Raw genomic sequence first — 576,716 nt, 5'->3', positions numbered from 1 at the left:
TCGTTTTTAATTTATAATTCTGATAACTGATATTATAAATGTTATAAGTGGTCATAATAATTGTTGAAATAACAAGAAGAATAATAGACATTATGGATATTTTTCAAAATTATAAAATATGACTGATAATTTTTTTAATATTGCAGTCTTCTCTCTGAAACAGCTTTTCACTATACATTTTAATGTGTGAGTATAAACAAATCATACTTCACCATCTGTCTGAACATTGATAAAAATAAAAAATCAATGTTGTGTAAAAAAATTTCATTGGATTGAGTGGTGGCTTTTTGCACATACCATGCTGTATACTATGAAATGAAAGTGTACTACTGACCAGTTCCATTATACCGTCCAGAAATAGTTTATTGTTGGTCCCTGAAGAAATGAAGGGCACAAAGCGGTTGGGAAAAGCCTCACGTTGTTCCCATTTTCAAAAAGGGTTGTAGGATAGATGCACATAATTGTATGCCTATATTGTGGTTGTCAGTCTGTTGCAGAATTGTTAAACATTTTTTATGGTCACACAGTACTATGGTTTTGAGAACAGAAATCTCCTCTATCAAAATCAATGTGGATTCCATTAATAAACCAAAATATAGCTGGAACTGTTCATCCATGATATCCAGAGAACCATAGACATATTGATGCAGTGTTCCTTGAATGCATAAGACATTGATAAAGTTCCACATTGTTGTTTACTGAAAAAAGACGAGATTATTGAGTATTGTGCCAGATTTCTGACTAGGTTTAGGACTTCCCAGCAGACGGAATGCGCCATATTCTTGTTAACAGATGAAATCAACAGATGTAAAGGTACTTTCAGGAGTACCCGAAGGAACGGTTATAGGGCTGTTCCCATTTGCTATATACATTGATGTTCCAGTAGATAACATTGGAAGCTCCATGACACTGTTTGCAGATACCTATAGCAAGGCTGCAACTTAAGAAGACTACACTGAAAGTCGAGAAGACCTGTGGGGGATCGATGTTCGATGCAGGGAGCTGCAGTAAACAGATTTAACGTATTGTACATAAATAGGTGAAGAGATCCATTAACAGACGATTACAGTATTTGTGATACATCAGTGGAAACAGGAACAACCGGAAAATACTGGGATGTAACTCTCTGGAGCTATCTAAAGTGAAACGACAACATAAAAATAACTGAAGGAAAAGCCGGTGTCAGACTGAGATTTATATGAAAGAAGTTAAGGAAATGTAATTTACACTCGTTAGAACGATTCTTGAGTACTCCTCATGAGTCTGGGACTCTTACCAGGTTAACAGAAGAGAGAAAAAAGATGGTGCAAAGGATGGCATGTTTTGTCACAGGATCGTTTTGTAAGTGTGAGAGAATTGTGGAGATGTTAAAAATGCCAGTCACAAGACACTTCAAATGAGGTGTTGTTCAGCCAGTATATTACTTCCTCCCACATAAGTCTCAGGAATGGCTAACACAATAAGTAAAAGGCTCATACAGTGGTTTATTGAGAGTAGCTCTTCCCATGCACCGATGATGCTGGTAACATAAATACTCTCTGACACAGTTTGTAAGGCAGTTTGCGGTGTGTAGTTTTATATGTAGATGTTTTTGATGTTCTTAGTATTCCATTAATTTTCGAAGCCATATTCAATCTGATATGGTACACCAGTGTGTGCCGTGGCACACTGATGTGCTGTCAGAAAGCAAACGGTGTGAGACAAACATATAAATAGTATTCTGTGAAATTAAGGGATTTCGATTTTAGGCATACTGCGAATTTTTGTTTTTAAAGAAATTAAATGTAATTTATTTCCTTCAAATTTAAGTAAGAATGTCCTTGTTTATTCTTTAATTATGTAATACATTCTGGTAACTTTTATATTTCATAGAAATTATGAGTAATTTATTTAGTTACACTTTACTTACCTTAAGTTAATTGTATTCTCGCCTGCACTACTGCACTGGCATGGCCCCAGAGGTGAAAGTATTTTGTAACACCACATACTTTGTTTACGGCTGGCTGTACATGTTTTCCCCTAACATTCTGGGAATTATCAAAACTGTCCCTCCATTATTATTATTTCTTTACTTTCTCAGACGTTAAGTCTGGTTAAAAATGGAAAGTGACGCGGACCTTGATCAAGCGTCACTTCCTTTTAACTGTATGGTATATGTTATATTGCATTTAGGAACTTTCGGGTAATTGAACATGTATCAATAATTACAGATTTCTGTAGTTGTATATATAAGTTTGGATGTAGCTGTATTGCATTGATGTACTAGTGGATATTGTGTGGTATGACTCCTGTAGTTGATAGTATCATTGGTATAATGTCAACTTTATCCTGATGCCACATGTCCTCGACTTCCTCAGCCAGTTGGATGTATTTTTCAATTTTTTCTCCTGTTTTCGTTTGTATATTTGTTGTATTGGGTATGGATATTTCGATTAGTTGTGTTAATTTCTTCTTTTTATTGGTGAGTATGATGTCAGGTTTGTAATGTGGTGTTGTTTTATCTGTTATAATGGTTCTGTTCCAGTATAATTTGTATTAATCATTCTCCAGTACATTTTGTGGTGCATACTTGTATGTGGGAACGTGTTGTTTTATAAGTTTATGTTGTAAGGCAAGCTGTTGATGTATTATTTTTGCTACATTGTCATGTCTTCTGGGGTATTCGGTATTTGCTAGTATTGTACATCCACTTGTGATGTGATCTACTGTTTCTATTTGTTGTTCACAAAGTCTGCATTTATCTGTTGTGGTATTGGGATCTTTAATAATATGCTTGCTGTAATATCTGGTGTTTATTGTTTGATCCTGTATTGCAATCATGAATCCTTCCGTCTCACTGTATATATTGCCTTTTCTTAGCCATGTGTTGAATGCGTCTTGATCGATGTGTGGCTGTGTAAGATGATACTGCTGCTTGCCATGTAGTGTCTTCCCCTTCCAATTTACTTTCTTCGTATCTGTTGATGTTATGTGATCTAAAGGGTTGTAGAAGTGGTTATGAAATTGCAGTGGTGTAGCCAATGTATTTATATGAGTGATTGCTTTGTGCATTTTGCTAGTTTCTGCTCGTTCCTGAAAGAATTTTCTTAAATTGTCTACCTGTCCATAATGTAGGTTTTTTATGTCGATGAATCCCCTTCCTCCTTCCTTTCTGCTTAATGTGAATCTTGCTGTTGCTGAATGTATGTGATGTATTCTATATTTGTGGCATTGTGAACGTGTAAGTGTATTTAGTGCTTCTAGGTCTGTGTTACTCCATTTCACTACTCCAAATGAGTAGGTCAATATTGGTATAGCATAAGTATTTATAGCTTTTGTCTTGTTTCTTGGTGTCAATTCTGTTTTCAGTATTTTTGTTAGTCTTTGTCTATATTTTTCTTTTAGTTCTTCTTTAATATTTGTATTATCTATTCCTATTTTTTGTCTGTATCCTAGGTATTTATAGGCATCTGTTTTTTCCATCGCTTCTATGGAGTCACTGTGGTTATTCAATATGTAATCTTCTTGTTTAGTGTGTTTTCCCTTGACTATGATATTTTTCTTACATTTGTCTGTTCCAAAAGCCATATTTATATCATTGCTGAATACTTCTGTTATCTTTAGTAATTGGTTGAGTTGTTGATTGGTTGCTGCCAGTAGTTTTAGATCATCCATGTATAGCAAATGTGTGATTTTGTGTGGGTATGTTCCAGTAATATTATATCCATAATTTGTATTATTTAGCATGTTGGATAGTGGGTTCAGAGCAAGACAGAACCAGAAAGGACTTAATGAGTCTCCTTGGTATATTCCACGCTTAATCTGTATTGGCTGTGATGTGATATTATCTGAATTTGTTTGGATATTAAGTGTGGTTTTCCAGTTTTTCATTACTATGTTTAGAAACTGTATCAATTTAGGATCTACTTTGTATATTTCCAATATCTGTAGTAACCATGAGTGGGGTACACTATCAAAAGCTTTTTGGTAATCAATGTATGCGTAGTGTAGCGACCTTTGTTTAGTTTTATCTTGATATGTCACCTCTGTATCTATTATCAGTTGCTCTTTACATCCTTGTGGTCCTTTGCAGCAGCCTTTTTGTTTTTCATTTATAATTTTGTTCTGTGTTGTATGTGTCATTAATTTCTGTGTAATGACTGAAGTTAATATTTTGTAGATTGTTGGTAGGCATGTTATGGGGCGATATTTAGCTGGATTTGCTGTGTCTGCTTGATCTTTAGGTTTCAGATAAGTTATTCCATGTGTAAGTGTATCAGGGAATGTGAATGGGTCTGCGATGTAACTGTTAAATAATTTAGTTAGATGTGAATGTGTTGAGGTGAACTTCTTTAGCCAGAAATTTGCTATTTTATCTCTTCCAGGGGCTTTCCAATGGTGAGTAGAATTAATTGCTTGGGTGACTTCATGTTGCAAAATTATCACTTCAGGCATTTGTGGTATCATCTTGTATGTGTCTGTTTCTGCTTGTATCCACCGTGCATGCCTGTTATGTTGTACCGGGTTTGACCATATGTTGCTCCAGAAGTGTTCCATGTCTGTTATGTTTGGTGGATTGTCTATTTTAATGTGTGTGTTATCTATTGTCTGGTAAAATTTCTTTTGGTTTGTGTTGAATGTTTGGTTTTGTTTCCTTCTATTTTCACTTTCGTTCGGCCAATGCTTGTAATTTCTGCTTCTTTTCATCTAATTGCTCTATCGCTTCTTGTTGTGAGATTTTACCTAACCTTTTTCGTTTTTTTTCTGACATTTCATTTCTTATAAATTGTGTTAGCTGTCCGATGTCTTTTCTCAGTTTTTCTATTTTGATCTGTAGCCTGTGTTGCCATGCTGGTTTTGTGGGTTTCTTCTGTGTGTTGGTTGGTTCTGATCTCTGCCTAGTGTGTAAATTTAGTGTAGTGAGTGCTCCTATATAAACCAGTAGTTGTAACTCTTCCATAGTTGTATTTTCATTTATTTTGTTGTGTATGATTGTGTTGATAGTTTTTATAGTTGTTTCGACTTGTGGGTTATTTGGTGGTCTATGCAAGAATGGTCTAATGTCTGTATTTGTGTCTTTGTATTCTATATATGTTAGCTGAAATTTTTCTTCTATATCTAACATCTGTGTCACTTCGTGTTCTATTTGTGCTTGTTCTGGTGGCTGTCTTAAGATTTCGTTTTCGTCTGATTGTTTAATTGGTGCGTGTTGTTCTTTGTTTGTTTGCTCTGGGATGTTTGAGTCCATTACTGTATTTTCTTCTTCTTCTGATTGCACATTATTTTGTTCCAGTATTTGTTGTACTTGTTGTTTGATGTTTTCTAATTCTGACTGTGGTATCCTGTTATTTTTTATTATTACATGGATCTGATAAGCTAGTCGTTGTTCTGTTAAAAATTTTAATTCTGGGTATCTGGTAATAAATGTTGTGTATACTTGTGATCTGTATCCAGTTGTGTTGGTTCCTAGGTTTGTTGCTTGGTAATAACAGAACATGAGGTGTCGATTAACTTCATCTGACCATCTCATCCTCTGTCTTTGTTTTCCTTCTAGGGTGGTTGCAGGAAGCATATCCTGCAAAACACCTCTATTTGGATTTAAATCATTTTCCAGTTGGCTAGCAGTGTCGTTACCATTGTGGGCGGGCATAGGATTCAAGCGTCGTCCCCGACCATGACGGCGCTTGTCCGAGGCTTCTTTAGTTCTGTCCTGAACCAACTAATCACACTAAAAGGGGGGTTAGCCCTATTAGTGGTTTGTTCTTTTCGTCGCCTTTTACGACTGGCAGAACATACCGGAGGCCTATTCTTTTCCCGGGCCTCCACGGGATTTATTATTATTATTATTATTATTATTGCCTTGCTTTGATATTTGTTCGAGTTTGTGGCTGCTTCTTAAACCTTACTGCTCTTTTCATTAACCACCGAAGGACCCACACATTGTCAGTGAACAATAGAGTATCTCAGTTCTCCAATGTTGTTGTTATTCAATCTAGGAGTTTTCATTGTTTGAGTTTTTCAGTTTACAACCTTAAACCTGGGTCCAAAAATGGATTAATCAAATACTACTGGAGCAGCGTTATTTTTCATGAAAAATTTTAGAGACAGTTGTGGATGTCCCACAAAAAGCACATTATTCCAGTTTAGTTTTATCCCAGCTGTGTTCTGGAATTGTATGAATGTTATGATTGTACATCGGTATTTTTTATTATGGTATTATTAAACTATTTTTTCGATATGGATAATTTCATTGTATGGTGTGGCCCATTCCAGAAGGCAAGTAGTGAAACCATCGAGCCTGAAGAAAAGAAGCAGAAAGTAGTTTGAAGGCAATATAGTGATAATTAATTATATAACAGGTTTTTTAATGTGGTGACATAACATGCCGAATCTCTTAGTAAAATGTGTGTGGTGAAACACTCAGTAATGGTGCTATGGCTCCTAAAGTACGCGTCATTTATGACGGCGGCCGAGTTTAGGTTCTTTCTGCGCATCTGACGTCACAAAACACAGTCGGCCAATGAACAGAGAACGACGTTGCCAGAGCTCGACTGCAGTACAGAGCACAGATGAGTGTCTTCAGTTTTAGAAACGTTCAGTCATAACAGTCGTAACTGTACGAAAGCAATGTCTTGATAGCAGAATTTCTTTTATAGAAGGTTTGAAAAAAGCATTCTTTATACCAATTGCTTCATATTCTATTAATTAATTAAGCCAAACAAGCAATAAGCCTCCTAATTGAGGTGTTTGTATCATTCTCACTAACCGCTTTTTTGCAATAAAGAACAGCGGTAATTGTTTATTTCCTATTGTACTTCGACGAAACGTGAGTAATTCATAGTCATACCAACAGTGTTTGTCGGTATTTTGCGCCCTAGCTTAAAGGCCTCCAGAAAGTCTATTGATTGACGAGCTGCGTTAGCATAATAGATAAAGTGTTTTGCTGCTAAGTGAAAAGTTCTGAGTTCAAATCTTGTTCGATGCTTAATATTTTCTTTATTTAAAAACAATATCGAAGTGTCTTACTTCATGAATTTTATTCGTTTGAATGTAATTTTTTGAATTTTCTAGTGGCAACTGAAATCAACCATACGGAAAGTATACGCTATGGACTTTTACCTCTGCAAACGCTTCAAAATTTCGTGTAGTGGTTTACTACATTTAATGCTGCACAATAACTGCTTTGAACATCAGAACAAAATTAAGTCATTTATTGGGGGAAGGTATCAGTCAAGAAGATGTGTGAAAATCAAATTTTTGGGCCAAATGGTTTTTGTGAAATCGAATGATAAAAGTGTCAAAGCAGTCAGAACACCATGTGTCTGCACAGACGAGCAGTGCAGTGATGACAAAATCGCGCACAACGCGGAATGCGGGGAGCACATCTCTGTAGCAGCGAAAGCGTTAATGTGGCCATGGTGGCTTTACTTCATAAACTGCGCGCTCCCCCTAAACGTAAGTTTGCTTGACGCATGCAACGGGCAACGCAGCAATCTCCCGCATTTGGGCGGGGATGCGCCAACCGCCATTGAACTACAGTAAACTGAAACATTCGTCGTTGTTAAGTAAAGATGTGAGTTATTTTCATCAGTTTTTTGGACCAAATAAAAAAAAAAAGTGAAGCTATAGACTATGATACGTGTTTCGCAGAGAGTGCAGAAAGCTAGCTATAAGTTGAAGAAACTTATATTGTAAAGGTCAAAGTATCCACACATAATAGCAGAAATGTTGTTAATTCCTAATTCAGAATCTGCTATTGAAATTTAAAAAATTCCTCTTTCTGGTCACACAATCAGCTGTCAACTTAGTGACACGTGCAATGACACTGAAGACATTTTGAAGGAGAAAATAAAGATCAGTCGTAAATTCTCACTCCAAATTGACGAGTCCATTGATACTGACAGTCATGCAAAACTTCTTTCCTACTGAAGGTACATGTGTTGAAGGGAAGGTAATTGCAAGTAACTTCTCTTTTAGCAAAGGACTATCCAAATGACCAAGCATGAAGAAATATTTCATGTGACTAATTTATTTTATTCACACATCAAGTTCATTAGGACCAAATTGAGGAGCAAATCTCCAAGGCCATAGAACATGTCAGTACATGAAATTACAACATAAATGTAATGACAGATAAAAGTAAATGTTTATGAAAATGAAAAAAGTCACTCCGTAAGTTAAAGTAAATGCAATCATAATACAATAAGAATCAGCTTAATTTTTCAAGGAACTCCTCGACAGAATAGGAGGAGTGATCCATGAGGAAACGCTTCAGTTTCGATTCGAAAGCGTGTGGATTACTGCTAAGAGTTTTGAATTCGAGTGGTAGCTTACTGAAAATGGATGTAGCAGTATACTGCACACCTTTTTGCACAATAGTTACAGAAGTCCGATCCAAATGCAGGTTTGATTTCTGCCGAGTATTAACTGACAGAAAGCTGCTTACTCTTGAGAATAAGCTAATATTGTTAACAAAAAATAACAGTAATGAATATATATATTGAGAGGCCAATGGCAAAATACCCACACTCATGAACAGGGGTCGACAAGAGGTTCATGAACTTACAGCACTTATTGCCCGAACCACCCGTTTCTGAGCCAAAAATATACTTTTAGACTGGGAAGAGTTACCCCAAAATGTAATACCATACGAAATAAGCGAATGAAAATAAGCAAAGTGCACTAATTTTCGTGTCGAACGATCACTCACTTCTGATACCATTCGAATTGTAAAAATGGCAGTATTAAGTCTTTGAACAAGATCCTGGGTGTGGACTTATCACGATAGCTTACTATCTACCTGATCACCCAGAAATTTGAAATGTTCAGTTTCACTAATCATATGCGCATTCTGTGAAATTGAAACGTCAGGTTTTGTCGAATTGTGTGTTAGAAACTGTAAAAACTGAGTCTTATTGTGATTTAACATTAGTTTATTTTCTACAAGCCATGAAATGAGGTCATGTACTGCACTATTTGAAACCGAGCCAATGTTGCACACAACATCCTTTACTACCAAGCTAGTGTCATCAGCAAACAGAAATATTTTACAGTTTCCCGTAATACTAGAGGGCATACCATTTATATAAATAAGGAACAGTAGCGGCCTCAACACGTATCCCTGGGGCACCCCCCCCCCCACTTGACTTCACCCCACTCAGATCCCACATCACAGCCGTTATCAACATTGCGAATAATGATCTTTTGCTGCCTGTTGCTAAAGTAAGAGGTGAACCAATTGTGAGCTACTCCCTGTATTCTGTAATGGTCCAACTTCTGGAGTAGTATTTTGTGATCAACACAATCAAATGCCTTAGTTAAATCAAAATATACGCCAAGCGTTGAAAACCTTTTGTTTAGCCTATCCAGTACCTCACAGAGAAAAGAGAATATAGCATTTTCAGTTGTTAAATGACTTCTAAAGCTGAACTGTACAATTGATAGCAAATTGTGTGATATAAAATGATCAATTATCCTTACATACACAGCCTTTTCAATAACTTTAGCAAACACTGATGGGATAGAAATAGGTCTAAAATTATTTATATATTTTATATGTTTTCCTGTAGAATCAAAATTTTTATTTAATTCACCAGCATTGCTCAGAAAATGATTGTTAACTACTGTACATATATCTGATTTATCAGTAACTGAAATATTTTTACTGCAAACTGACTTCATCATCAGTCTTGTGCTGCTGATGAGACACTTTCTTCGCAACAGACCATATGGTTTTAATTTCATCCTGTGAATTAGCTATTCTATTTCCATACCACATACTGTTTGTCTTCCTAATAAGATGTTTAACCACCTTACAATACTGTTTGTAATGGGCTGCTGTAGCTTCTTCTGACATTTTGATATAATTCTCACTTTGTTCTACAAGATATCCTTATCCCACTAGTCAGCCACCCGGGCTGCCTATTACTGCTAATACCCCGTTTAGAATGTTCTGATGGAAAGCAACTCTCAAAGATAATGAGAAATATGTTAAGGAAAGCATTGTATTTATCATCTATGTTATCGACACTATAAATGTCCTGCCACTCTTGTTCCTTGACAAGGTTTAAAAAACTCTATTGCTGTTGGATTAACTTTCATACATAGTTTGTAATTAAGTATGACATTGGTTTGAGTACAAAAGCCTTTTAGTGTTAAATTTGTGCATCATGTCCTGAATGGCCATTCACGCTTTTAGTAACAGAATGCTCATCTAGTAATGAAGAATGAATAAAAATATTGTCTATGGCTGTGCTAGTGTTACCCTGCACCCTAGTTGGAAAAAACATAGCCTGCATCAGATCACATGAATTTAGGAGATCTACCAACATCCTTTTTCTTGCACCATCATATACAAAATTTATATTGAAGCCACCACATATAACTAACTTCAGGTACATCCTACAAACTGAATCAAGAACCCTCTCTAGCTTGAACAGAAATTCTCTGAAGTCAGAGTTAGGGGACCTATAAACAACAACAATTAGAAGTTTAGTTTCAGTAAATTCAACTGCCCCTGCACAATATTCAAATATTTGTTCAGTGCAGTGCCATGACATGTCTATGGACTCAAATGGAATACTGTTTTTTACGTAAATAGCCATCCCCCCCCCCACCCCACAAGGAACTCCTTGAGAAACGGCCCGCTAAACTGTATCCTGGTAAAGGAAGCCTCCGAATTGTCAAATTATTTAAGTGTTGCTCTGATATACCAATTATTGCAGAGCCAACATCTATAAGCAGTTCACTAACTTTATCTCTAATACCTCTTATATTTTGATGAAATATGCTAATTCCTTCTCTACTTGGAAACCTTACATCCTCAGAAGGCGAGCTCTTAGTTAGAGGGACTTCCTTTAAGCAGGTATACCTATCAACTGACTTCAATCTAAAAAAGGTGGAGCTCTAACACCAACTACTACAGTAATTTTTCCACGAGTGACACCACCACCACCACCACCACCACCACCACCACCACCACCACCACCACCCCCTACTACACTGTGACCTGTAAGTTTAGCCAGCCTCCCCTCATCATACCTATTGAGGTGCAGGCCGTGCCTACTGAAACCCGATGTACTGATAGACCCAACTGGGAGTAGCTATCCTTACCAGGTCACCACCTACATCATATTCCTCATCTTTACCAAGACTGTTCCCTGCTCCACCCACTATCAGTACCTGATCCTCCTTCGTAAAATTCCTACATAACTCCCCTTTGCTGTCAGTCACTTGAGTTAACCCTGTACTAGGCTGAACAATGTTAGTGGCCTGGTACTCACTCCCCAACACTTCCTGCAACTGCTCGCCCATATCTGTACCGTGAGAACTACCTACCAGCAGAACTTTCTTCTTTCTTTTAGACTTTGCAACTAACCTAGGCATCGTAATTGCCGATGACTGCTGCATGTTCCGTGCATCTTCAGCTACACAAGGCTCCTCTCCACCAAACTCTGACAGTTGGTCAAATCTATTGCAAATACGCGAAGTGAAACTGTCTGAATACCTCCTCTTCCTAGCTGCCTTCTTGCCCATTGCCAGTTCCCACACCCCACCACCCTTCACCCTCCTCAACCTATCTAGTTCCTCCTTTCCGCGTTGTAACTGCACCTGAAGGGTGCAGATCTTACGCTCCTGCTCCTCTATCAACTTATTTCTACTGCAGATTCTGCATTCCCACGAGAGGGTCTCACTAAAATGACCACTGGCTTCCCCACTGCATTCCCCCCAATAAAATACTTCAAACAAATCCCACACCATAACCCACTACTCACAAACCTACAACAGAGCCCACACTTCCCACTCATGGTAAAATATTACAGTTACTGAAAAAAAACTATACGTCTACGTTACCAACGTTCAGTTACACCAGTAGAACTATTTATAGAACTAACAATAATGGTCTCGAAATTCTCTGCCTACTAAGAAAGCAACTACTTTTATTAATACAACTACACCACAGCTAATACCAATACCAAAAAAACTTCACAGAATTATTAGCTAAAACCAAACAATTCAAATGGCCACTGGAACACTAAACGTAGTTAAAACACTGAATGAAAATTTTACAGAAATATTTTACTAGAAGGAATGAGAAACGAAATTTACTGAACGCACAGGAAACACTAAAAAACACAGCGAGCGAACGTTTCCAAAAATTTATTAAATCGTCATTTCGGCACGAAACACCGCTGAAAACTATTAAATTTAATAACTGTATAACAGTGCACAAATAAGTTTGTCAGTACTTAGCTTTATAACCGTTACAGATGCAGTGCACGCCGCAAAATGTAAACACACTACTGAGGCGTGATGCTTAGACGAACGACGTTAACACACTCACGAATAATAGATCACTTGAGTCAATAACACAGGAAGAAAGACTGACATTAATGAAAATACACTAATAAATTACTTTTACTGCAAATATTAACACAAATAAACTTTAAAATAAGTAACTGGACACTAAAATTTTATAAAATATTAACGAGCAATTTCAACAGCCGTGCAGCACATGTGACATCACACCAAATTGGTCTGTAGTGAATTAACGTGGGAGGATTGCGTTAGTGTTTGTACAGATGGAGATGGTTGCATGGCAGGCCAACCAAAAGGATTCATGAGTAAAATCAGAAAAGTAAATCCTAACTTATGAACTGACCATTGTCTCATTCAGAGCGAAGCCATTCTTACTAAGCCGTCAACATCAAATCGCAATCCCTAAATATGCGAATATTTCACTTTTTGTATCAAGAAATGGGGTCACTGCATACTACACTTCTGCTATATACACATGTACAGAGATTACTTTGAGATCAAGTGGTAAGAGGAATGTTTGAACTTAAAGATGCGGTAATTGAAGTTTTGGAACAGTCGAAGCTTCTGATTCCACCCGTCGGCTTTGACCTGTGACGTAAGGTTGTTGTAATGTATGACGTCAGGACGGCGCGGAGTTTAGTTTGTGAGAGTGGCCTGTTTGTAGGTGTCTTTTTGATGTGATCGGTGATGTTCTCTGGTGGTGTGTTTATGTGTTGTGTGTTAGGTGATGTTTTTGGTTTAGTATGTGTGTGTGGCGTGTTTATAGGTGGCGTATTGTTGTGGTCGGTAGTTTTCTATGGTGGTGTGTTTATGGTGAGCGTGTTATATGGCGTATGGGGTTCATTTGCGTGGAAGCATTGCACTTGTGTGGTAACGGTGGTGACTGTGCTTTCAGCGGAATATTTTTCAGTGAGTTAACGATTTTGGGTTTGTTATGTCGACGTTATTGTAGCTTTTTCTGTTCATCGTGTGTGAATTTTGGTAAATCGCTTTGTTTATTTCTTTAGTAGGTGTGGATATGACTGACAAAGTCAACAGTTTTTGGTTGTTGGCGATTATGGGGGACAGTGCGTTGGTCTCTAATAAAACTTCAGCTATTCGATCTGTTGGCTGAAGTTGTGAAGCGTTCATTGTGATGTGAAGAAATGAGGCTTACTAAAATTGCAGCATCTCGGATCAGGGACGACTATATGTGGAGATGTTGTAAGTATAACAGGTCAAGAGAAGTGTTCGATACTAATTTTGATTTTCTAGTTGCTTTTCTGTGGTAGGATTAAGTGTGGTGGTGATGAAAGTTTTGAGACTTATATTGTGGTATCGGTAGTTGCTGTTGACTTATATAGATCAAGGGAAGTGCTCGATTCCAATTTTGTTGGTTCGTTGTGCTTTTTGAGGTAGTGATGATTGTGGATGTAGTTGTAGGTTTGGGTTTCATGATTTGCTATCGGTATTTTCTGTTGACCTATATAGGTCAAGGGGAATGTTCGGTTCAAATTTTTTTGTTTTGTTGTGTTTTTTTTAGGTAGTGATGTTTGTGGATGTGGTTGTAGTTTTGGGTTTCATGATTTACTATCGGTAGTTTCTGTTGACCTATATAGGTCAAGGGAGGTGTTCGACTCCAGTGGATATTGTTTGTAGTTGATTTTTATTTTATCGTTTTTGTCGTTTGCTTTAGTACTGTGTGTTTATTTTTAGTCTTTCCCCCACCCAAAAACCCCAAGTTTCCCCCACTTGTCCCTTTACTTTCATTATATTTTTGGGGGAATATGTATTTGATTATTTTTCGATCTGTTTTTGTGTTTGTTGTCATGTATACGCAATGGCGTCATAGTCCCGTTATGGAAGTTGTTGTGAATGGTCGTTTCCACTATACTGGTCATGTCATTGGTCAAAACAGAAGTGTGGAATCAGATTTACATGGAGATGATGAATGGATATCTAAGTTGGCATCTTTCTGATATTTTCATACACTTCAATAAACCAAACAAAAAATGCAAGCTATAAATGAAAATATCTTGATTAGTATAGATGATCTTGAAGGATTTATTAATGAACTAAATTTGTGCATACAGATAATTGAAGATGTGTTGTGTTAAATGATCCCAACTGGATGATCCTTCTCTGATGATGAAGTGTTGATGGAATTAATTAATGAACATTTAGTACTCTTACAGCAGAATTTCAATGAATATTTTGGAGAGTATGTTGAAGATTTTTGCTATGTTGGTGAGCTATTTGTGGATTTGAAACGTCTTCAAAAATGGCTCTGAGCACTATGGGACTTAACATCTGTGGTCATCAGTCCACTAGAACTTAGAACTACTTAAACCTAACTAACCTAAGGACATCACACACATCCATGCCCGAGGCAGAATTCGAACCTGCGACCGTAGTGGTCATGCGGTTCGAGACTGAAGCGCCTAGACCGCACGGCCACACCGGCCGGCCATCTTCCAAATAATGTAGTTTTAGGTTTATAAGAGGGACTTGGAAATCTGAAAGCAGACAAAACACAGAAATCTAAATTTTTCAAAGTGCCTTTGGATTCATTTTGTTGTCAATAAGCTGTGAATACCCAGCAGTCTCTGAGATAGCAGTTGATTTATTATTACTATTTTTAACTACATATTTGTTTGAACTGATCTTCTCACTGTTGCCTGAAATTAAAACATCGACGAGAGAGAGAGAGACTATAAAATATAATGATGAAGGAATGAGGTTTCCTTTGTCAGTGATTACGCCACAAATCAGCTGTCTCTGTGGAAACAAGCAATCTCAAGTATCTTATTGTAGGTATGAGTAGAGTTATTTATTTCAAAATTTGTATTAGAAAAATCTATTTTCTACAGTGAATTCAAGTTAACAAGTTGTTAATAAATGCATGAGTCGATTCATGTTTTGTAATAGTAATGATAACAATAATAACTGAGACATAATTATGTAATAGTTCATAATTATATTAAGATTCACACGATTCTGAGGACACTGACATTTTGGGACTAGTGTAGCAGGGGATACAACCTGTCGGCTTTGGACAATGACATCACAAGTGGCCAATCGAGAAGCGATTCTTCTTAGTGTTGTAGCTCCCTTCAGTGGCTGATAAGTGTTTTTTGGCTTTTTTAAAAAAAATCTCACGAGATAGAATAAACAGATCCACTTTATTAAGCAATCAGTAAAAAAACGAAACTGAAACATTACAGCAAAAGCGAAAATGGTAAACTGCTCTCTGGCGACTTGTGACGTCATTGTCCAAAGCCGACGGGTTGTATCCCCTGCTGCACTAGACCTGACATTTTGATGTACTTTATTGAGTCTAGGCCCATCTAGATATTCCATGAGTAATGTGTCTGTAGACCATTGTGATGCAGTAAAGAAAATTTACACTGAATTATAAAAAACAACAGTTTGCCATACTTTTATCTAAACTTCATAAACAGGTGATATGTTAGTATATACCTTAAATTTTAAGGCTCAAAATCTACATTTCGCGTAGCATCATTGACTGGGGTATTTTACATATGCGGAGCCTAGCTGTTTTGTGCATGTGACTATTGTGAGTGCATGTAGGTTGATGTATTATGTTATTAACGGCAAAGATATGGAGAAGAGGGAGTAAGTTACTCCCCACTTTAACACATAGTCTTCTTATTTTGTATAGCAGCCAGGATACCATCAATCTTAACATCCCCATTTGACAGATGCAAGAAATCAACAATAACACATGCTCAGATATTAGGAGTAGTTTGAGAGTTGATGTTTCACTGCCAGGTAACATAGCTTGATGAAATTTGGACCGTTCATAGAAAGAACTACTTCATTGTAAAATACGAGGTAACTGAAAGAAATATGCAAGGAGACGAGCAGAAATGACACATTTTTTTCAGACAGTAAGTACACTGAAGTCACCAAGATTTGTGTTGATCCCCTGGACATTACAAAAGATCGGTTATTAATAGGATATGTGATCGCCAACGATAGCAATGTATGCTCTGCAAAGTGCTCTCATACTGGTCAGTGCAGTTGACAACTTCTGGATGGTCGTTGGTGCTTGTGGACATGTTGCAGTACATCTCCTTAACACGTCCCACAACTGCTCGATGGGATTTAGGTCAAGGTATTGAGCACACCAGTTCATTCGCCAAATATCTTCTCATTCCAAGAGCTCCTCCACAAGTGCTGTTTGGTGCAGTCGCACATTGTCATCCATTAAAATGATGTCAAGGCCGAATAAACTCCAGAAAAGACACACATGGGAAGAGTACAGCACCACAATAATCTTGACTGGTGAATGTACTGTGTTCAAAGATATGAAGGTCAGTATGCCCATACAACATTATGCCTGCTCACATCGTAACACCTTCCAGTTTCCCAATGATACATCCTCATGTGAAGTAATCCAAACGTTGTCACTGAGCCATATTGTAATGAAGAACACCACTACAGGGCACTGTAACTGCTCGCTGAGTGACACACACTTTCTTTCCCTGTTACTTCAGCTGCCTCGTTTCAGGGTAAAAACAATTTGGCCCTATAGCCATGCTGACATCACATCAAGTTACGTCCAGCTTTCTGTTCACGACTAAGGAGACCTCTGGAAACAAGCTGCTGAACCTTAACTCATTCCCACCATGCAGTTAATGTGTTAATCGTACTTTATCTACACAGCATAGATAAAAATATCGAAACGCCACAAACACAACAAATTACCATGCCTATTACAGTGTATGAAAAGAGTTGGCATTCAAAACGGCAAATGGATAGATATAGCTCCTTAAGCTGTTTCAATGGAATCTTATACCATTCTACATGCAAAATAGTGGCAAGTTCTGGTAACGATGATGGGGATGGATTGCGATCACACTTTTCTTTCCAAAGTAGACCACAAAGTCTCAATAATATTGCGATCTGGTGACTGTGATGGCCAAGGAGATGTGACAAAACATCCTTATGCTCACAAAACCAGTCCGGGACGATGAGAGCCGTGTTTACAGGAGCCATGTTGTCTTGGAATGCAGCATCACAATAGGGTAACAGACATTGTACCATGGGATAGACCTCAAAATGGTCACATAATCTTCGGCAGTAATTCGACTTTGCACATCAGGCCTAACCGTGGGGCTCATGGAATACCACGATATGGTTGCCCTTCCCAAATCATCATCGAACTACCGTCATGTTTCACTCTTGGGACGTAAACTCAGCCAGAAGTTGGAAACAGTGTGAAAGAACACTCATCTGACGAAATGACTGTCTTCCATTGCTCGATAGCCCAGATTTTATAGCTTAGGCATCAATGTTTACCTGTTGCGGGATTTGCGTCACTGTTAAGTAGTTTTGGAGTTCCATATCAGACCGTGTTGCATTCTTTCTTATGTGCTGATAAAAATATTGTTAGACAATAATTTATGTTTGATTAGGAATGTTAGAGTTTGACGCCCTGTCGAGGTAATAGGAGAGGAAGCATTAGCTCAGTTCGAGAATGATGTCAGAGAAATCAGTCAGATCTTTTTAAAAGACAATCTTCTGATTACGTTTTGGGAAGTAACGAAGTAAGTAAAAATGCATCTACAGGTATTAGATATAGACCACGTTTCTCGTTAGCGCTGCAATTCGTAGTTCTATAGTCATCAAAAGGAAATATAACTGTAACATGAAAGACACAGCACATTAATATGCAGTCGGTCGCGACTTGCATTTGCTTGTGCATAACATCTTTGTGTCGCACTTTTGACAATAGTCTGATGTTGGTATCAGAAGTTGTTTAAGGAATGGTGGGGTGTGTGGTACGTTGGGAAAGATATTAAATATATGTAGCTGCAGTTTGTTTGTAGCATATTTACAATAATAATTAAAAACAGTGGACGACAGTCATCGGCAGATGCTGCGATTGACGCGGTCGATATTAACACAAATGAACTACCTGAATTGTTGCAACTTCATGCATTCTGTGTTTCAGATGCAGTATGTGTTTTGGGGCCATACATAGCCATCACCGACAATTTGACATCTGACAGAGTGATTGTGATATTATTTACATATCTAATGGCAGGGAATACATTCCAAGGACGACACACTCGCCAGCCAAGCAAAAACACGCTTCTGAAAGTAGTTATACTTGGTGATGGAGGAGTTGGAAAGTCGTGTCTTATGAATAGATTTGTTAGCAATCATTTTGATGAACATTCTTTCCATACAATTGGAGTAGAATTTCTTAATAAGGATATAGAAATAAATGGAGAAATGTACACATTACAGGTGAGCGCAGTGATCATAATTGTTGTTATTAAGTGAAAATGTGTGTGTTTGCGCGCTCTATTCCCATGTAAGATCTAATATTGCAGTGATGTCAGAAGTAAACGCTAAAATGGTGAGAACTGAGACATATTACAATTCAGTGAAAGTTACGGGTGTTACATTTTCAGCCTTATTACTGAAACATTGTGAGTTTAATTAAATGTTCTGACGGTGCTACCCCGTTATTGTAATATGCTCAAATTCTCATACGCATATGAACAAATATTTTATTCAATATAATACAAATATGGTGTTCATTTATTTGTATTTCTCTGTTGCTACCGTAAATAGTAATTTGGTACATAGTCTGCACATACTCTATAGGACAAGTATTGCTTGATTGCGTATTGATAACATAATAATGTAAACAAATAACGGGATAGAAAGCAATAAGTGTGGTTTAGAATGTCATATCATTTGCAATAGGTGTGTTTCGGAATGTCAGATCATTTGCACCAGTTATCACTTCCTCCATTTGAGGCTCAAAAAACTTAAAACAGGGTAAAAGCTGTGATCAACCAGGTGCTGTTTCAGTTTTGCTTTAATCATAGGTAAATTTGGTATCTGCTTCAAACAGGGTGATGTTGGTTATACATCAGAATATGGTATACTCTTCCTTTACAAATATTTGTAATTGTCCTATTATCAATTTATTGTAATTTTTTTTGGCTACCAATTCTGTGTGTTCACCAGCTATGGCTGGAGATCAATATTACAGTAATATTACCACAGTAAAATGAATGCAATGTTGCTCTGTAAACTGTGATACTAAAATTGATGGTCTTTACGTTTTAAAGTGAAGAACTAGATTACACTGCCCTTACAATAAAAACACAATCATAAACTAAACTCTAGAACATATTGTAATTAAATGGCAGAGTTGTCATTACCCTTGGTTGCAGTTGAGGTAGACACTTCTATCACCAGCGAAGAATTTTTCAATACTGTACAAAGGTTCGTTAATTAACACAGAATTATAGTTCTAAATTACTGTATTGTTCATTGAATATCCTTAGGTAGTGCAGTAAATAATTTTAGGGCACTGTTGGAAAACTGTCTTGTGTCGTTCTTAATGAGCATCTTGGCCTACCTATAGTGTCATTATTGAGTTTGTTGTGTTGATGAATCTCATTTCTGTTCCTGTATATCTAATGAATTATTTATCTTAGTGTGGATCAGGTAGTTGATGAACATATTTTGGCTGAAATCACTCAGAACTAATCTGAAAAAAATAGTGTACAGTGGTGAGTTTTGTTGCTTGTGGTACAGTGATCCTCATTGCTTCCTTTTGCAACAAAAATACGTTCTTGCAGTCTACAAAGTAGCCTCACAGCAGCAGTCCATAGCTGATATGGCTGTGGAATATTATAGTACACTGTTAGTAGATACTGTTTGATCTTGTACTTTTTAGTTTCCTCAAGAGATACATGACCTGTGAAAGTTTGGACCATACTTGTTTAGTGTGCTGTTGCCAGTTTAACTTTGTATAAATGGAAAATTCCGTATCTTTAACAGCTGCTTTATCACCGAGTGCTCCATTATCACTGAGGCTGCATGCTGTCCTCTGTATTTTGTCTTCATTAGTTTTCATCTGTTTGGAATAAACCAGGGCTTCTGCTTGTTGAACAGCCTGAACAACACACTCCCCTTTTGAGAACACTGTTGTGTCATCTGCAAATTGCAAAGTGTGCCCATTACAGCTTATGTTGTTAATGAAAACCAAGATCAACAGAGGTCTTATTACGTACCTGTATGGCACGTATGTTGTGTTAGTTTTTTCCACTTCAGGATGGTTTGTGCATTGATACAATCTATTATTCAGGTAGGATTGAAGAGTTTGCAAAACAGTGCCCCCAGTACCGTATGATTTTGACTTGCTGAGCATGGCCTTACATCGAACTGTTTAGTAAGAGAACAAAGCACCAGTACTGTATACTTATCATCTTCAAAACCCTGATTTATATTTGTTAATTAAGTCAAGTGCTCTTGTTGTCATTCACTTGCCCTTTCGAAGGTTGTGCTCTACATCATAAAAAAAGGTGACATGTAGTGTATGCTTCTGCTTAGTATCATATGAGTGAAAATCACAGTTATGCTTGAAGATTTTTTTTTTAAGGATCTTCCTTTCTTGAAGATCAGTTCTTCATGAGAGTATAAATAATGCAGGGACAGTGTATTAATCCTTTTAAATATTGGTCTACAGGAGTCTCTCTGTTTTGCTTTTTTTTTTTATAATTCTGACAATGTTTTTATGTAGTCTAAATCTTTTTGCTGCTAACTATGGAGTTCTCTCAAAAGATATTTCCGTACATCAATAGTGATTGGATAATGTGATGGTACAGTGTTGCCTCTGTTGCACGGCTTTATTTTGCTTGAGACCTCTTACAGCATTTGTGTGGGTGTTTATTAAATAACATCTTCTATACACTGCTGAAACTGTTTTTCCATCAATGCCAAAAAGTGGTTTTGCAGGGTGTAGTTTCTGCGGAATGTGAAAATTTACTGTCACTGTTTTTCAGACTCTATTACAATTCCATTTGTTTCCGGTGGGCTGTCATCACATATACCGTAAAGTATGAAATCTAAACTAGAGTGTAGTATTTGACCTCACCCCAAAATCTTAGTTGTGGTGACCTGCAGTGTGAAACCTTTACATACTGCTTTGCACTTCTTTTCATTATTTTCAAGATATCAGTTTACTATGATTGTAGCATATGTGCACTACAAGTTGTAGCAATTATGTTGGAATTGATTGTGTTAATGGCATTTTGGGTAAGTCAGTCAATAATAATGTACAAAGATTGCACAGTAGGAAGCATGTGTGCTCGTCTTAGTTAGATTTTCAGTCATGCTCCAAACTACTCCCACCATATATTAATTCACAGGGCAAGTTTATAGTTTGTTTTCTTCCTCCTCTTTTATTGAGCCTAGTGCATGTTGCCTAATTTTGTCAGTGAGACCCGCACTATTAGCAAAAAGCAGCCTATCTCTCTATTACTTTGCACTAGCTGTTTCCTGAGAGTTTTTTAGGCAATGTTTTAAATCTGATAACCTGGTGGGTTTGTGCTTTTCTAGATTATTGTAACCCAGTTTTCTATGAATGGCTAGTTGGTTTAGTTGCATGAAGGTAGAGCTGCGATATTGGATATGCTAATGTTGTTACCACCAGTGTGTTTGTTTTTTCTAGTATACATGACAAATACAAGTAATGAGGAATTTTTGTGGCTACAGAATGATGAAATAAAGGGTGACTGTGTTACTCATGTAGTGATTTTATGAAGGTCTAGATTGTTTTTAAAGTAGTCAGTTCCATGTCATACAAATTTCATCCTATATGTCTACCAGTCCTCAAATGTAATGGAACTGATTGTGTTCAGAAGTCATAAAAGTGCAGATTATCATGTGAAATATGTCTTGGTGGATCTAGAGCTATTCAGTTATCTCCTCTTGCAATTGTGGCAGATGAGTTAGTAATTCTCATTCACTGTAACAGCCAGAACTTATTGATCTCTCGTAGATTCCAAGCATTGTCTTTTTGAACCCTCTAAACCACTATGTTATTGTCAAGGTCGGGAGTACATCCTGAATATGTTGGAGAGTGGCTATGACTGAGGCATCTTCCACTAAACATTTCGTTACCTTATTGTCCAAGGTATACATATGAGCTTCTATGGAACTTTGGACAGTAGGAGAAAGGTGGTTGCAGATTGTTGGGCTGTAGGGTTTCTCCAATGACTGAATTAGTATGAGCATTGTCCATAAAGGATAAAATTGTGAACTGAAAACCAATCTGGAATGACCTTTGAATCTGCCAGGAAGTTTTACGGGTTGATCCTATGAAGGTACTAGTCCTTCTTTCATAATGAGGTTGATATTTGTAGACTGTTACAGGATTTCCACTGTCCTCTGAAACATTGTCTCTTTCTGCAGAAAGTTGTTGGCTGTGGGATTAGATAATCTAACCAAGATGTAAAAATTTCTGTTGCCTCCTGCTCCAACCTGAACTAATGCTTGGTGTCTGTTGACCCCTGTGTCAATGAGATATTGATTTACTACCGATGTTCCTCCCCTTTTCCAAATAACTGACATGACTAATTACTTTGTTGAAATATGAAAACAAATTTTTACTTTGATTTAAGAATACATATATGGGAACACACAAGCAAGGAAGCCAGTTTTTGAGAAGATACAGTAATATTTACTGATTTCTGTATGCTTTTTTTAATATGGGAGTAGAGAGGCTTGTTAGTCTGGTGAGTCACTGTGAAGCTGTAGACTGGAAGTTTCAAGGTTGCCTGCCTCTCTCTCTCTCTCTCTCTCTCTCTCTCTCTCTCTCTCTCTCTCTCTCTCTCTCTCTGTGTGTGTGTGTGTGTGTGTGTGTGTGTGTGTGTGTGTGCGTGTGTGTGTGTGTGCGTGTGCGTGTGTTTTTTTTTATGCATGGCATTTCTCTGGCCATTTGAAAAATATATCATGATATAGCTTCCATGATGAACTGTGTGGACCAAGGAATAACTGGTTGCATGAGCTGGTTCACAAGTTTGAGAAATCAAGGCTATGTTGTTGTTGTTGTGGTCTTCAGTCCTGAGACTGGTTTGATGCAGCTCTCCATGCTACTCTATCCTGTGCAAGCTTTTTCATCTCCCAGTACCTACTGCAACCTACATCCTTCTGAATCTGCTTAGTGTATTCATCTCTTGGTCTCCCTCTACGATTTTTACCCTCCACGCTGCCCTCCAATACTAAATTGGTGATCCCTTGATGCCTCAGAACATGTCCTACCAACCGATCCCTTCTTCTGGTCAAGTTGTGCCACAAACTTCTCTTCTCCCCAATCCTATTCAATACTTCCTCATTAGTTATGTGATCTACCCATCTAATCTTCAGCATTCTTCTGTAGCACCACATTTCGAAAGCTTCTATTCTCTTCTTGTCCAAACTATTTATCGTCCATGTTTCACTTCCATACATGGCTACACTCCATACGAATACTTTCAGAAATGACTTCCTGACACTTAAATCAATACTGGATGTTAACAAATTTCTCTTCTTCAGAAACGCTTTCCTTGCCATTGCCAGCCTACATTTTATATCCTCTCTACTTCGACCATCATCAGTTATTTTGCTCCCCAAATAGCAAAACTCCTTTACTACTTTAAGTGCCTCATTTCCTAATCTAATTCCCTCAGCATCACCCGACTTAATTAGACTACATTCCATTATCCTTGTTTTGCTTTTGTTGATGTTCATCTTATATCCTCCTTTCAAGACACTGTCCATTCCATTCAACTGCTCTTCCAAGTCCTTTGCTGTCTCTGACAGAATTACAATGTCATCGGCGAACCTCAAAGTTTTTATTTCTTCTCCATGAATTTTAATACCTACTCCGAATTTTTCTTTTGTTTCCTTTACTGCTTCCTCAATATACAGATTGAACAACATCGGGGAGAGGCTACAACCCTGTCTTACTCCCTTCCCAACCACTGCTTCCCTTTCATGTCCCTCGACTCTTATAACTGCCATCTGGTTTCTGTACAAATTGTAAATAGCCTTTCGCTCCCTGTAATTTACCCCTGCCACCTTTAGAATTTGAAAGAGAGTATTCCAGTCAACATTGTCAAAAGCTTTCTCTAAGTCTACAAATGCTAGAAACGTAGGTTTGCCTTTCCTTAATCTTTCTTCTAAGATAAGTCGTAAGGTCAGTATTGCCTCACGTGTTCCAGTGTTTCTACGGAATCCAAACTGATCTTCCCCGAGGTTGGCTTCTACTAGTTTTTCCATTCGTCTGTAAAGAATTCGTGTTAGTATTTTGCAGCTGTGACTTATTAAGCTGATAGTTCGGTAATTCTCACATCTGTCAACACCTGCTTTCTTTGGGATTGGAATTATTATATTCTTCTTGAAGTCTGAGGGTATTTCGCCTGTTTCATACATCTTGCTCACCAGATGGTACAGTTTTGTCAGGACTGGCTCTCCCACGGCCGTCAGTAGTTCCAATGGAATATTGTCTACTCCGGGGGCCTTCTTTCGACTCAGGTCTTTCAGTGCTCTGTCAAACTCTTCGCGCAGTATCGTATCTCCCATTTCATCTTCATCTACATCCTCTTCCATTTCCATAATATTGTCCTCAAGTACATCGCCCTTGTATAGACCCTCTATATACTCCTTCCACCTTTCTGCTTTCCCTTCTTTGCTTAGAACTGGGTTTCCATCTGAGCTCTTGATATTCATACAAGTCATTCTCTTATCTCCAAAGGTCTCTTTAATTTTCCTGTAGGCGGTATCTATCTTACCCCTAGTGAGATAGGCCTCTACATCCTTACACATGTCCTCTAGCCATCCCTGCTTAGCCATTTTGCACTTCCTGTCGATCTCATTTTTGAGACGTTTGTATTCCTTTTTGCCTGTTTCACTTACTGCATTTTTATATTTTCTCCTTTCATCAATTAAATTCAATATTTCTTCTGTTACCCAAGGATTTCTACTAGCCCTCGTCTTTTTACCTACTTGATCCTCTGCTGCCTTCACTTCTTCATCCCTCAAAGCTACCCATTCTTCTTCTACTGTATTTATTTCCCCCATTCCTGTCAATTGCTCCCTTATGCTCTCCCTGAATCTCTGTACAACCTCTGGTTCTTTTAATTTATCCAGGTCCCATCTCCTTAAATTCCCACCTTTTTGCAGTTTCTTCAGTTTTAATCTACAGATCATAACCAATAGATTGTGGTCAGAGTCCACATCTGCCCCTGGAAATGTCTTACAATTTAAAACCTGATTCCTAAATCTCTGTCTTACCATTATATAATCTATCTGATACCTTTTAGTATCTCCAGGGTTCTTCCATGTATACAACCTTCTTTCATGATTCTTAAACCAAGTGTTAGTTATGATTATGTTGTGCTCTGTGCAAAATTCGACCAGGCGGCTTCCTCTTTCATTTCTGTCCCCCAATCCATATTCACCTACTATGTTTCCTTCTCTCCCTTTTCCTACACTCGAATTCCAGTCACCCATGACTATTAAATTTTCGTCTCCCTTCACAATCTGAATAATTTCTTTTATTTCATCATACATTTCTTCAATTTCTTCGTCATCTGCAGAGCTAGTTGGCATATAAACTTGTACTACTGTAGTAGGCGTGGGCTTCGTATCTATCTTGGCCACAATAATGCGTTCACTATGCTGTTTGTAGTAGCTTACCCGCATTCCTATTTTCCTATTCATTATTAAACCTACTCCTGCATTACCCCTATTTGATTTTGTGTTTATAACCCTGTAGTCACCTGACCAGAAGTCTTGTTCCTCCTGCCACCGAACTTCACTAATTCCCACTATATCTAACTTTAACCTATCCATTTCCCTTTTTAAATTTTCTAACCTACCTGCCCGATTAAGGGATCTGACATTCCACGCTCCGATCCGTAGAACGCCAGTTTTCTTTCTCCTGATAACGACATCCTCTTGAGTAGTCCCCGCCCGGAGATCCGAATGGGGGACTATTTTACCTCCGGAATATTTTACCCAAGAGGACGCCATCATCATGTAATCATACAGTAAAGCTGCATGCCCTCGGGAAAAATTACGGCTGTAGTTTCCCCTTGCTTTCAGCCGCTCGCAGTACCAGCACAGCAAGGCCGTTTTGGTTATTGTTACAAGGCCAGATCACTCAATCATCCAGACTGTTGCCCTTGCAACTACTGAAAAGGCTGCTGCCCCTCTTCAGGAACCACACGTTTGTCTGGCCTCTCAACAGATACCCCTCCGTTGTGGTTGCACCTACGGTACGGCTATCTGTATCGCTGAGGCACGCAAGCCTCCCCACCAACGGCAAGGTCCATGGTTCATGGGGGGGGATCAAGGCTATACATGACCCAAAAACAGCCATGCCTAGTAAAGCAGGATGCTATTGAAACAATCGTGTAATGAGTGACAACTTCATTATTTACACAGTAGAACATGAACTATTTGAAAAGATTATATCAGAATTATTTAAATAAACTTTCTAATGACACTGCTACCAGTACATTTACTACTTAAAATTGTTGGATTGAGATATGTGGGAATTAGTTAATTTTGGGGCTCATGAAAATAATCTTTGGTCATGAGTTCATATTTCTAAAAGCAATAATCTGACAATTGATTTCAGTGTAACAAATTGTAACAATGTGTGAAGTAAGTCTTGGAGCTAATTTTTGCATTTCAGTGCTTGCTTCAGTGAGGCACATGGACTGGTGAGCAGACTTTTTAGTTCACTGGAGACTCATTACATTGCAATTGCTTCATACAATATCAATCTTGCATTAGCAGGAGTTTGAGGAATAAAGTGCTCCTGTGGAGTACATCGTTGTATGTTGTCAGTGGTAATTTGCTGCAACTATAATACTGATCTGCTGGGAAGAATGTTAGCAGTTACCACTGAAAAGTGTATGCCTTGGTTTTGGAGTCTTTAGAGTGGAAAATATATATATATATATATATATATATATATATATATATATATATATATATATATATATATATAAACTTAGTTCATACTTATTCAGATATTTGTTAAATCATAATAAAAAAAATTAGTTACCCGGCATCGGATGAACTGACAAGATTAATTTTGTGGGTATCATGTCACTTATATTTTTAACTGAAGTAACTTCATATTTGTAGAGCACATTTCTTGTAGTTAAGATTTAATAAAGTTTACAAACCAGCCCTGTATAATGAGCAGACCTCAGTTTATTGATAGAATACTAGGGAAATGCAATCAGTCTACAAAGGAGATAGCTTGGAAATCACTTGTGCAACCCATCCTAGAATATTGTTCAAACATTAGGAACTCGTACCAGATAGGACTAGCACAAGATACTGACCATATACAAAGAAGTGCAGCATGAGTGGTCACAGGTTCATTTCACCTGCAGGAGAGTGTCACTGAGATTTTGAAAGAATTGAAATGGCAGATTCATGAAGGTAGACAAAAACTGTCTCAAGAAAATCTGCTAATAAATTAAGATATGATGAGTTTAGTAATATACTGCAACCCATTTTGTATTGCTGCCGTAGGTATCTTAAGGACAAGATTAAACTGATTACAGCATTCACAGAGGCATTTAAGCAGTCATTTTTTCCCCTGTTCCGTATGTTGATGGAATGGCAAAAGCCCTAATAAATAGTACAGTGGCACATACCCTCTGCCATGTACTTCACAGCGGTTCGTAGAGTATAGATGTAGATGTAGAATGAGCAAAATGGCGGTGTGTAACGTGTAGAGAGTGGTGGGGCCAAGTTAGATGTATAGATTTTATTGCCTTTTTTTCCCCCTAACAGGTAACACTATTCCAAAGGAAACTACACTCACACAATAGGTAGTGAGAGATAATTGATATAAATATAAGTGGTGAATCACCAGACATTGAACAAAGTTTTCTCAGATTTGAGCAGTGTTTCACAGTTCATGGATGTATTTCAGTCTCATTTCATAAAACAAATGTCTTTCATTTGCATACTTCTATGTAACTGATTACTCCAAAGAATTCTGTTCAGTTGTCTAATGGTAGAGTGATATTTTACTCCTTAAACTGAAGCCACACTGCAGCTTGGACTACAATGTTACAAGAACCTAATTATTCAGTACATAGCAGACAATCTGATGGTACAGTTGTATTTGAATTTGACATTGACATAGTGTGTTGGAGACATGCACTTACCTCCAGTGTAATTTACAGCTGGCTGCACTATGCCAGGAATGCAATCGTGGCAATGTGTATTCAGCCGGCACAATGTAAAATTGTTTATGTCCTACAAGAACAATCCTTACCACATCTGTATTAATTTCTGGTAACTGATAAAAGCAAGTGCTTCATCAATCGACTTTGTATGGGCCTAAAAACAGTGTCGCATAAGCAAAAACTTTCCACTATGTTTAAAATATAAAATATTTGTTCAAATTACTGCGCATTTTAATCAATTGCTGTCATGCCTGACTCTGACATTACTAATGAATACACATTCTCTCTCTCTCTCTCTCTCTCTCTGTCTGTCTGTCTGTCTGTCTGTGTGTGTGTGTGTGTGTGTGTGTGTGTATTTATTTACTGATTTATTAGTACTAGATTTCAATTTACTGATCTTCTATATTATTATCCATCGCTGTCTGTCCCCCCCTACCTCCCAGTGGTGGATTTGGTCTTGGACTATAATTTATTGATTATAAATTGCAGGTTAAAACTGAAGAAATTGCTGAAAAGTAGTTGTTTAAGGAGATGGGGAAAGGAACACAGTAGGAGACGAATGGGTAACTTTGAGAGATAAAATGCCAAAGGCGGCAGAAGGTAAAAAAGATAGTCATAGTAGAAATCTTCTATAACAAGGGAGATATCGAATTTAATTGATGGAAGGAGAAAATGTAACAATGTGCAGCACATAAAGAATAAGAGAATACGTATCTAGAAAAAACAGGTTGACTGGCAGTGGAAAATGGCAAAGCATGGATGGCTAGACAAGAAATACCGGGCTGTAGAAGTGCACATAAATAGGGGAAGATAGATGCTGCCTATAGGAAAATTAAAGAATCCTTTGAAGACAAGAGTAGTATCTATATGAATATTAATACCTCGGATGACAAGCCCTTACTATGAAAAGAGTCAAAAGCTGAAAGGTGGGAGGAGTATGTGGGTGGTATATATATAAGGAATACAAATTTGAGGACAGTACTATAGAATGGGAGGATTAAGTAGAGGAAGATGGGCCATATGATACTGCAAGAAGAATTTGACAGAGCACTTAAATCCCAAGTTGAAATATGGCTTGTTCAGTAGATGACATTGTTTCACAATTAGTGACGTTGTTGGGAAGCCAATGGTGACAAAAATATTTCACCTGGTACGTAAAATATGAGACAGGTGAAATACTGGATCTGAAGAAGAATGTAATAATTATTTACATAAGAATCGGGGGGGGGGGGGGGGGGGGGGGAGGAGACTGGTAGAACTATCTCGAGTAACATCAGTTTTTCTTCCAGTGAAATGTAGGAACATGTGAAGCAATATTCAGCCTATTATTCATCTTAGAATATAGGTTGAGGAAAGTTCGCCACTTTACCTCAGAGAATGTGTCCCGCAGTCAGAGACAAAACATCATGGAAGAGTTTTATACATTGGTCGTGGCCTATCAGACCTGAAGTTTGAAGTGAAGACAATATTGGCTGTGAAAGCCTACCTTATATGATCTACATTCATGATATTTGAAGATTTAAAGAGCTTTCGACAGTTCTCACTGCAATACATCCTGTGAAATTTTGAAAGGACCAGGGATGAAATAGAGATAGCTAAAAGTTATATACTACTTGTGAACAAAACAGACTGATGTTACTAAAAGCGAAGGACATGGAAGGGTAGTAGTAGTTGGGAAGGGAGGGAGACAGGATTATAGCCTGTCCCCGATGTTATTCAGTCTATACATTGAGCAAGCAGTAAAGGTAATGAAGAAGAAATTTGGAATGGAAACCAAAGTTCAGGGAGAAGAAATAAAACTTTGAGATTTGCTGATGACATTATAATTCTGTTAGAGACTGCAGAGGATTTGGAAGAGCAGTTGAACAGAATGGATAGTATTTTGAAAAGATATGACGATATGAAAATCAGCACAAGCGAAATAAGGGCAGTCAAATTAAATGATGCCATGGACATTAGATTAGCAAATGAGAGGGTAAAGTAGTTAGATGAGTTTTGCTGTTTGAGCAGCAAAATAACATGATGTTTGAAATAGGGAGGATGTAAAATGCAAGAAAGACAACCATAAATCAGACCTATACTCCAAGGGAAATTTGAGAGAATAAGATTGAATTTGGGATTGGCACACGTCACTTCTTTAGACTTATAGCAACATAAGATAGTGTAGATACAGATCAATTATATAATGCCCTGGCTGAATTTGGAGTCCCTAGAAAATTAGTAGGGGTTGTGGGAATGACAATGTGAGAGACAGGAACTAGCGTAAGAACAGGAAGAATGCTTTCCGATACAGTACATATTGAAAGTGGAACAAGAGAGGGAGATGCACTCCTGCTTCTTTTCCGTGCTTCCCCGGAGAAATTAGAGTGAGGTTTTTTGAACAGGGGGATGATCTTCCATGAATCATTGCAGATATTCACTCGTGCAGATGACATAAATATAGTGGAGAGAACCCAAAAGGCAGTGGATGAGACATTTAGTGCCCTTGAACAGGTTAGCGGGAATATGGGCTTAAACATCAGCCAGCAGGAAACAGAATACATAATTGCCAAAAAGACATGCAAGGAGAACATGCTGGCTCAATAATGGTGGGAAACTATACCTCTGAGAGAGATGAGCAGTTCAAGTATCTGGGTTCAACAATTATATATTCTAATGACATTTCCTATGAGATCAGAGATTACTAGTGGCCAGTAGAGCCTCAGTTGCTCTAAAGAGACTTATCAAGGCTTCTGACCTGTACCAAGTTACTCATCTACAAAACACTTTTAAGATCAATCTTTACACTTGTCTCCCAAACTTGGCCTTGACAGCAAAAGACATTGAAATGCAGAACACGTTCGATGAATAATTGACCCAGTTTGTGAAAGAGGAATTTGGAGGAAAAGGTACAATCATGAGTTGTACATCATTTATAGAGAGTCACCTATCAGAAGAATATTGAAATCTTACAGGTTGAGGTGGGTTGGGCATGTAACACTTATCAGTGATGCAAAGGTACCCAAAAAAGGTATTACAAAGAAATCCAGTAGGACAGAGAGGGCCTGGTCAGCTGAGAATTAGACATTGAAGTGGAGTCATTGAGGATTTCCAGAAAATTAATTATAGAAATTGGAGAGCTGTAGCAATGGATTGAGATAAATGGTGGAAAATTGTTGAAGAGGGCAAGGCTCACAATGAGCTGTAGAGCCACAAGAGAGGTAGTAGTGCTGATGACATTGTAATTCTGTTAGAAATGGCAAGAGACTTAGAAGAGCAGCTGAATGAAATGAATAGTGCCTCGAAAGGAGGATGAAAGATGAACAATAGCAAAAGCAGACAAAGGTAATTGAATGTAGACAAATTCAAATCAGGCAATGCTGAGGACATGAGATTAGGATATGCAGACAGCGAAAGCAGTAGATGAGTTTTGCTATATGGCCAGCAAAATAACTGACAATATTTGAAGTAGTGATGACGTAAAATGCAGGCTGGCAATAGCGTTTCTAAAAAAGATAAATTTTGTTGATTTGGAATTTGAACCTTAATGATAGGAAGTCTTTCTTGAAAGTACTTGCCAGGGGTGTAGTCTTCTGCAGAAGGTAATTTGGATGACAAACAGTTCAGATGAGAAGCAAATAGAAGCTTTTGACATCTGGTGCCACAGAAAACTGCTGAATATTATGTGGGTACATTGAATAACTAATGAAAATGTACTGAATTGAAGTGGAAGGAAAAAAATTATGGCACAACTCGACTAGAAAAACGGATTGGTTGGTACGACACATGCTAGGGCATGAAAGAAGTGTCAGTTTGGTGATGGACGGAAGTGTGGGGCTAAAAAAAAGTAGAAGAGAGAGAGAGACAAGGCTTTAGTAAAATTAGGAAATGCAAAGAGGTGTTGGTTGCAGTAGTTATGCAGGAACGGGACTTTCACGGAATGTACTAGTGGTTATGCAGGAATAGGGTGTGCACAGAACATATAAATGTGGAGAGTATCAGACCAGTTTCTCACTGAAGATTATAATCACCCTGTAATACGCATCCTCTCATGAACCATGGACCTTGCCGTTGGTGGGGAGGCTTGTGTGCCTCAGCGATACAGATAGCCGTACCTTAGATGCCACCACAACGGAGCGGTATCTGTTGAGAGGCCAGACAAACGTGTGGTTCCTGAAGAGGGGCAGCAGCTTTTTCGTACTTTACAGGGGCAACAGTCTGCATGATTGGCTGATCTGACCTTGTAACGTCAACCAAAACAGCCTTGCTGTGCTGGTACAGTAAATGGCTGAAAGCAAGGGAAATTACAGCCGTAATTTTTCTTGAGGACGTGCAACTCTACTGTATGGTTAAATTATGATGGTGTCCTCTTGGGTAAAATATTCTGGAGGTAAAATAGTCTCCCATTCGGATCTCTGGCCGGGGACTGCTCAGGAGGTTGGCGTAATCAGGATAAACAAAATTGCATTCTATGGATTAGAGTGTGCAATGTGTTAGATCCCTTAATCAGGTAGGTAGGTTAGGAAATTTAAAAAGGGAAATGGATAGGTTGAAGTTAGATATAGTGGGCATTAGTGAAGTTCGGTGGCAGAAGGGACAGGAAACGTGGTGACGTGAATACAGGGTTATAAATACAGTCAAATCGGAGTAATGCAGGAGAGGATTTACTAATAAATAAGTAAATAGGAATGCGAGTAGGTCACTACAAACAGCATAGTGAACGCATTATCATAGCAGAGATAGACACGAAGCCCACTGGTACCACAATAGCACAAGTTTACATGCTAACTAGCTTCACAGATGATGAAGAGATTGAAGTAATGTCAGATGGAATAAAAGAAATTAGTCAAATAGTTAAAGGAGATCAAACTTTAATTGTGATGGGGCATTGGAAGTCAATTGTTAGAAAATGAAGACAACAAAAAATAGTAGGCGGATATGGACTGGGGGAAAGGAATGACAGAGGAAGCTGTGTGGTAGAATTTTGCACAGAGCAAATTTAATCGTCACTAACACCTGGTTTAAGAATCACAAAAGAAGGCTTGTATATGTGGAAGAGACATGGAGACACTGGAAGGTTTCAGATTGATTATATAATGGTTAGACAGAGATTTAGGAACCAAATTCTAAATTGTAAGACATTTCCGGGGGCAAGTGTGGACTCTGACCACTATTTATTGATAATGAACTGTAGATTAAAACTGAAGAAATTGGGGAAAAAATGTAGGAAATTAAGGATATGGGACCTGGATAAGTTGAAAGAAGCAGAGGTTGATGAGACTTTCAGGGGGAGTGTCATGCAACAGTTGACTAGAGTAGGGGAAAGAAATACAGTAGAATATGAATGGGTAGCTTTAAGAGATGAAATAGTGAAGGCAGCAGAGGATCAAATAGGAAAAAAGACAAGGCCTAGTAGAAATCCTTGGATAACACAAGAGATATTGAATTTAATTTACAAAAGGAGAAAATTTAAAAATGAAGCAGGTGAAAGGGAATACAAACGTTTAAGATCGATAGGAAGTGCAAAGTTGCTAAGCAGGAATAGATAGAGAACAAATGTATGTAGGTGAAGATGAAATGGGAGATACAATACTGCAAGAATAATTTCACAGAGTGCTGAAATACCTAAGTTGAAACTATGCTCCAGGGGTAGACGACATTCTGCCAGAACTACTGATAGCCTTAGGAGAGCTAGTCACGACAACACTATTCCATCTGGTGTGCAAGATGTGTGAGACAGATGAATACCCTCGGACTTCAAGAAGAATGTAATAATGTCAATTCCAAAGAAAGGACTTTGCTGGTGGGTGCGAAAATTACCTAACTATCAGTTAAGTTCTAGTACCTTCCACCGCGCAAGTTGAACACGTGCCAGAACAAATGGACGTGGTCAGCCCATAGAGGGCTCTGCCTCCGCGGCGGCTATTCTGCGCAGCGGCTCTTGCACAGCGAGGGCGCCACCGCTACACCACGTGCAGACAGCGGCCAATAGCCGCTCCCTCCGGTTTCGTATATAGGGACCCGCTCTGCCCTAGTCCAGTCAGTCCGGTACTGGCCCTGGATTTCGTTTCTATCTCGGCGGTACTGCATTCTGGTCGTTGCGTGTTGTTGACATTTGCCTGGCTCTGGTTCCGAGTGGATTTACTGTTGGTGTTTGGTGTTGTGGTTTCCACAAGTCTCCGTTGTTTATCTCTTCCTTGTTGTGTCAGTCATAGTCGGTTGTTGTCAGTTGTCATTCCTCTGTTGTCCGACTCATCCATGTGTTTACCCGGTGGTGCGTGCTCCACCGCCGGCGGCTTCCCCGCCTGGCAGCTCCGATCCACAGCCCAAGGTGTTTCCGCAGTTGGTTTTGGTTACTACATAAGTTGTGGCTGCAAAATACTTGCACACACTCTTTAAAGAAGACTGAAAAAACTATTAAAGCCAACCTCTGGTCATATCAATTTGGATTCCGGAGAAACGTTAGAACATGCGAGACAATACTCACTTTACAACTTATCTTAGAAGATACGATAACTATAGGCAAACCTACATTTATAACGTTTGTAGACTTAGAGAGAGCTTTTAACAGTGTTGACTGGACTACTGTCTCTGAAACTGTGAAGGTAGCTTGTGTAAAATACTTCAACTTGTACAGAAACCAGATGGCAGTTACAAGAGTTAAGGGGCAGGAAAGGGAGGCAGTGATTGGAAATGGAGTGGGATGGGATTGTAACCTGCCCTCAATGTTTTTCTATCTGTTCATTGAGCAAGCAGTAGAGGAAAAAAAGAAAAAATATGGAGTAGGAATTAAAGTCAAGAGAGAAGAAATAGAAACATTGAGGTTTGCCAATGACAGTGTAAGTCTGTCAGACAGCAGAGGACTTGGAAGAGCAGCCGAACAGAATGGACTGTCTCTTGAAAGGAGGGTATAAGATGAATGTAAACAAAAGCAAAACACTTTTAATGGAATATAGTCAAATTAAATCAGGTGATGCTAAGGGAAACAGATTAGGAAATGAGAAACTGAAAGTAGTAGATGAGTTTCGCTATTTGGGCGGCAAACTGACTGATGGTGGCTGAAGTAGAGAGGATATAAAATGTAGGCTGGCAATGGTAAGAAAAGCATTTCTGAAGAAGAGAAATTTGTTTACATTGAATGTAAATTTAAGTCGTAGGAAGCCTTTTCTGAAGGTATTTGTCTGGAGAGTAACCATGTATGGAAGTGAAACATTGACGATAAATGGGTTGGATAAAAAGAGAATAGAAGCTTTCGAAATGTGGTGCTACAGAAGAATGCTGAAGATTAGATGGCTCAATCATGTAGCTAATGAGGAAGTAATGAACAGAATTTGGGAGACAAGAAATTTGTGGCAAATGTGGCTAGAAGAAGGGATTGGTTGATAGGACACATTCTGAGACATCAGTGGATTACCAATATAGTATTGGAGGGAAGTGTGTGTGTGTGTGTGTGTGTGTGTGTGTGTGTGTGTGTGTGAGAGAGTGAGAGTGAGAGTGAGAGTGAGAGAGTGTGAGAGAGTGTGAGAGAGAGGGGGGGAGTAAAAGTCATAGAGGGAGACCAAGAGATGAATACATGAAGCAGATTCAGAAAGAAGTAGGTTGCAGTAGTCATTCGGAGATGTAGAGGCTTGCGCAGATAGAGTGGCATGGAGAGCTGCATCAAACCAGTCTTCGGTCTGAAGACAACAACAACATAACAACAGTAAGCAACAATAATAACAAATGTTTGAAGATGCGAATCTCAGTAATCATTTCTCACAGAATGGAACAGAATTTGCTGTGCAAGTTTGTTTATAATGGGTGGTTAGTGGATACTTTCCTTTTATAGGAAAATTTTGTGTGGTGAAGGCTCACGGCATTATTGTATGTTGTGCTTGTTTACAACACCATTTCACTGGTGAGAATATAGGTGTAGAAATAAGTAATGTACTTTTTTGGCAGTTTTCAACCATGTTTTTGTTTACTGGTGTGACCACTGGAGATTTGCAATTTACTTGCAGTGGAGAAGAATAAACTTTGAGAACAGTATGAACCTGTGCTGAAAGCATATCTGATACGATCATTTTTCTTAACAGTCTGTGCACTAGAAAAAACATTTACTTTTGGCTTTAGTGCTAACTATAATGACTAAACTAATGGGAACCTTGTTCAGTGAAACAATAACATTTCAAAATGTGCTTGATATCACAGATTTTTAAATTATTTTACAGATATATTGCTACAATTAAGTGCTTATATATCTTGGAGTATACATATGGAACAATTTGAAGTGGAACTACCATATAAAATTAATCATAGGAAAGGCAGGTGCCAAATTGGGAATGAAGGAATCCTCAAGAAATGTATGCCACTCATAAAGGATGTAATTTACAAAATCCTCATTTGGCCAGTTTTTATAGTATTTCTGCTCATCCTGTGGCCCTCAACACACAGAATTAGTGGAGGAAATAGGGAAGGTTCAAAGAAGAGTAGCATGTCTCATCACTGCTCTAGTTAGCAAGATACAGCGATGCTGATCCAAGTCCAGTTATAGCTGCTAAGAGAGGCATTGTGCATTACATTGTGGTTTACTGTCACACTCCTAAGCGTGTCTCTCAACATGACAATCAGAGTAAAATTGGCTCAGAAAGTAGCATATATTTACATCTAATACATCCTCTGCAAATTACAGTAAACTGCACTGCAGAGGGTTCCTTTCCATTCCAATCATGTATGAAGATATGAGAGAGTGCATCTGTGCATGCTGTAATTAGTCTATCTCATCTCCACGATGCGGCCCCCAGGGGCTCACAACTTTTTGTGAGTGTGTGTGATGAGCATTGACGTACTACTTCATTTCCTGTGGAGCTATCATGCGCTCTGATTATATCTTTTCTCAGACTTATTCTCTAGGAAAGTTTCCCTGCTGATAAGCTAGCTTTCTTGTAGGATGTTGTTTACGGCTTTTCTCACTTTGTTCCCTTTATTTTGCACCACACTTTTCAGTTAACTTATGTTAGGTCCCCTTATTTGGGTTTTTCCCACCTTTTCAAATTTTTTTACAGCATGTGCAGGCAATGCAGGAAAGGTTGTCCAGTACCCAGCATGGTTGGCAGTTCATGCCGAGGTGTCACCTCCCTGTATGTGCTGAGTAGTGGTTGCACGTCTGTTTGGGAACACTGTGACTGCAAGCACTGGCCATCACATTTGGTGGTGTTTGCTGTCTCTGGATGGCACCTGTGAAGAGAACCTTCCTTTAGGGTAGATGGCGTCATGGTGGATATTTGATGTTATGAGACAACTAGTGTTATCAGCTGGTGGCAATGGTGCTCAGGCAGTCTCTTCAGATAGACTGCAATTCAGTGCTGATCATTATGATCCTAGGAACTTTGCGTTCTTAGCCACACCATGGAAGAAAAACAAAACCAAGTGACTTGCAGACGATTATTCCCCCTCATTTCCTGGTTTGCACGTGGACAGATGGAGTGTCCTTTCTCTCTGCTAAGCCGCTGTTATTTGCGGAGAATAGGAAGTATGTATTTAGCAATCTGCCTTCCCTTTGTCAAGTATGAAGTAATTCCATCGTAATTAACATGGAAGATCCCATACAGTCTTGGGCATTACTCTTTTGTAGACATTCTTGTGATGTATCTGTTACCATGACCTCTATAAGAACATAAACATGGTGCATAATGTTGCAGACTGATGGAGCCCCATGCAAACACATGAAGTGTGCGGATCCACTTTGCACGGCATGTGCACCAATGCCTGACTGCCAGACAATAAAGTTGACCCCTTGCTTTTGAGGGGGATTCACTTTTAGATGAGGTCAAAGTAGTGGTTTACTGCTGCAGTGCAAAGCCATATATCCTAACGTCGATGGTGTGTTTTTAATGACAGTGCTTTGGGCATATGCCTCTCCAGTGTACATATGATCCTATTTTGCGAAAATCCACTGTGTATGCTACCACCTGTCTATGCCAAATGTGGGAATGACCACCCTCTCCAGTCACGTGATGTGCTGTCCTACCCAAGAAATGCAAAGTTCAGGACCTGATAGTCACCACTTGCCTTTCATATTTTGAAACTTGGTAAAAATATGATAATTTCTGTCCTGTCTCAATAATATCAACTTCCACCACTACTGTAGTCAGGTTGTCAGCAGTGCCAGGTGTATTTATTCCCTCTACATTGGCCTTCAGTAATCGTGCAAACAAACTTGAACTTGGAGCCAATAGGACCACCTGCTTCATGGTTCCTGTAGTGCCGTATCTGGGAACCATTTCCTGTAGCTGATTGGGGAAACAGCAGTCTCTTCTGGTTTCTCCTAGTGACAGGGCTCCCTTTCAGGAACCCTCTCCTCCAAAACCTACAGACCAGCAACCTCACACCAGCCAGTTGCTGAAGGAAGCACAGATTGTTCGTCTCGAGGCTGCCTGCTCTTCTTTCTTTCCTACACTCACTGTGGATAAGTCTTCACAAGATTCTAGACTGCCAAAAGTTGTGAAAGAGAAAAAGCAGAAATCTTGAGAGACTGCAACTCCGATGAGATACAACTTCGAACCAATGTTCATTGATGTTGTTCCACCCCACTGGTGACACAGTGATCCTGGGGAGTAACCTGCCCTTCTGACCCCTTCAGACATAACCAGGACACCCTCCACATGGTAATTCAGTGGAAGTGCAACAGATATTACTGTCACCTGCCAGAACTACAACTGCTGCTTTCCTCCTGTTCTGTGATCTGCATTGCTCTTCAAGAAACACACTGCACTGATGACCATTATCCAGATCTTAGAGGTTACTATGCATTGTGTTGGAACTATTCTGGCCCCAAGAGAGCATCTGGAGGGATCTGTACAATGAGTAGAGCTCCCTCTGTACCACGTTGGAAGCAATAACAGTTGGACTGCAAACCACCCCAGCAATCACCATCTGTAATTTTTATTTACCTCCAGGCAGGTCACTTTCTTACCTTGAGATTAATCCAACAACTCTTCCACCATTTTCTCCTCCTTTGGGATTTCAGTGCACACCACCCCTCAGAGTTGCCTTCTGATTGACAAGCTTCTTTCCAATCCTGATCTCCCTCTCCTCAATCACTATACTCGTACCCACTTCAGTGTCGCCCATGGCACCTATTTGGCTAATGACCTTATGAACTCTTCCCTCAATGTCAGGGCTTTGCTACAATGGATGTTGCACGACAATCTTCGTGACAGTGATCATTTGTTGGTGATGCTGTCACTTCCTTGTCACTGCCTGACAGACCATTTACTCTGTCGGGCTTGTCAAAGAGCCAACTGGCACTTGGATATCTCTGCCATCACTTGTGTCCCCTCTGTCACACTGCATCGATGAGGTTGTGAGGTACATCTTTGATGAGATCACCTGTGTTGCTGGAACTAGTTTCCTTATTCTATGGGCCCACTCCAGTGTTAGCCAGTGCTGTGCTGGACAACAGACATTGGAACACCTATTCAGGTCCGTAAAAGGCTCCTGCAATGCCTCAAGTGACTTCCTTCACAGACCACATTCTTCACTTTCTAAGTAGCTGCATGCTAAGGCTCTCTATGTAATTAAACACAGTAAGAAGAAATGCTCCTCCTTGGGAATGAATGCCTTTTCATCCCAGGTGTGTGCTAAGCTCTGTAGTCTAGTGGGCCGCCAAAGATGTCCTGATATCCCGCTTCGTGGTGGTATACTTACTGACACTTTTACTTCTTGCTGAACACCTCGTGACCTGTTTTGTGACTGCATTGGTGTCCTCTTCTTACCTGGCTATCTTTCAAATTAAAAAAAGACAAGTTGAGGACATCCCCTTATCTTTGACCCCATCACATCAAATTATATAATGAACCTTTCACTGACTGGCAACTGCTTTAGGCTCTTGGCTTGTCACACAATATTTCCTTAGCCCCTAACGTGATTCATCATCACATGATCCCAAAATCTGAATGTTACTCATACTTCATCTGTTGATTATCTTAACCATATTTGGCTAGAATGTGTTTTCCCTTTGTTGTGGCTAAATAGTACTCTCGACCTAATCCATAAACCAGGCTAAAACCCAATGTCCATCAACAGTTACTGACCAGTTAGCCTCATCAGTGTGTTCGCAAACTGTCTGAAAGATTGGTAGCCTGACTACTGTGCTCGGTTCTCGAATCACGGGGCCTTTTGCTCCCTATCTGTGCGGTTTAAAGCTCAATCCAATATTGACCATCTGCTCAGGTGGGAAACAGCAATCCAACGTGCTTTTTCTAAACACCAACACCTCATTACAATCTTTTTTAATGTGCATAAGGCATACAACACAACTTGGCTGGGACTATCATGTACTTAACCTGCATGATGGGGGCTTTTGAGACTCCCTACCAAACTGTATTCAGTAATTCACTCAGCTCTCCACGGGTCCTAGGGAGCAGCATCCCACAGGGATCCATGCTGTTTTTTACACTCTCCTTATAGCCATTAATGACTAGTGGCCTTAGTCCAAACACGTCAGCAACATTTGCATTTGATGTAGCTCCCAATCTGTAGCCTTGGCCAAATGTCAACTCCAAGGCACCAATCAGACAGCTGCCAATTGTACCCATTCCCATTATTGCAGTTCTATATCATGAAAATGTGTCATGAGTTTCTGTCATCTCAGTGTGGTCTGTCCTGGCCAAGAACTGTACTTGGGTACTCAGCACTGGAACGTTGATGCGAAGTCCTGATTTTTGGACTCCTTGTTGATAAAAAGCTGACGTGGCTGCCCCATATTGAACTAAAGACTAGCTGCATGAATTGTTTAACCCACTCCGTTTTGTTGCTCACACCACTTGGTTTGCCGATCACACTACTTTTCCCTATTTTAATCTTCAATGGATGTGCAAGTTTTCATAACATGAGTGGGCAGGCGACATACTTTCTGCCCATGCGAAGAATAGCTGTCTTAATGTTACCAAGGTAAACATGTAAGAGTGAAACATAGTTTGATTAAACAATAATAAAATAAATGTGCATAATATGAATTAAAGCACTGTTTAAGTAAACAATAATGAACTAAGCTTCCTTTGTATCATTTGTTGCCACTGACTGGTGTTATCCACAGTAATGACCCACTCGAAGCTGCATCAGATCCTAGTCAGATGCTTATTCGATTACCCATGATCTTGTAGACATCTGCCTCATTGTGGTGTTGTGCTGTTAGCTCATATTGTTGATCATTTTCTTGCATGGATTATAAATTTTTTTCTGACCTAGCTTGCTGTGTATTTTATATTACTGCATGCTGACTTGGACATATAACAACACAATTTATCACTGAGTTAGCTGAATCAGTAATGAAGGGCTGAGTATCGGTTCGCAATTGTGAAACAATGCTGGAACAGTGAAAAACAATTATTCGTGTTTAGCGTACTTCTTACATGGCCGCACCCGCTCAAGGTTTAATGGGTCTAGCTTTTGTTCTGATTGGACTATGGTTGCCAGCTTTATGGCTCAGCAGCACCTTCAGCTATGAAATTGTTGGATGGAGTCCTTCATCGTGGAGTAAGACTGACCAATGGTGCCTTCCAGACTAGTCCTGTACATAGTCTTCTCATTTATGCAGTCACCATGTGGTTCCGGCCCAATAATCCAAATATCAAATTCCTTTTGCATACAAGGGACAGTGACCTCATGACCCCACCCTTGGGGTGGGTCTACTCATTGCCGGGACTACTCTGCTGGGACTACTCTGCCGGGACTTCTGCCTAACATCCTTAGAATGTGCTCCTTGTGTTCCCCCTCCCCTCCCATTGGTTAGTATCCAGACTATGATTTAGGTTCAACTTTCCAGTGTGTGTTCCTCTTTGTTCTTCAGAAGTATAGGGGTATTACCATCATTTACACTGGTGGCTGTAAAGCCGTGGGTAGGACAGTCAAGAACAAAGTTTGTTTCTGGGGACGTAGTGTTTTTACTAGAGCTGATAGCCGTTAAAAGAACACTGCTTTATTAGACAGACATCCCTCAACAACATTTTAATTTGTAGTGACTCACTGAGCAGTCTGCAGGCTATTTATTGATGTTACTCTTGTCACCCTGTGATACCTGCTATTCCTGCCCTTCTGACTGACTTTAGTCGTAGTGCCTGCTCTGTTCTCTTTCTCTGGGTCATGAGTCATGTGGGTATCTCAGGGAATGAACTGGCTAGCTGTTCGGCTAGAGAAAAGATTACTTGCCCAACATTTGTTTCAACAATAGGGTATTTGACTGTTCCCTGGAAATCGTATTAAATGATTAACTATGTCATTTTATGCTCCTCATATGTTATTTTTCCTCTTGAATTTCCATATGATTTTATAAAAACAGGAATGAAATTCAAATAATTTAAATACTCGCTAAAATGCTCCATTAGTCACGATGTCACTGGCTAGCTCGCTACTTGTAGTTCATGATGCTAATTCACAGTGAAGTCTTGTTTTGGAATTTATGTTTAGGAAAATGAGTTAAAAATGGTGTGTAGTAGAATACTGTACAAATACATCTACAAAAACTCCTGAAAAGTTGGTTTTGAGTGTTCCAGAGAATGAGATGATTCATAAAATGCGGTTGGACTTACTGGCAAATTGCCACTATGTCGACACACAAGTTCACTGACTTAATTAAAAAATGTCTTGCACTATGAAATTAACATTAACTTATCTCCAAGATATGTTCTTCCACTGTTGCGACGAAGGGTAATGTCATTCAACGAAATTAAGGTCTAAGTTGAAATTGTTGTTTTACCTAACTACATCACAATTATGTGACAGCTCACTTTTTAAAGGGGATACTGTCGAATTTTATTAGATGATGCCCATAGAGTGCTGGTTCAAATCCAACCCGAAAAAACATTTTAACTTATTTGTGAAATAACGTGACTGTCCTCCCATATAAAAACCAAATTACAATTATAAAATTTCACCACACCAATCAGAAACATATTATTATTGTGTTTTCCATGCCGTTTATGTGTGCTTACATTAGCAATCACTGTTCTCACATCACGTTCAGAAAGATATTTTCTAGTTAATGTGGCCACACACTTTTTACTTTATTAGAAACCATGTTTTTATCTTCATACTGTCTAGCTATGTCTTTATTGTTTAAACTTCTGCAGTTTCATCGTCCTACATAAAGATGAAGTATGTCTGCTTCAAATGCTAATGTTAGTCTCCACAAACAAACATCACAGCCCTTACATTTGTGTCGCCTCATGTTGTACGCACTTTATATCTCTCCGTATAACCTCATTGTCCTACACCTCGTTGTACTGTGAACATATGTTTATATCTTCACTATTAGCAATGCTTTCCAAAAGAATGAATTGTTTGTTTGTAAAGTAAATGCATTGATCCTCTATTGTCCATTTCTCAAAATAAGACTAAATTGAAGCTACATATAATACACCTCACAATTGAAACAACTCCTACAATCAGTTCTTGCTAACACTATTTTTGTATTTCATGTAAAACTTTTAAAAATTTGTGACCCTACCAGGACGTTATTCTTTGTTCGTTTTGTTTGGTATTGTTCATTGCATTTGGTCTGGGTTGATGTCAGATGACATCCTCTCAAATTGATTGTTGAGTCCTTTACTCAGTTTTTTTTTTATTACAGAAGGCAAGCAGCCCTCTAACCAAACATGCTGAGCTACCATGATGGTCCTTCGAACATGTGACCCATTTCACTGCAGTCAAAAATGCTATCCGTTCCTCCACGGAATGCCTGACGGATGCAATAACTCTCCTTCTACAGAGGAAATCGGCACCAAGTTTTAACAAGAATAATTTTATTGTGCTTTGTGTCGTAGTTCATGACTGATAGCTGACAATACAGTTATAATATATGGACCCATTTGCAAAAGTTCCACAATTCCTTAGTTTCGAGCGAATTTAAAGATGTTGCAGGGAGCAGGGAAAAGAATGTCCATTGTTGCATACATTGCCACTCTAAATGGGTGAAGCATAAACGCATCAACTTTGGCAAGGCTTCCACCATCAGCATTCACAAAATTCCTTTCTATTGTTACTTAAAACTTGTAATTGCGTCTTCCATCACTAAATAGCTAAACTGTTTGCAGTGAAAGTATGTAAAAACATCGTAACTTTGGCTAATACTCCTATAATACAAGTATAACCTCGTCTTACTCCTAGCCTGTAATGTCACCAGAGGATCAGCCAATAATGGAGTGTTTTCGATAACATCTACATCTACATTTATACTCCACAAGCCACCCAGTGGTGTGTGGCGGAGAGCACTTTACGTGCCACTGTCATTACCTCCCTTTCCTGTTCCAGTCGCGTATGGTTTGCGGGAAGAATGACTGCCGGAAAGCCTCCGTGCGCACTCGAATCTCTCTAATTTTACATTTGTGATCTCCTTGGGAGGGAAGCAGACTATGTATCTGGGGAAGCAATATATTCAATACCTCATCCAGAAACGCACCCTCTCGAAACCTGGACAGCAAGCTACACTGTGTTGCAGAGCGCCTCTCTTGCAGAGTCTGCCACTTGAGTTTGCTTAACATTTCCGTAATGCTATCACGCTTACCAAACAACCCCGTGACGAAACGTGCCGCTCTTCTTTGGATCTTCTCTATATCCCCTGTCAACCCGACCTGGTACGGATCCCACACTGATGAGCAATACTCAAGTATAGGTTGAAAGAGTGTTTTGTAAGCCACCTCCTTTGTTGATAGACTACATTTTCTAAGGACTCGCCGAATGAATTTCAACCTGGCACCCACCCTACCAACAATTAATTTTATATGATCATTCCACTTCAAATCGTTCCGTACGCATACTCCCAGATATTTTACAGAAGTAACTGCTACCAGTGTTTGTTCCGTTATCATATAATCATACAAAATAGGATCCTTCTTTCTATGTATTGGCAATACATTACATTTGTGTATGTTAAGGGTCAGTTGCCACTCCGTGCACCAAGTGCCATTCCGCTTCAGATCTTCCTGCATTTCACTGCAATTTTCTAGTGCTGCAACGTCTCTGTATACTACAACATCATCCGCGAAAAGCCGTATGGAACTTCCGACACTATCTACTAGGTCATTTATATATATATTGCAAAAAGCAATGGCCCCACAACACTCCCCTGTGGCATGCCAGAGGTTACTTTAACGTCTGTACATGTCTCTCCATTGAGAAAAACATGCTGTGTTCTGTTTGCTAAAACCTCTTCAATCCAGCCACACAGCTGGTCTGATATTACGTAGGCTCTTACTTTGTTTATCAGGCGACAGTACGAAACTGTATCGAGCGCCTTCCGGAAGTCAAGGTAAATGGCATCTACCTGGGAGCCTTTAACTAATATTTTCTGGGTGTCATGAACAAATAAAGCGAGTTCAGTCTCACACGATCGCTGTTTCTGGAATCCATGATGATTCCTACAGAATAGATTCTGGGTTTCCAGAAATGACATGATATGCGAGCAAAGGACATGTTCTAAAATTCTACAACAGATTGATGTCAAAGATATAGGCTTATAGTTTTGCGCATCTGCTCGACGATCCTTCTTGAAAACTGGAACTACCTGTGCTCTTTTCCAATCATTTGGAACCTTCCGTTCCTCTAGAGACTTGCGGTGCACAGCTGTTAGAAGGTGGGAAAGTTCTTTTGCCTACTCTGTGTAGAATCAAATTGGTATTCTGTCAGGTCCAGTGATTTCAGTTGCTTTTCTATTCCTTGGACACTTATTTTGATGTCAGCCATTTTTTCGTTCGTGCGAGGATTTAGAGAAGGAACCGCAGCACGGTCGTCCTCTGTGAAACAGCTTTGGAAAAAGTTGTTGAGTATTTCAGCTTTACGCGTGTCATCCTCTGTTTCAATGCCATTATCATCCCAGAGTGTCTGGATATGCTGTTTCGATCCACTTACTGATTTAACGTAAGACCAGAACTTCCTAGGATTTTCTGTCAAGTCGGTACATAGAATTTTACTTTCGAATTCACTGAACGCTTCACACATAGCCCTCCTTACGCTAACTTTGACATCGTTTAGCTTCTGTTTGTCTGAGAGGTTTTGGCTGTGTTTAAATTTGCAGTGAAGCTCTCTTTGCTTCCGCAGTAGTTTCCTAACTTTGTTGTTGAACCACGGTGGGTGTTTCCCATCCCTCACAGTTTTACTTGGCACGTACCTGTCTAAAACGCATTTTACGATTGCCTTGAACTTTTTCCATAAACACTCAACACTGTCAGTGTCGGAACAGAAATTTTCATTTTCATCTGTTAGGTGGTCTGAAATCTGCATCCTATTACTCTTGCTAAACAGATAAACCGTCCTCCCTTTTCTTATATTCCTATTTACTTCCATATTCAGGGATGCTGCAACGGCCTTATGATCACTGATTCCCTGTTCTGCGCTTAGAGAATTGAAAAGTTCAGGTCTGTATGTTATCATTAGGTCCAAGATGTTACCTCCATGAGTTGGTGCTCTGTTTAATTGCTTGAGGTAATTTTCGGGTTCTGCACTCAGTATAATGTCACTCGATGCTCTGTCCCTACCACCCATCCTAAACATCTGAGTGTCCCAGTCTATATCTGGTAAATTGACTATAACATGCTGAGGAAATTTATGTGAAATGTATTCCAGATTTTCTCTCAGTTGTTCTGCCACTAATGCTGCTGAGTCGGGAGGTCGGTAAAAGGAGCCAATTATTAACCTAGCTAGGTTGTTGAGTATAACCTCCACCCATAATAATTCACAGGAACTGTCCACTTCTATTTCACTATAGGATAAACTACTACTAACAGCGACAAACACGCCACCACTGGTTGCATGCAATCTATCCTTTCTAAACACCATCTGTGCCTTTGTAAAAATTTCAGCAGAATTTATCTCTGGCTTCAGCCAGCTTTCCGTACCTATAACGATTTCAGCTTCAGTGCTTTCTATCAGCGCTTGAAGTTCCGGTACTTCACCAACGCAGCTTTGACTGTTTACAGTTACAGTACCGATTGCTGCTTGGTCCCCGCATGTCCTGACTTTGCCCCGCACCCTTTGAGGCTGTTGCCCTCAAAAAAAAAACAAACACCCAGTCCATGCCACACAACCCCTGCTACCCATGTAGCCGCTTGCTGTGTGTAGTGGACTCCTGACCTATCCAGCGGAACCTGAAACCCCACCACCCTATGGCGCAAGTTGAGGAATCTGCAGCCCACACGGTCGCAGAATCGTCTCAACCTCTGATTCAGACCCTCCACTTTGGCTCTGTACCAAAGGTCCGCAGTCAGTCCTGTCGACGATGCTGCAGATGGTGAGCTCTACTTTCATCCTGCTAGCGAGACTGGCACTCTTCACCAAATCAGATAGCCGCCAGAAGGCAGAGAGGATTTCCTCCGATCCATAGCGACACACATCATTGGGCCGACATGAGCGACCACCTGCAGATGGGTGCACCCTGTACCCTTCATGGCATCCAGAAGGACCCTTTCCACATCTGGAATGACTCCCCACGGTATTTACGTGGAGTACACATTGGTTTTCTTCCCTTCCCTTCCCTTGCAGCCATATCCCTAAGGGGCCCTTCACGCACCTGACGTTGGAGCTCCCAACTACCAGTAAGCTCACCCCCTGCGACTGCCCGGATCTTGCAGACTGAGGGGCAACCTCTGGAACAGGACAAGCAGACATGTCCAGCCAAAGATCAGTATCAGCTGGAGACAGAGCCTGAAACCGGTTCATCAGACAAACTGGAGAGGCCTTCCATTCAGCCCTCCGGAATGTCTTTCACCCCCTGCCAGTCCGGGGGTTAGAATAGGCCCGAGGTCTTCCTGCCTGTCGTAAGAGGTGACTGAAAGGATTCCATCCCCCTCAAGGGGGTAGTTAGCGCCTGCGTCCGGAGACAGACGGTCCCACGACCTATATTTGTGGTCTTTTTAGTTTTTCACTTCTCGTTTCTTCCTTCTTTGGTTGGTTCCTTTCTTTGTTCTTCTCCATCTCACTGTCTTCCTTACTCTTTCCCTTGCCTTCTTCTCCTTGCCTTCTCTGGTCTCCGCCTCGGCGTTTGAGACAGTCTGTCCTCTCTCTCCCTCTCTCTCTTCTTTTTCTTCTTCTTCCTTCCTCCCTGTGCGTGCCTGAAGGCCGACCCACGCGTTCGCACGCGTAGCTGGTGACGGGGTAACACGTAATTCCCCGCCCTGGGTAGACAAGTAAGGCACGCACGTTCCCCCTGGTAAAGGCCAGGCCCAGGGAGGGGTGATTGCCTGAGCTGATACCTTCTGACCGTGCCGATTGGTCCCTCCGTCTGTTTCTCGGGAGGTGTGACCTGAGGTGTAAACATTCACCTAAGGCAGGAGTGCCCCCTGAGAGGGTCCCCATAAGGAAGGAGCGCGCCATCGGAGACGCTGGCAATCATGGGGGATTCCTCCGCAATGGATTTCTCTTCTTCTCTCTCGACTTTTGCCCACAAACGGAAACATGGCCAGCCCCCCAGTGACAAAAGTTCTACCGCCTACCCCACGGTTCCTCGTCATTTCTCAATCTGAGGACGGAAAGGATTTTTCCTCTGTCAACCCTTTCGTTATCCAGAAGGGCGTAGATGCCATAGCCGGTACTGTTAAGTCTTGTACGAGGTTGCGTAATGGTACCTTGTTACGAGAAACTGAGAGCGCCTTTCGGGCACAGAAACTGCTTCGAGCCACACTCCTGAACACGTTCCCTGTCCGGGTGGAGGCTCACCGAACTTTGAATTCGTCTCGTGGTGTGGTCTATACTAGATCCCTCGACGGACTGACTGACGAGGAGATTCAATCTTTCCTCGCTGAGCAGGGCGTGACGGCTGTCCGTAGGGTCATGAAAAAGGTCAACAATGACCTTGTACCGACCCGGACACTTTTCTTGACCTTTGATAGTGTTAAGCTGCCATCGCGCATCAAGGCGGGCTACGAGGTTATTTCTGTTCGCCCCTATGTCCCGACACCTACGCGCTGCTACCAGTGTCAGCGTTTCAATCACACTCAACAGTCTTGTTCCAATGCGGCTAAATGTGTCACTTGTGGCAGGGATGCCCATGAGGGTGACTGTCCACCTCCGTCTCCTCGTTTTGTGAACTGTCACGGTGACCATGCAGCATCCTCCCGCGACTGTCCCGTCTATAAGGAAGAACGCTGTATCCAAGAAATTCGGGTCAAAGAGAAAGTGTCCACCTCAGCTGCTCGCAAGCTATTGGCTAGTAGGAAGCCCACGCTACTCCCAGCGGGGCAATACAGTACTGTCCTCGCCTCTCCTCGGTCTACCAGGGAGGTGGCAACCCAGACATGCGATCTGACCTTCAGCACCACGGTCGTCCGTTCGGCCAGTGCTAAGATCGCGTGGTCGACGTCTCCTCTTCCTCCCATCACCCCACAGACACCAGCCCCTTCATCAGCTTCTGCTAAGACGAAGACCCAGAAGTCAGATGCACAGGCCTTCAAGAAGGAACCGTCCCGTGCAGACTTCCTACGTACCTCGACCTCCCAGCCATCGACCGGTACTTCCACCAAACGACCTTCCAAGAAGGCCCATAGGAAGCACAGTTCTCCTTCTCCGCCACGGCGCATTTCTTCTCCTGCGCCACCCAGCGGTTGCCGCCCCAGGCCGTCATCCGTTTCGCCTGGCCGCACCGCTTGTAGCTGAACATCTGGCCGTTCACCGGCGGAGGAAGCTCCCCCTCCCGGCCATCTTACCAAGATGGCCGATGAACCTATAGAACCAATGGACGATGACTGTCCGCCTACTGATAGCGGCGGCAGTGCTCGCTCGAAGCCAGGCCCTCAGCGGCCTTCGAGGTGACCCCTTCTTTCATCTTCCTTTTCTTCTTACGATGGCACTTATTCACTGGAATATTCGCAGCATTCGCTCCAACCGTGAGGACTTACAGTTGCTGCTCCGCTTGCACCGTTTGCTCGTCGTAGCCCTCCAGGAAACGAAGCTACGCCCATGCGATCAAATTGCCTTGGCACACTACACCTCTGTGCGTTTTGACCTACCCCCTGTGGTAGGTATCCCGGCTCATGAAGGGGTTATGTTGCTGGTCCGGGATGATATTTACTACAATCCCATCACGTTGCACACCGGCCTGCAGGCAGTTGCCATCCGAATTACACTCCCCACTTTTACATTTTCCATTTGTACCGTTTACACTCCATCGTCGTCTGCCGTTACCAGGGCAGACATGATGCAACTTATTGCTCAGCTACCTGCACCATTTTTGTTAACTGGAGACTTCAATGCCCACCATCTCCCCCTGCGGGTTTGGGGGTTTGAATAGGCCCGCGGTATTCCTGCCTGTCGTAAGAGGCGACTAAAAGGAGTCTCACATGTTTCGGCCTTATGTGATGGTCCCCTCTCGGGTTTGACCTCCATCTTCCTAAATTTATCCGAAGAGCGAGCCAATTGGGGAAGGGTGCCTTACATGGTGCACTGTATCCGTCGTGCAATTAGACCTTTAGCCGGATTTCTCGTCGCTGCAATGGTGTTCCGCTCGTTTTCGATCTCTTGGGCGAGGATACGTCCCCGGGTGCGATTACCACGCTGCCCTCTGCAGTATTTCTTTTCACTGCGACGACGACCTTGGACATTTTTGCACCTAAGATCCAGCACGGTAGCCAGCCCGTTGTGGTGGGGCCGCCATGTACCCTCTTGGTTGTAGCCCCCTGACAACACAGGGATTGCTCTACTGATGCCTGCGCCGTTAACTCCCCACGTCTGCCAAGGAGTAGATGCCTATCCTCCTGGGGTATCGGGACTCCCGGCAACGGCCATCCTGCCAGGTGGCCTTTGCTGTGGCTGGGTGGCGCCCGTGGGGAGGGCCCTTGGTCGGAGTAGGTGGCATCAGGGCGGATGACCCGCAGTGAAGCGTGGTACATCATCTCTCGCTGGCGGCCAGCCGCCAGCAGTCTCTAAGCGTTCTCGGGCTCAATTTAATGCTCAGAAGTACAATCCGAAAACGTTCCCCTCCCTGGCCACGCCGTGGGAAGAGCGTAAGTCTCAGGATGGAGGTAACAGTTATTCGCCCCGATTCTTAGTTTGTACGAGAGCTGATGGGGAGTCTTTTCTCTCCACAAAGCCTCAGTTCTTTGTCGAGCATTTAGAGGACGAGTTTGGGGAGGTGGAGGGCTTGTCTAAAATGCGCTCTGGGTCAGTACTGATACAAACGGCATCCTCCGCCCAGTCACGCAGGTTACTTGCTTGTGACAAGTTGGGGGATGTTAACGTTACTATTACACCACATAAGAGTTTAAATATGGTCCAGGGTGTTATTTTCCATAGGGACCTCCTTTTGCAGTCTGATGACGAGCTGCGCGCCAACTTAGAACGTAGAGGTGTTCATTTCGTCCGGCACGTTCATCGGGGTCCGAGGGACAATCAGGTTGCTACCGGTGCCTTCATCTTCGCCTTCGAGGGTGATACGTTACCGGAAAAGGTCAAGGTGATGGTCTACCGATGTGACGTCAAACCCTATATCCCTCCCCCGATGCAGTGCTTCAAGTGGTGGAAGTTCGGCCATATGTCTTCCCGCTGCACTTCCAGCCTCATATGTCGAGATTGCGGACGCCCATCTCATCCCGATACTCCATGTGCCCCGCCTCCCATCTGCGTCAACTGCGGGGAGCACCATTCACCTTGCTCGCCAGACTGCAAAGTCTTTCAGAAAGAGCGCAAAATCATGGAATATAAGACCCTGGACCGGCTGACCTATACTGAGGCCAAGAGGAAATATGACAGACTCCATCCTGTGAGAATGACATCTTCTTATGCAGCTGCTACAACACCTGTGCTAGCCCCATCAGTTTCGAGACTTCCAGCCAGCTCGATAAGCAGTAAGACTCCTCCTGCCCCCTTGCCAGTGGGGGGCTCTACCCACCGGGTTGCTCCTGCGCCACCTACCTCAGGGGCAACACCATCCCCCCCATCAGGGACGTCCGTCCCTGCTTCTAAGCCGGAGAAGCGTCCAACTTCTTCGGCTTCTCACGCTCGCAAGGGGTCCCTCGGGTCCCTCCCTTCCCAGGTTTCCACCAGTGGGAAGGCTGACGACCGACAGTGGCGTAAGTGCCCGCAATCAGCTGGTCGACGGGCTTCACGATCCTCCTCAGTCCCGGAGACTGAATCGGTGAAGCCCTCCCAGCCAGTTAAACCCAAGGAGCAGCGTGAGAAATCAAAGAAGAAGAGCTCTAAGCCCAAGGAACTCGCGGTGGCAGCCACCCCACCGCCACCTTCCAGATCTGTGTCTGAGGACGAGGTGGAGATCCTGGCGTCCGCTGAGGACCTCGATCTCGCCGGTCCCTCAGACGCCATGGATAGCGCTAGCACGGGTGCTCAATCGGAGGCAGCAGGTGACCCAGCGGCGTAATCTGCCTTCCCAGTCCCGTCATGCCTTTGTCCGCCATGGACACTACCATCCTCCAGTGGAACTGCAGCAGTTTCTTCCACCATTTAGCTGAGCTCCGCCAACTTCTCAGCCTTCGCCCTTTCTTCTGCATTGCTCTCCAGGAAACTTGGTTTCCAGCGATGCGAACCCCCGCCCTCCGTGGCTATCGGGGTTATTATAAGAACCGAGCAGCTTATGAAAGGGTGTCTGGTGGCGTCTGCATATATGTCCTTCACACTCTGCACAGCGAGTCTGTCCCTCTCCAGACGCCTTTAGAGGCTGTCGCTGTACGCGTGTGGACGCCACAGGCTGTTACCGTCTGCAGTCTTTACATTCCACCGGATGGTGATGTCTCGCAGCATGTCCTGGCTGCACTGGTCGCCCAATTGCCGCCACCTTTCTCGCTATTGGGCGACTTCAACGCCCATAACCCTCTGTGGGGTGGGTCAGTGGCCACAGGTCGAGGCGCCATCGTTGAGCATTTATTGTCGCAGCTCGATCTCTCGCTGTTAAATGATGGTGCTTCACACACTTCAGTGTGGCGCATGGCACCTACTCTGCCATTGACCTTTCCATCTGTAGCCATAGCCTCTTACCGTCTGTCCAATGGAGTGTGCATGACGGCCTGTGTGGTAGTGACCACTTTCCACTCTTTTTGTCACTACCACAGCGTCACTCTTCTGGGCGCCCTAGCAGATGGGCTGTGAATAAGGCTGACTGGGATTTGTTCTCCTCCACTGCCTCTTTTGAGCCTCTCTCTACTGATGACATTGATGCGGTGGTTCAATCGGTCACCACCGGAATCGTTACTGCCGCCGAATCTGCCATTCCCCGTTCTTCTGGGTCCCCTAGGCGGAAGGCTGTGCCTTGGTGGTCGCCTGAGATCGCTGAAGCGATTAAAGATCGCCAGCGGGCGCTCCAGCGTCACAAGCGACATCCCTCCTTAGCCCACCTTATCGCCTTCAACGGCTGCGTGCGCGGGCCCGCCTCCTTATCCGCCAAGGCAAGAAGGAGTGCTGGGAGCGGTATGTGTCCACCATTGGCCTCCATGTCACTCCCTCGCAGGTCTGGGCCAAGATTCGACGCGTCTATGGCTATCGGACCCCGGCCAGCGTCCCTGCGCTCTCACTGAATGGAGCCGTTTGTACTGACTCCGACGTCATTGCAAATCGCTTAGCAGAGCATTTTGCTATGAGTTCCGCTTTTGCGAATTACCCACAGGCCTTCCGCTCCATTAAAGAGCGGCTGGAACGTCGGAGCCTTTTGTTTCGCACCAACCACCCGGAAACTTACAATGCTCCATTCAGTGAGTGGGAATTTCGCAGTGCCCTAGCTGCTTGCCCTGATACCGCTCCTGGGCCAGATGGCATCCACTGTCAGATGCTGAAACACCTTTCAGTGGACTGCCAGCGGCGCCTTCTCGATCTTTACAACCGTCTTTGGGTCGAGGGGGAGTTTCCGTCGCAATGGCGGGAAGGCATTGTCATCCCCGTTTTGAAACCTGGACAGACCCCTCTGGAGGTGGACAGCTACCGTCCCATTAGCCTCACCAACGTTCTTTGTAAGTTGCTTGAACGGATGGTGAGCCGGCGCTTGCATTGGGTACTGGAGTCTCGGGGCCTTCTGGCTCCGTCTCAGGGTGGGTTCCGTAAAGGCCGCTCCGCCACCGACAATCTGGTGAGCCTGGAGTCGGCCATCCGTACTGCTTTTGCCCGCCGTCAGCACGTGGTCGCTGTCTTTTTCGACATGTGGAAGGCGTACAATACGACATGGCGTCATCACATTCTTTCTACGATTCATGGATGGGGTCTTCGGGGTCCTCTGCCGATTTTTATCCGCAATTTTCTGTCGTGTCGTACCTTCCGCGGCCTCGTATAGTTCCTCCCACGTCCAGGAGAATGGTGTGCCACAGGGCTCTGTTTCAAGTGTCTGTCTGTTTTTAATAGCCATTAACGGGCTTGCTGCGGCCGTGGGAAATTCTGTCTCCGCTTCCCTGTATGCTGACGACTTCTGCCTTTACTACAGCTCTACTGGCATTGCAGCTGTTGAACGTCAGTTACAGGGCGCTATCCGTAAGGCGCAGTCTTGGGCTGTAGCGCATGGGTTTCAGTTTTCGGCAGCCAAGACCCGCGTTATGCATTTCTGCCGGCGCCGAACAGTCCATCCTGAGCCGCGGCTTTATCTTGCCGACGAACTCCTTGCTGTGGTGGAGACCCACAGGTTTTTGGGGGTGGTTTTCGATGCCCGGTTGACTTGGCTGCCTCATATCCGGCAGCTGAAACAGACGTGTTGGCGGCATCTAAACGCTCTGAGATGCTTGAGCCACACCCGCTGGGGCGCCGACCGCTCTACCCTGTTGCGGCTCTACCAGGCGTTAATCCAGTCCCGTCTGGATTATGGGAGCCTGGCTTATGGCTCAGCATCCCCATCTGCGTTACGGGTGCTGGACCCAATTCTCCACAGCGGCATACGCCTTGCCACTGGTGCTTTCCGCACCAGCCCTGTGGACAGCGTACTAGTGGAGGCAGGTGTACCTCCACTGCGGGTACGACGCCAACAATTACTGGCTGCTTATGCTGCCCATGTTTTTAGTTTGCCCGGGCATCCAACTTACCGTGTCCTGTTCCCGCAGTCGGTCGTCCATCTGCCGGACCGTCGGCCTCGGTCGGGTTGTCCGATCGCCGTACGCGTCAAGGAGCTTCTCTGCGGGCTTGGGTTTTTCCCTGTTCCGCCTCCTTTCCAGGCGCCTCTGCGTACACCCCCGTGGTGTGTTCCTCGCCCTTGCCTTCGGCTCGTCTTGGCACAGGGCTTGAAGGACTCGGTCCCTCCAGAGGCCTTCCGCCGCCGCTTTTATTCCCTCCTTGCCACGTATCAGGGCTCTGGAATTGTTTACACCGACGGTTCGATGGTTGCTGGTCGTGTCGGGTATGCGCTAACTCTCGAGGACCATTCCGAACAACGGTCCTTGGCGGCTGGCTGCAGCGTTTACACTGCTGAGCTAGTTGCCATCTTTCGAGCCCTCGAGTATATCCGCTCCTGCTCAGGTGAGTCCTTCGTGATCTGTAGCAATTCCCTGAGCGGTTTACGAGCTCTCGACCAGTGTTTTCCTCGTTCTCGTCTGGTGATGGCTATCCATGAGTCCCTGCATACTTTTGCGCGTTGCGGCCACTCTGTGGTCTTTGTGTGGACCCCTGGTCATGTCGGTATCCCGGGCAATGAACATGTTGACCGCCTGGCGAAAGAGGCCACGTGTAAACCATCTCTGGATGTTGGCCTCCCAGAGACTGATTTGCGGGCAGTCCTCCGCCGAAAAGTTTTTGCACTTTGGGACGCTGAATGGCGCGATCGGATTACACCCAATAAACTCCGTGCCATTAAGGAGACGACGACTGTGTGGCGGTGATCCCTGCGAGCCAACCGCAGGGACTCTGTCGTCCTTTGTCGGCTCCGCATTGGCCACTCCAGGCTAACATACAGTTATTTACTGCGCCGGGAGGACCCTCCTCTGTGTCACTGTGGGACAGCTTTGACAGTGGCCCACATTCTGTTGGCCTGCCCCCTTTTAGCTGTGGTCAGGCAGACATTTGCGCTGCCTGATACGCTCCCTGGCCTTTTAACAGACGACTCCACTATGGCTGACTTAGTTTCACGTTTTATTCGGGCAGGGGGATTTTATCCTTTAATCTGAGTGTTTCTCTTTTCTCTTATTGTTTTGTGTTGATTCTGGCCTTTGGCCTATGATTTTAAACTGCTTTTTTAATGTGTTTCTAAGTGGTTGGCTTTTCCTTTTTTATTTCTATGGTCGGCCAACCACCGTCACACTCTGTGTGGTTTTAGTTCGTTTTGTCTTTTCTTTGTCTCAGTTTCTCTTGTTCTCTATCGTCTGTGATCTATTCTGTTCCTCGTTTTTATTCTCTGTGGGTGTTCTTTGTCTTTGGAAAAAGGGACCGATGACCGTAGCAGTCTGGTCCCTTTAATCCCCAAAACCAACCAACCAATGCCCACCATCCCCTTTGGGGCTCTCCAGCATCCTGCCCGAATGGCTCCCTGCTAGCAGACCTTTTCAACCAGCTCAATCTTGTCTGCCTCAATACTGGCGACCCTACTTTTCTTTCGGACACATCTCACACCTATTCCCATTTAGACCTCTCTATATGTACTCCCCAACTTGCATGCCGGTTTGAGTGGTATGCACTTTCTGATACATATTCGAGCGACCACTTCCCGTGTGTTATCCATCTCCTGCAGCATACCCCCTCTCCGTGCTCATCTAGTTGGACCATCTCCAAAGCAGACTGGGGGCTCTTCTCTTCTAGGGCGACCTTTCAGGATCAAACCTTCACAAGCTGCGATCGTCAGGTCGCACACCTCATGGAAGTCATTCTCACTGCTGCTGAATATTCCATCCCTCACCCTACTTCTTCTCCACGTCGCGTACCGGTCCCCTGGTGGACCGCAGCATGTAGAGACGCTTTATGTGCTCGTCGACGTGCTTTACGCACCTTTAAACGCCACCCTACAGTGGCGAATTGTATCAATTATAAACGATTACGTGCACAGTGTCGTCGTATTATTAAAGAAAGCAAGAAAGCCAGCTGGGCTGCTTTCACAAGCACCTTAAACAGTTTTACTCCTTCTTCTGTTGTCTGGGGTAGCCTGCGCCGGCTATCTGGCACTAAGGTCCACTCACCAGTTTCTGGCTTGACGGTCGCAAATGACGTCCTTGTGGACCCTGAGGCTGTCTCCAATGCCTTCGGCCGCTTTTTCGCAGAGGTTTCGAGCTCCGCTCATTACCACCCTGCCTTCCTCCCCCGCAAACAGGCAGAGGAGGCTAGGCCACCTAACTTCCGCTCCTCGAATTGTGAAAGTTATAATGCCCCATTCACCATGAGGGAACTCGAAAACGCACTTGGCCGATCACGGTCCTCCGCTCCAGGGCCTGATTCTATTCATATTCAGATGCTGAAGAACCTTTCTCCTGCGGGTAAAGGTTTTCTTCTTCGTACTTACAATCGCATCTGGATTGAGGGACATGTTCCCGCATGCTGGTGCGAGTCTATTGTTGTCCCGATCCCTAAGCCGGGGAAGGACAAGCACTTGCCTTCCAGTTATCGACCCATCTCGCTTACCAGCTGTGTCTGTAAAGTGATGGAGCGAATGGTTAACTCCCGTTTGGTTTGGCTGCTCGAGTCTCGACGCCTACTTACCAATGTACAATGTGGATTTCGTAGGCGCCGCTCTGCTGTTGACCATCTGCTTACTTTGTCGACCTTCATTATGAATAACTTCTTGCGGAAGCGCCCGACTGCGGCTGTGTTCTTTGATTTGGAGAAGGCTTACGGCACCTGTTGGAGGGCGGGCATTCTCCGCACCATGCATACATGGGGCCTTCGCGGTCGCCTCCCTCTTTTTATTCGTTCCTTTTTAATGGATCGACAGTTCAGGGTACGTGTGGGTTCTGTCCTGTCAGACACCTTTCGCCAGGAGAATGGGGTGCCACAGGGCTCAGTTTTGAGCGTTGCTCTCTTCGCCATAGCGATCAATCCAATAATGGATTGCCTCCCGGCTGATGTATCAGGCTCCCTTTTCGTGGACGATTTTACCATCTATTGCAGCGCGCAGCGTACGTGTTTTCTGGAGCGCTGTCTTCAGCGTTCTCTTGACCGTCTTTACTCCTGGAGTGTCGCCAATGGCTTCCGTTTTTCTGCCGAGAAGACGGTCTGTATTAACTTCTGGCACTACAAAGAGTTTCTCCCACCGTCCTTACGACTCGGTCCCGTTGCTCTCCCATTCGTGGAGACAACAAAATTTTTAGGTCTTACATTTGACAGGAAACTTAGCTGGTCTCCACATGTGTCTTATTTGGCTGCCCGTTGTACCCGTTCTCTAAATGTCCTCCGTGTTCTCAGTGGTGTGTCGTGGGGAGCGGATCGAACCGTCCTACTTCGCCTATATCGGTCGATCGTCCGCTCCAAGCTGGATTATGGGAGCTTCGTATACTCCTCTGCACGGCCATCCATTTTATGCCGCCTCAACTCCATACAACATCGTGGTTTACGATTTACGATCGGAGCGTTTTATACTAGTCCCGTCGAGAGTCTTTATGCTGACGCTGGTGAATTGCCACTCACCTACCGGCGCGATATACTGCTTTGTCGGTACGCCTGTCGGCTACTGGCAATGCCCGACCACCCGTCTTATCGTTCCTTTTTTGACGACTCTCTCGACCGTCAATACGGGTTGTATGTCTCTGCCTTGCTACCCCCTGGAGTTCGCTTTTGTCGCCTCCTTCAACACCTTAATTTTTCACTCCCTGCAACCTTTCGAGTGGGCGAGAGCCACACGCCACCATGGCTCCAGGCTCAGGTTCGCGTTCACCTTGACCTCAGCTCGCTCCCAAAGGAGGTTACCCCCGGTTCAGTCTACCACTCCCGTTTTGTCGAACTTCGTTCGAAGTTCATTAATATGACCTTCATTTATACAGATGGCTCTAAGACCAGTGACGGGGTCGGGTGTTCTTTTATTGTCGGGGCACAAAGTTTCAAATACCGGCTCCATGGCCATTGTTCGGTCTTCACAGCTGAGCTCTTTGCCCTCTACCAGGCTGTTCTTTACATCTGCCGCCACCGACATTCTGCATATGTCATCTGCTCCGATTCCCTGAGCGCCATCCAGAGCCTCAGTGATCCGTACCCGGTTCACCCTTTCGTGCACCGGATCCAACGCTCTCTTCAGCAGCTGGTGGACGTCGGTTCTCCGGTTAGCTTTATGTGGGTTCCTGGCCATGTCGGTATCCCTGGGAACGAAGCTGCAGATGCCGCGGCCAAGTCTGCGGTCCTCCAGCCTCGGACAGCTTGTTGTTGTGTCCCTTCGTCAGATTGTAGCAGGGTCATTTGTCGGCGCATTTTATCGCTGTGGCATGCCGATTGGGCTGCACTTGCAGACAACAAGCTTCGGGTCTTGAAACCTCTTCCCGTGGCTTGGACGTCCTCCTCATGCCCTTCTCGGCGGGAGGAGGTAGTTTTGGCCCGGTTACGAATTGGACACTGCCGGTTTAGCCATCGCCATCTGCTGACAGCTGTGCCGGCGCCGTTCTGCCCATATGGGCAATTGCTGACGGTCCGCCACATTTTAACGTCCTGTCCGGATTTTAACACACTGCGTCTTGATCTTGGCCTGCCATGTACTCTAGATGCCATTTTAGCGGATGACCCACGAGCAGCTGCTCGCGTTCTTCATTTTATCAACTTGACAACCCTCTCTAAGGACATTTGATTATGCTGTTTTTTTTTTAATCCTATGCCTGTCAGTCTGTCTTTTATCGTGTTTTCCGTTTCGTTGCTGTTTTAAACTTGTGACTCGCGGCGCATTCCTAATGTAGTCTGGGCGCTAATGACCGTTGAAGTTGTGCACCCTAAAACCACAAAAAAAACCCTGCCACACCACGAGACAACCTCCCACTCTACCATGGGTGAGGGGTCAACCTCAATGTGGGCAGTATCCCGGGCAGCCACAGCTGTAGTCCGATCGGGGGATGCGTGGGATGAGCTGGCCATCCCCGACAAGCCCCGGTGTGGACCCCCACAGTGATGCCCATTGGCAACAGCCTCAAGCTGTGTGACTGAAGCCAACATTGCCTGAAGCTGGGAGCGAAGGGATGCCAACTCAGCCCGCATCCGAACACAGCAGTCACAGTCCCTATCCATGCTAAATACTGTTGTGCGAAGAACGTCTGAACTAATCTACAGAAAGCACAAACAATTCGACACAAAATTTAAACGGTTATTAAAATACAAGACCGCCTAGTAAATGCATTAATGCTGCTACTTGTGCACTGCTGACACACTGCTCTTCAGCAGAAGGATAACTGTACTGTCAGTAACGTACAAAGACTATTTGAAAGAAATAAGCAAATGACAGACGACTACGCGACTTTACATGTCACAGATATTAAAATGCAAATCTGCCTCTACTAATTACAAAACTACACAATGATTTGGCAGATTTAATTAAATAAGTGTGCTAAGAACACTCGAACAAATTTTCAACTTGACTACAACACTTATATGAACGCTAAATGAGCCACTTGCTGCTACTTGCCCACTGCTGACACACTGCTCGGTGGCAGAACGTCTTTATATTTAATGATTTTTTAAGCTTTAATTACATAAAAATAACAAATATTTCATGAGAATATTGACTGTAAGTGCTATTTAAATGTTATAATCATTCAGAATAAAAACAGTCCAAACCACATTTTTAACATAGGAAAGTCGCCTATCCCAGTTGCGGATTTGTGGGTGTGGATAAGACATCTCCTCAGTTGGAGAAGAACTAATAAACTTTGCAATATCAAGGAGTCTACTCTCGCTACTCAGACCACCTGCTATTATTCCCGGAAGGAATCCACCATTATATGTTGCTTCCTCATAGTCATACCAGATTAACCTGTAGTTTTATTTTCTGTAACTAAGCGTCCCCACATTGGAGTTACGGAGAGAGTAGCTCATGACCTGATGGAATGCACTTCCTTCTGGCTCTCCATGCTAAACATGATCTTCTGGATTCTTTGTCTCCTTTATTGGCAGATGATGCACATTGGTTCTTCGTATTTTCCATGAAAGTAATTTTTATTCTCTGATATATTGTTTTAAAGTGCTTTTGGGGAAAGGGCAGGATGATTGGGGATGGGGTGTCTGGCTCCACATGCCGAGTCTGGAGGACCCTCGAGCCTTCCTCCACTATCAACTGCCTTGGTCACCCTTCTTTTACTCTTTTAGTTGCTGTTTGATGTGATTACCTCTTTTTTTCTGCCACACCGTATGTTCTGTTGTAGGAGTAGCTCTCTAAGGTGGTACCTTATGGATTCTCATCCTTGATATTAACTGATGATGAAAAAGCAGTTGGCTAAGTTTAATACTTTCGTGAAGATGTGGTGCTGTTCACATCTTTAACATTGTATCTGTAACTGATGTAGAGTGGGAGGGCTGTGCGAGGGACGAACACATACTCACCTTGCCACACCTTCTGACCTGAGAGTTTCTTTCACCTTATTTTATAGTCTCTGTTGATCCACTGTGGATACGGGACAGCAGGCAGTCATATATTTACGAAAGAAAAATTGCCAAACAGCCGTCTGTTTTCAGAAGTTATTTTAATTAGACGACCACTCTTGGCATCTCATTAATGTCATTTTCAGGCCCCTATGTACTCCATGTATAGACAAATCAGGTACATCGATGAATGCATAACTGGAGCTATCAGTATCTGAATTCCATGGTTTTTTGTGGTGTTTGTACTTCGAAGATTTGACAGCAACAGTTGTTGTCAAGTGTGAAGTACACACACCACAAAAAATTCATGGTATCCAAATATTGATGGCTGCAGTTATGCATTCATCCATGTACCTGATTGTCTATACATGGAGTGCATATGGGCCTGAACATGGCATTAATGAGATGCCAGCTGTGGTAGTCTAATTAAAATAACTTCTGGAAACAGGCAGCTATTTGGCAATTTTTCTTTGGTAATTATTTTATAGTTCTCAGTGCAACAGACATTTGTTATGTTTTTAGCATTCTTCCTTTTACTATTACAACCTCTGTAACTGTATTAGCGTTTAATTGGCTTCATGGGGGTCAGATGTGAGTCACATTTCTCAAGCCACAGGTGAGCCTTGGGGGAGCCCTCGTCGGCTCTCTGACCTGCATGCTGGACCAGCTCATATACTTTTAGCTCCCTTGATTAGGTCTCAGTTCTGGCATCAGTCTTGCTTACTTTGCATCACTTTCCCAACTCCTACATACTTTAATAATTTAACAGACTTTCTGGCAGACAAAACTATCTCCAGGCGATCTTTCTGTTGACTGAGGGACAGACGACCTTGCTGTTTACTCCCCTAACTCTCCCCCCTCTCCCACCCCTAAAATGCTTTGAATGTTGGGCTGCAAATATTCTTCTTGACATTGATAATTTCTTGTGTTCCTCAGCTGGATGTATTTGTAAATCACCAAAAGATCTTTGGATCTCTTCCTGAACTTCTTCCCTATAACTCAAAATGCTTCTGTCATAGGTTTATGATAAGTGTGCTGAACTTCTTCCCTATAACTCAAAATGCTTCTGTCATAGGTTTATGATAAGTGTGCTGGACCATGTACGTAAAGTTGATTGATAATAGATGTGTGTCATGTCGTTGGTTGAATTTTGCAGCTTGAGCATATTATATTTGGTATGCAGAGTGTTTAACAGTTCCTCTTACAGGCTTCTAGGGGTTGTAGGGAGGGCTTAGGAGATAAGTTTTGATAATGAACCCATGTCTAGAAATTTACTGTTTGAAGATGGAATAACTGTCAAATCTACTCCAATATGCACACAGTGAAGACTATTGCATTCTGATCTGTGTGCTTTACAGGAGCCCATGGCATGAATAATGTTTTGAGAAGATCTAGTCATAAGATTCTCTTCTACGTGATGAAGGATCTCCTCTTCCAAGTTGAGATTGTGTTGTGTCTGTTGTGGAGTGCCACAACTATCTAGTTGCAAATGTATCAGTTTCTTGCAGCCATTATTGCTTTCAGATAAAAATGGTATGTGATGTCATAATTGCAACAGACAACGTTGCCACCTTCATAGTTTGTGTGTGTACTGTGAAGAGGGAGATCTACATCTACATCTGCATCTATACTCCGCAAGCCACCTGACGGTGTGTGGCGGAGGGTACCTTGAGTACCTCTATCGGTTCTCCCTTCTATTCCAGTCTTGTATTGTTCGTGGAAAGAAGGATTGTCGGTATGCTTCTGTGCGGGCTCTAATCTCTCTGATTTTATCCTCATGGTCTCTTCGCGAGATATATGTAGGAGGGAGGAATATATTGCTTGACTCTTCGGTGAAGGTATGTTCTCGAAACTTTAACAAAAGCCCGTACCGAGCTACTGAGCGTCTCTCCTGCAGAGTCCTCCACTGGAGTTTATCTATCATCTCCATAACGCTCTCACGATTACTAAATGATCCTATAACGAAGCGCGCTGCTCTCCGTTGGATCTTCTCTATCTCTTCTATCAACCCTATCTGGTACGGATCCCACACTGCTGAGCAGTATTCAAGCAGTGGGCGAACAAGCATACTGTAACCTGCTTCCTTTGTTTTCGGATTGCATTTCCTTAGGATTCTTCCAATGAATCTCAGTCTGGCATCTGCTTTACCGACGATCAACTTTATATGATCATTCCATTTTAAATCACTCCTAATGTGTACTCCCAGATAATTTATGGAATTAACTGCTTCCAGTTGCTGACCTGCTATTTTGTAGCTAAATGATAAGGGTTCTATCTTTCTATGTATTCGCAGCACATTACACTTGTCTACACTGAGATTCAAATGCCATTCCCTGCACCATGCGTCAATTCACTGCAGATCCTCCTGCATTTCAGTACAATTTTCCATTGTTACAACCTCTCGATACATCACAGCATCATCTGCAAAAAGCCTCTGTGAACTTCTGATGTCATCCACAAGGTCATTTATGTATATTGTGAATAGCAATGGTCCTTTGACACTCCCCTGCGGCACACCTGAAATCACTCTTACTTCGGAAGACTTCTCTCCATTGAGAATGACATGCTGCGTTCTGTTATCTAGGAACTTTTCAATCCAATCACACAATTGGTCTGATAGTCCATATGCTCTTACTTTGTTCATTAAACGACTGTGGGGAACTGTATCGAACGCCTTGCGGAAGTCGAGAAACACGGCATCTACCTGGGAACCCGTGTCTACGGGCCTCTGAGTCTTGTGGACGAATAGCGCGAGCTGGGTTTCACACGACCGTCTTTTTCGAAAACCATGCTGATTCCTACAGAGTAGATTTCTGGTCTCCAGAAAAGTCATTATACTCGAACATAATACGTGTTCCAAAATTCTACAACTGATCGACGTTAGAGATATAGGTCTATAGTTCTGCACATCTGTTCGACGTCCCTTCTTGAAAATGGGGATGACCTGTGCCCTTTTCCAATCCTTTGGAACGCTACGCTCTTCTAGAGACCTACGGTACACCGCTGCAAGAAGGGGGGCAAGTTCCTTCGCGTACTCTGTGTAAAATCGAACTGGTATCCCATCAGGTCCAGCGGCCTTTCCTCTTTCGAGCGATTTTAATTGTTTCTCTATCCCTCTGATCTGATATTCAAACTTAATTTGTATCCAAATTGTTCATTTTTGGACACAAGTGCCATATCAAAACTTTATATATTCAGTCCCTTCTATGAACCCTAGAATCCTGTAGTAGGAATTATGAACTACCATCTATACTTGGGACATAAGTTGTACTAGAGTTGAAGGGTGTTTGATATGTTGCAGTGCAAAGTAATTACAGGTACTGTATCTCAGTTTGTTAGCAACAATTAGTTTATGATAGATGTGAGCTGTTGTGACTTAAATGTTCATGTTATCCAGTGCATTTATTAATAATCGTATAACAACCCAGTTGATAAGAATTGCTAATGTTGACAACGAAACAAAAGTTGTAGTGTTGGTCAGTAGTTAATACTTCTACGGAGACTTTTCATAAGGATCTGAATCTGGAAGTGCTATATTTTACACAAACATTTACTTCTTTTGTTACATTTATTCAGATTATTTCTAGAGCATTGCACAAAATTATGAAACCCAAAAGAATGTTTAAGTAATGTGATGTTAATGTACCTTGAATGGAAGACCTTTGATGTCAAAGGCCCAGGGGCCAGATTCCAAATTTTGACAACATGTTTTCTGCTGCTTCTATGACTGCTAGTATGACTGTTATTATGACTGTTATTATGCTGTATGAACTGTCAGGTATTAAGTGTAGTGTCCTTTCATATTTGTGTTAATATTCTCTTGTTGCTTTGAGAAATAGTCATTACAATGCTGAGAATTGTGGCAAATATGTGGCTGGGATTTTTGAAGAATGATGTGCAGAAATAAATTTACTAAATTAAGCTCAATTGAAAGAGAATTAAGGGGAGACAGAAGGCAATTTTTTCTGAAAACACAGGGAACCAAAGAAAATGCAAATCAACAGGTACTTCACTCACAACAAACTTCACTAAGCACAACCATTAACACTCGAAAACAATAACAAACATGATCGGAAAAACGAATATCGATAGTAGATCCAGGGTAGGAAACGTTGAAGCAATAAAACAGAAGTATGAAATAATATACAATGAGTGAAAGAATGTTGTGCATTATCTCTGCATTGCGCAAAAGGGAAGATGTGGCATTTAATTGCCAGATTGCACAGGGTGTCAGGAATCATATGGCACGAAAAAATTGTCATATTTATACGAAACAAAAACTGTTTTACATGGGAAAGACCAGGCATTTCAAATATGCCAAAATCTAAAAATCGAATTTTTGAAGCCCACTTGCCTTCCGTCTCCCGGTAATCATTGAGCGATATTTTGGAACTGTTGTAAGTAAATGTAATAAAAATAATTTATTGTAGTTACTTGGAGTGCAGGTATGCTCTCTTCAGTCAAAATGTTTTAGAGCAGTTACTGCTTTCCTCGTCTGTAGCTTTCAGTGAGCAACATGTGCCACCAGGGCCATACAATATTAATTTATCATTGAGTTCCATCAACAGTGATGAGGTTCAGCTTTTTCGAGCTCAGGATTCGAGGTTCAGCTTTTTTGAGCTCGGGATTCTTCAGCTGTGATTGGCCAGTGCGTCATTGTTCCATTATTGTAAACTGAGGACCCACATTCGGGAGGACAATGGTCCAAATCTGTCTTTGGCCGTCTTCACATGAGCTCGAACAGTTTGCTCTAGGTACTCTATATGCTAAAGTGATAGGTGGCTGTTGAGCTGAAACCATAATTTGCAGTCAATCTCTGGGCGCCTGCTATGTGCCAGATGTTTGAGATTTCCTTGGATACATGCAGGCTCTTTCTGAGTCATATTCATGTTGTGAAATTCTTTATCAGCTCAGAATCCATGACTACCCAGAAAGATAAAAGTCCAGAACATTCCGGACATCCTTAGCCCTGTACAAGGGCCGGTTAGGGGGTGTCATTCTGATGGATGTCAGAGCACAAGGAAATTTTGGAAAAAGGAATTAGTGAATATAGCAATTGAGGTAATGTACGTGGCAAATCCCATGGCTGAGCACATTATCCCCTACATGCCATTTCCTTGATTTTAAGGTACAGAGTCATGTTTTAGTGGACAGAAGAGTATCTGATAGTGTAAGGACAAAAGGTACAGCTTGTGAAACCAATTACTTGGCTGAAGGATCCTCCTTTTTGCCAAAGGTTTCTATAAACTGCTTAAAAAAAATGTTGGTATGATGCCTTTTGAAAGGCTTTTCACCATCCTTCCCCAGTATGAGATTGTGCTTTCTTTCTAATGACCTCATAATTGCTGGGATGCTAAACGCTAAACTTCCTTCTTCCTTTAGTCTATGCAGATCAGGTGAACCTGACACATGTACATATAAGTAGTAGTCAGATGACAAGTCTTCCTGATCTGATGGAAGATCCACAAAAATACAGTACTTGTGACATAGATTTGGATGTCTCATGTTTTAATGGTTTGTATGTTATATTCAGATAAGAGAACAGAGATTTGTGTACTAGCTGACGTGCACTCTGTTTTAGTAGACATAAATATATACAGGCTGCTACAAAAAGGTATGGCCAAACTTTCAAGAAACATTCCTCACACACAAATAAAGAAAAGATGTTATGTGGACATGTGTCCAGAAACGCTTAATTTCCATGTTAGAGCTCATTCTAGTTTCGTCAGTATGTACTGTACTTCCTCGATTCACCGCCAGTTGGCCCAGTTGAAGGAAGGTAATGTTGACTTCGGTGCTTGTGTTGACATGCGACTCATTGCTCTCCAGTACTAGCATCAAGCACATCAGTACGTAGCATCAACAGGTTAGTGTTAATCACAAACGTGGTTTTGCAGTCAGCGCAATGTTTATAAATGCGGAGTTGGCAGATGCCCATTTGATGTATGGATTAGCACGGGGCAATAGCCGTGGCGCAGTACGTTTGTATGGAGACAGATTTCCAGAACGAAGGTGTTCCGACAGGAAGACGTTCAAAGCAATTGATTGGCGTCTTAGGGAGCACGGAACATTCCAGCCTATGACTCAAGACTGGGGAAGACCTGGAACGACGAGGACACCTGCAATGGACGAGGCAATTCTTCATGCAGTTGACGATAAACCTAATGTCAGCGTCAGAGAAGTTGCTGCTGTACAAGGTAACGTTGACCACGTCACTGTATGGAAAGTGCTACGGGAGAACCAGTTGTTTCCGTACCATGTACAGCATGTGCAGGCACTATCAGCAGCTGATTGGCCTCCACGGGTACACTTCTGCGAATGGTTCATCCAACAATGTGTCAATCCGCATTTCAGTGCAAATGTTCTCTTTACGGATCAAGTTGTAAATTTTCACAATCAACATGTGTGGGCTGACGAGAATCCGCACGCAATTGTGCAATCACGTCATCAACACAGATTTTGTGAACGTTTGGGCAGGCATTGTTGGTGATGTCTTGATTGGGCCCCATGTTCTTCCATCTACGCTAAATGGAGCACGTTATCATGATTTCATACGGGATACTCTACCTGTGCTGCTAGAACATGTGCCTTTACAAGTACGACACAGCATGTGGTTCATGCACGATGGAGCTCCTGCACATTTCAGTCGAAGTGTTTGTACGCTTCTCAACAACAAATTCGGTGACCGATGGATTGGTAGAGGCGGACCAGTTCCATGGCCTCCACGCTCTCCTGACCTCAACCCTCTTGACTTTCATTTATGGGGGCATTTGGAAGCTCTTGTCTACACAACCCCGGTACCAAATGTAGAGACTCTTCGTGCTTGTATTGTGAACGGCTGTGATACAATACGCCATTTTCCAGGGCTGCATCAGCGCATCAGGGATTTCATGCGACGGAGGGTGGATGCATGTATCCCCGCTAACGGAGGACATTTTGAACATTTCCTGTAACAAAGTGTTTGAAGTCATGCTGGTACGTTCTGCTGCTGTGTGTTTCCATTCCATGATTAATGTGATTTGAAGAGAAGTAATAAAATGAGCTCTAACATGGAAAGTAAGCGTTTCCAGACTCATGTCCACATAACATATTTTCTTTCTTTGTGTGTGAGGAATGTTTCTTGAAAGTTTGGCTGTACCTTTTTGTAAGACCCTGTATACGTTAAATAATTTGCATAATATTGTGTAGTATCCTATCAGGAGATGAGGTACTGGCGGAATTAAAGCTGTGAGGACGGGGCATGATTCGTGCTTGGGTAGCTCAGTTGATAGAGCATTTGCCCGCAAAAGGCAAAGGTCCCGAGTTCTAGTCTTGGTCTGGCACACAGTTTTAATCTGCCAGGAAGTTTCATGTTCCTAAATTATTGGGAAGGAGACTTTAATGTATTTTCAACACAGTTTACTCGTTCAATCCCCCCCCCCCCCCCCCCCCACCCCCCCTCCCTCTCTTTTATCCAGATCCTCCGCTCTCTTTCTCCTGTAAGTGATGGCCAGCTGTACTTTCCTGAGTTCTTTATTTTGTCTTTACAATGTTGTTTTGTACAAGTTTTTAGCTGGCTTTAGAAAAATGTGGTTGAAAATAATTGTGTAAGTGAATGAGAGAGTGCAGTTTTAACTGAGTCAGTATCTTATTCACTTTCAGCCATATATTTTTTTGATCCTCATTAGTCTCAGATTATTTCAGTACTTTACTTTAGATCATTCTAAAGCAACCCAGATTTACATTTCAACAGAGCCATCTATTAAGTTTGTTTGCTTTGCACTAGTCATTCAAGATAATTACCAGTGCAAGGATTTCATGAAGGACATGGCTGATACTTTCGACAAACAACACCAATACTAATGATGATCTTTAATGATTGCATTGCCATCTGTTGAGAGAGAGAGAGAGAGAGAGAGAGAGAGAGAGAACATATTTGCATTGTATGAGACACATGAAAAGTAAGAGCTGTTAGGTCATTAAAAAGAAGTTGGATAAAGCTTTCATTGGCAGTCATAGTTTTCTACAAACTTACTTAACTTTTCCATGAAGTTGCCTTTCACTTCAAATCATTTTTCATAATTTTACCCTAGCTTATTAAATCCTTCTGTGTAGATGTTCTTTGTGTGGGAATTAAGTCGACTGACAGTGGCAAGCTTGGTTTCTTTGTCATTTTTTAACCATTGCTTGAGTTAGGAGATTGCTTGAAGTTTTAAGTTTTGGCTAAGTTGGTCTCGTGCTATGATGGTTCTTCTGATTCTGGGTATCCCATAACAACAAGAATAAACAAATAATCCCCACCTTGTAGATAGTGGTCGATAAGCTTTTGTCTGCATTTATATACTTTGCTCTGTGTCGGTCAGTAGGGTCTGCAGTACTGACTTTGAACAAACACAATTTGCAATATCCGAATTTTTCCATGACACTCGTGTAAATAATATTGGTGTGTCCAATGTAGGGAAATTCATCAGCGAGAGCACCCATCATCACTTCTTGCATTATTTCGTAGATCTGGATACTGGACCTGGCACTCCATTCTTAATAATGTGTGTGTGTACTGCCATTTTTAAAGTCTCAACACCATTAATTACTGTGTTCTGATTAATTTGAGCAGCTGCAGGCCCTTTTGCACACAAAAATGGTATGCAGGATGCTCTTTGTAACTGATGAGAGCAATGATTTTTTTGAAGCCATTGCTTGCTTTCACTCACAATTATAAAAGGACAACTGACTCAAAACAGTAACTTGTGGCTTCATGAGCAATTAATAGATGGTGTTGCATTTGTGCAACTTCAGTCTGAACTGACAAAATTTAAATACAGATAATCGGCATTTACTTGTCATATACACACATTATATTATATGTTATTAAATGTGTTAAATAATTGTTCAGATCTCTGTGGGGAAGGATGAGAAGGATTTACCCATATAAGAGAATAATTCCTTTAGAATCATGCATGTAGCTTTGGATGGTCACTGTTCTGTGTTGTACTTACAGCAAAAATTTATTGCTGTACGTTTTGAAATTTTGTATTGGAGCATCCTAATGTTTAATCTTACCGCTACAAACATTGCTGGCACATTTGTAATGTGTTATGAAAGCAGAATAACTTTTTACAGTTTATTTCTGTCCTTGTAACAGCAGTTTATCACATAGTCAAGATAAAAGATGGTGAGATCGTCATGTACACAAGAACTTCATTTATCTGGACTAGGCAGGACCAGATGTAATCTGGATGACCCCGAAATATTCTGCTGTATACAAACTTTTTATTTTGATACTGACATGAAACACTTTTTTGGCACTTATACTACATAGTTCCTGTGATCTACTCGTGTTAATTTATCGAAATAGTGTGAAGGGTCTTTTGTGGCAAACTTGATTGGTGTAGGAGAGCAGCACAATTGCACAGATGTTTCGCTGGAATCAGTTCAGCTGGAGTGTTTTCCATGTGACATTCTGGATATACTGTCAGTTTTTCTAGCTACGCAATTGCCTCCGCGTGAAATGTTTATTTCTTCCCTTGTAACACCACATCATTGTCTACTTCGCAGTCACTGTTGTTCTCTGCAGTACAGCAGGCAGCAGTACAAATTTCTTCATCAGTTATCATCCTGTAACCAGCTTCACCGTCATTCTGTGACAAGACATCTGTGTCACTGTTGTCTACATCTGAACAACCAGGAATGTTTGCTAACATTTCAAAGAATTCTGCAAACTTTCTGTAGTCATATTTTTGAAGCAGAAGTCTTGCATTTCTTTTCAGTTCTCCTTCCAGTCTAAGACAGTTGATGTCCCTATTCTATATTCTGCAGTTATTCGTTTTCAGTTCTCTTTTGTCTATTCTGTCTAATGCTGTCAATTTTTTGACCACTGAAATGACCACTTTCATTCACTTTGAAGCCATTTCACTTGTGCACACTCAAAAAGGAACAAAAGAACATACTGGTACAGTTCTGTAACAAACAGATCCATACAGACCATAGAATAAAATATTTTGCTGCTTTTCTATCAGTTTCTCAGAATAGAATATCTCCATACAATTAAACATATATATAATAAATTTATACAAACAATAACTTGGATGATATTACCATATTTAATCATTAAAATGTCTGAAATTTTCATTCATTCCAGGGCAGTACAATGTACATTTTTGTTTTAGGTAAAAGATTCACTTTACACCTTTACACTTGGTGCAGGGTATCAGCCTTGCCCACACAGCACTGTCGTAATACACAAGAACTTCACTGATGTGGCCCTCATTAAGTTAGATTTATTCATTTTTGTTTCCTTTTCTTTAAGATGAAAATGTGTGGTACACAGTTGGTACAGTTTGTTTTATGTACAGATGTTATGTTTCCACCACAGGTAGAATAGAGCATGCCAGTCCCAAGCTTCCAGCTGCCATTCTCTGCTCTTTGTACTACCTGTGGTGCAAATATAACAGCTGTATGTACAACACACTGTACCAACTGTGTACCACACATTTTCATCTTAAAGAAAAAGAAAAGGAAACAAAAATGAATCTGGGTAAACCAGAAATTGGACTTAATGAGGGCCAGATAAGTGAAGTTCTTGTGTACTAAGATAGTGCTGTGTGATCAAGGCTGATACCCTGCACAAAGTGTAAAGGTGTAAAGTGAATCTTTTATCTGGAATAAAGATGTAGATTATACTGCCATGGAATGAAAGAAAATTTTAGGCTTTTTAATAATTAAATGTGGTAATTTCATCCAAGTTATTGTTTGCACAAATTTATTATACATATGTTTAATTATATGGAGATATTATATTCTGAGAAACTGCTAGAAAAGCAGCAAAATTATTTGTGTTGTGTGTTGTTGTACTTACATGGCATCAGTGTGTATCGTCTAATTGTCTTTGGCATATTTCTTACCTGTAACATACAAATGAATATATTATTTATAACACAAAAGATGTCACTCAAATAATTCTTTGTGTCTTTTGTTTCAGATATGGGATACTGCTGGTCAGGAGAGATTTAAAAGCCTCCGTACCCCATTTTATCGTGGCTCTGACATTTGTCTTCTGACCTATGCAGTCGATGATCGAGCCAGCTTCCAAAACTTGGCAATGTGGCGTAATGAGTTTTTATATTATGCTGACGTGAAAGAAGGTACAGCATTTCCATTTTTGGTCGTTGGGAACAAAGTGGATATGGGTAATGAGCAACGTGAAGTTACTACAGAAGAAGCACGTGCTTGGTGTTTGGAAAACGGTAATCTACCACATGTAGAAACTAGTGCTAAAGATGCAACAAATGTACAAGAAGCATTTTCATTAGCTGTTGAGAGTTGGGCACAGCTAGAAGCCAAACTGGATCGTCCGTATATTGGGGAAACAGTGGATCTTAGAAGGCAACAACCAGAACAGAGGTCATCTTGCTGTTTGTACGTTGCAGGAAACAATGAGTAGCTGTAAATGGCCTGCAGCTACAACAGTTCCCTACCTAGTCAGTACATTGCACTTAGCATTTATTTAAATGGTTATAGCTTTGTTTTTCTGTTGTTCACCAAAGTGTTTATTTGCATCAGTATTAAGCATTGTTGACAGTGTTCATTGAAGAACAGTCCATGTATCATGATTATATTATTTATATTGTATCTGTTCCGAAGTTTTGTTTGAAGGCAATGATAAGTTTGCTTGGTGATTGAAAATGACAAATATCAAATGAAAATATTGTTTTATAGTGTAAATGTAATTTGAAAACTATTTTAGAAAAAATATATAATATGATGCTATCCTGGGCAATTGAAAGGAACTGGTAAGGTGTGATTTGTGAACATATATTTGGAAATGTAAAATTTCTAAATGTAGGGTCATGCCCATTTTACATGTGGTAATGGTAACATGAAAAAACAAAAATCCAATGGCAGCTTGTCTCCTGTAGTGACTCATTTAAGTATGAAAGGAAATAGGAATGAGAGAGATACTTAAGCAATTAATGTTAAATATTATACCAATGAAATTCACCAAACTCATATCTACAGTAAATGCTTGAAGCGAAATTTTAAAATTAGAGTAATTTAAAATAATGTTTTTGTGCATATTTAAATGGATGTTGGACCAAGAACTGGTTGGCTTTATTTTTTACTACATGATAATGCTGTTGCATTTTTTTCAAATGCTGCTTATTTTGAAATGTGAGACTTAACTGATGTGAAAGTGCATGCAACAGTACTGTAAAATAATGTTGATGTTTAAAAAGGCTGAAATGTTCCAATATCTAACTAATTTTTTAAGGCAAAGACATATTTTATCACTGCAGTGTATCATTTAAATGGCTTTTGATAAAGTATTGTAGATGTAAGTGTTTACTGAACTTGCATATTTCTCTTATATATGTACATTAATCTTTGTAAAATGGTAGTTACTTATCGAATACAATATTACGCTTTATAGACATTTATTGAACTGCCACAGTACAATATTCATTTCTCACTATTAGCAAGTAAAAAATAACTCCTTAAAATTACCATTAAATATATGAGAATTTGCAGTTGTAGTTTTTGTGAGTAAGAACATCATATTCATGCTGCAAAGATAAGTCGTACAGTATTAGTTCCTTATAATGGCAGTGATGTTATTAAGTTGCATATATAGGAGTACAAGTGATTTACTTTCTACTCTTAATTGTGGTTTGACAATTTCATCAGTCCAGTTATTTTAGTTTTGTGTCATGTACTATACAAACTTCCACTATTTTCTGAAATGTGCATTTGAATTCTACTACTATCACATTACACAAATATTGAAAATAACAAGCCATTTACTGTGTCAGCGTACTGATATTAGATTTTTTAAAGCAATAAACTACTTCTCTATTTTATTCAAGCTCTTATCTAATTCAGGTTATTAACTAATCCTTCTTTCTCATGCTATTAGGATTTCTGTTAATGATGCAGAGACTTTACAATGGAGACTTAAAATTTTGACATTCATTGTTATACAAAATGTGATTTTGTTTTTTGTTGTTTGTCTATTCCAAGAGATATGTTGGGAGGATTAAGAAAAATTGGTGACCATAGCATTATAATTTTGTCATTATTGCCTTCTATTGAAACTTTACATCAGCGAAGAATCCACTCCAGTGCTTTGTAACTTTTGTTTACACACACTTATTATTACTTAATTTTAAGAGTTTCTTTGCTGATGGCCACTTTGTGATCTAGTGTCATGCTGTTGAAATAGATTTCTTCAATTCAGTAAGTTTGTCATCTTGTGTAAATACTGTCGCCATGTATTGTCCTATTTACTGTATTGTACTGTGTGGAAGGAATACTGTATTTACCTGGCTATAAGAAGAAATTTTTCAAATTCACCCTTCAAAAACCTGCAATCTTTCATTTGCAGGTGAAACTTTAGTACTTGACCTCAGCGGTTTTACAATGTGTACTTATTGCTGCTGAACACCAAAAATTAATACTTGTTTTGATATCAGATATCAAATTTACAAGTATTTTATGTAATTGGTAAACCAACATTTGGAGATCATGATGATGATCTTTTTCAGAGTGACAACAGCATTTAGTTTGCTTTCATTATCAAATCTGTAAGGATTGTAATTTATACAGAATGATTATGGATCCTAGTCATAGCAGTGACTTCATTGAGAAAGGTAGATCTAACAGTTGGCAGTTTACAAGTGTAATGCTAACTCAGTGTGATGCTAACTTTAATGTTCATACCTGAAGCAGAGGCCACAAAAAAACTGTGTGGCAGTAAGGTGGGGTATAACATTAGAATATCTTCTTCTTTTTTGTGGCTTTTATTCTGTATTTTCACAGGATCAGCACATTATTTTATGAATTTGGCAATATTATTGATAAAAGGTGGCTGGATGTCCTTCCTGTTGGCGACCCCCCCCCCCTCCCCCCGCCTTCAATCTACCCACGGGATGGAATTTGTGTATCCCCATACATCTATGTGTAGTGTTATCCGAGTGATAACTGAGGCTGGATATGGATTCTAACCTGGTATTCACCTAGTTGAATGTGATGAACTGCTTAAAACCACATCCAGGTGGGCTGGCACACTGGTCCTCGTTAATCTGCTTGACGGATTCAATCATGGGATGGGGCACCTCCGTAAATCCCAGAAGCTGCATACTAATGTACTTGACTATTTGGGCAGATGCATAAGATTGGGAATATATCATTATAATTTAGGCAACCAATAATTTTGAAGTGTTTAAAATAACATAAATCTTTTTGGTTGATCTTAAGGTACTTTACATTAGTGAGACAATTTGTAATTTTGATTAACGAGTATTTCTTTAAAATAAAAAATAACTCCCAAGAAGCATATTAAAATAATGAGTCATCTCATATTCATGGTCTTCTAATAGTTAGGTAAATACATTATTTTTTTCTTGATACTGCACATTTTCTCTGTCTTGTTATGAGTGGTTGTCTTAGTTGACGTTTTACTCTGGAGTAGTTGAGTTAATGTACTGAAAATGCAAAGTGTATATGTATCTGTGATGTTGGCATTGTTAATGCATTTTTTGGCCTTGCACATTTTTGTCACTGGCCTCAGTCTCAAATCGTTCAAGTTTATTGCTTGGACAGTAATTTTGGAGTGACAGAAACACTCTTGAATTTAATCATTGACACAGCAGACCTCATAAAACTTGAAAATTTGCATAATAGGTGCTTCCTCATTTTTTTACTCTACCGTCTTTTGCATCCTTACGCAGAAATAAGACTACATTGGGTTGAAGTGGCATTTAAATTTTTTCTGTATTGGTCTGGCTTTATGAAATTTTCTTTCAAGTTTGTTATTGTAGAGACAAAAACAAACTATTTTCTTTTGTGCCAGCAGTTGAGAGGTACAGTGTTTGACCTCAGAATTTTTGTTTTTGTAAGCAGATGATTACAAATTGGTCAAAGCAATTATATTATCTGATGCTGGTGCATAATGTTAGAACTTCAAGTTTAACACATATATTTCGGAACGACACAACAACACATATAGGTCAAAGAGTAAATTGACAAGTAAGACATGTGTACACGTTAGCATTCGAATGAGCACCGAGTCCCAGTCTAGCGGGCGCTGCTCGGCTGGCCACTTACGTGGCGCAGCTGCTGCATGGCTGGCAGACAGCGCCGCACATAGAGGATGCGCGTAATTGCGCGGCGGCACTTTGAATGATCGGCGAGTCACAACACACAACTTCTGTAGTCAAGTGAGCTATTGCTGTTAATTGTCAAGTGCATCCAAAAACAAACTTATCCTAAATGTTCTGTAAATTGTGGACATGTTTACAAAGTTAAACATTTGGCTTGGTAAATTTTTATGCCTTAAACTTTTATGTAATGTTTTTATTTAGACTATTGTGGATGGAGGTAGCTCTACTCTTGTATATTTCTTGAAAGAATTCTGTTACACCAAAACTATCATGGTGTAATATCGCATACACCTACTTATGGGAAGTGAGAGAGATCTCTGTTTCATTGTTTCATAAATAGGTCTTGTGTAAGTGTATTCTGCGAATGTGTTGTTGAGGTTTTATAGAAGGTTAATTCAAAAGTGTTTTTTTTTTTTTTAATAGTCTCTCTTTTCTTGGGGGGGGATCTTTGAGTTGGCTAGTGTGGTAGTGGGGATGGAGTGAGAATGGTTGGAGATTTGCTGAATTATAATATTTTATTGTAAGAGATTGATTTAAAGATTTAGATCTGATGGATAATGTGACTTTGATGTGTTATTTTCTGTCATATCAGTTTGTTTTTGAAGTGTAGTAGTGTTAACTTGAGTAGTTCCCAAAACTGCAAATTAGGAATCTGGTGGGTTATTTGCTTTCATCCTGAATGTTTCCTGCATGATGGAACACTCATGTTAACAGTTGGCAGCAGCTGAGAAAAGACTTGGATGGAGTTGCATTTATTTGATATTTATGGAATAGGTTATATGTCTGAACTTGTTTGTAGTGTTTTTGTTAATGATATACTTTAAAGAATTAGGTGTCCTGGAATAAACTTGATTTTTATTTTTCTTATACCGAGTTCTTATAGGAAGGATTGCTGACAGTTATTATTCTTATTCACTAATCATGAATGGACCACAAAAAGGTAGGGGGAGGGGGAGTAATGATAATGATACTGGAAGTATCTGCTACCATACTCTCTAAGCTGTCTTCAGAGCGTAGTAGTAGATGTACAAAATTTCAGTTGAAACTGTGTTTATACTGTGAATAAACTTGTCATTAGTTTACATTAATTTCCGTGGTCATTGCCAAAGTCATGTTGAATGGTGTTGGTCACAAGAAGGAATATCTAAATATAAAAACACCACAGCTTTGTAATAGTTAAAGTAGTTCTGTCTTGCATTCCAGGCTGTGTAATGCATGTTTTGATATCCTAATACAGTAAAAAAAAAAAAAAAAAAAAAAAAAAAATTGATAACAAGTGTTATTTTAAATTCAGTTTGCTACTTCATTTTTAATTGTATTGGTAATGACGTGAAAAATTTTATTGGCTTCAAACAGTGTGAAGAGTATGTTACAATATTTAACTCTGTTTTGTTTATTGATGTGTTGTTTGGTTTATTGATGTGTTGGTTGGTTTAATTGTCCCTCAGCAGACATAAACTGTTTCTTTTCAGGTATTTAACCTGACTTACACTGTCAAGTGCTTGAATTTCTTGTAAGAATTTATACCAAATAAATTGCCCTGAAAACCAGCAAAATGTACATGTCTTAACAGAATGAGAGAAAAGTGATTCCTTTAATAATTGAATGGTATGTTTTTCACTTTTTTAAAATCTGTATTGCATGTTAACTTTCTTTTTATTGTCAGGCCATCTCAACTTATGGGGTTTTGCAAAGCGTCTTTAGAAGTGTACATTTACAGCTTAGCACCTTTTGATAGCGTTGACATTATTAGGAATTTGATTGTTGTATGTGAGAAGTGAAAATTATTTGGCCTTATATTAAACAGGGAAAATATGATTTTAATAAAAAAACTCAGTCCTGATGTTCAGTGATTGCAGCAGTCATTAATGAGATATGGTGTAATATAAGGTGAAATGTCAGAAATTGGACATTTTCATACCATTATTGTTCCATGGTGGTTGACTATTGACCTCTTTGGAATCCTCTGTGTTCATGCATTAAGCAAATTTCATCACCTAGAGTAAAGTCTGCAGAAATTCTGAATTATGTTGGCATTAATAAAGATAGAAGCGTCCCACATCCAGCTGTTTTGCTGAACTGGACAAAATGAACTTAGGGTTCCCCTCTCAGTGTGAGATCTGCTATAGGTCGACATTTTGGCGATGTTTCCATGCATTATTTACTGAAAGATGCAAGGAGACTTTCACTTAAAACACATTTCTTGAATTGCTGAGAACTGTTTTTGCAGGACAGGTGAGTAGGCGCAGTCCTATAAGAAATGCAGTCATGTCATACAGGGATGCTATTGATTGTGTGGAACTTTATGATCTAGGCAGATAGGAACAAGTGTATTACAAAGTTAGTTTGATGACTAAACACACAGTTTGAATCGTGATACTTTAAGGTATCACATGGGGGATGGAGCAAGCGAATTTCTGCAGTTTCACGTGATTAACTTGAAAGAATAAAGTTAACTATGAAATGAATCTGTAGAAAATGTTTAAATGTTTACTTTTCTTTGGTGCAAAAATATTTTCTTGTTTTTCTTCTATGTATAAATACTGCAAGGATTGCATCTATGGAAACATAACTGCAGGACTGCGTAGACACGTTCAGAGTACCTGGTAGAAGGACTGGTGGCACGCATAAACACATTCAGAGCACACAGGGACAGGTACAAAGGCGCGCATGTTAATACATCCAGAGCAGTTAAAGGGTTAATGTTCATAAAGTTCCATAATATTAAACATATTTGCTCATCACAAAACTTTTACATACCAAACAGTTTGACTGCTTTCATAATTAACACAAGTAAACAAAAGTACCGTTTAGCTGTAATTCTTTAATTTCAAATTTACATTTTATTTATGCAATTTTTAGAAAATGAAAATGACTGACCATTTCTGCTTACCTTAATTCAGTATTTCAGTGTGAGGGTGTGCTAAGATAAATTACCTTAATTCAGTATTTCAGTGTGAGGACTTGCAAAGATATAATTTCAAGGACTAAATTTTTGTTGTCATGAGACAATATGAATATTTCCCAGAAAACATTTTTATACTACTGTAAGTAAGAGAACATAGTGAAGCCTTGCCAATCAGTTAATTTCATTAGTCCAAAAACTGCAAAATTATGAGTGAGATTCTGTCAAGCCAGAGAGCCCTATTGTAAGACTCATGCTGTATGCATATTTTAAAAACCTGTCTCAAGAAATATTCAAACCTGTGTTTGGCCATCCTGATTTAGGTTTTCCATGATTTTCCTAAATCGCTTCAGGCAAATTCTGGAATGGTTCCTTTGATAGAGCATGCCCAAACTTCTTCCCCATCCTTCCCTACTCCAACGGGACTGATGACCTAGTTGTTTGGTTCCCTGCCCCAAATCAACCAACCAGCCAACCATGAGACTGTGGTAATCGTTGCTGACTCCTAGAGAATGTTGAAAAAGACGTGATACCTAATTTCATGTATAATGGCATCAACTGAACGAAGAAATACAAATTGATGCACAGCAATGCAAAAAATAGAGCTGTGAGAAGCCACAACTGCTACCAAGGCTAAACTGATAACATTTTGCCAACTAATCATCACATTTACAGGCCACATTCAACTAAAGTATGTGTTTCATCAGCAAACTACACGTTCTGTTTTACATACATTCCATCCAAAGATACACTGTGCTAAACAGAGGTGGAGCTTGAGGCCACCAGTGGGCAAACAGTGCCAGGCATGAGGTTCCGCTGTGCCCACCAAGAAACATACCTAACGTCACATACAATAATGCACATACTATAAATTTATTTGCTACACTTGGTTTACCTAATGATCAATATTGGCATATGTTGTGGAAGTGTACTGAAATTGAGCAGTTGAATACTGTAATCCAATGTGTTCCAGTGTCTTGTGCATCTCGTTTTTTAACATGTTAGCTGCCATTGATATCTGTGAGTGTCAACATGAGATTAGTGCACTTGACACTTCAGTTTCTATGAGTGAGCCAGTGTGACTGACAAGTGTGCCATCCACATATGTGTTATTCAGGCTAGTTTTGAAGCTGTTCCCACATGTTTGCACAAAGTTTCAAGGAACATTTTCGTGCCTATGGTTTAATTTTCTTGTGCATTGTTTGAAATGGTGGGTAAACAACTGACAACTGATAATCTGACGCAATAAAGTGTAGGAGGATTGAACAATTTACCAATTATTTGAAGACAGCGGTTACAAGTTCAGAAATAACAAATCAAAGGACAATGGTTGCAACCCCAGGAATGCAGAAACTTCACATAGTGGTGACAGTGTGGAAGCAGACCTTTTTAATGTGTTTTGTGACAATGGAAACCATGCGGATATTGGTAACTGTGGTGACCAAATCAGCAATGATGAAGAACCCACATTTGAATTGGGGGAGAAATTGGGTGAAACTATGGATGAGGAGAATCCTACGTGGCATGCAGAATCATCCAGTGTCAAAACAAGATTGATTGCAAATTCATTCCCCTAGTAAAATATCAATGAATTTCTTTAGTCTACTACTTTCAACAGAGAGACTTCTGTTTGTGATAACTGAAACAAACAACAATGGTGCAGTTATATTCCTGAGCAAAAATATGGATGGTTTTAAGATTTGTGACTGGAAGTGGCTTAAGTACAGAGGAAATATTTATCTTCTTGGTAATTTAATTACTTATGGGTAACATAAAATCAGATATTATAGACTGCTGGAGAAAAGAACTACTGTTTGAAAGTGGAGGAATAGGGATGGTTACAAGTATATATAATCATCTTATGTTCCTTACATTTTGCTAAAACCTACAACCGGAATACTTGAAACAAGATGATGAGACCTATCTTTAGATCAATCAATGATCCTTTGAATGAAGAGGTTACCATTTAGACAATATATGCAACATAAAGGGAATAAATATTAATCAGGATGGTTCTTGAATTCACAACATTGGAAACTATAATTACTCTGTATTCATAAGGTGTTAGGGTGGGAAAATGGAATAGTAGGTGAGAGGTTTGTCAAATTGCCATGGAATTTTTGAAACCTGCTGGAAGTGCTGAATGGACATCAACAAAGAATCTTTATGCTGTTGCTGATTATCAAATATAGTATGTATGTGTCTCACACTTAAAAAAGAAACTGTTGTTATAGGTAATTGAAATGATAATTTTCAGTTTGTGTCACCTGTATATCAGATACTTAGGATAATTGATTTAGAGAGATCCGCTTCAGTTGTACTGATATTTATTCAAACTGCAACCAGTGTCAAGATTTTAAAATCCCATCTTCAGGTGTGTAGAACAAATAATTGAGGAATTTGGGAGTAACTTAACTGATATTCTGAGATGAAGGATGGTGTGACAGTGGTTGGCATTCCTACCATGTGGGTGCCCGGCAGCAAACAGTTTCCACCAATATGCAATGACTGGAACTCTTGCACTGACTGGCCTGACCTCATGTTGTATATTACCAAATACAGTAATTTCAAACACTTTAAGAAGGGATTTTAAGATCTCAAAACTGGTCATGGTTTGAATAAATAGTAGTACAGCTGAAGTGGACCTCTCTAAATTTATTATCATGCCTCTCAGTCGCGGATGTCCTACATATTAAAGCTTGTGCAGGTACTCAGGAGTAAAATTGTGGTGTATGAATAAAGATTAAAAAGAAGTGGCTATTTCTGCTATTCCCAAGATGTTTGAGGAAGAGAGCATTTCAGACACACAAGTAGTGCAAAAGTAAGCAGCAACTGAGAGGAGAAAGTAAATCATGAGTGAAAAATGGAAAAAAAATGGACTGACACAACACTGGAGTGCAGGAATTATCCAAACAATACCAGATGATCTGTTCTGTCATATGTATAATTTTAGAATTTTTTCTGTAAATACTTGATTCTTTTCTTGATGTTTTCAATGTCTAATCTTTATTCTTCACCAGAGGCGTGTATTTGCTTCTTGTTCGAACTGCATCTTGTTTGTGTTGGTTATAATGGCAGAGATTATGTGGAAAATGTTGGAAACAATATCTGTTTTTTCTTGAGGGAGGAGGAGAATCTCATCAGTCTTCTGATCACTTTGATGCAGCTGGCTACAGTTTCCCATCCTTCATCTGAGAATATCAGTTACTCCCAAATTCCTCAATTATTTGTTTTATATGTCCGAATTTCTGTCTCCCCATGCATTTTTTACCCTCTGCATCTCTCTCAAGTACCATGGAAGTTATTATTGTCTTAACAAATTCTATCATACTCGCCCATCTTGTAGTTAGTGTTTACCACGCATTCCTCTCCTCAGTGTTTTTGCATAGAATCTTCACATTTCTTAACATGTCAGTCCACTTAATTTGCAGCACTCCCTGTAACATTACACGTCAGAGGTATCAATTGTCTTCTGTTTTGGCTTTTCCTCAATCTATGATTCACTTTTGCACATTTCTGTGCTCCAGATGAGAAATTTCTTTCTCATATTTTAGACCTACATTTAAACTAACAGACTTTTGAGTGCTTTCCATGCCTGGTCTAGCCTTTGTTTTACATGTGTTTCCCATACTTTATCTGTAATACACTGAGGTGACAATACCTAGTCATGAGGTAGTGATACGCACATTTACAGATGGTGATAGTATTGCATAGACAAAGTATAAAAGGGCAGTGCATTGGCAGAGCTGTTATATATACTCACGTGATTTATGTGAAAAGGTGCCCAGCATGATTATGCCCACACGACGGGAATTAACAGACTTTGAACACACAATGTTAGTTGGAGCTAGACACATGGGACATTCCATTTTGGAAATTGTTAGGGAATTCAATATTTCAAGATCCACAGTGTCAACGGTATGCTGAGAATACCAAATATCAGGTATTACCTCTAACCATGGGCGAAACAGTTGCTGATGGCCTTTACTTAATGATGGAGAGCAGCAACATTTGCGTAGAGTTGTCAGCACTAATGGACTAGCAACACTGCATGAAATAATCACAGAAATCAATATGGGATGTAAAATGAATATATCTGTCATGACAGTGCGGTGAAATCTGGCATTAATGGGCTATAGGAACAGAAGACCGATGCAAGTGCCTTTGCTAAAAGCACGACATTGGCTGCAGCACCTCTCCTATGCTCAGGACAATATTGGTTGGATCCCAGATGACTGGAAAACTGTGGCTTGGTCAGGTGAGTCCCGACTGCAGTTGGTAAGAGCTGATGGTAGGGTTCAAGTGTGGTAGACCCCATGAAGCCATGGACCCAAGTTGTCAACAAGGCTTTGTTCAAGCTGGTGGTGTTGTCTGTGTTTATATGGAATGGACTGAATTGTCTAGTCCAACTAAGCTGATCATTGACTGGAAATGCTTATGTTCGGCTACCTGTAGACGAATTGCAGCCATTCATGGACTTTGTTCCCAAACGGTGGAATTTTTGTGGACGACAATGTACCATATCACCGGGCCACAATTGTTTGTGATTGATTTGAAGAACATTCTGGACAATTCGAGCAAATGATTTGGCCACCCAGATTGCCCAACATGAATCGCATCGAACATTTGGTGCACAATTGAGAGGTCAGTTTGTGCACAAAATACTGCACTGCCAACACTTTTGCAACTGTGGATGGTTATAGAGGTAGCATGGCTCAATATTTTTGCAGGGGTCTTCCAACAACTTGTTGAGTCCGTGCAATGTTGAGTTATGCACTATCACACAATGTCTCGCAGCTTTCAAATAGACAGCTGGCTTTCTAGAACAAATGTCTTGTTGCATGATAAAAACAAAACTGTTTCATTCTGTAATGAATGCAGGTATATGATTATAGCATGCACACCAGACTGAATCACTTGTGTTCTTCATATTTAAATAGCCACATCACTTGTTAAAGTGTCGTAAAATGTAATACATGGAAACATAAAGTGGTACAGAAATCAGTTATATGGTAGGACGTTAGCTCAGTTCCATCACTAACAGAAGTGTGCACGAACAAATCACTATTACACTTCCCATTTAAATGTTCAAGAGTGGAATTTTAATGTACATAAAACTTATTATATGCATGAAATCAAAATATTGTATAGCTTGATAGGGCAGCATGATCAGTATATACTTACACATTAAAAAACAAGTTTTCTATGCCAATAATTGTAAAAGATGACAGCAACTTGCTATTACATATTAAATTAAATATGCATCAAGTGGGTTTTAGCTTTTTTACACAGTTGCTTAATGCATTAGAATTTCAATACAAGCAGCATACATTTGATGAGCTATTTTGACTGATTTCCTGGTGCCAGTAAATCCATTTGCAATTAATCAAAACAAAGGCTCACACATTAGGGAATGCAAGGGAAAGATGCCATGTGAATCCAACGTCCCGATGAGCTATTTTGACTGATTTCCTGGTGCCAGTAAATCCATTTGCAATTAATCAAAACAAAGGCTCACACATTAGGGAATGCAAGGGAAAGATGCCATGTGAATCCAACGTCCCTTGAAGTAACTTTCCTGAAAACTTTGGGGCAGGAAAAATTTCACATACCATTGTTTGAAATTGGTGTAATCTTTATGCTTTTCTTATACCACACTTTCTAAATCAGTAGACTCAACCAGCAAAAACCAGAATCAGACACGTAAGAGCAAAAGATGAAATTACTTGAATACAGGATTGCAGCACAAAAAAAAAAAAAAAAAAAAAGGTCATCACCCTGTCAATAAATTTTTATTTTCCTTGAAAGACATTAAGCTTCCTTTTATTTATATTTGCTACTTTTTTGACTGTATGCCATCATTTTTTGTTTAGTATAATTATTCAGCAGAATATTGGAAACTACTGGCTGTATCCTCAGACATGTCACTTAGAGCATCATCCACACAAACATGTATCATGAAGAAAGAAGTTTAAACTGCTGTCTGAAAAAGCCATTCTTTTCAGAATTAACCTTAGAACCTGATTTTGGTTAAACATTTTTAAAAAGTACGATCCGTAGGATCATGATATCATCGCACGTCAAACTCTAAGCCACATGGCATAATTTTATAACTGCTGAGGATGGTAGTGTTAAGCCACCCTTACTGAGCTTGTCGAAATAAAGGCTACAACATTCATTTGACTTTACAACTGCAACACACTTTTAGTTAAGCCTTCTGTGCTACATAACCACAGATGTAAACAAAAATAGGATTAGTATTAGTTATATCATTTTCGTTCATTACTTTGATACATGGATCTTCAAAATCTGGGTTTGCTAGAAAAATGTAGTCATCCACATCACTACAAACACACTGGACCATTCCCACTGAAGACCATAAATCAAGTAAACTCTTTTTTTTTCAGATTCTAAAATCTGAGTGTATGAGATGTGATAATTTGCTCCAGTTGTCTGCATTATCCAAATCTTGCTTCTAAATCATGAATCTGAAACTTTCCAGTAAGAAAATATTGCATTTTGAAATTATTAAAACATAACTGAATAATGCAAAGAATTCCATTAGTTTGGTAAAAAGCTATGTGTTTCTGTTGAAAGTGATGAACCCTTTACATTTAATGACTGCCCCTGCTTAACCAACATTTAAAATTTTCCTTAAGCTGTAGCGGAGAATCATTACAAACAAAGCCATGAACTGGATTTCTCACGCTGACTGCCTTCCACCAATCTGTAATCATTATCTGTAATAATGCATAAAAACTGGGCTGTACTTTCACTCTACACTTCAAAACTCATCAAAGCAGCAACAGTTGTGTTGTGAAAAATGTTATTTGCTAAGTTTACATTTTGATGTTCAATCTCATTGGGATGCACATTTTTGTAATTGAACTTTGGAGCTGCTTTTATTATGGATGTCTTTACATTCTGCTATGTAGAAGTTCACGACATCAGAAAACTTAGCTTCTAAAACTTGCTCACAAGTCTGATCAAATTATGGGAATATAAATGCCTTGTCTGCATCTGCTAAGTTTATCCAATTGTTTATTGTGTTCTTAAGCAGATGCACAGTGTCATACATGACATAATGTGTACTGCCAAAAGAAAAATGGAAGTAATAATTGCTTTCAGAGTTTTCTGCAGTTTCATGAGCAAGTTTCCATTCACAGCATTGTTATCACAGATTATAGTTATGACTTTAAGCTCACAAGACTTAACAAGTTGTAAAACTGCAAGTGTTTTTTCATATACCTATTGTACAGACACATTTTTCACTGGATGCAATGAAACAATTTCTTTCATGTCCCCAATGCAGATGATAGTAGAAAAGTTAGAACTGTTTTAGCTTCAGTTCTTAATGAATTCTCAGCAACACCAGCTATAACACCTCCCTTGAACTGAAATTTTGGATTAATATAAATCTCATCCAACTTTAAAATACGTATTTTTTTCCTATTCAGGCAGTTTGGTTGCTACAGTCGTAAGAAAATGATAATTACTTACTTTCTGCTGAAACATTTAAGGAAGCAATAACTTTCTGTATTTCGTTTGGATGTGTTAGATATAGAAGACAGCTTGAATGAAGAGCATTGTATGCTGCACTGGAGTGTTCAAATATTAAGAGAGAACATACTGACCGAGTACTTTTGCTTTTTCATACCACATAACATAATTTGTTCTCAGAAGATATTGACACAAGTGCTGTTTTAATTGCCATTAGTAAAATTTTGCTCCAAATATGCAACATAGTCTTTTAGTCTCTTAGCTCACAACCTCCATTGGATGTTTCAATGGTTACATAACACTATAGAATGCGTTCTAGCTGTGTTATTTTCAAGTTTAGAGGCACTATCCATTTCAGATCGAGGACATTTACGGTATTGCTAGAACACACTTGAACACGCATACAACTGTGAGCCTTTACACTAACTTGAATTTTTGGCATGCCTTCCACTGATATCAATTAAGAACATATATAATCATTAATTTCAGCGTGACACTACATGTCACTTTGCAAAATTATACCTATGATTAGATTAGATTAATACTTGTTCCATAGATCATGAATACGACACTTCGTAATGATGTGGAACGTGTCAGGTTAATAAAAGATGTCTGTACAAGATATTACATTACACAAAATATTGCATGACACTAATGTTTAAGTTTTTTTCCCTTAATTTATATCTAAAAATTCAGCCAATTAGTAGAAGGAGTTGTCATCTAGAAATTCTTTTAATTTATTTTTAAATGCTAGTTGGCTATCTGTCAGGCTTTTGATGCTGTTTGGTATGTGACCAAAGACTTTTGTGGCAGCATAATTTACCCCTTTCTGTGCCAAAGTCAGATTTAACCCTGCATAGTGAAGATCATCCTTTTTCCTGGTGTTATAGCTATGCACACTGCTATTACTTTTGAACTGGGTTGGATTATTAACAACAAATTTCATGAGTGAATATATATACTGTGAGGATCCCTAGATCCTTAAATTGATGTCTGCAGGATGACCGTGGGTGAGCTCCAGCAATTGTTCTGATTACACGTTTTTGAGCAATGAATACTTTTCTACTCAATGATGAATTACCCCAGAAAATGATGCCATACGAAAGCAGTGAATGAAAGTAGGCATAGTAAGCTAATTTACTGAGATTCTTATCACCAAAATTTGCAATAACCCTAATAGCATACATAGCTGAACTCAGACGTTTCAGCAGACCATCAATGTGTTGCTTCCAGTTTAACCTCTCATCAATGGACACACCTAAAAATTTTGAAAATTCTACCTTAGCTACAGACTTCTGTTCAAAGTCTATATTTATTACTGGAGTTGTGCCATTTACTGTACAGAACTGTATATACTGTGTTTTATCAAAATTTAAATAGAGTCCGTTTGCTGAGAACCACTTAATAATTTTGTGAAAAACATCATTTACAATTACATCACTTAGTTCTTGGTTTTTGGATTTATTACTATACTTGTATCATCAGCAAAAAGAACAGTAAAGGACCTAAGACCAAACCCTGTGGGACCCCGTTCTTGATTAGCCCCCCCCAGTTTGAGGAATCAGCTGTTGTTTTAACATTACATGAACCACTTATTTCAACTTTCTGCATTCTTCCAGTTAAGTATGAATTAAACCATTTGTGCACTGCCCCACTCAAACCATAATGATTTAGCTTATCTAAAAGAATTCCATGATTTACACAATCAAAGACCTTTGAGAGATCACAAAAAATACCAATGGGTGATGTCCGGTTATTCAGAGCATTTAATATTTGATCAGTGAAAGTGTATATAGCATTTTCTGTTGAAAAGCCTTTCTGAAAACCAAACTGACATTTTGTTAGTACTTTATTTTTACAAATATGGGAGGCTACTCTCGAATACATTACTTTCTCAAAATTTTTTGATAGAGCTGTCAGAAGAGAGACTGGGCAGTAGTTGTTGACATCCGACATATCCCCCTTTTTATGCAATGGTTTTACAATGGCATATTTCAGTCTATCGGGGAAAACACCCTGCTCCAAAGAGCTATTACATACGTGGCTGAGAATCCTACTTATCTGTGGGGAACAAGCTTTAAGTACCTTGCTGGAAATACCATCAATTCCGTAAGAGCTTTTACTTTTCAGTGAGTTTATTATTTTACTGATTTCAGAGGGAGAGGTTGGTGGAATTACAGTTGTTTCAAACTGCACAGGTATGGCCTCTTCTATTAGTAGCCTTGCCTCTTCTAGTGAAGATCTAGATCCTGTTTTCTCCACAACATTTAAAAAATGATTATTGAAAATATTTTCAATTTCTGATTGTTTGTTAGTACACTTGTCATTCAGTTTTATGGCACTAAAGTCTTCCTGTGCTCTTGGTTGCCCTGTTTCCCTTTCAATAATATTCCAAATTGCTTTAATTTTATTATCAGATGTTTTCACACAACTCTGTAAAACTTTTAATAACATCTTCTGCAAGCCACTATTCATTTCTCCTATGAAAATCTTCCTCTTGCTTTCATTTTATTTCACCTGGATCTTGTATAGAGTCAGATTTAGACAGTTCACGTAAATAATGTGTTAGATTGGCAAAAATTCTTGGCATTGCACCATCTCTTAATTTTAGTCAAGCTTTTGGGTATTTCTTCTCATTTCCTAGCACATGTTTAAACATGTCAAAGTTTATTACACCCTTTACTTTGAAATGCTTGGCACAGACCCCAGATCTCTTGTAAGGTAACTAGTCTTTCCCTGGAATAGCTTTTAACCATTCACATTGCATATCCATATCTGTTTGGAACCAGAACACCGTGATGTAGCTTTTATTGCCACTGGATCAGTAATTGCTTGAGCACCGTGGGACACAACACTTGTCTATCATCTGAAAAAAATCGTTGAGTTAATGGTAATACAAATTTCCTATTGATAACAAACTACTCTTCACTAGCATGTTTACTATGTGGCTTCAGTCTCTACATTATACACTCCTGGAAATTGAAATAAGAACACCGTGAATTCATTGTCCCAGGAAGGGGAAACTTTATTGACACATTCCTGGGGTCAGATACATCACATGATCACACTGACAGAACCACAGGCACATAGACACAGGCAACAGAGCATGCACAATGTCGGCACTAGTACAGTGTATATCCACCTTTCGCAGCAATGCAGGCTGCTATTCTCCCATGGAGACGATCGTAGAGATGCTGGATGTAGTCCTGTGGAACGGCTTGCCATGCCATTTCCACCTGGCGCCTCAGTTGGACCAGCGTTCGTGCTGGACGTGCAGACCGCATGAGACGACGCTTCATCCAGTCCCAAACATGCTCAATGGGGGACAGATCCGGAGATCTTGCTGGCCAGGGTAGTTGACTTACACCTTCTAGAGCATGTTGGGTGGCACGGGATACATGCGGACGTGCATTGTCCTGTTGGAACAGCAAGTTCCCTTGCCGGTCTAGGAATGGTAGAACGATGGGTTCGATGACGGTTTGGATGTACCGTGCACTATTCAGTGTCCCCTCGACGATCACCAGTGGTGTACGGCCAGTGTAGGAGATCGCTCCCCACACCATGATGCCGGGTGTTGGCCGTGTGTGCCTCGGTCGTATGCAGTCCTGATTGTGGCGCTCACCTGCACGTCGCCAAACACGCATACGACCATCATTGGCACCAAGGCAGAAGCGACTCTCATCGCTGAAGATGACACGTCTCCTTTCGTCCCTCCATTCACGCCTGTCGCAACACCACTGGAGGTGGGCTGCACGATGTTGGGGCGTGAGCGGAAGACGGCCTAACGGTGTGCGGGACCGTAGCCCAGCTTCATGGAGACAGTTGCGAATGGTCCTCGCCGATACCCCAGGAGCAACAGTGTCCCTAATTTGCTGGGAAGTGGCGGTGCGGTCCCCTACGGCACTGCGTAGGATCCTACGGTCTTGGCGTGCATCCGTGCGTCGCTGCGGTCCGGTCCCAGGTCGACGGGCACGTGCACCTTCCGCCGACCACTGGCGACAACATCGATGTACTGTGGAGACCTCACGCCCCACGTGTTGAGCAATTCGGCGGTACGTCCGCCCGGCCTCCCGCATGCCCACTATACGCCCTCGCTCAAAGTCCGTCAACTGCACATACGGTTCACGTCCACGCTGTCGCGGCATGCTACCAGTGTTAAAGACTGCGATGGAGTTCCGTATGCCATGGCAAACTGGCTGACACTGACGGCGGCGGTGCACAAATGCTGCGCCGCTAGCGCCATTCGACGGCCAACACCACGGTTCCTGGTGTGTCCGCTGTGCCGTGCGTGTGATCATTGCTTGTACAGCCCTCTCGCAGTGTACGGAGCAAGTATGGTGGGTCTGACACACCAGTGTCAATGTGTTCTTTTTTCCATTTCCAGGAGTGTATTTACATTTCTATAACAATATATCAGTCAGAAAACGCCTTTTTGAACAGACTAGCAGTCTTTCTATGTCTGAAGTAAAAGTATACACTAACAAAAGTAGCAAATCTCACAGAAAACGAAACCAAACATTCATGATGTACACAGAACTGTGTCAGTTCAGTATGCTGTTTTCACAGCATTGCCACTTCTTGCGACTCTGGCTTATGTAGAGTGCTGCCAACATTTTTTCCTTGTATTTCCTTGTAAATGAATCCAGAAATAAATTTAATAAATATGTCTATTGTGAAATTAATAATATGAATTTTAAGTGAGCCAAATGTTTCGTTATTTCAAATATTTCTAAAAGAAGAGTAATTTTAGCTGCACATATGGAGCTAGTACATATCGGTTGAGACAAAGCCTGAAATATAATACATCATGTACAAAATCATATGAAATTCCTTTAGCAAAACAGCTGTCATATAATTAAACTATATAAGATTGTAAAATATTTTTGGTATTGATTACTTCTGTTGAAGAAAGGTAATGTTAGAGGAGGGTGTCCCTTTACAAGGTTCTGGCCACTCAGGTGGGAGTGCCAGGGATGCTGGTGGTGAAAAATCAGTTATATGTGGTGACTTCAATATAAATTTTGTATATGATGGTGCAAGAAAAAGGATGTTGGTAGATCTCCTAAATTCATCTGATCCAATGCAGACTGCATTTTTTCCAACTAGGGTGCAGGGGAACAGTAGCACAGCCATAGACAATATTTTTATTCATTCTTCATCACTAGGTGGGCATTCTGTTAGTAAAAGAGTGCATGGCCTTTCAGACAATGATGCACAAAATTTGACACTAAAAGGCTTTTGTATTCAAACAAATTTCAAATATAATTACAAACTGTGTAGGAAAGTTAATCCAACCACAACAGAGAGTTTTTTAAACCTCGTCGAGGAACAAGAGTGGCAGGATGTTTATAGTGCCAATAACATAGATGATAAATATAATGCTTTCCTTAACACATTTCTCATGCTCTTTGAGAGTTGCTTTCCATGAGAACATTCTAAATGGGCTACTAGCAGTAAAAGGCAGCCCAGGTGGCTGACTAGTGTGATAAGGATATCTTGTACAACAAAGTGGGAATTATATCAAAATGTTAGAAGAAGTCACAATCAAGCTATAGTAGCCCATTACAAACAGTACTGTAAGGTGCTTAAAATGTTATTAGGAAGACATAGAGTATGCGGTAAGAAAATAGAATAGCTAATTCACTGGAAAAAATGACAACTGTATGATCGGTTGTGAAGGAAGTGTCTGGTCAGCAGCACAAGGTCAACGATATAAAGTCAGTTCATAGTAAAAATACATATGTTTAAGTCAGATATATGTACAGTATTTAACAATCATTTTCTGAGCATTGTTGGTGCATTAAATAAAAATTTAGTTTCTACAGGGAATCATATAACTCTCTTGGTAAATGTCTTTTCAAGATCGATGCCTGAAATACGCCTCTGTGATACAGACAAGGGAGAGATTGAGTCAATAATGAAATCGCTGAAGACTAAGGACTCTCATGGATGTGCTGGAGTGCCTAGCAGAATATTAAAGTACTGTGCTGCACATGTTAGACCTGTATTTAGCCATATTTGTAATTTTTCTACAAGAATGGTCAGTTTCCTGAATGATTAAAGTACTCAGTAGTAAAGCTACTTTATGAAAAGAGAGAAAGGGGTAATGTAGACAGTTTTAGACCTATTTCTATGCCATCAGTGTTTGCTGAAGTTATTGAAAAGGCTGTGTATGTAAGGATAATGGATCATTTTATATCACACTATTTGCTGCCATATGCACAGTTCGGCTTTAGAAGTCATTTAACAACTGAAAATGCTATATTCTCTTTTCTCTGTGAGGTACTGGATGGGCTAAACAAAAGGTTTCAAATGCTAGGCATATTTTTTGATTTAACTAAGGTGTTTGTGTTAATCACAAAATATTGTTCCAGAAGTTGGACCATTTTGGAATACGGGGAGTAGCTCACAATTGGTCCATCTCTTACTTTAGCAACAGACAGCAAAAGGTCATTATTTACAGTGTTGAGAACGGCTGTGATGTGAGGTCTGAGTGGGGTACAGTCAAGTGGCAGGTGCCCAAGGAATCAGCGTTGGGGCCACTCCTGTTCCTTATTTATACAAATGATATGCCCTCTAGTATTATGGGTAACTCTAAAATATTTCTGTTTGCTGATGACACTAGCTTGGTAATAAAGGATGTTGTGTGCAACATTAGATCAGTTTCAAATAGTGCTGTTCATGACATAAGTTCATGGCTTGTAGAAAATAAACTAATGTTAAATCACGATAAGACCCAGTTTTTACAGTTTCTAACATACAATTTATCAAAACCTGACGTTTTAATTTCACAGAATTGGCATATGTTTAGTGAAACTGAACAGTTTAGATTTCTAGGCGTTCAGATAGATAGTAAACTGTCATAGAAAGCCCACATTCAGGATCTTGTTCAAAGGCTTATTGCTGCCATTTTTACTGTTCAAACAGCATCTGAAGTGAGTGATCATTTAACATGGAAACTTAGTCTATTTTGCTTGTTTTCATTTGCTTATGTCATATGATATTATATTTTTGGGGTAATTCTTCCCATTCTAAAAGGATATTTTTGGCTCAGAAATGGGCATTTGGGGCAATAAGTGGTGTAAGTTCACGAACCTCTTGTTGACCCCTGTTCATGAGTCTGGGTATTTTGACATTGACCTCTCAATACATATATTCCTTACTGTCATTTCTTGTTAATAATATTAACTTATTCCTAAGAATAAGCAGCTTTCACTCAGTCAATACTCGGCAGAAATCATACCTGCATTTGGATTGGAGTTCCTTAACTCTTGTGCAGAAAGGTGTGCCGTATACTGCTGTATCCATTTTCAATAAGCTACCACTAGAATTCAAAACTCTTAGCAGTAATCCAGATGCTTTCGAATTGAAACTGAAGAGTTTCCTCATGGGTCACTCCTTCTATTCTGTCAAGGAGTTCCTTGTAAAATTAAGCTGATTCTTGTTGTATTGTTGGCTGCGTTTACTTAAACTTATCGCTTGATTTTTTTGGGTTCATAAACATTTTATTTTTATCTGTTACTACTTTTAAGTTGTTATTTCATGTACGGACATGTTCCGTGACCTTGGAGCTCCTCAATTTGGTCCTACGGAACTTGAAGTGTAAATAAAAATAGATAAAAAAATAATAAATAAATAATTGATCTGATGACACCAAGGGCCAGCAGCATCCATCAAGGCATCAGACCCTGGAGGAGAGACAGGAGATAGCAACATACATGAGGGTGTGTCCACTCCCACAGCAGGGGTGCCCCCCGTGGCCAGGAAAGATGCTGAGGGAGGAGTTGAAGGCCGCAGTGGCAGCTGACTCCCAGCACTCAATGTGGCACAGGGACACAGATCATCATGATGGTGTGTCACCAGCCCCTCACTGCTGCATGTCAGCTGTGGGCTGTGGCCAGAATCCACAGAACACCTGTATGTAGACCTTGGAGTTAGGAGTGAAATTCAATGGGGGTTGTGCCAATGGATGTTGGCGGGCAGTATGAGGAGGTGCAGTAGGGTATGTTGCTGGCAACCTTGGAGGATCTTGGCTAGACTCCAATATCAAACCAATGTAAACCTGTAGGAACTTAAGAAGCACATCAATATATTGTCTGTGGAAGAGTCCACAACATACTTCTTCATTTGAACCTAGAACATGCAGATGAGCCATTCCACCTCATCGTTAGATTAGGAATGGAAAGGAGGAGCTATCATGTGGTGAATGCCTTGACAGGCACAGAAATTGTCGAAGATCTGAGACAAACTGTGGACCGTTATCTGTCACAAGTATATTAGACAACCCTTCAATAGAAAAAAATGTTTGAGAGGGCTTGAATCATAGCTGCAGCTGATGTGGAAGGTCAGTGGATAACATATTGAAATTTAGGGAAAGCATAGACAACCAACAACTAGTAAGAATTGAGGGCTGGTCCAGCAAAATCAACATCAATGTGTTCCCATGGACGTAGCAGTGCAGGCCACGGAGAATACATCACCTGCAGTTCCGCATGCTGTGCGGCACACTGAGAGCAGGCCACAACAAGACACACAATGTTGCCATTGCTGATAGGCGAATGAGTTGGTTCGGGGGACCTTCAAATGTCCATGACGTAGGAGTTGAAGCGCAGCCTACCATAGGGCAGCTGGGGTCACAATCCTGGGTGAATATACTCTTCGTTTGGGTACATATTCCTTACCAGATATCTTAATGCTATGTAAGCAGCATCAACTCTTCCAGCCAAATTAACTGCATCACATTCTCTATGCTTTCACAAATCTGTTGTGGATCTGTTCTGATCTGTGGTCTCTTTCCTACTTCTCTGTAGTAGGTGTTTGTTTCCTGTATGAACAGGCTCTTGAGTCTTATACTGGTTTTGTTGCACAGTCATATTCTACATTGGCAAATCTTTTACATCTATAGGCTGTGCAGTATTTTCATCAGGTTGTGTGCTGTCACATTCTAAATACAGCTGTGCGGTTTCTGTCAACAAATCCTTCTCACGTATGTCATATATCACTCCAGTATCTGCCTATGATTGTGCTTCACTCTTGCACCACATAGTTCTGAATTTTCACCATAAGTTTCTCTCCTGCTTTTCCATAGGCACATGTAGTTCTGCTTTGGTCTGTGTCACATGCTCTTTTCTATGATACTTACTACTCACATTTTGCAAGAAATTCCTCACTCCTTCCAAGTCCCTCCTCCTCCTTGCCACTTGTTTGATTTTACTGCTGTCTTTTTTGTTAAGGCCTTCTTTCTCACAGTGTCCACAAATTGGTACTTGTTTTCCACAATGTTTTGCCAGATGACCAAGGCCTTGACACAAAGTACATTGCCTCACTACTAGATGGTAGTCTTTTACTGAAAATAAATTAAATCCAAGATATACTTTTTGTTGCTTCATGAAAATAGTTCTAACCTCAGAGCTCACTTCAGGAACTTGATGGACCAGTTTTTAAAGCTGCTGCTACAATACTACCCTCCCTAAAACTTGTTATTGTATCATTGTATTTTACCCCAGATAGTAGCACTGAATTGCTCATTGAGGCAATAAAACTGATCATAGTGTTAGAAATATACACTAAATGTATTTTTTTTATTTTGAAGGATATCAACATTGATACCAGAACCAGGGCTTCAAAACATCTCAATTTTCTTAATATGTTAAGGTCACATGACATGTTCTGTGCTAATAATAACCCAGTGAGACAGTATTCCTGTTTCAATAATGTCATAACAAATAATGATAAATGCAGCTTTGAGGTAAAGTTGTTTGATACCCACTTCTTATGTGACCACAAAGGTATCTTATTAAAACTTAGGGTTAATAATACTAAAACTGTTTTTAGGCAGACTGAACAAATGAGGATAATTAATGACACAGATATTGGTGATTACAGGACCAAGCTACAAATGATAAAATGGCAAGCAATAATCTCTGACTACGTTAATATTAATTTTGCCTTTAGCAAATTTATTACTGCACTTTCCAATACACTTAAACAATGTCCTCCCGGTGTAGCTAGAAGATGCAGATCTTCAGCAATAAAGCCTTTACAGACATGTGTATGTAAATGGCTCACACCTGAATTACAAAAACTTAGATCTTCATTCATATTTTACTATGATAAATCACAGAACTGTCATAAAGCGAAGAACTTAAAAGTAAAAAGTAAATACAGGACAGGGATTAAACATGCCAAACGACAGTCAAATGATGAATATATTAGTAATGCCCACAATAAGAGCAAAACTGCCTGGAAGGTTGTGAAGGCTGGAATAGGTGAAAGTATGAACCATAGAAATCTTTAAAGTGATGTCAGTATTATGCCTGATGAATTAATAACGTTTGTCAATGCCTCAAATGTAGCTAGCTCAAGCTTACTGTGGGGTAACTAACCAGGAGCAAAGAAAATCTTTTATTTGCCAAAAAAAGGCCATCATGGGCATCTTAGGAATTTATGATAGTAGGGCTTCATGCAGAGTGTATTTTAAAAAGCTGAAAACACTGACCATCCCATCATTATTTATACTCAGTTGTTTAATAAATACAAAAGGAAATCAACACAAATGTACACTAAGAAAGTCAATTCACCTACATGACACATGACATAAAGAAAACATAGACACACCAGCAACTAGGCTTAAGAAGAGAATTGACAGCTACCAGTATGTAGGAGTTCAGTTTTTTAACTTGTTGCCTTCAGAGGCATAGCATGTTCCATTATATTATATTTACTTTTAAAAATGTTATGAAGAAGAGGCTAAAATATAAAGATTTTTATACACTATAAGAGTTTTATACATGACCTCATTTATAAAGTCCTGTAGTTTTGATTTGCAAATATTTGGACCAAATACTGCAGTCGATATTCTTCATATACACCGAGGCACCAAAGAAACAGGTATAGGCATGCATATTCAAATACCGAGATATTTAAACAGGTAGAATATGGCACTGCAGTTGGCAGTGCCTATATAAGACAACACGAGTCTGGCACATTTGTTAGATTGGTTACTGCTCCGACAATGGCAGGCTATCAAGATTTAAGTGAGATTGAACTGACTCAACTAATGTCTGGAGTAGTGCTGCGGGGAACTGACACCGTGAATCCTGTAGGACTGTCCATAAATCTGTAAGAGTACAATGGGATGGAGATCTCTTCTGAACAGCACATTGCAAGGCATCCCAGATATGCTCAATAATGTTCATGTCTGGCGTGTCTGGTGGCCAGCAGAAGTGTTTAAACTCAGAAGAGTGTTCCTGGAGCCACTCTGCTGTAGCAATTATGGATGTGTGGGGTGTCGCATTATCCTGCTGGAATTGCCCAAGTCCGTCAGAATGCACAATGGACATGAATGGGTGCAGGTGATCAGACAAGATGCTTATGTATGTGTCATCTGTCAGAGTCATATCTAGATGTATCAGAGGTGCCATATCACTCCAACCGCACACACCCCACACCATTACAGAGCCTCCACAAGCTTGAACAGTGGGACATGCAGGGTGGAAGGCAGGGCCGGCACAAGGCACGTGTGAAATGTGCGGCCACACATGGCGGCACTTTCCGAGGGGTGGCTAATCTGATGCCACCCCCCCTTTTTTTTTGTTTTTTGCCCCCCCCCCCGAACATTCATGCCCAACAGGGGATTCAAAACCAAACCGTGGAGGGAGCAGCTTCGGGAACTGTGGCATGGTGCCTTGACTACCTGCTGGCCGACCCTGTGGAACAAGGGCAGCACCGCCGTGTTTACGCCGGAGGAACAGAGAGGGGGGAGCAGTCTGATGTACATGCCAGTAGTATTCTTATGAGTGGAGCGCTGCCAGCCTGTTACGTGCCATGCGTTTACTCACAACTAATTTTGCAGAAGACGAAATCTAATTTGGAAATTCGAATGCAATGTTTGATACTGCAGTTACATGTTAAGCCTAAAGCAATTTTGCTAAGCCCTTCAATGGCAGTTTCCAAGTGTTCTATTCTTCCCACATTATGGAAAAAAATGGTTGAACATTACTACAGTCAAACATGTCCAACACCTACAATGGCTAGAAGTACTCCAAAAGGGTAAATATGCTGCGAGTAATTACAAGGGATAAAGACATTGCTAATAAGCCTGGCATAAGTTGGGTTTCAATGTATTTTTGAAATTTTTTGCTATCCGTTTCTGAGTGATAGTCGGACGTTTTGGTTTTTGAGCCAAGAAACACCTGTCTCCGTCTGCACGAAAAACAAACTCTGACCGGCACTTTTGTTTGACAATACTACTCGCACACTATCACTTTGCCAACATTTATTTACTGTATGATGCATGTGAATCCATCTTTCATCTCAGTAAACTACTGATCACTTTGATTCTGATGAAAACCTGAGAAAGTATGGTCCTTTAGCAACAATGCCCTCTCATATGTGCAAAACAAAATGTTAATTTCGACACCTTCTAAAACGAAAATCCATAGATGGAACATTGCTTCTAAGGGTTTCCTTGCTAGCTTTGAAGCTCATTTCCAGTTGACAAAAGTTGTGCAGTTTTCGCAAAGTTCGTATTTCTTTCTATTGTTTGTAATGCCATAGAAACTGCTGCCTGATAATACATTTATCCATATCATCAGTCACATACTTATTGTGAGCTTCTTGCTTCTTCTTCTTGGGCGCTAGTTTAACCGTCGCCTCGCTTTACCTCGTCACGTGACCTAGTTCTTGGCACTGCCGCATCACCACTTTGCCTTTCCAGGCAATATATATTGTTGCATTCTCTACAACGAAAACTACAGAATTCGTTTTGATGGTCGGCTGAGGGAGTCAAGATTGGTCAGAAACACTTTCATTGCATTTCGTAAGAACAGAAGAATTGGTGCGTCCGAATTTCTTGCAACTTGGGACGTAATAGGTAAGTGCTTTTCATATAATGTACAATTAGTATTGCGCATGCACATTACTCATAAATTAGAATTTTTCTCCTTCAAGATTGCAGAATAGCAAAATTTAGTTTTCTTGTGATCTGTTACTTCAAAAATTGGCAAGTCAGCAAATAAGCACGCGTCGTCCCAATAGCTAGAATGAAAATAAAGCGAAGAAAAGTGAAGTGATATGGTGATGACTAATTTGTTACCCCTTATTCCATAATCAGACACAAAAGAAGTGACACATGGAAATTACAACAGATGTTGAGTGTCAGTTCTTTGAAATGAACAACCGCAGTGCAGTGAGTTAATATATTTCAACTAGCATTAGTACACATCGATGCCCGGGTGTGTATTTATTGCATTATTATGTTACTCCATCTCCGTATTCTTCCTCTCTCCATTGTCTTCGGCCCCACTCTTGGACCGTTTCACCTGCGTCTGTAGTGAAATCTGGCCTGAAATTCAATTTCATGTGGCTCAATTCTTACGACTTCATCTCCTGAACAGTGTATCCTACAGTAATATAATTTTCTGTTTACGTGCAGTGGAATATCAGGAAATTGTCTGCAAAGTGTGCTGCAAATAAAGTTAGTGCACTGACATCAACAGTTAGTTTCACATAATCGTTCTTTACAGGCTGGATCGAAACATGTCTGACGGTAGAAAAAGACTGCCTGGCAGTGAATATAGGAAAAGATGGGTGCTGAAGGAAGATGACGATAAGAAGCAAAAGGATGCACTACAATGATATTTCAAGCCAAAGAGACAACGACCTAGCAGTGGTGAGATGGAAAAATAGACCCCGAAAGTACAGAAACAAGTGGAGCTACTGCAGCTACATCTTTATCTTCAGGACATGACCAGAAAGTTGATGAACACAGTACTGTGACCACTGCATACAGTAGCAATGCTGACAGTGGGCCATCCACTACATGTTCAACAGACCTCGTCTGGACTCAAGACCTGCTTTGTGATGAAAGCTCCGAGATTGAAACATCAGGCAGAACTGAAATTAGGCGACCCAATTCGGAAAATACCGGAGGAACATCAGCCAAGGTACTCACAACTGGAGAAGGGGTTGAAGGCGAGCCTAAACTGGAAGACTCAATTGACCCAGATCCCGGAAGATGACCGGAAATTATTACCGACTGCATTTGAACGACTTTGGTCATGCGAGGTCCTCCTGAGCGCATTAAAGAAGCTGAAGAATGTCCTAAAAATGTGGCCAAGCTGCGTTTCAGCCCTGTGCACTATAGCTATTGTTTGAAGAATTTAGAAGAAGCAGATAGACATTGGATGATGTACTCAAAGAGCAAGGATGCTGTGTTCTGCTCTTGTTGCAAACGTTTTTTATCATCTACAGTAATAAATTGCAAAGAACGGTATAAGCGACTGGTGGCACCTTGCTTTGTATCTTGAAAGTCTACTGAGTATTTGAATTCATATAAAAAGTGGATCGTGTATTCCGAGATACTGAAAAAGTCATGAACTGTCGACGCCCAGCATCAAAGGCTTCTGAATACTGAAAACGAACATTGGAAAAATGTTCTTGAGCACTTAATAGCAATAATTCATTTCTTGGTTCGGCAATGTTTGCCTTTGAGAGGAAGTACAGATACACTCTTTCAGCCTGACAATGGAAACTTCTTGAAACTTGTTGTATTATTCGGAAAGTTCAACACTGTGATGTTGGAGCACCTGCACAGAACAAAGCAAGGTGAGAACAAGGGTCATCATTATCTTGGAAAAGAAACACAGAATGAAATAATTAATCTTAAAGGATCATCTATAACCACCAATATTCTATTAATGATGAAATCTGCAATGTATTACAGTATAATTCTGGACTGCACACCAGATATTTCAAAAGTTGAGCAGATGACCGTTGTGGTATGTTTCGTCCAGGAGACAAGACTCGATGGGGTATATGATGTCTGAATTCAGGAGCATTTCCTTGGATTTCTTCCAGTGCCCAATTCTTCAAGCTCCACTTTGACGCAGGTTGTACTCAAGTTCTTGTAAGATAAAAAAATCATATTGTGTAATAAGAGAGGGCAAGGATACGACAATGGAGCAAACGTGAAAGGAAAGAAGTCTGGTCTCCAGAAAAGAATTTCAGATATGAACAAAAGAGCATTTTATGTACCATGTAGCAGTCACTCATTGAATCTTGTTGTAAACGATGCCACTATATCTTCTAAATATGCTGTTTCCATGTTTTCGACAGTGAAAAGCTTGTATGCCTTCTTCTCATCCTCCATTTGATGTTGGGGTGTCTTGAAGAAGTATCTGCCTAACCTGTTGCTGAAGCCACTGAATGATATTAGGTGGGAAAGTTGCATTGATGCACTTAATCCCCTGAGGTTTCAAATTGGAGGCGTTTATGATGCACTGGTTCAGATATCAGAAGAATTCGATGGCATGACTGCTGATGAAGCAACGTCACTTGGAATCAAATAAAAAATTACATCTTTCTCACTTCTCTGGTAATCTGGTATGACGTTCTGCTTCACATCAGTGTAGTCAGTAAGACCCTCCAGACCATTGACATAAATGTTTCTGAGGCCGTGGAAATGCTTGAAAAAACGAAATCATATTTTGAGACCTGCAGAACAGAAGAAAAGTTTATGTCTTTCTTGATGGATTCCAAAGAATTGGCTACAGAATTAGAGCTAGAAGATCTAACCTTACCATGGATAAGTGTTTCCTGGTGACGAAGTAAGAAGCCAATACACTTTACCTATGATGGAAGGGATGAAACAATAGATGACCCAACAAAACGTTAGAAGATTGTATTCTACTATTATTTTTTAGTTATAGTAACCACATCTTTGGATGAGAGATTCAGTCAACTGAAATCTCAGTGTGATTATTTTGATTTTCTCTACAACATTGGTGAGCTGAAAAATGCACCTCCTGACAGCCTGGATACAATGTGTAGAAACCTCACAGTGATTTTGCAAGATCATGAGTCAAGCGACATTGATGCACTGGAGTTGAGGGAAGAACTAAAAGTTCCCTTCAACATTGTTGAAACCTGGAATAGGTCCAAAAGAGACTCTAAAGTTTATAGGAAGACATAATTTTTGCCCTAATGTTAACATTGCTCTGAGAGTTCTCCTAACACTCCCAGTGACAGTTGTGCGTGGAGAGAGGAGTTACTCAAAACTGAAGTTGATAAACACATACCTCCGATCAACGATGAGCCAAACTTGTTTGAATGATCTTGCAACAGTATCGATTAAGCATGAGCTTGCAGAGAGGACTTAAATTACACAGATAATGTGAAAGAGTTTGCACAAGGAAAAGCCAGGAAGGTTCGATTTGTCTAGTATTTTTTTAAATTTTAATATTATGATGAGTTTCTTGGTTATTTACTGCATTGTTTCTTATTTTGTTCAACATTAAATAGTTATTGTAAATATTATTGTTCAAACCAAATTGTTGTTAAATTGTAAATATATTTTGTTTTCCATTGAATACATTATCTGTTCACAACCATTGAAAAATGTTTATTTACGTTAACTGTAAGTTCATGCCACACCGGATTAGCCAAGTGGTCTAAGGCGCTGCAGTCATGGACTCTGCGGCTGGACCCCGCCGACTTTCGAGTCCTCTCTCGGGCATGGGTGTGTGTGCTGAATGTAACTGTCAACATGACGGTTTAGATGTAAGCACATATTAAAAGCTTTGAGACTGGCCACTCAGTGGCCAAAACCTAGGTAGATCTGAAAAGTAAAAAATTTGTTTAGGTAAAATTCCACAAATGTTTTGGAAAAAAAGTGTGTGTGTTGTGTGTGTGTGTGTGTGTGTGTGTGTGTGTGTGCGGGGAGAGGGGGGGGGGGGGCAGCGGCAACTTAGCAGCTTGCACAGTGCGGCACTTGGGCTTGCACCGGCCCTGGTGCAGGGATTCATGAAGTTATCTCCATACCCATACACATCCATCCTCTTGATACAATTTGAAATGAGACTCATCTGACCAGGCAACATGTTTCCAGTCCTCAACAGTCCAACGCCAGTGTTGACAGGCCCAGGCAAGTTGTAAAGCTTTGTATCACGCAGTCATCAAGAGTAAATGAGTGGGCCTTCAGCTCTGAAAGCCCATATTGATGATGTTTCACTGAATGGTTTGCTCTTTTGATGGCCCAGAATTGAAATCTGCAGCACTTTGCAGAAGGGTTGCACTTCTGTCATGCTGAACGATTCTCTACAGTCATTGTTGGTCCTGTTGTAGCAGGATCCTTCTCTGGCCACAGTGATGTCAGAGATTTGATGTTTTACTGGATTCCTGATATTCATGGTGCACTTTTGAAATGAACGTATGGGAAAATCCCCATTTCATCACTTCCTCAGAGATGCTGTCTTCCTTTGCTTGTGCGTTGACAGTAACACCACGTTCAAACTCACTTAAGTTCCAATAACCTGTCATTGTAGCAGCAGTAACTAATCTAACAACTGTGCCAGACACTTGTTGTCTTATATAGGCATTGCTGACCATATCGCCATATTCTGACTGTTTACATATCTCTGTATTTGAATACACAAGCCTATACCAGTTTCTTTGGCACTTCAGTGTATCAGGAATTGGATAAAACATCAAATATCTGTCATTGTTGTGGCTGTAAAAAGATCCTGCAAGAATGGGACCACTGACAACTGAAGAGAATCATTCAGCATGACAGAAGTGCAACCCTTCCATAATTTGCTGCAGATTTCAGTACTGGGCCATCAACAAGTGTCAGCATGTGAACCATTCAACGAAACATCATCAATATGGGCTTTTTGAGCTGAAGGCCCACTTGTGTACCTTTGATGACTGCACAACTGGAAACTTTACGCCTCACCTGGGCCTGTCAACACTGTCATTGGATTGTTGATGACTGGAAACATGTGGCCTGGTCAGTTAAGTGTCATTTCTAACTGTATCGAGCAGACAGACTTGTATGCATGTCAGCAGGGGACTGTTCAAGGTTTGGAGGCTCTGTGATGGTGTGGGGCATGTGCAGTTGGAGTGATATGGGACCCCTGATACATCTAGATATGAATCTCACAGGTGACATGTATATATGCATTCTGTCTGATCACCTTCACCCATTCATGTCCATAGTGCATTCTGAAGGACTTGGGCAATTCCAGAAGGATAATGTGACAGCCCACACGCCCAGAATTGCTACAGAATGGCTTCAGGAACACTCTTTTGAGTTTCAACACTTCCACTGGCCACCAAATTCCCCAAACACGAGCATTATTGAGCATATCTGGGGTGCCTTGCAATGTGCTGTTTGTGAGAGATCTCCACCCCCTCGTACTCTTACAGATCTATATACAGCTCTGCAAAATTCATGGTGTCAGTTCCCTACAGCACTACTTCACACATTAGTCAAGTCCATGGCATATTGTGTTATGGCACTTCTGTGCTAAAACACTAAGAAGAATCGCTTCTCGGCTTTTGGCAAGATCAATGTGTAGAAGTATATATGAAATACCAAAATAATAAAACAAATAACCCACCCTGTGTGCTCAGTGCGGCTGCCTCGAGTCGAATGAGCGTGCAGCTGCCTGTACTGCGGCTGTGTGCGCCGTCATATTGGCGGGTGACCTTGAACAAGTTTCGCTCGGCCGCCGCTAGAGCTCAGAGGATCGCGCTAGAGTTTTAACTAAGTGCGATCCACTACTAAAAGTCCCGGAAGCGGCTGCCATTGCGGTTTATCGTGGCGCTACTTCCTGCCGCGCCCAGTCTGCGTGTGATTATCAGCAGGAAGTGTGACATATGGTGCTGCTCTTATCAGTACTTGCAGGCTACGGAGCCATGTTTTGACGACTTGTTGCGTCTTTATATAACGAGGCAGCAGCATTTAATTTAACTCGAGGCATGTTTTACATGTTTTACACAGCCATGCAGCTTTCTTATTGATTATTAATGATTATATTGATATGTTTCTCTATTTCTGCACAAGTTGTGACTCCTCAAAACTCCTCTAGCGCGATGTTAGACAGGTGTACCAGTTTCTTTGGCTCTTCAGTGTAAAATGTCCAATTATTTCTTGTGTATTTGTTTTTTATACACTGTGTTTAATGTATTTCTGTACGATGACATAAGTTGCATCATAAAATGTTTAAACATGGAATAAAATGATTACATTTTATTTCTTAAGGTTGGTCCTGTCCTGAATCGTACTGTGAAGCCAGTTTTGAAGCTTTCCTTGATCAGCTTATCCTCAAGGTTCTGCATGTAAATTGTGTCTTAGTGGCTTTGCATTTTTGTCCTCTGCAATGTCATACAGTATCATTAAGGTCTCTTTTTCTTAGGCTGTTCACATTTAAGTGTTTCTTACACCTTTCTGTCATTTATTATCTTTCCCGTGGCACTTTGTGTAGCAGTTCCAAGATAACTACATTACTGGTTTGCTTGGTTTTCTTTATACAAATTTTTACTTTGGTTGGGTTTATTAAGGTCACTAGTTTTTGTTGTACTCTGTTTGCCTCTTAATTTGTTCTTGTCTTTATGAACAATTTGTTTTGCTGCATTGTCTGTGATGCTGTGATTTTAGCAGCAGAGGCTGTTTTGGCTGCACCTCTACTAGGTGACACCATTATCAATTCACTTGCTTATGTTTTCTTTGGTTTTTGTAAATTTTCTCTGTAACTGTCATTTTATTTTTGTGGTTGTTCCAACCTGACAATTAGTAATGCCTTCTCTAATGCCTATTGTGATATTTGCTCATTTATTTCCACTTTTAATTTGCTGTCATTTAGCTGTATCTTGTTTTGCCCAGAAAATTCATTTTCTGTAAATACCATTATATCTTCATACTGCTATTGTATATCCACCTCTTCTCTAATTGTTTCAGTTTTCCCTTCAGCATAGTCATTTGAATAAGTCTTCACAGTTCCCACCATTCCTTTCCATGTAACCATCTTGACTACATATGTTTGCTCATTTGATGTCGAAGACATTGCAGTGAGTGACTTCTCCATGTTAAGTTGTGCTGCTTACTCACTTACATCACTTTCTGCTGAGTCACCAGAATCAGCACTGTATGTGTCAGTTGTGGCGTGCCTCACACCAGCTGCAGCTGGTTGGGAAGGCAAAGCAGCTGTCAGTGGGTGCCAGGTGCAACACTGTGATCTGTATGCCTCTCCTCAGCTGATATAGAACTGTACCATCAGATGGTTGAAGCAGACTTTGGGTACAACAAGCACAGAATGACAGTTTGGACAATTTATTATTTAAAAACATTTATCAGATTAAATTTCACAAATGCTATTTAATTTATCATTCCTGGAGAAAAAGCCATAAATTTTAAAAACACAATTATTCATCTGAACGCATTAAAGACAGGTTGGTCAAACAAACTGTTTTGTATTCTATCCAGCAAACAGCAGCTGACTCATTGACATTACAGCAGCTGACTCGTTTACAGTATACAATATGCTTCAGGCCCCGGTGCTGCTGCTACAAGATAGCACACAAGTTAATTACAATTTAGATGCCCACAACATGCTCATCTGCAAAGAAAATTTTATTAATGTATTGTCATACAATCAGTGACCATCCACACCCATTGACTATAGTGCTGGAACTCACCTAACATACAGTTATAGCAAAATGGCCACAATTTCAAAGCAATTTAAATAATCTCCCAAAATCTTAATAACTACTGTCATCATGACCATGAGTACCAACCCTAGCCATGATGCCATGTAAGCAAGCTGATAACATACAACCTTGATCTTACTCTATTCTAAAAGACTAAATAATATTTATAATTAAAGTAGTACACCCTCTTAGATACAGCAGTGCTTGTAACATTCTCCTGCAATGCATCCACTATGTTAGGTTTACACTAGGCTAACACACATATATCATACAGTGACAGGCAGTTTCACTCACAACACAAACTGAAAAGTCAAGTGAGCTCAGTGTAACTTGGTACAACTGCAAGAGCCATTCAAGGCACAGTGATGGTTCACAAACAGTGTTCCTGCATGTGCAGAGAACAGCAGTTGTGTGACCCTACTCATCATGCTGATAATACCCTCTTATCACAGCAACATAGCACAGTGCACATTAATCCAAGCTGCAGTAGTCAAGCACCCCTGCATATGCCATACATAAACACCAGGTGGATTCTACTCTGTGTAAAACAGGAAACTACTGGAAGGTAAGCTCTCCTGCAGTCAAGTCTATCTATAGAGTTCATGCACGATTTCCATTCAATTGAGCAGACTCAGTCCTCCATGCAGTCCCACACATATATCATCAGTAATGTTGCCACTGAGCACAAGATGAGCAGCTTTCCCTTCTAAATCACATGAAACAGTATCATCTAGCAGAACTCACACCAATTCCACTTGGCTGGTGTGCTCAGGTCTGTCAGACAACATGCTGACAACCCTTGCATGAAGTCTCTTCATTCTGTCTCACACTGCTCAATGATGCCTACCATCACAGCTGTTGCCAAGCACATTTCTAGCCACCACCTCAGGGTGGTACTAGTGTCTGGCACAGGTTACTTCATGTCAGAGATGTGCTGACTCACAGCACAGCACAAATACTGACATGCACTCTGCACAAATGCGATTATCTCTCCATGCGACTGATTGCACACAAAGCTTTAAAACACTCACCCTGCTTTATTTACACTTAATGTCCCTTCCAGAAACAATGTGCTTGGATAAGTGACACTTTCACTACACGCAGATGCAGGAAATACTTGCCAATTACGTCACTTGCTGTATGAAAATACCATTTGAACACAGAGCTGAAATCGAGGTACAACCAATCTGGTGGTCATCTTGCGCTATTGGCTGTGTAACAAACTAAACAATGTATTGCCATTGTCCATGTAATGAAATGTGGGTGGTAAACCAGAAAATACCATAATTTGAAAAGGCTATTATAGCGAACCTTGCCACTGGTGGGGAGGTTTGCGTGCCTCAGCGATACAGGTTGCCGTACCGTAGGTGCAACCACAATGGAGGGGTATCTGTTGAGAGGCCAGACAAACGTGTGGTTCCTGAAGAGGGGCAGCAGCCTTTTCAGTAGTAACAGGGGCAACAGTCTGGACGATTGACTGATCTGGCCTTGTAACACTAACCAAAACAGTCTTGCTGTGCTGGTACTGTGAAAGGCTGAAAGCAACGGGAAACTACTGCCATAATTTTTCCCGAGGGCATGCAGCTTTACTGTATGGTTAAATTATGGTATCCTCTTGGGTAAAATATTCCGGAGGTAAAATAGTCCCCCATTCGGATTTCTGGGTGGGGACTACTCAAGAGGATGTGGTTATCAGGAGAAAGACAACTGGCGTTCTATGGATCGGAGTGTGGAATGTCAGATCCCTTAATCGGGCAGGTAGGTTAGAAAATTTAAAAAGGAAAATGGATAGGTTAAAGTTAGATGTAGTGGGAATTAGTGAAGTTTGGTGGCAGGAGGAACAAGACTTTCGGTCAGGTGAATACAGGGTTATAAAAACAAAATCAAATAGGGGCAATGCAGCAGTAGGTTTAATAATGAATAAAAAAAATAGGAGTGTGGGTAAGCTACTACAAGCAGCATAGTGAATGCCTTATTGTGGCCAAAATAGACATGAAGCCCATGCCTACTACAGTAGTACAAGTTTATATGCCAACTAGCTCTGCAGATGACGAAGAAATTGAAGAAATGTATGATGAGATAAAAGAAATTATTCAGATGGTGAAGGGAGATGAAAATTTAATAGTCATGGGTGACTGGAATTCAATAGTAGGAAAAGGAAGAGAAGGAAACATAGTATGTGAATATGGATTGGGGGGAAGAAATGAAAGAGAAGCCGCCTGGTAGAATTTTGCACAGAGGATAACTGAATCATAGCTAACACTTGGTTCAAGAATCATAAAAGAAGGTTGTATACATGGAAGAAGCCTAGAGATACTGACAGGTTTCAGACAGATTATATAATGGTAAGACAGAGATTTAGGAACCAGGTTTTAAATGGTAAGACATTTTCAGGGGCGGATGTGGACTCTGACCACAATCTGTTGGTTATGAACTGTAGATTAAAACTGAAGAAACTGCAAAAAGGTGGGAATTTAAGACATGGGACCTGGATAATCTGACTAAACCAGAGGTTGTACAGAGTTTCAGGGAGAGCATAAGGGAACAATTGACAAGAATGGGGGAAAGAAATACAGTAGAAGAAGAATAGGTAGCTTTGAGGGATGAAGTAATGAAGGCAGCAGAGGATGAAGAAGGTAAAACGATGAGGGATAGTAGAAATCCTTGGGTAACAGAAGAAATATTGAATTTAATTGATGAAAGGAGAAAATATAAAAATGCAGTAAATGAAGCAGGCAAAAAGGAATACAAACGTCTCAAAAATGAGATCGACAGGAAGTGCAAAATGGCTAAGCAGGGATGGCTAGACGACAAATGTAAGGATGTAGAGGCTTAATTCACTAGGGGTAAGATAGATACTGCCTACAGGAAAATTAAAGAGACTTTTGGAGAAAAGAGAACCATTTGTATGAATATCAAGAGCTCAGATGGAAATCCAGTTCTAAGGAAAGAAGGGAAAGCAGAAAGGTGGAAGCAGTATATAAAGGGTCTATACAAGGGCCATGTACTTAAGGGCAATATTATGGAAATGGAAGAGGTTGTAGATGAAGATGAAATGGGAGATATGATACTGCATGAAGAGTTTGACAGAGCACTGAAAGACCTAAGCCGAAACAAGGCCCCGAGAGTAGAAAACATTCCATTAGAACTACTGACAGCCTTGGGAGAGCCAGTCCTGACAAAACTCTACGATCTGGTGAGCAAAATGTATGAGACTGGTGAAATACCCTCAGACTTCAAGAAGAATATAATAATTCCAATCCCAAAGAAAGCAGGTGTTGACAGATGTGAAAATTACCGAACTATCAGTTTAATAAGTCACGGCTGCAAAATACTAACGCGAATTCCTTACAGACGAATGGAAAAACTGGTAGAAGTCAACCTCAGGGAAGATCAGTTTGGATTCCGTAGAAATGTTGGAACATGTGAGGCAATAGTGACCCTACGGCTTATCTTAGAAGCTATATTAAGAAAAGGCAAACCTATGTTTCTAGCATTTGTAGACTTAGAGAAAGTTTTTGACATTGTTGATTGGAATACTCTCTTTCAAATTCTGAAGGTGGCAGGGGTAAAATACAGGGACTGAAAGGCTGTTTACAATTTGTACGGAAACCAGATGGCAGTTATAAGAGTCAAGGGGCATGAAAGGGAAGCAGTGGTTGGGAAGGGAATGAGACAGGGTTGTAGCCTCTCCCCAATGTTATTCAATCTGTATATTGAGCAAGCAGTAAAGTAAACAAAAGAAAAATTTGGAGTAGGTATTAAAATCCATGGAGAAGAAATAAAAAGTTTCAGGTTCGCTGATGATATTGTAATTCTATCAGAGACAGCAAGGGACTTGGAAGAGCAGTTGAACAGAATGGACAGTGTCTTGAAAGGAGGATATAAGATGAACATCAACATAAGCAAAACGAGGATAGTGGAATGTAGTCGAGTTAACTCAGGTCATGCTGAGGGAATTAGATTGGGAAATGAGACACTTGAAGTAGTAAAGGAGTTTTGCTATTTGGGGAGCAAAATAACTGATGATGGTCGAAGTAGAGAGGATATAAAATGTAGACTGGCAATGGCAAGGAAAGCGTTTCTGAAGAAGAGAAATTTGTTAACATTGAGTATAGATTTAAAAGGCAGGAAGTCATTTCTGAAAGTATTTGTATGGAGTGTGACCATGTATGGAAGTGAAACATGGATGATAAATAGTCTGGACAAGAAGAGAATAGAAGCTTTTGAAATGTGGTGCTACAGAAGAATACTGAAGATTAGATGGGTAGATCACATAACTAATGAGGAGGTATTGAATAGAATTGGGGAGAGGAGGAGTTTGTGGCACAACTTGACTAGAAGAAGGGATCGGTTGGTAGGACATGTTCTGAGGCATCAAGGGATCACTAATTTAGTATTGGAGGGCAGTGTGGAGGGTAAAAATTGTAGAGGGAGACCAAGAGATGAATACACTAAGCAGATTCAGAAGGATGTAGGCTGCAGTACGTACCGTGAGGTGAAGCAGCTTGCACAGGATAGAGTAGCATAGGGAGCTGCATCAAACCAGTCTCAGGACTGAAGACCACAACAACAACAACATTATAGTGAAGTGCCATATAAAGAGGGGCTCTATAGTGAAATGTAGGTTATTTTAATATCAGTAAATATGCTGAAAGCTGTATTCAATTCAATAGCTTGAAATTGCTTTATTCTGATGATTATTTCATAAAATTGACTGCGTAAATGTGTATTATCCAGCAATTGCAAAAATAGTTGAGAAGAAATGAATCCTAAACGCTAGAGACATCAATTCACTCATACATACACTATCTAGTTATAATTGTGGTAGTATCTATCTAGAAAGGTTGAATAAATCAAATGAATTATATTAAATTTTGTTGAAGCATTACAAATAACAACATTATTAACTCCAAATAAATGGGAAAAAGTGTCAAATTACAATAATCCATCAGCTTGGTCAATCTCTGACAGAATTTGAAAGACCTCTATGTGTTGTACAAATCATCTGGCTGCATCTTTTCAAAGAAAAATACTTACAAACATAGTTTCAAATCAGAAATTCTGTGCTTAGAGAACAAGTTCCACAGTGGTGCAATAGAACAATCAGCAAATGTAAGCCATGACACATGGAAATTTATTAACAAATACTGTCAAACAAACACAAAAGGGGAAATAATAAATATCAGAGCTGAAAGTCAACTGATACAAGATCTAACAGTTTGCAAATTAGTCTCAACAAGAATTTTATCTCCCTAACTGGCACCACAATTCCAGACTTAGGTTCACATAGCTAGACAATACCCTGTTACATAACAGATGAGGCTTTGAATTTGAAGCAGTAAAATGGCCAGATGTTTGTTGAATAATTCACCAACTAAAAAGCAAACAATCAACTGTTTGGGGTCATCTTCCCAGTACAATAATTAAAAATTGTGCAAACACTATGGTTAAACAAATTACATATATAACTAATTGTAGGACCCAAGCAGGCATATTTCCCAGTGCACTGAAAAGAAGTGTAGACATACCATCACATGAAAAAGGATCAAAAGAGTAAATGTCAAACTATAGACCACTATCACCTATTCCTTCATTTAGTAAGATACTTGGATTCACTATTTTTGCTCAGCTTAGTGATTTCTTCACAAGTGAAGATGTCCTAAACTCACCCCGTCAGGGTTTTTAAAAAAAAGCACAACTTCATGACAGTCAGTACAGAATTCCTGCACAAAGTGTATGGCTGTCTACACAAAGGGAAGAATACTGCAGGAATTCATTAAGAGATATTTCACAAGAGCCTCTGATCTTGTCAACTGTGCACTGCTCTTACAGAAACTGAGTGTGTGTGAGGGATAATGTTCACTGTGTCTGTGGGATTCAATAAGTCACAGTGTCCTCCCAGGTCATGCTAAATGGTGAGCACTCAGGGAGGACAGTATTCATTTGCTGGGTACAGGTTTAGTGAACCCAGTTTCCTGAGCTGTGGACTGGTGGATGCTGCCAGTCCTCTGTCACCATTACCTTTGGGCGTCTTTCTGTGACCACCATCTAGCGCATTCGTGGAACATTGTGTGCCATAAGGACCAGGGATCTTGGCTTAACCACCTAGATCATGAAGACAGCACAAACCTCCCTAAAAAAAAAAAAAAACCTCAATATTAAGGTGTGCTCCACGTCTATGAGATGAATGGCTGTTGAAATGGAACAGTCGGTAGCAGATGACCTCTGGGGAACCCAATGCAACTCATTTGTATAAAGGCTTACTCAGGCAATTGGGGCCCTGTCAGGACAGTCAGTTTATTTCCCTGGCTGCTAGTGGGATCCCTATGGCATCCACAATTTCTCAACCTTCATTCCTGACAGTTCAGGTGGTCTATTGGGCAATAAACAAACCCATCTTACAAAGAAAGTATGGAAGGACAGGCCTCCTGAGCAATCTTCATCTATAGTTTAGACCCTGTATTGTAATGGGGCATACCCAGCATGTCAAATGTCTGTCTTGTGACACAAAGAGAAGATCATAAGTTTGAGAAGGTCTCACCCTTCTATATACAAAAAAGGACTTTATGGTTTGGCTGTAACTCTCAACTCTGTTCAGCAGATGCATAATTTCACATTACTCACCAAAGCAGGGACATCATAGAAAGTTACCAACATCCCAAAGTCAAAACATTTCAGTGAGTTACTATTGTAGTTGAACTGCACTGTACTCTGTGCTACAGTCAATGAGTATTCATATGCAGTGACATCTTGCATATGAACACTACAGCGTTTAAGCAGGAGTGGGCTGACCAAGGAGTTATTGAAGTTAGAATTCGAATTGTAATGCATCATATGACTGGAACACTGGAATAATCAGAATCATTTACACTGACATTTGATTCTTACGATTAAAAGTCACACCATACTTCCTTAACCTCATGGGGTGCTTTGTGTGCCAGAAGTTTGGGTATGGCCACCCAAGCTGCAGAAAATACATGTCCTTCCCCTGTCAATTTTCAGACCCCCATCCCACTTTGATCAGTGTGTGTATGATGTTCAAGAAAGAAAAGAAAATCCAAGCACTGTAGGTAACTAAGTGCATATCCTATGATGAACGGAAGATGGTGTTCAGATTTCTTCAACCCCCAACCATTTCAGCTTCATTTGCTCCAATACACATTAAGAAACTTGCATCAGTACGTGTTTCCAACCAGGCATTTGTTTGCCACTGGCATCAGTGGTACTACATCCATAGGTAAGTCTCCTGTTTGATGTTCATTGTTTGAGGATCACTTTGCTCAATTTTGCCCCTGCTCCAACCATGCAATAACAACTTGTCAGTTGTAGCTAATGATATGATGGTTGGAGGAGTTGGCTGATGACACAGGTTTGAAATTTTCCTCATTGAAATGTGTTTAAGTTAATTTTAATTGTTCTTGTCGCCCATTTAACCTGCCTATTCTTAAAATGAGGGACACTGGTCTCTATTTTAGAAGTTCCGTGCAGTTTCTGGGCCTGACATTTGATGAGCAGCTCACATGGTTACCACATCTTAAGAATATTAAAGCCAAGGGTCTATGGCTTCAGTAGGCTGTCTTATCTTAAGAGTACTGATGCTGTTGACCATGAAGGTTTCAGTTGGTGACAAGAGCATACAGCACAAACCTGATCCCCAGCCTCTGCGTTGAGACTTGCAAACCACTGCTCACCATTTGGTCGTGGATACTCACGATTTGTCATGTTTGCAGTTACTCTCCACCCCATGAATCCATCATTCTACACAATGCTTACCCTCCAATGGAGCAAATGTTCAGAAATAGGCCATGAGCAACAAAGAAATTCAGAATTTGTGTGTGGCAGGACTTAATAGCTCTTAATGTGAATCGTATTTCTGTGCTTCATTGAGGTTGGAGTCAGTTGCCGCCCTAGTTAATAAGGATATCCAGAATTATTTTAGATTTATTGGTCTATTAAAAGAATTTTACTCCAGGCTATGTTTCTAAGTTGTTGTTTTGCAGAATTTTATCTAAGCACAGTGACTGTATGGTCATTTACACTGGTGAATCTAAACAGGATCATTCCACTGGATGTGCTGTGTTGTTTCCAGAATGTGTTCTCAAGATTCACTTACCTGGTACATTCAAAGTGTGCAATGCTGAATTATTGGGTTGGTGCATAAGTTTGTAGCGTTTTTTCATAAGTTTTGTAAACACAACAGATACACCCAACAGAGACTTCAGTCATCAATAATATATTCTATTTCAATATGTATAACAATCTGCCAATGCTGGGGTGATGGTTGGTTGGTTGTTTCGGGGAAGGAGACCAGACAGCGAGGTCATCGGTCTCATCGGATTAGGGAAGGATGGGGAAGGAAGTTGGCCGTGCCCTTTGAAAGGAACCATCCCGGCATTTGCCTGGAGCAATTTAGGGAAATCACGAAAAACCTAAATCAGGATGGCTGGACGAGGGATTGAACCGTTGTCCTCCCGAATGCGATGCTGGGGTGACTTTTCAATTCTGTGACGGTAGAAATCATGTGGTTTTGAGGCAAAGAATTTGTCAAGCAATGTTTAGAGTGCACTTCATCTGCAAAGGAAGTTCTCTGAAGGTTGTTCAATAGAGAGCAGAAAAGGTAAAAATCTGAGGACACAAGATCAGGTGAGTAAGATGGGTATGGAATGACTTCCCAACCCAACTACTGTATAGTGATTTTTGTCAGTCTGGCAGAATGCAGGCTGGCTTTATCATGGAGTAGCATCACTTCACACAGTCTTGCAGGTCATTGTACTTGGATTTCATGTACAAGACCTCTTAGTTATTGACAATAAATATCAACTGTCATGGTTACATATCATGGAAGCAATTCTTAGTACACCACACCACCACTGTTCTACCAGATGCATAACATTATCTTTTATGGGTGCATGCAGGTCTTTGTATGGGGAGTTGCTATTTTGCTTTGGTTCAACCAGTCCCTTCTTTTCCTTATGTTAGCAAAAAGGCACCATTTCTTGTCACCAGTAATGATAGAGGACAGGAATGGATGGTGTTGTTGACGAGCCAATTGATGATGAGCAAGCACAGATGCACACATGGCCACACACTGGTTTTTGTGATTTTGGGCCAGAGCATGTGGTACCAATACACCCAGTTTTTGAACCTTCCTCATTGAATTCAAACATGACACGGTGCTGGAATGATCATAGTTCATCACATTTGTCAGTTCTCAAGTACACTGATGTAGGTCATTGTGGCTTACTGCTTTTAAAAGATCTTCATCAAACACTGAAGGTCTTCCTTGATGTGGAGAATTAATAATATCAAAATGATCCTCCTCAAAATGAGGAAACCATTTTTTTGCCATACACTGTCCAATTGCATTATCCTCATACATAGTGAAAATGTTTCTGGCTTCCTCTACTGCTGTCACCCCTCAATTGAACTCCAGCAGAAGAATATGTCAGAACTGTTCAGATTTCTTCACTTGGCACTCCATTTTCTAGCATCCACAGCTCCACTCACTATGTCCAAATGACAATATGTAAACTCAAAGAGCAACAGTGAATTACAAATAAAAATGACAATTGACAAATAAACCCATAGCAACTGGAATACCAACAAGGAAAACAAAAACACTTCGAACTTATATGAATCAACCTAATATGTGTGATCTTGAGTGCAATGGAGCAGATGCAGTGTCTCTAGCTCAGAATGTCTGCTTGGAAAATACAATTTCTGAATGTGATGCCCCTGTACATGCAATTATCTCACTGTTGACATGGAGGATCATGCATCTGTGGGAGGTGGAGCAGTTAGGTTTGAAGGACAACAAGCTATGGCTAGTGAAGGTAACAACATGGCCATGGCATCCCTCCTGCCAGCCAGTGAGGTGAAGGGAAGTACTCTTAATGTGCCGTTGTCCTCCGATGGTTAGATTCCTTCTCCAGCAGGAGTAACCACCAATATGCCGATTTTGTCATATACAGATATCTGTGCCCCAAATTTTAACAGAATGTGTTTCATACCAAGCCATGAGGGCTGCAACCCACTTACCAGCAGATCTGCCATCTATTTTAGGTGATGATAATCAAATGTAGTTCATGTTGTAGGATTCAGTATGATGTCTGGTCTTCTCAGTGGTATCTCAGGTAAAACATTTTAACATGTTTCCAGGGGGTTGCTTCATCTTTTATTTTCCAATGGTCAACCAGGCACAATTCCCTTTTAGACTATTTTAGATGTTCTGTATTTATAGGTTGTGTATTTTAATAACAGACTGCACATATCTTTTCATGCTCTGCATGGGAGTGAGGGAGAGTGCCCCAGGGTGGCTCAGGATTGCATTTTATATTTTATCATATATTGTATACTTTTCACAAAACGAAACCACATTCATCTCCTATCAGTTGAGTACAGGTGCTGATTACCTCACTGTTGAGTGCCCTATATGTATCACCATCCATTATCTGAGAGCATGCAATAACAGACATCACCACTTGAATGCCTGTTTATTTGCACTGCTGAGCAATAAAACTGCAACACTGGAAACAATAGTAAATAACTAAATATTTCTTATTGTGTGCATACTTTATGACAGGAAAAATACATGACTAAGTTTAAAGGTGCTTGGGAGTATACAGGGTGCAAAATTTAGTACACAGATCTGCCACCTCTGACAGTGTAGTTACATTAATCCAAGAGTCAAAACAAGCTAAGTAAAAATAAGTGTACATCATTTCATGCTGCTTCAACTCATTGCAAGAATTAATCAATTATATTAGCTGGTAAGTGATGGCATGCCAGTTTCTCGGCAACATACAACTGGATGTATTTGACAGGTGAGGGATCTGGTGAGCTTCCTGACCAGGGCAGCTGTCACACAGCATCTGTGTCAAGATAGGTCACACAAAACAAGCAACATGCAGTCTAATATAATTGTGTCAAAAGTGATTAATATGGTGACCTTGAAGATAGAAAACAGCCACTAACATCAACACTTCAAAACTGTAATAGCTGCTGTCCAAATTACTGACTATGAGAACCAGAGGTGATCATGATGTGTACTAAATACTTCCCCTGTTATAACTTCAAGTTGAACAGATATATTTCAAGGACGACACAATATGTGAAAGTCACAGATCAAGTAAACAGAGTAAGATGTGTGTCACTTAACAGTCAAATCATAACTGAGTCCGAGTCCAGCGGCTGCTGGTTGGCTGGCCGCTTAGGTGGCGCTGCTGCTGCATGGCTGGCAGACAGCGCCACATGTAGAGGACGTGCGTAACTGCGTGGCGGCACTTTGAAAGATCGGCAAGTCACAACACTTTTCCTCTCTTTGAAGTTTTTGCACAGGTCTTGATGGAGGTGGCCTGTAGATTGCTTAAGTCCATAGGTGTTGTTTGACTGGCCTTAAAGTCTTGAGGAGGAGGCTTCCCATACAGACGGAAGTGTCCCCGATGATAATGGGTCGAGATGACAGGAGATGTGTGGGTCGAATGTGCTGGGGCCCTGTGCACCAATCTGCCCAATGCAGCAAGTCCGGTTCTTATAACAGGAGACATGGGCGATGTGTCCGTGTCTGTAGGAAAAGGAGGCGAGTAGAGTTGCTCCGACAGATGGTGGTCATCTGGTTCCTGCATGGGCACATCTCCTGTTGGTGTCAGTTCTTGTAGTGGCACCGATATGATGGTGAGAGGACTGCATTGTGAGTAATGAGAGATTCCAGGATCCCTAGCATCAGGTAGAGCCGAAGGTGATGTAGCGGCATCCGGAACAGGCGTTGCCGGCACACAAGGCCAAAGCTGGTCTGAATTATGCACTGCAACACCCGTGTCCATCTGGATTTAAATACAGGCATCAGCCACGGTGTCATAAGATGTGGCCAGGACTCCATTTTGCCTGCCTGCCATATCCCCGTACCCATACAAGATCGCCGGCGGTGAACCGGCCAAGCGAAGGCACCCGCAGCCGTGAGGTGGAAGGCCGCAGAAGATGAAGCAGCGTGTGGGGCTGTCGGCCATGTAAGAGCTCAGCCGGGCTGTGGTCGCCCATGGGGGTGAAACGGTAAGAAGCCAGAAATTGGAGAAGTGCATCATCAGCAGCAGAAGAAGTCAGGAGTTTCCTCATCTGAGCCTTAAATATGCGGACCAGGTGTTCAGCCTCACCGTTTGACTGTGGATGGATTCTGATTTCTTCCAATATTTTTTCCTCTTCAACTATTCCATTTTCCCGTCTTCATCAATACTTCCTTAATTTTGGTTTTAACATTTTAAACTCCATAATTGATTTCAGGTTTAGAAATTCCCCAATTAGAATCAATTATTTCTGTAGGGTCATTATTAATTATGGATACTAATCCATCTAATTGAGTATTTAATTCAGTTTTTCTATGACCAATCTTGAATTTTAATCCAGACTTCATTTTCTCCATGTTAGACTGTAGATCCTTAGTTGCTTTTGACACCATGTGGTTTAACTTCACTGTTAAATCTTCCATGTCCATTCTTCCACATTCTGATCTTGGACTATTTGGCCCACTAATATTATGTGACTCACATAAACTTGGTAATTGTTTAATCATGCCAAACTTCTTTCCTGACAGCAAATCTGTGAATTCATTTATACTAACATTTTAAATGTCAGTAGTTACCTTGTCGGTCATGTTGGCTGCTTCTGCTCTACTGCTGTTGCCAGAGATAAAATTACTACTGATGCCAAAACTGAAGACCCTCAGTGCTGCAGCCAATTCCTGTGCCACCACCAAAGTCTCTATTGCTGCTCCTACTTTTACATCCTCGATAAAATTCCACCCATCATCTACCACTGTCTTCTTCTTCTTAACTTTCCCACACCTAATTTCTGTTACCTCACTTATATGCAGACAACTGCTGCAAAATCTGTAGTATGGTGCCTACACACAAAACTACCCTTTATGCCTTAGATTTGTGACTTTATTGTGGAGTATGCTGATTGTGAGTTTCTGGAGGAAAAATCACTTGAATTCATTTCTGTACTAAAACTCCAATAACAATTGTACCAAGCATAAATTAATGTCCTGGGCTAAAAAAAAAAACCCACTGTGTGCTACATCACCAAATGATTACTCAGATAAGAAAACCTTATTGCAACTTTCAAATGTAAATGATATACTTTACAAACACTCAGTTGGGCAAATTCATGACTCTATTTGAAGTATTAGCTCAATTTTGTCTTATGGTCAGGCAATGCACAGTCTGCTTTCATGCCCAACAGTTAAACTTGCTGCAAGATTGTTTTAACTTGTGATCCGCAGCTTAAATTAATCTACGTTTTGGCAAATTATGCAAAATTAAGTACAGACAAGCACAACAAAAAGACTGTTAGACACTGAGCTTTCGGGCAAAGTATTCTTTAGAAAAGAAAGGAAAACACACATTTGTGAGAGGTGTGCTTGCATGTATGAATGTGTGTGTCTTCCTTTCTTTCCTGAAGAATGTTTTGGCCAAAAACTCATGTACCTGACTGCAACTCCATGTGTCATCTGTGCATGATTGTTGATATTCCAATCTGGACTTTCCTTCGTCTGACTTATTCAAATATGTGTATAAGCAGGAAATAAAATAACAACAAGAATCAACTGCAGTCAAGATTGTGTTCAAAAATGGCTCAGAGCACTATGGAACTTAACTTCTGAGGTCATCAGTCCCCTAGAACTTAGAACTACTTAAACCTAACTAACCTAAGGACATCACACACATCCATGCCTGAGGCAGGCTTCGAACCTGCGACCGTAGTGGTCGCGCGCTTCCAGACTGTAGCACCCAGAACCGCTCGGCCATTCCGGCCGGCCAAGATTGTGTATCTGCATATTTAAGCACTAGCAGATTCCCCAAATACTAACTAAATGTCTGTGGTTTGCAAAATATCAAGTCCCATTCTGCTAAACTGTATGCAAAATAATCACCAGCTCATAAATAAATAAAATTCAGTATATTCATTAACATACCTAAATTTGTGTAATCATGAGTAATTGCAACTGCCTACCAGAAATAATTCCAAAATTGCTGCTGAAATAATTCATAATTCAGTGCTGCTCATTGACTAACACTCGCAAAATGTCCAAGTCCCAAATGGGTCACATACTGTTAAGTCCCATTCAGCTCAGAATTCTTCTAAGTATGAATGTAAGTTAAAGTGTTTGCAGAGCCACATTCTCCTTGAAACCTATAGCTTTAAGAGCTCTAAACCATGCTAACAGCTCTGCAACATGCGCCTGATGTCAATGGCCAGTCAATGCAGAATCATTAGGAGCAGCCATACGTGCCCACTTATAAGCTCTCAGTACACCCATCAAATTTTGTAATGATCACAAAAATACATAAAATAGACCTTAATTTAAAATATCCAAAATTCATAAATACAACAAATATGTTAAAAGAAGTCTTTCTCCACCAATTCCCCTCAGACCATAGACAATTTACCCAGAATTAATTAAAACATAAAATTGCTCAATATTAATGACATTGAAATTGTTGTAAAAATGGTCTGCTCAATAGAAGCATTGTTTTGCACTGTATTTGATGGTGTTTCTAAACTTTATGTACATATTACCACTCTCAGATGACATGATTTTTTATTCTAGTCTGAATAAACATTTTATTATTTAAATAAGAAATAACTGTATTGACTACAAATATGATATATTATGGTTTCATAGGGGAAGGTGCAAGGGATGTCGTGCTGCATTTGTTTTCTGTGTATGTGTGGGGAATACGGTGTTCTGACACATTTTCATGATTAAAAAGACATCAAACATTTTTTGATTTCAACTAAGATCTATTTTATATTATTTATTTAAGCAATAACTTACAACAAAAACTGGATGATAAAGTGTTTATATTATATGATGCTAAACATACATAATGAAGCCTATATCAAATTACCTTTATTCTGTACAAACAGAGAGACTGATCTAGTGGTTAATGTGGATTGGTGATCAATATTCTTTGTAGTTGTCCTTTAAATTTGCAGTGGGGAGTGATGTGACTAAACTCTGAAATGAACTGACAAGTCTCAATCCTGCATATAGTAGGTTTCTCTGATAAAGTGCAGTTTGGTGGCTTATGAGATGAAACTGATCTATGTTTCTGGTATTGTGTTTGTTCAGGTCAGAGTTTACATTTAGATTAAGTGCAATGGGCAACATAATCGGTTTAAAAATATACACTGATCAGCAAGAAAATTATCACCAATCTACTATTTATATAAGCCCATCCAGACAATAGCAGCATCACCTGTTGAGGAATAACTACTAGTCAAACACACACACAGTGCATTGTAGTATCAGTGAGTTTGCTGTGCATATGTAGAATGAGGAAGGCACATGATCTGTCTGAGTTTGACCAAGGGCAGATTGTGGTGGCCTGGAGGCTCAACATGGGCATTTCGAGAACTGCACGACTAGTTGGGTGTTCAAGGAGTGATGGTGTGAGTATCTTTAACATGTGGTGAAACTAAGTCCAGACATCATTGTGTTGGGTGGCCACCCCTCAGTACAGATGTCAGTCATCATAGACTGGGCAGAGTGGTAATACAGGACAGGTGGCAAACTATGCTGGAACAAACATCGGACTTTAATGCTGGGCAGAATGCAAGTGTGTCTGAACACACAATGGACCAAACACTCCTAAAGATGGGCCTCCGCAGCCGATAACTCATGCATATGCCAATGTTGACACCATGACATTGGCAATTGCAACTAAAATGGGCACATGACCATCGGCACCAGACACTGGTGCAGTGGCATAGTGTTGCATGCTGTGGTGAATTGCAACACCTTCTTCATCATGCCAACGGAAGGGTGTGAATCCTCCAGGTGAACAGCTTCTTGATACCTGTACTGTGGGATGCAGACAAGCTGGCGGCAGCTCCGTTATGCTCAGGGGAACATTTGCTTGGGCATCCATGGGTCCAGTGGAGCTTGTGCAAGGCACCATGATAGCCAAGGAGTTCAAATGGCTCAAATGCCTCTGAGCACTATGGGACTTAACATCTATGGTCATCAGTCCCCTAGAACTTAGAACTACTTAAACCTAATTAACCTAAGGACAGCACACAACACCCAGTCATCACGAGGCAGAGAAAATCCCTGACCCCGCTGGGAATCGAACCCGGGAACCCGGGCGTGGGAAGCGAGAACGCCACCGCACGACCACGAGCTGCGGACAATAGCCAAGGAGTATCATACACTGGTTGCACATATACACCCTTTCATGACAGTCATGTTTCCCAGTGGCAGAGGCATTTCTCAACAAGATAATGTGCCACGTCACAACACCAGGAATGTGATGGAGTGGTTTGAGGAATACAGTGACGAGTTCCAATTGATGTGCTGGCTCCCTAACCAGCCAAATATGAACTTGATCAAACACTTCTGGGATGTGATTGGGCATGGCATCAGAGTTCATCGCCCTTCTCCCCGGAATTTATGGGAATTACGTGACTTGTGTGTGCATATGTGGTGCCAATGCCCTTCAGTGACCTACCATTGCCTCTCTGCGTCTGTACGATGATGCATCACTACTGTTATTCATGCCAAAGGTGAACATAGTGGTTATTACGTAAGTAGTCAAAATGATCTGGCTGATTGGTGTAGATATTTATAACAGTTAATATCCTAACTTTAGGGAATAGAACACAGCACGAGCCTCTTGGTTTAGCTCCACAAATTACTCTTGCAGTCTTCTGCTGTAACTTTAATAGCTTATGAAGATTTGCTTGTGTTGCAGCATCCCATACATCTATTCCATACTTTTTACTAGAATACATTGACATATGATAAGCAGACTGCAGTACATGGGCATTGTTTCAGTATTTTGCAGTGACAGACGAACAGCAGGTGGCAATGGATGAACAGCAGGTGGTGATGGACGAACAGCAGGTGGCAACGGACAAACAGTAGGCAGTGATGGATGAACAGCAAGTGATGACAGATGAAACAGCAGGCAGCAGCCGGTGAAGGGGGGATCTTCCAAATCGGCAAATCTGGTCCACGGGGGTAGCCCTGGAAACTGTATTCTTCCACTTGGAAGGTGAGGGGTTTCAACCCTCGAGATGGCCGCATCAGTCATATTGGAGTGTATTTGCAATCTTTTTCTAATAAATGTGTGTCGAGATAAAATGAGGAAACAGGTACACTGCACATGTCGAGCAAGTTTTCAACTCTTATTTCCATATTTCACAGACCAGTGAGCAAGGTTTTCATATTTTTTGGCTGGACCATGTCATTTCAGAATCAAATTAAATAAATTCCCATATGTTAGTTCTCATAAACATTTTCTGGAGGGTTCCATTGGTTGCAAGGAAAGTAATGGGAATGGATATCTCCCAAAAAATTCCAACTGGGACTCCCTCTAAGGTGATAATAAAGTAATTATGTGCATATCAGTTGATATGAAAATTTGTGCAAATGAATGGGAGTGCTTAAGGATTATTACAGAGGTTTGTACACCAGTGTGTGCCAGTATACTATGTTAAGTACCAGTATCTGAACGCATACTGTATATTCCTTAGAGTGCAGAATGTTGTTATAAGTTAATTTATTGTCTGTGAGTAATGGACCAGAGGTGTTTCCTTAAAAGTTATTTGCCTGAATTATTATTTCTATGTAAATAATGTCTGGAGCATGAAACAAACATTGTGAAGGGGAGTGAGAGCCACATGGTCTTTACTGGCCCTACGTAATAGCACTTGAGTTTTAACTGCATCCCTTTTATAAGATGAGACAAAGAAATTACATTTACTTTGATTATGGCTTTTCAAGTGACTTTCAGTGCCTAATTAAAGGTTGTATTTTTGTGTCACCAGGTACTGTTATACTGATACAGCCTACATGCTATATTCTTTAATGAGCAGCTGTTATTGGGAAGGGTATTCATGTATGAAGCATTATCACAACTAATGTTTGTTCTAAGAAACTGAGATATTGATATTACTGGTACTACATCTCTGATTCTTGGCACATCAAAAATAAATTGACATAGAACAACAGTGATTAATAATTTAGTTCATTTGCAATGTCAATGACATCTTTGACATACAGCCATGTGAAAAAGACAGGCTGAATGATTTTCTCATAGTACATCTCAATTCTATATATGAACATCAGTTTTACATGGAAGTATGGATTAATTCCTGAATGATATTTTTACTCTGCAGTGGAGTGTGCGCTGATATGAAAATACCTGGCAGATTGAAACAGTGTGCTGGAGTAAGATTTGAACTTGGGACTTGCACCTTTTATGGGCAAGTTTTCTACTGACTGAGCTATCCAAGCACAACTTACAGCCTATCCTCACAACTTTATTTCTGCCTTCGAAACTTCACAGAAACTATCCTGCATAACTCGCAGGACTATCGTCCTGGAAAAGCCTCTTTGAAATTCCCACCCTACAGCAGAGTGTTGGTATGAACATGCCTGGTAGGTTTGTTCCAAACTGGGACTCCAACCTGGGAACCTTCAACAAGTGCTCTACCAACTGACCTCTGCAAGCATGATGCTAAGTATACTAATACTTATTCATTCCCATTTTAGTTTGGATCCTTCATGGGCACCATGTGTAAAGTATTTGAGTTTGGGACCATAGGTATACAGGCTATCTTTAGGCAAATAACACATCTTTTGTTTTGTTGAGACTGCTGCTGCCTGGTGGTCGTCTGTAGTATTATATAGTTTTCCTGACAATTTTTTGGTAGAACTGAGCTCATTATCAACATACACACATCTGACAGCAGAGTATGTGCTCTATTTGATGCATTTGACACATCATTGCCTTGATGATACAGTTATGGCTTTCATTTTAGTGTATCTAGTGCTGCACAGGAGCTTCTTTTCTGTGAGGTAAACATTATTTGTCTATGGTGTTGGAGTCACCATGTATTCATAATAGCACTGTCTTTTAATGTAATATTTTTTAATTTCACAGTTTACCTCAATTTTTTTTTTTCAGTGGATGGATGACAATGTACCACATATAGTGGCTTTATAATTTATGTATTTGATGGTGTGCAAAACTGAATTAACACTTTGTTCAAAATTATGTATGATAGTTACAAACATCATAACATGTTTGTAACACTTACAGATTCAAAGATGGCAATATAACTTTGCCAAAATTAGTAATCTGAATATGTATCAACTACAATCTAGGCAATAAAACTTCATTTTGGAAACTTTTCACATAAGTAAATAAATGAATTAAATTCTTATGAACATTATACCAAAATAGAATCATTTTGTGTTCACAACTTTTACAGAATTTAATTAATAAACAAGAGCAATTAATAAACATGGAAAATTTTCACTGCCAGAAAAATATGAAATTTTATGTCAAAAATTTGGAAATGGTTACAGAATTCAGTAATGTCTTTCACAATGAAAACAATAGATTTTGTGGATACCCGCATTCTTATTCTTGCCTGTTGCTAAAATTAACTTTTTCTGTTAAATGGTTCTACTCACTAGTCATGTTTTAAATTCTGTGATAACTATTTTATGTACTGTACTATCAAAACATTTTTGACTTCATTGTCTTGCAGTGATATGTACTGATAAAATCCTCTTAAGCTTCCATCCGTGTCAAGTGGTTTACAATTCATGAGCTTTTGGCTGAGTATGACTTGGCTGTTGTGATGTTGTGACTGTCTTTTGGTTGCTGCTATTGTCCTTATATGGCCACTCTGCATTCTGCGACATCACTGGTGCTTGCTCCAATGCCACATATGACAATGTTTTCATTGTGTGCCTACTGCACCTGCCTCAACCCTCCAGTCTCCAGGTACCAAGGTCTGCTTAGTTGCAGGTTGATTTACCTCAATCGCATCTTTCGTTACTCTATCCCACAAACTATTAGTCCATGTAATAACAGATGACTCATTGAATGCAATACAATATCCATTTTCCAGAGCATGATCTGCTACTACTTGTTCCTTTGGGTACCGAAGGTGAAAGCATCTCTGCTCTGCACAGCGCTGTTCAATAGTTTGCACAGTCTGTCTAACATAAAACTGTCCACACCTACATGGTATTTTATATATTCCTAGCATTCTGAGGCCTACATCATCTTTCAAAGGCCTCATGTGTTGTCAAATTTTTGCTGGAGCCCTGAAGACCAAACTGATTTTATGCTTCTTTAGGAGCAGGCTAATCTTTCCTGTTACTGAGCCACAGAACAGCAAAAACACAATATCAGACAGAGTGTGTGTACTACTGAACAGTGCTATGTAGAACAGAAGAGATTCTTTCATATTTGGTATGCTGAGAAATCAGTGATAGCAGACCATCCTCTAGAAAACCGACATCATATTGCATTTGGCAAGACGTGAACCAATAGTTCCTGGGATGATGTAATAAAAGAAACAGTTGAGATTAAAAAAACTGTGACAGCACCCTCAAGAAAGACAGCAGCCAGCTATGCACAACTTGGGACCCGGGCATCAGAAGGCAGAAGTGGACATGGTGGGTACACAATGAAAACGTTACCTAATATGGCACTGCAGCAAGCACCAGTGATATTACAGAAGGCAATGCTACTATATAAGGACAGTAGCAGCAACCAAAAGACTGTCACCACCTGACAATCAACAGGAGTGCTTGGCCAAAAGCTCATGTACTTCAAACCATTGGATGCGGTTGGAAGCTCAACAGAATTTTACCAGAAAAGATTTGGTCGTGTTTCACCAAAAGCTTCAGTTACACATTTTAATGTGGATGTAAATGCATAATCTTGATTTTTTTATATCATTGCAACCATGTTTGGTAATTTTATCCTGTATCATTTTTTCAATGCTTAGTAAGTACATCTGATACTGACTTATGACAGTGATTCAATATGTAAAAGTTTAGTGTGGAAAAACTTTAAATTTTTAAATTTATGCACTATTTGCCTTGATTGTATTTTAAATGTCAGACTGGAAATTTAGGAAATTTCATTTTTGTACCTAGCTGATGTAATATGATAGATTATCTTTCCATATCTTTCACAAAGTGCTGCACTAAGGAGATGTATCGACCTCGGTTGGTGAAGCCTGGCACAAAGTCGGCTTTCCAAAACATCCCAAAGGTGTTCTATGGAATGTGGGTCAGGACTCTGTGCAGGCCAGTCCATTACAAGAACGTGCTTAAAACATCACTGTAGGCCTGTGCTGTGATAGTGCCATGCAAAACAACAATGTGTGGAAGCCCTCTTCATGAAAAACATGACCACACCAATACACCACAGCCTCCAAATTTTACTGTTGGCACTACACACTCTTGCAGATGATGTTCACCAGGCATTCACCATACCCACAACCTGCCATTGGGTTGCCACATTGTGTACCATGATTTGTCACTCCACACAACATTTTTCCACTGTTCAGCTGTCCAATGTTTACACCCCTGTTGCGGCCACATATAGTAAGCAATGCTTCATGCAGTGGAGAATGGCAAAACAAAGGCACGCCAGTGATCGAGGCATTGCGAAGTAAGCATGCAAACATAGCCTTGCTGAAAGCAGCAATCTACCAACAGACTGACGCAAGGACGCACACAGACCAAGCGCCGAGTGAAGCCTGGAGAGTGCTGAGTAAGGGGAAGTGAGGCCAGCACGCTAAGTTATGCTGCAATATACTGCGGGAGTAATAACAGAAAGCTACCACCGAGCGTAAGAAACATCCTCCTGCCGGATATAAATAGTGGAGTGCAGGCAGCAACAGAGAGAAGTCATTAGGAAGCAGTTCGGATCTGAGGACGGACATGGTCTGTGTCAGAATGTCCAGTCTTCATAGGTGACGATTCTAGAAGTCTGTTCCAGCTCACAGGAGCCATCCGTTTGCCGCCAGATGCCAACTTCAGCTCTGGAGGTCATCCCGAGTTTGGTCGGCACCATGGCTGACTAACTACAGCGAGAACTTCCAGCAGGACTGGTCGTAGCACGGTCTTGGTCACAGGCACCGCCGGGGACTGATGCCCTCACTTCACGGCAACCCGGCCACAAGGTGCATGCTCTGTCCATGACGGGACCTCGCAGACATTGTGACTGATGGTTTCACAGCCGGCGGTGCAGCAGGCGTCGATAGCTGACCTCACGGCGACGCGGCTCTGATGCAGCTCTGTGGGCGTGCCCATACTGGGGCACGGGGCGCCAAGCGGGGACGAGTTCATCTCAACCACAGGGCATCCTGGCTTCAGCGGAGCACTGGTGGCCTGAGGCTCCCGAGTGTGATCAGCGGCATGCGTTGCGTGCATTGTCAGAGAATCTACACAGCAGCAGCCAGGCAGAGGTGTCCGCAGGGCTGGGCAGCAACGATGAGGGAGAAGTTGTTAAGGAAGTTCAATAAATAATTATAAAAGTCCACACCATCTCAGTCTTTGGTGCAGCCACTGTATCTGCTGCTTACAAGTGGTGCAGATGCTGTAACAAGTGGTGTCAGGTGCACCTACGCCACGACTTTGACTAGCACCGTGTGGAGCAACCGAGAAACACCGAATAGGGTGAGTCCAGCAACTGCCTTCTCTCTATGTTTTCTGTGTGGCTAGACATGTCAAAGGTAATGTTAAGGGATTGGATAGTGTCATTTGGAAGGCCTAGCAGCCCTGCAGACTTATTGCAGTTTTGTGGGAATGATAGTCACGTTAACTTAGTATCATCTAAATGTGTAGTGTGTGGATTAACAGGTCACGTTTATCCTTGCAATAAATTTGTACCAAGCACTTGTGATGTGTGTAGCTTCTATGGTCATGTAACGGGGCAATGTGGTAAGTCTAGATGGCTTGCCATTAGACGTGCTAGGAATTAACTTGCTTCTGTGTAATACAATTTTATTTTTGTGGGGTGAGGTATACCACATGGAAAATGCCAGACACACATGCAATTGGGACAAGCACACTGTAGTCATATTGACAGAGCAAGTTAAGAAACTGATTGAAGAAAGTAAGTTGCAAAAGCAGCACATGCAGAGGATGGAGCAACAATTGTTGCAAATTATTCAATCAGGCTGGGGAAGCGATAGTGTAGAATGCAAGGGTACTGTCTTTCCTTATGTGGCAGATTGTTCAGCAGCTAATTTGATACCTTCCTTCTCAGGTAAAACATCATAGGGTGTGAATGTTTTTATTGGTGATGTACGTAGTACAGCTAGACCGTATGGCTGGTTGGATGAAATGTGTTTGCAAATGGCAAGTTTACGGTTAGTAGGTGACGCAAAGACTTATGTGGCATACCACGAAGGGTTAAAGGATGCTGCTACGTTCACAGAGTTGGCTGAGGGATTATTGCAAAGGTTTAGGAAACAAAACAGTGCCAGATTTTTTAGGGAAAAATTGGGGAGGATGATGCAAAAAATGGGTGAAATGGTAGAAGAATTTTCAGACAGAATTAGGAGAACGAAGGTACACACTTACGTGTTAACGCAAGATGTGAGTGCAAATGAAGTTCTATTGAAAGAAGCAGAGAATAGAGCTTTAGATGCATTTTTGCGAGGGGTCTCACTGGATTTTTGACGCCAGATACGGATGCAAAATCCAAGTGACTTAGCAGCAGCATTGCGCGCAGCTACACATTTGCAGGAAGTGGAAAGCGCCACTAGAAGTCGCAATGACAAGAAAATTTTTTCGTCTTCCTAAGATAGTTACCGTTGTGGGAAGCAAGATCATTTTAAGGGACAATGTCAGGAACCGCAGTGTTTCAATTGTCAGAATATAGGGCATAAGGCATGGCAGTGTAAAGCCAAAAAACGGGTTAATGATACAGCAGGTAAAAAACTGTTAAACGAAAAAGGGAGTGTTCCTGCCGTCGGGAGGCATTCCCAGTAAAAAGGGTACTCAGAGAGTGCATGAAGAGGCAGATTGTAGTTTGATGGTTTGGATAAAAGATAAGTGGTGAAGAGTTTTAGTGGATACTGGAGCGCATGTATCAGTTGTCAGTGTGGACCTCGTGGGCAAGAAGGGATTGGAAGCTCCGAGATACAGATTGCGCGCAGTAGGTGATAAAAAATTTGATGCACTAGGGACAGCACAGCTCAAGTTTAAGATAGGGAACTTGTGGTTCCGGGAGCAAATGGAGGTGTTGTCAACTGTGGGACGAGATTTTCAGCGATACTTGGGTTGGACTTTCTGATTAAACATCACGCCAAAATTGACCTTTCGCAAAATTCACTGGAACTTGATGGGAAGTTGTTCTTAATGGGTACAGCCGTTACAAATGTGTCAGAGTCACAAGGTGCACTGATAGCTAAGGTGATACCAACTAAACTGCATACTAGTGCATTAAAGGTGATGTCGTGTGACAAAGTACGAACAGGTACAGGGAAGTTGATCTGGGTACCGGTGGATGTCGATGTGCCACAGCAGGGGTTATTCTTGGTAGAGCCACTACCGAGTAATGAGGTTTTAGATGGAAAGCATTGCTTTATTCATAGGAGTGTACCATGGGTAACAGACATAAACGAGCAGTTTATGGTTCCGGTGAGTTTAGATAACTTCGGGCAGGATGATGTCGATCTGCCGAAGGGATTAGTAATAGCCACAGTGGACTTAATGGATGAAGAGGACCTTGATAGTTCAAGGCTAGACTATGATGTAAAGCAAACCATCAGCATGTCTGCACTTCGTGACAAGGTAAATCATTTGAGAGGAAATGATCATTTGGGTATGGAAGCATTATTACTAAAGTATAAAGCATTGTTTGAAGCACAAGGTATGTTACCTGCTACACCAATAACAGAGCCTCGTATTCCGACAGGGAATCACGCTCCAGTGTATCGTAAGCCATACAGAATACCAAAACAATTACAACCAGTAGTAGAGCAATTAATAGAGCAACAACTGGAAAATGGGATAATCCAGCACAGTAATAGTCCTTGGTCTAGTAGCGTGGTCCTAGTTCCGAAGAAGATACCGGACGCGTTGAAAAAATTTTGCTTTTGTTGCGATTACAGACATTTGAATGAACGGACAGTGGTGGATGTATATCTGATTCTGAATATTACAGAAATGTTAGACAACCTAGGGCAGTGTAAATTTTTCTGCTCTATGGATTTGCGAAGCGGTTATCACCAGATTGAAGTATGTCCAGAGGACAGGCCAAAAACAGCATTTACGATGCATTGTGGTCACTTCGAGTATAAAAGAATGCCGTTTGTACTAAAAAATGCTCCAGCAACATTTCAGAGGTTGTAGGATGGAGTCCTTCATGGGTTGAAACTGAAAAAATGCATGGTGTATCTGGATGACATTATAGTTTTTTCAAGAGATATAGAGCAGCATGTGGAACGATTAGAGGAGATGTTTAAAAGATTAGAGGCAGAACGGCTAACATTAAGTTAGACAAATGCCATTTGTGCAAGCACAAGTAAATTATCTTGGGCATGTTATGAGTCAGGACGGGGTATGGACAGATCCTCGTTTCACTTCTGCAGTATGAGATTTCCCGGTTCCGCAAACGGTTAAACAAGTGCAATGGTATATTGGTCTTGTGAGCTATTATCAAAAATTCATACAAGGGTTCACAGAAATAGCGTGGCCACTTACTAAGTTGCTAAGAAAAGGTGTTACCTTCCAGTGGACATCAGAGTGCGAGAAAGCATTTCAAGAGTTGAAATGGATACTGACATCAGATCCATTTTTGAAGTTTCCAGACTTTTCAAAGGAGTTTATACTACAATGTGATGCATTTAATCATGCTCTTGGGGTTGTACTTGGGCAAGAAATTGATGGCAAAGAACATCAAATTGTGTTCGTGTCTCGTCAACTTAACAAGGCGGAACGAAATTACTCCACGACGGAGAAGGAATTGTTAGCGGTAATATACGGGATTTTGTACTTTCGATGTTATCTGTATGGTAGAAGGTTTAAGGTTGAGAGAGATCATTCAGCTCTGAAGTGGTTATTAGGTCTGAAAGACCCAGTGAGTAGGCTAATGAGATCGGCGCTGAAACTCAGTGAGATTGATTATGAGGTAAGACACAAGCCAGGTGTGAAACATGCCAATGCTGACGCATTGAGCAGGAACGTGGCAGTATTACAAGTAACAGGGGTGACTGAAGATGAGTGGAAAAGGGCGCAAGCCATGGATAGTGACTGCCAATTGTTCAGAAAGCAACCGCAGTTCCTAGTACAGGACAGGTTACTTTGCAGGTCGACAAAATGCAGCCCGCGCGTCATCGTACCAGCAGCATTAAGATCTGAAGTTTTGCAACAGGCGCATGACCATTTTCTTTCAGGACATAGTGAGAGAAGAGCTATAGATAGGCAGATGGCGGAAAAGTTTTGGTGGAGGACACGACGTCAAGACGTGGAGGAGTACATCAGGAATTGTGTGCCATGCGCACATCGTGCAGACTCGAACCATCAAAAGATTCAGCTTCAAAGATTACCAGAGGCAGACAGACCTTTCCAACAAATCGGAATTGATCTATTAGGCTCATTTAATAGGAGTGCAGCAGGGAATAAGTATGTGTTAACAGTGATTGACCACTTTTCTAGGTATTTAGTCATGGTTGCATTACCAGATCAGAAAGCAAGTACGATGGCACAAGCTTTAGTTGATAATTGGTTACTCAGGTATGGGATACCTCAGTCCTTAATCTTTGATCAAGGTACTAATTTCAAGTCTGATCTGATGAAGTAATGCATATAATAGTAAGGTACATACGTCGACAGGATTGTTGCCATACGAAATGGTGTATGGGTGGAAGATGCCATCACCTTTTGACATGCTTCGTCCAAGGCTGGGAGCAGAGGGAAAGCATGTAAGGCAATTTGCGAAAACCATTAAGGAAGTATGGCAGAGAGTTAGCCAAGCTAACACAAATGACAAGAACAGATGGGAGGTACAATGAGGAAGTTGCCACAGTACAGAGTAGGCCAATGGGTGCTACTAGCTAATCTGTATGTTCCAAAAGGGAGAACCAAGAAGCTCACAAACAAGTTCCAGGGACCATACCAGGTAGTGGAAATGACATCATCTGTCAATGTAAAATTACAATTGCCTACCAAGGCAACGGTGGTTCACGTTAATAGTGTTAAGCTGTTCCAGGGGGTAGTAGATCCGTGTATATGTACTTCTCCTTCTGGCAGAAAGCGAAAAGAAGCGCCAGAAGCAGACAGTAAACTGGGTATTAAGTATAAGTTGCATTCGAGGGATGTGTAGTTAGCAGTAATTATCATGTGTGTATTATTTTTGTGCACAGACTAGGATTATTTTATTGGTATTAAGGGGTAGTGACGGGAGTTTTTTTCCTTCTCTCTCCATTCTGTAGGTGACACAGGATGGGGTACAAGTGGATAGTATGGGGCGTAATCCTCTGGCAGCTGACACAAGCTGGCTAGGTACAAGATATGCTGTTGTGAAGAGGGGTGTTGTTTGGGAAACAACCGGATGTGGTCCTCACGAGTCACGAGTGGACGCTTCGGCTGGCACTCAATGTCCTGCAGGTAAAGAACGAGATGCGGCAGCTACAGGAGGTGGTATCGAGTGTGGAAATGGTTGCATCTAAGAATGGAATATTATGGGACATGCAAGAAGAGTACGAGGATTTGGATAGGTCATGTAAGGAAATAAGGGAACAACTGTGTCGTGAGTATGATTCCAGGGTGGAGAAAGAGAATAAAGAGGGGCTGGTTGAATGCAGGTGGGAAGTTGCTGAAAACAATTTTTGGAACAGTGGATAGAGACAATTTTGAGGGTTTGAACAATTCTTTAACAGTTATTCGTGACAGGGAGGAAAGCATAGGGAAGTTAGTGGATATACACACAACAGAGATATGGGGATTAGGTACAGAGTTGTTGAATGTGACACGCATGGTGCATGGGATGGCTACAGGGTTAAGAGCATATATAGAACAAACACAGAAATTATTGAATACAGATCTGGAACAGGTACAAACACAATTGGATATAGTGGAAAGGAAGCTGGAAATGGCTAAATTGCTGCGGGAACTGGTTAACAGCGTTGGTGATGCACGAGTGAGGATGGATGAATTGCAAGAGGCAGTACATCACACATTGCATGGGCAGGTGAGCGTGACGTTGATGTCACCAGAAAAATTCAGACGGCGTCTGAAGCAGGCAGAGGGAGAGTTTCCAGAGGGGGTAGAGCACGTAGTGCCGATAATTGAAGCAAGTATGTCACTTTTTTATCTTATGTCTAGGATTAAGGTAACAACGGATCTAGTTAAGATGTATATAGAGATTAGATTTCCAGTAACTAGTGTTTGGTGACAGTATCACTGTTACACAGTGCATCCTTATCCAGTCAGATGGGAGCTCATGGGGAAGGACATACAGTTCAGGACACAGGAGGTTTTATTAATTTCTAAGGAGGGGGATACTCGTGCTACTATGTCAAGTTTAGAGTTGAGTAGATGTCTAACGGAGTCAGTTTCCATTTGTCCATCACAGGTTTTTTTCACGGGCAAGGGGTCGTCTGAGATCCAGTTATTTAGGGCAGGAGCAGAAGCTCCAGAGAGTCAGAGAATAATAGTGAAGCCCACACTACATTTTCAGCAAGTTGGGAGGAACTGGTTGTATTCAGTGTTCACTACGGAGGGGATATCAGCCAAGTGTTATGACAATGGGAACTGGACAGCAACCACAGAGATGGAATTACGGGACAGTGGTTTGCTAATCAACGGGACAAATTATGAAATAGTAGGGGATCGTTTCAGCTTACCAGCGACAGTCACGGGAGTCACCAAGGTTACAGATACTCACCTGATGTTGTACTGGGCAGATGCGTCATTCAGCATCACTCCAGGAGAAAATTTGATGTATATTAACAACATCTTGGATGCTACACTATTGCAAATGGTAGATAACTAGTAGATTTGGAGAAAGGTCAAATTTCAATGCAGCAATTATTAAGGCACGTGGAGGAGTACGATACCAGGTGGAAACGTAGCATAGTGACCTTTGGTATTTCAACTAGTACTATTACCGTGTTGATTTTATTTATCGGTGTGGTATATGTCTTATTAAGATGGAGGATTCAGCATGTTAATGCAAGACCGCTCCATGAGATTCCTGTAGAATGGATTACCAGTAGGGCATGAGCCAGGGCAACCTGGATGTATGTAGGGAAGAAGTAGAATATAGGATAGAGCTAGAGTTAACGTATAGGGTAAATTTGGGGACGAATTTAATTTTTAGGAAGAGGCAGTGTTGCGGCCACATGTAGTAAGCATTGCTTCACGCAGTAGAGAATGGCGAAACAGAGGCATGCCGGTGATCAAGGCATTGTGAAGTAAGCATGCACAGATAGCCTTGCTGACAGCAGCAGTCTACAGACTGATGCAAGGACGCACACAGACCAAGTGCCGAGCGAAGTCTGGAGAGTGCTGAATAAGGGGAAGTGAGGCCAGCACGCTAAGTTACGCTGCGATATACTGTGGGAGTAATAACAGAAAGCTACCACCGAGCATAAGAAACGTCCTCCTGCCAGATGTAAATAGTGAAGTGCAGGCAGCAACAGAAAGAAGTCATTAGAAAGCGGTTCAGATCTGAGGACGGATGTGGTCCATGTCCGAATGTTCAATCTTCGTAGGTGATGATTCCAGAAGTCTGTTCCAGCTCACAGGAGTCATCTGTTCGCCACCAGATGTCAACTTCAGCTCTGGAGGTCGTCCTGAGTTCGGTTGGCACCATGGCTGACTACTGCGAGGCCCCAAGGTGCATGGTCCGTCCATGACAGGACCTCACGGACATCGCGAAGGACAGCTTCCCAGCTGGCGGTGCAGCCTCACGGAGACGCGGAAGGATTCAACTGGGTGGTGGCAGTGACAAATCTGGGGATCATGGGGCTGAGCTTGGTGATCACAGAGGTGTAGGTTGGGGGCAATGGGGAGGCTGAAGTTGGTGAGGAGAGGAAGAGGAGGATAGGGGTGTGAGGGACTCACAGGGGCCAAACATGATACTCAGGGGTTTACAGAGGAGGTCCCTATGAAAGGAAGGGGAGGAGGATACAATAAGGACTGAGTCCCTGCAGGGAATCAGTTGGAAGAGCACCTGGGATATACTTTTGTATTTCCATGGTGAGGGTACAGGCATTGAGGAACTTGGCGTCCGGGGTCGAAAGGACAAAGGTGCGGAGGTCGGGGGCAGGGGTATAGGTGACAAAATAGTTCAAACGGCTCTGAGCACTATGGGACTTATTTTCTGAGGTCATCAGTCCCCTAGAACTTAGAACTACGTAAACATAACTAACCTAAGGACATCACACACATCCATGCCCGAGGCAGGATTCGAACCTGTGACTGCAGCAGTCACGCGGTTCCAGACTGTAGCACCTAGAACCGCTCAGCCACTCTGGCCGGCGGTATGGGTGACAGGAGAAGGGGTCTTATCAATGGAGATGAAGCCGGGAGGAGGATGGGATGGTGATTTTTTGTTGGATGTGGCAGGAACAGAGTCAGCATTTGCGCACTTCTGAGATTTTTTGATGCTGGTAGCCTGGGAGGAAGGGGAGGGACAGGGAGGAGAGAGAGTGGTGGGTGGCAGATCCTTCAACTGAGGCAGAAGTGCCGGATGTGCTGAGGGTTCTGTGATGGCAAACATGGTTTGGCATGATTTGATTCGGGAGGGGGAGACAGAAGATGAGGTGACTGGGGGTGTGAGAGGGGGGGAGGGGCTACCAGCTGAGAGGTTGCAGCGGAGGTGGCAGCAGATGCATACATAAGGGCAGGGGTAGGAGAAGGAGTGAGAGCCATAGCCAATGCTGGTGTGGAGGCTGGGGGAAGGGTTTATAGGTCAGGGTAGACAGCTGGGGAGGAGATGGGGGAAGGTGAGGGAGAGTAGGGGAAGCAAGGTGTAAAGGGGAGGACAGAAGTGGCACTCCTGGATGTGATAGTTGAGTGGGGGAGAGGGAGATGTAGATGACAATAGTGGTGGGAGGGCTCATAGCGAAGAGCGGGGCCTACTGGCAACAGGTGTCACTGAGGCATGAAGATGAGATGAAAGCAGAGCCAAGGAATGAGGACAGACAGGCAAGGGAAGGAAAGGGGATGATGACAGTAACAGGAGGCAGCAATCAGGTGGTGGTGGATGGACAGCAGGTGGCGGCAGACGGACAGCAGGCGGTGACAGACGGACAGCAGAGAGACAGCAGGCAGCGACGGACAGACAACGGGAAGACAGCAGTCGGTGACAGATGGACATCATTAGATTAGATTAGGTTAGATTAGATTAATACTAGTTCCATGGATCATGAATACGATATTTCGTAATGATGTGGAACGAGTCAAATTTTCTAATACATGACATAATTAGGTTAATTTAACAACATACTTAAGTTAATATAACAACTTTATTTTTTGTGTTTTTTGTTTTTCTTTTTTATTTTTATTTTTTTTATTTTTTAAATATTTTTTTTTCTTAATTTATATCTAAAAATTCCTCTATGGAGTAGAAGGAGTTGTCATTCAGAAATTCTTTTAATTTCTTCTTAAATACTTGTTGGTTATCTGTCAGACTTTTGATACTATTTGGTAAGTGACCAAAGACTTTAGTGCCAGTATAATTCACCCCTTTCTGTGCCAAAGTTAGATTTAATCTTGAATAGTGAAGATCATCCTTTCTCCTAGTATTGTAGTTATGCACACTGCTATTACTTTTGAATTGGGTTTGGTTGTTAATAACAAATTTCATAAGAGAGTATATATACTGAGAAGCTACTGTGAATATCCCTAGATCCTTAAATAAATGTCTGCAGGATGATCTTGGGTGGACTCCAGCTATTATTCTGATTACACGCTTTTGTGCAATAAATACTTTATTCCTCAGTGATGAATTCCCCAAAATATGAGGCCATATGAAAGCAATGAGTGAAAATAGGCATAGTAAGCTAATTTACTAAGATGTTTATCACCAAAATTTGCAATGACCCTTATTGCATAAGTAGCTGAACTAAAACGTTTCAGCAGATCATCAACGTGTTTCTTCCAATTTAATCTCTCATCAATGGACACACCTAAAAATTTGGAATATTCTACCTTAGCTATATGCTTCTGATTAAGGTCTATATTTATTAATGGCGTCATACCACTCCCTGTACGGAACTGTATGTACTGTGTCTTATCAAAATTCAGTGAGAGTCCGTTTACAAGGAACCACTTAGTAATTTTCTGAAAGACAGAATTGACAATTTCATCAGTTAATTCTTGTTTGTCAGGTGTGATTACTATACTTGTATCATCAGCAAAGAGAACTAACTTTGCCTCTTCATGAATATAGAATGGCAAGTCATTAATACATAATAAGAACAACAAAGGACCCAAGACTGACCCTTGTGGAACCCCATGCTTGATAGTTCCCCAGTTTGAGGAATGTGCTGATCTTTGCATGTTACGAGAACTACTTATTTCAACTTTCTGCACTCTTCCAGTTAGGTACGAATTAAACCATTTGTGCACTGTCCCACTCATGCCACAATACTTGAGCTTGTCTAGCAGAATTTCATGATTTACACAATCAAAAGCCTTTGAGAGATCACAAAAAATCCCAATGGGTGGTGTTCGGTTATTCAGATCATTCAAAATTTGACTGGTGAAAGCATATATGGCATTTTCTGTTGAAAAACCTTTCTGGAAACCAAACTGACATTTTGTTAGTACTTCATTTTTACAGATATGTGAAGCTACTCTTGAATACATTACTTTCTCAAACATTTTGGATAAAGCTGTTAGAAGGGAGATTGGACAGTAATTGTTGACATCTGATCTATCCCCCTTTTTATGCAAAGGTATAACAATAGCATATTTCAGTCTATCAGGGAAAATGCCCTGTTCCAGAGAGCTATTACACAGGTGGCTGAGAATCTTACTTATCTGTTGAGAACAAGCTTTTAGTATTTTGCTGGAAATGCCATCAATTCCATGTGAGTTTTTGCTTTTAAGCAAGTTTATTATTTTCCTAATTTCAGAGGGAGAAGTGGGTGAGATTTCAATTGTATCAAATTGCATAGGTATGGCCTCTTCCATTAACAGCCTAGCATCTTCTAATGAACACCTGGATCCTACTATATCCACAACATTTAGAAAAAGATTATTAAAAATATTTTCAACTTCTGACTTTTTGTTCGTAAAGTTTTCATTCAATTTGATGGTAATACTGTCTTCCTCTGCTCTTGGTTGACCTGTTTCTCTTTTAATAATATTCCAAATTGTTTTAATTTTATTATCAGAGTTGCTGATTTCAGACATGATACACATACTCCTGGATTTTTTAATAACTTTTCTTAATATAACACAGTAGTTTTTATAATTTTTGATAGTTTCTGGGTCACTACTCTTTCTTGCTGTCAGATACATTTCCCTTTTCCGGTTACAAGATATTTTTATACCCTTAGTAAGCCATGGTTTGTTACAAGGTTTCTTACGAGTATATTTAACTATTTTCTTGGGGAAGCAGTTTTCAAATGCATTTACAAAAATGTCATGAAATAAATTATATTTTAAATTGGCATCAGGTTCACGGTACACCTCATCCCAGTCTAACTGCTGTAGGCTTTCCCTGAAATTTGCAATTGTTAAATCGTTGACTGAACGTACTACTTTGGAGGACTGTTTAGTATTGCTGAATGGAGCTATGTCATATATTGTAACTAGCTGTGCACCATGATCAGAAAGACCATTCTCAACAGACTGAGCATTTATCTGGTTAAACTTATCTTGGTCTATAAAGAAGTTATCTATCAGTGAGCTGCTATCCTTTACCACCCGAGTAGGAAAATCAATAACGGGTGTCAAATTGAAAGAACCGAGTAATACTTCAAGGTCATTTTTCCTATTACCCTCTTTCAGAGAATCTACATTGAAGTCCCCACAAATAATAATTTGCTTCCCCCTGTCTGACAGGTAGCACAACAAGGAGTCCAAATTTTTCAGAAATAGATGAAAATTTCCTGATGGGGACCTATATACAGTTACAATTATAAATGTGCCTTTATTTAATTTAAGCTCACAGGCACATGCTTCTATATGTTTCTCTACACAAAACTTTTTTGTTTCTATACTTTTTGCACAATGATAACTTTTGACATATATGGCAACTCCTCCTTTCTCCATATTTTCTCTCATTACATGTGCAGAGAGCTTATATCCACTTACATTTACCTTATCCATATCAGTAACAATGTGATGCTCAGACAGGCATAGTATATCTATTTCATTCTCAGCTTCTAAATCTTCTAAACAAACCAGAAGCTCATCTACTTTATTCTTTAAACTCCCAATATTTTGATGAAATATACTTACATTATTTTTAATTATACTTTTATGAGAACCTTTCCTTATTCTAACATTTGCAGTACTCTCCTGTCTGAGTTTCTCATTGTGCTTAGGCCTAGTTCCTATACCAGTGGTCACATGGTGTTCAGAGAGGCAGATTATGTCAACTGGGTTGGGTGACTTTAATTCATCAATGCAATTACCTAGGACTGAGATACAACTTGGTGGAGATAAAATTTCTGGTGATTGGTGAAAATTTATAATTGATAGCTGTGATTGGTGATCAAATGTGCTAGAATTGTGCTGTTTAATTTCTTTCCTAAACTGAAGATTTGTTTCAATCCTGACCTCTCGTAGAACTTGACATCTTTCTGTCTTACCTATCCTAAAAAAGGTGCTGCTCCAACACCTATAACCACTGGTATTTTACCATTCATGGCAGTGCCTCCCCCCCTTAAATTTCCTGCTATTACCCCAGCCAGTTTCCCCTTCCCTTTCCTGTTGAGATGTAGGCCATGCCTGGTATAGTCCCACCTACTGAGATAATCAACAGGAACCACACCAATATGAGCCCCCGCACCCGACCCAAGCAGCTGTTCCAACTCCAAATTAACTCTCCCAACAGAAGAGTCCAAATGAGGCCGGTCATGGCATCTCAGGACAGATACAAATTGAACATTAGTTTGTCTCGATGCCGACGCAATCTTTACCAGGTCACACTCTATACTGTACCCAGGATCTCTGTCGATGCTGTTCCCTGGCCCTCCCACAATAACCACGGTGTCTTCCCTGGTAAATCCTTTACAGAGTGAACCTAAATCCTCTGTCACCTGATCCAGACTAGCACTTGGTTTGAAAAAATTTGTGACCTGGTATTCTGGTCCTAATTCCTCCTGCAGAAGTTGGCCTACACCTCTGGCATGAGAACTGCCTAACAACAAAACTTTCTTCCTTTTCGATGACTTTCCTACATTCTTTTTCAATTTCCTATTGAAAGTTTGTTGTGTCCTGTCTACACCTACCTCTACTTGAGGCTCATCAGTTTCTAACTGAAGCAACAGGTCAAACTTATTTTTGACATTCACCACAAAACTGTCAGACTTAGTTCTAGGCCTGTTCCTTCTGCTACCTGTTGCCACTTCCCACCTCTCTTTGCCCTTCTCCCTCCTTAACCTGTCCAGATCTTCCCTAGCCTGATCTAGCTCAGCCTGAAGGGCAGCAATTTTCCAGTCAACAATGGATGGACAGCAGGAAGCAATGAACAAACAGCAGGCAGCAACAGATGAACAGCAAGTGATGACAGATGAAACAGCAAGTGTCAGCCTGTGAAGCGGGGCGATCTTCCAAATCGGCAAATCCATGGGGATAGCCCTGCCAACTGTATTCTTCCACTTGGAAGGTAAGATGTTCCAACCCTCAAGATGGCCAAATCAGTCATATTGGAGTGTATTTATCATCCTTTTTTTTTTTTTTTTTTTTTTAAATAAATATGTGTCAAGATAAAATGAGAAAACAGATACACTGCACATGTCGAGCACATTTTCAACATTTATTCCCATATTTCACAGACCAGTGGCTAGGTTTTCATGTTTTTTGGCTGGACCAAGTAATTTCAGAATCAAATTAAATAAATTCCCATATGTTAGTTCTGATGAACATTTTCTGGAAGGTTCGATTGGTTGCAAGGAAAATAATGGGAATGGATATCTCCCAAAAAATTCCAACTGGGACTCCCTCTAAAGTGATAATAAGGTAATTATGTGCATATCAGTTACTTTAATTAGGGTGCTGGTATACTATGCCAAGTACCAATATCTGAACACATACTGTATGTTTATTACAGTGCAGAATGTTATAAATTAATTTACTGTCTGTAAGCAATGGACAAGAGGTGTTTACTGAAAAGTTTTTTGCCTGCATTATTACTTCTTTGTAAATGATGTCTGGAGTATGATACAAACATTTTGAAGAGGAGTGAGAGTCAGGTGCTCTTTACTAGGCCTATGTAATAGTACCTGAGTTGTAACTGTGTTTCTTTTATAAGATGAGACAAATAAATTACATTCATTTTGATTATGGCTTTTCATATGACTTTCAATGCTGAATTAAAAGTTGTATTTTTGTATCACCAGGTACTGTTAGTAAAAGATCAGATTTTTTTTTATAAATGTGTTATACTGATGTAGCCTACATCTCAGACTCTGTAATAAGCAGATGTTATTGGGAAGGGTATTCCTGTACAAAGCATTATCACAACTAACATTTGTTCTGAGCCACTGAGATATTAATATTCTGGTACTACATCTCTGAATCTTGGCACATCAAAAATAAATTGACATAGCACAACAGTGATTAATAATTTAATTAATTTGCAATGTCAATGATAGCTTTGTCATACAGCCATGTGAAAAAGACAGGAAGAATAATTTTCTCATAGTACATCTCAATTCTATATATGAACATCAGTTTTACATGGAAGTATGGATTAATTCCAGAATGATATTTTCACTCTACAGTGGACTGTGCACTGATATGAACCTGTGGCACCGATGAGGTCGACACCAGCATCGATATGCGTTCGCCTTTGGACTCTGAGCATCATCTTTGGACTCTGAGCATTGTCTTTGGGCTGTTCCGCCATGTTCAGTTCTTTGTGAGCCTTGCATGTGTTTAGGTGAATAAATGAACTACTGCTAAATGGGTGTTGTTTGGTGTAACCAACCCAAACATCTCCCTCACTGGTGACCCCGAGTTGTAACGTCTTCTGATTTCACCATTTTATTGTGTCCGCGACCTCAGCTCGGTTATTTTTGCATGTATTAAATCGACACAGCATTAAAACAATGACTTCGGCCCAGTGCCTAACACTGGATTTTGTGATCGACATGCATCATGTTGTGGGCGATGTACACCCTCCAGGACTGCAACACGATGCCTCTCACTCGGTGATTCTGCCGATTTTGCCGGACGTTTTCGAGCCTGCAACAATAAGTGAGGTTAGGAGTGCGCTTGACTCTGGCTATCAAATGCCTTTGTTCCCGCCACATGTGCCCTCCCTCATCGACTGTGCAATTACCTCTTACGGATCTCCGTGCAGTGCGGGACCAATGCCGATTTCTGCAAAAGCTTCGTCGAACAACCTACTACCACCAGTACAACGAATTGCCATGCTGCAATCCATGCAGTACCACATGGATACCTGCCACGTGGCCGGAACTGCTTTGTTCACACGTCTACCTCCTCAGCATCTGACTGCGCCCGTGCCTGCCTCGGTTCAGCGTCAGCACATACCTTCCTACTTCGATACCTCGGCCTGCAACAGGAACAATAACTTGTTATCTGTGCCTGACCTCCACCTCCGTCCCACTGCTACACCTCAGTGTTTTGTGCCATGACATTCACCTTATCCGCACACCACTTTGAGTGGAGTGACTATGAACAGTGAACATTCACACGTTTCGTCCCTTGTTCGACATCATTTACCACACTGTGCTTCTGGACAGCCCTCACCTCTGCAGCCCCCCTGCAACACAGGTGGCCCCGGCTCTGATCATACGTCGAGCTTTCCGCAGACTAACACACATTCTTAAACTTTGAACTTTTTCTCACCTGTCACCCCCGCGCCAGCTCCAGTCGAGCTTCCACTACTGTTCTTGACACATCTCGGTGCCTCATCCATGTCGATCTTCCACGACATGTCAATTCGAACACACTCACAACCTGTTGAGCTTCTGCAACCGCAATCGACACATTACGGTGTCTCACCTGCGTCGGCCTACCGTGTCACGATGGATTGCGCTCAACCACAACATGTCACCTTTATGCTGCCACCCGAATAGCCATCGTTGCCACATCCCCTGGAGGCACACACTCTTGGAATACTACAGCAACAACAGCTCGATTCAAGCAGTGCCCAACAAACTCAACTCATCCTGTTCTTCTGTACATTCTACAATGCTTACTAACACTGCCGCCGTTTAATCCCGATGACAGAGCAACAGCCTGGTTCAAAATTGTGCATGAAGTCTTCAACCATTACAAACTCGATGAGTCAACCAGGTTTCTGTGCCTCATCACCCACCTGCACGACCAGGAGGACTTGATTGCTGACCTGGTCGACGCCCCGGACTCATCTACCCGGTACACTCTAGCCAGAAAGACAGTTCTATGTTGGCTTGCACGCTCAACTGAGGCAGCAATACAGCAATTGCTCCACATCGAGCATCTAGGCAATGACAAACCTTTCCAGCTCTGGAGACAGCTACGTGCCCTGTTCAGCGCCGATCTATTTTCTGACACAGCTCTCCTCGCCATCTGGTCAGATAAACTATCTCCTCACATCCGCTTTGCTCTTGCTCAAAGGTCTCCTGAACCTGCCGAGCAAAGAATGACAATTGCTGACAAGCTACACGATGCATCACTGCTCTATTTCGCCAGCCACTGCCTACCTGACAAGTCTCAGGTTCAGGCTCATCGCCCTGCGGCTGGACGTGGCTGGGGCCGTACTGTGCCGACCATTCCACTCGCTCTGGGAAGCGGTAAACAAGCAACTGGGTCACCCCCCCCCCCCCCCCCCCTCCTGCAACTGAACCTGCTGCGGCCACTGAACCTCGGCCACCGCCACTGGCAACGAACTTTCCGCAGGAAATGCAACCACACTACCCATACTGTTACTTCCACACACGATTTGGTGAGGCGGCACGGAACTGCAGACCACCCTGCTACTTCCCAAACGCCAATCGCAGGTAGGTCCAGGTGCTGCCTCCTGCGCACAACATGACAGGCACCCCCCAGTGCTCCATTCTGTTCAGGAAAGACCAGATAATTGCGGACGACTTTACATTAAAGACATTTAGTTGGGATGGCGCCAATGTTTCGCTGCTGCCTACGTCCTTAGCGTCGGCAAACATCCGCCCTCATCATACTTCACTGCAAGCCGTGAATTCAACTAAACTACAATGCTTGGGTTCAACTTCCCATGTCGTCTCACTCTCCACAAACTGCAAAGTCAAGTGGACTTTTTTAGTGTGCGAAATTGACAAACCTATACTAGCCACTGACTTCTTGCGACACCACAAACTTTCATCGGACCTAGTGTGAAACACTGTGTTTCATCATCCGTCCAAGACTCACTTCCCCTGTGCTCTGTTGAGCAACCCCCCCTGTGACACATTGGTCTGGGCTCATCTCATCCATGCATGCTCATCTCTGTCGACGACGTTACAAGAAACCACACACACGTGCCTTGTCGAGCTTGAACACGTTGCTCGCCTATGCATGGAAAACTTTGAGCTCTCCCTCTGGCTTCACGAATCACAGCTCCAGCTCTCTGGTGCAGGAAAGGAATTACAGACACTACAGCAAGGACAAAGCAAGGTCAGTAAGAGCGCCGAATCTGCTTACAATCCCAGCAATCAAGCCGCCGTGTGTTTACCTCCCACTACCCCTCGCAACTGTGCTATCAAGATTGCCACAACGTGAACTGACAGTTCCACAGGGCCACACCCTCCTAACACGGGAGCGTTTGACACTCGGCCGGACACAAGTGTGAATGCGCGACGAGCGTCACGTGTTCCCAAACTGACGGCTCCTACCCCGCCCCTCGCGGACAGCACCTCAAACTATGCAACTTCGGCTCCTGTGCGCCGCCGTGTGACCGCCACTGACAACACAAACAGTGCACTCGCACCAAGCGTTTCGCCCGCGACCGTGCTGCCACAAGCTGTGCCCTCGGACAATGGACTCACTAATGGTTCACAAGCTCTACCGAACTCACCCGAACACGGTGCCACTGCTTTGGGCCGGCGGCCATCTTGTCACGTTGACTCCTGGGACAATTTGCCGCCTCGGCTCCCGTCGGATCCGCTGAGCGTCTCCGAACACCATGACCACGCCTCACCTGCCCCGCCCACCACACATTGTAAACAAACTGCCTCCCGTACCGCCAGCAACATTTTCATCATCACGGTCCTGGTGCATGTGTGGAGACTACCGTCGACTAAGTGCATGAACAATTATGGACACCTACCCCATACCCAACATTGCCGACTTTACCAATTCCCTCACAGGTGCAACCACGTTCTCTATCATTGATTGCAAATGGGCCTACCACCAGATCCCCATGGGACCTGAGGACTTTGAGAAGACAGCAATCACCACCCTATTCGGGTTATTTCAGTTTCGATTCATGCCCTTCGATCCGAAAAACGCAACCCAGACCTGACAATGTTTCATCAACGAAGTGCAATTCGACCTAAAATACTGCTTTGCATATCTTGATGGCATTCTTGTGTTCAGCTCCTAAATTGAGGACAACATTCGACATGTGCAAACTGTTATGAACACTCTCGCGGCAGCAGGCATTGAGACCAACCAGGACAAATTGCAGCTACATCAACCCGCTGTCACTTTTCTTGGTTTTCGGGTCTCTGCTGACGGCATTTCACCACTCCCTGAGAAAGTACAAACAATACTAAACCTACCCATACCTTCATCATTCACAGAGCTCCGGCGCTTCCTGGTCACAGTTTTTTATTATCGCCGACATCTACCTCTGGCTGCAGAGATTCAGGCTCCACTGATGGATGCCTTGGCAGGCACCAACACTTCTGGATCTTGGCCCGTTTCATGGACCCCTGCTATGACTGACTGTTTCACCGCCCTCAAAAATCTTCTTGCTGAGGCCTGCACCATCGCACATCCTCATCCCAATGCGCAGCTTTTCATCACCACAGATGCGAGTGATACTGCCATCAGCGCTGTCCTTAGCCAGACAATTGACGGCCAAACTTCACCTCTGCAGTTCTTCTCCTGCAAGCTCACCAATGCACAACGGAACTATTCTGCGTCTGGCAGGGAGTTGCTCGCGGTCTACAAAGCGATTACGCATTTTAAGACTGAGGTTGAGGGACGCCCTTTCTGTGTTTTAATGGACCACAAACCCCTGGCTGCGCCCATTACAAACCCGCCAAATGACCCGCCTCCTTGCTGCTTCAGGTACATGGACTTCATATCTCAGTTCAGCACCGAAGTCAGACCCATAAAGGGTGCTGACAATATAGTTGCTGATTTCCTTTCATGAGTCGACGCCATCCGTTCGCTGTTAGACGTCTCTGAACTGCCTAACCTCCAACCCGCCGATGAGGAAACACAAAACCTGATTTCAGACTCTACTTCTTCACTACACTTCGTCCGCACCACCTTCCCTGGCATTTCTGGTGAGATCTGGTGCAACGACAGTACAGGCACTTTACACCCCCTCATCCCAACCACGTCCCGTTGAGCTGTCTTCAACGCATTGCATAATTTAGCCCACCCCGGTGTTTGTGCGTCCAACTGCCTCATAGCGGAGCGCTTTGTGTGGAGAAACGTCAACAAGGACTGCCAGCAATGGGCATGATTCTGCGTCGCATGCCAGCGCTGCAAAGTACACAAGCACACTTCACCCCCCCTCAGCTCCTTTTCGATCTCTCCTGGGCGTTTCCAGCATATTAATATTGACATTGTTGGCCCTCTCTCCCCCTCTAATGGCTTTCGTTATGTTCTCTCGTCTATTGGCCGAACAACTGACTGGGTCGAGGCTGTCCCCCTCCCCAATATTATGGCAGAAACTGTTGCTCGAGCTTATGTCGAGTCATGGGTATCGCGTTTCGGATGTCCAGCTATCATCACGACTGACCAGGGCAGACAATTTGAGTCGGCCCTATTCAATGGGATTTGTAACATTTGCGTCATCCGGCGCATCCATGCCACAGCATATCATCCGCTAAGTAATGGGCTAGTCGAGCGCTGGCACCACACACTAAGGGCGGCTCTTCGATGTCACAACTCTATGGACTGAGGCCCTTCCCCTTGTTTTACTCGGCATTCGTACTATCCATAAGGAAGACCTCAAAGGCACAATAGCCGAGTTCGTATACGGCCAGAACATTGTTCTCCCTGGCGAACTGGTGAGCCCTTCATCTTCTCTCCCTCAGTCTGACTTACCTTCCTTCGTTGACTGTGTCAGACGCCACTTCATCAACCTCCATATCCCTCCGCCAACCAGCCATTCCCGCACTAAGGTTCACGTCCTGAAATCTCTGGACAATTGTGAGTACGTCATGCATCATGCTTCGAGATGACACTGTCCGTGCTCCCCTCCAACCTCCATATACTGGCCCTTACTGAATTCTTTGGTGCTCAGCCAACACCTATGACATCCAGATGAAAGAGTCAGCTGTTAAAGTCTCTCTCAACAGACTTAAGCCTGCTCATGTCGAGCCTTCTTCTATCCCCCTTCAGGCCACGACCACACCACTCACTGTCGTGGCTCACGACACTCTGACCACTCCCTCCAAGTCGGACTTTCACACTCCAATCGTCCAACAGCTCTGACCTCACCCTCTACGCCGGTCTCACATGCTCCGTCGAGTGACTTCCAGTTCCAATCGTCGAGCCCTCCTCTGACCTTGCCCTCTGCTCCGTTCTCACGCACTCCGTTGAGTGACCACATGCTCCCCACATCGAGCTTACCTACGATCACGCCCTTGCCACTGGCCCTTCGCCGGTCACTTTGACCACTCCACTGTTGCCTGCCTCGCCCTGTTGAGGTTTCTCATGCCCCCCCCCCCCCCCCCCCCTCCCGTCTTGAACGTGTTCTCGCTCGAGGTCTTTGTGCCTGTCTACCTGGACATAATCAACAACATCTCAATAATACTGCATGATTATACACTGTTCGTCGTGTGTTTCCCTTCATCCGGTGCTCATGACACAACCTCCGCCATTCCCTGCCACCTGGTGAAATGTGTTCCCCTCCCGCCCAACGTCGACCTGGACATGCTTCATATGTTCAGCACGCCCACCGGAGACATTGTCATATTGCTCCGTTGCACCTGCAAACCACCAGCCTACCTGTCGCTGCACGACCAGCATGCCCAGTACGATGCCCGGCTCGCTTCAACGACTTCCAGGTTTGGTAGCCGAACCTTCCTTCGCGACATCTACCCACACAGCTCCCCGACGGTGCTGTCGAGCTGACCATGGTCTGGCTCCCGTGGACCACCCCTGCCGACACCTTAGTCACTCCCCCCCCCCCCGCCCCCCTCCGTGGCCTCTCAAGAGAACTCTGTACTGCGGGAGGGGGGGGGGGGGGACGCTATGTGGCGCCGTTGAGGTCGACACCAGCATCGATATGCGTTCATCTTTGGACTCTGAGCATTGTCTTTGGGCTGTTCCGTCATGTTCAGTTCTTTGTGAGCCTTGCATGTGTTTAGGTGAATAAATGAAGTACTGCTAAATGGGTGTTGTTTGGTGTAACCAACCCGAACTTCTCCCTCAAAACTATCTGGCAGACTGAAACTGTGTGCTGGAGTAATATTTGAACTTGGGACTTGCACCTTTTGTTGGCAAGTTCTCTACTAACTGATCTATCCAAGCACAACTTACAGCCCATCCTCACAACTTTATTTCTGCCTTCCAAACTTCAGGAACTCTTCTGCATAACTTGCAGGACTACTCTCCTGGAAAAGAGGATACTGCAGAGACATAGCTTAGTCACAACCTAAATGACTGAAATTTCCACCCTACAGCAGAGTGTTGGTGTGAACATTCCTGGTAGGTTTGTTCCAAACTGGTACTCCAACCTGGGAACCTTCAACAAGTGCTCTACCAACTGACCTCTGCAAGCATGATGCTAAGTATACTAATACTTATTCATTCCCATTTTAGTTTGGATCCTTCATGGGCACCATGTGTAAAGTACTTGAGTTTGGGGCCATAGGTAGACAGGCTATCTTTAGGCAAATAGCACATCATATGTTTTGTTGAGACTGCTGCTGCCTGGTGGTCCTCTGTAGTATTATATAGTTTGCCTGACAAGTTTTTGGCAATACTGAGCTCGTTATCAACATACACACATCTGATAGCAGAGTATGTGCTCTATTTGATGCATTTGACACATCATTGGCTTGCTGATACTGTTATGGCTTTCATTTTAGTGTACCTAGTGCTGCATAGGAGCTTCTTTTCTGTGAGGTAAACATTATTTGTCTATGATGTTGGAGTCACCATATATTCGTAATAGCACTGTCTTTTAATGTAATATTTTTTAATTTCACAGTTTACCTCTATTTTGTTAGACGGTTCTACTCATGAGTCATGTTTTAAATTCCGTGATAACTATTTTATGTACTGTACTAGCAGAAAAAATTTTTTGACTGCATTGTTTTGCAGTGATATGTACTGATAAAATCCTTTTAAGCTTCCATGCGTGTCAAGTGGTTTACAGTTCATGAGCTTTTGGCTGAGTACTCCTTGGCTGTTGTGACATGGTAACTGTCTTTTGGTTGCTGCTATTGTCCTTATATGGCCGCTCTGCATTCTGCGACATCACTGGTGCTTGCTCCAATGCCACATATGACAATGTTTTCATTGTGTGCCTACTGCACCTGCTTCAACCCTCCAGTCTCCAGGTACCAAGGTCTGCTTAGTTGCAGGTTGATTTATTTCAATCGCATCTTTCGTTACTCTATCCCTTAAACTATTAGTCCATGTAATAACAGATGACTCATTGAATGCAATAGAATGTCCATTTTCTAGAGCATGATCTGCTACTACTTGTTCCTTTGGGTACCGAAGGTGAAAGCATCTCTGCTCTGCACAGCGCTGTTCACTAGTTTGCACAGTCTGTCTAACATAAAACTGTCCACACCTACATGGTATTTTATATACTTCTAGCATTCTGAGGCCTACACCATCTTTCAAAGGCCTCATGTGTTGTCAAATTTTTGCTGGAGCTCTGAAGACCAAACTGATTTTATGCCTCTTTAGGAGCAGGCTAATCTTTCCTGTTACTGAGCCACAGAACAGCAAAAACACAATGTCAGACAGAGTGTGTGTACTACTGAACAGTGCTATGTAGAACAGAAGAGATTCTTTCATATTTGGTATGCTGAGAAATCAGAGATAGCAGACCATCCCCTATTAAACCTACATCATATTGCATTTGGCAAGACATGAACCAATAGTTCCTGGGATGATGTAATAAAAGAAACAGTTGAGATTAAAAAAACTGTGACAGCACCCTCAAGAAAGACAGCAGCCAGCTATGCACAACTTGAGACCCGGGCATTAGAAGGCAGAAGTGGACGTGATGGGTACACAATGAAAACGTTACCTAATATTGCACTGCAGCAAGCACCAGTGATATTACAGAAGGCAATGCTACTATATAAGGACAGTAGCAGCAACCAAAAGACTGTCACCACCTGACAATCAACAGGAGTGCTTGGCCAAAAGCTCATGTACTTCAAACCATTGGATGCGGTTGGAAGCTCAACAGAATTTTACCAGAAAAGATTTGGTCGTGTTTCACCAAAAGCTTCAGTTACACATTTTAATGTGGATGTAAATGCATAATCTTGATTTTTTTATATCATTGCAACCATGTTTGGTAATTTTATCCTGTATCATTTTTTCAATGCTTAGTAAGTACATCTGATACTGACTTATGACAGTGATTCAATATGTAAAAGTTTAGTATGGGAAAACTTTAAATTTTTAAGTTTATGCCCTATTTGCCTTGATTGTATTTCTCATAAATCTCAGACTGGAAACTTTGGAAGTTTCATTTTTGTACTTAGCTGATAGAATATGATAAACTGTCATTTCATATCTACATTCATTAGTATGGGAAAAAATAAATTAAGACATCTTGTGAGTCTGGTGGGGGGGGGGGGGGGGGAGGGGGGGGGGAATGCCAAATCAATATTCTTGAGGATTCTTGAGGAAAAGGCCTTGTTTCACAAAGCACCAAACATTCAGGGCACGTTGGTTTATTGATTATTCATATGATTTGAAACGCATCCTTGTTGGTTTTCGAGTATTTTTTAACACATTCTAAATTGATTTACAAATGAATCTAAGTTGACTTTCGAATGCACGCATAGTGTATGTGATGTCTCTGCCAGGGGAGTACTCGTTGCATCTAGAAATAAACTTTCCTGCAGACGAAAGGGGAAGGGGCCATATGAGCTGAGCAGAATAAAGCCGAACGGATGAATTCCAATTGCTGTCTATCTATGTGGTTGACTGGGTTTGGGAATGATCAGCATTGTTATAATTACTAACAAAATCCATAGATTCAGACTACCAGAGTGGAAATAAATGTCTAACAGGAATAACAGTAAGAAAGATTACGTATGATCTTCTCAGTGTATCCAAGAAAATTAAATTTAGACAGAAAATTTTTGGCCAGGTTACTACACTAATAAGGGCCAGTTGTACAGTCCTCAGTTAGCAGCCGCTTAACTTCTATTCTGAGAGTAGCTCAGAAAATGCATCGTACAAGCATGTAATAATGCCTAACCAGAGAATAATCATGGGATAACTAAACCAATGACTCTGGCAGGGTTAGTGAAGTTAACTAGAGAATAAGTTTTGACAATGGCAGGAACAGTTCCAGAATTAGTGATGACAAGATTGTTTGTTAGAATGAGGATGGAGAAGAAATGAGGACATCACACAAATTATGAAACAAAATGATGATTCCAAATTTATTTAAAAATTTTGTACCACTACTTTCTGATCTCATACTTGAGAACCTGGAGCATATGAATGAAATGTGAAACTGTTTCCTAACATAGAGCTTTTTGCTTTTAGTAGGCCTAATACACATTTGATACTATTACTTCATGAATTATATACTGTCGCATTATAAAAATGACCTTTTGTGCCAAAACAGTCTCTTTTGTTTGGTGTGTGTTACAATTGCTGCATTATTAGAAAGGCATGTTTTGTTTTATGTAGAAGACAGTGACAAAAGAGAAATCAAATCGAGAAACCACACCAGTCTTGGGTACTATTTGTATAAACCACTTTCTCAGTATTAGACAATGACATTTTGATTTTTCATGTAGCAAAATGTTTGATGAACTTTGATGAGGTAATAGATTCTTTTGCAGAAAGGAAAGCATGCAATGTAAAGTTGTAGCAAGATTAGAGAGAAAAAATGCTAGGACCAAAGGATTGAAGGAATGTGCAATGTCTTGCTTGTCTCTTGTCTTTACTGGTTTTATGTATCCTATATTTACTTTTATATAACACAAAACAGCAAGTTATTAGCTAATAGGCAATAAAGAGTGCAAATTTTCTAAAGAGTTCTTGTTCTCCCAGTTACAAATAATCCCACCCAGGATTAATTGCTAGTTTTTTTGCTTTCTGTTTCTTTAAAAAAAGAGGGACAGGATGTCAAACCAGCCAACTGGGAGTAGGAGATGCAGCACAGGACATTTTAATTTCCACTGTCCTGAATATAGTTTGATGGCATCCATTACAAAATATACATGTTTGAGTTCCACAGAGTAAAATACAGTGACGCGCGGTAGAAGAATCCTGTGTGAATTGGCATGGCACTGCACTTTGGCACATGTAAGACCAAATAACATGGCTTATATTTCCTCAAACAGATATGTTTTTGTATCAGTCTCTTCAGAAAGATGTGCACTACAAAATGAACATATATTTGAAAAGTCGATTTTTGTAAATTTTTGCCATTCTACCTCAAACACTCGAGGGAGGAGGGGGGCAGCCACTATATAGGATTTCTACAGTTCAGAAATATTGTAGATCCGGGGCTGATGCATGAAGCAGTTTGAGTTATACTGGGGAGGTGGGTAGTCTCCACGTGACCCGTGCTTACTATTAGTGATTTTGCTGTTTCCTCTTTGTTTACTGCTCTCAATTCAAACAAACACAAAATTGATTTCTGTGGCCAGGAGCTGTCAAGTGAATTAAAATACATTCACATAATTACAGAAGGCTAAAGTATGTTATTAGTTTCATCTTTTATTTCCACCTTTCTGACAGTCAAGCATTAATTGCCTTGCAGAACAATGAAGTAATTTTTGTTGGTTTTCTAAGGAAATTTGGCTTTTATTAATCTTTTCCACTGAGGCAGATCAATATTATATGTGAAAGCTTAGCTTCTCCTGCAGCTTATTAATTTTTGCACGTGTTGCACTTTAAGACATATCTCACAATGTTCCAGTAAAATTTTTAATAATGACATAAATGCCTCATGACGGATGATGTTGATGAGCTGGCTGCCGGTCCTTAAATAAGGCTTTCTTCTGCTGATGTCTGCTGTTCTTCTTTTCCAGTAGGTCACTGGCCATTGGCACAGTGTTCTCCATTATGTTGCTGAACTCGGTGTTCTGCTGACAAAATTACACCATGGTATCATAGCACTGATCTGCACAAATGAATGTAACACACATACTACTTCTGGCTCCCAGTATTCTTCACATTTTAACTAACTTTATTATTGCAAAATTCCTATCTTTAACTAACTTGATCACTCTCATTTTTTGATGCCCTACACTCCCCCCTTCTGTGGAGAAAAGGTATCCCTGCATTCTGCCTCTACATCTGTTTACACCCAACTCTATTCACATGGCTACAGCTGAGTCCATCCACGTCAGCGTGCAATCTTTGCAGCCGATGTACTACCTCGTAATCGAACTTGTGTAAGGACACGGCTCATCTCAACAATCTACTCGATGGATCTTTAAGACCTAAAAGCCACTTAAGCACTGTGAGACCACTCAGCACTTTAAATTGTTTCCACAGAGGTAACAACAAAAGTACTGAGTTCCAAAAATCACTGCGACCGTTTCCTTCTCTGTAGTGAAATAATTTCGTTCAGCATTATAGAGCTGCAATGAAGATTACACAATAGTATGCTTCTGTCTATCTACATTCTGACTGAAAATAATTCCTAGGACCAAATTGCTCAAATCACAAGAAGGAATATATGGTTTTTCAAAATCCAGAGAGACCAAGATGGGACTAGATGTCAACAGATCTGTTAAATTATGGAATGCTGCCTCACACTCATCTGTACAATGAAACTTCATTCCTATGTGTAGTAATTGCATGAGAGGTCTTGTAATTTCTGCAAATTTCAGAACATACCTATGTTAAAAATTTACAAACCCCAAATAAGATTGCAATTCTTTACCTTGGAGGGTGTTGGAAAATTCTGAATGGCCTGAACTAGCTTTGGATCAGCATTAATTCCATCTTGCCCTATAATGTGACCCAAATACTGAACTTCTTGCAATACAAAGTGGCATTTCTCTAAAATCAACGTTAAACATGCTGCACTGCGATGATCAAAAGCTTTGTACAACCGCTCCAGATGTTCAAGAATATTCTTTGAATACACAATGTCTCACTTGGAGTCAGCACCAGTTCAGAGTCATCACAGCCATTGCAATCATCATAATAGTCAACACTGTAATGCAGGTCATTGCCTAGGAGATGGCAGAGCAATGACACCACTGTAATTATTATCAGATGCCATCAACAGGCAGCCACCTGTCATGGGTGTCATTGCTTGGGGTGTGTTGTGGTAATACAATGTCACCATCATCATGGGGTGCTGCTGCCACAAAACACCATGAACAGGGTAGGAACTGGGGACTCTGGTCTGCCAACATCAGACAGCCAGTGGCGGGGATGTCTGCTGTGACAGAGCACTTCCTGTCCCACTGCCACACCTCCCAGCCGCCAGCACAACAGAGGCCCATGGCGTGGGATAACAGCTGTCTCAGTAAGTCCCTGCAAGGTTGGAGCACTGCTGTCGAGGCAGCAGATTTGAGTTATGCCAGTGCAGCTTCAGATGCAACAGAGGGAGGACGTGTGAATGGCTGCCAGTCATCCCCATCACAGCCAAGAATATTAAAAGTGGAAGGAATCTTCACCCAGAGGGCCCACAACCATTGTATTGCAACTGAAGCATAAATGTTGTCATTCTGTCATCAGGAGCCATCTGTGGACACACCTTCACCATCCTCTTCCAGCAGAGAACCCATGTTTGAATCTGGTGACAGGCAATGGAATCCCATGCCGTTAACATGCCCTGTTTACACTGGTGTTAGATGGGGCCATTTACATATACTTTATAAATTCTTTTGTGCAGTACTCATTATGATATTTATAGCATGCAAATACTTAAAGATGGAAGAATAAATAAATAAATAATGTTGTTCCTACATTATATGTTTTGTTGAGACTGCTGCCATCTGGTGGTACTCTGTAGTATTATGTAGTTCGTTTGACAACTTTCCGGCAGTACTGAGGTGGTTATTGACATACACACATCTGACAGTAGTGCATGTGCTCTGTTTGATACATTTGACACATCAGTGCCTTGCTGTTACAGTTGTGGCTTTCATTTTAGTGTACCTAGTGTTGCAAAGGAGCTTCTTTTCCATGATGTAAAAATCATTTGTCTATGACTCTGGAGTATATGGAGTTTCACTTTGTTTTTCAAACCCTAGTAAGTACATCTGTTACTGACTTATGACAGTGGCTAAGTATGTACAATTTAACTATGGGCAAACTTAAAATTTTTAAATCTGTGCACTATTCACTGTGATTGTATTTCCCTTAAATGTCAGACTGGAAACTTTGGAAATTTCATTTTATACTTAGCTGATAGAATATGATTAATTGTCTTTTCATATCTATATTCATTGGTATGGGAACAAATAATTTTCACTCCTGTATGCTTCTGATAGCTAAAAGCATCAGATGTAAAATGTGTTGACCTGTTTTCAGAATGGAATGAACTGGACATGGTCATAAAGCCTCAAATACAATTTTGGCTGTTTTATTTCTTACAAAACACAAAGTGAAAAGTGTGGTGATATTTGATACATCTTGGGAAAACATATGATTTATAGAGATGCTATTTTTTTCCTACATTTATAATATAACTTCATTTGTTTTGTTTTGTCATAAAACATGAAGTTGAAAACTGCTGATATTTAACCCAGTCTAGGACAAAGTTGTAGGGACTTCACTGATTTGTAGTGAATACTCTATGTGGCAGGTAGTGCTAAGCCTCATACATGAATCCACCCTTCATTTCCTGATTCACTCTTTTCTTCTACTTTCCTGTCAATAGGTTGTTAGAGAATGTTGTGATTATCTTCTACTGCTTCTCAGTCAAGCTGTAAAATAAAGTGTAATATGTTCTTTGGCTTAAATTTTTCTTTTAAATATTCATAGATATGTTTTTTTCTTGGACTACCCAGTTGAAATGGAAATTTCTTAGTTGTTACATGGAGAAAGCATTCAGTCAGCTATTATTACATAAATATTTACAGTACTCCATCACCAAGCATCTGTAGGGTCCATTTAATGAGTCATTTGTTTGAGATATTCTTTCAAACTAGCGTATGCTCATATTTTGAAAAATTGGTAGTGGTCTGAAACATTACTTGTGTATGATTTTATTTGATGATGTTTGTAACTACAAGGTGAAATGAATTTTAAATTTATGCAAATGTAACTAACAGTGTTACTGGTTGAGCCACACTCAAAAGCAATCCACGCATAGCTGCACAGTGCATGGATTGAATCCCCTGTTACCAGGCAGCAAAAATAAATCTGAAAAGAAAGTTAACTTCAAGCCAGTTAATTGTGATCTGTATTTGTTCCAGTGATTTGCAAGGAAATAATAATCTCCCTCTGTTCAGAGTAAAGTACCACAATTAGCGTAAGGAGAGAGATTTTCCAAGTATTATTTGAAATAAAACAAAATTTTAATAACTATTTTCAAATATTTATTTTGTATTTGTCCTTTCAAATGTCTGTTTTGGATGATCCAGTATTTTGTGCCATGCTATGATAATTAATTGGTAGACATCTTACTGGTTTATTTTTTTACCAGGTTAAGAAAACTCTGGAATCTGAAGTGTCAGAAATGCTAAAGGCATTCATACACTTGTACACCAGCTCACAATATTGAGGCACATGAGGAACTTTTCAGATATGTAGGTGACATGTACAAGAAAAGACTAACCAGAAAACTAGGTGGTGACTAGTAGGAGGGGAGAGACAGATCAACTCAGAATATAACTTGTGGAGGTGAGATGGATGCACTTCATCAATGAGACGACTTTGCAAAATTGATTAGTACACAACCTTTTATATTTGGGAAAATTTGTATGAAATGCAGAAGAATTTACAAAATAGTGTTTTATAAAAGTCATTTGAATCTATAAGTACATTTTTACTTCATTACAAGGACAACACAAACAAAAATATGGACAGATATATGTTTTTTACTTTTGAAAAACAACATACAAGATATTTAAGTTGATGATTTCAGGCAGTATTCTTCAAAAAGTTCTTTTGAATGCCATGTGTTGAAGTAATTGTTCATTGTAACTATATATGTAATTATCAAACCTGAAGTGAACAATTTAAAAAGACTCATTAATATAACGGTGGTATTGAAGGCATAATAAATATATGCAAAGAAATTTTATTGTAACAGTTAGACAAATTTTCCTAAAAGTTCTTACTAATTATGTCCTTGTGATTCAAGCTGACTTAAATGTGTAATGATTTTTGAACCCATATCTCTTTAAAAGAGAAACTTTGGACTATTTTATAAACATCTTTCTTAAATATGGTTAACATGTGTGTACTTCCAACATTTTGGTTTACATTTGAGTATAATGTTCTGTTGTGTCTTGCACATTTTTGACAAATGTAACTTTAAAACTTGCATCTTTGTCATTTTGATCTATGCTTCTTGAATGGTTATATGATGATGAAAGTAATAATAATAATAATAATAATAATACTTTACTGTGTAAGAAGTGTTAGGAAAAATTTTCACAACATTTAAAGTACAAAGTATAATTACATGTTTGAAGTACACTGTATTAACATAATGAATTTTCTCATACTGTTATGAATATTTCAAGTTTTCATATTCAGATAGCTTTAGTGGACTTGTAATTTTTTATAATGACACCCCTGCGTATTGTAATCTTTATACAAAAATTTTGTTTATTCATCCATCTTTGTCATGATTCATAATGGTCCTGTTACATTAAAAATAATTTTTTATTAATGCATGTATTTGTCACATTTCACAGTTTTATAAAATAATTTCAATGTTTGCTTTAAAAGAAACAGTTAACATTTCTTCCATAATTTTTTTTATTTACAAACTGTGAAATGACTAAGCTTTTAGAGAGAATATGTTCCATAGGGTCACAAAATGTCATATATATTCTTTGAATAACATTCTGTGAGGTGGATACTGTAATGAACCAACATTTATACCAGTTATACAAAATAAATTTTTTGATACCACTTTCAGTAATAAAGTTCCTGATACCATCTTAGTTTTGAAATGCATGAAACATGTTATCTGTTGGAACATGATACACTGGAACATATTCAGCTACAATATTTTCCTATTTGTTTATAATTAACAAGAGCATTTCTGCCAGTCACAAAGGATGAATGTAATATCCTGTAAAGCTGACCATCCTCTTATTTCCACTTTAAAACAGAGGTATATAAGTGGGATCATAATTCTGAAGATATGTGTTTCTTATGAACATTGTCACTGCACACCATCAAATTTGTTCTTCATTATAAAAGTCATACACATGTGCAAAACAAGCAAAGTGTTTCATCAGTGTCACATTCTGGAACCTCTGCTCTTTAATTTGTAATAATTGTACATTTCTTTTTTAACTATTTTTTATTTTTCCTCATATGAAAACATAATATTGTTTAAATTTACACTAACAAGAAAACTGGATGTCACTTAAATAATTAAAATAATAACAGAGCTATTCAGAATGTTCTGGTGGGCATACATAGTTCTTAAATACTGCAAAATGTGCATCAGAATACACACTCTGGTTTATCACTACTTTGCAGCAGTCTATAGTTAGCAATTTATTTTTAGATATTAAATGCACTAGATGTACATTTTTTGTCTCTTAAATACAGGTCAGAACACAATCCTTTTTCTCATAGCTATGCTTGGACTATAACCACACAGTGATTTTATAGTGTCATCTGATGAATGATGGTGAAAACTTTTATAAGGTGATCTTCCATTACATTAAAAATGTGAAATAGTTTCAAATGAGCTTCCTTTCTGAGAAAATATGCAATGGAAAATCAACAAAGGCATGAACTAAAAGAAGTTGAAAGCAACAATCAATGCACTGTCTCTTAATTCTTATAAACTTCAAGCCTGGCTATCTTTGTACAACAAACACTTTTTCTACAAAGATCATTGGTAAAAGATGAGTATTCAGTATACTTAAAATTAAATTTGGAACACTTTCCCTACCCACAAGTATAAAACACTCCTGGTTAGCCCTGTGTTTGCTACAAGGGCATTATGTACTTTTAAGACTGTTTTCAATATCAATGTTCAAGAATGCATCATTTTGTGTACTTATGCTTCAGTGTTGCAGAGAGTAATACTTGGGAATCGTTTCAACTCCAAGACACAACAGCAATGTTATTAGTGCCCAAGTCATTTGTGACTTCTGACACCACAGAGGCCACCCACTATGATAAATCACACAGCCAACTAGCCTTCAAGGAACTGAGTGCTGGTGTTGGAGAGATCTGCAAAGCATGTGCTATGATGAAGTGGGAATACAGTCACCTTCATCACCCCTAAACTCTGCTCCAAATTGAAGTAACATATTGCAGTATATGTTAGACATCAAAGCGGTGATGATGTGTGGCATGCATAATTTGGATTTCAGTGGTTAGTGCACAGATTTTTGAATTTTTAATAGCATTAAGTTGGTCTTATAGTTGATGGACAAGCTAGTGTATGATAAAGAAATGGGCTCAGTCCTGTTTCTATGAACCTGAGGTGGCTAAGAATGGTGCAATAATCATACCCAACTCATTTTTGACCATTTTTCTTTCTTCTCTTTTGGTGTTTATGTTTACCATTGTTTCTTATCCATTTTCATTTTCATTTTTGTTTTGAGTATGACTAGAAATGGAAACCGGAAGATGCTTCACTTGCCAGCCCATAAATTGTTCTGTACTTATATCATATGGCAAGCCTAGTGTTAGCAGTTCACTGAAAAGTAAAAGACAGTTATGGTTGATGTATCTACATATAAATTTTAATTATTTGGTATACACCATTGTGTTGTGACTAATAACATAAAGAAACATACTGAAGATTCTTAATATACACAGATCTAGGTACCAGTAAAATTTAAATACAAGTTACCTTACATGTGCATGGAGTATTTGTCTCCAGCATGGAATCTCTGTCACTAGCAGAATGTGAGCTGAAAAGGCCATATTTGCATTCTGCCACAACAGTGTTTGTAATCAAAAAACTGTCACTGGTAATACTGTGTGTTAGAAAAACTGTCTGTTTGTATGTTTCATTTGATAGTCCAAAATAATGGGACCTAGTGGTGTTTGGTCTAGCTAATGACATAACACAACGAGTGAAGAATGAAAATTTCTGTTGCAAGCCTTGTGTGAGTTTTGGGTTTTAGGAAACCACAATCTACTGAAACAAGTGTTATAGTTTCCTCATGGGTGAAGTATCAATGTAAACAAATGAGGATCGCCCAGAATCCAGTGACATATCAGCATATGATGGGAATTGTCTCTCATCAGCAGATTCTGTACATGCAGAGGATGAAGTGTGTCAAACTTTGCCATGTTGTGTATACCATACATTTGTTTGTGGAACTTGGAGACATGTTATAATTTATTGCATGCTAGTAGCAGGGCTTTCAGAGTCCCATAAATAATCTCCTCCACATTGTGTAGATGACCCCATTCATATGATACATGAGCACTTGAAAGATCTGTCATACAGTGGATACCCAAATCTGGTGCACCACACTACTTGATATGGAATTCTGTGGTTCAGATATTAGTACTCTTGTACAGGAGGTGGTAACTACAGTTACAGATGAGTATAAATGTGTAGCACAATGGCCAAATATCAGTAATATAACTAGTACACTGTAGAGCTAACTTTTTAAGCTAAAATGACCAGTTAAGTGTTTTTAAATTTGTTTTAATAGTGTTTAACCATAGTTGCACACTTATCAACTGTACAATCATGACACCCAAAGTGAAAAAAAAATGCTGTTAATCTTTTTAACCATTTATTGTAAAGCCTCTGTCAAATGAAATCTGGTGAGAAATAAACAATAATGTGTAATGTCTTAATTCTAAAGTATACCTGTATGGGTGAACAGACAGTGGTGGAATGAGGTTCAGTCTCTAATAGCATAAGCTTCCTCAGTGGGAGGAATAAAGGATGATACATTTGACCTTTGAAGATTACAAATGACCTACTTTACTGAGAAATAGCAGCTTCACTTTTGAAAGCTTCTGTGAGGCTTGGAGGGAAAAGTGCTGATCAGCCAATCCAGTACTACCATCAAGTTATGCCTTAGATGGAGGATACAGTGGCAGTCCCACAAGGACAACCTATCTGTGGAGTTTCTGTGGAATTTAGCTTACATTGCATTCAAAAAGTTATGTCTTGAGAACTATCCATAATTTACCACTTGCTGACACTACAACTTTTTTTCATAATTACCAGAAGAATAATTACCCATTTCTTATGTAATTATTCCTTCCACTGCAACATTAAAATCATAAGAGAGAAAAAATGTTTTATATTGATTTGTAAAACTTTTTGCACAGTCAAAATGCTGCTCTTACAAGATGGGTGACAATGACACCCTCAGTAACATACACATCTTGTGCTTCTCCAAGTCTGTGACTGTGCTTTCTCAAATGATGGGAAGGACAAGCATGGACTGTATTACTGTGACTTAAGAACAGGTTAAATCATGTTACCATAAAGGAGAAATCTTAAAAATCAGTATCTACTTTTATGTCAATTTCAGAATATATAAAATTAGATAAATTACTGTCTTTAATTTAAGCATGATTGGGAAAAGAACTAAAAAGAGAAAAGATGAACAATCACTAGAATGAAATATCAAGAGATCCCCATGAACTAAAATTTTGTGACATATATAGGAAAGGAATAATGCATGTATCACGTAAGTAAGCGATTCGAAGATAATGAAAGACAATATGTTAGATCCATAATGTCTGTTGGGTTTTCACTATTGTGTTGATCAGAGTGTGGTCTCTTAGTCAGTTTGATGATTTAATGCCACAAAGACATCATTTGGCACCTGTTTATCTGTGTAGACTACCAAGACAACTATGAGTGTATCAGACACATAATTAAACCCCAACAGCATTGAATGTACACAAAATATCACTTAAAAGCTTTGTTGACAGTACTGAGAGACAAGAAATTTTCATAAGAGCCCAGTACTAGTTGGTGAATAGTGGCCACTCCCCAACAGAACAATATCTGGCCCTAACTACATAATGAAGTATGATGTCTACAAAACAGTTGTCCTCAGAGCTTTGGAATAAACTGTATGTCAGAGCCTGGAACAGTTAGGCAGTATGGGCAAACATCCAAAACGATGTGCCCACTCACATTAGTCCAAAGACAGCCCAGCTTATTCTGGAGGAAGAAACATTAAGATTGGAATTTGAATTGTTATATTCATAAATGAATTATGCTTTAGTCTGCAGAATGAGTATTATGGTACATTTGCCTGTAAGGAAAGTGATAGGTGGTACAGTCACACTACATGTCAGGGAACATTTAGGCTTGTCTAATAGGCTTATTTAATGATGTACAAAAAATGTTGTAAATCAGGTAATTCAAGACAGTTTATCTATGAACTTAATGATATTTTGGATATAATTGTAAAAAATATAATTGAAGATATGAACTGATTACTAACTTGACCTCCCCTGGAATCCAATGAAACTGATTTAATCATCAACTATTTCATTTTCATTCAAAGTTGCATTTTCAGAGTAAATGCAATCAACAGAAGTGTGCCTATTGGTACTACTTATGTGAGGTACTGATTACTTTTGTTCTCCTCTCCTTGTCTGCTGCAGTGTAACATTAAATAAATTGTTGGACAATGATTTCTTGTTTTCATAACTGTTATCAATGAAAGGTACATAGAAATATTCTCCCAGCTTCTAATGCTTTTAGTGCCTCCTATTTTAATTATAATGGCTTGGTGTTATCAATTTTATATAACTATGTTTTCACTAGCATCAGAGTCATAGTTGCTGTATTTATGAACAAAACATGCAGTGTGTGATGTTGTAAAGAGACTGATAGAGATCAGTAAAATACTTCACTTGTCCTTGGAATTATTACATGATAGAAAAATCAATGTCAAAATATTCCCACAATTTAAACTGCAGATAAAAGCTCTTGTTACTTTTTTGTATGTTATAGTGCTACCAATGATATTTTTGCTATTAAACACAACTTAATTATAAGGAAACTGTTAAATCTGTTAGAATGAATTTATTGAAAGGAGTCTTATTTCAGAAATATTCCCAGTTATAATACAAACTAAATTATCAATTCAATTTTTGAGTTTCAAAATTAGCAATTCAGTCTTAATGAACCAATTTTCCAAAACAAGCTTAGTTATTTTGTGATACACCAGCATAGAAATTAAGAAAAATATTCATCCTTGAAAGTAAACTCATCCTTGTTAAATAATGGAATAATTTTCACCTCATTCATGCAGTTTCAGTTTTTCTGCAGATTATCAACATGGTAATATTTTACATCATCAGTAAATGAATTGAATTATTTTATGTTCATTAAGCTTTCAAAATAGTCTGAAGGATATTATAGATTTCTAAAGTGCATGATTCTGTGTACATAAAACATTATCATGTAATCTGCAAGATCAGATACGTTTAAAAAATTACACAGTAGGTACTTAAAATGGTAGACTTAAAAGTTGCCAGTAAATTTTGAATAGTCTACAAATGATGACATTACAATAGTGTTTGTAATGTCACAAACTATTGTGAACTTGTGATTTGAGGGATACTGTACAGAATGAAAATGATTATGCAATACATTCCACTTAATACATTGTATAATGCATACTTCATGTCACTTATCTCAATTTAGTATTACCTGTAAGTTCTTTTGAACTGTATCACAACTGCTGATACCTTGATGCTTTATTCCTTCTTTTTTGATAGGGTATGATGCTGCCTAAAATGAGTCAGCACAAGTAAATTGATGAATAATACTGTTATAGTAATACTAAAAAGAGTCTCTCGAATGCGGTATTGCTACAATGACATGACAGACTGAAACCACATGTAGAACAAGTTCATGTTCTCTCTGACATCTACTCTATAATAATGCCACACATATTTTTTCTTTTAATAATTTTTTACAATATTGTCCAGAATATATAAGTGGCCATACACATATACAGTTTTTATTTGCAATAGAGAAGTTGTAAGTGCCAACAGAAAATAGGAAGTTTAAATGTAATATTTACCTTAACAACTTATTATGAAATATTTTAACCATTTAAATGTTATAAGATGGAGACAATATATATTTTTTTATTTTGTATCTTTGATGAATAACATCTATAATTTTTCATGGCAGCTTCTGTTTAATGAAACCAACATTTTTCATCAAAAAAGTGCATTCCTATTTCATTCCTTCGCTAATAATCTTCAGGCAGCTTTTGCATGATTTCCCTACAGCATGACAAGAAAAAAATCTCTGTTTTGAAGTAAATGTATTTACAGCTGTAATAATTTTCAATTTTTAGACTTATAGAGAGAATTAAAATTTTTTGTAGTAAATTTGAACTGGTGATGCTTAGCACATGCCAAGGTACTTTCAGTTCATATCATCTCAATAAAGGTCCACTTCCTCAGCTTAGGATATGATATTGTCTAAAATAAGCCAGCACAAGTAAACCAATGAATACCACTATTGCAGTGATACTAAAATGTATCACTTGTCTATGTCATTGCTACAGTGACATGACAAATTGATGCCACATGTAGAACAACTTACTGCAGTTTGATGAGATCTTTATGTTGATCAGATAGTGAAAATAGATCAGCTATCAATGCATCTGGAAACACACAATGAACTTAATCTTTCAAATTTCTTTTTTTAAAATAAAAAACCTGTTCCTGTTTACATTGTGGGAAATAAAATTTGGTGCTCACATGCACACACACACACACACACACACACACACACACACACACACACACACACACACACACACACACACACACACACACGCGAATAACCAGAGGAATAAGTGAAGTGAAAGGATAATTACATTCATCTAGAGCCCTTCAGTTGTTCAAATTCATTGGAGGATATAGAAAAGCTTTACATTAAAAAAGTTTTATTAAAATTACAAAGAATTGTCCATTATTAAAATGTCAAAACATAAAAATGCAGGAGAGGTGAATGGGTACTATGATTGTCAACAGCACACAGAAACAGATTTAATGTACAAAATGAAATAAATAAAACATTACTTGAAATTATTTTTCTTGTTTCTGCAAATAAAGGAAACACTAATATACTTCTAACAAATGCTCTTACTGAACAAAAGTATGCCACTTTTGACATTTTAATTTTTCTATTTATGTGGAGGTTGTTCCACATTTTCCACATCTGGTTTATGTGGCATGTAACTTCTGTTCTGATGAATGAAAAATGATATGAATAGTGAGGTTGTTCTTAAACTATGAGATACATTGATCAGAAATCTTATTTTAACACAGATGCACTAGAAGTACATGTACAAACAACAGCAGCAGCAACAGCCACATTATCAATTACTCAAATATCATTTAAAAACACTCATAACATTTATTTGTACATGTTTAATTCTGCTGTTTCTGTTCCCTTAAGTGCTTGTAGAGAATGCATGAATCTTCCATTCCCCATCCATGTCATATGTCCAATGCGATACACATCACATTTGTGAAAAGAAGTACCGCATTTGCTTCGATTCCATTTTTGAGGTTTATGTACACTAACACAGGTATATTATCAAGCATTTTCTAATTAACTGAGATGAATCCATTCTGCTGTCTTGACTCTAGAACACTAGATAAACTCTGGTGTTACAATGGAAGACACTTTCATGTAAATATCCCTACTGCTCATGAACACAACATTTTGTTTTGTCACTTCACAAATAATTTCATTCTTCTTCACTGTATTTGGACACAGAGTTTTATTTAGTTTAGTAAATCATTGGTCTTCATTATAATGAACTTATATCCGACACTCCACTTGTCATTTTCTCACGTAAAGTGGTAATATCATCCTCTATTCGTACCAACAGTTTCATTTTCTGAAAGAGAACATGGTACATGCCATGAATGATTAATACATTAAGATCAATATGTTACTATTAATTTTCAAAAATGCTGTTTAATTTTATAGATTAGTATACATAATTACTAAAATGGTGAACATTGGTACATTTTTCTGTTCAGAGCCTCTTTTTACCAATTCCTCTAAACAAATTTTTAGTTATTAATTCTGAAAGCAATAGTTATAACATTTATATTTAGCTGCTGTTAAGAATGGGTGCCTATCATTTAATCAAACCTCCCCCCCCCCCCTCTCTCTCTCTCTTATTGTTATTATTATTATTATTATTATTTGGATTTGTGAAAAGTATATTTATGTATTGTATTTGTATTTGTTTGTATTTCTTTATTGGTCCTGTAAATTGTGTTTAGGTACATATTTTGCACAAATTATGTAGGCAAGTCAGGCTGTAACAGTATATACAACATCATACACATTGTTATTTTGAAAAAGATAAATAATTAAAAATTATTCAGTACCTGTTGAATATTGATCACAAAATTAATATAATGAAATAAAATGATAGACTGGTTAAGAATCCAGAATGAGATTTTCACTCTGCAGCAGAGTGTGCGCTGATATGAAACTTCCTGGCAGATTAAAACTGTGTGCCCGACCGAGACTCAAACTCGGGACCTTTGCCTTTCGCGGGCAAGTGCTCTACCATCTGAGCTACCGAAGTATGACTCACGCCCGGTACTCACAGCTTTACTTCTGCCAGTATCTCGTCTCCTACCTTCCAAACTTTACAGAAGCTCTCCTGCGAACCTTGCAGAACTAGCACTCCTGAAAGAAAGGATATAGCGGAGACATGGCTTAGCCACAGCCTGGGAGATGTTTCCAGAATGAGATTTTCACTCTGCAGCGGAGTGTGCGCTGATATGAAACTTCCTGGCAGATTAAAACTGTGTGCCCGACCGAGACTCGAACTCGGGACCTTTGCCTTTCACGGGCAAGTGCTCTACCATCTGAGCTACCGAAGCACGACTCACGCCCGGTACTCACAGCTTTACTTCTGCCCACGAAAGGCAAAAGTCCCGAGTTCGAGTCTTGGTCGGGCGCACAGTTTTAATCTGCCAGGAAGTTTCGTTTTGGTTAAGAATATTTGAGCAGTTACACTATACTTTTCTGGTATTCGAAAAACTCGGAAACAGAATAGAAGCAGTGGTCAAGCAAGTACTCTTTCAGTTTCACTTTAAACTTTTGTAAATTTTGCATCTGTTTCAGATAGGATGGCATGTGATTGTACAGCATTATGCCAGTATGGTACACTCTTCTCTTACAAATGTTTGTACTTACTGTATTGACAAGCAAATAATGCTTCTGCGTAGTGTCATGAGGTTGGAAATCGTGAAAGAAAAGCAGCACGTCATTCAGTACTATGATTGTGGGAAACTTGACAATCTAACACATCAGACTTCTGCCATTTTGAAAGCTACTGTTAGATCTGTACTTCACTCATAAAGTTTTATAATTGGGCAGATAAAGCCTTCCGTCGCAACAGTATCCTATCTTACTAGTAAAATCACTAGTCATTATTGTTATTTATATATAAAAGATGCATGAGTGTGTGTGTGTGTGTGTGTGTGTGTGTGTGTGTGTGTGTGTGTGTGTATCTCCTGTGTCATACAGACCTAGTTTCCCATAACATTTGTAATTTTTGTGCTGAATTAACTCTTTGTTATATAGAGTGTTCAGAAATTCCCATTATATACTTCTCGAACTTGTAGAGGGGAACAAGTAGATAATGTTTTGAATTAGAACCCATGTCCAGGAACATGCTACAACCATTTGAAAACATGTTGGTGACACAACAACTTTTACAAGAAATTGTTTAGGTATGACCCACTACATCACTTGTTTTACAGTTCCACTCATTAGTAGCTAAAGAAACTGCTTGTATACTTGTTGGTGGGCCCTCTTCAATGTGGTCCAGTATGGCATCTTCCAATTTGGGTGTGTGGCATCTCCTTGGACCACCACAGTCATGCCTCTTGATGGTGAATGCATCCTTTATCGAACTAGATGTGCAATTATGGTGAAAAGGGTATGCAATGAAATCAGATATTGTGAAGAGTGATCTTGATAAAGGCGATGAGCAACTCTTCCATTACTGTCAGCTTTGCCATTCAGAAGGGTCGTGTCAGTCTATTCTGCACATGTGTAGTCAACCATGTCACTCTAACACTCACAGACACATGAATGAGGCTCAAACTAGATCAGGGAGGTTGGTTAGATGTCAAAAGTCATCAACCAACCTGACATAACCACCACCCACCATGACTACCCTGTTGCATGCCTAGCTAGCAAACATGTTTTTAAATAGTTATAGCATGGAAACGGTAAATTTCAGAACATGAATTCCTACTCAAAATATTATGTACTCATTCCCCTCTACAAGTCCTGGAAGTATGCCATGGGAATTCTTGAACACCTTGTATTTGCTGTCATTATAGGGTCGACAGAAGCGTCCGATCCCACGTGTCGGCTTTGACCCGTGACGTAAGGGTGTTGTCGTGTGTGACGTCATGACGGCGCGGAGTTTGGTTTGAGTGTGGCTGTCTCCAATTCTGTTTTATCTTATTTTATTTACTTTTCTGCTCTGTTCGTTCTATCTCGTGAGATTTTTTTTTTTTTAAATTTAAGAACACTTATTACTTATTTCAATTATCTGTTTCCTCGAATTTCTGTTTTAGTTTATTATATTTATCTTTCTGATCTGTTCGTTCTATCCTGTGAGATTTTTTTTTTAAAGAGACAAAAAACACTAGTCACCTACTGAAGCATATTTATCTTCTATGGGTTGCAGGGGTTACGACCCCTGGGGAGGTGGGTGGATATTCATGCATGGCTGTCTTCACTTACACATTGTAGCTACGCAAGGCGTCTAAATTTGTTTATATTTAGTTTGCCCCCCACCCAAAACACCCCATTTCCTGCGCTTGTCCCGTTAGTGTCATTAGGCTTCTTGTGGAAAGTGTGTGTGTTTGTTTTTGTTTCCACCATATTTGTGACGTCATGGGTCAAAGCAGACGGGTGGGATCGGACGCTTCCATATTTCCTCATTATAAATTATAGGAAGAAGTTTAATTCATAAATTATTATCCAACTAAGGCAGTTTGTATTAGTATGCATCTAGTGGAATAAGCATTACAGTCATGAATTGAAAGCAATGGTGGCAGAAACAAAGCCTTGGAAATAAATCTGGAAAGAAAGTGCCTTCACAATTGTCTAAATTGAGTTAGCAAAGTGAAAAACTCAAATCAGGATGATGGCTAAGGCCACTGATATGAGGAATTTATCACAGAAACACCTTACACTAAAAGAGTAAAATTTAACTACAACCAGTTAGATACACCATCTTTAGCCATTACCGAATATTTACCATTCTAAAATCACCAGGTGTTTTTAGCCACAGATAAATCATATATCCTGGTATGCACAACATTGATGACAAAGCTGTAATCCAACCAAGGAAGTGGCTCCACCATGGATATTCATAATCCAGATATTTAATTGGTGTCCATTGAACAAGGTTAAATATGAAAACACCCTGAAATAAAAATAGAGTGTCATAAACATAAAGCTGCAAATATGAGATACTGAAGAAATCTGTTAAATTTTCTAACACAAATTTTAATAATTCTTTATTGACATACAGGAAATGAACTATTAATAGAAGTTAATATTCATTTCTTTAGTAGCTGAACAGAAATTATACTGGATGATATAATATTCACCCTACAGACTGAATTTTCACTTTGCAGTATACCAAATCAATTAATGTATCTGAACTTTTTCTCTTACAAAACAACCCTAAAAGAATCAAAGTGTCTATTAAAGTCTGGTTTGAAACTACATAAAACTTGTAGACTAGTTTTCTTTTTTTCTTCTTTATCCTTTATTTTCATGGGGTTGTCATGTTAATTATTGGATTTGGTAAGCTAGTGGTAGAGGGTGGATGGTTGCCCTTCTTATCACCATCCCCTTTCCCCTGGGAAGGAATTTTTGTACACTGTGTGTCTCTGTGTAGCATTATTCAGTATGAAAATGTGCAAATGTTTGCAAATCATGTAAGTGAGATGGACCATAGATTCCAAACTGATATCCATCTAGCCAGATGTGAGAAACCACCTAAAAGCCACATTGAGGCTGGCCATCATGGTGGCCTTGATCATTAAGCCACTGGGTAGAATTGACATGGAGCCAGTGAGCCTCCACAAATCCCAGAAGTGGCATGCTGATGCATGTAGCTATTGGGCGGATAAAGCTTGTAAATACTTATTATTATAAATACCAGAGATAACTCTGCAGTTTAAATTTTATATTCAATTTTAACAATGTCAATAATATAAAGTCCCATCAGCTTTACATATTTTGAGGTCTGTAATTTTCTCTTTTCCATTCTCTGATTTTTTGCAAGATTAGCAAGTATTTACATATTTGTTTTTGGGGATTGTTTACATTACTATACACTAAGATGTACACATAAGAGTAATCCAGAGGCTTCTGTTGCTTGGAAGTATAGTTTTTTTTTAATTTATTGCAAGTAGTTTATTTGAACAAAGTGCAAAGGTATATCTTCTGATATTGTTGCACATGCACCAGAAAGGAAGCTCTGAATTGAACTGGAGCTTATTTATTCAAAGAGTCATTCTGCAGGCCAACAAAATATATCACCAGAATTAAGGACTACTGAAAACAAAGACTGGATCACCTCATACCACAGTAAGTAATAATTCAGAAACTGTTTTTCCTACTGTCTCTAAAATGGCATTTACATGCTAGTGGCTGTGCTTAGAATAAATAAATAAATCGGAATTTACAGCTTAAGGAGAAGAAAGTGGCATCCACAAAACTGTTAGGCACTTGTGCATCCAATTAGGGTGATTCTCAGTGCTGTTTGTTTTATTTTCTCTAATGATTCAAGTTTCTCTTCAGGACCTAGATTGTGACAGGTGTTAATTTTGAAAGATGATGAGATACTAGCCTGACAGCAGGCTCTGTAGACCTTCGCTGTTGAAATTTTCTGCAGCATAAACATGATGCAATATTCTAGTCCCCTACAGCAGACTACAGTTAACTGACTGAAATTCAACTATGGAAACATACCTCATGCATTAAGTCAGCGTGGATATGCTTATACTTTAACAGGTGGGGCTCCATTTGCAAACAATGGGATGTATTCTTCATAAAAATTGCTCATTGAGCATGATAGCCACAGTGATGTAGTACACATCATTCACTGGAACTGGTGAAAGTGTATTGAGGTATATAATCGAGATCTTCATGAATCTGTACAGGGTGTATATGACCCAGGACAACCGGGAGATCCGAGAAAAACCCGGGAATTTTTTCATCCGGGAGAAAACCGGGAAAAGCCCGGGAATTTTTTAGAATTCCTGGAATTTTTCATTGTTTTAGTTTTTGGTTCAATTTTTGTAACTTTGACTAGTAAGAACCAATACTCTAACAAAGAATATTACTGTATCTCACTAATGCAGAATAATATTGCAGCAATAAAACACGAACGAGAGAAAAAAACGAAAATAAAACCTAAGTTGCAAAGGAAATGTGCCATATACGGGAACAAAACACAGTGCTCATACAAGCGTCTGCGAACAGCAAAATGTGTCAAAGGCTTAAGGAAGACTGCAATGTTTCATAACAACAAATTGCCTCTGATGAGCGCGACGTCACAACTGTTTACATTAGATTCTCCCGTGTTTTTATGGAACAATCAGTACGCCGGGAAAGCTTTAGCGAGCTTATGCGCATGTGCAGTTGAGTCGCGTATGAGTAGTACCTTCTCCCACTTCTGGCTACGGAAGTGTGGCAGTTAGCTGTATAAGCAATAGCAGCAAGCAGCCAGATGCTATCCGGAAAAATTTTACTGGTGCACCTAAGCTGACAGATTCATGTATGCGCAACAGGCCCGGAACTAGGGGGCGGGGGCAAATCGGGGCATATATCTGTCCCGGGCGGCAGTTTTGAGGGGGGGAGCACCAAATTCATAATATTGAGGAAAAAGGCCTTGTTTCATAAAGCGCCTAGCATCCAGCGCACTTTGGTCTATCGATTACTCAGATGATTTTGAACGCATCCCTGTTGGTTTTTGAATATTTTTGATCAAAGTCTAAGTTGATTTCTGAATGAATCATGAGTTGATTTTTGAATGCGTGCATAGTGTACCTGATGTCTCTGCGATTGGAATCCCCATCGCATTTAGAAATAAACTTTCCTACAGACAAAAGGGGACGGGTCTATACGAGCTGAGCGAATAAAGCCGAAAGGGTGAATGCCAATCGCTCTTTATGTGGTTGACTGGGTTTGCAAATGTTTAGCATTGTTATGCTTACTAGCGAATTCCATAGATTCATACTACCATAGTGGAAATAAACGACTAACAGGAGTAACAGGCAACTAAGATTACGTATTGTCTTCTCCTTGTACCCAAGAAAATAAAATTTTGACAGAAAATTTTTGACCAGACCGGTACCCTACTAAGGGCTTGTTACACAGTCCCCGGCTAGCAGCCACTAAAGTTCTATTCTGGGAGTAGTGCGGAGAACGCGTTGTATGAACACTTAATAACGCCTAACCGGAGAACAAATGGGGGATAACTAAACAGGTGATTGTGACAGGGTTAGTGAAGTTAACCAGAGAATAAATTTTGGCACTGGCAGGAATAGTTACAGGATTAGTGATGACAAGATTGTTAGAATGAGGAAGGAGAAGAAACGGAGATTCTCACAAATTACGGAAGAATATGACGATTCTAAATTTGTATAAAAATTTCGTAATACTACTTTTCGATTTCATGCTTCAGAAGCTAGAGAGTATGAATGAAATGTGAAACTATTTCTTAACATAAAACCTTTTGCTTGTAGTAGGCCCAATATGCATTTGATATTGGTACTTCGTGAATTATATTCTGTCGTGTTATAAAAATGACCATTTGTGCCAAAACAGTCTCGTTTATTTGGTGTGTGTAACAATTGCTACAATATTAAGCAGGCCTATTTCGTTTTATCTAGCAGATTATTTTGGTACTATTTGTATTAACAGCTTTTCTGCGTTTTTTCATGTAGCAAAACGTTGACGAACTTTGATGGCGTAATACATTCTTTCCCAGAAAGGAAAGTACGCCATATTAAGCTGTGGCAAGATTAGAGAGAGAGAGAGAGAAAAAAAAAAGCTAGGACTTAAGGATTGAAGAAATGTGTACTGTCTTGCTTGTCTCTTGTCTTTACTCGTTTTATGTATCCTATATTTAATTTTATGTCACACGGAACAGCAAGTTATTAGCTAAAAGGCAGTAAAGACTGAAAATTTTCTGAAGAGTTCTTGTCCTCCCGGTTACAAATAATCCCATACACTACTAATTGCAAGATTTTTTAAAGAGGGGCAGGATGTCAAACCGGCTGACTGGGAGCGGGAGACGCACCACAGAACATTTTAATTTCCACTGGGCTGAATATAGTTTTATGGCACCCATTACAAATTATTACACCTTTGAATTCCACAGAGCGAAATACACAGACGTGCGATGTAATAATTCTGTGAAGAGGCTTAGCACTGCACTTCGGCACACTTAAGACCAAATAACGTGTCTTCCGTTCCCTCGATCATATATGTTTTATGTATCAGACTCTTCTGAAAGATGTGAGCTACAATATAAAGATATTTTTGAAAACCCGATTTTTTAAATTTTTGGCGTCCTACCTCAAACGCTCGAGGGAGGGGGAGCGCCACTATCTAATAATGCCGCGGTTCGGAAATATCGTAGATCCGGACCTGATGCACTGAGCAGTCTGAGTTGCAGTGGGGAGGTGGTAGTCTCCACGTGACCCGTGTTTACGTTAAGTGTTTTGCTGTTTCCTCTTTGTTTATTGCTCTCACGTCAAATGAAAACAAAACGGATTTTTGTGGTCGGGAGCTATCAAGTGAATTAAAATACATTCACATAATTACGGAAGGCTAAAGTTCACATAATTACAGAAGGCCAAAATAAGTTATTAGTTTCAGATTTTATTTTGTTTCTACCTTTCTGACAGTCAAGCGTTAATCGCCTTGCAGAACAATGATGTTATCTCTGTTTGTTAAAAAAATTGACTTTTATTAATCTTTTCTGCTGAGGCAGTCAATTTATTTCAAACGAAGTGTTTAATTCCACACTACTGCCTAGTTTCAACTGTTCACTACATTTCAAGTTCAAGTTTTCATTGTCTAGCACGTATGGCATTATGCCATAATAAAGAACCAAACATGAGATAATATGGTACTGGTACTCCAAGAAAATTTACATCTGAATCTGGACATACGAATGTGCATTTTAGTAGGGTTCACAAAATCCCCATGCTCTTAGAGTATCCCCTAACGTCTTGTTTCCTTTATGACATAATGTAAGATCTTTTAATGTTTTACACGTACGAACATACGGGCTCCCTGCGTCATCGTAGCTGCGCAAGCACGGCGACGCTTGTCATCTGGCGCAACTGCTGAAATGAATCTATTTCTAACAGGTCGCGGGAAAATATTCTGAATGGTTGTTTGAAAAGCGTTACCTTCAAGTAAAGTTAATTTCCTTTTACACAAGATGAACTCTATCCGCCAATGTCCGATGAATTTATTAAATTACAGAGCGTTTGACTCTCATTCAAAATTCAAACCTTTGAGAACGACCATTTAGAATATTTTCGAGCCCAGAAGATCAGACAGTTATGTCGTTGTTAAAAATTTTACTGGCACATTTGTGTGATATATCTTAAAAGTGTAACACGCGCAAAAAATATCAACATTATGTATGAAAGCTTAGCTGCTCTTGTAGCTTATTAATCTTAGAGGCCGATATTATAGGCTACGAGAAAGCTTTTCTTTTCTTTTAGTAACACTATGTATATTAATTTAAACCATTACTTTTCCCTATTTGTGTGTTCGCGCTACTTAACAGTGATGTTGCTATTGGCTGACCATATCACGTGTCCTATGCTCTGAATATCCGCTGTCATCGGCTGGCGAGATCGCTTGACATGAGCTACGACTGGCTTACAAAAATGTATCGCAATCTCGATCTCAATCCTTCGGAAAGTAACATGCGGTATTTGGTGAAATTCGAATTTATACTTTCGAAATACGAAATATGCAGTGCGCATGTTGCTGCACATCAGAAGTGCCGGGAAATTCTATGCCGGTGTATAAAACCAAAACCATTGAAAGGATTAATAAGTTTTACAGTTCTGAGGAAAAGTATACTGTTACTTAACACGGAAAAAGTGTATTTTCATCTGGGAGGAAGTGTATTTTTAACCGGGAAATCCGGGAATTTTTTTTCCTCATCCACGTATACACCGTGTCTGTAAAAGACTATTAAAATATATGCTGTTATGCATAGAGAATGCCTGAAGTCTACTAACAGATTTTTAGGGGTTGGCCAGATTTTTTTTATCAGCTGAAGACAAAGTCTGTATATTGGTCAGCAATCATATATGGCACTTTATTAATAACTGTTCATCTTGATCACACTTTATTATATAATTCACAGTATTACTTGTTTTGGCTCCCTGCCATTATCATATCTGTTAAAACATAATGGAAAAAGCACTAATTGAACATAATAGGTTCAAAATGGCTGAAGTCCAGACTGTCCTCTGAATTTGTTATAGCCATTGAAGTAAATAGTTGCTGTTTCATTAAATCAGTTTTCACATAATATCGTGTTTCATTTACTTCGTGGTGCTAAAAGGTTTTCTATAAGTTGCTTATTTACCTTTTGCACATTTTATTCTGATTTTAAGTATATATATTGTTGCTGCATTTTGCTCTATAGCTTATGTGAAAACATTTGAATATCCTATTTTAAAATTTTTGAATCTGTGATGCTGGACTCTTGTGATATCTCATCACTAGCACCCTCACATGTTTTCATAAGTATAGGCTTCACTAAGGCCGCTTCTAGCACCGAGAATATAGAAAGCATTCAACACTGATGCTCATATTAGTATACTCCTTATGGCATGTTATGGTAATCAGGCATGTTATCTTTATTACGTACCGCTGGACTTTTTTCTGTAAACTTTCGCCTCAGCCATATTATATCTCTAATGTTTTCTTATCGTTTTTACATTTAGTTTTAACCAATATGATGATGGCAGAGAGCCAAAACTGGTAATCTTGTAAATTACATAATAAAGTGTAATCAACACAGACAGATTTTTGTTGTTGAGTGTTATCAAATAAGCAACTTTTGGTAATCAGTGGCTAGACTGATTTGTCCAGTCTGTTACCTCAATACTTTTGTAACCATATCCTGATATCACCGGCCAAATGGTGTAAGTTTATGTATTATAAAATGTGTCTTGTGAAGAAAACATTTCTGTTGATATTTGTACTCTGTTTTGACAACAGATTTAAATGCACTTTTACCTCTTCACTTTCAGCATTGAACTGTTACAATGCTGGGACACAATCATGCTTGCAGTAACAAATAATGAAAATGTACAAATGAAAAAAATGCAACAAACCTGTTACTGTACAATACAATGCAGGAGTTGTTCAAAATACCAACCAGTATTATCACAACAGATTGTATAGTAACACACCATGAATAATCTTACATGCTCAAGAACCCCAAAAGGCTGGCATGCAACTCTAGTGACTGTGACAAAAATAGCAGAAAAGTCAAAGGGAATATTGATCTGAAAGTCATAAACTAGACATTTCACCCCAGAATAAAAAAATCCATTGATGTCATGTCTGCTGACGGAGGTGGTTATGGATTGAGACCACCAGACCAATCCATCACTGCCAAAACTGAATGTAAATGTGATTTATAGTGTAAAGTGCAAAGAATTCCGTTGCCCCACGATTTTGAAACCAAAATGTCAGTGGCACATCTTCTACAAACTCAGGTAGGAAATGTTCAGGAAACATCTTTTAGATTATTTCAGTCAGTCTGTTGGGAAATATGTATGATAATATCATGAAACTATTGAAAATAATAGTTCTGACAGGATTGATATACCAGTGTATATAAGTTCTTTTTATTTCATACATAGGTATTCAAATCACAGAACATGCCATATTTTTTAAATATGGCTTCACCTGTGTAAAACACATATGCAGGACAAAGGTAATTTTCTACAAATTGCTTTAGGAAATAGTTTGCTATCTCTGCTTGAAGTGGGAAGTCCACCAGTTACATTGTTTACATCTGCCATACGTAATACAGGTACTATTCTAAAAACAGTTCTTTGGATTATCCTCACATAATCATGTAATGTTTCACCCTGTGAAGGCAAGACTACCACCTCTCATGTTTAACATGTCCTTTTAAAGGCAGTGTGTTCTGATGTACCCAGTCACCTATGTACATATGCGAAGGTACTGCTCTGAGTTTGCCATAGCTGTGGGAACTGCTACCCACAGTAACTCCTCAATTGCCCAGCAGCTCTGCAAATAAGGTGGCTATTGGTCAAGTCTGCTTACATAGAACTAAGACTAAGGGAAACAAGACTTGAAACCACATTGAGCAGGACAAAATTGCAATCTAAGGGGGCAACAATATTTTCATCTGTGAGTATTGTGAATCAGTGGAATTGTTTTCCTTAAAAACACAACACAAATTTCATTTCACATGTATTTCCACAGATGTGCAAGCATTGTCAATGCAATAAAGTTCAAAGGAAATAAACTGAATGAACTACTCCATAACATCAACATGGAGACCAGGGGTTTCTTTTATCAAAGGATTCACCAAGCAACATTCACTGATCTCTGAAAGATTATTGGTATGGTTCAGACTCATCCTGCACAGTGTTTATGTTGTGCAGAGGTATGGTCATAAAGTTTGAAAAATGTGTTTTATTGGAGAGCAAGCATTTCAAAATTATTTTTATGTGGTTCAAGAGTCAAATAGATTCAAATTAATAGTGAAATAGCAGTAAAAGACATGAAACCAAGAAGTTGGATATTTATTTTGAACTTTGTGTTACTGTTTAGCAGGAAGTAACAAATCAGTATTCAGTGCACTTTGTCTAATCTCTGCTCCAGTTTCTTTCTGCTAATGGAATTTCTTCCACTAGCCTCTTTATTACTTTTATACAAACAAAACAAACAAGCAACAACCATGAAGCATTTGGTAGTAAATATGATTTAGACATTGAAAATATGTTAAATTCTTATTATTATTTCTGTCTGAAAACAAAATATGCCAAATTTATAAGAAGGCGACAAGCAAAACAAAAAATATGGAACTGAAGGAAAATTCTTACCACACATATAAATGGAGTAGCTATAGTCCAACAGAACTTCCACCACATGAATGGGTAGTAACCAATCATATCCTTTATTCCATCATAAAAGCGATTCACTCCAAATGCCCAGGAAATTGCAATGCATTCAAAGAATATCAGAAACAATAAACAGAATCCACTGACTGCATATGAATCCAGTATTTGAAATACATACATTCCTCCCTAGAGCAACAAAAGAATCAACATACATTAATCAATTTTGTGTATGGCTCGTAATTCAATGATTTCACTAAATTATTTTTTTGTTAACACACAAAGGAGCACACAGTCCTCAACAATGGGAACTGTGGCTACCATTACAGCATACAAATAGAAATGTGTCCTGATCTTTCAAACTATAGATTCATGTGTAATGAGAAATAGGAGGCTGTTTTTCTGGAGAGTGTCCTGGGCATCAAAACTGTTTAAGAAAAACAGGCCTTTTTAAAACTTTTTTGAAGAGATGAACAATCTTGGTTGCGAAACAGCCAAGACTGTTTATCTCTTTAAAACATTTGTCACTGGTTGCTGTATCATCCCACCATGAACTGGAAAAAGCTTTTTAAAACACAATGAAACCATATGATTCCTATTGTTTCATCTTCCTATTCTTTTTCTAGTGAATGACTGTTTCTTCAAACTTTTATTCAGAATAGGAAAATATATATTGTTATCAGAGCTCTCATAAGCTAAATTTGTAAGCTATACACATCTAGATAATAAGATTCATTTGTGGGCAATAGCTGTTGCATTAAAACTCAAACAAACAAGCACATATTAGTGACCATCAGCATAAATGACAGCAGTTACACATAGTTTGTGCTGGAGGGAACAGGAGAAAACACAGAAAAGAAAATCAGAGTTTAACATACCACTGCTGATGAGGCCATTAGTGATGGACCACAAGATTGGACAGGAGAAGGATGGGGAAGAAATCAGCTGTGACCTTTTTCAAAGAAACCATCCTTGCAATTGTCTTAATTGATTTAGTGAAACTTTGGAAAATCTAAATATGGATGACTGGACAGGGATTCAAGCCACAAGTGTAAGTCCGCATTGCTAAGCATTGTACCCCTGTGCTTGGTGGAATGGAACACATTTGGCTCTGTTTACAGATGAACAAAACTCATAGAATATTCCAAAATTTCTACATTATACAGCTGTGGGCCTATTTCAGGCATTTTACTATTTTTAGGAGTAACAGAGGAAGTAAAAGAAATGTTAGAAACCAAAATATATAGGGTGTGGGAAAGAACACACTCCCATATGTGGAACTGCTGCAGATGTGCAGACTACAGAAGAGCAACTGCATATATTGTGCTTTTCCCATTATAAATTATAGAGAATGGATAAATATGGAAGTTAAATATATCACTGTATGTATATTACATTTATCATACTTCACTCAGTGCTGTCTTAACCCTACAGAGTGCACATCTAGATGATGGACTGCGAAGTGTTCATCAGCAGCTCCTGACTGTTGAAGGGTAGGAAGGAAGTTAGAGACCTCCCATGGACAAAAATAGGTGGAGAGAAGACTCAATTAACAAACCCAGCTAAGACAGGCTTAGAAAGGAAGTGTGGAGAAAATATGTGCTTTCAAACATGTAACAAGCCTTGCAAAGAATGAAAATAATGGAAGATTACCCAGTTATTGCCAAGGACTAAGATTTGGTACATTTGACATACAGACACTGACAGGAGTCTGGATATTCTAGAAATGTCAAGAGTCAGGTGGAAGAATAAAGGAAGTAGGGAACTGAGGAGTGGACATAGACTGTATTGGAGTGGGAATAAAGAAGAAGTGAGACATGGAATGAAATTAGTTATGAGAGTGGGGTTGAAAGAGGAGGTGAAGGGAATGTTAGCCAGGGTGATGAAGGTCAGAGTGAAAGTGAATGGGAAAGACATGGAAATTCTGCAAGTACAGGCAACACAAGTTGGCTCAAATGGTTCAAATGGCTCTGAGCACTATGGGACTTAACAGCTATGGTCATCAGTCTCCCAGAACTTAGAACTACTTAAACCTAACTAACCTAAGGACAGCACACACAAGTTGGATAGTCTGCTGAAGAGAAGGAGGACTTTGAACAGAAAACGCAGAGACAACTAGCCAGTCAGAAGATCATGATAATGGAAGACCTAAGTGCACACATGAGCAAGGGAAGAGAAGGATATGACGAAGAATTGAAAATGCAGGTATGGGGATGGAGAAACAAGGAAGGATGAAAATTGTTAGACTTTTGTAAAAGGAATGGACTAGCTGCAGGCAAAACCTGGCCTAAGAAGAAGGAAAGTCATAAGGTAATGTAGTACAGCCATGGTTTGTTGGGAAAATCTGTGATAGATTACATAATGCATGAGTAGGACATGAAGGTAATAGACACACGTGCTAAAGTAATACCTTCTGAAGCCATATATAAGTAATCACTGTGTTTTATTAGTTACAGTTTGAGAGATTAAAGAGAAAAAGGGGACAAAAAAGATAAGAAAGAAGGATAGGAGTGTGAAGGTTGAAAGTAGAAAAATACAAAGAAGAATTTCAGAAAATAGAATGAGCAATGTACCAAGGAATGAAAAGCCATCAGTTGAGGAGGAATGGGGAAGGTTCAAAATAACAATGGCAGAAGCAGCAGAGAAAGAGAGTGGGAGAACCAGTGATAAGAAAAGGTGGAATGAAACTCCCTGGTGGAATGGTACAGTAAGGGAGGAAATTGAAAAAAAAAAAAAATGTATTTTGTATATGGTCTCAGGAGAGAACAGAGAAAGCATGGAAGGAATACACTGATAAGAAGAAAGTAGCTAAGAGAGAGGCAGCAGAAAATGGATGGAAGAATGGTGTAATGGGACAAATCACATAGATTAACAGAATATTACAGCACCACATATTAGTAAACAACCCAATACCAAATGTCTCACATCTCTGCATATTTTATTTATGCATATTCCTACAAACTGTATGGTGGAATTCTATGTTAATGACACCTTGAAAGCTTTGTGAGCAAACCAAGTAACAGAGTAGGGTTTCAAAACTAGTTTCTCAAAATTAACTGTAAACAAACAGCATGTTTTCGTATTTTGATGAAACTTCTGCATTTCATTAAAAAAAAGATAAATATCATACCAAGCACTATATTTGGAACTTAAGAAAATGTCTGCTACAAAACCCAAATAGTAATTAAGAAGAAAATCAGTATTATATGTTTTGCATTATTGGATCTGACATAAAATACTATTTTGCAAAGAAAACCAGAAAATCCAAGATAATAATAATTATATATTAATTTAGTCCATGTAGAACCACAGTAATAGGAACTTATGTAACTGACCTCTTAATTACAAGTTTATGAAATTTATTGTAAATAGATATCATATTTTCATATTTCACCAAAATCTGTTCACTGCATAAAGAACCAGTTTAATGAGTATATCAATGCCTGGAAGTCATGGAAATGTTATCCACAAAAGCCAATTTGTTATTAAGGAGAAAATCAAAATTTTGTATTTTGCATTACTTGATCAGATGTAAGAGATTATATTACACAGTAAATGATGGAATTTACAATTACAACCACTACATATCAATTCGACAATTTATTTCATGTAAAACTACTGTGCAAGAACTTTTTTGATTAACTTTTTTAGTTGTAAGTAATGTATTTTGCAGTTCCAATAATTGTTGTTTTGTTTACTTCATTCTTAAAAAAGAAATATATACACAAGCTGCAGAGACAGGAGGGGAGAGGTTTTAGTTGTTGTGGTTGTGGGTTTTGTTATTGCTTATGTGTGTGTGTGTGTGTGTGTGTGTGTGTGTGTGTGTGTGTGTGTGTGTGTGAATTCCTAAGGGACCAAACTGCTGAGGTCATCAGTCCCTAGACTTATACACTACTTAAACTAGGTTATGCTAAGAACAACACACATACCCATGCCTGAGGGGGGACTCAAACCTCCGGCGGGAGGAGCTGTGCAATCTGTGGCGTGGTGCCTCAAACAGCGTGGCCACTCTGCGTGGCTATTGCTTATGATGAAGTGGAGGAAATTCGTAATAAAGACCAAGAAGTTGTAAATTGGTGTTAATTTTTAGGAAACTCTGATCCCATAAATTATGATTACTCAGGCCACCCAGACAGATTTGCATCCTGTCTTCTACGTGGAGGACTACCAAATATGAGATGAGCATTCCAGTCTCCCAAAATTACTTGTAGCAAGAAATACTTCTTTGAAAGTTTGTCCCTGGTCATATTTAAAGTATAAACTTCCATGCTCGATTAGCAGATAATATGATACTGGCCAAAATGATGGAAGATGAAAGTGAATGGAGTAAGAAGGTGGCACAGTTATGGCTAAGAAGAGAGGCATGATGGGTAATGTCAGGATGGCCAATAAAGAAGGAAAGGAAATTGAGAATGTATAGGAAATCAAGGAAATGTTAAAAGAATATTTTGAAGAGTTACTAAACCCAATCAGGAATTTGGATGAGGAAAATAAGGGTCCAGGGCATGTAGAGATAAATCTATCCTGGGCAGAAGTAGAGGAAGTCATAAAGATCAAGAAAGAAGGAAAATCATCTGAACTCAATGAAGTAAATGTGGAGGTGGTGCGAGCAACTGGCATTGTCAAAGTGCAGTGGTTCTATGGGGTCATGAGAATAGTATGGAAAGAATAAAAGGATACATGAAAACTGGAAAAAGGGACTCATATGATATATCTAATTTTTAGTGTAAGGCATCTTCAAGAGAGACACTATGATCATGGTGAAGTGGTGTTCCAGGACACTGACAAGCAAGATATAGGAAATCCTTGAGAAAAGGGCATTGGAAAGCTTACTACAAGAAAAATAAAGGTCATTTATCAAGGAATTGTGAGTTGTGTAAAAGCAGAAAAGAGAAGACTGTCTGAACAGGAAAGTGGACTGAAGCAAGGGAGTGCACTATCTTCTCTAATTTTCATCACCTTATGGATTAGATAATGACAGGAATGGCAGGGAGAAAAGGAGGGGAATATATAAAACGAAATGATGTTTGCAGATGATTCAGTAACATATGAAAATGGAGAAGGAGAGGTAGAAGAAAGCCTTAAAGTGTAGGGGGAAGTAGTGGGAGAGGATGGAAGTGTGAAATGGTGGTGACAATAAGGCTCAAGATTAGAGTAGTAATGTGTGTAAGCACTATAGGGCAAGTGCTAAGGAACATGAGGAGTTTCAAGTAACTAATGAGCATAGTAGAAGACTCCAGCAGGAATCATAAAGTAAACAAGAAGGAAAGCCCATGGCCTACTGTAGAATGTCAGAAGCTTGGTCTGGAGCAATGACATACCACCGAAAAGTTAGCAAATGTTATACCAAGTGTATTATGCCCCAGTACTCATGCAAGCATCAGAAATGCAAATAATGAAGAAAAGGCAAGTGAGCAGGATACAGGTTTGTGAGATGAAATTTCAGAGAAGCAGAATAGGACTCTAGAGTGGATGGAGTAAGGAATAAGATGGTGAGAGAAATAGTGAAATAGAAGCCCAAGCAAGACACCAAAGAAAAGACAAGACAAGATTAGTATGTATGGGCATATTAAAAGAATGAGAGTTGGCAAAATAATGAGACAGCTCTGTGAAATGACAATAGGAGGCAGGAGACCTAGAAGAAGACTAAGTCACAGGTGAACTGTTGGAGTGAAGGAATCTGTGAAAAGAGAGGAGAAGACTGGGTCAGAGTGAAGAGAGAAGTATGGTGGGAGTACAGAGAAAGAGGGAGAGGATTATGCTGTTAACAGACCCAGATAGGGGATGGAAACTGTATACAATAATGATGAGGTAATTTAACAAGTGAGAGAACGCTGTATATCAAACAAATGCTCACAATTTTGTTGTTTTTGTGTATTTCACTAATGTTAACTAATATTAGCTGTTCATTCCTTGCCATTTGTAACTTTTACCTTAAAAGCTCTAACCTTGTCTGTTGTCATAACATCTTTGGAATTTCTCATGATTTACACATTTTTTTTATGGTGTGCTAACTGACTACAAGGAGAGGTACTGCTATACTTTGTTACTTCCATATCACTCATTTATACACAATTTGTTCAAATGGACTGATTCTCTGATTCTCCATTATGCCTCCATAGTATTTACAGATACTATGGCACTTCTAGATTTTCTGAGAAAATTAATTGGAAATGCTTCTGTGGCCCAGATAAGTGATGGATGCTGTTTCACTATGTGCTAGGCCTACTTAGAGATGGTGAAACCTGTACATATTACACTAGATCAGTTGGAGCTACCAAGCAGATCACCTATAGAGAGAATTAGTGGCCAGACAGTAAATAAAAATGTAACTATGAGTGACCACATTGTTATAACATTTGAGCTTCAGAATTTTCACTTTGGCTGCACTGAAAAAACTTTCACAATACTTGATTTCTGGACAAATGATGACTAGAATCTTCTAGCTAACATAATAGACATGTGAAGCTCTTACTAGTGATTGCTGGAAGATGAGATCATTGGCTAAATTTAGAGAATAACTGCTAGTGGAAGACCAGTGCAAGAAATAATTATGGATGTTTATAAATTATCTTTGTAAAGTTATCTGCGTAGTCCACCATAGCTCATCATCTGGGAACAGTCGTACAATTTATTGCCTACAAATAAATATTATTTCAGCTCTATGAAGAGCTTACGGAACAGAACCAGGTGTTGGATGGCACCTCCAACAGATTTATTCCATATGACATAGTTGCAACAGGTAATGCCAGTCATTGTTGTTTTTTAAACCAGTTGTGTTTAAAATATCACAACAACTCTGTTGTACTTCATCTTTCAATGCAAGAGGTGGCTTCAGTCTTCTCTAAGATAAGAAAAGTTAGTGTTTTCTTAAATGCCTGTCATTAATACCTTACTCATAAAAGTGCAAATTCTAGAGACCTGGAAAACAGCAAGAGCTTGCAGATGATGATGAAAGATGCTTTAGTTCCAGAGTTATAGACCGACATGCATGAAGAACACTCCAGTCAAGGTCCTTGCAGGTGTACAGAGAACATTATGGGCTGCAGTGGTTTAGCTTCATAACATGCATGCCCACTGATAATGAGATTAATGTGGTTATACACATAGTGTCTTGCACTTCTAGGAAGTACAACAGTCTCAACATTTTCATAGATGTTCACATCTAAGTGTAATCTCAGTCCTTAATTTGAGAGCTATTCATCAAACTATATTATTAATTTTAAAAGTGATCTGTTTTGTGTCCCTTGTTCTTAAATTTTTAAATTACTTCATCATACTAAAGGCATTTGTGCTAATCTGTAAGAATGGGATGAAGTGTACTCTTAACAAGTGATTCTGCAATCAGTACATTTATGCTGTGGCATACATATAACAGCCTCTCTAAAGAAGAAATTCAGTAAAGTCAGAATAAGTCTGCTAATGTGACATCAGAATTGGTTTTGCACATTATGTATTTTAAATGTATATAAGTTACAAGGAGGAAATGGATTTTTAAATTAAGTCCAATGAGAACTACCCTTCACAAACAGAGAAGCAATAATGCAACTCCTGTGACCTAATAATAGCTGTTCACTTGCAGTGCATAGATGAGTGTTACAAATCTCGGAATAAGGGTACAATATAGGCACAAATGTCATAAAATAAGATTCTAAGATATGTTTTGTAAAACTGATACAGCTGTAAAATGATTGTGATAAATCTTGATTATTGAAATATGGTGTTCAAATAAAAGAAAATGGAAAACAATATGTGTGTTACAGAAGCATGCAGGTAGGTATTATACCCATGCATAAATAAAATATCTCATTTAGCATGAACCTAAAAGCATTTTATGATTTAAAATAAAAGAAACAGTATATTGAACTCCAATGAAACATATCTGTCTTCAGTTATTAAATAAAATAGGAATCAAACCAACTACATCAAATAAATAGTTAATTAATAATTACTATTTACCTGTGAAATGCAGGACAGTCCAACTAAATATGATAGGAAGCATACAATAGCAATAAATATCTCTTTTCTTCTGCGCAGCAACTGTGGCCACTCATCAACCATTGCTGTTACAAATCCTTCCATTGTACAGAACTGTTAGAATAGAAAGTGATCCAAGTGATCAGACTAAAAAGTGAGAACATAAGAAATAATAATGTTCAATTACTTAGCAGTGATTTTAAATCTAGCATTCCAGTTCAATTTAAATAAGAAACATTTAGATTAATTTTCCTGTTCCTAAATGTAATTTCAACCACTGAGATGTAAAACTGTACTAGAACTGTTATTAATAAACTATATTTACATAATAATGTGGTACAGTGGTAAGATCTCACTTTCTCATTTACATTTCATTACATCTCAGATAATAAAAACATTTTACCATCAAAGAGATGATATGAAGTAACACATAAGAATTTTGAAAACTTGCTAAATACCCACAGCTGCTAATTTGTGGTGGAATATTGGTGTACTTCAGTAAGATATTGTTAAGTGTGTTACTCTGAGAAGTAGTTCAGCAACCATAATTGTGAAAATTTTTGTAACACTTGCACTGTTGCAACTTTCCTGCAAAGGATGATGCCTTTTTTTTATAGACTGGATGTATGTTAGATGACACCTTACATCCTACATAACAATGTGACCCTAACATGTCAACATATCCAGTCTCTGCTGCAGGATAGGTATCAGAGGCTCTCCAACTTCGCCATACAATAACAGAAGGTAATTTAAATCACTTATTACTCTTGTGTGAACAGTATCATGACCAACACATCTATTTGTACAACAGACTAAGTTTGCACATAAATTTCCCACTAGTCTCACAACTATTCTCATGCAAAAAATACTACTTGCTGAATCACACGGAATTTTTAAGTGATGTAATTGAGTGTTTACTCAGATGGTTTGCTTCTGTACCATCCCATTTACTGTCTGCTAGGTTATAGTGCCATATCTATCTATTGTTTAATGTTGACTTGGAAGCCACCACCAAAATAATTATGTAAGAATTTCATTTCAGAACAAATCAGTGTACTTGTATTGTTCTTTACTTTTTTCCCTCTAATATCTAAAACAATTACATTTGTTGCCAGGTACCATGGTGTGTTGTTATGATCTGTTATCAGATAATATGTGCCCTGTATGGGCTTAAATTTGTTTAATTATTAAATGCACCACCTGTCTGTCGCTTGATACTTGCTGAGACACCTCATACCATGAAAACATTTTTACTAATATGAATATTGAATCTCACTTTCCTTTGGTTTTTATCTGTTTTGTAACATATTCTTTCTATGTAGAAATTAATTACTCTTATTTTATGGGTGTCTTATTTATTTATTTTATTTTGATCCAACATCAACTGATTACAAAAAAAGGTTTTTTTTGTTCCAGTCTTCTGGATAAGTCAGAGCCTTACTTACTAGGGTTACATATTATTGGCTGGCACTTTTATCTACACAACTTTTTCTAAATTTAGTTGACAGAACAGAGTTACATATATGGACTATACAGAAAAAAAAGTTGTTATTGCCATACTTAGATTAAGGATTCTACAGTTTGTAACAGTATTCATATCTGACATTCAAATATTTACAGTTTGTGACACAGTCTAAGACCTGAGATGACATATATTTTTAGATAGATGGTCTTCCATCATACGAGTGTACTAAATCTAGAAACTCATCTATTGAATATACAGGATTGTTTAGGAGCCATAATTTTAATTTCATTTTTAGTTTTGTAATGGGCAATTTGGAGATATTAGGATGGAAGCAATTCAGTAATTTTATGCCTGCATAGTGAGGGCTTTTCTCATAAAGTGTTGTTCTATGAGAGATGATGTGGGGTCTCTCTCTACCTCTAGTGTTGTGATCGTGTATTTCTTTATTAAATGTTTTGTTACTCTTTACTGCCATAATGATTATCTTCAGCATATACAGGTTATGAACAGTTAGTATTTTAAATTCTTTAAACAAATTTCTGCAGGACTCCCTGGCACATTTCTTTCCCATAATTATAAGTGCCTTCTTTTGTAAGGTAAGTACACTTTTCATATTACCTTTACTGATGGATCCCCATACCTCTATCCCATAACTTAGATGGGATTCAAATAGTGCAAAATATATTTGCCTCAGAGTGGTGATGTTGCAAAAAGGTGTCCGTTTTCTTAGGACATATATGGTAGTACATAGCTTTTTGCAAATATCATTCACATGATCAGACCAGTTTAACTCTGCATTTAGTGTCAGGCCAAGAAATTTGGTCGAGTATTGTTTTTTAATGTATTCGTCACCCATTAAGATTTGGTTTTCATGAGTTTTTTGCCTCCCAAGATCAAATTCAATATAGACAGATTTATTTGTGTTTAATTTTAGTTTGTTTTCATTAAAATACTGCAGAATTAAGCCTGCTGCAGTATTGGATTCCACTTCGAGCTGTGAACAGCTTGGATTGCTGCATATTAACGTGGTATCATCTGCATATAAGATAGCTGTTGCATGGTTTGTTATGGACTGAATATCATTTACATAGATAATAAAAAGGAGTGGTCCTAATATTGACCCCTGTGGTATACCAACATTTATGTCAGTGGTGTTTGATTTGTATGTTCCCTCTGTAGTGCTAATAGACACAAACTGCTTCCTATTTGTCAAGTAGGACCTCATCAGATTATGGGCTGTGCCTCGAATGCCATAGTTCCACAGTTTGTCCAGCAATATGGTCATATCAACACAGTCAAATGCTTTTTGTAAGTCTAGAAAGATGCCACTTTATTATCTATTGTTTGAGTGACACCTTCAATTAAGTTTGTTGCTGCTGTAATGGTGGATGACCCCTTGATAAACCCATACTGCCCCTTAGAAATCACTTTTTTGCATACCAGGAAGTTCCAGATTCTTATGTATATTACTTTCTCAAAGATTTTGGATATTATTGGAAGAACAGAAATGGGTCGAAAGTTTTCTACTAAATTCCTGTTTCCTTTTTTCAAAATAGGCACAACTCGGGCAATTTTCAACTCATCTGGAAATAAACCATCTTCCATATGAGAATTGATAACTGTTGATAAAGGTGATGCAATTTTATGTATACATTTCTTAAGAGTGTCCAGACTAAGACCATCATATCCTGCTGCATGGGAATTCTTTAAGCTACTCACTATTTTAATTATCTCTTCTTTACTTGTTGGCATCAAAAATATACTTTCTGACACTGGTGTTCCTCTGAATTTGTATTTATGATTTTTAAGCTGATTGTTTATGCTGGAGCCAACAGAAGCAAATTAATTGTTAAATAGATCTGCTATCTTATTCTGATCAGTTTCTATTGTGCTGTTTATCAGCAAGTGATTTTCGGTTGTATGGTTCCCAGATTTACCTATTTCTCTATTTACTAGTGACCATGATGTTTTGGAGATATTATTTGAGTTCTGAATGACACTTTCAAAATGTTTCTGTTTTTCTGAAATTAGGAGGTCTAAATAGTATTTCTGATACTTTTTGAATTCTTCTTTTAATTTTTTATTGCTCAAGTCATTTAACATAGCATACTCATGCTATCTTAGTTTTTCTCTAGCCTCAGTGACTGAACTTGATATCCAGTTTCGGGTTATAACATGTGACTGAATTCTCTTTTTTATTAATGGCCAGGCTTGGTTAAGAATGTAGAATAGTTCACTTGAGAATTTGCCATAACTATGAAGTGTCATTAGAACACTGTTCCAATCCACATTCCTTAGCATATTATTCAACTGAGTTATATTTTGGTCTGTATTCACCCTAATATATCTGTAGCAACTGTGTGTAGGAACCTTTTTTATGTGCACACTTAGTTCTACTGCATGGTGGTCTGACAAAGCACTTATAATAACAGAAGATGTAAGATCGTAAAGATGAATACCAGTGATTATGTTATCTATTGCAGACTGGCATGTCTCAGTCTCCCTGGTTGCAGTGTTTATCAGGTATCTTACATTATATTCAAGCAGAGTATTCTTGAATAGTCTAGTGTGTAACTTATCTGCTAATACCTTTATGTTGAAATCTCCTATAATTACTAACTTGTTCAGGTATGATATAAAAACATTCTCTATCATGTCACGAAACATTGTTAAGAAAACTTCAAAGTTTCCACCTGATGGTCTATATAAACATGTAACATAAATTTCATCATTTGGTATCTTTATACATGCTGCACATAATTCAATTGTCCCTTCTAATGAATATTTACTTACATTTACAGAATTAAAGTCAAATGTGCTCTTAACATACATTAATACACCCCCACCTCTGATAGTAGATCTGCAAAACTTAGTTTGTGTTATAGCTACGAACAATTAATAAGTATTGTTGGTGATTCTAGTTTGACAAAAAGGAAATATAGATCTCAAGCATAAAGTGAAATGACAAACTCTTCCAATTATTCATATTTTTTCCAAATCCTGACATTGATGAAGTATTGCAAGCTACACAAGACTTTTTCTGCAGTTTTCAATGTAATTTTTTTAAAAAATGGTTTGAATTACTGAACATGCAATGTTGTGTGATGTAATCAATACAATGGACCTTTATTTGGGAAGATTAAGATTTAAATTCTCGTCTGGTGACCTTTATTTAGGTTTCCTGTACTTTCCACAATTCATGATGGTCCTTCAACAAGGTGATCTCTGATTTCCTCTGCCATAATTGTCTAGTTGCTCTATCATTACATATTTTGGTATTGGTATAGGGCATTAAATTTGAGGGTTCTTTTCTTTTGTTCTTTAGATTACAACACATCAAATGAAGATTTACTTATGTAGAGTCAGTATTTTGGCATAAACTTTATCAGGCTTGTCAGATTTTATTCCTTCCTTAATTTTTCCTTTCCCCATATTTTAATATCAGTTTCCATTGTCCCAAAATGTATTTATTTATTCAAAAGTATCACTGTGATTTTAATGTGAAAAAAAATCAAGTGTGTGTAATATTCACTCCTGAAAATAATTGTTTGTCCTGTTAAGATGTCCTGATACGTACTGGAATGAATGTTGCACCTCAAACAGTGTTGTATATAACCGTATGTTATTGGTACAAACAGAGTAAAAATATCTGATTGGCTAATTTAGATATGTCATTTGTACATAGATTAGTACCTGTTCCATAGATCATGAGTATGACACTTTGTAATGATGTGGACTGTGTCAATGTGAATGTACTTGGAATGATAAAGGCTGGCTATTAGTAACCATTTTACTGTGAAGAGAATATGGTGTAGTTTCTTAGCAATATGATTTATCAGAATATGATGTGTATTGAGCCACTGATAGCACAAAAGGTAATCATTTACAGCATGAGATAGCAAATGCCACTGGACTGTTGTAGAGAGTCCATCTCATAACCACAGACTCATTTCACACAATGAGGAGTATTCAACGAATACTAAGGAAACATTACCTATGAGCATATACAGCAACAGAGATTGTTATCTCATGTTCAAGGCATACTGGTATATGCAAAAAAAAGCTGAATTGTAAGCAGTAACAGCATGTAAAATATTATTAAAAACTGTCCAAAATTATCATAATAAAATTGGCACCTTGTATGGAGGCTCATGGTGTGTTTCCTATTAACAGTATAACAGACTCAGAATCAGAATTTTTACTGTCCCATAACATAAAAAGTTAAATCACAAGATTTAAAGTACAGAGGACTCGTCAACACTGCAATTATGTGTATTACAGAAACAACAATTATTAATTTATAATTTACAGAGACTGTGAGTAACCAAACAGCAGTATTACTGTAAAAAGAGAGAATAATTATTATAGTCATTTATTAGACATAAAACTTCTAAGCTTAATTAACAAAACATTTCAACCACTTGCTTTCTTGCTCAGATTGTCATATTATCATTAAGAAATTCTTCTAAGGAATAATAAAATTTCTGAACTAACAATAATCCCATACATTATAACTGATTCAAAGTAGCCACGGTAAACTGTTTTTCACATCTCCACACTAGTTGAATATGACAGAATTTTCATTGCAAATGTCAAGCTATTTAATTTACTTGCTAAATACTTTATGTTGAAGACCATGATAGATTTTGGTCCAAATGCATGCCTAAAAGTTTAACACAGTCCACTTCTTTCAGTTCTTGTTTTTTACGACTAATGTGGAATTCCTTTACCTCAGAGTTTTTAGTTTTAAACTGAGCAAATGTGTTTTCCCAGTATTTAATTTCAGCCCATTTAGTTGGAATCAGTTTTCCAAACTGTCTAATAGTTTTGTGACAGTTGAAGAAATTTGTTTGGGTTCATTGCTTTCAACAAGGGCAGAAGTATCATCAGCGAATAAAACTGAGTGAATTTATGTTCAAGGGTAGATCATTTATGTAAAGTAAAAACAAAATTGGACCCAGAATTGAGCCTTGTGGAATGCCTTGTGAAATAATCATCCATTCAGAGAAATAATTTTCCTTACTTGCTGATATAACTACTCTTTGTTTTCTATTTGTGAGGTATGACCTAAATCACTCTAAAGCACAACCCCCAATTCTGTATCTTCCCATATTATACAGGAAAAAGTGATGGTTTACACAGTCAAATGATTTTGTGAGGTCACAGAACAATCCTGCAACTTTTCTCAACTTGTTGAAGGTGGAACTGATTTCTTTCACAAACTCATTAACGGCTTCTATTGTACTCTTGCCGTTTTGAAAGCCTTCGTGATTATCTGAAATAAATAAATAAATAAATAAATAAATATGTTTGATTTCTCTATAATTTTTTAAATTTATGTTACCACCACTTTTTCAAATATTTTTGAAATAATCGGGAGACTAGAGATTTGGTGGTATGTCCCCATATCTTCTCTTGGGCCTTTTTTAAACAAAGGTTTTACCTATGCATACTTTAGGACATCTGGAAAGTGGCCTTCTTCAAGTGATTTATTAACTATTGAGCAAAGAAGGTGAGCTATTATGCTGGCAGCTGCTTTAACTACTTTGGTTGGTATGCCATCCCACCCAGCAGAATGTTTGTTTTTTAGCTGTAATATAGTTTTCTCTACATCTTTAACTGAAATTTTCTCAAATTTGTTAGAGTATTCATGTGCCTTGTGTGTTAAATGTACTTTTTCTGCATAAGCATGTACATTTACAACTGATTTAGATACATTTATTAAAAAAGTGGTGAATGACTCTGATATCTGAGCCAGGTTTGTTACAATTTTACTATCCCACCTTAATTTTAGAAATATCTTTGCTGTCAGTTCTAATCCCCAGTTCTGATTTTATGATGGATTAGACTACCTTTGATTTGTTTCCATGAGCTGAGCTGTATTTATTATTAACCATTTCTTTTGCTGCTTTCACTAACCTTTTAAATATGCTTTTATACTGTTTAACATAGTTAATGAAACCAGGGTCTTTGTTGTATTACAGTTCCTTGTGCAGTTGTCTTTTTTCACTGGATATTTTATTCCAGCAGTGATCCAATTTAGCTTATTAGACACTTTTGTCTGGCACACTCTAAGTGGAAATATTTCATTAAATACATATAAAAACTTTAAAAAAATATGTTAAAATATACAGAGATTGGAATCTCATCTTGAACTTTTGACTCCACCTCTTCTAATTTAGAGTAGAACAATTTTAAGTTTTTGACAGTAAAATGTCTTTTGCTGTATGTTTTTCTTGTACTTTATTTATTTGTATTAGTCATTTCAATAAACAAAGTACAATGGTCTGAAAGTCCTAAATCTACACACAGGTTCCATGCATCATCGAATTTATAATTTGTTAGAATATTATCAATGCAAGTTTCTGTATTGTCATTTTTTCTTGTGAATTCCGTGAAGTTTGTCTTGAACCCAAAATTTTGAATTAGGTCCATAAACTGTATTGAGTCACTGGTTTCATTGGATAAATTTGTATTTAAATCAGTGGCTATTAAAACGCTTTTCTTTTTGTCATTATTGACTTTCTGTAAAAGACCCATTAACTTTGGTAAAAATAATTTTGTTGCTGCTGCACCTGGAATTTGGTATATTGGTATAATGACAATATTTTGTTTTTCTAATTCAACTGAGCAACTTTCAAATACACCTTCTTCATTTAGGAAATTGAAATCATCATCCACTTTGTATTCTAAATAGTTACACTATGTTATCAAAAGTATCTGGACACCCCCAAAAACATATGTTTTTCATATTAGGTGCATTTTGCTGCAACCTGCTGCCAGGTACTCCACACCAGCAACCTCAGTAGTCATTATACATCGTGAAAGAGCAGAATGGGGTGCTCTGCGAAACTCACGGACTTCGAACGTGGTCAGGTGATTGGGTATCACTTATGCCATATGTCTGTACGTGAAATTTCCACACTCCTAAAGATCACTAGGTCCGCTGTTTCCTATGTGATAGTGAAGTGGAAATGTGAAGGGCCTTGTACAACACAACAGCGTACAGACCGATCTTGGCTGTTGACTGACAGAGACTACCGACAGTTGAAGAGGGTCATAATGTGTAATAAGGAGACATCTATCCAGACCATCACACAGGAATTCCTAACTTCATCAGGATCCACTGTAAGTACTATGACAGTTAGGTGGGAGGTGAGAAAACTTGGATTTCATGATTGAGTGGCAGCTCTTAAGCCACACATCACGCTGATAAATGTCAAACAATGCCTCGCTTGGTGTAAGGAGTGTAAACATTGGATTACTGAGCAGTGGAAAAATGTTGTGTGGAGTGATGAATCATGGCACACACTGTGGCGATCTGATGGCAGGGTGTGGTTATGGTGAATGCCCGGTGAACATCATCTGCCAGTGTGTGTAGTGCCAACAGTAAAATTCGGAGGTGGTGGTGTTATGGTGTGGTCTTGTTTTTCATGGAGGGGGCTTGTACCCCTTGTTGTTTTGTGTGGCCCTATCACAGCACAGGCCTACACTGATGTTTTAAGCACCTTCTTGCTTCCAACTGTTGAAGAGCAATTTGGGGATGGCGATTGCGTCTTTCAACATGATCGAGCACCTGTTCATAACGCAAAGCCTGTGATGGAGTGGTTACTTGACAATAACATCCCTGTAATGGACTGGCCTGCACAGAGTCTTGACCTGAATCCTACAGAAAATCTTTGTGATGTTTTGGAATGCCGATATCATGCTAGGCACCACCGACCAACATCAATACCTCTCCTCAGTACAGCACTCAATGAAGAATGGGCTGCCATTCCCCAAGAAACCTTGCAGCACCTGATTGAACATATGCCTGCAAGAGTGGAAACTATCATCAAGGCTGAGGGTGGGCCAACACCATACTGAATTCCAGCATTAGTGATGGATGGTGCCACGAACTTGTAAGTCATTTTCATACATGTGTCCGGATACTTTTGATCACATAGTGTATTTACAAGTATGCATGAGCCTCCATAGGTACTATTTCTTCTACAGAAACTTGAGGCTACACTGAAACTGTTTAACTTATTTAAAATTGTGACACACTCTTTTGTAAGCCAATATTAATTTAAACAAATAATTTTAATACTTTTGCATTCTGAGAGTAAAATCTGCAGTTCATCAATTTTAAACAATCTACCATTATGATTGGTTGTACCTAATCCATTAATGTTCAAATGCATTCTTAAAGTGCTTGTATTTCTGTCTAAAGTCTCAAAATTAACATTGTTTGTAAGATTTCTACATTGACTCTTTTCTGTTTTCTTATTTATACTAAAGTATATATGTACAGTTAAACATTTGGTTCTATTTAAAATTGTGGTTTGCTCTTCCTCATGCCTGATGTTAAAAAAATTTTCAGGTGGAATGGAGGCACTATTTTTCGCCTGCCTGTTTCACTACACATTTCACTTGCAGTTGTTTCCTCTTCTTCTGTTGGTGGGGGATGTTTTATCTGCTGATTATGGTCCAGATGGCACTGTAGATAGTGCTGTTACTCCTATGATTTGCACTTTGTGGAACAATTGGTTTGACTGGGGTAAAGGAATGGCCACTGAGCTAGATGTGCCATGAACATTCCTCAAGATTTCTGCAATTTTTTTACAAATGAAACTTTTTCCCTTCCCATTAAGGTGCAAACAATGTCTGGTATAGAATTCTCTATCCATATCCTCAATGTCATGAAAGAATGTGTTTTTGAAGGCTTGGTAGATTTTAAAAAACTGCCTGTTGGCTTTTCCAGTCTCCTTGTTTACACAGGAGAAACTTGGGAGGTTGAATCTGTGTGGTATTCCCAAAACAATTGTTGTTTGTTTCTCTAGTAGCATCAGTATTTTTGTTAATAACTTTGTGGCATGTTTGAGTTCATTTTTATACACGTTGTTGGAGCCGGCAATTAATACCCTGCATTGTTCGTTACTGGTATTGCAGCAGTTCTTTATGATTTCACACATGGATGCACTTGGTTTGACGAAACTGCTTGTGTTTAAACAATGTTCTTATTGTAAAATTTTGGTGATTCCTCTCTCACGACTGTTGGAATATACAGAGATATCACTGTTATTCTTCCGCTCTTTAATTTCATTCGTCTGGCTTACTGTAGGTGGAATATTTTTAGGTTTAGTGACTGTATTTAGTGGTGTGAGAGAGTTATTATGTTTGTTATTTTCCTCCACTGCTGTAATTCCATTTTAGTAATATATTGGTTTGATGGGTAAATGAATGGACAGAAGCCCACTGAATATTTGTTCTCTGATGAATCAAAATTTATTATTTGGCATCACAACCAAAATTTTTACATCAGGAGAGAGTATGAAATATGAAACAACACAATGTTTGTGTGTAATACATACCAGTTCCATCATGGCAGACTCATAGTGTATGCAGCAATCAGTAGTGGGGACATACAGGTCTTTTAATAATTGGGAATAGTTCTTTGACTGATCAAAAGTACTGGGGTTGAGCTTCTCCAGAAATTTGTTCTGTTATGTGATGGTACCACAGGCAGTTCTTTACTCTTTATGGAAGGAACTCAAATGATGGACAACTAAGAGAGAATGTCATTTAAATTCTGTGGATAGCATCTACCCTTGACTTAAATCTACTGAATATATCTGGGATTCACCCAAAAAACAAACTGCAGTATGCCAGCATCTCCCATAACTGTTCCAGAAGGGAGACCAATTCTCTCGATGAGTGGCATAATAAAAAGTCTCGTAGATTTCCTGTCACAGGTATGTGGAACAGTGTCAGCTGTTCATGGTGGGCACACACTGTATTAGGCAAAATGTACCACATTTACTTTACCTGTTCTTTTGGAATTTTACTGGTGTAAAATTGTCCTCTCATGTCTTTTATCAATATATTTAAGTATGTTACAAATTATCTAACAGATACAATTTGAATGAATTGAAAGATTATCTTTATATTATGCATGATATCCTGTCAGTTTCCCCTATCTCTTTTGCCATTTGACCATCAAGACTTGGACAAGGTCAGTCTTATGAAATTATAATTTAATCTTTGTTGTATTTCAGATGACATACTTCTACAATCAACAGATTTTGCTCAGCTACAATTAATTAATTTCATTCAACTGAATTTTATGTAATACTGTTTTCTGCAGCATCTGACACTAGGAAGAAGAAAATTAAAATGATAAGGATAGAAACTGTTATCTTTGATTTGAATTACTTACCTGACTGTCAAGGCCAATACAAAGCAACATTAAGAAAAATAAACATGACCATACTGGAGCACCAGGCAACTGTAGAACAGCAGATGGATAAGCAAGAAATGCCAGCCCTGGTCCTGAAAAATGTTAACATAACTTCAGTTTTTTTTTTCAACACAACAACAACACAAAGCATGAAGACTATAGTTTATAGGCAACATGTTGACAATAAAGTTTTCTTTGCTTTTATGTTGTACACTTTGGAAAGAGGGAAGGCAGGAAGGATGCTAAAGATCTAGCTGACAATGACATCATTAGATGAGTTCTCATGGGGGGGGGGGGGGGATGAAGGATGTGGAAGGAAATCAGCCATATCCTTTTCTAATAATGCATCCTGATATTTGCCTTGATTGGTTTAGGGAAAACACAGAAAACCTGCATCAAGATGATCATGCGGGAATTTGAGAACTGGTCCCACCGGCTCTGAGTCTGAAGTGCTAAACAGTGTGCCACACTGCTTGGTGGAACTGAGGACACTGGATTCTGTTTACAGAAGGATGAAGCTCATGGAATTTTTGAGTCTTACCGCTACAGATCATTGCTTAGTTGTGTGGCTGGCATTTGTGGTATTGTGTATCTGTCAAATAATTTTTTTAAGGCTGTAAAATGGATATTAATAATTCAGGATAAATTACTGCCCTAATTAATGGTTAAAACTAACCTAACCATCAGAAACACAAATGTCATTAAGTATGATGGCTTGTTATCATGTTGTAATCTATTTTCATCTACTTCTGTGCAAAATATATTTTATTCAATAATGCTATGCAGAGGGCATTTAAACAAATGTTTAGTTTAAAAATGTTTAATGATAATTTGTTTGACTAGTGACTACTAAAAACTATGTAGAGTCGATTATATTAATGAAAACTTGCTAATACACTGGAAAAAATGCAAGGTGTACTATAGAATGTTCTAAAACCTCACAAATATTGAGCATTTGTTTTCTATAAGCATATAGGTTAAGATTTGAATCACAGTAATGAGGAGCACAGAAATGAACACTACCTTTCTCTTATATATATATATATATGTATATATATTGAGTTTAAACAGACTTATAAATTTTAAACAATGAATATTCCATTAAATGAGATGCTCCTACAAAGAATGTTTTTATTGTGGCACTCAAAGAAAAGTAAGTTATACTTTAAACTATAAGAATCAGGAAAATACAGCTTGTAAAATGATACTAAAATTATATATATATATAGTAGTTATCTGAAATTTTAGTATCATTTTACAAGCTGTATTTTCCTGATTCTTATAGTTTAAAATATAACTTACTTTTCTTTGAGTGCCACAATAAAAACATTCTTTGTAGGAGCATCTCATTTAATGGAATATTCATTGTTTAAAATTTATAAGTCTGTTTAAACTCAATATTTCTGTTACAATATCATATGTCAGTTGAAGAAAAAGTTCTATTTTATTCATCAAAAGCATGACTACACACACTGTCATACAATGCAATACCCATGTGCCAACAGCAGTAAAGAACTAGAGCTACCAAAAGCACTTGCACCACTAGTTCACATATTCGAAGAGTACTAAGATACAATAACACTGATCACACAAACAATTTTACACTTTCCTACATTTCCAACTCCGTGGCTGAGGTTGTTAATGCAAACTTATGTGGTGGAATTGGACATGGGTAAACCGGTTGGAATCCTGGCGGCGGAAAAAATTTTCACTGCCAGTATTTGGGTGGCAAGGGGAGGAGAGGTGGTAGTATAAAGTTCATGACCACTAGATTTTGCACCCACCCTCCCGCCCACCCACCCACCCACCCACACATACACACACACACACACACACACATACACACACACACACACACACACACACACACACACACACACACATGCACATTATACATATGTAGTATTACAAAAAAGTTGTAATGGAGCATGTTGTAAATAAACAAACAAAATAACTCTCCTACAATTTTTTATATCATGAAGTAAACACCATGCTAATGAATCCCTTCATCGTATGTAACTTCACAAATGTTAACCTCTTTTTTAAGAATGTCAGCTTCCTGTCTGCTAGTTGATGTATAACTCACTCTAATCTACTTCTTAACTAGCTGATGGATATAATGACATAATGTGTCTGTGAGTTTAGATTGTTTATGAAGTAAATGTGTTGAAACTTAGATTATCTAGTTGTAAATTAGGAACTGAGGACTCATTACCATATATAACTTCCTGCAAAAACTGATCTAACCATGTATGTGATTTGGAAGCATCACTTGAAGCCACATATTCAACATCCATTGAAGCCTTACTTTTGCACATAACTGGACAACCTTGAAACTTGAGAAAATTACCACTTGTTGTCCTGTGTATGGTCAGTATAATCTTGAACTCTTTAAACAACATTAACAGCCTGTACTCTGTGTTAAGCACAATAGAGCATTGATTATCTGAACATTAGTCAACCAAATGAATGCTTAACTGAACTGTTACTTGCTCACTTGTGCCACTATCCCCCCTGTAACTGGATGGATAGTGCAATTTTCGTGAAATGGTTTATGGAAGTTTTGCACCCTCTGTGATAGCTCATTAGTTAAAGAAAGGTTAAAGGGAGAAAACATTACTTGTACTTGACAATGCACCAACTCATTCATCATGTGTTTGTTACCTTACATGAGGATGATGAGTTCTTAGCAGTGATGTTTCTTCCATCTAACATAATCTCTTTATTACAGCTCATGGAACAAGGTGTTACTGAGACATTCAAATGATATTATAGGAGAAAATTGTCACATAGGTTATTTTTAGAAAGAGAAGAGGCAGGAGAAGAAAGGTTATGAAGAAACCATAAAAATATTAATTTGGTAGATGCATCCTACGTGATCAGAGCAGCATGAGATATGTAAAGAAACAGAAATTGAAAAATAGCCTGGAATAAAAGTTTGTCTGTATCAGAAAGTTCTTAAAGTCTAATTGAAAATGACAAACAGAATGATATGTCTGAAATGCTCAGCATGCTAAAAGGACTCAATTTCCATGAATGCAATGAAGAAGATGGCAAAGAATGGATGAACGTTGATGATGCAGCTCCAGTGCATCAAACCATGCAGGATAGTGAAACTGTAAACTTCTGCACTGATAAACCTGATGCTGCCAGTGTCTTTCTCATGAAATTGTGATCCAGAAAACGTAGATGAATATATACTAGTTGCTTCAGAAGCACTTAGATGTTTAGAAACTGCCTTACAATGATTTGAAGCTCAAGATGAAAGCAACTGTTCTGAGATATCTGCCCTGGAAAATATGTGACTTAGCTTCCTGTAAGTTGGTAGGCTTGCTTAGACACATCAAAATTAAGTATTTTTTTTAAAATAGTTAATTCTAGACATATGTACTGTATGTGCAAAATGCCTATTTATTACATTTTTTTTTGCTAGACTGTACTACATAAATTCCTGCTGTACTTGCCTTTTTAATATCAAAAGAGATTCATGTTATTATAAATATTTGTAGTTTGTATTGGTAAACTGGTAAATAAAAATGTAAAGATTGATTATTTGACTAAACCAGTTTTTCAGACATCCATGTCCCCCAATTAGTTTGTATGATTGACATTCTGTACATAAATATTTCAAATATTTCTTGCTGGAGTTCTATATTATTAAAAGGAGATGATTCACCAACTCGCCATCATGGTTCAGTTAATAATATAATTATTAAAAATATGTCATGCCATATTTACATAAAATTCTCTCCATTTATGCAGACTGGTTTCTTTGAATACAGTTGTTGAATTTGTTGATTTGTAATCCCAGGTAGCAATCAACATCATTTACAGTGATGTGAAAATGATCAACCAATTGCTCTGTACATTTACTTACTGAATCAGCTGAGTCCATTATCAATCTATCATTAATGTGAAAAAGAAGTATAATGTTATCAGCATAGAACACGCATGGATCAGTACAGCTCTCCCATACATTACAGTCCCTGAGAAACTTAATAAGACATTTGTACTGGAATTTTGAAGTTTACTTCAGCCTATAGAGTCCTTCCAGCAATTTACACACATGCCCTGTACCATCATCATTGTCCTCTTCCTCCAAAACACCACTGAGAAATGCAGTCTTTACATCAATCTGTTCATACACTTATTCCACTGAACTGCTACACACAAAAGAGCTCTCACTACCTCAAATCTTACTATCTATATATGTCAATCTAATCTTTTGTGTATATCCTTTTGCTGTTAATCAAGTCTTAATTACTTTATTATTTTCATTAAATTTTTCAGCAAAAACCACTAAATTTCAACCACCTCACTTGATTTAGCCATATTTCTTAATTCCCATACTTAATCCTTATTCAGAGGATTCATTTCTGTTTCCATAGCCAGCTTCCAGTCAGACACTGTTCATAGAAGCTGCTATCAGTCATTGTTTCTGTAACACAAGCTTTTAAAAATGACTGTAAATAGAGTTTATTTTGATCACCATGTATTTCACATCAGCTTTGCAGTGTCTCATAAATTTCAGTAATCAGGACTTTTCTAGTGAAAAATTTCACAGCCAAACAGTAAGATTATTTTCACCATTAGAGACAGCAACAGCAACTGCAGTTTTATTCTTGAAAAATGCATATGCTTTACCATCACTTTCAAATATTTTGTCAATTAATGTTCTTTTTACTGGCCATCTTGACAGAAAATAAGTTACAAGCTCCATCTGGACACTACCAGACACCTTCAAAATATCATTCTGTCCATCGAATACCCACATATGAATTTGATACATGTTAAATGCTTCCATTTTTATGACACGCTTGAAAGTGGTCACCATTCTTGGAGTTTCAAGTGGTGAACATGTAGTATACCAACCACATCAGTGTGTAATGTGATGAGTTGTACCTCTTCCATTGTACTACTCATTATATTCCAGTTTCTTATATCTAGAAAAGAATAAAGATAAAGAGCTTTTGAGCTGAGAGGAACAAACGTTATTGTTTTTTCAGTGCCACATCTTTATGACTTGAGAGAAAAGACCTGTGTAAACAAACAAATTGAAAGTGCAAATACAGAGATGAAAAATATTTGCAGGCATTTTGAAAATGTAACATTTGTGAACATGAGAAATTTGGCGAACAGATTCCACACAACACATGGTTTTCAACTAAATAAACTTGGGAAAAACCTTATAGTAACAAAAATTTTGGATGTAGTAAATAAAGTCTCAACTGTGCAGTGTGATGGTAAAGGATTCATACCTCTCATGGACAATAAATGTGTGTTACCTGGAGACTCAAATGGGAAATCTGCTGTCAGCAAAGCTACAACTCTCCAAGATAAATGTGAGATTTTGTTAACACAAGTGAACACCCCAAATGCAAGCAGCTCACAGAACAGCACAGTAGTTGTGGAAGAGCAAACACCAGAAATAAGTGAAACAGCAGCAATGCCATTATCAGAAGCAGTAGTAGCAACAGCAGCAACAATAACAGTAGCAGTAGCAGAACCTACAACTGGAGCAGCAGTTACGAGTAATAACAACTTAATAAGACAGTCTGATAACAAATCAAAAGCCATATGGGATACTGTGAAGACTGAAATAGGAAAGAGATGCAAAGACTAGGATATAATTCTCAAAAACACAGAAAATGTGAATATTTAAAAAAAAAAAAAAAGAAAAAGATTTGCCAAATTACATCAACAATTATTTCATAAATGCAACAACTTCATTAATCTTGAAATTTACAAACCAAGAAAAACCTGAATTTCCAAAAGCTGTTTGTAGCATGAGGCTAGATCCAACAGATGAACATGAAGTGTTCAAAGTAATAAAAAGCTTGAAACCTAAAATGTTAGCAGGAGTAGATGAGGTGCCTGTTATATCGTAACAATGACAGCTGCACAAATTGCAAGGCCATTGGCACACATAGCCAACTTATCATTTAGTGAAGGCCCAGAAAGGATGAAAATGTCAAAAGTGAAGCCATTATTCAAAAATGCTAACAAGCACAAGGTAGAAAACTATCGACCAATATCCCTCCTTACAGAATTTTCTAAAATAGAAAAATTAATGAAGCACAGAATCAACAAATATCTAAATGACCATAAGTTACTAAATAGAAATCAGCATGGCTTCCAAGCAGGTAAAATGACAGAAACAGCACTAATATGCTACAATGAACAAATAATCAAAAATCTAGAAGAAGACAACAGTGTAGTTGCACTGATGTCAGATTGTGCCAGCCACAAAATAAATTTAGTATCAGATGCAAAAAATTGGAAATAGGAGAGCTGCAAGGCAGTATTATAGGTCCCTTATTGTTCCTTGTCTATATAAATGACTTTCACACCTCAGATGGAGCAGCAAAGGCCATACTATTCGCAGATGACACTAGTGTGATAACAGGTGAACCAAAGTAAATGCTGCAAACAACTACTGATCAAGTAATAAAGAAGGTCCACACTTGGTTCAATGCAAACCAGTTGACATTAAATGCAAATAAAACAAATTTATGCAGCTTGGGAAAATATGTCGAAATGTAAATCTTGATCTGTTGTTGGGTAACAAGGCCATAGACGGACTGGCATCAGCAAAACTGCTGGGGATTCATGTAGATGAAAATCTTAATTTTAATGATCATGTAATGAAGCTTATTCAGAAACTTAACTCAGCTTGTTTTGCTCTTAGAATTATTGCCAATGTCTGTACTGCAGAGGGTGCCAGGATGACATATTTTGGCTATTTTCAGTCTCTTGCAACATACAGAATAGCATTTTGGGGTTCCACAACTTACCATCTAAAACAAATTTTTCTGTTACAGAAGAGGGCTATCCAAATAATAACATACAGTCATCCACCGATACAATGCAAACCGTTATTCAACAAGCTTAAAGTTCTAACAATATCTTTCTTATATGTATACAAATGCGTTTTATATGTTAGGGCCCACCTTGCAGATTTTCAGACAAATGCCGACTTACATAACTACTCAGAATAGCACAGCACTCCATACTCAGTGAACAAAAAGAACACACACAAAAAGGTATGTGAACCATATTGGTACAAAACTCTACAACATACTGCCAGCAAACATCAGAAAGTTAGAAGATAAAAAGAGATTTAAATTAGAATTTAAAGAATGTTTACTTGAACATTGTTTTTAATTGATAAATGACTAGGCCAATAAATAATTTTGGTAATGTTTATATTATGGCAAAACTTAAAACACTCTCTTTCATCCCCTACTGTTAATTTTGTATATCTAATGGACAGCTGTTGAGTGTGGTAAAATCTTTACTGAATTATTGTAATGAATATAAGGGCTTCCTGTTTAGGGAAGACAAAAGTAAAGCCTTAAGGCAAACAGGCTATGAAGTTACAATACTGTTAGTATACATGTATTAAAAGTTGTATTATCGTGTCTTGTATGACCAAGTATTATTCTTTATACAAAATTGTATTATTCTGTATACTACTTAATGTAAAAATTTGTATGTTCCTTTTCCATAAATTTTTTACCATAAATTTACTTTTGGACAACATCCATACAATATTTATTGTCTATGGATGGATAAATAAAATAAAAATATAGCACAGCTTAAGGAGGAGCCAAAGGCAAAACACATCTATGTCACTAAATGACAATTGTTTTATGTTTCAAGCTAGGAAACTCACAGATAAGCCACAGTAACATCCTATTTCAAAACATTCAGGATCTTCAAAGTAAAGTTTAATTACTGGGGGAGTCATTGTCACGAAATAAGCACTGGTATTCTTTCCTATGTTTATCTGAACATTTTCTTAAACCAGGACAAATAGAATACTATGTACCAGAAGGTTTAAACATGGAAACGGTTTTTGCAGATTCCAGTACCGTAATCGTGGTACTGTTATGTTTAAAATGAAAGAGAGTTTAGAGCACTAGATCTAAGTTGGGCATTTGTAGAGAAACACTTTGAAATTACTGGAATCATATGTGATGTAATGAAACTTATCTTAGTATGAATTTACCATTCCCCTGACTCAGATGAAAAGGCTATTTTAGATATTTTAGACATTGTACACTGCCATGTAACAAAGTGGAAACAACATGCAACTATAATTGTGGGACTTCAATTCAAGTTTAGACATAACATGTAACAAACCCAGTGTACATAAGTTACTGAATATGCTAAGGCAACACAACTCCCATCATGTAAATTCAGAACTGACAAGACTAAAATCATGCTTAGATAATGCTTTTATCACTGTGCTCATGATATGTACTCCGCCAATGTACAGAAATTTGATTTCTCAGACAACTCCATTTTAATGGTAAAGTTAGGACATTTTATAGAAGAGATGGGAACAAGGCTGGACAAATGTTATCAAAATCTAATACTTTCATACTCAGAAAAAATAATCTCAGAAAACTAACTCACCAACTAAGCATAACTCCTGGGACAAATTATTTCAAAGATGCGATTCCAATGCCCAAACAGTTCATGAAACACTCTGTAACTACTTAATAGGTATGTTAAAAGCTCATTTTGTTCCAAGAAAATATCATAAAACAAGAAAGGGTAAAGTGTGGTACAGGAGAATGTAAAAAATAAGTTACTACCGTTAAAGTGCCTTGGCAAAGTAAATAATTCTAATGAAATTAAGGACCTTGAAATGGCCAGTACGAAACTGTATAAGAAAGTGTGACTATTGGTGAAACAGACATACAATACTAATCTCATAAACAATAGTAAAAACCAGTGAAAAACAGCCTGGTCAGCAATTAATACTGTTAAAGGTGAAATCAGAAATTATGATAAGACAGTCCCAATACCAGCAACACATACAAAACATATTTTATAAGCTGTGCTGATGAAATTAAAAGGTTGAGTAGCAAACACAATGTAACATATACAGATTATCTTAAGAGCACAAACTTAAATCATAATCAGGCCAAACCTTCATTGAAACACTTCAAAGAGGTATGCCAAGATGAAGTTCTTATAATTGCCAAAGAAATGATAAATTATTATAGTACAGATATTTTTAATATGTCAAACAATCTATTGAAAGAAATAATACATTAAATTGCAGCACCATTAACATATTCTATAAACTTGTGGCTCATAGAAGGGTTTTTCTGATCCTCTCAAACTATCCAAAGTAACTCCAGTGTTAAATTCTTGGGATTACAGCTTGATAATAAATTCAACTGGGAGGAGCACACCACAGAACTGCTGAAGCGTCTTAACAAATCTCTGTTTGCAATGCGAATTTTGTCAGACACAGGGGATATAAAAATGAAAAAGCTGACATACTATGCTTACTTTCATTCCATAATGTCATATGGGCTTATTTTTTGGGGTAATTCATCAAGCCAAACTAAAGTTTTCCGGGCACAAAAACATGCAGTAAGAGTTATATGTGGTGTGAACTCAAGAACATCCTGCAGAAGCCTGTTTAGGGAACTAGGGATACTAACTACTGCTTCCCCTTATATTTATTCCTTAATGAAATTTGTCATTAAAAATATATCACTTTTTCAAACCAACAGCTCAATTCATGGAATCAATACTAGAAATAAGAATAATCTTCACAAGGATTTAAAGTCACATAGTCTTGTACAAAAATGTGTGCATTATTCAGGAACACACATTTTCAATAACTTGCCAGCAGCCATAAAAAGCTTAAAAACCAATGAAATTCAGTTTAAGAGAAGCCTAAAGGATTTATTGGTGGCCAACTGCTTCAACTCCATTGATGAATTTCTCAGTAAAACCAACTGATTTTTTTATATATATATATATATATATATATATATATATATATATATATATATAATGGAAGGAAACATTCCACGTGGGAAAAATTATATATAAAAACAAAGATGAGGTGACTTACCGAACAAAAGCGCTGGCAGGTCGATAGACACACAAACAAACACAAACATACACACAAAATTCAAGCTTTCGCAACAAACTGTTGCCTCATCAGGAAAGAGGGAAGGAGAGGGGAAGACTTCCTTTCGTCTTCCCCTCTCCTTCCCTCTTTCCTGATGAGGCAACAGTTTGTTGCGAAAGCTTGAATTTTGTGTGTATGTTTGTGTTTGTTTGTGTGTCTATCAACCTGCCAGCACTTTTGTTCGGTAAGTCACCTCATCTTTGTTTTTATTATATATATATATATATATATATATATATATATATATATATATATATATATATATATATATATATATATATCAAAAAACAAAGATGATGTGACTTACCGAACGAAAGCGCTGGCAGGTCGAAAGACACACAAACAAACACAAACATACACACAAAATTCAAGCTTTTGCAACAAACTGTTGCCTCATCAGGAAAGAGGGAAGGAGAGGGAAAGACGAAAGGATGTGGGTTTTAAGGGAGAGGGTAAGGAGTCATTCCAATCCTGGGAGCGGAAAGACTTACCTTAGGGAGAAAAAAGGACGGGTATACACTCGCACACATACACATCCATCCACACATATACAGACACAAGCAGACATATTTAAATATGTTTTTGTGTTTGTTTGTGTGTCTTTCGACCTGCCAGTGCTTTCGTTCGGTAAGTCACATCATCTTTGTTTTTTGATAAATTTTTCCCACGTGGAATGTTTCCCTCTATTATATACAGGGCTATTACAAATGATGGAAGTGATTTCATAAATTCACTGTAGCTCCATTCATTGACATATGGTCACAACACACTACAGATACGTAGAAAAACTCATAAAGTTTTGTTCGGCTGAAGCTGCACTTCAGGTTTCTGCCATCAGAGCGCAGTGTGACAAAATGGCGACAGGAGCCGAGAAAGCGTATGTTGTGCTTGAAATGTACTCACATCAGTCAGTCATAACAGTGCAACGACACTTCAGGACGAAGTTCAACAAAGATCCACCAACTGCTAACTCCATTCGGTGATGGTATGCGCAGTTTAAAGCTTCTGGATGCCTCTGTAAGGGGAAATCAACGGGTCGGCCTGCAGTGAGCGAAGAAACGGTTGAACGCGTGCGGGCAAGTTTCACGCGTAGCCCGCGGAAAATTGGCTCATGCCACAACTGGAGACTGACAGCGCCGACTTCATCTTTCAACAGGATGGTGCTCCACCGCACTTCCATCATGATGTTCCGCATTTCTTAAACAGGAGATTGGAAAACCGATGGATCGGTCGTGGTGGAGATCATGATCAGCAATTCATGTCATGGCCTCCACACTCTCCCAACTTAACCCCATGCGATTTCTTTCTGTGGGGTTATGTGAAAGATTCAGTGTTTAAGCCTCCTCTACCAAGAAACATGCCAGAACTGCGAGCTCTCATCAACGATGCTTTCGAACTCATTGATGGGGACATGCTGCGCCGAGTGTGGGAGGAACTTGATGTCTGCTGAATCACTAAAGGGGCACATATCGAACATTTGTGAATGCCTAAAAAAACTTTTTGAGTTTTTGTATGTGTGTGCAAAGCATTTTGAAAATATCTCAAATAATAAAGTTATTGTAGAGCCGTGAAATCGCTTCAATCATTTGTAATAACCCTGTATATATATATATATATATATATAACTTATGTGCAATTTCAGTGCAGTAATGTGTTCATTGTAAATATGTGTGTGTGTGTGTGTGTGTGTGTGTGTGTGTGTGTGTGTGTGTGTGTGTGTAAGTACAATCTAACTTCTGCACCATTCCAGCGCAGTAATGTGTTCATTGTAAATAAGTATTATAGTAGTTGTATTACATGTTTATTACCTTATAAATAAATAAAAAACTTTTTTATTTTAAATTCAGTGCTTTAGTATTTGTAAAATGACTTTCATATAGTGTTCATTAAAAAATGACGATCATTCCACTTGGGACCTGTGGAATGGTACTTTAGCTTATTTGTTTTAGTTGTAAATATTTGTCATGTATTGTTGTTTTTCTGACATGTTCCACATCCTGGAGGACCTCCTCACTATGGATCAATTGGAATGAAAGTAAATCTAATCTAATCTAATTTAAGAAGGGCAGTAAATCTGATACAGCAAACTACAGGCCAATTTCCCTTATTTCAGAACTAGCCAGAGCCTTTGAAGGCACAATGTGTCAGCAGATGTACGAGTACCTCGAACTAAATGATCTGTTGAGTACATCACAGATTGGTTACAGAGAAGAAAAGTCAACTATACAGCCACAGAACTCTTAGTAAGAGACGTTTTAGCAGCATTCGAGGACCATGCTCATGTACAGGTAACCTTATGTGATCTGAGCAAGGCCTTTGAAAGTGTGGACCACTCTGTTTTGCTTTCTAAATCTGAGTACTATGGAATATGTGACAAAAGTTTGAAACTCCTCAAATCATACCTTAATAAAAGGAAGCAATTGGTGAGTTTAGGAAGTCATTTGTCAAACACACTTGAGGTTCAATATGGAGTGCCACAGGGATCTAAATTAGGACCACTTCTATTCCTTGTGCATATAAATGACTTATCAGGAAACATAGACGTGAAGACATTTACGTATGCAGATGATACAACTTTTCTGTCTGAGAACTATGAATCTGATGACCTTGTTAGTAGTATGAATTTGGCAAAAGAAAAAAGCAATATCATGGTTTAATGTGAATGGTCTACTGTTAAATGAGAAAAAGACCCAGAATATGTGGTCCAGTCTATCAAAGACTGAAAGAATAGAAAAAAGTAAAATTTTTAGGTATCATACTTGACAATAAACTAACATGGAACTCTCATCTTGAACACACAGTGGTTAGGCTTTCAGTAGTTACATATCTGCTAAAGAAACTGATGAACTGTGTGACATCTAATAATGTAAGGATGGCATCCTTTGCTTTTTTCAATCTGTTTTAAGGTATGATTTAGTACTCTGGGCAAAAAAAGTAATGAATCAAAGGCACGACTACAATACGAGGATCTGTACTTCTGTTCTTGCCACAAAATAGATTAGCAAAAACTACCAATAGCTTTAAGTACATGACAAATAAAATATATAAAAATTTGTCTAAACATGACTCCACGGATTGATAGGCCAGAACATCATATGTGTATTATGTCTTCGAGATGATCTTTGTTTTTGTATACTTCCAGGACCCAAGTTCCGGCCTAGCCATCGAACTGTACGTTTGTCATGTAATAAAAGTATTGATGATTAGAAGAGAGAACTGTGGTCATTACCTTACCACCTTGATATCTCCTTTAGTGGTGACCCCGAAGTTTGAATAATCCATCGAACCAAGTACAAAGTGACTACCGCGCCAGCTTCCGCGTTCCGCATGGACCTTTATCCGTTACACAATGGCCTTCTACAACAGCAACTAAATTGAAGCATGCCAGCTGTAGTTGGTGCCTGATGTGAATTTCCGCAGTCCTATAGCCTCGAGAAGCCAGGGACCTCGTCAGGTGCAGTGATTTTGAACATGATGCCAGTAGTCTCCGATTCCGGCTTTGTTAGCCCCGAAGTGCTTCAGTTTTCGCTGCCCAGCAGTACAAGCAACCACTACACACTGATACCGAACTTTTATGCAAGTACTGTAAATAGTGGGGAGCATAGTTTTCATAATGTGCCACAACAGGACGCCTTTTTGAATGTGCAAGCTCCACATGTGTATCACTCTGTGCCAGTTGCACACTACGTGAATGACATTCACCAGCCTGTTACTCCAAGTGTTCATCAGTGCAGTAATTTGAGCACGTCAGGTTCCACCAAGCTCATCAGTGACTCTGTGATGGACAATTTCGCTGCAGATGTGCAGTAGCAATTGCATAATAACCTGTCGAGCAACCGCCGTGACCACTTTGACCTTCCGCCGCAACAACCGGTCCCGCTTCGCTCCACGCCAGGCTTCCTGCTAATGGATTTCGCTTTCCCTCCAGCTACTATTGCCCACATTCTTCGACCGCCAGTTCGTCAAATCTACCAAAACTTCCGGCATTCAAACCTGCCCACCTGTAATTCTGGTTCAACCTGGTCGAGCAAACTTTCAGTGTCTGTATACTTGATGACAACGCCCGTTTCACATGTCTCATGAATCACCTCCATGACCGTGTCAACTTAATTTATGACCTGGTTAAGTCACCTCCTCTGAACAAGAAGTATGCTATGGCTAAACAAGCAATACTGCAACGTGTCTCCAAGACAAAAAGTGAAAATGTTCGACAGCTCGTCTATGAAGAATGCCTCGGCGACAGATCTCCCTCCCAGCTGTGGCGATGCCTTCGACTTCTCGTCGGTGAATGCGACATGCCAGATGCCACGCTCACCGAGATTTGGAAGGAAAAGCTGCCTCTGTCTGTCCAAATGGCCATCTCTGCCTACGAAGATAGACCAAATAGTGAATGCTTGCGCACCACCGACTGAGCTTACTCCACTCTACTACATGAACGCCATGCCCAGCAGTCCGACAGCTACACCAGTTTCCAATCACAACCAGGGCCCCAACGTGGACGCCCCCTAAACCTAAGTCTGTCAAGCTCGCCGCACTACCGGCTACTTCACGTCCACACAACAACAGCACATCTGACTCCGCGGAAGATTCTGTGCCGTCACCATCTGACCTCTCGCAGGAGCAGACGTCTGCCCATAAATACTGTTTCTTCCATGCAAAATTCGGGGAACAAGCACGCAATTGTAAACTGCCGTGCTCCTACCCAAACTTCAACCGCAGGTCAAGTAGGCAGCGGCGCCACCTCCTGCGACGTAAACAACAGGCGTCGTCCCATGCTCCATTCTGTGTCCAACACTAATACTTTGAATGGATGAGTCTATGTCCGCAACTTGAACTCTGGCACAAAGTTTCTCATCGACATGGGCGCAGATGTTTCCCTACTTCCATCTTGTCTTGCTACCGAAAAGATCCGACTACACAAAACTGTCCTACGTGCAGTAAACTCATCTAGTTAGTCGTGCTTAGGTTCTACTTCATATGCAGTGTCCCTCTCGCCTGAGTGCAACCTGAAGTGGCCCTTCCCGGTGGCTGACATCGACGATCCCATTTTGGGCATCGACTTTCTATGACACCACAAACTGTGGCCTGACCTCATTTACCACCCTATGCAGGAACACATCCCGTGTGCTTTGTCGAGTGTCAATAGTACTGTTAAACAGGTCCACCTGGCTAGGAAGTGTAATAACCCCTCCTCCGAGCTCTTGTCATGGACAAATAAGTGGCTCACAGAGCGTGTCGAGTATACACACTTGTGCTTGGAACAACTTGAGCTATGCCATTGCCTCAATGACTTAAGCAACGAGTTATCTTCGGCACAGCGGCAGCTTGCAGCAGACGACACCTCGGCAACACACAAGGTTAGTCAGTGCCACTACAGTGTTCTCGCACCCGGCATTTGTGACCGTGTGCCACATAAACTGTACAGTGTCCGCACTCCCGCCAGCTCTAACTGTGTTAATTTGAGTGCACATTCATCACCTTCCTCACTTGGGCAGCTAACTTCCCAGGCGCAGACTCATTTACAGATATTTTTCTCTTATTACGAGTATACAAAGACAATGCAGAAGGCGACATATAAGCAGATTTACCATAGTCTTTATTAGCAAGTTCTGCCATATGGTACGTACGATAGGCAATAATGTCTCTATCAACAAAACTTCCAAGTCCTGGTACATTAGGAACTCCCGTAACTCTACATACAATGGCTACAGTGAGCCAACCATTAACATGGTCGAAAGTGTCATTAATGTCAATACTAAAATTAAGTCTACAACCACAGAAAACACAAGGTCCATCGACAAGTGCAGTAGCAGCAACACTCTTAACTGGTATGCGGTTCTTCTTGTCTCCAGGTGTTGTGGCGAACTCGATGATCTCGATTGTTTTATAAACTGTCTGTTTAGAATGGCGATGAATTCTCCTGTAAGGCATCGTGGCGGCGTTCAATGCAATTGCCTGTGCAGCAGCAGCAGCAGCGCGAATGAGCCTCTGCTATTCATTCGCCCCTGCTACCGCCACCAAGCTCGATAGCGGCACCTTCGGTTACTAATAAACAGTGTACCAACTTTGTTTCACGTAGCTAACTTGTTTGCCACTCCCAGCCACCCAACAGTTGACACTTAGGCAAACTTTTGCCATCCTCGCCACAACCCAGCCTAGCGGCTGCCACGCACACTATACCACAGACAGTCGCCTCGTGTACTGCATCGCGCATTTCTGCGGTTACAGATGGCATTGCCCACAAACTTCACTAGCAAGATGGACCGCCGACCATGCTGTCTCAAGCCAGAACTCATTAAAGTGGCTCGTGAACAAATACATGATCTCTTAACAGCCGGCATCATCGAATCATCTGCCGTATGCTGGGCCTCACCTATCCACTTCGTCACAAAAAGTGATGGCACCTGGCATATGGGTGGCGACTATACTAAGTTGAACTCTCATACTATCATAGACAAGTACCCGGTTCCTAACATCGTGGATTTAAACCATGCTCTTGCAGGTGCCAAATATTTCTCGGTAGTGGACTGTAGGAGGGCCTATCATCAAATTCTGATGGCACCAGAGGATATTGAAAAGACACCTGTTACAACACCTTTCGGCCTTTACCAGTACCGGTTCATGCCCTTTGGCCTCCAAAACACTGCACAAACTTGGCAGAGATTCATAAACAAGGTGTTGTCTCATCTGGATTTTTGTTTCGTTTACTTGGACGACATTCTTATTTTCAGTCCTACTTTGCAAAAGAACAAGGAACATTTGCAGATGGTTAAAGACACTCTTACCACAGCCGGTGTTGAACTGAATAATAAGAAGCTCCAGTTGCACCAGACTTCGGTAAAATTCTTAGGCTACATCGTGTCAGCTAAGGGCCTCACTCCTCCCGAGGATAAAATCAAACCTGTTTTGGATTTGCCACGCCCTCACTTGTTTAAGGAGCTCTGCAGGTTCATAGGAACAGTTAACTATTATAGGAAGCACTTGCCTGCTGCAGCCGAGGTTCAGGCTCCCCTAACAGAAGCCCTTGCTGGCAAAAATATGACCGGTATCCGCCTGGTCCCCTGGACCCCTTCCATGGAACAAGCTTTTGACAAACTGAAGCACCTACTTGCAAACACAGTGACTGTTGCCCACTCGCATCCGGATGCTACATTTTTTATTACTGCGGATGCCAGTGATACCACAGTAGGTGCTGTCCTCAGCCAAACCATTGCACCGAGCGAGGTGGCGCAGTGGTTAGCACACTGGACTCGCATTCGGGAGGATGACGGTTCAATCCCGTCTCCGGCCATCCTGATTTAGGTTTTCCGTGATTTCCCTCAATCGTTTCAGGCAAATGCCGGGATGGTTCCTTTGAAAGGGCACGGCCGATTTCCTTCCCAATCCTTCCCTAACCCGAGCTTGCGCTCCGTCTCTAATGACCTCGTTGTCGACGGGACGTTAAACACTAACCACCACCACCAAACCATTGCAGGTACTACCTCTCCTTTGCAGTTCTTTTCTAAGAAGCTCAATGGCGCTCAAAAAAAGTACTCAGCCTTTGATAGGGAGCTCTTGGCAGTTTACGAGGCTGTGAAACACTTTCGCGCCGAGGTTGAGGGTAGGGACTTCTACATTTTAACCAACCATAAACCTTTGGTTGCTGCTGTAAAGAACCCCCTGACTGTCCCTCCACCTAGACGCTTCCGTCATGTGGACTTTATATCGCAATTTATCTCTGACGTACAATACATCAAGGGTGCAGATAATGTGGTTGCAGATTTTTTGTCACGTGTTGGTGCTCTCAAAACTCTGATAGACCTCTCTAACTTACCTCAGTTGCAGTCTGCCGATACGGACACTATGGACGTTATTTCCGATCACAGCTCGTCACTCAAACCTGTGCGATCCACCTTTCCCGGTGTCGTAGGCGAAGTTTGGTGTGACAAATCAACTGGTACGCTGCATTCCTTCATACCCAAACCTCTACAGAGACAAGTATTCAACAAATTACACAACCTAGCTCATCCAGATGTGAGGGCCTCTACCATACTTATTTCAGAGCGCTTCGTCTGGCGTGACATGCGGCATGACTGCCAAGCCTGGGCCCGTGCCTGCATTCTGTGCTAACAAAATAAAGTTTCACGGCACACATCACCCCCACTAGGCAGCTTCGCTACTCCTCCCAGTCACTTCCAGCACATTCACATCGACTTGGTGGGCCCCCTCACCCTCTACAAGGGTTACAGATACGTGCTATCTATTATAGACAGAACCTCTCGTTGGGTGGAAGCTGCCCCGATACCCAATATTATATCTGAATCAGTGGCACGATCCTTCATAGACACTTGGATTTCACACTTTGGTTGCCCTGTTTACTTGACAACCGACCAATGCCGTCAATTTCAGTCTGCCTTGTTTTCTGAACTATGTAGGCTGCGCGGCATCAAGAAAATTCATTCAACAGTATACCACCCCCAAAGCAACAGCCTCGTGGAACATTGGCATAGGATGCTTAAGGCAGCCCTACATTGCCATGGCCTCCTTTGGACGGAAGCCCTGCCATTCGTCTTACTTGGTTTGTGGACCACTTTCAAGGAAGACCTTAAAGGCTCAGTGGCCGAATTCATCTACGGCCAGTCCCTTACACTGCCAGGCAAACTTGTTGCTCCTACTCCAGTCGCCAAACCGTCCAAACTGCCGTCCTTGGTAGAACGGGTGAGGTTACACTGTAACAAGCTTCAACCCCCGCCCCCTTCCAGCCACATTCTGCTGCACACATATGTTCCCAAGGCGCTTGATACTTGCAAATTTGTGTTCCTTCGTGATGACACTGTAAAAGCCCCATTACAGCCCCCTTACACAGGCCCATACAGAGTTGTCAAACGAACCAGTAACACAATGGACATTGTAATTAAGGGCTCAGTAACGACTGTCTCCCTCAACAGGGTTAAACCTGCTCACACCGAGTTTTCCCCTATCTCACCCACCGCTGAAGAGACCACACTCTCTGGCCACCCTCAGCCTTCTTTCTCTGCTCATGATTCGAGTAAACTCACACCTACACCGACCCCGTCAATGAGCCCACACTCATTCCGGGGTTTTCCGCCTCCCGGCTCCCATAGCAGAGGCCCCAGCTCCCAGGGCTCTAATATAACAGTTCCATCTTCATGCGACAGCACACCACGCCACTCTTCTAACCGGTGCAGCCCACAGGTTCCTGCCACGCCCACTCAGACCTCACCATCTGACACTCACCCCTCTACTCACAGCACACCGCCCTCACCGTGCTACGGTTTCCCCACCCCACGGGCTCAGCATACCTCTCCGTTAGCAGGTGCCACTTATGAGTTCTCTACCCACATTCATCCTAATGACATTTGTGGTTTATCTGTTGTCGTTAGTGGTGATACCGCATTAGTGCTGCTTGCGTGTGACGATACGTGTGACTCGTTAGGTGGTGTGGCACAATGTGTAGTGAAGTGTTTCAAAATCTCTTGAAGTGCTACGTGTGGCAACCTACATGCTTACATTATGCCAAGTGGAAAGGTGATCATTAGGCTCCCTGCCGACGACACCCCTCCACACCAGCACTCCCGCACTGGCCGACAACTATGACCACCGAGGTCGCTTCAAGACTTCAGCATCAGCATTCCAGGATTTGCTCCACGCTCTCCTCCCACACTGCGTGTGCCGTTAGACATGGAGGAACTCACTGTAACCCACTTGAACTCTCGCCAACCCCCCCCCCCCCCCTTCCTTCAGGCACGTACTCCATACTGCTGGGGGGGGGGAGGGGGGGGGCTGTGTGGCATCGATCCATTGACTGATAGGCCAGAACATCATATGTATATTATGTCTTCGAGCTGATCTTTGTTTTTGTCTACTTCCGGGACCTGAGTTCCGGCCTAGCCTTCGACCTGTATGTTTGTCGTGTAATAAAAGTATTGATGATTAGAAGAGAGAACCATGGTCATTACCTTACCACCTTGATATCTCCTTTAAGTCTATTGTTTGTAATAATGCTGGATGGCAAATAAAGAATCTGAAAGAGAGACGAGGTACTGGCAGAAGTAAAGCTGTGAGGACGGGGCATGAATCGTGCTTGGGTAGGTAGCTCAGTTGATTTTCCTACTTTTATAAAGCAGACAGTTTTCTAGAAAACTACATTATTTACTATAATATTTCGATTATAAAATTTTATTTCTGGCGTAATTATTGGCTTTTACAGAACATTTGAGAGAATTTTTTGCACCCAAAAATCTGCTCATAAAATAGAAGCCAGGAAATAAGGTTGTTAAATAAAATTGAATTAATAGGGAAACAAAAGAATGTCATTTGTTAATTGATAAAAACATTACCTAAAGTTCTGTTTCCAATATGATTATTGACAGTTTAATCGAGCTATCTTTTGTCAATTTGTAAAAAAAAGGTGTATAAAGTGAATCTATATATAAGTGTAATGTACAAATGAGGGTTGAAGAACCAATGTTGATCTACAAAAATTTGACACTCATAAACTTGTGTTGAAGTAAAATCTCTGTGAGTTGAAGTTATTTGCAAGCCTCCTATTATATATCAACACTATGGTAGTTTAAACTATAAATTGCCCACAACTATTTCAGTGCAGTTATTGGAATAAATGACTGTTCAAAGTACTTAAATTAAATATCTGCAGTATCATGTACATTAATAATAAAAATTTGCTAGCATTGGTTGTTACCTATGATGAAATGAAGCAAAGAAAGATCTCATATGAGACTTACTGGTTAGTATCTTTACAGGCTGACTGAAAAACAAAAAATGCTGGCCAGATGCTCACTAACAAAATAGATATGGGATTTGAACTATTTATTTAATTTTAATGCACTAAAACACAGATTTTTGTTGTGACTCTACTTTCTTGCTATACAGGATTATTCACATGCTCACTCATCAAAAGTGCATCAAGTCTCATTTTATGAGACTCAGAGAGGTGATCTACATGCAAATCATAGGAGTTTACATGTTCTAAAGAGCTTGTATACACAAAGCATTATCCACTCATGATCTATTGTATTCCAAACTTGTTTTGAGCTTATTTTATTCTACTCATATCTCACAATTTGGTATGTGTCTCACTTACACACATGCAAATTTCAGACCAGGTTTTTGCCTTTCTTTGATAATATACCAGGCAAGTAAGAAAACTCCCATCCCAACTGTAGTTAAAAACATCAATATGAAATGCACATTCTGTAGCTGTGACAGTAATTGCAGAAATGATAGTAATAATATTTATCAGTGAAAGTATCTACTGCTGGTATCTAACATATTATACAGTCCTTTATCAAACAGTAGCTTTACAACATGTATACTCTTTTCTCATATTAGTTGTGAAGAACAAGTCAAAATTATAAAGTAATACTAGCATTAGTAAATACATAGTGGTAACAGAAGTCATGGGATAGCAAAATGCACATATGCAGATGGCTGTAGTATCATGTATGCAAGGTATAGCCGGCTGCTGTGGCCAAGCGGTTCTAGGTGCTTCAGTCTGGAACTGCACTGCTGCTACAGTTGCAGGTTCGAATCCTGCCTTGGGCATGGATGTGTGTGATGTCCTTACATTAGTTAGGTTTAAGTAGTTCTGAGTCTAGGGGACTGAGGACCTCAGATGTTAAGTCCCATAGTGCTTAGAGCCATTTGAACCATTTTGAACTCAAGATATACACAGTGTATGGGTGGAGCTGTCATTTTTACTCAGGTGATTCATGTAAAAAGGTGTCCAACATGATTATGGCTGCAGGACAGCAACTAACACACTTTGAACACAGAATGGTAGTGGGAGCTAGACACCGGGGACATTTCATTTTGGAAATCATTAGGGAATTCAATATTTTGAGATACACAGTGTCAAGAGTGTGCTGAGAATACCACATTTCAGGCATTATCTCTCACCATGGAAAACACAGTGGCTGATGGCCTTCATATAATGACTGAGAGCAGCGGCATTTATGTAGTGTTGTGAGTGCTAACAGACAAGCAACACAGTGTGAAATGACTACAGAAAACGATGTGGGATATACCATGAATATATTCATTAGGACAATGTGGCAAAATTTGGTGTTAAAGGGCTATGGCAGCAGACGGCCAACACGAGAGCCTTTGGTAACAGCACATCACCTGCAGTGAATCTCCTGGGCTTGTGACTATTTCCATTGGACTGTAGATAACTGGAAAACCATGGCCTAGTCAGCTGAGTCCCAATTTCAGCTGGTAAGAGCTGATGGTAGGGTTTGAGTCTGGCACAGCCCCGATGAAGCCATGGACCCAAGTTATCAACAGAGCACTGTGCAAGCTGGTGGTATGATCAATAATGGCGTGGGCTGTGCTTACATGGAATGGACTGGGTTGTCTGGTCCAATTAAACTGATTGGTGACTGGAAATGGCTATTTTTGGCTACTTGGAGACCATTTGCAGCCATTCATGGACTCCATGTTCCCAAGAAATTCAGACATTTTTATGGATAACAATGTGCCACATCACCGAGCCACAACTGTACGCATTTGGTTAGAAGACCATTCTGGACAATTCAAGTGAATGATTTGACCACCCAGATCACCCAATATGAATCCCATCAAATATTTATGGGACATAATTGAGAGGAGGGAGATGGTGGGTGGGTGCACGGCACTCTTGCACGTGGGCCGACCACAAAGGAATGACCCATGGGGTGCAGGATTAGAAGCAGGATTGGAACAGAGATAGAGAAGGACATTCTGTAGGTTGGTTTGGTGATGGAACACTACATTGCGTAATGTGGGTAAGATTTTGTTTAGGATATTCCTCATGTCAGGCATGATGAGAGGTAGGCAAAGCCCTTGTGAAGGATGTGGTTGAGCTTTCAAGGCCAGGGTGACACTGAGTAATCAGAGAAGGGCTGGTTGGTTAAGAGGTTTTGTAATATTAGAAGAGGAGATGGCACAGAAGATCTGTTTATGAATGTGCTGAATGGGATACTGTCTTTCAGTAAAGGCTGTGGTAAAGTTATTGGTATATTTCAACAACTCCAATTTTCTGGTGCAGAGGCAGTATGTACAGGTGATGAGGCTGTAAGGAAGTGACTTTTAAGCACAGAACAGGTGTCGGCCATCAGTGTTGGGGTGCTGTTGGTAGCTGATGTGCTTGATAGAAACTTATGTATTTATGGAGCCATATGAGAGGTGGAGATTGACATCCAGGAAGGTGGCTCATTGAGCAGAGTAGGACCAGGTGAAGTGGATTTGGGAGTAGTTTTTGAGGTTATGGAAGAAAGAGCGAAGATCATCCATGCCACAAATCCATATCATGAAATGTTGTCATTGAATATGAGTCACACAAGGGGTGTTATGTGTTGATTGGATAGGAAGGATTCCTCCTGATGGTTCATAAATAAGTTGGCAAAGGATGGTGTCATATGAGTGCTCACGACAGTACCATGGGCCCGTTTATACATTTGGCATTCAAAAGTGAAATAATTTTGGGTCAGGGTTTGGTTGGCTCTGAGAATCAGGAAAGAGGTGGTGGGTTTTGTATCAGGAACACACTGGGAGAGGGGGATGTTGGTGCACTAGGGTGTCACATCCACAGTGACCAATAAATACCCTGGCAGAAATGAGACACGAACTTTGGAAAGGTGATGAACAGTGTCTGAATGTATGATAGGAGTCTATGGGCAGTAGTTTGGAGGTATTGGTCAACAAAGGCAGAAGTTCATTCTGTGCAAGCATTATACCCAGTTACAATGGGACACCCAATAGAAAGACCTGTGGGGTTGGGCTTGTGGAGTCTGGGGAGTAGGTAAACTACAGAAGTGCAGGTTTTATTGGTGTGTGGTGTGAGGAGGAAAATGGAATCATGTGTCAGGTTTTGGTATGGACCTAAGGCTTTCAGGGGCTGCTGGAGGTCATATTTGACTTCTGGGATGGGCTCATGGTTGCAAGGTTTGTACGCAGAGCTGTCAGCAAGTTATGAGAGACCCTCAATGGCATAGTCAGTATGATTCATGGCCACTGTGGTGGAGCCTTTGTCTGTGGAAAGGACATTAAGATCTGGATTGGTTTCAGCTGTGTAATCCACAGAAATGACATTGGATGCACTGGGAAGTATCTAGGAAAGGAAGATGAGGATAAGTTAGAAGTGAGGAATTCCTGAAAGACTGCGGTTTCAAACAAAGTTCTCTGTGGGGTTTTGGTTGGTTGTTGTCAGTGAGGTGTGAGGTGAAAAAATGTTTTCATTGCAGAGAATGAGTAAAGGAAAAATAGTCCTTTAAAAGTCTAGCATGGTAGAAACTGGATTTTTCACTAAAGGTGAGACCATTAGAACGTACTGACACTTCTACAGGAGTCAGAGTTTTGGCAGCATGGTTCATAACAGTGTTATGGGGTGGGTGCTCAGGAGCAGCGTATTTCATGGAGGATGGAGGAGGTTTTTGGGAATGTGGAAGGTGGAATAAGTCAGTGAGGCATGGTGGGTCTCAAAACCCTCACCATAACCAAGCAAGGGGCACAAAAAATATATAATTACTTCACATCATCTGTTTCACAAAAGTTTACAAAATTTAATTTGAAAACTGAGACTCCACTGATTTCACAATTTCTTTGATGTTTGGCTCAGGGTTTTTTTTTTTTTTTTTTTTAGACAAGTGCAAAATTACTCTAAGTTGTCATTTGTCAAGTGGGTGCTAGTTTTTTATTTGTTAATTTTCATTATGTGTAAAATTCATTTGCATATACACGGAGGTGACAAAAGTCATGGGATACTCCCTTATATCATGTTGGACCTTCTTTTGCCTGGCATAGTGCAGCAGCTTGACACAGCAAGAAGTTAACAAGTCATTGGAAGTCCCCTCCAGAAATACTAAGCCATGCTGTCTCTATATCTGTCCATAACTGCAAAAGGGTTGCCACTGCAGGATGTTGTGCACAAACTGACCTCTCAGTCATGTGCCATAATCATTTTATGATATTCATGTTAGGTGATCTGTGTGGACAAATCATTTGCTTGAACTGTCCAGAATGTTCTTCAAACCAATTGCAAATGACTGTTGCCCGGTGACAGGACATCATTATTTGGGAACATGAAGTCCATGAATGGCTGCAAATGGCCTCCAAGTAGCCAAACATAATGATTTGCCAGTCAATGATTGGTTCAGTTGGAACAGATGTCTCAATTCATTTCATGTAAACACAGGCCACATCATGATGGAGCCATCACCACATTGCATAATGCCTTGTTGTCAACTTGGGTCCAGAGCTTTGTGGGGTCTATGCCACACTGGAATCCTCCCATCAGCTCTTACCAACTTAAATCGGGACCCATGTGGCCAGGCAATTGTTTTTGAGTCATTTGAGGTCAAATTGATACTATCATGAGCCCAGGAGAGGTGCTGCAGGTGATGTCGTGCTGCTAGCGAAGGCACTCGTGTTAGTTGACTACTGCCATGGCCAATTAATGACAAATTTTGCCACACTGTCCTAACAGATATGTTTATGATACATCCCACATTGGTTTCTGTGGTTGTTTTCTATATTGTTGCTTGCCTCTTAGCTCTGACAACTCTACACAAATGTCACTGCTCTCAGTCATTAAGTGAAGGTCGTCAGCCACTGCATTGCCTATGGTGGGAGGTAATACCTGAAATGTAGCATTCTTGGCGCATTCTTGATACTGTGGATCTCAGAATATAGAATTTCCTAATGATTTACAAAATGGAATGTTCCATGTGTCTAGCTCCAACTATCATTCCACATTCAAAGGCTGTTAATCACTGTTGTGCAGCCATGATCTCACTGGAACCTTCTCACTTCAATCACCTGGGTACAAACGATAGTTCCACCAATGAGCTGACCTTTTATTCCTTGTGTACACAACACTACCACCATCTGTATATTTGGGTATCACTATCCCATGTCTTTTGTCAACTCAGTATATAAATTGACCCAAAGAGACTAACACATCTTAATGCATTATCTTCCAGTAACTTATAAGTGTTTCTATCAACACAGTGATAGCAGTTCAACTGATTTGCTCCAAGGAATGCAATTCACAGTGTCTCATTGTTTTGAATGTTGATGAATTCCAGCTGTACTGCTTCTGATTCATTTTCAGGCAAAATGGCTAAAGGGTTGAGGGAGGGAATGAGAGAGTATTAAAATGAAAATAAATTTACAAGAAGAAATGGTGAGGGGAGGGGGGCACCATCAGATCAATGATAGGCTGCCTTTGGGACCTGGTCTGTACATGTCTGCTGTAACTGCTGGTACAGCTTCCTCAGATGGTGCTCAGGATGATGTTCCAACTGTTGAAGGGCACATGTTTCTATTGCAGTCATGACATTCAGAAAGTTGTGGTCACAGAGTACAAGGATTTTGTGAAAGGAGTGAAGGCTGTCGGGTATGTTTTGAGTTAGGATTGTATGCTTATGAAGGCCCAGGTTGGTGAGGATGAGGGACTGATGGAACTGGAAAAGGTGGAGGTTCTTTCGGTAGGATGGGCGACACTCGAAGATGCCAATTTTAATAGTATGCCCATTATGTGGGATTCTGTGTGCCAGAAAAGATTTCAGAAAGAGGACGTGATATTGGAGTTCTGCCAGTGCAAAGGACAGTTTTTGAAAGTGATGGAGGTAGAATGAGCAGACATTCATAGTTGTATGGTAAGGAGACAAAAAGGGGGACTAAAAGAAGTTAAAAACGGTTGAAAATAAGAAGGTGAAAACTAATGGTAGAAGTGATACAACATAACTATGTGGTAGGTGCTGTATAGAGAGATATGTAGCCAAAATTGCCTTTATTTGATGAAATATTGAAAAACATTTAAGTATTATGCATGTATTGAGTTAAAGAAATTATAGCAGTAAATGCCTTATGATTTTAGGTACCACTAAAAAGTATGCAGAGTAATGATCATTAACAGAGCACAATGGAATTAGGAAATATATGAAACAAATCAAAGGCATCTGTCTGGGAGTGTTTCAGGTTTTATGATTACATGCAAAATTGTCTGAAAATTTGGATCTGGAGGATGTTGTTGTTGGGTTATGGCCACAGAATAATGCAAGCTACTGTATGATGAACAGACATAGATTCACAGCAGATATATAGGTAATAAGCATGCAAAAGAACAGAGAGAATGAAATAAGATACCGTAAGTTGGGAGGAAGCAATGAACAGTGCTATAACCACATTAGAGAATTTTTTTCCATTAGACTGAATTAGTTTTTATTGTTTACCTGAAGCTGCTACTTCCGCAACTGGCTTCTGTTGTTCATGGGCCATGAATCCAACTACCGAGAAGATGACAAAACCAGCAAAGACACTAGTACTTGAATTCACAGAACAGACAATAAGTGCATCCCTGAAAAAATAAGTATTTTGAAGAAAATAAAGTAATCAGTGATCTGAACACAATGATGCATTTTCCAAAAATATTCCACTGTCACCGTTTTTTTTATTAAAATTTGATAAGTATTATAAATTTATTTCTCCCTGAATTAATTCTTGGATGTGTCTACTGTATGCAAATCATACACTGTCATTTATACCGGTATATACAGGGTGTTACAAAAAGGTGCGGCCAAACTTTTAGGAAACATTCCTCACACACAAATAAAGAAAAGATGTTATGTGGACATGTGTCCGGAAACGCTTAATTTCCATGTTAGAGCTCATTTTAGTTTCATCAGTATGTACTGTACTTCCTCGATTCACCTCCAGTTGGCCTAATTGAAGAAAGATAATGTTGACTTCGGCACTTGTGTTGACATGCGACTCATTGCTCTACAGTATTAGCCTAGCATCAAGCACATCAGTATGTAGCATCAACAGGTTAGTGTTCATCACAAACGTGGTTTTGCAGTCAGTGCAATGTTTACAAATGCGGAGTTGGCAGATGTCCATTTGATGTATGGATTAGCACGGGGCAATAGCCGTGGCGCGGTACGTTTGTATCGAGACAGATTTCCAGAACGAAGGTGTCCCAACAGGAAGACGTTCGAAGCAATTGATCAGCGTCTTAGGGAGCATGGAACATTCCAGCCTATGACTCGCGACTGGGGAAGACCTAGAACGACGAGGACACCTGCAATGGACGAGGCAATTCTTCGTGCAGTTGACGATAACGCTAATGTCAGCGTCAGAGAAGTTGCTGCTGTACAAAGTAACATTGACCACATCACTGTGTGGAGAGTGCTATGGGAGAACCAGTTGTTTCTGTACCATGTACAGTGAGAGCAGGCACTATCAGCAGCTGATTGGTCTCCACGGGTACACTTCTGCGAATGGTTCATCCAACAATGTGTCAATCCTCATTTCAGTGCAAATGTTCTCTTTACGGATGAGACTTCATTCCAACGTGATCAAATTGTAAATTTTCTCAATCAATATGTGTGGGCTGACGAGAATCCGCACGCAATTGTGCAATCACGTCATCAACGCAGATTTTCTGTGAACGTTTGGGCAGGCATTGTTGGTGATGTCTTGATTGGGCCCCATGTTCTTCCACCTATGCTGAATGGAGCACGTTATCATGATTTCATACGGGATACTCTACCTGTGCTGCTGGAACATATGCCTTTACAAGTATGACACAACATGTGGTTCATGCACGATGGAGCCCCTGCACATTTCAGTCGAAGTGTTCGTACGCTTCTCAACAACAGATTCGGTGACCGATGGATTGGTAGAGGCGGAGCAATTCCATGGCCTGCATGCTCTCCTGACCTCAACCCCCTTGACTTTCATTTATGGGGGCATTTTAAAGCTCTTTTCTACGCAACCCCTGTACCAAATGTAGAGACTCTTCGTGCTCGTATTGTGGATGGCTGTGATACAATACGCCATTCTCCAGGGCTGCTTCAGGGCATCAGGGATTCCATGCGACAGATGGTGGATGCATGTATCCTCGCTAGTGGAGGACATTTTGAACATTTCCTGTAACAAAATGTTTGAAGAAGCGCTGGTACGTTCTGTTGCTGTGTGTTTCCATTCCATGATTAATGTGATTTGAAGAGAAGTAATAAAATGAGCTCTAACATGGAAAATAAGCATTTCAGGACACATGTCCACATAACATATTTTCTTTCTTTGTGTGTGAGGAATGTTTCCTGAAAGTTTGGCCGTACCTTTTTGTAACACCCTGTATATTAAAGAATTGCAATGTTACAAGCAATCAGCCAAGCATGGTATCTTTACACATTACAACAAAATTAACTTAATCCTACATCAAATCTGATGACCACAGATGTGGAATATTTCTTAAGTACAATGTGAAGAATGTAATTTAAAAATGTAGTAAGTAGAAAAAACTGTGAGACTGTACATCTACGTTATTTAAAAAACCTTAAATGTTGTGCATGGTGAAGAGTTGTTGGGACAGCATGTATAATGTGAACCATGGAAATGCAGCTGGTTGTTGCTATGCTCTGTAGACTAAACTGTGGGCTGTTACATCATGACATTCTACTTACGCTATTAAAATGAACCATGTGTGAAGACTTAAGCCAAAGGAGCCTGGATGTATTGTAAACCAGGCAGGTAACAATAAAACATTATTTCATTGTGAGATTACAAATATTGCATCTGAATGGCAGAAGAGATGAAAGAGCTGGATTACAAATATCCAGAGCATTGCTACAGATGTGCCATTATTTATCTTCACAGATCACTAGAATTTGCTGCACCATGAACTGCATGCACATTCTTTTGTACAGGAGCTGTGGGTTTGTTGATAATAAAATTAATACTTATTACATTTGATAGTAATATAATTATTATTTTAAACATTTCAGGGGTTAGATTATCAAAATAATGGTTTTGGGGACTAAGAATAGGAAACTTTTCCTAGCCCTGAAGTTTTAAAAGTGGGGGCTAGACTTATTTCCAGTTTACAAGACAGTGTTTTTTCAAACTATTCAAACTAATGTTTATATTTTCTATTTTGCTGTCATTCATTACACGAACCAGAAATTTTGTCTAAGTCATCTTGTATCTTCCTACAGCCACTCAACAGTGACACCTTCCCATTCACCACATCATCATCAGCAGACAGCTGCAGATTGCTGGTCATCCTGTCCATCAGATCATTTCTGTATGTACAGGACAAGAGCAGTCCTATCACACTTCCCTGGGGCTCTCCTAATGACATCATTGCCTGTGATGAGCACTTGGCATTGAGGACAATGTACTGTGTTCTATTACTTACAAAGTCTTAGGGTGACTCGCTTATCTGGGAACCTAGTCTGTATGCACATACTCTTGATAACAATCTGCAGCCCGGATACACACATGCAGGCACACACACACACACACACACACACACACACACACACACACACACACACACACACACACACACAACAACATTTTTCCGGATCCTGTCCTGATGTTGCAGCTTGATTGGAACTGGTCAGATGGCAGTATTTGGAAAAAAGAAGATCTTGGAGTGCACTCCATGATGAAGAACACAAAGTGCACAACACTCAATATATCTGCCTCCATGTTCTTTAATTCTTACTCTATACACTGGCAAGGAAGAGCAGACTCTCGTGGCTATTAGGGAAGCAGAATGTAATGCTTCAGCTAACCAAAAATATAGATTGGTGAAAAAAGCAACAAGACAAACATATAAAATGAATCCACTATATTGTTTTGGAAACAGGTGTTCTTTCAAGGGCTATGATGGTGACCAAAAGTACAAAAAATGAATGCCAATGGGGCAATGATGTAGCTACTTGAGACCAGCAAGTCAGTCATGTAGATAACACTTGAAGAACAAAGTAGCAGAACTGTATGTTATACTGAACTAGGAAAGTATATGAGGTGAGATTTGTGAACAGTTCATAAGCTTAAGAAAGATGTAGATGAGGATGGGTACAGAAGAGGCAAGATGAGTCAAGGAGACATGCAAGGTGAGTAAGGTTACCAACACATTTACCATATGAGTGTAATGGAGATGTTGTACACACTTGCACAGCTGAGTGTAATGGTGCATGGAACAGGTATACAAATAGTTGAGGAGGTAGAACACACTGCAAAGTAATTGCTATTCTGGTGAAGGGTTTGTTTAAATGTAGGGAAACTACTCTTATTTGCATACACTATTTATTTATGGTGATTGATTCTGAATGATAATAGGTCAGTGGTTGCCTCTCTTTTATTTTAATTATTTGTTATAGGAAGGAAATAGATGAGTGGTAATGCTAGTTTGAACTTGATGTCACAAAAGTGTAAGAACAAATGAAGATATTATGCAAGATACATAAAAGACTTCCAAAAGGATAGTACACATTTCAGGACAAAAAGAAGTGGTAATCACAGTCCTTCCAAAAGGATAGTACACATTCCAGAACAGAAAGAAGTGGAAATCACAGTCCTTACACCATACATGACTATTTATTTTATTGTTTTCATTGATGATAAGATAAGAAATGACCTCTTAACTGTGTTATTTATTTTGGTGTTCAGATTGCACTGTGAATGACTTCTCTATCATAAGATCCCATCTTAGAGTATCTGTGAAGAACAGTTTGGGTAATCAAGAATCAGCAAGTTAAACCTCTCCCAAGAAACGAAAAAAATTAAAGCCTCCACAGATTCTAGAATAAAATCCAATGTGTATCATGATCACCACTAAGTTCAATAACTCGTCGCCATCTCAGCCTCATTTCGATTACAGACATTGCCCCTATTGATGAGTGTGACCACAAGTCTACATTGAGTTTCTTATTTTCCAATGGGTCTGGGTGCCACTACTAGCATTCCTCCATTATAGAGATTGACATAATCAATGGCAGAATATATAAATTCCTTGATTTCCTGTGCTATCACCATTACAGAATTGATCTTGCTATTGATCTAAAATACCACATCTTCAATTATGACAGTCAACTGCTACTGCTGATGATGGTAATGAAGGAAGTCGCTGGAGGTATCAGTTATCCCTCATTATGGAAAGGAAAGAAAGAAACTTTTATCCATTAATGTTGTCATGAAAAACTATGTTCCCATCCCATAGATGTATGCTGTTATTCAGGATCTGAATTTAAGCAATACATGCCAGTAAATCCACCAGATTTTCTATGAATTACTACTTAATGGACCTTGCTTTGTGGCCAGGAGGATTATGACACCAATACAGCAGAGATCCATTTACAAACTGTTGGTATGGTGTGAGGAGCATAATGTTGCCTTAAACTGTTTCCATATACCAGCACGCTTTATAGTCAGTGGCCCCTATCAGTTAATTTCTTAAGTGTATCAGAGAAGTAATTCATTTAACACTTGTTTTCTTAACAGTAACCTCATTAGCAACTGACCTAGGCACATGTAATTTGTATGAAATCTCTGGGATTGTAGATCCAACTTGTGGTTACATACAGCCATGCTTCATTTTAATTCACTTAATTATTACCATTAACTTATTCTGGCAGAAGACACATATGTGGCTACACTTATATACCCTGTTTTGACTGACATCATGCAGAACATATTTAGTGGGATGTCCGGAGACTTTTGCCACATAGCGTATGTTGGCTTGGACAGATACCTCAGTGTATAGTAGTAGATTACCTAAACAGTCTTATGTTCCAGTGAGAGCCAATTTACACTTATTTTATAATTTTTTTGAAATATTCAAACAAGTAGTTGCATGTAGAGTCACAAGAGAATATAAACATTACCAAATTACGTCTAGCACCCCATATTTCTTGCTACAGAAATCTTAATCAGTTGTGCTACTTAAAACGAATCTGAGAAAATTTGATTATTTTAGGTCCACTGGATCAACATAGTCTGCTTTGTAGCTGAATGGTCAGCATAACTGGCTGCTATTTGGAGGACCTAGGTCAATTCCTGATACTGCCAAGGACTGTTTCCTTGGTGGGAAGACTGGTACAGGGTACACTCCACCTCATGGCGTGAACTGATGAGCTACTTGAATAAGAAATAGTGGCTTCACAGTCTGGAAGGACAGCAAAATGCCCAGGAGAGCAGTACAGTGTCCACATGCCCCTCCATATCACATCCATCTGCATGATACCACAAGGCAGCAGATGACACAGTGGCCAGTCAACGTCCCTTGGGCTTTCAAGGATTGGACAACGAGTTTTTTGGTCCAGAATGTGTTGTTTAATTTATATATTTTTATGTATAATGGAGAGGATTCATTATAATTATTATCAAAACATTAAATAGTTCTTTTCAGTAATATCTGGTGTCTCTAGATCATTTACTTGCAATGCTGAGTACTTTAAATGTTTATTCAGTGTATTAATGGCAATATGACTAATATTGAATGCAAAAACATTAAAATCTTAGATATGTTCAAACAAGACTATTACTTACTTGTAAACATTGTTGGTAAACTTGTTGTAACTTCCTAAGGCCACAAGTGTGCCAAGTCCAAGGCCATAGGAGAAAAATATTTGTGTGACAGCATCAATCCATACCTATGAAATATGAAATAACCTTGTAAATGAATTGAATTCGACAAATAAATTAACTACATTATTTTTTTTTATTAAGTCACCATACCTCAGACTCCTGCAATTTGGACAGGTTCGGGCTGATATAAAATCTGATTCCCTCAGCGGCTCCAGGTAATGTAATTCCACGTATCAGGAGTACAGTCAGAAGCACATAAGGAAACAGAGCAGTGAAGTACACCACCTAAAGTTAAAAAATTAATATTTAATTATTATTATTGTAGAAAATTATAAATCCTATGAATGATATGTTTTAAGAGACATTTGTTTGTCAGGTACTCTGTTGAACTGATGAATCATACAACCAACAGTTCAAAATATTAAAGTAAATTGTCTGGATTGTTATGAAACATTGTGGCTTCCATCAAGTAAGAAAATAATAAGGGGCACTGAATATTTGTGAACTTCACTCATATATCATTCATTAAAAACTAGACTAAACTCTGCCTGAACAGGCCACCGGTATCAACTGGCTGCTGTGTCATCCACAGCCCAGAGGCATCACTGGATGCAGATATGAATGGGCATGTGGTCAGCACACTGCTCTGCCAGCCATATGCCAGTTTACAAGACTGGAGCTGCTACTTCTCAATCAAGTAGCTCCTCAGTTTTCTCTAACAAGGGTTGAGTGCACGCTGGTTGCCAACAGGGCTCGACAGACTGGTTGGTTACCTATCCCAGTGCTAGACAAGCCTGTCAGTGCTTAACTTTGGTGATCTAATTGGAACCAGTGTTACCACTATGGCAAGGTCATTGGCATATGTCATTCATACTGGCATTAAATATTAGCTGTCTTCTGATATTCTTTAGAGCCGAGTATCAAATAAGACATAGGTGTTAGTTCAAGGTTTTAAACTGGAGAAGAATCATATTCTTATTTCAAGTTAAATAAAATCCAAAAGAAAAATCCAATGTTAACTTCTGATATAGTTTCCACTGTCCTGTTAACCACAATCTTATCCCACAGTGTTATACTAGAAATTTTAAATGGGATAGAATTTTCCATACTTTGATCATCTTCATTAAAAACATCAAATCATTTAACTGTGTGTCCTAGTTTCTATATCGTGCTAAACACTGTAAGATGTCACATTATATACAGTGACATCTATTTTGTTGACAGTGTTTGAAACTTAACTCATTGACAGGTAATTCATTTACTGTAAGATCAAGACTTCTCATGTAGTTTTCTTCTGGGGTAATAATTCATTCAAAATTTGACTCAGACATTCAAATTGAACAATAACTGTGGTTAAAATTTACTTGAAAGTTACCAAAAAAAGTTTTTGCAGTGGCAGGAAGATAAAAGATAACTTGCTTAGTGTCAAAGTACTGGAACTGGACAAGGATGAAGAAAAAAATTAGAAATGGCCTTGTCAAAAGAACCATCCTGTCATTTCCCTACACTAATTTAAGAAACTCCAATTTGTCCCTTATCTTAACTACTAAACCAGATTACTTAGTTTTTACAGTAGATGTGATCTAATTATATCCTCCATTACATTATCAGTAACATTCAATGGAACTTTTCACAATAATTGTTTTAAGAGGTACAGATTTATTTTCATTGTGAAATTTTTACATGAACACTAATTTACTTCTTTTGTAAAACTAACATTTCAGTCTTCCATGTAAAAGTTTTTCATGTAGCTTATCACATAATGATTTTTCCTCTATTTACTACTTTCAACAGAAAACATGTCAAATATTTATCTTTGTTTGATATATGTGGAAATAGTGTGAAGATGATTTGTTTAGAAAAGGACTTAACACTTTTGAGATTGAGCCTGACTCTCAATCACTCTCTCTCACGTCACTGAGTGACATTCAGGCTTCATGTCGAAATCGTTAAAATTTAAGGAGTTGTTAAAATCATATTTTTATTTGATTGAAATAACTGATGAGACATTTACAATATTGGTGAAGTAATGAACAGTGATCAAATAATGTAAAATAATCACTTTAGCTTCCAGATAGTAACATATTGTCCTGGAGTATTAGGCAAAGGTAATTATCATCTACAGCTGTCTTTTACATCTCTTTAAATTAACACAGAATCTAAAGAAGAAGAACTAACAAATAAAAGCCACTACATTGTGTATTCTACTGTTTACCTGCTGTCTCATCTACAAGATTGGTGTTGGTCTACATTCTTAAAAGTGTTAGTCTTCAATGACAGATTTTTCTTGTTACTTAACCCATATTTATTCTACACAAGCAAAGCTATGTCATACTTTATGATAAAATACCTCAATAGTCTGACATATAAATAAAAGTTTACTTTGCCAGTCCATTTGACACCCTTCCAGATGCAAAAGTAGCACATGACCCAAACAAGTAGCAGAGTCCCAGCAAGCTCCCATCTAATACCGCCAACATGCTCAACACCTTCTGAAATCTGTAGTGCTCGTCGTCTGAAAGGCAAGATAAAATAAAAGCTAGTTGGTATATACTGATGTTGCAAAGGGATCTTTCATATAATCCTCAGTTATATGTAGTCTGGCAGACTTCATGATATATGCACACATGCCCAAATGTACACATGTGCATGCACACACACACACAAAAACACAAACACAAACACAAACAAGCCGGCCGCGGTGGCTGTGCGGTTCTAGGCGCTTCAGTCCGGAGCCGCGCTGCTGCTACGGTCGCAGGTTCGAATCCTGCTTTGGGCATGGGTGTGTGTGATGTCCTTAGGTTAGTTAGGTTTAAGTAGTTCTAAGTTCTAGGGGACTGATGACCACAGCAGTTGAGTCCCATAGCACTCAGAGCCATTTGAACCATATTGAAACACAAACAAACACACACAAACACACAAACAAACACACACACACACACACACACACACACACACACACACACACACACACACACACGCACGCACGCACGCACGCACGCAATTATTAGCTTGAGTTGCAGTCTTAGATGGAATTTAGTTACAGCAACTGCTTATTACTGGTATATGATCAACTCATTAAATGCCATAAAGTTGGTTAGCCAGTATTTGTTTGGTTAAGTTACTCTTAATTCATAACTCATCAAACTACTTAAAATTTGTGAAGAGATAAGGTCAAAGAAGTATCAGTTAATTTAGCTAGTCCAAGAAGTCAATAATGTAATGAACATATCAACCAAAAATTACTTAATTTACATTTTTAATGACAACTTGTTAAAAGTTTTCTCATTTGACAGTTTTTGAGTTTCCTTATAAAAAAATTAAACAAATATTTTTGTTATATGTAATAGAAGGCTTTATTTTCAATCTGAATCAAATAAATCTACACAAATCCTGTTCTGCTGAGAATCCGAGAAGGTTTTTAAAACTTTTATTATTGATAGCTGTTCACATTTAAAAATTTTATTTCCACCATATGATATACACAGATATACATGCATGTCCAAAGGAAAGGCACTGCAGTGACTACAGACATTATAAAATACATACAATGTGTTTGAAGTTGTGAATATGGACCACAGTCAGCTGTATAATGGAATGATGACAATGAAAATTTGTGCTGGGCTGGGCTCAAATCTCAATTTCTGGCTTATAGTGAACAGTTGCCTTTCTATTAGGCTATCTGAGTCCAACTAATGACCAGACCCAATCTTACATATGTCATCAAACATATGTCTATAACCTGGACTCATATATTCATTATGTTTATTCCTGTACAGGGGAGACATCTGGTGTTGGCCGTGAATTATGCTCAGATAGCCTAATGGTAAGGCAGGGAATTTTACTTCTTTTCTCAACAACCTTGAAATACTGCTAAATCAACTCAAACTGCAATTAACAAATACAATTGTCCTTGGGGATTTTAATGTTAATTTTAAAACTAACTGCAGTAAACAACAACTGACCAATCTGTTCTTATCTTATAATATGGCAGCAACAGTAACAGATAACACTAGATGTTTAAATGGGTCTGAAACAACAATTGATCAAGTATTTGTAAAAATAAATGTGAGAATATCACTGAAGTAATAGAGATGGGGTTCTCAGATCATAAGGTAGTCACGTTAACATTATATAATATATCTATTAAGGATCCAGTGGTGTATGAAAAATACAGAGAGATATGATTTGTAAATGAAAACAGCATAAGGGTTTTTAATCACATGTTAAAAAATATAACCTGGGACACAGAATCAACCTGTGATGTAGATAAAAAATTTGAGTAATTCCTAGCAAATTATTGACATTGTTATGATATTGCATTTCCTATTAAATGAGTCAAAATTAAAACCAAAACAAAGACATGGGTAACACAGGGAATAAAAAAATCTGCACACACTCTTCGAAAGTTAATCACATTTGTAGAAAATACTGTTGCATTAAAATCATATGTGAAAATTTACAGGAAAGTATATAAAAAAGTTATAATAGTGGCTAAGAAACTAAATAATGATTCATATCAGGAAAGCTACTAACAAAATAAAATCAACCTTGGAGGTAATAAATAGGAGCATAGGTAAACAAAAAAGTAAAACCAGCATTCTTGTAATTAAAAGTGAAGGGAAAACAGTTGAGGACCCTCTACAGATGGCCAACATATTCAACACACATTACACAAATATCGCAACAAAACGAATTCAAGGAAGATGTGATTTCAACTCCAGAGCGCAACTACCAATGAATGATAAAACCATGTTTCTATACCCTGTTACTGCATTAGAGGTACAAAATGCCTTAAATCAGTTAAAAATAAAATGACATGTGGCTGTGATGGGATTTCAGATAAAGTAATAATGAACAATGCAAGATACATAGATTTCCCGCTTGCTGATGTGATTAACATGTCATTTAGCACAGGAATCTTCCCAGAAAAACTAAAGAAATCGATTGTCAAGCCTGTTTACAAGAAGGGTGACAGTCTGATGTTATCAATTACCGGCCTATATCATTGTTATCTGGATTCTCAAAAGTAATTGAAAGGGTACTGCATGAAAGACTGTCTTATTTTCTTAATAAAAATCAAATTCTAGTTATAGGGCGAAACAGTTTTAGAAAAAATAGGTCAACTGACACAGCAATTTATAACTTTTTAAAACTGATCATAAATTCTGTAGACAAAAATGAATTAAACTGTGGCCTGGTTTTGGACCTGTCTAAGGCTTTTGATGTCATTGGCCATAATTCACTGCTCAGGAAACTATATTGCTATGGGGTTCGTGGAGTAGCACATGATTGGTTCAAATCCTATCATTATAATAGGTGTCAGAAGGTAGAGATACAGCATGCAGGTAAAGTCTACTCATTGGCATACCAAAGTGTCAGGTATGGCATGCCACAGGGCTCTGTACTGGGGACATTGCTGTTCTTAATATTTATGAATGATTTGCCAAGCCATTTATCAACAGCAGATGCAGTATTGTTTGCTGACAACACCAGTCTATTTGTCAAAGCTATGAATGAAACTGACTTACTGGAGAGAGTCACAGTACCCACAGAAGAAGCAAACATGTGGTTTACAAACAACAAATTAATTGTTAATGACAAAAAAGATAGTCTGGACGAACTTCAGACATATAACAATTGAAGTAAAATCTGACCTAACTTAAAACTTGGGCAGTGTAAGATAGAGAAAACCCCCACACTAAATTTTTAGAAGTATGGCTAGATGAATATTTAATGTGGGAGAAACACACAGAAATGTTAAACAAAAAATTAAGTAAATATTGTTATGTTATTAGAATACTAAAAAATTCCTGTGGCATTAATGCTGTGCTATGTTCATACTTTGCACTAATACATAGCACACTAAGATATGGTATCTTATTTTGGGGAATACCAGTTTGGCCAAACACTTGTTTGTGCTTCAAAAGAGGGCAATAAGGATAATCAGAGGTATGACACACAGAGAATCATGTAAAAAAGTTTTCAAGGAACTACAAATCATGACTCTACCATGTATCTATATTTATGAAAGTATATGTTTTATGAAGGTACACCAGGAACATTCTTTGTTAAACAGTCAAGTTCATAATTACAAAACGAGAAATGGAGACGACTTTCATAGAGAAAGTCACACAAAAGCTATGTATTAAAAAAGTGTTCTTTATCAGCCAAAACTTTTATTTAGTGCACTACCAAAGGAAATTAAAAGTATACCATAATTCCACATATTCAAAAAAGAACTTAAAAATATGTTAATTATCAAGAGTTTTTATAGTGTCAAGGAATACTTAAAACACCAGCATTCAATATACAGTAGCTTATTTCCTTCATAGTAATGACCCAAAATGCTCATTGAAAACTAAATTGTAATCATCTATTATTCTAATTTAGTCTATTATGAATGTTTTTATGCATATGGTTTCATGTTATATGTAATAATACTTTATTTATGGAGATATAATTGTAAATCTTTTCATGTCCTATTTTCTATGTAAGGCAATGTATGACAAATCCTATATCATTTTTATAATGATGAGATACAAGCATGCTAAGTAAATAAATAAATAAATAAATAAATAAATAAATAAAAACTGATCTTGATAAGTGGGAAATCAGGGTTTGAGCCCAGCCCCATTAGACATCTGATGGTTGTCCACATTCACAACTATGAATGTGTTTCATCAATTCCATGATGGCTATAGCCGCTGCAGTGCTCTTCCTTCAGACATGCACACATGTCAGAAAGAAAACTGCATCGTATTTCCGAACAACACAGCCACTGTAATATTGACGCAGGCAAGCAACTTTCAATTAAAATATCTCCCCTCTATGGGAATATCTATAATGAATGTACAAGTGCAGGCTGTAACCATATGGTTGATGATGTATTGAACTTTGTGTCTGTCTGTGAGTGGTGCTTGGATAGCCTAGTGGTAAGGTGACCACTTGCGATATGCAGGTAATCCAGTTTCAAGTCTCAGTCTGACACAAATTTTCATTGTCATCATTCCATTATACAGATGAATGTTGTCCATATTTACAAATGTGAATACACTTCATGTAGAGAAATATTTGTGCAGGAAATATGCAAGCTGACATTAAAACAGAATTAGAGTAAAAAATGAGACTTACTCCCAGAACTCCTTAACAGGATCTGTTAGTTCCCTCACAGAGATGTTTAATTGATTCACAGCACATATTTTTGAATTTGCTGTGCTGTTATATGGCACTTCCCAGCAAGTCAAATTGCTTCTTTCGTAAGCATTCACACAGTTAGGTGTGTTCCAGTAATTGTTACACGTTCTCCAGGGAACATCTGAGAAAAATAGAAATTTCAATTTTTTATTTATTGTTATAAAATAACTACAAGAAAGCATTCAAAATTAACACCGAAGAGAAATAAATAATGTTAAAAAAATCAATCACACTTCTTTTATTACTTTCTGAAGTAATTTCTTGTTTTATGTGGAGGCAGAGTTATTGTTTGTAACAGTTACATAAGAAAAAAATTGACAATTGCATCATGTGTAAATCACTTTTAATGGCTTTATTTAAGTCTACATATAAAGGGTATGGCATGACTCATTCCATGCAGGTATATAGGTAAAATGGTCAAAAAATGTAGTCACTTTCTGTTCTTTCCTTTAGAAAAAATTATTAGGAAGTGTAAGTAAGAAAATTATGAGAATCACTCAGAAATGATTTTCTGCATGAACATAAGATTTCTACACAAGTAAGAAAAATAGCGTTTACTGCACATGCAGGTCTGGATCTTAACTACATTGCTCCATAATTGCTGCCACTGCTCAGTCATCTAAAAGATTGAAATCAGTTTATGCCTGATTGTTTTACAACATTATTATTGTATCAGTATACCACTCTCATGAAATGTCCTCTCTCTAATCAATACATCAGCTCCACCAATTCATAAAACATTTTTAACAATCCACTGCTTTTCACTTCTTTATGAATATTCTGATAAATCATCACAACAATTTATGAACAATTGGTTCACTTATTATTTCTTATCTACAGACCAGAAAGATTTAAAAGTAGATACCTGTTGCTGTCCTCTTCTATCCATTCAGAAAAATATTTAGTGGTCATTTCAGTTTCTGTTCAGTTTTAGAAACACATTTACCCATCTGTATGCAGGTCATGGTTAAAAGTAAATCAGAACTAAAGCAAGGTAATACAAGAACCATTGCTTGACATGTGCAAAATGGAAAACACATTGCAGTATTGCACAAGGTATTCAACACAACTTACTTTTGGTCAACATAGAACTTATAATGCAACAGCCTCCCACAAGATCATTATGAACTGTCCAATACCACCTTTTTATATGCACCTGTGTATTTATCATACAATTCAGTGCTTCCTAGGGCCTTTTATGTTTGTTTTTATTGGTACCGTTCAGTCCACTATTCCCTAAAGGACCTATTCTTCTTTGTAAATACATATAGAATATTCTGGAATGACGAACAGTCTCATGATTGTTAATAGATTGTTGTCATTAACAAAAATATGTACATATACAAAATTAAAGAGCAGGTCATGAAATTGAAGTAATAAATGTTTAGCAACAAATATTAAGAGGCTGTGGAAATGTTAGCTTAAATAACTAATGCCTCTAGTTACCATAATTGCAATTTGTAAATTTGCTAACACAAAAACCTCATTACAATTCAAATGAAAATAACAATCGTTATCCAGTGATGTAATTTCATTCGTTATTCATTTTTATGTAATTCATTGTAATTAATGATGCTTGTAAATTATGCAGATATTAACCTCTTGTTGGCTACACCACCCAAATTTATGAAATTCTGGTATTTGAGAAAATGTGTGTATTTAATTTATGTAATGAAGTGAAGAAGAATGTGTATACTTTGAACAAATGTTAGCAATAAAATCCATGCAGTCACTAATTATGAAATTAAAGTAAAGTCAAAATAATCATTGAAATCAGATTGTGAATTAATTTTCACACATAAAACCAGGATGATGATAAACATATGTTTTTTGACATTGTATTTTATAGCCTGTACAAATGTAACAGCAGTTAGTTTAGATGAAATTATTATTAATTGTAAGTTACATTTTGTAATAAATTAACAGTGGTAGCGATTGCTAAAATTGTATTTAAAGCAACGCAGTGATCCTGTACAGGGCAGTCCGTCAAGTTTTCTTTACTTCAGGAGTCAGTGCAGTTCAGTTCAGTTCAGTTTAGCTCAGTTTTGTCAGTTGTTTTGCACTTATGTCACTTCTGTCGATCAACTAATGTCAATAAATAATTTGTCAAGCTTGAAATTTTCGAGATGTTCTCATTGTTCGCAGCATCTACAATATCAATGAACCAGAGGCCAATGCAAGTTAAGTAGTAACGTTTAAAGATTGTTAACAACTTACTTGTACTTTAAAAGCCAGAAAAAGCAAATTTGCCAACATTCTCACCAAGGTATTTAAAATTGTAACTCAAAAGTGTCCAAACATCCAGAAATAGAAAAGGGGGATACGGCCATCTTGAAACCTCTAATGTAGACAGCTTGGGGAAGAAGCACTGCTGTTTCAAGTATTAAACTAACCGTAAGCATGCACAGCTTTCGGAATAGGCCAAGCTACAGTTTATGGTTAGCTTAATATTGGCAACAGCAGTACTCCCTCCCCAGACTGTCTACATCAGAGGTTTTGGGATGGGCTTAGGCTTCTTTTTTTATTTATGGATGTTCAAACATTTCTGAGTTAGAAATTTTAAATACATTGATAAGAATGTTCAGGAATGTGCTTTTCGTGGCTTTTAAACAAATTGTTTTTATGGACTGACTACAAACACCTTTTGATGTAAATATAGTTTGTAAAACTGGTCATGTCTTTCAATAAACATTTTTTAACAGTCACAGTGGTCCTTATTTGAGACCAAAGAATGAGGTTGTACACAAAAATGATGGTAACTGTGGTTAAGATCAATATACAAACAATACTTTACATTGAGTTTTTCTAGATCTGAAAACTCTTCTTTGAAACTAACAGAAGTAGAAGACAAAGAGAACTTTTTAGCAGAGTTGTATGAGAGTTCATGCCTTGGAGAAATATTATCAAGAAATTGCATGCAGTACAAAATCATGCTGCATGTTTAAACAATTGAAAAAAATATAAAGGTATTTTTAAAAGAAAAAAGCTTAAAGGTATAAAAGCAGCAAAGGAAATGTAATGAGCTATGGGGGTATATACATTCCACGTGGGAAAAATATATCTAAAAACAAAGATGATGTGACTTACCGAACGAAAGCGCTGGCAGGTCGATAGACACACAAACAAACACAAACACACACACAAAATTCAAGCTTTCGCAACAAACTGTTGCCTCATCAGGAAAGAGGGAAGGAGAGGGAAAGACGAAAGGATGTGGGTTTTAAGGGAGAGGGTAAGGAGTCATTCCAATCCCAGGAGGTAAGTCTTTCTGCTCCTGGGATTGGAATGACTCCTTACCCTCTCCCTTAAAACCCACATCCTTTTGTCTTTCCCTCTCCTTCCCTCTTTCCTGATGAGGCAACAGTTTGTTGCGAAAGCTTGAATTTTGTGTGTGTGTTTGTGTTTGTTTGTGTGTCTATCGACCTGCCAGCACTTTCGTTCGGTAAGTCACATCATCTTTGTGTTTATATATATATATATATATATATATATATATATATATATATATATATATATATATATATATGTAGTGATGACAAGAGCAGGAATTGCTCACAAATATAGTAGGGCCAACAATATTCTGCATTCTGAAGGTGTAACTAAAAAAAGCCAAATTCCTCTTTTTTCCTGAAGTTACATAATTTAGTATCAACATCAGTCTGAATACTGAGTAACACAACAGTTTCACTAAAGCATTGATTACAAATAATACACAAAAAATAAAAATAATAAATTTTTTAAAATATAGGCAATTGGATAGATAAAAGATATACACACCAAGCAGCAGCAGGAGAACACACATATGAAAAGCTAGACTCGAAGTTCACAAGAAAACACAGCAGTAGTGGCAGAACCAACATTTGAAGTGTCAGAAACAGCATCACCATAATCAGCATCATCATCATCATCAACAAGAACAACAGAAATGGTAGTATTAAGTACATTAGCAGCCGCACCAATTACGGCAACAAGCAACTCACCACAGTCCAATGTATGGGTACATCTCGAGAGGTGCAGGAAACCTGTCCTCAAGGAATTTTGGTATCTCACCAGGACATGGGAATTTATATGACAGCACAAAACGTAAATAAAATTGTAACCAGTTTTCACCCTAATCACCTGGAGATTTTAAGTCTAAATGTTCAATGCCTTAGAAATAAATCACTAGAACTTGAGGTAGCAATAAATGGTGCAAACATTGACTGAAGGTGCATTATAGAGCAATGGTTCAGAACTTTTGAACTAAGTATCATTAATATTCATCCATATAAGTTGGCAAGTCAGTATTGTGGAAAAAAATGCCAAAAATGGAGGTGTATGTATCTTTACTAAATCAAATATCAGGTATAAAAGAAGATGTGAAGTTGAATTATTGAGTGTGGAAAATCATTTTGAAGCAGCAGCTATACAGTTGTATGAAATACAGTGAAGAGTCACAGTAATAGCAATATGCAGACCACCTACTGAGGACACAGACATATTCATTAATAAATTAGAAACACTGCTTAGCATTCTTTTTACTGAAAGAGCCACTGTAGTTGTCTGTGGGGATTTCAACATAAATCTTATGAATGAAAGTAGGCTAAAAAATCAATTCCTAAATCTATTATGCAGTTTCAATCTGTTCCACACATACATGAACCCACAAGAATAACCTATAACACAAACAGTTGGATAGATAATATATTTTAAAATGTGCAATCTACAGAAGTAGAGGTAACAAATACTGATTTGGGATTGCCAGACCATAATGCTTTTGTCCTCAAAATTCCTTCAATGCCGCTGCAAGAGAAAAACGTGTACTTCATGTATAAAAGAAAATTTTCTGCTGAAAACTGTGTAGAATTTACAAATATCCTAACTAGTGAGTCTTGGGCAGAAGTGCTGTCCTTAACAAATACAAATGATGCATATAACACTTTTTCTTCAATTTTCATGGGATATTTTGAAATGTGCTTTCCAAAGAAGCTGTCAAGAATCACATCACAATACAAAGCCAAGTTCTTGGATCACAGTTGGCATCAAAACTTCTTGTGGAACTCTAAAGAGACTAAATTCAGAATTGAAGATATCTACAGATCCACAGTTCATAGAATATGTTAAGAATTACAAGAGGGTATATCAAAAAGGAATTGCCAAGGCAAAAGTTATGCAGTTTGGGAAAATATGTCCAAATGTAAATCTTGATCTGTTGTTGGGTGGTAAGGCAATAGACAGAGTGGCATCAACAAAATTGTTGGGGATTCATGTAGATGAAAACCTTAATTTTAATGATCATGTAATGAAACTTATGCAGAAACTTAACTCAGCTTGTTTTGCTCTTAGAATTTTTGCCAATGTCTGTACTGCAGAGGGTGCCAGGATGGCATATTTTGGCTATTTTCAGTCTCTTGCAACATACAGAATAATATTTTGGGGTTCCACCACTTACAATCTAAAACAAATCTTTCTGTTACAGAAGAGGGCTATCCCAGTAATAACACACAGTCATCCACAGACCCTTATTCAACAAGCTTAAAATTCTAACAATACCTTCCTTATACATATATACAAATGTGTTTTATATGTTAGGGCTCACCTTGCAGATTTTCAGACAAATACCGACTTAGATAACTACAATACTCAAAATAGCACGGCACTCCATACTCAGAGAACAAGAAAAAACCACACACACAAATGCATGTGAGCCATGTGGGTAAAAATCTCTACAACATACTGCCAGCCAACATCAGAAAGTTAGAAGATGAAAACAGATTTAAAGTAGAATGTAAAGAATTTCTACTTGAACAATGTTTTTACTCGGTAAATGACCATTTTGGCCAATAAATAATTTTAGTAATGTTTATATTAACGCAAAACTGAAAACACTGTCTTTCATCCCATAAAGTTTCTGTTAATTTTTTAAATCTCATGGACAGCTGTTGGGTGTGGTAAAATCTTTACTGAATTATTGTAGTGAATATAAAGGATTCCTGTTTAGGGAAGACAAAAGTAAAGCCTTAGGGCAAACAGACTACGCAGTTACAATACTGTTAGTATACATGTTTAAAAAGTTGTATTATTGTGTCTCGTATGATGAGGTATTATTCTTTGACCATTTTTTGTACAATTTTGTATGTATCGTTCTTTGTACTACTTAATGTAAAATTTTGTATGTTCCGTTTGCACAGATTGCTTCCCATAAATTGACATGTACTTTTGGACAACATCCATACAACATTTATTGTCTACAGATGGATAAATAAATAAGTAAATAAATATTACAGTTTGGGAGCTTTTGGAGCCAGTTGCTCATTCTTCCAGCAGAAGGATTGAAGGGGAAGGAAGAGGGGTGGAGGAAAAGGTCTGGTAAGTTTTAGGAAAAGTGGTAGAGTCCCCCAGAACCCCGAGTCAGTGGTGACTTACTGGACTCTTTCCTTCCCATTCTGTCCAATAAGTCTCCCCTAAGGGACTTTTCTGAACTCTACCCCGTTTCCTAAACCTCACCAGACCTTTTCCTTCACCTCTCATCTTTCCCCTTCAGCCCTTCTGCCAGAAGAAGTTGCTGCCTCTTCAAGTTTGCACACTGTAGTACCTTGTTATATGTGTGCTTTCTTGCCACCGCTTGGTGAGTAGATTTTTTTATCTATCCAATTACTTATATATAAAAAACAAGACACTTTACCACAGTCATACATCACAGTATGCATAACACCACTCATTGCATTTAACATGAAATAGCAGTGATATTGTCTTTATTTGTAAATTGATTGTTGGTACATGTAGTAATTATATATATATATATATATATATATATATATATATATATATATATATATATATATATATATATATATATATATATATATATATATATATATAACAGTTTCTACTTACCAGAACGAAGTGACATGAAAAAATAAAAGATGGCCCAGGCAAGGATGACAATGTAGTATATGTTCATCCAACAAGACATTACTGCTGCTGCATATCCAATACCTGAAAATACATGCACTGCATTAATTGAGTAATGTAGATGTATTTTTAATATTCCTACACTTTCATTTTATCTACGAATTAGGCCTTAAGAAGCAACTCATTTTGTAGTGTATGACATAAAAAATTAATTTTAATTTGTATGACAGAGTGAGAGTATGGCATGTGCAAAATTATATAACACAAAGATAAAAATTAAGCTGCTCACTCTTGCTCATAACACAAAAAGCTAATTAGAATATTCTCCATTCAAAATTCTAAATCATGCTCTTTAGTGAACAGAATATTTTGTATTAGTCCATCATCTTTGAGGCATGCATCCAGGACATCTTTTGGCTAACAAGCTTACGGCTATTCTCAAGTTGAGCTGCTGGTTTTGTGGGCTCACTGGAAAGCATATTATGAAAGAATGTTACCATAATGTAGAACTGTTGGTTTCTGTGACATATTAAACAGTCATGATAATGATAAAATCAACTAAAATTGTGAAAACTGTGTGTCAAGTGAAGCTTGATTGTTACACTTCATTAAAACACAAAACAGTCACTGAAGTTTTCCCAGTGGATTGAATATTTCATCATCTTTTGGAAATGCATTAGGGATATTATTAATTATTGTTATGATATTTCAACTGGAAACCTTCAGTCATTTTCAAAGTGAATTGCTTGCAAGATTTTAAAATAACTTTTACACAATACAATACTGTATTACAGATCTTTGTATGAGCTGTTTTTAGTCTTGTTGTGTCATCATGATTGTTAAAGGAGTTCTAAAAAAGTGCTATATAGAGAGTGAAAAATATCTATGAGTTACACTTTAATAGAAATTTTTGGAATTTTCTAAGTATGTTTTTGGGATATGAAGTGTACTACTACTTTTTCTTCTTTCCCTTTTGTGGCCTACTATTTCAAATTATTTATCCTATTTGTGGTACTTAGCAGCATTTTGTCAGAGACAGGCTGGGACCCTGGACCAGTGAAGGCACTGATAGATGTGTCTTCAGTTGAAGTATTATGTTTCTACATGGTGGTAGCCATTGTAACAGACAAGGCAAAGTAGTGATAAAGTTGGTGGTCTGTGACCCTTATGGCTGTAGGATGACAAAGTGTACAGCATGGTGGTGAGGACCTGTCAGACTGCATGGGCACTAGCGAATTATACATTTGTTAACTTTGGTTTAAAATTGAATTGCCTTCTCTGCAGAGAGAACAAGGAGGGCTGTGGACACAGCAAACAGAGTGGAATGCACTGACATGCACAGTGCAGCAGTCTCTCGAGACCATAGCAAGATCATCTCAGTTCATGCAGCATGAGCAGTGCTGTGCAGGATAGACAGCCCAGCTGGTGGCAGGCATTGCTCATCTGGCAGTGATACCCAACAGCTCCTTGACACTTATGAATAGAGCAAACTTGTAGACTGCATAGACAGTTCCCCAGTAAGCTTCCAGTAGCTCTGCATAGGACAGTATGGTAGAGCAGAGTTACTGCATGGTCTTTGTACCAGGGGCCCACTCACAAATATGAGACAAGGACACCATCAACTAGCATATCTCCTGAGTACAGTGACAGTGTAATAGTACATCAAGCACCAGCAGTTTGGCTCCCAGTGGCTTCACATCACCAGATGAGATGTTGGCAACTCACAGTGGCCAAGTCCAGCAAACCAGGCTGGCTACTGTCTCGAAGGTAGTAGTCATTTGGCAAACAGTAGTCAGGAGATCACAGATCCTACCTCAATGTTATATCACTGCAACTGGAAGATGTAAGAGCTCAGGACACCAAGTATTTATAGTTGTCTGGCAGAGGCAATGATGTTATTTCTCGATGAGGATGACAAAATGCACCCTCGTTTTGTGGGTTCATCAGCAGTCTTTACTGTGTCTCGGTGTTCCAACTATGGCTTTCAGCTTAGTACTTTTCTGTAATATTGATGGGTTGAAATGTGTTCTTGTGTGGGATTTATATGTTGTTATGGCACCCTGCAACGCTATCAGAATGATGTCATGTTCCTTATACATTGAGCTCATTTTGATTTTGCTGAACTGGCAATTCAGACATCTTGCTCAAGCAATATGTGGTAATGGTCTCAGTGATGTGGCATGATATTGCAGTATAAGCTCTCCTGCCTGTTTATCATTTCAGTTGTGACTCTGTGTGTAAGCCTGCCTTGGCTTGGCTTGGCACTAGTTGGGGAAAAATTCAAAAAATTTTACATTTGCCAACATTATGGGGATTATTTTAGTGATCATGATGTCATAATAATGACTGTTGTTATGAAAGTTAATAAATCTGTCATGAAGGCAAGGAGAGTGTTTCTACTTTAAGAGCAGATGAGCAGTTATAAGCATATCACTTAGACAATAAGCTGACATCATTTAATTCCAGTTTGATGAGTATAGTGGAATTATGGGCAAAGTTGAAACAGACTGTAAATTGTGCTTTTGTTCAGTATGTGTCTATTTAGTGGGCTAAGGATGGAAAAGACCTATTGTGGTTTAACAACAAAATTAAGAAAACTCTGAGGAAGTAAAGACCGATGTACTCTTAAGTCAAAAAAGAACACACAGTGATAAAAAGCAAAGGTTAGGAGAGGTTTGTGCATCTGTGAAAATGTCTATGCACAAAGCATACTGTTACTACTGTCATGTATTAGCAAAAGATCTAGCTGAGAACCTGAGAAAATTCTGATCCTATATAAAATAACTAAGTGGGTCTAAGGATTCCAACTAGCTACTCATTGACCAGCCTCATGTGGCAGTAGAAGACAGCAAAATGAAAGACGAAGTTTTAAATTTCGTGTTTAAAAAATCATTCACACAGGAGGATCATACAACCATAGTATGATTTGACCATCACACAGAGCCTCGTACTGATGACGTTGTCATAAGAGAAAGAACTGAGAGAATTAAAAACAAAAAAGTCACAAGGTCCAGATGGAACCCCAGCTGAGTTTTGCAATGAGTACTCTATAGTATTTGCCCCTTACTCACCTTGTATTTATTGCAAATTTCTCATCCAGTGCAAAGTTTGAAGTGACTGGAAAAAGTGCAGATGACTCCCCTACATAAGAAGGGTAAAAGAACAGACCCACAAAATTACAGACTAATATTTTTAATTTCAGTTTGCTACAAAATTCTAGACATATTCTAATTCAAATATAATAAATTTCTTAGAGACCAAAAACTTTGTCCATGAATCAGCAGGGTTTTAAAAAGCATCACTTGTATGAAAATCAGCTTGCCCTTTTCTCTCTCTTCTTACACCCATGGTAACTGCTGTCTGGGAAAGGGATATGTATTGTTATACAACTCATGATAAATTGGAGAGATGTAGTTTTTTATTTGCTGAAAATTTTTCCTCATCTCATATACTAGATCATACTTAGCTTGATGCAAAAGCTGCAGAAGAGATATTGATGGGTGATCAATATTATGCCTCCTAAAATCCACTTCAATAAACTCAAGATCACGTTTTAGTGAATACTTGAACTGCATGTTAGAGGATTTTCTTTGCTGATTCTACTAATATTCCTCCATCAGATTATGTTTCCTTGAGTGTTTGTAACAACAGTGTCCTGTGTTATTGCCTGACTTTAATTGAATGAAAGTTTTATCTTTTCATTTTAGCCACAGAAAACTTTAGGTTCACCTCCTTCACTGCTTCCATCATGTCGTGAGGAGCAAATACATATTTCAAGTATTTCTTTGCATCATCACACACATTCTCTGTACATATGGCCATGTTCAAGGAACTTGTGATCTATTGCGTCAATATGCTGATTTTGCCTCAAGATGTACATCCATTATTTCAAAACAGGGCATATTTAAATATGCATTGCATATCATTATAAGTAATTTTAAAAAGCATACACATTAAGCTGTTGCACTACTTAAAAAATGCATATTTGAAGCTTCATTAAAGACAGCAGCAGTTCTTCCTTCATCTGCCATTTCACTTGTTCTAGTTGTATTCTAAATGCAGGCATTGGCAAAAGGTCTAAACTTTATCATCACAGAGTGCTGAACTTTGCAGGAAATCACTCTCACTTCATTTACTGTGAAGAGGTTAACAAATGTGTGCTAAGATCATTTTCTTATGAAACATCACTTGCACCCACAGCTACTCAGTTATGCACTGCACAATTTTTTATCATTGAAATGTTCATGAAAGCTGACTCACAAAGTCCTTGTTTTGTTTCTTAGTTCCATGTGGTCCTTGTTGACTTGTTTTACACTAATACAGATTCAGAGTTTTATTACATTGCTCTTTCTCTTCTGTAGTTACACTAGTAATTTCTCATGTTTGACAACTTCCTTTGTCTATTAAGTGGTTTTCCTGCCTCGTGATGACTGGGTGTTGTGTGATGTCCTTGGTTAGATAGGTTTAAGTAGTTCTAGGTTCTAGGGGACTGATAACCATAGATGTTAAGTCCCATAGTGCTCAGAGCCATTTTTTTCTATCAAGTGGTTTTCTTTTATCCACTGTTTTCGTACATCTGGAAGTTTACCTTTGAAACAAAAGTTTCCCTTACATTTTCTTAAAACACTCATTCTTAAAACTATGATTACACAGTTACTCATGGTACAACCATTCAATATGCTGGTTAGTAGCTTCAGTTACCTCTCTTATTTTTCAGCTGATTACAGACTGACTGTGCCTTGCGGGTCCATGCTTTCTTATATGCTTGCAAAACCAACTTCCGTGTGCTCATAAGTACTTTATTATGAACACTGAATCTTGATGATGCCATATGCAGTTTAGATGGTTCTACTTTCATGATAATAGAACCTTGTGATGTTGTAACACTTGCATCTGTCCTCCCTGGTTGAAACAATGTCTCCCTGCATTTGGCTGTGCTTTTAAGAAAAATTACACAACATTTTTTGTTCCCCTAATTATCTGTCTTGCGAGGATCATCAAATTTACCCTGGGCCTCAGGCACACATTTGTGATAAAATTTCAGTTTTGTTGGCTTGATCTCAACCTTACAAATCTTTTTCCTCTTTCTTCTCTTCCTCCCCCCCCCCCCCCCCCCCCTCTCAGAAGGAGATGATGTTGCCACTCCAAGTGGTGACAAATCTGTGTCATTTAGAAATAAATATATCAGTACTACTTCATTATGCACAGCATTCACAACACAACTAACATTATCAATAGCTACCTCTGCATTCTCCATTCATACAACCACTGTCTGCAGGTTCACTCTATATGGCACAAAAACCAGCAGCATGTACTTCCCTGTACAACTGGCACAGGCTCCACAGCCTCAAAACAACAACCATTATCCAACAGCATAGATACTACTCCACCTAAATCAGTATCTCCCATGTTGCTACTGACACAGCCATTTACTTCCACACAGCACACACTTGTTTCATTTGGCACTACAGCTACCTCAGACTCTACATTTTCACAAAAAATTGGGGCTGATACATTTACAGTACTCTCTGTTATTTCCACAATGTCAGTACTTTGCGTATCAAGTAAACTTACAGCAGGAATATCCACAACCTTTGATTCCTGGTACTTGTTCACCTCACCTAGCCTCACACAAGTACTTTTGGACTGTAATTCCTCCTGATTCTTCACAAAGACAGTTTGTTTTACTGCTGGACTACCACCAAGTAACCTATTCTCTCTCTTGCTTACCTAAAGCTGCATTATTAGCATTCATAACCTTTACCATTTTAAGCATACTCGTACTCTTTGCTAGTTGCTTTGAAATCTTCTCCTGGCATTGAGCTACTGCAGCTGATAGAGTTCTAACTGTTTCCTCCAGCTTAGCCCCCAGTGGAGTTGACAATGATGTGTTTGACCCGCTAGCAATCATACAAAACCAAACAAAAGAGAAAAACCCAAAACAATGATGTAGAGACTTAAATACACTACTATATACAAATAGTAATAACTACAGTTTATGCCAGAAGTGCTACTAGTGAGTATCACCACCATATACTTAAAAAGACAATGAGTAAGCAAGGCTCAGAATAAATCACAGTACCCATCGAAAATACTACAAACTGGTACACGCAGTCTTTGAGTTTAATGTGCATTGACTTCCTACATCTTCCACATATCAGTGCAAACAGACACTTGGCCAAAACCTACTGACCCCTCATGATCCCTAAAATCAAGAATACATAAGCTACTGCACTAATCATGCTGCATTGTACTAGTTTGGAAGTATGGGTACTGACAACGATTGATGCCACAGACTTCATTACACTGTCACTGAAATCTGAGGTGACAGCCTGTTCTGACACTAAAATGTAAGGTCATTGGGCTGTGACCCTTGTGGATGCAGCATGATGAAATATGGAGTACAGGGGTGAAGGCGTCAGATGGCATGGACACATATGAGTCACATTAGAAAATTATACATTTATTAGCTTTAGTTTACAACTGAATTGTCTTCTCTGCACCATCAGTGAGGAGGGCTGTGGACACAGCAGGCAAAGTGGAAGATGCAGATTCACATAGCTCAGCAGTCTCTCAAGGCCATCAGTGAGGTCATGGCAGCTCACGCAGCTGATGGTAGGCATTTAACTCATCTGATGATGATGCCTAACAGTTTGATGATGCTTTTGACTAGGGCATACATGTGGACCTCATAGGTAATGCTCCAATAAGGTTCCAGCAGCTCTGCTTTGGATGGCAATGATAGTGCTGAGTTATGATGTGGCCTCTGCACTGGAGGAAGACCATGGATACCTGTGTCAACCCATAGCTGTGAGTTGGGTGTGCCAGCAACTAGTGTGCCTCCCAAATACAGTGACATTGTGATAGTGCATCAAGTGCCATCAGCTTGGCTCTTAGTGAGCCAGTGGTAGAAAGTTCCGAGTCTTCACATCAGCATATGAGAGGTTGACATTTCACAGCAGCTAAATCCAGAAGGCCAGGCTGGCTACAATCTTTATTATAGTAGTCATCTGGTGAACAGTAGTCAGCACTTCACAGCTCCTGTCTCAATGCTGGTGCACTGAAACTGGAAGATAGAGGGGCACAGAAACTTGTGTATTTATATGTGTCTGGCAGAAGCAATGATGTTATGTTTTGGCAAGCACGACCAAATGTGGCCTGGGTTCATCAGCAGTCTTCACCGCTCCTTGGTGTCTCAGCTGTGGCTTTCAGCTCTTCAGCTTGGCGTTTTTATGTGATATCAGTGGGCTGAAACATATTCTTGTGTAAGATTTATATGTTCTTATTGAACCTTGCAGTGCTGTCAGAATCATGTCATGTTCCTTCCACAGTGAGGTCATCTTTCTAAAGTGTCAACTTTGATTTCTCACTCAAGTAGGGTATGACAATGGACTCAGTTGCTGCAATTTTGCACTTGAGCCTGCCTTGGCTTGGACCAGCACTGGCTGGGGAAAACTATAAAAATTTCTACATTCACTGAGTATATCTTTCTATGGTGCAACAGCAGTATCTTGTTATATCTTCAAGTGGTACTTTCATTGTAATTTGGGAAGCTTTTTCTGTCTTCTCTTCATTTGAAAGTGACAACCTGATGATGGAATTCTTGCTAATTACATAAGTTTTACGAAAAGTGATAAGTTACACACTAGTAAATGGCTGTATGTGTATGTGTAAATAGTGTTATGTATCAGATTTGGTGGCACAGTCAGTAAGTACCATAACAAAATTTTCTTTCTTTTTTTTTCACTTATTGCTTCTTTCAGGTCTGGCAATTTATTCATTGACTCATTGATTTTTATTTGGTCCCATTTGATAATATTACATACAGAGTGTGTACATCTGATGTAGTACAAGTCAGCTTAATACAATATCTTAAAATATTTAGTCCACATATATAAAGAGTTGAATTGGCAATAATGATAGTAATGTTGCAAGCATTTTTCTCTCAAGTAATATTTAGGTCTTAAAGTTATTTGCATACTGCAAACCACAATACTTTCAAGTTATTACAGTACATACATACAAATAATAATAGTATTCCACATTCGTTACACTTACACTCCTCTGCACTACAAAATTCTTTTTCCATTAAGTAATTCTTTGGAAGTTTATGGAATGTCTTTTTACTCCTATTGTCCTGAAGACTCTTAGGAAGATGCCTTACCAGTTGTACACCAGAGTACTGAGGACCTTTTCCAGTAGTTCTCAGTCTGTGTGGTATACTTCTCAACTGATCTTTATTTCTTGTGTCACGTGAATCAACATCTGCATTTTCTTCTTCTTTGGTTAATGAAATTATTGTTCTGTATATGTACATGGATGGAAATGTCAATATCTTTAGATTATGGAAAGTCCATTTGTTTTTTATTCATATTGGTCCTAATGGTCATTTTTTACAATACAAAAGTTATTTTTGTACTATTGCTGCTGGAGTTCTCCAAACAGTAAATCCATACTGTGAATATATTTCAGAGCATGATACACTGTACAAATAAGTTGTTTCTTGGCATAATATGCAGGCTGTTTCATAGTAAATATTACAGTGCTTAACCTACCACAGACATTGTCTATATGTTGTTTCCATTGGAGCTTATTGTCAACTGTAATTCTCAAACACTTGTGACTGGTATAGAGTCCATGTAAAACTGGATACGCCACTTCTAAGGTCAGAAGAAGGCATGGGCATACAAAAGGCAACAGGATCTTACCGGTGGCAGTTAAATTCATTTATTACAGTGTGCTATGCATCTACATCCATACTATGCAAACCTATATGAAGTACATGGCAAAAGGTACATTCCATTTTGTGAGAGGTACTACTGAATCATATATTATTCCTCCTGTACTATATACATATATAACACAGGAAGAATGACTGCCTAAATCTCTCTGTGTGTGCTGCAGCTAGTCTAATCTTGTCATAGCGATCCTTATTGGAGTGATATGTATGGGGTTGCCACATAAGACTTCAAATGTATTTATACGTCACCAATAAACTTATCATCAAATCACACAAACCTATCTGTTGATCTGACAACAACTATCCAGAATAAGAAAATCCTCCAGAAGAGTGAGTGATCCTTAATTTTTGATATGAAATTACTTGCTACTTAGTATATGAAATGCAAAATTTACTCAAAATTTATTTAAGTTGAAGTTCATGTATGTCATCTACATGCAATAGGTTAATAGGTGTTTCACATAGAGTAGAGAAGTGTTACGAGTGAAGTTAGGTAAACATTTTCGAAAGTTATCTTGAATATTTTTGTCAGAAACTAGAAACCAGAAACAAATTTTATACAAAAGCATTTAGGATTAAATTAAAGACCAGAAATTAATCATAAGCAACAAATGACAGAACATATCATGAACAGGTTGTAGAAAATGTTACAAATGATGGCAAAGCTTAATCACAAACCACGTATACAGAATGTGTCAAATTCCTGATGGATAGAAAGAAAAATTGAAGTCACATTGAATGAACATCCTTATGGTTTCAGGGAGGGGAAAGGTACCAGAGAAGCAATTCAATTTTGACAATGTCTTTCACAATGAAAACAGTCTCAAAAAAAATAAAAATACCTTCTTAGCTTCTGTGGACCTACCAAAAGCCTTCAAAAATACTGAATGGAAAGAGACTGAGGGCCTGATGGAATCCCTGCCATGTTCTGCACCAAATTTTGGGGCTGACTTAGCACGGCTTTTAACTGTAAGCTACTGTGGACCCCTTGAACAAAAACCTGTACCCAGTAGTTGAAAGAAAGTAAAGGTCATAACAAGAACAGTAGAAGTGATCCACAAATCCACTATCCAGTGCCCTTAACATCCATTTGTTGTACAATCTTAGAACATAATCTGAACTGAAACATAACAGAACATGTCAAAAAGTATGGATCCGAAAACATCCACCCATGCTGAAACCATGCATCAGGGCAGTCAGGCAGATGCAGTATTTCTCTAGCACTTGACTCAGTTCCCACATCTATGCTTATGATCAACAGGATGAGGTATAAAGCGAAATTTGTGTGTGGACTGAGAATTTTTTGTGACGAAGGGCACAGCATGTCATCTTGGATTTAGAATCATTGATACATGTAAAAATAACTTTGAGTGTGCCTCAAGAAAATGTATTGGGAACTCTGCTGTTCGTGTTGTATATTAATCAGCTCACAGGCATTATTAATAGTGACCTCAGACTTTTTGCAGATGATGTAGTAAATGACCTACCACTTGCTACTGATGTTCATTCAGTCTAATTTGCTGATGATACATCAGTTCTAATTGAAAATGAGGTATCTGAAAATATTCCAGAAAAAGCCAAAAATACTTTAGAAAAACTTGAATCTTGGTTCTATCAAAATGGACTAAAACTAAATGTAACTAAAACCAAAATGATGCAATTTGAAGCTAAATCAGTAGAAAGGAGTGAAATAAGGATAACTTGCAATGATCAGGATATCACAGAAGCAAACCACGTGAAGTTCTTAGGCCTAAATATTGACAAAAATTTAAATTGGAAGGTACACATAGATTACTTAGCAAATAAACTGAACAACTTAGCATTTGCAATGTGTATTTTGTCAGGTGCCACAAAATGGATACCAGAAAGATAGTTTATCACTGCTACTTTGAGTCAGTTATTTGTTATGGCATAATCTTCATTCAGCAAATGTTACTAGGCTCCTAGTATTACTAAAGAAAGTAATTAGAAACATGTGTGTTGCAAAACAAAACAAAAAAAAAAAATAGGGAATCCTGTAGACCACTGTTAAAAAATTTAAAAATACTCTCTATCCCCTCACTTTACATATATGAGATGGTGGTGTTCCTATATAAAAATCAACATACACTAGACACTTTCTGTTTTGACCACAACTACAGCACTCGCCACAGAGGTAGCTTCAAACTTCCAACACATCATTTAAAACTTTATGCCCAAATGCCAGAGTATATGGGGTTAAAAATTTTCAATAAAATAAAAGGCAGTAATATATTTAAAATGGAGATTGGTTCACTGAGAAGATTGCTCTTTACTCTTCTGGTGGAAAAGTGTTATTATTCTGTCGATGAATTCATTGAGGACAGCGTCACAGTCTGAACACAGGGATTGTATTACATGTATTATTTTATGTACATGTGTAGCTGTAACTTAGAAATGTAACATATAATGTAAACTTTTGTATTTCTCTTAAAAAAGTGAAAAAAGTTTCTTTTGTAAACCTTGACATGTCTCCTGTACATCAAATCAAATGATTTGAAAATTGTACGTAATGAGATGAATAAATCACATATCACATATCTATAATGAATTACAATCTGAAAAAAGCTGCAGAAATATTCAGTCGGATTTTAATAAGATTTAAAAGTTGTGTAAAGATTGGCAACTTGTTTTGATTGTTCAAAAATATAAAATTTTGCACTTCACAAAACAAAGAACCATAGTATCTCTGGTATCAGGTTGTGCCGAAGTTGAATGCCCGCTGGAGGAAATGGGTCTCGATGGAAGACAGACAGTGTCACCACAGCACTGCAGTCGGCTAGTGAGTGTGCCACCACCTCGCCACATGAATACACTGGCCAATAGTGTCCCTCGTGGCTGGCATAAATACTGCTGCACCTCGACTGCTCAGGCAGTCTTGTGCTACATCTGACAGCATGAGTTACTATCTCCACTATACTACTGTTTACTCACCAACAACTTCACTTTGGTATTGGTTTTCTCTTTGGCCTCGATTTTGATTGTGGCTGGTACTTGACCTGTTGACAGCATTGTGTCGAAGGTTTGTTACACTTTGTTGTTGTCTAGGTTGCTACTGACTTGCTCTTTTTGTGTTCAATCAGCTTTGTAGCTCTACTCTGGCGTGGGTTTCAGCCTCATCTGCAGGTGGTCTTTGCACCTTGCATCATCATCGTTTCTCTCTTGTGTTCCTGACGTGTGCACCTATATCGAGCTACTCGTGGATATAGCAATTGGTTATGAGGAAAAAGGAAGTCGTTTCATAGCATGGAAGCTAAATTGGGGAGCCTGCTCGAGCAACAGCAGCAGCTGATCCACCAGCAGCAGATACAGACGGACTTGTTACGAACGTCACTTCAGCTCTTGGCAGACAAACTTCGTTGCAGGAGGTGCTTGTGTCCCAGGAAATGGCGCCCCCTGCACTCGACACCACGTGCCTTCCTCCGTCGTTTCCTCCTTTCAGTAACACTACGGAGGACTGGAACACATATGTGCATCGACTGAAGCAACATTTCACTGCGTTTCAAGTCACGGACTTCAACCTTCCCTCGATATGTTGGCAAAAATACTTGTTCAAAACCGGTAGTAGGCAGAAAACATCTTCCAAGATTGTCCTAAATGCTTTCTCCGAAAATTATTTCGAGCAGTTAGTCCACGAACCCACGCAAATTGTAAATGGTTGTGAAAACACAGTTGACCTCTTAGCCACAAACAATCCAGAGCTAATAGAGAGCATCATGACTGATACAGGGATTAGTGATCACAAGGTCATTGTAGCTAGTGTGGTGTCACCGCCAGACACCACACTTGCTAGGTGGTAGAATTTAAATCGGCCGCGGTCCGGTAGTATACGTCGGACCCGCGTGTCGCCACCATCAGTGATTGCAGACCGAGCGCCGCCACACGGCAGGTCTAGAGAGACGTCCTAGCACTCGCCCCAGTTGTACAGCCGACTTTGCTAGCGATGGTTCACTGACAAATTACGCTCTCATTTGCCGAGACGATGGTTAGCATAGCCTTCAGCTACGTCATTTGCTACGACCTAGCAAGGCGCCATTATCAACTGCTATTTATCTTGTGATGCATGTACCGTCAAACCGATGTTCACCAATTATGGATTAAAGTTAAGTATTCCAGAAACTACGTACTATTTTTGCTACTATAAAGACCTTGTCATTTTCCAGACCTCACGCCATCCTGCGTGAGCTTAAACGCGTGCCTTTCGGCTACCTCCTAGTGGCTTGGGTGTCTTGCCAAGTCACAACAGCTAGGCTCAAACCGTTTCTTCCAAATCCACCAGAAACAAACGCAAAATAATTTTATTTAAAAAAGCGGATAAAGTGTCACTAGAAGTCTTCCTAAGAGACAATCTCTATTCCTTCCGAACTGACTATGCAAATGTAGACGAGATGTGGCTCAAATTCAAAGATATAGTAGCAACAGCAATTGAGAGATTCATACCTCATAAATTGGTAAGAGATGGAACTGATCCCCCATGGTACAAAAAACAGGTCCGAACGCTGTTGTAGAGGCAACGGAAAAAGCATGCGAAGTTCAGAAGAACGCGAAATCCCGAAGATTGGCTAAAATTTACAGACGCGCGAAGTTTGGCACGGACTTCAATGCGAGATGCCTTTAATAGGTTCCACAACGAAACATTGTCTCGAAATTTGGTAGAAAATCCGAAGAAATTCTGGTCGTATGTAACGTACACAAGCAGCAAGACGCAGTCAATACCTTCGCTGCGCAGTGCCGATGGTACTGTTACCGACGACTGTGCCGCTAAAGCGGATTTATTGAAAGCAGTTTTCCGAAATTCCTTCACCAGGGAAGACGAATGGAATATTCCAGAATTTGAAACACGAACAGCTGCTAGCATGAGTTTCTTAGAAGTAGATACCTTAGGGGTTGCGAAGCAACTCAAATCGCTTGATACGGGCAAGTCTTCAGGTCCAGATTGTATACCGATTAGGTTACTTTCAGATTACGCTGATACAATAGCTCCCTACTTAGCAATCATATACAACCGCTCGCTCACCGATAGATCTGTACCTACAGATTGGAAAATTGCGCAGGTCGCACCAGTGTTTATGAAGAGTAGTAGGAGTAATCCATCGAACTACAGATCTATATCATTGACGTCGGTTTGCAGTAGGGTTTTGGAACATATACTATATTCAAACATTATGAATCACCTCGAAGGGAACGACCTATTGATACGTAATCAGCATGGTTTCAGAAAACAACGTTCTTGTGCAACGCAGCTAGCTCTTTATTCGCATGAAGTAATGGCCGCTATCAACAGGGGATCTCAAGTTGATTCCGTATTTCTAGAGTCTGGAAAGCTTTTGACACCGTTCCTCACAAGCGACTTCTAATCAAGCTGCGGGCCAATGGGGTATTGTCTCAGTTGTGCGACTGGATTCGTGATTTCCTGTGAGGAAGGTTGTAGTTCGTAGTAATAGACGGCAAATCATCGAGTAAAATTGAAGTGATATCAGGTGTTCCCCAGGGAAGCGTCCTGGGACCTCTGCTGTTCCTGATCTATATAAATGACCTGAGTGACAATCTGAGCAGTTCTCTTAGGTTGTTCGCAGATGATGCTGTAATTTACCATCTAGTAAGGTAATCCGAAGACCAGTATCAGTTGCAAAGCGATTTAGAATAGATTGCTGTATGGTATGGCAGGTGGCAGTTGACGCTAAATAACGAAAAGTGTGAGGTGATCCACATGAGTTCCAAAAGAAATCCGTTGGAATTCGATTACTCGATAGCCGACCGCGGTGGTCTCGCGGTTTTAGGCGCGCATTCCGGAACCGTGCGACTGCTACGGTGACAGGTTCGAATCCTGCCTCGGGCATGGATGTGTGTGATGTCCTTAGGTTAGTTAGGTTTAAGTAGTTCTAAGTTCTAGGGGACTGATGACCACAGATGTTAAGTCCCATAGTGCTCAGAGCCATTTTTGATTACTCGATAAATAGTACAATTCTCAAACCTGTCAATTCAACTAAGTACCTGGGTGTTAAAATTACGAACAACTTCAGTTTGAAAGATTACATAGATAATATTGTGGGGAAGGCGAGCCAAAGGATGCGTTTCATTGGCAGGACACTTAGAAGATGCAACAAGTCCACTAAAGAGACAGCTGTTCGTCCTCTGTTAGAATATTGCTGCGTGGTGTGGGATCCTTACCAGGTGGGATTGACGGAGGACATCGAAAGGGTGCAAAAAAGAGCAGCTCGTTGTGTATTATCACGGATTAGGGGAGAGAGTGTGGCAGATATGATATGCGAGTTGGGATGGAAGTCATTAAAGCAAAGACGTTTTTCGTCGCGGCGAGATCTATTTACGAAATTTCAGTCACCAACTTTCTCTTCCGAATGCGAAAATGTTTTGTTGAGCCCAACCTACATAGGTAGGAATGATCGTCAAAATAAAATAAGAGAAATTAGAGCTCGAACAGAAAGGTTTAGGTGTTCGTTTTTCCCGCGCGCTGTTCGGGAGTGGAATGGTAGAGAGATAGTATGATTGTGGATCGATGAACCCTCTGCCAAGCACTTAAATGTGAATTGCAGAGTAATCATGTAGATGTAGATGTAGATTCCTCCTCACGGGAAGTTTTCGATTGTGGCAACTTACAAACACATTACTCGGCTTTTGGCGTTCCTTATCGTTGACCATCCATCGGCTTCCAACATTTTTGGCCTTGACTCCTTCACATTGTTTGGATTCTCTGTCTCGGATGAAGTCAAGGGGGTATCCACTGCAGTCCCTTTCTAGGAACTGGACGACCTCTGCATGGCGTTTTAGTCTCTTTTTCAACCGGATTTGGGATGTGCCTCAGACTTTCAGGCACGCATCACCCTTTGGCTGGAAGCCACGTCTCGTTTTACCGCGCCAAACCGATTCCGGTGGCCTTATGGACTACCGAGAAGCAGGAACTCGATCGTTTGCAAGCAGCCTGGGTTGACGAACCTGTCAAATTCAGTGCACGGGACACACCCGGAAGCCGCATGTGTCTCCTCACTTGTGTGGAGATTTCAAGACGATCATGAATGCCCAGTCGCAGGTGAAACCTATCCTATTCCCTGGCAAGAAGACCTCGCAAAAATGACTGGGAGGGAGGGGGGGGGGGCAGGGCGGGGAATTTTTTTCCAAGGATCGACCTTGCTGATGTGTACCTGCAGCTACCTTTAGATGAGACATCTCAGAAAATTGTTGTCCTTAACACACCATTTGGGTTGTATAAGTACAAGCGTCCTCTTTGGCATTTCCTCAGCCCCTGCAATATTCCACGGATTTCTGGAACAATTGGTACAGCATATTTTGGCTTGCGTCAATTACTTGGATGATCTTATTGTCACAGGATCCTCCCGCTAGGAGCATTTGGACAACCTCCGCACCCTGTTCACGGACCTGCAGGATGCAGGCCTGCATTATCTTTTGGAGAAGTGCAGACTTTTTCAGCCAGGAGTGGAGTACTTGGGGCATTGGCTCTCTAAAGAGGGAATCTGGCCTACTAATCAGAACACTGCCACAGTCACTTCCTTACCTCACCCTTTCAACTTACCTAATCACAAGCATTTTTGGGCAAGCTCAACTATTATGCTAAATTCTTACCTCAGGCAGCCCACAATGCACAACCTCTCAATTAGTTGCTTAAAGAGTGGGTCCCTTATACCAAGACTCCAGCCTGTGAATAGGTTTCTGTCAAACTGGAAACAATGCTGCGTAAACAACTGCCTTACACTCGATTCTACCAATAGCCCATTGGCTATGGCAGACGATATGTTTGCCTACGATATCGGGGCAGTCTTGGCACACAGGAATGGGGATGGTTCCAAACAGCCTATAGCATATACATCCAAGACTCTGACCATGGCACAGAGCAACTATTCCCAGATCAGAAAGAAGGCCTCGGCAATAGTGTTTACAGTCAAGGAATTTCATGTCTACCTTTCTGGGATGCAGCTTTCTGTAATTACAGATCACAAGCCATTGGTGCCACCATCTCGATTTTGCAGGCCTGTCTTTGGGTTCTATGTGACTGATCATTGTGGATGCTTATTCAAAGTTCCCCTGTGTTGTATGCATGGCATCCACCATGGCCAAGACCACCCTTGCTGCCTCACTGCAAGTTTTCACAATTGAAGGGCTACCTTATACATTGATCTCTGATGATGTCCCACAATCCAAGGCCTCTGCGTTCAAGGACTTCTGTGCTGCCAATAGTTTCAAACACATTTGTTGCCCTCTGTTCCATTCTTCCTCCAATGGTGAAGCTGAATGTCTAGTCCGGACTTTTATGCAGCAGATGAAGAAGTCTATTGAATCCTCCAACACTACGATGGCCCTTACTTTATTTCTGAGCACTTATTACACCACATCGATTAACGATCATAGCCCTGAACAGCTCCTCCACGGTTGTTAGACTCGGCCCTTGCTTCATCTGCTGACACCATTGCCATCAGAACCTTGCTCGAATCCCTCCCTGTGTCACACCCCTGGCACAGCAGTGTGGGCATTCTCCTATGGTAGTGCTGAGGCTTGAATGCCTGCAACAGTAGTGTGCACACACGGACGACCAGTTACGTTGGTCCACACACAGAAGGGGCTTGAGCTCCATCATGACAACCAACTTTGGCCTCAACAACACAAGCATAATCTCTGCAGCCCCATTTTCCACACCGTATTCTGGCGCCAATGTGACAAAATGGTCAGAATGCCAGGTGGCTATTACAGACATCCTGTTGTCTCCCCGACCCTCCCCTCTGACTTCCTATGGATCAGTGGTTCCCCCTGGCATGCCCATCTCCAGCGCTGTTCCAATGGACACTGCCAATTGCACATTCTCCCCACAGCTACAGTCGATGAGACTGCATCTTTGCCCATACTTCAGTTCCATCTTCCACAGCACCATCCGGGCCATTTCCAACCTTATGCACAGGCCCTGTAGGGGAGAGATCTGGTATCAGGCTGCACAGAAGTTGATGCTTGCTGGATGAAACAGATCTCGATGGACGATAGAGGGCAGTGTCGCTGCACTGCTGCACTCGCCTAGTGAGTGCACCACCGTCTTGCAATGTGAATACGCTGGACAATAGTGGCCCTCACAGCTGGCATAAATACTGCTGCACCTCGATTGCTCAGTCAGTCGTGTACTTCATCTGATAGCATTCGTTACTATCTCCACTATATTACTGTCTACTCGTCGATGACTTCACTTTGGTATTGGTTTTCTCTTTGGTCTTGATTTGAATTGTGGCTGGTACTTGACCTGTTGACAGCATTGTGTCGAAGGTTCATAGAATGCCTATGACAGTATCTGGCATTCCGGGCTCCTCTTTAAACTCCAGACCTATGCTCTTACCATCAGTTTCATCCGTCTCATTGCTTGCTTCCATCCTCTTCCGTTGTCCCTCCCATGCCACTATTCACAATACCAATTCCTATACTTTCTATCCCACCGCCGCCATGCCTCAAGGTTTTGCCCTTTCCCCTCTCCTCCATCTCCTGTATACTGCAGATATGCCCAAATTTTCCCTGCCCGTTCACCTCCTCCAATTTGCTGATGACACTGCCTTCTTGGCCCTTTACCCTGCACTTCAACGGTCCCAACGTACCCTTCAGACCCACTTCGACCAGTTCACCACCTGGTGCAACCAGTGGCTCCTTCTCATCAACCCTTCCAAGACCCAGGCAATCATCATAGGGTATATCACCTGCTCTTTCCGCCTCCACGATTTTTTACATAATTATTTCTGGTCGTCCTATCCACCTCACTCCTACCCTGAAGTATGTTGGCCTCACCCTCGACTGTCACCTCATCTGGACTCCCCATATCCTTGCGATCCAACACAAAGCCCACAATAGCCTCCAACTCCTGTCCGGCCAGACATGGGGACTACATTCTTCCACCACCCTTCACACCTACAAATCCTTGATCTGTCCCGTCGTTTGTTATGCCAGCGTCGCCTGGGTCCCCCCCCCCCCCCCCCACCCAGATTCTATAAAGCCCTCCAAATCCTATAACGCCATGCACTCCACCTCACCTTCCATATCCACCTCCCATCCCCACACGGATCCTCTATGACCTCATCCTCTTCCCACATCTTCTCCTTTTCCTTGAACACGTCCACACTCTTTACATTGCCTGCAGACTCAATACTCTCCATCCCCGGGTGTCTTCTGTCCTCTCTACCCGCAGCCTGTTGCCACACTTTTACCTTGGTGTCCCGCCTTCACTCCATTTCCACACCCTCCACCTCTTTTCTCAACGCAACTTCCAGAGCCTACCCTTCCCTGATGAGCTTCGCCCTGATATCTACCCCTCCTCAGAGCTCCCTCTCCCCTCCTCTTCCCTTACCTTGAGAGGTTTTTTTCCTCCCTCCTCTGTCCCGCTCCCTTTTCAGTGCACCCTTCTGCGTCCTGTGCTCCCTTCTGACTTGGCTTCCCTCTGCATCTCCCATTCCGCCCATCTCCTGCCCCTTGGTGAACCCCCCGACCCCCTTGCTTTTCCTCCCACCCTCTCCAGCCCCCATTCTCCTCTGCCTCCTCCTGTCCCCTCTTTTGCCCTTCTCTCAGGCCTTCCCTCCCTCGACAGGTCCCTCCCGGCAGTTTTTACTCTTCGTCATGTGTGCTCCGTCTCGTGCCGTGGTTTTTAAGTGTCGTCGATCTGATGTATTTTAATACTGTGGCCAATGTTTAACTTGTGCGTGCGACTTCAGTGTTTTTGACGTGCTACATACGTCGCCAGCTGTATTTTTTTAACTTTATGTAGACTTTTTTTTAACTCTCCCACATGGATGTCTGCGTGTACGTGTATATACTGTCTCCCCTTACTATGGTCTTATTTCCCCCTTTATCACCTTTTATATGTATCATTTTCATCTTTTTATTATGTGCATCATTCGACTGAAGAGTGGTGGATTGTGCTGCTGCCAGTCCTCCTCTGCCCATATGGGGCAGGGGAATGAAATCAAAATAAAACAGGGAAAAAGATCGAAGGTTCGTTGCACTCTGTTGTTGCCTAGGTTGCTATTGACTTGCTCTTGTTGTGTCAGGTGCACTGTTCAGTCAGCTCTGTTGCTCGACTTTTGCATGGGTTTGAGTTCCGTACGCGGGCTGCCTCCCCACTTGCGTCGTCACTGTTTCTCTCCTGTGTTGCTGACACGTGCACCAGTATATGGCTTCTCGCAGATATAGCCGTACCCTGTGACTAGAGTACTAACAACTCACAATTGGAATCAGTCAACTCATACAAATACCTGGGTGTAGCACGCTGTAGAGGTACGAAATGGAACAATCACATTCACTCATTCATAGGTAAAGCACGTGACAGACTTCGCTTTGTTGACAGAATACAATGGAAATGCAATCCATCTGCAAAGCAGATTGCTTACAAATCACTCGTGTGTCCAATCCTAGAATATTGCTCAAGTCTTTGGGACCCATACAAAGTAAGACAAACAGAGGATGTTGAACTTATACACAGAAGGGCAGCATGAATGGTCATAGGTTTGTCTGACCCGTGTCGAAGAAACTGAACTGGCAGACACATGAAGACAGGGCTGGAATTAGGATTTTTGTGAAGGGGTCCAAGCGTAAATTTGCCACCTCTTCTTTTACCTCCCTGCATAAAGATAAACATTTTTATATTAGTAATTTAGGTACTAAATTTTGAAAAAAATATCACCATCTCATAACATTAACTTATTTTATTGACTGATTTAAGGCCCATGTAAAAAAAATTACAAGGAAATAAAACATAACTACTCGTTATACAACTATTAAATTTGCCTCTCTTATTGCCAGAACATAGTGTTTGAAACTTCCAGTTTCAGGAATAAATTCTTCCTTGTTAAGATTTTCTATATAAGTATGTGTCAATTCCATTATTTTGATCTTTAAGTCCTCGACTTCCATTTCTTGAATTTGCACACCACACAAAAAACTAAACTTTGCACTAATTTTCTTCAGTGCCTTAAACCTGGTATTTAGTTCCATTATTGATCTGTCAATTATTTTTAACAGCGACATGCTGAAAAAATCCTCCTGTGAATGTTCAAATTACTTCATCCTCACAAAGCTCGTCGGCCATTTTTATCTTTCCTCTAATCCTTTTTTCTGAGATTTTCATTCATATATTATTATTTTCTGCTAATACTTTCGCCCCAGAAATAGCTTCAGAGATACAGGAGTCTATAGAATCCTTAAGAAACGTCATAAAGTGTTGAATATTTAAAGTAGATTTATCAATCGTGAGGTCTTCTCTTTGCAGAAACTGATTGACATAATCAATTTTTTATAATATTCCATACTGGGAACAAGTTGAAGCAATGAATTTGATTTTTCTCGTATTCTTTAAAATAGATGTTGCCTCAGTTTTTGTTTCTGGTGTTGATAAGTTATGTTTCAGCTTATTCCAGAACCTTTATAAGATTATTATGAAAATGCTTGTACACAACTTTGACTAACGCTACTCTTCCAGGCCACCTACTCCGCTCTGAATGGTATTTATAATATATAATCTTACTTGGTATTTTGTTTTCATTACTGGCATCAGATTTTGTGAAAAGCGAATACAATTTTCGTGTTTGGGACAACACCTCACTTACTGTCTTTCTCTTTTCTTCCGCCCTTTTTGTATACGTCGCTCCACTACTTCGTTTTCGACCATCCATTATTATGACAGTTGTTAAACAAATTTAAATACACAAATATTAAGAAAACAAGGGAGATAAATACTGTAAAACAGTATAAGCAATTAGCAAACAATGGAATACAATGTGACAGGAGGGTATAGGCTATACAGGCATCACGTCCAAGAACATTTCTCTGTTAACTTGGGGGAACTTTAGTTTTATTGAATGGTATCGCGTTTTATTGCACTTGTTTTACATACATATAGTTGCATAATAATTATCTATATTAAATATTAGCAAAAAAATTTTTTTTCATACTTTTATAAAATTTGCTGCCCCCTAAATTCTGCTGCCTGGGCACGTACCAACATTCCACTTCCCCCTCTCAGATCCAGCTCTGGCTGAAGACAGTCGCAGACTACCCTACGAAAGTTTCAAGAACCGGCTATAAAGGATAGCCCTAGGAATATTATACAACCCCCTACTTATCTCTCCCATAGGGATCATGAGGACATGATTAGATTACAGCATGCACAGAGACATTTAAACAGTCATTCATCCCTCTCTCCATACATGAATGGAGCGGGAAGACCCCAACAACTGGTACAATGGAAAATACCATCTACCGTGCGCTTCACAGCGGTTTTCGGAGTGTGGAAGGAAGTAAGACTAGGATTCAATGTCCCATCTACCAGGAGATCAGTAGAGATGGAGGGCAAGATCAGATTGATCAACGTAACCGGCCGTGCTCTTTGAGAGGAACCATCCCAGCATTCGTCTGGGGCGATTTAGGAAAATTACAGAGAACCTGAATCCGGATGGTCAGATGCAGATTTGAACCACTGTCCTCCTGAGTCCGAGTTGATTGTGGTTACTGCTGTGCCACATTCCTTGATACAGAGTGTGGATGTATACAGGGTGTCCCAGAAATGTTGTGACAAACTTCAATGGATAGTAGAGTGTGTCTTGAGGAACAAATCGAAGATAGGAACCCGTTTCCAGAAACTTCATCCAATGATGCTACAGAGCGTCGATTTTATACGCGCCGGCGCCTGTCACTAGGCCACCCCTTCTGCAGCAAACATGATTTTACATGCTGATGGACTATAGGGCCGGCCGGGGTGGTTGTGCGGTTCTAGGCGTTACAGTCTGGAACCGCGTGACCGCTACGGTCGCAGATTCGAATCCTACCTCGGGCATGGATGTGTGGTTAGTTAGGTTTAAATAGTTCTAAGTTCTAGGGGACTGATGACCTTAGAATTTAAGTCCTATAGTGCTCAGAGCCATTTGAACCATTTTTGACTATAGGGACAACGTTTCACAATGTTGTTTGTGATTGAAAATGATTGCCTCGATCGCCAATGGAGAAGATGGGATTAGTTACTGTGTAGATAGGCCTTGTCCCCTACGAATGTAATGTTCTGTTGTGTTGTTGGGGAAGGGTTTAGGACATAGGTATCCATCTGCAGTTTATTTTTCCGCTGTGTACCAACAAACGTTGGAGATCTTAGAGGAGGAAAAGCCTTTCTACAAAGCGTGTAGCTCCATCTTCTCCATTGGCGATCGTGGCAATCAGTTGCGATCGCTGAATAACAGACAACAATCGGAGGCGTTCCGCTTACGGTATGTGAGCAGAAAAATCACGTTTGCTGCCGAAAAGATGACTTTGTGGTAGGTGCCGGCGCCTATAACTTCGACGCTCTGTAGTGTCGTTGGACGACTTTTCTGGACACAAGTTCCTATCCTGGATTAGTTCCTGAAGATACCATCTACAATCTGTCGAAGTTTATTGTAACACTTCTGGGACACTCTGTATATTTATGTGTTTCCAATCCTTAGAAGGTTAGGATTAAAGTACAGAAACAGACAAATAATTAACGAAATAAGACTGAGAGTAATAAGAATGGAAGATAAAAAAAAGGTAAGTTAATGTTGACAATGGTTTCAGCTTGGTTTGCAGCTTATCACTACTGTTTTTCAACTTGTATGTCGAAGATGTAAAGAAGGAAGTGACATAAAATTTCAGAAGAGAACGACATAGCCCTTCTGGCTGGATGTAAAAAGGAATACAGGACCTGTTGGAAGGAATGGGCAGCATATGGACCACAGAATGTGGTTTAAGAATAAACAAAACAGTGACGAAGGTTATGCAGGGTAATACACTGCTTACCATTATAATTACAACTCCAGAAAAGACAGCAAATAACGAAATTTTACTTTTTGGGTATGTAGTTTAGTAGGAAGAATAAATGATTGAATTCGTAGGTGATTTTGGGATATATAGGGTGTGAAAACTAATATGGACCAGCCATCTCTGGCAGTAAAAGCGGTTCTAGCCCAGATGGGCATCTAGTAGAACTTAGCTTGGATTATAGACAAGTACGCCATTTGATCTGCTTCAAGTGTATGCCAGAGCCCATCAATCATGGTGACTGGCGAGTTTTGGAGCGCGGTTATCGGTAACCCATGACCAGAGGTTTTCTATGAGTGAAAGATCTGGAGAACTCGCTAGCCAGGGCAACAGTCTCACTGCACTCCCTCTTTGTCGAGGCAGATCAGGACAGCACAAGCAACATTTAGTCTTGCGTTATCTTGCTGAAAGATAAGGCCATAAAGAAGCAGAATATAGGGCGCAGCCACCAGCCTTAAGATGTCTGAAATGTAATGACTACTGTCCATATGAGTACCTATGATAACCAGAGGTGATAGTGTTCTTTACCTATGGCACTCTGCACCCTAATATAAAGTGCTAGGCGACGAATGCAACCTGGCAACGTTCATTCCCCTTGGAGACTCCACATCTGAATATGTCCTCCGTTTGCTGAACTGTGACTTGTGTGAAAGACGACGTTGTGCCACTGCTGTGTCCAGTGTTCTTGAGCACACCACTGCTGGCGCCGCTCGCTCTTCTGTCGCCACAGAAGTTACTGTGACGACAAACTGTGGTGCTGTAGAAGTCGTTGCACTGTCTATGTGGATACCTGTACTGCTACAACAAGCACATCTCCTGTCACAAAGTATGTTATGTAGCTGTACGATTCTGTGTGATCGAACAAACAGTATGGCGGTCCTCTTGGCGCTAGTCACCAGGACCGCTGGGATACTGCCTGCTTGGTGTCGAGTAGTCCCTCCTGAACAAATTAATCCCATATCCGAACGACAGACGTTTAATACTGATCAGAGTAACCAGCAGTGTCGCACAATGTAACGTTTCGCGTATTTAGGCGAACTAATCGGCAAGATGAATTTGTTGTATGGCTGAGCATTAGCGAGCCCAGTTTTCAGGGCGCGCCGCAGCAGTTCTGACTTTTTGCTGGGTGACCGGTACGAGCGAGTCCAAGTACGAAGACTAGCACCGTCGCCAGAAATGGGGAAAATCCTGAAGCTGGGAATTTGGAGGCTATTACTTTTTTTAATAAGGTTCTATGGGACCAAATTGCTGAGGTCATCGGTCCCTAGGCTTACACACTAATTAAGATAACTTAAACTAACTTACGCTAAGGACAACACATACACCCATGCCCGAAGGAGGACTCTGACATGCGACGGGAGGAGCCGCGCGAACCGTGACAAGGTGCCTCAAACCTCGCGGCTACCCCTCGTGGCTTATGAGCTCTTACTCTCATGACTTTTGTGCAGGAGATGCTCCATCAAATGGCGGAGTGTCAGATAATCTTAAAGATGGCCAAGTTACAGCTCTCTGATCTTCGACAATAAGTCACAGTTACATACTAAAGCGAATCTCAATACATCTGCCATCTCAGAAAAATGAGGCACATTAAGTGACACAAAAACATTTGAATGCTTTTAAAAGTTGATGTTTCACAGCAAATAAACATTTAAGCAATGAACCTCTGAATTAACATCTTTTAATCGCATCGTGTGATTCCAACAAACGATCTCCCAGATGATAGCATTGCACTATAGGCATCACATCTGAAAGCTACATGTCTGTATGTATTTTATTTCTTTATTAATTACGTCTTTTATAACTTTTTTGTTATGTAAATGTTTGACAGAATATTATATTCGCCATAGTTACACAGTAAACGAATACAGCATGAATACCTCATATTTTGTCATACTTGTGTATTAATTTAATGAACAGTTTACTTTTTTGTCAGTAACTTTATTTAAATGTTGACTTGAAGAATCTATTAAAAACTGTGCTAATTTAAAAGTGGTCAGTAGCATGTGTTAGTGGACACCACTAATGAACAGAGAATCAAAACACACCTCTGCCAAGAAGGCATAAATATTTAAGCCGAATCCTGCCTCGGGCATGGATGTGTGTGATGTCCTTAGGTTAGTTAGGTTTCAGTAGTTCTAAGTCTAGGGGACTGATGACCTCGGATGTTAAGTCCCATAGTGCTCAGAGCCATTTGAGCCATTTTTTTAATTACTTAAATAATCTATAACGACAGTCTGTTGTTATTTATCGTGAGCGCATCTGCATATTTATTTGTTCATGGAGAAACCTTAATTTACAATTATTTTAAACTGTCTGAGTATGACAGAAAGTTTATAACATTTGTTTATTTAAATATTGTTGTAATGTATTAGTTTAGCGCGGGAAAGTGGTCAAGATGAATCAAATCATGTCTGTAGAGCTTACAGGCAATGTATTTTTGGTGGGGATGGCCTTCAGCCAGTGGAAAAGCAGAGTGTAGTGGAACACTACGGGAGTCAAGTGGAGACTGGGACTTTTCGAGCGACCAACTTGAGGATACAGGGTACTTATAAAAGGTGGAATAATCGAATTTTTTTTATGACTTTATTAAGTACAGTCTTTCCTGATTTCATTGATATATACATTGTAGGGTTTCAAATGAAAAATGACCAATATATACCAAGTTACGATCATGTATGCCACCACTCCCCCTTTATTTCTGTTACAGAAACCAATATTATTTAGAAAAGAACTGTGATTTTCTTTTCCAGCGATTACACGTATGATACATTGTACTTGTTGGTAACAGTGCACGTTTCTAGTGTCTGTAAATGATTATCTTTGTTAGTATTTACTTTTGTTTCACTGAAGTAGTTTGTTCACGTGTTACTGAACGTTTGTTGCCCAAGTGCTACATATATTTGTGGAAGAACGTATCCTTTAGTGTACAATAAATTCGAGGTATGCCTCACATCAAGAAATTCAATAAAAGGAAATTCCGTGGTACCCAGTTCACAAACAAAGCAAGCCACACTGTTGAAAGTAATCTATGTATTAGTTCTTCAGGGAAGAATCTCCCACATGGTACGCCTCCTGCTGATTCAAATTTTTGTGTTAACAATGACGCTGTTTGTAGTGGATTTGTTGTTGTTGATGTTGGCATCCTATCTTCTTTGATAAAGGAAGTGATGTGTAGGCTGTCTGGAAATAACTGAACAACAAAGTAGCAGGAAGGGTTTAGTGTCAAAATTAGTTGTTCCGTGTAGATCCTGCAATAAATCTACCTCGAAAATGACTTCGAACATTGTGCATAATTCATATGATGTGAATTTGAAGTTAGTGTTTGCAATGTGTGCAATAGGAAAAGGAAAAAAGGCTGCTCAAACGTTTTGTGGTTTGATGGACCTTCCTCCTCCTCCTCCCAGTAGGTTCAGCAACTACATAAAAATACTTTTAGGTGCCTTGTAGGTTGTGTCTAAGGCATCTATGAAACGTGCAGTAGAAGAAACTATAAATATTAGTGGAACCAGGGACATTGCTGTTGCACTTGATGGGACATGGCAACGTTGAGGACATCGTTCCTTGAATGGTGTTGTAAGTGCTACTTCTCTGGAGAATGGAAAAGTTGTTGATATTAAGTGCTTATCTAAGTACTGTCACACCTGCCATGGTAACACTGAAGGACATATTCAACATCAGTATTCTAAGATTTATGATGGTTACAGTGGAGGTATGGAGTGTGATGGAGCTCTAAAAGTATTTCAGAGGTCGGTCCCCGTTTGTAACGTTAGATATACGAAGTACCTAGGCGATGGGGACTCGAAAGCTTTCAATAAAATTAATGAGTTCAGTGTTTATGGTGATACCTTGGTAACAAAACTGGAGTGTTGTGGACATGTGCAAAAGAGGATGGTTGCTAAATTGAGGAAGCTACGAAGAGAAATGAAAGGGAAGTTGCTATCCGATGGAAAATCTCTGTCTGGCCGAGGCAGATTGACAGAAACTGAAATAGACCTTCTTCAGAGTTATTATGGACTGGCCATTAGACGAACTGCACCTCTGAATGATGTTACAGCAATGAGAAAAGCTGTATGGGCCACCTACTTTCATAAGTTGTCCATAGGTGACCATCCTGTTCACGGACTTTGACCTAAAGGAGCAGATTATTGGTGTGGTTACCAAAAAGCAAAAGAAAGTGATCAAATGCACCATCATAAGCATTCTCTTCCTGAGCATGTTGTGAAAACCAATTTTTAGGGACCTGAGTGACTCTGTTTTGCTTAGTAAATGTCTTCATGGGGGCACTCAGATTACAAATGAAAGTTTCAGCCTTTGCCTGTGGGAAAGATTACCCAAGAATGTTTTTGTAGGACTAGTTGGTGTACTAGATGCAGTGATATGTTTCAATGATAAAGTGATAGGAAGGTTGGACGTCCTGAGAAATTTAGGCATAAAATGTGGCTCTAATATGAAAGATCAATTGCTTGCATGTGACAGACAACGGGTGCATGAAGCTGTAAGATTCGCTCTTCCAGTTACCAAAGAAGCAAGAAGTGCTAAAAGGAATGGCAAAAGGGAGCTTGAAGATGAAGAAATGCCTCGCTCAGGCTGCCCAAGGGCTACTACTGCAGTGGATGACCGCTGCCTACGGATAATGACTCGCAGGAACCCTGACAGCAACGCCACCAGGTTGAATAATGCTTTTCGTGCAGGCACACAGTGCGCAATAGGCTGCATGATGCGGAACTTCACTCCCAACGTCCATGGCGAGGTCCAGCTTTGCAACCACGACACCATGCAGCGCGGTACAAATGGGGCCAAAAACATGCCGAATGGACTGCTCAGGGTTGGCATCACGTTCTCTTCACCGATGAGTGTCGCATATGCCTTCAACCAGACAATCGTCGGAGACGTGTTTGGAGGCGACCTGGTCAGGCTGAATGCCTCAAACACACTGTCCAGCGAGTGCAGCAAGGTGGAGGTTCCCTGCTGTTTCGGAGTGGCGTTATGTGGGGCCGACGTACGCCGCTGGTGGTCATGGAAGGTGCCGTAACGGCTATACGATACGTGAATGCCATCCTCCGGCCGATAGTGGAACCATATCGGCAGCATATTGGCGAGGCATTCGTCTTCATGGACGACAATTCGCGCCCCCATCGTGCACATGTTCTGAGTGACTTCTTTCAGTATAACGACATCGCTCGACTAGAGTGGCCAACATGTTCTCCAGACATGAACCCTATTGAACATGCCTGGGATAGATTGAAAAGCGCTGTTTATGGACGACATGACCCACCTACCACTCTGAGGGATCTACGCCGAATCGCCGTTGAGGAGTGGGACAATCTGGACCAACAGTGCCTTGATGAACTTGTGGCTAGTATGCCACGACGAATACAGGCATGCATCAATGCAAGAGGACGTGCTACTTGGTATTAGAGGTAACAGTGTGTACAGCAATCTGGACCACCACCTCTGCAGTCTCGCTGTATGGTGTTACAACATGCAATGTAAGGTTTTCATGAGCAATAAAAAGGGCGGAAATGATGTTCATGTTGATCTCTATTCCAATTTTCTGTAAAGGTTCCGGAACTCTCGGGACCATTATGCAAAACTTTTTTTTTGATATATTTGCCGCGGATTAGCTGCGGAGAATGAAGACAGATATGTGCTGCTCGATCCTATGGTAACATCGAGCTAGAAAAGTGATGACTTTGCCAATATCAAAATTAGAAACGTCACAGCAGTGAAAGAATTCTCCTATATAGGAGGTAAAACAACACAGGGTGGCCGAAACAAGGGAGACAGTAGAAGTTGATTGGCACAGACAAAGAAAATTGTTTTAAAGATCTCTGCTGCTATCAGATATTGGTACGGAAATGAAGAAGAAATTCCTGAGAGTGTACGCCTGGAACACAGTATTGCACGGAAGTGAAACATGGGTATTCGGAAATCCGGACCGAGCATTGTGGTGCAGTGATTAGCCGCCTGGACTCGCATTTGGGAGGGCAATGGTTCAAATCCAAGTCCGGCCATCCTGATTTAGGTATACCATGGCAACCCTATAACGCTCCAGGCAAATACTGGGATGGTTCTTTTGAAAGGGCACGGCTGGTTTCCTTCCCCATCCTTGAAACAATACGATCTTGTGCTCCGTCTCTGATGACGTCGATGTCGATGGGGCGTTAAACACTAATCGTCGTTCCTTTTTTTTCGAAAACCTAAGAAGAAGAATTTGAAATGTGATGCTTTCGCGGATGTTAAAAATTAAGTGGACAGATAAAGTAGGAAATGAAGAAGAATGAAAAAGAACAGATGAGGAAGGTAGTCTATGAGTGTATGAATTGCTTTTACCAAAAAATGTTTAAATGCATGTGAAATCTTATGGGACTTAACTGCTAAGGTCATCAGTCCCTAAGCTTACACACTACTTAACCTAAATTATCCTAAGGACAAACACACACACACATCCATACCCGAGAGAGGACTCGAACCTCCGCCGGGACCAGCCGCACTGTCCATGACTGCAGCGCCTTAAACCGCTCGGCTAATCCAGCGCGGCTGCTTTTACCAGAAGGACGGCTAGGTAAATAAGTAACCTGACAGCAGCAGGAGCTGTAGGGGGAGGGAGGGGGTAGTAGGGAACACAAAGACTATAATATAAAAAACTGATTGTGGAAGATGTTGGCTGTAGTATTGGGTGTCCCATAAGGAACTCAGCTTTTAAAACCCCCGTGATTTCTGTTCTAGTAAATAGGGAGCAGTGAACGATGCAAAATTTTCATATGTTTTTTTGTGATTAGTAATGGAGCGCTTTACGACGAAACAGTGGATTGTCATAGTGAAAACCTATTACAAATGTGGTGACTTGTGTAGAGGCTGTTCGCGAACTCCATGGATCGTTTGGTCAACATAATGCGCCGAATAACTCGACTGTGATGAAACGGATCCCTTAATTTGAGAAAACCACTTTGGTTGTGCTATTAAATTCTTGGGGTGTCCTCGCGTTAGTTATTCTGCAGAAAACATCACCATCGTGAATAATAATGTTGCTACTAAGAACGGTGAAATGTATTCGCCTACGTTCACAACAACTGGATAGTCCCAGAACCACCACGCAACGAATTACACTCCTGGAAATTGAAATAAGAACACCGTGAATTCATTGTCCCAGGAAGGGGAAACTTTATTGACACATTCCTGGGGTCAGATACATCACATGATCACACTGACAGAACCACAGGCAAATAGACACAGCCAACAGAGCATGCACAATGTCGGCCCTAGTACAGTGTATATCCACCTTTCGCAGCAATGCAGGCTGCTATTCTCCCATGGAGACGATCGTAGAGATGCTGGATGTAGTCCTGTGGAACGGCTTGCCATGCCATTTCCACCTGGCGCCTCAGTTGGACCAGCGTTCGTGCTGGACGTGCAGACCGCGTGAGACGACGCTTCATCCAGTCCCAAACATGCTCAATGGGGGACAGATCCGGAGATCTTGCTGGCCAGGGTAGTTGACTTACACCTTCTAGAGCACGTTAGGTGGCACGGGATACATGCGGACGTGCATTGTCCTGTTGGAACAGCAAGTTCCCTTGCTGGTCTAGGAATGGTAGAACGATGGGTTCGATGACGGTTTGGATGTACCGTGCACTATTCAGTGTCCCCTCGACGATCACCAGTGGTGTACGGCCAGTGTAGGAGATCGCTCCCCACACCATGATGCCGGTTGTTGGCCCTGTGTGCCTCGGTCGTATGCAGTCCTGATTGTGGCGCTCACCTGCACGGCGCCAAACACGCATATGACCATCATTGGCACCAAGGCAGAAGCGACTCTCATCGCTGAAGACGACACGTCTCCATTCGTCCCTCCATTCACGCCTGTCGCGACACCACTGGAGGCGGGCTGCACGATGTTGGGGCGTGAGCGGAAGACGGCCTAACGGTGTGCGGGACCGTAGCCCAGCTTCATGGAGACGGTTGCGAATGGTCCTCGCCGATACCCCAGGAGCAACAGTGTCCCTAATTTGCTGGGAAGTGGCGGTGCGGTCCCCTACGGCACTGCGTAGGATCCTACGGTCTTGGCGTGCATCCGTGCGTCGCTGCGGTCCGGTCCCAGGTCGACGGGCACGTGCACCTTCCGCCGACCACTGGCGACAACATCGATGTACTGTGGAGACCTCACGCCCCACGTGTTGAGCAATTCGGCGGTACGTCCACCCGTCCTCCCGCATGCCCACTATACGCCCTCGCTCAAAGTCCGTCAACTGCACATACGGTTCACGTCCACGCTGTCGCGGCATGCTACCAGTGTTAAAGACTGCGATGGAGCTCCGTATGCCACGGCAAACTGGCTGACACTGACGGCGGCGGTGCACAAATGCTGCGCAGCTAGCGCCATTCGACGGCCAACACCGCGGTTCCTGGTGTGTCCGCTGTGCCGTGCGTGTGATCATTGCTTGTACAGCCCTCTCACAGTGTCCGGAGCAAGTATGGTGGGTCTGACACACCGGTGTCAATATGTTCTTTTTTCCATTTCCAGGAGTGTATTATAGAAGATATGCACCTTTCAGCCTATAAAATCCAACTGACACAAGAACTGAAGCCTAAATATCACGAAAAGCGCAAAGCATTTCCCCATGGATGCTTGCGAAATAAAACGCGACAGCTATTTCATCAGTAAAATACTGTTCATAGAAGATGCATACTACCTGTTGAATGGATCCGTGAAAAAGCAAAACTGCGGCATTTGAGGCACAGAATACCCTCGAGGAATTATGAAGAAGCCATTACATCCGCAACGAGTGGCGTGTGATACTGTATTTGGGCTGGGGGTGTAATTGGGCCGTACTTCTTTGAAGATGGGTCCGGAAAAGCGTTAACGATGGATGGCGATTGCTACTGCAGTATGTTAAAAGAGTTATTGCGGCCTGAACTGGATCGTGTGATTGTTGAAGAGGTTTGATTTCCACAAGATGGTGCAGCCTGTTATACATTGATTGCAACAATGGACTAGTTGTGAGAGATGATGCCTGGGCGAGTAATTTCTCGCAACGATGACGTGCACTGGCCATGCAGATCTTGTGATTGACATCACGTGACTTCTTTCTGTGGGTGTATTTGAAATCTCGGGTATACGTCAACAAACCACGATCACTCCCAGTGCTCAAGACCGAGATTCAGAGTGTAATTTCAGAATTATAGGTGCAAGTGTACCGAAAAGCTATGGAAAATTTCATTGAAAGAACAAGAGTGTGGTTGCCGAGTCGTCGAGGGCATTTGAGTAATATATTTCACACATAATCACAGGTAGCATATACTGGAATAATGTGTGAATTACTTAAATCATCAATAAATTTGTATGTTATTATACACTGAAAAGTGGCGTCCTTTATGGGACACCCTTTACGGTAGTTAACTGGGAATGAAAAGATTAGTACAAGTCACACCAGCTGAATAACAGAAGCGTGAAAAATTTGTATTTAGGAAGTCCTGAAAACGGGGATATGCATAAAAAATGAACAAAATCGGAACAATCTCTTCCACAATAACAAAAGAAATAAGTAAGAAAACGGTTATTCCTAGCTGCACCAAGGGCGTGGCAGCGACATAGGATACCCTCTACGATATGGTTGAAATGCTCTACTGACAATCTGTGCCCTGCCTGAGAAATAATTGTGTGGTGGCCTGGAAGCGTCTATAGTGACTGCTGATGAGCTGGAGTTCGCATCCCCAGTGGATCACGGATATGCTCTGTAGGATTTAGATCGCTGGGGTCCATACAGTGTACCTGTGGGATATTCATCCACCATAGCAGCTCGAAGTGAACGGGCGTTATCGCGTTATCCTCCATAGCGAGTATGTATAGACCAAGTACACTTCTGAAAAAAGTATGTTTCTATCTACAGTCACAGTTTATTTATTTTGCCTACTGGCTGCCATCCTTTGGTACGCAGTCGTCACGCTTCCTTCCCAAGTAGATGTGTCGCTTTTTAAAAGTCAAGTGTTTGCAGTACCTCAGCTCTGCACCTCTGGTCGTGAACCGTATTACCACCATAATAACAGAAAGTGGAAGGCTCCGTATGACCATCCGACACGATAGTTTCTCGCACTAGAAGCCCACCACCACCAAACCAGTCTCTTTATGTTCCTATGGTACCATTCCGCCTACCCTCCTGATGAATATGAGACTAGAATCATTTTGCAAAATGAAGAGGGATTCATCAGACTTACGGCAAACCGTCAGTAACACAAGAAATATATTCGCAGTTACGAATGTGGACAAAAATCAACTGTATAATGGAATGACGGCAATGAAAATTTGTGCCACACCGGTATCGAGTCCGGATTTCCCGCTTATCGGGAGGTCGCCTTATTTTTTTTTGATCTCATTTTGTTCGTTATTGTTAGTTGCATTTGTTCGGATCGGACGTCTCATGACACCTGTTCAAGTTCTTCGTTGCCACATGCACTCAGTTTCTTTTTTATTTTATTTTATTTTATTTTTTATTTTATTTTATTTTATTTTATTTTTATTTTTTATTTTTTTGTACAGAGGGCAGCCAACCCTCTGACCGAACACGCTGAGCTACCGTGCCGGATACCATTAGGCTATCCGAGCACGACTCGCCGCTGGACCCGAACATTCGTATGTCGTCAACTGAGTCAACGACCTGTACTCGTACATCCATTATGTATATTCCCGTACAGGGGAAACATTTTACGTGAAAATCGCTTGCCCAGTGTTGGCGGATAAATACGGTATTGCAGTGCCTGTGTTATTCCGAAATACGATGCAATGTTCTTTCGGGCATGCACATATGTCCAGAGGAACATTGTATTGTAATTCAGAATAGTACAGGCACTGCAATATTGTAAACATCAGTAATATTGGTCGATCCAGTACTGATCTATGAAGAAAATTGCCTGTGCCTCGAAAGCGTTGTCAGAGACTTGAAATCACTAGCCGTCGCAAATTCATCGCTGCCGACACTGTGGTGTGTATCTCACTTGCTTAATAGTGTACGTGGCCTCTAGCCGACAAAACAGGGACCAAATGGCTTCTACAAGGCAGATACCCATTCAGTTTTGACAGGGCTGTACTTTCAATGCCTTTCACTGGCCTAAGGCGTACATTTCCTGTTTGTCGGATGCCCTGAAACGACATTTTCCGTCACTGAAACTCCAGTACGTGTCTAACCTGCTTCATCGCGCCACAGGATTCTACTTGGAGAAATATGCGTTGCGTTTTAAATTTCACAAATGGACTACACACTGTCCTCAATGATAATGCAAATACTTATGAGACACTGTGTGTCTGATGCACTGTTTTTCTTTATCTTTTTGAACCATGTCTCTATTGAAAGCAGGGAATACTTATTTCTTACAAAGAATACACGATTGTAGTTCGTGTGGAAATTTTGACTACTGATGACAATTTATAGTGATTTCTCACCAATTCACTTTCCATTTTCCTCTTTTCATAACTGGGCTCAATCGGCATTTGAAGCTGACTGCAGATCTAGCCTACTGCCACCAAAATGCCGTACATTTCGCTTAAGGACCACGGATGTACGAGAAGTTTGGGCTCATACGGAGGCATATACACTACTGGCTATTAAAATTCCTACACCACGAAGATGACGTGCTACAGACGCGAAATTTAACCGACAGGAAGAAGATGCTGTGATATGCAAATGATTAGCTTTTCAGAGCATTCACACAAGGCTGGCGCCGGTCGCGACACCTACAACGTGCTGACATGAGGAAAGTTTCCAACTGATTTCTCATACACACGCGGCAGTTGACCGGCGTTGCCTGGTGAAACGTTGTTGTAATGACTCGTGTAAGGAGGAGCAATGCGTACCATCACGTTTCCGACTTTGATAAAGGTCGGATTGTAGCCTGTCGCTATTGCGGTTTATCGTATCGCGACATTGCTGCTCGCGTTGGTCGAGATCCAATAACTGTTAGCAGAATATGGAATCGGTGGATTCAGGAGGGTAATACGGAACGCCGTGCTGGATGCCAACGGCCTCGTATCACTAGCAGTCGAGATGACAGGCATCTTATTCGCGTGGTTGTAACGGATCGTGCAGCTCCGTCTCGATCCCTGAGTCAACAGATGGGGACATTTGCAAGACAACAACCATCTGCACGAACAGTTCGACGACGTTTGCAGCAGCATGGACTATCAGCTCGGAGACCATGGCTGCGGTTACCCTTGACGCTGCATCACAGACAGGAGCGCCTGCGATGGTGTACTCAAAGACGAACCTAGGTGCACAAATGGGAAAACGTCATATTTCGGATGAATCCATGTTTTGTTTACAGCATCGTGATGGTCGCATCCGTGTTTGGCGACATCGCGGTGAACGCACATTGGAGGGGTGTATTCGTTATCGCCATATTAGCGTATCACCCGGCGTGATGGTATGGGGTGCCATTGGTTACACGTCTCGGTCACCTCTTGCTCGCACTGTCGGCACTTTGAACTGTGGACGTTGCGTTTCAGATGTGTTACGACCCGTGGCTCTACCCTTCATTCGATCCCTGCGAAACCCTACATTTCAGCAGCATAATGCACGAGAGCATGTTGCACGTCTTGTACGGGCATTTCTGGATACAGAAAATGTTCGACTGCTGCCCTGGCCAGCACATTCTCCAGATCTCTCACCAATTGAAAACGTCTGGTCAATGGTGGCGAGCAACTGGCTCGTCACAATACGCCAGTCACTACTCTTGGTGAACTGTAGTATCGTGTTGAAGCTGCATGGACAGCTGTACCTGTACACGCCATCCAAGCTCTGTGTGACTCAATGCCCAGGCGTATCAAGGCCGTTATTACGACCAGAGGTGGTTGTTCTGGGTACTGATTTCTCAGGATTTATGCACCCAAATTGCGTGAAAATGTAATCACATATCAGTTCTAGCATAATATATTTGTCCAATGAATACTCGTTTATCATCTGCATTTATTATTGGTGTAGCAATTTTAATGGCCAGTAGTGTAGGTAGTCGTTTTTCCATCGCTCTATCTGCGATTGGAACAGGAAAGGAAGTGACTAGTGCAAGGTATCCCCGCCACGCACCGTACGGTGGCTTGCGGAGTATGTATGTAGATGTAGATTTAAATGAGCAAAAGACCGTTTTGGCGGTGTTATCCATTGGCCTAGAACACTGCATGCATATCTAACCGGATCTGTTAGTGGCCAAGAAAGTGGCCAGTTTGTTGTTACGATGGTTTTCAGTACGAAGACTGGTTTCATGTAGCTCTCCAAGCTATTCAGGGCAAGTCTTTTCATCTCTGTATAACTTCTGCAACTATCTTTTTCAAAAATTATTGTCTTACTATTGCCAGTTTACATGTTTATATCACGTCTACTTCAGCCATCGTCTCGTATTTTGATGCCTAATGTAATAAAACGTAGTAATTACATTTACTATGCCATTTTCTAATTTAATTTCCCCAGCTTCGCTGATTTAATCTACTACAGTTCATTACTCTTGTTTTACTTTTGTCGAGCTTCATCTTACAACCTCTTTGCAGAAGACTACCCATTCAGTTCAATTTATCTTAGATTTCCTTTGCTGTCTCTGACAGAATTGCAACGACGTCGGCAACGTTTAAAGTTTTTATTTCTTGTTTCTGAACTTTAATTCCCTTTCCAAATTTCTCCTTTATTTCTCTTACTGTTGGCCATTGTTCAGGTAGAATTGATAGATAACACTTTTATAGACCAAGATAGGTTTAAAAACATAAATTCTCGTTCTGTTGAGAATGGGCTTTCTGATCATGATGCTCAGCTAGTTACAGTATATGACATAGCTCCATTCAGTAATTCAAAACTACCCTCCAAAGTTGTGCGTTCAATTAATGACTCAACAATTAGAAATTTCAGAGAAAATCTTCAGCAGTTAGACTGGGATGAGGTGTACAAGGAACCCGATGCTAATTTAAAATATAACTTATTTCATGATACACTTGTAAGAGAATTTGAAAACTGTTTCCCCAAGAAAGTAGTTAAATCTAATTATAAGAAACTATGCAAAAAACCTTGGCTTACTAAAGGAATAAAAATATCTTGTAACCACAAAAGGGAACTGTATCTAACAACAAGAAAGATTAATGACCCAGAAACAGCCAAATAATATAAAAACTACTGTGTTACATTAAGGAAAGTTATTAAAAAGTCCAGAAGCATGTGCATCATGTCTGAGATTAATACCTCTTGATAACAAAATCAAAACAATTTGGAATATTATTACAAGGGAGACAGAACAACCAAGAGTACAGGATCTGTCCAGTCATACACTGGCATCCACGTATTTCCTGCACAGAAACCAATATTACGAGCAAACCGAAGGTGTAGCTATGGGCAGCCCACTGTCCCCTGTGGTTGCCAAGATGTTTATGGAGAGTTTTGAGGAGAGGGAATTGGAGACAGCCACATTTAAACCCACATGCTTCTTTAGGTATGTGGATGACACTTTCGTGATCTGGACACATGGGATGGACAGGCTCAATGAGTTTCTTGAACATCTTAACTCATGCCACTCTAATATCAAGTTCACCATGGAACTGGAGAAGAATGGCCAGCTGCCATTTCTGGATGTACTAGTCCAGAGGAAAGCAGATGGATCAATTGGCCACAGTGTGTACCGAAAACCAACACACACTGATTTATATCTGCAGGCCAGCAGCTGTCACCACCCTGCACAGAAGAATGGGGTTCTGAAGACTTTGGTCCACAGAGCACATGCCCTGTCAGACCAAGAGAATCTACCTATAGAGATAGAATGTCTCAAAACAGTTTTCTCCAAGAATGGATACACGGACAGACAAATTGAGAGGGCACTCCAACCAGCCACTATACCACAGGTGCCTGAAGAAGACCAAGATGAAACAAAGAAGGTGGCATATCTGCCCTATGCTGGCTCTATTTGTGCCAGAATCAGTAGGATCCTCCGTAAACACAATATCAAGTGTGTTTTCTGTCCATCCAACAAGATCGGGGGACTGCTGGGGAGTGTCAAAGACGACCTGGGGTTACGAAAACCAGGGATTTACGATATACCTTGTCAATGTGGCATGTCCTACATTGGTCAGACGACAAGAACTGTGGAGATCAGGTGCAAAGAACATCAGAGGCATACTAGATTAAGACAGGTGACTAAGTCAGCCATTGCTGAACACTGTCTAGAACTAGATCATGCCATGAAGTATGAGGATACCAAGATTCTAGCACAAACACCCAGATGTTGGGACAGTGTTATAAGAGAATCGATAGAAATTAAAATGGCTGACGATCTTATGAAACGTGACACAGGGTACCAGCTAAGCAGAGCCTGGGATCCGGCTCTGGAATTGTTAAAGGAGCAACAGGGCCAGCTTCAACACTACACAAACAGAAGAACCAGAGACATGGAGATGGAAAGCAAGCCCCTGACGGACTGCCAGGCGCACCAGACCGAAGATGGAACACCCAGAAGCGGGACTGGTGGGCGCGGACCGCAGAGGGAACATCCAGAGCCGCAGCGGACGACAAACGGAGCAGCAACGCTCGAACAGGTCGCAGGGAATGGGCGCGGACCACAGAGGAAACGCCTGAAGCCGTTGGTGGAGGGGGAAGGCCATAGGCATAAATACTGGATCAGGTCCACTCTGCCGCCGTAATGGAGCGTGTCTTTTGTGAGGCGCTCGGTTTCGGTGGCGGCAAACCACGTCGAGATGTCCAGTGCTTCCGCTGCCAGCAGATTGGCCACGTGGCTAAATACTGCCGGCGCAACCAAGTTGCGTGCATGAAGTGCGCGGAGCCGCACGACACCCGCGACTGCACAAAGCCGCGCGACGTAGCGCCGAAGTGCGCTAACTGCGGAGGAAAGCACGTCGCGAGCTTTCGTGGCTGCAGTTACATTGATAACTGGGGTCGCAGAGGCAACAAGAAGAGAAAGAGGAAGCGACGAAGAAACCGTTCCGACCGCGGGCCAGCGCCTGCGGCAGGGACGGACCAGGAGCAGCAGGGGCCCCCTCCGCCCCCCGAAAGACGCCACCTCGACGACGCTGTGCCGCACAACAAGCTTCGTGCGGCCACAGAAGCCGCAGTAGCGGACTTCAAAGCCGCATTCGCGGCAGAGAGGACCGCCCTACGAGACGAGTTGGCCGCGGCTCATCGGGAAATCCAGCGGCTGTGGGCTGAAGTGGCTTCTGCCGCCAAAGCCCTGCGGCTCACCCCACCTGCTCCAACCCCAACGGGGGGGGGGAGCCCACAAATGGACGCTATGGAAACGGACACAGATCCAGCACCGCCGCCTCCCAAGAAGAAGATGGCGATGCGGATCTCCAAGGACCTGGAAGGGTTGCTTGCATTGGCCGCCTCCGAAAAGGTTGAGGCAGCCACCAAGGAACACGCAGCCCCGGCCTCCGTCTCCATCAAAGAACAGAAGAAGGCTGTTTCACGACAGCCAACAGCCGTCCAGACCGAACCACGAGACGCCGAGAACGATCTCGCCATCCTCTTCGAGGGGGGGGGGGGGGGGGGTTCGTTCGCCGAGCCACAACGCAGTCGGCGCGTTGGGGCCAGAGAAGCCAAGAAGAAGTCGATATCCGAACCTATCCCAATCTCAGTCCAATCCACACCCTAAATCATACCAGAATTATCCTTCCAATACAATCCTACCAACATCCAAAGAAACACCATTCACGATTCTCCTAAACCCATCATTTCGAAACCCTTATTATCCGACAGAAGGTATGGGCTCGAGCAGTCCGGTCCTTCGAATCACAAACGAGGGATACAGATATCCCATCCGACACTCCACTCGCCACTCGAGGAGCAGTCTCAGGTCGCACCTGATGAAGGTTACGAGCTAAGTGACCGAAATATCGTGCAAGTACGACGCTGATATCCGGCAGAACACCCGACAACCCAAGATGTCATTAGATCGCCGGGAAAGCCCGAAGAGTTACATCAAGAATTAACTGGTGAAATTGTAAACAATGTTTTTCAGAAAATCATTAGGTGGTTCTCTGCAAATGGGCTCTCATTAAACTTTGACAAAACACAGTATATACAATTCCACACAATAAATTAAATGACCCATTAATAAATATAGACCTCGATCAGAAATCGGTAGCTAAGGTAGAATGTTGAAAATTTTCGGTGTATGCATTGATGAGGGGTTGAACTGGAAAAAGCACACTGAGGATCTGCTGAAACTTTTGAGTTCAGGTACTTGTGCTATTTGAGTCACTGCAAATTTTGGTGATATACAACTCAGTAAATTAGCTTACCACGCATGGTTTCATTCTCTGCTTTCGTATGGCATCATATTCTGGGGTAACTCATCATTGAGTAAAAAAGTGTTCATTGCACAAAAGCGTGTAATCAGAATAATTGCTGGAGTTCATCCAAGATCATCCTGCACACACTGATTTAAAGAGCTAGAGATCTTCACTGTGGCCTCACAATATATATATTCACTTATGAAATTTGTTATTAACAATCCGAATGAATTCAAAAGTAATAACAGTATACATGGCTACAACACTAGGAGAAAGGATGATCTTCACTACTCAAGGTTAAATCTAACTTTGGCTCAGAAGGGGGTAAATTATGTTGCCACAAAAGTCTTTGGTCACTTACCTAATAGCATCAAAAGTCTGACAGATAGCCATATAGCACTTAAAAGGAAATTAAAAGAATTTCTTAATGGCAACTCCTTCTACTCATTAGATGAATTTTTGTATATAGTAAGTGGGTAATTTCCCATCCTCCACAAAAAAAATAATTATTGAGTGTCATGTAACATTTTGTCTAATGTAATATCTTGTATGGACACCTTTTATTAACCTGACACATTCCACATCATTACGAAGTGCCGTATTCATGATCTATGGAACAAGTACTAATCTAATCTAATCTAAGAATAACATCGAGGATAAGCGGTCTCAATTCCTTCTCAATTTCTGCATCATCGTGTCCTTCTACTCATAACGGCAGTCCGGTTTCTTTAAAATTGTAGATAAATTATTCTTCCTATATTTTACTCTCGCTACCTTCAGAGTTTTAAAGAGGGTATCGGAGTCAACCTTGCCCAAAACTTTGTCTAAATTTAGAAATGCCGTAAAAGTAGGTTTGCCTTTCTTCATTCTGTCTTCTGAGATTTGTCGTAGGTTCAGTACTGCCTCGCGTGATCAAATATTTCTTAGAAGGTGCAAGAAATATACTAAAGAGACTGCCAACAGTACGATTGTCCGTCCTTTTCTGGATGGAGTACTGCGGCGTGGAATGGGATCCTTACCAGACAGAATTGATCGAAAACATCGAAGTAGGGCAGCTCATTTTCTATTATCGTGAAGTAGGGGGGGGGGGGGGGAGGATGAGAGAGAGATAGTGTCACACGACTTTTTCGTTGCAGCGAGATCTGTTCACGAAATTTCAATTAGCAACTTTGTCCTCCGAGTTCCAAAATATTTTGTTGACCCTAACCTATAAGGGGCAGTCGAATGAAAACAGCACAAATAGAAAAAATTGAGTAAACTGTTTGTTGTTTCAAACGTAATCCCCATAACTGTTAACACATTTATTCCAATGTGAGACAAGACGGTCAGTGCCTTCATGGAAAACTACGATTACCATGGTTGTATCTAGGCGTGCAGCTCTCCTTCCAAAGCAAATCTACGGCTAAAAATATCTTTCTTCAGGGCTCCAAAGTTATGGAAATCGCATGGAGGGAGTTCGGGACTGTATAAAGGGTGTGTAAGGACTTCTCAGTGAAACTTCTGCAGCGTAGTCGAAACAAACTTGTCAACATGTGGGTGGGTTGTTGTTGTGGTCTTCAGTCCAAAGACTGGTTTGATGCAGCTCCCCATGCTATTCTATCTTGTGCAAGCCTCTTCATCTCCGAGTAACTGCTGCAATCTACTTAATTCTGCTTACTGTATTCATCTCTTGGTCTCCCTCTACGATTTTTACCCCTCACGCTTCCCTCCAGCACTAAATTGGTGGTCCCTACCAACCGATCCCTTCTTTTAGTCAGGTCGTACCACAAATTTCTCTTCTCCCCAGTTCTATTCAGTACCTCCTCAATAGTTACGTGATCTACCCAGCTAATCTTCAGCATTCTTCTGTAGCACTACATTTCAAAAGCTTCTATTCTCTTCTTGTCTAAACTATGTATCGTCCATGTTTCACTTCCATACATGGCTGCGTTCCATACAAATGCTTTCAGAAAGGACTTCGGACACTTAAAACTATAATGGACGTTAATAAATTTCTCTTCTTCAGAAATGCTTTTCTTGCCGTTGCCAGTCTACATTTTATACCCTCCCTACTTCCACCATCATCATTTATTTTGCTTCCCAAATAGGAAAAGTCAGTGTCTCATTTCCTACTCTAATTGCCTCAACATCACCTAATTCAATTCGACTACATTCCATTATCCTCGTTTTGATTTTCTTGATTTTCGTCTTATATCTTCATTTCAAGACGCTGTCCATTCCGTTCATCTGCTTTTCCAAGTCATTTGCTGTCTCTGAGAGAATTACAATGTCATGGCAAATCTCAATGTTTTTTTATTTCTTCTCCCTGGACTTTAATTCCTGCTCCAAATTTTTCTTTTGTTTCCTTTACTGCTTGCTCAATATACAAATTGAATAACATCACGGAAAGGCTACAGTCCTGTCTCACTCCCTTCTGAACCACTGTTTCCCTTTCGTGCCCACTGACTCTTATAACTGCCATATGGTATCTGTACAAATTGTAAATAGCCTTTTGCTTCCTTTATTTTACCGCTGCCACCTTTATAATTTGAAAGAGAGTATTCCAATCAACATTGCCAAAAGCTTTCTCTAGGGCAGTAAATACTATAAATGTAGGTTTGCCTATCCTTAACCTATCTTCTATGAGATGTGTAGGGTCAGTATTGCTTCGCGTGTTCCTACATTTCTCCGGAATCTAAACTGATCTTCCCCGAGGTCGGCTTCTACCATTTTTTCCATTCTTCTGTAAAGGATTCTTGTTAGTATTTTGCAGACGTGACTTATTAATTTATAGTTCGGTAATTTTCACACCTGTCAGCACCTTCTTTCTTTGGAATTGGGATTATTATATTATTCTTGAAGTATTATCCTGCAATAGAATCATGCCGTCCGTCAGTATTCCTGGGCGTTTGGACTTGATAGCGCCCTTCAATTTTTGCAACATGTCCACGTAGCGCTGTGTGTTAATTGTGGCGTCCTTGCCAGAAAGTCAATGAGCAGCGGACCCTTGCAGTCAAAGAAAAAAATTAACATCATGACATTCCCGGAGGTGGCGTGCCTGTTGCTCATCCGAGCCGAAATTCGAACGGAAGCTTGAATTACTTCGGAAAGAAACGTTAACGCTGCCTATTGGTGACTCTTTATTTTCTATCGTTTATCTTTTACTACAGGTCCTCTGTTTTCACGATTTCGCAAATTTATTCAATTTATCTTATGTGGCTGGATGAGTTCCGTGCTGCCTCGGTCGTCAGTTAATCTGTGGAAGGAAGGTGTGTACGCCAGGAATCTGTGAATCTAGTAAACTTTGTTCTTTGTGTTAGTGAATTTTATCTGCTGCTGTATCGCATTTTTGAAAGCGGAAATTGGGACACATTGATTCAAATCAATATACTGCCATGAATTTTAGAGCTGTTATCTGGAAACTTTAAACATGTCGTACATGTCCAGTACTCATGGGATGTACAGTGTTTTACATAATATATCTTCTTCTTTTGCACTTCAAGGCTTAGACGCTTGTACCTGTTCCGTCTTCACTTTTCACTGCCACCTCATTTTGAGTCTTCTTACGCCCCTTCTTCCTCTTGGCTAGTACAGCATGGGCAGACGTGGGATTCTCTCTGCACTCATTCTTTGTAGGTGATGTTTTATTTTGTTCAATCTCTTCATCAGTATCACAGGAATCTAGTTCATTCCTGATATCTTCATTTCTTATACGGTCTTCCCTGGTAACACGGCTCACTTTCCTAAGAAATCTCATTTCTGGTGCCTGTATTTCACTTTTATCACGTTTGTTTGCGATCTATGACTCAGTTCCACATTGCAATACAGGTGTAGCCACGGTTTTATAAAATTTTAATTTAGTTTCATTCCATATTTTTTTCTGGAATGTTTTGTTATCATTCCGTATATTGATTGATATTTGTCAATCCTATTTTCAATGACTTTGTCCATGCCATAGCTTACATCAAATCATAAAAAATTAAAGTTGTAGACCTGTACCAGTGGTGTATTATCTTTTATTATTTTTGAGCGTGTGGGGTATTTCCCATGGTAAGTCATGTTTTAATTTTTCTTTTTTGGTATTCGAAGGCTGTATTCTCTTTTCCCTAATTGATGCAATTTATAGACTGCTTTTTGTAGTTCATCTTCATTTTCTTCCAAAATGGTAACAACATCTGTGTACGGTACGTAAGGATATCAACATTTTTATTTTTATCAATATGTATACCTACACTTACTTTCTGTCTCCAGTTTTTAATCATATCATTTACATATACATTAAATACGGTTGGTGACAGGCTACAGCCTTGTTTGAGTTTCTTATCGCTAGTGATTTCTTCAGTTTTATTGTTACCTACTTTTATTATCATGTTTGTGTCCATGTATAAGCTTTTATAGATTCAATAAGACATCTAGGATATCGATCTTTAATCATTATGTCCCAAAGTTTATTTATGTTCACACTATCAAATCCTTTTTCAAAGTCAACAAAAGCTAGCTACATGGGTTTCTAAATTGAATTATCGTCGTTTCCCTAAAATTATTTTTATGGTAAATATATTGTCACTGCATGAAAGGCCTTTCAGGAATCCACATGGTTTTTCTAATCCTATTAGTCTCTGTTATTGTTCTTGAATGACTTACTATTTTTGCAAATATTTTATACATTGAATTTACTAGGCTAATTTCTCTATAGTTTTCACAATTGTTTCTTTGACTTTAAAAAAAAATTAATATCACCTCTGACAATTCCGAAGAGTTTGGTATTTCACACCAGTGGCAACATTCATTAAATAAGTGTGATAATCTAAAATCACTAAAGAGACCAGCATATTTTAAAAGTTTCTTATTAATACCATCTGGTCTAAACGTTTTCCTGTTTTTCATACTTTTTAAAAGTATTACTTATGTGGTGCGATCGCCTACTCCTCCTTCAATTTTGTATCTTCTATTTGCCACAGTTTTTATGAGATTCTTTCCACTTATCGTCGATAATTGTGCGTATTTAGTTCTGCGGTATCTTTGTCCGTTCTATTTAAGTGTTTCATTAGTTCGTAGGCAAAAGTATGCCTCCTGTGTATATCTTGTTCTATTTTAGTAATGAAACGATCCCATGACTCTTCGTGTGCTAGCCTAGTTATTTGTTTCGCATGGTTCTGTTTTTGTTTATACTCCTCTTCAGTTTCTGGTGTTTTATTCAGCAGGAGTTCTTTTGTGAGCTCTGTCCTTTTCTTCAACGGCCTTCGCGATATTTTCATCCCAGACCCTTAATCGTTTCGTTTTACTTGACTATTTCGTTTTTACTAGTACCTCTTTCTATGCATTCTTTGATGTTTTGCCATTCTTTCTCTATATCCTGAACAGCTGAGCGTCTAGGAGATATCTCTGTAGCCGACCTTGATAAAATTTCATAATACTTCCTTGTTCCAGAAGGTACATCTTAAAGACATTCTCAAGGTTTGTTTGTCTTCTTGGCCTAAGTTTCTTGGCTATCATTATGATTGTTGCGATAACTAAATAGTGATCAGAACAGACGTCGCTTCGTCTGTGCACATGTACATCTTGAACCTGTTTACATACTCTGTCCTCTTCGATTACGGAGTCTATTAAAGATCTGTAACCCCTAGCACTCCATGTAAGCTTATGTGTCTCTTTTTTTCTACGCAAATGGGTTAGAGATCTTAAGCAGGTTGAAGGTTGCAAACTGTCTACGTTCCTCACCATTTTCATATGTTATATATATATGTAGCTATAAATTATGTTAACAGCAACCATTGTTAATATTAATGCAGAAATAAAACAGAATATTGAAAATATAACTCGATAAAAACGATTTGAAATAAAAGCAACGTAATTCAAGTTCTAAGTTAATAACTTCCAGCTTATATTACTAGGTCTGTTACTGGAGGCCTTGGAAGAACTCTAGCTTTGTCGACTCAAAACAGCTATACATACTCCTAGACCTAAATCTGCTACAATTTTCTACATTTCCCATACTGGTATATGCGTGCCTCAGCAATCCTCTAATGTACGCATACTTGTGTGGGTGGCCACTGCATTTTTTAAATATTTTGCTGTAGCTTATCTTAATTACATTTATTTGTGCCGATCATTCTCTATAATGGAGAAAGCATTTCTTGTGATCTGTTGACGTTATTTTGAGTTTTGGAGCGTCCACTTAATCTCACAGACTGAAAATTGAGCAGCTTCCTCTGAAATATTCATTATAAGATCATATTGTGATGAAAGAGAAATACCGACGTCAGCTGCACGAGGGCACTGAAGTAATTCAGCGGAGACAAATGAAAATTTGTGCCGAACAGGTAATCGAATCGGGATTTCCCGCTTTACGCCAACGGTCGCGTTAACCTTCGGCTATCCGACCATGCTTCACATCCGACCTAAATTTCCAGCTTGCTGCAACGCTACTTCAGTAGCGTCCTCTGCATATTTTCCTCATTGCTCACAGCATCTCACATGACCCAGAGTGCATCCGCATTGAAGATATCATGAAATGCTGTCAAGGCTTAGATATTACTATTACGTGTGCGGTTTCTGTGCCTTCGTACGCGTCCGAAAGAACAGACAACATACATTTAATAGTACAATCATGTTAGCTGTAGTCCATAAGCTCTGGTTACTTACTATTTTGGAGATTGCAGTATAATTGTCTGCATTCTCTCTGTACGGGGACAAGTGAAAACGACAAGATCATCAGAACCTTCCTCTCCATATTCACGGGTTGATATGTTACTACATCCCACTCAGTGCTGGTGTTTGGGGTATGGATTATGATCTGTTAATTGGTGCACAGTATCTCGAGTAGGGACAATGTCGGGCATCATGAGCGTGTTCCTGATGATTGTTAATATGTTGCAAACCCATCTTGCAGTGCTTCTACTGTTCCAGTCTGCCACTCATCTAACTTACAGGCTGGTAAGTGCCTTTTATCAGTAATATGAAAAAAATGTTGAGATGTGTGTGAAATCTTATGGAACTTACCTGCTAAGGTCATCAGTCCCTAAGCTTACACACTACTTAACCTAAATTATCCTGACGACAAACACACACATCCATGCCCGAGGGAGGACTCGAACCTCCGCCGGGACCAGCCGCACAGTCCATGAAAAAAAATGGCTCTGAGCACTATGGGACTCAACTGCTGTGGTCATAAGTCCCCTAGAACTTAGAACTACTTAAACCTAACTAACCTAAGGACATCACACACATCCATGCCCGAGGCAGGATTCGAACCTGCGACCGTAGCGGTCGTGCGGTTCCAGACTGTAGCGCCTTTAACTGCTCGGCCACTCCGGCCGCCGACAGTCCATGACTGCAGCGCATAGACCGCTCGGCGAATCCCGCGCGGCAAGTAATATGAGTTCCTGCGATCTCGTACACACCACCACATTGTTCACACATCCCACTATTTGCCGAAACGAAGGTGGAATATCGCCTGAAACCGGCACTCACGCTCTCCCATGAACCGGACGACTGGGCATTTATTCTCCACGCAGATTCGATCGTGATGTGACCTGTCTCTGTCTCTCCACATATCGCACTGCGCGTTAACCTCCAAAATACAGTCATGCGTCCCAGACGTCACTAGTCGTGTTTATTTAATTTCGGAAATAAAATGTCGTTTTCACTTAGTTCGTCCGTTTGCTTAGTATTTCATTACATAAAGCAGTAATTTATTTTGACTGGCTTCACACCACCTTCGGAATTCAGAAAGTGTGGTCACCGTCCTCACTGCCAGACACGCGCCACAGTCACCGTCCTTGCCTCGTGGCTGCAGCTGCGATGACGTAGCGGTGGGGAGCAAAAACACGGAGTGGTCGCTGTCAAAGGCGGATAGACGTGTCCAAGCGGGAAACCTTACAGTGAATTCAGATTTCCGCTATTATCTGTCCTTATGGCTGAAACTAAGGAAGATCTACAAAAACACTGATGGAAAATCATTTAAGAATACACAGTGGGAAGTTAGTACACTACTGGCCATTAAAATCGCTACACCAAGAAGAAATGCAGGTGATAAACGGGTATTCATTGGACAAATATATTATACTAGAACTGACATGTGATTACATTTTTAAGCAATTTGGGTGCATAGATCCTGAGAAATCAGTATCCAGAACAACCACCTCTGGCCGTAATAACGGTCTTGATACGCCTGGGTATTGAGTCAAACACAGCTTGGATGGCGTGTACAGGTACAGCTGCACATGCAGCTTCAACACGATACCACAGTTCATCAAGAGTAGTGACTGGCGTATTGTGACGAGCCAGTTGCTCGGCCACCATTGACCAGACGTTTTCAGTTGGTGAGAGATCTGGAGAACGTGCTTTCCAGGGCAGCAGTCGAACATTTTCTACATCCAGAAAGGCCCGTACAGGACCTACAACATGCGGTCGTGCATTATCTTGCTGAAATGTAGGCTTTCGCAGGGATCGAATGAAGGGAGAGCCACGGGTCGTAACACATCTGAAATGTAACTCCACTGTTCAAAGTGCCGTCAATGAAAACAAGAGGTGACCGAGACGTGTACCAATCGCACCCCATACCGTCACGCCGGGTGATACGCCAATATGGCGATGACGAATACACGCTCCCAATGTGCGTTCACTGCGATGTCGCCAAACACGGATGCGAACATCACGATGCTGTAAACAGAACCTGGATTCATTCGAAAAAATGACGTTTTGCCATTCGTGCACCCAGGTTCGTCGTTGAGTACACCATCGCAGGCGCTCCTGTCTGTGATGAAGCGTCAAGGGTAACCGCAGGCATGGTCTCCGAGCTGATAGGCCATGCTGCTGCAAACGTCGTCTAACTATTCGTGCAGATGGTTGTTGTCTTGCAAACGTCCCCATCTGTTGGCTCAAGGATCGAGACGTGGCTGCACGATCCGCTACAGCCATGCAGATAAGATGCCTGTCATCTCGACTGCTAGTTTAGCACACTGGACTCGCATTCGGGAGGACGACGGTTCAATCCCGTCTCCAGCCATCCTGATTTAGGTTTTCCGTGATTTCCCTAAATCGTTTCAGGCAAATGCCGGGATGGTTCCTTTGAAAGGGCACGGCCGATTTCCTTCCCCATCCTTCCCTCACCCGAGCTTGCGCTCCGTCTCTAATGACCTCGTTGTCGACGGGACATTAAACAACACTAACCTCGACTGCTAGTGATACGAGGCCGTTGGGACCCAGCACGGCGTTCCGTATTACCCTCCTGAACCCATCGATTCCATATTCTGCTAACAGTCATTGGATCTCGACCAACGCGAGCAGCAATGTCGCGATACGATAAACCGCAATCGCGATAGGCTACAATCCGACTTTTATCAAAGTCGGAAACGTGATGGTAGGCATTCCTCCTCCTTACACGAGGCATCACAACGTTTCACCAGGCAACGCCGGTCAACTGCTGTTTGTGTATGAGAAATCGGTTGGAAACTTTCCTCATGTCAGCATGTTGTAGGTGTCGCCACCGGCGCCAGCCTTGTGTGAATGCTCTGAAAAGCTGATCATTTGAATATCACAGCATCTTCTTCTTGTCGGTTAAATTTCGCGTCTGTAGCACGTCATCTTCGTGGTGTAGCAATTTTAATGGCCAGTAGTGTACTACTGGGTGGTTATAATTAAAGTGCAGCTACTCACGGAGCTCTATTGAGGGCTGTAATTATCGTATGGCATCGAAATTTGATAGATATGATAAGACGTTAATGTAGAACCGATTTGCTCTGGAGAAAAATTATTTCCCATTTTACCGGCAGATGCAAATCTGGCGCTGTACAGCATCTTGTCCTGTCTCCGGTGCTCATATTGAACAAATTGTGTAAGTGGCGCTTAATAATAAAATCAACATAACGTTTTTATCACTTGTTTGTCCTTTCCTGCTCTTATCCCGTTTCTAATGCATTACACATGGAAACATTCCTTTACGTGTTTCTTGCAGTCACATCGCCAGATTCGCATCTGCTGGCCAAAACTGGAACTAATATTTTTCCAGCATAAATCGGTTCCGCATTCATTAGAATGTTTCGCTGCTAATTACAACCCACACGTGACCTCTATGAGTAGCTGCACTTTATTTATAACCACCCGGTACGTGAGCGTCGAAATTACGAGGGGGTGCTCAAAATTAATGCCTCCGAATTTTTTATGTGAAAGCTCGTAATCATTTGTAACATTTTAAAATAAAACAAACGTTGTTAACATTCTGCATCTTTATTCTTCACGTCTACTACATATCTGTAGCCCTATGCCGCTGGTGGGCTCCGAATTGTAGCATGTAACACGGGAGTGTGTAATGTAACTATGACGGTGTGTGAAAAACACCGTGTTGTAATCGAGTTTCATACTCGAAGAGTTCTTCTACACATGGACCACTCTCTCCTTCAGCATGACAATGCCAGATCACACACGACCGCTGCATCTGCAGCAATACGAGCCTTGGTTTCACTGTCACTGATTATCCTCTATACAGTCCCGATTTGGCCCTATCCAATTTTCATGTGTTTCCAAAACTTGTGTTGAGAAATAACCACCTAGAAATAGAGAATAAAGATGTAGATTGCTAATAAAGTTTGTTTTATTTAAAAATCTTTACGAGTTTTCACATAAAAAATTCATAGGCGTTACTTTTGAGGTCATCCTTGTATTCTTGTTGTTTCTTAGATTCCTCACTTAATACTGCTTCTTGAAACTTTGTACGTAGACTTTCGCGCGAAAGGTGGCGTATTATCTTCAAGCGTCTTCCAGTTCAGTGCTTGAGCATCTCAGTGACGCACTCCCGTGGGTCAAACAAACCTGTCACCATTCGTGCTGTACTTGTTTGGGTACGTACACTATCCCTTGTTATTACTATTTGGTTTGGTCCCACAGACTTGAGCAATACTCGACAATGGGTCACACAAGTGTTTTGTAAGCCATCTCCTCTGCAGACTCATTGCATTTTCCTAGTGTGCAACAAATGAACCGAGATCTACCAGATGCTTTACCTACTGCTGCGTTTACTTGATCATTCCGTTTCATATTTCTACAAATTGTTATACTGAGGTTTTTGTATGAGTGACCTGTTTCCGCTTGTGACTCACTGATATTTTTGTCATAGAGTACAATGTTTGTTCGTTTTCTGAACATTGACATTTCTGAACATTTAAGGGAGGTAGGACGTCAAACTGGCCGACTTGGAGCAGGAGCGGCACCACAGGACATTTTAATTTGCACTGTCTATACTTTTACAAATAAATTCATAAAACTTTGTCAGCATGACCAGGAAGGATTCAGAATTCACACTCATAGCAGTGGAAGTTCGAAAACATAACGAAGTAATTTTTTTACATGTGAAATTCCATCATTTTTTTCACTTACTAATGGTGGCATTTATTGCTATAGGTACACTTTTCTTCATAAGTAAGAGAGATTCTTCGATGAACTTTGCACAGCATACAAACCATACTTAAAGGTGTATGAAACTCCAGAATTTTCCAAATATATTAAAAACTGTGGTAAAAATTATGGTAATTAACTATAAAATTTGTGTTTTTCCTAAACATGAAGTTTAAAATATAACAGCTCATTCGTTTTTTCATAAATTAAATAAATTCTAGAGTTTCATACACCTGTAAGTATGGTATGTATGCTGTGCAAAATTCATCGAAGAAACTCACTAACTTATGAAGAAAAGTGTACCTATAGCAACAAATGCAGCCATTAGTAAGTGAAAAAATAATGAAATTTCGCACGTAAAAAAGAAAATGATTTTGTTATGTTTTCGAACTTCCACTGCAATGAGTGTGAATCCTGAATCCTTCCTGGTGATGCTGACAAAGTTTGATGAATTTATTTGCAAAAGTATAGACACTGGAAATTAAAATGTCGTGTGATGCCTCTCCTGCTCCAAGTCGGCCCGTTTGACGTCCTACCCCCCTTAATGCAAGTTGCCAGTCTGGGTACCACTTTGAAATGTTACTAACAAGTGGACCGTACATACTTGCCCTCACTGATCTGATTCGTATTGAATAGGGTGTGCAGATAACGGCTAGGACTTCAACATATGTAAAAAGGAAAGGCCAAGTCTCAACCGTTTTCGAGAAAATCGAGTTTTAAAGCTTTAGGCATGCTTATATACCAACGAGTGGACGCTAGCAGCCAAGGGGTCCGTAGCCGACCGACTAAGTGCTTCGGTTCATAAGATGCAGGCTTCTGTGTCGACTTTCGCTTCCACTACTATTTTTTTCTTCGTTCCCATGTAATTCTAATAACAGGTTTATTATGACTGTGGAAATTATCAGTATCTAAGGAATCATTTATTGGTTTTTCTCTAAAATTTTGGAAGTAGTTTACCATTATAACCGTATTCCTGAGGGTACGTCTCAACCCACTATGAGCCAATTTTCCAGATATAGGTACAGGTATAGTACGACTCATCATATAAGCCCATTTCCCGGTAATTCTGTAGTTATTTTTGACCCACCAGAAACAGCTGCATGTGCACAAACAATTTGCGGTTGGTGGAAGAAGAAAGGGAACAGCGTTTACGAACACCAAGAATACTTCACTCGTATGTTAGCCCCCGAGATACACTAAGTGATCAAAAGTATCCGGACACCCCCGGAAAAATACGTTTTTCATATTAGGTGAATTGCACTGTCACCTACTATCAGGTACGCCATATCAGAGACATCAGTAGTCTTTAGACATCGTGAGAGAGCAGAATGGGGCGCTCCGCAGAACTCACGGAATTCGAACGTTGTCAGGTGACTGGGTGTCACTTGTGTCACACGTCTGTACGCGAGATTTCCACACTCCTAAACATCCCTAGGTTCACTGTTTCCGATGTGATAGTGAAGTGCAAACGTGAAGGGATACGTACAGCAACAAAGCGTACAGGCGGACTCGTCTGTTGACTGACAGAGACCGCCGACAGTTGAAGAGGTTCATAATGTGTAATAGGAAGACATCTATCCAGTCCATCACACAGGAATTCTAAACTGCATAAGGATCCACTACAAGTACTATGACAGTTAGGCGGGAGGGGAGAACACTTGGACTTCATGGTCGAGCGGCTGCTCATAAGCCACACATCACGCCGGTAAATGCCAAACGATGTCTCATTTGGTGTAAGAAGCGGAAACATTGGACGATTGAACAGCAGAAAAACGTTGCGTGGAGTGACGAATCACGGTACACAATGTGGCGATCCGATGGCAGAGTGTGGGTATGGCGAATGCCCGGTGAACGTCATCTGCCAGTATGTGTAGTGCCAACAGTAAAATTCGGAGACGGTGGTGTTATGGTGTGGTCGTGTTTTTCATGGAGGGGGCTTTCACCCCTTGTTTTGCGTGGCCCTATCACAGCACAGGCCTACATTGACGTTTTAAGCACATTCTTACTTCCCACTGTAGAAGAGCAATTCGGGGATGGCGATTGCATCCTTCAACACGATCGAGCAACTGTTCAGAATCCACGGCGTATGGTGGAGTGGTTACACAACAGTAACATCCCTGTAATGGACTGGCGTGCACACACTCCTGATCTGAATTCTATAGAACACCTTTGGGAAGTTTTGGAACGCCGACTTCGTACCAGTCTGCACGGACCGACATCGATACCTCTCCTCAGTGCAGCACTCCGTGAAGAATGGGCTGCCATTCCCCGAGAAATCTTCCAGCACCTGACTGAACGTATGCCTGCGAGAGTGGAAGCTGTCATCTAGGCTAAGGGTGGGCCAACACCATGTTGAATTCCAGCATTACCAATGGAGGGCGCCACGAAATTGTAAATCATTTTCAGCAGGTGTCCAGAACCTTTGCTTACATAGTGTAGTTACATGTCAAGATGTCTAATTTTACTAGTAAATGTATTGATGTGTCTGGTATTTTGACAGAAAAAGAACGTGAACCTGATTGTGAAGCCGAATCGTTTTACAGTGAAGTTTCAAACCTACGATTGAAATCGGCACATGTGTACAGTGAACAGCTCCTTTTCCAAAACAATCTCATTACTTCGAAACCCTATGCAGTAATAACACGAGAACACATGGAAATTGGAGAAGAAATATTTCGCACAATTTTCGAAATGGTAGCGGAGAAACAACTCGTGGTACAAGACGACTAATTGCCCACCAAGAAATCGAGGATGAGTGTGTGCTTGAAGAAATTGAAGAAGTTGCTTCATCTTCATCAGACGATTACGAGGCCAAAGGCAAGCAGTCGAAAATGGACAAGACAACGATTACGTCCGCAGTAATACAAGATTAGGGTCGTCATTCCAGCGGGAGAGCATCCAGGATGGATTTTGGTCGGGCGATGCTTTCGTGTCTCTGTACAAAAGGCAGCTCATTTAATTTGCGTTTAAAAAGTCTGTGAGAGAGGAAGTTTCAAAAGCATAGCGCACCTAACTGAAGTATGCCATCCTCTTGTGTGTAGTGGGAAACCTGTCGGGTAGGAATTTGAGATTTGTTTGCGCTTAGGCTCGCCGCAAAGTAGCACCACCGAAGAGGGCACAGACTCGCCGGTTTCTCTCTTCTTTATAGAGATGCTGGCGCGGTCTCGCTTTGAGTATCCAGCTGGTGTAAGAGACGCAACTCTTGTATTGTCGAAGCCCGTTTCTCATAGTAGGCAAGAGGCATACCCTTTGGCGCCGTGAAGGCGGCCGTCACGCCCTGGGATGGGACACACTCGTTTGTCGCAGCGACTGGATGATGGAATGTCTCAGTATTCTAAGTACAAGCACGTCACCACCAACTAGTGCCGTGCCGGCCATTGAACAGCTCTTTCTCTCTCTCTCTTTTCTTGCGTGGGAACTTCCACTGGGATATTTTCAAAATTTTGTATTAGGGGGTTTCAAAAAGTCGATCTCTGCTCAGCTCACAGGCTAACCACTAGTTACTAGCTGAGGAAGTTTTAGTGGGGCTGCTCTTTCACGGAACGCTCAGGGGGCTAAAGAAGTGATGTTCTGCGACAGTTCCTCTCCGACATCAGATGTGGCCAAGTGCAGGTGCTCCGACACGTTTCGTTCAGTCTTTCATCGGGACAGGGGTTGGGATTCACTGGTATCAAGAGTTTGCTGCCTTCAGACTTCGACGCCGACTTTTGGTTTGGTAGGCACTGCTTCACTGGATAAGATGTAGGTCCGAGTATGTGTTCGTAAGGTTGAGGGGATATTTCAGAGAGAGACGAAATTGATTCAGTTCCACGCCAGTAAATCTATCACTTCCCTTGTCCGATTCACGAATGGACTTCAACTTAGTGAATCGTAACCAAATGTTTCCGCAAGGCTGTTCACGCAGTGCCAAGTGCATGCTGTTAATTTTCTTGCATGTCTGATTAATATCTCATTGAGATAAGATAAACCATAGAATTGTTTCCATACCACTGATGACTGAAGATGTGACCGAGATCTTCAGAGCTGCTAGCTTTCATTTTTCCCGCTTCCAGGTGACCTACCCATAAGAGTTTTATGTATAACCGAACTGGTTCTTTACGATGTGCATTAATGGTTTTATTTCTCTATCGTATATGAATATCCTGTAGTGTTCTTTTTATTTTTGTGTACTTATGTGGGATATTAAACTCGTGTAGCTGTAATTTGTTCTTTCTTTTTTCATTCGTGAATAGAACGTACTTTGAGCTCAGACATAATGTGGCATCTCGAACAGAATTACTTTAAAAATGAATACCGAAAACATCGGCCAAAAATGTGTAGAATCCAAAGCTGATTATTTTCGAGGGGGACATCTGCTGGTGCTAAAATTAGCCCACCACCCCAGCTGGGTGTCGGGCGGGAGGCAACTTTAAAATTTCAAATGGGATCCCTCATTTTTATTGCAGAATCAGATTATACATAAAAAACTACGTACATTTTGTCTTAAAAATTTGTTTTGATTCTTGGTAGTTGGCGCTGTAATTCAAGAAAATCCATGTCCTCATTTTTGCTTGGAAAATGGTTACGGATAAATAAAAAATACTTATTTACTTCGTAAATCTTGATTCGCTAAAACTAAAACTTTATCTCTCTCCCCCATAGAGTGGGGTTTGAGATAGAGGATTTAGAGTTTTACAAAAAAATTATTATTTGCTTGAACTTCACTGCACCCAAGCGCTGCATAGGCCGGAAGGGGCCCAATGACAGGGCTTGCTTTGCATGGCCTCCACGTTTCCTTTGGGGCTTCATCAAGGATCGTATGTACGTGCCTCCGCTACCAGCAGACCTTCCTGAATTAAGAAGTCGGATTGAAGCAGCTGTTGCTACAATTACTGAAGACACACTTATCAATGTTTGGGAAGAACTCGGCTATAGACTGATGTGTGTCGTGTAAAAAATGGTGCTCTCATTGAACATTTATAAGGTTCTTGGTAAAACTGTTTCAGTTGCTCTTTCATTTGACATATCATTTATAACTGTAAGTTTAATATAAAAAATATTATAAAGCGTTTAAACCCCGATATTCATTTACAAACACTCCGTATTTTGTTGAGCACTTAATGTCAGCGATGCCTGTGTCTGAAAAACTACAAACGTTTCGTGATTTTTTAGTGGAGGCTTGTGAAGACTAAAACGCACTCTTTCTTCCATCCATGTGGGCAGAACTAACCTGGAACTAGAAACTAAAATAAAAAATCTTGTCAATTTTAAAGATGGGAATACGTAGTAGGCTAATATAACAATAAATTTTGAAATATATTTAACGATATAAAAATATAAATTTGAAAATACCTTCAGGGTGTGTAACGCTAAATGAACTGGTACAAAAACCACTGATTCATATTTAAACATTAGAGACTCATTTTCAGGATAATTAGAGCCGTTTTTCCGTATTACTTACGACAGAATAATGTCCTACAGCTTCAACTACCTGCTTTGAAAGGGGGTGGGGGGGGGGGGGGCGTGAGTCCAGCTTTCTAGGAGGCATGTATCCCATTTTTACGACCGCGGGAGGCGTGGGTCCTGCGCCCGCTTACAGCAACCCGGTAGCAATCTGTACTTCAGCAAGCCAATGCACGACCCTATCGCACCCGAAGTGAGTCACAATTGTTTGAGGACCATTCCAGAGGTATGAGGGAGCATGTGTGGCCCTAACAGATTACATGACCTAAATCCTATTGAAGCTCACATGTGACGCCATAGAGCGAAATCAGAGCGTTTGGACCTAGTACTGACCATCGAGCGGAATTAAAATGTCTTGGACCTAACCTCGACCAATCTCCGAGCTCTGTTGGTGGCTGCTGAGTGCTCACGGTTTAGATGTCTTGTGAAGTTCAGGCATGACAAAAGGTGGCCACCATAGGGGCGAAAGATAGTACTGCATACTTTTAGTTTGGTGTCTCTAATTTAACTTCTTGTTAATATACGAGGTGCATTCAAGTTCTAAGGCCTCCGATTTTTTTTTCTAATTAACTACTCACCCGAAATCGATGAAACTGGCGTTACTTCTCGACGTAATCGCCCTGCAGACGTACACATTTTTCACAACGCTGACGCCATGATTCCATGGCAGCGGCGAAGGCTTCTTTAGGAGTCTGTTTTGACCACTGGAAAATCGCTGAGGCAATAGCAGCACGGCTGGTGAATGTGCGGCCACGGAGAGTGTCTTTCATTGTTGGAAAAAGCCAAAAGTCACTAGGAGCCAGGTCAGGTGAGTAGGGAGCATGAGGAATCACTTCAAAGTTGTTATCACGAAGAAACTGTTGCGTAACGTTAGCTCGATGTGCAGGTGCGTTGCCTTGGTGAAACAGCACACGTGCAGCCCTTCCCGGACGTTTCTGTTGCGGTTCCAGACTGAAGCGCCTAGACCGCACTGCCACACCGGCCGGCCATTTTCGTAGGATGCACCTGTTACCGTAGTGCCCTTTGGAATGCAATGGGTAAGGATTACGCCCTCGCTGTCCCAGAACAAGGACACCATCATTTTTTCAGCACTGGCGGTTACCCGAAATTTTTTTGGTGGCGGTGAATTTGTGTGCTTCCATTGAGCTGACTGGCGCTTTGTTTCTGGATTGAAAAATGGCATCCACGTCTCATCCATTGTCACAACCGACGAAAAGAAAGTCCCATTCATGCTGTCGTTGCGCGTCAACATTGCCTGGCAACATGCCACACGGGCAGCCGTGTGGTCGTCCGTCAACATTCGTGGCACCCACCTGGATGACACTTTTCGCATGTTCTGGTCGTCATGCAAGATTGTGTGCACAGAACCCACAGAAATGCCAACTATGGAGGCGATCTGTTCAACAGTCATTCGGCGATCCCCCAAAACAATTCTCTCCACTTTCTCGATCGTGTCGTCAGACCGGCTTGTGTGAGCCCGAGGTTGTTTCGGTTTGTTGTCACACGATGTTCTGCCTTCATTAAACTGTCGCACCCACGAACGCACTTTCGACACATCCGTAACTCCATCACCACATGTCTCCTTCAACTGTCGATGAATTTCAATTGGTTTCACACCACGCAAATTCAGAAAACGAATGATTGCACGCTGTTCAAGTAAGGAAAACGTCGCCATTTTAAGTATTTAGAGCAGTTTTCATTCTCGCCGCTGGCGGTAAAATTCCATCTGCCGTACGGTGCTGCCATCTCTGGGACGTATTGACAATGAACGCGGCCTCATTTTAAAACAATGCGTATGTTTCTATCTCTTTCCAGTCCGGAGAAAAAAAAATCGGAGGCCTTAGAACTTGAATGCACCTCGTATATTGACCTTTAAAACATATATCGTTGTAGCAACTGATGATTAGGGACAAACGGAGGTCAAGGGAAATAAAGAACTCCGCCGACGAGAAAATGAAAGGCTGCATCAAACACTTAACTTGTCTAATACAAAAAACTGCATTTCGATTGTTTTAAATAATACGCTGTTAAAACCAACTGTTACAGCATTGGCGCTAAACCATCTGTTAAAGCATTGGCGCAGGAACTATTCCTGAATCCCCACCTGCAATGGGCCAGATTCTGTGTGCAACGATGAACACGCACAGGGTGATGTGTAGACATTCTCTAATCATAACGTATTCCGCTCAGGGACTGGGTGTTGCGTTGTCTTAATCATCATCATCATCTCATCCCCATCGACGTGCAAGTCGTCGAAGTGGCATCAAATCGAAAAACTTGCACCCAACGAACAGTCTACCCGACGGGAGGCCCTTGTTTTCTTTTTTTCCTTTATTGAGTTTCGATTCCCCCCAAAGCGGGCGGGCTAGTAGCAGCTTAGTACGCCGCTCTTCAGCCTACAGACTTTGTTTGAAAAAAATGAAGATAATAAATAATAAAATCAGGTGCTAAAATCGGTAACTTAAATGGTAAAATGTCGGAAAATTGTCGAACTTAAAACATAAAACAAAGGGTTGGTGATGCTAATAAAATACACAGGAAGCAGACACGTAAAACAATAGACAATTTAAAAACACGGTGACAATCTGGTTTCTGTTCGCAAGAGATATAAAAATCACACCCAGAGACAGCATGATTTCCGTTTGCAACAATTTGGAAAGATGCACAACACTGAACACTCATTTGAACACTGCATTAAAAAGTTGTCACAAATATGACACACCACAGCTGAGAGCAGACAGGGGTACCCTGGACAGATGATGGGAAAGAAAAGGGGGGAGGAGAGGAAAGACGAAGTGGGGGGGGGGGAGGGTGAGAAGGAGCTGACAGAGGACGAGGACTCATAAGAGGGTGAGGGGCTGGGCAGACGCGAGAGGGAGTGGGGAAAGGCAAAGGAGAGGAATGCAAAAGGACTCGGAGGGGGAGGGGGAGAAGGGAGGCAGAGAGAGGGTAGGTGGGGAAAAAACAGGATGGAAGGGGGTTAAGAGGGAGCCTGGGGAAAGAACAGAGGAAAGGAGGGGGAGATGAGGATAAGAGTTGATAGGAGGGATAAATGGAGGGAGAGATGGCATCATCTGGGAGGTGGAGTTGATGGAAGCCACCTTGGGAAAGGAGATGAAGGGTGTAGAGATGGAGGGTAGGGGGGACACAACAGTGAAGGCGCGGCAGAGAGCGGTGATTGGAGAGGAGAGGCGCAACTAGGGGATGAGGGGGATCAAGGCGGCGGGAGATGTAGAGTATGCGGATATGTTCGAGGAATAGGAGCAGATGAGGGAAAGGAATCAGGTCATAGAGAATCTGCATATGGGAAGGGAGGCGTATATGGAAGATGAGGTGGATTGCATGGTGCTCAAGGATCTGGAGGGACTTATAGAATTGAATTTGGTGGAGGGGGGGGGGGGCTGATATCCAGGTGGGACTGGCATAACAGAGGAGAGGCCCTAACACATGACATTTATTTATTTACCATAACGTATGATATTGCTCAGATAGTAATGCGGGACGACATGTATCTGTTTAGCTTATCATACGCGTAATATAACCAAACTTTTGTGCATATGTTAATATTTTATCGCTTATTTTAAAGTGGCATTCGATTGTTGTTGGAACGCTGTGAGCGAGCTGAGACGATCAAAAAGGCTGCTCAGGACCGTTACATATACTATGTGACCAAAAGTACGCCGACACCTCTCTGTAATTCGGATTTTACCACTGTATGTGACGAGAGGTGGAGCCTCCAGTATAAAAGGAAGCGGGGAGTACTGTATTGGCAGAAGAGAAGCAGTACAGGATGTTGTGTCGGTCAGGAGAGCTCATGACTTCAAACTCGAACTAGGCATTCTATGTCACCCGAGTAACAAATCCATCAGGAACATTTTAACCCTTTAAAGGTTGCCCAGCTCGACTGTTGATGGTGTGATTGTAATGTGGAAACTTAGAGGAACAACTACAGCTAATCTAAGACAAGGCTTCGTTACGTAGTGACAGACAGTGACCGTCGAGCACTGCGGAGAGTGGTTGTAAAAACATCGCATGAAATCAGCCAACAGTGAAGTATGAAGGAGATGGTGTTACGGTATAGAGGTATTGTGTGTTGTTAGTTGTGGCCCCCTTATAGTGCTTAAGAAAACGCAAAATGCAGAAGGATACGAACACACTTTACGGAATTGTGCAATGCATACAGGAGGGGAACAGTTCGGAGACGATGATGTTTGTTTCATCATGACAATATATCCTGTCATAAAACAGCATCTGTGAGATAGTGGTTTGTGGGCAATAACATTTCTGAGATGGACTGGCCTGCCAGGAGCCCCGATCTAAACCTAACGGAACACGTCTGGGATGAGTTACAATCTTGCTCCTGGCGCCAGCGTCCTACATCACTACCATCTTTGTTTTCGGCTCTTGAAGTAGAATGAGCTGCCATTCCTCCACATACTGAATGTCAGACACCTCACTGAAATTGTTCCTAGAGAGTTCAGCAGTCATGAAGGTGAAGTGTGGACAAAAATGGTTCAAATGGCTCTGAGCACTATGGTACTTAACATCTGAGGTCATCAGTCCCCTAGACTTAGAACTACTTAAACCTAACTAACCTAAGGACATCACACACATCCATGCCCGAGGCAGGATTCGAACCTGCGACCGTAGCGGTAGCGCGGTTCCTGACTGTAGCGCCTAGAACCGCTCGGCCACCTCGGCCGGCATCCCGTATTAATGTCCACTAATAGTTGTCTGTATACTTTTGATTAGATAATATAGATGCTGTTTTCTCATTGGTGATTACGGTTGAGTACAAGTTAGATGACGACATATTCAAAAATCCCCAAAATCTATAAAATATACAATTTTTCTGTACCTAAATGCTTCAAAGTGCTTCATTCCAGAAAACGTACACCTGGATCAGCTATCGTATAATAGTTCAAAACACTCCTCGGAATCAGACATATTACAGCTGAGCACCATGCGATTGCGCAGGAGGTCATTAAAAAAGTAGCAATTTGTTTATGGAAATATTTCTTGAGAAGTTTTATTCTAATGAACTGCCGTAGTGATATTATTTGCCGGCCGGTGTGGAAGAGCGGTTATAGGCGCTACAGTCTGGTACCGCGCGACCGCTACGGTCGCAGGTTCGAATCCTACCTCGGGCATGGGTGTGTGTGATGTCCTCGGGTTAGTTAGGTTTAAGTCGTTCTAAGCCCTAGGGGACTGATGACCTCAGAAGTTAAGTCCCACAGTGCTCAGAGCCATTTGAAACATTTGATATTATTTTACTTTTGTCCGTGCATAGCAATGGCAAAACAATGGTCTGTGTCTAACCAGCACAGCGGCATAGTTCAGATGAATGCCGAATTAGATGCACGAGACCTCTATATAAAGGTGAAGATTAAGTTACGAAACACACGTACAACATTAATAAACCAGTCTATGACTGATCACGACAAATAGAGTATTCTTTTTATGCTCCTGGAATCCCCCTATTAGAAATAGCCTTCAACAGAATTCGTGGAACTTTATCCTTTCAGTTTCATTTTTGACCATACAAAAGGCAGAAATTAGAAAAAAAAAATCGCTCTGAGCACTATTGGACTTAACTTCTGAGGTCATCAGTACCCTAGAACTTAGAACTACTTAAACCTAACTAACCTAAGGACATCACACACACCCATGCCCGAGGCAGGATTTGAACCTGCGACTGTAGCGGTCGCGCGGTTCCAGACTAGCGCCTAGAACCGCTCGGCCACCCTGGCCGGCGCAGAAATTAGCAGTTTCATCGTAAGCTGAATAGTGTTACTGCAGTGTGATTACTAACCACTACCTGTCAAACTGTTTTCTTTCCGTGAGAAACTGTTTTCAGTACGATGTGCAGATGATGCTAAAGGATTAAAGGATGTTCAAACAATCATGTACAATGCTTTGAAGAAACTCATAGACATTGACTTCTGTGCAAGTCACTGATCATTCCCAGTGTATTTACGCGGAAGATTTAGGGGTTGGTTTCGTCAGTGGTGAAAGTAGACGAGCGGTTGTGCCGATGTGTGTGAATTGAGCGATGGTGGAGTGTGCGCTTTTTACAAATTTCTTCACTGACTGATAATTTGTGCTACTCCAGGAAAAACTGAAACAGAAAGGGAGTTTTGAGAAGTACCTTGATAACTCGTCGCTACGAGCACTGACCGCAAAAGATGTGTTACCAGATTCGTGTTTCGATCCGGAAGATAATCCTGATCCATCACGAAATTTCATAAGAGTGTATGCTGCGCTGCACAGTGAAAGATTCATCCCGGAAACAACCCTAAGACTGTGAATAAGCTATTTCTCCGCGTTGTCCTTTCTTTCAAGATTGCTATTCTAGAAAGGTATGCAGCAAAGCTTCTGTAAAGTTTGGAAAGTGGGGCAGATGCGCTGCAGAAATAAAGCTATGTCCTGGGCAGTATCTGTATGGTTTAATTGATAAAAGCACATCCCTCGAAGATACCGGGTTCGTGTTCCCACCCGGTACACAGTTTCAGTCCGTCAGGTAGTTTCATTGATGCTACTCAAATACTTGTGATTTGTTTATTACATATTTCCATAAGCTTCTGTCAAATCTACAGAGTCTCAGATCATGTTTTCCATAGCATTGCACAGAACCATATGTTTATAGGCTTTTCGCTAAAAGACATTTCTCCCATAAGACGTTACCACAAATTTAACATTTTTAACATTTCTAAATTCTGTGACGAACAATCTCGACTACTTGCAACCGTTTTTCAATTCTGGAATAACCGAAACGTCACTGGATAATGTCATGTTTTGCATTCTGCCAGTGACTGCGTGACGCTTAGCACGTAGCTACAAATGTCTGCAGACAGTCCAAGGGCTGCTGAAGAGAAACAACAGGATGCTGAAAGAATTCCGAATAGTGCCATAGAAGTTCCATCACGACAATGTTTGGAGTTGGTTAAACAAAACCAGCCCCTGCGCATGAGTACAGTTAGAGAATTATAACTTAAACATTGTTAAATTTGAAAACTATACCCATATAGAATGAATGAAACACCACGACTGTAAAATTGAAAGTAGGCCAAGCTGATCTCTAGCTGTATGTTTTTAAGTTGCTGTCGAACGTATTGAATGATGTGGCACAGTAATTAAGTCACTGTACTGGAGTTTAGGAGGAATAGAGTTCGATTCTCAATCCAGCTGTTCCGCTTCCCATTTTATGTGGTTTCATTTCTTCACGTAAATCCTGGAGGTGACCATTATGTTTTCTTCCTCCAATTCATTGGGTTACTGGTCCGTCTTTAATAATATTTACGTCGACGAGACATCAGACTAAGTTCTCACCACGTTAGGCACCAGTTCCTCTCGCCAACAAACAATGAGGAAAGAATGATTTTCTCTCCAAAGGTCATTTTCGAATTCTACTATTAGCATCTGTTTATTTCTGAGATGTACAATACTTTTATCTCTCGAGCGACAAGAAATCGTTTGCCATTCTACTACACACTCTCCAGAATTCATTAATACTAAACTTGTTCATTTTTAAAAATTTATCGCGTAACTTTTTCTCTCTAGTTTTGATCATCTGCCTATCCGGTATGAACATCAATGTTCCGTTCTACTTCGTGTATTGAAGCTAATCATCATGCACAAAATTTATCTTATCAGATGAAACGTAGTAGCTGTTATATTGGTGATATTGTAAGTGCCGCCTGCAGGTAGAAGCAGGTTGCATTTCTACACGGACGGTTCGAGAATATTTTTTCACACAAGCGACGTATCATTTGGTACCACTCCCGCTGCCCTTTTCTTCCTCGTACACTTTTACCTGTGACAGTTTACGCTACAAATTGTGATAAACGCTGTATACAAATCTCGCTCTTGACGATCCTCTCAGCTTGACGCCCCAACCGGTAGTTTGTGTCGTTTCGGCCATAAACCCGTCCTACATGTGTAGCCAAAGTTGGTCTAGGAAACGAAGTAGCAGCAGTGCCTCTTGACGGAAAGGAGAACACCCAGCAGTTAAAAGGATAGATTGTTACAGGATGTTTCAAAAGGATCTATCCAATTTTACAAGTCTGTATCTTCTACGTGAATGTAGATAGAAACTTTCCCAATGTAAGAGTATGGGGAACTCAGCAGCAACATACCACACTGCAGTACGTGAGACAGTCTCCAAATCTTTATGTGATTTGCTTCTTTTCCCTTAGAAATGAAAAAATGATTAAAGCTGTTTTAAAAGAGGGTTACAGGAATGACACACCTGGGTATTTCGGAGATCTAATTTTTTCCATAAGCTCTAGAACACGTCGAAATATTCATTATACAACGAGACGAAACACCTCCTCACTGTCACCTGCATGTGAAAGCGATTCCTAACGAGTTGTCTCAAAGAAGTGTCAGCCGTAAACGATGTACGGATCTAGCATTACACCATAGGCCTTCAGTGGCGCTTTATCTCACGGTATGTGATGTTGTTTTGCGAGAATTTGTCAAAGACTCCGCATATGTGCCCCGCCCCCCCCCCCCCCCTTCCAACAACTTTGAGTGGAGTGCGTCACTGCATAGCAACAACAGTGAATGCAGCATCGTCAGACACCTCGCAAAAAACTGTCGGACGAGTTTGATCATCGCCTGGATGTACGTACGGTGGACCCAGATTGGACATTTGTGAAAAGTGAATGGAAACTTTGATGCTAAATGTAATTATAAAAAGTACTAAGACATTGCATGTGCATGCACGTAAAAGATATACTAATGTGAAATAGGATGTTTCTTAGGTAGTCCTAAGAAAAAGTTAAAATTTACTACAGATTTCTGTGTTGATTTATGTAGAAGGTATCGTATAAATCTTTTTGAAACTCACTGCATTTTAAGTGCAAGACCAAGGATCATGTAAGTTTGTTGTTGTTGTGGACTTCAGTCTGAAGACTGCGTTGGTGCAGCTATGCACGCAACTCTATCTTTTGCAAGTCCCTTCATCTCTGCATAGCTCCAGTTATGTACACCCATTTGAACTTGCTTACTGTATTCAAGCCTTGGTCTCCCTCTACAATTTTTACCCACCTCATTTCCTTCCATTACGTAACTGACAAGTCCTTGATGCCTCAGGATGTGTCCTATCAATCGATCCATTCTGTTAGTCAAGTTGTGCCATAAATTTCTTTTTACATCAGTTTGATTATTGTCCACGTTTCACTTCCTTACAAGGCTGCACTCCAGACAAATACCCTCAGAAAAGAATTCCTAACATTTAAATTTATAATAGATGTTAATATATTGCTCTTTTTCAGAGACAGTTTTCTTTCTGTTGCCAGTCCGCATTTTATATTCTCTCTACTTCAGCCATTGTAAGTTATTTTATTTCAGAAATGCCAAAACTCACCTGCTTCTTTTAGTTCTCATTTCATAATTTTAATTCCTTTAGTATCTTCTCATTTAATTGGATTACACTCTATTACTCTTGTTTTAGTTTTGTTGGTGTTCTTCTTATAATCTGTTTTCAAGACGCTAACCATTCCGTTCAACTATTCCCCCAAATCCTTTGCCGTTTTTAACAGATCCGGAATGTCATCGGTAGAATTTAAAATTTTTATTTATCCTCCATGAACTTAAATTCTCTTCCCAACCGAGCGAGGTGGCGCAGTGGTCAGCACACTGGACTCGCATTCGGGAGGACGACGGTTCAATCCCGAGTCCGGCCATCCTGATTTAGGTTTTCCGTGATTTCCCTAAATCGCTCCAGGCAAATGCTGGGATGGTTCCTTTGAAAGGGCACGGCCAACTTCCTTCCCCGTCCTTCTCTAATCCGATGAGACCGATGACCTCGCTGTTTGGTCTCTTCCCCCAAACAATTCAATCCAATCCAATCTCTTCCCAAGTACTTTATTGGTTTCTTTACCGATTGCTCAATGTGCAGTTAGAATAACATCGAGGACGGGCTACAACTCTGTCTCACTCCCTTCTCAACTACGGCTTCATTTTCATGTCCTACGATTTTTAAACTGCAGTCTAGTTTCTGTAAAAGCTGTAAACACCCTTTCGCTCCATGCATTCGATCCATATTATCTTCAGAATTTCGAAGAGTGTACTCCAGTCGACAAGGTCAAAAACTTCCTCTATATCTACCAATGCTATAAAGGTTGGTGTGCCTTTCTTCAACTTACACTGAACAGCCAGAACATTATGACCACCTACCTAATAGCTGGTATGTCAACTTTGAACGTTTAACAGTGGCGATGCGTCGTTGCTTGGAAGCAATGAGGCCTTGGTAGATCGCTGGAAGGAGTTGGCACTACATCTGCACACAAAAGTCACCCCTCGTAAATTCCAGGAGGGGAACGATGAGGTCCGACGCCACATTCAATCACATCCCAGATGTGTCCGATCGCGTTCAGATATGAATTGGGGGGGGGGGGGGGCAGTATATCAATTGGAACTCGCAACAGTGTTTCTCGAATCACTCCATTACACTTCTGGCCTTTTGATGGCGCATTATCGTGTTGAAAAATGCCACTGTCGTCGGGAAACTTGGTCGTCATGAAGGGTTGTACCAGTGTACGATAGTCCTTGGCCGTCATGGTGCCTTGCACAAGCTGCACTGAACCCATGGATGCCCACGTGAATGTTCCCCAGAGCATAATGGAGTCGCCGCCAGCTTATCTCCGCCCGCGGTACAGGTGTCAAGGAGCTGTTCCCCTGGAAGAAGAAGGATTCGCGCCATCTCATAGGTATCATGAAGAAGGTATCGGAATTCATGAGACCACGCAAAGCTCTGCCACAGCGCCAACGTGCAGTGCCAATGGTCGCGTACCCTTTTCAGTTGTAGTTGTCGATGTCGTGTTGTTAACTTTGGCACTTATATGGGTCGTCGGCTGCGGAGGCCCATTGTCTGGAGTGTTCGGTTCACTGTGTGTTCAGACAGACGTCTACTCCGCCCAGAATTAAGGACTGGTGATAGTTCTGCCACAGTTCGCTGCCTTCCTTGTTTTACCAGTCTGTCAAGGCTACGACGTCCGACATCTGTAATGAGGAATGGCCGTGCAACCGCACGTCGTCTGGACGTGGTTTCACTTTGATTTCGCCACGTGTTGAAGACACACACCACAGCGCTCCTCGAGGACCCGACAAGTCGTGCAGTTTCCGAAATGCTCGTGCCGAACCTTTGGGCCATCACAGTCTGCCCTCAATCAAATTCAGACAGACCGCACTAGTTCCCCATTCTACAGAAGGACAGCACTCTGGCTGACACTACATACACCTTGCGTGTGTCTGACTACCACTCATTCCTCGTCAGATGACGCTGACTGGTTTATATCGATAGTGGGTTGGTGGTCACAGTGTTCTGGCTTATCAGTGTATATTCTGTAAGTCGTAGGATCAGTTTCCTCGCGTGTTCCTACATTTCTCTCGAGCCTAAAGTGATATACTCAGGGGCTGGCTTCTACCAGTTGTTCCATTCTTCCGTAAATAATTCGTGGCAAAATTTGGAAGTATAACTTATTAAACTTTAATATTTATTTAGTTTTCTGTGGCAGTCACGTATAATCTTCAATTGTGACTATTTTAGAACGCTACCATTCATTTTCAAACCAAAGCACGCGTCTCTATTATTTAACTATAACATAATTTCAATGGAACATTCTAAAGACTTGTTTATACACCAGGTCAACATAACAAATGGTATATTAAAATAAGTAGTAAATACATTGAGTTGCTGGCTCTTTGCACCCAACGCAATGGTGGAACTATGTAAAACAAGAAAGAAAACCTGACATGCAATGCGTACAAATGGAATCGAGATAGAAAAAAAGATGACCGTGCCAAATGGTCATGGCGGGTAAGTGTCCATACAAAGAAAGTGTGCTTACCCTTGAAGAGGGGCGCGATCCGGAAGACGCCGAGCCCGCCGATGGTGAGCATCTGGCCGAGGGCGAGCTCCATGAAGAACATGGGGATGCCGGCGAGGACGAGCGTGAGGAAGTAGGGGATGAGGAAGGCGCCGCCGCCGTTCTTGTAGCACAGGTAGGGGAAGCGCCACACGTTGCCCAGCCCGATGGCGAGCCCCACGACGGACAGGATGAAGTCCAGCTTGCCCGCCCACGTGCCGCGCTCGGGCAGCGGCTCCGACGTCTTGCCGCCCCCGACGGCGGCGGCCGCGCCGGATCCGGTCGTCACCTCGACCGCCTCGAGCAGCGCCGAGCCGCCGCACTGGTTCATCTCGAGCGACAGCAGCTGCTTCTCGTTGCCCAGCGGGCTGCCTCGCGGGTCTGTCATCGTTTGCAGGTCGTCGCTCGCCGCCGCGCTGCCGGTCTCTGCTGCTGCTGTGTGCTGCTGCTGGTGGCGGTGGCCGCTAGTGGCGCATCCCCACTGCCGCTGCCCACCTGCGCACACACGCACACACACTTCCTGTACGTCGCGGTACTTTCCACTTCCAACTGCATTTCTTTACTTAGAAACTGCCCAACATGGCTCCAAGACTGCTGATTTTCAACTCGTGAAGAGAACGCGGCAAGTGCTATCCTGATTTCCCAGAAACTTTGCTCAGTGGAAAAGTGGTCAAAATAAGCGAACACCTGTGTCGGGATATCGGTAGATATTCGAACGTTTCAGAGAGAACTACGGTGAAAGTTTTCGAGGTACTTTATATACCTTATGAGTGAGTAAGTAGCTGAAACGGAGTGGTGGCGCAGTGGCTTCACACTTTTGCGCCCCGTGTTCGAGCCCCGATTATTATTTTTGGTTTTCCTTTATCTATCCATTTCCGTAGAAGATTGCTACACGAATGTTTTACGTTGTATACTGAAATAACGTCGTTTTCGGTGAAAATTCTGGAGTGTATGTTGACTCATAATCAAACGCCAGCGACAGTTTTCGGAAAAGAAATACGTTATCTGTGGTTTATCGTAAAATGATTGCCAGCGTGTGAAATCTTCACCTGTGTTAACGACGTTTCTTTCTCCAGTGAGATTCATTTGAAGAAATGTCACTGTGGCAAACCTGTCTTCGTGCGGCGCTCGTTGTGTACGGAATTTCTATGTTTCGACTGTTTCTACGATCGGTATCATTCGATGGAATGCGCCAAATCTTCCTAAGGAATGAGCATAAGAATAAAGTATAAGAATGAAGAATTGACATAAGAATGGACTAGAAGAATATGAATATTTAAAAAAGACTGTAACCCCTGAAAATACCATACACACATATATTATACAATACATGTATGACAATTGTTGTGAAACCAAGGCGTAATTTTACAATTAATATAACGCCCTTTTATACCATATCTTGATGAGAAACATTCGTCTAATAACCTTCCAAGGACAAGAGTAGATAAATGAAAATAAGATAAAATAAACTAAAACTATAACCAGGTTTGGAACACTGGACGTAAAAGTGGAAGGCAGCGACGCTAGCCACAACTCACCAATAAAGCTGAACTTATTGAGCGCAGAAAGACATCTAAATGACAACGGAAATACTGACCGTTGTTTCCTCAGAAACGGTCAAGTATCTACGGATAAGCTGAGACACATGTTTGCATATTCTGAAATGTCTTCCACTAAGCGTAGTTTCTGGGAAATCCCGTTATGGCACTTGGGTGTTCTCCTCGTCAGTCATTAAGGTGGCAGAATGAACCAGAATTCCACAGACGAGAGACGGCAGATACACGAGTCATCTGAGTAAACGGGCCCAGAAACTTCAAGAAAATACACCCAGAAAATCACCGAGTATACTATCGTTGACCGCCCTCTTGTACGAACACTCGATAATAGTAATTCGACATTCGCATTCCCAACTGTACAAATTAACTGATGTGTTCGAGATAAGAGAAACCTTTTTATTTGCAAAGCAGTAAGGAAGGACGGAAGTAAGATGAGGTTTTAATGTCCCGTCAACGACTAGGTCGTTAGAGATGGTTAGGGTGGACGAGGAAGGAAATCTAACGTGTCCTTTTCAAAGAAATCATCTACGCCTACATTTACATCTATAAAGATACTCTGTAAATCATGAAGTATATACTGCACCGTCTCTAGTGTTAGGGTTTATTCCCGTTACAATCATTCGCGAAGGGCGGGAAAGACGATAATTGAAAAGCCGTGCGTCATTTATTTGGACAATTTTATCTTCGCAGTCCGTACCGGACCGATACGTATGGGACTGAGGAGTATATTTAGATTGTTTACTTAACACTGGTTTTTGAAGTTCTGTAAGTAGCCTTTTGTGGCGTAGTTGGCATCTGTCTTCAAGAGTGTGGCAATTCAAATTTGCCAACATTTACGTGACGCTCTCCCGTGAGTCAAACAAATCTTGGAACGCTCGTATCGCTTTTTTGGATGCGTCCAGTATTTCCTGTTAGATTTATTTGATATAAGTCCCACATATCTGATCGAAATTCTAAGATGAGACGCGCAAGTGATTTACAAGCAGACTTCTTTGTACACTGTTGGAAAAAAATGCATTACCCTCAAGGATTGTGTTTAGTGGCACCAGCGTATAATACGTGCATAATGAGGGGTTATGGCGTTAATGATTCATTTGTCACGATCATCAGCGATCAGATGACACTCAGGAGGCCTGTCTCTTAAACCGCTGTTTTGACTCTACAGACTGTAAGTTTGCTGAGTTTAGAGACGAACAATCTAGGGTACAACCATGCCCCACCGACGAGTACTTAATCGTGTTTAACAACTTCAGAAATTTGAACGGAATCGCACAGTGAGCCCCTGGGAAGCTGGGTAGACGTATTGACGGAATGCTGTACATGTTGGGCACAATGTACTGATGGTGTGTCGCTGCTTTGATGAGTGGTCCGTGGAACATTCCCATGAAACATTCCCACACCTGTAAACTGTATTCTGGACGTCGGTGTAGTATCGTTTGAAGATCGACGCATTTTGCGTGCAGTGATGCCGGACCGAATATCATCCAGGGACGAAATCCGGGCAACAAGTTGCATCTGCTGTATCATCAGAGACCATTATGAATCGTTTACTCTCAGCAAGATTAAGATCACGTGTGCCTCTGGTCAGGCTACCACTGACACCCCGACACCCTAATCATGGCTACTCTTGTGTCTATTATGTAAACTAAAGGTGAAAAGGGGGGAGGAGGAGGAAAGGAAATGGAAGAAACTGATATCAGTTGCATCGGGGCTTTATACGGCTTTAGAGACGACGAGTGAAAATGTGTTCCGGACCAGGATTCGAATTGAGGACCTCCTGTTTAATAGGCAGTTGCGCTAACCACTACGCCATCCGGACACAGAGTCTAACGCCACTGTACGGACTGTCTCTGTACGCTCCCTGGCTGACTGACATTCCTATCCAGCGCCACCTCTCCGCTGTCCCTGCTCATGTCATCCGTGCCCGCTAATCTTAGATTCCCACTGGAGGTCGGATGTATATGTGCATCCTTCCTGAAGCTTGTGGAATCATTGCTCATCGAAGTGAACCGGTTATATGAAAGTGTGGTGCCTGTTCTTTCGGACATGACACCACGCATTCATGTAACATACTCAGGTGTCGTGAAAGAGTTGACTGGACAGTGGAATGGGGCTCTGTCGTCTTCAGTGATAAGAGTAGATTCTGTCTGTATGCCAATAATGGACGTGATGCGTGTGTGGCGTAGACATGACGATCTGCCTATTCCAGAGTGCATTCGCCCACTACGTACAGGTTCCATCCGAGGTTTCATGGTGCGGGGGCAATCAATTGTAGTTTGCATTCAGTACTAGTGTTTTTGCAGGATAAAGTAACCAATGCCCGCTACATTGCCTAGAACGTTATCCTCGTGCTACTGCCATTTCTGCGACGCAACGTGCCCTTCGTGGTGTCTAATAACTGCTCTGCCCGGCGAGCTCGCTAGATATCTCGCCAGTTTAACACCTGTGCAACGCAATGCAGCGGGAACTTACTCATTTTTCAGTGCCTGCAATAATTGCCGAATTGCAACAAAGGCGCAAGATACTTGGGTAAATCTATCGCAGGATACCATTCCGCACCTTTATGATCGTTTGCAGGCCTGCGTTGTCACAAGATGGAGATACATTATGTATTGATGAGACTGTTTTGGCACCCTTTACTGAGGCATACGTGTTTCATTTGCTCTGTATTTGTTAACATATACTCGCACAATGCTGAAGTACTTGTCAATAAAATGATCATGTCTTCTTCCATTTTTAAAATTTTTATTTTCTTTTTCTTTTTTTTTTTTTGCGGCAGTGTAGATTGAATGTTTTCCCAGTATCCTGCCAATGAACAGAAGGCTGCGACTTGCCTTTTCTACGACTGAGCCTATGTGATCATTCCACTTCATATCCCTACAAATTGCTATATCCTGGTATTTATGTGAGTTGACTGATCCTATCTGTGAATCATCGACATTGAAGCCCTTATATATTACGTTGTTCCGTTTTGAGAATTGCATGATTTTACATTTTTGTACACATAATGAAAGTTGCCAATCTTTGCACCACTGCTCTGATTAAATATTTCTGTGGATTTTTTCAGGCAGTTCTTCATCACAGATAACTGCATCATCTGCGAGAAGTTGGAGACTGTATTAATACTGCTTGCAAGATCATTAATACACATCATGAACAACAAGGCACCCAATGCACCTTCTCCAGGGCACACCAGAAGTCACATCTACATCCGTCGCTGTCACCGCATCCCAGATAACATGCTGCTCTGTCCCCATCAATAAATCCACAATCCAGACACAAATTTGGTTTGATACATGATATCATCATAGTTTTGTTAATAATCTTTGGTGTAGTACCCCGTCAAATGACGTCCGGAAGTCAAGGAATACTGCATTTCGCCCGGGTTCCCGGGTTCGATTCCCGGCGGGGTCAGGGATTTTCTCTGCCTCGTGATGACTGGGTGTTGTGTGATGTCCTTAGGTTAGTTAGGTTTAAGTAGTTCTAAGTTCTAGGGGATTGATGACCATAGATGTTAAGTCCCATAGTGCTCAGAGCCATTTGAAGCATTTTTTTGAATACTGCATTCACCTGATTGCCTTGATCTATGGCTTTCAAGATCATGTGAGAAAAACGCAAGTTGAATTTCGCACGAGCGGTGTTGTCTGAAGAAATCTTACGCCTTAGCCTCGCGTGATCTACTGGAATCATGAAAAACCGGAATCTGGATGGCCGGACGGGGCTTTGAACCACCGTCCTCCTCAGTGCCAGTCAAGTGCCTTAATTACTGCTTCACCACTCTCTGTCGCTTGATGGTGATTAACCGTACTGCTAAATCTCCATTGTTTTCTCCACATCGGAGCACAGCCACGCGTTTAGTATTGCCTATGTTCATTATTCACTGACATGTCTTCTTTCAGGTTACCCATGACCTGAAATGACCACAACAGGCTCATCAATACACACAGTAAAATAGCTGTTTAGGCGATGCAGCCAAATAATCATTAATTCTTACACCATTATTTCAACAGTCAATCACCTGGGCACTATGAAAGCGAGTTAGTGACACATAAACTAATCCCTGATTTCCTCGAGATGAGAGTGAGCATGGTTCAAAGAGGGCTTGCGGTGATATCGAGGCGCATACGTCAAAACGAAACAACATTGCGTTACTGCAAAGAATCAATGACCTGCTGATCAGTTTGTTGTCATTAGAGACATTCAGGGCCACAGGCTACCTAGGCCAAAAAAGTGTCTGTTTCGTAAAGGACGATCAAAATGTTTCCGTTTGAGAGCGTTACTGCAGCGTATATGCAACGTAGCGCAACTCCGATGCGGATATATACTGTAAGCACCGACATAACGGATTAGTGTGGCATTTGTGTCTTTGCCTGCGGTAAAAGCGGAAATGTGAACTATGGCGCGTTGTTACCAAATGCGTCTAAACAAGACCAACGTGCTGTTATTCTTTCCTTGTCTGCCGAAGGACAGACACCGGAAGACATCCATCGGAGGATGCAGAATGTGTGTGGGGGCAGCATGTTTGCCGAAAACCACCGTTGTGGAATGGGCGCCAAGTTTCGTGCTGGTCGCGATTCGCCGCGACTCATGTCCCCATATCGCAGATGTAACGCAGAAGTTACGGCAACTCAAGTGGGAAATATTGGAGCATCCGCCTGTAGTCCTGATGTCTGCCCATGCGATTGTATGCGGATATCAGGCCTTCGGTCCCTTAAAAACATCTTGAATGGTCGACGATCCCAGTCGGACGAGGATGTGCAGCAAGCAGTTTCAAAAATGGTTCAAATGGCTCTGAGCACTATGGGACTTAACATCTGTGGTCATCAGTCGCCTAGAACTTAGAACTACTTAAACCTAACTAACCTAAGGACATCACACACATCCATGCCCGAGGCAGGATTCGAACCTGCGACCGTAGCGGTCACGTGGTTCCAGACTGAAGCGCCTAGAACTGCACGGCCACACCAGTCGGCAGCAAGCAGTTACGGGCTTCTTCACGCAGGAGGACACGGTATTTTACCAAATAGGTATCTTCAGTCTGTTATGTCGGTGGGATAATTGCCTCAATCCTCACGACGATTTTTTCTGCTTGGCATACCGACTCTGGACTGTATGGCCTTCGAATAAAAACTTTTTATCGCCCCTTATAACAGCGTGTTGCAGGCCCAGTTATAATCGTTAAAAAGGTAGACCTACTTATTTTGTACGCGGTTATTCACCTGAATTTTTTCAATGGACTGCTGATCTGAATTAAGTCAGTATCCACCTCTCAAATCCCGCGCTTCCTTGCGCCAAATTCACAGTGGCGCCCGAACGTCTGAAACTTCAATTGGAAAAATTACAAAGTGTTTTAAAAGAATGGTGAACTGAATTTTGACAGCTGAGAGTGAATTTGATTTCTTTCATACCTCATTTAATCCAAAACAAAACTTGTAAATTGTTTGTATTTTCTGTCGCCAGACGACGATTCTTGAACTTTTTAAGCCTGGGAAACCATTTTCAGGTAAATTTACTCCTTGTAAAAACATTGTGCGGAACGTTCACGATGTGTTAATATTCATATCGCCTGACAGATGGCTTACCGACGAGGCCCACGAGAAAGACAGGCCACGGTGGGTACGTCACGAAGGTAGTCCTGAACTCGCTCGCTCGCTCAAATGATTCAAATGGCTCTGAGCACTATGGGACTTAACATCAGAAGTCATCAGTCCCCTAGAACTTAGAACTACTTAAACCTAACTAACCTATGGACATCCATGCCCGAGGCAGGATTCGAACCTGCGACCGTAGCGGTCGCGCGGTTCCAGACTGAAGCGCCTATAACCGCATGGCCACTTCGGCCGGCTCGCTCGCTCAGCTCAGCAGACAAAATGCGTTTCTAAACCTGTTAACTCGCAGCTGGGCGTTTAAGTACTAACGAGAATTGCATCTTTCACTGGAACCTGCTATTATGAAGTCTTACTGATTAATCTTAGATCAATACTCGATATAAATGGTATAATGGCTTGTTTATAGCATATAGTCTCTTCTGCTTAACAGTACTCATTACATGCTGGAAATGGTACCTTATGCAACTGATAGTCATTTTAGCATGTTTTTATCTTATTGTACGCCAGTACAGCCGTAACAAATTATAAATAGGCCCATGGACTTCCCATCATTATAGGACTAATAACAGTAAGATTCCATAATAGCGGATTCCAGTAGAAGATTCCATTTTCGTTTGTACGGACACGTCTAGTTAGAGATAGTATCAATAACATGATTAGTATGAAATGCAGGTACAAAGCAATTAGCCAATAATAGTATATGAAAATTTCATTTTCAAACCGATTGTTTGGGAAAATTTCATATTGTAACTAAATATAAGTACAATTTGCTTGGTTGTTACATTCTATTCGTTATCTTGTATTTGCCTAACAAGCATGTTTTCTTGTGGTTACAGTGTGTTATTTTTAAAACTGAAACAACCGTCTGTTAGAAACGTCTGTATCACTCCATGAGTGGCGAGTCACTTGCCGAACGACATTACCTATGATTTTGCCTTTAAATCAGTCTCACGGTTGATTGTGCAGCATATCTGCAAGCAATACTCTGAAGGAAGAGCCTTGACAACCAGTCGGGTCGTTAGGTGGTCGGTTCCGAGTTCGCTCGGTCCTCGTGGGCGCTGACAAAGCATGCTTACTCTTCCGTCCTACCTCACTACACTCGGAGCTGCTGACGTTGTTTACATCGCGCTACACGACGACGACTGTAAAAATTCAGACATGGTGTCTTGTGAATGATTTAAGATAGCTCTCAGGAATTTTAGTGGGAATGCTACGTGCTTGCACTGCATTGACGTGATTTAATTTAGGCGCAGTTGAGCATCCATGTGGGTAAGGTTACGTTTCTTCGTTCTGATCGAGGCTTTGTCCGAATATGCAAGGATCAATACCGGTCTTTCATTTAAGTAATTCGTGGAAATAGGTCGAATTTCACGTTACTTCCCACTCATTTAAGAATGTTACAGAGATTTCAAAGTATATTGGGTTCTTTTCTGCTTTAGTGAACGTTTGGTATTTGTTTAACCACATGGTCCGGTTGTGGACATTTGCGTCTACGGCCGGCCGAAGTGGCCGTGCGGTTAAAGGCGCTGCAGTCTGGAACCGCAAGACCGCTACGGTCGCAGGATCGAATCCTGCCTCGGGCATGGATGTTTGTGATGTCCTTAGGTTAGTTAGGTTTAACTAGTTCTAAGTTCTATGGGACTAATGACCTCAGCAGTTGAGTCCCATAGTGCTCAGAGCCATTTGAACCATTTTTTTGCGTCTACGGTTCAGGAGTCAGTGGCACATGTCCTCGTTTAGTCTTTGTTCTAAGAAACAGCAGGTGTGAGCACAGCTTACTACCAGGACGTGCTGAAAATTAATCCCTCTGAATTTTTTATGTGAAAATACTTAAAGCTTTTTAATTAACCAAACGTTATTTACGTTTTACATATTTATTCTACATGTTATTTATTCTTCATGTTTACATATTTATCTCTCAACGTAGTCACCCTGACGAAAAACCAATCCGTTGATACCGTCACTGTAGAAAGTTTGAATTCGTTGACGGAGCCACAACCTCATTTCTGCTTGCGCCGCCTCATCATTATCAAAGTGCAGTCCTCGAAAGTGTTCTTTAAGTTTCGGAAAGAGATAAAAATTGGATTGGATCATTTCGGGATTGTATGGAGAATGACCGATTACACGGAACACAAGTTATCGGATTGATGCAGATGTCGCAGCGCTCGGGTGTGTGGTCTGGTATTGTCATGCTAAGAAAGAGGATGCTCCACGTGCGGACGAACTTTACGAATTCGTGCTTTCATTTTTCTGAGGGTCTCGCAGTACCTCGCAGAGTTTATGGTGGTACCTTTAGGCATTAATTTCAAATGCACCACGTCGTGAACATCCCGTAACACTCTGAGCATGACTTTGTCTACCGATGGCATGGTCTTGAACTTTTTTGGCGTCGGTAATCCTTTGTGGCAGAACTCCACTGATGCACTCTTGTTTTCGGAGTCAGAGTGTGTACCTAGCTTTCATCACCAGTCAGAATGTTATAACGGAATCCATCACTCTCAAGCTGAAAACGCAAAAGGAATTGCCGAAATGTGTTCAATCTTATCTTTTTCAGGTCAGGAGTGAGCATTCGAGGCACCCAAATTGTGCACAGTTTTCTGTACCGTAGTTCTGCAATGATGACCCGTACACGCTCTCATGATATGTCACACTTACCTGAAAGCTGTGTGTGTCATCCAGCTATTTTCTCTGACAAGTTCATCAACCCGATACCAGTGAGCCTCGTCGGCTGCCCTACGCGGTCGTCCACTCAGAGCTTCGTCACACACGTAGAGGTTAGCACCGCCGTTTCTTTCATTACAAGCACTAACAATCCTACGTCGCATATTATCGATATCAATACAATAATCACCGTAAACAGCATTCATTCTTCTATGGATTTTCACTAGTGGCACTTTTCTGCTGTTAGAAACTTGATTAAAGCAAGCTGTTTATCACGTACCAACCTAGTTACGTTACGCTACAATTCGAAGCCCTCTAGCGGCAAAGGGTTGCAACTTGCGTCAGCGAAGAGGGAAAGTCGACCGAGTGATATAAATCACATGTAATACCTCAAACAATATTGAGAACGGAATAGAAAATTCGGAAGCATTACTTTTCAGCACGCCCTCTTATAAACGATCTATCTTCAGCAGAGTCCAAGCCACGATAACTGCGTGCAGCAGATGACACATTTTCTAATTCTCTATACGATTTTCAGCCCGATAAGGCAAGTCACGAGTTGAAGAGAACTTCGAGACGCATGTTGCAGTCACGAAGATTTCGACATATTACATTTCAGCCGGCTGCAGTGGCCGAGTGGTTCCTGGCGCTTCAGTCTGGAACCGTGCGACCGCTATGGTCGCAGGTTCGAATCCTGCTCGGGCATGGATGTGTGTGATGTCCTTAGGTTAGTTAGGTTTAAGTAGTTCTAAGTTCTAGGGACTGATGACCTCCGATGTTAAGTCCCGTAGTGCTAGGAGCATTTGAACCATTACATTTCAGGAATTCATTGTTTTATTATTAGTCATCAAGCCATACAAAAGGTAGTCCTATCTTGATTGCACGTGTATTTTCTAGAAGAAAAGACACATTCATACCTATAAGTTGCATTAGGACTGCTGAAGAACTTGGATGTAAATTTGTCTTACGTTAACGCATGTTTACACACACACACATCAAAAAAAGTTTTGCATCACCTCGGTTCCGAGAGTTCCGGAACTTGTACAGAAAATTGGAACAGAGATCAACATAATCATCATTTCCGCCATTTTTATTGCTCATGACAACCACACATTGCGTGTTGTACCAGCATACAGCGAGACCTTCAGAGGTGGTGGTCCAGATTTCTGTACATACCGGTACCTCTAATACTCAGTAGCACGTCCTCTTGCATTGATGCGTGCCTGTATACGTCATGGCATACTATCCACAAGTCCATCAAGGCACTGTTGGTCCAGATTGTCCCACACCTCAGAGTGGTTGGTGGGTCACGTCGTCCACAAACAGCCCTTTTCAATCTATCCCAGGCATGTTCGATAGGGTTCATGTCTGGAGAACATGCTGGCCATCCTGGTCGAGTGATGTCGTTATCCTGAAGGAAGTCATTCACAACATATGCACGATGGGGATGCGAATTGTCGTCCATGAAGAGGAATGCCTCGCCAGTATGCTGCCGATATGGTTGCACTATCGGTCGGAGGATGACATTCACGTATAGTACAGCCGTTACGGCGCCTTCCATGACCACCAGCGGCGTACGTCGGCCCCACATAATACAGCAGGGAACCTCCACCTTGCTGCACTCGCTGGACAGTGTGTCTAAGGGCGAATACAGACTACTCTGACGTGACGTGGAAACACGTGTGCTCACGTCATAACGCGCGTGATATAAAAATCCAACACAGGGTTTTCTGCGCTTATGTTTATATTGAGCTGACGTGACGTGGGAATGCGTTGGATGATGCAATCTGACGCTACACGCCTTATGACGCGTGGTAAGAATATCTAAAGTTCTAGATTTTCGTCAGTCGTGGGAAGGCGTCAGGAGTGTGAAGTGGTTACTCCTCTACCGTTTGCAGTTATTATTTGAAGATGGAGGAGATGTTGATTGAATACGTTCGGTCAAATTCGGTGCTGTATGACCCTACAAACCGGGAATATCGTAACCAGCATTCAAGAAAAGAGGCTTGGGACGAAATAGGAGAAAAACTCGGCATTACAGGTTAGTGAAAACAGTTACTTTTTCCTTATTTTTTATTGGTTTTTCTTTTTTACAATTTATAATAGTTCAATCGGCGTTATATTTTATATTGATAGGAAAAAAGTATCAATCCATAACAAGTAAAACCAGATATGAATATAACAGATATCTATTATACAAATTGGATTATATCAATTGTAATTAAAAATAACACCCAATTGAACTTAAAGCGGTCGGTTGTGTTAAAAAAAAAGTTTGTCGTCACCCGTACAAGAAATGGTTAAAATAATGAAAGACAACTAAGGCTTGTGCTCCCAAGTACTTCTTCAAAGTGCACACGCTACATCAAGTGACAACGTGGACGATGAATGCGAACTTTTTTTCCTCAGCATGGCGAAAAATGTGAAACAATTGCGTCCTGATGAGCAAATTAGAGTGAAGATGGAAGTGAGCAACATTGTTTTGGGGGCAGCGTTGCAAGCAGCACGTGGGAGCTCATTTCAGGTGAATCCTGGTTACCACAATACTCTTAGTACAAATCCATCATCATTCTATCAATCCTCCTCAACACCATCTCCTCAACGATCTGAACACAGCTTGGACTGCTCAACGGACTCAACGTTGTCCTACACTTGGCAAGAGAAACAGCAATTTCTGTTTTCTAATTTGTAATTACCTTTCTGATGTATAATAAAACGCACTTTGTGAAAAGAAAATCAATAAAAATTCCAAAATGTCTCTGTGATAATTTTTTCCCTCCCAGATATATAATACAATAAAGTATTAGCACTTACGTCAAGCAAACTGCAAGTCGTATCTCCGCCGGAATGCTTTCCCTGAGTTGAGTGGAGCGTTTTTCTACTATCGGACCAACCAAGCTCAGGAGATGGTAGAATTCAGTTTTTGTCATTCTGTAATACCACTTAAACCGCTCTTCGTCTTCTATTAGTTGAGGCATTAAATTTTGGAACTCCCCGAAGCAAATGGATGCAATACACAGAGCAGCCATTTCTTCTTCAAAAAAATGGTTCAAATGGCTCTGAGCACTATGGGACGTAACTTCTAAGGTCATCAGTCCCCTAGAACTTAGAACTACTTAAACCTAACTAACCTAAGGACATCACACACATCCATGCCCGAGGCAGGATTCGAACCTGCGACCGTAGCGGTCACGCGGTTCCAGACTGTAGCGCCTTTAACCGCTTGGCCACCCCGGCCGGCATTTCTTCTTCTTCTTCTTCTTCCAGCATGTCAAAAACACGCAGTACATTCATGGTTGCAGGTTCAAAACAAACTGTCTGAAAATACAATGCAGACGAAGTAGTTGTTTCATGCTGCTATACGTCAGGCGAATGTGAACACAGCTTCATGTCTGACGTGGTCCCACGCTGCCTGACGTGACGTGTTCCCACGTCTCGTCAAGTAGTCTGTGTTCACCTTAAGGCGTACAGCCTGACTGGGTTGTCTTCAAACACGTCTCGAACGATTGTCTGATTGAAGGGATATGCGACACTCATCGGTGAAAAGAACGTGATGCCAATCCTGAGCGGCCCATTCGACATGTTGTTGGGCCCATCTGTACCGCACTGCATTGTGTCGTGGTTGCAAAGATGGACCTCGCCATAGACGTCGGGAGTGAAGTTGCGCATCATGCAGCCTATTGCGAACAGTTTGAATCTTAACTCGACGTCCTGTGGCTGCACGAAAAGCATTATTCAACCTGGTGGCGTTGCTGTCAGGGTTCCTCCGAGGCATAATCCCTTGGCAGCGGTCATTCACTGCAGTAGTAGTCGTTGTGCGGCCTGAGGAGGTATGTCATCGACAGTGCCTGTCTCTCTGTATCTCCTCCATCTCCGAACAACATCGCGTTGGTTCATTCCGAGACGCCTGGACACTTCCCTCCTTGAGAGCCCTTCCTGGCACAAAGTAACAATGCGGATGCGATCGAACTGCGGTACTGACCGTCTAGGCACGGTTGAACTACAGACAACACGAGCCATCTACCTCATTCCTGGTAGAATGACTGGAACTGATCGGCTGTCGGACCCTCTCCGTCTAATAGCCGCTGCTCATGCATGGTTGTTTACATCTTTGGGTAGGTTTAGTAACATCTCTGAACAGTCAAAGGGACTGTGTCTGTGTGACGTTATCCACAGACAACGTCTGTCTTCAGTAGTTTGGGGAACTGGGGTGATGCAAAACTTTTTTGATGTGTGTATATTACTTTGCGCTTTGAAAGTTCGCTCACTACCACATATTTCATTACTGGTAGTAATATCACATTTTATGCTTATTCATGTGTATTTTCAGGGCATTCATATTGGTGTCATAACTTATGCCCCATCAGTTCAAAAAGTTTCGAGACTGGATATATAAAAAATATATGTAAGTTAAGATGGTTGTTTTAATGCTTCAGGTGTTCTACACAGTCTTCACCCACTTGCGTACAACGCACAGAACGTTCATACAACAATGTGAAACTGTCATAAAATTCTTTGTTTGGAATTTTGTTCAACTCGCTCGACGCAATCGCTGGAATGTCGGTTACGTCATCAAAACGTTAGCGCTTCATGTGAATTTCTGCACTTTGCTGTTTTGCTGTGGGTTCGTACTGATAACACCAAGTCTTTTCAGGAAAGAATGCCGGCGTTTTACATTTCCTTGAAGTCATGGAAGATGTTTACGCATTCTTGTTTCTGCTCGGTAGTCAAGGTGTGCAGCACAAACTTCGCAAACATTTTTCTCTTCTTCAAAACATTCTGGAGAATGGTTTGAACACGTGATTTTAAAAAAAAATGATTCAAATGGCTCTGAGCACTATGGGACTTAAAATCTGACGTCTTCAGTCCCCTAGGACTTAGAACTACTTAAACCTAACTAACCTAAGGTCATCACACACATCCATACCCGAGGCAGGATTCGAACCTGCGACCGTAGCAGTCGCGCGGTTCCGGACTGAAGCGAACACGTGATCTAGAAATGTTGCTTCGTTGCGATCTGTTGTCAACAGTCGTTACTACAAGCTGCCACCGTAGTTGCTTCGTTGACGTCGCTTATATGCAAGCAATGAAATCGGTTTATGTATGTAAAAACTTGTGGTAGCGGATGCTTCAACTGAAATACTGATTTTTGTATGGACGTGAAACAACTTTTTGTTGTTTTTTTGAAAAACTTTAGTTATTTATAGCGATGTTATAAATTGTGTTGGTTACCTTAATGATTTCAACTTTTTTTATTTTTTAAGGTCACAGTTTAGTAAACCAAACCGTACAGTATAGTTTTATACATTTTAATAATAAATCTGAAATGCTGCGTTTTTAATTCTAAAATATTTCTGCAGGTTGCTTGTTTCAAAATGTATCCTGGTAGGACCCACCCGACAAGTTCATCCAAGAGATCTACAGGTCCTAAATACGGCACTGGGTATATTTATTCTCTGTACTGTTAGGGTGATAATCATTCAAACAAAGGCGTTCTTCGTTGCGACAAGATCTTTTCACGAAATTTCAATCTTCATTGTTCTTCTCTGAATTGGAAAATATTTTGGTGACGCCCACTTACATAGGAAGAAATGATACTTGTAATAAAGTAAGAGAAATCAGAGCTCTCATGGAAAAATTTAAGTGTTCTTTTTTTCAAGTTCGCTGTTAGAGTGTGGAACGGCAGAGAAAGAGTGTGAAAGTGATTCGATGAATCTTCTGCCAGCCACTTAAGTATGAATTGCAGAGTAGTCATGTAGATGTAGATGCAATGGCACAGTGCACATTAGATTGGTTTCGGGTATGAAGCGGGAATATCGTTCTTTTTTTACCGATTTTCAGGTGGTAATAGTACAATATTCCCGTACCGAGTTTGTTACTCAAGCCTTAGTGTGACTGACACTTGTTATTGAGAGGAGTTTTAGTTCTGAGTCATCATCATTTGATCAAACTGTTTTTTTTTTCAAAGAGTCTCGTGTTTTAATGAAGACCGCAGTCATGGCTGGCTAACAAGGGGACAACCCGCGACCAGACCAATGAATTAGGCTTATTTTTGAAGGGTCGCTTGTGTCGCTTGTGTTTTGTCTCACCACCCCAGTTTTTGAAAAAAAAAAAAAAACGCCTCTAAGGTTCATAATGCGGCACCGACTCAGAACTGAGTGGATCGACAGATAATTGTACACTGAGCATATTATCGAAGAAAGAAACTGCTACGGCCGCTGCTTATGTGCCCATAAGGGGAACACCACTCAACGAAAAGTCTCTGGTGCAGCGACTAGGTAGTTCGCCTGGGGAGCAGAGAGCTTGTGTTCGATTCCCAAAATGAATTCTGCTGTTTTCTTTTCATCTGATTTTTTTCCGTATCGAAAATGGTAGGCACCGGCGTGTTAACAAGGTAATCAATAAGGAAGAATAACAAAGTACGCAAATAAATTTCTCAAACGACTTGAACTAGTAAAGAATTCGCTCATCTGTAACGTGTCCTCACTTTCCTTCGAACAACTGCACTGATGGTACTCGTCATATAAACATTCGATGCAAATATACTCCCAGCACCAAGAACATGCAATGAAAGCAATCTTCGCGCTACTACATCGTTCCTTGCGAATATTTGGTTTAAAACAAGCTTGGATTACATATCAAAATATTTAGTTTTCGGGAATTAATTTTAATGCATACCACGCATACGATAACACCCTCGCTGTTGTGCAGTTCCTGTTGGGTTACCACAAGAACGCTGCAATTAGGAAACCTCCAAATAAAGTTCAGTACTGCGCCTCGCTGTAAACAAGCACCGCGCGTTTGGCTGTTTGTAGTCCGTGGTGACGAACTCGCAGTAGTACTACTCCGAATCGTTTTCACACAACGAGGCTTAAAATTTTAATTCCTTACTATTCCAAGTCGTTTGAGAAATTTATTTGCCAACCTTGTTGTCATTCCTTATTGATTACCTTATTAACATTCATATTCCTATCAGTTTCGACATGGAAAAAATACAAGTAAGAAAACTGCAGAATCAATTTATGAATCGAATACAGGTTCCCTTTTCCCAAGCAAACTGTCTTCGTCGTTACGCCAGCGACGCTTTCGTTAAACAGTGTTTACATTATAGGTACATAAACGTCAAACGCAACAACTTTTTCTAGGACAATATGCATCAGTGGATCCCATATTTGATGATGAAAAATGCTCAGTTTCCAATTTTATATCGATCGTTTCGCTTCTGAGTCGATACACGTCGTGAACTTTAGGAGTGGTTTTCTCAAAACCAGAGGGCTGTCGAGCCAAAATACCTTAGAGTGTTTCATTTGAGGTTGTACTCAAGCGCCCTAGTAAATACGATCCGAACCGGTTGGCCGCGTCAAGGGCTTTCCCGTTGTAACACTGAGACGGTGTATAAGTGAACGCGTTGTACCAGAGCGCAGTATGCAGAACTATAGGAGCCCAGCACGTCCCACGATGATATGGAGCACCACTACGTGGAATGAACGTGTCAGCTCTTCCGATGTGCGAGTATTGTCAACGTTGACCGCTACCCCAGGGAAACAACCTTCACTGTGCGCATTCGTGAAGGTAAACGCAATTTCACATGTTGCAGAACTTAAGAGCGTGGTAGACAGCGGTTCATCTACATCTACGTCTACATCTACATGACTACTCTGCAATTCACATTTGAGTACTTGGCAGAGGGTGCATCGAACCACAATCATACTATCTCTCTACCACTCCACTCCCGAACAGCGCGCGGGAAAAACGAACACCTAAACCTTTCTGTTCGAGCTCTGATTCCTCTTATTTTATTCTGATGATCATTCCAACCTTTGTAGGTTGGGCTCAACAAAATATTTTCGCATTCGGAAGAGAAAGTTGGTAAATTTCGTAAATAGATTTCGCCGCGACAGAAAACGTCTTTGCTTTAATGACTTCCATCCCAACTCGCGTATCATATCTGCCACACTCTCTCCCCTATTACGTGATAATACAAAACGAGCTGCCCTTTTTTGCACCCTTTCGATGTCCTCCGTCAATCCTACCTGGTAAGGATCCCACACCGCGCAGCAACATTCTAACAGAGGACGAACGAGTGTAGTGTAAGCTGTCTCTTTAGTGGACTTGTTGCATCTTCTAAGTGTCCTGCCAATGAAACGCAACCTTTGGCTCGCCTTCCCCACAATATTATCTGTGGTCTTTCCAACTGAAGTTGTTCGTAATTTGAACACCCAGGTACTTAGTTGAATTGACAGCCTTGAGAATTGTTCTATTTATCGAATAATCGAATTCCAACGGATTTCTTTTGGAACTCATGTGGATCACCTCACACTTTTCGTTATTTAGCGTCAACTGCCACCTGCCACACCATACAGCAATCTCTTCTAAATCGCTTTGCAACTGATACTGGTCTTCGGATGACCTTACTAGACGGTAAATTACAGAATCATCTGCGAACAACCTAAGATAACTGCTCAGATTGCCATCCAGGTCATTTATATAGATCAGGAACAGCAGAGGTTCCAGGACGCTTCCCTGGGGAACACCTGATATCACTTCAGTTTTACTCGATGATTTGCCGTCTATTACTACAAACTGCGACCTTCCTGACAGGAAATCACGAATCCAGTCGCACAACTGAGACGATACCCCATAGGCCCGCAACTTGATTAGAAGTCGCTTGTGAGGAACGGTGTCAAAAGCTTTCCGGAAATGTAGAAATACGGATTCAACTTGAGATCCCCTGTCGATAGCGGCCATTACTTCATGCGAATAAAGAGCTAGCTGCGTTGCACAAGAACGTTGTTTTCTGAAACCATGCTGATTACGTATCAATAGATCGTTCCCTTCGAGGTGATTCATAATGTTTGAATACAGTATATGTTCCAAAACTCTACTGCAAACCGACGTCAATGATATAGGTCTGTAGTTCGATGGATTACTCCTACTACCGTTCTTAAACACTGGTGCGACCTGCGCAATTTTCCAATCTGTAGGCACAGATCTATCGGTGAGCGAGCGGTTGTATATGATTGCTAAGTAGGGAGCTATTGTATTAGCGTAATCTGAAAGGAACCTGATCGGTATACAATCTGGACCTGAAGACTTGCCCGTATCAAGCGATTTGAGTTGCTTCGCAACCCCTAAGGTATCTACTTCCAAGAAACACATGCTACCAGCTGTTCGTGTTTTAAATTCTGGAATATTCCATTCGTCTTCCCTGGTGAAGGAATTTCGGAAAACTGCTTTCAATAACTCCGCTTTAGCGGCACTGTCATCGGTAACAGTACCATCAGCACTGCGCAGCGAAGGTATTGACTGCGTCTTGCCGCATGTGTACTTTACATACGACCAGAATTTCTTCGGATTTTCTACCAAATTTCGAGACAATGTTTCGTTGTGGAACTTATTAAAGGCATCTCGCATTGAAGTCCGTGCCAAATTTCGCGCGTCTGTAAATTTTAGCCAATCTTCGGGATTTCACGATCTTCTGAACTTCGCATGCTTTTTCCGTTGCCTCTGCAACAGCGTTCGGACCTGTTTTGTGTACCATGGGGGATCAGTTCCATCTCTTACCAATTTATGAGGTATGAATCTCTCAATTGCTGTTGCTACTATATCTTTGAATTTGAGCCACATCTCGTCTACATTTGCATAGACAGTTCGGAAGGAATGGAGATTGTCTCTTAGGAAGGCTTCTAGTGACACTTTATCCGCTTTTTTAAATAAAATTATTTTGCGTTTGTTTCTGGTGGATTTGGAAGAAACGGTATTGAGCCTAGATACAACGACCTTGTGATCACTAATCCCTGTATCAGTCATGATGCTCTCTATTAGCTCTGGATTGTTTGTGGCTAAGAGGTCAAGTGTGTTTTCGCAATCATTTACAATTCGCGTGGGTTCGTGGACTAACTGCTCGAAATAATTTTCGGAGAAAGCATTTAGGACAATCTCGGAAGATGTTTTCTGCCTGCCACCGGTTTTGAACAAGTATTTTTGCCAACATATCGAGGGAAGGTTGAAGTCCCCACCAACTATAACCGTATGAGTGGGGTATTTATTTGTTACGAGACTCAGATTTTCTCTGAACTGTTCAGCAACTATATCATCGGAGTCTGGGGGTCGGTAAAAGGAGCCAATTATTAACTTAGTTCGGCTGTTAAGTATAACCTCCACCCATACCAATTTGCACGGCGTATCTACTTCGACTTTACTACAAGGTAAACCAATACTGACAGACACAAACACTCCACCACCAATTCTGCCTAATCTATCTTTGCTGAACACCGTCTGAGACTTCGTAAAAATTGCTGCAGAACTTATTTCAGGCTTTAGCTAGGTTTCTGTACCTATAACGATTTCAGCTTCTGTGCTTTCTATTAGCGCTTGAAGCTCAGGGACTTTCCCAGCACAACTGCAACAATTTACAACTACAGTTCCGACTATTCCTTGACCCAAGCACGTTCTGTATTTGACATGCACCCTTTGAGATTGCAGCCCACCCCGTACTTTCCCGAGGCCTTCTAACCTAAAAAACCGCCCAGTCCACGCCACACAGCCTCCGCTACCCGTGTAGCCGCCAGCTGAGTGTAGTGAACTCCTGACCTATTCAGCGGAACCCGAAACCCCACCACCCTATGGCGCAAGTCAAGGAATCTGCAGCCAACACGGTCGCAAAAACGTCTGAGCCTCTGATTCAGACCCTCCACCCGTCTCTGCACCAAAGGTCCGCAGTCAGTTCTGTCAACGATGCTGCAGATGGTGAGCTCTGCCTTCATCTCGTAAGCAAGACCGGCAGCCTTCTCCAAATCAGATAGCCGCTGGAATCCAGAGAGAATTTCCTCAGATCCAAAGCGACACACGTCATTAGTGCCGACATGTGCCACTACCTGCAGCTGGCTGCACCCTGTGCTCTTCATGGCATCCGGAAGGACCCTTTCCACATCAGGAATGACTCCACCCGGAATGCACACGGAGTGCACACTGGATTTCTTCCCCTCTTTAGCCACCATATCCCTAAGGGGCCCCATTACACGCCTAACATTGGAGCTCCCAACTACCAATAAGCCCACCCTCTGCGATTGCCCGGACCTTGAAGGCTGAGAAACATCCTTTGAAACAGGGCAGGCAGCCGCATCTGGCTCAGCCAGAGACAGTGCCTGAAACCTGTTTGTCAGACGCACCGGGGAGGCTTTCTGATCAGCCTCCGGGGACGTCTTTCGCTGCCTGCCACGCCTTGGAACGACCTCCCAATCAACCACAGTCGAGGGCTCAGCCCCACTGCGGGCAGCAATCGGGGTAACCACAGCGGCAGACCGATCTGGGGACAGACGGGACGAGGTTGACATCCCCGTGATACCCAAGTCCGGCTCCCCACAGTGATGCCCATTGGCAACAGCCTCAAGCTGCGCGACCGAAGTGAGCGCCGCTTGCAGCCGTGAGCGAAGGGATGCCAACTCAGCCCTCATCCGAACACAGCAATCATCCCTGCTCTGGCTGATTACCTGACCTTTCCTCTCTGGAAACGTTGTGGATTTTATTAGCGATTCACACTCGTGTTGCTCGTCCATTAGACAGTTCAAATGATCCTATTGGTTTTTCAGAGACGCGTCCAAGTATGAACGATTAAAAATTACAGCATGTAAAACACCATGTCGCAGTGAGTCCCGGCTTCGCCGACATGATACTGTTTTATTGTTATAATTATTACTTTGTATCTCGTAAGTTCCATGTGAACTAAATATCATTCGATTCCGATCGTACTTCAGATGCTCTGTTGCTCCAATGGACAAAAGCCGTAGTGAATGTACGTAATTATTACGATTCTGCAATTCATATTGTTTTAACATTTTCGTAGCATACGACAAAACTGTTAAAGATCACTAAAATGATGGTCTTCAGAATGTTCATGCTTATTGTGATTGTGTGAGAAGATATTCGCTCCAACTTCACATGCTGCTGTCATAGGCTGGATTACGGGTGAGGACACCGAAATGAAATGGTCGTTTGGAATTATTGGTTTGGAGATCCCATCTGGGGCTGTTATAGGAATGGGGGTTAGCGCTGAAATAACGGGTTTCCGGTTACATCATTTGTTTTCCAGGCTAGTTTAACTTGAGTGTTAAAATAGCTTTCTGAAATAACCGATTTTCGGTTTTTTATTCCTATTATTTACTGTAATAAAAATAGAAATCGAACAAAAATGGAAAAATTTTGACTCATTCAGAGACCAAACAAATAACGAAAAATACCGGTTACTCAGAACTAAAATACCGGTATCGGTCTTTCGCATCCCCTGGTTGTTCCATTGCATGGCGAAAGACTTTCTGTTTGACGTCACTTTAGTGACTTTCGCGTCTTCGTGATGAAGAAGGGATGAAATGATTACGACAGCACAAACTCCTAGTTCCTCTGAACGAAAAAAATCGCCGACTCGGCCGGGAATCTAGCGCGATACCCCGCGATCTAGAGGCGGCGACGCTAACCTCTAGAATACGAGCTGTGGATGGTAAGGACAGAAACTGTAGCTGAGGGGGGAGGCCATAGAAAAACCACATCCACCAGAAATTTGTCCAGGAGATCAGTGCCGCATAACTGTATTGCCTTTCTACACGCGGATGTGTAGATGAGGCCTTTTACAGAATTCTTTGTTTGTTTGCTTTCATATTTTCTTTTTTACCGATTAGACTACACAATAGCAACAGAGATAGCTCCAAATCTCCTACATTGGAGAGATACCTCATTTACAGTACACGTTTAATGTCCCATCTTCAGTGAAATAAATAGAGAAAAAGTAGAAAACTCTGGTTGATGAATGTGGGGAAGGTTCTGTTCCAAAATTCGGATGAAAAAACTTGAGAAATCCGTGGAAAATTTTGGCTGGCTGAGAATTCGAATCCAATTCCTACCAGGCACTCAATTATTTTTCGAAAGTCTTTGGTCTTCTTGATGTGCTTTACTGCAGCTTTCTGTAAAAATTCATCTGAAATTTTGGTGTATCTGCATTAATAATTACACTTTATTCGGCTAAGAAAGTAAATGTAACAGTTGTATTGCTCACAGATTTATCTATGGTAGAGTATTGTTAGTGAAGAAGCGCGAAATATTATACAAAGTAAGAGGCGTTTCTCTTTAGTGAGCCGGCCGCGGTGACCGAGCGGTTCTAGGCGCTTCAGTCCGGATCCGCGCAACTGATACGGTCGCAGGTTCGAATCCTGCCTCGGGCATGGATATGTGTGACGTCCTTAGGTTAGTTAGGTTTAAGTAGTTCTAAGTTCTATGGGACTGATTGAACCATTTTTGTCTTTCGTGACTGTTTTTCTGTACCCGGGGGCCACCATATGAACAGAGGTACCCGTCCTAACTCTATTTTTAGTGTACTTCTGAGGTCGACCGAATGCAGCTACCGTCGCCGCTTTAACCGTAGAAGGGGGACAAAGTCGTATGCTCCAAATATTGCATATTTTCGTCCTTTAATTGTTGTACTGAGATGCTAATAGTTAACGTGATATATGTCTTTACAAGTGCAGAAAACTACTTAGAAGTTATGCTCAATCTAATCATTGTGCAAGATGACCTGGGGTGCTTGTGCGATCCGGTTCTGTTAATCGCTTCTTTCCCGCAAGCTAATGCACTATGTATTTCCCTAGCAAGAAGGTCTTAAATGAATCGATACTCTTGACCTGTTTAGAAACTAGTTCACATTTATTCTGCAAGGAATAGCTGGTATCACTTGCCACGAAATTTAAGTTATTGCATCTCAAAAGGAATAAATTATGTTATCTACGAAAATAGACCGCAGGTGAAATTTTTTCAGACCTCAAAAACCTGGTTCATTTAATGTAGGAAATAGCCATCTGTTGAGAACATGAACTGAATTTTTAGTTATATTCATACAAAGACATAACTTCTTAATGGTACATTTTAATGGAAGATTCTCCAATGATGGACAAGGCTGAATTTATTTCCAAGTTTTCACAAGTGTTGTAGAGGAACCCAATTGTTTTCCCCTAGAATTTACGCTTGTAGTGTATATATATATAAAGATGGTGGACCTAGCCCAGTAGTCGTACGTATGAAATACAAGATGACTGACTTGGAGAATATGAGCACATCAGTTATATGACGATCCGATGGCGGACCTGGGGATACGAGGTCAACCCCCATGGCGACAATTCAATATTGCTGACCTGGGAATATGAGCACAGGCTCTATGATGTCACAATCCAAGATCGTGCTCTGAGATGGCTAACCTGAGGATAAGAGTCCAGTTTGAGGACCATCTATAGCAGTGTCATCAGCTATGATGTCACAGTCCAAGATGGTGGATCTGGAGGTATGAGCCCAGTCCCATCTGTCTTACAAGTCCCCCAATCCAAGATTCTTGTCGCAACATTATTGAAATACCAGCAGCATACTGTTAAGTTCAGAGCCACGACTATTTCTGTCAGGGAGTTAACTTTTGTCACGTGTGTCTATGAAATGCATACTGATAACAGTTTCTGTAACTACAACCGGTAATGAAATGTAAAACAAAAAACAGGTTTGGAATACATAAACACTGTGTAGTAGAGATGAAATCTCGTTGTCGATGACTTCCATATCTGAAGGGTGTATCTCCAACAAAATACGTAAACATGAGGTACATCTAAACATGTTATCGTGTTATTCCGGGCTACTCCTCTAAGTACACTCCTGGAAATGGAAAAAAGAACACATTGACACCGGTGTGTCAGACCCACCATACTTGCTCCGGACACTGCGAGAGGGCTGTACAAGCAATGATCACACGCACGGCACAGCGGACACACCAGGAACCGCGGTGTTGGCTGTCGAATGGCGCTAGCTGCGCAGCATTTGTGCACCGCCGCCGTCAGTGTCAGCCAGTTTGCCGTGGCATACGGAGCTCCATCGCAGTCTTTAACACTGGTAGCATGCCGCGACAGCGTGGACGTGAACCGTATGTGCAGTTGACGGACTTTGAGCGAGGGCATATAGTGGGCATGCGGGAGGCCGGGTGGACGTACCGCCGAATTGCTCAACACGTGGGGCGTGAGGTCTCCACAGTACATCGATGTTGTCGCCAGTGGTCGGCGGAAGGTGAACGTGCCCGTCGACCTGGGACCGGACCGCAGCGACGCACGGATGCACGCCAAGACCGTAGGATCCTACGCAGTGCCGTAGGGGACCGCACCGCCACTTCCCAGCAAATTAGGGACACTGTTGCTCCTGGGGTATCGGCGAGGACCATTCGCAACCGTCTCCATGAAGCTGGGCTACGGTCCCGCACACCGTTAGGCCGTCTTCCGCTCACGCCCCAACATCGTGCAGCCCGCCTCCAGTGGTGTCGCGACAGGCGTGAATGGAGGGACGAATGGAGACGTGTCGTCTTCAGCGATGAGAGTCGCTTCTGCCTTGGTGCCAATGATGGTCGTATGCGTGTTTGGCGCCGTGCAGGTGAGCGCCACAATCAGGACTGCATACGACCGAGGCACACAGGGCCAACACCCGGCATCATGGTGTGGGGAGCGATCTCCTACACTGGCCGTACACCACTGGTGATCGTCGAGGGGACACTGAATAGTGCACGGTACATCCAAACCGTCATCGAACCCATCGTTCTACCATTCCTAGACCGGCAAGGGAACTTGCTGTTCCAACAGGACAATGCACGTCCGCATGTATCCCGTGCCACCCAACGTGCTCTAGAAGGTGTAAGTCAACTACCCTGGCCAGCAAGATCTCCGGATCTGTCCCCCATTGAGCATGTTTGGGACTGGATGAAGCGTCGTCTCACGCGGTCTGCACGTCCAGCACGAACGCTGGTCCAACTGAGGCGCCAGGTGGAAATGGCATGGCAAGCCGTTCCACAGGACTACATCCAGCATCTCTACGATCGTCTCCATGGGAGAATAGCAGCCTGCATTGCTGCGAAGGGTGGATATACACTGTACTAGTGCCGACATTGTGCATGCTCTGTTGCCTGTGTCTATGTGCCTGTGGGTCTGTCAGTGTGATCATGTGATGTATCTGACCCCAGGAATGTGTCAATAAAGTTTCCCCTTCCTGGGACAATGAATTCACGGTGTTCTTATTTCAATTTCCAGGAGTGTATTTTATTCTTCCGCATATCCGCAAATATGGTTTCAAAATGGTTCAAATGGCTCTGAGCACTATGCGACTTAACTGCTGAGGTCATCAGTCGCTTAGAACTTAGAACTAATTAAACCTAACTAACCTAAGGACATCACACACATCCATGCCCAGGCAGGATTCGAACCTCGACACGTGTACGAATCAGCTCCAGGTTCACTCTGCAAGAAAGTGCGAACAAGTTAGCAATGTAACACATTACGTTGAGGCATGTGGTAAAGAGAAACCATTCTTCAGTCTGCTGGAGGTCTCCAGTAATGGTGCGAGCGCTTTACACCAGTTGTTTAGCGTTAACGGTTGCAGAAGCAGATACGCACACTACATGTTGCCTTTCAGTTCTAAATAGGTCCTGCGATGTGCGCTTTCACTTTACTAACAGTTATGAAAACATTTATAACTTGGTATACCATGTTTTACGATAAGGTTGCGTGAAAATCGAATCCAAAAGCTGAGATATTCTTTAAAACATAGCTGTACAAGATTCAAGTGGTTATGCGCCAGTGGAACTGCTTGTTTCGTGATGTATTTTCGTGGTCTACGCGACTTTTGAGATAGGAATTTCACTGATAAGATCAAATAAAGACAGGATAAATGTATAGAAATATTATATCCATAGACTCACCTTCGCTGTTGCTATTATCTGTGACTTAAAACGGGAAAATCTCTAATGTGTTGGTTCCCAAGTAATATAAAAAAAACTGAAAGCAATCTATTGTTGTATGGCGCATAAATAAGCAAATGGGTACGAATATAAGACTGGATGAAATATAAAATCAGCAGTGCAAGGATGACACAAGGTGCTCAACACGTGAGGCGCCCTGGCATACTACGTGAAAAACTTCCAAAAAACAGTTATCGGCTGTCTAATGAAACGTCGCTTAAGTAGGGTGTTATAGCATTTTTTGACAGACAATATATTGTTCAGACTTTTACTCACAGAGAGAGACTCATTTCCATTTCATTTCTTTTTCGTTGTTATTACATAACGGCCGTTACCTGCTGCCTAAAACTCGCTATGATAATGCGTAGTCTAAGTCTTTTATCTCTGTTTTATTACACTATGTTGTTCCATTTATATATATATATATATATATATATATATATATATATATATATATATATATATATATATATATGTGTGTGTGTGTGTGTGTGTGTGTGTGTGTGTGTGTGTGTGTCTATTATGCCGCACATGAGACGGATATCTCGTTCTACCACGGAGACACTCTGTTACCACTACATTTGTATTTGTACACACATTCTGGAAGCGAGTGGCAGCACATTTATTGCATCGCCTCTACTATTTTATCTAACATTCTAACCCACCAATGATTTAAATTTACGGCTAAAGAAAATATTTCGCTTTACGAAGCTTAGTTTCCATAAATTGTCAATGGAAATTAACATTCTTGGTGCCAGGTCATACCAAAGCCAGATCCATACAGACTATTGAATTCGAAATGAATAAAAAAGATACGAGCATATAGAAGAAATACAGAAATCATTGTTATATCATTAAAAAGTCACATTTCTGACCTTTTGTCGCAGACTAGCACGCAAAGACATATGCAGAGAGGCGATTAGCTCTCATATGGAGCAGTCGTGTGTGATCCTCTGGAATGTTATCCCTCACCTGTTCCAAAGTGGGTTCACGATTACCACCTGAAGAAATTTAGGCTGCTATCCTGTCTCGCAATATTGAGCCGGCAGTAACTCAAATGTCCGGACACGTTACAGAATCGTTGGCATACGACGTAACCGCTGCTGCGTAGCTTGAACCATATGCAGGCGAGCACTACCTTGTTAAAAAACTGCCGCTGGCCGGCTACATGTGAAAAGTCGCGCGTAATACTGATGAGCTTTCGAGTCTCACCGCCATGTAATTAATGGCATTCGGATTACTACGAGGGCATAGTGAAAAGGAATGCGTCCAAATTCTTTATGCGAAAACTTTAGGCTTTCTAAATAAAAGAAACTTTATTAACATTCTACATCTTTATTCTTCATGTTTGATTTCATGTCACCCTGGCGTAGAACACATCTCTCGCGAGAGACCAGTTTGTTGATACCGTTACTGTAGAATGCTCGACTTTGTTGACGGAGTCACAACCTCACCTCTGCTTACACCGTTTCAACACTATCAAAGCGAACTTCTCGAGGGTGTTCATTAAGTTCTGGAAATAGATGGAGCCAAGTCGGGACTGTATGGAGGAAGAACTATGACAGCGAATACAAGGCGTCGGATCGTTGCAGATGTCGCAGCACTCTTGTGTAGTCGGCATTGTCATGCTGAAGGAGACGGTGCTCCATGTGTGGACGAACTCTTCGATTCCGTTCTTTCACTTTCCTGAGGGTCTCTCATGCACCGACATTGTTACGTTACACACCGCCTTGTTACATGCTAACATTAAGAGCCATGTAACGGAATGTGTAATACCTCAACCGATACTGAGAACAGAATAAAAAGTTCTGAGGCATTACTTTTCAGTATGCCCTCGTAATAGTAATGGGGTGGTATCTCAGATTTTCTAGGCACTCTGCATGGGATGACATGGGATATTTCGTACCAATAGTAGCCACTAACAATTCAACTCCTTTCGCGAATGGAACGAGGGAAATTATGAGCATCTGTTGTGCCCAGCACGGCTCTAAACTCTCTTAATTTCTACTTATGGCCTTGAAAATGGTTCAAATGGCTCTGAGCACTATGGAACTTAACATCTATGGTCATTAGTCCCCTAGAACTTAGAACTACTTAAACCTAACTAACCTAAGGACATCACACACACCCATGCCCGAGGCAGGATTCGAACCTGCGACCGTAGCAGTCGCGCGGTTCCGGACTACAGCGCCTAGAACCGCACGACCACCGCGGCCGGCTTTATGGCCTTGACCCATCGGTACGTGGAAGCAGTAGAATGTTTACTCCCTCTACCTCGAATGCTGGTTCTTTAAACAAACCAAACAAGATTTAACGAGAACAAAGTTCTTATCTCTCAATGATTTTCATTTAAGGTCCCTGAACACTTGTTTCGTTCGTGTGGGCTATAGCGGCCTGTTACCAGCCAGTCAGCGCCTCTGAATGCCGTCGTCGCCTTCTTCCGCTATAACCAGATGACATCAAACAGCGAAAGAGCAGTGTGACATAAGTGGCACTCATGTCTTACATACGCTTTCTTTAACAGATATACTGAATTTCTCAGAATTCTTCCAACAAATTTAGGTCTTCCATTCATCTTTCCAGCTATGAATTTCACGTATTAGTTCCACTTCATAATGCTCTGCAGGGTTGGCTCTCAATACCTGACGATTTAACAGGCCTTAGAAAATATCAATAATTTGTTAATCTGCCACTATGAAGTTTCCGCCTGTGTAAGGGATTATCTTTGATTTGTTGGCTTTGCTACACCACATGGTAGTATGTCATAAGTCGTTCAGCTTTTCCTTACAATCAACTACGGATGTTCTGTTCCTGTAGAGATCAGCACTATCAGGGAAGAAAATGAGAGTGCTGCTGATGCAATACAATATATCGTTTATGTATGTTGGGAGCATTTGGTGTCTCATAGAGTTACGTTGAGCCGCACCCGGCGTTAGTTTCCATTTACTTGAATATTACCGAACATTAGATCTTGCTGCATTCTGTCACTAAACATTATTCGAACCATTGTGTGTACGAATGGTAATGCGTTTGCCTCAAAACAGAGTGGTCGCGGGATCGAATCTCGCTCGGACTAAGGAAATTTTCAATTTGCCTTTATTCTAACCTTCAGCTCTCAACGATATGAAGGGTCGCCGTTTAATTGTACATCCACTTTACCCTGTCGGATAAGTGGGGTACATTAGGGAAACGCAGGTCGCCGAAGTGGTGTCCAATTGAAAGATTTGCACCCCGCCATTGAACCATAACCAAGTGAGGTGGCGCAGTGGTTACTACACTGGACTCACATTCGGAAGGGCGACGGTTCAAACCCGCGACCGCCCATCCTGATTTCCCTAAAGCGCTTCAGGTAAATGCCAGGGTGGTTCCTCTGAAAGGACATGGCCGACTTACTTCCCCATCCTTTCCTAGTCCGATGGAACCGATGACCTCGCTGCTGGGTCCCTTCCACCAAATCAGCCAACCAACTATTGAACCGCACGAAATTGTTATCATATTCGAAACGTGATCCGGCTTTTTTGGCCGAGCGGAACGGACGTGCGGTGAGTTCCAACCTGCAGCGCGAGCACGCTCAGCTTGTTTGCTTCCTTCGACCGACACTAAGGTCACGCCGTAGTGCTGCAGGATTATGGCGAATCAGTACTGAAAATCAGCATCGGAATTCGCTTTTAGAAACGACTTTGCTAGACTAGAAGCACTTGATGTCGCGCGCTTTTTAAAAGGAGAGGCCAGTTCCGCATCGTCGCCATCCACTTTTCGATCGTAAGGAACACGGTCTATGTGAAACTTATTAATGATGATATATGCGACGGAATTCTTCGAGTGATGGAATAAGGACTCCACTTCTGCCACGCAGACGGAAATGTTGGCAACGTCGAGGCTGACCACGCCGCACTAGGACTGCAGACTATACGCATATTCGAACTACCTTCCCAAACCCTGGCGACAAACGTCGTGGCGGCGCTCCGCCAACACGGTACAGTCAGTACAAGAACATGTGGCGAAAAGTGGAGCCGGTTTAACATGTATCCAGAACTCAACGGAGAACGCCAGGTGCGCATTGAACACTGACGACACGTAGCATCGTATCTTGAAACAGGAGGCTGCCGGGCCAAAGTTATTTATGACGGCCAACCTAAAACGTGTTCCGGATGCGGCAAGGAAGCTCACCTACGCCCCGAGCGCCTTCAACGTCGGATCATGCAACTTCCACCGCAGGACATTGCGCCTCCACCGACACCGACTTCCAGTAACTTATGCGGTGGCGCTCACGACATTTCTGTCTGTCCAAACGCAACAGAATGACGTTGCAGTACCGGAACCAGTCTCTGCAGACCGACGCCTGGCCGAGTATGCAGCCTGGTCAGTGACAGAACTCTGTACAACGTCATCGATGCGCCCGAACACTGCAGGCGCCGCTAGCAGCAGGATGGCAATCGATACACTTATTGTACCAACACAAGCCTTTGTGCCAGAGAGGCGTGAGTGAGCGCCATCATCCGATACGAAGATCAGACACGAAAACAGCGTTCATCGAAACGACGAAAGCGACGTCGCAGGACCGTGTCGAGGCACGGCAGTTCCCATTCGCAGGAGGAAGAAGGACTGATCGTGCAGGATTCCAACCACAGGGCTGACACCACTGCGACTAATTCCACCCCTGCAACTGGATGGTGGGAAGGGGAGGGTGGGGGGTGGAGGAATCCGTCTGCCAGTCCTCTGCGAGGAACAGTGATCAGCAGGAAAGTTCCAATGCAGGTTGCGAAGCCGCACAGTCCCTTTCCATCAATCACCACGACCTGATGGATAATGAACACACTTCCGCACCCACATCGTGGGTTGAGGACATCGACACTGGACAGCACTTCGATCCGCGACTAGCTGAGGTCAGAACAACATCGGATGGGCTACGATCGGAGGGATGTGATGTCACTCGCGACATCTGCTTCTCACCACCATCACCATGGATAACCCTGCCCAACCATCGCACCGCATCGCAGCGTCACGATGAATATCAACATGGCTAGCTCTCCAGCCAAGATCCAACTCCCGAGAGAAACGATACGAGCCACAAGAGTCGACTTTGCATTCCTGCAAGAAGTGCGAATGAATTTATTCCTGAACCTTTATGGCCATGTAACGTATATGATGCATGGTCGTCCATCAGACATCAGGGTGTTGATTTTAGTGTTTGACGGTATTGAAGCCACCAACATCACGTGTCTCTCCTCCATATGATGATTAGCAGTCATGGCATTCGACATCCAATTCATTAAAGTTTACGCGCCATTAGGCGCCACCAAACGTTGTGAGCACGCCAGATTCTACTCTACTGACATTGCTCCCCTTTTCCTAGGACGGTACGAACGCAGAGTCTTCATCGGTGATTTTAATTGCGTCCTACATTCCAAGTACCAAATCCCGAACTCCATACTTTGTCTGGGACTGGGTACGGTGATTCAAAATCTTCACTTGTGTGACACGTAGGAAAAGATACACAGCGACAGCTCTGGACACATGCATCTTACCAGCCATTCGGCGAACCGATTGGATCGCCTAAATGTGTCATAAGGTTTTACACAGCAATGGTGGCCGCCGAACGATGGCTTCTGGCCTTCTCTGATCACAGTGGCTATATCTGCACGATGAATTTCCACCATCTACAAGTCTAGCATAGTAACGACCTTTAGAAAATGAACCTAACGCAGTTCCAGGATCCGGACTGCTATTGGCATGTCGCCGCAATGTGGGCCAACTGCGAACGACGTCATTCCCGATACTACTGTACTCTGTTGTGGAGACTCCTCTGAGCATAACCGGTAATCCGCAAGACACTAATGAAGTTTGGCAAGAACACGTCTGCGTGGCACCGGCAGAACCTAGACTTTTACTACGCAGCTCTCAGGGACCTCGCCCCTCTACCCCAATCGCCGGACAGACAACGAGAACGACAACGAATGAAGACTCACATACTATCGTTGACGAAGTGCCGATTAGAAGGCGTCGTCGGGCGCTCGCGACGACACGACCGAACGGCCGCAGTGGTACCCACAATGCATTACATTGTGGTGGGCATGCACCGACACCGCCGACAGTTAATGACATGCTTAACGACGGGAGATAGTCGCTCCTGTACGACCCAAGCAACCAAGTGAAAGCCATGGAGGATCATTGTCGTCATCTTTACCAGGAAAGAAACGTAGATGACGAGGCCACTGCGGAAGCATTACAACTGGTGACACGCACAATTGACACAACAGTGACAGCATTAATGGAGGAAGTTTCGTCTGCGGAGATGGGGGGGACAAAGGTGTTCTCAGTAAGTCTCCAGCTGTCGATAGATTACCAGTCGAGTTTTACCGGACCTTCTGTGACATCATGATGCGCCGCTGATTTACAATGTTTCGAGAACTCACGTCCTCGGACGGCACAGTACTGCCTACGTTAGCCGAAGGACTTCTCACACCAGTACACAAGTCAGCGGGAGGGCAGTCGGTCAATGACTGTTGGCGACTTACAGTGTTGGTCGTCGACTACAAGATCTTCGTCAGACGTTTCGCAGATTTTGCCAATGATTCTCGCCCCAGACTAGACGTCGCAGGGAGGAGATGCTAACATACAAATGGCCACCAGCCACTGCACGAACTTAATAGTGATCGCCTCGGAGTGTCGCCTGAGAGTGCCGATCGTCTCCATCGATTTCAATTGGGCCTTCGATAGAGTTGCAGCATAACTTTTTCCTGCAAGTGATGGACTATATGGAATTTCCCCCGAGGCTTATCGACACCTTACGGCTCCTTCTTGCAGTACCCAGCTTTCAGGTCCTGATCAACAGGTGGACAGTGGGTCCAATACCCATTAACAGGTCTCTTCGACGTAGCTGCCCCCTTTCTACCTACATTTATGTAATCGCGCTCGAGCCACTCCTCAGAGGTGTGAACCACAGGCCATATGGTATCACACTGCGGCACATAATCTTCCGCTATAGGGCGTAAGCCGACGATCTGCTACTGCTGGTTCATTCCACTGATGAAGTCCGTAGCATAGTAAACTGGATTTAACGATATGGACAGGCTGTGGGCAGTCTACTGAACATAAATAAATCGGCGTCGCTGAATATTGGACGCAGTCTCAGGCCGGGAGCTGTCGCTCTCCTCCCGCCAGTTACTGAACTGAGAAGTTTGGTAGTTCTGGGACTTGAACCAGCTGCAACGTGTGGAATGTATGAACCTCTACGTGGCGCCAAAACTCAGTCACGTAGCACAGGTCCTCTTCTACTGGCGGTGATATGTCACAGACTTCAGGCGGCCTTTGGTTATTTCCTATCCACAGGACACACATTTTTTAAGTACGTTATGACACCCTCACCGTCTTCCTGCGTGGTGGAGGGCAGGGACTGCTTAACGTCTGGGCACGGGCAGACGTTATGGGAGACAGAAAACGCTAATGACAGGGGACAAGAAATCCCCATTTGCACTATTTCTTGAAGAAAGTTTCTTTTAACTGAAATCGTAGAAGCAATATACAAAGTTATACTGCCGGAGAGAATTAGTACACCTGGAAAGACGACCTCAGTTTTGATCCGATGAAGGCATATGCCACCTGGTAGATAGTAGATGTACTGATAATGGTTTCAACGTCCTGTGCCAACAGATAGCATAGTGGCGTAGCTACAGAGCGGCATCTGTGCCTACCATTTAATAGTAAGTCCTCACAGCCAGAAGGCTCAGTGTGTTGCAAACGTGTGAAGCAAGCAGGCAACCATGCCACGGAGATGCACCCGTGCTTCCTTCAGCCAACTGAGCGAGTTTGAAAGGGGTCAAATTGTGACCTTCCGAGCGGTGGGTATGTCCTTTCAGAGAACTGCCACACAAGTTTGACGTTCTGCGTCAGTTTTGCAACGATGCCGGTATCAATGGTCACATGAACATTCTCAAGCCCGTAGATGAGGTTGTGCTGTTGATCTGTAGATGTAATCGTTTCATGTACTCCATATGCACTGTTGCAACAATAAATCTTGTGTGAATTTGAAATCTAGGGGTGTACTAATTTTTTTCTGCCTGTCTGGCTGCGTGTTTTCACTTATCATTTGAATCAAATTTTTTTAACATTCTGTTTTATAAAATTTTCATTTGTGAACATCTACTAATCATAATTATGTAATTAAAAAAATTATAGAGCCATGCAGCTTGCCTCCTTGGGAGAATTTATTTTTGGGATAGTTAGGGGTAACGCCTGAAGGTGGATAGTTAATTTTTTAATGGTATTGTAAAAGTGGCTGACCAAGTAGGGGTAGATTTGATTTTCATTACTTTTTTGAGATTAAACTTAGTTAGATAAGGAGAAAGGCGCACCAAAAAATGTGAAAATTTTCAATTTGCCTTTAATCTAGCCTTCATCTCTCGATGATGTAAACAGTTCACGTTAAACTGTACATTCACTTTATCCTGTTGGATATGTGGGGCATATTAGAGAAACGCAGGTCGCCGAAGTTGTGTCCAATTGAAAGATTTGCACCTGACCATTGATCCACACGAAATTATCATCAAATTCGAAACACTGACGAATTTGCGAAGATACTCCATGTAATGGTATATTAGTAACCAAATGACAACGTAGTGCAGTGTTTTACACATTTGGAAATGAAAGAAGAAAAATATAGATGTCAGTATGTACCTATTATTTGCGAGATATGGTGCTTGAAAAAAAGTGAAATTGTGTTCTGCTACTGCTTCTTCCTGTAGCTTGTCTCGTTTATCCTACAGGGTCGGCATTTTTATGTAGATTGACGCCATGTTAGTGGCGATTGGTGGCCAGATGCCCTTCGTAACGCTACCATTCGTCCTGGGGCGGTATCTGTGTACCCCATCCGTCTGAGTCTACAGAAAATCTGTGTTAAAGTGTGAGAATGCTTTTTAAATGTTTGAGTATCGTATATCTGAGTATCTGAGGCGCGTTATGAGTACCATCACCGCATTTAGCTACTTGCATGTGAGAACTAGCAAAAAAAAAAAAAAAAAAAAAAAAAAAGAGAGAGAGAGAGAGAGAGAGAGAGAGAGAGAGAGAGAGAAAATCACAGCTCACCAGCACACGTCGTTAATACGCGAAGTGGTTTAGATCCGGGGAGGGGGTTAAACGCGCTCTATTGACTGGGTGGGTAAATTGTGTTATGCGTACTTGATTGCTATTGTCTATTCTTTCACCGTCTTTAGCTACAAAATCAGCGTCTAGACGTACTCATCACATTCATCTACGCAGTATAGACACGCAATAAATAAACATTTATACACTAGTGTGCAAAACTTAAGGACCAAAGTAACTTTCGCATATATGTCACTGCCGAGTGGCATAGCCCGATAACTTGGACCATTCATAGAAAGAAGTTCTACAGTACAGTACAGAAGTGAAAGGATACGCAGTGAGATGAACAGAAATTAAACTTTTCTTCAAAGTCCGTAATTACACTGAAATCACCACGATTCATTGCAGAAGGTGGGACATAGTCCTTAACAGAGTGTGTGATCACCGCAGATGGTTATGCGTGCTCTACAAAGCGCTGCCATGCTGGCCACAAGAGTTCTTGTGGTAAGGCATTCCATTCCTCCAACAGCGTGGTTGACAACTGCTGGGTGTTCGGTGATGCGTGTGGACGTGCTGAAATACGTCTCTCCAACGCATGCCAAACGTCCAAGATGGGATTTAAGGCCGACCAGAGCGGCCGTGCGGTTCTAGGCGCTACAGTCTGGAACCGCGTGACCGCTACGGTCGCAGGTTCGAATCCTGCCTCGGGCATGGATGTGTGTGATGTCCTTAGGTTAGTTAGGTCTAAGTAGTTCTAAGTTCTAGGGGACTGATGATCTCAGAAGTTAAGTCCCATAGTGCTCAGAGCCATTTGAACCAATTGGGATTTAAGTGGGGGTAAGCGCCAGACGAGTCCATCCGCCGAGTATCCTTTCATTCCAAGAGATCCTCCACCAGCACTGTTTGGTATGGTCACGCACTGTCATCCATAAATATGAAGTTAGGGTCAAATGCATCCCTGAAGAGACGCACATATGGAAGGATTACAGTATCACAATAACGTTGACCAGTGAGTGTATCATGTTCAAAGATTTGTAGGTCAGTACGCACATGGACCATTACGTCTCCCCACACCATAGCACCTGGAGCACTGAAATGATCACGCTCGACATTGTTCCTTGGTGCATTACGTGTTCACACCTTTCGCCATGTGAGGGTAGGTGCAACAACACTGGACACAGGAGTGGTGTGGTATCGTAGATCTGTACCAACCTCGCCAGTGTCTCACAGCTGGCAACGGAAACGCAGGTTTCCGACAGACGCCGCTAACGGTCACGCGGGGACCGGCGGATCCAATGACGTGCTGCCGCTGAGCCACGCCTTCAGTGGCTCCGACTACGGGCGGTCTATGTCGCCGCGATATGGGATGACCGGCGGCAACTACGCGACCCACTCTCAGTCGCTGTCTTCGAAAGTCGCCAGCCTTAGTCAGCCTCCAACAGTTCGCTCGTGCAATAGTAGCTGCAGCCTCACGCTGCACAATGCCTTAGTTGCTTCTAGTAATAGATGGACTTTATTGCTCTTTTTTGTTTTTAAAGTTTTTTCGCACCGCTTGAAGAAAACTACGAGCTAAGTAAAACTTCTCTTTACTATATTTACGTGTTCCCTAATCATTTCTGCTCCTGTTCAGCTCTCCTAGGGCGAAAGCTGCTGCACCACTTTGTATTCCAGCTCTCCTTACTTGTGTGTGAAGCGGTGCACAACAAGTGGCACCACATCGTCTTTTTGGACGAGTCCAGGTTTGCGTACAGCACGACGAGAGACACGTCATCAGTACGTGGAGGCTCCAAGGGGAACGAACATTACCAAGTTGCATTTCACATCTTCATACACACTGACACTCCAAAGAAACTGGTATAGGCATGCATATTCAAACACAGAGATACCTAAATAGCTTTACGCCTCGCCTGGGCCCGTAAACACCGACAGTGATTCTGGAAACATGTCGTCTGGCCGAACGAGTTTCGTTTCCAATTGTATCGAGCGGATGGGTGAACGGGTATGGAGACAACTTCATGAATCCATGGACCCTGCATGTCAGCAAGGGACTGTTCAAGCTGGTTGAGGAATGACATGAGACACCTGATACGTCTAGATATCACTATGACAGGTGAAACGTACGTAAGCATCCTGTCTGATCATCTGCATCCATTCGTGTCCATTGTGCATTCCGACGGACTTTGGCAATTCCAGCAAGACAATACTGGGTGGCTCCAGGAACACGCTTCTGAGTTTAAACACTTCTGCTGGCCACCAAACTTCCCAGACATGAGCATTATTGATTGTATCTGGAATGTCTTGCGACGTGCTGTTCAGAAGAGATCACCACCCCTCGTACTCTTATGGATTTATGGACAGCCCTGCAGGATTCATAGTGTCAGTTCCTTCCAGCACTACTTCAGACATTAGTCGAGTGCATGACACGTCGTGTTGCGGCACTTCTGCGTGCTCGCGGGGGCCCCACACGATATTATACAGATCTACCAGTTCCTTTGGCTCTTCAGTGTGGGTCAAGTACTTGGCGTGATGGTAATGGGTGCCACTGGGTGCACAACATGATCACCTCTGGCGTGAAAAATCGGTAACTTGGAGAGTAGGCGTTGTCTCTGTGCCCTGTCTTTATGGTCTCCATGACGTTATCGTTGAACTAGATATCCTAAGACCGCCTGTTCGCTGTGCTGTCGCTTCGTACCTCGATACAGAGGGTGTTCGGCTTCTGCCCTGGCCAGCACATTCTCCAAATCTCTCACCTACTGAAAACATCTGGTCATGGATGATGAGAGGCTGGACGGCCGGAGTGGCCGAGCGGTTCTAGGCGCTTCAGTCTGGAACCGCGCGACCGCTACGGTCGCAGGTTCGAATCCTGCATCGGGCATGGATGTGTGTGATGTCATTAGGTTAGTTAGATTTAAGTAGTTTTAAGTTCTAGGGGACTGATGACCTCAGATGTTAAGTCCCATAATGCTCAGAGCCATTTGAACCATTTGATGAGAGACTGGCATGTCATCACTCGCCAGACTCTATGATTGATGAATCATGCCACAGAGTTGAAGTAGTATGGAACGACATACTGGTATCCGTCATTGAAACTCATTTGAATTCCAGTTGTAATTTACAGTTTCTACTATATTTTTGTGTGCTTCCACGTGTGAAAATATCCAGTACAATTTGCAGTTTCACGATGCAGCGACTCGCGCTTCCTGAAGGTTTAGAAATCACTAACAGTTTTACCAAAGTCGCAGCTCAGTTGTGGGTTCTTGTAATTTGTTCACCAAAGAGCTGGGTCGTCGTCACCGTTTCTCTGTTGAGGCGAAACGTCGCACTGTGGCCAAGTCTGAGCGGGATTTCGCTCTACACGACCAGAAGCCACTAAGAACAGAACGTTAAGGGTGAAATAAGGACAATAGCACAACAGCAGCGGCCAGTATAGAGGAAGAACCGAATGTTTCAGTTTCAAGACGATCTCAACGGTTGCGGCTCTATAAAACGTCAACTTGGCGAATCTTGCGGAGGTATCTGGACCTGCATACGAACAAAATTGTACTAACTCAGTTGACAGTTCGAAGACGCACGTAGACTCTGCAGTAATTAATTGGTTATTAACTTCAGGTAAAACTGAAGAAACTGCAGAAAAGTAGGACATTAAGGAAATAAGACCTGGATAAATTGAAGGTAGTATTAGGCAACCATTGAATGTAACACGGGAAAATACTACAATAGAAGGCGAATGGGCAGCGTTGACAGATGTAATAGCGAAGACAGCAGAAAAACAACTAGGCACTAAGGAAAGGTCCAGCAGAAATTATTAGCGAACACGCGAGATATTTAATGTGATGAAAGAAGAAAATATAAAAATGCAGCAATTGATGTAGGAAAAAGTCAATACAGATTTCTAAAAATTAGAGATCCAGAGCAGGGAGCAGAAATGGATAGCTGTAAAAGCGTGGGAAAGACAGGACAATTAAAGAAAGAATTTGGAGAAAGATAAGTAACTCTGTGAATATCAAGAGCCTAGATGCAAGCCAGCCTAAAGGCAAGGGTGAAAGGTGGAAGGAATATGTAAATGGGCTACACAAAAGAAACGAACTCTAAGACTATGTTAGTGAAAGGGAAAAAGAAATATATGAAGATGAGGTGGAAGTTATAGTAATGCGAGGAGAATTTGAAGAGTACTGAAAAATCTAAGCTGAAATAAGGCTCCTGAAGTTGACGAGATTGTCTCAGAATTTTCATATCATGTTACGTTCACTAACTGACCAATAGTAACCAGACACTTATTAGTGAACATTAATATGGTTTGTGTCGACCCATCCCCTTCATGACAGCTTGAAATCTGCTCGGTGTACGAATGTCTGGGGAGAAATGGCAGTCCATTCTTCACGAGCCGAAACTACAGAAAATAGTGATGTTGGACGCTGAGGTCTGGAGCTAAGTCGGTGTTCTAATTCATCACAAAGGTGTCCCAGCGGGTTCAGATAGGGTCTCTGGGTACGCTAGTCCACCTCAGGAGTGTTATTGCCCACAAACCATTCCCTCACAGATGTTGCTTTATGACGGGATGCATTGTCTTGCTGGTACAAACTATTCCTCTACAGTACGCAGTACACGATGCTGTAAAGTGAACTACACATCGGATCTAAACAAGTTAAAACTCCAATTTGTTTGTCTCGGTGGAGGATATCCAATGATGCCACACTAGACCACCCACCTCCACCCTGTGCGTGGGTGGCGAGGGGCAACTTTGAAGTCTTCATTGGGATCCACCCTTTTCTATTGCAGATTACGATTCTACGGCAAAATCTACATACGTATTTTCTGAAGCATTTTCTTCGTCTCGCCAGAGATGGCGCTGTGATTGCAGGAATAGAGATGGGTACACACTCGTAATTTACTACATGCTACTCAGTGACACTTGAGTATCCAATGGCGCGTGGGACCCCACCTCCATGCTGTGAGGCTACGACAGGCCAGTATTTCCTAACTTGTAACTGGAAACCCCATTCGCAACGTTGTATTCTAACAGGGAACTACTCGATGCACCACTGTAGCCGTGGCTCGAGGCGAACGCTACTCTACTTTTCCAATTAGAATAAGTGTTCAAATGTTGTACCACCAACTTCAATACAGTTAGTGATCTTCTTTCAAATGACCGTACACAGGACTGAAGCGTATCTGTGGGAATGTCAGTACAGGCGTTTCTGATGCAGTCGACCTTTTAAATATCCCCACAGTAAGAAATCCGGCGACCTAGTGGGGCAATTCATGGGGCCACCTCTGCTGATCCACCGACCAGCGTCAACACGGTTTAATACCTCCCGTGCTTCAATTAATGCGCTGGGCAACCGTCATGCTGAGACCTCATACGTTGTCGAACGTCCAGGGCAAAATCCTGCAGTAGTACCGGTAGTTCCTGTTCTGAAAGCGTTCGATGTTTGAATCCATTCAACGTGCTGTCGATAAAATACAGACCAGTGAGTTTGTTCCCCATGATGCCACACTATACGTTAACCGATAAAGGGCGTTGGTGGTCAACTTGCCGTAATCAGTGGGAATTGTCTACACTCCAGTAATTCATGTTATGCTGGTTAATGCTACCATGGTTTGTGAACATAGACCCATCCGAAAGCAGTTCCTCGGCAAAGAACTGAGGGTCGGTTATGGAAATCGGCACCCTGAAGTTCTTTATGCAGTGACACATGGTATGGATGATACTTCTTTCGACTACATTCTCTGTAAATCAGTACCATTTCAATTTTATCTTCTGTGGTTGCAACGTTCATCATCCACTTGCACGTCTATTCTCCAAATGATAGGTAGGTGTGCAGGTAATAAATACTGCGCAAGTATTGTAATGTTTAGAGCCGCTGTCTGATCTACGATACGTGAGCTCCAGTCGCAGTGTACTGCCTTTAATGATACGTCTCAGATCGCTACACGGCCACGGTGGCGCGTCGAATTGTGTCCTCTTATATGTGTCCGCAGCTCGTGGTCTAGGGGCTAGCGTTGCTGCCTCTGGATCAGGTGGTCCCGGATTCGATTCCCGGCCGGGTTGGGGATTTTCTCTTTCCGGGGACTGGGTGTTTGTGTTGCCATCATCATTTCATCATCATCATCATCATTCGAGACAGTGGCTAGATTGGACTATGTTAAAAACTGGACTGTGAAAAAAATTGGGACTTTGTACGGGCGCTGATGAATGCGCAGTAGAGCGCTCCACAAACCAATCATCATCGTCTTCGATATGTCGGAGGAATACTACACTGCGAATGGGGTTTCCAATGAAAAGTTCTGAAGTACTGACCTTACCTACCTTCGCAGCAGGGAGGTTGGGTCATCTACATCTACATCTACATATACATCTACATCCATACTCCGCAAGCCACCTGACGGTGTGTGGCGGAGGGTACCTTGAGTACCTCTATCGGTTCTCCCTTCTATTCCAGTCTCGTATTGTTCGTGGAAAGAAGGATTGTCGGAATGCTTCTGTGTGGGCTCTAATCTCTCTGATTTTGTCCTCGTGGTCTCTTCGCGAGATATACGTAGGAGGGAGCAATATACTGCTTGACTCCTCGGTGAAGGTATGTTCTCGAGACTTTAACAAAAGCCCGTTCCGAGCTACTGAGCGTCTCTCCTGCAGAGTCTTCCACTGGAGTTTATCTATCATCTCCGTAACGCTTGAGCGATTACTAAATGATCCTATAACGAAGCGCGCTGCTATCCGTTGGATCTTCTCTATCTCTTCTATCAACTCTATCTGGTACGGATCCCACACTGCTGAGCAGTATTCAAGAAGTGGGCGAACAAGCGTACTGTAACCTACTTCCTTTGTTTTCGGATTGCATTTCTTTAGGATTCTTCCAATGAATCTCATCTGGCATATGATTTACCGACGATCAACATTATATGATCATTCCATTTTAAATCACTCCTAATGCGTACTCCCAGATAATTTATGGTATTAACTGCTTCTAGTTGCTGACCTGCTATTTTGTAGCTAAATGATAAAGGATCTATCTTTCTGTGTATTCGCAGCACATTACACTTGTCTACATTGAGATTCAATTGACATTCCCTGCACCACGCGTCAATTCGCTGCAGATCCTCCTGCATTTCAGTACAATTTTCCATTGTTACAACCTCTCGATACACCACAGCATCATCTGCAAAAAGCCTCAGTGAACTTCCGATGTCATCCACAAGGTCATTTATGTATATTGTGAATAGCAACGGTCCTATGACACTCCCCTGCGGCACACCTGAAATCACTCTTACTTTGGAAGACTTCTCTCCATTGAGAATGACATGCTGCGTTCTATTATCTAGGAACTCTTCAATCGAATCACACAATTGGTCTGATAGTCAATATGCTCTTACTTTGTTCATTAAACGACTGTGGGGAACTGTATCGAACGCCTTGCGGAAGTCAAGAAACACGGCATCTACCTGTGAACCCGTGTCTATGGCCCTCTGAGTCTCGTGGACGAATAGCGCGAGCTGGGTTTCACACGACCGTCTTTTTCGAAACCCATGCTGATTCCTACAGAGTAGATTTCTAGTCTCCAGAAAAGTCATGATACTCGAACGTAATACGTGTTCCAAAATTCTACAACTGATCGACGTTAGAGATATAGGTCTATAGTTCTGCACATCTGTTCGACGTCCTTTCTTGAAAACGGGGATGACCTGTACCCTTTTCCAATCCTTTGGAACGCTACGCTCTTCTAGAGACCTACGGCACACCTCTGCAAGAAGGGGTGCAAGTTCCTTCGCGTACTCTGTGTAAAATCGAACTGGTATCCCATCAGGTCCAGCGGCCTTTCCTCTTTTGATCGATTTTAATTGTTTCTCTATCCCTCTGTCGTCTATTTCGATATCTACCAGTTTGTCATCGGTGCGACAATCTAGAGAAGGAACTACAGTGCAGTCTTCCTCTGTGAAACAGCTTTGGAAAAAGATATTTAGTATTTCGGCCTTTAGCCTGTCATCCTCTGTTTCATACGTGACATTGAATATTCAAGGACCATTGAATAGCATGTCGTAAATTACAACTGCGTACCCACTTTTATTCTTCCGATCAAAACGCCATCTGTGGTGAAACGAAGAAAATGCTTCAGGCAATACGTATGTAGACTTTGCCATAGAATCGTAATCTGCAAAAATAGGGGTTTCCATTGAAGATTCCAAGGACGCCCCTCATCACCCACGCATGGGGAAGGGTGGCGGGTCGAGTGTGGAATCGTTGGATGTCCCCCTCCCTGAGAAACAAATTGGAATTATAACCACTTTCGATCCGATGTGTTGTTTTCGAGACATTTCAATGTGTTTAGTTAAAGTGAACACTCTTTCTACAGGATGATCCCAAGTAATATGTTAAAAATGTAACGGCAAGTAGAGGGGACCGAAGTAAGCAGATGTCGTATAGGAAAGTGTGTGCGGTAATGCCGCCTTGAGCCAATACAGAGTGCTGATGATTGCGCCGTATAAAAGCGCTTCGCTAGCTGGATTCATCATTTCTCACACGGATCTCGAGCAGCACGCATTGTTTCACGAATGCGGAGCTGGCCGACATACAGTTCATGTATTGGGCTGCACAAGGAAATCGAGTAGCTGCTCACAGGATGTACAGGGAGCGATTCCCGGATAGGAATCAGCCGGATCGCCGAACATTTGAGCGTCTTCATCGTGAGTTACGCACGACTGAATTTTTTATGCTTCCAGGTGTGGAACTGACATTGGAAGGTATCACAGAACTCCTTCAGTGGAAGAAAGAATACTGAACACAGTAGAGGGTAATCCTTCGGCAAGCTCGAGAGAGGTAGGATGTGCTTTGGATGTGAGCCATCAAAGTTGTTTGAGGACTTTACATGAAGACGGAATGGATCCGTATCATTTACAGAGAGTGCAAGCAGTGACCACTGACGATTATCTTTCACGTCTCAACTCTGCTCCTTGGTACCTCAGCAGACTGCAGCCAATGGTATCTTTCCTGTACACGTTTTATTTTCTGATGAGGTTATCTTTATGCAGTCCTGTATGTTGAACATCGATAATTCTCAACTGTGGGATCATGGTAAATCACATGTCACAACAGCACACGCCTACCAAGAAAGGTTTTCTATTAACGTTTGAGCAGGCATTGTGTACAATAACACAGTAGGACCGTACATTCTACCTAGTCGTTTAACTGGCCACACATAAAAAACATCTTCCTGAGTTTCTGGGTGATATTCCTTGTAGCTGTCCGCAGACGAATGCGGTTCCAGCAGGATGGAGCCCTTGGTTGCTCTAGTCGAAATGTCAGCAATCACGTGGACGCTGTCTACGGCCAGCAGTGGATAGGATGAAGCGGTCCAGTTCCCTGGCCACCGCGTTCTCCCGATTTAACCTGCTTCGATTTTTTTCTTATGAGATCATATGAAAAGACTGGCGTACGAGAGTCCAGTCACTTCTGAAGAAGATCTAGTTACCCGCGTGTCTATTGCTGCTGGACATATAATCGACATTCCTGACGTCTTTTCTAATATACGCCGATCCATGCGCCGTCGCTGTGAAGTGTGTATCGCTGTTGGTGGCCACTCTTTCGAGCACCTCTTCTAAACTATTAATACATTTCTGATGCTATTTGTTTTTACATGCCTTCTCAGTTTCCTGTGATTCATGCTGCTGTACAAGCTGTAATGTGTCATTACCGCACACACATTCCTCCACGAAACCTGCGTATTTAGGTCCCCTATACCTGCCTTTACATTTTTGACATATAGTTTAGGACCACCCTGTAAAATTCTAGCGTTCTATTAAGGGTAATAAGAAGACCATACCCCAACCACGAGAAACCCCCGCATATCGTACTTCGCTTTTGGCACTACACGCAATAGCTGGTAACGTTCTTCCGGCATTCGCCGAACCCAAACCATTCCGTAGGATTGCCACAGGGTACAGCATAAATCGTCACTCCAAAATTACTCGTTTCCAGTGATCCACTGTCCAGTCGCTCTTCACACCGCCTCAGCGTCGCTTATCATTGAGTACAGAAGTGTGAGGCCTATGAGGAGCTGCTCGCTGGACTGCTGGTAGGACTCTGGGACTCACGAATAATTACTCCCACTGAATACATGCGATTATTTACAACCACCCTTCGCAATGCTCCTTGTCCCTCTCCGTCAGTACATGAGGTCTGTCTGATCTTGGTTGTTCCTTTGCGTTTTCATTTCACAATCACATCACCAACACTCGACTGGGGCAACTTTAGAAGGGTTTAAATCTCCCTGATGGATTTCTGATTAAAGTGACAGCTAATTACATGTCTAAGTTCAAAGTCATTCAGCCTCCCGAGTCACCCTGTCAACTGTTACTGCTTCCCTACTGACAACACTTCATTCCTCGCGTCCTTTATATACTAGTTTGTCCGCCTGTAGTAACACCTAGTGGTCAGTTTCTCATTACAAGTGGTGTAAGGGTACTTTTGATCATACAGTGTATCTCAGGAAATGCACTAAGCATTTGTAGATTTAGAGAAGGTTCTTGAAAATGTTGATTGGAATATACTCATTGAAGTTTTGTAGCTATTAAGGGCGAAATAAAGGAGCGAAAGGTATCTTACCATTTGTACAGAAACCATACTGCATTTATGAGGATCGAAGTTCATAAACAGGGAACTGGGGGGGGGGGGGGGAGCAGGTGGGGGGAGGAGGGGGGGGGGGGGCGTGACAGGATTGTAGCCTATCCACTATTTTATTCAATCCGCACATAGAGGAAGTTGTCAAAGAAACCAAGGAGGGATTTCGTTAGAGAATTAAAGTTTAAGAAAAAGTGATTAAAAGTTTAGTTTGCCGATGGTATTGTATTTCTGTCAGAGACAGCAAACGCTTGTAAGAACAGTTTAACGGGAAGTATAGTGACTTGGAAGAAGGTTATATGATGAATATCAATAAAAGTAAAACAGGTATAATGGAATATAGGGAAACTTAAGTAGATGAAGCTGAGGGAATTGAAACAGGAAATGAGACCTCTGAAAGTAATAGACGATTTTTGTACAATGGGGAACAAAATAACTGATCATGGAAGAAGCAGATAGGAAATAAAATGCAGAGCTGTTACAATAAGAAAAGTTTTTCTCAAAAACTGGAATATATTCAATAGAAATTTAAAAATTAGGAAGTCTTTTGTGAAAGCATTTGTTGGAATGTAGCCCTGTACGCAAGTGAAACGCGGACGATAAACAGTAGAGAGAAACAGGGGATAGAGGGTTTTTGAAATATGGTGCTACAGAAGGATGCTGATGACTAGCTGAGTTGATCGGATAACTAACGAATACGTCCTGAATCGAATCAGGAAGAAAAAAAATTATGCCACAACTAGCCTAAAAGAAGTGGTTGATGTATAAGACACATTCTGAGGATCCACGAATAATCAGTTTGGTGACGGAGGGAATGAACACGACAACAGTTACATGACTCTAGTCGTAGTTAAAGAAGGCGTTAAGAGTCGTTCTTGTACCCGGATGCAGACTTGTACCCGTCGCAGTCATGAGTTTCGAATCGTTTCAAACACGTCTGGATTATTTCGAACTTCCTGACAAACAGTGACGAGCCTCTGCTCCAGTTCGTCACCCGTGTTAACCAGAGTGGCGTACACTACACCTTTAAGGTTGTCCCAAACACAGAAATCCATAGGGTTCGAATCACGTGATCTTGGAGACCACGGTACAGGTCCTTCTCGCCCAGTCCATCTTTGGCCATATTGAATCTTACCATAGCAGCAAAATGTGCCGGTGCCCCATCATGCATGTATCACATCCTCTGGTGTTGCTGTAAAGGAACCCTGGAAGATGATGCCGGAGAAACCGGAGGAATTCGTCCTTTGAATTTGTTTGGTAAAATGTACGGCTCAGTAAGACGATCACCTAGTACCCCGAACCACACATTTAGTGAAAAAGGCCGCTGATGTGAAGACTCATGCAAATCATGTGGGTTGAAGCCTAGATGACTCCAAACATGAGAATTGTGTTAATTAAACACACTATCGCGAGTGAATCCTGCTTCATCTGTAAATAAAATGTTATTGTCAGACGTAGGGTTGGCTACTCTTGTCGTTGCTTCTACTGAAATCCGGTTAATCTAGGACCAAAGTCCGCCTCACTAACACACTAAACTCATCGGGGGTGATACAGATACGTTGCACTGCGATGCGTTCTTCACCAAACACTACTGTGGTACAGTCCAGCGATTTGTGTGGCAAGTCTCCTTATCGAGATTCCTTATTAGTGTTCGACTGTTTCCTGCACTTCACATTCAAGCAAAGCCGTAATTCATTCAGGCCTACCCACTCCCGCAACATGTGCAAAGCTCCCAGTTTCTCGGAGGCGTTGATGCACCCTTGTAAACGTTAGACTCTGGGGTACATTCGGGCAGAGTATGCTTTTGCAGCCTTCCGTGCATTGCTGTTAGACCTTCCATACATAAAATGCATATCCGCTTACTCCTCTCTACTGTAATGTTCCATGTTGCCACCAACACTCCTACAACACAACTCACGCTCCGCAAACAGCTGACGTGAGTGACACTCTGTGTAATACATACGTTTTGTTTACAGCTCCGCGTCTCGACTGAGCAAGCTGGCGCAGTGGTTACCTCATTGGCTTCTCATTGAGGAGGACGACAGTTCAAACCCTGATATTGGTTTTCCGTCATTCCCCTAAATCTCTTTAGGCAAATGCCAGGATGGTTCCTTTGAAAGGATACGGCCATCTTCTTTCCCCGTCCTTCCCAAATCCGATGGGAGTAATGATCTCGCTGTCTGGTCCCTTCCCCCAAATCAACAAACCAACCAATCCAAGTCTCGACAATGTAAATAAAGATCACACCACGGACCTGCACGCTCTGTTTACACAGAATAACGTCAAAAATAGCAGGCAACCACAAAATTGCAATTATCACGCGAACGGTTCGTTTGCGGACCTATGTTTACTGACAAGGGAACGGTCCAATCCGACATGTCAAAACCTACCCTGAATTTTTTTGTGCAGAAAGAATACAACGAAAGAAATGCACTATTAAAATTTTAGCTGCTAAGGCGCACTGTAAGTATATTTAAAAATTGTTTAAGTTACTCGTTTTTGTTGCAAGAACTGCTTCTGACACCCCTTTTATGCCTAGAGTGCGACCGGCCCTGACAATAGGGCATAGTGCCGCGAAGTGTTAAGATTCGCAGTAGCACAAGCGGATTTCAAGCACCTAAACCATACAAAACATGTCACGTACCATTAATGTCTTGAATAAGAGGCAATTCATATCAACAGCTAAATATGTAATTCTTACAAAGGTAGGTAGGAGAAGAAAATATATCAAGGCAGTGTTTGATGCTACATTACAGACGACTTCCATCAGTCATGACTATAATATATTGAAATGAAGTATTCCTTACACATACATTATTTTATAACAATTCCTGTATCACTTTTCTTATGACAATTTTTGAATAATGAAACAGTTCCTTGTTTATTGCCCATATCCGTCTTAATAAAATGAAGTGTCATTTGAATGACTGTGAGTAGCTATGTCTTGAAATCACAAAAAAAAAAAAATGGTTCAAATGGCTCTGAGCAGTATGGGACTTAACTGCTGAGGTCGTCAGTCCACTAGAACTTAGAACTACTTAAACCTAACTAACCTAAGGACATCACACACATCCATGCCCGAGGCAGGATTCGAACCTGCGACCGTAGTGGTCGCGCAGTTCCAGACTGTAGCGCTTAGAACCGTTCGGCCACTCCGGCCGGCCTTGAAATCACAGTTTTCTGTCAAATGTCTGTAGTTAGCTACAGAAAACTGCTGGTGCATCACAACAGTAACAGCAAGCAAGATCAAAAGTGGGACGAAAGAAGGTCTAAACATAAAAACAAGCTTATGTTTCGTAAATAGAGTTGTAGTGCGACCTCCAGCATGTGACCAGTTGAGAGGAAATGCAGATGCCGCAACGCGAAGAACTTATTTACACGAAAAACGATATATGAACTTTTTTACAATGTACAAATAACGCGTCAGGCAGAAATAAAATACAGTGCAGTAATAAAAGACGGTTTTTATTTACAAAACTAATATTTCTGTGCTTGCTGAGGAGGATGGAAATGCAACAAACTCATTATACTTAAAGCAGTTCGTAAAAAGTACCGATGCAAACTGCTAATGCACTAATGACCGCAGTTTAAGAGTACTATCAAAAATTATATTGTCCGACAGTTGTCTTAAAAATACTTTCCACAGTCGAAAAACGTCCATATCGAGAGACACATTGGTTGTTCCCGGTGGAATCTGAATTACATCCAACTGGAGTTTCACATATGGCAGAGTGAGTCCCCTTGGTGGACAGTCGGTGCACTCGACACGTTGCATCATTCGAAAGGGGACAAAATCGTGAGTCATCGGGCCACAATAAACGCCTCCAGTCCGCCGTTATCCAGTTTCTGTTGTTTGGTCCACTGAAGACGTGCAGCTTTGTGTTACGCTGTAGCCGGCCGAGGTGGCCGAGCGGTTCTAGGCGCTACAGTCTGGAATCGCGCGACCGCTACGGTCGCAGGTTCGAATCCTGCCTCGGGTATGGATGTGTGTTCTAATGAACTATTGACCTCAGAAGTTAAGTCCCATAGTGTTCAGAGCCATTTGAACAATTTTTTTGTTACGCTGTAAACAATTTCCGTTTACGAGATACCGAACTCAACATGAGTGCAGTTTCCTTCAAGAGCTTCTCTCAGAATGAGCCTCGATTGACTGACAGAAATAATTGCCGTTGGGCTTGATTTGAAACCGATTGTCACTGATGAGGCATGACACTCGCCCATGTCGGTTAGGGTCTTTTTATGACGACTGTCGTTATTCTGTGTTACGCAGCTGCGAGCAGCACACCATTTCTTGTACACATACTTGACAGTCCACACTGATTCATCAACCAATCGGGCAACTTGATTCATAGGGTGGTCACGGGTATTTCGACAGTTTTTTTCTGTCATTCTGTCAATGTCCGCACAGACCCAGCTTACCGCGCTGATTTTACACATCGAACTGGAACATACAACACACCGCCTCACCTCAGTGACTTACGTCAGCGATGGACGGTCGCCTGACTGCCTGGTTCCAGTTCTACACCAGCTACAGCGCTGCAAAACGACCAGTATGCTCTTTTAAGGGGTGCCTAATCTTTTGTTCAGTGAGCTGATAAGGTGAGAAGTGCACGGATAGACAGAGAAGGTAGGTCTCATTAATGTGGCCACCGTCTACGTTTCCGTCAACCTACAATAATCACCCAGTGACGGCAGGTGGCAGCACAAACATTGGAGGGTATACAAAGCTTGTCGGGAGGACGTGGATAACAGTGTAGTCTATGTCGTAATGCGGAAACAGAACGATTTATCTGTGGTCGGAAATGGCATGGTCATTGGCTTTCGGTCCCAGGGTTGAAGCATTTCCGAAACTGCTATGTTTGTAAACCGTTCGCGTGCCGGCCTGCTTGAAGTATACCGTGCATGACAAAATGGTGTTATCCAAAACCGGCGCACAGGCAAGCAACGCGGGCCATAGGTGACAGTGATGAACAACGGCTGCAGAAATGTGTTAGGCGACAAGATGGGCAACTGCTGAGCAACTGCCCCCTTAGATGAACCAACGGATTACCAACAGTGTCTCCTCAACGACCGTTCAGCCAAACTAGCTGCATATGGGCCTCCGCAGGAGGCGTCTGTTTCGTGTACTCGTGCTGACTGCCGTTCATTGGCGGCGAAGGCGCAATATGCCCGCCAGTGCAGCAACTGCACTGAGTGGCGACAGGTCGTCTTTTCAGATGAATAGTGTTTTATGCTCTACCGGACGGATGGTCGTTGGCGTGAAACGTCTGAAAGGAATCACCCTGCTACCAGGAGGGAGTGTTATGGTCTGTATATGTTTTAGTGACATTCCCTGGGTAATCTCGTAATTATGGAAGGCACAATGGAACAACGCAAGTATGCATCTATCCTTGGAGACTATGTACACCCCTACATGCAGGTTGTTTATCCTCACCACGATGGCTTCTACAAACAGGACAATGCAACGTGTACGTGCGAGGTTCGAAGACCACCAGGATGATATTATCGTACTTGCTTGACGATAAAACTCCCCAGACTTAAACCTAATCTAGAATCTGTGGGGCCACCTCGATCGGGCTGTTCTCGCCTTAGATCCTCAGCTGATAAACTTTAAACAGATGGCCACGGCACTGCAGTCGACATGGCGCCACTTCCCTTTTTTTTTGTTTTGGTTTTAGGGCGCAAAACTGCTATGGTCATTAGCGCCCGGTCTGTGACTTAGGAAACGGTATAAAACGAAAATGGAAAGCAGCAGCTATGGGAACGAAACTCAAAAAATTGGAGAAACTGAAAGCAGAAGGAAAGCGTAAAAATCCACTACAGAAAGGGGATGGTTGTCCCCAAAAAGAACTTCAAATGACTGACGTCATCTCACTGGCACTAATAAACTCGAGAACGCGATCGGCCGAGCGCGTGTCATCTGCTAAAATGGACGATATATCAGGCGACAGCTGTAGACGGGCGCGTAACGGAGTAAAATAGGGGCACTCAATTAAAAGGTGTCTTACCGTCTACAGCTGAGAGCAGTGGGGACAGAGTGGGGGAGGATCGCCGCTTAAAAGATGTCGATGGCTAAAAAGACAGTGTCCTATCCGGAGTCTAGTTAAAATTACCTTCTCCCGACGACGCGTTCGGGAGGAAGAGGTCCAAGCACAGGGAAGAGCTTTCACGTCCCGCAATTTATTATGGGGAAGTGTCGACCAATGTGCGTGCTATAAAAGAACAACACGACGACATAAAACGCTCCGTAGATCGGCGAAGGGAATCGATCGAATAGCTGGCCGAAGAAGAGAGACTGCAGCCTTGGCCGCTATATCGGCCGCCTCATTGCCACATATACCAACGTGTCCTGGGAGCCAGAGGAACGCCACAGAGACACCCCTCAAATGGAGCAAGCGCAGGCAGTCCTGAATCCGGTGGACCAGAGGGTGGACAGGGTAGAGAGCTTGGAGACTGAGGAGAGAGCTGAGAGAATCTGAACAGATAACATACTGTATCCGCTGATGGCGGCGGATGTATTGGACAGCCTGGAGAACAGCGTAAAGCTCCGCAGTATAAACCGAACACTGGTCGGGAAGCCGAAATCGATTTGGGGTGTCGCCAACAATATAGGCACTCCCTACACCTAACGATGTTTCCGAGCCATCAGTGTAAATAAATGTGGCTTCCTTCATTTGTGCACACAGAGCAGCAAATGCCCGACGATAAACAAGTGAAGGGGTACCATCCTTGCGAAACTGACAAAGGTCACGGAGCAGGCAGATCCGGGGACGGAGCCAAGGCGGTGCTGTACCCCAAGTTGTCAAGAAGGTTTTAGGAAAGTGGAAGGAAAGAGAATGGAGCAGTTGACGGAAGCGGACTTCCGGTGGTAGTAGGGAGGAAGGGCGGCCTGCATACCCTACATCCAAGGAAGCGTCAAAAAAAATGTCATGGGCCGGATTAGCAGGCATGGAAGACAGATGGCTAGCATAACGACTCAGAAGGACAGCTCGCCGATTGAACAGCGGAGGTTCAGCAGTCTCAGCATAAAGGCTTTCCACAAGGCTGGTGTAAAAAGCTCCGGACAGTAAACGTAATCCACGGTGGTGGATAGAGTCGAGACGCCGAAGAACAGACGGCCGAGCAGAGGAGTAAACTATGCTTCCATAGTCCAATTTCGAGCGCACTAAGGCGCGATAGAGGCAGAGAAGGACCACTCGGTCCGCTCCCCAGGAGGTACCATTCAAGACACGGAGGGTGTTGAGGGATCGCAGACAGCGAGCCGAAAGATAGGAAACGTGGGAGGACCAGCACAGTTTTCTGTCAAACATAAGACCCAAGAATTTAGCGACGTCCGAAAACGGAAGGTTGACAGGTCCTAGATGTAAGGAGGGTGGAAGAAACTCCTTACGTCGCCAAAAATTAACACAAACGGTCTTACTGGGGGAAAAACGGAAGCCGGTTTCGATGCTCCAAGAGTGGAGGCGATCGAGACATTCTTGAAGACGTCGTTCAAGAAGGCTGGTCCGTTGAGAGCTGTAGTAGATCGCAAAATCGTCCACAAAGAGAGAGCCCGTAACATCAGGAAGGAGACAATCCATAATCGGATTTATGGCAATGGCAAACAGTACAACACTCAGCACGGAGCCCTGGGGTACCCCGTTTTCTTGGGAGATAGTACGGGAGAGTGTGGTGTTCAACCGCACTCTAAATGTGCGCTCTGCCATAAATTCGTGAAGAAAAAGGGGCAGCCGACCTCGAAAGCCCCAAGAGAACAGTGTGCGGAGGATGCCTGTCCTTCAACAGGTATCGCATGCTCTCTCCAGATCAAAAAATATTGCTACTGTTTGGCGTTTCCAGAGAAAATTGTTCATGATATAAGTGGAGAGAGCAACAAGATTGTCCACTGCAGAACGATGTTTTCGGAAACCGCATTGGGCAGGTGATAAAAGACTGCGGGACTCCAGCCACCAAGCTAAACGGCAATTCACCATACGCTCCAAAACCTTACATACAGTACTCGTGAGAGAAATGGGGCGACAGCTAGAGGGGAGATGTTTGTCCTTTCCAGGTTTCGGAACAGGAACGACGATAGCTTCCCGCCATCGTCTGGGAAAAGTACTGTCGGTCCAAATTCGATTATAAAGGCGAAGGAGGTAAAGCAGACTATGGTATGATAAATGCAGCAACATTTGGATGTGGATACCATCTGGTCCTGGGGCGGAGGAGCGAGAAGAAGAGAGTGCATGTTGGAGTTCCCGCATGGAGAAAACAGTATTGTAGCTTTCGCCATTTTGAGAGGAGAAAGCAAGAGGTCCTACTTCCGCTGCACGTTTCTTCGGGAGAAACGCTGGCGGGTAATTTGAAGAGCTCGAAATCTCAGCAAAGTGTTGACCCAATGAGTTAGAAATTGCGACGGGGTCCACTAATGTATCATGCGCGACAGTGAGCCCAGAGACCGGGGAGAAACTAGGCGCGCCTGAGAACCGTCGAATCAGACTCCAAACTTCCGAGGAGGGAGTGAAGGTGTTAAATGAGCTAGTAAAGAATTTTTAGCTTTCCTTCTTGCTATCGCGGATGACGCGACGGCATCGCGCTCGGAACTGCTTATAGCGGATACAGTTGTCCAAAGTAGGATGGTGGCGGAAAGCGCGAAGAGCACGTCGCCGCTCACGTATTGCGTCACGGCATGCCGCGTTCCACCAAGGAACTGGGGGGCGCCGGGGCAATGCGGAGGTGCGTGGTATTGAACGTTCCGCAGCTGTAAGAATAACGTCTGTAATATGTGTGACCTCATCGTCGACGCTAGGAAAGTGACGGTCATCGAATGTCGCTAGAGACGAAAAAAGTGTCCAATCGGCTTGGCCAAACTTCCAGCGTCGCGGGCGCATATATGGCTGTTGAGGCTGCAGTCTAAGGACACATGGAAAGTGGTCACTCGAGTGTGTATCATCAAGGGCGAACCATTCAAAGCGCCGAGCTAGCGGAACAGTACCGACCGAAAGGTCCAAATGAGAGAAATTTGTCGTGGAGGCAGACAAAAATGTAGGGTCCCCAGTGTTGAGGCAAACTAGATCCGCTTGGTGGAAGACCTCTAGCAATAGTGAGCCACGCGGACAAGGATGTGGAGATCCCCAAAGCGGGAGGTGGGCATTGAAGTCCCCAACCAGCAAATAGGGGGGTGGAAGCTGACCAAGAAGATGAAGGAGATCAGCTGGTGCCATTGGTGTCGACGTAGAATGTAAACAGTACAAAGAGAAAAGGTATATCCAGAAAGTGAAAGACGGACAGCGACAGCTTGGAAGGAAGTGTTTAAGGGGATTGGGTGATAATGGAGAGTATCATCGAGAAGAATCATGAGTCCTCCATGTGCTGGAGTGCCTTCAACAGAGGGGAGATCAAATCGGACGGACTGAAAATGGGGGATAACAAAGCGGTCATGGGGACGCAGCTTTGTTTCCTGAAGACAGAAGATGACCGGCGAGTAGGATCGTAAGAGGATCGACAATTCACCCCGATTGGCTCGAAGGCCGCGGATGTTCCAGTCGATAATGGACATAGGGTGAACAGAAAATGGAGGAATGTGACCAAGGTTGCCGTCAACTCAGCGACTGCTCAGAACTTGCGACCGACAGCATGGAATGGCATTCAGTCGAAGGCAGAAGATCCTGATCCATAGGTTGTTCAGGAGCAGCTCCTGCCACCGGCGATCGGCCGGTTGATCGGCCGCCAGCAGTGCACCTCGGCGACACAGAAGACGGCCGAGGGCGATTACCGCCAGGTGGTGCTGTAGATGAGACACTCCTTGGCGGAGAAGGAGATGAACTGGGTTTCTTACTAGCCTTCTTGGAAACATGATGTTTAGATGAAGGAGGAACCGATGGTTGTGAAGTTGGGGTACGTAAAAAATCTTCACGAGTATGCTCTTTTTTCGAAGTCTTCGTGTCTGACTTTTGGGCTCGAGATTTAGCAGAACCCGATGAAGGGTGAGCAATAGAGTGGGCAGGCGAAAGTGGGGAGGTTGAACGGACGATCTTTGCGCTGGCCGATCTGACGATCGTGGCACTAAAGGTAAGGTCACAAGTCTGTGTGGCCGCCTCCTTTGTTGGCCGAGGAGAGGCATGGACAGTGCTGTATTTTCCTGTCTGAGGCACGGTGGGTTGTCGACTGGCGAATAATTTTCGAGCAGCAAAAGTCGACACCTTTTCCTTCACTCTGATTTCCTGAATGAGCTTTTCGTCTTTAAAAGTGGGGCAATCTCGAGAGGAAGCAGCATGGTCACCCATACAGTTGATGCAACGAGGGGATGGAGGTGGACAAGCACCCTCATGGGCATCGGACCGAGCGAGGTGGCGCAGTGGTTAGCACACTGGACTCGCATTCGGGAGGACGACGGTTCAATCCCGTCTCCGGCCATCCTGATTTAGGTTTTCCGTGATTTCCCTAAATCGTTTCAGGCAAATGTCGGGATGGTTCCTTTGAAAGGGCACGGCCGATTTCCTTCCCAATCCTTCCCTAACCCGAGCTTGCGCTCCGTCTCTAATGACCTCGTTGTCGACGGGACGTTAAACACTAACCACCACCACCCTCATGGGCATCCTTGCCACACGTAACACATTTGGCTGGATTGGAACAGGACTGGCTGGTGTGATTGAACCGCTGACACCGATAGCAACGCGTAGGGTTTGGGATGCAAGGGCGATCTGAAATTATCTCATAGCCTGCTTTGATTTTCGATGGGAGTTGAACTTTGTCAAATGTCAAGAAGACAGTACGGGTTGGAATGATGTTCGTGTCAACCCTTTTCATGACTCTACGAACTGCCGTTACGCCCTGGTCAGACAGGTAGTGTTGAATTTCCTCGTTGGACAATCCGTCCAGGGAGCGTGTATAAACGACCTCACGTGATGAATTTAAAGTACGGTGTGGTTCCACCCGGACGGGGAAGGTGTGTAGCAGTGAAGTACGCAGCAATTTTTGTGCCTGGAGGGCACTGACTGTTTCTAACAACAAGGTGCCATTTCATAATCTGGAACAAGACTTTACAGGACCTGCAATTGCGTCGACACCTTTCTGAATAATGAAAGGGTTGACCGTGGAGAAGTCGTGACCTTCGTCAGACCGAGAAACAACAAGGAACTGTGGCAATGATGGAAGGACTGTCTGTGGATGAGACTCATTGAACTTACGCTTGTGAGCTGACATAGTAGAAGATGAGGAAACCATTGCGAAAGTATCCCCCATGATTACCGGCGTCTCCGATGGCGCGCTCCTTCCTTGTGGGGGCCCTCTCGAAGGGCACTCCCGCCTTATGTGATTGTTCACACCTCAGGTCACACCTCCCGACAAACGGACGGAGGGACCAATCGCCACTTTCGGAAGGTATCAGCTCGGGTACTCACCCCTCCCAGGGGGTATGTACGTGTTCTACCTGTCTACCCGGGGCGGGGAATTACGCTTTACCCCATCACCGGCTATGCATGGAAGTGAGTGGGTCGGCCTTCAAACACGCACAGGGAGGAAAAAAGAGAAAGGGAAAGGAAAGAAGAGAGGTCTCAAACGCCGCAGTGGAGAAAAGGGCAAAGAGAAGAGGTAAGGAAAAGAGAAGGACAAAGGAAGGATGAAGATTTGCATGCAGAGAAAGCAAAGAATTTGTTACAGTTTCGAGCGTCCGTCTCCGGTCGTAGGCACAAAACATACTCCCAGAGGAGGAGAAAGGGAAGGAAAGAGGCGGAGGTGAGGGGGGGGCGGCGAAGATGGGGGATGGAGAAGGATGCGGAAAGGGAAGGTATGCAGCCCGGAAAGGAAGGAAGGCCACATTAGCTCGGGGTCCCGTGCTCGCTACGCACGTATCCACAAAAGAGTTGTGGACCCCCTGGGGGGGGCGCCACTTCCCTGTCGGTACCTTTCAGAACATCACTGACTCTGTTCTTGCATATCTCGCACTGCAAAAGGTGGTTATTCAGGCTTTTGACACGTGATCAGGTTAAAGTGACTGGACAGTGCAGTTTAATCAATCATATGAATGCTATACTGATCAGAACGAGAATAACTGAAAAAAATAGTCCTGCCATCCTTTCACAGTCTAATGGAGAATGTTAATCCATTTTCCACTACTTGATCGTTGGTGAAGAATAAAATTTTCTTCTGGACTTAGGCTAGAGCTTTAAAATCTTACTTCTGATAACAGAACCCTTCGCAGCTAGGCTACCTCAAGACGCCTGAAAAATTGACTCAAAGCTTGTCTGCCACTGCCACCTCCTCTTCGAATGTAGCAAGTTATTCTGACGCATACCTGAGGTGTTAATAAATCTAAAGGAAAGACTTGGTATAAGTAATAGTAACAGTGAAAACTCCTTGCTACAACCGGAATACCTGGTTTTCAGCTGAAAGTGTCTTCATAAGGAAAGAAAGAACATTAGGATTTAACATCTCACCTACATTGAGGTCATGGGAGACTGAATAAATGCTCAGATTGAGGAAAAAAGAGTTGTTGCTGGGACTTGCCTTAGCGATGTGGGGAATTCACGGATACCCTAAATTTGGATGACTGCACGTGGATTTGAACATTCGTCCAACCGAAAGTGAGTCCAGCGTCTTAATCATAGGGTCACCTCGTTCTGATTGCATCTATATCTACAGCATACTCCACAAGCCACATAACGGTGTGTGGCGGAGGGTATCTCTGGTACCACTAACTGATCACCTATTGTTTTTCCACTCGCGAATGGCGCATGAGAAAATAACTATCGGTAAGCCTCTGTATTTATTACCTTCAATTTCTCGAATTTTCTCATCGTGGTCATTTCGCGATATGTATATGGGAGGAAGTGGTATGTTGTCCGACTCGTCTTGGAAAGTGTTCTCTCGAAATTTTCCGTGATGCACAACACCTCTCTTGTAAAGTCTGTCACTGTACTTTGTTGAGCATCTGTATATCACTCTCCCACCGGGCGAACGATCCCGTGACGAAACGAGCCGCGATTAAACGATCCCACCAACTAAACGATGCCGTGACGAAACGCACTGTTCTTCGTTGGATCTTCTCTATCTCTTCTATTAGTCCTACCTGGTAAGGATTCCATACTGATGAACAGTACTCAAGAATTTGTCGAACAAGCGCCTTATAAGCCACTTCCTTCGTGAATGAGTTACATTTTCTTAATGCTCTTCCTATGAATGTCAGTCTGGCATCTGCTTTTCCTGCTATTTGCTTTATGTGATCATTCCACTTAAGGTCGCTCCAGATGGTTACTAAACGATATTTTACATTAGTTACTGTTTCCAGCAGTTTGTGACCCATAATATAATTGTACCATTGTAGATTTCTTTTTCCTATGCGCGGGAAATATGTTACATTTATTTAAGATCAAGGTCAACTGCCAGAGCCTGCACTATTCATCCGTCCTCGGAAGGACATTCTGCAAATCGATACTGCCCTCTCACGTTGCTACTTTTCTATAGACAACCGCATCAATTTGCGAACAGTCTTAAAGAGCTTCCGATGCTCTCTACTAGATCATTTATATACATTGTAAACAGTAACGGTCCTATCACACTTTCTTGGGGTACTCCGGAAATTACCTTTAAAAAATGGTTCAAATGGCGCTATGGGACTTAACATCTGAGGTCATCAGTCCACTAGAATCGTTGGAACATTCTCACTTTTATTAAATATATAACATTCTGGCAACCTATACGAATTTAACATGAAATTAAATTTCGAAACACGAAATTCCAACAGAATATCTTCCCGTATAGTTTGTATTACATCTAATTGAAAAACATCCAACGCATTTTGTAGTCTTCCACAAACAGCAATTCGTGCAAGTTTGTACAAAGTTTCCATTGTAATAGAAGTGTACTTACTATTTCTGGCAGCTCGTTAGCGACAATAGAAGTTCTCGAAGTCGATTCAGAGGACATAGTGTACAGACAACAATAGCATGCCCCTTCTCTACTGGAGTGGTTGCTAACCAACTGCAGTTATCAATACTCATATGTCTGTCACTCCAAAACGAAAACTTTTACACGTGCCAACCTTTTGCTGGCGTGGGTGCTTGCTCAGATAATTGTCCTAAAAGGACAAATTATCTCAGCGGGACAGGGACCGCCGCCATGCTGACCCCGGGGGCCCCGGTGGGTAAATGACCTCGGGCGCTCATGAAACGAAGACATGACGACTCGTCTTCATGTTTCGAGCGCCCAGGTAGACTGAGAACTACTTAAACCTAACTAACCTAAGGGCATCACACACATCCATGCCCGAGGCAGGATTCGAACCTGCGACTGTAGCAGCAGCGCGGTTCCGGACTGAAGCGCCTAGAACCGCTCGGTCACAGCGGACGGCTTTACCTTTACACCCGTCGATTTTATTCCTTTAAGGGTAACGTATTAAGTTCTATTCGCAAGGAAGTCTTGAATCCAGTATTAAATATGGTTAGATAAACGGCAGCGCGGGAGGGCAGATGCCTTCCTAAAGTTACGGAACACGGTATCAACCTGGGCGACGTTGTCTACAGCGCTATGGATCTCACGTGGGAACACAGAAAGCTGAGTTTGGCAAGATCTCTGTTTGCAGACTCCATGTTGGTTTTTATAGAGAAGATTTTCGTTCTCCAAAAACGTCATAATTCCTCAGCGTAAAACATGTTCCATAATTTTGCAACAGATTGACGTCAACGATATGGGCCTACAACTATGGTTCAAATGGCTCTGAGCACTATGGGACTTAACATCTGAGGTCATCAGTCCCCTAGAACTTAGAACTGCTTAAACCTAATTAACATAAGGACATCACACACATCCATGCCCGAGGCAGGATTCGAACCTGCGACCGTAGTGGTCGCGCGGTTCCAGACTGAAGCGTCTAGAACCGCTCGGCCACACCGGCCGGCCTACAACTATGTGCATCTGTCCTACTGCTCTACTCGAAAACGGGAATGACCTGCGGTTTTTTTTCCAGTCGCTAGGTACCCTCCGTTGCTCCAAAAATCTGCGATAAACTGCTGCTAGAAGGGGAGCAAGTTCTTTCGCATAATCTTTGTAGAATCTTTTAAGTATCTCGTCTGGTCCTGGTACCTGTCCACTACTGTGTTGTACTTGTTTTTCTGTTCCGTTATAGGTTATCTCAATATTTGCGATTTTAGCGTTTGTAGACGATTGCAAGGAGGGACCGTGTTACGAACTTCCGCAGTGAAACAATTTCGGAAGGTCGAATTCAGAGTTTCGCCCTTCTCTGTGTTATCTTCCGTTTCGGTGCCAGTATGATCACTGACTGAATAAATAGAAGATTTTGATCCGTTTACTGATTCTACTTGAGATCAAAACCTCTTAGAGGTGTTACTGATATCGATTGACAAAATTTTACTTTCGAAGTCACTGAACGCTTTGCTCATTGCTCTTCTTACGCTCATTTACGCTTCGTCCAGCTTTTGTTTGTCAGCTGTCAGCTAGGTTCTGACTTCTGTTGAATCTATAATGAAGCTTTCTTTATTCGTGTAGCCTTTTTTTCACATGGTTATTAAACCACGATGGGTCCTTCCCATCTCTTAAGACCTTTCTCTGAACGTATTTGTCTAAGGCATACCGCACGATGCTTTTGAATTTTTTTCCGTTGGTGCTCTACATCTTCGTCCTCCTCATCCAATATTTGATGCTGACTACACACATACACCGCATTTTGTATCCTTTCACTCTTGCTAAACAAAAATATCTTCTTACCTTTATTAACATTCCTTGTAAAACAGTCAAATGGTTCAAATGGCTCTGAGCACTATGCGACTTAACTTCTGAGGTCATCAGTCGCCTATAAATTAGAACTAATTAAACCTAACTAGCCTAAGGACATCACACGCACCCATGCCCGAGGCAGGATTCGAACCTGCGACCGTAGCGGTCGCTTGGTTCCAGACTGTAGCGCCTGGAACCGCACGGCCACTCCGGCCGGCTAAAACAGTCAGTCACAGCTGCTGTCACAACCTACGCATCGCCTCCCTGCATTCGCTGATTTACTAGTCACCACGTGTAATGTTTGCAGCTCGTATGAGTATCACAAGTTTGATTACAGATTTTGTGGAAGAAAAAGAACTCACATGGAATGGAAATACGAAAAGAATGTCGGAAGAGAGAATGCCAAGAGGCATCCTGGCATGGTAACCACCAGGAAGGAAGAAAAGAAGGAGACTACCGGCCACATTAGTACACGGGATTCAGAAATTAATTAGAAGAAGAAAAATTGAAGAAAATTTATGTACATACAGGCAAAAATGGAGAATGAAAATTAAATTTGATGTATGCTATTGGGTTGCCAGAAAATGGAAACACGTTATAAAAGTAGAAATAACTTTTTCCAAGATTTCCATACTTCACTCCAAAAATATTGCACTAAAAGAATCCTTCTTCATAATATTACTAAACTGTGTAGTATGGCTTCAAAAGGTTTCATATTTTCCTATATGCTTTCCCATCTACATAGATCGTGCGTTGCATTATCATAGAGAATTCCACTTTCGAGGTCGTGCAGGCAATGCGATATTCACATCCCGTCAAGGTACTAGTGTGCCGTGAGTACTTCGATTCCGGAAAAACCACAGCCACGGACGTCAACTGCTGTGTAGATTATTAATCGCCGTCGACTAGACCACATGTACACGGAGTAGAACGTTCCTTGTTAGCAACGAATCATGCCATTTGCAGTGAAAACTTGCAAGCTACGGTAATTTTAATAGTTTCTGCTACCGTTTGCAGAGTGACATATCGTGTCGCGAGAAAGAGTTTTTTTGATAGTATCATAGGAACAGCGTAAATTAAAAAAAATGAAAATTACTTTCAGTTTTGAGAGTTCTTTTTAATTATACTAATTTATTTTCTCACATTTTAAATTCTGAAGTTGAGTTACTTTTCTCCATTTTCCAGCAGCTTCCAGGCATTGTAATGTTTCACCACTCTGTTCGGCCTTATCGTTTTACCTGAAACACATTTTATTGCCTAAAACACATTTCTCTCGAAAAAGATCAGACGCACCATTTCCGAAAGAAAACAGAACGATGCCGTGGCTGTGAGCACTACAGTTTCCTTTATGCAGTGGTTATTCTTGAAAATACCCGTAGCTAGTTGTAGATCGAGTAGTGGATCCAACAGCAGACAACATAATTTTATCCGTCTTTCGTATAGTATCAATGGCACATACAAGATAACATCAAAAAGTAAGTTACCCATTACTATGGCTGTCTAAGTAATTTTTATCGAATCTTGCACTACACTTCGAAGTGACACAGATACATGACACGACTTTTCAACGTAATGACGAAGTCTCTATTAACAACGGTCTATCAGTCGTTCAATTCCTCGACGATAGAAATCCGCCCCTTGTTCACGGAGCTATTCGAAAACCGCTATGGGAACATCCTCATCGATGGAAAATCTCTTTCCTCTCTTGTGTTCTTTCAGTTTGCCAAAAGGATGAAAATTGAATGGTGCAAGATGTGGACTGTATGGCAGATCAGTACCGCTCACGAGTGTGCGGCATGATCACTTTGTTGGCATCAGCTCACTACGACTGGACGCGACGCTGATATCACCAGAATTTCAAGATGAATGTGTGTGCAGTTTAGACGTTGTGTGAAAATTGTACGTGTTGCCCACAAGGATCGCACTATAAACTTTAGGTTGCGTTTCCAGTTGCCGAGTCATTTCATTCTCACACTGTGATGCTCCTGTTATCCGTACTGCGGGAAACCCGAATCCCTACTCTCTTCTGACAATGCGCCACTCTTGTCACACAATGGCCTTAGCGTGGGACGACGTGTTTAACTTGCTTTCTGAAGTACCTACGTACTCAAAACTGGATTTGCTAACATAGTCAAAAATCAATGATGATTTAATTACAACTAGCGTCTGGAACCAGACAGCGATTTGCAGCTGGGTGAAATGCAATGTGTTAGGACAAGGAGCTCTTTAAATTGGATTGCCATGACGACTGCCTACGAACCAGATTTCATTGTGCACTAGTGCTCTAAGAACTGTTGGGTAATGTCGTACTGAAAGAAGGACGTGTTGATTTGTGATATGTAACACGCGAAGTCATTCATTTTGAATCTTTCACTCTGCTGAGGAGTACGCGCTGTTGTGAGCCTCTCAAAATGATCAAAAGTATACGGTGAGGTGGGACACGTACCCGGCTCGATGTCTTTCTTGGGTGATACTCCCGCATACTGCGCTGTGTCTCAAGTCACCCTTGTGCAGCTCCAGTTCTGCTAACAGATCTCCCTGGTTTCCAGACACTTCTCAAGCTGTACTGCGTATCTGCTGGACAAACACTCCTTGGAGGAGGGGTAATGCGAAAAAATGATTTAGTTACAGCTAAGGGATTATTTATACAACGAATCTTTCACTCTGCAGAAGACCGAGCACTGTTATGAAATTGGTCCAACCGGCAACATCGATTTATTACATTAGAAAGTTCCACAGCAGGGTACACTGCGGAGTGCAGTGAAAAACTCATTCTGGATACGACCTTTAGTCTGTGGCTAAACTATTCCTCCGCGATATTCTTCCTTTTAGAAGTGCTAGATCAACAAGATGTGTAGGAGAGCGTTTGTGTTTTTTTGGAAAGCAGGAAAGAGGTACTGCAGGAATTGAAGCTATGAAGGTGGATTGTGACTCGTGTCTCGATAACTCAGCTGGTAAGAGCAGTCAATAGAAAACATTATTTCAGGTTCGAGCCCCATTCCGGCACACCGTTTGCATTTGGGCATTGTGCAACTTGTCCAACAGTGCCCACACTTCTAGATGTCAGTGATAGGACGAGGAAAAGAGTTTTCATGAAGCAAAGGTTAAGTGACTTAACAGAAAGTCTGTTTACGAATTATGCAATTGTTTATGTTTCGAAAGACGCACATAAAACACATAGCTATATGATTGTTTCATTGAACTGTGATTGGAAATGCTAATAATCAGATCAAATAAGGTGAAGAAAAATATGTCTTCTTTAGTAACACAATGTTTGGTAATTTCAGCACCAATATTTTACTGACTAGCAAAATTTCATTCAGAGATAATAAGTATAGAAAGGGGTCGCCCTTTTTGAAAATTGCAAAAAACGATTTTTTGGCTTATGAAATGTAGGGTTTCGCAGGGATCGAATGAAGGGTAGAGCCACGGGTCGTAACACATCTGAAATGTAACGTCCACTGTTCAAAGTGCCCTCAATGCGAACAAGAGGTGACCGTGACGTGTAACCAACGGCACCCCATACCATCACGCCGGGTGATACGCCAGTATGGCGATGACGAATACACGCTTCCAATGTGCGTTCACCGCGATGTCGCCAAACACGGATGCGACCATCACGATGCTGTAAACAGAACCTGGATTCACCCGAAAAAATGACGTTTTGCCATTCGTGCACCCAGGTTCGTCGTTGAGTACACCATCGCAGGTGCTCCTGTTTGTGATGCAGCGTCAAGGGTAACCGCAGCCATAGTCTCCGAGCTGATAGTCCATGCTACTGCAAACGTCGTCGATCTGTTCGTGCAGATGGTTGTTGTCTTGCAAACGTCCCCATCTGTTGGCTCAGGGATCGAGACGTGGCTGCACGATCCGCTACAGCCATGCGGATAAGATGCCTGTCATGTCGACTGCTAGTGATACGAGGCCATTGGGATCCAGCACGGCGTTCCGTATTACCCTCCTGAGGTCACCGATTCCATATTCTGCTAACAGTCATTGGATCTCGACCAACGCGAGTAGCAATGTCGCGATACGATAAACCACAATCGAGATAGGCTAGAATCCGACCTTTATCAAAGTCGGAAACGTGATGGTAGGCATTTCTCCTCCTTACACGAGGCATCACAACAACGTTTCACCAGGCAACGGCGGTCAACTGCTGTTTGTGTATGAGAAATCGGTTGGAAACTTTCCTCATGTCAGCACATTGTAGGTGTCGCCACCGGCGCCAACCTTGTGTGAATGATCTGAAAAGCTAATCATTTGCATATCACAGCATCTTCTTCCTTTCGGTTAAATTACGCGTCTGTAGCACGTCATCTTCGTGGTGTAGCAATTTTAATGGCCAGTAGTGTATTTATATTTCGCGCTAGTCGCATAAGAGTGGCGTTAGTAGTGCCACTATGAGGATGCCAATCGGGTTTTCTTAAAATAACCGCTGTAACGGACGTGTGTGTTAGTTATCTTTCAGTGTGGACGTAGGGAGTTGATGTTAGTCAAGAATGCCTTTAAGCTGACAAAGACACCATTATCAACACCTCACTGAGTTTGACCGAGGTCGTATAGTAAGGCTACGGAAAGCTGGACGTTCCCTCTGCGATACTGCAAAAAGACTTGGCAGTTATACAGCTTGTGTAGATGACTACTGACAGCGGTGGTCACGAAATTCACAAGAAGACTGGGCTGCGGACAGTCTCGTGGCACTACCGAGAGAGAAGATCATTGTGATCGGCGTATGGCTCTGGCGCATCATACTGTATCTGGAGAAGCAATATGAGCAGCAGTTGGCACCCAGTGACACAACGAACTGTTACAAATCGATTACTTCAAGGACAGGTCCGAGCCAGACGGTCTCTAGCGTGCATTCCACTGAGCCCCAACCACCACCATTTGCGACTTCTGTAGCGTCAAGCGAGAACTGATTGGAGGGCGGGGTTGAGGTGTCGTGTGTTGGTTGAGTACCTGCAGCCAACCTGTCTGCGTGCTTGACACACCGAACCTACACCTGGAGTTATGTATGGTCTGGGATGCGATTTCGCATGACATCAGGAGCGCTCACGTTGTTATCCCACGTCCCCTGACAGCAAATTTGTACGTCAGTCTGGTGACTCGACCTGTTGTGCAGCCATTCATGAACAGCATTCCACAGAGAGTTTTCCAACACGATAACACTCACCCACATACCGCTGTTGTAACCCAACATGCTCTACAGAGTGGTGACATGTTGCCTTGGCCTGATTGATCACCGAATCTGTCTCTAATTGAGCACATGTGGGACATCATCGGGCGACAAGTCCAGCTTCATCCACAAACAGCAATAATCGACCGACCAAGTTCACCAGGTATGGAACTCCATTCCACAAACTGATATCCAGTATCTGTACAACACAACGCGCGCGCGTTTGCGTGCTTGCATTCAACATTCTGGCGGTTAAACTGGTTATTAATGTACCATCACATTTGCAATGGAGTACTCGTGCTTACATTAACCTGTGACCTAACAATATTAATCAATTAAATATATTACATAGACAAATATATTCCAGAAATTTCATTACTCTACATAAATTATGTTTTGGTGTTGCGATTTTTTCCGTCACTGTATGAACAAGGGAGACAAACTGCCATCAACAGAACATCAGACGTTTAACAATTTCCACACATCCCGTGTGCAAGGATAGTCGCTTTTCCACTAAATTATGAAGAGATTTGTATCACTTCATAGTATCTTAATGACTGAGACTTGCTATTCTAGATACACATAACAGACTCTTTGTTATTTCAGTATTAACAGTGTTTAATGTCATCGCATAGTTTAAACAAGAACCTAGGTCTGTGGTTACATGGATATATGACCATAAGGGTTACTATCATAGTCTGAAGGAGCAACCTTCTACGTTAAATTTCTTTGGTTCATCTCTGCCTGAAGTATTGATGCCTCCTAAAGAATATGACTCAAGATCTTGCTGATTTAATCCTTAAAACTTAATTTCCCACAGTAATGAAACAATTCCTACTTTGAACTTGGACCGCAGATAATAAAATGGTTCAAATGGCTCTAAGCACTATGGGACTTAACATCTGAGGTCATCAGTCCCATAGACTTAGAACTACTTAAACCTAACTAACCTAAGGACATCACACATATCCATGCCCGAGGCCGGATTCGAACCTGAGACCGTAGCAGCAACGCGGTTTCGGACTAAAGCTCCTACAAGAGCTTTTTCTTTTTTATTCTCATTTTGTTCGTTTTCATTCGTTGCATCTGCTCGGGGCGGACGTCGCAGGAGACCCGTTTCAGTTCGTCGTTGATCCATTAACTCAGGTTTTTTGTTGCAGAGGGCAGCTAACCCTCTGACAGAACTGCTCGGTCACAGCGGCCGACTACGCAGGTAATAGTTTTATCCAGTAACGTAATATATCTCGATATTTTTATGCAGAAAAGCATACGATAAACGACACGTTTAGTGGAGATTTTTAATGCGGTGCATCAGTTAAACTGCATATTTTCGCAGTACGCAAGTATAAACACGAAAATCGCCATCTACGTTATTTTAGCTTCATTAACACTTAACTCAACATGGCATTCGATCGGTCAGCCTGTCAGAGCGCGGGACATGTGATGTCGCGTAAACGTGTTTCTGTCGGCAAAATAAAACACTGAGAATGTTTAGCTCTATATTTATTGAACATTACTTTTACTATTTTGTGAAGGAAGTTTGTTGTGATTGCGTGATCTATTGCAGACTGCGGCTAGGATAGGTCATGTTGAGTTACGTGTTTTAACATTTATAGTGTCGTATTTGGAATTTTTCATATTTCTGTTTGCATACTACGGAAATGTGTAGTTTAATTGATGCACCGCATTAAATATATCCCAAAAACGAGTCATTTTTTGTACGACAGGTTTTGCAATAGTATCGGGAAATGTCACTTCGGTGATTAAAACTGTTACTGTAACAGAAATCGTTGGAAGTAGGATATTTTGGTTTAACCCGCATGTACAGCCGTTGTTCAGTACGTAGGAAATTAACAGTCATTTTAAGACCATACACAATTCTCAGCTTTGAGAAAAAGTCATAATCCCATTTCAACATTCAATAACTATCCTTTATCAATATTAATAAACTACTGCCACCAAACTTACATTTTTGCACGGGAACAGACAAAATACAAAATTTCACGAAATTTCGTAAATGTCGCCTATTTATCATTATGTCATTAAAAATCGCAAATTTCGTGCTATTTTTAGTTTTATCGTTGTTGCGAAACTTTTCTGTCCCTAGTAATAACTTCTGCGATCGCTGTGATATCCACGGAGCTTTTATTAATTTACATATAGATATACCAAATAGAGAGAACTCTTCAGTGGACGAGTAAATTTTCCCAATGTAATCTTACATATTGTAACTGAAAATGTGCGGTTGACGAATAACAACATAACGAGATTTAACTGAAGCTACACCGTGACATACAACGAGTATCTGTAGCCTGCCTTATGTGTCTGGAATTATTTCTCTATTCTCAACAGACGCTATCTTGCATTCCTCCATACATGGTCGCATGAGATTTTACTTTCAGCTGTCATAGAGCTTCTCAAAATGGAAATTCCCTGCAGTAAATATCTGAATTCTTATATGAGTTACGTAGAGTGCAGAGGCGTCGACGTAACTCCATTGGAATTCACTTGCGGAAAGCACGGCTGCCTATGTAATCATCGTTAAATATTCTTGTAGACAACTGCAGCACTGACGACCCTATGTCAGCCTGATGCTCTCTATTCTGAACGTACAGAAATAAAACTGACATTTTATTTTATACATAATGAGGAAAATTATCTACTTTGTAAGTAGGTAGTGCTGGTTCTGGAATATCGTGAATACACTGCTCAAGCTTGAAGGAAAAACAACGTAGGGATGGTTCAAATGGCTCTGAGCACTATGGGACTTAACTTCTCAGGTCATCAGTCCCCTAGAACTTAGAACTACTTAAACCTAACTAATCTAAGGACATCACACACATTCATGTCCGAGGCAGGATTCGAACCTGCGACCGTAGCGGTCGCGCGGTTCCAGACTGTAGCGCCTAGAACCGCTTGGCCACCCCGGCCGGCCAACGTAGGGACTTTAAGTTGTAGAATAAGGAATCATTATCTTAAGTGTTCATCTTCATTCAAGAAACGAGTTCATTAACAATCTTTTTTATTTTCTATCATAAATTTTAAATAACTGTAACATTATCTTGTAAAATTCAACTTTATGAGAGAGAAGTGATAATGTACTTCGTGTTTTTCTCTTGGTGTGTCCATCTAATTTTCATACGGATTCCCAATTAGTGTTAAACTGACCAAATTACGGGGAAAGTTTAATACATAAGACGCTATTATCTAAACGATGCTGTAATACTGATAAGATGGTGCAGCAGAAACACCTTTGAAATACTTCTTCGTCATAAAAAGAGCTGCACTCAGAAGGATCCGACCGATTGCTCTGAGTGGGTATGTTTCACGCCATGAGCTATGCAATGATTACTTTTTCACGGTCGGCCGCGCGCTCGTGGAGTGTGGGTGAGGCCGTGACGTGCCCATCGGCTGATATACGAGGGCCCCACACGACCGTGCAGGCCAACACGACACGGGAAGCGTCAGCTGGACGTGCGCTTTGCCCAGGTGACACCTTCAGCGACAGACTCCTAAGCTAGACCAGTCTGAGAGGGGCCTTATCGTGGGGTTGCGGGAGGCTGGGTGGTCGTACTGCGAGCGCGACACCGATCGTGCGGACACCACCATTGCCAGTTGTTGGCGGCAATGGATACAGGACGGCACTTGTGCACAACTTGAAGGATCTGGACGCCCGCCACGCACCGCAATGAGAGGACACCGACGGATTGTCCGCCGCGCGCGATCACATCCAACGAAAACGATAGGCGCCAGTCAACGGGCTGTCCTGCCTTCTGTGCAACATCCCGTAGTTGCTAGTACGATTGGCATGCGGTTGCATGACGCAGGTATCGCGGCACACCGACAATTATGCCACCTGCCACTCACACCCACGCAATGTCACGCCCAAGTTGGCTAGTGTTAGCAACAATGAACATGGTGCGCTGCAGACTGGCAGTGGGTCATCTTTCGTGACGAGTCCCGCTTCTATCTTGGAGGTGACGACCACTGGCCCCGTGACCGAAGGCGCAGCGGAGACCGCCACGAAGAGCGGTTTGTGGTTTCCCATCATCCCTCACACCAGCCTGGTGTGATGGTGTGTGGAAAGATATCCTATGGTGCTTGTTCACCGATAGTGTTCCTAATGGGTTCCGCGACATCCGTACAGCACATGGGTGAAGCCTTGCAAGTGGTAGCTCTGCTGCTCGTCAGCGCCCACGCCCATGTCCATGCCCTATTTTAACAGGAAAACTTTCGTCCTCATACCGCTGCCACCTCCAGAGAGTGCCTTGCAGCTGTGGATATTCTGCCAAGGCCATCCGCATCGCCTGATCTCTCCCCACTCGAGAATATTTGGTGTTCACGGAGCGTGTCATCAGAACTAAAGTTGAAAGTGTAATCATGTCATATGCGGGGTACCATCATCTACCTACCTGCCAACAATGATCGCAATCTGCCTTATTCTTATGGATGCAGCTCTTTTTTTTATGACGATGAGTGTAGTTCTCGGGAGTAACTAGAATTAAACTTCCTCCTGCCATCCTGATTTACCTTTTCCACAACAGTCGTAGGTGAATACTGGTATTTGTTCTTCGATAATGTGATCAATTAGGTTGCCTCGCAATCCTTGGCCCACAGATTAAGTCTTTTCTGACACTGTGCTGTAACGGACGTTGGGATCGAACAGGGAAGCAGAACCTCCTATATGCTGTGTGCTTTAAGAGAATATTTTCTTGAATGGAAGTTCTATTTCAATGGGAAATCTGCGCCTGTAGGTGTCATCATCTTGTATCTGTCTAAAATTTGCGCGTTTTCCTCCTGCTAATCCAGAAACGGAAGTGGAACCTTCATCGTTGATTTGCAGGCTAGTAACGATAACAAGGGGTCACGAAATCTGGAATCCTATTTCCCTTACACATTGCGCCCTCAGTACTCTGATAGTTTCACCTTCCTTTCTGGGAACATGTAGAAGTACAAGCGTAACTCCTGTGGAATATATACTCTCCTGGGAACAACTGACTGCGTCTACACGTACAAATATTCAAATCAGACTGCTCTGTAATAAATTGAGATAGATCACTGTTGGCCTCTTAGGAAATAAACATATACGTAGCAAATAAAAATGAGACAAGAATTCAACATTAAATTTAGAAAATGACAATAATTTTGAAACATGCAATGAAAATATGTTGGGTGTATTTTCTCATGCTCGACATAAAAATAATATTTGATGTATTGTAAGAGACCCTTACACAAGAATTTTTAAGAACCATTATGAATGCTACTTCTTAATTACTCCGATTTCGTATTTGGAACACAAAAATACACTGTCAAAAAAGCGAAGCGTCCTAAAAACGGAGGAGGAAATAAAATAAACTTCACAGGTTGAGGACGTGTATGGTGTTATTTCATGGACTGAAAAATCGAGTCAAATTTACAACGAAGTTGGCAGTATGAACCCACTTATCAGTCAGTATAAGGTTGAACCCCCCTGGCATGTATGCATGCACTAATTCCGTTTGGAAGGATGTCATAAAACCGTTGTATCCTCTCCTAAGACAACTATACCCACAACTGTTGTAAGTGGTCCTGGGTTGCTCGGTTACTGGCAGTGGGACCGGACTGACGTCCGAGCAGGCCACACACATATTCTATCGGAGGACAAATCTGGAGGTCTTTCTGACTACAGAATTACCTCAACATCACTCAGACAGATCATAGAGACACGTACCACGTTTGGACCAGCATGGTACTGTTGAAAAATGGCACCACGATACTCGCATGAGAGGTAGCACATGAGGACGCAGGATGTCCATGATCTACCACTGTGTCGTCTGTGTTCTCTCAATCACTACCAATCATGACCTGCAGCCATAATTGATTTGTCCCCACACCATGACACCAGGATTAAGACTGCTTTGCTTCTCCAAAACCTTGGAAAAATGAAAAATGGGACCTCTCCCCAAATGGCCCCCATACTCTCCGACGATGGCTAGTTGGGGTAGTGCACAACTGCGATTCCTCGCTGATCACAATGGACTACCATGCACCAGGTCATGTCATGGCACAGTTTAGGCATCTGTGTTATAGTGTTAGCGGTACCCCTCCCGCCGGAGGTTCGCGTCCTCCCTCGGGCATATGTGTGTGTGTGTGTGTGCTGTTCTTAGCATAAGCTAGTTTAAGTAGCGTGTAAGTCTAGCGACCGATGACTTCAGCAGTTTGGTCCCTTAGCAGTTCACACACATTTGAACATTTTTGTTAGCGGCATCCTACGCACTGGGCAGAAAAACCTTAGTCTTGCTGTTGCTATTCCAACTACTGGTGCGGGCTCAGATCCTCGTTGCCCTTCAGGCATCAGTCCAGCAGACGCTCCCCTCTGCGACTTCCTCAGTAGTCACAAAACACCATCATGGATAGACAACCAAATATCCAAGGCCTGACAATGTGCATGTTTAATGCAAAAAATGGTTCAAATGGCTCTGAGCACTCTGGGACTTAACTTCTGAGGTCATCAGTCCCCTAGAATTTAGAACTACTTAAACCTAACTAACCTAAGGACATCACACACATCCATGCCCAAGGCAGGATTCGAACCTGCGACTGTAGTGGTCGCCCGGTTCCAGACTGTAGCGCCCGGCTCTTTAATGCAGATGGCATTGTTAATCAAAAGGTCGAGTTCAGAGAACTCATGTAGGAGTTCTCCATCGTCATATGCATGATGGAGGAAACGCACCTAAAACCGGGAATAGAAGCGACAGTACCCAACTATGTTAGCTACCGTAAAGACAGGCCAACCCAAGGGGGAGGAGTGACCATTTACATAAAAAGAGGGGCCCCCACCACCAGATATTCATACTAGCTACCAATAAAATCGAAGCAGTGCCGTGGAAGTAACCACTGCCACCGGACCCCTAACAATTGTTGCGATCTACTGACCCCCACAAGACAAGATAGACGAGGGAGACATAGCTGCACTAGGGCAAACTGAAGGCAAACTCACAATAGGGGGCGATTTCAGTGCCACTGCAACGACTAGCGCGCGACCACCACTTCGAAACATGTAGTCAAGACTAGCCCACACATTTTCCAAAAAATGGAGGTAGGCCCGACGTGTTAGACATAGCCCTCACTAGGAGGATGGCGGGGACTGTGGCCGCAAGGACAATCAACAGAATGTCCTCCGATCACAACCCAGTGATTCTAGAGGTCGATGTGGAAGAATGGGTAGCACTCCCACGGTAGCAGACGTCTTACAAACATGCTGACTGGGAGCGATACCGAGAAACTGTCGCCTCTGATATCGCTCGCGCTCCACCACCTACTGCCGAAACAGTAGAACAAGCACTAAAAGACCTAACAGGAACCAACTTGCAGGCAGCGGAAGATGCCACTCCCGCACAAAGGGATGGCCCGCCCCTGCAAGTACAACTCCTGGAAAATCTACTAGCCCAAATCCGTCACAAGAACAGAGCGGAAGGTCACCAGAAATCAGGCCACAAGGAGAGAGAGCTGAAGGTAGCGCTCAATGAGCACCGAAACCAGCAATGGTAAAACCGCCTCACAGCCCTCAAAGTAGACGATCACACACTATGCAAGCAACCAAACAATTTACCAAAAGACGCTCTAGGCTGCCGCCTCTGCACGACGGGAGGGGTCTGGCCTACAGCCATGCTGAAAAGGCCAACGCCCTCCCCGACACCTTCGAGAAGCAGTTTCAAGCGGCAGCACCCCAGGATGACGAGCATGAGGAGGTAGTCCGTCGTCAACTGGCTGTCTTCCTCAACGCTGAGGAAGACGCAGAGGACGAACCCCATTTTTCGCCCCCAAAGACGTGGCGAAAGTAATTAGGTCCCTCCCTACAAAAAAGGCGCCAGGACACGACAGTGTCACCAACCAGCTAGTTAAAAACCTCCCGCCCTCGGCTATCGAACACCTCGCGAACGTCTTCAACGAGATTACTCGTACCTGCGCGTTCCCAGCATACTGGAAACACGCGGAAGTGGTCGCTATACACAAACCAGGGAAAGACCCTTTATTCCCGCAGCACTACAGGCCAATTAGCCTCTTGCCAACTCTCAGCAAGATCTATGAGCGCCTCCTGCTTATTCCCATACGAGACCACATCGCCAACGAGCGACTTTTGCCGGATTTCCAATTCGGATTCCGACAGGAGCACTCCGCCCCACAACAGATTATGAAATTAGAGGAAGCAGCCACAGAAGGCTTCAACCACAGAGGCTACTGCGGGATAGTGCTACTTGATGTAGCCAAAGCCTTTGACTCAGTATGGCATAAAGGGCTACTATACAAGTTATACACACAAGGGTTCCCCGGGAGCATAGTAAGGTTAATCCGAAGCTATCTCGCGAATAGAACCTTCTCTGTCAAGGTAGAAACAGCTGCCTCCATCAAAAGGCGTATTCGTGCTGGGGTGCCACAGGGATCGGTCCTGGGGCCCGTTTTGTACAGTCTGTACACTGCGGACACTCCAACGGCCCCCCTGGTGCACACCGCACAGTGCGCTGACGATACCGCCTTTTACACTCGTAATGCGAATAACGACCTGGTCATTCGTAGGTTGCAAAGGGTTTTGACAACACAGAAACCTGGGTCCATCGCTGGCGCATCAGCATCAATCCTCAAAAGATACCGGCTATATTGATCACCCAGAGACTCGGGAAACGCGGACCCCCTCAACGCTCTCCTCCTTCATCTGCATCTACATGGATCCCGACTACCCTGGCGCAGATCAGCCAAGTATCTCGGCGTAACCTTGGACTCGAGACTAACGTGGAAACCCCATATATACGAGATCCACTGGAAGGTCTGCGCCAAAATGTCCATCCTATACCCAATCCTCAACACAACCAGCTCCCTTCCCTGCTCTGTAGGACTAAACGTCTATCCGGCCCTCATACGGCTAGTAATGGAGTATGCGTGCCCTGTCTGGGGATACGCGGCAAAGCAGCAGCTGGACAAATTCCAGAGGCTGCAGAACCGGGCCCTTAGGAGGGCACTGCACCTACCCATGGGATTCCCCACTGACGATTTGCACGCCGCTGCTGAAATCCCACTCCTCAAAGAAAGATTCCAGGATCTGGCAAGGGCTTCCTATGAGAGCTCTTCCAGATCTGGAAATAACCTTATCCAATCCATAGGTCGGTATGAAGTGTCCGACAAGCACAAACGCTCCATGACGATCTTAGACGACTAAGTCGAAGAGAAGATCCCAAAAATCCCCAAATCCTAACCCTAATCCTTAATCCTTGAAACACCAAACATCTTGCTAACCTCAGGCAAGTACTAGACACAACCAGAACACCAACACAACACACAGACAGCCAAAACAGTCAAAGACAATCACACACTCAAAACGCACACAGTGGAGTAAAAGCCAACAGGCTACACACTTCTCAAAACACTTCCCCAAGGAGGGGAAAGTTAAAAGGCGAGAACGAGAGAGATCGCGAGTCACGTTTTCCTAGGTTAAGGCGAATGACACGATAATTTCTTTGATAAGATCACGGTCCAATTCTGCTTAATTATTCTTCAGCCCGAACTTGTACTCCGTTCTAAGTATTTAGTTGAGACGTTAAAGCCAAATTTCAGATTGGAATATGAATAGGGCTGATGTAATTAAGCACACCGGAAATAATTTTAGTCACCCAAATAAAAGAACACACTGATCACTTCGGAGCGCTGTATGGAAGAGGGCCGGTAGCAGGTGGTCATGTGAACGTCCTGTGCCGACGTAAGTCATGGCAGGGAAGAACAGTGATTGTAAAAAGTTCCTAACCCACAACAACCGGAGACGAATGGCATGTCTTGCTAACGACAATCGGCTTCAAATCCGACAGGAACTGCTGCTAACAATGAACGTAGGCCTATCTCAAACAGTTCCCTGGCAATGATTGGAAATGGAACTGCATGCGATGGACGTTTGGAGTCGGATACTTCGGTGAAGGCTTTTGTTCACAGCAGTGGATAAATCTGCACGCTGTCAGTGGCCCAAACAACACAGAAACTTGAGAATAGCTGATTGGAGGCGTATTGTGCGATCCGACGAGTCGTGATTTACCTTTTTTCAAACGATGCAATGTGTCAAATGCGCTGTCTGCCCAATGAGGCATTTAAAACATTGGATGTGGAGGGTTTAGTTCAGGTCCGGCATGGTTCTGTGATATTTTGGGGGTGTTTTCCGTAACGTGACTTGGACCCACTCATTCAGATTACTATGAACATGAAGCAACATATTTCAATGTATAGTAGACCTACCCATAACGGACATTTCCCAATAGCGGACATTTTAAATTTACCCTGCAAAGTAACACTAGATCTTATGGTAAAATTCTTCCGAATAGTGAACATTTTCAATGATGGACGCGGAAACTGAAATCTATATCCCAACAGCAATTAAAACTTCTAAATAACGGACGCGTGAAAGAAAAAGACATTTATAAATTAAATGGCAACAAACACTATCATGGATTTCAATGTTTTGTAAGTTGAAGTGCGTACTATTTATGTCCTGAAGCGAGAAAGTTTATCTGTTTTTAGTGCTAAGACGTCACAAAAACGGAAACTGTTAACGCGGCATGAAACGGTCGAGATCATCAGTATCTACGAAAAGGAACAGTTTAGTGTTACAGATATGGCCACGATGTTTACTGTTGTAAAAACGCACCTCAGTGTCATTTTAAAAATCGAAAAGAACATTCTGAAATAGCTGGTAGGAAAATAATGATAACTTTATCAGTGAACTCGTTTTTTCCAACGCACCAGGATTAAAAGTTGACAAGTTGAATTTTGAGTGGTTCTGCAGTGCTCGCAGCAATAAATTGCCGATTAGTGGACCTCTCATCCTCGAGATAGCACTCTCAATCGCCAATGAGTTAGTACTTCACGATTTTAAAGCATCTGTAGGTTGGCTTGACATACACTACTGGCCATTAAAATTGCTACACCAAGAAGTGCAGATGATAAACTGGTATTCATTGGACAAATATGTTATACTAGAACTGACATGTGATTACATGTTAACGCAATTTGGGTGCATAGATCCTGAGAAATCAGTACCCAGAACAACCACCTCTGGCCGCAATAACGGCCTTGATACGCCTGGGCATTGAGTCAAACAGATCCTGGATGGCGTGTACAGGTACACCTGCCCATGCAGCTTCAACACTATACCACAGTTCATCAAGAGTAGTGACTGGCGTATTGTGACGAGCCAGTTGCTCGGCCACCACTGACCAGACGTTTTCAATTGGTGAGAGATCTGGAGAATGTGCTGGCCAGGCAGCAGTCGAACATTTTCTGTATCCAGAAAGGCCCGTACAGGACCTGCAACATGCGGTCGTGCATTATCCTGCTGAAATGTAGGACTTCGTAGGGATCGAATGAAGGGTAGGGCCACGGGTCGTAACGCATCTGAAATGTAACGTCCACTGTTCAAAGTGTCGTCAATGCGAACAAGAGGTGACCGAGACGTGTAACCAATGGCAAACCCATACTATCACGCCGGGTGATACGCCAGTATGGCGATGACGAATACACGTTTCCAATGTGTGTGCACCGCGATGTCGCCAAACACGGATGCGACCATCATGATGACGTTTTGTCATTCGTGCAACCAGGTTCATCGTTGAGTACACCATCGCAGGCACTCCTGTCTGTGATGCAGCGTCAAGGATAACCGCAGCCGTGGTCTCAGAGCTGATAGTCCATGCTACTGCAAACGTCGTCGATCTGTTCGTGCAGATGGTTGTTGTCTTGCAAACGTCCTTATCTGTTGACTCAGGGATCGAAACGTGGCTGCACGACCCGTTACAGCCATGCGGATAAGATGCCTGTCACCTCGACTGCTAGAGATACGAGGCCGTCGGGATCCAGCACGGCGTTCCGTATTACCCTCCTGAACCCACCGATTCCATATTCTGCTAACAGTCATTGGATCTCGGCCAACGCGAGCAGAAATGTCATGATACGATAAACCACAATTGCGATAGGCTACAATCCGACCATTATCAAAGTTGGAAACGTGATGGTAGGCATTCCTCCTCCTTACACGAGGCATCACAACAACGTTTCACCAGACAACGCCAGTCAACTGCTGTTTATGTATGAGAAATCGGTAGGAATCATTCTTCATGTCAGCACGATGTAGGTGTCGCCACCGGCGCCAACCTTGTGTGAATTCTCTGAAAAGCTAATCATTTGCATATCACAACATCTTCTTCCTGTCGGTTAAATTTAGTGTCTGTAGCACGTCATCTTCGTGGTGTAGCAATTTTAATGCCCAGTAGTGTATTTAGGAGTCGACACAACATCTTTTTTCTAACCGTGTGTGATGAATCTTTCTCTGCCTCGTGATGACTGGATGTTGTGTGATGTCCTTAGGTTAGTTAGGTTTAAGTAGTTCTAAGTTCTAGGGGACTGATGACTATAGATGTTAAGTCCCATAGTGCTCAGAGCCATTTGAACCATTTGCTACCGTACAGTGCATGACGGAGGATAACACGCACCACTGCTAGTCATTTCCTTTGCTGTTCCACTCTCAAACAGAGCGTGGGAAAGAAGGAAGGAAAACGAAGAAAGATACATTTTTAACCGTGGCGAGGCAGGTCTTTTCTTCAGAACTCTTCCCAGTAAAAGAATGGCCTTGAATGGTGAATCCTGTTCAGGAGGCAAAGTTTCAAAAGAAAGAATCCCTGTTCCACTGTGTGTATGGAAAGACAAAGGAGGAAAGTGATTTTGTTTATAAATAAAATAATGCTCCTTCCCATTGCGACTCTACACAAAAAATATGAAAATAATCTTTTTGTCGCCCAAATAAGCTTCACGTTGCCAACCGCTGCATCAGGGAATTATTCAAAATTTCGAAGCGTTTAATAGGAAAGAAGTGCAGTGTCTTATTTTGTCTCGAATGGACAGTGTTGTATCTGGATACGAACACGGAAAATGTATCATTGTGCTGGACGCAGTTGTGCGGATTTCCTCAGCGCTAAAACAAGTAACATGCACTACAGTCAGAAACTGTTTCAAGAACGCAGGTGTCATTTTTAATGACTGTGCTTCAACGATTGACGACGGAACATGAGCATGAACTTCAGACTTTAGCAGACGAATTTGGTGTATGTGAGGGATATGCTAATGTCGATGAAAATTAATCAAATAGCATAAGTGAACTCATACAATAGCTTCATCAAGAAGGTTGTGGTGACAGTGTAGAGAACGGACGATTGGACGAAGAAGAAGATGAAGGTGACGTAACTGAACTTAGCTTCACGCTACTTTCATGTAAGCAGGCAGTTGTGCAGGTAAGAAAACTGAAACGAAACACTACTTTTTAGTGAAAAGTGATGAAGAGGGACTCTATCTACGTTATCAGTTGAAACACATACTGTGAAGATAATTGTAAGTGACCCTGTGGTTCCGGAAAAATAAGTTGTAATTTCAAACCAATCTTCCAGAATGCAGGAAAGAAATTTTAATACTGTATTATACACTCCTGGAAATTGAAATAAGAACACCGTGAATTCATTGTCCCAGGAAGGAGAAACTTTATTGACACATTCCTGGGGTCAGATACATCACATGATCACACTGACAGAACCACAGGCACATAGCCACAGGCAACAGAGCATGCACAATGTCGGCACTAGTACAGTGTATATCCACCTTTCGCAGCAATGCAGGCTGCTATTCTCCCATGGAGACGATCGTAGAGATGCTGGATGTAGTCCTGTGGAACGGCTTGCCATGCCATTTCCACCTGGCGCCTCAGTTGGACCAGCGTTCGTGCTGGACGTGCAGACCGCGTGAGACGACGCTTCATCCAGTCCCAAACATGCTCAATGGCGGACAGATCCGGAGATCTTGCTGGCCAGGGTAGTTGACTTACACCTTCTAGAGCACGTTGGGTGGCACGGGATACATGCGGACGTGCATTGTCCTGTTGGAACAGCAAGTTCCCTTGCCGGTCTAGGAATGGTAGAACGATGGGTTCGATGACGGTTTGGATGTACCGTGCACTATTCAGTGTCCCCTCGACGATCACCAGTGGCGTACGGCCAGTGTAGGAGATCGCTCCCCACACCATGATGCCGGGTGTTGGCCCTGTGTGCCTCGGTCGTATGCAGTCCTGATTGTGGCGCTCACCTGCACGGCGCCAAACACGCATACGACCATCATTGGCACCAAGGCAGAAGCGACTCTCATCGCTGAAGACGACACGTCTCCATTCGTCCCTCCATTCACGCCTGTCGCGACACCACTGGAGGCGGGCTGTACGATGTTGGGGCATGAGCGGAAGACGGCCTAACGGTATGCGGGACCGTAGCCCAGCTTCATGGAGACGGTTGCGAATGGTCCTCGCCGATACCCCAGGAGCAACAGTGTCCCTAATTTGCTGGGAAGTGGCGGTGCGGTCCCCTACGGCACTGCGTAGGATCCTACGTTCTTGGCGTGCATCCGTGCGTCGCTGCGGTCCGGTCCCAGGTCGACGGGCACGTGCACCTTCCGCCGACCACTGGCGACAACATCGATGTACTGTGGAGACCTCACGCCCCACGTGTTGAGCAATTCGGCGGTACGTCCACCCGGCCTCCCGCATGCCCACTATACGCCCTCGCTCAAAGTCCGTCAACTGCACATACGGTTCACGTCCACGCTGTCGCGGCATGCTACCAGTGTTAAAGACTGCGATGGAGCTCCGTATGCCACGGCAAACTGGCTGACACTGACGGCGGCGGTGCACAAATGCTGCGCAGCTAGCGCCATTCGACGGCCAACACCGCGGTTCCTGGTGTGTCCGCTGTGCCGTGCGTGTGATCATTGCTTGTACAGCCCTCTCGCAGTGTCCGGAGCAAGTATGGTGGGTCTGACACACCGGTGTCAATGTGTTCTTTTTTCCATTTCCAGGAGTGTACTAGTGTATCGGAATTCGTTAATGTGGCACTGTACTTAAATAAAGATTTTCGCTTTTTAACTTTTACGGTATATAGTAGTACAGCACTTTTCTATCTACAATACATTGTATGTACTGTATTGTATATTGTACCAGTACCAATGTACCAGGTGTTACCCTCTTTTCTGCATCTTTATGATGAGTGTGCTGTGAACACTCCAACTCCAAGAAGAAAAAAATCGCTTTCACAGGGCTGCTCCCATACGTTCCTGGTTTGATGAATCCACAGACATCTTATCTCGCGATAACTGGTCCGCTAAATCACAAAATCTAAATCCCATAGAAAATGGCCGGTACTATCGGGAAAAACGTCTGAAGAGTGGCTGTCAGCAGTCCTGCAGATATCATTGCGTGGTTGTAGTTGAAGATAACATAACGGACAATTTTTGTGGATTCTCTTTCTCGCCAAACTGGCCCCATTATCAATGCCAAAGGCGGTGTTACACGGTATCAGCGTGACGTCTCCCGCTGTTAACTGTTTCGCCCGCAGCGCTTCTGATGTGTCTCTTGATCACTACGCTGTGTGTTTGTTAGTAACAGAAGGGAAATAATACTTATGGGCCATTGCTGATATTACGGGTAAGCAGAAGCCTGCTCAAAAATTGTCCGACGACTCTACAATTTAAAACAAATAACTGTATAAAAATACATTGGCTGACAGGGACTTCTTAATGGAATTCCTTCAGCTCTGAGGCATTTAGAAAGGTATACAAGGATGGTTATAATTTAACTTACACTGATTGAGAGGTCCCCAATGCAAAACTAATGTTCGTAGTACAACGAAACTCTGCGGAAACATTTGCGAGGATACGTGGAAGAGAAATAACGAATAAGCCATTGAAAGAAACACATTATAATTTCCATACGAGATTGTATCATACCATGTGATTCTTGAGTTTCTCCCGGCGTATTTGATAATCAAAATATCCACGGGTGTACTGCCGGTCTACAGTGTCCAACGGGCACAATATTTCGGCGATCATACATGTCGCCATCATCAGGTGAACTGATGGACTGAGCTCCTGTGAACGTGCTAGCACGGAGATCCGTACGCTATGGCTGCCCAGAGGGAACTGGGTTCGGTCGCGGTGGCGTTCAAATGGCTCTGAGCACTATGGGACTTAACATCTATGGTCATCAGTCCCCTAGAACTTAGAACTACTTAAACCTAACTAACCTAAGGACAGCACACAACACCCAGTCACCACGAGGCAGAGAAAATCCCTAACCCCGGCGGCCGATTTAAATACCCTCCGCCCGTGGCGGAGAGTATTTAAATCGGCCGCCGCCGCGACCGAACCCAGTTCCCTCTGAGCAGCCATAGCGTACGGATCTCCGTGCCGGCACGTTCACAGGAGCTCAGTCCGTCAGTTCACCTGATGATGGCGATATGTATGATCGCCGAAATATTGTGCCCGTTGGACACTGTAGACCGGCAGTACATCCGTGGATATTTTGTGTATCATACCATGTTTAAATTACAGGTTACAACCATCGCTCAGAGTGACGTCCATCTGCATCCACAACAGCCTGGAACCTCACTAGAAATTGTTCTACTGCTGTCCGAGATCTCACATTACAGCCAGAATTCTCAGACATAACAACAGTGGCTTCTCCAACAATTAGCCGTCAAACTCTCCCAGGAGCATTTCCCAAATCTCCAGCTAATTCGAATTTCCGAATTACGTTCTTCAATGCCGGTGTGGAAAGAGGACCTCCTCGTGTTCCTTTAATGCGTCGACACTCGCGAAGACCAGCAGCACTATTGCTGTTGATTTGATAAAAAAAGCCTTATGAGCCAAGCCCTGCTCACCTTGTGCAGACCCATGCTGACTGCAACTGAAATGCACGCTGATGCTTGTGTTTCAAACCTACTTCGCCGTACCAGTACCGGCGCCTAACAGCAAGTCGTGACACCGACACTACAAATAACGCAAATCCTGTAGTGCACGGTCTGAACATTGTTCCTATGAAGGTGAGTACCTATGCCTCTCCAGAGAAACACTGGTGTTAAAATAGGAGACAGACACATTAAACGAGCAGCCAAAACACGCTATTAGGGTACACATAGACGAAAAGCAAAATTTCCATAAACACGTTCGCATTGTCACAAACAAAACAGAAAAAAATACTACACAAATTGGCAAGAATAAATTCACAACAATTTAAACTCCCCTTGTCAGTTACACCACTGTGCTCTCTTCGAGTCGGTACTTAGCTTCGCCGCCAGCACATGGGCTCAAAGGCTGATCCTTTCAACAAACCGGACCCTCGGCAGACGAGGACACAGGAGCGGCTTACTTAGATTTGGGGAGCTTTCGGCACCGCCTCAGCGGAATCACTCTGTGTGGTGCTCGGAATCTACCCAATTGACATTACGCTAAGATACGGAGCGGCTATGTATTGGTTTAAGGTGGAAGGCACGACCAGGTTCGAAAGATCACTGGAGTACCAATTGACACGAAACTCCAATTAAAAATTGGAAGATGGATACCTGGGAAGGAGAGTGGGACACGAGTGACAAGGGCCGCAGGCTACACTAGTTCTTTCCCTATGTAAGGGAGAGACTAAAACTCAAACATATCGATCTCAGCCGCGGTATGGTCTATTTCTTAGCAGGACATGGCACTTATCCCACGCACTTGAACAGCGTGATCCTGAGGCGGGCACCAACACGCACATGTGGACAAGAAGGCTCTCCAGAACACATCGTCTTTTTATGCGGACAATATACCAACATGAGACACAGAATACACTTAAACTTCAACAATGTTGAAGATACCATGCGTGCAATGCTCAGAGAGGAAGACCTATGGACCACGTTAAACACATTCACTGACAGAATGACAATTTCACTCTGCAGCGGAGTGTGCGCTGATATGAAACTTCCTGGCAGATTAAAACTGTGTGCCCGACCGAGACTCGAACTCGGGACCTTCTGGAAACATCCCCCAGGCTGTGGCTAAGCCATGTCTCCGCAATATCCTTTCTTTCAGGAGTGCTAGTTCTGCAAGTTTCGCAGGAGAGCTTCTGTAAAGTTTGGAAGGTAGGGGACGAGGTACTGGCAGAAGTAAAGCTGTGAGTACCGGGCGTGAGTCGTGCTTCGGTAGCTCAGTTGGTAGAGCACTTGCCCGCGAAAGGCAAAGGTCCCGAGTTCGAGTCTCGGTCGGGCACACAGTTTTAATCTGCCAGGAAGTTTCACATTCACTGACGATATATCCGAAGCGACCTATAGAGAGTATGTCCGAGCCAGACAACGAGCCTATATCCAAAGACAAGAAGGTATCTACAGGGTGGAAAACGGCATTGACTCTGACATGGAATCGCCTGGTGACACCGATCCTTACACAACCGTAAATAAAACTGAAGAAATACCCGAAATAAACAACACAACAGCCTTAAAAAGAAAGAGGTCAAGGTTTAATTGTTAGGAGAACTAGTGTAGATGTTGGATTTAGATGAAGAGCTATGATTGGCGGTCGGTGGTTTGATGGACAATTCTGTCATACACACTTGGTGAAGGGACATTCTTCCACTATCATTTCCTATCTTCTGTATGTAGTCTTCCAGAAAATATGGTTAGGGTTTATTATTCGATTTTCCAGAATTTTGTTAATTTCATAAATGTTTGCTAGTTTTTATCAATCCATTTTAAATGCAAGAATCTAGTTTATTTAAGAAAAAATTTCGGAATGCATAATATGTCTTAAAGTTATAATGTGGCATAACCTCTTCTCTGTCTTCATAAATTCCTATCTTCCATTCATAAATTGCTAATTTTAGGATTTTCGTTTCTTAATTATTTTTAAGTTTATAAGTATTTAAATCTGCAGTATTATTAATCCTGATTAAAAATAAGAAATAACAAATTAGTTTCACATTCTGTACATGTACGATTTCGTATTGTGAAAGTACGACATGTCTTAGTAACAAGGTGACGTGTCATTTGTAAATGGCAGCAAGTAAATAAATAAATAATAAAATACCCATGCGGTAAAAATTGCTTTGTCTTCATTGTTTCAGGTAGCGAAAGTTTAATTTAACCGCCCTGTATATTCCCTACGGCCTGTATGGGATCAAATCATTAAAAATTAATTACTTTGGTCCTGAAACATTGATAGGGATCCTGAGCGTGTTTGTCAAGAGGAAATTGTAGGAGATGGGCATTTATGACATCGGTTTTCCACGAAGAAATGAGTCCATGGATATAACATCCACGATTCTTAGCTATCATCCATTAACTTTGAATGAAACAGCAGTCTGGCTAAGGAATGTATGCTGGAGAGAATTTGATTTTAAACTTGCTATAGCGGGGCCTTAAATCTTAGCAATATACCGAAGAAGTCTCGGCTGTTGGTTATGTCGACTTATCCATGGCTTCAGTGGAACTATTTAGGAGACAACTGAAATCTTCAAAAACATTCACGCAAAAGCTCTTACTTTGTGTAGAATCCTACGTTTTATGTTAACTTATTGGAAATAATCCATATACAGCGATAGTAGTAAAATGGGATATTTAGCGGAAACGTTAGCTTCTCTGGCGTACATAATATCTACCAATGAAAATCTAATATGAAGTGAAGCACAGCGTTATGGGTATGGATACTAAGCAACAACACGAGATTATGGATGTAGATTCGCTGAAGTGGGCTCAGTGCTTTCCCCACCAGGCATACAGATCATTAAACTATTTTGTAAATGAAATGCTTATCGGGCATCCCTGAAATACAAACTGAAATCGAGTACAGCGCTGGGCGTAGCGTAGTTGGGTATCAAACTAAACGTTACATAGATCCATAGGATCATCTGTAATTATTATTTTTTGCCAGAGTACTAAACATTATAAAACATAAAATTAGGAATGCGAAAATCATCAAATAAATCTTGTGCCCAAAATATATCTCACAGAGGAACTACCCAGAAACAGGCAACAGCAATTCCGTTTTTACTCAAAGTCTTGAAGTATGGATTCAGTATGTTCCAGGTTGACCACTCTTACAGATTTCCAGGTAGTCGAGGATCAGGAGACAGCATCTACGCTGTGATATGCTTTATTCTTTCCCGTCACAGGTTGTGACTTGCTGTTATCGGTGGTTTACCCAAGTCACACGTGGTATGGAGGAAATTTTTCTTGCACTTAAGAATTATAACTGCAGGTTCTCTCTGAAATATGCATCTAGATCTTGCCGCTTGTTTCGGCATGTCATACTAGCCTGGTAGTAAGGTTTCTGAATGAGTGCTGGTTAGATGCACAAATAGGTTTCATAAGGGCCGTATCTACCCCCATACTATGAATGGGACATAGGGCATAGGGCTTGCTGACACTTCAGCAGATGAAATGAGTACAAAAGCTGAGGTTCGCAACTCAACTGTACAGGCTTCCCATTTGCTGTGGATTTATTTTCGGACGTCGTATTTCGGAATGAAACATTTTGTCAGATGTTAACATAGTGTCTCTTGTATTTTACAGCCCGACCAATGGCGATTCCCAGGTATGTCATTGTAAAACAGTGCTCACTCTCTCACGCAACATGCAGCAGTGTATTTGCCTCTCGGTTGCAGGTATGAAATGCATCTGGGTATCCGCAGAATTTTACAAAAAAATGGTTCAAATGGCTCTGAGCACTATGGGACTTAACTTCTGAGGTCATCAGTCGCCTAGAACTTAGAACTAATTAAACCTAACTAACCTAAGGACATCACACACATCCATGCCCGAGGCAGGATTCGAACCTGCGATCGTAGCGGTCGCACAGTTCCAGAATGCAGCGCCTAGAACCGCACGGCCACTCCGGCCGGCTGATAAGATTCCGCCGCAACGAAAAACGTCTTTGTTTTATTGATGTCCACCCCAAGTTCTGTGTTATATCAGTGACATTGTCTCCCCTATTCCGCGATAATACAAAACTTGCTGCTTTTCTTTGAACTTTCTCGATGTACTCAGTCGATCCTATGTGGTAAGGGTCCCACACCGCTCAGCAGTATTCTAAAAGAGGACGGACAAGCGTAGTGTAGGCAGACTCTTTAGTAGATCTATCTTCTTTTCTAAGCGTTCTGCCAATAAAACGCAGTCTTAGGTTTGCCTTCCCCACAACATTTTCTATGTGTTCTTTCTAATTTAAGTTGTTCGTAATTGTAATGTCTAGGTATTTAGTTGAATTTACGGCCTTTAGATTTGACAGATTTATCGTGTAACTGAAGTTTAACGGATTCATTTTAGCACTCATGTGGATGACTTCACAGTTTTCATTATGTAGCGACAATTGCCAATTTTTGCACCATACAGATATCTTATCTAACTATTTTTGCGATTTGTTTTGACCTTCTGATGACTTTACTAGACGATAAACGACAGCATCATCTGAAAACAACCTAAGACGGCTGGTCACATTGTCCCCTAAATCGTTTATATAGACGAGAAACAGCAGAGGGCCTATAACACTACCTTGGGGAACACTAGAAATCACTTCTGTTTTACTCGACGACTTTCCGTCAGTTAGTACGAACTGTCACCTTTCTGATATTCCACAAGCGCGTAATTTCACTACAAGCCTTTAGTGTGATACAGTGTCAAAATCTTTCTGGAAACCCGGAAATACGGAATCAATTTGAAACCTCTTATCAATAGGACCCAGCTAGTTGTGTTTCACAAGAACGATGTTTCCTGAATTCGTGTTGACTTTGTGTCAATAGACCGTTCTCATCGAGATAACTCATAACGTTCGAACACAATATGTGTTCCAAACTACTGCTGCATATCGACGTTAATGATAACGGCCTATAACTTAGTAGATTACTCCAACTACCTTTCTTGAATATTGGTGTGACCTGTGCAACTTTCCAGTCTTTGGGTACGGATCTTTCTCCGAGTGATGGGTTGTATATGATTGTTGAGTATGGAGCTATTGCATCAACATACTCTGAAAGGAACCTAATTAGTATACAGTCTGGACCGGAAGACTTGCTTTTATTAAGTGATGTAAGTTGCTTCACTACCCCAAGAATATCTACTTCGAAGTTACTCATGTTGGCAGCTGTTGTTCATTCGAATTCTGGAATATTTACTTTGTCTTCTTTGGTGAAGAAATTTCGGGAGGCTGTGTTCAGTAACTTCGCTTTGGGAGCACAGTCGTTGATAGTAGTTCCATTGCTATCGCGCAGAGGAAGCACTGACTGTGTCTTGCCGCTAGCATACTTCACATACGATCAGGATCTCTCTGGATTTTCTGCCAGGTTTCGAGACAAAGTTCCGTTGTGGAAACTATTATAAGCATCTCGCATTGAAGTCCGCGCTAAATTTTGAGCTTCTGTAAAAGATCGCCGTTCTTGGATATTTTACGTTCGTTTAAATTTAGCATGCTTTTTTTCGTTGTTTCTGCAACAGTGTTTTGATCCTTTTTGTGTACCAATGGGATCAGCTCAGCTGTTTGTTAATTTATTTGGTATAAAGCTCTAAATTGCTGTCGATACTATTTCTCTGAATCCAACACACATCTGATCTACAAGAAAACTGGAAGGAGAGGAGGCGTCAAATGAAATTTTATCTCCTTTTTCGAATAGGTCCATTTTTGTTTACTTTTGGAGGATTTAGGGGTACAATATTCATTCTCGCTACGACAGAGCTGTGGTCACTAATCCCTGTATCCGTTTTGATGCTCGTTATTATCTCAGGATTATTTGTTGCTAAGAGGTCAAGTGTGTTTTCCCAACCGTTTACTATTTGCGTGGGCTCATGAACTAACTGCTCGAAGTAATTTTCAGAAAATGCGTTTAGTGCAATTTCGGATGATGTTTTTGCACACCTTCGGATAGAAACACGTTTTTTCGCCAACATACAGGTATCGAGGGTAAATTAAAGTCACCACCAACTATTACTACATGATTTGGGTAGGTGTTTGAAATTAAACTCAAGCATTCTCTGATCCTTTCAGCAGTTGTACCATCTGAATTGGGAGGTGGGTAAAAGGATCCAATTATTATTTTATTCCGATTGCCAACAATGACCTCTGCCCATACTATTCGCAGGAACTATCTACTTCAATTTCTGTACAAGATAAACTACTTCTAACAGCAACAAACACACCACCTCCAACTGTGTTTAGCCTATCCTTCCGGAACACCATTAGGTTCTTGGCAAAAGTTTCGACTGAACTCATCTCCGGCTTTAGACAGCTTTCAGTGCCTACGAGGTGTGGCTAGAAAAAAACCGGACTAGTACTGGTGAAACAATAAAACGAATGCAATAAGGCTGAAAGTCGCGTGGCCTGTCACGTGACTCTCGCTCCGCCTACTGCTCGAGTTTCATCTGCCTCCTGCACTCAGTCTGCCCGTGGCGTCTGTATTAAGTAGTTGACGTTTTGTCTGTGCGTCGGAAAATGTTGAGTGTACAGAAAGAACAGCGTGTTAACATCAAATTTTGTTTCAAACTAGGAAAATCTGCAAGTGAAACGTTTGTAATGTTACAACAAGTGTACGGCGATGATTGTTTATCGCGAACACAAGTGTTTGAGTGGTTTAAACGATTTAAAGATGGCCGCGAAGACACCAGTGATGACACTCGCACTGGCAGACAATTGTCAGCAAAAACTGATGCAAACATTGAAAAAATCGGTAAACTTGTTCGACAAGATCGCCGTTTAACAATCAGAGCAGTGTCTGAGTTAACAGGAGTTGACAAGGAAAGTGTTAGGCAGATTCTTCATGAAAGTTTCCACATGAACAAAGTGTGTTCAAAAATGGTTCCAAAGTGTCTCACAATTGAACAGAAGGAACGCCGAAGAATGATTTGTTCTGACATCCTGGAAAACATTGAAAGTGATCCCACCTTCTTACAAAATGTTATTACTTGCGATGAATCGTGGTTTTTTACTTACGATCCCGAAACTAAACGCCAATCGATGCATTGGAAAACGCCTGGTTCTCCACGACAAAAAAAAGCACGAATGTCAAAATCGAAATTCAAGGCAATGATGATTGTTTTTTTTGACATCAAAGGGATTGTGCACATTGATTGGGTACCAGAGGGACAAACAGTGAATCAGCATTACTACATTAGCGTCCTGGCTACCCTACGTGAGCGAGTACGGAGAAAACGGAACGATTTGTGGAGAAAAAAGTCATGGATCCTTCACCAAGACAATGCCCCAGCTCACAGTGCGTTGTCAGTGAAGACGTTTTTGGCAAAACACAACATTCCCATCTTAGATCATCCACCCTACTCACCTGATTTGGCCCCCTGTGACTTTTTTCTTTTCCCTAAAGTCAAGTCAGCTTTGAAAGGAACTAGATTTGAGACTGTTCAAGCAGTAAAAGAAAAAGCGACGGAAGTAATGTATGGACTTACCGAAAATGATCTGCAGCATTGCTATGAACAGTGGAAAATTCGTATGGAGCGGTGTAGAGACCGAGGAGGAGAGTACATTGAAGGAGATAACATGAAATTGTAAATAATTGTAAATAAATGTTTTCTCCAGCATCAGTCCGGTTTTTTTCTAGCCGCACCTCGTATAACGGTTTGAGCATCAGTGCTTTCTATTAGCGTTTGGAGCTCTGGTGCTTTCCCAAAACAGCTGTGACCATTTACAACTGTTATACCGACGGTCCCTGGATCTACGTTCTTCCTGTGTCCGACCTGCACCTTTCAGTGCCTATAACGTTTTGAGCATCAGTGCTTTCTATTAGCGTTTGGAGCTCTGTTACTTTCCCAAAACAGCTGTGACAATTTAGAACAATCATACCGATGGTCCCTGGATCTACGTTCTTCCTGTGTTCGACCTGCACACTTTGGGACAGCCATCCGAAATGAACAGTTATAACATCAGGCCAGAGGGTACTCTAGAAGAAAAGGCAGTTACAGCTTAACTCATTCATTAAAGATTGAGCAGGATCACGGGTGTTAACCTCAATTTATTTAAATCGAGGGAAACATTTACAAGGGTAGCAAGGAAGAAATTTTAAAATCTTTTCCACCTAAATAGGGATGTCCTATCCCTTGCATCGTCTTCTCCTGTTTGACTTCCACCTCCGTAGCTGGATGGTCAGCCTGGCAAAATGTCCTGCGAGGGACCTGGTTTCGATTCCCTGCCGCGTCGGGAATTTTCTCCGCTCGGGGACTGGGTGTTGTGTTGTCTTCATCATCATTTCATCCTCATGGACATGCAAGTCGCCGAAGTGGCGACAACTAAACAGACTTGCACCACGAGGCTCTAGCTATATGCACATTTAATTTATTTCGGCATGATGACACGAATAAGTACGTCGAAGTACAAAATATCTGTCATGTCAGAAAAGATTTATCGGAGAAAATATAGTTCTCCATTACTTCCAATGAGCTCAATATCCACTGAAGTGCAGCAACACGAAACGAAAAATTAACAATAAAATATACTTGCTTGAAAGATAACGAGTGTAAACAGCTTGTTCTCAGAATTTTTATGTTATCAGGACATGTATCAATAGAAAGAAAGAAGGTTTCTGTTTGTCGTACTTCAGTGATATTTGCATTGTATCTTTTGTCGTGGTTCTGATAGAGGAGGAAGTATAATAACAGGGGTGTTCCTTCCACAATCCTTACGAATTTTTTTTCCAGAAATGTAGTTCCGCTCTTCTCTTGTAATTTTTTCTTTTATTATACTAGTGTGCCTCCCAGACAGCGGGATTGGACCGACTGAATAGCCAAGGAAAGAAGAGAAACGAAAAAAAAAAATGAATAGGTAGTGCGTTTGGATCCCGGAGCACCTTGGTTATGACTGTCGTACTTTTAATCAGGGCCAGAAGCAGAAGCTTGATTAGTTGCTCAGTGAAGCGTCGACCCTTTTGCCAGAGGTGCCTGTTCTGCTGCATCTCCCTGCCTCGGGCTGTCTATTTCACTGGCATTTATTCTCCGAAGCTCTGGGGAAGTAACCATACGACCTCTATGCAGAAATTTTTCTTTGGGTGGGATCATGTAATCAAGGTGGCATACATTTAATGATTACTGTAATCTTACTGTTTCTTGTGCCTTTAGCGGAAGTGGTAACGTCATGTAGCAACGTATTTTTGAGACTAAATAACTTCCTGCTAGGCCGGCCGGTGTGGCCGTGCGGTTAAAGGCGCTTCAGTCTGGAACCGCGTGACCGCTACGGTCGCGGGTTCGAATCCTGCCTCGGGCATGGATGTGTGTGATGTCCTTAGGTTAGTTAGGTTTAAGTAATTCCAAGTTCTAGGGGACTGATGACCACAGCAGTTAAGTCCCATAGTGCTCAGAGCCATTTGAACCATTTTGAACTTCCTGCTAGTACTTCCTCAGAATGGAGTTTCAGTTTCAGTCTATAATGCTATGCGCGACGAAAGTCGGTATGGCGCCACGTATGCATTTGCACGCGTTCATAAAACTACTAATAATACGCAGTCCAGTTCAGAGTCCAGAATATGATCCACAGCCGTAACAGCAGATGAAGATCAGCGTTTTATGTTTCTTCTCTTTGCTACGTACATGTACATCGTTACCCGATTTAGTTTGTTACATTTTCCCCGCCTTGCTTGCTAAATGGTTATGTTTCAGGCTTAGTGCACAACATCTGATGAAAATGGAGATGCAGTGCATCTTGCTTTTCATAAAGAATGTAAACGTGGCAGTATAGAAGCATACAAGTACATAATGCAAAAACAATACTTAGTTTGGGAGAAGTGATATGATGGCAGTCATGTGGGATAACGGAAGCGGAAATTCATTTGTACATAAAGACAGTCCGTACCGCGTTTCACAGTGTGTGTATTTGATTCACCCATTTGTGGCGGCTGCCATTGAAAACTATTTGTGATTTTTGTTTCTTTGCTACGTTAAGTTCAGTGGGTGTCTCCTTGTGACAACTCTTTGCATATGTCACTGCATCTGCAATAATCATTGCATTTCGTGTCTTTTGAGGCAGGCATCAGGAAACGTTGTTTATAAATTCAGACTAGTTGCAGTGCGTATGTGCGATATTTATTTATTTTGTGCTCCTTACTTTCGTGTATAAGGTGATTGTTGTTATGATATTCATGTTTTATACTTGTACCTTACAAGCAGTTGGATCAGGTATTTTCCTTTTAATTTCTAAGTTAGACTAAAAACATTGGAAAACTTTCTGTGTACCTAGTAGGATCGATTTATCTCAGTTAACTATTAGGAGCTGATATTGAATTTATGTTGTACCTAAGGGATAGTGTTGTAATTGAGAACTCTCTTAAAACTTTCTAATGTAGCCAGCCCAGTAACAGAAGTTTAATGTATTTTCTTAATTCATTTTCAAATAATAGCATTCAGTTTGGGTGTGCTGCTGTCTTTTCCTGAAATTACAAAAATGACTCCGGAAGAGAAATCTTTTTATAACTTTGAAAATCTGTTCCAAGAAACAGGTTCTGGTCATCTACCTAGGAACAAATGTATCATTCAGATATAAAAGTGTTGAAATTGAGAAAGTCATGTCAGCAGTGAATTTAATAGTCAATGTATTACACTATTACTCTACTACACACCAATATTCAGTAAATGAAATCAAATTCAAAACAAGTATTATTAAAAACCAGTTAAAAGTTAAAGACATTTTGAAATAGAAGCTATTGGCAATGAACACAAATTTCAGTTTTCAAGAGAGAGAAAATTATGAAGACATTAAAGAAAATCATTTCATTTGCAACTATCACGTGTTCCATGATAGACGGCTTGTTTATGTTTCAAGATACACCATGGTCCACGACCGACGAAGTATGGCTTAACGTCCACAACTTTGTAATTAGTTTTAAAAATACACAGAATTTTACTCAACATAATACTATGTAAATGAAGAATTAGCAGTATCCTTCAAATAGCTTTAATAAATTAAAGAGAACATACTATGTAGAAATTGCAATATTTACAAACGCTGTACAAGACAAACCTCATTTGTCACAACAACAAAAACGGTGCAAAATTCCGGAAACAGTTTATGGCAGTTTCTAATGCACATTCATTCATATGATTCTAAAATCAGTCACTAGACCAAAACACTGACCAGGAAACAGCCTGTGCTCCTAGGTTCACAATCCTCCAGGTACAGCACTCTTCCCTGCTACTGCCGAACCATATTAGAAGCCATAGTAAATTCTACTCTTAGCGTTTTTCTGATTCACATAAGTCATAGTGAGTGTCCGGTAGCTCATCTCAGTTGCAGGACTGACTTATTTTTAAAGATGGTACTGATTTGAAGCCCTCTTCTGACTCTGAATAACTAAAAAATTTTACAATTAGTGATTGGTGAAAGACTCCTCATTTGCAAGACACATTTATCGTTTATCGGTATCTATCTGTAAATGCGTAAGTCCATCAGTCTACAAACTCACGAAAATAGAGGAATAGAAATCCATGACGGTTTGGAAGTTTGTGGTAAGTTCCTATGGAACCAAACTGCTGAGGTTATTGGTCCCTAGGCTTATACACTACTTTATCTAACTTAATTTTAAACACTATTATAATTTTAGATTTTCTCTTGGTAATGGCATTTCTAGAGAAGCGAACACAACAACCTCTTATTACTCTTGCAATGAGGATGATTTTCAGAGAGAAAATCTGTTCCACATAGGATCTTCCTTTTATGAAACCACCTTGAAATATATATATATATATATATATATATATATATATATATATATATATATATATATATATATATTTGACCGATGTATAGTTTTCGAGATAACCTCATCTGAAACTTCAGATGGACCGCCATATATACACTCCTGGAAATTGAAATAAGAACACCGTGAATTCATTGTCCCAGGAAGGGGAAACTTTATTGACACATTCCTGGGGTCAGATACATCATATGATCACACTGACAGAACAACAGGCACATAGACACAGGCAACAGAGCATGCACAATGTCGGCAATAGTACAGTGTATATCCACCTTTCGCAGCAATGCAGGCTGCTATTCTCCCATGTAGACGATCGTAGAGATGCTGGATGTAGTCCTGTGGAACGGCTTGCCATGCCATTTCCACCTGGCGCCTCAGTTGGACCAGCGTTCGTGCTGGACGTGCAGACCGCGTGAGACGACGCTTCATCCAGTCCCAAACATGCTCAATGGGGGACAGATCCGGAGATCTTGCTGGCCAGGGTAGTTGACTTACACCTTCTAGAGCACGTTGGGTGGCACGGGATACATGCGGACGTGCATTGTCCTGTTGGAACAGCAAGTTCCCTTGCCGGTCCAGGAATGGTAGAACGATGGGTTCGATGACGGTTTGGATGTACCGTGCACTATTCAGTGTCCCCTCGACGATCACCAGTGGTGTACGGCCAGTGTAGGAGATCGCTCCCCATACCATGATGCCGGGTGTTGGCCCTGTGTGCCTCGGTCGTATGCAGTCCTGATTGTGGCGCTCACCTGCACGGCGCCAAACACGCATACGACCATCATTGGCACCAAGGCAGAAGCGACTCTCATCGCTGAAGACGACACGTCTCCATTCGTCCCTCCATTCACGCTTGTCGCGACACCACTGGAAGCGGGCTGCACGATGTTGGGGCGTGAGCGGAAGACGGCCTAACGGTGTGCGGGACCGTAGCCCAGCTTCATGGAGACGGTTGCGAATGGTCCTCGCCGATACCCCAGGAGCAACAGTGTCCCTAATTTGCTGGGAAGTGGCGGTGCGGTCCCCTACGGCACTGCGTAGGATCCTACGGTCTTGGCGTGCATCCGTGCGTCGCTGCGGTCCGGTCCCAGGTCGACGGTCACGTGCACCTTCCGCCGACCACTGGCGACAACATCGATGTACTGTGGAGACCTCACGCCCCACGTGTTGAGCAATTCGGCGGTACGTCCACCCGGCCTCCCGCATGCCCACTATACGCCCTCGCTCAAAGTCCGTCAACTGCACATACGGTTCACGTCCACGCTGTCGCGGCATGCTACCAGTGTTAAAGACTGCGATGGAGCTCCGTATGCCACGGCAAACTGGCTGACACTGACGGCGGCGGTGCACAAATGCTGCGCAGCTAGCGCCATTCGACGGCCAACACCGCGGTTCCTGGTGTGTCCGCTGTGCCGTGCGTGTGATCATTGCTTGTACAGCCCTCTCGCAGTGTCCGGAGCAAGTATGGTGGGTCTGACACACCGGTGTCAATGTGTTCTTTTTTCCATTTCCAGGAGTGTATATATATGGCGGTCCATCTGAAGTTTCAGATGAGGTTATCTCGAAAACTATACATCGGTCAAAAATAGTGGGTAAGACAAGTTTGTAAACTCAAAGGCGGACATCAAATGATACTACACGTGACCTCCAGCCCCCACGCCCTAGGGTGAGGTGGGGGGCAACTTTTAAATCTTAAATGGAAACACTCATCTTTTATTGCAGATTCGGATTCTCCATGAAAAAAGTAATCAAGTTTTGTCTGAAACATTTTTTACACCATTGACAGATGGCGATGAAATCGAGAAAAATTAAAATTGGGGAAGAACTCCGATTTATTTAGAATGATCCGAGAAGGACGCATCAAATAGATACAAAATGAGCACCAATTCTTTCATTACGCCAAATTAAGCTATTTTTTTTTTACAAAATGTATCCTACCCGCCACAGTTTTTGATGGAGAGAGGCGGAATGGTATTAAAATCTTTTTAGAGAACTCTTCACAATTGCATTACTCACCTGACTGTGGCGCTACCTTGGCCAAACTGCGAACTATGGCTCAATATAAAGATCGGTGCAATGCGATCAGACGTCACTCCACTTTCAGGTTGTGAACCGTAAACATCAACTGACGAAAGTAAATTATTCTTTAACGAAACATGGCTCACTATCATCCTACAGAGATTGTTGATATGATGTTAATTTTACGTGAATGCCATAAAAGTTACGCTGCAGGTGTGCAATTGTATGCGGATCGCTTCCCCAAACAGACGACATCCAAGCGAAAACATTATTCGAAACTGCACTCAACGAGATCGAAATGGATACATGCACCGTCCACCTCGTCATCGCGAATACAATGAAAATGACGCTCGTTCCCTTACCGTTCTCACCTGTGTTCAACTGGATCCCGAATTGAGTACTCGTGCGATTCAGAGACAAACTGGAATACCGAAATCAACTGTTTTGAGGATTTTGAAGGCACATAAATATCATGCGTATCATATCACACCGACACAGGCATTAACGCCGAAAGATATGCAAATACGCGTGCATTTCTGCCAATGGGCCTTGGAAACGATAAGAGGTGACAATGATTTTTTTTGAATCGTTATGTTCACCGATGTCGCCACATTCAACAACAATGGCGAATTAAATCGTCATGATTGTCATTATCGGTCCCCTGACAATCCACACTGGCACAGACCCGTTGAAAATCAACACAAATAGTCGTTAATGGTCTGGTGTGGAATTTTAAACGGTTTCTTGATAGGACCGTATTTTTTTGACCGAAATGTTACTGGGGAATCTTATTTACAACTTCTCCGCAATGATTTGTTGGAGCAAATGGAAGAAGTTGACTTAGAAAATAGGCAACGAATTTGGTTCTAACAGGACGGAGCAGCTCCCCATTATGCTAAAAAGTGCATAATTTTTTAAATTTACGGTACCCTGGCCGGTGGATAGGACGCGGCGAACCAATTCAGTGGCCTCCACGTTCACCAGACCTAACGTCTCATGATTTTTTCTTGTGGGATTATTTAAAAAAATATTGTTTATGAAAGACAGCCCACAACCCGAAACGATATGGAGCAGCGCATTCGAAGATCGTGTACAGCCATACCACGGGATGTGCTGCTCAAAACTGTGGACAACTTTCGCAGACGAATGACTTCATGCATTGAAGAAAATGGGGATAATTTTGAACAATTTCTTCGTGGCTAAATTCATTAATTAAGCACCCCAAATTGTGAGAGGCAAAGGGACTCACACTAATGAAGCACCCCATGGGAACCTCTTTCTACTACGTCCATGTCGTTGTTCCTGGGTAACGCTAAAAGTAGGATGGAGTACATTTTGTACAAAAATAGCTTAATTTGGCGTAACGAAAGGATTGGTGCACATTTTGTATAGATTTGACGTGTCTATCTCGGATAATTCTAAGTAAATCAGAGTTCTTCACCAGTTTTACTTTTTTCTCGATTTCAATGCCATCTGTCAATGGCTTTAAAATGTTTCACACAAAACTTGATTACTTTTTTTATGGAGAATCCGAATCTGTAATAAAAATGGGTATTTCCATTTAAAATTTAAAAGTTGCCCCCCCCCCTGCCCCACCCAAGGGGGCGGGGGCTGGAGGTCACGTGTCGTATCATTTGATGTCCCCCTCTGAGCTTACGAACTTGTCTTATCCACTATTTTTACCCGATGTATAGTTTTCGAGATAATCTCATCCGAAACTTCAGATGGATGGTGAACATCAATAAAACGGATAAACAGGAGAGACGGATTGGAGGAAAAGAGGTTCTATGAACGTGCGTCCGGAAATGCACCGTTACCACGATAGATGGCGCTGACGAAGGAAAGTTCCTCTCACCATGTGCCGTGGGTTCCTTGGGTGCTGGAGGCTGTGTGATCGATGCAGTGTGCTGTTAGCAGCAGAATGGTCCGGTATTCATGTCGGCCGGCCTGAGTGGCCGTGCGGTTCTAGGCGCTACCGTCTGGAACCGAGCGACCGCTACGGTCGCAGGTTCGAATCCTGCCTCGGGCATGGATGTGTGTGATGTCCTTAGGTTAGTTAGGTTTAACTAGTTCTAAGTTCTAGTCGACTGATGACCTCAGAAGTTAAGTCGCATAGTGCTCAGAGCCATTTGAACCATTTTATTCATGTCGGGGATAAGACGAGATGGTGTCCGTTTACGGCCAAGTAGATGGAAACGGTCGAGAGGCAGCATATCCTGTAGAACCCGATCCTCCAAATCTGGTGTACACACAGTCCGTCATCTTCCTGCACGTTCGTCTGTCTGTAAGGATCCATGATCACACAAACGCCCAAAAAAGGGCTGAAATGTTGTGTGATGTGTTTGGTGTCTGTGAAAGTAGTTGATCTGGTATAGCTGTGCTGCCTCTACATCGTTTCCATCCGCTTGGCCGTACACAAACACCATCTTCGCTCGTTCCTAACATGAATACCTGACCATTCTGCTGCTTACAGTATGCTGCATCAATCACACAGCCTGCAGCACACGCCGCACACACGACAAGTGGTCAGAGGAACTGTTATTCGTCATCGCCATCTACCATGGTAGCGATGCATTTCCAGACATGTTCTGTAAGATGGCAGAATAAATGGTCGAATTCGCACCTTACATGAGACCTTTACAAATCGTAATGAGAAGGTGAAGATGACACCTAATGTAAATCGACAGTTATGAGAACATTTGCCTATCAATATGTAATGCAAAAAGGGATGACAGTCAATCGACGGTAATTAACACACCATTCCTATGAAATGCATGTCTTTGAGCGGAAAGTAGAACAGGGAATGCGAGTCGAGTCGCTCTTAGTTTTGAAAATCCAGTTCCACAATGGTATAGCGAAACCGCGCTGCAGGAATTACTCCGGCGACCACTTAAGTGGGTGGCAGGAAAGAGGACAGCGACCCCGGGCCAGGTGATTCAAACTGGAGAGCCGCGTGTAGCGAGGGCATCAGTACAAGAGCAGAGAAGAAGCTTTAGAAAAGTGCATTTCGATATTCCAACGGGATATGAACAAAAGCAAGTGACGCATTTTCGTCCAGTGAGTGCGACACACGGAAAGGTCAATGTACTTTAGGCATGTAGAAAGGGCACAAAACGTCCGATTGGCGGAAACTCACGAGGAAGGAGAAAACTACCGAAGTTTCGACGCAGTTTGATAGAAGGGACGTTGCCATTGGTAGAGGGTGTTTCTACAAAATGAGAGTAACGCTCCTATAAAAGCCGTGACGTGAGGAAGGAACCCAAGTGGAGGAAGGCAGTTCTGCCACGAGAGGACAAGAGAGAAAATTTGGTGAGGACTCTTCTCTGCCGGCCGAAGTGGCCGTGCGGTTAAAGGCGCTGCAGTCTGGAACCGCAAGACCGCTACGGTCGCAGGTTCGAATCCTGCCTCGGGCATGGATGTTTGTGATGTCCTTAGGTTAGTTAGGTTTAACTAGTTCTAAGATCTAGGGGACTAATGACCTCAGCAGTTGAGTCCCATAGTGCTCAGAGCCATTTTGAACCATTTTTGAACTCTTCTCTCAATTGGCGTCAAGTGCAGAACAGAGTGCTTAACGCTCCGTACGACGCAGAGAAAAATTGGTGTGGACACTGCGTTCACAGTGGCTGCACTCCATCTAAAATTAGTTGTAGCAACGTTTAGCTCCAACTGTGGAGAAACGAACCAGCCAAATTAGTTAATTGTTCTTGCGAGAACTGAGAGGGCACTATAATATGCACGCTGTTACAACCATGCGCGTGTATATCGCCACATAATAAGACTAGGGCTGAGTACATATTTTCTCGCATAACGAGAAACATAGGAAAATTTTCTGCTGGAAAGTTCAGCAAAGGCCAGATTAGTTTTGTAGGAATTTCAGTGGGAGAGAGCGGCCTTGCAGACAGCAGCACGTCGCAGCTTAAGGTAAATACTGCGTACAGAGGTGTAAACTTTGTTGGCCTACCAGATTGCGTCCGCTGTAAACTCGAGCGGCCTTGGGTAATCTTGCACTCAAATTTTTCACTTAACTAACCATCCACCGTAGACTTGATTGCATCCTAAATAGTACCGAACTTTGAACCGGAATCGGACGATTTTCGTAGTACTGACCAACATCATAACGTATGTGTAGGAGCAATTTTGTAAAGAAACGTCCAATTAAACTTTCATATTATTGTGCTTAGGATTAATGTAAAGAAACTTCCAATCAAACTTTCATAATATTGTGCTTAAGATTAATGTTCTTTCAGAGAGTTAATATTTAACATTGTTGTGTATAAACTTATTTCGCCGGCCGCGGTGACCGAACGGTTCTAGGCGCTTCAGTCCGGAACCGCGCGACTGCTACGGTCGTAGGTTCGAATCCTGCCACGGGCATGGATGTGTGTGATGTCCATAGGTTAGTTAGGTTTAAGTAGTTCTAACTTCTAGGGGACTTATGACCTCAGATGTTGAGTCCCATAGCACTCAGAGGCATTTGAACCATTTTAAACTTATTTCACTTTTTGAATTTGGCAAGATGCGTTATCCATTGCGCTGTTTTTATGTTGACGAGTTGAAAACTGTGTAAAAAGCTGTAATGTGGTGAGAATTATTGCGACATTAAACTCACACTCACAACTCACACAGTGTTCTCAATTAAAGAATAAGCAAGTAAGAACTACATAACCCCCGCAACCTTACAGTTCATAGTATCTTTTCCCTCCATTTCTAGTCAGGAATCCGTCCCTGCAGTTTGTCTCAGGTGTGTGTGGTTTCTGTTCCTTCGGACGTATATATATATATATATATATATATATATATATATATATATATATATATATATATATATATACGAGGAGTGTGGAGTGTTCTAAAAGTAAGGTCCGCCAGCTGCCTCTCTAAATAGTCGACGGACATTTGTTGTGGCTTTGTACAAACTTTCCAGTAGCCTCGTCACAGAAAGCAGCCGCCTGTGCTTTCCGCCAATTCTCTGCGCTGGTCTGCCTTTTGTTCTTTGTGCCAAAATGTTTTTTTCGTACCCAGCGGTTCATGTGAGCAGAGGTGAACAACGGAGGGAGCCAATTAAGGGCTGTATTGTGGGTGATCACACACTTCCCATCGAAACGCTGCAGGGGCGTCTTCATTGCCCCTGCAGAATGCAGCTGAAAATTGTCTTGAAGAAAGAAACGCATTACATTTATATTATGTTGGCTGCATAGCTTCAGGCGAAATCTCTCACCAGATCCATATACTTGGCCAGAGACACTGTTGTTTTAGGGATTTCTAAATAATCAGTTTGCGCTCTCAGCTGAAAAGAGCGACGTGAAACGGTCGACATGCATACTAAATACACTACCCAACATATCTGTGGGAAGATCCATTGGATTTTAACAGTGGTTTCCATTTCGTGCCTAATCGGAACTTACTTTCCAAATACACCTCATATATATATACACTCCTGGAAATTGAAATAAGAACACCGTGAATTCATTGTCCCAGGAAGGGGAAACTTTATTGACACATTCCTGGGGTCAGATACATCACATGATCACACTGACAGAACCACAGGCACATAGACACAGGCAACAGAGCATGCACAATGTCGGCACTAGTACAGTGTATATCCACCTTTCGCAGCAATGCAGGCTGCTATTCTCCCATGGAGACGATCGTAGAGATGCTGGATGTAGTCCTGTGGAACGGCTTGCCATGCCATTTCCACCTGGCGCCTCAGTTGGACCAGCGTTCGTGCTGGACGTGCAGACCGCGTGAGACGACGCTTCATCCAGTCCCAAACATGCTCAATGGGGGACAGATCCGGAGATTTTGCTGGCCAGGGTAGTTGACTTACACCTTCTAGAGCACGTTGGGTGGCACGGGATACATGCGGACGTGCATTGTCCTGTTGGAACAGCAAGTTCCCTTGCCGGTCTAGGAATGGTAGAACGATGGGTTCGATGACGGTTTGGATGTACCGTGCACTATTCAGTGTCCCCTCGACGATCACCAGTGGTGTACGGCCAGTGTAGGAGATCGCTCCCCACACCATGATGCCGGGTGTTGGCCCTGTGTGCCTCGGTCGTATGCGGTCCTGATTGTGGCGCTCACCTGCACGGCGCCAAACACGCATACGACCATCGTTGGCACCAAGGCAGAAGCGACTCTCATCGCTGAAGACGACACGTCTCCATTCGTCCCTCCATTCACGCCTGTCGCGACACCACTGGAGGCGGGCTGCACGATGTTGGGGCGTGAGCGGAAGACGGCCTAACGGTGTGGGGGACCGTAGCCCAGCTTCATGGAGACGGTTGCGAATGGTCCTCGCCGATACCCCAGGAGCAACAGTGTCCCTAATTTGCTGGGAAGTGGCGGTGCGGTCCCCTACGGCACTGCGTAGGATCCTACGGTCTTGGCGTGCATCCGTGCGTCGCTGCGGTCCGGTCCCAGGTCGACGGGCACGTGCACCTTCCGCCGACCACTGGCGACAACATCGATGTACTGTGGAGACCTCACGCCCCACGTGTTGAGCAATTCGGCGGTACGTCCACCCGGCCTCCCGCATGCCCACTATACGCCCTCGCTCAAAGTCCGTCAACTGCACATACGGTTCACGTCCACGCTGTCGCAGCATGCTACCAGTGTTAAAGACTGCGATGGAGCTCCGTATGCCGCGGCAAACTGGCTGACACTGACGGCGGCGGTGCACAAATGCTGCGCAGCTAGCGCCATTCGACGGCCAACACCGCGGTTCCTGGTGTGTCCGCTGTGCCGTGCGTGTGATCATTGCTTGTACAGCCCTCTCGCAGTGTCCGGAGCAAGTATGGTGGGTCTGACACACCGGTGTCAATGTGTCCTTTTTTCCATTTCCAGGAGTATATATATATATATATATATATATATATATATATATATATATATATATATATAGGGTGATACCGGCCAATGATCTCTTCAGTGCAGATGCACAACGGGCTAAAACCCTTACGGGAATCGGCGAAATGTCGCGGTTAATGCGGATAATGTGCAATGGGTACTACATTCGTCTGTGGATCAGTTGAGAATCTGGGTCTGACGGGAAGCGTGCTAGGGCAGTCAGTGATGCTGCAATGACCACCGTGTCGGGATGGCTCAAAAGTCTGGCTTTAGCACCCGCTGGGAGAGGACGTTCCGTACTGCCGCTTGCGGAGCGAGTGAGTTCGAGTTTGTTTACATTGCTTCGCGCAGTGAGATCATAGCAAAAAGGTTCGGGAAATCGACATTACGTTCCATTTTTGTCTGGAATATGCACGACCGAAAGCCTTTGATGTGGAAGTTTCGTCCGGTGAGGCAACGAAGATCCCACCATCGGAACTTCTGGGTATTCACTTCTCGATTCACAGTAGCACCGTTTACGATAAAATGATCGATGACGCAGCGTGCGAGCGCGTTTTAAACGCGAGCAAACAGGGACTCCGTTTCCGTTACGCTGACGGAAACGTCGGCGTGTTCGAAATCGAGCATGCGGGATTAGGCCTTAGAACTATTCGCGTGTTAGAACTGCCATTCGAGGTACCTGCAGAGGACGTCATGGCGGCTTTCCGGCCATACGGCGCTGTTCATGATCATAAGGCAGAACGATATTGCATTGCCTGTGTTATTCCGATTTACGATGCAAAGTTCCTCTGGATATGCATGCATGTCGAAAGGGACTTTCCATCGTAAATCAGAACAACACAGGCACTGCAATATCGTATCGTATCGAGTTTATGTTCTGCCTTTACTGCAGAGACAGTTGTGCTGCGGTACGGATAACAGGTGCATAACAAAATGGGAGTGAAATGGCGCAACAACTGGAAACGTACTCCACAGTTGAAGTATGTGCGACAGTACTATTCTTGTGGCAAATAGTCTAAATAGTCATCGTGATATTCTGACGGCATATGAAGTAATGGACCCAGCCATAGTGAAACGTTGCCAACCATCTGACCAAGGCAGTACAGAAATGGGAGGTGCTGATCCGTCATACAATCCAGATCTTCCAGCAAGCGGTTTCGATCTTTTTGGCAAACTAAAAGAACATCTGGGGAAATAAATTTTCCAACGATGAGGACGTTCGCACAGCCGTTCTCGAATGGCTTCGTAACCAAGAAGTGGATTTCTATCATCGAGGAATTGAAAGAGTGGTAGAACGTCGGGACCGTTGTTACAAAGACTTGGTAACTATGTTGGAAAATATTGTCACGTATTGTGCCACTCTGGAGTGTAATACTGCGTTCAATAAAAGTTACTTGGCCTGCTATAATAAAGTGCAACTTAATTTCAGAAGCCCCTACATATATCTGTACTCGGAATGCATTTGTATGATGTGAGGCAGAGGTTACGTATCGTACAAGAGTCCGCAGCTCGTGGTCGTGCGGTAGCGTTCTCGCTTCCCGCGCCCGGGTTCCCGGGTTCGATTCCCGGGGGGGGTCAGGGATTTTCTCTGCCTCGTGATGACTGGGTGTTGTGTGATGTCCTTAGGTTAGTTAGGTTTAAGTAGTTCTAAGTTCTAGGGGACTGATGACCATAGATGTTAAGTCCCATAGTGCTCAGAGCCATTTGAACCATTTATCGTACAAGATTAATTTGCCCCTTTCCTCTTCCGTTTGCAGATGGTACGAACAAAGAAGGGCTGTCGGTGCCCTTTCGTACAAACCCAAACCACTCTCATTTTACTGAGTGTTTGTTTGTGGCCAACGGGCTCTTAACAGCGAGGTTATCAGAGCCCTTACAAATATTAATACGAATAAATGTGGTTAAAAAGTCATAATACCAGGAAGAGTAAGTCTTGCGCACTTAACAAACCCTCTCACAACCTCATTCACGATAATTAGCACATTCACACTAACTCTCATCTACTATGGGATCGTTAAAGTGGGCAGCTGTTCTAAAACCGCCAGTTACACAGGAAAATATGACTGGCTGATAACATACAAAAAACATGGATGAGCCAGTCATCGTAATGAAACACTAAAACCTTAGGAAGCACTTCGGACACTTCACAAAACATTAAAAGTCGTACCTCATTCGTTTCATTGTCAGTTAAAACAGATGGCAGATCCGTCGGCAAATGAGCTGCTGCCTTCTTGTCTGAATACAAAACACAGTCTACTAAAATATGGTCTCTGAGATCCCTAGGCCACAAGCACCACAAATTGGAAGGTCTTTTCATTGGAGCAAGAAGCCATACGTCATAGGGCTGTGTCCTTTAAGAGGACGAATAAGAAGGCTCTCATTCCCTCTGCGTGGCTGGATAGAGGTACGTCATAGCGCTTTGTTGACTTTAGTATGTGTAGCTTATTGTCCGTCACTTCCAGTCACTCTTCCTCCCATCTATGCATGTTTCTGTACCTCAACATTTATGTGATTACATGTCGTGGGAGGGCACACTGAAATATCTGAGGATCGCATCACGCATCTTTCGCTGCCACCATTTCGATTCCCTTTTTTAATACCCATATGCCCTGGAGCGCAGCAGAGAGACAACATCTTTCCTAGCCTTTATGGATAAAGAAGGCCATCCTGGACATCGTGGACTACTATATCTGCTGGGTACAAGTGTTGTAGAGACTTACGTGTACTCAGGAAGTCGCAGCAGACGAGGAATTTAGCAAGTACAACAAATCTCGTCTGCTCCAGCAGCCGCAATATAGTGTGTAATTCGACATCTAATTTTACGATCCCAGTCATTCGCGAAATGTATGTTGTGGGACGTAATGCGCTACTCGGTTTGGAACGTGAGATCCCAAAATGTTGTGAGCAAGGCTCTGTACAATGCATTTGTCTTCCATGTAGCGTACCTCAGCGCAATTCGTTGAGCATTTCTGTGGCACTCTCGTGCTTACTAAACGCCGTTCATCTTTGGCTCTTCTATATCTTCTCTAACCCTACCTAGTAAGGGTCCCCTGTGGATGAGTAATTCTCAAGAATCAGTAGAACGAGTGTTTTGTAAATGATTTCACGAGTACCTGATTTACACATCCTTAGGATTTCTTCAAGAAATGTGAGTGTGGACTCTACTGTGTTCACAGCTACATTTATGTAGTCGTTCCACCACAAATCTCTCGGAATAGGTAACTGTAGGCCAGGCATGGTCAGCCTTTGCTGAGCCGCAGCCCTGATTCACATTCTTTGTTAAGCAAACGGCTCACCTCTTCACACGACGCGACTCGACAGCAGCGCTCCTATCACATAAAGGCAAAACTATAGCGTCCGTGACGTTAATATTTATTGGAAAACGCAGCGATATGAATGGCACCTCTTTCTCAAAAAGCCACATCAACAATACATTCATTTTATGTTCACCCCATCTTCAAAAGTTTATATTTATTTACGCGTCGTGAACATTGTTCCTTTACTTATGGCATTTGACAATAACTGCCTTAAAAACTTCAGTTGCAAAATTCTGCAGCTCCTCGCTTTGTCCCTGTCTTCCACGAATTACTCCCGCAGGCCGGACTGAAACCAATCCCGAGTCAGATCCGGCCAGCGGGCCGCCCGTTGCCCACCTGTATTCTAGACTCTTGTCATACCGATCAAGGGTATCGGGACATGTTGGTGTTGCGGGCATGGGGGCAATGAACGAATGCAACTAGCGAGAATCGAGTAGCGTCTACTTCTCACTGACATGCCTCTACCATAGAATAATTTTCATGATACACTCACCAACGAAGCAAAAACAGAATGAGCAATGCCTGTGGACGAGGACCAGAACATAAAAGGTACATGGTATTGGGTGATTCCATGGCACTTTTCGCTTCTAAACTCGGTGCTCTCGTGAAAAGAAGTTGTTACTGCGTGGCCTTGCTGAAAAGTAAAGCCTCTGAAATTTTTAATCCGTTCTCAGTATCGATTGAGGCATTACATGGCATGTATACTACTCGGCAGACTTTGTGATGGGTTGGGTTGTTTGGGGGAGGAGACCAAACTGCGAGGTCATCGGTCTCATCGGATTAGGGAAGGACTAGGAAGGAAGTCGGCCGTGCCCTTTCAAAGGAACCATTCCGGCATTTGCCTGGAGCGATTTAGGGAAATCACGGAAAACCTAAATCAGGGTGTTCGGACGCGGGATGGAACCGTCGTCCTCCCAAATGCGAGTCCAGTGTGCTAACCACTGCGCCACCTCGCTCGGTCCGGCAGACTTTCTCCGATGAGTTCATCAACCCGATTCCGATGAGAGTCGTCGGTTGCCGCACGCATTCGTCCACTCCGAGCTCTGTCACACACGTTCAAGCTAGCGCCACCGTTTCCGTCATTCTCCGCACACAGTCTTTATTCTTCTCTGGATTTAAATTGGGGCCACTTTTTCTGCCATTAGAAACTCGATTACAGTCCGCTGTTTTTCACCCACTGACATAGTTACGTACACACTGCCATGTTAAACGCAACAATTCTGAGCCCTCTAGTGACCGAGGGTTGAAACTTGCGTCACATATAAGCGGGAAAGTCGATTGAGGCATTAGATGTCACGCATATTACTCGACCGATTTTGACACTTTGCTGAATCCTCTGCCGATGCTTGACATGTAATACTTCAACCGAGGTTGAGAAAAGAATAAAATATCAGAAATGTTACTTTTCTGCACTCTGTCATGTTAACTGTGTAAGAGCGGGTCACACGAATACTAACAAAACGAGACACTGGCTAAAATTAATACCATCTCTAAGCTGTGATTTCTGCATCATTGACGAGGACATTGTATTTACATCAATAGACATTGATTAATAACAGTCACCAAGAACAATTACACTGTATAATATTTTAAAATTTAAAGATTATTTTTTTCTTAAGGTAGCTCTTTGTTCCATCGGTAGGTCCGTTGCCAAAAGTACACTTCCTTGCAAAAAAGTGAAGCATTCAGAAGACTTGATCATATATCAGTGACTTAGTACACGTACACACCATCGGCGGGTATGTAAATGATTAGAGTTGCAGTTTTATGCTGCAGTTATAACGGCCATCGGAGTGTGTTAGTGTTGCTCGTGTTTAGTGTTGGTAGCAGGTCTCGAGAGTTTATAAGGTGCGTGAACAGCGTCACATGTTGAGTGATCACTTTGAAGGGTATGGAGATGCTGCGTATTCATCTGAACAGCGTTATCTGCACCTGAAAGATTGAAAGGGGCGTCTATGTAGTCCTCGATTTGGCCCGATGGTCGAATCGCGCAATATCAAGATTTTTGGAGAATTTGTGACAAACGCCCGATGCTCGATTGCATAGGATCGTGAGGGCAGGCACACTCGTCGACAAAGTTCCGGTTGACCACATCTGACCATTACAAGGAAGGACTGCCGTATTGTGTACGAAGCACTGACCCTTTCACACCTGCACCTGATATCCTAGAATCTCTGCAATTCTCTGCGTTATCCCGCACCGTGGGTCGGAGAATGGCAGCAGCCAGACTATGAAATTAAGATCCCATGTATAGCTTGCAGTTAACACCACAACACAAACGGCTGAGTTTGAGGTGGTGCCGTGAGCGGGAACCATTGCCTGATGATGAATGGTGTCACAAGGTTTCCAGCAATGAATCATGGTTCTGTACTACTCAGGACGACCTGGGTCGAGGTTCCATTCTCCCAGCGTTTTGCAGAAGTTCGGCGGTGTTATTCTTGGCGTCATGGTATGGAAAACAATCGGGTATAAATGCAGGTCACGGCTAGTTCTGACTGAGCGAATTCTAACGGTACAACTGTACGTGAAGTACATCATGTGTTCTCGTGTTACCTCTCATGCAACAGTATTGTGGTGCCATTTTTCAACATGACACTGCTAGTCCGTACACGGAACGTGACTCTATGAACTGTCTGAGTGATGTTAAGATATTGACAGGTGCCAGCGAGGTCCTCAGATCTGTCTTTGATAGAACATGTGTGTTACCAGCGCAGATGTCAATTACACTACTGGCCATTAAAATTGCTACACCAAGAAGAAGTGCAGATGATAATCGGGTATTCATTGGACAAAGTGATTACATTTTCACGCAATTTGGGTGCATAGATCCTGAGAAATCAGTACCCAGAACAACCACCTCTGGCCGTAATAAAGGCCTTGATACGCCTGGGCATTGAGTCAAACAGAGCTTGGATGGCATGTACAGGTACAGCTGCACATGCAGCTTCAACACGATACCACAGTTCATCATGAGTAGTGACTGGCGTATTGTGACGAGCCAGTTGCTCGGCCACCATTGACCAGACGTTTTCAATTGGTGAGCGATCTGGAGAACGTGCTTTCCAGGGCAGCAGTCGAACATTTTCTATATCCAGAAAGGCCCGTACAGGACCTTCAACATGCGGTCGTGCATTATCTTGCTGAAATGTAGGCTTTCGCAGGGATCGAATGAAGGGAGAGCCACGGGTCGTAACACATCTGAAATGTAACGTCCACTGTTCAAAGTGCCGTCAATGAAAACAAGAGGTGACCGAGACGTGTCACCAATGGCACCCCATACCGTCACGCCGGGTGATACGCCAATATGGCGATGACGAATACACGCTCCCAATGTGCGTTCACCGCGATGTCGCCAAACACGGATGCGACCATCACGATGCTGTAAACAGAACCTGGATTCATTCGAAAAAATGACGTTTTGCCATTCGTGCACCCAGGTTCGTCGTTGAGTACACCAATCGCAGGCGCTCCTGTCTGTGATGCAGCGTTAAGGGTAACCGCATGCATGGTCTCCGAGCTGATAGGCCATGCTGCTGCAAACGTCGTCTAACTGTTCGTGCAGATGGTTGTTGTCTTGCAAACGTCCCCATCTGTTGACTCAGGGATTGAGACGTGGCTGCACGATCCGCTACAGCCATGCAGATAAGATGCCTGTCATTTCGACTGATAGTGATACGAGGCCGTTGGGATCCAGCACGGCGTTCCGTATTGCCCTCCTGAACCCACCAATTCCATATTCTGCTAACGGTCATTGGATCTCGACCAACTCGAGCAGCAATGTCGCGATACGATAAACCGGAATCGCGATAGGCTACTATCCGACTTTTATCAAAGTCGGAAACGTGATGGTAGGCATTCCTCCTCCTTACACGAGGCATCACAACAACGTTTCACCAGACAACGCCGGTCAACTGCTGTTTGTGTATGAGAAATCGGTTGGAAACTTTCCTCATGTCAGCACGTTGCAGGTGTCGCCACCGGCGCCAACCTTGTGTGAATGCTCTGAAAAGCTAATCATTTGCATATCACAGCATCTTCTTCCTGTCGGTTTAATTTCGCGTCTGTAGCACGTCATATTCGTGGTGTAGCAATTTTAATGGACAGTAGTGTATGGTGGTGGCGGTGGTTAGTGTTTAACGTCCCGTCGACAACGACGTCATTAGAGACGGAGCGCAAGCTCGGGTTAGGGAAGGATTGGGAAGGAAATCGGCCGTGCCCTTTCAAAGGAACCATCCTGGCATTTGCCTGAAACGATTTAGGGAAATCACGGAAAACCTAAATCAGGATGGCTGGAGACGGGATTGAACCGTCGCCAGTAGTGTACGTTCCAGTGCCAGCATTCAGGATATCAAGGACTAGTCAAAATATTTGTGGGACAGCTTGCTTCAGAAGAGCATGCAACGGCTTTATAACACCCTTCCTAACTTAATCAGTGCTTGCATCCAGGCCAGAAGGATGCAACGTCATACTGCTATGTCGGCTCATGCTGCCAAGTTCTTTGTAGGTTGACTCAGTTTTGTAGTCACTGAAATAACCTGTAAAGTTTATTTTGTTTCTTTCTCGTATCCTGGCTATTTCACTATTTTGTCAGGCAGTGCATTTGCAATTTCATCCACCTTTGTGAACTGGAACGTTAAAATTTACGGATTTTTTCTTATGTTTCATTATGTATATGAGAGGAATGATCGAAAAGTTTATTACTGCAATGTCTCGCACAAACAACACCACCTACTTTATAGTGACGCTTTGTGCGCTTACAAGTCAAATTTCGCGGCTACTGCTTCGTTAGTTTTGCCGTTAGGATACGTTGTATACCTCAGTGTAAGCAAAATGACGAATATCTAGAGAATCAAGAACCATTATGTGATTGAATATCTTCATTTGAAGGGAATGACTCCCAAGTAAATTGCGGAGGACATGCGGAATACACTTAAGGACAGTGCTCCGTGTTGTGGAACAGTGAAAAACTGGGTGTCCGACATCAAACATGGAAGAACGAGTGTGGAAGATGCGCCAAGGAGCGGAAGGCCTGTCACCGTTGCCACTGACGAAAGAGAGACTGCAGCTCACGATACGATTTTGTAGGATCGTCGGACAACATTGCAGCATTGCAGCACATTGAATCTCCCATAGGCGTGATCATGACACTGGATATTTTTGGAATGTGGAACGTTTCATCTCGGTGGGTTCCGAAAGACTTGAATGCAGATCAGAGACGGGAGAAGTTGCAGTGTTGTGAAGAAATCGTCCGCCAATTTGGAGCGGATGAAGACGGCTTTCTTGCAAGGTATGTGACAATGGACGAAACGTGGTTCACGACTTTGATCATGTGACAATAACAGTCACAACAATGGAAACATCCTTCATCCCCAATCCCAAAAAAATTCAGGCTGCAAAAATCAGCCGGTAAGGTGATGACATCTGTCTTCTTGGATGCGGAAGGAATAATTATGGTGGATTACTTGCAAAAAGGCGTAACTATCAATGCATCATACTATTGCATGCTCCTGCGCCGTTTGAGAGAAGAGAGAAATAAAAAAATGGAAGCAAAATTGGCGCGCTGAGTTCTTTTGCATGAGGATAATGCACCGGCGCACGTGATTGCGGGTTAGAATTGTTACGTCATCCGCCATATTCTCCAAATTTAGCTCCATCAGACTTTTTTCTTTTCCCAAACCTAAACAATGACCTCAAAGGACGACGATTTGACAATGGTGATGCACTGATTGATGCTGTGAAGGCGTGGTTGAACTCGAAATCAAAGACCTTTTATTTGAATGGTTTGCCGAAGTTATCTGAGCATGCCCGCAAGTATATTAGTGTAACGGGTATTATATTGAAAAATAAATTGGTATTATGAAATTTCTGTCACTCTTTGTTTGTTAGGCTAGAAACTTTTCGACCCTCCCTCGTATACAGTGTGGTCAGAAATAGTCTGAAAAGCTTGGAAGGGTTGGTTGGTTGGTTTGTGGGATTAAAGGGACCAGACTGCGACGGTCATCGGTTCCTCTTGGAAGGGTGTTGCAGGGTAGGTTGTACTGAGAAATAGTTATTAAGAAAAAATTTTATACGTTGCGTCGTTTCCGAGGTAATTAGCATTGAAGTTAGACAATCAGGCCGTTGCGCGCACAAATTCCAGCGCCAGCCACATATAATTAGTGTCAGTTGTTCTCATATGTTCAAATGAGCGTGAATTCCTATGTACCAAACTGCAGAGGTCATCGGTCCCTAGACTTACACACTACTTAAACTAACTTATACTAAGAACAACACACACACCCATGCCAGAGGGAGGACTCGAACCACCGGCGGGAGGGGCCGCCCAGTCCGTGACATGGCGCCTCAAACCGCGCGGCCACTTCGTTCGGCTCTCATAGCGTAGATGACAGTGCACGAAACTTCTCAGCCTTTGGCTCGTGTTCGATCCTTAATATCGTCCCATGTCCAATATTTGTATCGATCTCTTGTTCGTTTTAGAAATGCAAACGGAACACACGTTTGGCGGCACAGCCTTTGGCGGGCCGTTGGAATTTGCCCACGTAACGGCTTGACTGGCTAACTTCAATGCTAATTAACTTGCAACGGCGCAACGTATCGAATTTTTTTCTTAATAATTGTTTCTCAGCAGGCACTAACCTGCAATGCCCTTACAGAGTTTATAGACTGTTTCTGATCACCTTGTATAATTGGATTATATATAAAAAATATGTGATTTTTCATTGTAGTGTTGCAGACACTCTAATGCATTTCGTAGGTTAATCATCTCGTACAGTCGCGTTTTGTATTTTGTAATTTTGTAAAGAAGTCTGATAAATGACCTGTTTATGTTATTATTAGACACCGTTGTTTCTGATGAAATGAGCTTTCCCTGAGATCAGTTTGAAAAAAAAAGTAAATTGGCGGCGATAACTCATTCAAACAATCTGGGATACTTCGTCAATTAATGCGCGATACATTGCTTTTGCTTATGTTGAGTGTCAGGGGCTACTGTTTTCACTAGTCGCTTATCTTTTAGAGTTCTACAGTTATTAACAATTTTCTGACGATGTCACCTCAGTGGACAAAACTGCGCCGTCTACGAAAAGCCTTAGAGAGCTACAGAAGTTTTCTGCAGGCTCAAGAGCATTTCTGTCACTGGTTATGAAGCAATGTTTCAAATTTGCGTCTCTAAATGACCAATTATCTTTGGGTGTTCAGTTAACCGTCTATAAATACTTCGCTTCCGATGTTAGTAGCTTACATATAATCCAACCCATTATACTTAAAAATTCCGTATTTTACGTCGGCCTGCATGTAATTGGGATCCAACTGAGATTTTTGTTTCCTTCAGGTGTACGACCATCTTTCAGATTCGACCACTTTGAACTTCTCCTCATCCGAAAATATCTTACGTTTGCGACGCACAGTAGCTGTCTGAGAATTCTGCTTTGCGAACTTCAATATTTTCATCTTGCAAATGCTATCCACGAAGGACTTTTGGCCGGCCGCGGTGGTCTAGCGGTTCTAGGCGCGGAGTCCGGAACCGCGTGACTGCTACGGTCGCAGGTTCGAATCCTGCCTCGGGCATGGATGTGTGTGATGTCATTAGGTTAGTTAGGTTTAAGTAGTTCTAAGTTCTAGGGGACTGATGACCACAGATGTTATGTCCCATAGTGCTCAGAGCCATTTGAACCATTTTTTTGAAGGACTTTTGCAGAAGCGTACAACAGTGAAAATCAGCCTAACGCAGCATCCTGCCAATAGTCTGAAGTTCAGTGGTCTCGCAAAGTCTAGCTTCCATTGCCACTACGGAACTTGAGGACCTTATCTTAGGACACGTCTTCATAAGTTCTGGTTTCTTCCATAGACATATTTATTCAATATCATTTCCAATTGAGCTACTGTTCTGTCTGTAATAAATTCTATCTAGATAACCTTTTTTTGTAATCGCTGTTTGGTCTCGGTACGTAAAAATACGAAGACGTTCACGATGGAGACGATTCTCTAACCGATCTTACTTTTAGAATCGTTTTAATATATCTGCAACTGTTGTTTTCACCATTGCAGAATGTGTACAGTTGGAAGTGACCTCCCGGTTAGCCGTGTGGTCTAAAGCACGGCTTTCCGGATTGGGAAGGAGCGCCTGGTCCCCGGCACGAATGCGCCCGGCGGACTTGCGTCGAGGTCTGGTGAGCCTGCCAGACTCTGGATGGTTTTTAGGCGGTTTTCCATCTGCCTCGGCGAATGCGGGCTGGTTCCCCTTATTCCGCCTCAGCTACACTATGTCGGCGGGGGCCGAACCGCACAATAACCCTGAAAGAGTGGTTCGGTGTGGGGCGGCGAAGGGGTGAAGTGGACTGCGGTAGTCGTCGTGGGGTTGTGGACCACTGCGGCTGCGGCGGGGACGGAGCCTCTCCGTCGTTTCTAGGCCCCCGGTTAACATACAATACAATACAGTTGGAAGTCATCTTTGCAAGATGCTATTGTCCAGGGTTACTCTCTATCGCTCACCACACACGAAGTACCATGAAGTAATCAAAGAAAGATTGCTCCAATACAAGTACCACAGTATCTTCAAAATGAAATAGAAATATCTACCAAATCGTCAGTGGGTAATGAGTTTTTTAAAAAGAGGTGTAACGCATTAAGAAACGAAATAAAAGGATCTAAGATTGTGACATCTTATCTGAAATTGGCAGTTAGCCACTAAGGAAAGATAAGTATTAAATATTGTTAAGAGAAAGACAGCCGAAGAAACAACCGAGGATTAAACTGCACTAGTGTGCAAAACTTAAGGACAACAGTAACTTTGGCATAATGCGTCATTGCTGACTAACATAGCTCGAGAAATACGCAACGAGACGAATAGAAGTGACACTTTCAAGGAAAGAGAATAATTACACTTAAGTCATCGCGACTTTACAAAAGATGGGAAATGGTTCTTAATAGAATCTGTGATCACCACGGACAGCAGTGAATGCTCTGCAACGCGCTCCCATGCTAGCCACAAAGTTGGTGAAGAGTTCTTGTGATAGTGCGGTCCATTCCTCCACCAGCGCGGCTGACGACTGCTGGATCGTCATTGGTGCGTGTGCATATACTGCAACACGTCTCCTCAACATATATCACGCGTGCTCGATAAGATTTAAGTTGGAGGAACGGGGAGGCCAGTCCATTCGCCGAACATCCTCTCGTTCCACGAGCTCCTCTACCTGCACTATTCGATACTGTCCCTCAATGTCATCCATAAAAATGTAGTCAGGGCCAAATGCACCACTGACAAGACGCATATAGGAAAGGAGCACAGCGTCGCAATAACGTCGATCGCTGAGTGTGCCGTGTTCAAAGATTTGGAAGTCATTATATGCATGCTACATTATACTTCCCACACCATTACACCTGGACCACCAAAACGATCATATTCGAGAGTGCTGGACGTACCTCATATGACGAGAGGTGGAAACACGTAATGCATCCAGGAACATTGTCGAACATGATCGTTTTGGTGGTCCAGCGCTACTGGAGTGGGGAGGCAGACTGTTGCAAGGGCGTACTGACCTTCAAATTTTTGAACACGATACACTCACTGGTCTGCGTTATTGTGAGACTGTACTACTTTCCCAATGTGCATCTTTTCAGGGATGAATTTGGCCCTGACATCATATTTATGGATGCTAGCGCACCATCTCATCGAACGGCGCAGGTGGAGGAGCTCTTTGAACGAGAGGATATTCGGCGAATGGACTGACCTGCCCGTTCTCCCGACTTAAATCCCATCGAGCACGTGTAGGATTCCTTGGGCAGACGTATCGCAACACGTCCACATGCACCAGCGACCATTCAGTTGTTGTGGAGGAAAGGAACGTCCTACCACAAGAACTCATCAGCCTTGTGACCAGCGTGGCAGCACGTTGCAGGGCACGAGCTGCAGCTGGTGGTGGTGGTCACAGAACCTCTTGAGAATCATGTCGCGCCTTTTGTATTGTCCAAGGGACCATCATAAATCACGGTGTCTTTAGTACTTTGAACAAAAGCGTCGTTTCTGTTCGTCTCGTTCCATATTTCTTTCGGTTACCTTCTCAACTATACTGTAGCATGTCTTCCCATGTATGATCCACGTTTCATTGAGCTATGTTACTCAGCAGCGAGACATCGTGCGAAAGTTTCTCTCGTCCATAATTTTTGCACGCCCTTGTATTTCTCTTAAAAAGTATAGGACTATTATAAAATCGTGTTTGGCAAATATTTTTAACAATTGGTTTTTAAAATCAGGTGGCTAAAATTGTGCAAATAGTTAGGAAAAGAAAACGTATGAGTACACCGAGGAAAGCAAATGTCTCTTGCTAAATAGGAAAAATCATCAAGATTATAAAGAGCAAAGTCCCTACGGCGTTGATGATATCTTCAATTAGACAATACAAGGTTGTGGTCCCAAATACATAATGTTGTTAGTCATACGAGAAAAGCATAATTAATTGAGCACACGTTCCCAGACCGAGTGAAATATATAATTGTTGGGCTTCTCTACAACGAGAGAGAATTCACACATGTCAGGAACTGCCGACCTGTTTCTCGTCTTGTTTTTAAAAATTTATGAGTAGGTACTGCACTCAAAGGTTGACACCAAAGTTTGTGAAACCCATACTTAGCCAATCAGAACTTGGACCTCAGTCTAGTGAAAGAGATATTCGTACATTTACTTTGTCCCGTATCAGCATGGGTATTAACGGATGTAGAGTGGTTAATTCAAGGGGTGGCCGGATGCTCTTTCCTGTCACGGAATGTGTGTGTGAAAGTTACGGAAAGTTTTCTGAGTGTTTGTGAATCGTGTAACTGAGGCGCGATTTGGGTACCAGCCAGGAATTCACTTAATGGGATGTGGAAAACTGCCTAAAACCACATGTAGGCTGGCGAGCACACCGATTTCAATTAGTTAGTCGAATGAGACATGCGTTTCCTGTTCCAGTCGAGCAAAACAATCAGATTTCGATGTATATTTCATATTGCACTGTTGGCGACTGCTTACTTAAGGTTTTCCCTGCGGTTCGAAAGAAACTATAACTTACATTGCATACCCCTTGTTCATGGGTTTTATTTTTCTCAGGAAATGTTTGGTTGATTCGGCGGGAGGGGACCATAGAGCGAGGTCATCGGTCCCATCGCATTAGGGAAGAATGGGGAAGGAAGTCGTGAGTGCCCTTTCAAAGGAACCACACCGGCATTTTCCTGAAGCGATTTGGAGAAATCACAGAAAACCCAAATCAGGATGGGTGGACGTGGGTTTCAACCGTCGCGTCGTCCTTCTGAATGCGAGTCCAGTGTGCTAACCAATGCGCCACCTTCCTCGGTATGCGCATTTTAAGTAGCGTATGATGATTCTTCTGCGCACTTGAGTTGAGAAACGAGAAAATTTTAAATTTAAACAGTCTAAGGTAAGGCATACATTGGTGGGCCGATGCAGATCCTGTGTTATTCATCTGCACCATTTGTTCTAGTACACAATAACTACCGTATGTACGTAGAATAGGCACGAGGTCAAAAATTTAAATATAATTTGATCCTTTACGCATGTGAGCGGTTACTCTCGAAAAAAAAACTATAATGAAAAGGGATGAGGTGTCTTTTGAAGTAGGGGGAAACAACTACAAAAATTTGGACATCTTTAATGAAATGCCGGCCGGAGTGGCCGTGCGGTTCTAGGCGCTACAGTCTGGAACCGCGTGACCGCTACGGTCGCAGGTTCGAATCCTGCCTCGGGCATGGATGTGTGTTATGTCCTTAGGTTAGTTCGGTTTAAGTAGTTCTAAGTTCTAAGGGACTGATGACCACAGCAGTTAAGTCCCATAGTCCTCAGAGCCATTTGAACCATTTAATGAAATTTTATTAAAATTATTTCTCTCTATTAACTTGGTGGTATCGCATATTGGTAAAGATCTTGAGCGTGAAAGAATTGTTTACTGGGAAACCCTTTAGAGAGATTTTCAATAACGAGCATTTACTATTTAACAAGCTTTTAATCCAAAATAGCGTCACGGACTTTAAGATCACCTTTGTTATCTTTTCACGTAAATGAATAACCACACAGATGCAGTTGTTTAGTCAGCCCAAGAGCGTAACGGAAATACTCATCAAACTCTAACAGGATGACATAAAACAAAAATATTATACAATGTGGAGAGCTATCCTCTAAATTCAGATAATGCAATGATCATAGGATAAAACTCAGTGGTATTCGGGCTTAGACACTGGAGTACCGACGAGAATCCTCCTCCTCTTGTTCAGCCGCGAGTGGAACAGGAAGAGGACAATAAAATTTAAGTACACTATGTACTTTCCACCATACGCCGTCAAGTGGCTTGCGGAGTACGCATGTAGGTCTCGAAGTGTCGACTCAGATTCGCTTGGCTGCCTTAATTCGGAACGTCAAGCGATTTGATTTTGTCAAAGTTTTAGGTGTACTGCGTCGCTTCAAACACGAGACATCATGTACCCCAATTACAAGTAGCGCTTTCTTTTAACCAACGAAGAGCATTATAATGGCTTTTATTCGTGTGTATAGAAAAAAAATTGACGTTTTCGGTAGTAATTCATCTATGGAACGACTTTCTATGGAGTTAACCAGTTAACTTAGATCTAACACCAATCCTCTTTAAGAAGATTTTGAGATAATTTATATTAAAGTCGCAGAAATTATTTTCCAAGGAACAGTAAGATTGCCTCATTTTCCAGTTCGAGTCCTAAACTGTTACTCCATGCCGAGTGGTGTACACCGTACTCGGTATATACATTGAAGAGTCAACCACGAAACCGAATGTCTCCTCGTGGCGTTGTGGGCACGTGATTTGGTAAGGAAAAGACGCTATCTGATCAGAAGTATCCGGAGCCTTATGTAATGCGGTATTGACCACTAGATATTACGAGAGACGAACCCATCAATATATAAGCTGGAGGTGAGAGTTGCGTTTTCAGTAGAGAAGCAGTAACAGCAGAATGTGTCGGTCGGAAGAGTTCAGTGACTTGGAGCCTGGAGAGGTAACGCGAATGAACAGCCACAGCTAAATAAAGGCCAGTCAGACCTCACGTGCTGACAGACAGGGAGTGCCGAGCGTTCTGGAGAGTGGTTGTAAAAATCACATGAAATCAGTGGAAGGAATCACTCTTGAATTGCAAACTGCTACCAGCAATGCTATGACCATGCGCAGGGAGTGAGAAAAGAGTGGAGTAAAATGGTCGAGCAGCTCTGTAGTCAATGCGAAGCGACGCTTCAGGTGGTGTAAAGAGCAAAACCACTGGACCGTGGATGACTGGTAACGAGTTATTTGGAGTGAGGAATCACGCTATACCCTCTGCGGACCCGGTGGAAGGTCTGGCGAACGTTATCTGCCATCATGTGAAGTGCCGCTATTGAAGTACGTTGGGGGAGGTGTTACGGTATGGAAGTGTTTTTCGTGCTTAGAGTGTGGTCTCCTTATTGCGCTTAATAAGACGCTAAATGTCGAGGATATGAACACATGTACAGCATTCCAAATGATTGGAAAAAAGCACAGGTATTCCCAGTTTTCAAGAAGGGTCGTCGAGCAAATGCGCAAAGCTATAGGCCTATATCTCTGACATCGATCTGTTGTAGAATTTTAGAACACGTTTTTTGCTCGCGTATCATGTAATTTCTGGAAACCCAGAATCTACTCTGCAGGAATCAACATGGATTCCGGAAACAGCGATCATGTGAGACCCAACTCGCTTTATTTGTTCATGAGACCCAGAAAATATTAGATACAGGCTTCCAGGTATTTGCCATTTTCCCTGACTTCCGGAAGGCGTTCGATACAGTTCCGCACTGTCGCCTGATAAACAAAGAAAGAGCCTACGGAATATCGGACCAGCTGTGTGGCTGGATTGAAGAGTTTTTAGCAAACAGAACACAGCATGTTGTTCTCAATGGGTAGACGTCTACAGACGTTAAAGTAACCTCTGGCGTGCCACAGGGGAGTGTTATGGGACCATTGCTTTTCACAATATATATAATTGACCTAGTAGATAGTGTCGGAAGTTCCATGCGGCTTTTCGCGGATGATGCTGTAGTATACAGAGAAGTTGCTGCATTAGAAAATTGTAGCGAAATGCAGGAAGATCTGCAGTGGATAGGCACTTGGTGCTGGGAGTGGCAACTGACCCTTAACATAGACAAATGTAATGTATTGCGAATACATAGAAAGAAGGATCCTTTATTGTATGATTATATGATAGCGGAACAAACACTGGTAGCAGTTACTTCTGTAAAATATCTGGGAGTATGCGTATGGAACGATTTGAAGTGGAATGATCATATAAAATTAATTGTTGGTAAGGCGGGTGCCAGGTTGAGATTCATTGGGAGAGTCCTTAGAAAATGTAGTCCATCAACAAAGGAGGTGGCTTACAAAACACTCGTTCGACCTATACTTGAGTATTGCTCATCAGTGTGGGATCCGTACCAGATCGTGTTGACGGAGGAGATAGAGAAGATCCAAAGAAGTGCGGCGCGTTTTGTCACAGGGTTATTTGGTAACCGTGATAGCGTTACGGAGATGTTTATAAACTCAAATGGCAGAATCTGCAAGAGAGGCGCTCTGCATCGCGGCGTACCTTGTTGTCCAGGTTTCGAGAGGGTGCGTTTCTGGATGAGGTATCGAATATATTGCTTCCCCCTACTTATACCTCCCGAGAAGATCACGAATGTAAAATTAGAGAGATTCGAGCGCGCACGGAGGATTTCCGGCAGCCGTTCTTCCCGCGAACCATACGCGACTGGAACAGGAAAGGGAGGTAATGACAGTGGCATGTAAAGTGCCCTCCGCCACACGCCGCTGGGTGGCTTGCGGAGTATAAATGTAGATGTAGATGTAGATTGTGTTATGCATACAATAGAGGAACAGTTTGGAGACAATGACTGATTGTGTAAGTATGACAATGCACCCTGTCATAAAGCACCATCTATGAGGCAATGGTTTGTGGACAATAACATTCCTGAAATGGACTGGCTTGTCTAGAGTGCCGACCTGAACCTAACGAAAAACCTTTGGGATGAGTTATAACAGTGGTTTCAAACCTTTCTTAGACTATTACCCCTGAGGCCAATCAGACATTAGCTAGTGCCTCCCTTTCTACCCTCTCCCCCTGCCGTCTGCCCCATCTCCACTGTCACCAAATTTAGTGCCTAACTAAACTGCAGAATGTAAGACTTTACTTGAAACATTTTTATTGGGCGTGTGTGTGTGTTGTGTGCAGTCTGTTAGAATGAGTGATGAAGCAATTCATGGTACATCACAAGCGCTACCCACAACTCCTCCTCAGATAAGAAAGCTAACTATCCACAGTGAAGGAACACACTTGTTACAAAACATACTTCCTCTGCATTACTCCTCATCAATGCGGCACTTGCTTGACCCGCACTCTGAACCCCCATTTCAAATCAAACAAGTTCACATATGTGCACTGTACTTACTGTTTATAAATCAGTTGATCGTTGAATTCCTTACTTCTGAACTGGACGACCTGAGGCTGTTAATGCTTTTTGTCTAACCACTCTAATAATAATAATAATAATAATAATAATAATAATACTGTGTACAGCACCTTAGTAGCCCTTATGTAGTTACCACTGCGTCGTGCTGTCAATTAATTCATTTATCTGTTTCAAAGCGAGTAATGAAGCAATTTATGAACTACTGCAGGTGTTATCTACAACTTGGGGAAGACATTTTCTTGAGATGTTTAGCATTTGTTATGTAGAGAAGACATTTTCTTGAGATATATTTTTATTATCAGCTATGTAAGGGACAAAGCAAAACTTATGTGTATAGTGGGTGGACTATTTGAGGAACCTGTAACCACAACCGCATTAACACTACTAATTGAGAAAAAATAATTATTGATAACTTACACAGTGACAATTATTGAACTATATGAAAAAAACGTAAATTAGTTACAAACTACGGCGTGCACACACTTTATTCAACATGTAAAAGTCATTACATATATTCGGATTTAGGTTATGACATGTTAGATATGCCTGACATTACTGTCGATGACGTGGCGCAGATGAATAGCGAAATTCTGCATGACCCGCTGAAGTGTCGGAACATCCATGCTGTCGATGACCTCCTGAGTTTCTGTTTTAAGCTCAGCAATAGTTTTGGGGCTATTGCGGTACAGCTTGTTTTAGATATAGCTCCACAAAAAGGAGTCGCATGTGTTCAGACACGGAGGATATGGCGGCGAATCGAGGCCCATGCCAGTGGCCTCTGGGTCCCGCAGAACCAGAATGCTGTCCCCAAATGTGCTCCTCTAGGACATCAAATACTCTCCTGCTTTTATGAGGTTGAGCTCCGTCTTGCATAAACCACATCTTGTCGAAATCGGGGTCACTTTGGATAATGGGGATGAAATTATTTTCCAAAATTTTCACGTACCGTTCGGTAGTCACCGTACCATCAAGGAGTACCGTACCAATTATTCCGTACTGGACAATGCACACCACACACTCACCCGTTGAGTGTGAAGAGGCTTCTCGATCACGAAATTCGGATTCTCAGTCCCGCAAATGCGCCAGTTTTGTTTACTGACGAACCCATCCAAATGAAAGTGGGCTTTGTCGCTAAACCAAACCATGCATGCGCATACTAATCCCCATCACGCCCGCCCGGCTAGCCGCGTGGTCTAACGCTCTGCTTCCCGAGCGGGAAGCCGTGCCGGTCCCCAGCACGAATCCGCCCGGCCGATTAGTGTCGAGATCCGGAGTGCCGGCCAGCCTGTGGATGGTTTCTAAGGCGGTTTTCCATCTGCCTCGGCGAATGCAGGCTGGTTCCCCTTATTCCACTTCAGTTACACTATGTCAGCGATTGCTATGCAAACACTGTCCCCACGTATGCGTACACCGTAATTACTCTACCACGCAGTCTAGTATGAGACGTTCCTGGGGAGGGGCACTGGGGGCCAAACCGCATAATAACCCTGGGTTCGGTGTGCGGCGGCTGCGATGGGGTGGGTGGACTGCTGTGGACTGTTGTGGGGTTGTGAACCACTGATGGCTATGGCAGGACGAAGCCTCTCCGTCGTTTCTAGGTCCGAAGTTTAATACGCAATACAATAATCCTCATCATGCCCCGCGGCCAACCGTATAGTTTAAACGTCCTAACGTAAACCGTTCAGCAGTTACGACGACTGTATTTCATATAGTTAAATAATTGTCACTCTGTATACAATCAATATTAGCGTCTTAAAAAACTGTCGTAATAGTAATGATCTTTCGAAAATGATTTAGTTTCGTGACTGAAACAGAACCGAATCGTTTAGTTTTTATCGCTCAGAAAATTTCATTTTAGTCATGAGGGGCAGTTACCCCAGATTGAGAACCACTGAGTTAGTAGGTCAGCTTCGCTCCAGACTCCAGCGTCCAGCAACATTTTCTTTTCTGGTTTCGGCTCTTGAGGAAGAATAGGCTGCTGTTCCTCCACAGACATTTGGACACCTCAGTGAAGGCATCAGAAGCAGAGTTCAAGCCACCACAAAGGCGAAGGGTAAATATGCCCTACATGAATGTCTGCTAATAAGTATCGAGACGAATGGGGAATGGTTCTAGCGATGATACCGGTCGCAAATGGGGCAATCCACCGACATAAGCGACATTGACAAATGGTTGAAGGACAGTGAAACCACGAGTAGGCGACCTAGTGTTGGACGTCCGCACCGCCTGCTCGGCAGAGAAGCATAGGTGACGATGTGTGGAAGATCTGACGACAGAGTACAATGCTGGTGTAGACACAGTTGTTTCGGAGCACACAATTCAGCATACATTGAGCTCTGTAGCATATGACCTCCACCTGTTCTCATGCTGACCCAACGATATCGTCAACTGAGTTTTATGTGGTGATGGGCTCGTCAAGACTAGACCGTGTATCAATGGAAGAGTGTCACCTGATCGAATGAGTCATGATTATTGTCACCAAGTCGATGGTCGTGTCCGGATACGACACATCTAGGCCAACGGCTGGTCGAAATGTTCATCGTTCTATGGATGCAGGCTGGAGGGAGCACTTTTATTCTTTGGGGGATGGGCCTGCGCTTTCAAGGGCTACATTTACTTACTGCGGGCCACCTGAATCTCTTCACGCTTGATGTCGTACCTGACGGCGATGGCATCTTCCAGTGGGATAACTGTACGTGTCACAAGGCCACACTCGTGCTACAGTGGCTTGAGAAACATCATAGTGAACACACATTGACATCTTTGCGCCAGATTCACCTGATCTGAACACGATGGAATATATATGGACGCTATAGAGCACCAACTCTGCGCTCAAAAACAACTGGCCTATAATTTACGGGAACTGCGTGACTTGTGCATGAAAATCTGGTGTCAGAGTCCTCGGGAAATGAACCAAGGGCTTGTCAAATCCGTGGCACACAGTATCGCTGCTGTATTGCGCTTAGCTCAGTCAGCGACGGAAAAGTAAGTTAAAAAAATGCCCTCACAAATTTTTGTACACTAGTAAGAGGGAGTATCATCAAGATAATTGTATTGTACTGGGGACCTAGAAACGAAAGAGAGGCTTTGTCCCGCCGTAGCCCTCAGTAGTTCACAACCCCACAACAGGCCACAGCAGTCCACCCACCTCACCGCCGCCCCACGCCGAACCCAGGGTTATTTTCCGGTTCGGCCCCCAGTGGAGCCCCCTGGGAACGTCTCATACCAGGCGTGTGTAGCCCCAAATGTTTGCTTGGTAGAGTAATGGTGGTGTGTGTGTACGTGGAAACGATGTTTGCCCAGCAATTGCCGACACAGTGTGACTGAGGCGGAATAAGGGGACCGGCCCGCATTCGCCGAGGCAGATTGAAAGCCGCCTTAAAAACCATCCACAGGCTGGCTGGCACAGCGGACCTCGACACTAATCCGCCGGGCGAATTCGTGCTGGGGACCGGCACGCCTTCCCGCTCAGGAAGCAGCGCGTAAGACCGCGTGGCTAGCCGGGCGGGCATCATCAAGATAATACTGAAAATGTCCACCGGTGAGACGTGAGCGTCGGAGGGAGGGGGGCTTTAAAGGTCACTTTTCTGTGTTTTTCTTGAATAATTCGAAAAGGAAAATGTTTCCAGTGCAAAATAAAACTAGTTTAAATTTCCAGCAACGAAAGTTCTATTAATTTTTTATAGGACTAATAGTGCTGTGTTGCAGGGGATAGAAAAAAAAATGCAAACTATTAAAACAGCGTTTTAATCGCGTGAAATCAATGTTCACTGTTAAGTGAAGTGGGTTAAGTACAAATATCAAATGTATTTACCACGTCTAAGTGCAGTAGAACAGTATTAAGAGCAAATAGTGTTCTTCCGGTGTAACATTGTGGTGGGGTGCGAGGTCGAGAATAGAAGCGTAGAAGCGCGAGGTAAAGTAGTCGTCGGACTGTCGTCATCCACTTCCCTCCTTCATGGGTCTGAAAACTGGAGAGCAAGCAGCGGATTCCATACTGTCTATCCTACAGCGTCACAAGACGCAACTACTGATTTAGAAAGTTATACCGGCCCTCCGTAGTGTGCCTTATGAATCAGTGGTGTACGATAGGTGGTCAGGGCACTGGGGAGGGGGGAGGGGGGAGTGGGGTGAGGTATGTTATTACAAAGTTCATTAACACTAAATGGAATAGAGATAAGAGTTACTAATTATGCTAACGCAAGACGCTCATCTAGACAGATTCTACGTAAAGCTCTGAACACTGTTCTACACTACTAGAGAGGAAATTGATTCCTAGCCATACTGTACGGGAGTTGAAGCGTTCTTCCAGGAAAGGCTACGTCCCCCACCACGAGTGCTGGTCGCTTTTCATTTTCCAGACAGACTATACCTCCCTGGGATTTCCTGTCCAGTTCTTTTATGTGCGCAGGTAAAATGGCTCAGCTTGTGTTTGTATTTATTTACAGTTGTTAAAGCGGGACATACATGAAAGCGGCCAAAATTCTGAAACATGTTTTATGGGATCTTCATTTACTACAAGGTACTGAAATTACAATTCCTGAATATTAGGTTCCAATTTCGCTTATAAGTGTGACAAAAATAATAATTAAAGAAAGCTTGCACGGAGCCTATAATAATTAAAGAAAGCTTGCACGGAGCCTGGCCTTTTTTGCACTATATTTCCTTATGTTTTATAATCATGCGGTATTTTCTTCCAGTTTTATGGAATGAAAATGCAGTGAAAGTTTGAGCCAAGACTTCTACAAAAGCGTGTGAATGGGAAAACTCAATATCGTAATGAAAGTTACAACTCTCCGATATGGAAGCGATGTCCCAAGATAACACTTCTCTCCACAACCGCTGCTGAAATTTCAGCATATGATGGTTGTTTAGTTTTTTACTGAGTTCATCTTGTAGACTAGAGACTCCACAGAGGCTATGATTTGATCCAGAACGTTCACACTATCGATATTGAGGAAATAGATAAGAGGAGAACTGCTGAAAAATGGTTCAAATGGCTCTGAGCACTATGGGACTTAACTTATGAGGTCATCAGTCCCCTAGAACTTAGAACTACTTAAATCTAACTAACCTAAGGACATCACACACGTCCATGCCCAAGGCAGGATTCGAACATGCGACCTTAGCGGTCGCGCGGTTCCAGACTGAAGCGCCTAGAACCGCTCGGCCACTCCGGCCGGCAGAACTGCTGAAGCTGACATCATTGCCACCTAGGTTAACGAAAGAAGACAAGCAAAGAAAAGACTGCTTGAAGATAAAGAGCAGTATGCGTATGGATTGCACTAGTTCACCCTGATAAGGTAAGACCTAATATAAACACTGTCAAATCTTTGGTTCAAAAATGGTTCAAATGGCTCTGAGCACTATGCGACTTAACTGCTGAGGTCATCAGTCGCCTAGAACTTAGAACTAATTAAACATAACTAACCTAAGGACATCACACACATCCATGCCCGAGGCAGGATTCGAACCTGCGACCGTAGCGGTCACGCGGTTCCAGACTGAAGCGCCTAGAACCGCTCGGCCACTCCGGCCGGCAGAACTGCTGAAGCTGACATCATTGCCACCTAGGTTAACGAAAGAAGACAAGCAAAGAAAAGACTGCTTGAAGATAAAGAGCAGTATGCGTATGGATAGCACTAGTTCACCCAGATAAGGTAAGACCTAATATAAACACTGACAAATCTTTGGTTCAAAAATGGTTCAAATGGCTCTGAGCACTATGCGACTTAACTGCTGAGGTCATCAGTCGCCTAGAACTTAGAACTAATTGAACATAACTAACCTAAGGACATCACACACATCCATGCCCGAGGCAGGATTCGAACCTGCTACCGTAGCGGTCACGCGGTTCCAGACTGAAGCGCCTTTAACCGCACGGCCACACCGGCCGGCAAATCTTTGATTCAGACTTCTCGCAACGTACATTTTGGAAAGTTTATATACCTTTCCCTCGCAAACCACTGACGTTAGAGTACTTAAATTTAGCAAGTAACTAGTCAATGCTATAGCGAAACATTCGGTGGAAGGAGTCCTCATTTAATACAATAATAAGGCATTTATGTAAGAGAAAATCTCTGAAATGTGTGGATTCATTTTTCATAGATATTTGGAGAGCTGTAAAAATCCAGTAAAAGAAGATATCAAAATTCAGTTCCACAGGTATTTGTAATAATGGTATATCAGACTTTGTATAAAAGTTCATTAATTTAGTTCAGATGGAGTTTTCAAAAAAGAAACATTTGTGCTCACTTTGCTGACAAAAATTAAATTGTTTTTCTAATTAAAAATGTGTAACGTGATTAAGCATTAAAACTAATGTGCGTATGCATATAACGTTTCTTAATAACTGTGCCAAATTTGGTGACACTGTCGTGAAAAATTATGGCTTTATAAGCTTTTTTTCCCAAGTATTGCAATTTTGCATACGACTCCCCTTAAGTGGGCTTTTATCTAAAATACGTTATTGTCGACAATGACTCAGAAGTGTAAAATTCATAAGCGTGATGTTGTCAGCGTACTTTGTAGTGTTGGCGGGAAAGGGACTGGATTGGTAAATGTGGCACCTTGCCGTTGTCTAACGGTAATAGCATATTGTAGAGCTGTGTGATTGTAATATAGTCACTTGATGGTGAATTAATGAATAACCAAAAAGTTACTGCACTTCTTTCACAATTAATTGTGTTGCTAGCAGACTGCATAAATCTCTTCGATTCAGGAATTGCTGGCGCTAGTAGAATAGGCTGCAGTGAGTGGAACCTCTTACCACACATCCACAGCATATCTTTCTATCTGCTGTAATGTAATGCTTGACTTAAGAAGGAATAGCTGACGTTGCATAACACATAGGTGACCTCCTTCTGTTGCAGCGGGAGACATCTTTTCAGAGATTGGGAGAGCTAAGCTGGGGTGATGCATTTTTGGTACCCCTCCTTCTGGGGAAAGTATTCCAGCCAGTGATAGTGGAGACAATTAAATCGACATTGTCGAATACACATTCACAGCATGTTACACTTGAGACAGGCTCTTTAGTGTAGTAGGCAGTAGACAGCTACAGCTGTTGCACTTTTTTACATAATAGCCCATTTAACTGCAAATAAGTACTCACTTAATAAAATGGAAATGACTCCACTATATAAACACGAGCTCAGTTAATTTATTTTGTTTACGCACATAAGAGAACTGGATAAGAAATGATGAGGAGGTATAGTCTGGCTGAAAAATGAAAAACGAGCAGCGCTCGTGATGGAGGAAGTTGCCTTTTCTGGAAGAATGCTACAGCTGCCATAGAGGATGACCAGGAATCAATTTCCTCACTATCATTATAGAACAGTGTGCCGAGATTTACGTATCTTCTCTCCATATGCGTTTCTCGCTTTAGTTTTATTAACAACATGTATCTGTATTTTATGTGTTATTGCACTTTGTTTAAAATGTGTCAGCACATATGGTGCACTGCGGAGGGTCGGTATAGCTTCGTAAATCACCTTGTAGTTGCTTCTTGTGGCATAGTAGGGTAGATAGAGTGTGAAATCGTCTGCTCGCTCTTCGGTTAGCAGACCTATAAAGGAGGGAAGTGCATGACGTCAATTTGACGACTGCCTTTGCTCGCGCTTCTACCTTCCGCTCTGTTACTCCACGAGAACATAATTTGTCCCTTAGTTCGCCTCTAATGCACTTACAAGGGGACTATCCAAACCAACATGTCGAAACGTGACCTGAAATTTTTCATACAGGAAGAATACACCGAAAGAAACACAATGTCAAAACTTTAGTTGCTAAGACAAACTACAAGTATTTTTTTCTTGAAATTCACCAAATTCCTAGTTCTCCAGGCACCGGCCAGGGTGGCCGAGTGGTACTAGGCTCTACCATCTGGAACCGCGCGACCGCTACGGTCGCAGGTTCGAATTCTGCCTCGGGCATGGATGTGTGTGATGTCCTTAGGTTAGTTAGGTTGAAGTAGTTCTAAGTTCTAGGGGACTGATGACCTCAGAAGTTAAGTCCCATAGTGCTCAGAGCCATCTGAACCAAGTTCTCCTGGCGCTGGATAATTGTGTGCACCTGTGGCTGTAGTATACAGCCCATGCGCTACAGGACGGACGCATATCCTTGACTGACGGCGCATCGGTAAACAGGTAACACGACACAACAGTACCGTAATTTGTGAAGCTCATCCAGGTTCCGTTGATAGTTTATCAGATACAGCTATTCACAGTTGCTGTTCGCTAGAATTTGCAGTTTCTTTTGCGGTATCGTTTAGTGTAAACAATGGAGATAAAACTGAATTTATTTTCTTTGCGATTTCTTGGCATATGCTTGCGGGTAGCATATGTCTCTGTGCACGTCCCAGAGTTTCACAGAAACGTGTAATCCAATTAATGTCTTCAATCTTGCAAACATAAGATATGAAGAACGTGTTATACAATCGAAATCAAATGGCTCTGAGCACTATGGGACTTAACTTCTGACGTTATCAGTCCCCTAGAACTTAGAACTACTTAAACCTAACTAACCTAAGGACAGCACACACATCCATGCCCAAGGCAGGATTCGAACCTGCGACCGTAGCGGTCGCGCGGTTCCAGACTGTAGCGCCTAGAACCGCTCGGCCACTACGGCCGGCGTATTCGAAATCACCTACTTCTCCTGAAGACCTATGTATGTGTTATTAGTAGTAAATTTCTTGGACATTCATTCCAATAATATCGACGTATCGTTAGAAATTTTGGAAACATTATAAGAAGCAGGAAGTAACTCGGACAATTCCATAAATATTGGTTCAAACAATGACCGTTGTGCTAACTAAACTTCAGAAGAAAAATAGACTCTGTTGCGAGGCCAAATAAAACATGTACAGTAATAGATTTCTGCGACAAAGAAAGGCCTGTAAATTTTTTGACTTATCGAAGGAGGGAGAAAACTATTGTGCAAAGCCAGTTTCGTTTTATAAAATCTGAACATGAATTACAGAAAGATTTGCACGAAGTACCAAATAGGCGCCAGAATGAAACTCGTGAAAGTGTGACAGAAAACCTATTCCAAAGTTTTAACAAAAATTGAAAATTTGTGGTCAGGTCTTATGAGACCAAACTGCTGAGGTCATCGGTCTCTAAGCTAACTTAATCTAACTTAAACTAACTTACGCTAAGGACAACACACACGCCCATGCCCGAGGGAGGACTCGAACCTCCGATGGGGGTATCCGCGCGGGCCGAGACATGGCACCTCAGACCGAAAGATTTAACAATGCTCTTAAGATTCAAGACTGAACAGAAGACTGGCCGCTCTGAATTACAGGTGAGATGAACATTATTGATTTCCAAGCTTCTTCGGTCTGGTTAAACAGATTTAGGAAAGTATAGGGAGAAGGAAGTCACAAATCTACGAAGTTTACCTCAAACAAACGTGTATAGGATATGTCATTAACAGGTAATACTATAGAAAAATTCGTAGCTGACGAGAAGCTTCTTGTTATCCCCTGAAAGCTGCATATAAAGCCAATCAGTCAGGTTTTGTGCAAACCGCACTTTATCATTTGGTGCGAATGCACGATTGAGTTGCTTGCGCAGGCTATGAATGCTACGACACTTTCGTATACGTTTTCGCTATTTCACCTCTGTCTTCAGGAACGCCAAGGAAAATTAGGACAAACAATTTAAAAAAGGACTGTTTATTAGTGAAAATCTAATCGATATAGCAAAATCTAGGAAAATGGGAGAGAATAATTTTGAATGTTACATCCGAAAAGTCTTCAGGAGGACGATGAAAAAAAAAAAAAGTGGTTCAAATGGCTCTGAGCACTATGGGACTTAACATCTGAGGTCATGAGCCCCCTAGAACATAGAACTACTTAAACCTAACTAACCTAAGGACATCACACACATCCATGCCCGAGGCGGGATTCGAACCTGCGACCGTAGCAGTCGCGCGGTTCCAGACTGAAGCGCCTAGAACCGCTCGGCCACCGCCGCGCCGACGATGAAAAGACTTAATATAATTAGTATTCCACACGAAACTAGTAGTTTACATTTCTCAACGGTGTAAAGTATTTTTCAGATAACTGTCGGACCATAAAAATACCTACAGCTCTTTGTCATTTCAGGTTTCTCAGCGGAACAATATTATTATACTTCGGTCATTTCAGCATTGTCAGCTTGCTTGACGACATTTTACGAATTTGATCAAGTATGCCTGCTACGCAGCACGATATGCAGAACAACGGCCATGTAATTTTTTTTTACCATTAAAAACAGTCTTGATCACGGTTTATTTATCAAGATGACCAGTTTCGACCACTAAGCCTTGAGAGGGCAACCCATGTACTGCCAAACCGAAGTTCATTTATCCTACGTATATGTTTTTAACGCTTCTTAATGGACAATAGCTGTTTAATAAGCTAAGTTTAGTGTGTATTTATTTTTAATTCATGACAATGTTATTTTAACTAAGCAATTTTACATTGTTATTCGACTTATAACTCATTGGTTAGTAATGACATCATGCCATCAGAAGTGGGCGGGGCCTCCATTATATACAGTAAGACGTGCACTGATTTCTCCAGTAGTGATTCTCCAACAGAAAGAGGTTCCTACTCAATGGTAATTCATCGTTTTATAGCCTTATAACTTTATGTATTTTCTTTAATGTATGTAACCCTCTAATTAATGCTTTGTATACAACTTGTAGGTCTGAAGATGACCACAGTAGTGGTCGAAACCGGTCACCTTGATAAATAAACCGTAATCAAGACTGTTTTTAATAGTAAACATTTATAAGACATTGATCACTGCCACTCCCATAATGTATTCAAAAGCAAAACTAGTAATTATTGAAAAGTGCCTGAATGCATTGATTTTTCATTTATCAGGTGTGCTACTTGACTACAGGTAATACACAGGGAACTGTTGCATTGTTAGCAAAATATACGTTATTCAAAAATTATGGTAAGAAGTGTAATACAAGAATTGATATAAAATGTTTAATGTTAACAAATTAAAGTACCGTTTGATGGTGGTCGTCTGTAATGCAACATCAGATACTGCTTTGATTTTCTTTCCTCTGTTAGTCACTTGTGCAGCAATTACATCAGCACAGGAAGTTATTAAAAAAATTGATAATTTGAGACATTTTTGATATGGTTTAAGAGCTTAAAATTGCACTTTGGTATTCGCGCTACTTGGCGCAACATTATCTTGTCACGGCTGTCTATTTATTCGCCGATTCGAGCGCTACGCTGGAAGGGCTGTATAAACCGCTGTTTTAAGCGGTTCTTCGTGCAGCAGAAATGAGTGACTAATATTTTTTAAAAATACTTGCAGTGCGCCTTAGCAGTTAACATTTGGTCAGTGCATTTCTTTCGGTGTGCGTGAAAAAAGTCAGGGTAGGTTTCAACCATTCCCTTGTTAGACAGGCAGACACATTTAATATATTTCCTTAATACACTTAATTTGGAAATTTGTGGTAAGTTCCTATGGACCAAACTGCTTAGGTCATCGGTCCCTAGGCTTACACACTACTTGATCTAACTTAAACTAACTTACGCTAAGGACAACATACACACACATACCCGAGGGAGGACTCGAACCTCCGACGGGTGTAGTCGCGCGAAGCCTGGCGAGGCGCCTCCGACCTCCCGGCTATTCATTTAACAGTGAAATTAATTTTATACCATTAAAAGACTATTTTTTTCATAACCTGTGATTTTTCCATCTGCTGCAACGTGGAATCTGATGGCCCTAGAGAAAAAATGAATAGGACTTCGGCTGTAGGCAATTTAATCTAGTTTAACAGTGTACTGGAAACATTTACACTAGAAGCCGCGGTTTTGGAGTTATTCAAGAAAAACGTAAGAAAGTGACCTCTAAACGCCACCTCCCCCCGCCCCCCCCCCCCAAAAAGAAACCACGCAATCACCCCATCGTGACACTCCATCTTAAGAGCGTACAAAAATTTGTGACTGCGATTTTTTCCCTATTCGACGTTTTTTAGTCTTTGTTTACTGGGCTGGTTTTTAAAGCAGTTGATCGTAAAGTTCTGGGTCATCGGTCTTGGCGATAGTAAACTACTTGTTCTGCAACACCATGAAGGAAAAGAAGAAACAAACCACGTAAGCTTTTTTGTCTTCTCTACTCACCGCCACTTATTCTTGCAGATAAGTACAGTTACTGCACTTTTCAGCTCTCAGGTAACAAACAGCTAGCGAGCTGGTAGTGGTTTATTATAATGGAGTTCTACGCCTCGACACCCATGCCCGAAGGAGGGCTCAAACCTCCGACGGGGATAGCCGCGTGAAGGCTGGCAATTGCACAAGTAAAATTTTGACTATTGTTAATACGGAATTCATACACCTCCGAAGCCAAGGACCCTAACGCACGCCTCTGCTGTGACGCTTGAGTTGGAAGTAAGCCTGTTCTAATTCTAGCGGTGTAAAATTTTCACTTCACTATTTGGCTGGCAAGGGGAGGGGAGATGGTGGGGTAAATTTGCTAACCAACTTTTCTGAATTAAATTCCAGACCTCTACACAATGTCTCGTGAGGTGAAGGTATGTGACACTGTTGGTGGTTATATGAATGCGTGGTGTCTGTTCTTTCGGATATATCCAGAAGAAAAACACCAAGCATTCATATAACTGATTCTCCTAGGCGGGCAACGAATCCAACGTCTTCAGCGCTGATGCACGGATACGTCCGACCACCTGTGGAAATCTCTGAGTAGCCAGCATGGAGGACATGGACAGAAACTGCGGATTGTTGGCGCTAGGTGAGAGCGTGGCTCGGCGAAGAGGGTTGCCAAGACAGTCCGCGCGGTTATGATAAACCCTGTGTCCGGGTGGGGTTGTGGTTAACGCAACTGCCTAGGAAGCGGGAGATACCGGTCCGGCACACATTTTCACTCGCCGCTGCTGATTCCGCGTAATGTCCCGATGCAGCTGATATCAATAATTCCTTTCCTTTCTCCAACCTCCACCTTCAATCTACATATACCACTGATTGTGATCCGCCCTTTGGACTGGAGCGCTAAGCTCAGTTTTCACCTTGGTGTTATGTCCGCCCTGGTAGCTGAGTGGTCAGCGTGACAGACTGTCAATCCTAAGGGCCCGGGTTCGATTCCCGGCTGGGTCGGAAATTTTCTCCGCTCAGGGACTGGGTGTTGTGTTGTCCTAATCATCATCATTTCATCCCCATCGACGCGCAGGTCGCCGAAGTGGCGTCAAATCGAAAGACCTGCACCAGGCGAACGGTCTACCCGACGGGAGGCCCTAGCCACACGACATTTCCATTTTTATACCTTGGTGTTATTCCCTTCATTCACTACAGTACAAATACAACACTACACTCTACAAGCTCTTATCACAAAAAAGACATAGAAACACACTTGTCACTTCAAAACTAGTCGGAGAAAGGCAACGGCAAACCACCTGTAATAGGACGTTGCCGAAAGTGGCTATGCAGGATTCCTGCACCTACTCTCCTACATTTGTTCCTCGAGTATGGGATCACTTTGACTTTTGAATAAGGAACTTAGTTGAAATTAAATACAGCGATTAAAGGCTTGTAAGTTTTTGCAGCCATGTTGTAAATTATAGACCATCTCTTAAACTGACAAAGCTTGAAAGAAAATAATGATTGCAAAATAATCAATATTCCCGTTCTTTTGGGACTAAATATTTACTTCATTCCTTATTATCACAATGAAACTTCCAACTTATTTGGCTGGGATATTACTCTCCTTTTACATGAAGTTTCTACAAACGTTTTCAACAGAAATGTCTACTCTTGTGGAAGATTTGTGGTATTTTCGATAAAACATTATTGGGTAATGTTTATTCCTCTATTTGTCAAAACTTTCTATTTTTCTGACGAAAATATAAAATATAAATATTACGTGGTTAAAAACCGAACGCTCTACAGGTAACAAGCGTAAAGAACGACATATGGTCACTGTAATAACCACCATTACAGAACATAATTCATAGCGGAAAGGGCTTTGATTATATCGTATTCAATTTCGGGTATTTTACGCACTTTAAAACGTGTTTCTGAAGTCATAGAGCTCCTGAGATATAATCAAAGATAAAATATAAACACTCTCAAAGTCTATTCGTTTTAATTTGTTCATGGCAGAAAAATATCATTACTAAATGAATTAACCAAAAAATAAAATGAAGAGAAAAGGAATGACTGTAGTTCTCTGTGACGTACATTTAAGTAAATACTTCGGCTTTACTCTGTTTGTATTACGTTATCATGAGGTAGAAACTTGCCAGGCTGTTGAAAATTCAGATGTAGTGGACTCTCATCATACATTAGCTTTTTAAAAATACAAGCCAGTAACAGAAGATGCGGGTTAGCCGTTGTGCAACATATCTCTGGTATCCCAGATGACACGCAGTACAAACTCCAATACACCGCTGGCCATTAAAGTTGCGACGCCATTGAAGCGGCGTGCAGCAAGCGTCATATTGGTATGAAGTGTACTACACGCTTGGATAAGCAAATTTTTAGTGTTTGAGCGCAGTCGCACAAAGTAGGCAGTAAGGGCTTCTAAATTATGTACTTAAGGAAATATTACTACCAGACATCTCATTCAGAAACTGCACTTGAATTTAGTTTTTTTTTTCTTTTTTGTGTTAGAAGATCGTGCTATGTCATTTGCACGAAGGAGAACAGTGTACCAACACCTGCTGTAATTCTACAGCGGTAGGATCGTGCCCTATTGAGACTATGGTTTTCATTCCGCTATGTTGTTGCCTTCTAGGTTGAATAAGTGACACAACACACTTCCTTATCGGCAGATTTTGGTTGAAAAACTGCGGAATTTGTTGTGGAACCTCGTGGAATATTCCCGTTTCAGCCCCTATAATTAATGAAGCTCTGATCGGCGCCATACTTAGCCTTCAAAATGGCGACTGTAACGGAAGTGCGTTCCAAGCAGAGAGCTTATTTTGGCGGAAAAACCAGAGCATCGTAGACTTTCATAGCCGCTTCCAGAATGTCTTCGGAGACCTCGCAGTGGAGAAAAGCACGGCGAGTCGTTGAGCGAGGCGTCTGTTATCGCGACAAGGTCGAGCAAACACGTCCGATCTCCCACGTGCCGGCTGACCACACACAACTGTGACACCTGCAATGTTGGAATGTGCGAGCACTCTCATTCGAGGTGATCGATTTATCACAATCAAACACCCCCCTGCACAACAAGTCATCTCGGCACCCGATAGGAGCTCACAAAATTTCGTTGTACTGTTTTTCCTCTCCACCCTGCAGCCCGGATCTCACACCTTCCTACTTCCATCTGTTTGGCCCAATGAAGAATCCACTCCACGGGAAACAATGCCTGGAAGATGGACAGTTTATTGATGCACCTGATAGGAGCTCACAAAATTTTGTTGTACTGTTTTTCCTCATCCACCCTGCAGCCAGGATCTCACACCTTCCTACTTCCATCTGTTTGACCCAATGAAGGATCCACTCCATGGGAAAAAAATTCCTGGAAGATGGACAGTTTATTGATGCAGCAAAACGTTGGTTCCGAAGTCGACCAGTAGAGTGGTACCATGCAGGTACACAGGCCCTCCCAGTGAGGTGGCGTAAGGCCATCGCATTGAACGCAGATTATGCTGAAAAATAGGGTTTTACTCACTGAATGCCCCTCGTAACTACGTGGGCCGTTCAATAAAGAGTAATCATTAAGCTCTGACAACATTCCTTCATTCATTCGGATAAATTTGATGCTACTTCTCAAAATCGTCACCTTTGGATGCGATGCATTTGTCTTAGCGTTTGTGCCAGTCTGAGAAGACTTTCTGAAAACAATTTTTTGAAAGTACCGTAAAGAATCGCCTCCGCAGCCTTCACTGGTGCTTCTGATGATGGGAAATGCCTCCCACGAAGATTTTGTTTCAGGTTATGGAACAGAAAAATGTCACGCGGGGCTAAATGCGGACTATAGGACGTGTGAGGAGGCACTTCACATAAATTTTTGCAAGATATGCAGTAACAGTACTTTCAGTATGCGGCCGTGCAGTATCGTGGTGCAGCATCGAGACTGTCTCACGGATATGCGGTTTTTGTGCCTGATATGGTCTTGCAAAGTTTTCAGGACATCTCTATAGTACAGTCCTGTTCTTGCTGTGTGTGTAGATAAACCATTTCATGAAAATAGAAATAAATGAGATTATCATAACTTTCCCAGCAGAAGAAACGATTTTTGCTTTTTGGGGGGTTGGTGATGGAGATTTCGCACTGAGCTTTGCTGCTTGCTCTCAGGATCAAAACGATGTAACCAAGTTGCATCAGGAGTGATTGCGTTTGAAAAAACTCCGGATCTTCCGATATTATCGAGCGTCACCTCCATTGGTGTGGTAGGTGATACAGAACATGCCTCATCTTGGTCACCCTTCACAGCCAGGAACCGGGAATGACAACTGTGAAACTAGTGCATGGTTTTTAGTCCACATTAAGCTAACAGAATATCATAAGATCAAAGTCTAGCGTGAGAAACTATGAGCGTAAAAAAAATTATGATGATTCAGCTCTCGTATATGGTAACCACGGATACAGGATGGTCACAGTCAACAGTATGGAGGACATGAATGGCCCCACGCGACTATCGCCCGAGAGCACAGACACATTATTCGCTTGACCGTGCAGAATGTACAGGACGTCAGGAACAGGCGGCGTAGGGGCACTCCTGTGCCCAGTGTTATCGTTGGGCGCAACACAGTCGACGCGTCTCTCCCTGCTGCAGCACCGTGGGAGGATGCAACAATGGTTGCCATTCTGCTCGCTCGTAGTGCTCCAGACTTCGTCGCACTGACCATGTAGATGCTTGTCTTGCTGCAAAGAAGCTTATTTCATTACTCAAGGTACGTGACGTGGTTGTGCGGCCCTGCAGGGAAAAGTGAACAATACGAGAACGTCTGTTCTCTCGGTAGCTATTCGTGTGGGGCCGTTGACATACTGTACGGCGCTGAATATTGCCCTTCTGTTTCAGTCGACACCATATTCATGTGACAATCGAGGGATCCCAACCAACGAGAGTAGCAATGTAAAAAAGATAAATCACAATCTCGAGAGGTCACGATCCTGCCGCTTTCGAATTCCAATACGTGCTGGTAGACGTCTCTTTTTCTAACACGAGGCCTCATTCGATCATCTTACAAACAACCAATATTCATATGAAATATCCGAGTGAGAAATCCGTTGCGTAATCTTCCCTTATGTACACAGTGTAGGTAGCGATAGTCCTACCTAAATTGCTAGTCATTTACATATTAATGCTTGTGGGCTAGTAATCTTGATGCCACATTCACATTTGTTGCGTGACGCCTCCAAGGTGTTGCAGTTGTCAGAGGTGTCAGTATACGTGTCACTGGAAACAGACCTGGGAGAATTATCTGGTCGCACAGACCTGTCGTTTCTGTATACAAGATTACCTCGTTAGCTGAATGTCCTGGAATTATACACGGACCATTTACAGTAATGTGATCACTGCCTATGTTCAACGTATATGTGCAATGTTCGCTGACACGGGGCAGGTGGCAGTGCTAGCAGTGGAGGCTATATAAAGCATGTTGGGGGGACGCAGAAAAACAGTGCAGTCGTTGCCGTAATCCAGAAACGGAGTGACTTATCTGACGTTCAAAAGCGTACGATCATTGGCTTTCGGGCCAAGAGTGGAAGTATATCTGAAAAGGCTAAGTATTTAAACTGTTCAATTGCCGCCGTGAATAAAATATAGTGTGCGTTGCAAAATGGTGCTAGCCAAAACCGGCTTGGAGGCAACTGTGTGTGCCAAGGATGACAAAGGCGAATGACGGCTGTTGAGATGTGTTTGGCGAATAGACGTGCGTCTGTAGGTCAACTGACGGCCCGAATGAACCGAGAGGCTACCAGCAGTGTATCCGTGTATCCTCAACGACCGTTCGGCGAAAGTTGTCTGGTTCATGCAGCCATGGTGACAGCTGTTCATTGGCGACGAAAGCTGGAATTAGCACGCCAATATCGGTACTAGACGACCAACGAGTGGTGACAGGTGGCCTTTTCGAATGAATCGGGTTTTTGCTCCATCGAAGAGATGGCCGTTGGTGTATATCGTGTGAAACGTCTGCAAGTAAATACTCTGCAAAAAGCGTAAGAAGGGTCCAGACCGGAGGGCATTCCGTGGGTGATCTTGTCATTTTGGAAGGCACAATGGATCAATACAAGTATGCAGCTATCCCTGAGGACCACGTCCACCCCTGTACGCAGTTTGTCTTTCCTCGGCTCGATGGCAGGACAGTGTAACGTGTCACACAATATCGCAGTGTACGTGAGTGGTTCGAAGAGCACCAGGATCAGTTTACCGTATTCCTCTGGCCCCAAAACTTCCTGGATTTAAATTCAATAGAGAATCTGTGGGACCACTTCTATCGGGCTGTTGACGGCACGGATTCTCAACTGAAAAACCCACCGCAGCTGGCCACGGCACTGGAATCGACTTGGTTCCACATCCCTGTCGGTATCTTCCAGAATCTGTCTCACTCTCTTCCTGCGAACCTCGCGGCGGTCGGCGCTGCAGAAGGTGGTTACTCAGACTTTCGCAGGTGGTCACATTAACGTACCTTGACAGTGTATTAAACTTGTCATATTTTATTTATAAAATGAACGAACTACATTGATCAAAACAAAAAGGGCATAAAGTAAGATACACATAGGGACCATCGAGCCTGGAACATAATCAAGTTAAACTGCTCAGAATTATTACAGCAAGAAGAAGAACGTCGTTCAATTCATGCAGACAAGTCTCTGGTAAGTGTGTCGTTGTTTTAGCACTGTGTCTTTAGGAGGCACGATACGATTGAGGATGGTGCAATGTCTTGGTAAAGAGATTTACTGGAATCTATGAATTGTGAGCCGTTGTTAGATACATAATTACAACGTGAAATAGCGAAATATATGGGATTGCCTCGGAGCTTCATTACCCGACTGTGAATTCGCTGTCACACAACAGTAGACTTTCTATGATCAGGGCAAGGTCGTCCAACAACAGTTTCATTCCGAGATAATCGATTATTCCAGCTCACGATCCGCAGGCAAAGGTGGTAGAGCAAATCTCAACAACAGCAGGCTCTGCAAACAGAAACAGCAAGTCGAATATCAACAAAATTGTTCGCAGTCATCTTCGTGAAACGATTATTACGCACTAATATCCAAGATGTAAGCCACATTAAGTGACTTTAGACAAATAAGTACCAGTATCAGTATTGATTTAGTCCTGTTTTGGGCACACAGACTGGAGACAAGCTTGACAACCGATGCTACTACAGTACATCTGGAGATAGCTTGGAACATCAGAAAACACTACACATTTCTGCCCGAAACACACTAGTATCTCAGTAGTGGGCTGATGATGCAAGTGGCAGTCTGCGCTGGTGGATGTACGGACGTCTACCTCTACATGTAAATCTACATCTATACTTTGTAAAATATTATAGGATGGGTCGCACGAGTGTTTTGCATGTAATCACTTTCATACACTAATGAATCGGGTAGTCTATCAATGAACAGCAACCTGCCATCTGCCTTACTTACGATTGAGCCTATGTGATCGTTCCATTTCATATCCCTACCGACTGTTCCACCCAGGTATTTATACGAGCTGACCAGATCCAACAGTGAATCATTGATATTAAAGAGGCAGAAAATGAGTATTGGGTTTTTTTGAAACGCGATATTTGACATTTCTAAACATTAAATCAAGTTGCCAATCTTCGCATCATTGTGATATCTTATCAAGATCTGACTGAATATTTGTGCAGATTTCTACAGAAAGTACTCCATTACAGATAACTGCATCACCTGCGAAAAGTCTTATGTCACTATTAATATTATCTGCAAGGTCATTAATATACAACATGAGCTGCAAGAGTCCCAATACACTTCCCTGGGGCACTCATGAAGTTAGTTCTACATCTGTCGATGATCCTCCATCCAAGGTAGCATGCTGTGTCCTTTCCATCAAGAAATTCTCAATCCAGTCACAAATCTCGACTGGTATTTCATACGACTGTACTTCCGATAATAAGCGTATGTGTGGTACTGAGTCAATGTCAACATATTACGGAAAGGGTCTTTGATTAGTCGTTCGTATAGAGACTAGATCCTCGACCTTTTGCTTGTGATATCGACTCTTCTCTGTTTGTTATGAGTGACGCCATTCGTTCCACAGAGCTTAGGTGGTGAACGGCATGTTACCAAGTGAGTGAATCTTCGAAAATCGTAGCTATCGTGTCACCAAGACTGGAATCTTATTGAACATTTGCACCTATATCTCCTCTCCATGAACAACCTTACGTTGTGGAGCGGAGGGCACAGATTCATTTTCTTCCTTCCCGTTCTGTTCTTATCGTACGAGGAAGAAGGTAGTTGACATTTCTCAGTACAAGACAAAGTTTCTCTAATTTCACCTCCGTGGTTTGTGTTTGAGGAATGATATGTTTATTGGCTCATTTGGAATGTGGGCTCCCTTTGATGTACAATGCGTTGCTTGTGGTGCCTCCCACCGTAGTTTATTGACAACTTCTATGAAACTCTCTCACTGACCAAACGAACCCATGAAATAAGGCGCAGCTCTTCTTTGAATCATCTCTCTCTTCCTTTGAACCAACTTGGTAAAAATTCTAGTCCGTCGAATGAAACACAGACATTGGTAGAACGCGGTTTTTTTTTTTTTTTAAAGGGAACCTCTTTTGTGAGTGATTTGCACGTCGCTAGCGTTCTTCCTATAAATCTGAATGTGGCATGTGTCTCCCTCACAGCTAGATTGTCTAGTTTTATATTTTAAATCTCTCCTAAATACTTTACGGGTGTGACTGATTCCAATGAGTGGTCGTTAACTATGTAGGCGAACGAAATCTGACCTTTCACTTACAAATATTCTGTTGAATTTGTTTATGTTGAGGATCAGCTGCCAATCTTTGCACCAGGATTTCATCATTTTCATGTCTTTTTGCATTTTGTAACACGTCTCTAACGATGTCAACTCCCTACAAACGACTGCATCGTTTGCGAGCAGCCTCAGAGAGCATCTGACGATGCTCTTCAGTTTAGAACGACGTACCGAGAATCGCCTACAAGTGGTGGACAACAATATGGATAATCAGAAACACAACACATTACCATGCCTGATACGATGTAGGGAAACCGTTGGCACTCAAAACAGCTTCAAGTCGTCTCGGAATGGATACTACTACAGGTTCTGTATGGTTTTCTCTCCAAAGTACACCACAAATGTTCAATAATGTTGACATACGGTGACTGTGGTTACCACCGGCCGGTGTGGCCGAGCGGTTCTAGGCGCTACAGTCTGCAACCGCGTGACCGCTACGGCCGCAGGTTCGAATCCTGCCTCGGGCATGGATGTGTGTGATGTCCTTAGGTTAGTTTGGTTTAAGTAGTTCTAAGTTATAGGGGACTGATGACCTCAGAAGTTAAGTCCCATAGTGCTCAGAGCCATTTGAACCATTTGAACTGTGGTTACCAGAAGAAATGTAACAATTCATATTCGTGCTGACAAAACCCGTCCTGGATGGTACGAGTTGTGTGAACAGGGAACGTGTCGTTTTGGAACGCATCATCGTCATTGGGGGACAAACATTGTACCATGGGATGGACCTGATCAGCCAAAATGGTCACATAATCCTTGGCGGTAATGTGACCTCGCAGAGTACCCATGGGGCCCGTGGTATACCACTATATTGCTGCCAAAATCATCACCGAGCTCCCGCCATGTCTCACTCGTGTCACGTAAACTGTGCCAGAAGTTGGAAACAGTGTGAAACAAGACTCGTCCGACCAAATGACTTTCTTACATTGCTCCATAACCCAGCTCATATGGCTTCGGCACTGCATTTTCCTGTTACGGATATTTTCATAACTGATGTGTAGTTTTGGACTTCCAACTTGCCCTGTGTTCCCAGCTTATGGAGCTCCCTTCGTGTTGTTTTGGGACTGACAGTATTCGCGAGTGTGACATTCAGTTTCGCTGTGACTTTTGCAGCTGTCTTCCTATTGTTTTACGTCACAATATTCCTAGCGGATAATGTTTTACTGTATTCGCCGTATGCGGTATGAGTATTCGATATGAACACTAAACACTTCGGCTAGCCTGGTTACGGAAGCGCACACAGTACGAGCACCAACAATTTGTCCACGATCGCAACTAAACAGAACACTGTTCTGACTATGACTGACATTGCAACGTATTGAGGGCACTGCACAGGCGCAGCCCGTGGTCATATACGTTGACGGAAAAATATCGTAAAATCATAAAGTAATTAACGCACAGTAATGAAATTTCGGGAATACATTTGTCTAGGTAACATATTTAAGTGATTAATATTGCAAATGTGAAATGCTGGCACATTAGTAACCGGTAAAACCGCCAGAATGTTGAATGCAAGGATGCCAACAAGCATGCGTTGTGTGTAGAGGTGCTGGATGTCACTTTCTGGAACGGAGTTCATGACTGTTGCACTTGACGGGTCAGTACAGGTAGTGTTAGTGCTGAACCATACGTGCTCGATTGGTGACAGATCTGGTGATCGAGTAGGCCAAGGCAACATGTTGACACTCTGTAGACTACGAATATGTTGGATTCTAATAGCGGTGTATGGGCGAGCGTTCTTGTATTAGAAAACACCCCTGGAATGCTGTTCATGAACGCAGCACAACAGATCGAATCACCAGATCGAAGTACAAATTTGCTGTCAGGGTGCGTGGGATAACCACGAGAGTGCTCCTGCTGTCATACGAAATCACACGCCAGACCATAACTCCAGGTGTAGGTCCAATGTGTCTAGCACGCAGGCAGATTGGTTGCAGGCCATCAACTCGCGTCCTTCTAACCAACACACGAACATCAGTGACGCCGAGGCAAAACTGACTTTCGTCAGGAAACACAAGAGACCTCCACCCTGTCTTCCAATGAGCTCTCGCTTGACACCACTGAAGTCGCAAATAGTTATGATTTGGGGTCAGAGGAATACACGCTACGGCGCTTCTGGCTCGGAACCGCCCTTGGAGTAGCCGATTTGTAACAGTTCATTGTGTAACTGTGGTGCCAACTGGTGCTGAAATGCCATGCGATGCGCCAGACCCATACGCCGAACACGATGGTCTTCCCTCGGTAGTGCCGCGAGGCCGATCGCAGTCCAGTCTTTTTGCGACCACACATTTTCGTGACCACCGCTGTCAGCATTCATGCACAGTGGCTACATTACTTTCTGCCATATCGCGGAAGGGACATTCAACTTCTCGTAGCCCTATTACACGACCGCGTTCAACCTCAGTAAGGTACTGATAATGGCGTCTTTGTCGCGGCCTTAAAGGCCTTGTTGAATAAAATCAACTCACAATGTCCAATCTCAAAAGTAACTAATGCTCACGACCTTTGCAGCATGTTACTAAAGGTAACCTGATTTCCGTCCTCATAGTGGCGCTACTAGTGCCACACTTACGAGACTGGGGTGAAATTTGAGCAGACCTCATCTTTCAGATGAGCCTACCAATTTTCGTTTACGTCGCATAACTCCTTAGTGCGCGGCACTACCGAGGGAAGACCATCGTGTTCGGCGTATGGGTCTGGCGCATCGAATGGCATTTCAGCACCAGTTGGCACCACAGTTACACAATGAACTGTTACAAATCGGCTACTCCAAGGGCGGTTCCGAGCCAGAAGCGCCGTAGCGTGCATTCCTCTGACCCCAAATCATAACTAACTTGAATGAGCTTATAACAGCAGAAAACGCACGTTCTAAAATACTACGCTAAGCAGTGAAGCATGCAAATAAACAGGCAGTCTGAATTACTGCAAGCTACTGAAAGAATGTAATTTATCCTGTTAGTTAATCCTACACTTAGTGTAAGGTACGGTGGATCCTCAAATTAAATATTACCACATTTAAATTGTTCTATGATGCTTGTCAAGTGTTACAATTATATTTCAACATCCCAGATATTTAAAGGGTGTTGGCATTTCAATCTGATGCTTTTAATGGTGGTTTATATAACGAACTGTCATGTGTGATTTTTACAAGTCCTTTCGGTAACCTTTTTACCTCAGCAACCACCAATTTTTTGCAATCTGTCATCTAAACTGCATCTTTTCGTAATACACAAAACTGCTTGCTTATATTCAGCAGAAACACGACCAAAGACGGTGGTGATCGTGGAAGGAGACAGAGATGAGACAGGGCCAAAGCCGATGGCGAAACAAAATAGAGGTTAAATGTCGATATCCCTAAAATAAAATCCTTGTAACCCAAAAAAAAATAATTATCTTTTGTCTAGTGCAAAACTCACGCAGGTTGCTTATCATAATATGCTAGTATAATTACAGATATCTGACTGCCAATGAAACTTCAAACTCTGCACAAAAATAAAATTGCATTAGTTCTCAAAATACATAAGTCTTTGAGCACAAAATACACACGGAACTTCTGCCATATATTAAACATTCTTTAAGATAAAAGATAGATGTGCCTGCATATTGTCACTGGTGACAGAACTCATGGTTAAGGAGCACATATTAACGACCAAAATTTTAATTTTGGTTCTACAGTTTACATAAATGAAGGACATTCAAATGAAATCTTTCCACATCTAAATTTTCTGTATTGCTTATACACTACTGGCCATTAAAATTGCTACACCAGGAAGATGATGTGCTACAGACACGAAATTTAACCGACAGGAAGAAGATGCTGTGATATGCAAATGACTAGCTTTTCAGAGCATTCACCCAAGGTTGGCGCCGGTGGCGACACCTACAACGTGCTGATATGAGGAATGTTTCCAACCGATTTCTCATACACAAACAGTAATTGACCAGCGTTGTCTGGTGGAACGTTGTTGTGATGTCTCGTGTAAGGAGGAGAAATGCGTACCATCACGTTTCCGACTTTGATAAAGGTTGGATTCTAGCCTATCGCGATTGTGGTTTATCGTATCGCGACATTGCTGCTCGCGTTGGTCGAGATCCAATGACTGTTAGCAGAATATGGAATCGGTGGGTTCAGGAGGGTAATACGGAACGCCGTGCTGGATCCCAATGGCCTCGTATGCTGAGTCAACAGCTGGGGACGTTTGTAAGACAACAACAATCTGCACCAACAGTTCGACGACGTTTGCAGCAGCATGGACTATCAGCTCGGAGACCATGGCTGCGGTTACCCTTGACGCTGCATCACAGACAGGAGCGCCTGCGATTGGTGTACTCAACGACGAACCTGGGTGCACGAATGGCAAAAAGTCATTTTTTGGGATGAATCGAGGTTCTGTTTACAGCATCATGATGGTCGCATCCGTGTTTGGCGACATCGCGGGGAACGCACACTGGAAGCGTGTATTCGTCGTCGCCCTACTTGCGTATCACCCGGCGTGATGGTATGGGGTGCCATTGGTTACACGTCTCGGTCACCTCTTGTTCACATTGACGACACTTTGAATAGTGGACGTTACGTTTCAGATGTGTTACGACCCGTGGCTCTACCCTTCATTCGATCCCTGCGAAACCCTACATTTCAGCGAGATAATGCACTACCGCATGTTGCAGGTCCTGTACGGGCCTTTCTGGATACAGAAAATGTTCGACTGCTGCCCTGGTCAGCACATTCTCCAGATCTCTTACCAATTGAAAACGTCTGGTCAATGGTGGCCGAGCAACTGGCTCGTCACAATTAGCCGGTCACTACTCTTGAACTGTGGTATCGTGTTGAATCTGCATGGGCAGCTGTACCTGTACATCCATCCAAGCTCTGTTTGACTCAATGCCCAGGCGTATCAAGGCCGTTATTGCGGCCAGAGATGGTTCTTCTGGGTACTGATTTCGCAGGGTCTATGCACCCTAATTACGTGAAAATGTAATCACTTGTCAATTCTAGTGTAATATATTTGTCCAATGAATACACGTTTATCATCTGCATTTCTTCTTGGTGTAGCAATTTTAATGGCCAGTAGTGCTTACAGGGACTACCAAAATAAACTACATGTTAGTAGATGAGCGTAGTTCGATCTTCGTACCACGCATTAATACCGTGCACGAAATTCATTGAATGGTCCTATAAGACTGCAAAACACACGTGAGTACTACTGATGATCTAACTTACAGCTAAGTGAGCACTTGTTGATGAGAGTTGTCAAAGTAAACAATGTTATTCCAAAGTCTAAATTCACCAAAAACTCGTCTCTATAACCGATTTCAAAGTCATTTCAGTAATAGGTTCACCATCCAGTTCGTCTTTCATTAATCCAGCTTCTTTTCTTATTCATGAATGGAATATCTTATTTATTATTTACAGAGAAACCTGAAGCCTCACTCCTGACATTCTCATAAATATTTGGAGTTTTAGTGAGAAATTAAGCTATCAGTTTCTGTGTAGTACAGAACTCAACTAACTTAATTTCATAAGTCTAAACTCGCTGAATAATCACTTTTCCTTGTTCGAACAAGTCCCATATTGCTTAGTCGACATGTTAATTAGTCTTGCTGATCTGCTTGGACCGTGATCGTCCTTTCTTTCTTTCACTCTGGAGGGAATTACACTACAAGTGATCTGGAATCTAGAGAAGCTGAAGTTTCCTAATTCGTGATTAACACACGGGAACAACCACCACAACAGGGTAATTACCCTATGTTATCAAAAGAAGTCTAACAGTAAGTCACTGAACAAATTACCCTTCATTTTAAACTTTTCTCACCGAACTCAGTATTAAATTTCCAAGAAATTTACATTCATAAGTACCGAGACGGATGAAGGAGAGATTATTAATTTCCTGCTTTGAGCAAAGACTTAGTTGAGGTATGGAAGAGAAATATAAATACTTATAGCAGTGGTTACAATGACCATAACGATGGTCATGAAATATTGGTTTGAGAACACTAAAGTCGTGTGTTTAGCGGCCGATTACGAAACAGAGACGGACACACTTTTTAATGTAAATAATGAAAATGTGCTCGCAGTTCTTGCAGCGCACATTCTGTCGAATAGGGAAACTAAAAATATTGCATTATAATTGCTTTGTGATACCTAATTATTAGTTTCGTGGAAAACATGCAGTCTCGTATTGCATCGAGATGCTGACATTATTCTCATCTGCTATATGTATAATCGCAACATTCCTGGAAAGTACTTTTAGCTATTTCTTGTGGACTAAAAGTGCCTCGAATCACTCAATCTGTCAATTTTACTCTGTGAAGTAGTTTAATTACAATGTACGCTCCACTGCAGATCGAGAAGTTCGCTCTTGCCTCATCTATATCGCCTAGTTCAGTGACAAGAAAACAGTGTGAGATTTCAATTTGGAGCTCGACCCGATTTTGCACATTTTGTCTATGACTGTATAATGCAATTATTAAGCCTACTAATGAAGTTATGTTACTTTTCTCACTCCATATTAATAGGTATTTCAAACGGTTTTAGCTGAGAACTTTGGCATGAACAATGTTCCTTACATGAAATTGCCCCTTTGTTTTCTTCTCCATAGCTTACGAAATTTCGTATTGATGTTAACGTAAAAAAATTCATGGGAATGTGTGAAGGACACAGAAACAGATGTTAAATTCTAACCTCCATTCTTTATTTTACAAAGTGGAACGTCTCCAGCTCAAATTAAGAATTTCAGGTGCCAGGGATGGTTTCAAGTAAAACCGTCGTAGCTGTTTGTCTGTGTTATGAGTTTAAAGACATACTCTAAGCTGCAGGTCAAGTCAGCTCTGACTGGACGAAAAATATCGTTGTTCCAAAGATATGGAGATGAACAGTTTCTAGATCGAATCGCTGTTCCAGAAAAGGACCACCACCATACGCCTTTAATCTTATGTCATTTGTAAACAGTTTTCCATAAATTTTAAGATAATGCTGCAACGACTCCCCATTAGTTTTAGCAGTTGTCAACACATGACAAAGAGCACACTACAAACAGAAATACAGAGCGCTCTCAGGACATAGGCTAAGAATGTACCAATAGGAAGGCCCACAAACACAGAATCATTTCTAAAGCAAACGATCATACCCAAAGAAAAACAGTCAGTACAGGGGGGATAATTACATCGAGCTGAAATTAAATCTGGGACCACGATACGCAGTTAAGCTCTTATATTTCTCAAGAAATTTTTTCCATGCCTCTGACGAGCATTTGAAACAAGTAAGTAAATTGTTAGAATCGGATGTAATATACATAATAGTAATCTTCGAAAGGATGGACCACAAATAGTAGGAAGACAAGGAATAACTCGCTAGTGAGGCAAAAAGCAAACTGAATTTAACACAGACGTAACGTCCTTCAGAAAATAAATTCTTGAGGCGCTGCTGTGCTCTATTCTTGGTAGTCTAAACAAAGCTATTAGGAGTCGCTCAAAAACGAGGACGACCTTAAAGAAGAACAGCATGCTTTGTCGATGGCTTGTAAACATATGTTGAGGATCAGAGAAACCTTACGCTGTTCTCTGATCAGGCTCGCGCGGGAACGGAGATAAGAATGGGAGCTGCGGTTTGATTTTCTTTATTAGTATGGCATACATAAGTGTTAACACGGCAAATTTTAGGAGATATTGCCATTTATGCATAAAATAAAAATACAAAATAACATGACAACATCTTATTGCATAAGAACATGTTTGGCTGTACTCTCTTTTTTGTTTTCTTTGCGTTAAACAATCCGCCAGTGCCACGTTCGATTAGATACGGATTACTAGCTCAGACGGAATCAACAGACCATTGTCTGAGAAAGCGGAGATCGTAGTATTCAAGTGAAACACATTGCAGAGAATTTAAACCAGGGTGAATGTGCCAAGATTTGATTCTAATACTCTCGTATTCTACATCTACATACAAATCCACGCATATATAAGGGGCGACCAAAAAGTTTCCGTTTCAGGGCATTGCTGCAGAGTATAATGCGGACCGGTCAGTGTGGCCGAGCGTTTCTAGGCGCTTCAGTCTGGAACCGCGCGACCGCTACGTCGCAGGTTCGAATCCTACCTCGGGCATGGATGTGGGTGATGTCCTTAGGTTAGTTAGGTTTAAGTAGTTCTAAGTTCTAGGGGGCTGATGACCTCAGATGTTAAGTCCCATAGTGCTCAGATCCATTTGAACCATTTTGAGTATAATGCGGGTACATAAGCACAGGTATCTAGGAAGAGATCAATGTGGCATTCCAACGTGCGTGTGGCAAACGCGGAAACGTTAACTATGGCGATGTTATTACCAAATGTGTCCAAAGAAGACCAACGTGCTGATAGTCTTTTCTTGGCTGCCGACGGACTACACCAGCAGACATTCATCGGAGAATGGAGAATATACGAGAGTTGGAACTTTAATAGTGGCAACTATTTATTTACAGCTCGAATAAAATAGATGCGTGTTTCAAAGTTTTACTGACCTAAGTAGTCACCAGCATTGTGTATAACCCGTTTCTAACGATGTGGAAGTCGTAGGATACTCTTAGCAGTGCCAGTTGTTTTGACAGTTCGAGAGGCGCGGTCTATTGCCCGACGAATTTGTAGCAGTTCTGAAGCCAATGCCGTGAAGTGTTTCCTTCAGTTTAGAAATCGAGTTGAACTCACGATGGCTTAAGTCAGGGGAATGCAATAGGTGGTATAGCGCTTAGCAGCCCCATCAGTCAAACAAATCAGTTTGCACTGTACGTGCTCGAGCATTGTCCTGCAAAATGATGGTCAGGTCCCGCAGAAAGTGTCATCACTTCTGTCTGTATGCTGTTCATTTTTGGAACATAACCTACGATCAGCTTCGAGACAGATAAAGTCCCCGAAAAGACTGTAGACAATATTGTCTGAAATTCAAAAGAGTTTCTCTTTTTAAAAACTTTGAGGGGAGTAAAGCCGTAAGTAGCGAATGTAATGCAGGTCTTCTGCGCCATCTGAATCAAATCATACATAAGATGAGGCCAGGATTGTAAAAGAAAAATAGATTTTTCATCAGGGCAATACGGCAGCCTGTGAACAGGCTCTGGCAATGGGAAATCTGAGAACTGGAAGCACGAATGACTAAAGACAGCGACAATATTATACAGATTTTGGCACCCCGCTAAATTCCACCTATTCTCGCGTATAAAGAAATATATCGCTGATTATAAGCAAATCCAAAAACGAATTTTCCAACCCTTCTTCGAGAATTATAAAAAAGAGCAGCTAATATTGTGTCCAACGAAGCTGTTATGGCAGCTATACGAGGTACCATCAAGACCTTCCACAGCCGAATCCCAGTGATGAAATCTACTCATGGAAAACTGTTGGACAATGTGCATTGTCATAGACGGGATCTATTTCATAAACTAGTGTCTAAGAAAACACTGTCCTTCACAGACCAAGATCTCTTCACCTTATCTCTAAAAAACAGCAACACGAACTGTAATCAAATGGAACATCTACAGCCGCCCTTACGATGTTATTTATTGTATGACTATCAACTTCGATGCTTCAGTGTATCATCTTCAGGCCTTAACTGACACTCAGGGGGTTAACTCCAATCGTATACATGATTAAGCAGTGGCCAACACTTAAGAACTGATTTTCGTAGACCACCTGTAACAACTGTGTTGTGTCTCTAACCGTCAACTACTGGTAGTTGATGGCTGTTACAGGTAGTCTGCGAAACCCAGTTCATAGATGTTGGCCATTGATGAATCGTGTATACGCTCAGCGTCAGTTAAGGCCTGAAGATGGTCCACTGATGCACCGAAACTGGTAGCCACATAATAAATAACATCGTAACGATAGCTGTAGGTGTTCCGTTTTGCTGGCCGCTGTGGCCGAGCGGTTCTAGGCGCTTCAGTCCGGAACCACGCTGCTGCTACAGTCGCAGGTTCGAATCCTGCCTCGGGCATGGATGTGTGTGATGTCCTTAGGTTAGTTAGGTTTAAGTAGTTCAAAGTCTAGAGGACTGATGACCTCAGATGTTAAGTCCCATAGTGCTTACAGCCATTTGAACCATGTTTCTTTGTTCCGTTTTATTACATAAGGGAACGGCCGAAGACCTTCATACCTCCGGTTAGAAGGATGGACACAAAAACTTGAAATGTAATCGGCTTTACTTTTAAGGAATCTCAGCGTCTAATTTTTTGAAACTGAATAACTGATGCGACAAGGTGCTCGCAACAGGTCATCACGACCCAGAATCTCTGACGAAAAAAAGAATATTCTAGGACTTCTTATGACGACATCTGTAGTGTTTATAAAGGACTGACCGGAGTGAGTTCGTTACAGACGACTGCAGTGCGAACTGCATGTTTAATCACTTTGCAGTCGTTGAGACATCAAAGCGAAATCGTTTGTTCCAAGTGAGGGAAGATAGGAAAGATAGCAGACAGTAACATTCATACTAGAGGTCTGCAAATAGGGCGTTTTGATGGCTCATATTCGCTTGACCCTACCGCGCAGGTGCATGGCTTGCCCGCATACGTGGCAGGCTGTGGTAGAACGGGGCACCCTGCGGAGGGCAGAGGCCACTCTGAATGCCACAATTCTGTTGCGGCCATTTTAGTAACAGCCTCTCGTGTCTGCAGGCTCGTGCCGTTCCTGACATACACCCACCAGATGATGGAACTAGGCTTTAGTGTCCAATCGTGACATCACTGTGGCACATACGAGATAATAGCTTGCTTTATGCAATAACAAAAATTAAGAAACTGTTTGGAACTTCACAGGAAAACTATGTAACTGCCAACTTCTGACAGCCTCATAATGAAAAATCACATTGCTGTTTTTTCCATATAATACCATGTGATTTATTGATTCAAATGTACATCGATTACTTGACCATCAAATAAATTAGAAATCTAACAGGAACAAAATTGTCTCCAAATTATTTCATGTTGGCTTGATTACAATGGTGCGACTCGTTTCGGATTAGATTTGCTTCGTCTGTTCGAGATAAGGTTCCATTCCGCACTGAAATTTCTTTCGCTATCCGCATTTGAGACTGGAATAGAAAACATTCCTATCGTTAAATTAGACAGCTTGGGAAAGAGTCTACGGTTACGCTTTCACCTCTCAAACGGATTTTCGTCGTCGCCATTATCAGTTGGGGTTAAATAGAAATCAACCTCATCGGTAGACAGAGTATGACGTTATCCATAGTCTGACCACTCCGAAAACAGAATATTTTTTGGCTCCTGAGCGTGACCGTTCTTCTCTCAACGCCACTAAATAAATATCTACAGATATCATAAAAACAGAGTGAGATATTACTGACACGTTATAATTTTGTTCCAGCTTATCAGGAGCTGATATTTCATCTCACACTGGACGCACAGTATTGAAAGTCTGATCTCTATCAAAAATAGACATCGTTTCCAGTAATCGGAAGGGCGACCATAGGAATGTTACTATTTTGTGCAACGCCCGAATTTGGACTTTCTAATCTGTCAGAGACAGCGATCTTCCAGCAATCGTACTATCTGCAGTTAATACACTATAATACGACTGTATTTGGTAGTATCTAACGTTTATGAAGAACGTATTCAGTAATAGATAGGTAACTCATTTTATCGGTCCATATATCCGCTGTGCATCCACATGCTTTCCGTCTATGGCCTGGATAATGGTGGGCGCCATACGCGCTCGTATTTCATCCGCTCGTATTTCAGTGTTTCGTGCTACTGACAGAGAATGAGGCAAAATGTTGGAGACGTCTATATGTCCCAATTCTGAACCGACGTTTACAAGCTCCTGACATAAAGCGCTGAATCCTACAGCTGATGTTAAAATAAACGGTCGATTATCTCTGGTACACATTTGAACGCACTTTTTTCATTACTATAGCTTTCACTAAAACTGGTAATGCTTCAGAACTTACACTTATCGTGTTCTGCAGTCATATGCCCTCAGGTGTATGGTGGCGGATCTGTAAGACAGGATAGCAGAGCACTTTCCGCAGTACATATAGTCAATATCGTTATTAGTCACTAATGAAAATCTCTCCCAAACATTGTTACCATCACCGTATTCCGCACTCATGACATTCTTTCGAATGAGGTTTCGCATTCGTACTCTGCTTCACGTGCCATGATCCAGCAGCGGTCGACTGAGCGGAGCTCGGGTAACTGTAGTAGATTGCCGATCAATTCGAGCATTTCATGCTCGAACGAGTGTCAAGGAATTCGAGTGCAGGTGCCACCCCCCCTCCCTCAACACCCCCATCTCCGGATTTACGTGGAACTACATACACTGATCAGTTCTAGTGAGCATAAACTTCAGATGAAAACCTCTAATTCATACGACATTTGAGACGATTGTAGCCAGTTTATTGCAAGAGGAACCGCTGCTGGTATTAGGGGTAATAGTAATTATATTATCTGTCATACGCATCTCACTAAGTGACATACGTAACAATGAGAAACTGCTCACATTACACTTCCTGTAAGGCCTTTACCTTTATACAAAGTATACTTATCGTGTGTAGCTGCACAGTTTGAGTAACGTTGAGAGTAGTTGTACACTGCAGTGATGTGTTGCCGTTGTTCTTGATGGTTATGGAAAAAATAAAAGGAAACAACTGCTCCAGCTGAAAATACCAGAAAATACCAACATAGCTACCGAGACTTACGTCCCCCTGGTTACTGACGGTTCACCGTCGAAAATTTCATGTCACCATACCGTATGGCAAAACGGAAAGATATGGAACTTAAGCTGGTTAGGTTAGTGTTGTTTTAACGTCCCGTCGACAACGAGGTCATTAGAGACGGAGCGCAAGCTCGGGTTAGGGAAGGATGGGGAAGGAAATCGGCCGTGCCCTTTCAAAGGAACCATCTCGGCATTTGCCGGAAACAATTTAGGGAAATCACGGAATACCTAAATCAGGATGGCTGGAGACGGGATTGAACCGTCGTCGAACTTAAGCTGGAACACAATCTGGTGATGACAAACAGCATTCCGCCACATACCCCCATTTGATAGTCAGATGCTGCATGAGGAAATTGCTTCCGCCGCAAGGGGGAACCTTAGGGTCGACGGCATCGCATCACCAAACAGGCGGCTGAAATGTGCGGGTGATTGGAACATTGACAACTGTTAAATTTACGTGAAATAATGAAATAGTTTTTCTGTCACAGGTATTCCATAAAAAGAGACTGCTTCATCACGAGGTCAAAAATACTGTCCATGTTTTATAGTATGTGTTAAGACTGGATGTTGGAAGAATCGAGGATCCTCAGAAGCAAAAAAGTACGTTCCATATTATTACATCTGGTGTTTAGGGATTATTTGTGATTTAAATAGAATCCAGATGTTTATCCTTCATTAGGATGGTACTATACGTTGCGTAACTAATTTTTGCTGTATCCGTGTGAGTAGTAACGTAACTGATATGTGTGTTCACTAACTGCTACACTTCGTTTCTCATTCCTCGTTTTCATAAAATGAAACAGAAAATACAACACAGTAAACAACATCTGAAATGTCGAAGGTATTGGCGTAAATTTTAAATGTAATCACGAAAATTTGACTGGGCTTATGTTAAACTACAAATATAAACTACACAATATTTTAAGGGTGCTGATATGGAAACTTTTGCTAAATTTTTACCGTCAGTTGAGTTCGGAATCGAAATTAAAATTGTTCAGTTGAGAATTTGCACCTATAGCTTCATGTTAGACTTGTATTGAATGTCAGGTTACTCAGTAAACTTACTACGGCTGGCTTCGTAATCGCCAGTTTATTTCAGAATCAAAGCTAATGTAACGTCGGATAAACAAATCTTCATCCTTTTGCCAATTCCTTGTTAAATCTCAGGGAATATCTGAACAAAGGTTATACAACAGAGCAAACATCAGTTTATCTTTAATAAGCCCACAAAAGCCCGTTTTGTATCTTTGATGATGAGTTACTTGTGAGACGTACGGAATAGTTACGGTCTAAATCCAAAATGGTGTACTGGATGACTGAGAAATTACTCGACTATGACAGGAACTGAAACTGACACAAACTTATTACAGGAAGAGCTGCATCATTTATGTTAAATTAAGGAGTGCGTAACAGAATTAAAATGATGTGCGTTATCCAAAGTTAGTGTAATTCCATTTATCATCATCTTTCTTTTTATTGTATCAAATACAATTTTCCTCCATTTCTCGATTTACTTTCAGTCGCATGTCTGACTCAGCATCTACTTACGTTTTCCACAACAAAAGAGTGCGCTTGGGGATGTAAAACAAATCCCTAGTGCACTTTTAGTTCCTCAGACGCTGGGATGTATTGACTTCTTCCTACGAAGGAAACAGAATTGTAACCAGTAGAGTTCATGACGCCCCCACTGAGATCCTTCAGTCATAAGATGATCGAGATCATTACCATCTAGAGAAATGAATTATTGCAACTTCCAGGTGCAGTTTGTAAAATAAAGTAGTTTTCGTCGTTAGCCTTTGATAGACCTGATACACCTGAATATTAAAGCTTTATGTTTTTTAAAAACACACGGAGTTGCTGTGTACTTGTTAAAGGAGTTATATATTAAACTGGAATATATTTATTCGTGTTGTATCATCACAGTAATCCCACTCTTTGAAACGTACATAACAGAGTGGTTACCTGTATCTCCAAATTCACAAATAAACTGCTTCCTAATACTACTCGTCGACATTATAATAAATGTCTTGTACTTTACAGCAAAAAAATCTTTTTTGAAATATATCTGTGTATCGGTATAATAAAAATAATTCATTCCCATCTAATTTAAAAAGGCAATTGTGTACACGTAAGTGTAATTGTTGTTTTCCGTATGATAAAGAATGCCTATAGCTTCATTTTCTATACCATTTGTAAATATTTTATCGGGACTCATAATTCTTGTGTGTTTGAAAATTCACCACTATCTACATAAATGGTTATTGCTGCATGTCTGTATAAAAATGCAAATCTCTATAACAGTTAAATAGAAATATACGCTTAATTTACCTCAGATATTGTGCGCATGCGTGGAGATTTCTTGCTGAGTTTGGAAATGCTGTATTTGAGAAAATCAGTCCTGGTGTCATTTAGTTATACTTCTGCCACAGACTTTACTAATTGTACCTTTGCATCGGTTTATATGCAAGGTGAAAGACACGGAAAGTAGATGCGTTGAAATGCGATTTTAAATTGCGGTAATATCATTTTCCAATTTTATTCCTTGGGTACCTTGGATGTAAGAAGCAATGAGAAATTCCATCAGTTTGCTTAAATCAGATAGTGCGATTTATTCCTTCCATTGCAAATGACTTTAAAGGTGCAATAAGTTAACTTAAATTTTTTATCAAACAAAATATTGTCACAGCGAACACAGTTTTCAGAGTATGCTACCTTGTGCATGAGAAATGCACAATAGTTTGCGAGTCCGATTCCGTGTGTAAGGCGATATTTCTCTGTGCAACTAGAAAGTAACATTGTATATTACTTTCATGATATAATCATCTCACTACTAAATATTCTAAAGATTTGATAGGAAAATGTAAAGAGAGTCGTATCGTTCGGTCCAATATTAGATATCCAAACGTTTATACTTCAGGATAAAGGAGTATTCAAAGAAGCGTAGACACTTCTACGATATGACGAATTCAGGGCAAGTGTTTGAAGTATCGGGCCTCCTCGATCATTGTCCGAACTTCAGGAAAAAATTTGTTCCCGGATGGAACATGGTAATGTGGTTGCTGAAAACTCGTTGGCAGTAGAATCAACAATCAACTGTATTACGACTACGCTGAAAATTTTAGCCATCCATGAAATCTATACCAAAAACCTTCCTCTGAAAAAATTTTTCTGCAGTAGGACGAGACATTATATGAAATGTCAGATTGTTATGGCACGAAATGTAGATTGTGTTCAACACTATCGTTTTTCTCGTCAAAGCAATAACCAGGTATGAACTATGAAATACGGTGCAGTGACTGGGTGAGTTTTACAAATTTTCTCGGTGGAGAAGTGGGAGGAGAGAGGGAAGGGTTTGTAGGTTGCCATGCGTTTTTTTTTTTTTTTATTACTCATGCTTAGTTGATAACTTGCACATCTGATTCCTAATTTATATCTCGGAATTGATGCTTATTCGCACCCTGCTTCTACGATCTTTGTAACTGTAGCGTGCTACCTCGACGGCAACCTAATGGCTCTGAGCACTATGGGACTTAACATCTGTGGTCATCAGTCCCCTAGAACTTAGAACTACTTAAACCTAACTAACCTAAGGACATCACACACATCCATGCCCGAGGCAGGATTCGAACCTGCGACCGTAGCGGTCACGCGGCTCCAGACTGAAGCGCCTTTAACCGCACGGCCACACCGGCCGGTCGACGGCAACCTACAGCCGGCGTAACACATGTGGTTGCATGGCTTTGTTGTGTGTGGCGCCCACTCAGAACATGTGGGTGGGAAGCTCTATCAAGAGGTTGCGCAGCCTGTAGGCGGCTTAAGCGGAACTAGGCAATCGAGCCCATTACTTTGGGCCGCTTCCTAGCCAATTCGGCGTCTTTCTTTGCAAGTTGATTCTATTAGCAGAGTTTAAGCTCCGCCGAGAGTGATGATTGTCGCAGCTGCCAACGGCTTTCTCACGCCCTCCTCTCAAATAGCGCTCCTTTGTGCCGCCTTCTCCGTTGCCCCAAATTGCTTCAGCGGTGCTGATACGCTCTGAATGGCAGATGAGGAGCTGTTCATGCTTGTTAGCAGTCGTAAACGTGAATAAATTGCTATGTCGTCACCTATTAACCGTTGAAACGTTGTTTATTAAAACGTGGCAGCTACTCCGAATAATTTGGCCCTGTCTTTTTATTGCATTGCTGGTTGTTGTCGTTATGTTATTGTTATCTTTTGCATCAGACTGACATGCTGCATACCCGCACCTGTAGAAGGAGGGAACGTAGCAACTCGACGGCAAGACGTCATGAAGTCTTTAAGGTGATACTTCATTTCCGTAGGTCAGTACTGAATTTGTTTTTTGTTCCCTCATACACATGTAACTCATCACGTGGAATAGCATAATTAATATTTCAGGGAAACTTTTCCTAATTGCAGTTTTAATAGCTTTGTGTCCATTCAGCAAGCGTGAGTACGATGCGATGAAGGCACTGAAATCGTGTTCGGGAAAATCGTTGTTACAAATATCTATGCGGCTATGCAGACTTAGGGTTTCCATTGCTCTCTTAAATAGATTAACGAGAATTACCGAATGGTTCCTTTGCATAGAACATGCCCAGTTTCCATCCTGTCTATGACATATCCGAATTTATGTTCCACCTCAAATAACTATCATCGACGATGCATTAACTCCTATCCCTTCTATTTTCTCTTTCTCCATATTTTTCCTGACTTTGTATAGGTCATATTTTTTGTTTATATCAAAAAACTTTCCGCGCTTTTAAAAATAAAGAAGAGGATTTATTACCACTTTTAGCTGGTATGAAAATTATGTGTAACGATAATGTGAAATGCGTCGAAATATACAAAGCTGTCGTAGGCAGTTCCATATCAGTCTCAACATTAATTTCTACCAAACTTGTCCTTGTACAAGGTGAACTAGAACTCCACCGACAAACTTACAGACGTGGTAGTATTTTTAGTTAACATGGGCTCTAAAATGCGTACTTCAAGATGTAAGGGCACTTCTTCGTTTTCGGTACTGTGAAATACATCTCTTCTACTGCAAGCTCTTTGCTTTCCATTATTCGGGAGGAGAATGTACAGACGTAGACAAGAAAAACGTCCAGTAAACATGGGCTCTAAAATGCATATCTTAAGAGCTTTGAGTACTTGTATAGTAGTAGAGTTGAGTTCCACAGTAGCGAAGTTGAACGGGTGATCATAGCTCTTAAGGTACACACTTTAGAGCCCACGTTTACTGAACATTTCTTCTTGTTTTTGTCCATACTATCACTTCTGAAAGTTGTCGGTGGAGTTCTGGTTCACAATGTAGAGGAAGAATCGAAACACTATGCATGGTGTTACGGGTATAAGTGCACATATCTTTATTGGTGACTGAGTGCAGTGTACTGAACACCATTACATCAGTATTTACTTCATTTGCGGGCTACTATTCATAACTATTAGGGGCAGCATGTTTTTAGGTTGGTCAGTACCTCCTGGTACATATGGCAAGAGCAAGTCATTAATGCTGATTTTTCCCTGGACAGCACGTCAGGCGTTGAAGAGTGGACGTGCGGATGCAAAACGGTCAGTCTATAGTGACAGGCTTAGTCCACTTAGTGGTGCGGTTACGGTCGTGCAGGAAATATCAGGTAGTAAATTATGTAAGGTGTTTGCGTGAAGAATGTTAGACGCGGAGAAAAAACAACAAAAACACTGAAGTGGGTATGTATGAAGCTACCAATGATTACAATATATGCAACTTATACCCCAACCAACGGGCTGAGTAAAACTTAAAAAGCTTAGTTTCTTGCACAGTTCTGTTTTTGGTAATTAAATATCTTCTTTTTTCTTGTGCTTCTGTCCCCCATCGGATCGGGGCGGCATGGTTATTAGCGCATTTGGCATCGTTAGTGTTAAGGGGCGGCCAGTGGCCTTCCTGTCGCCACCGTGCTACCTGCCAGGACGGAGTATGTGTGTCCCAAGTGTCTGCATTTGGCGTTATTTATGTGAAAGTGAGCGAAAGTTTTCGAAATTTTTGCGAATCGTGTAACTGAGGCGGGACTTCGTTACGAGCCGGGTATTCATTTAGTGGAATGTGAGAAACTGCCTAAAAGCCACATCCAGGCTGGTCGGCACACCGACCCACGGCATTAATCCGTCGAGCGGATTGGATCCGGGATCGACGCGCCTCCCTGTCCCCGAAGCTGCGCTTTTACACGTACGGCTGTCCGGTGTGGGGGAGGGGGGGCGGTTTTTTTCGTAATTAAATAGCCGAGCGGTCTAACGCGCTGCAGTCATGGACTGTGCGGCTGGTCCCTGCGGGGTTCGAGTCCTCCCTCGGGCATGTCTGTGTGTGTTTGTCCTTAGGATAATTTAGGTTAAGTAGTGTGTAAGCTTAGGGACTGATGACCTTAGCAGTTAAGTCCCATAAGATTTCACACACACATAATTAAATATGACAGAATTAAAACTGAAAGGAACTACTCGTGAGCTTAATGTGGCGTCTAAGTGTTTCAGTAACGTTCCATAATCAGAACTTGACGTGCACTAGAATGTTGCATATGAGCGAGTGTAGACAGATTTCTGAGCAGTCTGTTACCGACAGGTGTGTAATGAACATATGGAGACAATGATTCCACACGCGTAAATCGCCGCACAGGGCGATCACAAGTGTTATACGAATGGTCGTCTCGTCGGCTCTGCAGATGAACATGGGTCGATCGACGGCCTGCTAGGAGTCAACTCGGCATCAGGAACATGTTTTTACCAGGACTGTTCGCAGATAAATGCATCGCGCAGGCTTCAGCATCTGACGGTCGGCACGTCGCACAGTATATTCCCACGAGTTTTGGCCACGCAGAGCTTACAAAAGCAAATGGGGTAGGTATTAAACACAACAGAGTAGCAGAATTGTCAAGAAAATATACGGTAGCTGCCAACAGCTGGCTGTGACTTGCCCTAGTTCCGTTCCGCCTGTCCGTCTACTTGTGACATGCAATGGAAATATTAACGAGCGCTGATTGAACCAAAACGAAGAATTCTGGGCGGCCTTTTGGAACGCATTTATTTACAAATATGGAAAATCAGCGTCTAGAGAGAGGAACGGTACAGAATTAAGTTTATATGTAAGGCAATCTGCAGGCTTTTACCATTCCAAACAAGCGCTGTTTAGGCACTTGATTACCTCAATGAAGACCTTGTAATCATGACTACAAAACATGAAAGAAAAATGCGCCACAAACGCCACTGATTCAGAAGGAAAGCAGCTACCAATCTGAGTGCATTGGTCACCTGGAGAAGGTGGACGACGCCAGCACGTGACACGAATTTGACGTGTACTCCATCTGCCTGTTAGAATGACTGTACACTTCGGCGATTATTTACACTGGTTCATGTAACCACTAAGCTACGTCGTTCAGTCTCATATACTGTACACCTTTCACGCGGTGTGTAGGGCCGCTTATGATAAGATACTGGGCGATGAATAATTGCTATACTCGATTTTACGCACAAACTGATCGGTAGCTGATTGGAACATAGAAAATAACGTTGCTGGGTGATTTATAGTTTCTGAAGCTTAGTCATCGACATAAATTTCTATTCAACATTTTGTCTCCATCTGAAAGCAGATAATTATGCTTCAGATCACGGCCTAAGTCCCAAAGCCAGATGTTATCGCGAAGTAAACACCATGTGCACAAGTCAGCATCGTCTGTACAACAAACAATGTATTTAAGGTATATCTGGAGGGCATGCCACATCCACTTGGGAACACCTTTATAGAAAGTGCAAGATAATAATTTTTATGTAATCATAGTGAATAGCATAGTAACAAGTTCATAAAGACTATTTCATTTCAAGCAACGAACCAGTATTTCTCCATGAGGGTGCTTTTAAGTGGATACTCAGTACATGCAGAGTGTTTCATTTTCCCTGCAACAATCAGGTTTTGGGGAACAACTGCTGTTAGAGACAAAATGGTCGGTGATGCTCCCCAGCGATGCTAGGTGTCGTTTAAGAGCGATTATGCCCCTGACAGGCAGCGAGGCTTATGCACTCTGCAGCATTCGTATGTGGTGTGTGTTGCTTATCATACAATCATCTGCGAAAGGCGGTAGGCCCAGCAAAACTGAAGTTCCTGATTCGATTCTAAAATTTTTTTTCCGCTTAGAAACACTAATTGTTGTGGTTTTCTTGTTGAAAATCAGTCTATCGGTTTACTGGGGTACGTAGTAAGCTGCACACCTGGTTAGTAGCCACTTCTGGTTCGATGAAATTTCGTCGTCCCAGGGCCGTCGAATAATAATGGACGCCTGCCGTCGTCGGGAAGCGTCGGCAAAAATTCTGACTAACAAAAGTTGTTCCCTATGCCATGATCCACCACCATGAGACGTTTGTCACAAAGACATTTAAACGCCTTGTATATTCGCCAATGCCCTTATCGTTACCATGTTTTCTGAAAATATAGTGCAAGGCTTGAATATCAGATTGGATCAGAAAACAACCTTCTACAAGATCAGAATGAATTCACTTTGGTAGAGGAACTAGACAAATTTATGAGTACACATATAAGGCGGTCAGAAACGGTTTGAAAACCTTGTAAGGTGTTGCAAGGGAGATTGTGCTGAGAAATAACTTAAGAAAAAAATTCGTTACGTTGTGCCGTTTCCGAGTTGTTTAACATTGAAGTTAGCCAATCAGGTCATTGCGCGCTCAAAATTGAAGCACTTGCGCGGGCTAAAAGGTAATAGACAGACATCTGTGGGTCCTTTAGTTACCACTTACTGAAATGGTCATTACCAGTTAAATGTGCCTTTTTCGTAGGGGATTAATTTACGCTAGACGAGCAAAAGCTACGTTTGTTCGGTTTGAGGAAATCAAGCGAATAACGCGTTTGGCGACACTCAGGCAGGCTGCTTGAAGTGGCGCGCCCGACTACCTGATTGGCTAACTCCAATGCTAAATAACTAGGAAACGGTGCAACGTATCGACTCTTTTTCTTTACAGTTATTTCACAGAACCAGCTCCCCTGCAACAGCCTTACAAGCTTTGCAGGCTGTTTCTGACCGCCTATAATTTATTTTGATAAACTCCTCATACGAAATTGAAAAATTTCTTCATAGAAACTCTTAAATTATTAAATTATAACGGAATAAAGATTAGCATTTTAATACAACCATAATGCATATTGTCAGGTCATTTAACTGTATTGTGAATGAGTGAAGCGTGCATCATCGATTTATTGCCACATCGCTGAATCCCCTCATCACTGGATCCATGGAATACGGCTAAATTACTGTTTAGGGATCTCGAAATAGTCTCGATTAAGGGGAAAGAGTTGCTATGAAACAACAACGATGCAGGTTTTCTCTTCAAGCAGGACTAGAAAAACTGGGATGAAATATTCTTAAAAGTTAACCTCACTAAATCCTTTTAGGTCGGCATCCCAACACAGATTGCGTCTCTGAGAACAGACATAAAGTCACGCTTAAGGATTACAGTGGCCTTTCTTCCAGATGTCAAATATCATTTACGCATCATCCCTTACGTTTCTCAGCTCTAAGAGGAAAAGAATTACAGCACCAGCTGAAATCTAAATTTTTAGTCTTAAAAAGCAAAATTGCAGCTGATACTATGAATTGTTTCCGATTAATTACTACAGTTTCGGATGCTTTGAACCATCATGTGCAACTTGCTGAACGAAAATCTTTCTCTGTTTTGTCTAATCACCAGTGAATCACTAACAGATAAGTCTTCCATATTCACTATCGCTTCAGTTGAAGTAAGTATTGCCTGTTTTTTAGGAATTATTCGAAAAGGACGATACACTAATGTAAGATGATTTCAGTTCACCACGTTTGAGTAGCAAATACGAATTAATTTAATGCAGTATCTATTGTCTAGGAAAGAAAACGTCGCTTTCTTTTGCGACATCCTACTTCATGGACGACATTAAAGAGTAATTGAGTAAATTTAATCCTTACTTACTGTTGTGTCTTTTAGTTGAGGAAAGCATGTGTAGTGTCTTAAGAGAACGCCTTACAACAATATTCATTGTGTGCTGCTTGTCACATTCATACTACCATCTACAGTCACGTAATTAAGCGCGGATAGCGAAGAAAATGCTCCATCTTTTGCTGATTCATACAACAACTACTGCTACTCAATTTTGGTGACAGTGTAAGTGATCGACGAGAAAGCACGGAAAGTGCTATAACCCGATGTCTCAGAAACTTCGCTCAGTGGAAGAGGAGCCAAAATAAGCGAACACGTGTCTCGCCTTATCGGTAGATATTTGACCGTTTCTGAGGAAACTATCGTAAAAGTTTTCGACGTAATTTAGATGGATTTTAGCGGACACTGAGCCGAACTGGTGCTACAGTGGCTGGCGTCGCGGCCTCTCATTTCTGCGTCCCGTGCTTGAAATCCTTTTATTGTTTTTATTTTTTTCATTTATCTACTCACGTGTTTAGAAAGTTACTACACGGACGTTTATTATCAAGTGAGGGGGTACAAGGACGCAACTTACAACTGACTTTCACAATAAATGCCATGAATTTGTTATGTAATACATATGTATATGGTATTCTCAGTGTTTAGAATCTTTTTAAATTCTTATAATTAATTCTTAGTTCTTTTATTTTATGCTTATTTTCATTATTCACGAGGCTTTGGCGCTTTCCTTCGTCGTATAATTATGGACGCAATTCCGTTTGCGTTTGCAGGCCAGATAAAAATGCGCGCTTTCCTCCAGAGGCTTTTGGAATTCGCCCAGCGTAGTTAACACAACCATGGTAAAAGCTTTGCAAGATGACGATGGATCAGCTTTGTCGGTAATTCTGAAATGAAGATGATGACTTACTTCTCAAAATGGTTCGCATAGACTACACTTAGAGGAACGTACTCCATATCTGCTTCGCATGTACGACGGCAAAAACGAAATGTAGAATATAAATCTGATAATTTGCTAAATGTAGTTGAAGAGGAAAGAGACAAACAGACAAAAGTCGCATAAATAGACAAAATTAGCGATGCGAAGTCATATACGAAGTTATCTTGCACCGAAGACTTTGTTCATGCGAACATACACAATCTGATAAAATCATCTGAGCATCCCAGTGTAGCCGCGCGAGGTAGCCGAGCGGTCTTGGGGCCTTGCCACGGTTCGCGCGGCTCCCCCCGTCGGAAGTTCGAGTCCTCCATTGGGCATGTGTGTGTGTTGTCCTCAGTGTAAGATAGTTTAAGTTAGATTAAGTAGTGCGTAAGTCTAGGGACCGATGACCTGAGCTGTTTGGTCCCGTAGAATTACCACAAATTTCCAATTTCCATTCCAGTGTCATGCGGAATTAATCACACGATGTCACGGAAGGCGGTTCTGTCATTATACAAGTAGGTGGGGAGCATTGTGTTATGAATAGAGACGCAGTAATAGCAGAATGGGTCGGACGGGAGAGCTCAGTCACTGCGAGTGTGGACTAGTTACTGGGAGCCGGCCGTGGTGGCCGAGCAGTTCTAGGCGCTCCAGTCTGGAACCGCGCGACCGCTGCGGTTGCAGGTTCGAATCCTGCCGCAGGCATGGATGTGTGTGATGTCCTGAGGTTAGTTCGGTTTAAGTAGTTCTAAATTCTAGGGGACTGATGACCTCAGGTGTTAAGTCTCATAGTGCTCAGAGCCATTTGAACCTAGTTACTGGATGTCTCCTGAGTAACAAATCCATAACGGACATTTTCACTCTGCCCAAGTTGACTGTTGGTGATGTGATTGTGAAGTGGACCAGCAGTGTAGCTAACACACTGCCTGCAAAGAGGGACTTAAAAAGAATGAGATACAATCGTCGAGCAGCCTCTCAAAAGCCACACATTTCTGTAGTCAGTGTTAAGCGACGCTTGAGGTGTACAGAGTCACGTCACTGGACAGTGGATGACGTCACTGATGCGTAGGTTTGGGAACGTCACCTGTCTCATGTGTAGTACCAACATTGAAGTACAGACGAGGTGGTGTTATGGTACAGTGGTTCTTCCCGTTGTTATGGTGCGGTTCCATTATTGCGGTTAAGAAAACGCTGAACGCGGAAGGATATGAACACACATTCAAGAATTGTGTGTATTGCGTACAGTAAAGGAACAGTTCGGAGACGACGAGTGTTTGCATCAGCATGAGAAAGTACTCTGTTATAGAGCCACATGTGAGGCAAATGTCTGAGGATAATAACATTCCTGAAATCGGCTGGTCTGTCCTGAGTCCCGACATGAATCCAATGAAACATCTTTGGACGAGTTAGAACGTCGACTTCGTCCCAACGTCCAACGTCACTCCCTTCCCTGGTTTCGGCTTTTGAGAAATAACCGACTGCAGTTCCCTCACAGGCTTTCAGAAACCTCAGTGAAGGTGTCCCCAGTAGAGATCAAGCCATCATAAAATGTAAGGGTAGACACACCCGATACTAAAGTTCACTTATAGGTGTCCAGATACCTTTCGTCAGGCAATGTACTAGTCACTTGTTATAGAACAGGGAACAGAAAAATGTGAATTCTTTCGAAAGTTCGAGGAAAGTTACGTAAAGTATAGTAATTAGATGTGGCAGAAGACTTTTGAACTGTTTGTTTCCGTTTATGCTTTTACTTTTTAGTACCTGTGAGAAACTGACAGATGAATGGTATATAGAGTTTGAACTTTGTATAGTGGTATCAAAAATTCAGGTGACAGAAAAGGTCACGCCCACGCGCTTCGCTCAGAATGGGGAAACTGGTGCACGTATAGATTGAAAATAAATGCAAGTTTCTTCCCTTTCTGCTCATCCACTGAATCTCATTCTGAGAAACGCAAACTGACGATCAAATTTTCGAAGCTGTGGAACAAAAGTGACTCGATTACTCGATCGTATAACGTAGCAGAGATACGGCTCAGTTATTTGTCGCCTTAGAACATACGACATATCACTCGCAAGTCATAACTTAGAAGTGACTCCTACGGTACTCATAAAGAGTCACTGTGAAATATGTGATGTTAATCATATATTCGTTTCTTTGCTGCAATGTTGTAAAACATTCGAGAAACTGAGTGTGAAACTTGTCGCACAACACCAAACGAAGCGGAGAAAATTCTACTGGCCAATACACGCCTGTGTATGTATAAGTCAGAATAGTGTTGGCGAGATTTCCTCGTAGTGCTGATTTCAACCATTATTACAATGATGAGAGTGTCCGTACAGTCACCATAATCGTGCAAGTAACGAGCGATGCTCTCCATCGCACATTACTTTCACGAACAACCACCGTACATGTTGATAATCATTAGGAATTTTACGAGTTGACACCACTACCTGCTGTTTCACTAAATCAGGTGAGGTTTTCCAGTGATTTGGTTGTGAGAATGGCTATGCGAATAGCACCGACAGCGTAAAAGAGGATTATTTGATCGACATGATATGTGCACAGTTCTTGTACTTCACAATGTAAGTATAGGAGGGAAACTAGTAGATAGGAAATTTTGTCTATATGCCCTACCTTCTTCTGAAAATTTAATTGTCTTCCACGAGGACAGATACATGCTATCCGAGTTCTTGTACAATATAATGATTTATTTACATTAACGAGATGAAATAATAAGCAGCCAAATATTTGAGAGTGAAAAAAAAATCACCTGTAAATAATCTAGCACATTTTTGTGTATGATTATGAAACAGCAAAGACGAAGCCAGTAATACTAGCAGCCAAATGCATTAAGAAATGTCTATTGCAGAGCACAGACGAAAATCTTGATATTCTTACTCCTACTGTTAGAAGTTTAACGGTTTTTTTCTGCTCTCATCTGTCAAAATCATTTTCGGATTATATTCGCCTCGGTTAACTTAACGCCATGTCTATAAATGTATTTCTTGCTCTTCCCGAACTCAGTTTTTGTACGAAAAGTGAAACGCTAAATACACTCTCGAAAATATTTAAATTCATCCAATTTGCCACTAGCACACTTTTTATATTATTTTCCAGATTATAAGGCGGTAAACAGTCGAATGATTCCGTCGATACCTAATAGTGGTATGTTTACTCGATGATTAATAAAAACTGAAGACAGCACTCTACTAATAACTGTCTTGTGGCACGTCCAAGACATCGTGGTTAGGTGCACGTATACGAATTTTAAAACTAAGAAAGGAAATTCCGGTAACGGACAAGGATGCTGGAATGAAACAAATATTGTCGAAGAGTTCTCACTATCCTGAACTACTGTAACATTCTCATATTTCAATTTGTAAATGCAAAACAGCGGGCCTATGCGGCAAAACCTTTGATCGATAATTTCGAAGTCGTCTCCTGGAGTTCAAAATTTACGACAGAAGTGACCCCTGATTCCTGGATAAAAGAAACCACTATACAGATTCCTTTGCCATACTCATTAACACGAGGGAATGATGAAGCCTCGAGCGCTCTCCTACTTACACATTACGTGACAAGGGTCCGAATTGGAGTTCCGTACTGCCAAATAGCTTTAATCTGTCATCAAATTTCATGACAGCCTGTATAACAATATCTCTTGTAATAGATAGCGCTACTTTCGGTATGAGAAGGTTTTAAAGAGACTTGACTGAGTTAATTATGGCGCTTTTGCCGTCCACTCTGCTGATTCACTGAACACGATCACGTTTAGGTGGTGGTGGTGGTTAATGTTTAACGTCCCGTCGACAACGAGGTCATTAGAGACGGAGCGCAAGCTCGGATTAGGGAAGGATTGGGAAGGAAATCGGCCGTGCCCTTTAAAAGGAACCATCCCGGCATTTGCCTGAAACGATTTAGGGAAATCACGGAAAACCTAAATCAGGATGGTCGGAGACGGGATTGAACCGTCGTCCTCCCGAATGCGAGTCCAGTGTGCTAACCACTGCGCCACCTCGCTCGGTTATCACGTTTAGCAACCGGGATTCCTCTCAGGTACGAGTAGTATAGGCCGTTATACTGAAAGTCTGAGCTTACAGACTGTTTATTTGAAAACAAAAGTCATTTCTTGAGGCCTTTTATGACGTTTGTATGCTATCTTATACAGGATATAACGTGGAATTTTAATATGTGCATCATTTTTGTTTGGAATTGGAATAACAGTTTACACAAGCTTCACTGTTAGCATATAATTCAGTCTTTCTTTACATACTTTATCTGATACACATGTAAAGACTTGTCTCTGTGGAGAAGACAGCCGCCACCAGGACATTCGTGCCACAGCTCTAAATACAGCTGTAGATGAGTTGCGAGCGATGAATGACGTTTTCCGTACATAAAAAACGAAACATATCTGTCGTGAAACTTCCTGACAGATTAAAAGTGTGTACCGCACCAAATCCGAACCTGGAGCCTGACTTTTCAGGAGCTATGCTACTACTGAGTAAACATTCTGGGGACACCGTAACAGTTTAAATATGCCGTAGAGTTTATCTTCCTTTTTCATCAACAGCGTAGAAATTCATCTCTGAACCCTTCTGGACAAGAGTTTGGTAAGTAAGATATAGGTACACTTGGACTGAAAATGTTATCCGAGCCTTGGGCGGATAATTCAGTCGATGCCTGTGAAGCCAAGGGTGCGTATTCGACTCCCATTTCAGTGTATAGCCTTAATCTGTCATGAGGTTTCATAATACCGTACATTCTGCCACGGACTTAAAGTTTAATAGTGGGCGACACTTCCTCCCGCTCCGTAATTGTAAGCAAACTGAAATTTGTAATCTTCAGTCGGGGTTGACACTGATTTTTTTTATTTGGAAGCAAAGCGCATGGTTTGCCAAACCGTAGTAAAGAAGGGATTACAACAGCTTATTGACTTTGCTGTTACTTCCACGTACAGAAACCACTCGAAACAATCCTACAAATTCCCCAAAACCGAGCGGGTCAGTTCCGGAGACAGCAGCACACACCATTACCATATGGTTATTTGTCAGTCCTGATGTACACTAGATATAATTCCTGCTTCGAAATTTGTTTTAACAACTGGTTTCTGTTTTGTGCTACGCAAATATAATTTTATTTAAGGCGATCGAGCAGAAAATGTCTAGTTGCATTTAAACATTTTCGTCAAATTCTAAAACGAGAACACCTAGCCCTCCCCTACGAATGTCCAAGGGAAATGAAGGCTCTACAGACGCTATATTAGTGTCATGAAATGTTGTACAGCTCCATTTACTGTAAAGATTAGTTTCCAGTGAAACTTGTTACATGAAGCAATATGCATAAGCGATATAAGTGATATATTACATACGGTTGGTTGACGTCTTGACACTACAGTCGTACCGGTCAGAAAGAATAGTGGTGCAGTACGTGATGTCATTAATTTTCTTCATCACTAACTACGAAAAAGCATAATAATGTTTTGAAGATGTAAGGTGATTGTCGCGCAATTAAAATCTGCCTCATCTTCTAAAAACGGATGCTAGGCTAGGATTCTGTTGCGTACAAGTAATAGATTGATATTTATCTTGAAGAATCATGGTGACATTAATCTTATGTGCTATTTTTATAAAGACCAACGTGCGGAAAACCAGGAAAAGTTATCTGTACGTAACTATTAACTTTGAAACTTGGAACGGTGAAGTGGGCAATTTCGGAAACAATCTGAATGTTGGTTTGACGACGGCGCATCTGACACACCGACAGGCAGTTTCTTATGCCTATACTGGTGGACGATGGACTAGCAGGCCAGTCACATCTGAATAATTTGGACACACGTGCATATAGAACACATAGTCACACAGGATGGCAAAAGGGATAAGTGGAGGAAGTATTGATTTCTCCCAGCACTGAGATTCGATTAGATGGTGGTTACCTACTAGAAGCACAGACAGCTGATAGAAGGAAATGGGAAAACGGGCAATCATAATTTGAGAGATATAAGGAATAATACATGAAGTGGATGTAAAAATAAACAGAAAGAACAGGAAGACTTTCTCACTTGTAAAATAATTTATAATATTAGAAAAGATACCCTCTGGTGGTGTACGTAAGCAAATACGAATATTTTTCAAAATGCTATGTATGGAATGATGTATTACATTGCGTAGGCATGTGTAATTGTGGCTAAATTACTGTCACTAGAGTCACGGTGTGTGAGTGAACTGGTTTTGGAAATGTGATATACAATACCTGGAGATAGGAGAAATGATAGATTTTCACGGAATCTAGAGATTAGCTGATATAGCCGCACATTCTAACACTCAGAAGATGTTTATCGCATAGTACAACAGCCGAATGTGCAAAGGACGACTACTCGGGATGAGCGAGTTGATTTTGTTACGGGATGAGCGAGTTGATTTTGTTACGAATACGACTGTACGACAAAAGACATTATTCAGTGTGATTTCCCCTATTTAAGGGGAATTATTTTGAGTTCTCCTATTTTACCTTTAGAGAAATACTACACAGCTGTGTCAGATATCATGAATCAGGGCCACGACTATGCGAACAACATGCCTTGCGTCATAAACAGAGGATAATTTCTAGTACATTATAATATGAGATTTACGAGTATTACAGAACGGCGTGAAAATAGGGAAACATATTACCGTTAATGTTAAAAAGAGAAAATGGCTACAAAACTGACACATTTAAGAAATTCGAATACTGTCGAAATTTAGAGAGATTTGAGCACATTCGTTCTGTGTTTCGTGAAAAACTATGTTATTTGAATGTAGTATGGCAATTCACGTCATTCATTATGGTGCACAATTTTCTGAACAACGCGCACGCATTCTGAGTCGTGGTTGCTTAATGAAAAGTGTAATACCCGCGTATTTGGTCATGGAAGTGTATGGTCAGTTGTAAGAGCACCTTCACCGCTAAAAAGCTTCGTAAAAAATTACAAGATGTAATTAGGTAAGCTGCCACTGGTTAAACACTTGATAAAGAATTTTAAATTCCCGCATAAAACTATTGGAAAATGCCCTAAGCTGTTAATTATTTCAAAAATCGGATGTTTTATGTGTAGTTGTTCTTTTGCTGCATGATCTTATATTCTAGTTTCAAATTAACATGGTATACATTTATTAAATATTTCATTCCTTAATGGATAATTCGAAACTTCCGATCCCAGATACAAGTTATGCATATACTGTCCAATTTCGGCGTTCAGTAATAGCAGAAACAGTGTACTTACAGAATTCACTGTTATTGTTATCGTAAAATCATTTTTTCCAGAATATTTACATTATCAGAATTTTGGTTATAATCTTACTTCTAATTTTACCGTCAGAGATATGAGGTAGAATAATACAAACTACACCGGTTACTGAAGGCGACGAAGCAGTTCTTTCAAATATTTTCCTACTTTTTTTTGATGGGGCTCTGCACCAGTTCCTGACAAAGACTCTGATTCACTTTCCAACTTTTACCAACAAGAATTTACCCATCATGAAGATTAACTGCTCGTAAAGCAATAAAACACGTTCACGTCGCGTGAACGTTACTGCAGACAAGCGATTTTTATTCATTTGTGGTGGACCATTATACAGATCTTCCCGGGTATAATACTATAAGTTGCCATGGCATGGATTCAGGCTCCAACAGGGCTCAATGTGTATTTAAATAAAGCTACTTTTCAGATTTTTTATAAATTTGTTCATTTACTGGAGAGTGCACACTATACACCAGCGATTTAGGGTAACTACGGAAAACGCGTGAACCATTTATTGTTAAATCATTTCTTTACCTGCAGAGTTCTCTCTCACCACAAGCAGATCACGTAGGGCCTTAGCATTGCTTTTCTTTTTTTTCTCAGAGGAAGGTACTACGTCTGTTACAAAAATTCCGCATGCTTGGAGATTAAGCGCTGAAATATCATTCTGATCAGCTCGTTTGGATATACAGTATAGAATTTATATGTGTTTGCTAATGAAAACGACATCTGAGCAGTTTATATTTTAAATAACTATCTCCAATACGTTAGCAAAATGACGGTAATGTACTACACGCAGTATGCTATGGGTCTCTGATCACTGAGAAAACACTTCCCGAACACAGCCCTACACAAGGTCCTTGTATTGTCATGTGTTACCTTTTTCTTATGGCTCCGATATCGAACCGCTTCAGTGCGTATCCCTCTTGTGCAGGCCAACTCGGAAAATACGCTTCTATGCTGACAAACTAATTTGTTGAAACCAATAAAGCGAAATTTAAATATATTTGCAACTGGCGACCGAATTTTATTATGAAATACGTTAATATTTTATATTACCGGTTGTCGTAAAACAAATTTTAATTTCAATGTTTGTCGATCAGCTCAAGTAGGTAAGACAGTTAGATATTATTCCCGGATGTATTTTCTAATTTATTTCATTCACCCAGTTTTAACTGTTAGTTTATAAGAGACCGTCATTCTAAATGAATGTTCCACTTTTGGATCACATTAAATTTAATACCAGCTACATTAGTGTATCTCCTTCTCCATCATACGTTTCTAAGATTGTCATCATCTTCGTATGGAGTTTGTAGTACTGGAATGTACTACAAAATTTGTGCGTGTGACACTTTCATTTCATTGAAATATAAGAGATCCTTTAATGGATACTTTGAAAGTTATTTGATTTTATCTGCTTACTTAAAACGTTTACTGAGGTGCCTGCAGTGATCTGAGAGCCTAAAATAATAACTAAATTAGGACGGGTATGGAAAATCCGGACACCCGCTTAGGGTATTAACGGGCTCACTTTCTACTTATTGAAGAGAAAATAATTAGAAATTAGTATATGTAGGACAGATATTCAGAACGTAATCTTCGTTGCGTTACAAATACAATTCTTGAATACGTAAAGAAAATTGATTAGAAAGATCTTAAATCCTAACCTTCGTATTACTTTTTTACACACGCACTATGTAAATTTGACCAGTTGTCACATTTCATGTATAGTCAATAAATTTTCTCTGTATCACGTTCTGCCACATGAAATCGTAGCCAGCACGCGATAGGGTCTCTCAGTTTTACCTCGGAGTCAAAACGTTTCTAGTCAAGCGAGAGACCAAATGCATGAAGATATGGAAATCAGAGTTAAGTCCAGCATATAGTGTGAATGTGGAGAAACGTCACACTTGAAGTGACGCAATAATTCTTGGTTTGGCGAGCAGACTCAGGTCATTCATTGTCGTGCTAAAGCACAATACTGGTAGTCAAAAGCCCATATTTATCTCGGCTGTCTTTTTCTAATTTTGGTGATTTCTAGAGTCGACTTCAGTGTTGATTGTTGTTCTCTACTTCATAAAAGAAAAATTCGGAGTAGGTATTAAAATCCATGGAGAAGAAATAAAAACTTTGAGGTTCGCCGATGACATTGTAATTCTGTCAGAGACAGCAAAGGACTTGGAAGAGCAGTTGAACGGAATGGATGGTGTCTTGAAGGGAGGATATAAGATGAACATCAACAAAAGCAAAACGAGGATAATGGAATGTAGTCGAATTAAGTCGGGTGATGTTGAGGGTATTAGATTAGGAAATGAGACACTTAAAGTAGTAAAGGAGTTTTGCTATTTGGGTAGCAAAATAACTGATGATGGTCGAAGTAGAGAGGATATAAAATGTAGACTGGCAATGGCAAGGAAAGCGTTTCTGAAGAAGAGAAATTTGTTAACATCGAGTATAGATTTAAGTGTCAGGAAGTCATTTCTGAAAGTATTTGTATGGAGTGTAGCCATGTATGGAAGTGAAACATGGACGGTAAGTAGTTTGGACGAGAAGAGAATAGAAGCTTTCGAAATGTGGTGCTACAGAAGAATGCTGAAGATTAGATGGGTAGATCACATAACTAATGAGGAGGTACTGAATAGGATTGGGGAGAAGAGGAGTTTGTGGCACAACTTGACCAGAAGAAGGGATCGGTTGGTAGGACATGTTCTGAGGCATCAAGGGATCACCAATTTAGTATTGGAGGGCAGCGTGGAGGGTAAAAATCGTAGGGGGAGACCAAGAGATGAATACACTAAGCAGATTCAGAAGGATGTAGGTTGCAGTAGGTACTGGGAGATGAAGAAGCTTGCACAGGATAGAGTAGCATGGAGAGCTGCATCAAACCAGTCTCAGGACTGAAGACCACAACAACAACAACAAACTTCATAAAACACACAAACACAATTTCTATAGCATCTAAAAACGGTTCTCGTAAGCTTACAGCTGGTAAAATTAGACGCGTTCGATTTTACTTTGTTTGCTGAGACAATATTGATTGCCGCTTTGTCTCCGATCTAGTATGGTAAAGTCATGTGTGATCACGATTTTTCCCCACTGGGCCTTCTTCTTACGAAAAATAAGTTAAATAAAAGTAGTCAGCAGTTGTGGTTTGTGGTTCTCGGTATGTAAGGAGTTTCGCACCCAACGACTAAAGTACTTGTGATATCCTAATCTTTCGGTGACGACAATACCACATATCTACAGAGTTTTGTCTGATAGTTAAGATATTGCGAGACCCCTGTTTTTTCTAATTTTTTTAGTATTTTATGTACAGTCTACAGACGGGCGGACTTTCTATATCTCCTTCTGTTCTTAAAACACTCGACACCATTGACCTCACTCACTCGTCGCATTCGATCCGGCAGACAGCATAAGTTTTTAATGACAATCAATAGAATTGCGATTTTTTCTCAGTGAAAAATTATTGTAGAATAGATTTAACATCAAGCAGGATTTCCGGTTGTGTAACTTATTTTGATCATCTTGTAAATACAGAGTGTTCGGAGATTCCCATTACAAACTTCTAGGACTTGTAGGAAGAAGTGAGTACATAATATTTTAAGTAGGATTCCATGTCCCGAAACGTACCTTTTCCGTTCTATGGCGGTTTTATTCAGATGTTTAACTCATCCACTTCCGCTTGATAGGAATTGTATTAGGCGTGACGCAGTACAATCATTTGGTAACAGCTCGAAAGAAAACATAACGAAGCATCCATTTGTCATTTAAGCATATTTGTTTGTATTATCACTTAAACATTACGTGTTTACATTATTCTAAATCAAAAATGAACCCAACATACGGTACGTACAGAACAGTGGTGATGCATTACCCCAGCGGCGCGATGTGGCAACCACCAGCGTTGTTACAGAGATTTTACTTAAGAAGCATGTTCTGGTGCACGCTCTCCATCCCAAGTGGTGTCTCTTCAGTTTCTCGTGCAGTGGCCAGAATGTTGCACACGACCCCACAAGAAGTAGTCCACATCATTCTGTCTACCCAATTGCATACCAGGGCAAGCAACTGTGAGACTTTTCTCTTTCCCTCAGCAGACGTGGACGCGGTACACAGCTGAACTGAAATCGTCGTAGAACGGAAACGATACGTTTCTGGATATGGGATCCGATTCAAAATATTGTGCATTCACTTCCCTCTACAAGTTCTAGAAGTTTGTACCGGGAATTTCTGAACCCCCTGTATGAGCCAGCGAGTGTACTCAGTGAGGCAGACCATAGAAGCCACTTCAGTAGCTGCTTACACACATAATCACGCATAATGTGCCCGGGCAGATGCCTCACTGTATGGAACAGAGATAAGTTTTGTAAAAACATAGTAACAACGATTACGGCGACCACATGAGAATTACGGATATACAATGTAAGCTCTCTTGCGACTGTGCACATTAGAAACGATTTAAAATTATTTTGGTACTATTACCTTCAAACCGAGATTAAGGCTCATATTAAATGAAGATTATAATGTACGATGAGGTTTGATACGGTGACTATTCATATGTGGCCAGTATTAACAGCCAAGGAAAAATAAACTTACGATCTTGAACTTTTTATGACTACTTTTATTGACAGAGATAAAGATGCATTCAAATAACGTGCAGTGCCTTGGCATACTTTAGGCCTGTATACGAAGACACATGCACTACTCTCGATATTCATACGTTTGAAGAAAAACACAGAAGAATAGAATTTTCGACTCGTCGATGTCGATGTCGATCTCATCATCGACGGAAGGTAAGCTCATCTGGGGAATGAAGGAAACAGTCGTAGTCTATTTATGGAAATATCGTGGTATTTTCTGAAGTGATGTTCAGGGAAACCATGGCATATCTAAATCGGAGTGGTATAACAGAGTTAAGAGTACTACTCCTGCCAAATATATGTCTAGAGATTTACTCTTAACCGTTGCTCGACATTTCTTCGTATTTGAAAGAAAGAAATGAGGCACCTAACAAATTTGTTTTGAAAACAGTTCTTTTCTGTTATCCGTTGTGTCCACCTTTAAAAGATACATCTACTGTCAATCACTGGCAGACAAAATCCGTAGAAAAATTATCTACTGGTAGAGTCGAACAGGTGATGACATTTATATCGTCATGCTGCTACTACTGTATTTAAATGCGGTAGATTTACGATATGCAATGGTAGCTAAGACTAGGTGCTGGTAGTTTCTCATTCCGGACATGGATGTAAATTTTAATCTGAGAATTCTTGGAGAGTGTGACATCCTGTGTTGTCTTCTGGCGGTGGCTATCCACAAAGTAGACATTACCGGAAATGGATTACCAGAAAAATGAGAGAAGGAAGAATACAGTTCAATGTCCTATCGACTGCGCGGTCGTTAGATACTGGGCACAAACTCGTGTTAGACAAAGATGGGGTGGTAAACGGGCCATGCCGATGTCAAAGAAACCACCGTCAACTATTGAGGGAGACTATGATGCTGAACTTGAACCTCACCTCTCCAGAACTGACAGTTTGTTTACTCATAAGGCACGCGTACACCCAACGGATCAACCAATTGGCTCACGTTTCGCACAATTGTACTTTGTACTTAATTGTTAGAAGTAACAAAAGCTTCTATAGTACGATGCGCTTCTGAAGCTTCTGAAGCTTCTGCAGGGAATCGATGTTCAGATTTTTACGAGGCTGGTAAATATCGTATGACAGCACCAGCCGTTGAGTCTCCCCGTTAGCCCAACGGGCAAAAAAGGTCCGCCCGTTCTGTCTTGAGTCCGACCATTTTTTTCTATTCTTCCTGAAAAATCGTTTATCGCTACAACGAATCACATTTCTTCGGAAAGCAAAAAATAATAATAATGATAGTCATTCCGGTTGTTTCGTGGTGAGATATAATCGAGGTGTAATAAGGAACCGTGATGAAAAAACGTTCTTAGCGTTGTCACAAAACGCATTTTCAGTGCTGTTTTATTCTAGGTACTCTGTTGCGTCCGCAGACTTGTTCCAAGTGTCAAATCATGGAGAAAATGTTTCAAGCATTCGCTACTAGATGGTGCATGGTCTTCGCGCTAGGCAGTGGCTCCTTGTTGAGTTCCAAATGCTATGCGCCAGGGTCTCTTCTATTTAACCTGGGACGGTATGAAGAAGTAACAACAGTTTTTGGTGAGTGGGCACAACTTGTTTGAGTTGTGACAAAGATTTCGCAATTACAGAGAAACAAAGAAAGGTAGGCAAACTCTTTGTTCCGCAAGATTTACACAATATTGTTTAGTTAGTTAAAGTTATGAATCCATTCCATTTAAATTCAATGCATACAGACTGACTTCTTTGATTTTAAAGATGGTACTGAAACATTGTTGTCAATGGAGGCGTGTAAGGTTCCAAATGCATTGTAATAAAAGTGTTACAAACTCAGCCATCTCAAACACCTATTAAAATTCACATTCTGAAACAGAAAAATGAGAAAAGTCAGTGTATCCAAAAGAGCAGAGAGTATGGCGGATGTATGCCATGCCGTACTTGATCTGGAAGACTAGCCATGTTTATCACTTGTAAACCAAAAAAACTCGTTGATCATGTTGCCAAAAGTGTTACAAACTCAGCCATCTCAAACACCTATTAAAATTCACATTCTGAAACAGAAAAATGAGAAAAGTCAGTGTATCCAAAAGAGCAGAGAGTATGGCGGATGTATGCCATGCCGTACTTGATCTGGAAGACTAGCCATGTTTATCACTTGTAAACCAAAAAAACTCGTTGATCATGTTGCCATTTCTTTCTCAACAGCACATGGAGCTACAGTATACTTAGTAACAACTGATCCTAAGCATGAGGTTGTGCAAGAAACAACAGTCAGTACTGAGAGATTTTCTTCTTGAAATTAATTTCGTTATTCTCTTTCAAAAATTTAAATCATATGAGAAATGATTTTTGTTGTCAACAATTCTATTAGTTAAAACACTGCTGCTGAATTTCTGCACCTGTACTATCACAAACAAATCGTAGTGCCTCCGTAAAACTTGAAAAAAAAAAAAAAGTTCGTACTGGCAGTTAGAACCAATCGGTTCCCTGGTAGGGCACTTAGAACACGCTGCATAAATTATTTATTTTCTAATTTGTCTCATTATTTTATACAGTGGTGATGTGGTTAACCTTCTCAATTTTTTGGATATAAATAAGTTATTCATAAAAAGAGATATATTGTTTCCTGACTATCCTGAAAAATGTGAGATCTGACGCTTAGAACGTTAGTAATTTCCACTCTTCAGTTATTTATTGACGAGCGACCCGCTCTAGTTTCACAAAGGTAGCACTAACTACGACCGGACGACTTGTTTATAGGAGCGTAATACTGCATAATGTCCTCGATCAGAGTTATATCGCGTCTCGTTTTTGGAAGGGATTTACAAACAGTGACTTCAGGGCTGATGTTATCGAGCTGCAGCAAATCTCGCCTCGCGATCTTCATTGGTTTCTTTAGACGGCTTAGTCCCTAGTCTTTTACACATTATAGCTCATTAAGAAAGACAATCATTTTTTGGCATTTATGTTTGTAAAGAAAACGAAATCAAAACGTAATAAGTAGGCGTCGAAATCACTCAAAGTCCGCAGCTCATGGTCGTGCAGTAGCGTTCTCGCTTCCCGCGCCCGGGTTCCCGGGTTCGATTCCCGGCGGGGTCAGGGATTTTCTCTGCCTCGTGATGACTGGGTGTTGTGTGATGTCCTTAGGTTAGTTAGGTTTAAGTAGTTCTAAGTTCTAGGGGAATGATGACCATAGATGTTAAGTCCCATAGTGCTCAGAGCCACTTGAACAATTTTTTTGAAATCACTCAAAACTCATTAAATCGTCTTTCCTAACCAAGAAGTCAAATATGAATAAAAACTATCGAAAGAAGCACAGTAATAAGGTTAAGTTTTTACACACAAAGCGAAATCAGAAAATTTTATATATCCTAGCCAAGTAAATTCAATATTAGTTTGTATTCGCAAAGATAAGATTGTGGCGCTTATTTTTGTCTTTCATGTAAACTTCCGAAAATACTTCTGTCAATGAGGTGAAAAAAAACTAACACTGCCGATGATCATGTCACTAAAGTAAGCATCTGAACTATGAGGGCATGTTGAAAAGTAATGCCTCCGAATTTTTATATGAAAACTCTTAAAGCTTTTTAAATAAAACAAATTCGACATCTTTATTTTTCATGCCTATATATTTATTTTCCAACATAGTCTCTCTGGTGACGAACACATTCCTCCCAAGTAGAGACCAATTCGTTGATACCGATATTGTAGCACGTCTGACTTTGTTGACGGAGCCACAACCTCACATCACGCTAGCACCGCTTCATCACTATCAAAGTGAAGTCTACGAAGGTGTTCTTTAAGGTTTTGATATTGATGGAAAACCGATGAGGCCAAATCGGAACTATATGGAAGATGACCGATGACAATGAACCCAAGGCGTTGGCTTGCTGCAAATCGTGGAGTGCTCGTGTGTGTGGTCTGACACTGTAATGCGGAATAAGAGGGTGCACCATGTGTGAACGAACTCTTCGAATTCGAAACTCGATTACAGTACGCTGTTTCTGACGCATCGATATAATTATGTTACACGTCGCCATGTTACACGCTACCATATGGAACCCTCTAGCGGCAGAGGACTGCAAACATGTAGACACGAAGAATAAAGATGTAGAGTGTTAGTAACCTTTCTGTATTTGAAAAATATTAAGAGTTTTTACTTAATAATTTGGAGGCATTACTTCTCAGCAGGTCTTCGTACTAAGCTGAACAAACTCCCAAAAATTTAAATTCAGATATATTTTTTCGTTATGCGATTTTAATGAAATAAAACCTGTATTTTGCCACAAGTTACGCTCAGGTTACTGTAAAAACACCGTGAAAATTCGACCATTGGTTTTGGAGATAAGCATGTTCAAACAGGCAGACAGAAAAAGTTTTTAAAAATAGTCTTATTGAATTCTGTTACACTCCCTACATCACTCACAATCAGTTTTTAACAACTATTTTCAATGTGCAGACACGACAGATTTAGTTTTATTATTAGTGTAGATAAAGATACGTGATGCCTGTACCTCAAATGCAGTGGACATTATTCAGAACAGATACGCTGGATATGACTTCAATGCGATACACGCATGGGTGAATCGACAAGTAAATGTCAAATTCATCAAAGATCCTGTTTACACCTTGAGTATTGCTCTTCCGGAATGTACCACAATATTTATTCTCATAGTTATCATACCTTTCTGAAGAAACATTAATCATTGTATCAAAACAAGTGTTTTCTTGGAAGACTAGAAAAAGAAGTGAGTAGAGCACAGCCGTAGACTTTGCGTTAATGTCACTGCCCGACAGTTGGTACTTTCGTACGGTGTTTAACACATTCTTAAACCTCTGAACTTCGATTACTCGAAAACGCTTCAGAAGCGTATCATATTAGTGCAAAATTTGTAACATGTATGTACTACGGTCTATAACCTCCCTTCCGCCATATTCTGCTGATTGTTAACTGGAACAACTTTTTTTATGACGACCAAACATGGGTAAGGCATGCTTAACAGAAAGAACGCGATTCGTATAAAATGTAAACGTGTTAAAGGCAACGAAAACGTATCTCTTTTCTTTACGAATATTAAAGTTTTTCAGTTGAAGTGAGAAAGGTAGCTTTAAAAGACTAACAGTTCTAGCCATTTACGTCCTTTACTGAATTCGTAAGTAACACAGTTCTTCATTGCATTATTGCTTTTACAAAGTCAACTATCACCTTACAACACCTCATGGAAGTCTTAATAATGGTTCAGATAATAATATAGGCTGCCAACGGATACCGCTGACTAACAATGACGTTACTGATTTATTAACAGAATTCGTGTGTAATTACCCACAACCCTCGGTAAATTAACCGATTCACTCACTTCCAAATTCACATTTTATCAGCATCTACCAACTTAGATAACGCAGGTCATGCATGGATCGTACCTCCCCACACAGGTTTATCTTTGCCTTGTTTCTCACGAGATGTCGCTGCACACGGTTCAGTGTTCCCTCACACTAGTAAATTGCTTTTCTGTGTGCGACTACTGTACTGAACCGAATATCATGGCCATAGCACTCAAGCCTGGCCTACCACGAACTGCCCATGAAATTATATGGCTGTAACCCAAAACATATGTAGTTAACTGACTAAACATTTAGCTTAGAAATGGCTAAAAAGCCGACACGTCTACACAAAATAAAATGGAAATGAATAATAGTCAATGCAGGAAACTTATTTCTTTCAACTAGTTTATCACGTCTGTGGACCCTGTTGCTACTAAATATGCAAACTGACGATATATTTTTGCTGCGACTTTACTGCATACGACCAATGCACGTGAAATATAAACGACCGCCTCCGCCTCGCATAGAGCGGACCCTAGACGGTCAATATTATTGCACAGTAATATTGTACAGTAACAGTGAAGTTCTCCTTAGACTGCTCATTGAAATGTGCAATAATATTGTGCGCTATTTACTCTAGTTCAGAATGTCGGACGACCAATACGCTTTAGCTTCGATACTTGCTCTCCTTTGTGCCAAACAGGAAAAAGAAGGAAAGTGGATGAAAAATTGATATAAGGAGCATCATAGATTCACTTACAAAAACTTGTTGAGAGAACTAAGATTGAAAAAAATTATCATAAATTTTTACTCTGTGTTGATCCAGCATTTGATACATTCCTGGAAATGGTTATCCCCACGATCACAAAACCAAACTCTACAATGAGGGGCGCATGTCCACCAAGTCAGCGCTTATCTATATCTTGCTACTGGCAGTTCTTTCGAAGATATGAAATTTACAAGTGCAGTTTCACTTCAAAGTATTTGCGACATAGATATAGAAACGTGTCATGCAGTTATAGGTGCACTACAGGTTTATATTCGGGTAAGTAATGTACACACACACACACACACACACACACACACACACACACACACACATATATATATATATATATATATATATATATATATATATATATATATATATACACTCCTGGAAATGGAAAAAAGAACAGATTGACACCGGTGTGTCAGACCCACCATACTTGCTCCGGACACTGCGAGAGGGCTGTACAAGCAATGATCACACGCACGGCACAGCGGACACACCAGGAACCGCGGTGTTGGCCATCGAATGGCGCTAGCTGCGCAGCATTTGTGCACCGCCGCCGTCAGTGTCAGCCAGTTTGCCGTGGCATACGGAGCTCCATCGCAGTCTTTAACACTGGTAGCATGCCGCGACAGCGTGGACGTGAACCGTATGTGCAGTTGACGGACTTTGAGCGAGGGCGTATAGTGGGCATGCGGGAGGCAGGGTGGACGTACCGCCGAATTGCTGAACACGTGGGGCGTGAGGTCTCCACAGTACATCGATGTTGTCGCCAGTGGTCGGCGGAAGGTGCACGTGCCCGTCGACCTGGGACCGGACCGCAGCGACGCACGGATGCACGCCAAGACCGTAGGATCCTACGCAGTGCCGTAGGGGACCGCACCGCCACTTCCCAGCAAATTAGGGACACTGTTGCTCCTGGGGTATCGGCGAGGACCATTCGCAACCGTCTCCATGAAGCTGGGCTACGGTCCCGCACACCGTTAGGCCGTCTTCCGCTCACGCCCCAACATCGTGCAGCCCGCCTCCAGTGGTGTCGCGACAGGCGTGAATGGAGGGACGAATGGAGACGTGTCGTCTTCAGCGATGAGAGTCGCTTCTGCCTTGGTGCCAATGATGGTCGTATGCGTGTTTGGCGCCTTGCAGGTGAGCGCCACAATCAGGACTGCATACGACCGAGGCACACAGGGCCAACACCCGGCATCATGGTGTGGGGAGCGATATCCTACACTGGCCGTACACCACTGGTGATCGTCGAGGGGACACTGAATAGTGCACGGTACATCCAAACCGTCATCGAACCCATCGTTCTACCATTCCTAGACCGGAAAGGGAACTTGCTGTTTCAACAGGACAATGCACGTCCGCGTGTATCCCGTGCCACCGAACGTGCTCTAGAAGGTGTAAGTAAACTACCCTGGCCAGCAAGATCTCCGGATCTGTCCCCCATTGAGCATGTTTGGGACTGGATGAAGCGTCGTCTGACGCGGTCTGCACGTCCAGCACGAACGCTGGTCCAACTGAGGCGCCAGGTGGAAATGGCATGGCAAGCCGTTCCACAGGACTACATCCAGCATCTCTACGATCGTCTCCATGGGAGAATAGCAGCCTGCATTGCTGCGAAAGGTGGATACACACTGTACTAGTGCCGACAATGTGCATGCTCTGTTGCCTGTGTCTATGTGCCTGTGGTTCTGTCAGTGTGATCATGTGATGTATCTGACCCCAGGAAAGTGTCAATAAAGTTTCCCCTTCCTGGGACAATGAATTCACGGTGTTCTTTTTTCAATTTCCAGGAGTGTATATATATATATATATATATATATCAATTAATTACATTTTTTAAAACACCTACCTTCGTGGTAGGAGGATACCATTCCCACATTTTTTGAGCAACAACTCATACGATTCGTTCTTAATATTCGTGTTTTAATACTAATCTACTCTAACATCCTACAAAGCCTGAAATGATTCGAGAAAAGTCAGTCCACTATAGGCTGTAGATTTATCGTTTATTTCTTGTGCTATTGGCCAATTTCAACTAAAGCGTCATTATCAAACAACTATAAAACATATCAACTACAGAAGAAACAAATACATTGTATGTATAACAGTTTAAAGATCATAAAACATAACAAATGAAAAATATGGAATTTCAGCATAAGTTACGATCCATCCCTCACATATGCAGTAACATTATGCACCAAGTTGCATGAGATGTAATGCGCAAATTAATTTTCCGGTCTACGTGCGAATGCACACTTCAATGCTCTGTATCGAATATGATAAAGGAGAGTAGCATATGTGGTGGCTCCTCGTATAGCATAATTTGAGGACGCAGTTAACATCCATTCGCCAAAGGACCACGTCATATCACGTGCGAACTTCAAATAATACAAGGTCCAGTCACATTAATGTGACCAACGCCAATGTTCGATGTCAACGTGCTGTAGGTAGCAGCACTAGCGGTGGAGGGTATGTAAAGTGTGTTGAGGAGGGAGGGACGCGGGAAACAGTGCAGTCATTGTTGTAACGCGGAAACAGAGCGATTCATCTGACGTCCAAAAGAGCGTGATCATTGGTTTTCGGGTCAAGGGTGGAAGCATTTCTGAAATCGCTAAGTTTGTAAACTGTTCGCCTGCCGACGTCGTTAAGTTATTCCTTGCATGGCAAAATAGTGCTATCCAAAACCGGCGCCGAGGTAACTGTGGTGCACCACGGGCCATAGATGAGAGGAGTGAACGACAGCTGCGAGTAGACGTGCAACTGTTCTACATCTACATCTACATTTATACTCCGCAAGCCACCCAACGGTGTGTGGCGGAGGGCACTTTACGTGCCACTGTCATTACCTCCCTTTCCTGTTCCAGTCGCGTATGGTTCGCGGGAAGAACGACTGTCTGAAAGCCTCCGTGCGCGCTCTAATCTCTCTAATTTTACATTCGTTATCTCCTCGGGAGGTATAAGTAGGGGGAAGCAATATATTCGATACCTCATCCAGAAACGCACCCTCTCGAAACCTGGCGAGCAATCTACACCGCGATGCAGGGCGCCTCTTTTGCAGAGTCTGCCACTTGAGTTTATTAAACATCTCCGTAACGCTATCACGGTTACCAAATAACCCTGTGACGAAACGCGCCGCTCTTCTTTGGATCTTCTCTATCTCCTCCGTCAACCCGATCTGGTACGGATCCCACACTGATGAGCGATACTCAAGTATAGGTCGAACGAGTGTTTTGTAAGCCACCTCCTTTGTTGGTGGACTACATTTTCTAAGGACTCTCCCAATGAATCTCAACCTGGTACCCGCCTTACCAACAATTAATTTTATATGATCATTCCACTTCAAATCGTTCCGCACGCATACTCCCAGATATTTTACAGAAGTAACTGCTACCAGTGTTTGTTCCGCTATCATATAATCATACAATAAAGGATCCTTCTTTCTATGTATTCGCAATACATTACATTTGTCTATGTTAAGGGACAGTTGCCACTCCCTGCACCAAGTGCCTATCCGCTGCAGATCTTCCTGCATTTCGCTACAATTTTCTAATGCTGCAACTTCTCTGTATACTGCAGCATCATCCGCGAAAAGCCGCATGGAACTTCCGACACTGTTGAGCAGTTGACTGCCCAGGTGAACCAAGGGGCTGCCAACGGTTCTCCTCAACAACTGTTCAGTGAAGGTTGTTGCGCTTGGGCCTCTACAGCAGGGACATGGATCATGCACTCGTGCTGACTGCAGTTCATTGGCGACGAAGACGAATTTGTGCGCCAGTACCACACCTGTATGGCGTCAGGTGGCCTTATCGGATGAATCACCTTTTATGCTTCATTGGACAGATGGTCGTTGACGTGTACGGCGTGAAACGTCTGAAAGCAAACGCACTGTAACAATCGAAGGAAGGATCCACGCCGGAAGAGGGAGCATTATTGTCTGGTGAATTATTTCGTAGAATTTGCTGGATGATATCATCAATCTGGAATGCACAACGGATCAACATACATGGTCAAGTAACATTAATGCGACCACAACCTATGTTTGACATCAACGTGCAATAACCACTCACAAAGGGCAGGTGGGAGCAATAGCAGTGGAGGGTATATAAAGCGTATCGAAGGCACGCGGAAAACAGTGCAGTCGTTGTCGTAATGCGGAAACCGAGCGATTTATCTGACGTCCAAAAGGACATGATCTTTGACTTTCGGGTCAAGGATGGAAGCAGTTCCGAAAGGGGTAAGTTTGTGAACCGTTCGCGTGTCGCCATGGTTAAAGTATACCGTGCATGGCAAAATGGAGCTATCCAAAACAGGCACTATTCAAAATCGGTGCCGAGGCAGCTGTCGTGCATCACAGGCCATAGATAACAGGGCTGAATTATGGCTGCTGACATGTTACGAGCGAACAGACGGGCAACTGTTGGGCAACTGATCGGATCGGTCAGATGAACCAAGGGACTACTAACAGTGTCTGCTCAACGACCGTTCAGCGAATGTTGCTGCAGCGCCTGGTTCATGCATCCATCCTGACTGCTGTTCATCGGCATCGAAATTTGGAATTCGCACGCCAGTACGCAACTGGGTATCCACTGCGCAATGACAGGTGGCCTTTTCAGTTGAGTCGCATTTTATGCTCCATCGGACAGACGGCCGTTGACGTGTAGAGCATGAAATGTCTGATGGCCAACACCCTGCACAATCGTCGGAATGGTCCAGGCCGGAGGAGGGAGCTCTATGGTCTGGGAAATGTTGTCGTGGCTCAGTGGATCAACACAAGCATGTATCTATCCTTGGAGACCATGTCCAGCCCTATATCCGGTTTGTTTTTCCTCGGCAGGATGGCATCCATCGCCAGGACATTGCAATGAGTCATACAGCTCGCAGTGCACGGTTGTGTTTCGAAGCGCACGAGGATGAATTTACCGTGCTTCCATGGCCAAAAACTTCCGGGTTTAAACCCAATCGAGAATAAAAAAAAAAAAAATGGTTCAAATGGCTCTGAGCACTATGGGACTTAACATCTATGGTCATCAGTCTCCTAGAAGTTAGAACTACTTAAACCTAACTAACCTAAGGACATCATACACATCCATGCCCGAGGCAGGATTCGAACCTGCGGCCGTAGCGGTCGCGCGGTTCCAGACTGAAGCGCCTAGAACCGCTCGGCCCCACCGGCCGGTATATGGATCCTTAACCGAGAAACCTAGCGCAGCACGGTATGGGAGTCTGCGTGGCTCTATATTCATGTTGGTACCTTCCAGAAACCTCACTGACTCTCTTGCTACACCTGTCGCAGCGATAAGCACTGCAAAAGGTGGTTATTCAGGTCTGGGCAGTCTGCATTTGTTACATCAACATACAGATTGAGGTCGCAAGTAATGGAAGATACCTTATGCCGCAATTACGACGTTTACTATGTTTATAAGACATTCAGACTGTTATACAAATTATGTGCTTCACTCTTCAATAGTTGATGTGTTGTATAGTTACCTGATAGTCACTCGTTGGTTGAAACTAGCGAAAAACGCAAAAAATAAAAGATAAATTTACAGCTTATAACGGACGTTTTCTTTTATGAAATACATCTAGCCTGTGGACGCACATACAAACAAAATTATCACTGATTTACACATATCGGTGCACTCTAAGGCGAGCACAAAGCCTTAGTTTCAACTCATTTTCAACGCAACAACAACAAAAACGAATAGCGAACACAAAGAGGCCCAAAGACTATAGCACATGAGTGACTATCATGGACATTGACAATACTGCTCACAGACGGCGTTATATATCCAGGAAGCAGAATATATTTCAAAAGATTTGCGTGGGCTCAATATTATTGCAGAACCTCTCAGTTTAACCCCACATGTTCAAAATTGTTGCACATTCGGTAGTATTGCTCTATAAGACTGATCGTCTAAGGGCCGTGACCGGTTAGATAATGAGTGGAAGACAAACGACTTCTAACGCCGGAAAGGGGCTTTCAGCTTCGAATGTTCCTGAGACCGAGCTATGCGTACAGTCTGTTAACTGCAAGTTGGGCGATTTCAGAAGGGTGGAGTGTGGAGCGGAGAAAGAAAGCCTGGCCCCCACATAGGCCGCCACGGGGTGAGGAGAGGTGCGTGGTGAACAGACCATGACTGCCCTCTGCAGCGTGAGATATGTCCGTGTCTTGCTCGGAAAAGACGTCAAAATGACGTGCAACTCGATGCGACACGAAACTCGACAGCAGTTGACAAATTACTTTAGAGACTCCACGTTGGATTTAAGAATTGTGTTGCTGTAGTGTTACAAGTTGCGTGTTATGACAGTATGCTGTTTCAAGACAACGGCGCATGAAGATTTATTGTAAATATATATTTGTTACAATTAAGTGTCTATTAATGGCACATTGGTCGATTAGCCTTAAGGAAAACGTACGATAACAGCTAGTATCCGAAGCTGGAATTCCCTGTAGCGTAGTGAGCAAAGGTAGGGTGTAATTTCGCCCCGAATGCGCGGGGTCCCGGTCTGGCAGGTCGCAGGGATTTTTTTTTTGAACTCACTGGAACAAGTAGGCACTGGGCTTTTAAAATAGTACACGTGTATCAAATCGCAACGTAACTATAATTTGGCGCCCCGCTACCACCCCCAGTGAAAGTGACAATGGGTGACAAACGTGGGGCCATGGGCAGGGGCAGGGGCAGGGGATGGGCGAGGTACCGTGTGTGTGTGTGTGTGTGTGTGTGTGTGTGTGTGTTCGCAGTTTACCCTAGATAAGTTGAGCTTCGTTCCGAAGTTGGGGTCGGTACATATGTCGCAGATATTTTTTGTTCGACTTGTTAGATTTTACGGTTAGAAGCTTGCTTATAACTTGTATAAATAAAACTAGAGACTTCTGTTTTACTCATTATTATGAAAGTTACGAACGACGAAATCTGACCACATAATATTACGTGCAGTCTGTCCCCATAACAGGGTCACATGAGTTGGTGATGAGAGGGGGAAGGTATCGCAACCGCGCAATGAGGGGTGGAGGTGGGGAATGGTTTTCTCTTGCATTGCTACCAATTCTGGAGCCACGGACCGATCCGCTGCTGTCGTACAACTGGCATAAGGAATTTACGTTTCGTGAAGACGTATTAAGTGAATGTTCTTGTTCAAATGTGCTGCTTATTTGTTGTATTGAATATGAACTTAAATCAATCCAGTTATAGTACAACTCAATGAGTATAATACAAATAACGTATAAAGCATTTACTAAGCATCTAACTCCGTATCTCATGTCAAATCGTGTTATGCTTTCCTCAACTCCTTGTGGAGTTAGAATTGTACATGACCCTAATGGGCCACCACTGTCTTCATCAACATCATCATTCATCGTTCAACGCTGTTTTAATTAATACTGGAGACACGTTCACCAAGTAGCTACAGTGCGACTGTTTGAACTGTGCGGCTGGCAGCAGTTGAAAATGTAACGTCATAGTATCGAATACTGCCGATTTGTGCTGATACGTGTCGAGGGCAAAATGACACTGTTACGGGGACGGGAAGTAGCATTAAACTTTATGATTTTATAGTTTTGATTATAATAAATTGTTTTGAAAACCTGTAATCAGAACCGTATTTTGTGAAAAGAAATGATTTCTCGTTGTTAGTTGTATTACAAGCTTTCAGAAATTGAAACTTGTGGTTTTTATGGCTTGGAAGGGGAGGGGTGAGGTTGTACAGTTGAATAAGTGTGTTCCGGCACCTAAAATTTTAAAAATTAACCACTGAGTAGAGGTTTGGAGTTCTGGGACAACAGGTCGGTGTACCAGTACATGTTAATTTACTTTGTTTTACCTTCGCATTTCTAACAAACTCCCAGAATTTCTACTAATGTTGTAGAAGTAAGTTCAGAAACATTTGATATTATTTACATATAAGGGTGTGCCATCTCGGAAATGAGTTTGTCCGATTTTGTGACTGCTTAAGAGACAAAAGAAGAATGTGCTGCGAATGACACGACAAGCAATGGCTTTTGTGTTCTTGCTTGTCACAAATATTTGGCGGTTTCTTCCTAATACGTCGCAGTTTCTTAGAGTGAGGTTAGGCGGGAATCTAAGAGGACAGCTTACATTATGATATTCATATTCTCCCCCGTCACAAATATTTAACTGTTTTTTCTGTAAATACGTATCGATTTCCGGGGGTCCACTCGCACCGCGGAGGAGCTGGTATCACTCCCGGTTTCCTGGACAGACTACGAGTTTCGCAGTCGCAGCGAGTGCCACGGCGTTTTGACGTTTATTTCGGAGTAAGCTGGGAATGAAACGAACGCGACCGCTGCAGTGCTGGCACCATGAACTACGCTTCACGCTTTCGCGGAAGCGGAAGTGAGGCACAGGAGTAAAAATCGCTTAATGTTGTTCTTACACGAAGCTGAAATCGTCTTACGCACTGAAATGTTTAATAAAGATCCTAACCGCAGCAATTACGAACACTTATTGCAAAGAAAGGAAACTGTTCGAATTGCAGTGAAGCTTAACAAAGTAACCCAGCAGACATCAATGACTACCTCACTCAGTACTTTAAGCCATCTAATACTGGCTGCAGGCGAAAGCAAATAGCTACCAGCCGAAGCCCTCTGACTTTTACCGACCTGTACCGAATCAGGAGCGAGTGGATCGGCCAGCTTAAAATTAAAACGTTGTAAGGAGTACCACTGACTGTCATAACACTACCGATAGTCGTAGTGGTTATACCCGCTGCATCTACGCTTCCCTTGCGAGATGCGATAAGAGAGGGTCCCGTAGGGTGAACTATGTCTAGTGTGCTTCGAAAGAAGAACAATCTCCGTCATGTACTGTACAAGACGAAACGGTTAAGGAACGAGAACGGAATTTTTTCATGTACAGTGTGCCAACATCGTGCCTGTCACTTCAGTAAGTTTGCTAAAAAGTGAGCACGAAAAAAAATATATACATGATTTCTAGTGCTTGCTAGTAAATATACACCCTAGGACGAAATTCTATGTTTGTAATATTACCGGAAGTATCCTCGATACACCATTTCTTTCACGAATGCTCGACGTATGTATACACCCATACGTATGTGTACACCCGGAATTTTGTATTAATACAGAGACCAGCTCCAGGATTTTGTCACAGTCGGTTACGCCTCCTGTCGGTGTGTGACACGTGGGACGAATGTAGCCGGCAGAGGGCGCGTTTAGGATGTGGGGAGCGGAAGGCGGCGCCGGATCGGTCTCTGGGCGCACGGGCGGCGGCGGCGTGGCCGGCCGGCCGGCTGGCGCGGCGCGGGGGCCGTGATTGGGCGCCGGGGGCCGATAACAAGGCGCGTCCGCCCGCGCCACCGCCACCTACACCGCCCACGCGTTCCACGCCCAAAACGATACCGCGCCTACAACTTACAAATTGCGCTGCCTTCCGTCAACGCAAACCAGCTGCCTTATTTTGGAAGCTGTACGCACGTTTTGGACTCTTCCGGTTGTGTTAGTTACTATTATACTATAATTAAACTACAACAGCAAAAGGAAAACTTATCACTTAATTTTATCCATTGCCGTCAGTGTTTCTTCTGTGACTGTGTTACTTCCGTATAATAAAGAACATCCGCCTTCAGTTACAATGGTGATTTTATTTCAATACACAATGTATTTGGAACCCGGGGGCCTATTTTCAGGTGCTTTGACATCAATTATCTTTCCGGATTTAGGTTAATTCTGATCCTGGTAAGATTAAAATAGTATATTACAAAGCAGGTACATTGAAAATATAAGTTTACAAAACTGATACAAATCGAAAAATAACTTACTGTTTCCAGTGGTGGACACATGATTTTGAAGCGCAGTATGAGTAAACATACTTATGTACATAGAAACACGTTTCAAATGGTTCAAATGGCTCTGAGCACTATGAGACTTAACTTCTGAGGTCATCAGTCCCCTAGAACTTAGAACTACTTAAACCTAACTAACCTAAGGACATCACACACACCCATGCCTGAGGCAGGATTCGAACCTGCGACAGTAGCGGTCGCGCGGTTCCAGACCGTAGCGCCTAGAACACTTTTCATTCTATACCACATTCTGTAAATGCAAGGAAAAGCAAGTCAACGAATTTCAAATGAAAAGACGCTGCATTTCCACAAATACACAGATATTATTTCAAAAGAGACACAAAGTCATTGTATTATCACCTATACAGGATATTACTTACAAAACAAATATTTGTGAATATGTCAAATGTGAATTATATTATCAAATGCTTGCACTGCTAAATATTTGTTTCGCCAGCCGCTGTGGACGAGCGGTTCTAGGCGCTTCAGTCCAGAACCGCGCTGCTGCTACGGTCGCAGATTCGAATCCTGCCTTGGGCGTGGATGTGTTTGATGTTCTTAGGTTTAAGTAGTTCTAAAGCTAGGGGACTGATGACCTCAGATGTTAAGTCCCATAGTGTTCAGGGCCATTTGAACCATTTTGTGTTTCTTTAGGAAAAAATAAACTTTTAAAATTTTTGAAAAAGGCAGTAGCTGCTAAACTCTGTTTGTTCATGCAACATGTTTTCAGAAGACTTTTTTTGTGTAACATTATTTCTAATTGTTCTAGCAGATCAAGTTTTTGCCATGGTATTCTGTGTGGAGTACAGTTAGACAGTTGTGGACGCCCCTTGTCTGTGTCTGATAAGCTACATGTGGTTAGCTATTGTGGTTTTGTCAATGTGATTAATTCTAAAAACATCAATGTGTTCTTTATAACGTGTGTGGAAAGTTCTTTTTGTTTTGCCTATGTAAAATTCAGGGCAGCTGTTACGTGCTGTGGAATGAAAAGTATTTATATATACGTATACATGTTTGCTCATACTGTTCTTCAAAATCATATACCCACCACTGAAAACAGTAAGTTGGTTTTCGATTTATATTAGTTTCATAGACTTATATTCACAATGATCTCGCTTTTTAATATACCATTATAATCTTACCAGCACCAGAAATAATCTAAATCGGGAAAAATACTTGACGTGGTCTGTCAAAGCACCTGAAAATGAGCCCCTAGGGATTGTGACTGAAAGCGGTTGTTCTTTATTTTAAGAAAACTTATCAGTCTGGCAGGAACAGGGGATTTGTATCAATTAAGTATTCTTGGAGATATGGTCCGTCTACGCAGCTAAATGAAATGACATACACGTTTCGCTTATTTTTATCTATGAAGCATTTTTAGTGGCCTCTAACACAAGTTTGTTTTGTGTACCGAACAATCGCACGTATCTCACGTGCTACAGAAGTCATGTTTAAAAACTTAAAACAGTAGACTTAGTCCAGTACGAGATGTGATCAAGAAGTATGGGGAATTTTTTAATTTCACGGGCTTTATAAACACAATTTTCAATTTCTTTTTTTTATATCTTGTTCGTACGCATGTTCCTGATGTGTGTTTGCATTTTCAGCTGATTTGAAAATTTAGTTTATAGTTGACTGTCTAAAAGGTTGCACGTGTTTTCGAGTGCTCAGCGAATTTTTAGTTTCGAAAAAGATGGATCAAAGATTTGTATTAACTTTTGCTTGCAAAAAGGAATAAAGTGCTGCAGCGCGTTCCAAAATGTTGACTGTGGCTTTTGACGAATATACAATGAGTAAGGCAAGAGTTTACGTGTGGTATAAACGTTTCAAAGAGGATCGAGAAGACGTTGAAGACGCCGACGGCCTTGGACGCCCTAGCACATCAATTACTGCCGACAATGGTTCTGGAAAATCGCCGAAACACCTTGAGAGAGGTTGCTGGTGATGTCGGCATGTCCTTTGGCTTAGAACACGCAACTTTTTCGGATGTTTTCGACATGAAATATGTAGCATAAAAGCTTGATACGAAAATGTTGAATTTCGGCCAAAAACGACTTCGAGTAGACATCGTTCAGGAATTGCTGAATGAAGTCGACAACGATCCAAAACTTGTAAAAGGGTATAACAGGTGACGAAACATGGGTATACGGGACGTCGAAACCGAGGACCATTCGTCCTAATGCAAACTGCTTGACGTGCCAAGACCCGGCAAGTTCGAGCACATGTGGAATTTTTTTTCACTGTTTTCTTCAATAACAATGGGATAGTGCATCACGAGTTCCTGCCTTACGGTCGTACGGTCGATAAGGAATACTACCTGGAAGTTATGCACCGTTTGCGTGAAGCAATTCCGAGAAAACGATCAGAATTGTTGCAAAACCCCTCGCGGAAATTGCATCATGATAATGCACTCGCTCACACCTCGATGCTTGTTCGTGACTTTTTGGCAAAAAACAAAACCGTTATGTTACCTCAGCCACCGTATTCGTCGGAAACAGGCCCCTGCAATTTCTTTCTATTCCAGAGGCTGAAAAGAATCACGAAAGAATGTCGTTCTGTCACCATTGAAGAGATGAAAACGGAATCGCTGAAGGAGCTGAACACTATGACGAAAACTTAGTTCCAGAAATGCTTCCAAAATCGAAAAAAGGCGCTGGCCTAAGTGTGTAATGTATGACAGGGACTACTTTCTACATCTACATCTACATGACTACTCTGCAGTTCACATTTAAGTGCTTGGCAGAGGGTTCATCGAACCACAATCATACTATCTCTCTACCATCCCACTCCCGAACAGCGCGCGGGAAAAACGAACACCTAAACCTTTCTGTTCGAGCTCTGATTTCTCTTATTTTATTTTGATGATCATCCCTACCTATGTAGGTTGGGCTCAACAAAATACATCTACATCTACATCTACATTGATCTTTGAAGGAGACAAAGCTGATGACGATGAATAAATAAAGAGGCCTTAAGAAAAACAAAAATTCCTGTTACTTTTTGATCACACCTCGTAGACAGACCAAGGGCTGCCTTAAGAACAAGCTGGATTTCGTAGAGGGACCAGACATCAAACTGCCAGCTTCCGATGGATTACGGAGAAGGCAAGAGAATTCCAGAAACATGTGTGTCTTTGCGATACTGATTATGCTGAAGCTTTGCACTATGACGACTACAGCAAATTATGGGGGTACAAAAACGTGGCAGTACCAGATCACCTCATTTACGTCATACGGAATTTATACACTAACCAAGAAGCCACAGTGAGAAACCTATATAGAGCAACGAAATGTACCAAGATTCAGAAAGGAGTGGGGCAAGGCAGCATATTGTCAGCTTATTTATTCAATCTGTGAGCTGAGCACATTATCAGGAATGTCGGATTAGATGTAGAAGAAACCGGAATTAAAATAGCTACGATTAATATAAATAACGTTGGATATGCAGTCGGTACCATACTGATGGCAGGGAGTGAAGAAGCTTAAAAGATCCTCTTACTGAAGGTGAAAGAAGAAAGTGCAAAGGCTGACGTAATGATGAATGTCAAGAAAACGAAAATTATGGCAACTACACCTATCACTTCATGGAATATAGGAAGAGAATCAATAGAGATTAGTTTCTATATAGTTCAGTTATCTCGGCTCCCAGATTTCTGGTGATGGTGACTGCAGCCACGAAATCAAGATAAGCTTGTTACTTGTTAGAAAGGCAGCGTCCAACCTTAACGATATATTAAGGGATAGAGACATAAATTTAACATCAAAGATCCGAATAGTAAGAACTATGGTCTAGCCAGTTGTCATGTACGGATGCGAGTCCAAGCCCATAAGAAAAGATGAACGGCGTAGAATACTCATTTGAATTGAGATGGTGGAGGAAACTCCTTGGAGTTCCATGGACAGCAAAGAGAACGAATAGGTCGGTGTATTACAGCAAATAAAACCAGATTGCTCCTTGGGTGGTCTAATACTGAAACAAAAACTGACCTACTTTGGACACATTATAAGAGGACATGATTCGCTGGAAAAGGCTTAAGTGGTGGGTAAGATCGGAGGCACAAGGAGAATAGGGCGAAAAAGGATGAGATGGATCTATGGCATCAGAGGAGTAATGGATTCTAACAGGGAAAGTCCGCGGGAGATAGTGCAGGACAGAAAAAATTGGCGTGTTTTAATTCATGGGGTCACGGACAGTCGGAACAGACTAAATGACTAGGGAGGGGGAGGGAGAGAGAGGGAGAGAGAGAGAGAGAGAGAGAGAGAGAGAGAGAGATAGATTGCGTTAAATAATAATTACAGGCCTGGTACTTCATTTCATTTTTTTGTTATTACCTTGTTTTTAGGCGAGAAACAACGTTTTGATGCACGAGTGTTGTAAGGTTAAATTGCTGTTTGGTTCTGCTAACGATTTGTGATCTTAATGTTCAAATGTGTGTGAAATCCTATGGGACTTAACTGCTAAGGTCATCAGTCCCTAAGCTTACACACTACTTAACCTAAATTATCCTAAGGACAAACACACACATCCATGCCGGAGGGAGGATTCGAACCTCCGCCGGGACCAGCCGCACAGATTTGTGACCTTACTAATCCATATGTGACTACCTCCAGTTTAACTTTGTTGGGCTGCATAAAAAAGAATTACAAACAAACGAATATCATACTACATACAAACAAAAATAGAAAACAACAGATCGAAATTAGACAATACTACATCACTACATACGGGAGACACACACAACCAACACACAGTGAACAGGAAAAGTGAATCACTCAACAGAAATGTGTTCGAAAAACTCAGAAAGTCGGGCCGTCTGGTGTACAGAGACTATCTAGGCAAAATTCCATGACGACACATATGAATTAATAACATCACAGTTCGTAAGTAAAACCAAATAGAATAAGGGATAATCAAAATGTTTCAGTTCTAAGGCTGTACCGTCCATAATCGATATGCCGATTAGTTAAAATCGCCGTGAGCGTTGAGACAATCATCCCACCGACTCACCAGGTTGAAGATACCCATTGGGTAAAACACGTTGTCCTGCTGCGTTAAGAACTCCGTAACTGCCTGCTGCACATCCTCGTTCGATGGAACCGTCGACCGTTCATGCCCTTCTTTAAGGGACCGAAGGTGTAAAAATTACTTGTGAAGAGACCAGTATTATAGGGCTGGTTCTCGAATGTCTCCCACTTGAGTTGGCGAAGTTTTGCGTTACGACATTTGCGGCATGGGAACGTGTGTGATCATGAAGCAGCAGCACGCCTTGTCGCAATTTTCATTCCACAACGGTGGTTTTCAACAAACATGCTGCCCCATACTCGTTATTCATTCACCGATGGATGTCTACCGGTGTTGGACCTTCGGCAGCCAAGCGTGGCTCTTGTTTGGTTGCGTTTGGTAATAACTTTGCAGTAGTTGACGTATCTGCATTTACCGCACGCTCGTCGAAAACACAGAAATGCTACACCAATCCCTTACATACATGTCGGTGCTTACATACCAGCTTCAGAGTCGCGCTTCGTTGCATACAGCTGCAGGATTGTCTTCAGGCGGAAACTTTTCGATCGCTCCTTATAATTCAACCTTACAAAACTTGCTCTGCAAAAAGTTGTTCCTCGCCCAACGACAAAGGAACAAAAAAAAAAGTGTAATTTAGTAACATATCTGTAATTATTGTATAATGCAATTATTATATACATAGAACAAACATCTGTTATATGGCATTCAAGAAGCCTCACAAATAAAAAGAAGCGAAACGCGTGTAGTACAAAACAAACAGGCTTTTATTTGGTTGAACTGATGGACCACACCTCCAAGAATACAGAAGCAATTAAAGAACGATGGAAAACATGAAAAAAGAATTTTTGTTTTCTTTATATGTGTTGCAAAGTATTCGTAATAGCTATGTTCAGTTCAACTGGATAAACTGTAATTGAAGACAATGTTAGTAACGGCTTTTTCATTTTCAACTGTTATGAAATGGTAGCCTACTTATTAGCTTTTCGCTTCCTTTAGAAGGTAAAAAAAAAATCTTTGTAAGGTTATAGATACACCGACGGGAAAAAATAGCAACACCAAAAGAAATTATTAGAGTAGAGTAATGAAATTGCGTGAATATACTTGTCGAGGAAACATATTTCACTGTTAACATCGCAAAATCAAAGGTTAATCTAAGCGCGAGATAAGCTATTGCAAATGTAAATGCGGTAAATTACTAATCGGAGTAACTGCCAGAATGCTGAATACAAATATGTAAACATACAGGTGCCGGATGTCAGTTTGCGGGTGGAGTTCCATGCCTGTTGTACTTGGTCGGTAAATACAGGGTCAGTTAATGCTGCTTGTGGATGACACCTGAGTTGTCGCCCGACGATGTCGCATATGTGCTCAATTGGAGACAGATCTGGTGATCGAGCAAGCCAAGGCAACGTGTGGACACTACGCGCAGCGTGTTGGGTTACAACAGCGGTATGTGGGCGAGCGTTACGCTATTGCAAGACATCCCCACGAATGCTGTTCATGAATGGCACCACAACAGATCGAATCATCAGACTGATGTACAGATTTGCAGTCAGGATGCGTGGGATAACCAAGAGAGAGTTCCTGCTGTCATGCGAAATCGCATCCCAGACCATAACTCCAGGGGTAAGTCCAGCGCGTCTACCACGCAGAAAGGTTGGCTGCAAGCCCTCAGCTGGCCTCCTACTAACCAACACACAGCCATCACTGGCACCGCGGCAGAACCAGTTTTGATTAAAAGACACAACAGACCTCCACCCTGCCCTTCAATCAGCTCTTGATTTGCACCACTGAAGTCGCAAACGACGTTGTTTTTTGTTCTGTGGAATGCACGCTACACGGTATCTGTCTCGGAGCTGTCCTCGAAGTAACCGATTTGTAACAGTTCGTCTGGAGCCGCGCGACCGCTACGGTCGCAGGTTCGAATCCTGCCTCGGGCTTGGATGTGTGTGATGTCCTTAGGTTAGTTAGGTTTAAGTAGTTCTAAGTTCTAGGGGACTGATGACCTCAGCAGTTAAGTCCTATAGTGCTCAGAGCCATTTGAACCATTTGTAACAGTTCATTGTGTCGCCAACTGCTGCTCAAATTGCTTTTGCAGATGCAGTACGATGCACCAGAGTCATAGACCGAACACAATGGTCTTCACACTCTGCAGTGCCACGTGGCCGTCCGGAGCCCAGTCTTCTTGCGACCGTACATTCTCGTGAGCACCGTTGACTGCAGTCATGTACAGTGCCTACAGTTCTGCCAAGTCTTTCTGCAGTATCGCAGAACGAACATGCAGCTCCTCGTAGTCCTATTGCAAGACCTCTTTCACACTCAGTGAGGTGTTGATAATGGCGTCTTTATCGCCTTAAAGGCATTCTTGACTAAAATTAACTCACCACTTCCAATCTCAAAGGTAACTAACTCTCACGGCGGTTACAGCGTGTTGTTAAAACAAACCAGATCTGATTCCTCCTTCTGGTTCTACTAGCGCCGCTCTCGCGCGACTGGCGCGAAATTTGAGTAGACATCATCTATCAGATGTAGAAAATATGTCTGCCAACTTTCGTTTATGTCGTACAACTCCGTCTTGGTGTTGCGATTTCTTTTCCTTCAGTTTATTAAGGGCGTCTCATAAACTGCAACAGAATGTGAACATATCGAGAGAATTCGCAATGTGGTATAAGACGATCGGCAGTCGAAGGCGCAATATCGGCCGAGAGAGTCGGTACATTTAAACGAAAATTGTATTTGAGCTGGCTTTATGCTACTTGTTTGATTCAAAAAAGGTTCAAATGGCTCTGAGCACTATGGGACTCAACATCTGAGGTCATCAGTCGCCTAGAACTTAGAACTACTTGAACCTAACTAACCTAAGGACATCACACACATCCATGCCCGAGGAAAGATTCGAACGTGCTACCGTAGCGGTCGCGCGGTTCAAGACTGAAGCGCCTAGAACCGCTCGGCCACACCGGCCGGCTGTTTGACTCATTTGAGGAAAAAGCAAATGCGAAAACAATGTCTTCAACAATATGTCGGTCGTTTTAAAAATAACCGAACTGATTTTGTGTATATAGTTGGTCAGTTTAAATATCTAGGATCGACAGTCACCCATCCAACTGACACATATTATGAAACAAAACAGAGGTTGATATCAGCTAACAGAACCTGTTTTGCATTTAAGAAACAGTTTCCTCAAGGCTATTACCAGTACCACCAAATTAACGTTTTATAAAGCACTTAAAAGATCAATGTCCGTCTCTATAGCTCAATGGTCAGCGTGTGTGGCTCCAATGTGGGGGATCTGGGTTCGGTTCAAAAAAATGGTTGAAATGGCTCTGAGCACTATGGGACTTAACTTCTAAGGTCATCAGTCCCCTAGAACTTAGAACTACTTAAACCTTACTGACCTAAGGACATCACACACATCCATGCCCGAGGCAGGATTCGAACCTGCGACCGTAGCGGTCGCGCGGTTCCAGACTTTAGCGCCTAGAACCGCTCGGCCACCCCGGCCGGCATCTGGGTTCGATTCCCGACTCTACGAAGAACCTTTCCTTGGTGGGAGTATTGGAACGGGGTGCACTCAGCATCTTGGGGCCAATTGAGGAGCTGCTTGATTGAGAAATAGTGGTTCCAATGTCGAGACGGCTGACAACGACGGGCTGAGCGGCGTGCCGACCTCATTCCCTCCTTGCTGAATCCAGATGACACCATTGGCGGAGGGTGGCACGACGGTCAACCGGTCACGATTGGTCCATCTGGGTCAGAACGCACAGCTTTGCTTTGCTTCCTTTATAAGACCAGTTTTTACATATGCCTCGGAAACGTGTTCATTAACTTGAAGAAAGCGAATGTTACTCTGAAGAACCGTTGGCTCCAACTGTAAAAGGGGAATATGTGGGAGGAGGTGCAACGGCGAACTGTACACCATATATAAAGATCTACGTATTAGAAGACTAGTGAAATCAGCCAGATTGAGACAGGCGGGGCGCCTGACGCGCATGAGTGATACGGAAGTAACTAAAAGGAAATGAGACGGAAATCCAGAGGGTCAAAGAGAACGGGGTCAAGAGAGAACATAATGGATAGATGGAGCTATGGAGGATCTACAGAAAATCAGCTGGAGGGGATGGAACGCACGATGTTTGGAGCGTGATAACTGGTGGAGAATTTTTGAAGACTCTAAGTTTCACAACGAACAGGAGAGCGACAGAAGAATAACTGATTTTGAGCACCATGTTGTTGCTGTGTACGAGATGTGGGTCCAGCAGTTCACACCTGAATCGATATGGCAACCAAAGGAATGGCTTCAAGGCAGTGCCCTGGAAGCAAAAACGCAATGTTTATTTCAAATGCTGGATAGATTATAGATGACGTTTTCTGGAGCGCAAAAGGAGTTCTTCTAATTGAGTGCTTTAAAAAGGGCAAAACAATGATTTTTGAATACTTTTCACGTCTCCTGGACGACCTTGATGAAAATAACGCGAGATGAGTCCTGGGTTTCAGAAAAATATATAAAAAAGAATTATTTTCTGAAAAAGTGAACGTGTTCAAAAAGGTGCTTTGGCAGTGGGAAAAATAAATATGAGGTAAAATTTTCCGGCCGGCCGAAGTGGCCGTGCGGTTAAAGGCGCTGCAGTCTGGAACCGCAAGACCGCTACGGTCGCAGGTTCGAATCCTGCCTCGGGCATGGATGTTTGTGATGTCCTTAGGTTAGTTAGGTTTAACTAGTTCTAAGTTCTAGGGGACTAATGACCTCAGCAGTTGAGTCCCATAGTGCTCAGAGCCATTTGAACCATTTTGAAAATTTTCCGGAACAGCTACTACATTAAAGAGAATTATGACCTACTCGTATATCTACCACCTGTTCACACAAAAAATGAAATTTGTAGCTAATAAATGTTTTGAGTCCTACGAAGTGGTTATAATCATTGAAAAAAAGTTGGACCACGTGCATCGACCTAAAAGGGAAGTGTGTCGGCTAATCAGTGCATTGTTTTTCACTATCGGGGAGAGAAATTTTTCTGTTCCGTCGTAGACCGAAGGATGCTTAATTGCAAGGTAATGTAGTTTTTGAGAAGAGACTGTATACTCTGCGCAACTGCAATAAATATCCGGTCTAAGAAATGGTTTTGGAAAAAAGTTACATTATGTATCAGGGTCGATGCCAAAATCCATTACAATAAAATTCAGATAGTATCCTATGTGTAGCGACACATTTGAAAAAACACTTGAATTTTAGTAGGAAGGAGTGGTGTTCATACAGTCGTCATAATGATATACAGGGCGTGCTGAAAAGTAGTGCCTCCGAATGTTTTATGTGAAAACCTTTAGGTTTTTTAAATAAAACATACGTTATTAACATTCTACATCTTTATTCTTCATACCTACATATCTGCAGTCCTCTGCCGCTAGAGGGCCCGGATTGTAGCATGTAACGTGGCGGTGTGTAACATAACTATGTCGGTGCGTGAGGAACAGCGTTCTCCAATCGGTTTTCGAATTCGAAGAGTTCCTCCACACATGGAGCACTTTCTCTTTCAGCATGGCAATGTCAGAGCACACACGAGCGCTGCGACATCTGCGTCAGTATGACGCCTTGGTTTCACTGTCATCCATAATCCTCGATACAGTCCCGACTTGGCCCCATCCAACTATCATCTGTTTCCAGAACTCAAAGAACACCTTCGAGGACTTCACTTTGACAGTGATGAAGCGGTGCAGTCAGAGGAGAGGTTGTGGCTCCGTCAACAAAGTGAAACATTCTACAGTGACGGTTCAACAAATTGGTCTCTCGCTCGGAGAAATGCTTTCATCGCCAGGGTGAGTATGTTGAGAAATAAATATGTAGACTTTAAGAATAAGGATTTAGAATGTTAATAAAGTTCGTCTCATTTAAAAAGCTTTAAGAGAATTTACATAAAATATGCGTAGTCGTTACTTTTCGACACTCTCTCATATGTTTTCCGTTATTTACGTAAAACGCCGCAGGCATTTGAAGAGATGGGCTTTTACAAAGCAGTTGCCGATATCTTTCCACGTCCTTGTGCAACTGAGTTTGCATTCCGCTCCTAGTAACCTCAAATCGACGTGTCATTGAAATCTAACCTGCCTCAATCCTGCCCTATAGCAAAGGTCTGGAACGCCAATAAGAGAAAATGATAGTTTGAATCCATCCTCATCTGCGAGTCACTTGCTCTTGCTGGCGGCAAAAACGTACGTTTCTCTACATTACTGCATTCTTCATCAATTACTGTAAAATGTATGGGAAAGTGAATATTTTACCGCAGCATAGGGAAAGCTTTATTTCATTTCCATTTACACATGAAAGACAGAAAGAATTACTGCTTATATACGTCTCCGCAAACTGATCTCATTCAGTTTTATCTTCACGAACCCTAGGGACGATGTAGAAAATAGGTTGAAGAATATTCTTACATATCGCATTGTTACCAGTTCTTCAAAGTTCCGGATCAAATGTTTTACCGTTTATCAGTTGCCCACCTTCAACTGTTTGCCTGTTTGTATTTTTCATCACTTCCGTTACACTTTCCCGTGAGACAAAAAATACTGAGCCTATTCGTGCTGTGCTCTGTATTCCCTGGTAGTCTAAATTGACACGGATCCCCTTCATATTCAGTAGAGTCGAATTCTAATATAAACAGTTCACTTTGCAGTAGGTTCGACGACTGTTTTCTTTGGAATAAAAGAACATGAGTCTGTGTAAACAGTAAGATATTTGTCTTGATCGCCAATATAATTTTTTAGTTATCAGCTCAGGACTCCTTTCGGGAGAACCTCATCATCAGAAGCTTCTTGAGATGATAAAATTGTTTTGGCTACGAAACAATTGTCTCAACATTTAGTGTCAATATGGTCGCAGATATCCTTAGGTGCTTTTGTGTCTAATGTAATAAAATATGATTCTGTACATTTGTGTGAATTAAAGATACACTGCAAGACCTTCGGTTTTTGATTACGAGCTGTATGAGTCCTCCAGGTTGTCGTCAATGGGAAGCTAACCCTAGCCTCCCTCTTTTCTCTCCTTCGAAAGCTAGGGTCACTTCATTTACACATTATTCTGTCGTTTGACTAATGGATACACGAACACAAATTGATTGATATTCATCTATTGGGTTCGAATGCCATTCGCTTGCAACCTTCTATGTTTAACTGGGAACGGGATATTGCTGTGCGGGACAATTAGCATCTGGCAAATAATTTTACCACCTACCAAATCTGATGGCATACAATTACCAACGGAATTGCTTTCAAATTGAAGCTATTAAGTCCATCCATTTTACGAAGAAATGAAGTGTTTGTGGAACTGTAGCCACGTGGAGCACAGCATTGTATGGTAGTGGAACATGGACTGTGGGAGAACCGGAACAGAAGAAAACGAAACATTTGAGATGTGGTGCTACAGACGAATGTTGAAAATTAGGTGGACTGGTAAGGTAAGGAACGACGAGGTTCTGCGCAGAATCGGAGAGGAAAGGAGTATGTGGAAAACACTGACAAGGAGAAGGGACAGGATGATACGACATCTGTTAAGACATGATGGAATGACTTCCACGGTACTAGAGGGAGCTGTAGAGGGTAAAAGCTGTAGAGGAAGACAGAGATTTTAATACATCCAGCAAATAATTGAGGATGTCGGTTGCAAGTGCTACTCTGAGATATAAATGCCGAAACATGTAGTGAATATACCAAATCAAGTTTTATGCTATGTTCTAGGTCTAGATAGTCGTGGCTTAAATATTTTCTGGGACTGATAGCTGAGCATACTTTATAACAATATTAAAATGGAGGAAAGCATCCTGACATTCTGCAAAAATATATTTGTTTGGCCACGAACCGGATTTCGGCTTCTGAGGCCATCTTCAGGTGCAACTGAATGTTGCAAACAAAATAAACACGATGTGCAAGTTACACTGATATTATTTATACAGAAGATAAAAAATGACAGTGTTTCATAGGAAAACCTTACTTTTTATTTTTGTTTTTGTCACACAGAAATAACAACATTAACTAAAAGAGGGGTAAACAAAGTTTTTCGATGGGGGTATGCCTAACAACAGATGAGGAATAAGATGCCTTTACAGTTTGAATCTAGTATTTGTAATGAAAACTTAATTTAACAAAGGGGAAAATGGAAACTTTTATTGCTAGGCTGGCAGGCTGTGTCATGTGTTTGATGATCTCCGGCTTTTTGCTAAAAGATTATTTCTATGTGAAAAATAAATGTTTTCCTATGATAACACTGTCATTTTTATATCTTCTAAATGAATACTAAGTCGCACATCATATTTATCTGTATCTGCGACTTTCAGTTGTCACCTAAAGATGGCCTGAGAAGCCGAAAGCCGCTTCATGACCAAATGAATATAATTTTGCAGCGCAGTACTTCCTAATATCTCATTAACTAGTCTTTCAAATGCCTCATCTCTTAGACTAACACCTCAATGAGGTAATTTAATAAAATGACTCGTCAAAAGTATCGGGAGATGGGTGGTGCTACTTGACAATGTGCCGAATGATGCGGCTAGATGCGACGAGTGGCGCTGTGTAAACGCGGTATCTCTGTGTAACAGAAATGTGTGAAATGAACATGGCAGTACGCTGGGAGTTATCCAACTTCGAACGTGGGATGATAATCGGTGCAAGGCTTACGGGTCATAACATATCGGCGATTACACAAGACTTCGGGTTTACGAGGTCATCGACGTCTTAGAGTTGATTTTCAACACCGCCGAGACGATGTTTCCACATGAGTAAATCGCCGCAATGACGGACCACAAATGTTTGACGACCGCAAATGTTGCGTCAGCAGCGCCATACGGGACGATCTGCGTATACCGTAAGTCAGATAGCTCCCGATTTGAATGGGTATCGTCAGAAACCCATTCCTTCCGGGACTGTAAATTCACTCTATAGGTCTCAGCAGCCGGCGACCAATATTCAATGTCATCCTATGACCTACAACCAAACTGTGTATATTCTTTTTCTACAGGGAGTAAACGAAGGGCATTTACAAGTATACACAGGACTCCGAGACAATCCGTTTTATACTGAATGTTTGTTGTCCATCAGTTGGCGAGACATCTGGAGACCGCTTTACAGAATATACAGCAAGGATGAGTGTTGTGCTTTGTGACACTTTCCAAATTTTCACTTCTTTATAACAGAAATTTAATACATTTTGTTATTCCATTTTAAAATGATGCCATTTCTGTTTTGTGCTGCAGTATTTTTCTGAAATGACAAAAATGTCTCTGGGAAATTACTCCAGAAAAATAAAAAAAAATTGTTCCAACGTACAACATGATCATGTACCTAGAAGCAAATAGTCAATTGAAATTTAAAAGCGCTTTAATCGAGAAAATCTTGTCATTGCCGTATTTAATACTCTTACATTATTAATCCACTAAGGACCAATAATCGTCAAGAGAAATCAAATTAAGCAGAATTATCATCAAAAACCAGTTACAAGTTTAAAACATTTTGAAATCGAAGCTATTGGAATCTATCGCAAATTTTCATCTTCAAGACAGGTAAATTGTTAACAGATTAGTGAAAATCGATTAATTTGCGAATATCCCACTTATCCTGGAGAAAGACCGCCTTCCGTTCCGATGTACAAGATGGTACACGACTGACCAAGTACGGCTTTACCGTCCACGGGTTATATAACTAGTTTCAAAAATATATACGATTTTACTTGCCATAAAATTCTGTAACTGACGAATTAACAGTATATTACAAACAGCACTTAAATGTGTACAACTGGAAATATTTACAAATGCTACACAAAGAAACCTCATCCCTAACAATAACAAAAAATTGCAGAAAGTGTTTATGGCACTCTCTGGTGTGCATTTCTTCATGAGATTTAAAAATCAGCCACTAGATTCAAGTATCGACCAAGAAACATTATGGGTTCGTAGGTGCACTAGCCTCTAGCTACAATACTCTTCCCTGCACACACATGCGTGCCATCTGAGCTAGTAGAGCCTTGGCGTGCGTTCCTATTTAATCCCTCAAATGGTCGGTTGCAGCGAGATTCTTCGAAGGGCACATTTGGCCAGAAACGATAACTACCCCACTGTTTCACGAGCCGAAGGATTGCCTGTCTCCCAAATTCCGACGGCTGTGAAAGGATACAGTACTCCACAGGGTCCTGCAGTTCGTCGTCCGAGTTGAGAGGCTTCTCTTTGAGATGTTTTTTCTAGCGGACCAAACACATGGAAGTCGCAGGGCGACATGTCCGGGTTGTAGGGCGGATGTTCAAGCCGCTCCGACTGGAACTTGGCCATAACACTTCGTGTAACCTTGGAGAAGTGTGTACGTGCGTTATCGCGGAGTATAATCACCCCCTCCGTGAACAGGACAGGCTATTTGCTCTTGATAGACTTGCTAGGCTACATAGTATATCACCGTATGCGTTACTGATAATGAATTTGCCGTGGTCGAGGAATTCGATGACTACAGGACTTCGGACGTCGAAAAAGACGGTGAGAATCAAGTTGCCTGCTGAGGGCACAGCTCTGAATATTTTAGGGGACAGTGAAGACACTATATTCACGTCCCTAGATGACTCACTACGTTACCCCAAAGAGGCACATGTAAATTTCAACCGGTTAGGTTGTAACGACATTTCGTACCTTTTCATTTCAGCATTGCTTATAAATAAGTGTTTGTTTTGTCTTATAAACACAGAAAAGTTCTAAGATTTGTTAACAAGGCAAGAAATTGCAAAAACCTCCACGCCACACACCCCAGCTTAAAACGTTCCATGTTATTGTCAGCAGCCTATGCTTAACAAACAAACATGATAGACAAATAAATGTCACAAAGGGAAGATTCTATATGTGACGACAGCAAAAGCGTATAAGAATGTCACGTGTCACAATACATGCTCGATGTTTAGCACGCTTGCCCCAGTGCAGTGTCTCACCGCTTTGCCACAGCTTCACCCAGGCGTGATAAAACGCCATAGTTCGTCTGAATTACAAGGGTAGAGACAGCAATACGAGTGCTGTGATCCGTTTAGGATACGACGAGGGTGTTATAAATACAGAAAAAAAACGATGAGTTTAGATTTGTGCTCTTTTCAGGCCACGAAATGATCCGTAACGCTACATACACCTACGTCTGACGAATGTTGTTTCGCACAATTACAGTTGAATCTAATGACATAGCACTATATGCAGACGTTCGCCCCAGTTTCAACAACAACTTCGACTAAATGCGGTAGCATTTACTAAAATCAACTAAATTCACGTCACTTAGATTCGGTGGACTAACACAGAATTCCATGATGTACTATCCTAAGACACCAGCCCACAAATTCGCCTTGAAATTTTGTCTTTCGCGACATTGGAAGGTGTAATGAGGGCTTTCATTAACAACAACACCGCCACGCCTTACCATCATGGTATGAGGGTCCGAGGATGGTCAACACTGACCGAAACCGATTAACACCGAATTTTTTTGTCGTCAAGACTGTTTTTTAATTAATTTTAAAGCACTTTTAGCCACACCGCTGTTTCTCCACGAGAAATGTTCTCAGAAATTACTATTTCGAGTAGATGCATCAAACCGAGAACAATATTGTGCATAAATCCTCATTTCTGCGTGTGCATTAGAATTTGTGGCATTGCAACACAGATGCATGACTACCAATTTATTTAATGTTAAGCGTGCAATCTTAATGTCAGCCAATTCAACGGCCTGCCATGAGTCGGAAGCAATTCATCCAGCATACGAGAATGTATTCGCCGTTATTTCTGAAACACAATTCAGGGCTAGAGTTACGAGAACGTACCAGGACGGACACACAGTACCGACCAGCTCCACACACCTCAGTTTGGAAGAGCGTCTGGTGCTTCACTTTTGTAGGGTGATTTTCACATATTTCTCGACACGAAGGCTCACACGCAAGCATGCTATAACAAATCGGGTGTCTGATGTTCTATACACCACTGTGCTTACCTGTAAATTTCATCTCTTGCAAAATATACACAGAGTTTTAAGCTCGAATCTCTGTAGAGATCACCATTGGCTTACTTTACAATCAGGAAGTTCGTGTCCATAACACATTTTAAAATTTCAAAAACATTGGGGGCCATATTTCACACGGCATATTATATAGCACAGGCAGGTACTCTACACACGGGTTCGGCGTGCAGCTGACGTACGAGCTTAATGGCATGCACAAGCCTGCAGTCAGGGAAACTGAGCTGTGTAAACGGGGCTTAGACAGCACTATAACAGGACGCGTTACAACCGTGATATCTGAGGAACTTTGTATGCAATGCTAATTCGTTAATCCCACGATATTCAAGTCGCGCGCCGAATATGTCCTCAACTATATCTGAATTGTAAATCAATCGTCGTCATACAGCTGATGCTTGATTACGCTATTGGCGCCAAATTGCTGGAAACGGTAACTGCTGTAAAGTACCAAGGAGTAACCGTCCGGGGCGACCTAAAGTTGGAATGGCCACATAAAACTAATTTGTAGATAAGGCAGATACAAGGCTGAAATTCGTTGGGAGAGTCTTAAATGTAATTCATCCACGAAAAAAACTCTCGTTCGGCAGCGTCTTGAGTGTGGCTCATCAGTCGGTGACCCATAACACGTGGGATTAATAGGAGAGATAAAGAAGATCCAAAGAAGAGCAACACTTTTCGTCATGGAATCGTTTAGTTGGCTCGAAAGCGCTATTGAGAGGCTCAGCAAACTCCAGTTGCAGACGCTACAAAAGAGGCGTTGTGAATGATGGACAGGTTTACTGTTGAATTTCCGAGATCATGCTTTCCTGGATGAGGGTGTTACCTGTATCTGATACGCCTCGCGGAATGACCACAACGAGAAAAGCGGAGGAACTAGATTTGCTAAGGAGGTCTGACGACAGTCATGCTTTACAAGTTCCATTCGCTAATGAAACAGGGAAGGGGGCCTCAGAGAATGGTATCAGAAGTACCGTCTGACACAAACCTTAAGGTAGCTTATGGGTTATAGATGTAGTTAGGGAGTAATTCTGTTTCACGTTCTCATACTTAAGTGTCTTACTAATATAAAAAAATGTAAGGCTAGACGCCAAGTAGAGAAGCACGTAAGACGCGCCGGTACGGCTTCATTCATATCTGTGGTCCAGATACATCTTGGCTGGCCGCCAGCCGTAGCACGCTATTTGCTGTACGCGTCCGAGCGATGAAAGTCGTGGTTTTCATTTTATCCCACGTATATTCTATTTATAAACTTGTAAATTTACGTGTTCGGTGAGTGCGTCATTCGCTCAGATGCTCCAGAGCTACATGGAAACGTGCTGTCAACTCCCAGGGGAGAGATTCTCAACAGTACAACAATTATAGGTTGAAACTACGGAGTGGTGGCAAGCCTTCAACGGCCATGGGGCTACCGTCCCGCAGACATTTCGCTTATTATGGAACTCCGGAGGTTCATGACCTCTTAGATCTATTGCTGCTTTATGTATTCCTATTAAACTTAACGTTACCATTCCAAAATGTTACAAATAATATTTCTTTAATGATACATCCCAAAAGTAAAAACGTTTCACTTCTTATACTGGAGGGTGGTGAGTGGCGTAACGGTATACCTTACCGGTGGAAGATGACTAGTAAAAGTCCTAAGGCATATATTGTACATAACTATCTCTTTGAGAGCTCTCTTTTCTGAAATACTTAATTAAATATAAAAGAAAGGTGCTAAATGTAAGTATGATAAGGAACCATGTAAGGCCGACTTATGACAACAGTGGATTATAGAAGACGTGAATGAGATGCCCGTGGCAAAATATCAACATTTCGTCCTGGAAGAGGCATCAAACGAAGGAAGGTTGGAATTAAAAGTCTCATTGATGTTGAAGCATTAGTTCTGTCGAAAAATGTCTTAGAGACACTGTCCTGAAGTGATTACGGAAACCACAGAGTACATTAAACGAATAATAGAATGAGCTTTGAACTGCGCTTCCATCAAATACGAACCGAGTGTCTCAACCATTGCAACACCTTGTTCGGCCAAGCAGAGATATAAAAGTGAGAATATTCACCTAATACATCGTATGTACTGTGAAAACTTTCGGACGTAGATAATGATTGATTCAGTTGAGAGATCACTTTGATTAATTTCCGAAAACACGACTTTAAGGTACATAAATCATTTAGTGGCATAGTGAACTCATATCATTCAAAACAAAATAAAATGTTGAGACCTGGCTGTTGATATTTTCATTACTATTTACGTACAGATCCAGTTTCATTCTGACGTTGATTTAATATCTTATGGGCAGAGAAAATTAAAAGACGCGTCTCAGGTGGAATGAATGTACTCCTACACACGATAGTACAAAGTACTTATACGACGTACTGAAGGATATTAAGCACATAAAAATACAACTCTTTTGGAAGAAATTAGATTTGCGTAATGGAAATCTTGAGTCCTGGTTTAGAGAAGACGAAACAAAGTTTTTGCATGTCGCACGAAATGCTCCGTTATTTTCCTCTGACTCGTAATCTGAGCGAATGCGTATTCTTTTCCAGTCATAATTATGCGGTTACTATGAAATACAACTGGGATACCGAAATCTTTCCTTCATCTCAACGTTTCATCACCACCAGCCAGAATGAAACAGAGATTGCCGAGAGATTAAAATTGTAGCTTGTACGTACTTTTCATCCAGCTGGTCTGAAAATAAAATACAACCACTGTTGTGAGCTGAGATGAAACTTCGCAGCGGACAGCTCTGTTATTGCCGGACGCGGACGAAGAGACACGAGGTCGTGTATCACACGGCAGCGGTTATTTAGTCACTAGTGCGTCAGTCTAGAGTGCAGGTCTTTCATTCACGGACAGAGATTTGACATGCGTCCAACTAACTTCTTTTATTATAATTTAATAATTGGGGAGTAGTTTATGCACCACACAAAATGAAGGCAGCTTCAGTCAGTTCACATAGACACGTATTCGCACGTCACATCCACTACATCTAAGAAAGTTGTGAACAAATTTCATTACCATTTCCTGACTATGGTTATAAAATTAACATGCCTGTGAGTCAACAGCTACTGGAAACACCAGATACGTGACGAGTATATACCAAAGAAACACGGGCTTTCTAAAGCCTATACTGGTTATCGCGATATATAACATTAAAAAGTTTTGCCATTTTGTCAACCCGTAAATTCAGCTCCTACAAAATTTATGTGCAATTTTGAAACCAAGATCTTACAGAAGTGTTGTAATAAAAAAATTAACGGATGCGGAAGTGTATATAACTTTGAAACTTTTTATCATCCGTTGGCAGGAGTAAAGACTCCTTAAACTAGCTATAAGAAAACTACATTTGTGAAAATAACGCACTTATTATTTAATTCAACGACGGCTAGTTGGCTCATGAGTAGTTCAAAAGCTTTTTAATATTTAATTATGTATAATTAACCTACGCTAAAAAAAAAAAACGTGTCAGCTGTATGAGGGGCAGTCAAATAAAAACCGAAAACGCGCGACAGTGGGACTATGGAATGGTTCCATTCAAAAATAATCAGCACACGCATTAAGACACTTATCTCAATGGGAGACTAGACCATCGATTCCAGTTTCTTAGAACGCGGTCGACCGCAGACGGATCCACAACCGCAGCCAATCGCGCACTTCCTCGTCCGACTGAGGTCAACGTCCAAACATGTCTTACTAGAATTTGTGTGCACAGCTTTGGCTTTATTTGGCGGGAAGCATATGGAATGTTTCCATTGCTTGAATCGCCGTTTGCCCTCGGACTCGAAATGGTGGGATCATGTATGGTCATGAGGACCTTATTTCGACTGCAGGGCTCTCCGCTCGCCGAGTTCCTCGAGCAATGAACCACAACAGCACGCCTCGCTATGAAGGCGTTTTGCAGAAACTGCGACTCGCTATAAAATCTTTAGCACGAGAACGCTGTCGGACAGAATCATCCCGATGCACTACAACGTCAGCTCCCACACTACCAGTCGGATGATGGCTACGCTTCCGTGATTCAGTTGGGAAACACTGCAGCTCGGATTGTTCACCGTGTGACTTTCACATCTTTGGCGTCCTGAAGAACAACATGCGTGAATGTCTGTTTCCGTCGGACGAGGCAATGTAAAAGTGGGTACAGTTGTGGACCCATCAGCAGCCTGCCGCGTTCTACGAAACGCGTCTCTCAGTGCGATAAATGTCTTAACGCGTGTGGTGATTACTTTTGATTGGAATCATTCCATGGTACCATTGTGGTGGGTGTCCCTTACAGTACAGATTGTTCTATGAAAATTAATGGTGAAGTAAAGCTGCTACTGAGCCAGATGTTTGATTGAGCAGGGCAATACTCTACTGGGAGTGGTCCGTTTCGTGTCTCTCAGAGCTGTCAACAGACACATTCACTCATTTACCTTCAGTGTAACGTGTCATATCAATTACCGCCGCGTAACGTGATTTGTTTACATACAGAAAAATGCTGCCGGATGCGGAATTCGCGTTAGCAACCACAAAAGGTCCAGAAACCAAAAGAGGATCGAACCCCGGATATTAGAATTAATAGTCTGACATTTATCCAACGTGAAGCCACTTTTAAACTTTAATTTTATGCGAACACTTATTAAGAAAACTATTTTTTAGTCTAAAGGAGCAGCATGTGAATGCGTTCATTTAGCAGTTACAGTTGTGGAAAGAAGAAATTCAAGTACAAGTGAACTGGATGATCTAGCGGAGCATGTGAGGCTCTTATTATGCACGCTTCTCAGACTTACTATAACTGTCCTTCTCCTAAATTCCTCGTTTATTGAGCGAAAATCCTCAGCCCTTCAGCGAACCGTCATTCATTATCGTCCCCCGCCGAATCGCATGAATTATTCAGACCGGATGAGATTAAAAAGGTGTCACGGTCATTTGGCGACCGTTTCGTACCGACAGTCTAGCGACCCACTTCTATACTTTAATAGAATGACCGAAATATCTTTTTCCAACTCTACCACTTCTCCACTGGCAAGCAGCCTAACGTACAGTATAGCGGAAATTCGCTAACCGTGCACGGATTGAGAAACAGGCAACGAGTTCTCATAATAGTCTGATCCACAGAACACACACGCACCACATTAGGTAGGACACGCGTCTGTCTGTCCACTACAATGTTTCTCTATGCATTGTGGGACGTGCACCTTCCAATGTGTAATAACATTATACAGTACAGTTTTTCGATATAGTGTGTAAATTTTCCAAACAGATTATTCACTGTGCACCGCGTTACAAAACGAATAAAAAATCAAATGATACACGATCAGATGTGCGAATCCATGCCTTCGCTGCCACCTACGTCGGAATTACACAAAGTGTATGGCAGCAGCACTCACACCTGTTGAGCGACGCCTCCTGGCTACCTGTTGCTCACACAATCCTCAACACACGGATGACGCATAAGACCAAAATTTCCGAAAATAGCATTTTGAGTAGCCTTAGAGTACCGTTTAATTCCGTAGAGATGGTAGCTACAGGAAGCACTCTCTTGACAGCACAGACGTCCTTAGGAAGAGCTCAATAAGTTTCCTTGTCCATTATTTACCAATTTCTGCAGAGAACGCGCTGGATTCCAAAGAAATTAACCTATACCGTATTTATTTATATTCATTCCCAAAGCAAAAAAAAAAAAAAAAAAAAAAAAAGAGAAACAAAGGGGGTATACCTGCTTGTATAACCAAAGACGTGTACAGTGAGAGAACCAACAAATTAGCATTTTAAATGGCCTTTAGGCAGTGAATATTTCGTGTAAAAACAGTGGTTACAGGGAGGATTCTGCTGATTCTACAGAGTTTCTCTATACTTTATTTATTTATATTCTTAGCGAAATTAATATACACGGCACAAAGGTGAAGAAGAGAAACTAGGAGGATGTACCTGTTTATATAAAGAATGGCTTCGGCGGTAAGAGAAGCAAGCAACAAGCGTTTTGAGTGTCCCTTAGGGATCGTATGTTTTGTATAAAGAAGTAGTTACAGGAAGCACTCCGTCTACAGGAAAGACTTCCTGAGGAAGAGCTGGATAAATTTCGCTATACTTTATTTGTCAGTTTCTGTAGCCAACGCTTGGGGGTGCCAACAAAATTAATCTACACCATATGCATAGTTATTTATACGGTAAAAAAGCGAACAAGAGAAGCTAAGAGTACGTACCTGCTTGTATAACCAAAGACTTCGGCAGTGAGAGAAGCAAGTATTTGAGTATCCTATAGGGATCGTATATTTCGTATAAAGGCAGTAGATACAGGAAGCGCTCTGTTAACAGTACAGACTTCCTGATAAAGGGCTGAAACATTTCACTATATTTCATTTTCCAGTTTCTGGGGCCAACAGTTAGGTATACGAATGAAATAAATCTATACCGCGTTTATACTTATCTATACGGCAGAAAAACCGAACAAGAGAAACTAAGAGATAAATACCTGCTAGTGAAATCGAGGGTTTCTCCAGTGAGAAGACTGACCAAATCTACGCATATGGGACTCAAACCAGTGGTGCAGATAAAACAGAGATATCACTCATGTGGCTGTGTACGACTTTTAGAAGAAAAAAAAAATTGTAGCTACTGAAAGTGGACAAAATGGTTGATATCTACGGTTTGAAATGAGAATTCGCGTCACGAGTGTAGATTCCTTCGACAGTCACAGCATAAAAATACACGAAGCTCCGCTGAACGACTAGACGACGTCCAGAAGAAAAGTTGCCTTTATTTAACGTTAAAACAGTTTTTAATTCCGACAGCTACAGTTCAACTACGATTACAAAACAGCTAACATCGAGCGTCATTTGTGTGTTAAGGAAAGACTTGAAAATAAAAGTAATTACGGATAGTAATGTTACGACGGAGAGTGCTACGAGATCGCACAACGAAGTCTACACAAAATATGTTACAGACACGAACTACCATTTGACGCGTCGAGGTGGGATAGGTAAGGACAAAAGTAATTGCTATCCAGAGATGAGGTATTAGCAGCAGCGGTTACCGTGAGCTGTCCTGGAGCGTATCCCGAGGTGTAGCACGTGCGCTGCGCGGCTGCCGACGAGTGTCGCGTCCGCCGAGCGCTAGGCTAGTATCCGCGCCACCAGCACCAGCACACCACTCAAGCAAGAGAGCGACTGCGCGCGCCGGTGCGCAGCGCGCCGCGCCCGCCGGCGCCCAGGAAACACATAAATCTACCTCAGGCGCGGCCAATCGCCGCGTCGCCCCACGCCGCCACAATCTACCGCATCCTGCGAATTCACACGCCAGCGCAAGGTGTTGACAAGCGACGCACAATTTATAGTTTCCCGTAGTGAGATCCCACGTCTGCATGACACCCCCCTACCCCCTCCTCCACCCTCTGCCCTTAGTCGTCGCCGTCCTACGGAATGCCGTTTCGATTTCCTCTTCCTGTTCCGGGAACGGAGACTCACGTATTTCCTGGTAGGGATTGAAAGGCTGTGTCTCCGAGGAACACACTTTGACTTTCTTTTTATTTGGCACCATTTTTACATATGGGGGATCTACACTGGATTTACCACAATTTCTTTTCTGCCGTCGGATGACCTTCCTGTCAAAAAAAAAAAAGTGCAGGAACATCTAACAATGAAGGCAAGAACGATAGAACGTTCCGTCACGATTAACTGGGACGGAGCATTCACCTTCTTAGATAAAGGACAGGACAAACCAGGTACTCGATCTACTTAGCACTGGGGAACCAGGAAGAAGACTGAGACTGATGGTTAGACTGGATTTAACATTATTTATTACTCCAGTCTGGTGACATTACTGTCAAAGAAGTGTGGAGGGAGCCGCGCGGTCTCGGGTGCCTTGCCACTGTTCGCGCGGCTGCCCCGTCAGAGAGTCCAGTCCTCCATGGGGCATGGGTGTGTGTGTGTGGTCCTTAGATTAAGTTAAAGTTACATTAAATAGTGTGAAAGCCTAGGGACCGATGACCTCAGCAGTTTGGCTCCACAGGAACTTACCACCACCACTTACTGCGCAGAGAAATCTGTCTACGAAGGTACGGAAGATATAATTTAACATAGTGTCATGATTAGCTTATCCCTTCGATAAGGGCAGAAAAAACAATTAGCATCATCAAAGTGAAAAAGGAGACATTCGACATACTTGATACCGGGGAACCAAGCAAAAGGGGTCTACGTGTAATGCGGTACTATTTCATTTCTGTGGTCTTATGGTCTTACTCTGAAAGAAGTGTGGAAGGAAATCTGTCTAAGGAGGAAGGAAAGATAGAATTTAACAATGTGTTACGTTTAGGTGAAACGGACCACGCTTTTTCTTGCATAAGGACAAAAAAAGTAATTGGTCAAATTGAAGCGGATGAGCAGATATTCAGCATCATTGACGAGGATAAGCAAGGAAAACGTTGATCTGGCTGGCTACTCAGTGAATTTACTTCCGCGCCTTCCGAATGTCAGTTCAGTGACTTAATGATCACACCATTTCTTTCGATACAAGAAAAAGTGGAACGAGGAATCTCAGCTGATAGCTGTATAGCGAAAACTTTGGGATTTCTTTCGATTCTACATGGTGGGGGTGGGGTAGCGGGGAAGGGGGTTAAACAAGTGAAGGATACACTGGATTTAGCACTATTTCATTCCTGCTGTCGGAAGACCTCCCTAAAGAAAAAGATAGGAATTTCACGTTCCGTCACGATTAGGTGAAACGGACCGTTCGCATCCTTGTATAGGGATGGGAAATAGTAACAGGGCTGATCACTGCGGCCAACAAGATATACGGTGGAACAAAAAAAAAAGCATGATTCAAACTGGCCAGACGGTGTATTAATTTCTGTGCCTATCAAATGTCAGTTCAGCAACATGCGTTCCACCATCACTTTCGGTTACGCGAAATAATGAAATATAGTTCGACTGTGCATACCGCAAGTTTTTGAAGGACTGCTATCGATATAGATGAAGAGGCAGAAAGGAGAGAAAGACTGAGATTGACGTCACAACTTCGCCGACGTCCTTAAAGGCGGAGCGCTGGTTCATTTCGGAGAGGAAAGGAGAAGGAAGTGGCGAATGACCAAGACCAAAATAGGAATCGGACGTGACCTTCTTGGTGGAAGTGATTTAAAACCCAAATCAGGAGGCGGACTCAGTATTTTAATTCGGCCCCTCCAGAACACGAGTTCAGGGTTTTTCGTAAGTTTTACAAACAGTCGACAAAAAGCAACAAATAAATACATGAGGTATTGGATCTGTGAAGATTAGTGGCACGATTGTTTACGACAGGGATGGATCACGAGATACATTGGTACTACTTACAGTGAACGATGCCTCTAAATGAATACAGGATGGACTGCTGATTATTACTACCTCTTTGCCTTTTCTCTGTTATAACGTATAAGTAATAGCTGTGACTTGAATTGTAAAATGTAACATTCCTTGGTTACTGTAATTTTGCGCAAACGTAATTTTCTAAAACTGTGACAAATGTATCTTCCTAACATCTGTGGTGGTAACAGCAGGATTTCTTCATATTTCTGAGAGAAATGACATATATGAAATTAATTTTATCTCAAAGGTACGCAAAAGATAAATGAATACATCAGACGAGCTATAGAAGCTGTCTAATCTCTTTCATTTTTTTCTTACTTATGAAATATTATAGAGGTTTGACTAAGGTTCTGCAGCAATTACCTGCTATGGAGTCGTATTTCCTCGGTTATCAGTTTGCAGGTAAAAATTTGCATACACTAACAGTTACTAAATGTAAATGCTATTTTCGCAAAGCGAATTTTTGTGCTTTCAGTCAGAATTAAAAAACTACTTGAAATTAAAAATCACTGTGTTGTGGTTCTGAAGGTGATGGTGATGGAGGCTTTTCTGCTTTGTTATACCTATCGAAGCACTTATTGTCGCTTCTTTATTAATTTCTTTCATAAGAAGTACACTAGCTGCGAATCTGGGACACTTACCACTGGTAGAGTTGCAATTTGTAAATGTTGTGTACAGAAATAAAGATCATTGCGAAAGTATTTCAAATACTTGTTTGAAATTCAATGATAATCAAATAATTGAGATACCTGTGGTAATGAAGTTGTTGAAATGTAAAAGGCAATGCACGTCAATAGAAGATACAGCTGGATTGCTGATAATCAGTTTTAGCTTCGAAGATGGCATTTTACACGCATTTATTCCCGTTTTGGGAGAACTGGCTAGGTCCACATACACTGATAAACTGTTTACGATGCCAACGGTACACAAACGATGAGTATCTCGTGTTGTAGAAATACCGTATACAATTAAAGTTCAGAACAGCTCAAATCACTGCAATGAATAAATAACCTGTCTAAATATCCCTATATCGTTAGGAATAAATAAAATTCGTAGAAACAGTTGCTTTGACAACGTGGAATTTATTATAAGACGTCCCGCAGTCGATATAAGATAAAATCGACCATCATTTTGCAGAAATGCTGGGATTGTTACTTACAGGAGAAATTCTCAGGAAACTAGAGATATGTTCATTGTGTTACGTGAGCAGTGATATATTTAAGATAATTTTTATATGGTCTAGAATAACAGAAATTAAGCCGTATACGCCGATCGCAGAAGCTGCTGTCGTGATGGGAGACTGTGCAAACGCTGGGTGGTCCCTCGGTTCACAGCATGCGCCTGCCCGTAGGCAACCCATTAACACTTGTTGCCAGCAGGGAGCTCCCCCGCCCTACCAACACCCCAGCAGTCCCCTACTCCCGGTCGCCACTTGCAGCCGCAAATTTTACTGCAAGCTCAACAGCCGCGTCACACTCCCCGTGACCCGCTGCGAGTAAAGCAGAGCTAGAGCTCTGTCATAAGCATTGAGATTAAACCCTTCATTCTAATACGATCAATGGCAAAATTTTTCATCGAAGAATTAAATAGCATGATATGCTTCCAAGTCTTTCAGTACATATATCTGCAGTAATATAAATAAATATTACGTATTGGATTAAATATTCGTCTAAATCGTTGCCTCTTAGTTCGAATAAAGAGATTATTATTGTTCTGACATATTACTGACTTTCCTCACGAAGGAGACAGACTGTTCTACTCACTACAAAGAAAGCCAGTCATGCTGCCCTCGCCTCGTTATTTGGTTCAAAAACTCACAAATGTCACCGTTATTTGCATAATACCAACATGCATAACACAGAAAATTGATTTTCACAATTAATTGAAACATAAAGTTCACTTCAACCAATTACATTTTTTTTCATTGATCTCTCAGATACCGATGTCAGAAAAGCTCTCATTTGTTAAAAATCAGGAGTTCGAATTTTGAAATTATAAAAATTCTTGCACTAGTTTTAACGCATAAACTACTAACATCTGTAGCAGTTACTACGTTAATTCTTGACGCTTCTGATTTCATGTGTATAACACGGGTTATAAATCGTGTGAAAGTGTTAGGTGTACAGTGTTAGAATTAATCAGGCAAAATGAACTAGTGGTATGCGCTAAACTTCATTACAAAGTATTAGAATTCTTAAAAGCTTGACGTGAACCTGTGATGTTGAATTACTGTCCCCAACACAAAGTTTTGGCAGTTCTTGCCAGCGATTATGTTGCAGAAGTGGCACTTCATCGCGAGATCATTTAAGCATAAACTGAGAGAAATCTTGCAGCACACTGGATTTAGTGGATTTCGGTAGCTGTTTTATAGAGAGAGTGTTTCGTAATATATTCGGTACAGGCAAATAGAACAATTTTACACGCAGGTTAGGATAATGTTCCTCAAGGCGTATTCAATATAGAGAACGTTTCATTATTGGTGGTACGAGCATTAACAGGATAATATGCCCCATATATATAATCATCATCCCTGAAAATATCTTGTAGCCTGTATTCAATAGAAGCCATGCCTCTATAATTTTCACAAGATATATAATGAAAGAGAAAACTTATGTTGTGAAAATATCTTGTAGGCTGAAGTCAATAGAAGTCATGCCTCTATAATTTTCACAATATATATAATAAAGGAGAAAACTTACGTTGTGAAAATTGTAGAGGCATGACTTCTATTGAATTCAACCTACAAGATATTTTCAGGGGTGCTGAATAAAAGGATAAAAAAGTACGTTGAAAAATATCCTTGGAGGAAACCAATATGGTTTCCGGCCAAACAGAAGCACTTCTGACCAACTTTTTTACTATTAGAAAAAAATTGGAAAAATTTGTTAAATTGACAGAGATCTCCACTTCTTGTCAATTGATTTGGAACAGGTTTTTATAATGTTAACAGGCCAGCATGATACAAAGTGCTAAAAGAATTGGACACCTGTGACAAGCTAAGAAGGTTAGTTAGGTTAACAGTGAAGGACACAAAGGCAAAAGTAAAAGTGAATAACAAATGACCAAGAACTTTAATTTAACAGATGCAGTGAAACAGGGTGATGGTCTCTCGTTAGTCCTGTTAACTTAACACTGCTTAGTCTGATACAAAAAATAGACAAGAGAGGAACAAGAATGGTGAAATCCGTTAGATAAGTGCATATGCAGGTGATGTTGCAATCGTGTAAAGATATGTAAACACTCTTAAAGAAATGTACTAAATATTGGAAACAGAAGGAACAAAAATTGGACTTACTGTAAACGAAAACAAGGCAAAATACAAAGCAATGTCGAATTGTGAGGATAGAAAAACAGCACATAACCTGAAGACCTCCAATAAATATTTTAAAGCTATCATGTGCTTCATCTGTCTAGGTGTCCTCTTAACCAACGATAATATGTCAGACAACGTATCAGAGAAAGGATACAAGCGGGAAACAGAACCAGTTACTTGATCTTACAGGTATTAAGAAGTCTTCAGTCACAAATACAATGAATTAAGGGTATAATATTCCCTTGTACGACCAGTTGTTACAAATGGGTCAGAAATGTGGACGATGACAGAAACTAGCATAAACGACCTAAGGAAATTTGGGAAAAGATTCTGCAAAAAAAAAAAAAAAAAATATATATGGACGTGTGAGAGATACAGAGGATAGGAGACTATGGTACAAGCTTGAAATACAAGGGCTTATACAAGAGAAAGTTATAGTGAAATTCATAAAATCTCAAATAATTCGCTGGTTAGAACATATGAAGTGGGGGATAGACGACATGATTCTCAAACGAATAATGAAACGCAGATTGTATCCCATCAGAAGGAAGGGCTGACCAAAAGCTAGATGGCTGGACACTGTGTTGGCTGACCTTACCAAAATGGACATCCGAGGAAGGAAGAGAATAGAGATGTATAGAGGCTTGTTGATAAAGAGGTGAAGGCCCGTCATGGGCTGTAGTGCCGAAGAAGAAGCAGAAAAAGAAGAAGAACAAGATGATGATGCTGATGATGATGAGCATTAATGTGATTCTACTTTTTCTTCACCTCTCTAGTTAACCACATCAGGTTCAAGGGCCCCGTCTTTAAAGACATCGCCATAGAAGAGCGTTAAACCTAATCTCCATTTCTTATTTGAAGCTTAGTTACCTTAGATACCTAAGAAACGTTCATAAAGTTCTGAAAGAATGTGCTTAAAAAGTTCAATTGATGGAATTTTTACATATTTTTAATTAAGAACGTTAAAATGGGCGATTTACTGAATTGGAGAGTAATTTGTTAGGAGGATTACCAAGGCAGATACCGAGAAAGGTAATTTTCTTTAAAAGGACAAGATAATATGGTAAGGCTGCAAGGAAAATCGTAAAACAGGAACAGATAACAGCTGGGTTTAACGGGGGCTTCTCAAATGTGAGTGCGAAAAGATTTTTGAAAAGTTAAACACAGGAAAGTGAACATCTGGAATAGTTAATGATTAATGAAAACCACCCCAGCTGTAAGATTAAACATTTATTGTGTTACGACCGGTTTCGTTTCTTTGAACATCTTTGGTCTGGTCATTTCATTTCTTTGAAGATCTTTAGGTCGCCTTAAACTACATCCTCACCGAGTTATGCTGAATTCATGACATAAACGGTCATTTAAGTCGTGACTACGGTACAATTCTGTGAACATTTACTGTAAGGCAATTTGACGATGTTCAAAGACACGAAATAGGCAGTAGCACAATAAATTTGTAATCATACAGCTTAGGTGGTTTCCATTAATCGTTAACATTAATATCAGCTGTGGGCCTAACATGATCAAGATTACATGTGGAATAGGTTGGTCTGTGGTTCGCATTGCCGAAAATGAAATAAAGTAAACGACAGTACTGAAGGAAATAATATGGTCGGAATATAATCCCTTTCAGGTTCATCACGTAACCTTGTAAGAAGAAACTATTGATGATTATTCCGCATAGAGACAGGCTTTAAACGTGGAGGTCCTTTACTGGTTCCTGCAGGGATGTAAGCTACGAGCATAGCTGCTTTCATCCTCTCATTTCCTTTATTACCGTATAAGTAAGATCATAAATACGAGAATATGTTTACATTTACTCGTTACATATTTTGAACATCTAACTGCACATCTAAAGCTTAAATTTGTTGGTTGGATGAAAGAACTGCACTATTTCCAGAGTTTCTTGATTACAACTTCCAAGCTTACCTGTAAATGAGAATACGATGCTCGGTATCTCTAAAGTCTTACTGATTGAATCTAATTCTCATTTTGAATTTCAATCTCATTCTAACTGACAACACCTTGTGAAAGTCTCGCAATTCTTCCACAATGTTGTTCCTTACTTCGATTCACTAGAGGTGACATAATTCTTAAACGCTAGAATAGCATTACTACAGAAACGCTGTGGGTTCGTGCTATTAGTTTTGATTGAAGGAAAAAACACTACAGTTGCTTATGATACTATTTCAGATAACACTGTAGTTTCTATGCGCTGGCAACAGTTCGTAATCGATCCGTTTCTGTATCAGCATTCTTACACTCCTCTCCACAAAGAAAGCACACTGCACCATCATTCGAAGTAAACTTAGTGTATTTACTGAACTAAATCCCATCTTACATCTTTGGGATTAATTATAGACTCGATTGCGTGCCAGATCATTTCGCCCAGAAACCCAGAAATAACTATTCACACTGCATCAGTAGTTCCGGAAACAAATTCAGTCTTCCGTGTATGGCAATTTATTTGGAAGCGATTTCTGAAGATAAAACACTGCAATAGTAGCAAAAGGGATAATTCACTGTATGAGTTCCATGATTACGGTCTTCGAAACGACCAGGAAAGGGTTTATAGAGAATTTTGGGTCCATACTCGTACTGTACAAGACAAACAGCTTCGTACGAAATGCTGTCCTAATGCTGTGGTGGAGTAGGAGACATTATTAACAATCTCTGGGAATATAATACAAGGGTAGGCTTAGCGTCACTCACCAGTGGTTGTTCTACGACAGTAAAAAGCGGCATATGTTCAATAGTCGTTGTGCAGGTTTCCTAGGGCTATAGAATTGCTTCACATTGTATTGAACAGTTTTGTAATACGGTTATTAAGAGCTTCACATTGTTCTTTCATGTGTGGAATTTATGCTACCCGAAAGTTCACTGGATACGTCCCTGTTGAAAATATGCCCATTGTGCAGGACGAGAATGAATTCTAGTAGGTATCTAAAGGGACACGGCATTCGCTGCTGTCTGCAAGAGGTGAATTTCGTAATCAGTTCTAGCCAGGTACGATTTCGTATTGTTACGTTTGGAGCTTAGCTTAATGTTCATTATTGTACTGCCCTAATAATGTTGTTGTTTGTAAATATTTCAAAATGTGAACTATACAGTAAGTGCTTATCTATGTTACTTGTGAATAAAATATTATCTGGATAAATACGGCTTTCCAAACTGTAATCGCGTAGATTAGTATAACTGGTGACTAACACAGGTCGTTTTCCACAGTATTAAATTGTACATATACATTATACGAAGCTTAATTGATCTATTAGTATTTCAACAAAGTCTTACAAAAGTTGCAGCTTTAAATACTTGGAAACTTAAAAGTAATTAACAAATGGATATTCTTCAAATTAACAATTTGTGTACCAAGTAGACAGGAAAACAGGAAAGCAGGAGAGAGTATATTTACAGAATGCCCCATCGAGGCTGTCCAGGAGGGAGTACCTTCCGTACGAGTAAAATGAGCATTGATATAGAAGCAAAGGTGCACCAACTTATCTGAATTACATATTTTACAGCTTAACTTTTTTCGATACACATTCGGAATTTTTTATTTCAAGGAGTGCAGCGCATGGAATCAGCAATGAATAGTCAATAATATGGCCGTCTTAATTAAATAATACTTTCAAAGCAGTCGATTGGTATATAAATGATGTGTTGCCCTTCTCAAGAAATTTCGGCTTTCAGAAAAGGTGAGGAACGTATGAATCAAGTACTACAAATGAGCGAAATTCTAGAACATATGTACGCATCTGCACAGTTTGGCCTTGTTAGGAACTTACGTTATGATAAATACAGTAGGGAAGATACTGCTACAGAAAAATCCACATGGGAGATATAACTGATCATTCGCATTGTTCTGCTGCAATGTATTTTATTTCTTCCAGCGGCCTTTTACTTATCTTCAGTGGAATCTCGAATGATAAAATTTTCTTTCGATATGCGAAATTTGTAGATTACAAAAAAGTTGACTCCTTGTTTTTTACGTAAATAAGTGATTACTTACAGTTATTCGCATGTTTGGTTGGCACCCGCTTTATAATCTACAAATATCGCATATAAAAACAAAACTGTATCATTCTAGATTCCACTGAAGATGCCTTAAAGTAAAAGACGAAACGCGTCTGGAAGAAATAAAATACACTGCAGCAAGAAAAGGCGGTTTTTATTTACAAAATGAATATTTCTGTGCTTGCCACGCAAACAAACTCGTTATAACTGATATCATATACAGGAGACACGAAAGATAATCAATGTATGGTTCATGCTCTTTTAATACTGCAAATGGAGAGGTTCGACTACTATTAATTTCGTGAAGCGTCATTCAGTTTCCAGAAATCATTGAAATTTTTGTCTGTGCAAAAGCAGCACAAACACTGTATGATTATGCAGCTGCAAACAGTTGTACAGTCTATTTATTGAGTGGAAACTATGCATTTATTGTTTTTTTGAGTAGACGTCTTTTAATAGGGTTGACGGAAACTATTTTGACGAAAGAGCTCTTACAAACATTGATGGTACCCGTGCAATGCATAATCGCAATGTAGTCCAAGCATATATTGCTGTTGCTTCCAATAGAAAAATAACGTGAAGTTGCCTTTGTTAGTGTATATTTCAGGTTTCATAATTTTGTTATAAGATTTTCGCTTCTGAAAAACTTAACAAACGTCCTTAACTTCGAGAAATTTTCAGGTACATGACTTGCAATATGCACGGAAAGATATTCACTGACTAGAATAGATATAATGTGAACGCAGCGCATGGTAATTGACATCTGTTTAGCAGCCTCTGGTACTAAATTTTCAGAGTCTTCGAATCCTTGTCATTTCACGTGTGGGAATGTTCTGGAAAGTATTGATATAGAACTTCTAGTAGCTGTTCTCGTTGCGAAAGGGAAATACGTTCTTCCATGACAAAAAGCAAAAATATGATCCTGCGTATCTTGAGGATTTGTATCCTATGTCTATAATATTCATTAGAGAAATTCACTGAACTTTGTAGAGCGTCGGAGGGAAACTGTAACCGACAACAGAGATTGCGGTAGAAAGGGTTTTCTCTGATAAGGGAAGCATGCACTCAAAGGGTCACTGGTTTTGCTTACCTTTCACATAATTGTAGCACGTACGTAGGTGTAACAGATGCTGATTTAGAGCAATGTGCTCTTCAAGCCTATTCGAGAAATCGCAGTTCAAATTCCTACGAGTCTGTCTAAAACCTTACGAGAGTACATTTTGTCGAGCAGCGGAGTAAGCGGAAGCGGCTAATGCGACAGACTAGAACCCTGCTCGTGGTGCTTCGAGTCGCATAACTTTTCTTTTCTCTGATCTTTCACTAAACGCTTGTATGGCAAAAACTAATCATTTTTCTTCGGAAAGGAACAACAATAATAATAATCATAATGATCATTCTGGTGTATTCATGATGAGATGTAATAAAGAACCGTGATGAAATGAATATTCATTTATCGAAAAATGTATGCGCGTATAGCAAATGTAAGGTACGTTATTCAATGCAGGTATAGTTCAGTAGGATGTCATTGCTATACGCGCATCAATTTATGGACAAATAAAAGTTCATGTCATCGTGATTCCTTATCACATTTTGATTATACCTCGCCATGAATGTACCGTAATGTTTATCAATATCACTGTTCCTCTCTAAAGAAAGATGATTAGGTGCAATGATACAAATATGTCTGGCAATGATTAGCAAAAGAAAGTCACATAGAAGTATGTATTGCGGTCGTGCGAAAGACAAGCAAAATCGGTAAGCTATTGGTTGCATGCTTCCATTGTGAATTAATGGCAGTGTAACTGGCGTGACGTGACAAGTGATACGGTGTCATAGCTGATGCTGTTACGGAGGGAGTGCAGGCTAAGTACTCACGGTGAAGTAGCGCTCCTCTGGTGGCAGACAGGCGAAGGACGGGCGAGCAGTGTTGGTACTCGTAAGAAAGCGCGAATTCGCGCCTGCGGCAGCAGCCGGCGTTCAAGTCTGCGCGGCGCCTAACACGCGCATGCGCAAAACCTCGTCTTGGCACACGCGCGCCCCGCGAGCCTTCCTCTCCGCGCATGTAGGACGCGTTTTCATTACCGTGACGTCACTTCGACACCAAAAACCTAGAACTTGTTAATTTCTACAAACATTTTGCATCCAGAGCGATCCAGTTACGGCACACTCACACTGTCTAACACGATCCGTGAAAGACAAGCGCGTTCTTTACTGAATGAGCAACAGGCGGCGTGTTAACAACTCTCTTAACGCCGTATTATCGCTCAAGATGCAGTAACAGTAGCTTCCATAGAGTTAAAGACGTGACTTATAAGCTGTTTAAGACTTCGCTCTGGCCTTTGATTGTGACTAACTATTGTAAGACCTCTACTTTACGACTACGAATATCATTTTGCAGTGGGAAAGTATCCGATACGCCCAAGACTCGTCCTTTAGCAGCTACTCTTATTGTCTGCTTTAGGTGAGAACTAGGTTAGTTCATAAAACTAAGGTCTCTTCATAGTTAAGGAATGAAAGGACGAGACGGTGTTGCTACTTCCCAGTTACGCGCTAGTATTTCGCTGAATTATGCTTCATAGTTTCATGTAATTCTTTATAATTTTGCTGTAGATATAAAATGCTTCATTTCTTATCTCTGCCGCGCGGGGCAGCCGTGCGGGCTTGGGCGCCTTGCTACGGTTCGCGCTGCTCCCCTACATCTACATCTACGTGATTACTCTGCTATTCACAATAAAGTGCCTGGCAGAGGGTTCAGTGAACCACCTTCAAGCTGTCTCTCTACCGTTCCACTCTCTAACGGCACGCGGGAAAAACGAGCACTTAAATTTTTCTGTGCGAGCCCTGATTTCTCTTATTTTATCGTGATGATCATTTCTCCCTATGTAGGTGGGTGCCAACAGAATGTTTTCGCAATCGGAGAAGAAAACTGGTGATTGAAATTTCATGAGAAGATTTCATCGGAACGAAAAACGCCTTTGTTTTAATGACTGCCACTCCAATTCACGTATCATGTCTGTGGCACTATCTCCCCTATTTCGCGATAATACAAAACGAGCTGCCCTTCTTTGTACTTTTTCAATGTCATCCGTCAGTCCCACCTGATGCGGATCCCACACCGCACAGCAATACTCCAGAATAGGGCGGACAAGCATGGTGTAAGCAGTCTCTTTAGTAGACCTGTTGCACCTTCTAAGTGTTCTGCCAATGAAACGCAGTCTTTGGTTTGCTCTACCTACAAAATTATCTATGTGATCGTTACAATTTAGCTCGGAGGTTCGAATCCTCCCTTGGGCATGGGTGTGTGCGTTGTTCTTAGCGTAAGTTAGTTTAAATTAGGTTAAGTAGTGTTTAAGCCTAGCGATCGATGACCTCAGCAGTTTGGTCCCATAGAACTTTTTCCAAATTTACTACTTATCTGTTGGATCTCTTGACCTTTAGCGGCTCATGTCCTTAGCGATAGTTATTCCATCAATGGCTATATAGTTTCTCTCCCTGATACTGAGCGATGTGGCCCAGTGTAAGATACTGGACTCACATTCCGGAGGACGCTAGCTCAAATCCCTGTCCGTCTGTCTATATTTACACTGCCTGAAAAGACAAGTTAAGCACCAAGAGACACAGTCCTCGGATGTCAATATAACTTCGTACATGTACACAACATCACTGGGTATGTAAACGATTAGAGCTGCAATTGTCTCTGACCACCAGAGTAGATTAGCGTTGTTCGTGTTTGGTGTTATTACCAGGTGTGGTAGGGTGTAATTTGTATAAAGGGTATGAACTGTGTCACAAGTTGAGTGATTACTGTGTAGGACACGTAGATCCTCCGTACTCGTCTGAGACAGCGTTATCAGCAACCGACAGAATTTGGAAGGGGCATCATTGTGAGTCTTATCTGGCTGGCTGGTCGAATCGAGCAGTATCCAGATTTGATGGGCATTCGGATGTGGAGGTGACCCGATGTTGGACCAAATGGGAACTTGAGGGTAGGCGTACTAGTCACCACAAAAGTAGATCCTCCGTACTCGTCTGAGACAGCGTTATCAGCAACCGACAGAATTTGGAAGGGGCATCATTGTGAGTCTTATCTGGCTGGCTGGTCGAATCGAGCAGTATCCAGATTTGATGGGCATTCGGATGTGGCAGTGACCCGATGTTGGACCAAATGGGAACTTGAGGGCAGGCATGCTAATCATTAAGTTTCCGATCGACCATATCCGATCACCACAAAAGTAGATCCTCCGTACTCGTCTGAGAAAGCGTTATCGGCAACCGACAGAATTTGGAAGGGGCATCATTGTGAGTCTTATCTGGCTGGCTGGTCGAATCGAGCAGTATCCAGATTTGATGGGAATTCGGATCTGGCAGTGACCTGATGTTGGACCAAATGGGAACTTGAGGGCAGGCATGCTAGTCACTAAGTTTCCGGTCGACGATGTCCGATCACCACAAAAGAAGATTACCATGCGTCAAACACATCGTAACCCCATCAGATATGGTCAGAACAAGTAATGGACTCCCTGAAACATTCTGTCTCATCCTACGCCATTAGTCAGAGGCTAGCAGCAATCGGACTAGGGAATGACTATCCATGCGTGGGCTGCTGCTAACACCCCAACATAAACTGCTGCGTTTGAAGCGGTGCCGTGACTAGAAAGCATCCATTACTGATGGATGGCTTCGCATTGCGTTCAGCGATGCATCGCTGTTCTGCAGTACCATGGGTGACCATCGTCGGCGAATATGTCAGCGTCAGGGGGAGAGGTCCGATCTTCCGATGTTTTGTAGAGGCAAAGCGGTGTTACTCCTGCTGTCGCGGTGTGGGGAACCATTGGGTATGAGTTCACATTACGGCAGGTTGTGACTGAAGAAACTCTGACGGCACCGACATCCTGCATACTCATTTCTAACCTCTCGCGCGACAGTATGACATTATCGTGATGCCATTTTTCAACAGGACAACGCTCGTCCACATGTGGCGCGTATCTCTGTGAACTGTTAAGTGGTGTTAAAGTAATCCTGTGGCCAGCAAGATCCGCAAATCTGTCCCCAATAGAACATTTGTGGGACCAGCTCCATCCCAGTGCCAGTGTCAGGGATATCAAGTACCATTTACAACAATTGTGAGCCTGTTTGCCTCAGAAGTGGATATAACGGCTTTATGACACCCTTCCCAACCGAATCAGTGCATGCATGCAGGCCATATGGGGTGCAACGTCATACTGATAGGTGGGTGCATGCTACAAGGTTCTTTGTAAATTTGACTCGATTTTTTAATCACTGCATTAACATCAAATACCCCATCAACCCGTGAAGTCTCATTTCGTTTCCTCCTTCCCATCTCGGTGCTTCACTTTTTCTATTAGGCAGTGTAGATAGTGTGTGTTTTCTCCAATTCTGTCAATGAAAAGACTGGGATGGTTTCTTTCAAAAGGACACTGCCGATTACCTTCGTCATATTTTCCAAATCGTAGCTTGTGCTCAGTATCTAACAAACTCTTCGTCGACAGCATTTCAGACTCTAAACATTCTTCCTTTTATTCCTTGATAATAAAACATGTGCCTCTGGAAGCATCCTTAGTGAGTTTATTTTACTTGTGACTAAATGGCTCGGTGGTGAAGTGCCAAACTAGGCTTTCAAAGGTCTGGGCTTCGATCACTGGTAAGTGTTACAATTTTTATCTGTCTGTTGTGACTTATTTCACATCTGGAGGTGCTTGTTTTCGAGAAGAATTCTGAGTTGCACCGTAGCTCGGAGTCCACGTTAAACTGTATGTAGATCGACCTATAACTGACTAGGTATATCTGTTCAAAGGTCGGGGGAAGGCATAAGGAAAACCACTGCGATGTTTAAACCAGTATTCCAGTTGATGACAGCTTTGCCTTTCTTACTATTTTGCTTTTATTTACTTTCTTGGCATGGCTCATAGATTCATCTAGAACCAGTTTTCTGCTTTTACCTGTTTCAGATAAAGCAATTAGACTGTCATATCGTTCTGCAGTGTACATCTTGTTTTCTTCGTTACAGCAAATGCGAGGCATCTTTTTTGACGCCAGCGACGATTTGGTGTGAAATGCTTCCAGAACGCGAGAAATGCATATTCTGGTGTGCTTCCGTCCACATAAAACCTATTCACACTAGACGTCAACGGACCAGAACGGGACGGGACGCCACGTTACGTCACGTCGCGTCAACATTAGGATGTATTCACACTGGACGTCACGTCAGGTCAACTCTCGTCTCGTCTCTTCACGTCACGTCACGTCATCTCACCACATATGGTTTTATCGCGAGTACTGCGCACTTCACAAGACGCTTTTCTGCAGTTTTTACGCCGGGAAGTACAGACTCAGTGTGGTAGCTTACATACGTGAGTGCTGGAGTACACATTTGTATGAAAATGGTATTTATCAGGCTCAGTAGTTCAAAAATTGCCGTGATTGATCTTATACTAGAGGAGGAAGGAAAAGTGTGAAGCAACGCAAACGGAGAGTGTGGATCCGAAAAATGTTATCATTACGTAGTACAGGAGGGGAAATTCATGCGCTCTACAAGGAACTAGTGGAAGAAGAATAGGCGTTTTATAAATATTTCAGAATATTGAAGCACCAATTTTTTTCATTGTTTGCGTCAAATAGTATCCAAAATTACTCAAAGGGACACAGTTTTATGAGCTGCCGTCAACCGCGCACAAGTACTGACGGTTTGTTTAAGGTACGTTTGGATGCCAGCCCTGTGCAAATTTTTGTGTAATAGTTACATCTTCCGCAATATGCTTCCCTTAAAGATTTGTAGGTTTTCATTATATCTTGTACTTGAGTTTTAATTGTTCAAGTGTACTGGGGATAGCTATTGAAACTACGTAAACGTGGACCTTTGCTGCTTGCAACAACTATTTTACACACAAGAGAAAGAGATAGTGAGTGAGATTAGTACATCGTTATTAATTCTACAATTCAATATGGTTGTTACATTATTCACACGCAATTATAGTGTTGTATTGCCTCAAAATCTTTTAAAAATGAGCTCAGCTTGTTTGTGTATCAAAATGTGGAAAATGGAATCTCTAAATTATTTTATCTCTTGTTTTATCTTTCACAACAAATTGAAATTTATCAAGAATTATGTGGTGCTGAGAGTCGGCAGGGTGCCCCAAGAGGAATGGTCAGTATTCGGTGATATAATAGGAAAGATCATTTGAAACAAAAACTTCATACGGACGTATGCCCTATTCCTAATGGTTTCCGAAACAGAACGCATTTAATGTACACTGTTATTTATTTTCTGTATTATTCTGTACATTTTTTATAATATTCTACGGTACTGTAGAGAAAGTCGAGACGAACAATTTTATATAGCACACTTGTGGTCTATCTAGTCGGGAAACGACCTCGTATTGACCTACAGAAACTACCTACCTACAGCACACGAGAATCGCATGAGATTTTCTATATTCTCTCGCTCTCTTCGACCAAACTATTATTCCTAGAGAAAAATGAATACGACCGTTTTCGTAGAATATTTAACGTAGTTTGATATCCTACTGCGACACGCTTTCGCTAGAGACCGCAATTTTCGAGTTATTCAAGAAAAAAGCAAAAAGTGATAGTAAATGTATTCTATCTCGAAAACCATTAGAAATAGGGTATATGTCCGTATGAATTTTTTCGCTTCAAATGAGTGTTCCTGTCATGTCTCTGAGTAGTGAAAATTGCTCTTGGGCCACCCTATATAATGTAACATTGGTATGTCCTGTCGTCGATCCACAAATAAGAGCTCAGATTATCACTAATCTGAAAGATGCCAGCAATAAGCAATTTTATCAATAGTAACCACAGGCAAATAGATGTAAAAGTAACGTAGCACAAATGATGCTACGTTCCATAACAGTCTAACTTTCACAAACTCTTGGTTGTTAGACATTACGAACCATATGCGATTATTGTATACCTTATTTAAACAAACAACTGCAATACATTTCTTGATGTATTGTTCTGTCGCAGTATCAGAAGATTTCATTACATTTCTTTATAAAACAATACAAATGCAAGACAACATACAAACTAATTCCACATACGGACCAATCTGCTTCTACCCACAGTACCCTTTTCACGTCAAATTGCAGCCAATTCGCTATTCATTTCATTTTAAAATAATATTTATACTTCTCTGAAAAACTTAAGGAAGAAATAGATAAAGGTTCATAACATATCGAAAACTCGGTGCAAATCAATGGAATTGCGTAAGCACGTTGCCAGGGGTCTCCCAATCGTGCAGAGAGAAGTGGGCGTCACACGGTATAAGATCAGGGTGACCAAATCGCCAAATGGGGCTGGCACCGCCACACCAGGCAGTTGACGGAAAGGCAAAAGACAATGTGTGTGAACCACCGAGCAGTTAAAGTGCACTGTGGTAGCGTTTTTCGTTAGAACATGGTCCGGAGACAACATCTAGATGACTTCACGCGGCGAGGAGTCATCGGGAAACTTGAAGAAGGACGAAGTGTGACTAGTGTACCCCAGCAGTTTGGTACTGCTCAGTGCATTCTTTCACTTACTTGGGGAGCGTTCCGAGCCACAGATATTGCTCCCCAATGGAGAGGAGGTGGTCGATCAATGTCAACTGCAGCAGTACGTGACCACTGCGTTGTGCAACAGGCAAGACGGGACGCGCGTCAAACAGGACTGCAAGGCACGCAATATCACACGCCTCAGTGGCACATCGACTGTATGAGGGTGGTCTCTTTGTCCGACGACCAGTACGTTGTGTTCCATTATCAAACGGATAAAATGGTTCGTATGGTTCTGAGCACTATGGGACTTAACTTCTGAGGTCATCAGTCCCCTAGATCTTAAAACTACTTAAACCTAACTAACCTAAGGACATCACACACATCCATGCCCGAGGCAGGATTCGAGCCCGCGACCGTAGCGGTCGCGCGGTTCCAGACTGTAACGCCTAGAACCGATCGGCTACCCCGGCCGGCTATCATATGGACATCGGCGGTAACGATTGAGATGGCGTCAAGAGCATAGGGACTGGGCCGACTAGGATTGGAAGCACGGTCTCTTCCCGTATGGCCGGTCACTGTGACCGAGCGGTTCTAGGCGCTTCAATCCGGAACCGCGCTGCTGCTACGGTCGCAGGTTCGAATCCTGCCTCGGGCATGCATGTGTGTGATGTCCGTAGGTTAGGTAGGTTTAAGTAGTTCTAAGTTCAAGGGGACTGATGACCTCAGATGTTAAGTCTCATAGTGCATAGAGCCGTTTGAAACATTTGAATCTTCCCGGATGAGGTCAGATTAAGTTTGAATTGTGATTCTGGACATACACTCATATGGTGAAATGTGGGAACACATAATGCACCCATTGTCGAACCTGATCGTTTTGGTGGTCCAGGTATTATGATGTGGGGAGGCGTAACGTTAAATTGGCGTACTGACCTCCAAATCTTCGAACACGGTACACTCACTGGTCAAGTCATTGCGATACCGTACTCCTTCCCCGAGTTCGTCTTTTCAGGGGTCAATTCGGCCCTGGCTTCATTTTATGGATGACAATGCGCGACTTTATCGAACCGCGCAGATAGAGGAGCTCTTGGAACCAGAGGATGTTCGGCGAATGGACTGGTCTGACCGTTCCCCCGACTTAAGTTCCACCGAGCGCATCTTGCTCATGTTGAGCAGACGTACTGCAGCACGTCCGCATGCACCAAAGACCGTACAGCAGTTGGCAGCCACGCTGGTGGTGGAATGGAAAGCCCTACCACAAGAACTCCTAACGAACCTTGTGACCAGCGTGGAAGCACATTGCAGAGTATACACTGTTGCCCGGGATACCCACACACAATATTAAGGACCATGTCCCGCTTTTTTTTAATGTCCAAGTGAGCATCATTGATCGCGTTGACTTCAGGGTTATTATTGTCTTTGAACGAAAGTGTCATTTCTGTTTGTCTAATTCCGTATTTCTATCACTTACATTCTGCGCTACACTGTAGCAATTTTTTCCATGTATGGTGCCAATTTTACCGAGCTATTTTCGTCCTTAAGTTTTGCACGTCAGCCGACCGGTGTGGCCGAGCAGTTCTAGGCGCTTCAGTCTGTAACCGCGCGACCGCTACGGTCACAAGTTCGAATCCTGCCTCGGGCATGGATGTGTGTGATGTCCTTAGGTTAGTTAGGTTTAAGTAGTTCTAAGTCTAGGGGACTGATGACCTGAGATGTTAAGTCCCATAGTGCTCAGAGCCATTTTTTGCACGTCATTGTATGTAAATATCCACTTTATAAATTTATTAGAGGGCAAGTAACTGAGAAGTCTTACTGAAAATCCTATGTAGGTATGTGACACCTACAACATAAATGTAAAAAATAGGTCTGAGAGGTTTATGTATCAGAACTTACACATTCTTTAAAGTAATTTATTATTAAAAAAATTACATTACTGTAAACCACGATTGAATCCTAATAGGTACTTTATGACATCTGCATCTTTACTCTCTAGCCTACTGACCATTTTAAAAAAAAAATCTTTATCCGATCATTATTATGATACAATTTAACCTACTACCTAAATACATTACTAGGTCCTATTTTTAACTATTACAATATTCAATCTGCAGCTATTGTTATTTTTAACACTACAGGTTTCTGCTGTGATCCTTCACCACTATGGGGGTTATTCTACTATAATGTACTATGCTATTGTTTTAGTGTTACCTTAATTTTAGCTACTGTTAATTGGGATACTACTTGTAATAGGTTACTATGACTACTCTACCTGCAGCGTTACAGGTGTGCCACAATAAGATACAAACCTAATTGTTGTCCTTTCCCACTGAGCTAATCCCAGTGGGAGTGCCCCAGGCACTGGGCTGTCCGGTGACGTGGTCGCTGCAGTTCTATACTATTTCTATTATCCTAATTTGAAACTATAACTAGCCCCATATCTAATGTCGTAATTGGTGCGTTGTCAAGTCCGATGGTGATGTTCTGCCCCCCCCCAACCTATTCCGAAGACCTGGCGGGCTCCAGCCGTGAGACGGCTGGCCAAGTCCAAGTCCCGGCGGAACAGGGAAGGTGTGCGTGTCAAGTCTGGTATTTATTTATTGATTATTTCTTAGATATTCTTTGAGGACTTTACCTGAGATTGCGTCTGCTAGGTGATTCGAGACGTTAAAAGCGTTTTCGTGCCTGAGCAAGTGGTGCGTATCGTTATTCGGCAGTTGTTCCCTAAATTGTTGTGCAACATCGTCGAAGAGGGGACACTCGTACACCACATGGTCTGGAGTGCCCTGCACTGCTCCACAGTCACACGCTGATGTTGCCCTTTTCCCAAACCGACACAGATATGTCGGGTAGGGTCCATGCCCATTAAGAATGTGCAGCAAGCCTCTAGTGGGTTTGATGTAAGTGAGTTTTAGGCGTTTTTGTATGTTTGGAAGTAGCTCGTGTGTTCTTCGGCCTGTCTCATCATTATCCCAAAGTTCCTGCCATAATTCAATTCCCCTTCTTTTAATACTTCGTTTATCCCCTACATATACCCCCATGATTTCTTCAATTTTTTCTCTTCTGTTCTTCTTTATCCAATACCAGGTGGCCTGTTCCCTAATTTTTATGTCCAGTGGACATAACCCCATCAGTACTAAAAGTGCCCCTCCTGGAGTTGTTCTATATGCGCCTACTGAACGTAGGAGCATATTTCGCTGCACTCTTCTTACGGCCACGGCAGGCATGACCCTCGTGAGCCTGTGTGCCCAGACCGCTGACCCGTAGCCTACTATGGATGTAAGGATGCTGTTATGATACAATTTGATTAGATCAGGTGGGAGATGGAATCTTTTGTGTCCAATTCCGATTAAATTGTTTAGTATGTTAGTGATCTCTGTGTTACCGTGTCAATGTGTGATGCATAGTTCCACCTCTCGTCGACGATGACACCAAGATACCGGGCTTCTCGGCGCCTGAGGACCGGTAGGCCATTTATTCTGACTGTGGGATTTCTTATAAGTTGACCTTTGAGCAACAGGTAGGTTGACTTGTTAGGTGCGATGGTCATTTTTGTTTCGTGACACCATGTGGTCAATATTGTCATGGCTCTTTCTACTTTCGGCTCTAAATCTTCGCGGCTACGGCTGCCGACCAGCAGGAGGAGGTCGTCTGCGTAGGCTATGACCTCTAGCACATCTTCACTGCTCTTTAGTTCTTCTAAGAGTGGTTCCATGTTTATGTCCCAAAAGAGTGGCCCCAGGACGGATCCCTGAGGACACCCCTTGGTGATTTTCTTGCTGACTTTGCCGCTAGGGGCCGATAGCCAGACCTCCCTTTCTTCACAATAGCTCCTGAGACAGCCATACAGCGGCCCTGGGCATTCCTTCTCCCGCAAGCAGGAGAAGATCGAAGGCCACGACAGGTTATCAAAGGCGCCACTGATGTCCACCATGATGCCAACTATGCACTTGTGCGGGGCGGAGTCACAGACATCCGCAGCCAGGGCGATTGCGTCAGACGCCGATCGTCCTGTCCGAAAACCGAATTGTCTGTCACTCATCCCGCACAGGACTCGGTGTGCAGCCAGCCTATCTGCCAGCAACCTCTCAAAAAGCTTGCCCAACAAGTCCAGTAGACATATAGGTCTGTACAACTTGGCTTCTTTGGTATCTTTGTCTGGGCCTTTTTTGATTATAACTACATTCGCCTTCTTCCATATTGAGGGGAATGTCTGAAGCTGTAAACACTCATTGTACAGCTGAGTGAGAGGTGCCACCAGCTGGGGGGCGAGGTATTGCATCACTTCCGCAGTAATGCCGTCTGGGCCAGGAGCTTTGCCTTTTTTAAGAGCTTTTATTTGGGAGCTTACCTCTTCTTCGGAGAAGGGGTAAACCACTAGGTTGTTTTCGTAGACCCGTTGGTTCTCTCTTCTTATTCTCTGTTGTTCATCAGAGTCATCATCCTCTCTAGCGTCAGGTAGCAGGGCACGGAGTAGGACCCCCGCAGTTTCCTGCCAGGTCTCCGTCATCTGGTCCCTGTCCCTGACGGTAGATAGCACCATAGGTGATTTGATTTTTTCCCGTACTATTTTGTATGGTAGTCCCCAGGGGTCTGTAGCCAATTGGCTTTGTACATAGTTCTCCCAGCTCCTCATCCTGACAGCCTTGAGTTCCTGTTGGAACTGTTCTCTGGTTCTCTGTATACCTGCAGCCAGCACTGCTTTTCATGCCAGACGACACACCGCTGGTAATACCTCCTCGCCCTCCTTGCTGCCTGGCGCATTTGCCCCAATTCGGCTGACCATGGTGAGGGGGAGGCCGCGACGGCCCTCCTCCTGGTTGGTACAGCTGCCTTCACTGCCCTAGTTATCGCACTTGTTAGATCTCTGGCATACTCTTCTACGTTGACATCACCCTCCAGCAATGCAGGAATGTCACACTCCCTCGCCAAGCGATCCCAGTCGGTTTTATTGTAGTTGAGCTGCGTTTCCCACCCCATGTCCCAGTGGCACTCGCTGTCTCCAACGGTGAATGTTATTACGTTATGGTCACTAGTGGTGATTTGGTCCCATACTGTCCAGTGCGATATTTTTGCTGCGAGGTTTGGCGTTACCACAGTAACGTCAATGTTTGTGCCCTGTCCTCCACCACCAATGTAGGTGGGAGGGTTTCCCTGTTTGTTAGCGACCATTAATTGTAGTGCCATGATTGTATCGACAGCTTTTTCTTCTCGGTCGTCCTGAGTACCACTGAACCACAGGAGGGATTTTGCGTTAATGTCTGCTGTCACGAGAATTTTTCGTCCCCGCAACGCCGTGGCTATTTGGACGAGCTTGTCCAGGAATTCGTCTATTTGTCTTCCGTACTGGAAGTACATGTTAACAACATATAGTACTCCCGTTGGTGAATGAAGCTCCACGACGTTGTAGTGGTCATCTGAAAACTGTGCTAATACTGTGGCTCTCAGTGCTTTGTTTGTGATTATGACCGCGGCTCTTGTTTCCGCTCCGCTATAGATCTGTTGCCAGTTGACTGCGGTGAATGGGATCCGTCCAGCCAGGGAGTATGGCTCCTGCATACACAGTACATCTAGACTGTTCTCCTCCACCACTCTCCGGAGTTCCTGCAGAACCAGTTTGCTATTGTGTGTGTTTATCTGTCCCACTTTTAACAGGCTCATGTGGGAAGTATGTGTGAATGTGAGACTCCGGCCAGTTTTTGCGCCAGTCGTGTGCTATTCTGCCGTTAGTGATGACAGATTGATTGTACAATTCATTAAGGTCGAACTTTTCATTTCGCGTTTCGAATACTTTCTTAACTAGGTCCCACAGGGCTCCGAAGTCTATGGAGAGATTCATTGTCTTAAGCTGTATTCTATCTACAGCCTCCATCACTGGGAAGGTGATGTCTCTGCCATATTCATGGCCGACATGCACCACATGCCTTAAGGCTGTTGTGAGGGTGGCTGGCTCTTCCAGTCTAGACAGCTGTAAAGCGTGCTCCAGATTGGGGTAAATCCTAGCAGGATCTATTCCCAGCCCTCGTTCGGTAGGTTGGCTTATTGGTGTACTTGTGTTTGTTGGTACACTTGTGCTGCTTATTGTGTTTACCTGCACTTGCTCTTCATGACTATTTGCCTTTGGATCTTCTGTCAGTGATAATTTCCCTACCACAGGATGCCCAAGTGGTCGTGCTTGATCTTTAGGCGACCTTTGTCCCCGATTCGGAGGGGAGGGTGCATCATTCTGATCACAAGGGTCTGTTTGGATACAGACATCTTTCATTGTGATTGTGTAGTGTTGTGGCCTGGTGATCTTCTGAATAAATTCTTTGAATTTATTGGTCCTTATTGCATCCCTCAACCTCTTGCTTGGAGACTTTCTTTTGGGCTTCCTGTTCCCATTTAGGGAGTCAGCCATAGTCGATTCGTGCTATGAGTCTCTGCTCAAGCATCCTGTAGGTAGGGCAATTTCTGCCAGTGGTGTTGCATGACTTTTTGCCTCTCTTTATACGGGGTATGCAGATTCCAGCTTTGCTGCAGTTCTTTCTCGTATGATCCTCTGCCCCGCACCTGGAACAGGCCGGCTTCCTCTCACAATGCTTGTGTACGTGATCTAAGTCTCCACAGTTGTGGCATCTGGGAACCACTAGGTAATCTCTTACATTTATCGCATGGAAACCTATGTAGACTCTCCCCATGGTGGTGATTCTGCGCCACATCTTTCCAGAGACCTCGGCAACGTGATGTACGACGTCACGCTCCCGGGGCCCTGTTCTGAAACGTAATTTAAAATCGTTTTTGAATGTTTCCCATTCCATGTCGTCAAAATTTTGATTGTATAGGGTTTCGTATATGTCTACTTCTGTTAGTGCTACCGGTACATCGTAAAGGATCACCAGCGGATTCCGCTTTTTTGGTGGTTCACTTTTAACTGCTGTGTTAAGTTTGGTGTTGTTTAAAATCTTGTCTCTGTCCTCCTCAGTTGCCACATCAACTACAATTACGTTTTTGGTTGCCTTGACTTTGTTTATTTTTATTTTGTCCTTAGCGGGGTCAATGGTAATGGTGAATATTTCTTGCACTTTTTTGACTGTCTGTCCGGGCAGGAGTCTTAAGAAGACCGCCGTGTCCGGCCTTTTTGAGACCTTTGCGATTGCTTCCTTTGTGGTTTGAGATTTTGTGACTGCTTGCGCAGCCACTGCAAGCCAGGTTTTGGTTGGTTGCTGCCTTAATCTATTGTTCTCTTTCTCTAAGTCTTCGAGTCGCCCCTCAAGCTTTGCACTGGCAATAGCCCAGGTGGCGAGCTCGTTTTTGATTGCCAGGACTGCAGCCTGGCTGATTTTTCACACTTGAGTCCAAAATTTGATTTATTTTAGTGTGTCTTTCAAGAGTGTTCTGCTCATTCTGTTCCGCTTTCTCCTGTGAGGCAGGAACGGTCGCTATCGACGCCCTCGAGGTCGCACTAGAGTCACTCGTCTCTAAGTCAGCCATGTTTGTAGACGAGTGAAAAAGGATGGGAGCCCGTCTCTTGCCCCGGACGGGCTCCTCTGGCATGGGGGGGGGGGGGGGGGGGGACTTCTGCAGCTCGCCTTCGCCCACCGACCTCACCCCTAGGTCAACGGCACTCCAGAGCTGCCGGGTTCAGCGCGCCGTCGCCAGCGCACTAGTCCCCATCGATGGCCTCGTCGTCGACGATTTCACACTACGCTCCTCGGCAAGTACACCCCGCACTCCGGAGAGGCGGATGCACCCCTCGCCCTTCGCCGCCTACTTGCCCGAGCTTCCACCTGAAGGCCAAGGACCCACTCCTACTCAGGCGGTGGGTCGGTCCCCCAGTCGTTCGGCGTCCTGGGCCCATCTAACCTAGCCCAGGCGATGTCACCACCTCCTGGGTTTGGCAGAACACGCCCCGGTTACCCAGGGGCGCGGCGAAGCACCCTTGCCGACTCGTGCCGCGATCCCACGCCGACAAACGAAGTCGCCGGCATGGAGAGCACCTGCTGGTCTGTGCCCTGCGAACGGAAAGGGACTGGTGTTCGGTCCCTCGACACAGCTCCCCCTGTGCCACGCACCCTTCGCCTTCGCATCGGGTTGGGTCGCAGCTCTCCCTTTTGTCGCAAGGCAGAACGCCAAGCTTAACATCTGGCACCAACGGAAGGCGGAAAGAGCCACTTGGGAAGTAGAGGCTATAAGAGACGCATAACAGCCCCTGTGAGGACTGCCGCGGCACGCCCGACTAGAAGCGATACGCCCCAGTGCGAGCCTCGGTGCCTTACGGCGCGCCGGCAACGGGCAGGGCCGCGCCGAACGCGCCGTCAAGCGACCGACTTCACGCCAGACTGACCATTTTACATACTACGTGCCTGGCAATTCTCTGTCTATGAAATGTTAGTGTTCCCATCGTAGCTTTCATGCTTATGAAGGACAACAGCCCTGCGGAGTGGCCGCGCGGTTAGAGGCGCCATGTCACGAATTGCGTGGGCCGGCAGGGATGACAGAGTGGTTCTAGGCGCTAGAGTCTGGAACCGCGCGACCGCTACGGTCGCAGGTTCGAATCCTGCCTCGGGCATGGGTGTGTGAGATGTCTGTAGGTTATTTAGGTTTAAGTAGTTCTAAGTTCTAGGGGACTGATGACCTAAGAATTTAAGTCCCATAGTGCTCAGAGCCATTTGAACCATTTTTGAATTGCGTGGCTTCTCCCGCCGGAGGATCGAGTCCTCCCTCGGGCATGGGTGTGTGTGTTGTCCTTAGCGTAGTGTGTAAGTCTAGGGACCGATGACCTCAGCAGTTTGGTCCCTTAGAAATTCACACACATTTGAACATTTGAAAGACAACATAACTGGGCACTGTCTTTCCTGATGCAACAGTTCTTCTGCTTACTGACTCAGCTAATTGGAGTTGACAAGCCCTCACCTGTGAAACTGGTGGAGTCAGATGATGATGTCCTTGATATTTTTAATCTTCTTCTACACACACTATTTACTCGTCAGTAGTTGGTGAGGCAACATTTGTTAGTGAGTATGTTCCTATTCGGGTCCATGAAAGAGACCATCCTAGATCTGAATTAGTGACCTGAAATAAACACAAATTATTGTAATTTGATTCACACACAAGTACACATCCAAGGGCACAGGATGGAAAAACTGTTTCTCAGAACTAATTAATAAGCTTAAGATAGTTACTTAACTGTGACTAGTGTACATTATGAATAATGACAGAATCATTAATAATTTGAATCAGTTTATAAGATATGCTCTATGTACACTAAAGTGGAGAAAGACAATTAAACCTCAGATTATTTTCAAAATTGTACAGTAGCATAGGAAAGTATAAAACACAGAAAACTACTGCGTTTCATTAATATAGTTTACATAAAGCGAACTGTTAAAATATTTCTAAATATGATTTGTAAGATATCATTATTATAACGTGCATTTCTTAAGACCATTTCTAAAAATCTGCAGGTACATAGCAACCGGCGATTCGTTGCAAACTCACTTTTTCAGTTTCCGCCCTGGTCACTCTACAGTGTCAAGCTTTAAGTGATGTCATGATAACTCTGTTACCGCCCTGGATAACTAAGAAGTACTAGAAGCGAATTTAAGAAGAATTCTGGCAAATGTGGAACATTCCAAATTGCTGGGTGCCACTGATGGCAAACATGTACAAATTTTTGCACCACCACACAGTGGCTAACGATTATGTTACTAGAAACATAAATTGTCGATTGTGCAGCTTGCATTGGTTGATGCACAATACGAATTCATTTGATCTTATGGTAAAAAAATGATGAGGTCATCAATGCACATCCACAACTAGGTAAAGCGCTGGAAGGAATACATTGAACGTCCCCAAAGAGGAGAATCTGCCAAGCACTTACAGTAAACACTTTAAGCAATTCTAGAGAACGACTCTTTCTCTCCTAAAATATGTGTGCAAATAGAATAACTTCCCTCTTCAAAGCACCCTGATATAAGCTAAACACAGGAATCGTTAAGAAAGAACTTAGCAACCTGAAGCAAAAGGCACCCAACAAATCAGAGTATTCCGAAGAGTTCATCTTAGATGAGATCGAGGCAGCACTCAAAGATATGAAAAAAAGGCAAAGGCTCAGGATTTGTCAAGGTACACTCAGAGTTCCTCATCGATTGTGGAAGCAAGACTCGCCAGAGGCTTGCGAGCTTCTTCGTCAATATTACGCAATCGGGTTGCCTTCCAAAAGCCTTCAAAAGAATAAAAATCATGGCTGTACTGCAAGCTAATAAACATGAGAATAAAGCTTTTAGCTACCGTCCAGTCGCCATCCTGAGCTGCCGATATAAGCTTTTAGAAACACTCATCAACAGAATCGGTTCAAAGATCCATGAAGTTACTCCCATCGGGCAAGCAGCGTCCAGACCAAACAGAACGTGTATAGATCAAGTATTTAGCTTAACCGCACATATAGAGGCTGAGTTCCAACGCAAAATATCAGTAGCTTTCTAGATTTTATATTTGTCTTTCATACAGAATAGAAACAATGACATCTGTACAAACTCGCAAGTGTTATACACCGCCAAACCATAATTAGACTCAAACAACATGTCATTTGGGCAACACTTCCAAGTGGTCCTCGGAAATCGATTAGGGAGACAGAAGAAACTTAATAATGGTACTCCCTAGGACTCTGTTTTGGTACCAGTTCTCTTCAACTTGTATACATCTGATTCTCTGAAACAGAGTCGAGGAAGCTCAAGAAACAATAGAAAACACCGCTGCAAAGTAGAGATCTCGCAGTAACATAATACAGGAGCTGAGTGGTACTTCATGTGCTGTAAAAGCTACAACACTACGATATTCTTCCTTACAACTCGTCTATTGCGCCGCTGAATACTGTGCTACGGTGTGGGTTAATACTCCACATGTAAAAATCAATGTTCAGGTAAATGGAGCAATCAGGATAATACCATGTTATGAAGACGTTTCTGCAAAAAAAGAAAAAAAAAACAAAGAACACAAAAATTTCGAATACACTTCCGAGGAATATATGCTATCACAGGAAACGTAGGCAGAATTACAATGATTTCACGCATTTTACATAATTGCATAAAATATCACGTTGTGCATGACCGACCTACGATTCATTAGACAAACTAGGAAACAATCTTAATAGGCAAGGTAGTTGCTGTACAAATTCGGCATTTCTTATCAAAACAATATATAAATACTTTTTCAAGGAGCTCTTATACGGGAGGAGCCACCTGACCCTGCTTAATTCATGTCAACCAAAATGTGTGTCTAAATTGTTGTTTTAAGTAAATCTTAAAATAAATATATTTCAATTTCTCCTACCTGAGACTCCAATTTCGTTTCATATTTTGTTCCACAATCTTCCTTTCCTAAGGTCATTTGAATATGTACTATCACTCATGTCGTTCAGTTTAGAGTGCTGTCTTACTAACTCAGCCAAAATTTGTTATTCATTACTAAGAGTAGAAAAGGAAACAACGAATAACGAAAAGAAACAACAATCAATAATAAATTACGGAACAGTGACAAACTTGTATATCAAAAGCAAAGACGATAACTAGTAGTGAGAACCACAACTTACACAAGCACGACGAAACTAAGTACGGAGTGGGAAAGCGTGGTGAGAGCATGGCTGTGTAGCGAAAGGAAATGATCTTGTTGGTCACGTGATCAACAATAGACGATCGACGTCACCGTCCGACTGTCTTCCCGAGAAACCCTGACAGTGACGTGCCGTTGGCGGTCAATTTGAATGCCGCCATTCGAAATCCAGTGTGCAATGTTTTGACGTGATGTGACGTTGCGTTCCAACAAACATGAATCGGCCCTAAAAGGGCCTGTAAATATCTCTGAGGAGTATGGTAGAAAGCTGTATTTATTTCATCATGTTATTAAGTACTTTATGCCATATAGACGGTCTATGAATGCAGCGTAAAAAAATACGACAATCTGTACCACTCTTTACGTGTTGAAAGAGGCTCAATTATTCATCATGTGTTTTCACTGATACTAAGGAGTCTGAAGCGTGTTTGTAAGCACATTCCAGTTCTCTTTACAACTGACCGAGCTACGAAAGAATATGTGGTGAGAAATAGAAAGTTGTTCCAGACCAGGATTCGAAACCCGATCTCCTAATTATCTCGAGCAGCCGCCTTGTTCATTAAACGATCTTGGTATACCTCCTTGGTAAGAACTCTTTGTTTTATCTCTTTGGTCCTTCGATAGTGAATTAGATAATACTCTTTGTGGTTTTGTTTATGAACTTAATGTGATGATACAACACATTACACGAGAAACGCGAAAACTCTGAAATATGGAGGGAAGTCTCTACACTTTTGTACTCTATGTTCTGTCAATACGTTAATTAAGCTACCAGACTGCAGTAAGTATAGGACGACTAAATGGTTTCCGTAAATGACGAAAGCTGCTGACGTTTATTACTTGAACTACAGCTTCCCTATCTATTTTCAAACACTAACATCTTCAGGAGAAGAAATCGTTTGGAAGGATCAGCTATGTCAAAGAAAAAGGTCAGTCAATTGATGCAGTAGTTGATCAGTTATTATTGTAGAATGAGATTTTCACTCTGCAGCGGAGTGTGCATTGATATGAAACTCCCTGGCAGATTAAAACTGTGTGCCGGACCGAGATTCGAACTCGGGACCTTTGCCTTTCGCGGGCAAGTGCTCTACTATCTGAGCTACCCAAGCACGACTCACAGCGCGTCCTCACAGCTTTACTTCTGCCAGTACCTCGTCTCCTACCTTCCAAACTTTACAGAAGCTCTCCTGCGAACCTGTTATTATTGTAAATAATTTGAAATATCGAAGTTGTTGGCGGGAATCCCACATCAGTGTGTCTAACAGCCACACACAGGGATCGCATTCGATTCTCCATACAGGGATTTTTTCTGTTATGAGAGGATTGTAACACGGTTTTACAAGCCTATTGGGAAAAACTAAAGGCGTACTTCGAGAAAGTGTATTACGGTTCGAAAGCCGATATAATGACCGGGACGGCAATGTGCTGCCCACTTGTCCTCCCTCGACTGACTCTTAACGAAGGTCGAAGCAACAGTGGGCGCCCAGGCAGTGTTCTACACGAGAATAGCGCAATGCAGCATCATTTAGTTTATTTTTACCACACAAAGGTGCGTAAATTTTGTTTGGAACAATATTGGTGAAAATTTTCGCAAACTAACACGTAGTATTGTATATTTAGATGTTTAAATATTAATGGTATATTGCTTGAAAAAAACTGGGTGAAGTACTCAGAAAGAGTGCAAGGAACGAAATGAAACTTTACAGCACCATAATAATGTCACATGAGAGGTAACCACGAGGACGCGGGAAGACTGACGTTCTGTTGTTCCCTCAGGGTTCCCTTAATCACTACCGGCAATGATCTGAAGTCATACCTGATGGTTCCCTACACCATGGTGCCAGCAGTAACAGCATTGTGCCTCTACAAAACGTTGGAAGCCTGGGATTACTTCTCAGTTCACCGCCATACTCGCCGACAATATCCCTGAACACAATGCGACACCTTTCGTCAGCAGTCGATGCATCCCGGTGACGGCACCACTCCAAACGCCGCCGTTTGTGTTTGGTTGTTAACGGCAGAGTACGCGTGAAACAGTTATTACCAACACCGGCTGCTGCTAGTCTCGGACCAATGGTAAGGGATGACACAGAATGTTCTAGGGAGTACATTACTTGTTACACTAAAACCCAACAACACTAATCTACTCTGTTGGCCGTTCTGCCTGTCACAACTCTAATCATTGACGTACCTGCCGTTGGTGAGTAGGTCTAAAAAGTTAGGTTGACATCCGACCATATCTTCTGGGTGCTTCACTTTCTTTGCCTGGCAGTGTATTTTGCATGTGCATGAAATCATTCGCAAACCAAGTATTCGTTTCTATAAAAAACGTGTAATTTAAATCATCAGTGATCAGTTGAACTTAGCATAACGTGAAGGAAGAGAATAGCCACAAGAAAAAGAAATACTTAAATATCCACTGAGATGACAAATGTCGCGGGTTACGTCCTAATATTGTGTCGGACCTTCTTTTTCCCGGCGTAGTGCAGCAACTCGACATGGAATAGACTCAACAAGTCGTTGGAAGACCCCTTCAGAAATATTCAGACATGCCCCTCTATAGCTGTCAATAATTATGGGAGTGCTACGGGTGCCGCCGTCCGGGTTGGCCGAGCGGTTCTAGGCACTATAGTCTCGAACCGCGCGACCGCTACGGTCGCAGGTTCGAATCGTGCCTCGGGCATGGATGTGCGTGATGTCCTTATGTTAGTTAGGTTTAAGTAGTTTTAAGTTCTAGGGGACTGATGACCTTAGAAGTTAAGTCCCATAGTGCTCAGAGCCATTTTTTGTGACGGGTGAGGATTTTGAGCACGAACTGACCTCTCGATTATGTGCCGTAAAAGTTAGATGGTATTCAAGTTGAGTGGCCAAATCATTTGCTCGAAAAGTGCAGAATGTTTTTCAAACCAATCGCAAACAACTGTGACCCGGTGACATGATACCGTTGTTTGGAAAGATGAAGTCCTTGAAGGCCTGCGAATGGTCTCCATGTAGCCGAACATACCAGAGGACCCAGTCCATTCCATGTCAACACAGCCCACACCACCAACAGCTTGCATAGTGCCTTGTTGAGAACTAGGGTCAATGATTTCGCGGGGTCTGCTCCACACTCGAACTTAACCATGAGCTCTTACGAGCTCTTACCAACTGAAATCGAGACTAATCTGATCAGGCCACTGTTTTACAGTCATCTAGCGTCCAACCAATATGGTTACGAGCCCAGGAGAGGCGATGCAGGCGATGTCGTGCTGTTAGCAAAGGCACTCCCGTCGGTCGTCTGCTGCCATAGCCATTTAACGCCAAATTTCGCTGTACTGTCCTATCTAATTCCTCCGTCGTACATCGCAAATTGACTTCTGCGGTTACTTCACGCAGTGTTGCTTGTCTGCTAGCACTCACAGTTCTACGCAAACGCCGCTGCTCTCGGTCGTTAAGCGAAGGCAGTCGGTCACTTAGTCGTCCATGGTGAGAAGTAATGCCTGAAATTTGTTTTCCCGGCACACCCTTTACATTGTGAATCTCAGAATATTGAATTCCCTAAAGATATTCGCAGTGGACTGTCTCATGCGTCTAGTTCAAATTGCAATTCCGTGTTCAAAGTTTGCTAATTCCCGTCGTGCCGTGCGGCCATAATGACGTCGGAAACGTCTTCACACGAATCACTTGAGTGCTCTGCCAGTGCACTGCCCCGTAATATCTTGTGTACGTGATACTACCGAAATTTGCATATGTGCGCATCGCTATCCCATGACTTTTGTCACCTCAGTATGTACCGTCAACGAGAAACTTCCAGAAGTGTGGGTTGTAGAAACCAGTTAAAAGGTACGGATGTAGGGATTAGCGAACACAGGGTCATCATAGACTGAATACCGTAACTCCTACATCCACCAAAAATAAACAAAAAATTCATCTATTCAAAAAAGCAGAAAAAATTCTCTTCACGCCTTCCTGGTAGACAATCTCCACTCCTTGCAAATTAACAATGTAAATTTAGACCGGATGTGGCTTGAATTCAGAGAAATAGTATCGGCATCAATTGATTTATACCAGATAAATTAACGAATGATGGAGCTGATCCCCCATGGCACACAAAACAGGTCAGAACACTGTTGCAGAGACAACGAAAAAAGCATGCCGAATTCAAACGAGCTCAAAATTCGAAAGAATGGCGATCTTTTACAGTAGCTCGAAATTTAGCGCGGACTCTAACGCGAGATGCTTATGATAGTTTCCACAACGGAACTTTTTTCTCGAAATCTGGCAGAAAATCCAAAGAGATTCTGGTTGTATGTAAAATATGCTGGCGGCAAGACAGAGTCAATGCATTCTCTGCGCGATAGCAATGGAAATACTATCGATGACAATGCTGCAAAAGCTTAGTTACTAAACATAGTCTTCCGATATTCCTTCAGAAATCAAGAACAGCTGCCAACATTAGTAACTTAGAAGCAGATATCCCCAGAACAGTGGAGAAACTTAAATCACTAAACAAAAGTAAGGCTTCTGGTCCAGACTGTATACCAACAGGTTGCTTTCGGATTATGCTGATGCAAGAGCTCCATATTGAACAATCATACACAACCGCTCACATGACGAAAGAGTCGTACCTAAAGACTGGAAAGTTGCACAGGTCATACCAATATTCAAGAAAGGCAACAGGCGTAATCCACAAAATTTCTGGCCAATATCATTAACATCGGTATGCAGCAGGACTTTGGAACACATATTGTGTTCGAACATTATGAATTACCTCAGAGAGCTGTATATTGACAGACAGTCAACACGGAATTAGGAAACATCACTCTTGTGAAACACAACTAGCTTTTTACTCACACGTTCTGAGTGCTATTGACATGGGATTTCAAACTGATTCTGTGTTTCTAGATTTCCAGAAGCCTTTTGACACTGTACCGCACAAAAGCTGATTGTAATCAAATTGCGTGCTTTTGGAATATCGTCTCATGCATGCGACTGGATTCATGATTTCCTGTCAGAGAGGTTACAGTTCGTAGTGATTGATGGGAAGTCATCGAGGAAAACAGAAGTGATTTCTGGCGTTCCCCAAGGTAGTGCTATAGGCCATCTGTTGTTCCTTATCTATATAAACGATTTGGGAGTCAATATGCACAGCCCTCTTAGGTTATTTGTAGATGATGCTGCCTTTTATCGTGTAGCAAAGTTATGAGAAGATCAAAATCAATTACAAAACGATGTAGGTAAGGTGTCTGTATGGTGTGAATATAGGCAATTGACCCTAAATAATGAAGAGAGTGAGGTCATTTATGTGAATGCTAAAAGTAATCCGTTAAATTTAGGCTGCCTGATAAATCAATCAAATGTGAAGACCGTAAATTCAATTGCATACCTAGGAATTCCAATTACGAACTACTTGAATGGAAAGAACTCACAGAAAATGCTGTGGGGAAGGTGAATCGTAGACTGCGTTTTATTGGCAGAACCCTTGGAAGATGCAACATATTTACTTAAGAGTCTGCATAGTCTACGCTAATCCGTCTTCTTCCGGAGTACTGCTGCGCGGTGTGGGATCATTACCAGATAGGATTAATGGAATACATCGGGAAAATGCAAAGAAAGGCAACACGTTTAGTATCATCGGTAAATAGGGCAGAGGTGTTTTTCGATGCGACGGGATCTTCTCACGAAATTTCAATCACCAACTTCCTCTTCTGCATGCGAAAGTATGGTTTTGACGCCGACCGACATAGGGAGAAACGATCATCATAATAAAACAAGGGAAATCAGAGCTTGCACGGAAAGATATAGGTGTCATTTTCTTCCGCGCGCTGTTCGAGGGTGGAATAATGAAGAAATGGTGGGAAAGTGGTTTGATGAACCCTCTCCGGAGACACTTAAGTGTGATTTGCAGAGTAGCCATGTAGATGTAGATGCAGATGTACGTCATATCAAACCGGTCTGTTATATGGGAATAACTTTGGTTCTGAAGCTGAAAATGAAACAGTTCAAGTAATGAGGGCTGAATTATTCATGCTATAGAGGAACAAGTATTGATGAAGAATTCGATTCATCATAGTAATCATTTATTCCAGTTTACCACAAGAAGTTTCGATGAGAGGGATGAAATAGAAAGGTACATTTATGTCCGATATGAATTGACTGGAATTGTCTTTACACCCTACACCGTAGCACACGCGACATTTTCGAAGGTGTTACCAATAAGAGACGAAATAGCTACTATGATACTAGTACAGGAACGATGGCCACCAAAGGCTGAAAGGTAATGAAGAAAACTAGAAGAGTATTTGCGTTTGCTCAAACTGAGGGACAATCACTGCTATATCAAAAGAGAAACGGGTAAGGTTTAATTCAGATCTGTCAAACGCAGAACAATTTGGGTTAAAGCTGAAGGACGTTATAAGCTGCAGCTAAATAAATACGTCCCAAGCAACAAAATACAGCGAATATCTACCTTCCATTAGTGATATAATACAGAGAATGTTGTGAAAAGAGAGACTATGTCACTTTCACTACCAAAAAGGCTGCAGGGAAACTGACAGAGCAAACTTAGTAGCAACTCGTGCACCATTATAAAGGCCAGGCGTGAAACCTGTAATGAATTTCACACCCTGATCTTGGCGAAAGATCTGTCAGGAAATTCTAGGAAGTTGCAGTCATAAGTAAAGTCAATGAACGGGTCCAAACGTTCCATTCAATCTCTCGTGGATCTGTGTAGTGTTGAAAGTCAAGACAGCAGACAGAAAACAGAAATATAATATACTGCATTTCAAAACGTATTTGCACGTCAGGGTACTACCGTACCACTGCTTGACTGGCGCACAGATGGAAAGACGAGGACTGTGCGAGGTGGACTCGCATTCGGGAGGGCGACGGTTCAAACTCGCGTCCGACCATCCAGATTTAGGTTTTCCGTGATTTCGCCAAATCGCTCCAGGCAAAGTCAAATGGTTCAAATGGCTCTAAGCACTATGAGACTTTACATCTGAGGTCATCAGCCCCCTAGACTTAGAACTACTTGAACCTAACTAACCAAAGGACAACACACACATCCATGCCCGAGGCAGGATTCAAACCTGCGACCGTAGCTGCAGCACGGTTCCGGACTGAAGCGCCTGGACCTGCTCGGTCACAGCGGCCGGCTCCAGGCAAATTCCGGTATGATTTGTATGAAAGGGCACGGCAGATTTCCTTCCTTATCCTTGATTCAGCCTCCGTCTCTAATGACCTTGTTGCAAAGGGACGTTAAGCCCTTTCGTAGGTTCCAATTTGTTTTCGGCATTGAGAAATAAGGCACTTTAAAGCGAATATGGTACCAGGGGGTGACGAAATTCGTTTGATTTTACACTGATGTGAAAAACTGAAGGATTAAAGCAGCTGTCGCACAATGTGTCACAGTTAAATAACATAGCTTGATGAAACTTGGACAACGCATAGAAAGAACTGCTACACTATAGTACAGACGGTAACTGAAAGAAATGCCCAGTGAGGTGAAACAGAAATGACACTTTTATTCAAAGACAATAATTACGCTGAAGTCACCGCTATTTACGATGGTTCCTGGATATTAAAAAAGGCGGGACGTGTTCTTAATAGGTTGTGTGATCTTAACGGACGACCAGGCATGCTCTGCAATGACCTCACATCTTGGCCACATGGTTGGTTCGGAGTTCTTGTGGTAGAGGGTTCCATTCCACCTTCAGCACGATTAACTGCTGTGAGGTCGTTGCTGCAGGTGGACGTGCCGCAATGCATCCGTCTTGCTCGATGGGATTTCAGTCGGGGGAAAGGGCACGCTCGTCCATTCGCCGAATATACTGTCTTTCCAACAGTTCCTCCACCTGAGCATTTCGATCCGGTCAAACATTATCATCCATAAAAATGAAGTCAAGACAAAATGTATATCCTAGGGATGATAGATCACTTCAGGGGAACAACTTTTGTTAGAGACAAAACGTTCGTTGACGCTTCCCTCATCGAGACGTGGCTGCACGATCCGTTACAGCCATGCGGATAAGATGCCTGTCATCTGGACTGCTAGTGATACGAAGCCGTTGGGATCCAGCACGGCGTTCCGTATTACCCTCCTGAACGCACCGATTCCATATTCTGCTAACAGTCATTAGATCTCGACCAACGCGAGCAGCAATGTCGCTATAAGATAAACAGCAGCCGGCCGGTGTGGCCGAGCGGTTGTAGGCGCTTCAGTCTGGAACCGCGCGACCGCTACGGTCGCAGGTTCGAATCCTGACTCGGGCATGGCTGTGTGTGATGTCCTTAGGTTAGTTAGGTTTAAGTTGTTCTAGGGGACTGATGACCTCAGCTGTTAAGTCCCATAGTACTCAGAGCCATTTGAACCATTTTTGATAAACCGCAACCGCGGTAGGCTACAATCCGACCTTTATCAAAGCAGGAAACGTGATGGTACGCATTTCCCCTCCTTACACGAGGCATCTCAACAACGTTTCACCAGGCAACGTCGGTCAACTGCTGTTTGTGTATGAGAAATCAGTTGGAAACTTTCTCATGTCAGCACGTTGTAGGTGTCGCCACCGGCGCCAACCTTGTGTGAGTGCTCTGAAAAGCTAATCATTTGCATATCACATCATCGTCTTCCTGTCTGTTAAATTTCGCGTCTGTAGCACGTCATCTTCGTGGTGTAGCAATTTTAATGGCCAGTAGTGTACTTGGCAGTGCACCCATGGACTGTTTGATCAACTAACATGCTAGGAGAAACAGAAGAATCGCATGTAAATTGTGCTTACTACATGACAAGAATCGGAATAAGTGAACCTCTGATTTAGAATAAAATCTGTGGATCAGAAGCATTTTCAAACTTCCTGGCAGATTAAAACTGTGTGCCCGACCGAGACTCGAACTCGGGACCTTTGCCTTTCGCGGGCAAGTGCTCTACCAACTGAGCTACCGAAGCACGACTCACGCCCGGTACTCACAGCTTTACTTCTGCCAGTACCTCGTCTCCTACCTTCCAAACTTTACAGAAGCTCTCCTGCGAACCTTGCAGAACTAGCACTCCTGAAAGAAAGGAGAGCTTCTGTAAAGTTTGGAAGGTAGGAGACGAGGTACTGGCAGAAGTAAAGCTGTGAGTACCGGGCGTCAGTCGTGCTTCGGTAGCTCAGTTGGTAGAGCACTTGCCCGCGAAAGGCAAAGGTCCCGAGTTCGAGTCTCGATCGGGCACTCGGTTTTAATCTGCCAGGAAGTTTCATATCTCCG

General features: G+C 41.8%; 2 protein-coding genes across 3 annotated transcripts; one reads left to right on the top strand and one right to left on the bottom strand.

The window, feature by feature from the left end:
• Positions 1 to 17,996: 17,996 nt before the first annotated feature.
• LOC126470343 (ras-related protein Rab-9B) lies at positions 17,997 to 74,536 on the top strand. Its single transcript, XM_050098133.1, has 3 exons — positions 17,997 to 18,083; positions 18,257 to 18,555; positions 72,661 to 74,536. The coding sequence occupies exons 2-3, from the start codon at positions 18,343 to 18,345 to the stop codon at positions 73,120 to 73,122; spliced, it is 675 nt and encodes a 224-aa protein (XP_049954090.1). The 5' UTR covers positions 17,997 to 18,083; positions 18,257 to 18,342; the 3' UTR covers positions 73,123 to 74,536.
• Positions 74,537 to 168,063: 93,527 nt separating this feature from the next.
• LOC126470342 (sodium- and chloride-dependent GABA transporter 1) lies at positions 168,064 to 549,378 on the bottom strand. Of its 2 annotated transcripts, none has more exons than XM_050098132.1 (13): positions 549,265 to 549,378; positions 317,939 to 318,451; positions 248,413 to 248,514; positions 241,474 to 241,657; positions 236,722 to 236,854; positions 234,490 to 234,624; positions 234,301 to 234,404; positions 228,192 to 228,316; positions 200,994 to 201,106; positions 189,313 to 189,444; positions 181,339 to 181,542; positions 172,452 to 172,619; positions 168,064 to 169,043 (listed from the first exon to the last, which is right to left on the bottom strand). In XM_050098132.1, exons 2-13 carry the CDS (start codon positions 318,342 to 318,344, stop codon positions 168,954 to 168,956), a joined length of 1,896 nt encoding a protein of 631 aa, XP_049954089.1. In that variant the 5' UTR covers positions 318,345 to 318,451; positions 549,265 to 549,378; the 3' UTR covers positions 168,064 to 168,953. The 2 variants fall into 2 exon arrangements, with proteins under 2 accessions (XP_049954089.1, XP_049954088.1); XM_050098131.1 differs by lacking the exon at positions 549,265 to 549,378 and adding an exon at positions 537,761 to 537,888.
• Between the last annotated feature and the right edge of the window lie 27,338 nt (positions 549,379 to 576,716).

This window comes from Schistocerca serialis, chromosome 3, assembly GCF_023864345.2.
Source record: "Schistocerca serialis cubense isolate TAMUIC-IGC-003099 chromosome 3, iqSchSeri2.2, whole genome shotgun sequence".
In the NCBI taxonomy this organism is placed as follows: Eukaryota; Metazoa; Arthropoda; class Insecta; order Orthoptera; family Acrididae; genus Schistocerca; species Schistocerca serialis.
The sequence above is the reverse complement of the archived record's forward strand: the minus strand, read 5'-3'. Positions and strand labels throughout refer to the sequence as shown.

Excerpts from the sequence above, each read along its gene's own strand:
- LOC126470343 (XM_050098133.1), top strand. The coding sequence starts at position 18,343 with ATGGCAGGGAATACATTCCAAGGACGACACACTCGCCAGCCAAGCAAA. Across the intron at positions 18,556-72,660 it reads GAGAAATGTACACATTACAG|ATATGGGATACTGCTGGTCA; the intron begins GTGAGCGCAGTG and ends CTTTTGTTTCAG.
- LOC126470342 (XM_050098132.1), bottom strand. The coding sequence starts at position 318,344 with ATGACAGACCCGCGAGGCAGCCCGCTGGGCAACGAGAAGCAGCTGCTG. Across the intron at positions 248,515-317,938 it reads GATCGCGCCCCTCTTCAAGG|GTATTGGATATGCAGCAGCA; the intron begins GTAAGCACACTT and ends ATGTATTTTCAG. Across the intron at positions 236,855-241,473 it reads CCTGTTAAGGAGTTCTGGGA|ACGACGAGCACTACAGATTT; the intron begins GTAAGTCTCATT and ends CTTGCCTTTCAG.